Source organism: Eulemur rufifrons, chromosome 16, assembly GCF_041146395.1.
Source record: "Eulemur rufifrons isolate Redbay chromosome 16, OSU_ERuf_1, whole genome shotgun sequence".
NCBI lineage: Eukaryota > Metazoa > Chordata > Mammalia > Primates > Lemuridae > Eulemur > Eulemur rufifrons.
The window spans coordinates 35,637,375-36,150,173 of record NC_090998.1 but is presented as its reverse complement, the minus strand read 5'-3'; the positions used below and the strand labels follow the sequence as shown (position 1 = coordinate 36,150,173).

Below are 512,799 nucleotides of genomic sequence, written 5' to 3'. Positions count from 1 at the left end.
TATTACTCAATTAATTTTAGCAAATAATTGGATGACCTTAAGATCTTCCAGACTTTCTTAAAGGGAAATTCAATAGAGAAAATTTAGCTAATAGAATTCCTATCATCTCAGCTTCTCTCTAACAAAAAATTATTCAGCTTTTATCAAGGGGGCCTTCAAAGCAAGCTGTTTTTGCCCAGTTCACTCCTGTTATCATTGATGCTAAAGAGAATTCAACTGGGATAAATCCAAAAGACCCTTTTTGGTCATTGGGTTATTTCGCTTTCCAAATGATATCCCAACTCCCCTTGACAACCAAGCAGAATTCCAAAACCCTTTAAGAGAACAGGAAATTTTCCATATACCCTGTCTCTACAGAACACAGTTGCTTTTACAAAGAAGAATTCTCTTTATCATCATTTTAGAAGGGCATGCTGAAATAGCTGCAATTTTGGAATTTCTATTTATTCTGGTTTTGTTTTGTTTTGTTTTTCTGAGGCAGGGTCTTGCTCTGTCATTTGAGCTAGAGTGCAATGGTGTCATCATAGCTCACAGCAACCTCAAACTTCTGGACTCAAGCAATCCTCCTGCCTCAGCCTCCCAAGTAGCTGGGACTACAGGTGGCGCCATGATGCCCAGCTAATTTTTCTATTTTTAGTAGAGATGAGGTTTTGCTCTTGCTCAGGCTAGCTGGGAACTCCTAGCCTCAAGCGATCCTCCCACCTCAGCCTCCCAGAGTGCTAGGATTATAGGTGTGAGCCACCGTACCTGGCCTATTCTGTATTATTTTTCAGTTTTCACTTCTCAAAGTAATACTGTGAAAAACATTTCCAATTTTCCCAACTTTGAGGGTAGAGGGCAGACATACTTTGCAAATTTATTAAATCTAGGCTACAACCTCATAACACCATTTCCTACAGGGAGGAATTTGGTAAGGAGGGCCATTGCATATGGCCAGTAAGTGAAGGGAAGCGCTAATTGACAAAGAAGGCTGTCCCCGTATGGCAGTTTCACCTATATACCAGTGCTACAACACTGCCTCCAAGCAAAGCCTTACATCAAACTTCCACATAAAATGGCAACAAGATGGGAAACAGGTCTTACATCCTGCCCAAAGAGGCATCCAGCATGCCCTGCCTTTTAGTGAACTGGTTTGGGCCTCCCTTTGGGGAGAGTAGTCCTTAGGTGGCTGGGGTGAGGCAAAGCTCCATTTGTTCAGGGTGGAGAACCAGCCTGAACAGAACAGTATGTCAGGACCTCCCACCACTAGATGAAACATTTAGGAGAGATTTGGTGTCCCAGGCAGGTAGAGACCTCTCCAGACAGCTCCACAAGCACTAATCCCATTTGGGAGCAAAGCTAGACTCTGGGGAGAGAGAGAGAGAGAGAGAATGTGTTGTGTGTGTGTGTGTGTGTGTGTGTGTGTGTTATGCCTGTTCTCTTCCAGGATTCCTCACAAGGCCCAAGGACAAATGTCCTCTCTAGGAGAAGTGACATGTAAGGAGGTAGGAACATAACTTTGGACTCAAACTAACCTTGGTTGGAATCCTGCCTCTGCTACTTAAAAGCCAAGTGACAATGGTCAGGTTTCCTTAATCTTTCTCAGTCTCAGTTTCCTCAACTGTAAAATGGGAATAGTAACAATAGGTATTCCATACAGTAGTTGTAAGAAATAAATTCAATTGGATAGTGTATTGTCAATTACTTAGCACAGTATCTATTACCTAGCAAGCCCACCATAAAGGTCTCCTGTTATCATTGTGATGATCTGATCTGTGGGCCCATATTCCATGTTTCCTTTGAGCTCATGGAAGAAAATAGTGAGAAAACTCTACTCAGCAAATACAAAATCAGTGTTTAGACCAGATTTAAGGCCAGCATAAAAGCCAAAAGAATGTTGTAGTTAGAGAGTCCAAACACAACCCTGGCTCTTCAGAATTCCCAGAGGGGCTTCTCAAGGTAGAGCTGTCACAGAGAGTTTGTGATTAAACCATTGGATAAATGCCAAACACACTGCATGCTTTAAAAAGCAGTTATTTTCACAAGGATAATCGCCAGAGACTGATGCAGTCAAGAGTCAGAGCAGGGTAGATTCTCATCAGGAAAGTGTACCCACAGCAGACTCTTGGCAGGGAACAGAGAGCGTTAGGCTGTGACATCAGATTTTTGGTCCACTGAGCCACATAAACAGGACCAGCACAGTGAAAACTCACTAGTAAAAATTAATGTTCAGTTAAGAACACCAAGCCCCAAGAAGCATGAAAAATCACATTGCTGTGGAACAGCTGGTTCCTTCAGTGTCTCAGATCATTGCCAGATTCGATCTTTTCCCATAATAATATATTACCTCTATTAATTTGCAGATTCCAGGGCAAGATAATATGAAAAGTACTAGATGCTGTGCAAATGGCCCCTTGTCCATAACTAGAAATTATGTATGTTATAATTAGTTTGCTATCACTAAAACTGCGAGCACCGACATGTCACTCTTGTTATTCATGGCATTAGATGCTTGAGCGGTTTTATTTCATTTTATCTTTTCAACTGTCTTTGGCAGCTGCCCAACAATACTTGGAGAGAAGCAGTCCTTTGCCCCCCAGCCACCCCACCCCACTTCCATTTAGCCTGTTGAACACGCTTGTTGAGCAATTAGGGCAGGAACATTGAAACCTTACTCACCTTCAGTCAACCTTTCCGTAATTGGGCAATCATTTGCGTACTTCCAGTCTTGACAAAAGAGAAATGCAGTTTTGGCTTTCCAGGAGCACGCCATTAAGACTGCTATTTATTTAGCTCAGTTCTGGCTTCTAGGTTACCCATACGTAACACCAAAGAAAGACAGATCTACTTAACTCTTCTTCATACGTCACCTTTCTTGATTTTTCAGCAAGAGGAAGTTTAAAATCATCAGCTCAAAATACAAAACACTCTTGATGTTTACATAGCATCCTTTCACTTATCTCGGGGTCCTTCAGATTTGTGATTGAAAAAATAGCCCTCTGAAATGACTATTTGAATGATTATGATTGCACAAATACATCTTTTATTTGAAAGAATAGCAAACTGAAGGAGGACATAATTTGGTGGCTTGTTCACAACAATGGGTTACACAAGTGTATTTAAAATGGAGAGCCTTTGTTCACCTTTGTATTTCCACATAGTAGGTACTCTCTAAATATTGGAGCTGAATGTGCAGATTGAAAAGTTACAGACTATTTCATAGACTGGGAACAGTGGTTCTCAAACATCCACGTTTGCCTGGTGCTGATCCAATAGTTTTCATTAGTCAGGAGAAAATGAGAAAATTAAGGACATGGAAGTGAATTTTCTTCATAAATTTGAAATCTTCCATTTAAAGGGCTGACCTTTTTTCTAAGACTTTTTGGCTTCTCCCTATCTTCATTCTTCTTTTATTTTTTTTTTATTGTACTTTTCCATGAAATCTAAATTTTGGGAACCACTGTTGGTATGTCTACAGATACGAGAGCCTGTCCACTGAGAATTGGCTGAGCTTGCTATTAATATACTCATATTGTGCAGCCACAGGAAAGCTGTCAGCTTAGGTCAATAACAATCTGGCTCAACTAGCTGGAAACAGCCCCAGATGGTGTCCAGTCTCTTGCCCTTTTTCTGGTCTAATTAGGTCCACTCCCTCCCCAACTCCTCATCATCACAAGCTGGCTCCATTTTAAAATGTGGGAAAGGTTGGCCCAAGCTCTTTTATTCGAACTCAAGTGGAGTGAGAGATTGCTGGGTAAACTGTGCTGAATCCTGTCTCTGAAAATAGAGGGAAATAAATACTTTCGCCTCTCTGAAAAACAGTAGTGATCACCCGCATACAAAATCCACAGGCAGGCAGAACGTTTTGATTCAACTCGATGGCCTCACACTAGTGAAGAAAATATTTTGTCAAAGAATCATTTTAACCAAAAAGTAAAACACAGAATTCCAGTCTTAGCTGAGACCACCTGGTACAACCTAAGTGAAAGCACATCGGAGGGAAATCTCCCTACCTCCTCTGTGTTGTGTTTTTACTGCTGCTCCTTGACCTCTTACCATGAAGTCTCAAAGTGAGCACATGTAACCGCAGCACCTCTTGGGCTGAAGTGGCTGGGATATTTTATTCCCCAAGGAAAGGAAGAGCCTGAAAATCCTCAAGGAAAGTGATCCTGGCGGGGACTCTGGCTGGGACTCCAGCCCATCTGGACTTCAGAACCTCTGATGTGTTTAGGGTTCTATCCAGTTTTCCTTTACTGAGAGGAAAAAAAAAAAAAAAAAAAAAAAAAACCACCTACAAAGTCCTCTTTTTTACAGAAAATGTCTTCAGATTTTAGCTACCTTCAAGTTCTTGTACACAGAGGACAGGATACACATAAAACTGTCACTTTGATAAAGTTCTAGGGAAAGTTAATGCAATTTTAGAATCCTATCTACTGAGTATCAAAAGCCATCCCTCACCCTCCATAACCAATTATCCGCTCTGGTTAAACGGGAACCTTCTCAGTGATTCTTCTGGCTGGCTTTTATGCCACAGGCAAGGGGAGTTTCTGGACATGGCATGCATAAAATCTTGGATTTAGAAATTCTAAGGAATTGAGAACAATAATTACAAAACAGAAATCTGGTTCGAGAGCTGCGGCAATCTCCTCTTCTTCCCCCATCTTGGTCACCTCAGTCTTTTCTTACGTTCTCCTACTACTAAGGGTCTGACGGAGGCATTATTTAGTGTGATGAATAATGAATTTTTAGTAGCTCTTTGATACTCACAAAGTACGTTCACTTTACTGTTATATTTCATCATTGCTGAACATATGCAGTAGCTATTCTTACTATCTTTAACTTATTGATGAGGAAATTGAGGTTCATAGATGGATCACAACACCTAAAAAAGTGGCAGAACTGGAACTCAAAAGCCAGTTTTCCTAATTTCATACCCTGTGTTTTAAGTAGCATTTGAAGCTAAAGAAATTAGCAGTATAAGGTCTAAGTTAGAGATCTAAATTTTTTAGTTAAATATACTTTATTTTTCCCCTCAAAATTTGTAATTTTCTGAGTTCCTAAAACATGGTTAAAAACAAAACAAAACAAAACTGAAAGTACCCAGGCCTCACCAATCAATTCTACCCTTCTCTCAGGAAATTGCAGCCAACGGCAGGAAGGGGCAGTGGGCAAGCCAAGTAAGTAAGGCTCTGAGAGATACAGGGAGACAGAGAAAAGCAAGACAGAAGTAGTAACTGCTACAGGCTAGGTCAGTGAACCTGCTCCTTGGGGCTGGAGAAACAGGGCAAGAAACCAAGAAGAGCGCCCTTTAGGGGTTGGAGAAGCTACACTAGAAAAAGACAAAGTACCAGCACCAAGCTGAACCTCTAGCATCACCTCTCCCACATAAACAGAGGTTTTTAAACAGAGCAGACAAACTTACCGATTCTCAAATACAAAGATGGAAAGAAAAAAAAAAGACTCCTGAAACATCTGGAGAAAACTAATATTTTGAAACAAGACAAAAACTCAACAAATAAAATGTCTTGAAGATTCAGATGCAGTAGTACATGCCTGTAATCCCAGGACTTTGGGAGGCAGAGGCGGGAGCATCTCTTGAGGCCAGTAGTTTGAAACCAACCTGGGCAACAAAATGAGACCCTGTCTCTACAAAAAAAAATTGGCTGGGCATTGTGGTGCGCACTCGTAGTCCTAGCTACTTGGGAGGCTGAGGCAGTAGGATTGCTGGAGTCCGGGAGTTTGAGGTTACAATGAGATGTGATTGCATCGCTGCGCTCCAGCTTGGGTGACAGGAGAACTTGTCTCTAAAAAAAAAAAAAAAAAAACACATATCTTGAGGAATCAAAGGGCTCACCACGTTTTAGAAGAAGTATTAAAAATATCTCTGGAAAAATGTAGGAGGATACTATAACTAAAACATTAAATGAATATCATAGAAATTAAAAATTTGACAATCAAAATAAAAAGATTGATTTGAGGGATAAATAGTAGAGTGGACACCGAAAAACAGCATTTTGAGAATTCTCTCTAAACAGAGTGGAAAAACACAAAAGAATAAAGAATATAAAAGACAAGTTAAGCTCTCTTTTCCTGCTGGAACCATGAATGTGTCAGAAGAAAACGAAGGTTCCCGCTGTGCCAGAACCCTTAAGAAAAAATGAAGGAATTTTGCAGAGCTGAAGGTCTAGTGCCTGAGAAAGAAGTTTGCCCAAAAGATGCTTCGAAAGGCAAGGAGGAAGCTTATCTATGAAAAAACTAAGCACTGTCACAGGAATACAGGCAGATGTACAGAACTGAGATGTGAATGACTAGGATGCCAAGGAAAGCTGGCAACATCTATGTACCTGCAGAACCCAGACTGGCATTTGTCATCAGGATCCGAGGTATCAGTGGTGTGAGCCTGGAGGTCCGAAAGGTGTTGCAGCTTCTTCACCCTCTCCAGATCTTTAGTGAAACCCTTGTTAAGCCCAGCAAGGCTTCAGTTAACATGCTGATGATTGTAGAACCACACATTGCATGGGGGTACCCAAACCTGAAGTCAGTAAATGAGCTGATCTGCAAGCATGGCTATGGCAAAATCAATAAGAAGTGCGTTGCCTTGACAGATAACACTGATTACTCGCTCTCTTGGTAAATATGGCATCATCTGCATGGAGGATCTGATTCATGAGATTTATACTGTTGGAAAACACTTCAAAGAAGCGAACAACCTCTGGGAGTCCTTCAAATTATCTTCTCCACTACTAGGTGGAATGAAGAAAAAGACCACTCATTTTGTAGAAGGTAGCGATGTTGGCAACAGGAAAGACCAGATCAATATGATTATCAGAAGGATGAACTAAATTTTATGTCTACACGTGCAATCTGGAATAGCAGCAGCCATCTTGCAACCATGAGGACACAAACCTAAGGACAAAAGCCAAGACAGGCTGGGCATGGTGGCTCATGCCTGTAATTCTAGCACTCTGGAAGGCTGAGGTGGGAGGATCGCTTGAGGCCAGGAGTTCGAGACCAGCGTGAGCCAGAGCAAAACCCCGTCTCTACTAAAAATAGAAAAACTTAGCCAGGTGTGGTGGTGAGCGCCTGTAGTCCCAGCTACTCTGGAGGCTGAGGCAAGAGAATAGCTTGAGCCCAGGAGTTTGAGGTTGCTGACACCATGGCACTGTAGCCCGGGCAACAGACTGAGACTCTGTCTCAAAAAGAAAAGAAAAGAAAAGAAAAGAAAAAAAAGCCAAGACAATGAAGATTAAGATGACAGAGAAGAAAGAAGAAAAAAAATCTGCACTGTTGATAACATCATTGAGCTCCTCGATTAACCTCCCCTGTAACTACCCTGTCCCCTCCCCTGCCTGTTATGTGAGATAACACATTTTATTAATACTTATTGTTTAAATATACATATGTATTATTGTGTGTATGTATATTTTTAAATCTTTATTAATATCTTTGATTGAGAATCATAGTTATAGACTTGGAAGTGGCCTTAGAGGTTATCTATATTCTAGTCCAAACTTTTCATTTATTTATAAGGAACAGCTTAGACAAGTGAACACCTCTAAGTGCCTAAGGTCAAAAGTCGGTGTTTGTGGATTCTTTCTGAGTCCACTGTGCCATCTACTCCTCTAAGAAAATAGTTCAAAAACTTTAAAGACATTTGATTGAGGAAAGGGGACATGAGCTGTCTAATTTCCTGACAGGGAATGACTGATTTTCACACCGTGGAAGATTCATTCAATCGTTTTAATGTGGACGGGCCTCTGGCAGGGGGACGAGTGCCACACTAGCGATTCCACTCCCAGGTTCACGGAACTGATGTAGGCCTTTCAGGGGAAGCATTTGGGTTTTATCTAATTTAAATAAATATGTGGTATTATGTTCCCTGAAGCATTCACAGATATTCAGAGAGCCCCATACAGATATTTGAGCATTATTTCATAAAGGAAATTTTATTAAAAAAAAAGAAAGACATTTTCATCTCAGAAAATGACTGTTGGGAATAAAAATATGTAAGCATTTACTTTTTTGTTTACGACTTTTATACCAAACAAGGCCAAACTTAAAAACCCAAACAACAACAAAATGTTGTCTAAAGTAAAAGCAAAGCTGTTGGCATTATATATTGTGTGGCTTTAACAGTCTTCTCCCTTGTTTGAATTTGAATAGCATTTCCATCTCAACCACCTTAGCAATGGTTTGTCTTGAAATTTTGCAACTTTTCTGCAGGTTTTTATATCTTCATAAATACAGCACTATGTTTTACAAAGATAAGGGCATTCTCTGGACATTTTGATTTTCAAATACAAAGAATAGTGATGTACACTTTTACATCACTATCCACCATAAATAAATATACCGTAGTACTATCTTTTTGCTAAGTACCTTGCTGATAAGTCACTATAGATTAAAATAATACCAAATATAAAGACAATAGTTTTTTTAAAGCTAATAGAAATTCCATCTATATTGTATTAACAACTTAATTTAAAAATAAAAGAGTAATCATAAAAATTTACCTCAAAAAAAATTTATAGGATGTTTTTCTTCATGAGAACAGCACCACCATCTGGAATTTAATAGTTTGTGCAATGAAAGAATTTACAAGGGTTTTGTTTTGTTTTGTTTTGCTTTGTTTTAGGTGGTAGAAAACTAATTTGTCTCTTCCATACAGGTTTTATGGGTAAAAATAATGGAGAAATAACATTTTGTTGTCAAGTTAAAAATAGCTATGTTCTTCCTCTCCAACAGGGCGTCATGTAGTTTGTGTCCAATAAAAATCAACTGATTTTAATGGTATCAGATGCTTACATGATTTCTTTTATAGTTCATGTTATTATAAAATTAACATTTCAACAGATATTAATTTTATATACCTTCCTGCCTATGCATTTTCTCCACAATAAAAAAAAAACACTTTTTTCTTTAACCTTATACTAAGTTTGATGTTCTAATTTTGTACTTTTTATTTCAAGAGTAGTGATTAATCAGGGAACATGATGGAAAAATGGAACCAGTCTTCTAACAAGTGAAAAATTATAAAACAATTTTAAGCATTATACAAGTGTATAGAATTACTCTTACCATTATAATATGAATTCAACCCATCTCTAATAGTATAGCATATATAGATATACACATGTGGATCAAATATAGCTCTGTTTAATAGTTCTATTTGAAGGTATATAAAATTATGCAAACATTAAGCTCTTCAAAAATTGAAAACACTATACAATGTTTGTTAAAATACCTGCTATTCTCATGAATGTAACAAAGCAATTTATTCAAGAGTCAAAAATCACATCCAACACTCCGAACAATCATTTCCTTTTATCAGCGTGTTTTAATCAATTACTTTATTGCCATTGTTTTTCATGAATCAGCCTTTAAACTGAACACTCCAATGTTCCATTCAGTTGCCAAAATCAATCTCATCCTTAACCATGTGCATCCTCTAAAGTGGAGCCAAGAACAACTGTGTTTCCTGAAAAACAAAGGCAAAGATTCTCTGTTATGTCAAATGAACACTATGGATAAACATCCTTTTATATCTAGTCTTAATGTCACTTTTGCATTTCAGTTCTCTAGTCTGTGATTATGTTACTAATCAGCTCATTTAATGTTTTCTCTCCATTACCTCTATCATTCTAATGTTGTTTAACCTAGTGGCCAACACTGAGCTCTTACAGTGTACCACTACTGCTCTAAGTGCTTCATACAGTCATTCATTCTCATTACAATCCTATGCAGTAGGCACTATTACTTCCCCATTTTTATAGATGTGGAGGCTGAAGTTCAGAGTATTTAAATAAATTCACTCAGGGCACACAGCTAATAAGGGGCATATCATGGATTCCAACACAGGTAGTCTGATTCTCTCACGTACATTTAACCACTCTAACGCTGCTTCTGAACCAGTGTATAATGACAGCGTCATCAGCGGCCTTTGACTTTGGGTTCCACTTTATATTTTATCATTGTTTTAATACAAGCTTATCTTTTTTTTTCAAATCTTTGGAATAAATAACCAATCAATTTGTAAGCCTTTTTCCCATACTTATTAGAATTTGTTTTTGTCTACATATAGTTAAATTACTCTCTTCAAAAATCATTTAGTATTCAATAACCATTTATTAAAAAGCAGCTATGTAATTTCTAAAATATTATCTAACTTTAAAATAAATGACTCGAGGAGGCCAGATCTGATGAGGAGACGAGACCAGATGAGGAAGAGGAGAGGGGACTGGACGAGGAAGAGGAGACCAGACCAGAAGAGGAAGGGAGTGCTAAATTCTTAATATGCAATACCTCATGAACCATCCTATAAGACAGGTATTGTTCTTTTCCTTGTTTATAGATGAGGAAATTAAGGCTTAGAGAAGTTATATAATCTGCCCAAGGTAACACCTTAACTCATGAAACTGAGAATCAAAACCAAAAAATAAAAAATAAAATAAAATATATGGCTCAACATGGCATTTTTAAAATATATGATGTGCATACACTTTGAACTAGCAATTCCACTGCTATAATTCACCTTACATATATTCTCCCATACCTCCTTAAAGACAAATGTACAAGGATGTTCATTTCATCATTGTTTATAAAAGCAAAAGACAGGAAACAAACTAAATACCCACCCCTAGGGGACTGGCTAAATAAATTATGGCATATCCTTACAATGGGATGGGATACTCTACAGTTATTAAAAAGAATGAGCTAGATCCATACATGTTCATATGGAACTAAGTTCAAGATATGTGAACTGAAAAAAGCAAGGTACAGAAAACATACTTGGAATTCCTATTTATGTAGAATGAAAAGTATACATACATACCTGCATATAAATAGAAAAATTTCTAGTAAATACCTCTGGAGAGAAGCCAGAGAAACACGGACATATTTCAGTAGTTACTCTAATGCTACATAAATGTTTACCACATTCATATATAATTTTTCAATTAAAACAGAAACTAATGATAGAGAAAGGAAGAATTTATGCTTCTATGAGTAAAGCACTGCATTTGGAGCAAATATACTTCATTCCCTGTTCCTGACCTCAAGGAAATTGTCATTTGGTGCAAAAGATGAGCCACATGTACATGCAAACTTCCTGCCAAGTAGGAATTTTAGTGCTGTTGGTAGGAGAGCTTCAGGTGAAGGGAGGGAAAGCTCGTCTCCCTGGGGTGAGTGGAGAAGATGGTGTACAGAGGAAGAGAGGGTGTAGGGAAGAAGCAGCTTTAGAACTGGACCTTGAGGTACTTCACCAAGAGGCAGCATAACGCAGGATTTAGGAGAATGGATTCTGGACTTGAACTCCCTTGGGTTCCTACCCAGCTCCAGTATTGATTTGCCACATGATCTTGGGCAAGTTACTTAGCTTCTCCATCCTTTGTTTCCTTATGAATAAACTGGGGATAACAATAGTACCTATTTCATAGTGTGGAGGCGAAGTCTGAATGAATTCATATACATAAAGAACTTGGAATAGTGCCTGGCACACAAACCACTATTTAAGTATTTGCTATTACAATTCATTTGAACAGGGAAGGGTAAAGTATTTTGAAAAGGAAGTGTGATAACCAATTTAAATTGGAGAGAAATTATATTAGAACCCTATGTCATACCTTAGCCAAAAGTAATTGGCAGATGGATCAAAGATTTAAATATTAAAAAACAAAATGATAAAGATATAATAGAAAACATACGTGCATTAATTTATAACCCTAAGTGTGAAAGACACCTTTCTAAGTATGATCCCTAAAGCCAATACTTTAAAAAGATAATAGATTGAACACATAAAAAAATTTAAAACTTCTTTAACATGCAAGCTCCTACCCCTACCATAATCAAGTTCAAAGAACAACAATCAGGAAAGATTCGACCTCACTAGTGATGAAAGAAATAAATATAAATTCACAAGAATTATAATACTCAATGCTTTGGTAAGTGTAGCAAGCAGAAGTTTCTCTAGGACACTGAGGGAAGTTGAAATTGGAAAATGTTTTCTGGAGAGGAAATTTGGCATTATGTTTCCAAAACTGTAAAATGTGTGTGCCTTTTGGCCTAGTAATTCCACAATTAGGAACTTACCCTAGGGGGAAAAAAATCAGACAAGTGCAGGATCCAAGATAGCAATCCCAAGACATGTTTTTATATCAGTGAGAAATAGAACTAAAGTCCCCATCAATAGGAAATTGGTTTAATAACTTATAAAATATCCAGAGAAGAAATACCATTAAAAGTGCTGATGCAGGTCTATATTTATTAGTATGGAAAAAGACCAGATTTATTTTAAGTGAAAAAAATTGGCTTGTAAAATAGGATGATTAATATGATCCTGTTTTGTACAACTATTTGTCAACGTGGGCACAGAAAGTATCTGAAAGAACGTATACAGGCAATAATCCCCAGGTTACAGATGAGCCCACCGATGGTGTTATGTACTTACAAAAGGGCTCCCAAAACTCCTCATCAGGATAATTTAAAATTAAATAATTAAATTAATAATTTGGGAACTAGTTTCTTCCGTGCATGTAAACAAACCCGCATGGTGTGAGCACTTGGTTGGAGCAGCATCTTTAGCTGCTCTTGCTTACAGTGGCTTGGGCACAGTATCACTTTCATCTTAACTTTTTTATTCGATTTTGTGAGTCTGTGTTTACACTCATGACCATGCCTCCAAAATAAAGGACCACTGCAAGTCCAGGTGAGCCTGCAGCAAAGAGAAAGGTGATTAAAATGGAAATGAATGTAGAAATAATTAAGTGTTTGGAGGAAGGCCAGACATCATCATTCATTGGGAAAGCAATAGGCTTCACTATCGGAATAATTATAAAGGACAAAGTGAGAATAATGGAACATGTGAAAGGCATGCTCCAATGAAAGCATCAATTATTGCTTAGCACGTAGTGGATTAATCATGGAAATGGAAATGTTATTGATTTTGTTAGAATATCAAAATAAGTGTAACATTCCTTATTCGCCTAGCATTGCTGCAACTTTAGGTGAGTGTTAACTTTTAATATTCTTTTTTGAAATTTCTCCTATCTCCTGTCTAAACTTTTTGTATGTGTTTGTTTTTATGTTCTGTTTGTTTGAGTTAGAAGAAAAAGCACAATAGTTTCTGTAACTTCTTATTACAGTTACAGGGGTATTATAATTATTACAGTATTACACTGCATTATTACCACATATGAGCCATTATAGTGTTGCTATTATTATTATTACTGTACATGTGTTATTTATCAGGGATCTCAGTTACTAACAAATCTGACCTAAACAGGTTCTTGGGAACGTATCTCGTCCGTAATCTAGGGACCACCTGTATTGTTAAATGCTAACTATATTAATGATCAGATAACAAGATTCCAAGTGATTTTCACTTTTTTATGAATTTCTTCATTGTATGTGTTTACAACGATTAGGCATTACTTTTGTAGCATTTTTAAAAATGCTACTTCCGTAGGGGAAATCAAAAAGGAAGTAGACCTTGGAAGGTGAGTATGACATATCCCCTTCCTATCCCTGTCATTTAGATCTGTCAGTAATGTTTGTAGGTATTTGGTGGGCAGAAGAGGGAATGCAGAACCAGGGGGGAAAAAAGATCTATTTTTATTGCAAATAAATACTTGATATTAGGCCTTAACCTCTCAGGGCTAATTTAAATATAATACAGCCATCCTAAGGATTTTTTTTTTCCATTAAGATTCAGCAGAAAGGGGCTTATATTCTTCCTAATCATCAGGTTTTTTTAAAGGTTGCTGACTGGAACAATATTTTTGAACAGTACCATAAATAGGCTCATGAACTACACCGCACAAGGCAAGTGTTTCCTTCAAAGACTTAGCTTCTTCGCTGAGCAAACATCTATTAAGCACCGACTCTGTGCCAGGCACAGTGATTACTAAATACGTGAAACACAATTTCTACCCTTAAAGGGTTACTTTCTAGCAATAGGTAAACAGACAAGTAAACATATGACATAGTTAAGTCTGACAGGTGCTAAATTAATAGTTAAAAAAAAAAAGCATAGGGGTACAAAGAAAGTCTACCTGGGTAGCAAGTTAGAGAAAGATTCATAGTGGGGTAACTCCTGCTCTGGGCTTGGAGAAGCGAAAATACTTGTCTTCAACGGGGAAGGGGGATGATGACAAAACATAAGCCGCATTCCAAGGCACAAGGAAAGACAGATAAAAAATATACCATGGGTGGAGTGCTCAAAGAGGCCTTTTTTAACCTATGAAAGTCGTTATGTCCTCATTGTAACAAATTAAACAATCCAAAGCATTTAATTAAACAGTCCAAGGCATTCATGACCTTCCCCCAACCCCATTCCTCCACACCCATTTCCCAAGGGAATCCAGGTAGCAGCCTGGTGTGTGTCCTTCTACACTTTCTCCACCAAATATAGCACACCTACAAGGGTTTTATTTGCTTACCTTTTGTTTGCTTCACTTTGAAAAATAGGGAATTACGCTACTCGAATTATTCTGCAACTTTGTTTTTCTTTTTATTTAACAATCTACCCAAAGATATCTCTCTTAGTCAATGAATATGGATCTGATACATTTTTTAAATAACTGCATACTAATGTATACTGTGGAATTCATTCAATTGTTTCCCGATTATAGGACATTCAGCTTGTTTTTATTTCTTTCTTTTTTTTCCTCCCAATACAAACAGTGCTTTACTGACCACTTTTTTGTGAGTGTATCCTAACTTTTATGTGTATCTATTCTTACAGGATGGACTAAGTATGTATTTGCTGGGTCAAAGACTATGTCAACTTTAAATCTTGATAGACAATGTCAAATTTATTTCAGAAAACTTCTAGTAATTCACACACCAACAAAGCACAAGGACCCATGTTTTAGTCATATTTATTTTGTTAAATATATCTGTCTCTCCCATTAGACAATGAATTCTTTGAAAGCTTCTCTGGCATTAAATGCCATCACTTGTTAAAGGTTTTGCTAATCTCGTGGCTGGAAAATGATACAATTTTAATTTAAATTTCCCTGGCTGCTTGGGAAACTAAATGATTTTTCTTATGTTTATTAGACATTTGGAGTTCCTATCCTGTCAATTTTCTCTTCATATACTTTGCTCATTTTCCTATTGTTACCAAGTAATCAATGGGTTTGCTGCTCAATGCATTAGGTCATTAAATATGATATACCTAATTTTGAATCAAAAGTGTAGTTTATTATATCTCAAACAAGAAGCAGTACAATTAATGAAAGTATGCACCTAAACTACTGACACAGTTTTGCCATCTTAATTGGTAGCTCCTTCATGCCAGCAGCAAAGAAACATGGATTCTCCACAGCTTGTTGAGAATTGAATATTTTTCCTTGCAAGAAGTGGTCCAAAGCCTGGAAGACATGGTATTCAGTTGGTGTAAGGTCTGGTGAATACGGTGGATGACAGAGAGTTTCCAAGTCCAGCCTCTGTAGTTTGAGCAGCATTGTTTGTGTGACATGTGGTCGAGCGTTGTCTTGCAAGAGGATTGGCCTGTCTCTATTGACCAGTCTCGGCTGTTTAATCGCAAGCATCTTCATCATTTCGTCCATTTAGTTGCAGAAGAAATCAGCTGTCATCAATTGTCCTGGTTTCATGAAACTGTAGTGGATAATACCAGTGCTGGACCACCAAACACACACCATTAGCTTTTTTTGGACAATTTTTTTTGGAATATTCGGTTTTGGACTGTGTTTTGGCACTTCATCTTTATCCAACCATTGTGCTGAATGCATGCCACTGTCAAAAAGAATACATTTTTCATCACATGTTAACAATACAGTGTAAAAATGGTTTGCCTTTATTTCATGATAGCAAAGAAATGCAAGCTTTGAGACTTCTGATGCTCGTTTAATTCATGCAGTACCCATCTATCCAGCTTCTTTACCTTGCTGACTTGTTTCAAATGGTTCAATATTGTTGGAATAGTAACGTCAAACCTTGCTATTAATTCACATGTAGGTTGAGATGGGTTTGCTTCCACTACAGCTTTCAGCTCATCATTATCCACCTTGGTCTCAGGTCACCCACATGACTCATTTTCAAGATTAAAATCACCAGAATGGAACTTTTCTAACCATTGACATACTGTGCATTCATTAGCCACATCTCTCCCAAACACTTCGTTGATATTTCGAGCTGTCTGCGTTGCATTGGTTCCATGACGGAACTCATATTGGAAAATAACACAAATTTTTGACTTATCCATGGTTTCACAAAAATTGCTCTAAAAACATTTTGAAAGACAATCACAAGCCAAACCATGTGTTTGAAGGAATGAGGATGTACCTTCACAATAAAAACAAAACAAGATGTGTCAAAGTGAAATTTCAGAGATATCAACTGTCAAGGAAAGTACTTAAGGAAATCGGACATTTCATACTTAATAACCTAATACCATGGCACTGGCTTTTGAGAAAAGAAAAGCTTTATTGCAAGTTGAGTATCAGGAAAGCAAGAGGAAAGGCTCAAATCTGTCTCCCTGAGCTTGGGGATGGGTAGGTTTTATAGACAGAGGGTGATGAGGCATGATCTGACTGGAATACGTGTGGGGTGATGGCAGGGCTCGATCTGACTGGATCATGGATCATGCCACATGGCATCCACTTCTTAACTTGGTCTCTGTTCTTTGGTCTGAGCATTTAGGTTACAGCTGCGGTTGCATGCTTGGTTCATCTGGGCGTGCTCAGGTTATGTAACTTGCAACTTGGGGGTCCATGGCAACTGAAAAACAACTCACCATTTTATTACACAAAGTTGAACCTGGTTGGGCTGGTTCTGTGGTCACACTATTAGATTTTTTTTCTTTTACTATTTTGTAGAAAATTTTTTCTTTCTCATATGTAATACAAATATTTTTCCCAGTCTATAATTTTCCATTTGATTTTGTTTCATTTTCTTTTATTTATTATCATCATCATCATTATTATTATTATTTTAGAGACAGGGTCTCACTCTGTAGCAGAGGCTGGAGTGTAGTGACATGATCATAGCTCACTGCAACCTCAAACTCCCGGCTCAAGAAATCCTCCCACCTTGGCCTCCCAAGTTCTGCGATTACGGGCATGTACCTGGCCCTGTTTCATTTTCATGTAGTCAAATATGTCTGTCTTTTCCTTTATGACATTTGAATTCCTCTTGAATTTTTTAAATTATTAATATTTTTAGAGTTTATGCTTTCAATCCATCTAGATTTTTTATATGATCTGAGGAAAGGATATAACTTTGATTTATTCTAAAGTCACATCACATTATGCCGACATCGTTTATTAGGTATCCCACCCTTTCCCACTAAATTGGAATGTCACCTTTACCGTGAATCTATTTCTTAACTCTGTTCTGTTCCAGCGATCTATTTATCTATTCCTGTGTCAATATCCCACTTTTTATTGCTGTAGCCTTTATGACTGTCTTAATAATCTTAAACAGAATGGCAGCAGGATTAAGTATGTGGGCTGCTAAAATGGAAGTTCTGGATTTAGATCAGATGACACTAACTCTGTGATCTTGGGCAAGTTATTTCAATGTCTTCAGCTATAAAAAGGCAATAATCAGGGTACCTTACTCCTGGGGTTGTGAGGATTAAATGACTAATTCAAGTAAAGTATTCAGAACAGGGCCATGGTCAGAAAGTGTTAGCTGTGATTATTACAACAACTGGTAGCTGGTAAGGCATGTCACCTTTCACTATTTTTCTTATGCATAATTTGCTTGCTGCTTCTTTGTTTTATTTTTTTCTCTCCAGTTTTCCCACAGAATTCTTGGGATTCCTATTCATGTATGGGTAGAGTATGTATCTGGAAGAAATTACAACAGACTTGTAACTGTGGTTTCCTCTATGGAGGGGAACAGGTTGGAACTTCACACAACTCAGTTTTTTAACATGGGCTTGCGGGACTTTAGAAAATCTCTACTGAGTTTTCTTTTTTATAACACCTTAGCATTCTGATTTGAATTGCATTCATATATGTTCCAATGTATTCCAGACTGGTTTTGTGTCCTTAAGTAAGAATATGAGTGCCATTGCGCACTTAAAGGTAGCTACTGAGGCTGAGGTACTAAAAGCTTTGTGAAGAAGGAGTATCAGGGCTAAATCTTGAAGGATTCATGATTTTTTTCTGCAGAGGAGAATGGTGAAGAGACTCCAGAGTTTGGGAATGGCCTTGCATGAAGACACAGAGATACAAACGAACACTGAACATGAATGGCAGGGAGTCCTAGGACGTATGACAGAATGTGATGGGATGGAAAAATCGGCTCGGTTTTTTTTTGTCCCCCTGGGGGAATTTCAGGTTGGGGAAGAGATGAGGCAGAGGGAAAGGCAGAATCAAGACAGCCAAGACAACACTAACCTGCAATCTCTGTGAAGGCAAGGCCCGTGCCTGTTCTGTTCAGCGGTCTATTCCCAGTTCCTAGGACAGGGCATATATGGGCCCGACAAGCATTTGCTGAACGAATGAATGAATTAAAAGCACATCTAAAACAACAGTAAGTATTCTGAGTAGGAAATGAAGTGATTTTGTTGAGTATATTATAAAAACATTTTTAGCACAATAAATAGCAAAAAAAATCACGGGGCAGAGCAATCTCCTGCAATACTAATGATAAATATGTGATGCATACCTGCTGAATCAGTGAATGCACGTAAGATCGGCCTGAGAAAACTAGAAAAACTACTTTTTTGAAGGAAACATTCACTCTCCCTACCAAGTTCCTACTTGAAAACTAATATTTGAAAATGAGTCGTTAAAACTGTGTAACCACAATAACTGAGATGAGCTGGAAAGGCAAAACTGAGGGACTTGAGACAGCGGTCGGAGAAGCAGAACTGGCCAGAGCAAGACCTGCGGAGCAGCCACTTCATGGTGTCTTGTCGCCATTGCCAGCACGGAGAGGACACCGAAGCTCCGACACGAAGAGGATGCTTAGTTTGGGGGAAGCAGCTCTGGCTCGCAGGTGGGAGACCGGGCTCCAGCCCCAGCTACACGCACTGGGCAGCCCCTGTTCTCAGCTGCCCCCCCGCAAATGATCTCTATGTTCCCAGCCAGCTCTGACGTTCTGTGATTCTAAATCATGAAGATAAAGGAGAGAAGTTCCACAGGCTGGAGATTTAGGGCCAGAACATCATCCATTGGCCACTGCAGACATTTTAGGAAAGAAACACTCTTTAGTCAACAAACATTTATCTGTCTTGTAAGGCGGCACACACTGTCCAAATGATAGAAAATTAATGAAACATAACTCCCGTTCCCAAGGAGTTTACAGTTTGGCAGAAGAGAGGGAAATAAATATGTAGAAATAAATAAAATTCACGGCAGAGCGTGGCGGGCGCCATGGAAGAAACCCGAACAAAATGTTCCTGAGCATCTGAGGGCTTTCGGATGACACCGCGACAGGGCAGGTGTGAGAGACGCGAGCCCTGCGGAAGGCCTGGCGGAGCTCGCCCTGCCAGGCTCGCGCAGCTGTGGCCGTTCAGTTTGCAAACAGCACCGACCTGTGGGGCTGAGCTTATTCCCAGAGCCGTGGTTGCTTTCAATGCAGCCAGGTCCCTATCAACAAACAACTGAACTCCAGAAACGCATTCATTCATTAGTTAGGTGTTGGGGACTCAGAAGCCACATGTGATTCCTTACTGATGATGAAGACCCCAACCAGCCAATAAAAGCCAATTGAAGCCATAAGGTAACTGAGATCTAGTATTAGTAAGATGATTTTGACATCTCTTAACCCCATACACTTAATATTATACAAAGTGCAATTCTGAATTTCAAAAACAAGAACACAAAATTTCAGAGCACAACGGTTTTCCCCACAGTGGCTCCTGAGGGGATTGTTCCAGTTATTTATTGCTGGGTAACAAAGCACCCCAAAATATGGTGACCCAAAATAACAACCATTTTGTTGTTTCTCCTGATTTTGTGGGTCAGAGGTTTGGGCAAATTTGAAGTCTCTCCACTTAAAGTTTCTTCCTGAAATCTTTTCATTGAAAATGAGCTTAATCTTCCTTTGGTTGTCTGTCTTCTTCACTTAAAAAAAAGCATTTGTGGGAAGGGCTCAGGTTATATTTATAAAACATTGACATTTCACAGATGATATAAAGATGAATAGACTGTTGAAACCCCACTGTTTTGGAGAGGTCATGCTTGGAGTTCCAGCTGGTATTGTTGTCATCATTTATTGCATGTTTATTAAGCAACATACATTGTCATTTTGTGAAGAAATTCTTATATGCTCACTATTATTGAAAACAGATCCTTGACAGTTACATAAATGATTGCAATTCTTTTGTTATTGTATAGACTTATGGCATCATTTTGAATTCTCCTTTGTCAGTTATTCAACAGATATTTTATGGACACCTGCCACATGCCTGGGACCACGCTGGGTACTGGGAATACTAGATGGTACTGGCGACCAAGAGACTTGGCTAGTCTCCTCCCTTGGAGCAGCTCACAGTCTAGATGTGGAGATAGACAGGTAAAGTGGTGCTATGCAATACCGAATACTAAAGGTAACACTAGCGGAAGATTAAGTTTAAAAGTAGAGGTGTTAAAGGTTTCTGGAGGGAAAAGAGCATTACGGTGTGAAGAGGCATCTGTAATTGTTGACTATAAATGAACAACAAATTTAATGCAAATTATATGCAAATGAGAGTCTATCATTCCCATTAAACATACTATTCAGGTGCTTTCTATAACAGGACTGTTGTAGCAAAATAACAATAGTAATCATAATTCTGCCAAAATGGTAATCAATATGATATTTTTTTCAATGGGATTTGGAGGATGAGACATCCCCAAAATGAAGTCCATCAAACAAACAAAAGACAAAATGCACTGATTTTCCAAGTGATGTGTGGGCTGGAGCCTGTGAACAGGGCAGGCAGTTCTCACCAGAGCTGAGGTGCCTGGTACTGTTCATTTGGGGACCACACACCCAGGACAACAAGCCTCCTCACAATGGTGTGTCAGTGTTTCCTCACCCCGGCACAGAGATGGAGGCATAGTGATGACTACCCTGTCCCTGGCCTCTTCCTGGGTCTGCCAACAATGGTGCCACTTGGTACCAGCTGTGAGGCCCTGGGGCTCTGAGAAGGGACCACCTCATTTCCTGTGGATGAGAAAATGGTTTGCAGACAATGATCAAGTCGCCACTAACCTCAATCGATTTCCACATAATCTAGAGACCCCCAAAGTCAGCCTTTCAAAGAGTGATACTGCTTAGGTAACAGCCATTCTTTTGAGGGCATGTTTATTAGACAAATCTAATATCAATATAAAGATCTCCTGTTTGGCATTTGACCTAATTAAACCTTCAGGAGAAGCCAGGAGATACATAAAAGCCTGAAATTATTTTATGCCCCCAAAAGAAAATATTTAAGATGCTCAGTACAAGGGATAATGTATCATACTTAAAAAAATATATATATATATGTGCATTTTCTTAAACATTTCCACATGAAACTGGAAATATACAAACTTTTATTATGCTGTGGTTTGACAAAGAAAGGGTGGCTGTCAGTTTCTGCAGGCCTGCTGGATTGGCAGCAGAACTGATGTCAATTCTTACAAGCAGCTAGCCAATTCAGCGAAACAATGAGTCATTTAAATCAAATGCTTGGTCTGATTATCTCTTTTTAGATGAATTAACTTGTTGCTTGACAAAAATGCTCAAAGAGGATCTGACATTTTAATGTTGGTAGATATGTCAGTCTTCATTAACAATTTTTTTTTAAAAAGAGAGAGAAATCAAAACGGCCTAGTATATATTTTAGATGCCTCTTTACGTAAAATGCACCACCACGACCACTACCGCTTCCCATAAAACATTTGAAAACTTTCCCACCATTTCACTTCAGTTGTTCCATTCAACAGCAACGTGGAGCAAAAAGTCTGGTGCTGTGTGATCAATGTCTGATTTTAGTAAGCAGCAAGAAAAGGGATTAAAATAAAATATATTGTAGGGCAAACCTTCCACAATGCAAGTTCCTACCTTGGCCCATAAAATAGAAATTTTTGCCTCTTCTGGGTGTTGGGAAGAAGAACTGCCTCCCTCCCTTTCTCCCTCCCTCCCTTCATCATCCTTGCTCAAGAGCAAACTACTCATTAGTCTGACCAGGACTATGAAGCAGAAACTGAGGGTGCAGGACACAGTCTCTGTCTCTCCATCTCTTTCTTTCAGTTCTTGTCACTCAGAGTGGCCTGACCTCAGGACAAGCACACACTGCCCCAATGTGCAGGAAGTGGCCTGGGCCTGTGAGGGGGACTCATAGCCCGGGATGGTCTGGCCCTGCCAGCAAACATATGGGTGACCTCTGTTTGGGGGCAAGGAATTAGGAAGCGCATTTGACCATGGATGGACATTGTGACCTCTGATCAGTTTTATTAGTAATTAAGTTAAGATATTGATCTTCTATTTTTCAGTGGCCTCCAAACTAAAGAGGGGGAGAAAGAGGCATTATTTATTACTCCTCCCAGAAACTCTAAAAATCTACTACTGCAGTCTCTGACCCCTGGGACACACAGCAGGAGACGCAGCAGGAGGCAAGCTGTGGGCGAGCGGTGGGCCAGCGAAGCCCCACCTGCACCCACAGCCAATCCCCATCGCTCCCCACTCCCCGTCGGTGGAAAAACTGTCTTCCATGAAACTGGTCTCTGTTGTCATAAAGGTTGGGGACTGCTGATGTAATACATTTATGCTCTAATGGTCTAATATATTTAATATGTAGATTCTTCATTTGACTTTCTAATTTTGGCACCAGATTAATTCTGAATACAGGAATAGGAAAACCTTGTATGTCTACGTACAAATATTGACATGTTGGTAAATATTCAACAACCAACTTTCTGGGAAGAAAAAGCCCTGGTTTATAGCATTTGATTACTTCTGTGGTATAAATACTCCTACCATGGACAATTGCAAGCTGCCAAAGTGAATCATTGAATGCAATGTGAGAAAGAGAGGCACACAACTTGTTCTCACAAGTGTGAAAGTTGTCAGAATCAAAATGGAGTCACTTGGGTCAAGCCCTGACAAACAGAGCCAGGGAAGGCCATGAAGGGAGGATTCTCATGCACATATACCTGATAACAAGACTTTCACAAAAGACTGCAAAAACCACAACACTGCACAAAGACCACCATAACCTTACACACACACAAAATATATTAATACTTCTGCGAGCACATCTGCCTAGCAACTGCCTGTCCCACCTTGAACTGACACCACCCATGCTATTGATTCTTGTAGCCAAGCATAATGTATTCAAAACAATTATGTAATTCTTCTAGTGTTTTCCCTTTAAAAACTCTTGTCTTCCTTTACCTCCCTGAATCACACACAGTTTACTATGATATGAAAATCATGAGATGTGTGAAATACTTGAAGAAATCTTTTTCAGGGTCATTTTATTTATTTATTTTATTTTTAAATTGATTTTTATTTATTTTTTATTTATTTTTTATGTTTTTGGAGACAGAGTCTCTCTCTGTTGCCTGAGCTAGAGTGCCGTGGCGTCAGCCTAGCTCACAGCAACCTCAAACTCCAGGGCTCAAGCAATCCTTCTGCCTCTGCCTCCCGAGTAGCTGGGACTACAGGCATGTGCCACCATTCCTGGCTAATTTTTTCTATATATTTTTAGTTGTCCAGCTAATTTCTTTCTATTTTTTTAGTAGAGACGGGATCTTGCTCTTGCTGGTCTTCAACTCCTGACTTCGAGCGAGCGATCCTCCTTGCGGGGTCATTTTACAAAGTCATTGAGATTGTCTGTGTCTCAGGTATGCAAACATCAGCCCTCCTCTTTCAGGCTTTCCTGGCTCCAAGTTGTTTATATCTGCAAATTTTGCATCCCCTTGTGTCCTTGAGTGGCTTCCTGGATGGCCTAGATCCCCACTGGTGTATCCTGTCATACCTGCCCCATGGGAAGCTCAATGTATTTTGGTCATTTCCTGAGCCCCCTCCTTTATTACTAAAATTCGCAGTCTCTTATCCATCCGTTTACTCCCTGATCTTAATGTAGCTGAATAAACTTGAACTAGATAAACTGACTTCAAAATTGAGATGTGTCAGAATCCCAGATAACATAAGTGTTTTGCAAATGTGCTATTCCAAACCTTAACATAAGGACTGACTAATGTGAAAATTTTGAACACTGAGGCTAGAAAGGGGCAGTTATTAAACTGAGGGAACTATTTATTACCCCCGAAATTACACCATGGAATGGTATCTCAAGCTTCTAGTCTATCTCATATTTCCTGACTTAATCTCCTCTACTCTATTTAATACAATTCCACCAGGGTTATTCTTTCTATGACATGGCTCCAAACACATCACATCATTCCTTGTCTCAAAAACATATAATGTCTTTTCCTGTTTCCATCCTACCCTCCCTCAGTTGGCAGAACACACCTTGCCAATGCCCCCAACCACACCACTGGGATGGGAAGTTGTTAGGACCAAAGAATATAATATATTTTCACACTTTCTCCCTTCCTCTACAGAGATTACAGAAGAACTTTCTGCCCAAGAATTTTTTGAGACTCCAAAAGCAGAGAAAGACATTTACTTTGCAAGGGGCAGAGGGAAGTGTTTGGGCAATCTTTTTTCTCTTTATTTTTTAATTGAAACTTTTATTGAGACTATTATAAATTCACATGCAGTTGTAAGAAATAATACAAAGAAATCTCTTGTACATTTAGTCCAGTTTCTACCAATGGTTACACTTTATAAACTATAGTATAATAAATATCCTGACCAGTATATTGACATTGATACAATCCACTTATCTTACTCAGATTTCCCAAGTTTTACTTTTTTACTTGTTGTCTTCATTTGCATTTGTGTTTGTATGTGTGTATTAAGTTCTACATGATTTTATCAACTGTGTATGTTTGTGTATTTACCACCACAGTCAAGATAATGACAACACTACAAAGATCTTTCATGTTGTCTTTTCACAACCACACTCATCTCCCTTACCCTCTTCCCCATCCCTAAGACCTGTCAATCACTAATCTGTTCTCCATTTGTAAAATTTTGCCTTTTCAAAAATGTCATATAAATGGATCACACAACACGTAACCTGGAGAGTCATCCAAGTTGTTGCATGTATCAATAGTTTGATTCTTTTTATTGCTAAGTAGTATTCCAGATATGTATAAGCAACAATTTGTTTAACCAGTCATCTGCTGAAGGACATTTGAGCTGATTCCAGTTTTTTCCTAGTACAAATAAAGCTTCTGTGAATATTTCTGTATATGGTTTTTGTTTTTATTTCTCTGGGGTAAATGCCCAAGAGTGCAATTGCTGGATTGAATAGTAGTTGCATGTTTAGTTTTTTTAAGAAATGGCCAACCTGTTTTCCAGAAAGTACTATTTACATTCCCACCAGCAAGGTATGAGTGATCCATGCATTTACATTTAGATCTCCTTTTAGTTCTTGTTTAGCCAAAATGTGCTATCAGAAGATAGATGGCCCTTTAATGTCCAGCACTCATGAAATTTCCTGATCAAAGCCTGAAAGCAGGAGGATAAACAAAAGAAAACTATTTTGAATACTAATAATAACTGGCATTTTTTGAGTGTTTGCTGTATGCCTGGCACTGTGCTAAAGACTTCCTGTGTTCAAATCCATTTGTTACTCATAACAACCCTAAGAGATGGTTCTATTATCTTCTGCGATTTATAGATTAGGAAGCTGAGTCTTAAAAATAGAAGTATCTTTCTCACAGTTACAGCTAGTAAGTGGTAAAGCTAAGATATGAACCTAGGAGGCTGTGTTCTCAACTACCAGATTATTCTGTCTCCTGTATAATAATGAAATACACATCTCTGTGTTTGCAGAAGCAGTTGTACAAGTTATGTTATAGTAGGGGCAATGTTCCTCGTTTCAAATATAAATATAGATTTTACCATCTCTGGGAATTAATGTATATCCTTGCGATGTGTGTGTATGCATGTGTGTGTGTGTTTATCATTTAATAGGTATGCAATGATCTTCCCCCAAAGCCTGTACGTAACCCCGGCTAATGTCTATTCCTATCTGGTCTTCATCTGTAACTTGTAGTGGACAAAAACATTTCCTAAATAGTATGGGAAGGGAGTCAAGAATAATTTATCCGTAATCCCTCAAAGTAAAGAGAAAGTCTTGGCAAACACTTCCCCTGTTAAACATGAACAAGAGGAAAATAAATGATACAATGATTATGCAAATATGTTTCAGCAAAATAAATAAATTAATTAAAAGGAGAGCAGATGAGAACAAGCATATAAAAGACAAGTGAAGGGCCTAGTCTGGAAGAAAATATATAGTATGTGTCTTCCATGTACCTTTTCCTGTCCTGTCTACCTGATTTCCCTCTTCAAAATCCCATAGCACATTGTGGCCATTCATTCACTCAACAAATGTCTGTTGAACATATACCATGAGCCTTATATTATATCTGTTTGTATATACATCTTATCCTGTCTGCCATAGAACAGTTACTTGAAAGCAGGAATTATGTCATACTCATTTGGTATTTCTACAGCACCCAGCAAAATACCTTTAAAAGAACAATGGTCAAACATGCTGGTTAATTAAATAAATGAACACGCAATAAGCATCTGTTAAATTGAACTGATTAATTTGTCTTTATACATTTTTGGAAGCTTGAAAGTCTTAATTTTAAAAGCCAAGTGATTCACATGCCTTCAGAATTATTCTGACTTTCTCTAAAGAGTAAATATGCCCCCTTCCTCTAAAAACACTGGTCTGGATCAAAATCCTTGTAGAGGTAGAAGGTCAAAATAGCTAAGTAGTAGAATAGTGATTTTTATTTCCATCCGTTTCTTCCTGGGGAGGTACAAAAATCCTGAAAATTGACACAAGGAAGTGCTCCAAAACCTCGCAGTCAATAGCGGCTCAGAGACAGATTTCCAAAATGAGTTCACATTACTCAGAGTTTTCATCTCCTAATTGGGTGCTTTAATCACAAAAAGCTACATTTGAGCTATATTGCTCAAAACCTAAATAAAGCTAATTTGACATATTGGTGGGAGATGAGATAATGTGAATGGAATTTAAAATAAAGGCAATAAAAATACAAAATAATGTGCAGAATTAAAGGAATACCTTTTTTTGTTTTTGTTTTTTGAGACAGAGTCTTACTCTGTTGCTGGGACTAGAGTGCAGTGCCGCAATCACAGCTCCCTGCAGCCTCAAACTCCGGAGCTCAAGCAATCCTCTCTTCTCAGCCTCCCATACGGGAATACCTTCATGAGATAATGAGAATTAGGTAAGAAAATTATTTGTCTACTTTCTAGTTCGGGCTGCCTTTCCAAAATAGGGATAATTGAAAAATGTATTTCTCCCGCAAGTCCCTGAACAGTGAGCAGAGAGTAACATGTTGCCATCTACTGACAACTGAATGAAAGAGCAGCTCGGGACACATTCAAATTAATTTTTTAAAAAACTGTTAAAAGCCTCAAAATAGGTGTTTAGCTTACCTTGTTTTAAACATAGTAATTTATACCTGCAAGATTCTTAACTTTAGGGGGGATAATCATCATGAAAATTGGTGTAATTGAAGGAGAAAATCAATGGATGTGTGCGAATGACCACACAAATTTAAAGATTAGAAAGCTTAACTGTGGGCTTCATGGAGGACTCAAGTAACAGCTGACTCATCCCATTGAAAAGAAAAAGGGACAAAGGAACAGGAGCATTTCCGCAGTAAGATGAGCTGGTGGTCCAGTCAGTCCAATGTTATATCACTGAGGAATTTGTGCAGGAGGAAGAGGGTCACTCTCTGTACGCTATGCTTCATGGAGAGAGGGATCTGTCCTCACACAGCCCGATGTTCCCTCAGTGACCCCTTACATATCTATCCAATGGATCCAAACTTTTCTTTTCTTATTTCCGAATATTACGGGGGTACAAATGTTTTTGTCACATGGATTGCTTTTGTACTACCTGAGTCAAAGTTGCAACTGTGCCCATTACCCAGATAGTGTACATTGTACCCATTGGGCGTAATTTCACCATCCCGACCTCCCCCTTCCTACCTGCATAATCTCTGTTGAGTTTTACTTCCACCTGTGCACATAAGAGCTGATCAGTTAGTTTCAATTTAATAGTGAGTACATGTGATATTTGTTTTTCTGTTCTTCCAATACTCCACTTAATAGAATGGTCTCCAGTTCCACCCAGATTGTTGCAAAAGGTATTAATTCATTTTTTATGGTGGAGTACTCTATGGTATACATATAGCACATTTTACTTTATTAATCCACTCATGAATTTATGGGCACATGGGTTGATTCCACACCTTTGCAACTGTGCTGCAATAAACATTCTAGTGCAAGTGTCTTTCTGATAAAATGACTTTTTTCCTTCGAGTAACTACCCAGTAGTGGGATTGCTGGATCAAATGGCAGCTCTACTTTGAGGAGTTCTTTGAGGAATCTCCATACTATTTTCCATAGAGGTTGCAGTAGTTTGCAGTCCCACCAACAGTGTATAAGTGTTCCTTTCTCTCCCCATCCATGCCAGCATCTATTGTTTTGGAACTTTTTGATAAAAGCCATTATTGCTGGGGTTAGGTGATATCTCTTTGTGGTTTTGATTTGTATTTTTCTGATGATTAGTAACAATAACCATTTTTTCATATGTTTATTGTTTATTAGTCTGTCTTCTTTTGAAAAGCTCTGTTCATGTCTTTTGCCCACTTTTTAATGGGGTTGTTTGATTTTTCTTGCTGATTTGCTTGAGTTCTTTGTAGCTGCTGGTTATTAGCCCTTTATTGGATGTATAACATGTGAATATTTTCTTACATTCTGTAGGTTGTCTATTTGCTCTGTTGACTATTTCCTTGCTGTGCAGAAGCTTTTTAATTTAATCAAGTCCCATTTATTTATTTTTGTTGTTGCTGTGATTGCCATTGGAGTCTTCTTCATAAATTCTGTGCCTATGCTGGTATCCAGAAGAGTTTTTCCAACATTTTCTTATAGAATTTTTATGGTTTCATGCCTTACATTTAAGTCTGTTATTCATCTTGGCTTAATTTTTGTTAGTGGTGAGAGAGATGGATCCTGTTTCAATCTTCTATATGTGGCTATCCAATTTTCCCAGCACCATTTATTGAATAGGGATTCTTTTCCCCAGTGTATATTGCTGTCTACTTTGTCAGAGATCAGATGGCTCTATGTGGATGGTTTTCTATCTGAGTTCTCTGTTCTCTTCCATTGGAATATGTCTCTATTTTTGTGCCTGTACTATGCTGTTTTGGTTACTATAGCCTTGTAGTATAGCTTTTTTTTTTTTTTTTTTTTTGAGACAGAGTCTCACTCTGTTGCCCAGGCTAGAGTGAGTGCTGTGGCGTCAGCCTAGCTCACAGCAACCTCAAACTCCTGAGCTCAAGCGATCCTCCTGTCTCAGCCTCCCGAGTAGCTGGGACTACAGGCATGTGCCACCATGCCCGGCTCATTTTTTCTATATATATATTTTAGCTGTCCATATAATTTCTTTCTATTTTTAGTAGAGATGGGGTCTCGCTCTTGCTCAGGCTGGTCTCGAACTCCTGAGCTCAAACGATCCGCCCACCTCGGCCTCCCAGAGTGCTAGGATTACAGGCGTGAGCCACCGCGCCCGGCCTAGCCTTGTAGTATAGCTTAAAGTCAGATAAAGTGATGCCCCCAGATTTGTTCCTTTTGCTTAATTAAGGTTGCTTTGGCTATCTGGGCACTTTTCTGGTTCTAAAGGAAGTGTAGAATTATTTTTTCTAGATCTGAGAAAAATGATGTCCATTCAACGCAATCCCCAACAAAATACCAACATCATTTTTCGCAGATCTAAACCTTTCTTGAAACCAGCTTTCCAGCTGGCTCACTCTCTGGGTGAGCCAATTTTCACAATCAACACACAATGAATAATATAAGCTGAGGTGGGCAGGGACCTGATGTTTTATATTCACCAATATATTTCTAGTGCTGTAATGCAGTCCCCACCACATGGTAGGTAGTTTATAAACTTTACCTGAATAAATAAATATGTAGTAACTATTTCTTTTCACTTCTGTATCTGAGCTCCAAGGGATGCCTCAGAATCCTAGTGTCTTAAGATTCAGCACACATGGCCCAGTGGTTCATATTTTGTTTTGATTATTTGGATATTTCTGGTGAAAGATTATCTTGGGTCTGAATCACTAAGATAACTCCTGATTTTCCAGTTCGGTCAACATCATTTGTCAATTAAATTTTTAGTACGTTGTAAATTGAAGTATAAAAGTTGGTTCAGAGCTGCAGGTTAACTTTCCATGTGTCATCCAGAGGCGAAATCAAGGAAAAAAGTTGGAGAAGATCCTGTACCTAATTAAGAGAATTAGAAAGGGCCTTGAAAGCAATTAACTTAGACTTTCTGACTAAAAGAAAGTCACTTAGTTTGGAGAGGCACTTTCCCTTTTTCAGTCCACTGAAACTAGATTCATATAGCCAAAGCCAGGGAGGGGCTGGGCAATGTTTACATTGCGTTATCTTCCAGTAATCACTTGCTTACCTTGGCAGAAGCCCAGATCATGGCCTAGATAGTTGGTACCACATCTATTCTGCTCAGGGGTCCTCAGCTCTGAATTGTGTGTTGATTAAAGAGATGTGCATAGACATGGAGCAAAGAGTCTGACACCTGGAGCCATAGCAATTTTTCTGGGAACTTTGTATTCAACCATCCAATTTAATGCACTTCACAATGTTTGAGTAAGAAAACAATCCCTCCCTTAGAAAAGAAGGGGATTTAACCAGTGACAAAAGATAGATAAAATGAGCAAAGTATTATAATTTTTGAAGATTCAAAGGAGGGGGATATCACATCTGTTTGGAGAGATCCTGACCAATGTTATGAGGAGATAGAATTTTTATTGATCTTTACAAATAAGTAGAGTTTTGTAGTTCTGGGATTTGGGTGAGGAGAAAAAACATAACAAATGACGTATAGGAGACACTGAATATGTTTGTGAACAGGATGTGTTCAGTTTAGCTACTACGAGCCAAATCTTTACCACCGAAAAGTGACAGCTAAATTGGAATGGCAACATAATGTGCTGGCTCTGAAATCAGGTGCCTGGGTTGAGTCCTGACCCTCTCACTTATTTGCTGTGTGACTTTGGGTAAGTTATTTAGCATCCCTGGTCCTCAATCTCCTTTTCTATAAAGTGAGAACAATAAAAAGGGCTATCTCATAAGGTTGTTCTGAGGATTAAATAAAAGAATTCTTGTTCTTTGATTGATCAGTGCCTGGAATATAGTAAATGCTCAATAAATATGATCTATCAAATTTGGTGAGTTTGTACTTGATTTACTAAACAATAGGGAGTTATTAAAGGTTTCTGAGCAGAAGAATTATTTGCCTGAAGCTGAAACTCAGGGTAATTAACTTTTCAATGAGGCTTATGTTGAATTAAAGAAAGTTGAAGAAGCTACAATTAAGGATACCAGGTAGGGGGGTTGTACAACTGTCCGGGGGAGAAATATGAGAACCAGAATTATAGGTAAGGTGGTAATAGAAGAAGGAAGAGGAGCAGAAAAGAACAGAAAATTTTGAAAAACTTTGAGAAGAATAATTGATAGGATTCAGTGTGAAGTTAAGGGGCGGTGAGGGGTGGTCAAGAACAACTCTAAGCCCTTGAACCTGGGTCTTAGAAAATCATGAGGGAGGAAAAATAGAGATATGAAGAGAAAGTGGTTCAGGGGAAAGTTGTCCAGGTGAAGATCTCAATAGACAGTCACAAGTTTAAACATGGACTTCAAAAGGGAAGTCAAAGCTAGGTTTAAGTACATTCAACTGAGGGGTAAAAGTGAAGCCTTGGGTGGAGATGAAATCATAGAGGATGTGAAGGTTGCCAAAGTCAAGCTAACTGACTCAAAATTCCTCATTCTTTCTGCCTATAGGTATTTCTTGAGTTCATATACAACAGTGGAAAGAGAAAAGGGCTTGGAAATTTAAAAAAGTGAAGTTCAATTTCTGATTTCCCCATCTAGCCAGGGGGCACTTTCCCAATCATCTCCCTTGTCTGGAAAAACAGAAACAATGTTTATACCTTCCTTGCAGAGTTAGTCTGAGTATCAAGTGAGGTTCTGGTCTCTTTCTAGCTAGTTCAACAGTGATCAGCTGCAGGTGCAGGATGAAATTTCTCCACCTGCAGGTCCCTAAGGCTCTGGGCTTGTTCCTGCATACAGTACTCCCACGTCCACACTTCTCTTTTCTTCACCACTAAACATGTGAACGCATCTCTCCCAAATTTCCAAGGCTTGGTCAAATTCAACAGGCTGCTATACCAACTTCTCCTGACTAACCCTAAACGTCCTGTCCATGGACCTCCTCTCCCCCACCACCCTTCCAACAGAAATTCAGATACTTTCGACCGGGTACTAGAAAAATGTTAATGAGAAAAAACTGAGATACAAGGAGAAAGTGGTTCAGGAAAAAGTAATTCTTTTAATTCCTTCACTCTTTCTCTCCTTTTTCATTGTGTCTTTCATAAAAATTCTCATTCCAGAGTCATATTTAACTTTAGTTTGTCAGTCCCGTGATTACTTAGTGCCTGTCAGTGAACCCTTCCCCCAATACAAAGTTAGCATTACACACACACACACACACACACACACACACAATTATTTTGTGTATGGAGAAAAGAGCTATTACTGATCTCAGGACAGGTTTTTTCTATTCTTTGGCCATAAAAGAAACCCCAATGACCCTAATGTGAGTCAGTTGGTTCATTCTCCCCTTCCTCCATCTTGCACAACAAATTCTAAACAAGTGGTGTTTTAGTCTGTTTAATTTCATCTTGAGTGGGGCCCAGGACCTTCATAGATCATATTATTTCTACTTAATAGGCACCTTCAAATTTACTGTAAATTGCTGCAGACTTGAGGTGTCTTTCAGTTTCCAGGAAAGCCAGAATGCTCCTCTCTGTACTCTCTCAGCATGGTGACCTGTAATTTTAGAATCTTTTGCAGCCTATATTTTGGTTCCCCTGACCATTCATTAGCCTGACAAATGCCTGTTATCACCTGAAGCATTTATAGTCCAACCCTAAAATCAGTCTTCTACTCAGCCTCTCTTTGTTCTCTGGAAAGCATCTGGGTCCTACTAATGGATTTTCAAGGAAAAGTACATTATAGCATATCTAGTACAGCGGAACTCTGTATACTCACTGCAGACTTCAACTTCAACATCAAGTGTAGCCTCGACACATATCTTGCATCCCATCATAGTCAGCAGCATGTATTAGTAGGTGCCCATTACAGGCTCTGTACTGCATTATGGGATGTGTGGGATGCAGAAGTAGAAATAAGGACCACATCTGTTTTGAACATGACTTTACACCCAGCACCTGCTATAGGGTCTGGCACAGAAGAGACAATAAAAATATTACTGAATGAGTGAATAGAAGCTCTGAGAAACCTAACACATGAGAAACTGTAGAGAACAACAAGTTAATTCACAGTTAAGGGCTCTCCTATATGGGTGCATCTATAAAGGGTACAGGAATTCAAAGAAGTGAAAGACAGGCTGAAGTCATTATGGGTGAACCACGCACACAACCTTTAATGATAACTGCTACTGGAGGAAGTACTAGAGAGAGGACTGGAATTTCAGGTGGCAGAGGAAGATCACAGTGAAGGCTGAAAGGTAAGTCAGTAAGAAATCAGCTAACTGGAAGCTAGGGAGACACAATAGGGTAAGAAATGAGGTTGGATAATACTTGGGACTTGAAAATAATAGATATTAAAAGATAGAAGAATTGTCAGTAGGTCACGTGCCAAAGTTTGTTTTCTCCTTAGTTGTTTAGAATTCGGAATGGTTTTTTTTCATATGAAACAAGGCTACAAATTGTGACCTAATTCATGAGTAGCCCAAATAGACATTCTGCTCCTCATGAAATGACCAGATAGATAGATGCACAGTTAATTATCAAGCATGTCTGTTCCTCTTTAGAGAATTTTCATTTTCTAAAATTCTCAGAAGAATATTAGAGTAAGTCCAGCTAAGCCCCAGGAACATCTCAGGAATCCTTTCAACCAATCTTTAGTCTGCCTCTCTTCCTTCATCCCTCACTGACCATTTCAAACTTTCATCAGTCTCCTTAAGATTCTTGCCTCTGCCCCATAGCAGATGACTTCAACAACATTTCCTGATAAATTTCAAACATGAGTGAATTCCTTAAATCTCTCAGCATGCCCCCAAAATGTATATAATCCCCCTCTTCTAAACTTCTTTCCCTGCCCCTATCTCCTATTTTTTACTTTTTCCCTCCCTTCCTCTTCTTTCCCTTTTCTTCTCGGTCTAATTGCCCTTTTTTCATGGGCTTTTCTACATTCCACAGCCTCAGCTACATATATATTAATACCTCCTTAAAAATGTATCACCAGATAAAATTTTTCGCTGAGCTCCAGAGCCCTCTTTCCAGCAACATATCATAAAATCCACTTGGATATACCAAAGAGACTTTAAACTCAATATGTCCAAAATATAACTTGCCATCTGTGGTAGGCAGAATAATCGCCCCATCAAAGATGTCCATGTCCTAATTTTTGGAACCTGTGACTGCATCAGGCTACATAGTAATGAGGTTCCATCAACTGAATTTAAATTAGAGAGACTATCTTGGATTATCTAGGTGGGCCCAATGTAATCACAGGGTTAAAAAAGGGAAAAAAAATCTTTCTATACTCTCAACACTTCTGACACCAAACACGTGGGTCTTCTCCACACCAAGCAATGCTCCCATTCTCTGAACATCAACTGAGTGTCCTACAGTTCAATTCAATTCTGACTCTATACACGTGGAGTTAGCATCATCTCCCACAAGTTAAGGGCTCAGTCCTACAAAACTGTGCTCCTACTTCAGAGGCCAGTTGCAAGTCTGTGTATCACATACTTCTGACCAACCAGCTACAAATTGGGAGGTCCCATGACCCCCACTGTTAGGTTCAGTTATTTGCTAGAATGGCTCACAGAACTCAAGGAGACATTTACTTGTGTTTACAAAATAGGTATCAACTTGTATAAGTACAAAGTTGTATCCTTTATTATAAGGATACAATTCAAGAACAGCCAAATGGAAGAAATGCACAGGGCAAGGTATGCGGGAGAGGCATGGAGTTTCCATGCCCTCTCTGGGCACACCGCACTCCCAGCACCTCCAGAACTACCAACCTCCATGTGTTCACCCACCTGGAAGCTCTCCAGACCCCTTCCTTTAGGGTTTTTATAAAGGTTCCATTGTGTAGGCATAATTGATTAAATCACTGGACATTGGCGATTGAGCTCAATCTGCAGCACGCCTCTGGAGGTAGAGGTGAAGGTGGTGCAGGGACTGAGAGTTCCAACCCACTGATCATGTTTGAGTCCCCTGGCAACCAGCTCCCCATCCTTAGGAGCTTTCCAAAAGTCACCTCATTAACATAAACTCCAGTGTGGTTGAAAGGAGCTTGTCATGAATAACAAAAAATACTCCTTTCACCATTATCACTCTTATGACTTGGGAAATTCTAAGAGCTTTAGGAATTCTGTGCCAGGAACTGGGGACAAAGCAAATATATATTTGTCATATCACAGTATCATAAGGGTCCTTTACGGTGGGAAATGGAGGTCAAAGAGGAGAGTCAGAGAGGGAGATGTGACTAGGGAAGAATGATCAGGAAAACGGCCATGTTACTGGCTTTGAAGATGGAAGAAGGGGAGGGGGACATGAGTCAAGGAATGTGAGTGGCCTCTAGAAGACAGAAAGGCAAGGAAGTGGATTCTTTCCTAGAGCTTCCAAAAAAGAACACAGCCCTACCAACCTATGTCAGATTTCTAACCTATAGAACTAGGAAACAACAAATTCATGTTTTAAGCCACTAAGTCTGTGATAATTTGTTACAGTAATAGTAGTAATAGAGAATTAATATACCATCTTTACCCCAAATCTCTGCCTTATGTATTTTTTTTTTTTTTTTTTTTTTGGAGAGGGGCAACGCTTTTATTTTCCATATTAATTTTTTCATTCAGAAGGTTTTTTTAAAATTTTTTTTTAGAGACAGTGTCTCACTCTGTTGCCTAGGCTAGAATGCAGTGGCCTTGAACTCCTGAGCTCAAATGATCCTTCTGCTTTAGCCTCCAAGCCTCCTGTAGCTGGGACTACAGGCATGTACCACCAAGCCTGGCCAAATTGTTCTATTTTTTGTAAAGACAAGGTCTCACTATGTTGCTCAGGCTGGTTATGAACTGCTGGCCTGGAGAAATCCTTCCACCTTGGCCTCCCAAGTTGCTGGAATTACAGGCATGAGCTATTGCATCTGGCTTAGCTCAGAAGTTTTTTAAATGTCTGTAAGTTCATAGAATATCCAAATAGAATATCCTTACACTCTTAACATGCCAAGATATAAGGATGAAAATACCATTCTTAAATATAAGGAGGGGGAGGGTACAGAAACTTGGCAATGTCCTTCAGAGCATTCAAAGTAACACTTTCAAATATCTTCTTTCTTAAATAAAATTATGTGCATCCCTATTTGTTTTTACTTAAATTAACACAGGAATTAGAATGGCAGCTTCTTTCCATTAGCTGACAGATTTATAACTCAAAGAATATGAGTATTGTTTCTATCAGTGTTAAGAAGCATATCAGATAAAATTGAGATGTTTGGTAATATGTTGCCTACAATGATACCTGCTTATGTAAAATATATCTCTTCTCATTTCTTATAGTTTTTTAGTGCACTCTTTTCCTTAAATTAACTATCTTGCTCAGAAATAGTTTATGTGTCTTTGCATTAAAAACATCTTTTGTTTCAGTTATTACAATGTTGAGTGACTGCTCATTCTCTTCACCTGCCTTTGTATTTTTTACTTCTACTGACCAGTATTTTGGAGGAAAACAAAGAAATAGGATTGTGGAAAGATGGTAGGCCAAGACATGGAGATCTCCTTCTATAGTCATTTAAAAAACAAAAACAAGTAAGTCTATATCTGACCTTGCAAAAAAGGGACTGGGGTAAATTCCAGGTGCAGAAATGAAGCAAGAACTGAAAACTAGGGCAGTAATTATATGACAGATGCTGTGATATTCTGGGAGGTGTTTATTAGTCTCCATAATCCTCTTACTTTTAACTTGTCACAGAGGGGTAGAAGATGACTCCTTCAGGCCTGTGTGAGGTGAGGTTGAAACTGAAAATCTCTCCAGAAAGCCAGGAATCTAAAGGGCTGCCCCTCAGTGAAACTGCATTCTAGAAAAACAGGGAGCAGGGAAGAAAGCCTTTCACTTAGTGAAAACATTATGTCACAGAGAAATCAACCCCCTGGTTCTATTCCTTGCACAAGCTTAGGACTGATATTCCTTAGGGTCTAGGAATTCCCACGGCGAAAAAGTAACATTAAAAATTGGTCCAGGCAAGTGCTTCCCCTGTGTGCAGGACACAAAGCTACTATGGAGGGACACTCCCACAACACACATCCTGCGTGATTTCTACCAAAGAACAAGCAAGCCCGCCATCAAAAATAACCAAACACGAGGGGAAACAGCCCACCATTAGCGAGTGCCAAAAGACACTAAAAAATAAGATAAGCCACATCCCCAGTGACGTGAGATGAAAGAGCAACCAGAAAAAGACTACGCCATTAGTATGTTTAAAAGTATTTAAATCATATAATAAATTATTAAAATAGTAAGAAAATAAGATCCTGAGAGAAAAAAACATGGAGATTTTACAGGATCTAAACAGAACTTCTAGAAAGAAAAAGATATATAGTCCTTGATGTTTTGGTGAAACGTGGAAAATTTAACACAATTTTATATCTATCATTTAACACATGTTTATATCTACTTCCGAAACCCCACCAAGATGAAAGTAAAGAAATTTTTTAAATGGCTTAAACATGTAAGGACATGACAATGGGAGAGAAGACAATAAATGCCAACAAAAATTTAGAAGCTAGACCTTAGAGCAACAAATCATAATTGATTTATTGGGTTGGAGAAAGTGAAAATCCAGATCCGTGTTGTTGGTGCTGAGAGACAGAGTGGTGGGGAATAAAAGAAACTATAAAGAATCAGGATAAGTCAAGCTACTGAACTACAGAAAGTCCAGGAACGGCCAGCACCAGGGCCTCTGAAGACAGGGATGGCAGTGGGCCGAGGAAGGAGAATTGGCTGGAAGTCTTTAAAAAGTAAGATTAATGCCCAAATGTTCTTCTAACACCCAAGTAGCCAAGTGACTACCTCTAACTCACCAGGGAGAGGAATGAAAGTTAAACCGGATAAGTTCTGAATTGGGGGACACCAGGCACTACTAAAAACAGAAGAATTAAAAGAAAGTTTACACACTGGATAGTGAAATATCCCTCCTTCTGCTCCACTCCCAGAATGCTGGCACCCAAGTTTATACAAATACCAAAACAAAAAGAAAAATTTTTTTTTTTTATTTCATCTTGTTATGGGGGATACAGAATTGCAGGTTACATACGTTGCTCCTGTACCGCCTTTCCCCCCAAGTCAGAGCTCCAGGCGTGTCTGTTCCCCAGGTCGTGCACATTGCACCCATCATGAGGTATATATCCCTCCCTTCCCCAGGCCCCCTTCCCGAGTCAGCACCTTCAAGAGTTACCGCTCCCCAAACAGTGCGCAATGCACTCATTGTGTAGGCATACCCCCATCCCCTCCCCCACCCCCCACCTCAGTCTGATATGCAATTGGTGTCATTCCCAGATTTGTATTTAGGTGATGATCAGGGAAGAAAAATTTTAAAGTAAAAACAACCTGGCTGGGCGCGGTGGCTCACGCCTGTAATCCTAGCACTCTGGGAGGCCAAGGCGGGCGGATCATTTGAGCCCAGGAGTTCGAGACCAGCCTGAGCAAGAGCGAGACCCCATCTCTACTAAAAATAGAAAGAAATTATATAGACAGCTAAAAATATATATAGAAAAAATTAGCCGGGCATGGTGGCACATGCCTGTAGTCCCAGCTACTAGGGAGGCTGGGATAGGAGGATCTCTTGAGCCCAGGAGTTTGAGGTTGCTGTGAGCTAGGCTGACGCCACGGCACTCACTCTAGCTTGGGCAACAGAGCGAGACTCTGCCTCAAAATAAATAAATAAATAAATAAACAACCCTAAAATACATGTTACATACAAGGAACAAAAATTAGGCACATAGATTTCTCAACAGCAACATTCAAGGTGGGATGACCAACCGTTCAAGGTGGGATGACCAAACATTCCAGCTTGTCTGGGACTGAGGGGATCCCAAGGACTCTGAACATTTTGGTGCTGAAACCAGGAAAGTCCCCATAAACTGGGACAAGTTGGTCACCCTAATGCAAATGAAAGCGTATCACCCTAATGAAAGAGTATCACAGAAGTGTCAAAGAAAAATAACTTCCTCTCCCTGTTATCTCAATATATTACAGGAAAGATCAAGAATGAACCAGACCTGGCCCAAATCATTTAAAATATCTGTCTCTCAGGTTAATTTAATTTGCAAAGAGAATCATTTATAAGTCAATATGTTTCCCCCATCCATTCATCCTCCCTAGCAGCCATTTATTGCCCCTAAACAGAATTACCTATACTCCTCATCTTCCCCTTCTCTCCAAAAGGACAGGTATAAAAATATCTGGATCCCACTGGAATACTGAGTAATCGCTCTGTGATTCTCCCCATGCACACGGTAAATAAACCTTTCTCTCTCATTAATCTACCTTAATTGTGAGCTGATCTTTCAGTGAACTTTCAGGGGAAATGGTAAGTTTCCTCCCCTCCCTACAGAATATTCCCTTTAGGTAGTTCAACTGCTCTGAGCTTGCCATGTTGTAAGGAAGTCCAAGCCAGCCATGAGAAGAGATGTATATGAGAGAGAGAGAGAGACAAGAGATTCCTAACCAGTCCCAGCTGTTCCCAACCATCCTAGCCCAGGCAGCACGCAAGTTAATGAAGAAGACTTCTTATTTCTTAGACATTCCAGGCCCAGCAAGTGCAACCTGAAAAGAAATATGGAACCCAAATGAAAGATAAAATAGAGGCCGCAGACAGAGAGCCTCAGCTAAACTGTTCCAGCCTTCTAAAGAGGTTTGAGCCAACGTCAAGCAAGCTGAAGCCCCGACAAACAAGCCATCACCACTATGTCCCGCCAGAATTCCTGATGCACCGTATCATAAGCATAGCTGCAGTTTTAAGTCAGTAACTTTGCAGATGGTTTTTAGGCAGCAACGGATAACCAGAACAGCACATGAATATTTATATTATTTTCTGTAGTTCATATTAAATAATAACATACTTAAATCTCTTAAAATTTTTAAGAAAAACTAAAGACATAAACACATATCAGATTTTTTTGAAGAAGAATAAGCACGAAGGGCCAGAACTGGTTGAGCCAAAAACACAGCTATCAACTGTCTTGTCAAAATTAAATGAATGAATGAAGTCCCTAAACATTAGGTTTCCTTTTTCTTTGAAGACACAGCTTCCATTTGTTTGTTCTTCTGTAATCTCAGTTGTGCTGCTAAGATACAAAAATATTGATTCTTGCTGAAGTTTCAGTAACTTAAATAGGGAAGCAGCCAGAGCTCCAACCAACATTGATTTCTTTCCCAAGTTTCTTTCAAAACTACTATTGCTACTCCTCCCTCTATCCAGCCCAGATACTTAGACATTGTCTTAGATGCTTCACTTTCCTTTACTCTTCAAAATACCATCGATTGTAATTATTTGAAGATTCTGTATTTGCAAATTCACCTCTTCACTAAAATTTATTTGTAACCCAAAATAAAACTCATAGGACTTTCATGGTCATACCAGAGAAGTGCAGAGCAGCAAAAAATTGGAATCACCCAACACACTCATTCCCAGTTGAACAAGGCGAAGCTCTCCGCCTTCTTGTTTCAAGTCTCAGGCTATAAACAAATGTCCTATTCATAGTCTATTTAGTGCCATGTTTTTTGCATTTTTGTGCCTCTTGTTGGTGATTTCACTGTTTAAAATGACCCCCAAGCACAGTACTGAAGTGCTGTCTAGTGCTCCTTGCCAAGAAGGCTGCAGTGTGCCTTACAGAGAAAATATATGTGTTAAATAAATTCTGTTCAGATATGAAATATAGTGCTGTTTGCCATGAGTCCAATGTTAATAACCACTATACATACATACATATATAAAATAAGGTATCTTTAAATAGAAACATACACAAAACAAGGTTATATGTTGATCAGCTAACAAAAATATCGCGACTAGAAGCTTGCAGGTACTTAACCCTTTATTTTCCCTAGGAGCAATGGTTCAGTATTCAATAATTCAGTGTTCATGGTGACTTTATAGAACATGACTACCATGAATAACAAGAATAGATTGTAATTTATGACCGTAGCTCAGAGGATTATTTAGCAGAGTGATTGTGAAACATTGGGCTTTCTGGAGACTTGGAACCATTAAGATTTGAATATTAAAGTTAATAGGAATTCACCTACACTGCACTCACCAGATGGTACAGGTAGCATCATTGTTCTTGTCCATTAGATTATAAACATTATGAAGGCAGGGAACAAATCTGTTGTATTACAGTCATGTCCCCAGAATCTATGATAGTCTCTGACACATAGCAAATGCTCAAGAAATATCTGATTCAATCATTGATTTGTTCATTCATTTATTCATTCAACAAACACCTCTTGAGCCTCTCCTACGTGCCAGACGTTATGTTAGGTGATGGATATGCACAGCAGTAATAAAACAGGCCTTCTTGTCCTCAGGAGCTTACATTCTGGTGGGAGAAACCAGGCAATAAACAAAAACTGTGAAACATAATATGTCAGGTGGTTATATGAAAAAAACCTAAAGAGGATAAGCAGAATAAAAAGCACTAGGTTTAGGGAGGGTTGCTATTTTGGTCAAAGGCCTTTCTAATAAAGAAAACTTTGAAAAGAAAGCTGAAGGAAATCAGGCAGTGGTCCAGGTGGATTTCTGGGATAAGTACAAAGGGCTTGAGACAGGAGAGAACTTGGCCTGTTTGTGGAACAGCAGAGGTTAGAGGGCACAGTGCCTGTCTTAAAAAAGAAAGAAAAAGCGCCTCTCAAATGAGGAATGAAAGTATGTTCCTGGTTCTGCAGAGATAAAAAAACATTCCCACTTGTACTCTTTTGGTGAGAGAGTCAAACAGCAATATTAAATACAAATAGTATTTATAGTCAAGTAGAAATACCCAGCATTTGAGAAGGGCCATCCCTTCTTAGAGTACAGAAAGGGGGAAATATGATTTGATTGATAGGGTCTCTTCTTTCTCATATGAAAGCCTGTAAAATACACAAAATACAATCCCGGGAAGATATTAACTATTTATGAAAGCCAAATATATGCTTTTAACCTATGACACTTGAGTTCTGAGCAAGAGGCTATAACTGCTGTATTTTCAAACTTTGTTTCCCAGGAAAACATGAAAAAAAAAAAAAGATAACAAAGAAAACAGGAAGTAGTCACAAGTTAACCTGTAATATTTCAGTTTTATTAGAAATACACTTCTTTAAAAAAGAAAAGGGTAAATTTCTAGAGGTTTTTATAGCCAATAGTATTCATTCACTCTTCTTATGTTAGTGACCAAATATGCAAATGAGTAATTATAAACCTGGACATTCACTAAGAGGTTATTTCCCACAGGTATTCATCTTTTTGTTAAATAATAAGGGTCCATTTATTTTTATTGCTAAAAATACTAAGGCTAACATCATCAAAATTCAAAAAGTTAGATATAGAATGTTAAAAACAAAACCCTTGTTGAAATACAGTACACCTAGGCCATAGTATCATTGTGTACCTATAATTTAATCATTGATAATACAGTCAACATGACCTGATTTCCCTGGGCCCTTCCATGTCTGAAAGAGTACTGCACTTTTGGCCTTCTCTTCTGGAAAATGAGGGAAGGAAAACACCAGAGGAAAGACATTGTATTTTTGGAGCGCCTGCACCCAGCAGTGCATTTGGCAAGAGCAATCCATTAAAGCTCATTACTTCTGCATGTGAATAGAGGGATAGAGTCGCAAACATACTGAATTACAACTTCATGGCATTGTGTAAATTCAAATTGAATTTCAAGCCTAGAGCCAGCAGTGACAAGAATTCAAGTCCAGGTACCATAAAAAATCTACCAAGCAATTCCACCCAGAGCTTTAGTGTGGAACCACACACACCAGACTGATTGCTTCTCGGCCAAGGGCCAAAGGAAATCCATCCTCACTCCAAAGGCCTGAAAGCACTGCCTATTTACTTGAAAGAAGCGTCAAAGACCTGAGTGGCTGACACGTGTGCCATGTTATGGAAATAACAATGAGCTAAAGCACCCTTGCCAGCCCCAAAGGCAAATATTATGGAAAAGAGAGCAGGGCCATTTATATTTTGTTTTGGCTTCCTCCTCCCCTCTTGCTCTGCCAGAATTCTCTGACGTGACGTTTGCCTTCAGGGTTCGGGGAGCATCATCTCCACGGTCTGGCCTCTGTACATGAGTAAAAGTCAGTTTTCCATTTGCTAAATTATGTATGAGCTCAGCTGCTGTTTGAATTTTTTTATTGAATAATGTTTAAATAAATATTTTATAAGCAGCCAGAGGCTATTCGTATTTGATGCATTTCAGAAAATTAAAGAATAAAATTTAAATTGTTGTGTCAAAAGACAAAAAGATCAACATGTCCTTGTTGATAAAACATTCGCACTATAAATTCAATGGATGGAATTAGACATTTTTTAAAAAGACTGCTTATCAAACCATGTTTTTTGAATGTAGATAAATTCTCCTTTAATAGGGAAATGAAGAAAATGATAGTACTTCAATTTCTGCTTTGATATTAAGTACCAAGTTGGATTTTGATGTTTTTGGTGCTTTCAGAAATAGATATAGCTTCTGGGCTTTATTCTTCATCTCAAATTGGCTAGTTTACATTGTTTTAAAGCTGTTGCTCTAGTAGTGGTTTTATCAATGATAAATTGCCTACATTTTCCAAGTTTCCTACATTTCACCTAAAACTGAAAGTTTGGGTTCTTTTTTAAAATATGAACTTAGTGCTTGCTAGTTATGGTGTGAAATAAAAAGGATGAAAACTCAGAAGTTAAATGCCTTTGAAAACTGACTGAATAAGGAAGGTAAGAGAGGAGTCAGATAAAACACTGAGCCCTCAAGCCTGTGTGACTGGGAGGATGCTGATGTAAGAGCACAAACAGTGACATCAGGAGAGGACTTTGTTGTGGGAGAGATGATAGCACTAGGTACTGGCGGAGTGCTCAGGGTATGCTCAGCAAGCATACCCTGAATTGTGGGATCAATAAATGAATGAAGCACTTAGATCAAACAAGTCATATTAATATTATGAACAAATAATGTTGCCATTGATACTGTCTTCTTTTTACCTCCACTGCTGATACTGAGATCACTTTGTATATCACAAGTACTTTATCTCGCCTTGAAAATTAGCTGATAAACTTGTGTTTGCTTTTACTCTCCAGTGCTGAGCATGTAAAAATCTTTCAGTACAAATTATGATGATGAATCCAAGGTACGATTGAGCAAATGCTCGGGATTGCATAGCATAGCATCTCTCATAATGTAAATTTAGGAAGGATTGTAGAAATAGATTTGAGACTGCACTTCTTGGAATAGCGCCCGTAACCACCCCAAAGAAAAAGTACAGTAAAAAATTGCCACTGCTGTTGCTGCTGCCACGAGGCAGTAATAGCTAGGAATTCACCTTCGCTTCAACCACCGCTGCTGCTACTTTGGTGTCAAGAACTACCGTGCAACTGCTGATGCCACCGCACCAGTGAAACGTAAGTGCCATACAAAACTCATTCCCCATTATTGCTCACTTCCAAACTGAAGTCTGCCTTGGAGTCATCGAATCAGTGGTTAGTAGGTTGTATGTCTGCATCCCAGGTACAGGGGAGCTATAATTTATGTTCTCACTTTTACATTTTCTCTTTCCTGAGTCTCCTTTGTTGCCTATGAGACCCAGGATTCACTGTGACCCCTGAGTCACAGCTCCCCTGCCCCAGAGGGCTCAAGTTCCCAGGACTGGGAATCTGCTTTGGGCCAGCTCCACTGTCCTGTTCTTGCTATTTAGTCCCTGGAAGTTACAGTGCTGACCTTTACATTAGCTTAGTGCCTGGGGTTCTGCTAAACCCCTTGCTCTGGCCAGTCTCCTTCCTGTGGACCTGAAATGCCTCTGAGCCCAAAGGCATACAGTATGTGCACAATAAATGTTGAATACAAGAATCTTTTCTACCAATGAAAAGACCTCATGGATGACAACTACATATCTTCCCAATTCCTTTATATTGGGCTTTGTCCAGCTCCCAGAACCCTGACACCTCTCATGTGGAACCATCATTCTGCTGTGTGGCTTGAACAATGCACCTCTCCACCTTCTGGAGACTTGTAGCCATTAAGATTTGAATATTAAAGTTAATGGGAATACATCCCTACACTGTACTCACCAAATGGTACAGCCAGCATCACTGTTCTTGCCCACTAGACTATAAACATCATGAAGGCAGGGAACGAGTCTATTGTATTATAGTCATGTCCCCAGAATCTATCATAGTCTCTGACACATAGTAAGTGCTCAGTAAATATCTGATTCACTCATTGATTTGTTCATTCATTTATTCATTCAACAAACACCTACTGAGCCTCTCCTATGTGCTAGACTTTATGTTAGGTGATGGATATGCACAGCAGTAATAAAACAGGCAACCTTCTTGTCCTCGGGAGCTTACATTCTGGTGGGAGAAACCAGGCAATAAACAAAAACTGTGAAACATAATATGTCAGGTAGTTATATGAAAAAACCTAAAGAGGATAAGCAGAATAAAATATACTAGGCTTAGGGAGGGTTGCTATTTTGGTCGAAGACCTCTCCACCTGCTACCTCTGTAGTTGCTCCAGCAGTCACCTTTCCTGTCCCCCCAACCAACAGAGATCTGTTGTACCAACAACATGTGACACATTGTTTAAAAAACTAATGTACTGAATTTATTCCAACAAAGGGATGAGCCCCACTACAAAGAACCCCGTAGCTAGAAGACCGTAGTACAAGCCCTAACTTCTCTACTTACTAGCTTTTTGTCATTGAGCAAGTCATTTAAAATTTCTGTGTTCTCTCATGCAGGATATAATGATGTAAAGCCCCCGCTACCTTATGCAGTTCTTGCGAGGGTCAAGTAAGATCATTCACGTGAAATGCCCTACAACTATGAAAAGCATAAAACAAACATAAGATGATATTACTAGTGCTTAATTTTAAGGGCTTTCCATGTTTCTGAAACTGCCAAAAAAATTAAAAACTACATAGCAATTGGCTTCCAGAATAAAGTCTCTCCTCCTTTTGTGTTCATGCACATAATCTCCATAAAAGGAAATGACAATATCTAAATTGTAAGCCTCCTCGGTGAAGCTGAGTTAGGGAACTGCTACGAAAGAGCAAGTGAAGCCATATGAGTCACAGGGTGATTGCTACGCACCTGTAGATACATGTATGGAGAGGAAAGCGGAAAATCTAAACTGGTAACAGAATTTTCATTGAATTCTCTTAATTAGCTCCACTCCAGGGGGCGTGAATATAATCCACTCTCCCCATTTCCAGAGGCTTCCAATGTGTCAGGAGTCTATCTATTTTTATTACACGAATTGCTTTACAAATAAGCACAGTGTGAAGCATCAATGCTTTATAAAAACTGCATTAATGCACTAAGTTGTTCAGAAGCCAAGAAGTGAGTGAGATCACAGCCTAGAGAGAATTTAATGGACCCAGCTGGAACTTTTTCCCGGCCAACACCACTGAACACCTGTTAACAATCATGAAGAAGTTACAGAGACTATCAAGCATTTAGTGTATTTACATCGCACTAAATTCCACGGTACAGCAGTGTCGATTTATTTTCTCCTTAGGTTCCCATGGCTAAATGTTCTCACCAAAGGGTTATCATGGAAAAACATCTCTCTCCCTACAAGACTCTCAGAGACATTCAGGATGGACCAAAACTGAAAAAGGCCACCCAGATAGTGTTCTCTAAATAACCGTTTTCCACTAAAAGGAAACAGTGCTTCCTGAAAAGGGACTGATCCCAAGTCTTAGGCAGGAAATGTACAAGATTGCAAGAAAACCCTCAAAGACAATTGCATTCATGTCAAAAGGACTCAGAAACCGACTTAAAGAGGCTCCCACTAGCCATAGTTTGAGGCTCAATGAGAATAATAACTGCAGTAGAGTGAAACACATCAAATATGTTTAATTTCATGCGTTTATAATAATATTCAAAAGGAAATGAAAGAAAAAGATGGCTCCATTGATTTAAGACGTGCCAGTGAATAAAGGAGAAAAATTCAACCATTTATCCTGCTTTTCTTAAATTGTACCACTAGGTAATAAAGTAGACAATGAGGAGAGACCTCTCTTTGTAGAAATATTCTACAATAAATTTAATTAGAACATCGCAATTTTGTAACCCCTAATGACATCATGGATTAGGTAACGATTGTTGACAGCTGATAATATCACCAGTTGAGAGATAACCAAATATTATGTGCCTCTTAATGAAAGAACAAAATAGTCTCCCCCATCTCCCCTCAAAACAAACCCGAACCTGAGTCTGATTAAGCCTCTGGATCCAACGACCAATTTATAGGAAATACAAAGGACAAAGGAACATGTTTAACAGCATAGTGTTAACATTTGCTGATTGTATTTAACAGGAATATAATTAGAAAAATACATAGTGTAGGGAACAACCACAGAAAACTGGTTTCTTCAACAAATTTCAAATAAAAAAAGAAAGAAGATAGAGTTGAAACCTATAGATTACAAGAGAGTTAAGAAGCATATCACCAATTACACTGAAGGGACCTAATCTGTATCCTACTTCAAATGGAGAGAGAGAGAGAAAGAAAGGGAGAATTGGAAGTTTGATCACTGATTGGTAATTTGACATTAAAAGTTATTGTTAATTTTTTCTTTTGGGGGCTACATAATGAAATATTTACAAATGAAATAATATCATTTCTGAGATTTGCTTCAAAATAATATGGGAGGGGAAAAGTGAGAAGGGTAGTGGTGTCCTGATAAATGCTTAACACCCTGCTTGCGGGTGGATGGGGGCCTCATTTGTATTATTTGTGTCATCTGCTGATCGCCATGGTGTGCATACTCCCACCAGGACAAATTTCAAGCTATCAATGTTGTGTGACAGAACTTGGACTTGGGAAGAGATGTTTACCATCCATTCTCTCCAGGTGGTGTGAGCTGGCCCCACGTACCACTGGAGAAGTTGCATGGGTTAAACAAGGTTGGCCATGAATTGGTTTTTCACTCAGGTGGTCAAGCAATTTCATTACATTATCCTATAGATTTGAAATTCTCCACAATAAAATATTTTTAAATGCAATTTTTAACGTTCCTTCCCTAAGAAAACATGCAAAATTGTTGGGACACATTAGACACCCAAGGAAATAAGAAGTTGGAGTTTTCTCAGTTAAGTGCTGTTTTTGTACTCAAGTATATTCTCAGTCATCATCTCAATAAAGAATTCTTGCTTGCTCTTGCTTTTTCCTAAGGCACAGGGATAAATGAGTGAAATGATATTTTTTTAGAAGTTATGTACATATTCTTATGTACATTTTTAAACTGATGGACAAATTACATAAAAAAAACTTAGGGCTGGCGTGGTGGCTCACGCTTGTAATCCTAGCATTTTGGGAGGCCGAGTTGGTAGTATTGCTTGAGGCCAGGAGTTTGAAGTTGCAGTGAGATGTGATGATGCCACTGCACTCTAGTCTGGGCAACAGAGTCAGACCTTGTCTTTAAAAAAAAAAAAAACCAGAACTGAAATGGTCAACCTACAACTATAAAATTAAAATGTCAAGTCTTTTCAATTCTTTGTCTATGTCTCTATTTTCTTTTCTGCCTATCCTGTATCTACTTTTTCTATTGATATTAAAATAAAACTCACTATTTACCATATTACTGATTTAAAACTATTTAAAAACCTTGTTTTCTTATACAGTTCAGCCAATTCTAATTAAAATAGAAACATTAAAAACTCATTTTAAAACTAAAAATATAAAAGTAAATTAAAAAGTTAAAATCAAACTGCCATGAAAACTACTTTACCCAGCCAGGTATGGTGGCTTATGCCTGTAACCCCAGCACTTTGGGAGTCCAAGGTGGGAGGATCACTTGAGCCCAGGAGTTGGAAGTTGCAGTGAGCTATGATTGCATAATTGCCCTCTGGCCTGGGCAACAGAGTGAGACCTTGTCTCTAAACATAAATAAATAAATAAAAATAAAAAATAAATTAACCAGGCAGGTGTGGCAACACATGCCTGTAGTCCAAGCTACTTACAAGGCTGAGGCGGGAGAATTGCTTGAGCCCAGGAGTACAAGGTTGTAGGGAGCTATGATCGTGCCACTGCACTCCAGCCTAGAAGACAGAGCAAGACCCTGTCTCTTATATAAGTATGTAAACAAACAAACAAACAAATAGGAGGCACAGCCTTTTGGAAAGTTAAATCCAGTTTTCTGAATTAACTTATACATGACCATTATTTACAAGTAATAACCCTATTATCATTCGGTTAATATTTCAACGTCTAGTTCCTAGTTTTGTGTTTATTATGTGGGTGTTCACTAGGGTGCAATCCCAAGGAAGGAGGGAGAGCCAATACAAGGGTGCACCACCAAGCAGGTCACAGCACGACTGATCGCTTCATCTCATGGAAGTGTCTTCTCAGAGGCCACATAAATGAAGCCAGCTCAGGACACTTCACCCAAGGAAAGAAATGGAGAGGAATTTATCTACTAGCTTCTGTTCCCATTGGGCAAAGTTTCACCCAGTGGGGCATTAACTGCCCTACCCTACCAGGTTGCTCATGCACGGGCCCCCGGCAGGTCCCATATCATCTCCCACCTCAGCGTTGTCATTGTAGAATCTCTGGGGCACGGGGCAAGAGAAGAGAAGTGACAGCGGAGAAGGCCATGTGAAGATGCAAGCAGAGGGCTTTGCAGCCACAAGCCAAGGAATGCCGTGAGTCACCAGAAGCGGAAGAGGCAGGGGAGGATTCTCCTATGGAGCCTTTGGAGAGAGAATGGCTTTGCTGACACCTTGACTTTGGACTTCTGGGCTCAGAACAGTTAGAGAATAAATTCTGTTGTTTAAAAAAAAATAGTTTTTACTATTTTACAAAGTATGCAGACATCAACTTGAACTCTTTTTGATGAGAAAGTTAGGATGCAAAGAGACATTGTTATCATGAATTTACTTCAAATTTCCTATCTGCCATTATCTGATTGCCTCTTAGGCATCACCAGATATTCATGAATCAGAATACTTTATATCCACAGTTTACACAGAATTTTACAACCTAAAGAGCAGCTTTATGTTTCCTGATGAAATTTTTAACTTCTGTAGGTTTCTATCCCCATTGTTCTTTTTTCTTTAAAGATTAACCTGAAAAGGACCCAAAGCAACATTTTATAGTGCTACCTTATTCACTCTATTAATCAAGATATTAATATTAAATCTGGAGAGAGCAGTCCCACTTAAGCCCCACTTGGAGTGTCACATATTGTTATTACTGTGACCTCTTTATCTATAGAGTCTCAGCCAGTTTTCATTGAATTGTTTCATTTTATGATTGCTCATGTTTCTAATCTGAATTATTTAAAATTGCATGAATAATTGGCAAATGATTTGTTAATGCTCCAATATAACTTCCTTCCCATAAGGGAGTGATTTCATAATTCTATCAAAATTGCAATTGGTTTTGTCAGAAGCAATTTGTTTTACAGAACACATTGCTTACTCCAAATTACAATTCCCGTAGCCTTCAGATATTTGCATTTTCTTTTAATGTTTCTGACATTATGTTATGGTGCTGAACTTAAACAGATTTATTGCTGGTCTTTCATATTTAAACATGATGGTACATTATGTATAAGAACAGCTGAAAAGACTGAAGGTGATCTGCAGTGTGCAGTGTCTATCCGAAAGCTACAAACAGGGTATTTATCAAGTGTTCTCCGACTAGCGGCTACCACTGTTTGTGTGTTTGGTTTTGCTCTGGAGGCTGCATGAAATTTATGTGGGACTTGAGCCACCCGAGTCTCCAATTACAGCATCTCAACATAATCTGCCGGCTACTGCCAAATCCTAGTAATACTCCGCTAGGCCAATAACTCACATTAATATTTTTCCTGGGCCATTTTCATTTGGTTGTTACAGTTCTGGGGCATCTTCTTGTCAAAATCATTACTGCTGTTGTTACCATTTCATTGTCATTATAATCATCATCATCGGGCAATGTATCCTAAACTTTTATGTATGCTAGACTGGCACATATCACAGAAAAGGCTCATTTTCTGCTCTTGAAAGAAGATCAAATGTTTGGGTACATTTATCACTAACCTTGTTTCACCAATAATTACCATTTATTATTATGTGCTATGTGCCATTTTAAGCAATTTATGAGCATTATTTTATTTAATCCTCAAAGTAGGAACTTTTATCTGCATTTTACAGATGATAATTGAAATTCACTGAGGGTAGGTCATTTCCTCAAGGTCACACAGCGGTGCGTGGATGGAGCCACCCTTTGATTCTTGTGGGTAAAGGATATGTAGGTATGGAAGGACTTCTGGCCACAGGGGACAGAAGAGGGGAACTGCAATCCATATTATGTTTATAGAATGTGGAGGTTGAAGCAGATCGGAAGCTCAGGAGAGAGAAAGGATAATCTCCCAAGTGGACCGATGGAAGAGAGCAGGGAGGGATAAAGGAAAGAGTAGCATTGTTACAGAGGTCTTGACTTCATTAATATAAAATATCCCCCTTGGTTTTATTTAATACTTCTCACTTTGATTCAAAATTCATCTGACTTTAATGCAACAGTTATATTGAACGAGTTGAACTTAACAGAATATAAGAATAAGACAAATTTATTCTATCTCACCACTCCTTAGTAAACCTACTCCATCAAACAGTCCATTCTTTGCCCTTGGATGAAATCTCGGACAGGTCTCATAGTTCTTTGGATCACTCTTAGATAACATATAAATCATCTTTTTGTTTTGACGTTTGGAGGCCCAATCCAGTGTAATCATGAGAACTCCAAACTCCACTTGACTTGGTTTCTCCCTTCTGCAGGCTTGGATGTGCTTCAGTGATGGAAGTTTATGGCAGGGCAGAGGAATGTGGTCAACTTCTCTCTTCTTTCCTCACCTCCTTCCTCCAGGGCTGGGTCTGGAGGAAAGGGACATGGTATTATCTACTGGTATTGTTGTGACCTGGATATTCCAAGTTGACTGTTTCTCTTGAGGAGCAATTTTGTGGGTTTCTCAGAGATATCTCCACTAGAAACACCCCACTGTTGGTCCCTCAATACCAGCTAGCTGCTCCCTACTCTTCTTCAGCTCTGGACTCCAATGGGTGACCATTGAGGTGGGTGCCATCATTCCTCCCAGTAGTTCTTTGGGGCAGATTCCTTTTCTAGACTTCAGGAAAGTTCTCCCACCCCACCCCACCTCATGTGGTTCATTGTTGGTACAAAAGAAACATACACATTGCCCAATTGTCATGCACCATCAACAACTGTGGCTCACTCGCTAAGCCGCCTTGCCTCTCTCTCCTCAGTTATTTCAAGCCAATCTTGCCATGACTTCTTATATAGCCCATATGCTCTCATAATTCCAGGGACACCAATCGCACTCCCTAAATGAAGCCCTCCTCACTTGATAAGCGGTGAAGGGGAATCACACTCTCCCCTTTCCCCATGAAGGGGAAGAAGTACACAGCGTCCCAACAACTCTCTACAAAGTGTACCTTTCACTCCCTGTTCTGTTGGAGGCTACAGAAACAGTCTTATCACTGTGAGCATGTCCTGCTTGAAGGGTCAGGTACCTCACCTTAGATTGTGGATGTCTTAGCCCATTTTTTCCTACTATTACAGAATACCACAGACTGGGCAATTTATAATAAAGGGAAAGTCATCAGCTCATGATTCTGGAGGCTGGGAAGTCTAAGAGCAAGGGACCAGCATTTGGCAAGGGCCTTCTAGCTTATTTCTCTTTATAATGGTTTTCCTTCTTATTTCAACATTCATATTTTTAAAAATCAGTGCTGACAATGTCTAGGATTGATCAGAACCCATATCCTCCTAAATAAATAAGAACCATAACAGGGTTTTATTGCCCTTGGCACTCAACCAACTCCCTCTCATCACCCAAGTTGATTTAATTTTTTTTGGATTTTAATTACAGATTGTTATTAATCTTTTACAACCTATACTAGTTTCCAGGCTATGGCACCAATTTTATAATGTTGTTTTCCTAAACAGACCCTAAACAAATGATCCCCTTCCTCTGGACTCCACATAATTTCTCTTTGCTTTGAAGAGTTTGTAAAATCAAATTGGGGTGGTTATCTTTGGGAGGCACAGAGAGCATAGTGGGTAAGACCTCTGTGGCTGAGTCTCAGCTCCTGTCCTCGTTCTCCACTGCACACTTATGGGGAACATTTGTTAGTTTCCCTGTTCCCTGACCTGCTGCCATCTGAACGTGGTCCTGACCATTATCCAAGCCCCTATACCCACACCCCAGTTCTTATTCTTTATTTTACTTCTCAGCACCTTCTGTTACTTATTTAATGATTTCAGTGTAGGATGTGTGAACGTGGGGAGTTACTTGTCTGTTTCACTGCAGCCATAAAGCAATTCTTACCCCTAGCCCAGGCCCATGAATCCCCTGGCTTAGTCATTGTCCCCAAAGTAGGAAGTCACTCAGTCCACTGAACCTTAAGGCTCTGGATATTTTGAGATCCTACTTGTCCTGCTCCACATGGTCAGGCAGAGTGGCATCCTTACGCCTTATTATTACAGCCACCCTGTCTATTGCCTTTGCTGTTTGGCTGGCTAATAATTCTCCAGCAGAGGATGCCTTTTCCAGCTCCCCAACATCAGGCTCTGGCGCCCTCTAGTGGCCACTGATGGGCATGCACTTTCAGCACTGCATTCTAGACCCTCGCCTCTTCGCCATCCTCCTCAAAGGTATCACCTCCCACCGGTAACAACCCAACTGCAGGAGCAAGGACTGGAATCACCTCCAACATTGTCCCCTCTCCTGCTAGCACTCTGGAATAAATTCACAGAGAGCTTGGAGACGCTCCAATCTTCCTCTTTTACAATAGAAGTGCTTACACCTGGTTTCCAGGCAAGGCAAAAAGGGCTGTCGTCTGGGTCTTAAAACTGGGAAGGAAGCTGAAGGTGAGCAGCACCTCCCTTTGGCACTGGACAGCCAGAAAACCTCCCTGGCTTCTTAGCAACATTAAGATGCAGGTCCAGTGTCCCTACCAAGTGATACAACCACCAATACTCTCTGAGGACTTTGCCAGGGAATCTGGCAGGGACCTCTACCCACAGGTCAGGCACCCCACCTAATGCTGAAAGAGAACTATTCAGTCATGAGGTTTTACTTCCTAGAAGGACTCCAGTGGGACTGCATGAGAGGAGGAGGTATGTACATTGTTAATAGCTTGGACTTGCCTTCCCTACAAAAATCCCACTCTGACCCTTGCCCAGTGCTCCAGCCGTATGGAGTGGCATTCCACCTTCCCGTGGCAATCTGGTTGGGGGGGGACGTTCTTCTGAATAGGTAAGTAGACACTCAGAGACGTTGGGCAGATCTGTACCTCCCACAGCACAAAGCTGCACTAACAGTGGGTGACAATGGATACCACCATGAGGGGAGCAGGGGGCTGCTCTTGCCACGCTGTGGTCCTCGGCCATAACCAGTGATTTCCTAGGACAGGGGTTGGCAAGGTGTGGCCCATGGGTCAAACCTGGCCTGCCACTTGTTTTTGTATGGCCCACGAGCTAAGAATGCTTTTGATCATTTTAAGTGGTTGGCAAAAAAGTAAAAAGAATAAAATGTTGACACACGAAAATGATATGAAACTAAAACTTCCATGTCCATAAATAAGGTTTTACATTCATTTGTTTATATGTTGTCTATGGCTGCTTTAGTAGCACAGCGGCAGAGCTGAATAGCTGCAACAGAGTCTACATGTGGCTCGCAAAGCCAGAGATATTTACTATCTGGCCCTTGATAGAAAAAGTTTGTTGCCCTTTCTCCTATAAGACCCATGCCTTCTAATTCATCACAGACTTTGGGGACCCCATTGGATGAGGTAAAGAATTTGTACTGGAGCCTCACAGGGAATGAGTTCACATTGCGAAGGCCCTAACTGAAGATTTTAGATGAATCCACTGGTCCATGTGGAGCCTTCAAAGTTGGTGCCAGGATGAAAGCAGCACATTCTAGAGACTTAACATGGCTGCGGTGGGTAGGAGGAAATGAGTTAGAGAATTCAAGGAAGGAAGACCAGGGGTGAGGAAGAACAGTTAGGGGCTTGACATAAAGAGCATCCAGGAAGAGGAAGAAATGGTCACTGGTGGCATGCTGGGGACAACGGCAGCAGGCAGCAGGCATGCTGTGATCAGAGGGGCAAGAACAAGGAAGGCAAGGCCATACACTAAATGTAGTCATGCAACATGAAGAGCCTGTGTCCATGAGGCACCAGAACATCTCTGAGGGTAAGTGATTTGCCGGCTGGCATCATCCTTAACCGGAGGATCCTGCAGGTAGATTTACTTTTGCTTTCCACTAGCATCTTTCTTTTCTTTTCTTTTCTTTTCTTTTCTTTTCTTTTCTTTTTTTTTTTTTTGAGACAGAGTCTCACTCTGTTGCCCAGGCTAGAGTGCCGTGGCGTCAGCTCAGCTCACAGCAACCTCAAACCCCTGGGCTCAAGCGATCCTCCTGCCTCAGCCTCCCAAGTAGCTGGGACTATAGGCCTGCACCACCATGCCCGGCTAATTTTTTCTATATATATTTTTAGTTGTCCAGCTAATTTCTATTTTTTTTTTTTCTTTTCAGTAGAGATGGGGTCTTGCTTTTGCTCAGGCTGGTCTCTAAGTCCTGAGCTTAAACAATCTGCCTGCCTTGGCCTCCCAGAGTGCTAGGATTACAGGCATGAGCCACCGTGCCTGGCCCCACTAGCATCTTTAACGTACAACTTAGCTCCTGACAGGTTATGGATATGGAGCAAAGGGATGGACATAAGAGGTAAATAGTTTGAGATTGATTACACAACTTTACATCATTGTATAAAATTATAGGTGGAAATGGCCAGAGAACTCTCTAATTCAATAAGTTTCTTCATAATCCCCCCAAAATAATAAGGCTTCTGCCCAGATACCTCTGGACTCCTTGCCATACTTTTCTATGGGGTTGACATGAACTAGTATGATTCAAGTTATTAAGGAGAGAGAATCACATAATTTTCCAAAGAAAATAAGGCTACATAATTGTTCCTGTAAAACGTCAGAAAATATGATATTATTTCAGCTTGGAAAAGTTTTATGAGCAAATGTGTTTACTTCAGGAAAGGTGAAAACCATGAAACTAATGTGTTTTAAAAGAAAGTACATTGCAAAATGAAAATAACTTTATCATATTACTTAAACTTGACACATAGTACTATTTCCACTACCCTGAACATAGTCTCAGTTTGTGAATGTATTAGAAATTATAAAGTCCAAATTAAACTTTGAGTTTAAGACTTTAGTGAATTGAACTTCAGTGAAAAGTATAGTTGATTTTTACCTTTTATATTTCCATCTTAGGGTGGAGAAATTTTTCTACAAAAGTAGTTTACAGCAGCACAGATCTTTGAAACAAACATGGATGGAATCTTTTCAAATGACAATTCATTGTTGTAAAATAGTTACATAGCATTAATTTGGGGATAAGTCTCTAAGATTTTTGTGTATGTTTAACTTTCTCTTATCACCCTCAAATTTCTTACACAACTCTTAGTTCATCAACATCTTTCTATAGAACTTTCTTAAAATACTTTTTAAAATGTTGTTATATCTAAGAGCCTGTAAGATAAGAAGACTTTCTGAGATTTTTAGCCATAAAAAGCCAACAATTCCCATAGCCTATCCAATGCTGTACTAGAAGCAATGGCCAGAATGAGATTAAGATGTTCAGAACCCCTAAACTACATCAGATGTGGAAGACTCCAAATGGCTTTTAAAATCATTATTTTCAGAGGGGATTCTTAACGTAAAAACATAAACACTTTAAATGTATAGACATAAATGCCACACTAAAAGAGGTAAAAGAGAAAGAGAAATTTAAAAATAGGAAAGACACGTGAATAAAAAGTAAAAATAGAGAGAACACTGGCCCACTCTTGTTCTTTCTGTCCTTGCCTCTCCCAGCATTAGATTATTCACATGGACTCTCCTTCCTCATAAGATGTCAGTGAAGTTCCTGGCTTCTGGCTCCCATTGGTGGCTATTGCTGAAATCACAGTGTTGTCTTTGCAGAAAAGCAGTCAGATAAAGTAAATAAATGATAAGTGCCAAGATAATCTATGGGAATTTGGGAGTACTTGGAAGAGCATTTTATCCAGACTATTATTTCAGAACAATTTAACACTACTAAATAGAACAAATTAATATAATAGAAGGGTTAAGTTTTCAACCTTTGTACTCTGAATTCTGCCACTTCCTAGTTCACTTAAATGAGTGAGTTAATCTCTCTAAGCCACAGATTCATAATTTATAATATAGAAATAATATTATAATGTATTAAATTATATTTACATGTCTCATGTAAATCTATAATATATTTTAATACTTGGGCCTTATAGGATTTTTTAGAGGACTGAAGTAAAGCAATAATGTTTAGCATGGTGTTTTGCACATAACAGGCACACAATAAATATAAACAATTATTAGCTTTACTTCTCTAATTGCTTCATCTTCTAGAGTGTAATGATGAAGCAACTTGCTACTTGCACATGGTAACAAGCTTTTGTCTCTAATTTTAATAATAGACACTGCAATTTTTAAGTGTCTACTATATACTGGGTGCCCTATATACCACCTCTCATTTAATCTCCAAAGAACACCACTGAATAAATATTATCATTCTCACTTTATAAATTAGGACCCTGAACTCAAAGAAATTAAGTAACTTACCCAGAGTTTCACAGACTGTAACTGTTAAACCTGGAATTAAATTCAGATATGTCTGATTTCATAGTCCATGTTCTAGGACAAAGATAGCACATAGGTTTTAATTAAAATTTCAAATTAGGCAAACAAAAAAGCTATCAAACACCAGGCCACATCAAAAGGACTTAGGATCACATTTGAGAGAGCTTGTACTGGCCACAGATGAGACAACCTCCTCAGCATCAGAAACAATAGTTTATATATCTTTACCAGTGTTCTTTATTTCTTCATGTGGATCTGAGGCTTGAAGACTTCCCTTAGCATTTCTTGTAGAGCAGGTCTACTAGTGCTCTCAAAGTTTATCTAGGGACATCTTAATCTCTCCTTTATCTTTGAAGAATAGTCTTGCAAAATATAGAATTCTTGATTGTCTTAGTCTGCTAGGATTGCCATATCACAGACTGGGAGGCTTAAGGAACAGAAATTTACTTTCTCACAGTTCTGGGGTATAAGATCAAGGTGCCAGCAGAACTGGTTTCTAGTGAGGGACTCTCTCTTTGACTAGCAGATAGCACCATCTTGCTGTACCCTCACATGGCCTTTTCTCTCTGTGTGTGTGTGTACTGAGACAGAGATCTATAGTATCTCTTCCTCCATTTATAAAGATACTAGTTGGATTAGGGCCCTACTCTTATGACCTCACTTAACCTTAGTTACCTCCTTAAAGGCCTTATACCTTAATACAGTGACATTAGAGGTCAGGACATATGAATTTTAGAAGGGAACACAATTCAGTCTGTAACAATTGTCTTTTGACAATTTCATTATAGTATGTCTTGATGTGTACCTCTTTATTTTACTTAGAGTTTGTTGAAATTCTTAGATGTGTATATTCATGTCTTTCATCACTTTTGGCCATTAGTTTTTCAAGTATTCTTTCTGCCTCTTTATTTTCTCTCCTCTGGGACTCTATTATGCATATGTTGTTATATGTTATATAAATGGGCTAGAGATAACCCTTCAATTTTGGCCTAAAATGGCTCCCGTGTTGCTTATTTCTTCACAACAGACCTGGACCATTAGCCCAAAGTCCACTGGTGCCAAACTCAAATTCTCACACATCCAATTGCTTTATCTATAGTCCAAACAAACATATTTTTCACCATTTACAGCCTGCTTACTTTACACATTCCATGAAACTGCTCCCAATATCTACTAACCATAGATAAGAGAAACCCTGTTAACTATTTTATTAAAAAAACCCCAAAAGCTACCCTTTGAAGCTCTCTGACTTACAGACTACCACACTGCTGCTCAGCAGTATCACCTAGACAACTAAGACCCCTCCCCTATCTCCTCTTCTCCCTTGGTAGTTCACTTTTCCTATTTCCCTTCTGGGTAGTGATTTCACAACATTGTCTCTGGAAGATTTCTTGTTGGGAGTGACTTCTCTCATGTGGCCTAAGCACTGCCCAATAATGCACTGCTTGTGTGTTACTTCCTATCATGGTCCTGTCTCTTCTTTGATCCTAGATGCTTGTTGGTGGTTCACAGGTATCTTAAGCTCTGTTCATTTTTTCTTCATTCTTTTTTCTTTCTACTGCTCACACTGGATAATAAAAATGGACTTATCTTCAAGTCCAGGGATTCCTTCTTCTGCCTGTTCAAATCTGCTGTTGAATCCCTTAGTTAATGTATTTTTCAAATTCAGAATTTCTATTTGATACCTTTCTATAATTTCTTACTCTCTATTGATATTCTTTGACAAGACATTGCTCTCATGGTTTCCTTTAGTTCTCTGTACATTGTTTCCTTAAGCTCTTTGAGCATACTTAAGATAGTTCAAGCCTAATAAGTCCAATGCCTGAGCTTCCTCAGGGACAATTTCTATTAATGTTTTTCTTCCTGAAGATGGACTATACTTTATTGTTTCTTTGCATGCTTCATAATGTTTTGTTGAAAGCTGGATGTTTTGAATAATAGAATTCAAAATGGGGCAATGTTATAATGTCCTCCACCCTCCCCAGCTTTGTTGTTGCTGCTTATTATAGCTGTTGCTTGTTTGTTCATTTAATAGCTTTTCTAAACTAATTTCTAAAGTCTGTGTTCTTTGTCATGTATAGCCACTGAAGTCGCTGTTCCATTACTTTAGTAGTCAGCTAGTGATTTGATGGAGATTTCTTTAAGCACTTGAAACAACAACAAAAAACTCTCCTCGTATTTGCAGGCACTTTTTGTATGGGTTGGGGGCACTTAGCCAAGCAGTTTACAACTCCACTCTAGCCTTCATTTTCTGCTTGTGTGGAGCCTGAGGGTCAGACAGAGCTGAAGGCTCAGGGTCTCCTCAGGTCTTTTCTCAACATGCTCTCAGCACTGGGCGTGCATATGGCTTTCTATATTCCCCACAATATGCAGGAATGTATCAAAGGCCTTATTCCCCAAAGCATCTGTTTCCTATTGTTTCCTTCTAGGCTTTTTGGTTTCTCTATTGTTTATCCCAGCTATTATTCCTTATTCCAGGTGGCAACAGATAATACATTTGCATTTTAGGTTAGGCAAAATAAGGGCAAGCCCATGAGCAGGTCTTTAGGAAGTTACCAGACAGGTCAGAACTAACAGCTTAGTTCTTTGAAAATAAGGCCTATGTTGCTCTTTCAGGTACTAGTAACATATACTAGGAATGAGGGCTGTTGTCTTGAAGGTCACTGCCATGCTGGAGAGTGGAAGATAGTACCAGGTAATCAATTTTGCCAAAATTAGGCTGTTTTTTTCTTTATTAAAGGTTGTCCTGCTTCTTGTAAGCTTTTGATTAGATTCCAGAATTCCCTCAAAAAGTACTCTGAGAGTTTTTGCCAGCTTATTCATTGTTTTTGTGGAGGGATGGACTTTTGGAGTTCCTTATTCTGTCATTTTCACTGATATCGCTCTTTTGCCTATTATTAAATTGATTTGTTTGCTTCTCTATTTTTTTTTTTTTTTTTTTTTTGAGACAGAGTCTCACTCTGTTGCCCAGGCTAGAGTGCCGTGGTGTCAGCCTCGCTCACAGCAACCTCAAACTCCTGGGCTCAAGCAGTCCTCCTACCTCAGCCTCCCAAGTAGCTTGGACTACAGGCATGCACCACCATGCCTGGCTAATTTTTTCTACATATAGTTTTAGTTGTCTATATAATTTCTTTCTATTTTCAGTAGAGATGGGGTCTCGTTCTTGCTCAGGCTGGTCTCGAACTCCTGAGCTCAAACGATCCACCCACCTCGGCCTCCCAGAGTGCTAGGATTACAGGCATGATTCCCTATTGTTGAGTTTTAAAAGTTCTTTGGCATTTTGGATACAAGTTCTTTATCTGATATGTGATCTACAAATATTTTCTCCCAGTCAGCGACTTATTTTACATTTTAACATTATCTTTTGCAGAGCAAAAGTATTTAATTTTATTAAGTCCAACTTATCCATTTTCTTCTTTCATGCATTATACTTTTGGTGTTGTATCTAAAACTTCATTACCAACTACCAAATCATACAGATTTTTTCATATGTTTTCTTCTATAAACTTACAGTTTTGAATTTCATAGGTCTATGATCCATTTTAAGTTAACTTTTGTGTAATATGCAAGGTCTGTGTCTAGATTCATTTTTTCTTTTTGCATGTTGTTGTCCAATTATTCCAATACTATTTGTTGAGAAGATTATTTTTTCTCCGTTGAATTGACTTTGTGTCTTTGTCAAAAATTACTTAACTTTATTCATATCAGTCTATTTATTGGTTCTCTATTCTGTTCCCTTGATCTATATGTCCATTCTTTCACTAATATCACGTTGCTTGATTACTGATATGGTTTACATGTTTAGCCCCTTGGAATCTCATGTTGAAATTTGATCCCCAGTGTTGTAGATGGGGCCTGGTAGGAGGTATTTGAGTCATGGAGGAAGATCCCTCATGAATGGCTTTGTGCTCTCTTCTCGCTTTATTAGTTCACGTGAGAGCTGCTTTTTTTTTTTTTTTTTTTTTTTTTCAGAATATTACAGGGGTACAAATGTTTAGGTGGCATATATTGCCTTTGCCCTGCCTGAGTCAGAGCTATTAGCGTGTCCGTCCCCCACACAGTGCACACTGCACCCATTAGGTGTGAGTATACCCATCCCCTCCTCCCCTGGTTGTTTAAAGGATCCTGGTACCTCCTCCTCACCCTCTTGGTTCATCTCTCGTCATGTGACATGCCTGCTTCCTCTTAACTTGGAATCTCCCTGAAGCCCTCCCCAGAAGCAGATGCTGGCACCACACTCCTTGTACAGTCTGCAGATCTGTGAGCCAAATAAACTTCTTTTCTTTATAAATTATCCAACCCAGGTATTTCCTTTATAGCAATACAAAAAGGACTAACAGAATTACTGTAGCTTTAGAGTAGATATTAAAATAGGGTAGTGTGAGTCCTCCAATTTTGTTTACTTTTTTAGTTTTGCGTTGGCTATTCTGGGTACAAATATATATCTTTGACGTTATCTCTTTCAAACACACCATATGAGAATGACTGCCAAGCATGGTGAATTTTCAACTATACAGTATTAGGTAAATATATGTTTGCGAAAGAGGAATAAAGGTATGCCAATGGCCCCTTGTTAGGCAAACATGAAAAACAATAGGCAGATTCATTGAAATGACATAAAAAATAAGGGCAGAAAATCTGTGAGGCTTGCTACTCTAAACAACTGTGGAAGATGTGGAGTTACTGACATGACCATCCGGGATCCCTAGACTCCATATATGACTGTCATTCAAAAGATTTAGTTAGATAAGTGTTTGAATTTGTGAATATACTATTGCTAAAACTATTACTATTGTCAAAACCATTTATGACACCTTGATCATGACAGAGATCTAACTTTACTAGAATTAATACACAAAGACCTCTAAGTAAGTGTATGCTTTAAAAATAGAATAACTAAAAGTGTGGGATGTTGATCTAAAAGTAATGTGTGTGACAAAAATCACACAAGAGATAGTCTGTCACATTCTGTACCAGTTTTGCCAATGAAGAAATTTTAAAATAAATTTGTTGCTAAGATGAACAAGTGCCCTATACTGATTCCTGATGTCGCTGGAAAATGTGAGTAAGTCTGAGAAAATGTCATTATGAGAGTAGATTCTTTTAAAGTACTGGAAAGACCTCTTCAGCTTCAGGGATAATTCAAGGCAGCTACAGAATTAATGTCCCTGCTTCCAAATTAGTTGAGGTACTCAGAATAATGGATTTTCAAACAAGCAAGAAAGCTCAGGGAATTTTATTTTTATCATCATTTGAAAGGAAACTTAATACTCATTTCTTCCCTCGAGTAATATAAATTTCAAATGTCTTCTCTTTAGCACTAAATGTTTCAGAATTTTCAGGAAATGTTAAATGTTGGAACTAAAACAATATGATATTAAAATAATCAGTGGGGATTCCACTTGAAATAACTCAATCTCTACTTAAGGGAAACCATCTATCCAATATCTTCCTCTGGAAACAATATGGCAAGATAGGATTATATGGCCAATTATCTAGCATCTCATTTCCTTGTGCCTCCAAAACATAGGAACTCTTTCTTTTGGGTTCTATGATGAAGGAACTTTTTCTATTTGATGCTATTAAAGTTTCCTTTGTGTGTTTTAATTTAGAAGAATTAGTGTCAGCTCTTAGCATATCTATTTGATCAGCTCTCATCTCTGTCGGCCTGTCTTTGTTGATCAGCTCTGGCAACCTATGGCTCTAGGAAAGACCTGCTTTGTCTTTCAAAACAGGTGAGAGCCATAACCAGATTGCAGTGTCACCTTGGAAAGCACCTGCTACTGACCACTGAGACGCCCTCTTGAGGCAAGGCAGCTTTTGATATGCGAACTAACACGTTTATATTTTCCTTTAAGGCAAAACCTCCCTTGACTTCTGAAATCAAATCTGTCTCTAAAAATACAGGGGGCATTTCTATAAATCAGTATTCTTAGGCTCAACACTGATGATGATTGCTGCTCTATCAAGCACTGGTGGGAATTTAACACCATCACATTGTGTTCCCATATATTCAATATCGTCCCTCCTGAGGCTTTGCCACACGCAACACTTCTCCAGAGATAATGACCGTTAGCCCTCAAGTGTACACATTGCATTGTTGTACACAGCAGGGGTGAGCAGATGTCTCCTCAGCTTTATAACTCACTCCATGAGTACCATACTAAAGACATTTAGAAACCTGTAGGTTAAAGATTTTAATGAAACAGCTCATTGGTTTTTACTTAAACATTTAGTTTTCTCTTCTTGGGACCCAAAAAGGTGTCCTGGAGGCTAGACTGAAGACAGATTAGTAATAACCATCAAGCTGTACTTATTAATACAACCCTTATTCTCCCAGAAGAAGATACAGCAAAATCACAAGCTGAGAATCTTCTATGCTCAATCAGAGAGAAACTTTAACAAGTTGTTGGGTTTTTTCCTTATTAAATATAGAGTGTACAAAAGTATAATATTTAACTTTGAACTGTTTTATTTTTGATTTAGCAATTCTTTATTATTGCCTCATTTTTTTCATCACTATAAAGATAGCATGGGACTTCTGGTTTCTGGTCCAGTAAGCAAAAAGCTTGAAAGTCACCACTCCATCCTAATAACAAGTGAAAGGCTAAACAAACTGAAAAATCAAGAACTCTTCTTACATCCGTCAGAGAAATAGGGTCATGGGGCAAACTGTTTTCCCTCAAATTGAAAAGACAGAGAATCACAGTTTATTGGAACACAAACTCTTAAGAAGAAAACTCTATGGAAACCAGCGCCTGGTTTGCCTGGGTAGCAAAACCTAAACTGTAATTGATGAATTATTAGGGGCTCAGTATGGACAAGCATGAGAGTTAAAAACTCCAGGGCAACCCAGTCATGGGGGAAAGCAGGCGTTTTGTGAGTTTTAAACTCCAGAAGGTTCACCAGGTTTTCACAGTGAATATCAGAGTATCACCTGTTTCTGGCAGGTGGAGGGGAAAAGAAACCTTTTGAAATACAAACTTTTTGTTTCCTTGATCTTTTGTATTGTTTTTTAGTCTCTATTTTATTTATTTCTACTCTGATCTTTCTTATTTCTTTCCATCTTTTAATTTTAGCTTGATTTGTTCTTTCTTGTCTCGTTTCTTAAGGTGCATCATTAGATTGTTTATTTGAAGTATTTGTACTTTTCTTGATACAGGCATTTATTGTTATAAACTTCCCTCTTAGTACTGCCTTTTCCATATCCAATAGATTTTGGTCCCATTTTCATTTGCTTCAAGAAATATTTATTTATTTATTTAACAATAAAACAATAAAAACGATACAGAAGATCAAGGAAACAAAAAGTTTGTTTTTTGAAAAGATAAAATAGACAAACCTTTAGCTAGAGTAAGAAGAAAAGAAAGAAGAGTCAAATAAATAAAATCAGAAATCATAAAGGAAACATAACAACTGAAACCACAAAAATACAAAGAATCATGAGGGTCTACTATGAACAACCGTATGATCCAAGTTGGATCATCTGCCTGAAGGGTCTCAGCTAGTATCATTGAAGGTTTAAAGGGTTTGATCCACTGACCTGAGAGTTGGTGCAGCAGTGGGCACATGACCATAGGCTCCACTGGTCTTATCATATACTACACCACCAAGAAACTGCTAGACTGATAGAGCTTTGGACTGACTTGTTGAAGATTCAGCAGAGGTGCTAGCTTGCAAAGGATACCCTGTGACGGTATTATCCTCCAGGACTCAGTGCCCATTCTACATAGATATTTATTATATGGTACTGGGTCATTAAGAGGGAGAATTCATGAGTCCAGGAGCTAAAGAATGGAAGTAGGAGTATCTCTACATACTATGATTCCCAGGGATTCACTGGGAGTTGTACCTTTTTCCCCCCAAAGTTAGAGGTTTTGGCTACTAGAGAAAATATGCTTCCACTAGGGGACATAGGAAAAGTCCCAGTAAACCCCAGCTGCTGCCTGGTCACTTCAGTCTCCTCATTCCAAGAATGAGGTAAGGAGAGGAGTTGTCCTCCTGGAAAGGGTAATTGAACCCAATCTTCAGTAGGGAAGCTGTTACATAAGGGGGATAGGAAAGAATATGTTTGATACCCACATGACCCATTTGGGTTTTTCTTGCCCAGTTAAGATGGTACATGGACAAGTGTAGCAGCCACAACCTGAAAAGGGTCTGGTGATGGACTCAGGCCCTTCAGTGAAGAGGGTCTGGTTTATTCCATGAGGTAAGCTACTGTCTTGGTCTGTTTGGGCTGCTATAACAAAATATCATAAACTGGGTGCCTTATAAACAACAAACATTTATTTCCCACAGTTCTGGAGCCTGGGAAGTCTAGGATCAAGGCACTGGCAAATTCAGTGTCTAGTGAGGCCCAATTCCTGGAGCCTTCTTGACGTGTCGTCATATGGTATAAGAGGCAAGGTAGCTCTCTGGAGCCTCTTTTATGAGGACACTAAACCCATTCATGAGGTCTCTGCTCTCATGACTTAATCACCTCCCAATTGCCTCCTAAGACTATCACAATGGTGGCTAGGCTTCAAAATATGAATTTTGGGGCTATACAAACATTAAGACCATAGCAGCAACCTAGACCAGCAGAGAGTAAGGGGAATCTAGAATGCGTGGCAGAGGAAGGAGATGATTAGCTTCAATTATGGCCCCAAGAGCAGCTTCAGGGGCTGTAATTAACCCTACCAACCTTCTCCAGTTTCCTGGAGGCCCAACAGAATTTTAGAAGAGCTGCTCCTAAAACTTCTTACATGCAAAGGGGTAGACAGTAGTGGATATCATGGGGCAATGCAAATTTCTCTGAAAGTGTTGGAAGCTGACAATGCTCAACTGAATCCTTCCCCAGGACCTTTCTGGGTGCAGCCAAAATGACTGGTCAATGAAGTGGCATAAAGTCTGCAGAGCTCCTGTAGGAATGACTGAAACCTCTGTTAGATTGATTAATCCTTTTAATATTATAAGTTTGAAGAAATCAAAATTGCTTAAATAATAAAGGGGATTTGTTGGCTCATATAACTGGGCAGGTATCAGGGTTATTTGAATCAGTGGCTTAATGATGTCAACAAAAACCCAGTTTTGCTCCATCTCTCTGCTGGGCCTTTCACAGAGGCAGCCTTATTTCTAAGAGGCTCTGATCATGATAACAGAGCAGCTGCAGTAATTCCAGGGTTTATATTCCTACCCCTCATCATCCAAACGGAAACAGAGCAAGCTTTGAGTAGCTTTATCTGAAGAACAAGGAAAAGTCTCAGAGTCACCAGCCCTTTAAGTTTTATTGACAAAAATTGGCCAAAGGAATGTCTGGGCTTTCTAAACTACCCACTGTGGCAAGAGGTATAGGATTACTTTGAGCAGTTTAAAATAATCAAGGTTGATTCCTGGAATTGGCGGTATATTTTAATCCTTGCCTTCCACAATCATGTGGATGCTACACAACGGGGAAGCATGGAAGGGATGTTGTGGAGGCAAACTATACTCCTTTGCTAGGGTTGCTGTAACAAAGTACCACAGACTGGGAGGCTTAAAGAACAGAAACTGATTTTCTTACAGTTCTGGAGGTTAGAAGTCCAAGATCAAGGTCTTGGCAGGGCTGTTTCCTCTGGAGACGCTATACTTGAATTGTAGATGGCCATCTTTTCTCTGTTTTCACATGGTCTTCCCTCTGTATGTACACATGTCCATGTCCTTATCCCCTCTTCCAATAAGGACACCAGTCATATTGGATTAGGGTACAGAGCTCATTTTAACTTAATCACCTTTAAAGAAAGACCTTATCTCCAAATGTTACATTGTGAGGTGCTTGGGGTTAGGACTTCAACACATGAATTTTGGGGGACACAATTAAGCCCATATCACAAACCTGACATCAGCATCAATCACGTATTAAAATTATGTTCATCTACTTGACTACTGTACTACATTGTAAATTCTTTAACAGCAAGAACAATGTTTTATCTATCTTCACACTCCTAGTGCCTAGCACAGAGCCTGGTACCCAGTAGGAATTCAAAACAAGATAACTGCTTGTTGAGAACTGTAAAGAGTTCGTTGCATTTGGCACGTATGAGGTCACTGGTGACTTTTTCCAGGCACAGTTTCAGAGTGGTGGTGACATAAACCAATTTGCAATGGGCTTACAAGTGAATGGACAGATTTGACAATATAAAAATTAAAACCTTCCATAACAAAAGCCACCATGAGTAAAGTCAAAAGATGATGATGAAAAAAATAGTACCTGCATATATGGAATACCAAGAGTTAACTCTAATATACAAAGGATCATATAGAAAGATCAGAAAAAGATAAAAACAAACACCTCAATAAAAAAACACACACAAAGGCTATGAACAGTCCAAAAATATATGAAACGAATTCCCAGTAGTAGTCAGGAAATACTAAATAAAACAATAGTAAAGATAGCATTTGATGCCTATCAGACTGACAAAAATTTAAGATTGATGATCTCGTCCTGCCAAGGGTGTGGGGAAATAGGCACTCTTCTACATTTAGATTGGAGTGTGAACTGCAATAATGTTAGAGGTAATTTGGTAGTGTGTCACTAATGACATCTTTAGTCACAAGGAGCAGGAAACTCAATTCAAATAAACAAGAAAAGTTATTTATTGAGTCACATAACTGAAAGTCTAGACATAGCTGTATCAAGGTTACCTAAATACTATTAGAACTTAGTCTCTTTTCATGTCTTAGTTCTGTCTTCCTCTGAGTGGAAGGCATTCTCAGCAAGACTCTCTCTTTGTGAAGAGAGCTTACATACTTCCAGCAACAATCCCAGCACAGAATAAAAGTCGTTGATCTAATTCTGATTGGTTTTAATTGATACATGTGCCCATCCTTGAACTACTTAACACTATAACTAGTGGGGTACTATATTCTTATTAGCCAGTCCTGAATCAATGTAGAAGCCAGTGGAGGAACCCAATACCATTTGCCACCCACAGATTAAAAGAGGATGAGGACTAATTCATCTAAAGGAATCTGAGGTGTTGTTACAAAAAAAAAGGAGAAATGGATGCTGAGTGGCAAAAAACAATACACACCCTCTACAGACAGTATTTATTAAAATAAAAAACGCAGATTTTTTTTGCTCAACAATCTTACTTTTAGGAGTCAATTCTATAGAAAATAATTGTATACTTTAAAAAAAAGATACATATATAAGGATACTTATTCCATCAGTTTATAATGGCACAAAATCTGGACAAATCTGCATTATCTATCAATAGAGAAATTGTTTCACATATTTTGGTACCTTAATACATATATTATGTAGCTAGCTAAAAGAATAAGCTAGATAAATATCTTTAATAACTGTTGAGTAAGAAAAAGTTAAAGAAAAATACATATGGTATGATTATTTGTAAAAGTAAAAATCAAATGTGTATGTTTCTGAAAACACTGGAAAAAGTATTGAGGGAAACATTAATCTTTTAACATTGGTTTTTATCTAGGATTGGGATGAGGAGGGGAAAACTTATCTTTTTCTTTATATACTTCTGAATATATTTGATATATTTCTGTGTTGTTTGAATTGTTAAAGTGAATGCTTATTACCTTTAAAAGCAGAGTAAACAGAAACTGAAATGAAGAAGTAGTCTTAGAATTTAAACTATTTTTACATTTGGTGCGAAGAGAGTTAAGTCAGTCTTCAGTAAAAGAGACATTAAAAATATTGAAGGCAGACCCATGAAGCAGGACCCTGAGCGGATGGAGGGGATTTGTTTCAGAGCACAGTCCCAAATGTACAAGGACTGTGATGGCTTCTGTTCTACAGGGAAATGCAAATAAACAGAGTAGTTCTTCATCAAATTTAGTTTTTTTGGTTTGAAACACATTTCTTTTAGGAAATCATGGTGGCAAGGGATGGCAGGACTTTACAAATATATACTGTGATTTGTCAGGATCAAAAAGTTAGCAGTCTTATATCAGTTCCCACATTGTTAGAAATGCTAATGGTCTATATAATCTCAAAGTCTGGAAAAAACAAATCTATAGCACAAGAAAAAAGCTAAACCTTAAATAAGAGAAATTTCTTCCTCTGTGATAGAGCCAAACAAGTACACATGATTACAGTTATAGACAGACTTTGTAGGTACAGGGAAAGAAGTTGAAGACTATAATATATATATTGTGGTAAGATTTTTGCTGGGTTGAGGAGCTCAGCAGGAGTGATTGTGAGCTTGAGACTTGAGGGGAGTGATAAAAATGTGGAAAAGGTGCTGTGGGGGAATGGAAGACCAATCTAAGAGTGTACTGGAGCTTTCAAATTTGGAGTAATACTTGTCTGTATTTTATTCAGATTGCCAGCTCTATTATGAAATTGTCCTTGGTTCCTGTATTAGTCGGGGTTCTGCAGAGAGATAGAACCAACAGGATATACAGAGAGAGATAAGAGAGGATTAATAAGGGAAATTGGCTAAAGCGATTATGAAGGCTGAGAAGGCCCACAACAGGCTGTCTGCAAGCTAGAGACGCGGAGGTGTGAGGTGTGAAGTCTGAAGGCTGAGCACCAGGGGGCAGTGCTGGTGTACGTCCTGGAATCCTGGAGTTTGGCGTTTTGATGTGCGAGGGCAGAAGAGTATATCCCAGCTCCAGAAGACTGAGACCAACTCGCCTTTCTTTTGTTTTTGCTCTACCTACGCCCCCAGCCGATTGGATAGTGCTTGCCCACATTAAGGGCAAATCTTCCCGATTTAGTCCACTCAGAGGCACACACCAATCTCTTCTGGAAACACTCTCACAGACATAATGCATTGCCAGTTGTCTTGGTATTCCTAACCCAGGCAAGTCACAGCTACAATTAGCCATCACCATCCCCTTTGTATTTTCTCCCTCTTTTGATACCATCTCTGTCCCCAGATTTTGTTTTTATTCCCTTATGGCATTTATATTCTTCCTTAGTTTGTTTTTGTATTAATACTTATCTGAACCCAGTAAACTGTCTCTGAGCCACTGTTCATCCATATACACATCAAAGCTCCTCCTAGATGGATGTCCAATTGTTTGTTGCTGGAATAAATTTAATTCCACATAGAAAATGGTTGGATAGTATTAGCCTGATTAAAACACTTCACAGTTGTGAAAACAGAAATAAACTATTGGCTTTTAAAAAATTTCCTGTAAATCAATTTTTTCTTACAGTGTTATTTTTCATCCCTCACATAGATATTGTATATTTGGTCATGTTTTGCTTGTAGGAGTCTTAAACTGTACACTCTTTGAATTTTTACATTTTTACTGCTATAAAAATGCCAAATTAAAATAAAAATTTTCTGTTATAGATATGTAAATTGAGGACCAAAAAGTTAGGCAATTTGTTCAAAACTGCAAAGGCCTTAAGTAACAAAGTATTAGAACCATGTTTTCACTTAACCCAGTTTCTTTATACCATGATTTCCTAATTTTATTTTGTATTTGATCTGTAATAGTTAAAGTAATAACAACAGTTATTCCTGATAAAGCTTCATCAAGATCAGTACTTTGATTACCCTTCATTTTTAAAGATGCCACTAGGAGTTTCTACAGCTGTGTGACAGGATTGATATTTTAAGTGTCTGGCAAAAGTGCCACATACCAACTGGGCATTCAGGTGAAGGCTGTTTTATGATGTCTATCATTTGTATTTTTTATGTTTACAATCAAATCTATAATAAAATGTTGACACTGATGGTTGGTATATCAACTTTACTCTTCCATTTTATAGTTCATCTTTTATTTAAAAATCTGTACCTTTTTATTATATTGTAAATAAAAAATATTAAAACAGAGAAAATAATAAATTTTCATGTGTAAACATAATGAGGAGCATGGTCTTTTCTCTGGAGAGGCAAGAGATGGCTTATTATAGACCACCACCCTCTCTTCTATTTGCACATGAAAGAAGAAACCACTAGCACATTGACATTAAGAATACTTTTCCTTAAAACATGCTCACATAATACCTAGGAGGCCAATTATAAAAAGGTGAAAAATTATCAGCCAGGGAATAAATACATCAAAAGGTTTGGTATTGTTTAGTTTTGCTGAAATTATACTCTTATCGTCAACTTAAAAACTATAGTTTTCTATTTGGCAAATGTTATCATTTAGGCTTTAATTTTGAGAAAGAACATTTTTCTCAAGAACAAAAAAGGCATTTTTAAATATAAAACACGCACAGAAGAATGTTCCCATCAGAAGGCTCTATCAGGAGTTACACTGCTAGAAGCAGGATTCTCTAAAGTGAATCCTAGAGATTGTACACATGACAAAGCTACATCTTTAATTGGATGGATGCTGGATGGCTTATAGTAACAGTGTTTTTTGATCTGGTTATATAATTCTTTCTTTTTTTGGCTACCTGCAACATTTTGAGAAATATCATATAATTCTTTCAACACTGATTTTCACTGATTCTCTTAACTATCATCCTCTATAAAGTCCTTTGTAATGTAGTATTTGCTCTGATAGTGACAGGGAAAGGCACTTCATAAGAATTTTGCTGTTCATCAGAAGAAAGCATTTTAACTCCTCTAGCTAATTGTTCCCTCAAATATCACTAATACTGTAAAGCCGTCTAAGTTCCTAAACCTCAAAGACAAATACATTGTAAAACTCTGTAGACTTTGAAAGAGACAAGGCTGCTATTCATGTATTCTTTCAGCATTTATCGAGTCCTAAGTGCCAGGCGCTGCTGTTATGAAAATAAGACATCGTCCCAATCCTCAGTGTGAGACACACACTGAGCAGACCTAACACAATGCAGAGATGAGGCTGCCAGAAAAGCGACGCGCTCGGTGCAGGGAGCTGGGGACACCGCAACCAGCCTCGTCTGCGAGAATGTGGGAAGCGGCAGAGAAGCGGTCAGTCGGCAGGGTCTCGGTAGAGCGCGGAGGAAATTCATCCCGGGCAGGGGTCAGCGTGGCTGGGGAAGGAGAAATGGGGCAGCCGACAGGAAAAGGTGCGAGCGCGCGGCTGGGAGCTACCGAGCCCAGGATAAGCCGAGCGCGCAGGGCGGCAGGGAGCAGCGCTTCACCCCCAGGGAGCGGTAAGCGGGACAATGGCTTGGGCGGGGGCCTGGAAGGACAGCCGGGTAGAAGAGGGTGGGAAGGGCAGTCAGGATCTTGCTGCAATTGTCCAGAAGAGAAACTATGAGGTTAGGGGGTCAGTGACCTTCGAAAAAGTCTATAAAGGCATTTCTGATGTAAAACAAAAGATCTGACGACCAGCCGGGGACGAGCTGACAATGAATGGCACACGTTCCACATCGCAGACCCCGGCAAAAATCACATGTCACTAACTGCAAAGTGGAGGGCTTTAATCATTATCAAGTTTAATTTTTTGATGTGTGATTAAGACAGGGGAATAGCCCCGAAGCTCGATGAGTCACGTGAGAAACCTCTCGCCTTGGCATTTAAAAAATGCCCACCAAAAGGAAAGGAGGAGGTGGGCTTACAAGTTGCTGACACTTCAACCTTCCGGCAGGACGTATTTCAGGTGGGCAACTTCGCCAGGTGAACACTCAATCCACCGCCAAGCAACATACTGACGCTCTTCTCAACATCAGATTACCATAAACATCGGAGAGCACACGCCACGCATACCCTCTCAAGTCCAGTTCCCCAGAAGTCTCTTTCATTGTCCTCCACGACCGAGCCGGCAAGGCCACCAAAGCAGCTAGGACACAAACCTCCCCACACTGCGCATGCGTACAATCCGCAGCGCGAGCGGAGGGCGGGGCGGGAAGGATGTTTCCCAGAAGGCCCCTGCACTCGCAGCTGCCCTTCCTCCCGCTCACAGGCCGCACGACGTGACTCCGCCCACCTCGTTTCTCGGGCTCAAGCGGTGGTTTGCCAGCGCCTCCCTGCGGTCCAGTTGAGCGCTGCGGCCTTGCACGCAGGGCCCGAACGAGCGAGTTAGCCGTGTGGCAGGTCCCGCCGCTGCCATCGTCACCGTAGCGCGCCGACAAGTGGCGCGCGGCTGAGCGGAGCGGAGAGAGGAAGGGGGGAGGAGAGAGACGCACGGGGAGGGGAGGGAGAAAGCTAGACAACGGGGGAAGGGGGAGCAGCGGTGGCGCAAGCCGCGCGGAGCAGCGCAACCCGGGTCCGCTCCCTTTACCGCCGCCTCCCGACCGGGTCAGCGGAGCCGGTGCCCCAGCGCCCCCGGAACACCTCAAAGCGGACGAAGGAGTCCATGTTGGGGAACTTGGCGGCAGAGTGACGGGGACCTAGGGATCTGCGGTGGGGCCGCCGCCGCCGCCGCCGCTGGACCAAGCGCCTCGACCTCGGCCTGAGGTAAACACGGGCCGATCCCGGGGCTGGGAGCGTTGGATCCGCTTGGGCAGCCGTGAGGCGAGGTGGGGGTTAGAGGCCCGCGCCGAGCGGAGGAGCGGGCCTGGGGCGACCGGAGGGCCGACAAAGTTTCGGAATCTCGCGCGGCCCAGGCGGCGTCCTGCGCTTGGAGGAAAGTTGGAGCTGCCACTCGAGGTGGGGGAGGCTGCAGCCGGGAGGGCTCCCTTCTTTCTCGCTCCCCCGAGAGGGAGGCCCCGCTCTGGCCGCCGCCGCCTCACTGTCGGCACTCCGTCCCATTTCCTCCTTGTGGCCTACGCGCCTCCCGCCGCCTTAGCTAGCGAAGCCTGTCCCCGCCCGGGTGCGAGGTCCCACGGCGGGGAGAAGGGGCTCCACGCTAGAACCGTCACAGGCGCCCTGCCCCCCCCTCCCCCCAGTGGAAACGTGTCCTGCTGGGCTTCCGGGCTCTCTTGACCCCCGTGTCTGCTTTACTTGGGAGACTTTGCTTTTGTCGCTAGCATCCAAGCTCGCTTGTGAAACCAAACTTTACTGCGCTGTGACCTCTCGAGTGCGCGAATAGGGAAGAGCTGGCGCTTCTAAACATCAGCTTTTTACTCCATTCTCTGATCTTCAAACTACTCTTCCACCCTTATTTTTTAAAACTCGCTGCCTGGGCTGACACCTAAAGGTACAGGAGATTTAAACTTAGCCCAATCAGTAGCCCCTCCTCAGACCAGAATTTTGGACCATTGAAGAGATTTCTTACAGATGGCTGGCGGTCTTGCCACCTACACGTATTTTGAAAAATTGTTTGAAAAGTAGACGACTGATACAGAGTACTTGATTAAAACATTAGCAGATTCAAATGTTGAATTTTGAAATTCGTCTTAATATGTTTCTGTACTGTTACATAGTGTCTACAAGCTGAGTGTTTTTCAATCATTTTGGATGACATTTTAACTAACATCCTCATACTACCAGTGAACTGAGATATTTAAGAAAAACTGATGAAAAAGTTTTTAATATAATGCTTTGGCTAGTGGTATTGGTCAGTAACATGCTGATCTTACATTTTCCCCAATTTGGGAATTTCTCCCAAATTTTGGAGAAAGCATATTAATAAATGCATTATTTTCTTGTTTTGAAAAGAAAAATTCATGCAGATGACTACCTCAGCAGCAGAATATTGAAAGCAGTAAGTTCTTTTTTATTTTTTTGAGACAGCCCAGGCTAGAGTGCCATGGCGTTAGCCTAGCTCACAGCAACCTCAAACTCCTGGGCTCAAGCAATCCTTCTGCCTCAGCCTCCCAAGTAGCTGGGACTACAGGCATGCACCACCATGCCCGGCTAATTTTTTCTATATATATTTTCAGTTGTCTGGCTATTTTCTTTCCATTTTCAGTAGAGACAGGGTCTCGCTCTTGCTCAGGCTGGTCTCTAATTCCTGTCCTTGAGTGATCCTCCGGCCTTGGCCTCCCAGCGTGCTAGGATTACAGGCATGAGCCAAGGCGCCTGGCCTGAAGGCAACAAGTTCTTAAATAACTTGGTTTTGTATTTTATTGGTAATTGTATTAAAACCCTGGTATGTAATCAAAACTCTTTCCAGGTAGTTGCTTTCTCTTTCCTGCTGCTTTGGCAGTTGGCTTAATCATCTCACTGTTTTGCTGTTGGTTAAAAGCTGCAGGAGGAAGTTTGTGGGCCTTTGTGTTTGTTGTTGTTTTTACTGATTGGGCAGGTAAATGAAATTTTGAAACGGTCTTTGGATTTCTTTTGTTTTATATCATGCTATCAAAGATAATCTGAATTTATTTATATTGTATTTATGCAGTAACAGTCATTCCATTTCACATTCAGATAGTGACTTTTGCCTGAGAATATGAGTACATTTTAACATTTCAGTGGGGTAAAACTGGAGTTTTAGCTTACTGCGAGTATGCTTATGCTGTAAAGACATTCTTCACTATGTTCAAGGGGAAGAAAACCATAGAAGAAAATGTAAAAATATTCCTAAATATGCTGCCTGAAAGCATGTGTGGTGGAGAAAATGTTAAGGAGAATTTTTTGTTGTTAATATCTACATGTGGTAATGGGGCCACTGGGTTAAGATGGAAACTTTTCAGGGGTTATTTAGCTTACCTTTCTTCTTTTGGGCACTAACTAGGGCTTAGGCAATTTTCTCGAAATCTGTGCTGTTAATCAGCAGAGATAGGGTGAATCAGTGCAGTTATATGATGCTGTTGATTCATCGTCAATAGCATCTTTTAATAATAAGAAAGTACAGTATTATACTACCCACCAACGTAATACTGAACTTTTTAGGTCCATCAGAGAGACAGTTGTAAAACCTTAATTAAAGAGGCTGGCAGGCATAAAAGCAATAAAAAGAAAGTCAGCTGTAGAATAATTTTCGTTTTAACTTCCATTTAGCAAGCTCTCCCAGCATCTGCTCTTGTCTTTTAATGGTGTCGATTGGATCTTGACTTACCTTGCCCAGTGAAGTAAAGAAATTTAAAACACAAATACTTAATTATATCCTCTGTCTCCAAGAATAAATTAATAGCCTTGCATCTTGCTTATATCTAAACAGTAATAACTGTTAGTAGCACGGAGTAGAACCCAGAGTTAAAATATCCAGTATCATTCTGTTGCTATTTCCAAAACTCATCTTTGCATTGTATTTTTTTTAAGTTGTGGCTTTATAAATCCTAGTACTTAGGCACATAAAAATTCAATATAAAATGTAAAAACATTATCATCATCTCTTGTTTATAAAATAACTTCCTAAAAAAATCACTATGGCCTTTGCCTGATCTACATACAGTCTTTAACACTCAATAACCAGAGTGATCCTGATAAAATGTCAGATCATGTCACTTCTCTTCCCAAATGGCTTCCCTTGTCAGTCATAGTAAAATCTGTCCTTATTATGATCTAAAAAGGTTCTGAGTGATAGGAATCTCCTCTCTGACTTCACCTCTCTACCCTTTGTCCAGCCTCATGACTATTCTGTATAAAATAGCAGCCCCTGCTCCTACATTTCGTATCTCTTTTTACCCAGCATTTTTCTCCATAGCACTTATCACTTTTTGACATACTGTATAATTTACTGTCTTAAGTTTATTGTATTTTTCCTTTAATGCAACTTCCGTGAGATCAGAGCTTGTCAGTTGTGGTCACTGTTTTGTCCTTTAAACACCTGAACAATTCCTGACATGTAGTGGGTACTTAATAAATATTTAATGGATTAACATGCTTTTGGCTATAAATGTTAAAAATAGTAATTGTTGTTTGAAACTTTAGATTGTGCAAGTCTCAGTTTGTTGCATAAACTACCAAGTTATTTGTATCCGGACATGTGGACTATGTTCAGTTCAGGGGTCTACATTTTTAAAGGAGAGTATGATGGTAATGTGACCTTGAAACTGTTTTTTGGCATAATATGGAAGGAACTAAGAATGCTTTAAGAGTGACATAACTGTCTTATTGTTTAAAATATTGTTTGGAAGCCTTATTAGATTTATTTTTGGTAGTTCAGAAGGCAGAACTAGGATTGTGTTGATAGGTATTGAAAGAGGAGAGGCAGCAAGAGTGGATCTGGGAGAATAACTTAGGAGGCTTTTGCAGTAGTCTGGAAGAGATGAGGATAACTTGAATTAGGATGGGAATTATGGAGATGGGCTAAATGCATGGAATTGGAGATCAGACATTAGTTGATAGATTGAAGGTGAGGGAGAAGGAAATTTCAAAGATGACTCTTGGCTTACACAGCTAGGTTGATGGTGGTGCCACATAAGGACCAAAGTTCTTTTTGATTTTCTCACATGGGACTTGAAGTATTAATACCTTTGGAGCTTTCAGGTAGAAATTTCTGTAGGCAATTAGATATATGGGTCTGAAATTCAGAGGAGGGGTATCGACTGGGACTAGAAAATTGGAGTCACCAATATTGATTATTGAAACTATAGGTATGGGTGAAATTGCCTAGGGGCGAGAATATAAATTGGGGTTGGGGCGGGGGAGAGAGCCTTCAGTGGAACCACAGTGGCCTCTAACATTAAAAAAAAAAAGTTTGGCCGGGCGCGGTGGCTCACGCCTGTAATCCTAGCACTCTGGGAGGCCGAGGTGGGTGGATCGTTTGAGCGCAGGAGTTCGAGACCAGCCTGAGCAAGAGCGAGACCCCATCTCTACTAAAAATAGAAAGAAATTATATGGACAGCTAAAAATATATATAGAAAAAATTAGCCGGGCATGGTGGCGCATGCCTGTAGTCCCAGCTACTCGGGAGGCTGAGACAGGAGGATGACTTGAGCTCAGGAGTTTGAGGTTGCTGTGAGCTAGGCTGACGCCATGGCACTCACTCTAGCCTGGGCAACAGAGTGAGACTCTGTCTCAAAAAAAAAAAAAAAAAAAAGTTTGCTGGAAGAATGTAAGCTCTGAAAGAGTATAAGAATAGTAGGTGAGTGGGTTACAGAAACCAAAGGAAAAAGAGTGCTCCAAGGGGATAGTATTAGGGTTAACTGTTGATGAGAACTATCTTTTCAGTAACCTTGCAGTGTTGGATGTATTAATCCATTTTATAGAAATGAGTCTGGGGCTCTAGAGAAGTTAAATGACTTGTTAGGTGTCAGAACACTTGCTAAGTATTATAAATAAGTTGTAGACAAGTTCATCTGACTCTTTGGCATTTAGTTGTTATATCACTTGGCCTCTCAACCAGTAGATATTTCTGTGATGATGGAAATGGTCTGTATCTGCACTGTGTAACACAGTAGCTAATAGCGACATGTGGCCATTGAGCACTTAAAATTGTGGCCAGTGAAACTGAGGAGCTGAATAGTGGTTACTGTATTGGCTATGCAGATATCAATCAAAGGTGACTGAAAATCTCTGAAATAATGAAGCAGAATCTTCTAAATAGAAGAGGTGAAAATACATATTGTTTTTCATTTGAAAGGAACACCGCATTGCTTATCTGCTAGTTTAGGTGCTGTAAATGAATTTTGTAGGTAACTTTTTAAAAAAAAATCTCAAACTTTCAGAAAAGTTCCAAGTACATAACCCATCAAAAAATCAGGAAATTAACCTTGCTATATTACTACCTTCTAATCTCAGACCCTCTTCAAGTTTGCCAGTCTGCAGAGTAATTTCCTTTGTAACAAAAGAATTCAATTCAGAATTCTGTGTTGCATTTAATTGTAATGTCTTTTTAGACTCCTTCAACCTAGAAGGTCTTATATTGACTTTTGTGAACTTGATACTTTTTAAAGATTATAGGTTTTGTTTTAAAATGTTTCTCAATTTGAGCTTGCCTGGTCTGTCTTTATGATTAGATTCAGATTGTACATTTAGTTTCACATTCATTCAACTCATTCCTTTGCATTTCTGTTCTGTCATTGAGCTCTTGTGTTAGACACTGCATTTTTTAGTTCTTAAATTTCCATTTCTTTTTATAGTTACTATTTCTCTGCTGAGAACTTCAGTCTTTTTATTTCAGAAGTGTTTATTTTTTTCTCCATGGAGATGGAGCATAGTTATAATAGCTGTTTTAAAGTCCTTGATAATTCCAATATATGGGTTATCTTGGAGTTGGCAGTTATTGTCTTTTCCCTTGAGAACTGGCTGCATTTCCTGGTGCTTTCTTTGTATGTCCACTAGTTTCGGACTACCCTGGACAGTGTTATGTTGTGTAGACTCTGGGTCCTGCAGTAATCCTCTGGAGACTGTTGTCTTGTTTTAGTTTTGTTTTAGCAAACAGCCCATTAGGTTCAAACTATAAATTTCATCTTGCCTTTTGGGAATGATAGTCTAGCCTTAGTTCAGTTTTCAGAGCCTTTGCTGTACAGCTCTGGGTCTATCCTGTGCTAGCTGAATGCTTGTGTGGCTCAGCTAGGACTTGTATCGGCTCACATAGAGAATAAGGGAATTCCTTTAATCAGACGCTCTCCTTTCCAGAATTTTCCCCTTATCCTTCTGCCTGCAGGGTCCCCCTTTCCTGGTTCCTTTGGCTGGAAAAACCCAGAAAAATGAGGCTTCTCTCAGACTTAGAGACACCTATGCCACTGCCACCACAGAGCCACCGTTAGGACAAAGCTGTTAATACAAGAGATGGAGTTAGCTGCTTTTACCACTGGACTTAGGTAAATGTTACTTAAATAGTTACTTAAATACCATAAAAAAGTGGTGTTCAGATGAGTTGTTGGATGACTTATGACCCTTATAGAAATCCTTATGTCAGTGTTAGGTAGTTTATAGTGTCATGGTTAAGAGCCCTGTAGAGCCAGATTACCTGGATTTCAGTCCCAGCTCCTCTACTTGCTAGGTGTGTTTCTAATATAAAATGAGGGTAATGACAATATCACTGTAAAATGAAGTTAATCTCTCAGGATCATAATGATTATAGTGGTTAATATATATGTCTCATATATGTATATATATAGAGAGAGAGCACACATGTTTAGAACCATGCCTACAAATAATATGTGCTGTGGTTGTTAAGCATACATATAAATAATTTATTTGAAGCTGTTTTTTGGGCACTCATTTGAAGGCATGCTGCTGTATCCTGGTAATATAGTGATGAATAAGGCAGATAACAGCTTAACACAGCGGTGGGGAACCTGTGGCCTTCTAGGTCCTTAAGTGCGGTCTTTTAACTGAATCCAGATTTTACAGAACAAATCCTTGTATTTTTATTAATACATTTTTGTCTTTTATATTTTATTTTTAAAATGAATGCATTTAAACTACCAAAGAATAAAGTAAGTTTCAATGAAATAATCCTCCAAGATTGATTGGCACAATTAGAACATTAGTAAGCTAAATTGACAGCTGCTACACTCATGATTTACTTCTGACTTCCCCCGCCTGACTGGCACCACTACCACACGAGGCTGGTTGGTGAGAGTTTATGGGGGTCGAGTACGCCAGTCGGTTATCAGCTTTTGACAACGGTGCATTGTTTCTGTTTGAAGTGGAATTTGTGAATAGTTGTACAGCTCGAGAGTATTTTTTAATTCTGTCTGCTTAACAGCCCATCATGTCAAAGAAGACCAAGAGAAGGCGGAAGGAAAAAAATAGATTTTTTAATGAGGATTGGGAATTTTAGTATTATTTGTGCTAAAGATAAGATGATTTGCTTGCTTTGTGATACTGCAATATCAACATTAAAGAAATTCAATGTTCACCAGCATTATAATATTCATAAGGACCACAAATATTTTAAATTAGAGGGAGAGGTGCGAAAGGTTGTACTGTAGAAATTAAAAGATGAAAAGCAAAAGCAGTTGTTTCAGCAGCAATAAGACCTAGAAATAATGCCACTGAAACAAATTATAAAGTAGCTTATATACTCAGGAAAAAAGTGAAGCCATTCAGTGATGCAGAAATTGTGAAAGAATGCACTGTTGAGGCTGTAGGATGCTTAGATCCCAATAACATTTCAAAATATAAACAGCTGCCTCTTTCAAGGAGAACCATGACTGATCAGCAGCATGAATTAGCCTTCAACTTAACAGAACAGCTTCATGCAGTACTTTTAAAGGAAACTATATATATATATATATATATATATATATTAAATTCAGTAGCTTTGGATGAATCAACTGATACTACTGACTACTGCGCAGGTTTTATACTTCATTTGGGTCAGAACAGAAGATTTTCTTTTCTACAAAGAGTTACTCACTTTGGGCACTCTTGCAAACAGAACATGGGAAATAGATATCTTCAACAACTTTCAAGATAAATGTTGTGAAGTTGGACTTAATTTGGTAAATTTAGTGAGTGTATGTACAGATCGTGTACCTTCCATGACGGCACTCTTGCAAACAGAACATGGGAAATAGATATCTTCAACAACTTTCAAGATAAATTTCGTGAAGTTGGACTTAATTTGGTAAATTTAGTGAGTGTATATACAGATGGTGCACCTTCCATTACAGGAAAACATGGGGGGTTTACTGCACAGATTTAAAAAAAGTATTAGCAGATACAGATGCTCTCATTTCTTTTCATTGTATCTTGCATCAGCAAAATCTCTGTGCTAAAGCTACTATTTTAAGTGACACTTTGCAACAAGTTATAAGTATTGTTAACTATATTTAAAACTATGTGCAAATGCAACAGGGCATTGTCAGTTTTTGTAACATGCTGAAGTTGAAGGATGAAGGTATTCAATATGGATTTGTCTTATCATTCTAAAGTTTGTTGGCTATCGCAGGGACTCATGTTAGCCAAATTTTCTCTCTGCAAGAACAGATAGTTAAATTTTATGAAGAACAGAATCAGTGATATGAATTATTGAAACAAGATTTCTGTAGGAATGCAGCATTTCTGTGTGATACCATGTCAAATCAAAATGACTTGAATATTTCTTTTTTGTTGTTGTTGTTGAGACAGAGTCTCACTCTGTTGCCCAGGCTAGAGTGCCATGGCATCAGCCTAGCTCACAGCAACCTCAAACTCCTGGGCTCAAGCAATCCTCCTGCCTCAGCCTCCCAAGTAGCTGGGACTACAGGCATGCGCCACCCTGCCCGGCTAATTTTTTCTATATATGTATTTTTTAGCTGTCCAAATCATTTCTTTCTATTTTTAGTAGAGATGGGATCTTGCTTTTGCTCACGCTGGTCTCGAACTTCTGACCTCGAGCGATCCTCCCACCTCGGCCTCCCAGAATGCTAGGATTACAGGCGTGAGCCACCGTGCCCAGCCACTTGAATATTTGTTTACAAGGTAAAACTAAGTCTATATATGATATGTGGCAAAAAGTGCAAGGTTTTTGAAAAAAACTACCTTTTGTCAAAACACTTCTTCAAAAAGAAATTTTGAATGAACGTTTTTCCCAGTTAGCAAAGGTCATTGATGAGCAAGATGATATTTGGGAATCATTTGAAGAATATGTGATTAATAGGTTATAGACCTATTCATTGGAGAATGCAATGAAAGTTTGAGAATCATGACATCACATTCAAATTAGCATTTCAGTTTCACCCAGTTGATATCACCGAGACACCTAAAGAACTACAGATGGAATTGATTAAGCTATCAGTAGATGACATTTTAAAGTCATTGTTTGATACTAAGAAAGATCTAATTGAAATATGGAAAAATGCAGAATACCCATGCCTTCGGCAACATGCCTGAAAAATGCTTTCTTGCTTTTCAACCACATGTTGCTGCAAATCTACATTCTCCTACCCAACCTAAATCAAGATGCCCTTAAGGTCACAAGTGGTTGATACCCATTTAGAGGATCAGCTGAAACTGGGGACCTCTATGCTGCAACCAAATATTCAAATGCTTTCCAACAAAAAGCAGATAGCAAAATCCTTAAAAGCTTAGTTAACTGTAAAATGAAAAAATAGTTTTCATTTTTTTGGAATTATTAAGTACATAGTAGATTTTTCAAAATAATGTGCATTTTTAAGTGTCTCTAATTGAAATTTCTTGAATGCGGCCTTATTTAATTACAGCTAAATTAACGCAGCCTTCCAACATGAAAAGGTTCCCCACCCTTGGCTTACTAGTTTTGCAGTCATTTGAATCATTAGGAGTGTTGCCACTTCTTGTTTGAATGCTTTTAATTTTCAGTGACTTGAAGTAATATTGTGTTATTTCCTGGCAAATTGCTAATAGATTCCAGTTCTGCTACTTACTACTGGTTTTGTGACCTTGAACAAGTTACTTAATTTCATTGTATGTAGAAAGGGGATATCTCCTTCACAAGGTACTATAAGATTTAAGTGAGATAATTTATGACTTGTTAGAAAGCACTAGCTTAAAATAGTTATGAAAAACTTACCCAAAAGTCCAAGTTATGGTCACTTGTAGCTTTTGTATAGTATGATTGCATTTAGGAAAAAAAAATCCCAATGTCTAATGCTAATGTTGAAAAGTACTTTTTTTCCCTAAGTTCACATAGTATGTAATATATATCTGGATTAGAGCGGTAGTATTTCATAGGAGTAGGATTGTGAAATGCTTTTTTAAATTATGTGTAAAATATTCAATTGTAGACACATTGATATATACATGTAACAATAAAATCATTTGTCTCTGAGGTAACTACCTAAGAGGATGAGTTTGTGTTTAAGAAATTCAGATAATAGGCATAGCTAAAGAGTAGATGTCCTATTTACTATGCAAAATAATTGCTTTTTTTTCAATCTTAGTTTTGTATCAGCAATTTGTACTTAATTTGTAAGGGGTTAGTGTGAAGAAAGTGATCATTTCTCAAGGAACCAAAGAGTAACATATAGGATTTGTGCAGAAGAGACTAATTTCTGGAGTTGAAACTATAATGTAAGGCTTAAAATATCTTAATATCTAAGGGAACTAGCTGGGCCCTTTTTGTCCTATATCCATCCCTTCTGCCATGTGAAGATGCAACAACAAAGTGCCATCTTGGAAGCAGGGACTCGACCCTCACCAGACACTGAATGTGCTGGTGCCTTGATTTTGGACTTCCCAGGCTCAAGAACTGTGAGAAGTTTCTATTATTTGTAAATTACCTAGGCGAAGGTATTTTTTTTATAGCAGCACAACTGAACTAAGATTTGTTTATTTGGAAGTGTTTTCTGTGCCCTACATAACCTTCCCATCTCCCTTTTTTGGGAGGTGGGTAGATGGACAGGGATTGCCTTTTTGACACAGAAGTCTTTCTAAGGAGCACCAAGGGTTAAAGTAAAAATAGAGTTTTCCTGTTTTGACTAAAAGAAAAGGGTAAAGATTTACCGGTTCTTTCTCCACTTCTATGGAAGTCTTTCTTTGCTATTCTGCTTGCCAGATGTGAGCGTACAGTGCTATTGATTCTAAGTGGTCCTTTAGTCTTCTTGGGAGTTAGGTTGTGAAAGGAGTCTATAACGTCTCACTGTTCTTTTACTTTTTGTCTCTAATAGGCATAAGGCTTAATCTTCTACATATAAATTGTACTTTTCACATGTATAACTCTTCCCTTCAGGGGACCTGTAACAAGCATTGAGGAATTGCTGATCGATAAAAACAAATGTAAGAGCTTTAGGTTTGACTTTATTACTTAAATTAGTTATGTCATTGTACGTTAGTAAAGGGGATGAGAATCTCAAGGATGTATGAGGGTTACATAATCAACTCTTCCTATCCTCTCCTCCATACCTTAAGCAGGGGTGGAGTTATTGGAGAAGAATTGAATAAATATAATGACATTAGAGGACATATAACATGCTACTGTTTATGATGGCTTCTCACTTTGAGAGATGGTAGAATCCTGTCATATATTATGATTTATCAAACTCTTTTAATGGTAAACTATCCAGGCATATAGAAGGCACTGATTTTTCTTTTTATAAAGTGCCATATTGCGGATATGTTCTTCCCATATGGACAACTGTCACATAAGAGTGTAACCTAACTGGGAGTCAGCTGTAGTAGATCTCTTCCCCCAGACAATGAAAAAGTGGCCAACACCATACCATCACTAGAGTCTTGGAACTGATCCATTTCTACAACTCTGTGTTAGAATTTAGTGGAGTTAAATAGTGCCTATGGCTTTTAATGTCTGAATGTCCACAGGTTATGGATGTGTGTTGTTTCTCAGACCTTTTAGTGTTACAGAAACACAGGAAGGAGAGAGAGAAAATTCAAACACCTTCTGTCAAGCTTATTTGTGGCAATATAATTTGGGTGTCCTTTATGTATTGGCGATAGTTAGAACCATTGGAAAGACTGAGACTATGAAGTTGACAGTGAAAAAGTACCTTTGTAGAAAATGTTAACAACTTACATTTTAGTCTGTAATTGCTCTCGTGTTAGTCTTTACTTTTTAAAAAAAATTTAAATTTTATTTATATGCAGTAAACTTGACTTCTTTTGGGTGTGTAGGTCTGTGAATTTTAATACATGTATAGATTTGTATCATCACCACCACAGTCAGGATTCAGAATGGTTCCATCACCCCCCTAAAATCCCTTGTGCTATCTTTGTAGTCATACCTTTCCCTTACCCAGGTAACAAATTTTTTATCACTGTAGTTCTGACCTTTCAAAAGTGTCATGTAAATGCAACTGTTTAGTATGTTACCTTTTGAGACTGGCTTCTTTCACTAAGTATAATAATGGCTTTAAGATTCATCCAAGTTGTTGAATGAAATACTAGTTCATTCCTTTTTATTGCTGAGCAGTATTCCATTGTATGGTTGAATGTACCATTGTTTTTATTTTGATGAAGAGCAGTATATAAATTTGTTCTTTTCTTGTACTATCTTTGATTTTGGTATCAGGGTGCTGCTGGACTCATAAAATGGTTTGAGGAGTGCTCATTTTCCATTTTCTGGAACAGATTGTGTTGATTTGGTGTTAGTTCTTCATTAAAGATTTAGTAGAATTCACCAGGGAAATTATCTGGGCCTGAAGGTTTCCTTTTTGGAAGGCTTTTAACTACAGATTCAATTTCTTTCAGTAGTTATAGAGCTATTCAGGTTATCTACTTCATCATTCTTGCTAGAGGTTTAAATTTTATTGATCTTTTCAAAGAATGAGCTTTTGGTTTCATTGATTTTTATCTATTTTTCAGTTTTCGATTTTATTTCTGCCATTTTCTTCCTTCTGCCGGCTTTTGATATATTTTCTCTTTTTCTTGTTTCTTAAGTTGGGCATTTACGTTAATTATTTGAGGCCTGTCTTTTCTTATATAAGAAGTTTAATATTATAATGCATCTCACATATTTGAACTATTGACATGGTTGGATTTAGGTCTACATTTTATTTTCTGTTTGTTCCCTTTGGTTTTGTTCCTCTGTAACTTCTTTAGGTTATTTGAAGATTTTTATTCCATTTTAGTTTATTGTACTATCTAATTTTTTTTAGTAGTAGCTCTAGGAATTATTATACATACTTATATTTCACAGTCTATTTAGAATCAGTATTTTATCACTTGAAGTGAAATGTGGAAACCTTACCACCATGTAAATCCCTTTACTCTTCTCCCTTTATGTTATTGTCTTGTGTTATATCTACACATACAGTAGGCATACCTCATCTAATTGTGCTTTACAGATACTGTGTATTTTACAAATTGAAGGTTTGTGGGAACCCTGTGTTGAGCTAGTCTGTTGGTGCCATTTTTCTAGCAGCATGTGCTCACTTCATGTCTCTGTATCATATTTCAATAGTTCTCAAAGTATTTCAGATTTTTTTCATTATTATAATATCTGTTATGATGATCTGTGATTAGTGATCTTTGATGTTACTACTGTAATTGTTTTGGGGCTCCACAAAGTGTGCCTATATAATACTGCGAGCTTAATCAGTAAATGTTGCTTGTCTTCTGACTGCTCCACCAACCTGCCATTCCCCCATCTCTCCCCTCTTCCTCAGGCCTCCCAATCCCCTGAGATACAATATTGAAGTTAGGCCAGTTAATAACCCTACAATGGCCTCTAAGTGTTCAAGTGAAAGGAAGAGTTGCAGTCTCTGACTTTAAATCAAAAGCTAGAATTCCAGAAGCTGAGATGGGCTGAAAACTAGGCCTCTTGTGCCAAACAGTCAAGTTATGAATGCAAAGAAAAATTCTTGAAGGCAATTAAAAGTGCTATTACAGTGAACACGTGAATGATAAAAAAGTGAGACAGCTTTATTGCTGATAGGAAGAAAGTTCGAGTGCTCTAGATAGAAGGTTGAACCAACCACAGCATTCCTTTAAGTCAAAGCCTAATCTAGAGAAAGGCTCTAAGTTTCTTCAGTTCTGCAAAGGCTCAGAGAGATGAGGAAGCTGTAGAAGTTCTAAGGTAGCAGAGGTTGGTTTATGAGGTTTAAGAAAAGAAGTGGTCTCCATAACATAAAAGTGCCAGGTGAAGCAGCAAGTGCTGATGGAGAAGCTGCAGCAGGTTATCTAGAAGACCTAGTTAAGATCATCGATGAAAGTGGCTACATTGAACAACAGATTTTCAATGTTGGTGAAAACAGCCTTCTGTTGGAAGAAGATGCCGCCTAGGACTTTTCATAGCTAGAGGGGAGACAGACCTCAATACCTGGCTTCAAAGGTCAGACTGACTCTCTGCTTAGGAGCTTATAATGCAGCTGGTAACTTTAAGTTGAAAGCAATGCTCATTGACCATTCTGAAAATCCTGGGGCCCTTAAGAATTAAGCTAAATCTGCTCTGCCTGTGCTTTATATTATAAATGAGACAACAAAGCCTGGATGACAGCACATCTGTTTACACAGTATGGTTTCCTGAATATTTTAGCCCACCGTTGACACCTAGCTGCTCAGATGAAAAGATTCCTTTCAAAATATTACTACTCATTGACAAAGCACCTGGTCACCCAAGAGCTCTGCTGGAGAAGTACAAGGAGATTAATGTTTTTATGCCTACAAACACAACATTGATTTTATAGCCCATGGATCAAGGAATTATTTTGAATTATAAGTCTTATTCTTTGAGAAATACTTTTGTAATGCTATAGCTGCTATAGATAGTGATTCTTCTGATGGATCTGGGTAAAGTAAATTGAAAACCTTCTGGAAAGGATTTACCATTCCTAGATGCCATTAAGAATATTCATGATTCATGAGAGAAGTAGAATTAGAGTAGAACCTGAAGATGTGATTGAATTTCTGCAATCTCATGATAAAACTTGAATGGATGAGGAGTTGCTTTATATGGACGAGGAAAGAACATGATTTCTTGAGATGGAAACTACTTGGTAAATATGCTGTGAACATTGTTGAAATGACATAAAAGGATTTAGATTATTTCAAGAACTTAGTTGATAAAGCAGTGGCAAAGTGAGAAGATTGACTCCAGTTTTGAAAGAAGTTTTACTGTGAATAAAATGCTGTCAAACAGCATCGCCTGCTACAGAGAAATCTTTCATGAAAGGAAGAGTCCAGCAATGTGGCAAACTTCACTATTGTCTTCTTTTAAGAAATTGATACAGCTACCCCAGCTTTCAGCAACCACCACCCTCACCAGTCAAAAGCCAACAACATTAAAGCAAAGACCCTCCACCAGCAAAAATATTATGACTAGTGGAAAGCTCAGATGATTATTAGCAATTTGTAGCATTAAAGTGTTTTTTTAACTAAAGTTTGTATATTGGTTTTTTTTTTTTTTAAGACATAATGCTGTTGCACACTTAATAGACTACAGTGTAGTGTAAACATAACTTTTATGTGCACTGGGAAACCAAAAAATTTGTGTAACTCCCTTTATTATGGTGTTAGCTTTATTCTGCTGGTCTGGAACCAAACCCACAATATCTTGAAGATAAGCCTGTGTTGGAAATCCTTTCAGAAAATGTTATAAATGTTTGCTTTTAATTACCAAACATATTTTAAAGAATTCAAGATGAGAGCAGTTTATTGTATTTATTGAGATATTTATCATTTCTGTTGATTTTCCATCATTTCTAGCATTCTATTTCTTCTGATTGAAGAACTTTCTTTACGAATTCTTTTAGAGCTAGCAAAGAATTCTTATCATTTTCATTCAAGTTAGAATGTTTTGTATTTCATTCATTCCTCAAGAATATTTTCATTAGTTAGAGAATTTTAGGTTTGTAGTTCTTTTCCATTTGAGTACTTTCAGAATGTTGTTCTGCTCCTTCTGGTTTGTATGATTTTTGATGAGAAATCACCAGTGATTTAATTCATTAAACCCTTGTCCGCCTCGTAAGCAATGCATTGTTTATTTCTGGATGTTTTCAAGGTTTTGTGGGGTTTGGTTTTTTTATTTTTTTATTTTATTTTATTTTATATTTGGTAATGTTCAGCAGTTTGACTATGACATGTGTAGGCGTAGATCTCATTGGGCTGGTTCTATCTGAGATTTGTGAGCTGCTTGAATGTAGAAGTTTGTCTTTCACTAGATTTTGGGAAATTTCCAGCCATTTTTTCTTCGTCGTCCTTCTTTTTTTTTTTAAACACTGTGATCATTTTTCTCTCCTTGGACTCTTTTTTTTTTTTTTTTTTTGAGACAGAGTCTCACTCTGTTGCCCAGGCTAGAGTGAGTGCCATGGCGTCAGCCTAGCTCACAGCAACCTCAAACTCCTGAGCTCAAGGGATCCTCCTGTCTCAGCCTCCCGAGTAGCTGGGACTACAGGCATGCACCACCATGCCCGGCTAATTTTTTCTATATATATTTTTAGCTGTCCATATAATTTCTTTCTATTTTTAGTAGAGATGGGGTCTCGCTCTTGCTCAGGCTGGTCTCGAACTCCTGAGCTCAAACGATCCGCCCACCTCGGCCTCCCAGAGTGCTAGGATTACAGGCGTGAGCCACCACGCCCGGCCTCTCCTTGGACTCTTGACATGAATGTTAGGGTTTTGGTATTGCTTCTCAGGTCTCTGAGGTTCTAATAATTTTTTTTTTCTTTCCAGATTGGATAGTTTCTACTGATCTATCTTGCAGTTCACTGACTCTTTACTCTTTCGTTTCCATTCTGTTATTGATTCTATCCAGTGTATTTTTTTTCCCAGTTACTGCATTTTTCAGTTAAAGTTTCTATTTGGTAGTTCTTTATATCTTCTGTTTCTTTGCTGTGATTGTTTTTAGCTTTTGGTTTGTTTCAAAAGTATTTGTTCCTACTTGTTGGAGCGTATTTATCTTGCTTTAAGATATTTATCCACTCGTTAGATAATTCATTTACATAATTCACTCAGTGCTCTAACATCTGTGCCATCTTGTTATTGGTTTCTGCTAATTGTCTTTTCCCAGGAGAGTGAGCTTTTCCTCTTCTCTATGCCAAATACTTTTGGATTGTGCTCCGGACATTTTGAATGTTAGGTTATGAAATTTTGTCTTGTATTTAAATGTTATGGAGAATCTTGATATTTTTGTTCTGATAGGCAATTAATCTAGTTAGAGTCAGTGTAAGGCTGGTGGCCGGCACCCCTCCCCTCCCTAATGGAAAAAGAAGAAGCCCCTCCTACTCCTCCATACCTGCCCTAAAGCTGAAACAAAGAAATTCCTCACTCTTCCCACCAAAACCTTCCCTCCAGAGAAACTCCCATCCCCCCACCCCTAAAAACGTATATAAGCCCACCCAGACTTCTGGGCGGGGTGGCTTCTCTGGTTCCACTTGCGAGACCATTAGGCTCGCCCAGGCCCCTCTCTTGGGACCCGTTACCCCCACCCAGGAACACCCCAATAAAGCCTCTTTACTTATCCCTTTCAACTCTGCTCATCTTTCTTTCTCTGGCCCCGGCCAATCCAAAAAACCTTACATTTGGTGCCGAAACCCGAGAGGGGCGTTTGGCTGCGCTGGCCTGCTCGGAGGCTTTGGCTGCACCACCCCCTCCGCGAACTCTTGCATTCCGGACCGGGACCTCTGCTGACTGCCTTCGAATCCCTGATTGACTACCTCAGCCTGGATGACTCACCTCATGTTATCCCAACCCGGATCCCCCAGGAGCCTCCGTTCCCTCCGGGAAGCTGTTCCCTGTCTGTTATACCGTGGGCCCACGTCGGAGGTTCCCCCGTTCCAGGGGCTGAGGCTATTCAGGGATGCCTGAATTCCTCTCACCCCTTTCCATGCCAGCACTCTAGTCTTGGGCAGAGATGTCCTCCCAGACTTTTGCTGCCTCCATAGCCAGGAAGCTGTTCCTGGCTATTTCCCCATCCATGTTGAGGTGACATGGGTAACCAAAATTCCAAAATTCCCTGAGAGATGCCCCTGGGGTGTCTGCTGGCCAATCTGAAGGCCCTGGATTTAGACATCTGGCCCAAGCGCCTCATTCTTTACTGCAATACTGCCTGGCCAATGTAAATTGGACAATGGCTCCCAGTGGCCTGAAAATGGGACTTTCGGTTTCAATATTCTGCAAGATCTTGATAATTTTTGTTACAGGAATGGCAAATGGTCGGAGATTCCATATGTCCAAGCCTTTTTCTGTTTGCGCTCCCGTCCTTCTCTCTGTCTGACCTGCCACCCCTCACAGGTCCTCCTTGCGCAGGGTCCTCCACCGCCCTCCGCCTCTTCTCCCTCTAGCTGTCCACCAGGCGTCTCATCAGATGCCCCTTCTGCTTTCTCCGATCCACCTGACTTGCTCAGCCCTCCCTCCACTCGCCCTCCACCATACCCAGATGCACCCCCTCACCCTTCCGCGCCACCCAGCTGCTTGCTGCCGACGTCTCCCGTCAGCCATCACACTTGCTCTCGCATAAACCCCTCCGATCAGTCTCTCTTCTGCCCGTTACGGGAGGTGGCAGGCGCCGAGGGTGTCTTACGGGTGCATGTTCCCTTCTCCCTTCCTGACCTTTCTCAGATTTAAAAGTGCCTAGGTTCATTTTCTAATGACCCTACAGTCTACACCAAAGAGTTCCGCTACTTAACACAGGAAAGGCAGGAAATGAGGGGACTACATGTTGCAGTGTGTCCTTGCTGGCCTCCAGGCCACCACCCACTGCACTGTAAATTATGACAAACTTAGATCACTCAACAGGGAGATAAAAAACACCACGCCCTTATCCAATATACCCGCCTAGATCCTACCTCCCCCAGGGGACTACTGTCCTTGCAACTCACTATATTACTTAGTCCTCTCTTGACATCAGAAAGAAACTCAAAAAGGCAGAGGAGGGCTCTCAGACTCCTATCTGAGACCTGGTGAATGTGGCATTTAAAATCTTTAATTCCCGAGATAAACAGGCAAAGGCCCAAAAGGAGGCCCGTGTCCGCCAAAAGGCACACCTGCAGGCCCAAGCCTTGCAGCCCTGAGGCTGGCAGGACCCGTGACACCATCGACCTCATCTAAGGGGACCAGCCGCGCTCCGCCAGGCACCTGCTTCGAGTGCGGTAAGGAAGGCCACTGGGCCAAGTGGTGCCCGCAGCCACTTCCACCCACCACGCCTTGCCCGGCATGTGGTCAAGACGGACACTAGAAAAGTGACTGCCTCTAGGGACAGAAGTCCGGAGAGTCAGTCCTTCCATCCCTAAACCTACCGATGGTGGTTTTGGGTCTGGCTGCCGAAGACTGAAGAGTCCCTGACTCGGCGACCCCGATAACCCTCGCTGAGCCCAGGGTAACAATCAAGGTAGCGGGTAAGCAGTGTCCTTCCTGGTTGACACGGGGGCTATCTACTCTGTCCTGCCTACCTTTTCAGGCCCTACTTATCCTTCCCAGGTGTCGGTCATGGGTATTGACGGCAATCCCTCTCTACCCTTCTAACCTGCCTGATAGGTGACCCTAACCTGCCTGATAGGTGACCATCCCATCACCCATTCCTTGCTTATCATGCCCTCCTGTCCTGCTCCGCTAGTGGGAAAGGACCTATTAACCACACTGAACACCACTCTCCACTTTTCCTCTGGGGCCTCTGCCCTTCTTCCTGTATCTCTCTCTCTGTCTCTCCAGATTCCTCAGCTCTGCCCACAGCCTCTCCAGCCTTACCAAGCCCCACATACCCTCTCCCGTCTGAACTGGTAGACCCCTGAGTTTACATTAAAGAAATTATGTATGTAATTTTGTCTAATTCAGAGGTTGCTTAGAAATTGATTCAAAGCCTGGATTTGGAGGGAAAAATAAAACCAAGATAGAAGGTAACTAGTAAGGTGAAAAAGAGATGTAGAAAGTCTATGAACATGGAAATGTATTTTTGTTAAGAAAAATCAGCGAGAGAATAATTTGTATGGAGAAGGATCTTGTGTAGTGACTTTTTGTCCTGGAACAAAATGGCTGGTTATTTGAGAAAGAGGAAGTTTAGGACAAAAAAGAAAGCCCAAGTATGTCGTAGATGGTCTGTGTAGGTTGTGATGGAGTTCGTAGAAGGAATTTACGAAAGAATTTTGTGTATGATTGAGTCAGCTGTAATTAAAGAAAGAAAGGTTTGGTTAAAATCACAAGGTATTCTTGAAATACTGGTTTACTCTTAATGAAACCGCAAAAGTGTTTTGATTCTAGATCTACTGACAGCCGAAAAAGGAGGGACCTACATCTTCCTTCAGGAGGAATGCTGCTACTATGTCAATGACAAGCCCCCTCCAAAGTTCAGCTGTCTAAGCCTATGTCACTTACCTTGGACTTAGTCTCACCCCCACTTCCTGTCATCTCACTGTTGATCGCCAGCAGGCTCTTCATGACCTCCAGCCTCCCACCACTGAAAACAAATTCTATCCTTCATCAGGTTCATTGGTTTCTTCCAACACTGGATCCCCAACTTTTCTCTCCTTGCCAAACCCCTCTATGAGGCAGCACGTGATGCCTCCGCTGGCCCTCTGTTAAACCCTCAGGCTGTCTACCGCGCATTCCTAAAACTTCGAGACTCTCTCTTACAAACACCCCCTCTAAGACTCCCTCATCCTGAAAAACCCTTTTATCTCTACACGGATGAGCGCCAAGGCCTGGCCCTCGGTGTCCTCACCCAACCTCTGGGACCTACTCTATTTCTACCCCAGTGGCCTACTTATCTAAACAGCTGGACACTACGGTCCATGGCTGGCCCCCCTGTCTCCACGCCTCAGCCGCGGCCGCTACTCTCACCAGGGAGGCCCTGAAACTCTCCCTGGGACAGAACTTACATGTCTTCTCCACCCACTGTTTACAGGACCTTCTAACTCATCACTCTTTAGCCCTCCTCACTCCGCATGGACTACAGGAATTCCATCTCTTGTTTATAGAAAATCCCACCATTACTTTATCTCAATCCCCAACTCTAAACCCTGCCACTCTGCTCCCCATTCCCTGCCTATCCCTGTCCTCACACTCCTGCTCAGAAATGGTTGAAACCTCTACTACCCCTAGACCCGATCTGTCAGAAAAGCCACTTCCTACAGCGGACTTAACTTTCTTTGTTGACGGCAGCTCTATCACAGGTGAGGACCGCAAATGCCAGGCAGCCTATGCCGTTGTCTCTGCCTCTCAGGTAATAGAAGCCTCCCGACTTCCGGAGGGCACCACCTCCCAAAAGGCAGAACTCGCTCTCACCTGAGCCTTACACCTAGCCAAAGGAAAGATTGTAAATATTTACACGGACTCCAAGTATGTGTGTATGATAGCTCACTGCCATGCTGCCACATGGAGAGAACGGGGCTTTCTCTCCACCAAGGGCTCCCCTGTTATTAACGCCACCCTTATCTCCCGTCTCCTTGAGGCCCTTCAGTTACCCACCCAATTAGCTATCATACACTGCAAGGGACACCATTTGGACCGGTCCCCTCTCACTAAGGGAAACAACTATGCTGATACTATCGACGGAGCCTAACGTCCCCCAAACACGCTACTCTGGCTCCTCTTCTTTTGCTTTCCATTCCTTCCCATTCCTTCCCTCCAACCTCGCTACACTCCAGAGGAGTGCGACAGCCTTCTCACCCAAGGGGGATCAGCCACCACTGAAGGGTGGGTCCTTCTTAAGGACGGCAAGCTGGCTCTCCCTAAGGCACAGGCCCTGGAACTCGTTGGCCAGGCCACTCCTCACTTCATATCGGCACTAAGGGCCTCTCCCACTTCTTACAAGCCTCTATTTTCACACCCTTCCCTATATTCTCTCATCAAAACTGTTTGCTCGGACTGTGACATTTGTGCCTCTGTTAACCCTCAAGGGGGCCTGAAATCCCCTGTGTCCACCCACCAGATGCGTGGTCACCTCCCCGGACAAGACTGGCAGGTCGATTTCACTCATATGCCACCACACAGACATTTTAAACTCATGTACGGCCGGCCTTTTCTCATTAGGCCTTTTCTCATTGACCATTATCTTCTATCCCACCCCCTACATTTGGCCTCCTATTTCCCATATCTTTCTCTCCTCTGTCAACTTTTCCGTGACAGCCCGGCGACTCGTTTCTCCAATGGCGCCTGCAGGAATTGTCCAGAGTGACAGTAAATCAGATGCTTCTTCATCCCTACTCTCCTCTTCCAGTCACCCCGCCACCAGCCAACTCTGGCCCATAGCCCCCACTACGCCCCTAAAAAGCAGGAAGTAGCCAGAAAGACCGAGGTGCCCTATTATCACTAAAAGGCCGGAATGTAAGGCTGGTGGCGGGCACCCCTCCCCTCCCTAATGGAAAAAGAAGCCCCTCCTACTCCTCCATACCTGCCCTAAAGCTGAAACAAAGAAATTCCTCACTCTTCCCGCCAAAACCTTCCCTCCAGAGAAACTCCCATCCCCCACCCCTAAAAAAAACATATGTAAGCCCACCCAGACTTCTGGGCGGGATGGCTTCTCTGATTCCACTCGTGGGACCATGAGGCTCGCCCAGGCCCCTCTCTTGGGACTCGTTACCCCCATCCAGGAACGCCCCAGTACAGCCTCTTTACTTATCCCTTTCAACTCTGCTCATCTTTCTTTCTCTGGCCCCGGCCAATCCAAAAAACCTTACATTTGGTGCTGAAACCCTGGAGGGTACTTTACCTTTCAGCTGTGCCGCCCCCCTCCTGTGGACTCTGGTCTTAAAACTTTACAGTTACTAATGCCTACTTCTAGATTTCAAGATCCATTAAGCCCGCCTGGGGGATTCTGAGTGGGAAGATCTTAATGGTTTTATTTAAGACTGAGATTTGGGTGGAAGAGCCTGTATTAATAGTAATGGTTAACATTTGAATGCTTATTGCTAGACAGTATGGTAAGCACAGGTTTGCATAACTCCAGTGCCCAAGTTGTTAATCATGGAAATATATCACTTAGAATGCCCCTCTTTTTTAAGTCAAATTTTGTTGGATGGAGGGTTGAATTTGGGGACTTGTTTGTCTTGGACATAGGATTGGATAGAAGATAAAGAGAAGTAGACTATCTGAGAGGAGTTCCTGGAGTTAATGTGGATTCTCTGAGGACCTTGGACCTTAGCCATATGAACCAATGTAGTATTTAGCATCTTCATGAAGTGTGCTTTGTCCCTGGCATAAGTATGCCCAACATAGCTACAGCTTTTACTTTTTCCCAGAATCCCTTTCATTCAACTCTGGCTCCCATTTATCATATCACTACCCTTCAGAAGTAGGGTCTGTACTGGCAGGGTTGGTTTTGGGAATAGAGTGAGTAATAGAAGTTAAATTTCCTCATGGCTATTTATGTGTCCTGCTTCTTTCTTTGTACCTAAAGAATCTAGTTCTTTAGTTGTTACTTAGAAATATTAGTTGTTACTTAGAAAATATTTAGTTGTTACTTAGAAATGTTGATTTTCTTTTTTCAGTCTTTTGCCTTTGTCTTTCACTTTACTCTAGGGAAAACAAAGAAAATGGGCAAGCAACAATTTTGTTACTGTTCCCTATTTCTCTGTTTTTTTCTAGCAATAATAATGATCATAATAACAGTCATTTTTATTGGATAGTAGTGAAGTTGCGATTTGAATCTAGGCGTGTTGGACTCTAAAGTTTGTAGTATTAACCAGGACATAGATATCTTTAGGTAATGGGCTTACTTGAAGGGATGGTAGAAGCAAACAGGGAGAAAGACTTTTGAAGTGAACTGGAAAGGAGAAGAGTTACGTTTTGAGAAGAAACAGACTTTGGAACGAAAATAAAATGGAGAGAAGGACAGATGGGCAGCAATTTGAAACTGAACCAGACTAGCCTAAAAAAGATTAGTTTACATTGCTAGGGACCTCTGGCTCCTCTGATTCCTTGAAGCGTGAGGTGCTCCAGCAGCTGTTACAGTAGAACATACATTCTTAGCACCCCAGATATAACAGTTTTTAAAATAGCTGTACTGTCTAGTATAGTAGCCAGTAACACATTGGGCTACTTAAATTTAAATTAATTAAAATTTCATTAAAATTAAAAATTTAGTTTCTCACACTGGCCATATTTCAGGTGCTTGATAGACTAATTCCTTGTTGGGCAGCGCTGTGCTAGAGAATTTAAATGTCATAATATACTACTGTTTTTGAGTACACTGTAATGGCTCACCTAGGATTCTGACTTCCATGTGTTCCAGGGTATCTGTGGGAAAATGACTTTTGAGTTCCTAAAAACTGATTGGTATCAGTGAGTTTTTTTTTTTTTTCCATTCCAAATTTCAAACTTTAATGACTTCTTAAATAAAAAATGAAATATAAAAATTAGGTCATTCTCAAATTTGTTATGTGAATGTATTTGGAATATTACTTTCAGTATCTTATAGAAACAATATATAATGAAATGGCAAGATTCATTATACAGTATATAATGAAGCTGGAAGATAGAAATGTGTTGAATTATTATGTTAGGGTTACAGACTATAAAGATATTTTAGCTTGGAAAGGTAAAGCCTGGGAAGAAACACTAAAAATTGAATTTGTAAGTTATAATCATCTGAAAAGGAAACAGTTTACCAAAAATCTGGAATTAACATCTATTCTTTGAAATTTATTTGAAGTAAATTTAGAACTATTAAAAAATTCATTTTGACTTATAATTTATAGAACTTACTAGAAGAACTAATGAGTAGTATAGGTAGACTATGACTTATGATTATAGAACCATAAAGACTTAATAACACAAAATTGGGAAATATCTAACTTTTCAGTTAACCACGAAGTGGATAGTCTTGCCCCCATCCACAGCTCACTTCTTAGGTCATTTATTGACCACAAATTACTGGCTAGGACCATTGCTTTGTGTGGTATTCTGGTGTCCTGTTATGGAAATTCAAAGCAAAGCTGGTATGCAAGAGCCTGGATTCTTAGATTAAAAACTGGAGTCCAGACAGATAGATAAACATGAACAAGTTATAAGTTTGTAAGTTGTTGAACTAAAATTTGTGACTTTTATCTAGTAAAATGCTAAGACCCTATCAGTTTAAATGAATAAATTAGTAATATGGTATAATCATTTTCAGGTATAAAGACAGTTAATATGGGGTATTTTCAGGAAAAAGTATACAACAAATTTGGAACACTTAAACAATTTTTAAAGCAGATTCTAACATAAAGGCAGCATATAACTTGATTGAAGTCTCTTAATTTCTCAATGATAAACTATTACATGTATACTTCGTTTTATGAGTCTTAAAATAGAGGACAGTATTTATTGTAAAATATTAATGATAAATTATAATTTATATATAAATATAAGCTTAGTATTCTTAAAGGAGGAAATGTGAAAATAGCTATCAGACTATTAGATTCGAGAAATAAATTATTGAGCTACATAAAGGGATACTATATTACATCCCCTGAAAATTTCTTAGGTTCTTAAAATATTGTATTAATTTTCAAATTGATGTTTGATCACATTGAATTAACTCTGGCTTAAATATTTTTTATTCTCAGATATTTAGGATAATGGGGGAGATAGTATGGTATGAATTTTCCCAAATAAAAAAATTATGCTTGATTATGGGTTATGCAGGAGCACAATATGACTCTAAAATCAACTACATTGGGAAGCTGTCTAGAGCAGTGCTTCTCAGGCTTTAATGTACATGTGAATTATGTATAGATCTTGATAAAATGCAGATTCTGATTCACTAGGTATAGGTGGTGCCTGAGATACCCTGCATTTGCAACAAGTTCCCAGGTGAGTTTGTTGCCTTTCTGCAAGGAGAGTAACCTTTGACTATCTGATTAAAAAAAATTTTTTTTTGATTCATACATAATAGATGTATGTATATTGGGAGTGCATGTGATATTTTGATACATTCATATCATGTGTAATGATCAAATCAGGGTAATTGAGATATCTGTCACCTTAAACATGTGGATAATTGAACTGGGAACATTCAAATTATTTTCTTCTAGCTATTTTGAAATATACGGTAGATTATTGTTAACTGTAGTCGTCACCCTGCTGATCTTATACTAGGTCTTATGTATTCTATCTAACTGTATTTTTGTACCCACGAGTCAACTTCTCTTCATTTTCCCCTCCCCGCATCCTTTCCAGCCCCTTATGGCCATCAGTCTACTCTCTGTCTTCATGAGACCTACTTTTTAATTCCCACGTATGAGTGAGAACATGTGATATTTCTCTTTCTGTGTCTGGCTTATTTCACTTAACATATCAATCTCTAGTTCTATCCATGTTGCTACAAATGACAAGATTTCATTCCTTTTTGTGGACAAATAATACTCCATTGTGCATAAATGCCACGTTTTCTATATCCATTGATGGACACTTAGGTTGATTCCATATGTTGGCTATTGTGAATAGTGCTGCAGTAAATATGGGAGTGCAAATATCTTTTTGATACATTGATTTCCCTTTTTTTGGTATATATCCCCAATAGTGGAATAGCTGAATCATATTGTAGTTTTATTTTTAGTCTTTTGAGGAATCTTCATATTGGTTTCCATAGTGGTTGTACTAATTTACATACCTGAATTTTTTTATGGTGGTCTTTTGTCTAAGTACTTCTAGTTGCTCAGATCAAAATACTTTGGAATTATTCTGGATCCTTGCTCTCTAACAAATACTCCACATTCAATGTACCCACACATCCTGATGGCTGTATTTTCAAAACACATCTGAAATCTGAGCACTTTCCATCACCTTTGCGAACACTCTGGTAAAAGCCACCATCATTTTTCCCCTAAGATTATTATAGTAGTCTCCTTGCTGGCCTCTACTTTTTCCCTTGCCTCCTCTGCTCAAAGGAGAGAGGCCAGTGGCTCCATGTCACTCAGAAGAAGAAGCCAGTCTTACTTTAGCCTAAAAGGTGCTGCATGATCTTGTCTTCTGTTACCTCTCCATCCTCGTCTACTGTTTTTCTTCTTTTTCACGCTATTCTAACCACATTCATCTTTTTGTTGTTCCTTGAACACGCCAGACATGAGCCTGTGTCTTAGGACTTTCATATTGGCTGTTCTTTCTGCAGAGAATGCTCAGCATGGGTGTATTGGCAATCCAAATAACTCCTTTGCCTCTTTCTCATTGCCAGTTCAAATGTCACTTTATCACAGAGGCTTTCCCTAACAGTAGCTTCCCCATTTTTTCACTCCTTTTTAGCCATACTGTTTTTAATTTTCCTCCACAGCACTTCTCAACATCTAATACTAGATATTTTAGTTACTATTTTGTTTATTTTGTCTTCCCACTAGAATGTAAAGGCAGGGATTTCTGTCTGTTTGTTCAGTACTGTACTTAGAGAATTGCCCAATAGTATACCTGTAGACTCAATAAATCTTTGAGTTTAAAAAAATCCCAGAAGAGGTCTTTGGGCCTTTGCTTGAATACCTTCTTTGATAGGTTATTCTACCTCTCTTTAGAACACTTCATTCCATTAGAAGGTGACTACTGTTGTTCTTAAGCTTTCTGTTCTTCCAGGCTAATCATGCTTATTACTTTATCATTTTGCTTATGATAGAGTTTCCAGGCTTATCACCTTTTTGTCCTTAAATACCAGAACTGAAACAAATGTTGCAAATATAGGGTAAGAGTGGGAAGTTTTCCTCATTCTACCTTTATTAAGGCAGATTGATTAAGTTACAACAATTTTAGTGGCTCTAATCCTGACTCATTTTGAACTTTTAGTTCGCTACAACCTTAAAATCATTCTTACATGTTTCTAAGTTTCTTATCTTCTGCTTTTGGAGTTGATTTTTTGAATCAAAGTGTGGAACTTTGCATTTCTCCCTGTTTAACCAAATAGGGAATTTTCCCAAATGAAATTTCCAGGACAATTCATACCTTTAATGTAGAACTATCATGTGTCAATTATTTTAGAAATAAATGGAAAAATTTCTGTACATATGGAAGTATCACAGCTGATGAAATTGGGGATTTCTTGTGCCTAGATTTTCTAAAATGTATTTGGACATTTCATTGTAATCATGTGTCTTGCATTAGTTGCAGAAGGAATATTGAGTTAATTAAAAAAATAATTTTATCTCATAATTTTCTTCCTTTTGACTACCAAGTTGACTTTCTTTCCCACATTTCTCATTTTGGCCTCTTATAATTAATATTTTCCCAGTCCTTTAGGACAGAAGTTCATTGAGTGTTTCCCTGTATTTTCTCACCAAACCTCAGAAATTCTTCAGTTCTTTAATTTCTTTTCTAATTCACTTCATAGCTACTTACTCTAGCTATTCAAATCTCTCTGCTTCTAATCTCTCCCCAGTGTAATAATTCTATACTTTGCTGGCATATCAACCTTTTAAAAAAATTCATTTACATCATATATTTTTTTTTTTTTACATCTTGTCACTCTTATTTGGAAAGATACATAAGATTGAATCTGAGCTTATTTCTTTTATTACACTTACTGTGTGATCTTTCAGATGTCCTTGACTTACATGCCTACTCTTCCTCAGTATACACATACACTTTCCCTCACTTGCCGGCTCACTCTTCTTAGTCTTGTCATATTGGCCTAGCTAAATGCTATTTTATTTCTCTGTACTATTGTGCTCCTTGAATGCCTTCCAAGTTCCTGAACACACATAATTGTCCAAAAATTCCATTCCAAATTGATCTCTTTTCCTTAATTGCTTAAGCTTCAGTTGTGTTTATGTCTGTGCCACAAAACTTACCATTTAGTCTTGGTTGCTTAATAGTAATACAACGCTTTTCTTTTCCATAATACTGTATTTTTTGATGGCAAGAAATATGAAAGAGTACTGGATTATGCACAAACTGATTATCTTGTACTGTGTTCTTTTATGTATAAAATAATTTCTTACTGGTCAAAATTGTTTTATTAAAAAATTGATATTGGGAAGAGGCAAACATAAAAATTATCTATTATAATTCATCCTACAGGAAACCCTTTTCCAAGGAGAAATGAAGAAGAAAACTGTATATACCCTAAACGTGGGAGATAAGGAGTATGACGATATGGAAGGTAACTTTTCATTTTTATAAAATTTGTGTGTTGAAAGTACAACTTAGTGTTTCCAAACTTTTCATTTTGTATACATTTAAAAATACGCAAGGAGTTTTTAGTTTTTACTTATTTTTGTTGTACTTAAATTTTGAAATAAGAATTTAAGAAGTATACACATTTTTCTTTTCCTCCTCCCATATCTTTTTTTTTTTTTTTTTTTAATTTAAATTTTAATTTTCTTTGAGACTGACTGTCACTCTGTTGCCCTGGCTAGAATGCAGTGATATATTCATAGCTCACTGCAACCTCAAACTCCTGGGCCCAGGTGATTGTCCTGCCTCAGCCTCTGGAGTAGCTGGGACTACAGGGAGTAGCTGGGATTACAGGCCCCTGCCACCATGCCTGGCTAATTTTTTCTATTTTTAGTAGAGACAGGGTCTTGAACTCCTGACCTCAAATGAACCTCCTACCTCAGCCTTCCAGAGTGCTAGGATTATAGGCGTTAGCCACTGTGCCCAGCCCCATGTGTTGTTTGTAGTTTATCAAAGTTTTTGATTTGTTGAACTGTTTACTTTTATTTTTCTTCTTAAAGTTTTTTTCTCTATTGTTCTGTTTTTGTTACCTTTTTAAAAAAAGTTAGCTTTGATATTTTTCTCTGCTTATAAAGTTAATTTAATCTTCACTGTCAGCACAAGAATAATTTTAGAATACTTTAACGCTGATCATCCTACTCTTAGTTTATAGGTTATAGTTATCTGTTGTTTACGTTCTTTTATTTCAGATACCACAAATTAGATGATATTTCATGCAAACAATGTTTGCTTGGGTTTCTTTCCTCTCTATTTCTTTTCTTCTTTCTGAAAAAATAAGAGGTTTCTTTAGTGAAGGTCTATTGGTGGTAAACTTCTAAGTTTTCATGTCTATTTTTATCTTATTTCAAAATTATTCAAAGGTAGTTTTACTGGGTATATAATTCTGGATGGATAGTTTTTTTGTCTTGGTAATTTAAAGATATTATTTAACTATTTTCTCTTTTTTTTTTTTTTTGTTGCTGTCAAGAAATCTCAGTCTAGGCCGGGCGCGGTGGCTCACGCCTGTAATCCTAGCACTCTGGGAGGCCGAGGTGGGCGGATCGTTTGAGCTCAGGAGTTCGAGACCAGCCTGAGCAAGAGCGAGACCCCGTCTCTACTAAAAATAGAAAGAAATTATATGGACAGCTAAAAATATATATAGAAAAAATTAGCCGGGCATGGTGACGCATGCCTGTAGTCCCAGCTACTCGGGAGGCTGAGACAGTAGGATCGCTTGAGCTCAGGAGTTTGAGGTTGCTGTGAGCTAGGCTGACGCCACGGCACTCACTCTAGCCTGGGCAACAGAGTGAGACTCTGTCTCAAAAAAAAAAAAAAAAAGATTTTTTAAAAAAAAAAGAAATCTCAGTCTAATTGTTATTCCCTTGCAGATCTTTTTCTATTTTCTGCTTTTAAGATCTTGTTTTCATCTTTGATGTACAGCTTTGCACATTGTTTCTAGGCATGGACTATTTTCATTTCTCAGTATTTATCACACATTGTGTTTCCTTTATCTGTTGGTTCATGCTTTTAATTATTTCGCAGCCATTACTTCTTTGTTGCCTCTCCTTTATTATTTTCTGTATTTCAATTAGTATGTTAGACCTTGCTCTGATCACATTTCTTAGCCTATCACAGATCATATCTTCTTTTCTGTCTTCTAGAATCTAGGTAGTTTCTTCAAATTTGTCTTTTAGTTCATTCTTCTGGGCTGGACCAGCTGATTGACCATTTCTATGTAGTATTTGAAAGTTCTGATACTTGAAGCTAGTGGGTTTCTAAATTTGTTTCTGCTGATTCTCTCTCAAGGCAGCTTGTTTTTTTAGGTTTGGTAATGTTTGATTATTAGGTCATATTTGATTAATTTAATCTATGGAATTCTGAGGGCCTAAGTATTCTTTCCTGTAGAGGATTTGTATTTGCTTCCTCCTGAACCTGTGCTGGGACCATGTTAGCCCCATTTGAGGGGCTTGGCTTAATGCTGGAATCCCTCAGGTTCATTTCTCCTTAGAACCCCAGGGTGATCGTGAGGCTTAGTCTTGGGATCTGAACACTATTATGGACATTTGCACCCAGGACAATTCCAGCTTTTCCATTTGTTTGCTGTATACTGTTCACATTTCAGTTGACAATCTCTTTATTTTTGTTTTATTTTTATGTCAAATTTTAGAGTATCTTTTATTTGTTTATGAGTCAGCAATGCATACTTTTATGAGTTTGTTACCTTACTGGTAAGAGTTTAAGTTAGTACAAATCCTAAGCAAGAGTATAATTTTGCAGTATCTATTCATAGTAAATGTATACACATGTTGATCTAGCAATTCCAATTTTTGAAATTTGAATTGTAGCTATACTTTTAAAAATGTGAAGTAGTCAAATTTTTCATTATAATATTGTCATAGTCAAAGGTTGAAAACAAGTGAATGTCCGTCAATAGATAAAAAAAAAAAAAAACAAAAAAAACAGATCAGTGTACACAGTGTTCTAATATCTGTGTGTAGGAGGGAATATGGAAGAATATGTATTAAGATTTGTTTTTCTGTGCATTAAAAAATAATCTTTGGAAGAACAGAGTTGTTACTTGTTGCATTGGGTGGAACTGGATGGATGGGGGTAAATTTAAAAATGCTTTTAAATTTTTGAACCATGTGAATATTACTTATTTTTAAGTTAATGAAAAGTTTGTTTAATTCCTCCATTAAAAAATTTAAGGAAGTAAGTGTTGTGACTATTGGGCTCAAGGAGTATGTTTGTTATAATTTATCTAAGATCTAATTTGTTTTGTAATGAGAGAGCCCTTTAGAATATCTAGTTCACTGTACTCCCAGAAACACAAGTCATTTGGTCTGGAGAACTTGAAAGCACATATGGCTGTTTTACTTTACAGGAGAAGAAAATAGAGATGATACTGCTACCACTGGTCTGTTGTACAGCGAAGCTGACAGATGTCCCATATGTCTTAATTGCCTGTTAGAGAAGGAAGTTGGTTTTCCAGAAAATTGTAATCATGTGTTCTGTGTGACCTGTATTCTTAAATGGGCAGAGGTAAGTCTGAGAATAAGTATTAATCCCCATTAATACATTAGTGTATTTTAATTCCCTAGCATGATTTCATTCCACCTAAAGAGTTGACACTGCCTTTCATAAATTATTTCACAGTAATATATTTTCTTCCTATTTTAGACAACTTTCCCTGCGTTATATTCAAATTCTGACAGTTACTGCCTTCTAATTTTCTTTTATTCTGCTTTTTTTATAATTAAAAAATTTTAAATGCATACTTTTAGAAAAAAGTTAATAACCTTATGGGAAGAACAGTTCAAATTATTTTTTTCTGGTAGAAATGCAGTAACTCATCTTCAGTGTACTTGACCTTCTTAGGATAGTATCTGTTTACTACTAATAGCACCTTCTTTTTGTTTTATTAATATATTTTTCAGAGAATTTTCACATAGGTTATTTGATTTCTTGTTTATATCAGCCTTGTGGAATAACCAGAGCAGATGGAATAGATGAGGAAACTTGGATTTTATGTTTTATAACTTGGCCAAGATCTCACAGCCTAAGAGGCAGAAGTGAATTTAGCGCTCCATTTTCTGATTCCTGTTTTTAATTTTAGTATGAACTAATTTCTGAGTTAGAGATATTACTGAAGTTCTTCATAGGTTGTGAATGATTAAGAAAAAGGACATTTTGGACTTTTAATGTATTATGTTGACTCAATTTGGGCCACATATTTTGAAGTAAATATTAATTCATTATAAGCCCCATTATTATAAATTGTTAAATAAAAATTTATTGCTCTTCATATTAATTGTGCTATATTTTCTGAGTTAGTATTTTGTCAGCATGTAAAAATTAGTAAAGGAGATCTATCTCAAAAATATTTTTAAGAATTACTGCATTCAAATTATTTGATGTCCCTAAGCACATTAGAATCAATTGCATATTACATAATTAGGGCTTTCGAAGTTCCATGTTTTACATATATTTTCATTAATAGTGTGGAAAAGAGAACTTAACTATATATTTACTCTATGGCCAAGTTCTGAGAGAAGGGAAAAAAAGATTTGTTATACCACTTGAATTCATAGTAGTATACATAAAAACTTTTAATTTAAATTAAAACCTAAACTGGTCTTTGACAAGAAGGGACACTTAAGCATAGGTAAAAACGTATTTTTTGGGCGGGGGGGTGGGGGGGAAGTACTTTGAGTTTTGCTGAGTTAATGTGATTGTTAAATCTCTCTGTGTCTTTGTAATCATTAGTGATTAATGAAATAATGCATATTTTTCTCTGCTTCCCAACTAAAGATTTTATCTGTGTTGAATTTAGTGCACCTTGGTTGCATTGTGATTAAATTTTTTAAAAGGGGATTTTGCTTTGGGTAGAGAAGGAGTATTGCTGGATGGGTGGAAGGTTTAAATGTGGTTACTTTCTATAAGATTGTATTTGGTGACCAGATAATTACAAACTTCAGCAACTTAATCTGAGTATGTTTTTCTGTAAGAAAATTAGAATATATAGATATGATTCTCCATCCTCTCTTATGGCTCCAAGTGGATCTTTCATACAACTATAAGCTTTACCCTAATATATATGTTCTAGGTTTCTCTAGAGTATGTATCTGGAAGTGGAATTGCTAGATTTGTAGACTGCACATATTCAACTGTATTAGACAGTGATAAACTTAATCTATATTTTTAACCCTTGTTGAATATTTTTAAGTACAAAATTCTTGATAACATACATAGTGTTGCAGTCAACACCTTTCTTGCATGTGATAGTTTCCTTCTTTCAACATAAACATTTTGTTGAAGCCAGATTGCTTTTCAGAAGAAATTATTAATCTTCTGTACTGCTATCACAAATTGTGATTCTGGGTGGGGTGGGGAGGAGTTGTTATATCATTTAAACAAAAGTAATCAACCTTCAAAGGGGAAAATAAACAGAGAACATTCTGAATTATTTCATTGTCTCTAATGCATATGTCATCAGTTAAATAAACCTTTAAGTTGAATAGTAACAAGAGGACAATCTACTAATAAATTGCTCATTATAAATTATAAATGAAAGTTGGCTAGCAAAATCACTTATGCTTTAAAGTAAATTTTCAATTTGAATCTTTTATAGCGGTGGTAAAAATTAGATGTATTTTGAAGTATATAAGTGCTTTGACAAATAGAATGAGATTTCACATTCCTGAGGGTTTTGGTTCGCTCTTTTTTTTTTTTAAATCATCATTAGTGAAGATCTCTCCTCATTTTCCTCAGTCTCCTTCTGTTTAAAAGAGATAGGCAGTTTACTTTGGGTTTCAGGATTAGGAATAAGTGTCTATATTAGATCTCCTAATGGACCATGCTTCATATAAGCTAAGGCTTTCTTAAACATTCTTTCATTTAATTCACTGTTAATGTTTATTTGATATATAATGCAAGGATTCTGAACTCTAGTAACTTTTTTTCAAATTCCTCATGGGGAAGTTAAGTTTAAAAAATTGGCCAATAGTTTAAAATTTTATTAATACTTCTAATAGAATAGTAAAAATTAAAGTGAGATTTACAATGGTTGGAAATCTACATAATAAGAAAACAGTACAAAATGTATACAGGTTCATCTTTCTAGATTTCTGTGTCTTTCAGAAATTTTTCTGTGCTTTTTGAGATTTATACTCAAGGTTTACTGAAATATGATTCAGAATGGATGTTGAGCACTGGAAATGGACTAATATATTTAAATTCTCCTGAATATTTTAGGCATTGAAGAAATTCTTACAAACTCTGGTTTGTAAGAAACCAGTGTTTAGAAAAGTTAAGGTATGTTGTAGTCTAGTATATTTATTTTGGACATGATCCTGAAATTGTTCATGCCCTTAAAATATCTATATTTAAAATGAAGGTTAGTTTTAGGCTCTTCAGCTCTACAATTTTGTTCTGTGGCTATTTAAACAAAAGCTATGTAAGGACTTTAAAGTGATTAAGTAACTGAACTTTTGTAGTTTCTAGGTATGTCATAGAATCCACTTTACTTAGGGCAAAAGGATTCAGGGTAATAGAACATATAGTGGCCTACATAGCTTGTAGCCTAATTGCCTGCCCTTAGGGACACTAGAACAAATTGAAATTAAGCATGTCCACTATGACTATGTTTAGTTTCAAGGAATTCATAGATGGTAAGCCTGCTAGTTTATATGTTAAAATGAGGGTGATGATGTAGAAATAGAATATTGAACATAGATAAAATAATTTCACACTTAAGAAAGGTTGAAACTTTTGTTGATTTAAACCATTAGTTTTAGAGCTGAGAATCTGAAACAAAAGAAGGCCTTTGAACTGATGAAATATATATACAGTCAATATACTAAGGTTAATCAGCTATTTAGTTAGAAAGTTATTTATTTTACCCATACTGTGAGCGAAAGCAGAATCTACACTTATTGATAGTTTTTTACTTACATAAATTTAACGTTGATTATCTGAGTTTGCACATTTTAAGTAATTAGAAAGGTGAAGGCTAGAGAAGTCTGACACAGACTGTAGTAGTAACAATTGATTATAATAATGATCTTCTACAAACAAGATACCCCCCCAACACACGTACACGTGCACATGCACACAGGTTAAGAAAATAGGATTTATGATTTTGCACAGTTACCAAGAAGTGGTTAAAATTTTGGCCCTTACAGGGTTAATGTTTGAGGGCTAGAAGCATTATGTGTTTGAAGCATTTAAAAGTTCTAACTGTATTTAAAGGGGCCAGCAATATATGTGGTTAGGATGCTCTTGATATCTAATGGGGTTTTTATCTTTTAAGGGAAAATATGCCCCATCTTTTAAATATTGTTTTTTAAAATGTGATTAGTTTTCCATTATAAGCAAATTATCCTCTCTCAACTTAGTTATTCATTTCATATCAAATGTTGACAGCTTCAGTTTGAGAAAGTAAGGTTAACAAAATCAGAACTGGACAGTTGGCAAAGGCGTACTTTCTCTCATGAGACTAGAAATGAAGAGGCTTACCAAGGTGACACAGTTTTTGAAGAAGTCAAATAGCAGTGTTCAGTGCAGACAGGTGAGGAGTGTATGTTTGAATTAATAATACATACTGAAAAATCAAAGTATGAGTAGTTGACTTATATCTGTACTAGAGCTGTGTTTTATAAATAGGTGTTTATGAAATAAGTGGAAATTTCTATATCATTCTGGTAATTAGATTACTTTTCAATGATATAATGATTCAGCAAAGCTTTATTATCTAGGTTTTTTTTTTTTTCAGTTAGTTTTTCCTCAAATTTTAATTTTTCTTTTAATTCCTGGACTAACCCAAACCTCTCTGTTATGTACTTCTCTGTGAACAATAATATAAATATATTTGTAGAATACCACTGACATTATTCTTTTATAATTTATAAAGTATTGTCAAATATATTTTCTTATTTAGTTATTACACCTGTGCAACAGATGATCAGGGCTCTCTATCTTCATCCTTAAAGTGGGTTGGAGAAATTGCTAGTTCTGACTCCTCCTGAACTTGAACTTGTGTCTGATTTTTCCAGATCTACCACTGTTTTCACCCTGTGAATTAATCCTTTGGTAGAACAAAGAATATTTTTACATTGTGAATACACATTACCTAAAACATATATATAAAGATTTTCATTTAATACTCTATTTACCAGTTTGGGTAAATTAACACGTATTTCTGTGTAGCCTAGTTTTAAGTATCAGAATATGTTAAATGATTTATACAGATAGTTTACTGAATTTTCTGTTTTTATACTAGAAAAAGAATTAAATGTCAGAAGAAATTTAGATTAAATGTAATTGTACTCAACTCAATGTAATGTATCTGGGAGAACATGAAAGGATTTCCTTTGAGCACTTACATGAAATGCATTCTTACTTGGTGTTAATTTTATCGCTGACAGCCATTTGTCCTTTAGGAATATACTTCTGAAAGCTGGTATAAAGAACCACAGTTTCACTAGTATGGATTGACAAGACTGTCTTGAAAGAACTAAGTGTGATAGGGAACATGTAGGCTGACTACAGGTGAGCACTTACTTCGGAGGTCCAGGTTAGGTGTCTTGGAACCATCAGTGAGAAAGGATAGGTCCTGGTGAATTGCTTTAAAATAAGCATCAGCCTCTAATGGTATGCATTCTTAAATCATCTTTATTGGATTTTGAACTGCAGTTTTATATAATATGCTCTATTTGTTAGGAAAGGTAGATGTTTTAGAAATTCCCATGAACAGGCAAACCTGCCTATTATAAGCATAGGTACTGAGGTTTAGTCTTTAAGCACTTACCTTTAACACTTGCTTCTCTCTCTCTAGGAGGGGCTATCTGTAGGCAGCCTATGTGATTGAGGATAGAGCAGCAGCAGGAAGCAAGAAATATTAGAAATCAAGAATCCTGAATTCCCAAATAAGGAAGGTTTCCTGTTCTTACATTTAAATATGGGTTTGTCTGAGCTGGGAATTTACAACGCTTCAGAATACTAGGGTATGTTTTACTGAAATCATTAGGAAGATTATTTTCTATAAAAATTGCCTCCTTGACTGATATAAATAACCTTAGTATAGAGCATTCACATTAAAAGGTATGCTCTGTTTTTTAATACACATTACACTGTAAAGCAGTGAGCAAATTTGGTTAATTTTTTAGTTGTATCATATAGTCAAATGGTGTTATTAGACTACTTGATTATGAAACTAAATTAGATATTTTAAGAATTATTGGAAGTCATTAAACAAGTGAATATTGAAGGGTATTTTGTTGTATATAAGGAAACAAAATTTGGTATAATTATCTTTAAAATTCCTTTTTAAAAACAATGAGTATAATATTAAAATTTTTCTACATTAGTTTAAAATGTGAACTTTTAACACCTCAGCTTAGAAATTTAATCAGTTATTCTAGTGATACAAACTCTACTTTGAAAATGAAAATTAAAATATCTGAGATTTTTCTGGATGGATTTCTACTGGATATAAGGGTGAGGTATCCTTGGGAATGCCTTAAAATTAGGCCAATCCACACCATTTTTTAAAAACCTACTTGTAAAAATTTTTCTATTAAAGCTATTTGATCACATTATATGTAATTTAATGCTTTATTAATGAACTTTGGTATGTATTAAATTAGCCTTATAATGTTCTTACAGTATACATTAACAAAAAAATAAAATCCACTTAATTTTTTAAAATCTATTTTAGTTTTTCATTGAATTCTTCCTTAATCACTCTTAATTTATTGAAGTACTCTATGAAAGCTTAACTCAGGATAACTTAATTTCTTTTCTGTTTATTTCCCCTTTGAAATGCTTTGCTAAGCTTTCTGAGGTCAGAAATGGATAATATTGTTTCTTAGCCATAGGAAAGATAATTTATGTACCATAGACAGCTTGGTTTCTAACCTATGCTTTCCTTAACTGGGGAAGATAATGAGCCAAAGAAAATTAACTTGTTTTCTAGTGCTAACTAAATTATCTTTAGGAAATTTAAGTATATACAGATTGTAATGATATATAGTAGTTTTCTGACAACTACTTTTTTTCCTCCTATTTTCTTTCTCTTTGTTTTTGTAATAGCAGTGGAACTCTCTCTTCAGATGAAATGTTAGCCAAATCCAAGACAGTTATGCTTAAGGAAAAAAAAAAGTGAAAATCTTACTCAGAACCCTGTTATTTGAAACAAATCAAAATGGAATGGCTCAGGTTAAAATGGTCAAATTGACAGTCATAAAGGAAAAAATGCCATTTAGCTGACGTCAACAGAGGAAATTTAATAAAGAAAAAGATTATATAACTTCAGTGTCTTTGAAAGATTTAATGAATCTGATAGAGTAAATTTCTTTAACATGTGGCTAAAGGATCTTAGTGTTGCAAATTGAAATATCTAAGCTAGATTAATAAAATACTTTAATTTCCATGTATTTCATGAAGTTACAAATTCTAAGAAAAATCATTAAAAATTTGTCTCTCTCACATGTGTATATACATCATATTGCATTTGTCTTTTGTTAATTAACCAAGTTTTTTTGTTAGTGTAGTGAAGCTAGTTGGTGTTTACAGGACCTTACGTAATACTTACTATATGGTACATATTCTTCTAAGAATTATTAACTCCCATTAATTCCCATAAAAACCTTTAGAGGTAAGTTCTTATTTTCACAAATGAGGTAACTGAGGCACAGAGAGACTGGGTAATTTGCTCAGGTTTATACATAAGACAAGGTATGAAAGTAGACAGTAAATGCAGAGCCTCTACACATCTGTTACAATAGTTTTTTTAAAAACATTGAAGGAAACAAATTTTCACTTACTTGCCTAAATTTACCTTTAAAATAGATACAAAAATACATTTTGAAACTTTGGTAAAAATAGGAAGCACTTGAAAGATTTTACTTTTAAATTATTCTTTTAAACTATAAATGTAGCATTAATATAATCTCTAACCTAAGAAATTTCATACAGTTATGTTAATGTGATAAACAATCACATAGTTACAATGTTGAGTTTTTTTGAACTAGTATTACTATTTGTAATGTATTATTAAAAAGATGTAGACTGCTTTGTTGCTACTTGTAGCAAAGCTTCTTAAGGTTAAGTTTTCTGTAGGGAAAGTAATAGCATCCTAAATCCATAGTACTTGAAAGTAAGCTGAATTGGCTTCTACCTGTATGAACTGATTTAATATAGTAAATTCACATTTCCTAATTCAGATGTAGTAAAGCATATTCTTCTCAAAGCTGACTTATTTACAGGAAAAAAAAATCAGTTTTTAATAGAGTAGTTTATATTTTGGCTGCTCCCAAAGTGATTCATGAGCTTTGTGAAAATGTGTTAAATGATCAGTGACCACACACAGTCCTTTTGACCTGTACTTGTATAAGCATATCTTGATGATGTGATAAAGCCCAGAAAGGCAAAGATCACAACATTTTCCACTAAGGAATAATATGATTTATCTAGATTCCATCACACTATCTTTGGTCTTTTAGACTATTGGCTATTAAATTGTTAAAATTGTGTTTTACTTTTGTAACCATAAGTGTTAATAATATCATTTTTTGGTATTTTCTTCATAGGCTACAGAGTCTTCCCTCGTACCCTAGTAGAAAACATAACTCCATTATTAAGTTATTTAAATAATATAAACCCATTCTTACAGCAGTATTTAATAGTATTGTCAGAGAAACTCTTAATTATAGTTAATGTACAGGAATTTTGAAAGGACAGGAAATATATTTATATCAAAATAAATAACATTGATTTATAATCATAGAGTGAGGAACCAATTTCCTCAATAAATAAGGAATACCTACAATTCAGTTTGAAAAAGACTAGCCACCTAATTAAAAAGTTAGGCAAAGACCATGAATAGCTTAAAGAAAAGGAACTTTGAATAGTCCTCAAAAATATGAAAATATGTTCAACCTTATATAAAAGGAAATATAAACTAAAACTATTATGGCGTATAAGAATGGAGCAGTTCTGAGTTACTCTTATGAACAGAACCACTCTAAGATATGTAATTAAGAGAAAAACCAGAATTCAGTTCAGCCTATGAATTAATTATACTTTATATTATATTAAAATGATACATATATGTATATGCATTGGTTATCTACAAAAGGATATTTAAGAAACTGCCTCTGGAGAGGTCTTCGAGGTAGCTGATGGGAGGGGTGGAGGAATACATTTTTTTCCCATATCTTTTAAATATTGCTGGCATGAGCACCTATTTAGAATAACCTTTGGGAGAAAAATATTAAGTCATAGAATATTAAACTTTGTAAGGGACTTGTCCAAGACATTCCTTTTACAGCTGATTTAAAGTTGCCTTAGTTTAGCATAACAGCCAGCTTTATATCACAGAGCTGCTGATTTCAGCCTAGCTCATCTTTTGTTTTATCAGTTCTCAACTGAGCAGCACTTCTTAATGGGATCTTAATGACAGATCCTATCTCTTCTTCGTCATTGTATTCCAATTATCTAGCATTTAGGAGGTGTTCGGTAAATGTTTGAGTGAATGAAACAAATTTAAGGTATTTATTGCTCTGTGGCATGGTATAGGCTGAGAGTATTTCATCTTTATCTTTGAAAGAAGAAAAATATTTTTGTTTCCAGTTACAATGGAAAATTTCCAAGTGTATTTACTATAGTATAATTTCAATCTATTCTAAAGAAACATTTGTAAAGACATAATTTATTAATCATTTTTCAGACACTGGCTTCATGTCCTATTGACCGAAAACCATTTCAGGCAGTGTTTAAATTCAGTGCATTGGAAGGTTGTGTTAAGGTAAGTCTTAGATTTCATTTTGAAGCGTGAACTATATAAAGTTAATTGAGGCTATTGTGCATTGATAAATTTCCAGTTTGTATATATTTGAAAGTTGTTCTACTTTAGGTTTAATATGTGATACTATGCCTTCTCAGCATGACAAAGTCAGCCCTTTAAATGGGGATACTGAAATACTGAAGCTTTTTACCTTTGTCCCCTAAAGAGGGCATACCCATAGTGGTCACCTTGTAATATTCCACAAAATATATTAGAGCTCTGTTGCTTTAAAAGAAGTTTCACACTGAGTCTTAATTACAGAATACTTGACTGTCTTAAGCATGAGGACTCTGTATTTCAAAAACATTTTTTAATTGGATAGCACTTCAAATACATTTTTTCCACTGAAAAAAGGTTTGAAATGGACTATTAGATTCAAACACCAACCCCCACTTAAATCCAAAATACCTAAAAACTATGTTTTCATGAAAAACATTATAATTTTGAGATTAGTCAATAAAAGTAATATAAAATGATGTTTTTGTTCTTAAATGCTGTTTACATCATTAATGTTACTGTCTAAGTAGGAAAAGGGATGGAAGCAATGTACAACTCTTTAAGCATTAGTTGTTATCAGTGTAGATATTTATAATTTGTTTTGATATATTTTTAAGCAGATGAGTTTTGATGCAAGGTACAAACAAAACTGCAATTCAGATAAAGTGATATGTGTAAAAAATTATATGCTTGTTGTGATTGTGTAACTCTATTACCATTAAGGCAAATTAGTATATATCTTGGAGAAAAGATGTAACATTATATAAATGTAATATAATAAAAATTAAAGTGTGGCTTCTCTGGAAGACATACTCTCTACTTTTCCAAACTGTGTGTGTATGTGCAATTAGGATGAACTGGCTTCCAAAGATATTTTTCTGTGAAATTCTGTTCTGTTGCTTAGAATAAAAATGTATGTTTATTTGATAGAGGTTGTATTGTGTTTAAATTAAAAATCTGGTACCCTGCTAATCTAATTTTGTCTAACTTAAAAGAGATTTCTTGTCATTTGAGATATCTTCCACATTCTCCTAATGTCTTCCTTTGACCTTAGCTTCTTTTGAATCTTCACAGTATTATCTTTTTCTCTTTGCAGTGAAACTTCTTGAATGAGACATTTACCTTTTTCTCAATTCTTACTTACTTTTCAACTCCCACAGAGTTCATCTTATTTTGCTAAAACTGTTCTCACAAGAGTCCAGACTTATCTGCTGACTTCCAAATCCTATATGGTTTGTGTTCTGCTTGTAATGTTGACTACCATTTACTTCCCTTTGGCTTCTAGGACAGCCTTCACTTGTGGGGAGGGGAAGGGTGAGGGAGAGAGAGAGAGTGTATGTGTGTGTTTTACTTGTCTGATCTTTCACAATCTTCTTTATCTCCTTACCCTTCTGTTCCTTTTCTTAATTACTAGGGCTCCTCATAGGGTCTTCATTTCAATTCTCTGGGTATACTTTCTCCCTAAATCTTCTCAACTGTTCAGTAGCTTTAAGTACTACCTATATTTGGATGACCTCTAAAATTCTGTCACTAGCCTGGATCTCTTCACTGAGAACCAGACCAATATTTACAATCACTTGTACATCTCCATCTAGAATACCAAAGGAATCTAAACAGTTAACAAATCCTGAACTCATCTCATTCCCTACCCCGTTCCCCAGCCCTAATTGTTAATGGAATTACAACCCTAACTGATTCATTTTCCATACCACTGCTGAAGTTATCTTCCTAAAAAAACAAATATGATCATCTGATACACTTGCTTTAAAAATTCCATTTACTCTCTGATGCCTATAGAATTATTTTCTTGTTCAAGGACCTTTATAGTCTGGTCCTAAGACATTTGATCAACTTCATATGTTGTTACTCTCTCTTTTCCCCATTTGCTTTGACTTCTCACTGTTCCTTATAACTCCATTTTTTTCCTCCATCTAGAATATTTTTTTCTTAAACAGATTACTACCCATTCTTTAATACCAACTCACAAATCATCTACTTATTAAAATCTTCTATGACATCCTCAGAAAGAGTTAATTTTTTAGTCTTAACATATATATACAAATCTGCATTCGTATCTCCGTTCTGAGCACTTAATCTATTTATGTGACAACCTGTCACTATTTTGTTTCCTCAGAAGTTAGCACACTTGCAAAGCTTATGGTTTAGCATGCTTGAATGAATAAGCATATGTATTTGGGCTATACTTTCTATTGAGACAATATTGTTTTTGTAATTTTTTTATCATTTCAAGGAAGAATTGAAAAGTTATTTGTGATATTGAATTAGTGCTCTAAATAGGTGATATTGTTTTTCTCACAGGTTCAAGTAAAAAGACAGTTGAGAGAAGCAAAGGACAAGAAAAATGAAAGCTCTTTTAAGAAACAACGCTCTTGTCATGAAAATTGTAAAAGCCGTATGAGGTTAGTGATTAACTTCAGAAATAGAGTCCAAATGAGGGGAACCAGAAATTAACTATTACAAAAAGGATACTCTTTAAAAAAAAATGAAGTGGGGTTTAAATGTATTTAATTACTTCTTTGAGAGCACACACTTGATCATTTAAAAAAGGACCAGCTGAAATCTGAGAATATAATTTGAACTCTATCTTTGGTAAAAAATTAGGTCTTTTTTTTTTTTCCAGTTTTTTTCCTAATCTGTTTTGGACCAAAACTTTTATAAAATAAAAATGTTATTAACAGTGTAAAATTTCTATTAAAATTTCTGATTGCTCACCGTCATTTTTGTACTTACCACAAACCAATAATAAACATTTCATAGGTAAGCACTGGTGTTTACACCACAGAGTAGCACTAATCTAGTTATTTATGGACAAAAAGTAGAAAGTAACTAAAGATATAGCCCAACATTCTCCACTAGACAGTTATAATTTAAGCTACTTATCTCTCCCATTTTGCTTTTTTGCGTTGTAGTAGACACTTGCTGCCTACTATAACAAGTGTTTATATTTAACATTTTTTTTAACATATCAACTGTTGGATATTTACAGGATATCCTTTTTTGGAGTCTTTTGGATGTTTTTAGCAGTCCTGTCATTCAGCCTTCTGTTTATTGCATATGCCTGGTTTCTCCAGCATATAGACAAGATCCATTCAATTTTGCCTCTCTCTTCTAAAACAATAAAACCCCAACACCCTTTTCTTTTGCATACTTTCTAGTTCCAAATAAGGGATTGCAAGTGGTATTTAGTTTCTTGATAGTGATCTCCATTTTAACTCATTGAAGTGGAGAATAGCAACTGAGTGAGAAGTAGCAACTAGTCATGCTTTCTTTGCTAGAATTTCCTAATAGCTCTTTAGAAAAAAAGTAATATCTACTTACCTCTATTCTACATGGCTCAGTAGCCAGCCAGTCATGATCAGCCAATAAGATTATATTAGTCTTTTAGAGACAGGGTCTCACTCTTTTGCCCAGACTTGAGTGCAGTGGGGTGATCATAGCTGACTGCAGCCTCGAACTCCTGGGCTCACGTGATCCTCTCACCTCAGCTTCCCAAGTAAGCTGGGACTTCCGGTGTGTGCCGTCACACCCCAATGATTTTTTAATTTTTTTAGAGATGGGGTCTTGTTATGTTGCCCAGGCTGGTCTTGAACTCCTGGCCTCAAGCAATCCTCCCACCTTGGCCTCCCAAAGCTCTGGGATCACAGGTGGGAGCCACTATGCCCAGTCAAGATTATTTTTTAAAGACAGAAGATGCTACTCATTATATGTTAGAATCTAGTTTGACATTCTAATATCTCATAGGAGTCTGTGAGAATATTACACCATTTACCTGATTTTCAGGATAGTTAATAAAATTGTTACATAATAGATATCATTTTGATGGACAGTGAATTGAAAATAAGCAAACTGACAATTTTCTCTTAATTATTTCACCTCTTTATTGATGTTTACAGAAAAAAAGTCATCATAAGAGAAGATCTATTAAGTGCGAAATTTTATGACTTAAAGATGACACATAGTAAGTGACCTTTTGCTCGTGTGTTCTACCTTTTTTGTTTGTTAATTTAATGGTTGTGCCAGAGTTCTCATTAGTAACATTTTGGTTTGGAAAATAATTGTCTTTGGAGCTCTGTATATTGTGTGGTAAGTACTACATAAATTTTGTTTTCATGAAATCATTTATAATGTTCCCTGCCATTTTTGCTCAGCTTGGAGAGAGGGGAGAGTGATTGAGTGTGTGTATGTGTGTGTGTGTGTGTGTGTGTGTTGGGAGAAAAGAGTGTTTCACACAAAGTTGGTGTTTAGCAACCTACATTGCAGTCTTCATTCATTAGTGCAGAAGTCCTTAGGGGAGATGAGATAAAATACCTGATGGCCAATAACTGTAAGCAGCAGGAGAGAAGTCTGTGACAGCAAGAAACTAGTTCACAACTCCCACAGGCAGTTATGATTTGGCCTCTGTCCACACTTCTAATTTGAAACTTTGGGAATAAAGCACCTCCAGCATACTTATCTACGTGAGCAGTTAAATTTTCCTGTCTATTATTCTTGTCTGGTACATGATTTTCTTAATACAGGAAGATTTTGCAGCAGGGCCTGAATAAAATGGCACCATTGGTAGTGCTTTCTAACTCTTTCTTTGGGTTCAGGCTGTTAATTCTGTTCCAGAGAACACCTTACTGTGATCTGTTTGTGATCAAGAGGTGGGTGTTTATTTTCCAGGCTAGGTTACAGAGAATTTCTACATGCATGCATGCGTGTGTGTGTGTGTGTGTGTGTGTGTGTATATCTATATCTATATTTATATGTTACTTTTAGTGAGTTATGAAGGAATTAATAAATTCATTTTTTAATAAGTAAATATGTTTTTTATACATTTTGAATACACAGTTTGGCTATTCTTTGTTTTTGTTTTTCTGATTGGAGTTAATATCTCAGGTTATATTTACAGATTAACAAATGTTCTCAGCTTGATAATTTACAATTAAAGTGAAATTGCATTAAAAGTTGTTTTTTTTTAAATCCCTGGAATTTAGTAGTTAAAAAAGCATTTTTCTTTTATTAAAGAACTTTAGATGTGAAAACAGTCTTTGTTTTTTATGTCATTGCTATAGGTTAGCTTTTTTTATAAATAGCCTTTGCCTGCCAACTCTAGGATCTGATATAAAATTTACTGCTGAGGAAGATTAAATGATGTTACAGATTTTCTCTAGATGATTTGGCCCACTCCCACTGTGCAAATCTTAGTTTTAAGACCACTGTAATTTTCTTTAAGTATATATCTCCTGCCTGGGCTTATTTTTAGAGAGTGAAACATAGGCAGATCTTAAATCCATAATGCTTCAGTATAGCGAACGTCATTTGTAAGAATCTGTGAATCATTCTGACTTGAGATTTTGTTTTACTATTTCAAACGTGAAATTTTAAACAATTTTTTTTTGAGACAGAGTCTCGCTATATTATTAAACATTTTTTAATGAACATCCTAAGCCAATTCAAGATTAGATAGCTAATTTAAAATTATAATTGTTTTTTAAAAAAACCATTCCTACCAGAAGGTTAACATTGTCCAACTCCTGTAATTTTAGCCATGTTTACTTAAGATACCTGAAGTCATTTGTTTGGTTTAGGATAAGCAGAAATATTCATTATACTTTATGAGTAGACAATACAAAAGTGTTGATGCCTACATTAGTTATGAGCATGTCTTAACTGAACCAATCTGTACTGATTTGAAGGGAACTGGGTACTATATTACCCCTTGTTAATGGGCGGTATGTTCCAAGACCCCCAGTGGATGCCTGAAACCAGAGATAGTACTAAACTCTATCTGTGTTATGTTTTTTCCTATACATACATACCTATGGTAATGTTTAATTTAATTTAGGTGCAGTAAGAGGTTAATAATAAAATAGAACAGTTATAATAGTATATTATAATAAAAGTTATATAGATGGGGTTTCTCTCTTTCACAATATTTTACAATACTTTACTCACCCTTCTTACGATGAATAGGGGATAATATAAGATTTCTTCATGCTACTCAGAACAGTGTGCGATTTAAAACTCATGAATTATTTATTTCTGGAATTTTTCATTTAGTATTTTCAGACCACTGTTGACCATGGGTAACTACAACTGCAGAATGTGAAAACATAGATAAGGGGGGGACTACTGTATTTATTGATTATCCATTTAGTTACTTTTTCTATGATGTTGCTTTTTACTTGGGGATTTTAATAAGTCTAACATGGACAGTTTTTATTTCTGTATTGAAATAAATTATTTACCTGATTAAATAGCTTATATTTAAGTATCATGTTTAATCAAAATTTCAGGCTTAAATTCTATTAATAGACTCATACTCAGCATGTACTCAGAAGATGTTTATAGTTGGAGAGGCAAAAGGGAACTGAGATCACTCATTCAGTCAGTAAGTACTTACTGCGCCAAGCACAGTTCTAGACTCTTAAGGGTATAGTACCTTTTTGTGGACAATAAAAAGATAAATATATAAGGCAAGTGGTGATATGCTTTAGATGCTTCAAAGAATAAAGCAGAGTAAAGGGCTAAAGGGTAATGACATTGTGGAGGTGATATTTTATATACAGGGTCAGGGAAAGCCTCTTGGCTGAAGATACATTTGAGCAGTGATCTTAAAGAAGTAAGGAATTAAGCCATGAAGGTATCTCAGGGAAGAGTGTTCCAGCCAAGGGAAGATTGTCTTAGGCAAGGGAACAGCAAGTATAAAAGCCCTGAGACAGGAGTATTCTTGGTGTATATAAGGAATAGCAAGGAGTTTAGTGTGGCTAGAATGATTGAGTTAGGTTGATGGAGGAGGAGGAAGAATGAAACACGGGGGAGTAGGTCATTTAAGGCCATGTGTGGTAGGAAGTGTTTTCAGGGGTAACATGATGGATTTTTAAAAGACTCTCTTGCTATTAAGGGAAGAAAATCATAGGAGAGTAAGAGTAGAAGCCAAGATTGACTAGTTGAGGTTTTCTTTTTTTTTTTTTAGGGGTGGCTTTTTTCTAGGCCACAAATTATGCTGGCTTGGGCCAAGGAGGTATTAGTGAAGGTGATGAGAAGTGGTTCAATTCTGTATCTGCAGTTAACCTTTGAACATTGCAGGAGTTAGGGGTGCTGACTTCTGTGCAGTCGAAAATCTGTGTGTATTTTAACTTTTCACTCTCCAAAAATTTGACTACTAAAGCCTTCTGTTGATGGGAATCCTTGCAGATAACATAAACAGTCAATTAACACATAATTTGTATATTATATGTATTGTATACTATATTCTCACAGTAAAGTAAGCTAGAGAAAAGAAAATGTCATTACAAAATCCTAAGAGAAAAGAGATTTTCTCTTCGTTGAATAGGAGTGGATCATTATAAAGGTCTTTATCCTCGTTTTCTTCATGTTGAGTTGGTTGAGGAAGAGGAGGGGTTGGTCTTGGTGTTTCAGGAGTGGCAGAGGAGGGAGAAGTGGAGGATGTGGAAGGAGAGGCAGGCACATTTGGTGTAACTTACACTGAAAAAATGCACTTAAAGTGGACCTATGCAGTTCAAACCCATGTTGTTCGAGCATCAACTGTATTATATTTCAAAGGTGAAACTAACAGGATTCCTGATGGGTTGGATGTAGGGTACAAGAAAGACAGAAATCAAGATTGACTCCAAGGTCTTGACCTAAGCAACTGGTAAAATGGGAGCTGCCAATTGCTGAGATGGGGAAGGCTGGTAGGAGAACATTTGGGAGGATACGATCAAGAATTCTCTGTTGAGAGTGTAGAATGGTGGTTGCTGCGGGGAGGAAGGGGAAATGGGGAGCTATTTGTCAAGGGGTATAAAGGTTCAGTTACGCAAGATGATTAAATTCTGGAGACCTAAGGTAGAGCAATGTGAATATGGTTAATAATACTTTATTGTATACTTGAAATTTACTAAAAGGATAGATCTTAAGTATTCTTACTACACACACAAAAAAGGAAACCAGTAACTGTGAGGTGATGGATATGTTAATTAGTTTGATTGTGGTGATTATTTTCACAGTGTATACATGTATTAGAACATTAAGTAGTACAGCTTAAATATATACAATTTTTGTCAATTATACCTCAGTAAAGATGGGGGAAATTCTTTTTTGGATATGTAAAATGTCTGCTCTACAACCTAAGTAGAGATGCTTTGAAGCAATATGGATGGTTGTATTGGTGTATACAGAGGTTATTAATATTAACATAAATAAGATCTGTTCATATTCAGGTTATTTTAGTGGTGATCAGTTTATGTTGAGAAATGTTTATTTGTGCTTGACTCCTAAGTTAAGTAGACAGTTTCTCCCAGTTGTTACTTCTTTCCTCCTGAGTCTAGGCAAAAGTATTTAAGATCATGATGATCAGAAATAAGACCAAAAAGGAAGATTAAGATCATAGAGAGTTTTGACTGACAAAGCTAAACTTTCTGTGTATTATATCATAAGGAGTAATGCTTTGCAAATGGACACCATTAAAAGTCTTTTTCATTGGGATACAATGTGGTGAAACCATTTTAGAAAAATGAACCTGGTAAAGGTATTCCTAAAGGATAGGGGAGCCAAGTAACCTGTTAGAAGTCTCTAAAGCTGTCAAAAGCAAAAGTTAATAAACTAACTCTGTCATCTGAGGTTATGTTTCTTTTTGTTTTCACAACTTATTTAATATGTCTCTTACTTGGTCAATACTCAAGAGCCTTTTTTTTTTTTTTAAACATTTTAGCATCTCTGAAATGAGATTCTGTGTTGTTTGTCCTGTATGACAACAAGCACCAGCATAGTTGCCACTGCCAGCAAATGTGTGAGGATACAAAATGCTGTTGTTAAATTTGGAGAATGGATAGTAGAAGCTTAGAAGAAAATCCTTAGATAATTATGGCATTCTTGTAACCCCTGGATCCCTAATTGAGAGAGAGGGTGCTGGGAGAATACCAGTGTGTGCCCACATTCTGCAAAGAGCCAAAAGTTGGTGAATTCTACATATTTAATTGTAGAGCTGGTTTAAGTCCAGCATCAATGATTTAGTACTAGTCCTTTTATGAATTTTCTGAAGAAATCACCACTGTTTTTGGTAGCACAGAGGATGATACTGTATGAAAAAACAGACATTGACAAACTTAAGAGTTGAAAAGTAATTTGAAAAAGTTGGATTCTACTTACATGTAAAGAAGTTTTAGGAGGCCGGGCGCTGTGGCTCACGCCTGTAATCCTAGCACTCTGGGAGACCTAGGCAGTGAGACCTCGTCTCTACTAAAAATAGAAAGAAATTATCTGGCCAACTAAAAATATATATAGAAAAAATTAGCTGGGCATGGTGGCACATGCCTGTAGTCCCCGCTACTCGGGAGGCTGAGGCAGAAGGATCGCTTGAGTCCAGGAGTTTGAGGTTGCTGTGAGCTAGGCTGATGCCACGGCACTCACTCTAGCCCGGGCAACAGAGTGAGACTCTGTCTCAAAAAAGAAAAAAGAAAAAAAAAAGAAGAAGTTTTAGGAATACTTAACCAATTTATTTTGTGTATGTATTCATTTTTATTTCTGATTTGATTTAAAAACTGAAAAAACTACACCTAGGTCTATATTAGTTTCCTAGAGCTGATGTAACAGATGACCACAGCATGGTGGCTTGAAACAATAGAAATTTATTCTCTCACTGTTCTGGAGGCTAGAAGTCTGAAGGCAAGGTGTTGGCAGGCCTGTGCTTCCTTCTGAAGGCTATAGGGAAGAGTCCTTCCTTGCTTCTTCCTAACTTCTAGTGGCTCCCAGCAATCCTTTGCATTCCTTGTTTATCTCTTCAGTCTCTGCCTCCATCTTCACAGGACCTTCTTTTCTGTCTCTTAAAAGGATCCTCTTACTAGATTTAGGGCCCATCCTAATCCAGTATGATCTCATTAATCCTTATCTTAATTGAATTGCAAAAACACCATTTTTATTTTATTTTTAAAGAATACACATTTGCACAGAACAAATGGACCCCTCTGTTGTAACAAAAGGGGCAAGACACCATTTTTAAATAAGGCCATATTTGGAGGCTTATGGTGGACATGAATTTTGGAGGGATATTGTTCAACCCCACTACAGGCTCTAAAAGAGCTCTTTCATAGTTATATAAAAAAGTCTAGGTGATAATAAAATACTGTGACCTACCCCTGGTGCCCAGATTGTTTTCTCTAAATACCATTTGCCAGTAAAAGAACCAGGCTCCTTGGAAAAAAGAGCTGATTTAGATCTGAGGTAGTAATTAAATAGGATGTGCCTAGAGCATTTTTTCTAACAGAAAGCAAGAACACTATCAGAGACTACTAGGTTTGTAATGAGAAGACTCGGGAAGCGATTGGGCTCTTCCTAACTAAAAATGGGACAATTTGAGCATCAGGAAGGATAATAAGAACCATAATTACTGAAACTCATTAAATATGTTTGAATCTATGTATTCATCGTACTTTATAAGTATAAATAAATAATTGGTCTCCTTTGGAGGAGCCAGGAAATTTGTTTGAAAACTGGTAAATGAAAGGTAAAATCAAGCATCTACCTTGCATTTCCCAAACTATAGGATAACTTTAGGATAATGGAACAGGTGATAAAGGGAGGTTTTTGGTTTTTAGAACCAGTTCAGGAAATAATTGAAGGAAGAATTATAGAATTTGAATGTCAGCATTTTGTAAACTCTAATGAGTTAGTGGATCTAGGCAGTGATTAGCAATGGCCACTAGCGATGTAAAAGGAGAGACAACCAGACATTAAACCAGTTACATTAATGGAAATAAATAACACCACATATGTATCTGTCCCTCCTCACCCGCCCCCCCCCCCCCCCCCAAACCTGTGCTTAAGAGATTTAACTACTAATTTACAGGCTATAAAGGAACAGAGATGCATGTTAAATGACAACAAGGGATGCAATCAGCAAAATTCAGACCACAAGACAAACAACCTAATGTCTTCAGTCAACAAATTCCGAGGAGTTCAAAAAGTGGAGGAAGGGAACCTGTAGATTAAAAGAAACAAACATTCAGCCCAGTCAACGTTGTATGGATTTTATTTGGGTTTTATTCTAACACATTGTGAAAGGAAAGTAAAAAAATATAACTTTGTGAGATAGGTGTGGGAAATTGAACATTGGCTAGGTATTTGATATTAAGGAATTATTGGTTTTGGGTTTTTTGTTTTTACTTGTGATAATGGTATCAAGGATAATTTTTCCTCAAAGAGCACTTATCTTTTAGGGTGAGTTATGTATTGAAATCTTTATTCATGAAATGATACCATGTCCAGGATTTATTTTAAAATGATCTTGAGGAGGTAATAGATAATTTTCAAATTGGTCCTGAATTAATTAATAATTGTGGAGGTTGACATATGGGTATATGGGTTTTCATTATAATATCCTCTCTACTTTTGTATTTGTTTGAAATTTTCTGTAATTAAAGTACTATGAGAATTTAATTGGCCATTTTCTACCCATAGTGGTATATAAAATAATTCTAGGTCTTAGAGTTAATTTCAGTGAAATATAGGATGTTGTCTTGTTTTTGTGTTTTTTTCTTAGTAAGATTTTAAGTTTTTTTGAGGGTGGTGATTACATTTTCTATATAACATTTTCCAGTATATTATACTACAATGTGGTAATAGCCTTTGGCCACAGCTACCTGATAACAACGTAACTAAATCTATAGATGTAACAAACAGAAAACTGAGACTCAGTAAACTAAAGTGATAAAAACATGTATGATACCATCAATTTCAGGAAAGTAGTTTTCTCTAGTGTTGGAAGGAGACTGAAAGATAATGGGGAGGGAATGATAGGCTTTAGTTGTATCTGGAATGTAAGCAATGTAAAGCAGAAATGGCTACATGTTAATATTCATTAAATCTGCTCTATAGGTGTCATTTTTTGTACTTTATAGAATGTTCAAAATCATTCATAATTATAAACTTTAAAATTTTTAAAGGCTAAGTATCTTGTCCAAGATCATATTGATAATTGGAGTCACCAGAATTTGATCAAGTCTTCTGACTCCGATTCCAACACTGCTTTCCACTACGGAAAAATGCTAAACCATGATAATGTTACCCACCATAAGCCTCTCATGTTATGGCTGTCTATAACTTTTATAATTTAAATTACTGCCTTATTCTGATGGGTCTTCTGGATCATAAGATACACTTTTGAGCTCAAAAATAATTTTTAATGTAAAATTAACTCTCTTATCATTTTGACAGCATGATGTCTGCTCCCTACTATCAATTAACTATGATTATTTTTCCTGACCTTTCAGAAATGTGATATAGATGTCAGGTTTTTTGTCAGTCTAAAGTTCATAAATCATAGCCATAAGAACAGAAGTTTTAGGAGTTTTAACCTTTAATTTTCACATTTCTTATGAGGTTTATTAGATAGTATTTATTAACAAAGTGCCTCATTAGAAGACTCTAAGAGAACCTATAAATGTTACTTGAGATTATCTCAAAGTTTAGGGGCAACAGAGAAACAAGTTTAGAACCTTAAATGTTGGCATTTGATGACTGAGCAAAGAACTAAGAGACAAAGTTAAGATGAAATTAGAGTTAGTGGGAGATTGTGCAAATTGAGTACATCTTTATTTGCCCAGTTACACCGAATAGAAACCATGGTACATCCTAATGATAATTTAAATTTATTTTTGTAAAAGAACTACTTGAGAAAATGTTATATATCTGGGATTGCCTGGGTATATTTTAGAAGCAACTCTGATTAGCTTCTTTAATTTCTTAAAGTTTTTTGAAGCAGGATGGGGCTATTTTTTAAGCATAGATTTGTAACTTTCTACCTGAAGTTATTTATTATATACTATTCAAACTAATGAATAGAGCTTATGAATTTGTGAAATTCTTATATCTTGACTGGAAATTATTAGTATAGCCTATAAAAATCATACAACATTAGTTAAAACTTTAGTAGGCCTAATAGACCACTTGAGTTTTGTACCTGTTTTTTCCATTAAACAACTGTGACTCTAGTAAGATTACATAAACTGTTTAATTTAGTTTCCTCGTATAATGAAAATGCTCTTTTCTTACTAGAGGTTTTTTGAAAGGTTAGACAGCAAACCTATTAGCAAATTTGTTGAAAAGTGTCACTTTCATTCTTCCTTTATCCTAGATAACTGAATTAGCCATACTTTCTTGTTTTTAATCTCCTTTATGTACTTTGTTTCTTGGAATGGACATTAATCTTTACTTTGGGCCAATAATTTATAATTGATGTAGTTCACAAAAAGTATCCCCTTTCAGGCATTTCTTAATATAGTGTTTCTTTAACTACATGCTAGATCCATTTAATTATATCTTTATTAACTTTGGAATCAATCAATCAAACTTTAATTGGCTGCCTACCAAATACTGGCTTTGAGTTCAGAGCCTTTATTATATTGGTTTATATTGTTCAAAAAGTATGTTTTCATGAAACATCGTTTGGGATCAGTGTATCCTGAAACATGTTTTGGGATATGCTGAATTAAAACAAATAAGGCAAGCTTCCAGTTAAGCATAGTAGGTAGAGCACTTGTTTAATGCTCTGATTGGCTCCCTAAGCCTCACTAAAATGACAATAAAAGAATGAAAAGAAAAGAAGAATTTTAAGCCACAAAGACAAGAAAACTAGAGAGAAGGGATAGTTCATAAAAGATGTCCACAGAATAGAAGCTTGAGATTATATGAAAGGGATGATAAACTGTCTTGGCAGAAAGTTGACACCTAAACCTTTCATGAGGAGAGTGAAGAATCAAATCAGTTCACATACCATCGAACCTTAGAAAGTCTCAGGTTTGTAGGCCTCCATTATCTCTGATGGCAGAGATATGTGATGGTGCCAAAAACCAGAATTGGTTGAAAATTTTTTGAGAAGCAGTTTATCCTGTGGATTCCTTGCCTGAACCAAGATAGAGGAAGGGGTCAAAGACTGGAGGTTTACTGGCTAGAGTGAGCGGTTAAGCCAGATTAAACTCTAACATAAGTGATGGTAGAGGAAGCAACAGGGTAACGAGAGGGAAATTATTTCAAACGGTGAGGCTTCTAGTCCTCTATGCATGATCATTTCCCAAGGCAGTGGCAGTCTTGCTTATTATATTCCCTAAAATAGGAGATAGGAGGTACATTCTGGGATACTGTCTTGCCCAAAAGAAAAGACTTGGAGATAATTTCATTTGGGAATCTCCCAGTGAAATAACCGGATATCTGTTTGATCAGCTTACAATGAAACTCATTAGTTGAAAGGCTCTGATCGCCCATCCACACCATTTTTGACCAATATTTTAGTGTCCTGCAAACAATCAGGGATCATCAGATATTTGGGGAAATCAACATAATAAAGATCAAAGCAGAGAGACAAAATGAACCTGATGGGAAATAGTCCCAATGCTGGAAATAGGGAACAACTTTTAAAAAGTTAATATTTTTAGCTATAAAAGAAGGGATATTTCATCAGTGATACAAGAAAACTATTTTAAGAAAAGCTTTTAGAAATTAAAAATATTACAGCAGAAATTTAAAAATTCAGGAGTAAAACAAAAACTGAGCTGTCTTAGAAAGTAAGACTGAAAGTTAAAGAGATAATAGGATATTCACTGAAGAAATTCAATACTGGATAATAAAATCTCAGAAAAGAATTCCAGAAAGGAAAAATCAAAAGGTAGAAAGTTATCAAAAAAGTTAATACGGAGGAAAATTTCTCAGAATAGTAGGGCATGGATGTCCAAATATAAAGAAATAATATACCTAGTAAACGAGGAAAGAATTACACCAAGTACTTCATAAAATTCTAGAAATCTGAGGGTAACAGGGTCCTAGAGCTTATATAGAGGAAAAAAATAAGCCAAATATAAAAGATTAGGGGCTAGAAAGTGTCATCAACAACAGTTGGAGCAGTGGAGCAAGTCCTTGAAAATTCTGGGGAAAATAATTAGTAACTAGAAAATTCTATACACTACCAAACTATCAAGTGTTAATTGCAGGGCAAAATAAAGACATTGTCTAACACTTAAGAGCTCAAAAATTAATTCCTATATTTTCTCACTTCTGCTGGAGGATGTGTATGCTTCACTAAATGAGATAATAAATGGAAGAACAATGTGAGATTAAGAAAATGAGTTCCAACTCAGGAAAAGATAAGAGCAATGGCACGATGACAAAGCATAGTCCCAGAATGACTGTTGAACGGCACCTTTGAGAGTTACCAGGTCAGATTAGAGCAGGACAGAGGAATAGTATTTCCAAGAGAACAGGGGATTTATACTTTGTTGTAGAGTTAGTTAAATTAATGGTAGATAATATAGAAAAAGAGAAAGCAGTTATGAACCCTAGGAAAAGCAAGAAACCATACAAGAAAAGTAATCATAATTCAGTATGTGGTTCAGCTGTGATCAGTGTTTATATAGTTATAATATAATACTGTCATATCAAATACTGACATTGAAAAGGACAATATAGACAGAGTGAAGGTATAAAGAGAAAAATCTTTATCTTCTTTATAAGCCTAGATTACTTCTTAAAGTATATGCATGCATTACTTTGATAAAAATTAAATTAAAAAGTACATCACTGCTGTCCAAAGATAAGTAGGGGGTGGATTTGTAAAGCAGTCGCTAGGAAAACACAATTTAGACAAATTCACCAGTAGTGAATATTTTAGAGATTGTAACTGGAGCTGCTGAGTATTTATCTGAGAATTACCCGGAAATGTGTGAAATAGCTTTTGGACTAGATTTTCAAACTTGGCATTGGCCAGAAAACTAATAGTTCTTTCCATAGAGAACATTTTGTCTACCAATGGCTTCCTGAGATAGGCTTCAAAGTGAAATAATGCTATATAAACAGTATATACTTACTGAGTATTGAGTGAATGAAACCTGAATCAAACAACTCAGCACCTTTAGGACATAAAAGACATGCTGTATCTATATAGCACAGCAATTCTATGTCTAGGTGAAGGAAAATGGTGGTTATTTCTAGGAATGTAGCTGGCTACCTACCATACGTTTTTACTCCTGGCTTTTTAAGCAATTTTAAAAATCAGTGTATCATCTTTTAAAAATACATCAAAGGCTAAGGCAGTAAGTTTCTGGAACTCAGCTCTCTCCCTGCCCTCAACATTGAAATCACATTTGTTAAAATAGTTCTGAGTGGATGGATAATAGCATGAAACCAAACAGCTGTTATATAGTAACTTAAAGGAAATTAGTATGCTATTAAGTAGAAAATAGGCTATTACTAACTCAACTAACAGAATACCAAAATCTATATGGTCCTGCAATTTAGGTAACAGGCCTGCTAATTAGTGTGATTTATTTTGAACAATGTCAGTAGGGCTTTTGGGAGGCAAGCAAGGCTGAAGATTAAAAGATAGTTGTCATTTGCACTGTAGACAAGTTATAAGCAATATAGCCACCAACATTGCTATAACAGAAAGCTGTTTCAATCAGCACTTCTACTTTTCCTTCTAATTGTAAAGTTTGAGGAAGAAGAGTACTTCCTTGAAGTGGGCACCACTGGCTAAATGATAATTTATGGTTGACAAGGGCTGATGGCTCCAGGTCCCCTGGTTAGCTCCTACTTGAGATGAGTTAACAGTACTGTTTTTTAGATAATAGTTGGAAAGAAAAAATTAAGTGCATTATTGACATTAAATAGCAGGACTTCTTGTGTATACCTTTTGTTACAAAATAGTTTAAGTTTGCATAAGGTGGCAGAAATTTTTTTTTTTTTTTTTTTTTTTTTTTTGAGACAGAGTCTCACTCTATTGCCTGGGCTAGAGTGCCATGGCATCAGCCTAGCTCACAGCAACCTCAGTCTCCTGGGCTCAAGCAATCCTCCTACCTCGGCCTCCCAAGTAGCTGGAACTATAGGTGCACGCCATCATGCCCGCCTAATTTTTCTATTTTTGGTAGAAGCGGGGTCTTGCTCTTGCTTAGGCTGGTCTTGAACTCCTGCGCTCAAGTGATCCTCCTACCATGGCCTCCCAGAGTGCCAGGATTACAGGCATGAGCCACCGTGCCTGGCCAGAAAATGTTGACTAGAATTTTAATATTCATATGTCCTGAGCATAGCAGTTTTACCTACTTTACCAGTTTTCTCCATTGTGGCCTTTTATATTTTCCTTGTATCTGTAGCTTAACAAGATAAGATGAAATTTGCATTTGGGGAAATTGTGTAAGTGGAAATACTGTTATTTGAAATGGAACTTTTCTATATATTTTAACCCTTGCCCGTATGTTAGCATCAATACTGGTTTATAGGCCGGGTGCGGTGGCTCACGCCTGTAATCCTAGCACTCTGGGAGGCAGAGGCGGGTGGATCTCTCGAGGTCAGGAGTTCGAGACCAGCCTGAGCAAGAGCGAGACCCCATCTCTACTAAAAATAGAAAGAAATTATCTGGCCAACTAAAATATATATATACAAAAAATTAGCCAGGCATTGGTGGCACATGCTTGTAGTTCCAGCTACTTGGGAGGCTGAGGCAGTAGGATCGCTTAAGTCCAGGAGTTTGAGGTTGCTGTGAGCTAGGCTGACACCACGGCACTCACTCTAGCCCGGGCAACAAAGCGAGACTGTCTCAAAAAAAAAAAAATACTGATTTATAGTCTTTGAAGTAAAAATTAAGACAAATTAACCATGTCCTTTTATGTCTTTGTGCAGGAAACTCTTCATACAGTGAAACAGAAAGAAAGAAAAATGAAGCAATAAAGATATATAAGGTTTGTTGAAATAAAGAAAATTTTTTTCTTAGATAGTAACACCGTATGGTTACTTAGTACATAGCTCTAGTACCTCAGGTATATAAAAATATTTTAATATAACTGTTATGTACCTATTATGGAAACATTTTTATTTGCTGTTTCCCTAACTACTTTTTATTTTTCTAGCCTCTAAGATCAAGTTGGCGTACAAGTCAGTGCTTCAGAAATTTTTTCTCCAACATATTTTCTTCTAATAGTCACACTGGAGAATCTTCTTCTACCTGTAGAGCTTATTGGTTAGTATTTTCTACTTTTAATTGATGCTGTCTATACTTGATGTTTTAATGATTATGATTACCTTTTCGTATAAATTTAAACTCTGGGCTCAATAAAAATTATGAAAGGCCCACCTTGTTTTTGTTTTTTTCTTTTAGAGAATAAACTAGCTTTAAGACAAAACTGGTTATTTTGTGAGCTTTTATATTATGCATTGACTGTCAATGACAGTGGGCTTTGTTTTCATTAATAAGTTGTTCTATCCAAGCTTCTTATATAATAGAGAAGTAGGCTACTTATTAATTGTAAGGAGTAGTACCTAACAAAGCAGAAACCTTTTAGAGCCTACGCAGTCATCTTTGAATCCTAGTGACTGGCACATAGATACTAAGTAGATATTTGTGGAATTTGAAGATTAAATTGGGGTTTTAAAACCACATATACAGTTAACTGAACTAACAGGACAGAATAAGATTGTGTGATTTAATTTTAGAGCTTGGCAAGGTATTCTAAGACAATAATTATATCTGAGTAGCTTTTTGAAAAGCTGAACTTTTCAAAAGTTCGTCCATTTTGGCATGCAGTAATATACCCTCCTTTATTTTCTTCTTTTGTCTTAGGCTAGTTTCAAGTGGCAAACTATTGCACCTAGAATGCCTTTCTTTTAATAATGAGGATTTTAGTATGAATTGATTTTTTTTATCCTGTCACTTAAGATAGAAATTCAAGCATTATTTTTAGGAATCAAATAAATATAATTCTGATTCATAATATAAAAATTTTACTTGATTTAGGAATTAGTTTATATTCAAAGTGTTTAAATAGAAAAACTTTCTTATTCTTATATGTGTGTCCCATAATGCTAGGTACAAAAACTGCTGCTATTCTTGATATAACCCAGTTGTTTCTTTGAACTTAAAATTTTGATGAAGATCTAAAATTTATCTTTTAGTACAGAATTTATAGAAGTCAATGAAATCAGTGCATTGATTAGGCAGAAGAGACAGGAACTGGAATTATCATGGTTTCCTGATACATTACCTGGAATTGGAAGGTAAAACAAAAAATTGTTTACTAAAGTGTTTACAGGCTAATATGAGCACAAGATATCATTAATATTAATACTTAAGTACAGGGGTACCTTACTGAACAGTTATCTGCCTAAGGAAGTTTTGTGCATATTAAACTTTGATGTTTCAAATGCTTAACGAAGATTTAAAGGACCTCTTAGAAAGTAAAGAATCCTTAATTTATCTGTTTAATAAGTATAGGTATTTATATGCTAGATTTATTTACAATGGAGAGCACTTGAATAGTAAGATTCATTATTAGTAGTACCATTTAAACCTGCCATCCTTCCTCTACTCTGCCCCCATTGCAGTCTCACCTCTGAGCATTGCTTTAATCATATTTCCCTGCCTGGGCTGGAGTAGAGTGATGCAATCATAGCTCACTGTTAACCTCAGACTCCTCAAGGGATTCTCCGGCCTTAGCTTCCCAAGTAGCTGGGACTACTAGGCCCGGCTAGTTTGTTTGTTTGTTTGTTTGTTTGTTTCTTTCTTTCTTTCTTTCTTTCCTTCCTTCCATTTCTTTCTTTCCTTTCTTTTCTTTTCTTTCTCTTTCTTTTCTTTCTTTTTGTTCTCAGGGTGCCACTGTGTTTCCCAGGCTGGTTTTGAACTCTTTGTCTCAAGTGATTCTCCTGCTTTGGCTTCCCAAAGTGTTGGAATTATAGGTGTGAACCACTGTACCCAGCCTCAAAAATGTCCTTCTAAATAATTATTTGATCAAGTGCCTATTGTGCATGACTTTCTATACTCTGGTTCTTTCTTTTTAGTTTAAGTCCTCAAGCTACTAGCCCAGTGCTAGGTACATAACATGTATTTAAATCAAGCTCCCAAATAAAGATTAAGTTTCCTGCCTGAGTTTCATGTTCATTTGTATAACATATTATGACTTTATTTTATATGTCACTATAATATAGTTTGTGTAGGGCATTCACCCTCTAGGAATGACAGTGTAACATAAATAGAAGTAAAATTAAGATGTCTAGATAGGTATACTATGAATACTATGAAACCCTTCTTTACAGTTGCATATTTTTAAGTATACATGTACCTGTCACCTTTTTTTCCCAAAGCTTCTCCTACTGCAGAATCTCACTGTATATTGAATCAGATAGTCTTTTATTAGGTAGACCTAAATTTAACAAAGATAAAGAAAAAAAGAAGCTGGGAAGTGGATTGAGTTTGAAAACTGAAAATTTTGGGGGTCTTAAGAGGTCCTTCGGGACACTGTGAACTTTGAAGAGCCGTCTTCAGATCAAGGAATTTTAGAATACAATATGGTGATAGAAATCAGTTCATCGGTTGCCTGGAAAGGAGGGAGAAGGGTGTAGAGAAACATGAGGGCACTTTCTGGGGAGGTGGAAATGCTTTGTTTCTTGATTGGGGTGGCAGTTAAACAGATATATACACTGGTCAGAAGTTAGCAAATGGTACACTTAAAATCTATGCATTTATTTTATGTTGAAATTATACCTCAAAGTTGATTTCTTGTTTTAGAGTGGTGTAGAAAAGAGTAAAAGCTAAAAAAAAATTCTTGAAAAAACAGTACATTAAATTATTTTAAAGAGAAATACCTGTACTAAAGTTGCCTTCACCTCCTGCGGCCTTTACTGTTATCAGAAAAACATGCTTTTAAATGTGTTTCTTTGTAGCCATTGGTAACCATCTGTAGACTAGGAGTAACCTTGAATTTACATTTTTAGTTTTTTGGGTGAAAAAGGTTAAAGCACTATATTTTAATATTGCTAACTTGATTTGGATAATTAATAATTTTAAATTGCTGGTTTAATTTTTTTAAAACTATTTAAACAAAAATGTCTTTATTTTGTTTTGAATTTTCAGGATTGGTTTTATACCCTGGAATATTGAAATGGAAGTTCTTCCTCTCATTTCGTCTGTGTTGCCAAGAACTATTTTTCCAACAAGTACCATATCTTTAGAAAATTTTGGTAAAGTTTGTGAAATGTTTTTTTTTTTTATTTTAAAAACTGTTATTTCTTCCAGTTTCATAAAAATGTGAGTGTTGATTTAGAAAAGCTGTAAAATAAGGTATAGTAACTCCTAGATATTTCTGCAAATATTTGGACGGTGACTTTAAAATCATTCCAACTAGAATACATATACACAATAGAATACTATTCAGCACTGTAATAGGAAATCCTGTCAGTTGTGACAACACAGGTGAACCTGGAGGACATTATGCTGCTAAGTGTATAAGCCAGACACAGAAAGACAAGTACCACATGATCTCACTTATGTGGAATCTAAAAAAGTTGATCTCATACAACTAGAATGTAGAGTGGTGATTACTAGGAGCTGGGGTGCCTGAAGGATAAGGGATTGGGGAGGTATTGATCAAAGGATATAAAATTTCAGTTAGATAGGAAGAGTAACTTCAATAGATCCATCATACAACAATGGTGACTATAGTTAATAATACAGTTGACCCTTGAGTAACATGGGTTTGAAATTTGTGGGTCCACTTGTACACAATTTTTTTCCAGTAAATATACTGAAAAAATTTTTGGAGATTTATGACAATTTGAAAAAACTTAGAGAAAGTATCTAGCCTAAAATATTGCAAAAGTTGAGAAGATATGTCACGAATGCATAAAATATATGTAGATACTAGTCTCTTTTGTTAATATCATTTGCTACCGTAAAATATATATAGATCTATTATAAAAGTTAAAATTTATCAAAACTTATGTACACAAACACAAACTGTACATGGCACCATTCACAGTCAGGAAAAATGTAAACAAAGATGCATAACTGCATAAAATTAACTTATTGTGGTGAGTTCAAGTGTTGTGAGTATCCGCTAAATGCAGTGTAAAACTAATCATCTCCAAGTGAACAGTTTTCCCTTCCAGTAAATTGCATATTGTAGTAAAAGGTGATCTCTTGGTGATACTTAATGTCACGTTTAATGCAATACCTTAAACCTTGAACGACACCATGGGACCCATATGAAGTGGCACTAGTAATGCTGGAAGTGCTCCCAAGAAAGAGAGAAAACTTACGATATTACAAGGAAAAGTTGAATTGCTTGATGTGTACCTTAGATTGAGGTTAACAGTTGCAGTTGCCTGCCATTTCAGACAGACAGTTCATCTTGTAAACAGATGATGTAAACTTACCGTATTGATAAATACAGTACTGTAAATGTATTTTCTCTTTCTTGTGATTTTCTTAACATTTTCTTTTTTCTAGCTTTATTGTAAGGATACATACAGTATATAATACATATTAAAGATATGGGTTAATCAACTGGTTGTTTTATCAGTAAGTCTTCTGGTCAGTAGTAGGCTATCAGTAGTTAAGTTTTTGGGGAGTCAAATGTATGCCAATTTTTGACTGTGTGGGGAGTTGGTGCCCCTTAAACCTGCACTGTTCAAGGGTCAACTATATTATATTGAAAACTGGCTAAGAGAGTGGATGTAAGGTGGTCTCTCTACAAGAATAACTATGTGAGATAATGCAGATGTTAATTAGCAAGATTCAGTCATTCCACAATGTATACTTATAAACATCATGTTGTACATGGTAAATACATACAATTTTATCTGCCAATTTAAAAATAATCATCCCAAGTAAAAAGTCTGTTTTACAGTTTTAAGAAATTATGATGAAGGCTTTGAGGGACTGATTAGAAGTCTCCTTTCTGTTTAGGGCATTAGTGTCCAAACTATAGATCTTTTAGAAGTAACATCTGTTAATTAATTATGAACAAAAAGTTTGAGTCTTTATCAATTCATGGATAACTTGACAGTTTTTCTCCTTTTTGCATAGTACCAGTTCATAAAGCAAATAGCAGTTAGCAGGCCAAATATACGGATATTGTCCCTTTTTTCCTTATAAAATTGCCCACACAAATCCAAATCTAGTTATAATTTATTTCAGTTTCATTAAGAAAAAGCTGATGAACACCTCATATTACTCAGATATTATTAGCTATGCATTTACTCATAATTTGATTTATGAGCATTTTGTTTTACTCTATTACAGACTGTTGTATGCTAAAATTAGCTAAAGCCAAGCTATTACTTCTTAAAACACATTTACTTTTTTAAAATTTTAATTTTACTAGGTACTTCTTACAAGGCATTAGCACATACCCAAGAAGGAGAAGAAAAGAAGCAAACTTCTGGTACGTCAAATACCAGAGGATCAAGACGAAAACCTGCAGCAACAACTCCTACAAGGAGATCTACACGTAACATGAGAGCTGAGTCAGTCAGTCAGTCTCCGAGATCCCCAATATCAAATAATTCTAGGTGTGATGCCCCAGGTAACAATAATCCATCTGTAAGTGTTTCCTCTTCAGCTGCGTCAGAAAAGCAAACAAGACAAGCTCCAAAACGGAAGTCTATAAGAAGAGGAAGAAAACCACCTTTATTAAAAAAGAAGCTTCGGAGCTCTGAACCTCCACCTGAAAAATCATCTTCCAGTGATTCAGTAGATGAAGAAACAGCAGAATTTGACATACCACCTGTGCTAGAAAAAGAGCACCAATCAGATGAAGAAAGTAGTAATACTTGTACTGTGAAGACAAATGTAGAAAACCAGTCTGTTAACTGCTTGAAAAGTTTCAGTGAGCAAATAGAAAGTGAGAAACATGTTGAGAATCGTGATATAGAGGAAAACGTAGAATCTTCGTATTCTGAGTCTTGTACTCAAGATCCTCCTGTGCTACTTGGAGAGGAAGAAGAAATTCAGAAACTTGAGAATATAGACAGAGAGGCTAAAGTTTTATGTTTAGAAACTGAGATTTCTGAAAATATTTTTGAAAAAGGAGGTGATGTATTAGAAAATCAAGACCAGATATCTGGACCTTCCGAATCAGAGGTAAAGGCAGAAATGTATACAGATCATCCTCCAAACGATTTTCTTCCATGTTCAGGATCTGAAAGTGAAGTACACCCACCTATATCTAGTCCCTTACCCGAGTTACCTGAGAATGCAGAGTCAGTGGTTAATGAAGAAAAAATGAGAGAGAATCCCATAGCAGAAATTATTCATAAAGATTCTACAGTAAAAATAGAAGAGCTTGTAGAGAGTCCCAAGTTAGAATCTTTTGAGGGTGAAATGATACAAACAGTGGACAGAAAATCTGTTGAGAGCTCAGAGGTTCAACTGCTTGGGCATGTTCAAACTGAAGGCACAGAAATAATTACAACATGTGATACTTCTGAGAATGAAAACGTCAGTAGTATTCAAGACTCTGAAAATAATTTATTTAAAAATGATCTTCTTAACACCAAGTTGGACAAATCTTTAGAAGAAAAGAGTAAATCTGTGATTGAACATCCCAGATCTACAGAGTTGCCGAAAACACACAGTGAACAAATTCAGAAGCATTTTAGTGAGGACAACAATGAAATGATACCTATGGAGTGTGATTCATTTTGCAGCGACCAAAATGAATCTGAAATTGAACCATCTGTAAATGCTGATTCTAAACAACTGAATGAAAATTCTGTGGCACTCAGTTCTGAAAATAATATACTGTCTTCTGATCCTGCAAATGAAAAGATTGAAACTGTATCTCAACCATCAGAAAGCTCAATAGATATAATAGATAAAGCCAAAAAGCCTCGTACTCGAAGATCTAGATTTCATTCCCCATCTACTACTTGGTCTCCCAACAAAGATTCTGCGCAAGAAAAGAAGCGGTCCCAGTCTCCATCTCCCAAAAGAGAAACTGGAAAAGAAACTAGGAAGTCTCGATCACCATCTCCTAAGAAAGAATCTGTCAGAGGACGGAGAAAATCTCGTTCTCAGTCCCCTAAAAAGGATATTGCAAGAGAAAGGAGGCGATCTCAATCTCGATCTCCAAAAAGAGATAGTACAAGGGAAGGCAAAAGATCTGAATCACTGTCCCCAAGAAGAGATACTTCTAGAGAGAACAGAAGATCTCAGTCAAGAGTGAAAGATTCCTCTCCAGGAGAAAAATCCAGGTCCCGGAGCAGAGAAAGAGAAAGTGATAGAGATGGACAGAGGAGAGATCGAGAAAGAGAAAGGAGAACCAGAAGATGGTCTAGGTCCAGATCTCATTCTAGGTCACCCTCAAGATCCAGAACAAAAAGTAAGAGTTCATCGTTTAGTAGAAATGACAGAGACAGTTACTCTCCCCGGTGGAAGGAAAGATGGACAAATGATGGTTGGAGATGTCCACGAGGAAATGATCGGTACAGAAAAAATGATCCAGAGAAACAGAATGAAAATACAAGAAAAGAAAAAAATTATGTCAATCCAGATGTTGATGATCCAAATTCTGAAAAACGTAGAAATGACTGTCTTAATTGGGTAACAGAAAAAATAAACTCTGGGCCTGATCCAAGGACCAGAAATCCAGAAAAGTTGAAAGAGTCTCATTGGGAAGAAAACAGAAATGAAAATTCAGGGAATTCTTGGAATAAAAACTTTGGTTCAGGTTGGATGTCTAACCGTGGTAGAGGTAACCGTGGACGAGGCACTTACAGAGGTAGTTTTGCCCATACAGATCAGAATGAAAGTAGGTGGCAAAACCGCAAACCCCTCTCAGGGAATTCAAATAGTGCAGGGAATGAGTCTTTCAAGTTTGTGGAACAGCAACCCTATAAGCGAAAAAGTGAGCAAGAGTTCTCATTTGATACACCTGCAGATAGATCTGGGTGGACATTTGCATCTAGTTGGGCTGTGAGAAAGACTCTGCCAGCAGACGTACAAAACTATTATTCACGACGAGGCAGGAATTCTGCAGGCCCACAGTCTGGATGGATGAGACAAGAAGAGGAAACAACTGAACAGGGTAACATATTCTCTGTTTCTTTATTGATGCTGTTTTATTGGAAGAAAGAGGTTATAAATTTAATAACTTATTTGTATGAATTGACATGATCCTTATTTGTAGTTTTTATGTTAAACTGAACCTCAGTTGTTTACAAGTCACTTTGCATTATATAAATATATGTACATATATTTATGTACATTGTACATTTAATATATATTTTTAACCCCGCCCTTGCTCCAAACCTTGCCAAAGACTTAAATGTTTGATGTACTGTTTGCTACAGTAGAAGAATTTGGGATGTTCTTATGCAGGGTTTAACTTCTATTTCATTTATTTCAGATGTGTGCACTTGAATTTTTTTGATCATTGTTCTCATAAAAATACGTGTTCTAAAAATAAAGATTTATCTTTCCTTATTTTTCTTAAGAACAATTGCAAGAAAAAAGCTGTTGAAGATATAGAAAATTGATTAACCATACTTGTAATTTAATAACTGAGTCTCATTTTATATGATTACTTTTTCAACTAGTCAGTAACTTTCATTGGTTTTGTTGTACTGAGTCTGTCTATTGCTGTTTAATTTTACTGTAACCAGTGGTTCTTTGCTTCTCTGTCTAAAGAGATTTGTAACATGATTTTTTTTCACAAGTCTTTTTTCTTTTGGTAGATTCTAACCTGAAAGACCAAACAAACCAACAAGTTGATGGTTCTCAGCTGCCTATAAATATGATGCAACCACAAATGAATGTAATGCAGCAACAAATGAATGCACAACACCAGCCTATGAATATCTTCCCATATCCAGTGGGTGTTCATGCTCCTTTGATGAACATCCAACGCAATCCATTTAACATTCATCCTCAGCTACCTTTGCATCTCCACACAGGAGTGCCTCTTATGCAGGTAGCTGCTCCAACCAGTGTGTCTCAGGGACTACCACCACCACCACCCCCTCCCCCACCATCCCAACAAGTCAACTATGTTGCTTCACAACCAGATGGAAAGCAATTGCAGGTATGTTTTTAGCAACTCAGGTTTAATCAATGCCATTGTAAACATTTTAACTATTAGAAACAGATGTTCAAGAAAGGGAATCCTGGCATCCAAAACAATTGTTTATTTGATTATAATTTTAGGAAACCGTCATAATCCCTCTTTCACTGTCCTCCTCCAGACACCCCAACCCCCAAATAAAAAAATTGAATACATATCATCAAATATAAGCCACAGTGTGCTGTTATTTATATCTAAACAGTTTTTTGTCAGATTAAGAAGACCAAATTGTGGGCCAAACTAGAATCACATAGTGGATGCTATAAAATTTTTCTTTGTTTTCTTGGATTTTGGGGGTGGAAGAGTGGGAACTAGTGATTAAGTATTGTGATGAGGCTTGTCTTGTCTAAACATTATATAAAGCTGTTCATTATCTGTTACTATCTATGTTTCATTTTCATTAACTTACCATGCTAAAAAGGAAGAAGTACCTCTGAGACAGAAAATTTGAATAATTTGCAAACATTTTGTTACTTATAGTTTTATGTCTGCCTTTTAAAAATTCTAGAATCCTGTTATATGTAGTTGGAAGAGTAGGGAAATGGAATTTTAGAATTTAGGATCTTTTTCTGCTATCATCTCACTGCAAGCCATTTGTCTTCACTGCCTCAATTTCTCCAATCTGTAAAATCAGGGTGCTTACTTTAATAGTTTTGCAGGGAAGATACAGTTCTTTAAATGCTATTCTTTTCCTCCTTGGTTTTAGTTACTGTCAAAACATTACAGTACACATTTATACTTTTATGACAAATCTAAATTAGGCTCCGTTTAATAATGTTATTTATTTTTCTTCAGATAGCTCTTTAGATACAAATGACCTGAATTATGCATTTCTCTTAAGTACCAGGGTTGATTTGCTTTGTTTTTTAATGTTATTTCTAATACATAACTAAAAGACCTTATTGCATACAAGTAATTTGTTTAACTGATGATAACTTTTTAAAACAGGGTATTCCTAGTTCTTCTCATGTAAGTAATAACATGAGTACACCAGTCTTGCCTGCTCCGACAGCAGCCCCAGGAAATGTGGGAACAGTTCAGGGACCAAGTTCTGGTAATACTTCGTCTTCAAGTCACAGCAAAGCCTCTAATGCTGCTGTAAAATTGGCAGAAAGCAAAGTAAGTGTTACAGTGGAAGCCAGCGCAGATAGCTCGAAGACAGACAAGGCAAGTTCAAGGTTGAGAGCAACCTACATAATTCTGTATATGATAAAGATGAAAAAATACCAGCTTTCTATTGTATGAATGGTGAAGGGAATTTATTGTTAGCAGTCTTAAATCCCAGTATTATTTGAAGGGTTCTATCTAGATGTGTTGATGCCCAATGAATTACTGGTACTATTTCATAATTTTTAGAAATATTTGATATATGTATTAGTAAATAACTTTTATATTTGTCACACTGATATTTGAATTTTCTTTTAATGTAAAGGTGGAATATTTTCAATTTCATATTTTTAAAGAAGCTTTTTGAAAATTTGTGGTTGGCAAATAATAATTATACATTTTCTTTTCATCAGAAATTGCAAATTCAAGAAAAAGCAGCGCAAGAGGTAAAATTGGCCATTAAACCATTTTACCAAAATAAAGATATCACCAAGGAAGAATATAAAGAAATTGTACGGAAAGCAGTAGATAAAGTAAGTTACAGCTTTAGTGGAGTTATGTGCATATTGTTTTGAACCACTTCTATTTTAATAAAGGAATGCTTAAATTTAATTAAAATAATAAAAGCTAGCTCCTACTAATTCTTGTCTGCTTTTTTACCTTTTGAATAAGTTTGTATGAGATAGGAAATGTGAAAATAAGTCTGGTTATCTCTTTGAGGTTGTTTTTCACAAAGCTTTCCATTTTGCTTTAATCCCTTTAAGCTTGAAAAAAGTTTTCCCCCCCCTTTTTTCATAGGTTTGTCATAGTAAGAGCGGAGAAGTAAATTCTACTAAAGTGGCAAATCTGGTTAAAGCCTATGTAGACAAATACAAATATTCACGGAAGGGGAGCCAAAAGAAAACTCTGGAAGAACCTGTGTCTACTGAAAAAAACATAGGCTGAATTGGGGAGCACTATAAAGGACATTATCAAGATATCTGCAAAGTGCAATTTCAACATGTACCATTAACTGAAAATCATACATAACTGTGATTGAAATTTGGTTTTGATAAAATTATTTTTTTTAACGTAGGATATAATGTTTTGTTCTAAATAAGTAATAGTTCTGCACTGCAACTTCTATATCCTTCCTTCCCCTCCCCCTGAAAAGAAAATTTCAAGGGAAAATAAAGGGTTTAGAGGAAGGTGCATTTTTACTAGGACTGTGTTATAGTGTGGATACTGGAAGATGTACAGCTTTTTGATTAAAACAATGGGGTGCATAAATTAGAGACTTCTAAGTGCACTGGTTTTGCAAGAGATATATATATATATTATACATTTATTCTGTCAGGCTAAAAAATAAAGTATGAACTTTATGATTTTTCCTTTTAATTGTAGAAAGTTAAATAATGTATTACCATGAAAAATATTTCTAATATTAAATAGAACATACCAGTTGCAGGTTTCCTAATGTGTATTTTTACAGCACATATCTGAATAAATTGCTGAGATAGAAGACAGATTATCACATGAGTAAAATTTAGTGTTCAAAACTTTGAGACACTCTTCACCTGTTGTGTGACCAAATAAAGGTTATGCTGCTTGTTTCTCTTTTGTGCCTTTTTTTCCCCAATTGAGATGAAGCTATTTGATTTGCCAGATTATAACTTTGGCAGTTCAAAGTTTTTGTTGAATTTAGATGACCAATCTGAGAGAAGTGTTGACATTGTAGAAATTATGTTCTTGCATAATACTTTCTACCCATCAGAGACGATAAATTATTTGTGCCAACTGGAGAATTGTGTTAAGTTGTGACCCTTTCCTGGGACTACGGTAGAATTTCAAGACTCACTGCATTGGCTTCAGATTGTTGTTGCTCATCTATCTAATCACTAATGAAATTCTTTTCACACTTGAGAAATCCTCAAATGCTTGACAGTGAATAAAATGTTAATTTGGTAACTATATCTTGGCCGTTAGTCACATTGCAAAATTCTAGATACTAAAACCTGTGTTTTGTTTGGAAAGAAAGGGGGAAATTGAATAATGAAGTCTTGGTTAGGTTTTCAGGGACTAGGGATTTGGTTATTTTTTTTAAGTACTAGAGTATGTTAATTTTTATAAAAGGTAAGTCTAACATGTTCAAGGAGGCATTATTTTAATTGGCATCATGAAAGAACAGTGGGTTGGTTCTCTCCATGGTAAACTGTCTTTCATTCCAGTAACAATTTTCAATAGATACCAAATAATTGGAAAGCTGTTCAGATAAGATATTAATGGATCCAAGGTAGATAAATGTCTCATTGAGATAAACTGATCATTTTACTAGCTAAACTCTTTAGCGAGAGCAATACTCTGTAGGACTGTGCTTTTCTGAAGTAAAGATTACGTGTTTTTTAATTTTATGTGCATAGTACTTTCCTGGTGCTAGCTTTGATAGGCAAAATATTTTGAAATGTTGGCTCCCATTATTGTGCTAGTTCATAAGCTTTGTTAGGTTATGAATATAATCCTGAAAGTATTTCCAAGCAGTTTTTGGTCTTCATTCTACATTTCTGGGCATTTGTAATATGGTATTCTACTGACATATATATTTTTAATTAAAGTTTGTGTTTAGATTATGATGGAGAAGTTTGGAGTATATTTCTTCTAAGAAAATATTAAGACAGTGTTTCAAATATCAGTGCACACCTGAGTTGTTTTGGTTAAGAACTCTAGAAACAATTGTGGGAACTTTCAGTCTATTTTGGGTTAAGGCCGGTTCACACTTTAAAAATGTTGTAGCAAATTGCTGTGCTTGTGCTGATTAACCACATAATACAGACTCTTCCTGCATTTTCTTTCAGTGACATTTAGTGAATTAGGTGACGTTTTAAAATGTGCTTATACCATTTAGCTTTTGCAAACAAATTTTAAAGTTTTGGAGAAAACCTATGTGGTGTGGTCAAGAGTTAAACTCTCGTATCTTTGGTGGCACTCTCATGAATTATTTCTACCTTTCTTGAAAATAACAAGTATGTGTTCCATATCTGGGGCACTGGTTAGACTGCATTGAAAATAGCTAATGAAGAATGTTTCTGGATTAGAATTCAACCTTTTTAAATTATGAAATGTTTAAGAATGTGTTAGAAAATGCATGCTTTATGTTGAAAAAATACATTTTATTAACATTCCCCATTCTTGCTTTTTTCCAGAAATTCACATTAATGTTGCATGTGCACAGACTTAAAAACATTTTGTAGGGTTGCGTATTGTTATTTATCAAGATTCAGTATTGACTTGACCTTTGAAACCTTGGTCCCTTTAACTTACTAGTCACATTGACCGATGTTTTAGGCTATAGAGATGCCTAGAATTTTGAGACTAATAGAAGTTATCTATGATTTTAACATTCCAAAAGTTTTATGATTTATTTTTTTTATAATTGCATTTTCTTTATTACCTTCCTTTAAATGGTTACAGTGTGTACTCTTTTAATGTTCCATGGCAAAGATGTAGCTTCAGAAGCACAGTGGTTGCCCCACGGTCCATGAGACATTGTTTGTAGTATGAGGTTGGTGTGCTGTCTACTGAAATAATACTCTTAAATATGTAGTGTGTAATATTTTCTAATAAATTCTTTTGATAAACAAAGTAGTGTCTTTAACATTTTATTATGAAGGTTCCTGGGAAATGGTGACTTTTACTTCATTATGACTCTTTTCAAACGTGTTGAAGTATTGGATTTGTAACATAGTCACTAGCATCATGTTTACATTAATGTCCAAGCTCTAAAGCATGCTTGGAGTTAGGTATCGGCATATATTTTAATAGCAGTTTCCCCCTAACTACATAATTATTGTAGGAGATTAGAAAAACTTTAGTAAATTTGTAAAAGAGGGAAGAAACTGAAAAAAGGGGGAAAATCACCTGTAATCCTACCATTCAAAGGTAACAACAACTGGCTGGATGTGGTGGCTCATGCCTGTAATCTTATCACTCTGGGAAGCTGAGGCGGGAGGACCATTTGATGCCAGGAGTTCAAGGCCAGCCCGAGCATAGCCAGACTGTGTGCCCGTAGGCCCAGCTACTCAGGCAGCAGAGGCAGGAGGATCTCTTGAGCCCAGGAGTTTGAGGTTGCAGTGAGCTATGATGAAGCCACTGCACTCTAGCCATGACAGGGAGACTTTGTCTCAAAAAAAAAAAAAAAAAATTTTCTAACGCTTATCAAACTTCACAAAACTATGTTGTAACCTATCCTTTTCGTTTGATGTATTATGGAGAATTTTCCATTTTAATAAAAATTATTCTACAGCATGATTTTTCATGGCTCTATAGAATTCTGTTACATGAATGTACCATTAAAGCAATCCTCTGCTATTGGATATTAAGTTGTTTTTATAAATATAAAGTAAATTAGGAAAATATAAATTTTACTAATGTAAATAAGACTGATGTAAATGTCTTTATAGGTAAATCTTTATAGCAACTTCAGATTTTTGGGGGGATTAATTCCTTGAAGTAGAATATCACGGGCAGTTATTTTTCCATAAAAAATTTTAAAATATAATTATACATGATGCTTTTTTTTTTTTTTTGAGACAGGATTTCAGTCTGTCGCCCAGGCTAGAGTGTAGTGGTATCATCATAGCTAACTGCAACTTCAACGCCTAGGCTCAAGCTATTCTCTAGCCTCAGCCTCCTGAGTAGTTGAGAGTACAGACCTGTACCACCACGTCCGGCTGATTTTTCTATTTTTTGTAGAGACAGGGTCTTGCTCTTGCTCAGGCTAGTCTTGAACTCCTGGCCTCTGGCAGTCCTCCCGCCTCAGCCTCCCAAAGTGCTAGGATTACAGGTGTGAGCCCCGTACCCAGCCCACAGTGCATAAGTTTTAAAAATTCAATTATATGTACTGTAAAACTTCTTCATTTTCTTAGGCTGATTTTTCTATCCAGAGAGAACCGCGAGAAAGGTCTGTGTATCTTTCCAAAACTCTTCAATGTATTTACAGAAGTGGGGTTTTTTTAAGGTTCTAGGAAAGCAGATTTCGTAGATCTTTTTCTCCAGCGCATGAATTATATTCTGTATATTGTCCTGCATGTTTGGTCTTCTTAATAACTTGAAAATATATTCTGATGTCAGTATATATAAATGTGCTATGAATGGCTACATTACGTTCCTCTGTTTGTGGCCATTTAAGTTATGTGCAGGTTTTGGCTATCAGAAACAATGCTTTAATGAACACCCTTTGTGACTTACCTCTGTGAACCTCAGTTTTTGTGTAGTAGCTTACACATATTTCAGGATATGCACATTTTAAACTTGGACAGAGACTGCTAAATTGTTCTCTGAAAGGATTATGGGCCTACCACCTACCTGATAGTCAACCTTTGATACTGTGACTGAGCATATAAGATTTGTTATCATTTATAAGATCTTAGTGAACATTCAGTTCATCAAACAATGCATACCTACCATGTGTAAGGCATTGTTAGATTCTTCTTGTGTCAGATTTAATCTTACCATACAATATTAAAGAAAAATAGTACAGTAGTAAGTGTATTTATTAAGCTTTTAGTATGTGCCAGGCCCTCTATCAAACATTGGATATGTATTATACTTTATAAAAACAGTTCTAGTAATTTGATGAGAAAATTGAGATGCATAAAGGATTCACTGAATTACTGTAGTCTCACAGCTACTTAAGTGATGGAGCCAAGATCCAGATCTAGGATTGGTAGGCATCAAAGTCCAAGCTTGACTTGGGGGTGTTAATTGAGGTCACATATGTAAATTAACATACAGTAACACGTGGTGCAAGGGCGGACACAGAGAAATGATTAAGGTAGAAGAGGATGCGATTGACTTCACATGGGGAAGGGAGATTGATCATGTGTCTAACTGGGCTCCCTCATTTTTGATTTTGTAATAACACTCCCACGTTTCCTATCAAGGATATATTAAACCTGTAATCTTGAAGCAATCTTTAATGACTTCTTTGCTCTTCTCACCCTGTGCCATTCTCTCAAACGATTGCTGTTTCCTCTGCATCGAGTCTTCCTTTGTAGTAAAACCCAGCTCCAGTTACCTGCCATGTTACCATTTGACCTTTTTCAACAGTCTTAACTATTACTTAGATTCTGTACAAACCAGTTCATCTTAGACACTACAGACTAATCCAACAGCATAGTTTTGGTCATACTATTATTTCACAACATTTATTCAACAGATAGTGCCAGCAAGGAAGTGTTGAATGCTAGGGAAGAGTGAGCAAAACAATACCATTGCTACCTCCATGGAGCTATAATGGGGAAAACAGGTACATGTACGTAACTGTAAGGGTGCAAAAGGCTACCAGGTGCTCCATGAATCTGAGGAGTTAATAGAATGTTGGGGTGGTCAGGGAGGTGAGACTTCAGCTAAGAGCTAAAAGGTAACCAGGCAGGGAGAGAAAGTATGAGCTGGCAGAGAAAATAGTAGAAGTAAAAGCAGGTCTGGCCAGAGATAGCATGGCATCCCTAATCCTAGAATGGCTGGGATGAAGATCGGTAGAAGAGGTTTTTTTAGGGAATATGTTATGCAAAGAAAAGCTTTTAAGTAGGAGGTGTTTGACATCAGATTTGCATTTTGAAAAGATGACTCAAAATGTTTCAATGGCTCAATAAAAGTGTTTAAAACACGAAATGTTTAACTTCACAATCAAGTTACTGTTTTAAATTTTATAAAACTGATAATTTTTAATTCTGGCAAGAGTGCCATGACCAAACACTACTGGTAGGAATGCAAATTTGTACAATTTTTCTGAAAGGGAATTTGAAAATATGTATGGAAAGTTTTTTAAAAGTCTTTTAAAGTCATATACTCTTTCCATAATGATATAAACATCCTGGTCCACATGCCATTTCTTTCCAATGTTAGTGGAAAATTGGAGGGGGGATGGTTAAACTACAGTTCACTCATGTGAGGGTATTTTGCAGTTATTTCAAATGTTTTCAGGGAAAAAAATGATGAAGGAAAAAAATAGACAAACTATATACAATTATCCTAACTTTCTTCTTAAAAAAAGACCAAAAAATACAAGTTATTAATAGAAATTGTTTCTGGGTAATAGATGATTTGTTTTTCCCTTTATGCTTTTGTTTGGCTTCCAAATTTCATACAGTGAACAAAAATTATATGATCAAAACAAATCTCTTCAAAATTGCAGGCCTCACTGCTTGGGGTGAGGGTGGGAGAAGGGGCTGGAGGGGTTTGCTGTAGGCTGGAGAGCTGACAACTTCCCACTCCGAAACTGGCCGTGAGAGGCATGTGTCTAGTGGCTCCCGCTGCTCGGCTCCCCAGGGAGGAGCTGGGCCTCTTCTGGCAACTGATGGGTTCGTCTGTTGAGTAGTCAGTAAGCACTGGCTTTGTGGACTGAGAAACCCTTTAGTCTGTAAGGACGAGGACTTTCACCTGTAAGTAGCTTGAGCATGTGCCCTCCCTGCGTCATGGGTACGCTAGAGACGATAATCCACTTCTAGTGGTAGGTAAGGGGTCTTGGCTTCAAGGCTCACAGAGAAGTAGAGCCCAGCTTTGTGACCTCGAATGTGTTGCCTCAGCCTGAGTTGCCTACAAAAGGGGTGCTGCCTGCCTCCCTACCTTGCAGGATACTGTGAGGAGTAAGTGAGATAACAGATACGAATGTCTTAAAATTTCCTCCGTGTTTACTTTGGGAATTCCTGCCTATGTAATCAGGACAGCTTTTGTCCCTCTTGGGCAATGATGGAAATGCAATGTGTCCAGTGCTTTGCAATCTAGCTGCATATTTAGTGTTGTTCAGAGAGCTTTAAGAAAGGCAACGCACAGGCCCACTCCAGACCAATTATATCTGTCTCTGGGGATGGGATATTTTAAAATCTCCCCAGGTGCAGACACTGTGCAGCCAAGGAGCAAACCACTATGTAACTTTTTTAGATGCCCTGCAGATCACAGCTGTTCTGTTAGAAAAACATAATTAATCAGATCACAGTTTGTTTTAAGACCATTTGGATTCTATCCCTGCACTCAGAAACAGCAATAGAGCCTGAGAGAGAGTGTGTGTGTGTGTGTGTGTGTGTGTGTGTGTGCCCGCATGCGCACACACCCCTACCTCTTAGTAACCTTGTTTTCAAATTCTAATCTACCACTTTTATCTGGGATTTAGGTCCCACTAAGTACTAGCCACATGACAAAAACAGTACCTTTATAGAAGCAAGATATCAAACATTTCCAGGGTGTTCGCACAGTAGTTCATGGTGCAAACTCTTGTAGGGACCCAGCTGTTGGTGAGGTCAGGATGTGTATGCTTAATTCAAGTTTATTTACATGCTTGCCTAAAGGAGTTATGACGTCTTAAATTTATCATTGTAGCATTGCTTTTTCTAAATCATTTCCAGAAATCTTTTCTCTTTTACACTTAAATAGCTAGTACCAGGTTCTCCTTAGTTCTAACAAGTACAATCTTGAATACTAAGTGGCTAACAGTAATACTGCGGTGGCTAACAATTAGTGCTTATTGCTGGCTCTGTGCCAAGCATTTTATTTGTAATTATCTCCCTTAATTTTCTTAACTTCGAGAGGTAGGTCTTATCTTAACCTCGTTTCAGAACTGAAAAAAATGAGAATGAGGTTGTTTACTCAATACCGTCACAGTCTTTGGCAGAACCAGACCTCAAGAGTCCACAGCCTGTGCTCACAACCATATCGCTGTACTCCTCGGTTCCTTGCCTGGTCTACTTGACTGTATTTCCTTTGTGAAGTATCCGGACCCCAACACTCTTCCTCACTCAACCTGCCTAGCAGTTTGGGCCCTGGAAATGACATCCACGTTTCTGTTTCCATTGCCCCCCTCCAGAATGCATGAAGTTCTCATCATCATTCACCTAAGTCAAATAAAATAACTACTCAAGTGGTCACCCTATTTAGTCTCCTCTTTCAGTTCCTTAAACAGCTAAAACAGCTAGGACTGGGCCTGCACACCTGCCATCCTCTTGCCTGTCGCCCTCAACTTGACTTCTTTGAGGCAACTCTGGATTGTCCTTAGATTCCTCCGAACCCAATCTGAACTGTATTTGTATCCATCATTTGCAAACTTTCCTAGACTGCCTTGTGGCAGTATCTATTAGATGATAGATATAATTCCTCTCCTAAGTAAACGTCCAAACACATGCCTAAATGCACCAAGAGACAAAAGTAAGACTGTTCATAGCATCATTTTAAATAGCCCCAAATTGGAAACAACCTAAAATGCGATCAATGTTGGGGTACTATTCAGTAATTAAAAATAAAGGAACTACTGCTACTTCCAACAATGTAGGTGAATCTGACAAGCAAGCTTAGTGGAAAAGCAAAAAATCCAATATTGTATTTCTAAATTCAAAAATGGGCAAAGCTAAATTACAGCGTTTAGAGATCCATACTTTAGTAGTAAAAATAAACTATAAAGAAAGGAAGTGATTGCCTTGAAAATCCAAATAGTGGTTACTGATGCGTGGGAGGGGTTGTGATTGGGAGGGGACAAGAGGCTTCTGGGGGGACTGTCAAGGTCTGGTCTTGCTTGATCTGGGCAATGGCTACATAAAGCTCCACTTTGTGTTCTATTCATTTTTGTTACATGCGTTATATTTCACAGTTTAAAAGTTTTTTAAAAGTATCAAGAGGCTAGCAGTTAACTCAAAGCCTTTGTTTTAGGTTTGATAGTCAAATCTACCATTCTTCACGCCTTTCTTTCTCTCAGTCCAGTCCCAATGGGAAAAAGAAAAGCAATTCTTGAATTTGAAGGGAAAAAATCCCCACTGAAAGAATGATTATGCATCACATAAAATTTCTTACATTTGGAACCAAAAATACAGAGAAACAAACGTGGTTGCCTACTCTGCACAAGAGTGAAGTCTGCACATTTAAAGTTCTGCTTTCTGTACTAGATTGTGCCAGCTTTCATGCCCTTTTTCTGAGTTATTCTTCTAAACATACCCATTTTTACCTAAAAATGAGAATCACTCTATTTTCAATGGTTGTACGACTCAGAAAAAATTGCCTGTCCCAGGCAGCTGCCCCGCAAGAGTGAATTTGTTGAAAGGATCAACCTGAAAACTAGTCTAGTTTTATCTTTCACAGACAGTTTAGCTGTAAACAAGGCATCGTATTTGGTAATTCAAATCAATACGTCCTCTCTAAAGCAAAGGCTGAACGTTTTCCCCATCAGTTTAGGGAAGCCATACTGTACAGTTCAGATTCTGAAACCCCTCTTAGCCAAATGTATTGGTTAAACCTATTATGTTTGATTTCCGGACTACACTTTGTGGAGCTCTTGAGGTTTTTACCAATGGCCATGCCATCTCTATCAGAGTTTCACTCTGCTTCTCCCTGAAATTGTCAGTTTTAATTTTGTGCACTTGTGTATGTGTAGAGTGTTGATAGCTTTGATCGCTTATTAATCAATCAATCCCTTCACGAGTAAATCTATAAACTCCTCTCATCCTGACCAAGACCTCTCCAAACTCAAGCTCTCTTACCATTCTTAGGTCTGTCAAATTTCCATCTGCCTGTAACGTCTCTCATTAAAAGACCTTTTCTCTTCTCCGTGAAGCCCTTTCTACTTCCCATTTCCCATTCATCAATCAAATGAAGCCTGTCACATTATTAAACTCTCAAACCATTTTCTTTATAATTTTCTTATGACACTACTTGTACCTTTTATTGGGTATTCATAAGTTTGTCCTAGTCTGGGACAGGACTGTCTCGTTAGCCTTCCAAACAAGCAGCAGAGGTGCTCCATCAGTACTGAGAGTTGAATGCGATTTAAGGGAGGTATAAACAAGGGGAAAAAATCCTATTGGCATTCTGGCCTGGCGCGGTGGCTCATGCCTGTAATCCTAACACTCCGGGAGGCCGAGGCGGGAGGATTGTTTGAGCTCAGGAGTTCGAGAGCAGCCTGAGCAAGAGCGAGACCCTGTCTCTACTAAAAATAGAAATTATACGGACAACTAAAAATATATATAGAAAAAATTAGCCGGGCATGGTGGCGCATGCCTGTAGTCCCAGCTACTCGGGAGGCTGAGGCAGGAGGATCACTTGAGCCCAGGAGTTTCAGGTTGCTATGAGCTAGGCTGGCGCCACGGCACTCTATCCTGGGCAACAGAGTGAGACTGTGTCTCAAAAAAAAAAAAAAAAAAAAAAAAAAAATCCTATTGGCATTCTAAAAAATGTTTCCAAGGAATGACTCTAAAGGAGTCAGCTGATGGTTCAAACTAGGCATCAGAATGGATAGTTGATTAGAAACTGTGGTTCCAACTTAATATAAACATTTGTCTTAGAAATGCTCCTTTGTTAAGGAAATTCCCTGAAAGTTTTTGTCTTTAAGAAGTTAGGTGATGCCAAATTAAGGAAATGCTTGGGAAATAAAACTGAGGAATTACGGAAACCCTTAAGAAAACAAAATGCAAAGGAAGAAAATACTGGGAACAATGAAGCAAATATAAACAAAAAGATTTGCACCAAAACCAGGTTATGTGTGTGTGTGTATATGCTAGCAGCCTCCTGGCCTTGAGTCTGACTCCTCGAGTAAAGAATTCTCTGAGTTACTCTTTATAATTAGAGTCTACCTGAGGTGGTTAAGTAGCTCCACTTGCTGCCTATATGACCTCGGTCAGGGCACTCACCTATCCTCACCCTCTTTTTCCTACTTGTAAAATATTAGCTGGTACACTGGGTTGTTGTGAAGATTGAGCCAATACATGTAAAATGCTTAATTAGCACAGTGCCTGACAAAGTGTTTAGCAAAATGTTAGTGACCAGTTTAAAACAGCATCTTAAAAGTTTGGAAACAATTTAAATGTCCATCAATAAGGGGTCTAATTAAATAAATCGTGGTACAGCCATGTAATGGAATACATTACATAGCGGTAAAGAAGGATGAGAAAGCTCTTTACCGATTGACATGTAAAGATGTTAAATTATTAAATTTTTTAAGAAGTGCAGCAATGTTATGAAATTTTTGTGTAAGAAAAAGATTCAACTTTGACTGTAATTGCACAGCAGAAGTGTACCCGAGAAATCTCAACAGTGGTTATCAGGCAGTGGGGGTGGAATCCAGCAGATGGGAGTGAGACTTTTCATTGAATATTTTTTAAAACTTTTTGATCCTTGAATTATTTTTGTATTACCTTCTCACAAAAGCTACTTTTTAAAAGGCAGTTTATCTTTTGAATAAATGTATCCATGTGGGTTGTATTTCAGACTGAAATCCACAGGAACCAGGACTTAATGATAGCCTTTTCTCTAAAGTATAGTCTCATTAATCAAAGGAAATGGATCTGCTTACCTAAGTATATGACAATGTGACTTAGTGTTTCTGATTCATACCAAAGGCACTTCTGGTCTTAATTTTTACCAACAGGAAATGAGGATATAAAAATGCAACAAAAGAGATACAAATATCAACTGTAATAAAGTTAACACCGGCTGTAATGTGTTAGTAATTAGAAAGTGGTACTTTCTTCCTTTGTTTTGCTGCCTTTGGAGAAGGCTGATGTAGTTGTTAAAATTCTGAGTATCTCAGGCCGGGCGCGGTGGCTCACGCCTGTAATCCTAGCACTCTGGGAGGCCGAGGCGGGTGGATCGCTCGAGGTCAGGAGTTCGAGACCAGCCTGAGCAAGAGTGAGACCCGCCCCCCCCCCCCCCCCCCCCCCCGTCTCTACTAAAAAAAAGAAAGAAATTATATGGACAACTAAAATATATATATACAAAAAAAAAAAATTAGCCGGGCATAGTGGCACATGCCTGTAGTCCCAGCTACTCGGGAGGCTGAGGCAGTAGGATCGCTTAAGCCCAGGGGTTTGAGGTTGCTGTGAGCTGGGCTGATGCCACGGCACTCACTCTAGCCCGGGCAACAGAGTGAGACTCTGTCTCAAAAAAAAAAAAAAAAAATTCTGAGTATCTCAGTGACTATTTCATGTACTCTGACAAGAGTCAAGCAGTATGAGAATGGTAAGCTAAAATTTCCTTTGAATAGACACCAGATATTTTTCTTTTTTAATTTACTATTTGGTAAAAACGACCAAGAGTAAAGTGCCAGGTGTCCCACGTGGTTAATCCTACGGCTCCACTCCTCCTCAAAAGCATCTGCTTTGGTGATAAAGAACATCATGTTTTCTTTGTTTGGTGTTTAATACTTTAATCACAGTGATTAAGACAGAACTCACTTATCCAAAACATTCTCATTTAAAAAATCATTTTTATTGTCATTTTGTGGTTTAAAAAAAACATACATGGCATGACTATACAGTAATGAGACGAGTTTTCACGTGTCGCTTGGATTACTGAGTCTCATTAGTATATAGTCACATCCTGTCTTGAGCTTGGAAGAAAAATATGCCTTCGCTATATGATTATCAATTTTGTTACTTAAAATTTATTGAGTGCCAACAGAGCACTAGGCACATATATAACACAGAATTGTACAGTCTCTATGTTGTAGACTATATTATTTACATAGATTTCTCAAAGGTAACATTAAAGCATGTATTTACAGAACTTTAGACAAAAATAACAATACTGGAAATCAGCAAGTTTCTGTCTAGCCAGGAGCACCTTTTCATGAATGAGAGGGTTACGCAGAACTTATTGTGCAAGAGCACTTTAATTCCATTACACAGCAAGTCCATGTTGTTATATAGTTCTATAAAGCTATAAGAGGAAAAACCTAAGTAAGAAGCCATAAATCGGTTTCATTAGGTCAAATACATTTAGAAAATTCTCTGCTGAGACCAATGCTTAAACGACTACAGTCATATTTACATATAATAGCACAAAAGCTAGAACTACAGCATGCGATTCCATGAGGTGGGAGAATGGTCAACAGGAAAATCATTTTTCTAAACCCAGAGGTTCTTCTCTTTTCTATTAATTTAATTACCATTGCACTTTCTTATTTTGAAAAGAAAAAGGTACCTTTAAAACAAACGTCGATGTTGCACAAAATTACTTTACAAAAATTCAAGAGGTTTTTGGATAAAGTGAATAGAAAATTCCCCAACTGATGTGAACCATCGGGGCCTTGTAAGTTTGAAGGGTTGGAAGGCCATTCTGCGGTTAGCCACATGATCTCCAGGGTGTCTGCTGGGCAGCCCCAGTCTTGGAAGATGGGCCAAGCATAAACCCCACAACCCTAAGAAATAATCATGACTAATGTTGGATGAAATTTCTCAAGCATTCATTTGAGACATGGCAGAGTGCTGTGCCAGGGATCCTCCTTCAGGGAGAAATTAGATTTTCCTTGGATACTACTTGAATCAGAATATTTAAAAAAAAAAATTTATATCCGAACTGTGGCTCTTTACTCCAAGAATCTGCCCTCAAATTCAGGTTGAAGATTTGGATACACTGTGATTCTTAATCAACAGTCAAGAAACACAATATTAAACAATGAGAGCTTTCAGTCAAATGTACAGTATCCAATAAAGAAAGGTATATTGAGCTTTAACTGCACCAATCAGATGCTATTATCTGGGTTTGCTCTGCATTATAACAAGATATAAACATTCAGTCAATCTCCTGCTTATGTCATGCAAATTTGTCACATAAAAGACCTCTCTTATCTTTTCTCCAATACATTATCAGTCAAGATATAATCTAATAGGTAGGTGACCGTTAGACCTTGCCTGAATTTAGGATTCTCTAATTTTTTTAAGAATGTCTTAAGCATACTCAGAAATGAAGGACTCAAGAAAATGTTCAGTCATTTATTTAAAAACTATAAACAGTCACCAAAGTAAATAAAGCCATTCTATAACATAAACTGTTAGGTCTATATTTTTACTGCACATCCTAAGGACACAGCAGAAATGGTGGTTGGGAGGCCTTCCACATTTTTGGATGCTAATAGAACAGGCAATAGGCAGTTATAAATGGATACATTTCACGCTGGGGGGAGAAAGACAATTTAAGGAAGTGAGCAGTTTCTGAGCAGGAATGTGGTACAGTATTAAGAATGGAAGAATAATACAATAAAATTCCACACTATATTAAGATAGAAAAAGCAGTGAAGAAAATATCATACCTGCACATAATGCATATATAACACAGGAGAAAACCTGTATAAAATTCCATGTATTTAAACCAATTTACAAATACAAAAAATTCTGTCCAAGCTCTGAGCTTGCACATGACAAACGTTTACAGTGGATACATGTTAGGGAAAACCAAAAAATACCTTCAAATAGTTTTTCTTCTACAAAAATGACATGAGATATATTATTCCATACTCTTTCAGCCAGCAAAATGAGTTCTACAAGGTATATAATACAAAAAAAAAAAAAAAAAGAAAAATGAAAAAAAAAATCACAGTTCCACAAAACTGTTTGACTTTACAGCATCAGTACCTTTGCAGAATTATTTACACAAATTTAAAGAACATCCACTGCGTAGTAGAATATATCACAATTACTTACAATTGACAGGAAAGTCTAGAAAACTTTAGAACCTACCAATAATGCTTCTAGGACACCACAGAATGTATTTCCAGTGGCTGCAGTGGCATGAAAGGTGTTCGTTCTATTCACAAATATTTACAAGATCTATTCAGACTGGTAAATTTTTATGATAATAAATAAGTGAAAATATATTGGCTCAAGTAAGAAAACCAAGCTACTGATTTCTAAACAAAACACACAATCCATAGCTAGATATTGGTGGCCCCCTCTGAGATTGGGGGTATAAGTGTGCTGAAACTTTTTTTTAATTATTCAAACCAGCTTAAACGGTTTTGTAAATATAAAAATGTGCTCCTTTTGGGATATAGATAAAAATATTTAATGCTTCTATTTCATCTGCTCATGTAGGTTTTACAATATTTCATGTATATTCCAATGTGGATGGTACTGAATTCTGATCATACCAGTTTCCATCAGGATTTATCCGATCTGAGAGACATCCTGCAGATAAGCTGGTTGACAATCCCACAGCAGTTCTTTTTTTTTTTTCCTTTTTCTTTTTGGATTTTTTTTTTTAAACAGAGAACAAAGGGATTCGCTCAGAGATCAGAATACGAAGCTTCCTCTCAGCATCATGGGAGGAGATAAAATAATTCATTCAATGGTCTCTGTTCCATTAAGACTTGGTGCTTTCTTCAGTAACAGTATGTGAAATGTATCTGACTTTGAGTCCCCACTGCGTAAGTGGAATTATTTTTCACTGCAGCATTTCTGACTCTTTTTCTTGTTCTTTACTCTGAACTGTAAAATTAAGTTCATAAAGGCATTTGGCAAGGGTGGAGGAAGCTTCCATGTTACTAATGGCTAGCACTGATAAGTTGTTTTCATGTCTCTTTAACAATCTAAAAAAAAGAACATTAAGAAGGTTGTCAGTCTCCAAGGTCACAGTGATGATTCCTTATCATGGATTTTGCAAGTTTAAAAACTAAAATATAAACAATACATAGTTCCACACCCAGTAAAGGTTAATATAGCATTGCAGGAAGAGAGCGAGGCATCTGAGAAATGAGTAGCTTAAACTTGTTCAATTTAAGGATGAGTAAATTGTGGCCAACTTGAAGTTCCCCAAACTGAACTGACTTTCTAGCTAGTTGAAGTAGAATTAGGCAATACCATCCAACTGCCTTTTCTCTGTGGTACCTTTCTAAATATGGAAGATTGCATAGCATAATTCTGTTGGTGGAGAGGAACAAAATGGTTGCTTTTAGATGATGTGAAATTAAAACTATATTGTAGGTATGATTAAAGTTTCTTTCTCTTCATTAAGTGAAACCAAGCTATAGCTAGTGTAACTACAACCTGAATGCCACATTACCCACAAAAGAAGTTGTTTTCTAAAAATTTATAAACTTTAAAAGAAATTTTCTACCCAAAAGATCACAATATTGATGTTGCCGTATATATAAAGATGAAGAGATTATAAAAGTGAGCATAATCTAGCAATGAACAAAGTGATGCTGAGGGCTGAGGAGAAAGGTGGTAAAAATTAGCCAGAAATGGAGGGATGGATAGATGTGTTGTCACTGCAAAATTATTTCAAGTGTGCCTTATGTGCGAAAAATTTCATATTAACACGTTGACTACCACACTAGAAAAAAAATTTTTTTTCATTGGGGCCACAGTGTTTTATCATGAAAATAGAATAAAAACTTCAAAAACAAAACATTCCTTTCTTATTTAATGAAAAATTTATTTTTTGTTTTCTGCGTGTGAGTTATATGCAACTTGAAAAATAGTTCACACAGCTCCCAAGGTAAAGAAAGAGACATATGAGTTACATACACTTCACAAGGCCCCAGGCTCACAACTAGCATGAGTTAAATACAACTCGCATGGCAGTTAATGTGTTAAATGAGAGGAAAAAAATCAGCTAGCATGAGATTATCCAAGAACCTAGGCACTTTCATGAAAATAACTCTGGGTAAAAAGAACTAGAAGACAAAAAAAGAGGAAATGAAGACTCTTAAATTATGATTGAAAAACATTACAGAAGCAATTTATGAAAAAAGACAAATTCAAAATCAAAATTTAACGTGAGGACTGTAGTCACTTTTACCATAACAAAACAAAGAAAGAAGTAAAACAAATATAACAAATGGAGATTAGCTGGGCGCAGTGGCATATGCTTGTAATCCTAGCTACTCAGGAGGCTAAGGGGAGGATCTCTCAAGCCCAGGAGTTTGAGATCAGCCTGGACAACATAGCGAGACCACGTCTCAAAAAAAAAAAAACAACCAATCACGATTGAAAAGTTGGGCATCTTTTCATATGATTTTTGACCATTTGGATATTCAGCTTCATGTAGTTTCCGTATGTTGATACCACCACACACCCAAAAGAATGGCTAAAATTAAATATTAAAATCACACCACCAAATGTTGGCAAGTATATAGAGCAATGGAGACTCCCATACTTTGCTATAGGGAGTGTAAATTGATAAAACCTCTGGAACTGGTTGGCATTATGTAGTAAAGTTGTAATATACTATGAGTCACTGATCCTTTTTAAAAACTCAACAGAAATGTGTACACATATGGCCAAAAAACAGAATATGAGTCCGACTGTTCATAGCAGCATTATTCTTAATAGCCCCAAACTGGAAACAGCCCATTTGCCCATCAAAAGTAGAAAGAGGCTGGGTGTGGTGGCACACATCTGCAATCCCAACACTTTGGGAGGCCTAGGTGGGAGGACTGCTTCAGGTTGGGAGTTTGAGATGAGCCTGGGCAAGATAGGGAGACCACCATCTCTACAAAAATATAAAAATTAAAAAAAGCCAGGCATGGTGGCACATGCATGTAGTCCCAGCTACTTGAGAGGCCGAGGGAGGAGGACCAATTCAGCGCAGGAGTTTGAGGTCACAGGGAGCTATATGATCAGGCCACTGCATTCCATCCATCTCAGGCAACAAAGCAAAATGCCTCTCTCAAAAAAAAAGTAGAATGGAAAAATAATTCTGTACTGCAATAATATGTACAAAATAGTGCTATATGAAACAATATGAATCAATCTCACAAATATAATGTTGAAAAGAATAAATACTATATGATTCTACTTATAGGAAGTTCAAAATCAGGCAAAACTAATTTATGGTGTCACAGATCAGGACAGTGGTCCCTGCAGGGAAGAGAATGGAGTAGAGATTGGAGGGACATGAAAGGGTGCTGTTGGCACTGGCACTGCTCTGCTTCTTAACTTGGACGCATAGTTATATGGGTGGTTCACTTTGTGATAATTCATTGAGCTTCACACTTGTTTTGTATATTCCTGCATGATTTACTTTAAAAATTCTATTTAACAAATTTTAAAATGAACTATGAAATTTCTATGATTCTTTTTCTGAAAAACAATTAGTCATAAAAATCTGACTTAAACTTACATATAATTTGTTAAAAACTAAGTTAAGAAATAAAAACAAGTAAAAAAAAGAGTACAAATCATTTTCCCTCATGATCAATGAACACTTTGACAAAGACAAAAGCTTTTAGTTTCAAAAACTTAGATAAAATTATAATAATATTTTCCAAATAGTCACATGTTGAAAAATATTCTTCCTTTTATTTGGATGTCACATGGATAAAACTAGATAGAATAAACTGAAATCAACAGGATGACTTTAAAGTCACTAATGATTTGCTTTTTGATATAAATTAGTATCTTTTATTTTTTGATTTTTTTTTTTAAATAGTCACTTTGTTTCAATACAATGAAATACGTCTATTTTGTTTTATAAAATGATATTCACTTGAGGCCAGGAGTTGGAGACCAGCCTGAGCAACACAGGGAGACCCCGTCTGTACAAAAAATAGAAAAAATTAGCTGGGCTTGGGGGTGTGCATCTGTAATCCCTGCTACTTGGGAGGCTGAGGCAGGAGGATCGCCTAAGCCTGGGAGTTTGAAGTTGCAGTGAGCTATGATGACGCCACTGTGCTCTAGCCCAGGCAACAGAGCAAGATCCTGTCTCAAAACAAATAAACCAACAAAAAGACTGAATAAAAAACTGTGATATAACAATAGTATGACAAGGGAAGGGAAAGTGAGTGGAAGAAAGATTTAAGAATATTCAATTCCTTAAAAGGGAGTCAACAGGTAATGTGTAAAACGGGTAAATTAAGAAATAGTGGGGGGGTGGGGAAAAAATATGAAACTATTGTTTTTAACTTGCACTGTTCACTTAATAATTTATCATGAATATTTCCCATATTATTTCATATCATTGTACAAGAAATAATGTATACATTATGAGGACATACTGTATCTAACAAGATATACTGTTAGACTCTTTGATTCTGTAAAATTAAAAAAAAAAAATAAAATAAAAAAAATAAATAAAAAAATAAAAAGATAAAAAAAAAAAAGAAATAGTAACAGACATACTATTTAGAAATATGGAGGCAATTCCTAGAAGAATTAACTCAAATTGTTGAAAGCTCCCCTTTTGGAGGTAGACAAGAGAGGTGAAGTGGAAAACTATTATATTTGGATATAAGCTTTTTAGCACTTATTATTTGATTTTTTTTTTTTCTTTTAAAGAGAGAGTCTCATTCCGTTGCCCTGAGTAGAGTGCCATGGCATCAGCCTAGCTCACAGCAACCTCAAATTCCTGAGCTCAAGTGATTCTCCTGCCTCAGCCTCCTGAGTAGCTGGGACTATAGGGGCGTGCCACAACGCCCAGCTAATGTTTTCTAATTGTTTTAGTTGCCTGGCTAATTTTTTCTATTTCTAGTAGAGATGGGGTCTTGCTTTTAGGTCAGGCTGGTCTCGAACTCCTGACCTCAAGTAATCCTCCTGCCTCTGCCTCCCAGAGTGCTAGGAATACAGGCATGAGCCACCATGCCCGGCCTGATTTTTTTAAATTTATCTTTTTTAACAGCTTTATTGAACTATGGTTCACACACTACACAGTCGACACATTTAAAATGTACGATTCATTGGTTTTTAGTATATTAAAAGAGTTATGCAACCATCACAATTAATTTTAGAATATTTTCACTATCCTAAAAAATCCAATATGCATTAGTAGTCACTTTCCGTTTTCCCCAAATCCCTCCTTTGTTGTTGTTTTAGTTTTTTTTTTTTAAATCACTGTGGTAAAACATACATAAAATTTACCAATTTAGCCATTTTTAAGTGTATAGTTCAGTGATATTAAGTACATTCAGACTGTTGTGCAACCATGACCACTATCCACCCCCAGAACATTTTCGTTGTCTCCTAATGGAACTCTTTGCCCATTAAACAGTAACTCCCCACTCCCCACAGCCCCTAGTAATGACTATTCTACTTTCTGTCTGTATGTATTTGACTCTTCTAAGTACCTCATAAGTGAAATCATATATTTATCCTTTTGTGTCTGGCTTATTTCACTTAGCATGACATCCTCAAGGTTCAGCCATGTTGTAGCATGTGTTGGAATTTTCTTCCTTTTTAAGGCTGAATAATATTCCCATTGTATGTATATACCATATTTCATCTATCCATTCATCATCAATAGACACTTAGGTTGTTTCCACCCCAACTTTTAGCTATTGTGAATTATGCTGCTATGAATACGGGTATAAATATCTGTTCAACTCCCTGCCTTCAATTCTTTTGTGTATATACCCAGAAGTGGAATTGTTGGATCAAATGATAATTCTGTTTTGTGTTTTTTTTTTTTTTTTGAGGAATTGTCTTACTATTTTCCATAGCAGCTGGGAGTTCGCTAGTCTGGATATTAATCTCTTATCAGATAGGTGATTTGCAATTATTCTCTCTCATTCCATGGGTCGCCTTTTTACTCTGTTGATAATGTCCTTTGATGCACAAGTTTTAATTTTGATGAAATCCAGCTTTTCTTTTGTTGCCTGTGTCTTTGGTGTCATATCCTAAGAAATCACTGCCAAATCCAATGTCATGAAGCTTTTGCCCTATATTTTCCTGTATGAGTTTTATAGTTTTAGCTCTTATGTTTAGGTTTTTGATCCATTTTGAGCTTGTCTTTTATATATGGTATAAGTTATGTCTAACTTCTTTCTTTGCATGTATGTATCCAGTTTTCAAAACATCATTTGTTGAAAAGACTGTTTACTTCTCATTGAATGCGGAATTGGCACTCTTACTGAAAATCATTTGACCACATGTGAGAGCTTATTTGTGGGCCCTCCTTTCTACTCCATTGATCTATATGTCTATCTTTATGCCAGTACCGTACTATTTTGATTACTGTAGCTTTGTAGTAAATCAAGACGTGTGAGTCCTCCAACATTGTTGTTCTTTTTCAAGATTGTTTTTGCTATTCAGGGTCCCTTGAGATTGCTTATGAATTTTAGTATGGATTTTTCTATTTCTGCAAAAATCATTTGGATTTTGACAGAGGTTCCATTGAATCTATAGAATGCTTTTGTAATATTAACATCTTACCTAAATAAAGCAATGCACATGGGATGTCTTTCCGTTTGTTTATATATTCTTTAATTTCTTTCAGCAATCTTTTATAGTTTTCAGTGTACAAATCTTCTGCCTCTTTGGTTAATTCCTAAGTATTTTATTCCCTTTGATGCTATTGTAAATGGAATTGTTTTCTTAATTCTCTTTTTGGTTTGTTCATTATTAATATATAGAAAACTACTACCTGCTTTTTAAATAAGACCCATGTATTACACATTGATAAAAAGATACATACACATCAAAAGAAGGCAAAATATACTGCATTTCTCCAGTGCTCAAGCTTAGTCAGAATGGAGATAAGTTGCATCATTTAAACATTTTACATTATTCAAACTATCAGATTCTGAATTTCAAATTTAAAAAATTACTGAAATTTCATACTGTTTGGGATACTGTGGGAATGATGGTACAAACTTCCCTGTATCTTCCTGTTGACCTGCAATTTTATTGCAAATAAAAATTTTCTTTAGTCTAAAAGTTCATACCCTGTATTATTCCACGAGAGATGAGAAATAGCAGTAGAGAATTATCTTTTACAGCTGATTTCGTACACTTTCTTCTTCACATATACAAGTTTTGCCAGATTCTCTGTCAGTATTCTTGCTCAAGCAAAACTTTCCCTCACTTGAGATGTTTAAAAGAGGCTCTCTATATTTGGGATTTTGACCTGACTAGAAGGGTGAATAAAAAGAATTTAATGGATTGTTTTCTTATGATTCTACTATTCTAATATTATAGGAACTGAAGATGCCAAAAAAGATTTGGAAGGGTGAAACAACAAAATAAAAAATGAAACAAAGACTTTAAAATAAAAATTTTTGGCTCAACAATGTATTAGACCTAATCAAAGAGGCTTTGCTATAAGGCCAAGAATGTGCCATTTGGATGTGAAGAAAAGGCCCTGGTATTCTCATATGGTTACCAAAGCTTTATATTTTTTTTTCTGAAAAAATGTGCTTCGGTGTTAAAAAATTTTCTTGCTCATTTGCAAGAATACTCAATAAAATAAATATAGTAAATTTTGTCATTGCAAACATTCTTTTTTAACTTTAGTTTTAAATGTTATTCACCTTCAATTTACAGAAATTTTAAAACCTGATATAGTCAAATTCATTTTTTTCTTTTATAATTGATACCACTGTTTTTATGTTTGGAAAATTCAGTCTAAAGGTTATTGCAAGGAATATCATAAAAGATCTAAAACAAGGCAAAATAGGGGCAGCGGGAAGAACTAAAGTAGATTCAAGATATATTTAGGAGATGGAATTAACAGTATGTAAAACGAGAGCCCAGGATAGAAAGTGACTATCAGGAATGCAAGATGCATCGGAGGACAACCTCTCCAGGTCAGGGAGCCTGAGACTGGTCAATCGAAGATGTAGGAGAAATACTAGAAAAGTAACTTCAAAGGAGACAAAGTACAAAAGGCATCAACAGAACATTCATATTTACTCTCTCAAGGATTAAAGAGTTATCTTTCCCAGTTTCTATAGATCTACAAAATCCTGGGTTTTCTCTTGCTTAAGTCCATTAGAAAGTATCTTTTAAAACTCCACAATATTATAGTGAATCTTAACAATATTATGACTTGGATGGGTACCTTAAAATGCTAATTATCAAACTGAATTTCATTTTGATTTCACATGATTCAAATGACCAATTCCTTTTATTCCCCAATAAACATCCAAGTTTCCTCTTTAGTACAGCTACTTTTTGTTCTAAATTCTATGGCCAGCAAGAAAATTAATAAAACAAGTTAAAAGACCACCTTTTGGTTGTATCAACTTTGCTCTATTTATTTTGGGTTTTTAAGAGATCATGATGGTCTGACCTTGACATAAGCTTTTAGATGTACTTGTAAAATTGATGAGAAAAACACTGAATAAAATACAGATATCTAGTTTTATTGACTTATATGTAAAAGTAAAATAATCTAAATTCACTTTGGCTATGGAAAAACAGATTACTCACCTGCGACCACATTCTGAATATTTACCAATATTTTTTAATATTAAGGCAGCTGTTAGTCGGATGTGTTTAGTTATTGGTCCCTCTTTTTCATCCTTAAAAAGAAAGGAAAATAAAAAAAAAGAATAAAGATCTAAATCATACAAGGCTCACACCTTTACACATAAGGCTTTCAAGGCATGCTTACTGTAAAATCTCGAAAGACAAGGTTTCTTGATCCTCTCCTAAGAGCCATAAGTGCAGCACTGGGATGATTCACAATGGCCTTTTGTGCTCTAGGAGTTGAGCTTGTGCCCCCTACAGATGGCTGCCTAAATCAGAGAGCAAGAGACTGTTAACATATACTCCATAGAGACTGACAACTACAACCATCCTGCCAACCCCTAAGGTGGTTAACTTTGAAATTCTGGCTGGAGGATGATTAAAGGTCCCATGGTCCAGCATTAATGTTTATGTTTTGTGTCAGCTTAGGTAAGGGGGCTGTTAGTGTCAAGGTGAAGTTTCAAGTCTTTTATTTTCCAATTTATCAATTTTAAAGTAAACAACAGATATTCTATCTTTAAAGTTACTGTGCTGGGTAAGTATGCAATCAAAATAAATATAACATAGTACAAAGTTGTAGAGTTCTCATCTTTGACTATAATGTGAAGATATTAACAAAGAAGAAAATAATCTACAATGTAACCTGCAAATTTATAAATATTAAATTGTATCTAAGAGCAATATAATATTACCTAAGAATGTACTGGCATAGGTCATCCAGAAAAGATAATATAATATGAAATTATGCTAAACACTATATTTCAAGCTATTACTTTCTTAATCTTATTTCATTATTACTTAGTAATTTCAATCAGTCTTTTCAGTATAGTTCTACTGTTCTATAAGAACAGAGGAGCTGTAGAGATAGTTTGATATAAAGTCAGATTCAAATTATCATAGATTTCTTTGGCCATGTAGATACACTGCATCACTACCTGTGTGCTCTGGTGAGGCAGTGGTAGAAAGAGCACTGACTTATGCGAGGAAACCCTGTTTCTGACACTATGACTAGCTGCCGTATTTCTTTTCACATCTGTAAAGTGGAGGTATTTTTGGTACTTTTTTTTAACATGAACTAATTCTGAATATTAAATAAGTAATGTGAAAACAATCTTTAAAGTGTTAACCAATATGTATGCATGTTTATACATATATATATATAAAGAAATCTCTTTGCCATTATCAAATAGATGTTTAATTATTCTCTTAAAGGACAAAGAACTATACATAGTACTTCTAGTTTACTAAGCATTTCTCTTATATTAGTACCATCTGTCCTTGCTTCTAAAGACTTGTCTACAAAGTAGAATCAGTGTCAGAGCTACAAAGTACCTTATAGAGACCATGTGGTCTAATGAATATGAAAAGTGATGCCTAGAGAATTTAAGCAATTTGAACAGAGTCACATAGCTCGTTAGTGGCAGAGCTGGATTAAAACCCAGGTTTCCAGTCTCCCAATATGCTAAGTTGCCTTTCATTGTTTCTGTATTTTGCCTAGTTTCTTTTTGTATGTACAATAGGAAGTAAACTCATTTTCCTTACTTGGTAGAAGATTTTTGACTTCCTGTTTGTCCTGGTTCATCTTGTTTTAATCCTGCAAGCAGTGCATCCTTAGAACAGTGCTTATCCTTTTTGATAAAAAGGAAGGAAAAGAATACACATCAACATCTTTAATGCAACTAGATGAGTTACTGATCAAATATTACTAAGAAAGTGTACCTGTAAGTGGGTAATAAAAGAAAACCTCTGTCGTTGAAAAGGCTCACAACCTTCCCAAAGACACTGCCCTGGATATACATCCTTTCCTCCATGTTCCGTTGCTGCATGGTAGAAAACCTGTGAGGGTGTCTGAAACCACCTATAAAAAATAAAAGTAGTAGAAATTTTCTGACATTTGGATGTATTTAAGTATATGTTGAAACTATTTTGAAAAATTCTCTTATATTTCCAAGTTGAGTCATTCAACTGTAATGAACACTTATTCCCTATCTTCAATGAAGGCTAGCTAAGAATCTCTTGAAAGTGAATGAAATGTCATTTTAAAACACAATAGAACATTATCTTATAAACAAATACCATACTCTATTGTACCTTTAGAAGTTGTTCAAGCATGTACTAGCTTTCGTATTATATTATATGTTATATATTATAAATGATAGCTCTCGCATATCCAATCCAACAACTTATATTCTATAAATTTGGGTAAGTCTGCCTTTATAGCTGAGTTCACATTTTGTATGTTCATCCATGTTTACAAAGTCTCATCACCACCAGGGCTTAACAATACAGACGTCTGAGTGGGTAAGTGGCAAAGGACACAAAACTGAAGGAAGTCAGGTACTGTTCTTCTTTACTAATTGGAAAACATGGGAATGACAGGGAACACTGGAATCTAGATGGCAAAAAATGTATTTAAAAGGTTCAATTACTAATTAGTAACCTAAAAAGTTTTTTTTTGAGACTGTTCTGTTGCCCAAGCTAGAGCACAATGGTGTCATCATAGCTCCGTGCAACCTCAAACTCCTGGGCTCAAGTGACCCTCCCACTTTGGCTTCCCAAAACAGTAGGATTAAAGACATGAGCCACCATGTCCAGCCCAGTAACTCAATTATTTGTACAATCAATCTCTTTAAGGTCTGTGGCAGAGATATCTTAGAATTTTATTTTTTATGGTTGTCATATAAACATGTCTATATTTGAAACAATTTTTAATGTATAGCATATATCCAATATTTCAAATTAATATTCCTTCAGGAAATGACTGACATTTTAAAATAAATTTTAATAAAAAAGTAATTAGTATATTTTAAAAATGTAAAAATCATTATGTTACATATTTCATTTCTATTCATATTCTTCTATATAAAACTTACCAAAAGTTTACTGTGAAACTAAAATCAGTAAACACATTTTAAGTTTTGGAATTTCTTTTAATTCTCAGAATTCACAAGGCTATTTCATTAATATGAAATACATATGACTGGAGGTCTGTCATATAGACTAATAATTACCATAAAGAGGCATTTCTTATTGTATTTTTAAGGCTTTAATACTATTAAATCATTAGTTGAAATATAAAGCCTCTACACACACACCCCCCAAAACTCAGATGCACTTAGTCACTAGTCAAAATGACTTCTATTTCTAAACTATTTTGCAATACATAAAATTAATCAAGTTTATTTGCAATACATAAAAATGAATTTTCTTTAAATCAATTTTAATTACTAAATATATACAATTATGTGTGTATATATGATTTTAAGACAACAGAGATTTTTAAATGTTCATTAATTACTCTACCTGCCCAGCAGAGTCTATTATTTCTTTCCAATTTACTACCCTTTCCCTCATCCCAAGTCTATTTTCTCTCTAACTACTCTGGTCATACAAGCCATTCATTGATTGCTGTGGTGGTTCAACATGAAGTTCTAATATGACTATGAATGAAGCTGGTTGCAATAATCATATGAGGGTGAAAAGCAGTTAAGGGTTCCAAATCTATTAAATGGAATATCTGGATTTTACAAGTTTAACTGTAATATTGGAGAGTTAAACTCTAAAGAAATATAAAAGAAACAGATAATAAGTTTTCAGAATATTATAGATTTTTATTGGATGGTGTGGGGGAATAAGAGATGAAGCAGGATGAAACCACCTGTTTGCTATCATGTCTTAAAAAAATGATCCTCACTACTACCTTTCCAGCAATCACCTCCACTTGCCATCTCTCACCCCCAAATCATAAAAAACCTGTTCATTTAAGGAAACTGGGAAAATGTAAGAGTATCCAAAAGAAAATAAAAATTCCCTGTGAATAACCAGACTCCTATCATTTTAGTGTATTTTCTTTACGCTTTCTCTGTATATGTGATACAATTTTATATATGGTACCTTTGTACAAGTTAAAAGAACGGTCTTTACTAAGATACTTTACTGCCGTCTACTGAAAAACTTGCAATATACAACTTATGGCATATATAATGTAAATGGTACCCCCTTTGATGTGCACAATACTAGGCAGCAGCTCTGGGCAAAACATACTTCTCTGAAACTCATTTTACTTATGGGGAATCTAGCTTTCAGGGTGGTCGTGAGGCTTACATTTGACAATATGTGTAAAGCTATTTGGCAAATAGCAGGTCATAAATAAATAACAGCTATTATCATCGTGATCATTAGTAGTGGTAGTGCTACTAGCAGTACTGGTAACCGCTTGTCATTTCACCTACCTATCTTACTAATCTACCTTGAGACCTTCTATTTTGAAATATTCAGGCTTTGCTCAGTAACATCTGATCTCCTTCCAAGTTAATGCCCTCCATTATCAAATGACACCATCACTACAACTAATTGCATTCATTTTTGCTCCTGAAAAATCCTCCCCATAGAAACGGCTCCCAACTTCACTTCAGTTAAATACTGAACTTCAATCTTATTTTAGAGCTTGTCTTCCCCTGTACTAGTGTGAGATTGTAAATTTAGAGACAATGTTTTATATTTACTTCTCTGAAGAAAAAAAAAACCTTATTATTGAAAGAACTTAAGTTTATTCTATTAGAGCTTCCTTCTTTACATTAAATCTCTAGTCATTGTTCATCCTTTCTTTCCCTTGGATCTCAGCCAAAGTAGTCACTGTTTTCAGGGTTAACTCTTTCACTTATACACTGGATTCTATTCTGTTCCTTCATACATTATCCCTTTTTAGCATCTTCTCTGTTTTCCTCTCTACTGAATACTATACTTAAGTATAAAAATATATATATGTTACTCTAACTAAAAACAACAGAAATAATACTTTTCCTTGCACCTGCTACTTTCTCAAAAGATAGGAACCAGAATGTATCAGTATCTGGCAAAACAATACAAAATTTAATATTTAACACATTTATTACAGTAACTGTATCTGACATTTTTCTCTCAGTCATTGGCAATCCTTTAAAAATATATATTATTATTTTCAATTACATTATCAATACCATTTATAATGGCTAGTCTCCTGCTCATTATTTAAATAATTACAGTTGAAGCTCAGGATTTGCTTCTACTCTTTCATTTAATTCCTCTTCAGCCAAATTCTTTTTTCTTTAATCCTACTGAAAAATTGTTTGGTTCAACTGAATAGATATTCACAAAGGCTACCAGATTCAAGTTTCCTGATTCCAGCTAACCTAAGCAGCCAATTAAGATTAGCATACTTAATACTGGAACTAAAATAAAGCCAATAACCATTACTTTACTGGTATAATTTATACTGTAATTGTTACCATCACTTTTCCTATCATCAAACAGAATTTCTTAGGCATCATAAACACATAAACAAGTGAAGTAAATAAAGCACAATTTTCCTACCACCTTAAGAGTTTATTCTTGGGCCTGGAGAGGTGGCTCACACCTTTAATCTTAGCACTCTGGGAGGCAGAGGCGGGAGGACTGCTTGAGCTCAAGAGTTCGAGATCAGCCTGAGCAAGAGCAAGACTCCATCTCTACTAAAAATAGCAAAATTAGCCAGGTGTTGTGGCGTGGGCCTACAGTCCCAGCTACTAGGGAGGCTGAGGCAAGAGGACTGCTTGAGCCCAAGAGTTTTGAGGTTGCAGAGAGCTATGATGATGCCACTGCACTCTACCTAGGGTGACAGAGTGAGACTCTGTCTCAAAAATAAATAAATCAATAAATAAAAAGAGTTTATTCTTTAAAGGCCTGCAATGTACAATGTACTCAGGAGGTGATATATGGCAATAATATATAATACATATAACATTTTAATAATTTACTAAATTCAAAAGAATAATTTAAAAGCAAACATCAGTGATTATAAAGCTAAGACTATTTCCTTTGTTTTTAAACCATAAATAAAAGGGCTGAACAGAGCACTCAAAATTCATTTGGAGTTTTCTTAATCAATCAAGTTCTTGGCAGGCTATTTTTGTTTAACAGCCAAAAAATATTCCATGTCCTACTTAATAGCCCTCCTGCTACAAAATATTTTATTTAAGATGCATAAGGTTTTGTTTTTTTTTGCAAGAATATTCTATTTTGAAAGATGTGCAGATATATGTTTAAAATTCACATAAACGTATATATGACTATACATAAAAAAATCCACGCTGCAAATATATTTTAGTAAGAAAAAGCTCCATTATTTGTGGTAGAACAATTAACTTTTACCTAAACCCTTAACATATAATTGTTTTATATACATAATATTCTATGGCAAAAGAAATAGCAAGGGTATACATTATTTTATATTCAAATGAGATTTAATAACAAGCTGCTAAAATTTGGGGGGGGAAAAACCATACCAACAACCTTGGTGAGAGACTAACAGAATTTCATTTTATCCAGATGTAAAAGTTCAAAATGGAAAAAAAATACTAATTGCACTATTAAAAAATTAATTCTTTAATGCCAGACTAAAAATTACAAACTGGAATGCCCAAAATCAGTACTGGTGTTCTTGGAAACTAAATATTGCTGTTTCTACAAAAATGAATTCTCCAGTCTCAGCTTCTCCGCCACAGTCAATCCAGATTCAAAGTCGCAGGTGGGAACAACGCATTGACTACTGTAGCTGCCAAAGGCAATGGAGGAGGAAGCAACTATTTGGCCCTTTTTTGGCTTTTGTACTGAGATAGGTTCTGTCTCCTAGTAAGATTCAGATTGCAGGAAGTATCCCAAATATAGGAAAGGGGCCCACATGGAAGACAGCCAAAACCAACTGTCTTCAGCTTTACCTCCCTTTCCTTCTAATACTTACAGGAAAGGATCTCTGAATTTGCTTTTTGATCTTCCAGCACCAACTCCTACTAACCTACTGGTCTGTGAAATACTAATATAAAATTGAATTCTTAGAGACTCTGTTTAAATATGCTTTTAAAATGTGCACCCTCCACAAAAGTATGAATGTTGGGCTGAAATAACAGTTTGAAAAGCTCTACAGAAGTGGATTTGTACAATTCAGGTATTATAATTATGCTATACTCACAAGCTAAACATAAGATAAAAATAAGTGATATGTGTATCTTCATGTTTTTAATGAGATAAATAAAGCATGCAAATGATTTTCAGACTTCTAAATTCTAGGTTGGATATTTACACGGTTTCCTTGAAAGATATGGCAGTGTATCACTTCACACTGTTCTCCACAGAGCTGCACACAGCATAAAGAACCCCCTTACCTGAACTTTCGTTTGCTTAGCACTTACTAAGTATCTGCTATATTCACCTATGGCATCTTATTTGATTTCCGTGATTGTTCTTTAAAGAAGGTAAAATTATCCCCACTTTACTGCTGAGGAAATGTGCTTTCAAAAAGTAACTTTCTCAGAGCCATACAGCTACATGACAGAGCTGGGATTTGAAACTAGGTATATCTAATACTAAAGACCTGATTTTTTTCCTACTATATCATAACACATGATTGTTTACTTAAAATATACATAAATTAATAAGTTAAAAACAGGTAGAATTTTATATACAGTATCTATGATGCTATCGTTTTTTAATGTTAGCAAACAAATTCTGAAAGCATACTAGGTTTAAGAGGTTAATGCCGGTACATAATTCTCCTTATTCTATGCACAAGTTTCTAAGGAATAAGTAAAGTTTACTGGTAAACTACAGGCTATATTCTCACTTTTGGAAATTTTTTCCCAAAATATTTTAAATATTTGACACTGAAAGGGACTTTAACACAATTAGGCAAATTCATCTCATGGTATATAACCTTTTGGTATTTGATAACATCTTTAAGTAATCAAATTCTTTGGTATTTAGTGTTTGAAAGAAAAGAGTAAGGTAAAGAACTCTGCCACCATTTGTGGTAGAAATTAGGGCTTTTCTTAATAAAAAATTTTTATTTATGGCAGATCAGTAGTTAAGGCCCAAGGGACACATACTTCTCAAACTAATGCTACCAAAAATAAATTATTACATGAAACTAATCTCACATTTATAAAGGCTCAGTTGAAATTATAAGTATAGTAATAGTAGTAAAATATCCAGTGATTCTAGAGCTTTTACACAAAATCTTTTATAAACCTAGAAACAGCAAAATCATGACCTGTTATCTTGATAATTGACAATGCAAGATGCCAATAAGTTAGGTCAGCAAAGAACTGTTGACTTTAGAATCAAGCTAGGCAATCTTCCTTCATTTAACTCACTCAAGGCATAACCCTCTGAATATCTCTTCTGGTTTTATGACCACAAAATTGAGACAAAAGATGCTATAAAACTAATTTCAATTTTTTTCTCATACTGACATTTAATACAAGTTGTTGATCAATTTAATTACTGATTAATATTCAACCTAAACTAGCAGCTTATCTAGAATTAAGCAGTCCTTGCTGAAGGTGCAGAATCATGAATTAAAAATTTCCACTCTGGATATTTTACTCTACCAAATATTCCCAAATCATCAAGATGGCAGTTTTATAAATAAAACTCAACTAGTCTTTAGAACCTTCTTTTTTTTTTTAAGACTAGTCAAGTGCAGTAGTGAGGAGGGGAGAAAGTAGTACAACAAGGAGTTCAATCTGTAACTGACTGTGAACAATCAAGTGAGATAACTCACTACCTTCGGACCAGCCTAGAACCTTCTTTACTTAATGTAAAATGTATGAAACTGCCATCAATGTTTGTTAGATATTTGATTTTTTTCAGTATTTTTAAACTGACTACATTATTTCTGAAATATCAATTACTAGAGGAAATTATTAATAAAGTTTTACCAGGCATTCTGGATGATATTTCTGGAATAAGTAGAAGCACCTTTATTGAGAAAACAAATTCTAGCTACCTCTAAGTTTTTAATCATTTGCAAAATATAGTGAAGTTGATGTTTGTTGTTTTCTGTTATTTCCCATCGACCAAGCATTATTCAAACCTCAGCTTGATATAAAAATATTATTCTGGCTTGCATAGTAGGAATAATTAAACCTTATGACAGAACTTTTAGGAGGAATTGCAACTGTATAAGATTCAGTAGGAACTCAGTAATTTGAACCAGAACATAACTTAAGTAGATTCCTCAGAGGTTGACGAATATCAATTTTATTAGTACCAAATAAGAGTCCCTGGTTCATAGACTGACCAGCTTTCACACTGGAAATATTTGTTTAGAATAGGTTTGAGATCCTCTACATTCCTGGTTTGACCGTTAATGATGCAATTCTAAATACAGACACAAAGTAGACAGGTTCCTCTCAAAGGGAAATAATTTTCATCTTTCAGGTAGCAGTTACTAACTAGAAATCTATGAGGAACAACGTATTCTAGAAAAGTGGTTTTTCAACTATCTTTTTTTGCAACAGAACCTACTTTTCAAACAAAATATTACTTAAAACCCCTATATGTAAAACAAAAACAGAGATCTAATGGTTAAAGACAAGCTGCATGGCCTCTCTTAAACTTTGCCCCTATCCTAACACCACTCATTCAAAGAACATGGCCAAGAAACGAAGTTGAAAAAACACTGAGTATAAATTCTTGACTACTCAGAGGCATCAAGTCCTTTTCTCCAATTACACAGAATTAAAAAAGCAATTCATAGATGTTTTTTAAGAAAAGGAATTTTGGGGGGTCCACTTTCTTAAAAGAAAAAAGCAAAACCAAAATATAATCACATTATTTATATATTTCAATTATAAAGCAATAGTCAACATAATGTTTAATGATGATAAACAAATGAGGACAAAGACAAGGATGAGGACTTCCAGTTATGTCTTGGTCATGAAAAAGCTTGGAAGTTAGTAATCCCATCCTTAGAAGAAATAAGCTGAACAAACTGAAAATTAAAAACTCTTCTTAGATCTATCACTGAACTGAGGTCACAGGGAAAACTGCCACTCTGAAAGCTGGAGAGACCCATGAATACAGAGAATTACAGTTTATTGCTGGAGCCAATAACTTGTAGGAATACTTAAACAGTAACTGACAAATTGCTGGAAGCCTACTATGGACTATCTTGAGAGTTAAAAACTCCTGGGAGGCCGGTCTCTGGGGAGAACCCAGACACTTTTTATGATTTACCTCCAGGAATCCCACCAGGTTCTCAAAGTGAAGACTGAAGAAAAATTCCCTAGCATTTTCAGAAGGAGGGAAGTAACCATTTTTAATATACCCAGAGTGTTCTTTTCTCCTTAACAAAGGCCTGCCCTCAAGGAAAACTACCCAAAGTCACAGCCCTTGGATGAAGGCCCCTTAAAACAAAGTAAGATTTAATCATAAGATTGTATAACCCTTCACTTCCCCAATATATCTCACCAGCAGGGGCTCCAGTATGATAGCAGTGGATTAGCAATGAGACAGATACAAGATACAGACTGTATTTAAAAAGGAGTTTCTAAGGAAACCCAAAGACAGCAAGGGAAGGAAAAAAAAAAAGACGATAGAGGGAATTGAAGCCTCTATACCTACCGCTACAGCAAACGTTAAACATAGCCTAATTTCCACCAGATAAACATAAAATTTCACACTAAAGGTCTATCTACCTCAGTCCCTATTAACTGAAACATCATGTCTGACTTTGAACAAAAATTTACAAGGCACACTAAACATAAACACAAAACCAAACCTAGGGCCGGGCGCGGTGGCTCACGCCTGTAATCCTAGCACTCTGGGAGGCAGAGGCGGGTGGATCGTTTGAGCTCAGGAGTTTGAGACCAGCATGAGCAAGAGCGAGATCCCGTTTCTACTAAAATAGAAAGAAATTATATGGACAGCTAAAAATATATATAGAAAAAATTAGCCGGGCATGGTGGCACATGCCTGTAGTCCCAGTTACTCGGGAGGCTGAGGCAGGAGGATCACTTGAGCCCAGGAGTTTGAGGTTGCTGTGAGCTAGGGCTGATGGCCACGGCACTCTAGCCTGGTCAACAGAGTGAGACTGTCAAAAAAAAAAAAAACACCCAAACCTAAATCCCTCAACATACACACACACACACACACACACACACACAGAGTCAGAAGAGACAAAGCAAACATTAGAACCAATCTCAGATATGGCACAGGTTTTGAAATTATCAGACTAGAAATTTAAAATAATTATGATTAATATGCTAAGATTCTAATGAAAAAAGTGTAAGAAAAAATGTATAATGTAAGCAGAGAGATGCAGATGCTAAGAACCAAAAGAAAATGCTAGAAATTAAAAAAAAAACCTGTAACACAAAACAAATGCCTTTGATGGGACCATCAGTGGACTGACACAGGCAAGGTGGGCTTGAAGGTATGTGAATAGAAACTTCCCAAACTGAAAGGCAAAGAGAAAAAAAAGGGAACAGAATATCCAAGAACTGTGGGAAAATTACAAAAGCTACAAATACATGAAATGCATGTAGTGGGAATACTGGAAAGAGAAGAAAAAAAGAACGAACAGTAAACATATTTGAAGTATTAATAAAATGGATGAGAATTTTCCAAAGTTAATGATACATTAAACCACAGATGCAGGAAACTCAGAGGACACCAAACAAGATAAATATAAAAAATCCACATCTGGGCATATTATATTCAAACTGCTAAAAACCAAACATGAGGAAGAAAAGTCTTGAAAGAATTCAGAGGAAAAAAACCACCTTATTGATGGGAAGACAAGGAAAAGATAACACTGATGTCTCTTCAGAAACAATGTAAGCAAGAGCGGATTGAAATATTTAAAGTACTGAAAGAAAAATATTCACCAACCTAGAATTTGGTATCCAACAAAATTATCATTGAAAAGTGAAGGGAAATTAAGACTTTCTCAAACAAACAAAAACTGAAGGCATTTGCATCAGGAGACCTGCCTTAAAAGAAATGTTACAAGGAGTTCTTCAGAGAAGGAAAATATAAAAGGTCAGAAACTTGCATTTCCATAAAGAAAGTATTAGAGAAGGAGTAATGGAAGTAAAATATTTAATTTTTCTTATTCTTAATTGATCTAATGAAAATTTTTTCAAAATAATATTAGTAACAACATATTTGGTGATTATAGCTTATGGATACGTGAAATGAACGACAGCAAGGGTGTAATGGACACTAAGAAAGAATTGAGAGCATGCTGTCACAAGGGACTTGCACAACCCACGAAGCAGTATGCAGGCATACCTCGTCCCACTGGGCTGCGCTTTATTATGCTTTGCAGATACTGCATTGTGTACAAATTGTAGGTTCATTGCAACTCTGCTTCAAGCAAGTCTAAGGGCATCATTTTTCTAACAGTATGTGCTCACTTCCAGTCTCTATGTCACACTTTGGTAATTCTCACAATATCTTAAACAATTTCATTATTATTATATCAATTATGGTGATCTGTGATCTTGATGTTACCATTGTAATTGCTTTGGGCCACCATGAACCGTGCTCATATAAGATAATGTACTTAATTATTACTAACCGATAACATTGATTAATACTATGTGTGTTCTGACTGCTCCACCGACTGGATGTTCACTTGTCTCTCTCCTTCTCAGGATTCTCTATTCTCTGAGACATAACAATATTGAAATCAGACCAATTAATAACCCTACAATGACCTCTAAGTGTTCAAGTGAAAGAAAGAGCGGCATATCTCTCACTTTAAATCAAAAGTTAGAAATGTTTAAGCTTAGTGAGGAAGGCATGTCAGAAGCCAAGACAGGCCAAAAGCTAGGCTTCTTGCACCAAATAGTTAACCAAGTATTGAATGCAAAGAAAAAGTTCTTGAAGAAAATTAAAAGTGCTACTCCAAGCAACACATAAATGAAAACAAAACAAAATGGCCTTATTGCTGATATAGACCAAGTTTTAGCCACATCATTCCCTTAAGCCAAAGCCTAATCCAGAGCAAAATCCCAACTTTCTTGAATTCTATGAAGGCTGAGCGAGGTGACAAGTTTGCAGAAGAAAAGTTTGAAGGTAGCAGGGGGTTGGTCCATGACACTTAAGAAAAGCAGCCATCTTCATAACATAAAAGTATAAGGTAAAGCAGCAATTATTGACTTAGAAGCTGCAGCAAGTTATCCAGATCTAGCTAAGATTTAAGATAACTGAAAAAGGTAGCTACACTAAACAACAGATTTTCATTGCTGACAAAATAGCCTTTTAGGGAAGAAGATGCCACCTAGGACTTTCATAGCTAGTCAATGCTTCAAAGCTTCAAAAGACAGGCTCTCTTGTTAGAGATTAATGCAGCTGGTGACTTTAAGTTGAAGCCAATGCTCACTGACCATTCCAAAAATCCTAAGGCCCTTAAGAATTATGTTAAATCAGAAAAAACAAAAACAAAAAAGAATTATGCTAAATCTACTCTGCCTGTGCTCAATGAAACAACAAAGCACAGATGGCAGCGCATCTGATTACGGCATGGTTTACTGAGTATTTTATGCCCACTGTTGAAAATTACTGCTCAGATAAAAAGATTTCTTTCAAGATATTACTACTCACTGATAATGCACATGGGTCACCAAAGAGCTCTAATGGAGAAGTACAAGGAGACAAATGTTGTTTTCATGCTGCTAACATAACATTCATTCTGCAACCCACGGATCAAGGAGTCATTTTGACTTTCAACTCTTATTATTTAAGAAATCCATTTCATAAGGCTATACATGCCATATATGGTGATTCCACAGATAGCTCTGGGAAAATTAAACTGAAAACCTTCTGGAAAGGATTCACCATTCCAGATGTCATTAAGAACATTCATGATTCATAGTAGGTTAAAATATCAACACTAACAAGAGTTTGAAAGAAGTTGATTCTAACCCTCATGGATGACTTTGAGGCATTCAAGACTTCGGTGAGGAAGTGACTACAGACGTGGAAGAAATAGTAAGAGAACTAGAATTAGAAATGGAGCCTAAAGATGTGACTGAATTGCTGCAATCTCATGATCAAACTTGAATGGATAAGGAGTTGCTTCTCAGGGATGGGCAAGGAAAAATGGTTTCCTGAGATAGAATCTACTCCTGGTGAAGATATTGTGAACATTGTTGAAATGACGATAAATGATGTGGAATAGTAAATAAACTTAGTCAATAAAGCAGAGGCAGGGTTTGAGAGAATTGACTCCAATTCTCAAAGAAATTCTACTGTGGGGAAAATGCTATCAAACAGCATCACATGCTACGGAGAAATCTTTTGTGAAAGGAAGAGTCAATCGATGCAGCAAACTTCTTTGTTGTCTTATTTTAAGAAATTGCCACAGCGTTTAGCTGCCACCACCCTGATCAGTCAGCAGCCATCAACACTGAGGCAAGACCTTTTACCAGCAAAAAGATTATGACTTGCTAAAGCTTCCAATGATCACTAGCATTTTTTAGCAATAAATATTTTAAATTAAGGTATGTACATTGTTTATTTAGACACAATGCTACTGCAAACTTAATAGACAACAGTATAGTGTAAGCATAAATTTTATATGCACTGGGAAATCAAAAAATCTGTGAGACTTGCCTTCTTGAAATATTTACCTTCTTGCAGCAATGTGGAATCAAACCTGCAATATATCCAAGGTATGCCTATAGTGTTGTTTGAAAGTGGTCTAAGATTAACTATAAATGTATACTGAAAACTCTAGAACAAACACAAAAAATCATTTTAAAGACATATAATTAGTTTGCTAAGACAGAGGAGAAAATGCCATCATATAAACAGCTCTATTAAAACTAGAGAAGACAGAAAAATAGGAAAAAGCAGAAAAAAAAACAAAGAACAAGTGCATTTACAAATATGTAGATAGTAATGCAACTATAGCAATAATCACTTTAAATGTGAATGGACTAAATACACTAATTAAAAGACAGAGACTGGCAGAATGGATAAAAAAAGCAAGACCAAATTATGTACTGTTAAAAATAAAGACACGGATTAAAAGTAAAGGGATGGAGAAAGATAAACTATATTAACACTAATCAAAAGAAAGCTGAATGGCAATACTAATTTCAGATAAAGCAGACTTCAGAGCAAGGAAAATTATCAGGGAGAAAGAGGGGCATTGTGTAATGATAAACAAGACCTAACAATCTTCTCCAAGAAGACATAACAATTCTTAAGGTGTAGGCACCTAACACAAAGAATCAAAATATGTAAGGCAAACACTGATAGAACTATAATACAAGGAAAAACGAGCCAAATCCACTATTATAGCTGGAGACTTCAACATACCTCTATCAGTAATTGACAGATCCAACAGGCAGAAAATCAGTAAGGATATAGTTGAACTGAACAGCACCATCAATCAATTGGATCTAATTGACATTTATAGAATACTTCATCCAACAATATATTCTTCTCAAGCTCACATGGAACATCCACCAAGATAGATCACATTTTGGGACATAAAACACACCTTAACAAATTTAAAAGAATAGAAATCATATAATGTATACTCTCAGACCACAATGAAATTAAACTAGAAATCAATTAACAAAAAGCTGGAAAATACCAAAACATTTGGAGATTAAACAATACATTTCTATAATATTCTGAACTAAATGCAAACGGAAATACAACTTACCAAAATTTTGGGGATATAGTAAAAGCAGTACTTAAAGGGAAAGATACAGCATGGAATGCACATATTTAAAAAGAAGAAAGGTTTAAAATCAATAATCTAAGCTTTTACCTTAAGAAATTAGAAAAAGAAGAGCAAATTAAATTCAAAGCAAACAGAATAAAAGAAATAATAAAAATTAGAGCAAAAATCAATGAAATTGAAAACAGGAAATCAACAGGGAAAAATCAACCAAAAGCTGGTTCTTTGAAAAAAAAAATCAATAGATAAACCTCTAGCTAACCTAACCATGAAAAAATGAAGAATATACAAATTACTAATATTAGAAATGAAAAAGAGGACATCACTACTGATCCCATGAATACTAAAAGGATACTAAAGGAATAATATAAATATCTCTATGCTCAAAATTTGATAACTTAGATGAAATGGACCAATTCCCTGAAAGATACATTATGTCAAAACTCACACAGGGAGAATCAGATAATCTGAATAGCCTGTAACTATTAAATAAATTGAATCATTAACCTTCAAAATATCACCAGGAACAGATGGCTTCACTGCAGAATTCTACCAAACATTAAAGTAAAAAAGAATATAAGTTTTCTACAATTTCTACCAGAGAACAGAAGCAGAGGAAACATTTCCTAACTCATTCTATGAGAACAGCATTATCCTACCAAAACCAGACAAAGACATCATAGGAAAACTACAGCCCAGTGCCTCACATGAACATAGATGTAAACATTCTCAACAAAAATATTAGCAAATCATTATCAAATAATGTATAAAAAGAACTATATACCACGACCAAGTAGGATTTATTCCAGGTATGCAAGTCTGGTTAAACAGTCAAAAACTAATTGATATAATCCATCACATCCACAGGCTGAAAAAGAAGAATCATATGATCATGTCAATAGATACAGAAAAGTTATCTGACAAAATCCAATACCCACTCATGCTAAAAGCTCTCAGCAACAAACAACTAAATTAAAAAATGAGTGGAAGATCTGAACAGACACCCATACAAAGAAGATATACAGATGGTAAATAAGCAAATAAAAAGATGCTCAACAACATATATAATTAGGATTGCAAATTAAAACAACTAATATACCAACAAACACCTATCAGAATGGCTAAGATCCAAAACACTGACAATACCAAGTGCTAACAAGGATAATAAGCAACAGGAATTCTCATTCACTGCTGATATGAACACAAAATGGTACAGCCACTTTGGAAAAGTTTGGTAGTTTCTTATAATGCTAAACATAGTCTTATCATGTGATCCAGCAATTGTGATCCTAGGTGTTTGCTCAACTGAGTTAAAAAACTCATGTCTACAAAATAACTTACACACAAATGTTTATACCAGCTTAATTCATAATTGCCAATAACCAGAAGCAAGATACCGTTCAACAGATGAATGGATAAACAAACTATGGTATACATCCATACAACAGAATATCATTCAGAGATAAAAGAAATGAGCTATCAAGCCACAAACAGACATGGAGAAACTTTATATGCATACTGCTAAGTGAAAGAAACTAGTCTAATAAGGCTACATGCTATATGATTCCAACTATATTACATTCTTAAAAAGTCAAAACTATTGAGACAGTAAAAAGATCCATGGTTGCCAGGAGTTACCAGTTAGGGATGGGGTGGGAAGGAATGAACACAGTGGATTTTAAGGACATTGAAAGTACTCTGTATGTTACTATAATGTTGGAAACCTGATATTATGCATTTGTCCAAACCCATAGAACTGTACAACACAAAGAGTGAATCTTAATGTACTATGTACTTTAGTTAATAATGTATCACTACTGGCTTATCAATTGTAATGTATGCACCATACTAATGCAAGGTGTTAATAATAGTGGAAACTGTGTGCTGGGAAGAGGAAGTATATGGGAACTCTGTACTAACTGCTCAGTTTTTATATAAACCTAAAACTGCTCTAAAAAATAAACTCTACTAGTTAAAAAAAGATATAGATTAATATTACCACTATTATTGTACAACTAGAAACATTAAACAATATAATTAGAGGGCAAAACATGAGGTATAATATATACCACTATTATTGTACAACTAGAAACATTAAACAATATAATTAGAGGGCAAAACATGAGGTATAAATATAGAAAACAACTATTAGAAAATATAATGGAAGATCATTTATGATAGCAACAGAAAAGAGTAGCTAGCAATAAATTTAATAAAGTTACAAAATTAATGTGAAGAAAACACTAAAGCTCTATTGGAGGATAAAGACCACAATACCATGGACTGATACCTTTTTCTTGTAAAGGAAGATTCAATAGTGGGAAAATGTTCACTATCAAAAAACAAAAAACACTATTCATTAGCAACTGCAACCAAAATCCCAACATACCTTTCTTAGGAATCTCTAGAAACATTCTAAAAGAATAAATATCTGTGCAGGTACCAAGTCTGATTTATACAGCACTCTAATTTTAATACCTAGCATAGAGCCAGGCAAAAGGTAGATCCTCGAATACATGATAAAGGAACTACAAAAAAGAAGAACCAGCACAGGTAACTTGCTATATCCAACATTAAAATACATTTTAAGTGATGGTGTGTAAGGACAGAGATCAATGTGATAACAAGTAATCCAGAAATAGGTAAACCATACATAGGAATTTAGTATATGACCAGAGTGGCAATTCAAATGTATAAGGGAAAGATAAACTTGCCAATAAGTTAGCATTTGGAAAATAATTAAGCTAAAGTCATACCTCACACTTTATACATCAAATTAAATTACAGATGGCCCAAAAAACTAAAATATTAAAGTACTACAAGGCAACAAAATGTGTATTTTATGATCTAAAAGTTGAAAAGGTCTTTCTGACATAAATATTTAAATTCTGTATAGCAAACTATGACTAAAATCTCAAGACAAACAGGGTTGGTACATAATGAAGAGTTAACAATATCCTTAATATATAGAAGTATAAATTTGTAGGAAGCATAATATAGAATGAGCAAATGACATGAGAAGGCAATTCACAGGAAAAAAGTCCTACTTAAAGATGTTTAATTCATGAATAACTGAAGAAATAATTAAAACAGAAGTTGGGGGATGGGAGAGATGAAGAGGCGTAACAGAAGATTTTTAGGACAATAAAACTATTTTGTATACTATAATGGTGGAGCTATGTCATTATACATTTGTCAAAACCCATATAATGTACAATAATCAAGATTGAACCTTAATGTAAACTATGGACTTTGGGTGATAATGATGTGTCAATGTAGGTTCACTGATTGTAACAAATGTACCACTCCAATAGAGATGTTGATAGCAAGGAAAGCTATACGTTTGGCGAGGCAGGGGCTATATAGGAAGTCTCTGTACTTACCACTCAATTTTACTGTGAACCCAAAATTGCTCTAAAAATAAAGTCTATTTTTAAGAATTAAAATAACAGAAGAACAATAAAAATCAAAGGTCTTTTTGTAGCTATCAAATTGGCAAAGATGAAATTTTCCCTAATAATTGTAGTAGCTAGGTAGTAGGAAACAAGTTCACACTGTATTGTTAAAATTACAAATTAACATAACATTTTTGATGATAATCTGTCAATTTCCATAGAAACAAAAAATGTGTATACCCACCAACTCTGTAATTCCCAATTTGGTACTTTATCCCACAGAAATACTTGTAGAAAATGTTATAGGCAGAAAATTGTTCACCACAGCTCTGTTTATTTGTAATAGCAAATAACTAAAGATTCAAATATTCTTAATATAAGATATGGTTAACAGATTATAATGTAGGGCTATTGCATTTTATGGAAAGAATGTGTTCTCATAATTCAAGAGTAAACCTGTCAAAGAAGAATTAGCAGTTCTATTTACCAACACAGATAACAAATACATATATTGCAAAAGCATTTATATTCATAAAAAGGAATTCTTGATATTCAATACAAAGAATGAGTAGATCTATGTGTTCACATTAAAAAAGAATATATATTCTATGTTAATGAATATATATGTTATTGAAACAAGTTCTGTATCAATATATATAGCTTGCTTAATTTAAAGTAAGAAACAAGGGATACACTATAGTTGTACATGAAAAAGAAGGTTTGGAAAGATATACATCAGACTGACAACTATGATTATCTTTCAGGAATGCTATTTTTGGAACTTAAATTATTTTACAAGGTAGAAGTATAATTTTACAATTAGTAAAATAATTACAATAGGAAAATGTTGTGGGATCACTTTTGTTAACAGTCTGAGTCAGCATTTATTTATAAATGGTTTACTTATAAACCATTTTATAATATATATAAGTTTATAATAAATCAAGTCAGGTTTATTTATAAAAATAAACCATTTTTATAGTATGAGGAAAAAATGGATAGTTACTGTGACAAAGCAAAAGTCAGACTCATCCTCATTTCCTTACGATTAGATTACTGACACAGGGAAGAATTCCAAAATATAAGAGATTTAAACGTAAACTATAAAACCACCACATAAATTCTAGATAAAAACATAGGTTCTTCTACAACCTAGGAATGGAGAAAATCTCCCTAACTTTAACCCAGATCCAGAGGCAATAATGGAAAGGCTAACAAATTTTATTACAGAAAAATTAACTGAAAAGGAAAAAAAAAACTATTCATGACAAAAAACAGATAAACAAAAAACAAAGGGCAAAGTAAAAAAAATGATAAACTGGGAAAATCTTTTCAAGTTATACCACAGCAGACAAAATGTTAATGCATCTGATATATAAAGAGCTTCATAAAATAAAAAAGAAAAAACCAAACAACAATATAAAAAAAAAAAGTAGAGACACGAAGGGTTGACAGAGGAAAAAATGCAAATTAAAATTGTACTGAGATATCATTTCTCACCCATTAGATTGGCAAATATCCAAATGTTTGATAACATACTGTATTTGCATGGTTGTGGAAAAATAACCACTCAAATTGCTGGTGGGAATCCAAATAGTGTACAGCTATGGAGAAAACAGCAATATCTAGCAAAATTACATATACAATTATTCTTTGACCTATCAATTCCATTCCTAAGAATTTATTTCAAAGATATGGGCAAATACACACACACACACACACACAAAAAAAAAAAAACAAAACTATTCCTTACACAGGATAATTCAATACAGCAATATTTTTAACAGAAAAAAAAAAAAAAGACGAAAACAAATGTCTATCAACAGGGAACTAGTTGACCAAAATAATGTTATATCTACACAATGGAATACAACGAAGGTGTACAAAAGGAATGTGGATTCTCTCTATATACTACTTTGAAGAACTCTCTAGGACATATTGTTAAACTTAAAAAAGCAAGATAGGCTGGACACGGTGGCTCATATCTGTAATCCCAGCACTTTAGGAGGCCAAGGTGGGAAGATCACTTGAGGCCAGGAGTTCAAGACCAGCTAGGGCAACATAGTGGGACCTTGTCACCACAAAAAAAAAAAAAAAAAAAAAAATTAGCCAGGTATGGTAGCTCGCACCTGTAGTCCTAGCTACTCAGGAGGCTGAGGTGAGAGGATCACTTGAGCCCAGGAGTTTGGGGCTGCAGTGAGCTATGATCACGCCACTACACTCCAGCCTGGGCAACAGAGTGAGACCTTGTCTCTAAAAAGGTAGGGAAAGTGTATATAGTATTTATATTTAGTTTCCTATTGCTGTTGCAGAAAATACTGCAATTTAGCAGCCTAAAACAACACAGATCTATTCTTTTACAGTTCTAGAGGTTAGAAATCCAGAATGGGTTTCAATGGGTCAAAATCAAGATGTCAGCAGAGCTACACTCTCTAAGGAAGAATTCACTTCCTTGCCTTTTCCAACTTTTAGAAATTTGTTCCTTGGCTCATGGCCCCTTCCTCCATCTTCAAGCCAGTGGCACAGTAACTTCAAATTTTTCTCCACTTTCATTATCACATTGCCTTCTATCTCTCTGATCTCCTGCCTCCTTCTTATTACATTAGTGATTATATTAGGCTCATTTGGACAATCTCATCCCAAGGTCCTTAATGCAACCATATCTGCATAGTTTCTTTGGTCATATAAAGTAACATTTTCAGGTTCTGGGGATTAGGACATGAACATCTTAGTGAGGGTGGGGCCATGGGTCTGGGGATATTATTCATCCTACCACAGTATGCCTCCCTTTATTTAAGAAAGTAGAAAATACAAATATATTTTCAATTTATTTATATTTTAAAAGGTAAAAAAGAATGAAGGTTATTTATAGGGGAAGGAAGAAATAAACTGGAAGAAATAGTGATAGAAGCTAAATTTCTTCGAAGATACCTTGTGTTATTAATTCTACTTTGGAGCCATGGAAATATTTTAAAGAATTATAAATTTAAAAAAGGTAAGCCCTTAAAATATAAAATGATGCAAGAATGTTTCCAGTTTATGATATAACCAGAGTACCTTTATTCTAAGTGAAATAAAAACATGGAAAATTGTGACTGCACGGCCCTTAGTGGGGTATACTTTAAAGCGAAAAAAAAAAACAAAACAAAAAAAAACAAAAAAACCCAGCAAATAATTCTTAAAACGTTTTTCAGTAATCATATTGTTGGAGGTAGTATTGAGTTTATCTTCATATTGTTATACGTGTAATATAGGATTAAGCATAAATTGTTAACATTACTGAGAAATGGGATTTTTGGTATAGAAGAAAGAAGATACAGATGTGAAAATGATGAAGTAAAGATCTTGTACTGAATTTAAACTCAAAGTATAAAAAAGAACACATGCAACATCTTGTCTAAGAGAAAGCAAGGAAGCTATCAAATACTTATATTAAGATCACAACCAAAGGACTTGGGAATCAGCTTGAGTAGGCTTTTTACTGGCCAAAGATGGCACAAGTTGAACACCAAGAAGGATACAATAACTCCAATGGACTGAAATGCCTCAAATGTTTAAATTGAAAAATTAGCTCATAATGATACTACAAAACAAACAAAAACCAAACCTCACGGTCATCTTTGTAAAATATTAGTAAACAACTTATTATTTTGAAAACTGGTAAATAAGGGAAATAATCATGAGTGTATCTTGCCTTTCTTCTAGGAACTAACTATTCCTCAGAGAAACCGAAGAGTTGATAAAAGGGTGCTTTTAATATTTTACAAATCTTAATGAAATAACATTCTAGGCAATGATCCTCAATGGCTGTTTACATCACAAAAAGAGACAAGGAAATATTACATATCTCCTGATGGAAGCACATAATACCATTCCTAAAGCGGTCTTCTGTAAGCCAACCCAAAACTTAACCAGTATCTGGAACAAATTACCAATGTACAGAAAAAAACAAGGTCAGAGTAACATGCTAAAGAATATCAGCAAAATCCAGCTTGTGATGAGCTACAGGAAAAATTACCTGTTTTTTTTACCAACAAAAAATTTGCAAAAAAGAAAGAAAAAAAGAGGTGGAGGGGTAATCTACAGATTAAAGAGACTTAAGAATAAGGCAATGTTTGAACCTTGGATTCCAATTCAAGCTCTAAGCAAACAAAAGACAACTGGAGAAATATAAACATTGATAAAATATTTGAAGAATTTATATTAATAATATTGAAGGAGTTAATGTTGTTTTTCTGCAGGAGTGTGGTGGTGGTAATGCTGGTTATGTTTAAACAGTGCGGTACCTGACTTTTAGAGATACATGCTTGCAGATTAAAAAAACCTAGTATTGATATGTGATGATGTAAGAGGGAGTGGCTTAGTGAAAAGAATCTATTTATACATAGAAAAGGAGAATTATAAAGACTATGTAAAGTGTGGTCCCACCACAAACTAAAAATAGGTTAAATGTACTCAAAGTCACTTTAAATTTCATGAAAAGAAGAGAACATACAGGTGAAGGAAATAATTTTAGCTCTAAATAGAATGGAAACAAAGAAAGTTCTTTATCAATATTTTTGATCTGATATTAAATAAATTAAAACCTAGTCACTTAGTAGACAATGGCTATGACATATATTTTTCCACTTGGAATTGGAACTAAATATGAAAAATAAAAGCCATTACTCTCTTTCTTCGTATCCTTATGCTCTTGGCATCCTAAACCTCTCAGTTTCTTGAGCATACTAGGTCCTTTTATAACTCCTAAGTTTGCACTTGCCTTTCTGACAAAAATTATTAATATTTTTGCATGACAAATTCCCACTCATTCTTCAAGACTCAACTCAAATGTAATGCTTGTGAGTGAAACTTTTCCAACCATCCCAGCATTACATTAACTGTCCACTATGATGCCAACAGCATTATCTTTTTATAGCACTTATTTATATTGTAATTTATTAGTTTTATGAGTCTATGTCCCTAAGGAGTAGGAGTGATCTTTGTCTTTCTAGCTCCTAGCACATGCACCTTCCTAGAGGGTGCTCAATAAGTATTTTCAGACTTAAACTGAACTTATTAGCGAGGTAGTATCTAAAAACTATGGCTTAAAAAAATGACAAACTCTAAGAAGCCTTATTGAATCTGTCTTACTCAGAAAAGCCTTACAAAGAAAAGGTACATCATCAAATTATGTGACACTGATCCAGTTAGTAAGATGGGAAACTGTGCTGGTCATCTAGGTTCATTAACTCTTCCAGCAATTTTTTTGTTTTTTAATTTTAGTAGAGACAGGGTCTCGCTATTTTTGCTCAGGCTGGTCTTGAACTCCTGACCTCAAGCGATCTTTCCACCTCGGCCTCCCAGAGTGTTAGAATTACAGGCAAAGGTTACTGCACCCGGCCAATTTTTTTCTTGGAGTACTCTAAATACTTCATCTAAAGCAGTTATTCTAAAGCTTTTTTATTTTTTTATTTTTTGAGAGAATGAGGTCTCACTGTGTTGCCCTCGGCTGAACTCAAACTACTGTGCTCAAGCCATCCTCCCACCTGAACCTCCTGAATAGCTGGAAGTACAGGCACAAGCCACCACACCTGGCTTCTTAAACTTTTTAAAAAGTCAACAAACAGCTTTTGCAGACTACCTACTCCATCAGCTACTATTTGCCAGGGAAAAACAAACAAAAAAAAATCTCAAAACAAATGGAGAGAATAAAATTGATATTCAGTGAAGAAAGTTTCAAATTAACTTTAACATACACTAAAAACAAAAAAGAAATGGTCAAATTAAATAAATGCAAGAAATAATCAGAAACAACTTGAAGTACCAGTTTTTAAAGAACTTTTTGACAAATAGATTTTACACTATTATCAAGAACACACATATATAAAAAAAAACCGAAATCAATACTTACCCTTACTAACATGACAGAATATGATATATTTCATACATTTTTTTCATTGAAAAGAAAAACAAACAAAAACCTCCTGGTCAAGACCCACTAATGTAATTGCATGACCCCAATACTGGGTTGAGATTTAAAGTTCGATAAGCACTGTCCTATAAAATTTTTGCTTATTAATAATCCCTAAGCTATACAGATAGCCATTATCCTATAATAAATCTGTATATAAAGTTCATAATGAAATACAGTATCTTTAATATATAAAATTTATGAATAGCAAATATAGATTTTTTTAAAAAATATTATTTCTGCTATCAATTAGAAAGAATGAAATGGAATCTTTGGTATCGATGAAATAAAGAATATGTTTATTAAGACAAGTGCCTTAGTCCTAGAGCTCTGAAGTATGACTCAAGGCAAAGGGTCTTGGCAGAGTACTGTTAAAAGCACTAAGATTTATATTTTAACCAACATTCTTAAGTTTTTCTTTAATTCTAAAAAAGGTTTATTTAAGAAGTTAATCTTAGTTATAAAATTGTGAGATGGTATAGCTTTAAAAATAATTTTCATGGGATGTCTACCTCAAATTCAAATTTACATCATTCTCTTTCTAACAGATTATTACCTCTAAGCTACTATACAGAAATTCTACAGCTGTCACTAAGGCACTTTTAAAAACCTATCTCTTTTTCATAGACAAATACACAAATTCTTAACAGCTTTTCTTTTATTAAATACTAAGGCTGAACTACATTCCCCAATAACCTACCATTAGGCAACGAAGTTCTTTCCACTATTTATAGAAATTTCTTAGATTAGGTGCCACTGGATCCATATAAATATAAAACTTAACATAAAATATTTTTGCTAAAAGTTAATAGTTTCAAAAGAAAGTTTTCATAAAACTATAGAGAACAAATTTAAATATAAAAGCATTCCAAAACAAAGAATACTTTTATATATCAAATAAAATTGCCATTTACTTTTTACAAGACTGCCACAGACACATGAAGTTCTGTCCAGGTTTTCTCATTGGATCTCCATGTTGACTGGATGCACTGAATGAAGAAGGCTGAGAACTGTTAGGCTGGCCCTGCACTGATACAGCTGGTGAAGGTGGCATAGGAGTGTTCTGTGAAAAAGAACAAATGTAGAGTTGGTGACGTGACACTGAAAAACATTTATGTTTTATAATACAGTCTTATAAGTTTGATTACATTAGTAGTTATTCATTTCTAGCATATGAAATTATTAGCTTAAAATTCTTTAAAAAGGTAATTATTTTTATAGAAATATTTAGAAAGTCTGATTCTTTTATTTAGTATGAAACCATAAAGCCAAGATCACATTGTTATAACCATTATAAAATATATATTATTTAAAATTAAGATTTTTAGGTAGGAACAACACAATTATAGTTATAAATGAGAAATATACTGTATATGTGCCCATTTGATTTACTTATGTTATTTTTCACAATAACAGATTGACTGCAAATTATTTCTTTGCATAATTTTTTCTTCCAGATTTTCTAAAGAATATGAAACAAAATGTGGTAAAAAGCAAAGAAAATTTTAGATGATAGTCAAAAACGATATAACCATATAAGTAAAATATAAATACTAATTTGCAGTAAGCTATTTAATAATTTTAGTCTTTGAAGTTGCTCAATTATATCTTTTGTTATTAAAGGATTCTAATAATGGGCATAAAGTCTTTTAAATATAACCTATATTATTTTTTCTTCTATATGTTATCTATTTCTCTCTATAAAACACTAATAATTATAATGTAGATTAAATTAATTTTAGGCAATATTTTCTTGTAGTACCACAAAGGGAAAAAAGAACATTGAATTTTCTTATAAAAATGGTAGCACATCATTTTCAAAGCATTGTCTAGAGGCAATAAGTTAAAACTTTGGGAAAATATTGAATGTATTTGTTCATTTATAAGGTAATATAGTCATGCATCCACTTAACAATGGGGAAACGTTCTGAGAAATGCATCGTTAGGCAATTTCATTGATGTGTGAACACAGAGTGTACTTACACAAACCTAAATGGTACAGCCGACTCACACCTAGGCTATATGGTAGAGACTACTGCTCCTAGGCTACAACCCTGCACAGCATATGTCACTGCACTGAACACCGAAGGCAACTGTAACACAGCATGAAGTATCTGCATACCTCAACATAGAAAAGGTACAGCAAAAATACGGTATTATAATCTTATACCACCATTATATTATATGTGGTCCTTCGTTGACAGAAATGTCATTATGTGGTGCATGACTGTATTGGGAATAGGTGAGCAAACATCAAGTTAAAATTGCTGAAAATTTCAGATTAAAAACCATAATAATTTTTTTAAAGAGACAAAACACGAACATAGAAGGCTACTATAACATAAACATGAAAGAAGGAAGAGATTAAATGTTGAAAGAAAACATTCTTATCAGAAATTGGAAGTCACAAAAACTTCTGAGTTCTAAGCCCTCGGGGAAAAATATCTACTTTGGAGATGTGATGCTTCTATAATAGGTTCCCACCCTTAAGATTTTACAATAGTTAGAAAACATATGCATGCATAAAAAACAGGACAAAACAGATGTCATAGATAGGGTAAAGATTTTCCAGCTTGACACATCAGTACCCAGATTTTCACTGTGACTTTTAACTAGCCACATGACCTTGGACAACGCCTCTCATGCTCAGTTTTCTCATCCATAAAGCATAAATAATAAAACCTAACATATGAGATAATGGGAAGACTAGAGAAACTACAGATGAAAAGCCTAGCTCTAGATTCTCAATGAATGGCAACTGTTACTATATTATTATGCTAATTGAGAAGTCTAGAGGGAAACTGTATTTTGGAGGAAAGGCAATGAATTCAGTTTGGGAACAGTGACAGATGAACCAACTAAAAGTGTCTATCTATAAAAATTTAATGCTGGAAACATAGATTTGACAATCATTCACCTGCAAGTTCCTTTTTTTTTTTTTTTAAGGCAGAGTCTAGCTCTGTTGCCTGGGCTAGAGTGCCGTGGAGTCAGCCTAGCTCACAGCAACCTCAAACTCCTGGGCTCAAGCAATCCTTCTGCCTCAGTCTCCCGAGTAGCTGGGACTACAGGCATGTGCCACCATGCCCAGCTATTTTTTTCTATATATATTTTTAGTTGTCCAGACAATTTCTTTCTATTTTTAGTAGAGACGGGGTCTCGCTCTTGCTCAGGCTGGTCTCGAACTCCTGATCTTGAGCAATCCTCCCGCCTCTGCCTCCCAGAGTGCTAGGATTACAGGCATGCCCAGAGTGCTAGGATTACAGGCGTGCCCAGAGTGCTAGGATTACAAGCGTGAGCCACCGCGCCCAGCCTCACCTGCAAATTCTTAAAGCCATAAAAACTCTGATGGCGAGAAACCAGATAGGAGAAAAAGAGTGTTACAGAGAAAAGAAGGAAAAATAAAATTAGAATCAGTGCATTTAACAAAAAAATTAGTCAAATTGTTTCTCTGAAATGAAAATATTACATTAAAAATCTAGGAAATTCCAGTAACTGGAAGTAAACCGAGGATCAGTGCTAGCCAAATACAAACACTGAAGAGTGATAAGTTACAAAAATTCCAGAATTTTAATTTAAGGATAAATTTGTCAAAGGTATCAAATTCTCTCAGAATGAATCTTCTGGTTCTCTATAGTACAGGTTGAGTATCCCTTATCAGAAATACTTGGGAACAGAAGTATTTCAGATTTTAGATTTTTACAGATTTTAGAACATTTGCATATATATAATAAGGTATCTTGGGAATGGGACCCAAGTCTGAATGTGAAATTCTCTTATGTTTCATATAAACCTTATATACAGAGCCTGAAGGTAATTTTATACGATATTTTCAATAATTTTGCTCATAAAGTTCTGACTGCAACCTGTCACATGACATCAAGTGTGGAATTTTCCACTTATGGTCTCATGTTGTGCTCCAAGTTTCAGATTTTGGAGCATTTATGATTTCATATTTTTGGATTAGGGATGTTCAACCTGTATTACCACTTAAATTAGGTATTTTATTTGACTATCGTGTCCTATATTTATAAATTAAGCTTAATTTTGTAAGTGCTGACTTATAAATCCTAGGCTTTCCTAGCATACCCAGGCTTTTGTTTTTGGTAATTGTGGAACTCTTATTGGTGTCGTGTAGAAAATTTAATAAGAGGGGATCATATGGTATTTTAATCCCAAATGCTAACAATGGATGTGGCAAGAATGACCAAAGTTAATCTAAGCTGTTAAATAAATAAAAGACAAACTAACTAAATGCAATTTGTACAAGAGTTTTTGGATCCTAATTCAAACAAGCTGTTAAAACATTTTTTATGACAACTGGCAAACAAACATGAACTGAGTGTCAGGTTATATTAAGAAATTATTTTTTTAGGTATGCTTTCGTATTGTGGTTTTATATACCTATTTAACAGTCCTTAACTATTAGAGAAATATATACTGAAGTATTACTTGATGAAATGAAATAATGTTTGTAATTTGATTTAAAGTACTTCAGGAAAAAACAATGATAGTGGTCAGGAACAGATCAAACCACATGTACTCACCATCAAATTGGTATTAACTGATCAACACCTATGTGCACATATAGTAGTAACATTCACTGGGTGTCAGGCAGGTGGGAGGGAGGAGGAGGGGGTGGGTATATTCACACCTAATGGGTGCAGTGCCCACCATCTGAGGGATGGACATGCTTGAAGCTCTGACTTGGGTGGGGCAAAGGCAATATATGTAACCTAAACATCTGTACCCTCATAATATGCTGAAATAAAAAAATAAAATAAAAACCAGAATGGCAAAATGTTGATAATATCTGAAGCTAGGTGATGGGTACACGGGGGTTACCAGCTCTATTTTTGTACTGCGTTGTTTTCAAAGTACTAAATTAATCATGTTTTAAGAATTAGGTCATTTACACAAGAATGCAAAATACATTTCTTTTAGGATATAAAAATTTATTTTTTGTGAATTGCCAGAACATTAGCCATAGCCATAACTCCAATATAAATGTAAAACTACGTTTCTACGGCATAGTTTTTGAAATGATTGGCTCTTGAAGAATATTCTATATCCCTACTCTACTCTGCTAAGGAAGAACTGATTTTTCATATTATAGTTATTAAAACCAAAGTGGAAAGGGCAAAACTTCAGTGAGTGACCAGAAATATAAAATTAATGTAGCATTTTTATTTTGAGCAAAGATACTGAGCTTTTTGTTAAAAAAAGAAATTGTAATCTTGCATTCCTTTATCATCTTTTCAAGAGTAAATTACAGTTGGCCTCTGTATCTGTGGATTCAACCAACCACAGATGGAAAACATTTGGGGGAAAAAAAAAAAACTTCCATAAAGTTCCAAAAAGCAAAAGTGGAATTTGCCACACACCAAGAACTACACTGAATCCAAGTGAATGAAGTCATGTGTAGGCATTGCATTAGGTATTATAAGTAATCTAGAGATGATTTAAAGTATATGGGAGGATGTACATAGGTGATATGCAAATACTGTATCATGTTATATTAGGGACAGATTTTGGTATCCATGGGGGTCCTCAAACCAATCCAGTACAGATACTGAGGGACTATATAGACACAAATTCTAGATAACACTGACAGTACTTTGATGTGATGCTCTTAAACCCTTACTTCCTTATTACTGTTTTTTTTTTTTTTTTTTTTTTTGAGACAGAGTCTCACTCTGTTGCCCAGGCTAGAGTGAGTGCCGTGGCGTCAGCCTAGCTCACAGCAACCTCAAACTCCTGAGCTCAAGCGATCCTCCTGTCTCAGCCTCCTGAATAGCTGGGACTATAGGCACGCGCCACCATGCCCGGCTAATTTTTTCTATATATATTTTTAGCTGTCCATATAATTTCTTTCTATTTTTAGTAGAGGTGAGGTCTCGCTCTTGCTCAGGCTGGTCTCGAACTCCTGAGCTCAAACGATCCGCCCACCTCGGCCTCCCAGAGTGCTAGGATTACAGGCGTGAGCCACCGCGCCCGGCCTTCCTTATTACTGTTAAACTTTAAAAACCTTTGAATAAGACTAAAATTTAAACATTTCAATCTGTGTTAGAAAACCTACAAAGTCATAATCTATTCCCCTCAAAATAAATTCCTAGCAGTAATGAGATACTGTGTTCAATCTCAGTTATACAGTTTGAAAGCCACTTATAGAATGGAACCAGTTGAGGATGATGAATAAACCAGACACTGTAATACCGGAAGTTGAAGTGAAGGAAATGGGAAAGTGTATTCTAAATGAAAGGTAAGGAGAGATACTTTTAAAACCTCTTAAAAAGTTAAGAATTACATTCACTCTAAATGTAATGTAAAAGAGATGATATTTAGTCTAAAGGTACAAATCTTTAGAGAACAGAATTAAGGCAGCAATACACATCACTGGAAAAGAGAAGATTTTTGTGAATGTGGGCAAGTCACTTCAACTCTTAAAAATAGGAATTTTGGACAAGACAATATCTAAGACTGCTTCAGCTCTAACATTCCTTCATTTGCTTAAACTACCAAGCTTTTTCCTCTTATTAAGTATAAATCTAGATCATCAATAGATAACCAAGCCTGTTTTATAAGAAACCATTAAAATACAAACCAAAAAATTATGTTTAGTGGTAATACCTTTCTTGGTTTTTATAATTTGCAAATCCGAGCAGTAGTACTCTTAGAAAAACATCAAAATGATATTCTTGTGGCTCTTACATTTTATTATAAAATGTCTTTTATAGCTATGATTAAATGCTGCCCCCTTGAGGCTAAAGATCTACTTTCTGATGAGTAACTTTCTTAAAGCTCTTCATTCAAGAAAGGAATGGATCAAGACAACGCCAATATTCAGTGTTACACAGCACTAGAATGATTCACATCCTTAATCAGGATGGGTAAGTGAGGAACAGTGTATATATACCTTAAAAAGGTACATTCTTAAGTAAACTATTTCTATATACATGAATTTGGTGTGTTATCAGATTATAGGCTTAATAGATAGAGGTATGTTCAACATGTGTTTTGCATGATCCTGAAAGAAAAAAAAAGTCTTTAGGTAAGTATGTATAACGAAGTTTGTTTCGTTCTTTAATTCATTTTTATTTTTTAAAATGCCAATCTAGTTTTCTGCCTCTAGCTGATATCAATTCATGAACAGAAGAGGATAATAGGGCCATTGGGAAAAAGTATAAGTTAACCTTGAACTTGCAAGTATAACAGATTTAAAATAAGCAGCTACAAATAAATCTGCTTTTGAAGAGATATAATTTTATATTTTATAAACTGCCCAACTAAATACTACTTAAAAACAAAAATCTATGGTTTTACCATTTACTTTCATGTGTATTGTTCCCTTACTTGTCGCTATATTTTTCTATAACAAAATTAATGCAGCTGATTAATGGAAGGAACAAAATTGAGAATAATAATAATAATGGCATTAGGAAGGATTACCTGTTGGCCTTTCTCGCCAGGAACACTTCTTTGCAGTCTTTCCATCCCTGAGCATTCTGCAAGTCTAGAAATCCCTGCCTCGGGTCCAAGTACCTCCTTAATATCCCTAGACACCTTGAAATGGTATAAATAACAAGTTTTTGCTAAAAAAAAAAGTCACCTTTAAAATCCTCTATTTCATCTACCTCTTTAAGCTACCAATTCAAATAATAAAAAATAGTGGTGTTCAAAATAGGTCTAAAATGCAATTTTAAAGAGTATATAAAGAAATTTAAAGAATCTGGTAAAAAAAAAAAGGACTTCTATTAATTAGCAGGCTCATAAAGAAGGTCCAACAGACTATCCCTTCAAAAGAAACTTATTATGCTACCCTGAACAGTTCATTCATTTTTGTCTGTTCCCAAATATCTAGCCCTTATAAGTACTTCATCTTATAAAGTATACTTGCACCATTATTAAGTGCCCAAATACATAGCACTGTGCTAAGTGCTATACTTAAGAGCCCTGATTTTTGAATCTCATTCCCATAGACATCATGCATACATTTCTTTTTCCTTGCAGTTTTTAATTTCTACGTGACAACCACATATTAATTTTAGAAATAAAGAATGCAGTTATTTTAAATAAACTACATTATTTGGGAGAATATCTAGAAGTTTAATACAGATTTTTCAGGTTAGGAACAAAATGTATTTGTTTCCTGGCTTGGATCACCTGCATTTATGTCCAATGTGTTAACAGTTTTAGTAATATTGTCGTAAAATTATAACTTAATAGTGTTAACATCCTATAACACCATAGTTCAAATAATCAACATGTTAGATTTAACAAAGGGGGCTTTATAGAACTTTACAGAGAAATCTTTTAGAATAATGGAGAAAAAAAGGCTAATGGGTTAAGAGCATGAGTTGTGGTTTCAGATATATCCAGGTTTCTGTCCTGGTACCACCTCATATTAGTTGGTAACCTTGGATGAGTTATTTAGCATCTTGAGTCCTCATCTCTAAAATGGTGATAACAATTTTTACCTAATAGGGTTGTTGTGAGGATTAAATGCTATAGTACAAAGTCCCTAGCACATTTCCTAATCTTAGTATGATTTGTTCATTCTTTGTTATTGTGATATCATTATTGACTATCATCATACTGGAAGATTAAGGGCACAAAAAATGAGAGTTGATGAAACAATTACATAGTAATGGAGTTTTTCTCTAATTTGGCTTGGTCTACTATACTATTTTATATTCTAAAGGACTCTCAGAGGGAAAAAAGGCACATAATCAAGATGAACCAGGAAATTATTAAATAGAAGGAAAAAGATAAAGAGCCAACTTATTAAATAACTACTATGTACTAGACATTGCACTATTTTTTAAAAAAATGTGTTTAAGTGAAAAACTTAACTTGGGAAAGCTTGTTTGCATACAAATGATTAAGTATTTTCCACCAATAACTCAGTATTATTGCCATGTATTCAACATCCACTAAAGAATACACAACTTAGCTACTTTGAAGTAGAGCTAGACAATACAAACATAGAAATCAAAATCCCATTATGTCCCAGGGAAGCACTGTCCAACTTTATCCATTCATATGAAGAAAGACACATATTAGTAAAAAAGAATTGTTCTGAAGCAAGGGAAAACTTCCTTTTTTTCTTCTATTTTCCATTTTGCTGTCTCAGCACCACGCTTCCCCACCCCCCTCAACTCCCCACCCCCCGACCCCCGACACTGCCAAACACACACACCTAGATTTGGTACTAATGCCAACAACTGCCATAGATCTGCTGTCATCACTATAGCATAGAGAAGAAACCCAAGACAGAATTTTGCTAGCAGAGTTGAGAATAGCCACAAAAGGTTCTGGCTATTGCAGGAATTAGGAAAAACAGAGTCAAAGACAAGCGATCCAGGAAATAGGTGGTAGCAACTATAATTAAATGAACCTATGATTTCGGTGGAAATAGCATGTAAGATTGTCCTTAAAATTTCTACAGGCTGATAGGTCCCTCAATTCAATAGCGCTGATCCTAGAAATACCTTTTACTAATACATTACTAAGGCATGCAGAGATGGGATATTAAGCATTAAATAGGGAATAGCAGAAACATGACAGTAAAGGAGTAAGAAACACAAAAGAATATCAGAATACCTGAAACTGAAATTATAATAATACTTTTTTAAGACTAAAGGAAACTAGCTCAATACATAAATTTAACAAGAACATACTTGATAAAGTTGTTAGGAGATTCATCCTTATTACAAAGGTACTGTTAAACACACTTGTCAAAATCAGATACAGAAATCCTCATTTGGAGCACTCTTAGGAACCCCTCCACCGCCACCCACAGTAAACTCAAAAAGGAGACTAAGATACATTTTTTTAAATTCTCTAAAAGCTGTTAGATTAGCAGCTGCTTCTCTACTTTGGGAGCTCTACAAATTATTAATTTGGGTCTATAACAACACTGAAAGATTCTTTAAACCATGTGCTAGCAGTGGAAACTGTTTACTATTACAAAATATTATAAAACCAGAAAAAAAACGAGCAGGACGGCTTGAGTACACGTGAGCTGATACAGTAACTTTTCAAGATGAGACATGGAAAAACAGTGCATTTCCCCCTAAAATCGTATTTACAGATCAGAATTTTTATAAGAGAAATTGTGATAGAATGACTTACCTGTGGGACCACATTCTGTATGTATGTTGGTGGATGCTGCTGCTTTTGCTGAACAGCACTTTCTATTGCTACTTTAGCTACAGTGCTTGGATCTGCTCCTGCTGGCACAGCAACCATTGTTGCACTGCAACCGGCATTGTTAGGGTCACTGATTGTAACAATTCTAACTCCTACTTTATTTGGAATTCCTGTGACTGTTTCCCTATCATTATCCTCTGCTGGCCTCTTTACAGTCTTGCATTCTGCTGTGCCATTTGTAGACCGAACATCAGATGATAGGGCAGGAGAATGGGACACTCTTGATCCTGAGTGGGGAACTGCTATGATTTGATGCCCCTGTATAACAGAGGTTGTAGAATGTGGTGAGACAACTACACTTGGGCGTTGCTGAGGCACATCTGAATTCAAACTTGAAGCTAGAGGTCCATTAGGCAAATCAGTACCACTAAACTGCTGTGTTGCCACATTTGAAACCTCCTGTATACTGCTCATAGATGATGAACCACCCAAAGTTAATACAGGTCCATTAGAAATTCTTTCTAGTTGATCACCTTTGGCAGTATCTTGCTGAGTGACATCTAAAGTCCCTTGTGGTTCCACTGGAGATATCTCACCATTTCCCACATGATTGGAAGTTTTGTGATTTGGAATGTTTTTGCTTAAATGGGAACCATCTCCTTTATCAAAATCACAGATTCCATTAACTAGGGGTTTTTTCAAATCACTTTTGATATCCTGCAAATCCAATTGTTCTGAGTTCTGTTTTCCAGATGCTCCATTCTCACCTAATTCTAATGATGGCCCATTACTGATTAGTGAGCACTGATTGGCCTCACTTTGAATTTTCCCTGAGTTTGAAGGAGGTAGACTTGAGTCACTGTACTTTCTCCCATTTAATAGGCTTCCCACCTGCATTTCATTTTCCTTTGTATCCCCATTGCTGGTGTTTGTGGATCCTCGTCGGCAGGATGGGTTCTCCATGACTTCAATTTTACGTTCATGAACATGTAAACCTGTTGCTTCCTTTGCTTCCTCCTCCTTTTGGCAAATTATTTTATCACCTTTGAATGGGGGAGTAGCAGTAGTACATGATGATTGTCCAGCTGGAGACACTTGAGTGGCTGGAAGCGCTTGCACATGAAGTCCAACTCCTGTCTGCGTTCCGCTCATGGTAATTCCTGCTGGAGCAATGAGCTGAGTTGTATTTCCCTGACTCACAGTTGCAGTTGCAAAACTTGTATTTGGCACAACTGTTATGGTTACCTGGTTGCCAGAAGTCCCTTGGAAAATGGTTGCTGGGCTATTTGAGATCAGTGGGCCTGGCAATATTTGTAAGTTCGAGATAGGCATGGTTTGTACTCCCCCTGTGGGTGGCATTGCACTTTGGACCAACTGAACGTTCTGCTGACCAACCAAGAGGGGCTGAGCTGGAGTTTGCCCTTGCACTCCAAAACCTGCTGCTTGGTTATTGGCCACCTGATAGACCACCTGAGGGCTAGGAGCTCTTGCATTATTAGGGGGAGGAATCTGTGGAGCTGGGAGAATAAGCTTACCACCTGGTGTTGAAGGACCACGCTTTGGGAGCAGCAGCTGTTTTATCAGACTCGACTCACCAGAAGCAGACTGACCAACTCCTGCATTTGTTTGCTGAGGTTGAACTTGCATTTGTACTTGTTGTGGCTGCTGAACTTGTACTTGTACCTGTTGTGGTGGAGGTGCTGGTGAATGCTGCTGCTGTTGCTGCCTTTTCACAGATAGCATTTGACTGACAGTAGGAGGTGGTCCCTGTGATTGAGGGGTGGAAGAAGATGAGATGGCAGTAGGGACTTGGTTAGCTGGGGCAGGTGAGGGTGAAGAAGATGGAGTTATGTTTGGTTGTCCAGTTAGCTGAACTGTTTGACCAGCTGGAAGAGCTGCTGGATTAGCAAGAACAATTTGGTGAATGGCTGGTGCATAAGTTTGACCTTGTTGAGCTGGCTGGCTTACAATCACTACACTTTGTTGGGTTGGCTGCTGTGGTTGTTGAATAGGCTGTGGTACCACTGTTGATGAAACTTGCTGAGAAGGAAGAGGTTTTGGTGCAATGTTCTGAAACCCTACCCTTGAGGGTTGTGGACTTGGGACACCAGCAATGGTAACCATTTGTCCTGCAGCTACCTGAAAATTCTGTACTGAAGTTGCTGAAACAATATTGGATGCAGAAGTTGTTACATACTGTGGGGGTGCTATGATAACAGTGTCTTGTGGCTGGCTGCCAGCTGATGTCTGTTGAGATGAAGTTTGCACAGGTTGGGGTGATGTGGTGATTAACTGTTGACCCTGTGAAACTGTAGAAGTACATGCTGGTATATTCTGTACTCTGCCAAATATATGACTCTGTGGGACAGCTTGTTGAATTACTGTAACAGGAGTGCCTGAAGGTATCTGTCCTGGTACCACTGTGTGTAATGAAGACTGTTGTGGAATTACAGATGGATGGTGAAGTAATGTCTGAGAATTCACAACTGTAACAGGTTGTGGCCCTGTATTATGATTCTGAACCACAGAACTCTGTGGAGGTCCTCCTCCAACAGCAATACTAACAGGAACTGCTGTCTGGGGCATAGAATTCTGGATTACTGTAGCCTTAACAACTTCACAAGGAATTGGAGCTTTATTTTGAATGACAGTCACTGGAGCATTTTGCTGCTGGTGGGTGTGAACTGAAGGATTTGGTGGAATTCTTGAAACAGTCTGTGCCACAGTATGAACACCTTGTACTGGAAAGGACATTTGTGTTGCAGTCAAATTTGAAGATTGGTTGGTAACAGGAGTCCTCTGAAAATGGTTTCCTACAGTTTGTGGTCCATGAGGGATTCCTGAAAATATGGGGAAAAGGTCAAAATTCCAAATGAAATGACTAGAAAAACAAGGAAAAGTTATACATTTAAAATATATATAGTATACATTTTTTAATTGTTTTATTATTAATATTTAAAATAATAAAAATTAGTACCTGCAGGTGAAGGAGTCGGAGATACATCAGGAACAGAATCAACACGAACAACAGGAGTAGAAACTGGTTGTTGCTGATAGTACATCTGAATGGGAAGTGGAATAGCCCTCCGTTTTACTCCTACCACATGAATATGTGCTTGACCACTGTTACTGGAATCCTCCACTCTCTTCACCGTATGATTTGGAAAGACCGTTCTGTAAAGTACACATATACTCAGTATGTTTTGATAACTATTACACTAGCAAAAAACACTGACTTCTAACAATGTGTACATGCACAATGGCAATACATTTACTGCTACTTATGTATGAATCCGTATGAGTCATAAAATTTATAAAGTTATATTCTGCAAGGGTAGGAAGCAAAGAAAGAAATATAGAAAATTAATCCTCCAATTTAAAAAAATCATTATTTATTAAACAGTGTTGTTGGGTTTTAAACAATTCCACCCATGTATAACTAATAAAAGTTACCTATTTTATGAACTTTGCAAAATATCAAAAAGCCTTGAAATTTGGAGAGTATTAATTATAGACTATTATTCAAGATTTAAAAGGCCTAAAGTCCTATCTTTAACATGTAAAAGTAGGTAGGAAAAAAAGTAAACTTAGTTTCTTTTCTTTCTTTGATAAAACTCATGGTTCAACACAAACACCAGATGTGATTTCCAAAACTGTCTTTTATTTAAATTTCGAGTGCACCACAACCTATCCATGTGAAGTTTCTAGTAGTAGAGATATTTAAAACTAGTTAGATAATTTGGTATTTTCTCTAAAGAGCAAAAGGTGTCGTAAGTGGTAAATGAACTTTATTCAAAGAACTATGGATCCTACCTAAGACATTTATAAAATCCAGTTGATGTTAGGATTCCGCCACGAGCTAGTTTACTGCAAGTTGAGAGGTATTCAGAATACATTTCTGCTCGAGAAACAGAACAATCTGGATTTACTTCAAAATGAGCATTTAGCCTAAAAGAGGAGAAAAATTAAGCATTATGCAATATAGTATAGGAAAGTCTATATTTCAGTATACTAAAGCCATTTGGAGACAATGTGTGATAAACTGATAATTATACCTATTAATCAAATTTCACTATCTCCTAAGTTAATAGCAAAAATACATGCTAAGTTTTAGATTAAATCAAAAGAGATTACTGAATCATACTTATTTTACTATTAAAAATATTATTAACAACAAATATAAAAACTGTTTATATCCCAGCAAGAGCAGGGATGGTCTGCTGGCAACAAATGTTCTATAAGAAATAGTTTTATTCAGTGAATATCTACTCTGTTTGCTGTCTTGTAATAATCATAATATAAACGAAGTCCCAATTATGAGTTATTTGCATTAGAGTTGAGAAAAATGGCAGAAACACTGAACTATCGTTAAAATTTTTCTTGGCTCTTGGATCAAATTCCTTCAGAAAAAACTTACCCAAGCTTTTCAACTACTCCCCAAAACAATGACATTTCCATGCTGCATCTCCCATTCCCCCATTTCAAAACACTTCCATTTGCTAATCCATTACAAACTAATTCAAATTTCAGTTTCTATTTTTCTTAAAGTGACTTCCAACTATACATTAGGATTAAAGATTCAGTTACTCTTACAGGACTCTTTCCAGAACTCACTATATATAATAAGCCAACTTAACAGCTGTTTCTTATAAACTGAATCAAATAATTATGATAAAATAATTATAAAATGATTCTCGTCACCCTTTCTAAGAACTGGCAAAAATGTGCAATTGGGATTTATAAGACCAAATCTATGCTTTACACACATAGATTTTATGGTGGTTGTGGTATAATCCTCTTTCCAACTTTCATAATCCTCTCTGTACTAATACTTCAAAAGACTACATATAATAATCTTCGATTTGGTTGCAAGGCAGAAGACAAACATTTCCTAATATTATTGGAAGAGATTCCTCAAGTACAAGGGGCCAACATGTAAAAATATAGAAGGTAAGGAAAAAGCAAATAATTAAAATAATTAGAGATATTTAAAATCATAAACCTAATTTAAGCAAAGTAGAAAAGTCTGGAGAAAACGGTCATAGGAAAAGATATGAAAGCACCAAAACATGAAACACAGAGCGACAGGAGCATGGAATGGGTGACAAATAATGTTAGAGAATGGAAGAAAAGGGATCAAGGAAAGAAATTTTTATCAGTGAGATTCACCAGAAATTGATTTTATATACTTCCATCTGTTACTCTTCTAAAGAATTTAAGCTAAACTTTGTAAATAATGTTGAGGCAACTATTCATAGCAAATGAAATCTAACATTTGTTTTTTCAGAAAGTGTTTGAGATATGATTATTCAATCTTCTCAAGAAAAGATTACTGTCAAGTTGCTTATTTTAAGGTAGACACACGGGTTATTTACCATTTGATTAATTTCCCCTTACTACTCACACACACAAAATTAACTATCAATGTATAAGAAGGTTTGCTTTAGATGGAAAAGAAGGGACATTTAACAACAAAACCTGGTTTTATTTTCTTAAGGTCAGTCCAATTCAGTTTTAACAAAACATTAATTTTAGAAGAACAAATTTTATAATCTGACAAACCTTACTTTCCACAAAGTAATTTTTAACACACATTTTACTTTGAAAAGAAATTACAGGGTGTAATTTAATGAAATTCTAATCATGCCATTTTAATTCTGAAAATTCTGAAGAATACTTTTCTTTCAAATTGTTCCAATATACAGGTGAAGTGATTTCACATTGTCCTTTCTTTGTGTAATGATATTCTACTCTAACCAAAAAATGTAGAATAAAACATTCTGGATGACTACTGAATACATTTCCTTTTTTCCTTTTGCTTTATTCTTCCCAAGGATAAAGCCTTAATAGAAATAAACCACTTACCACTGACAAGCAAACTTCTCACTATCTATTTCCACTATTCCTGGAGGTGGAGCAACATGCTGTGCTACAACTGCTCTGGAAGCTAAAGAAAAAAATACATTAGCTACATCACTTTTTAAAACTTAGTCACTATATGCCATTTAGTTCATGGATACTGAACCAATTAATATTCACAATGAGTATCTTTTAAAAAGGTGTATAAACATATGTAAATACACAAATTCGAAAAGAAAACTAATGTATAATGGAGCACATATTATACCAGGCACTGTCTTAGAGGCTTCATATAAACTATTTTGTTCAACCTCACAATCATTCAAATAACAACAACAATATGGATAATTTAGCTAATATAAACTCTATTTTTCCCATGGGCCAGACACTGAACTAAATACTTTACATATATTATCTTACTTAATTCTTCTGTGAGATATTAATAAATGCAGATAAGAAAAGTAAAACTCAAAGTGATTAAATAACTAGCCCACGGGTCACACAGTTCAACATATAAGTAAATAAACATCTTTCAGTTTAGTTACAGAAGCAGAATACATCAGAAATTTCAACTTCACTTCTGAATTTAAAAGATTAATATTAACTCTTAGTAGTGGCATATATAAAAATTTGTGGAATACAATGAACAAAAGCTGACTAACTTAAAGTCCTACATTCACAAATAGGATTTTCATAGATTATTTTTCTGGGGAGGAAAAAAAGGAGAGATCCGTTGTAATAATAATTTTCAAGTATATTTTTTATCCTGAAAAAAAGCAACATGATTGTATAAAAATGTACTAGCTATTAATCTTAAAACACAATTTCTAAGATTTCACTTATAACGCATTTTAAAACTTCAAGGCCAATGAATAAATGAAGTAAATCATCTATTATTTTCTAACAAGCTAAATAGATCTGTAGAAAAATGAATATATGTTATCTTTTCTTCTCTATTACATTATACAAAAGAACTAATGAAAATATGAAAATAGAATATAAAAGTCATATTATAAATCATAAATATGAATCTTATGTATTTGTAAATAAAACTTAAAAGTAATTATCCTGTTTTACCATTGAATCAGCATTATTTTATAGTTTTTAAACATATAGAGTATACCCACTTTTTTTCAAATAACATTTTATGAAAACTTCTCAGAACTCTCAAACAGAAAATGCATTTCTAAATTACTGGAACTAGAGGAACTCCATAGAACAGCCGAATCTGTGAATGATCTTAAGTAATCATGACCTTGATGAGGGCCCCGTTCTTCGGGATAATAAATAATAGCAGCCACTTAACAAACATTTAGTCTGTATTAAGCCATTTATATTTATATTTTTATTTTAATCTTCATTATAAGTATAAGTTTAATTATCTCTATTTTACAGATCAGAAAACTAAAGGTCAGAGATTAAGTGCATGCAGGAACCCATGCTGGAAACAGAGCTGGGTATAGCTAGAAAGCCTTCTTTTTAGAAGTGTTGGATGTGAACCCAGGTCTGTCATATATCAGAGGCCATACTGACATGCTGCTTCTTAAGAGAATGTAATAATTAGAACCAAAATAATTTTCCTGTTGGCAATCCCAGCTTATCTTTTCTTCTCCTTCTAACTTGATACTATTATAGCAAATACCTTTCTAGGGCCTGAACCTATGTAGAAATCTTCTTCCCTTTTCTTCATCACTTAGACTATGAAAAGAGAATATATCCTACTCAGAATGAAATCTCCTGAATCAATTTTGTGAAACATTAGAAATTATGTTGAAATTATAAACTTTATAAACAATGCACAAAAAAAGAATGATGAAGTCACAATTAAGAATTTAAACTGGAAATGTATAACTGCTATAAAAAGTAGCTACAAACGACAAAGCATTGCCTTCAGGATACCTGAAGACAATCCAAATGATACAAAGGCACTTATACTTTGAAAGGAATGAATTTTCAGGTACACAACTTTCATATGTATTCTTCCTAAAACTGCTTTGCCTGAGAGTATCACCTTCTCTTTGGTAACTGTTCTCCCAGTTTGGAATAAAAAGGCTTAACTCTCACCCATCTTTTATAGCACTGCAAGATTATGCATTATGGTTAAATGCACAACTCTAAAGTCAGAAAGTTCCATCACTCATTAGCTGTGACCATGGGTAAATTATTTAACTTTTCTATCTATAAAATGGGGAAAAGTAACAGTACACTGATGTCATACGTTGTTATGAGGATTAGAGAAGTTTATATGTAAGTCACTTAAAACAATGCCTGGCACAAAGTAAGCACAATGTAAATGTTAGCTATTATTATTATTATGGTATAAAATCCTCTGGTAAACCAAGCAGAGAATTAGAAACATTAGTGTCCACACAGGCTCTTAAGGTAGTATGATAGAGGTTCCTGTCAATCCTAGTGCTTTACACATTGCAGTTAAAGGCAAAGTTTGGCATTAAAAATTGGGTATTCTGGTCCTTTGGTGTGTTCTGAATTCAGATATATTACAGTGTGATGACAATTTTGCTTAATGTCCTTGCCTCCTCTACCTCTCAACTACTGTCAAAGAATGCATTACTTCTGAGGCAGAATCCTACATAAGCAAAGCATAGAAAATACTTTAAAAAATTATTGAAGGTGGTAGTATCTTATTAAGATTACAAACTCATGACAAGTTTAACTATTAGAATTCTAAAGTAAAGAAGGTGTCACAGTAATATATATTAACATACTTTCTTGAATTGAAAACCAAAGTTGGACTTTTTCTAAGTAAGAGAAAGTGAGTCTGATAAAGCAAGAGACTTGATAATAAAAACTACTTTTATTAGTTAGGTTATGTGGCATTTTTCATAAGCTGAATGAGGTAAATCTGCAGTGCCAGGGTTTCCACAAAAATATACTCAAAGCATATGATGAAAAGCACTTTATAAACATCAAATACACTGTACTGGTCTTGAATAACATTTCAATTTTCCTAACCCAGTAGTCCTCAAAGTATAGTCCCCAGACTTGCTGCACCAGCATCTCATGGAAAATTGTTAAAAAATTAAAATTCTTAGGTTCTACCTGATTCAGAAACTCAAGTTATGGAGCCCAGAAATCTGAGTTTTAATAAGTCTATCACGTGATTCTGATGCACCATAAAATTCAAGAACCACTGTGCTAAAACTTCTTGAATATATTAGGTTACACAAAATGCCTCTAAGTAAAAGAGTAGCAAGTGTAATTTATAGTCCTATCTTGTTAATATCTTTTTTATATATTTTCTAGAAACCTAAAAAAAAATGTATCTAATGACTGTGCTACAAATATTCTTAAAAGTCAGCTAATTGTTAATTTTGATTTCAACCAAAAAAAAAAAAAAAACACACAAGTTGTCAGATGACCATTAAAAATAAATTTAATACTTTTTGGATTCCAAGAAACTCAAAGAACTAAAAGTTCTATCCTCATCTATTTATTAGTGTGAACTAGATTTTTCAATTTACATCTATACAAAGAAAAAACAGAGATACCATTGATGCTGATTCCAGTTTTCTTCTAGCAATAAGTAATATTCACTGAGAGTTATAGCTTCTAGAGGATTAGCGAGAAAAAGTCCCACCATGTTATTAAGAGATGCACTTCCAATAATTTTACTTTTTGTTTAATAATTATTTACAAAAACTTGTATTTACTATTGGTTGATGTACTGTTTGCTACTAAAACATGTAATGGTAAATATTTAAACACAGTTTTATAGAATAACAAGGAATTAAAAAACTTTAAAATGTTTCTTTTATAGCTAAAAAGTATTAATAGAGTGATGAATAAAACAGTTTCAAGCATAAAATATATTATATTAGGATAAAATTGTGTGGGGATATTGGAATATGAGTTCAAGATGAAAAAGGAATATTGTAAAGTTTCTGACGTTAAAGAGTCTGTGTATTTTTTTTTTTTTTCTTTTTTTTTGAGACAGAGTCTCACTCTGTTGCCCAGGCTAGAGTGAGTGCCGTGGCGTCAGCCTAGCTCACAGCAACCTCAAACTCCTGAGCTCAAGGGATCCTCCTGTCTCAGCCTCCCGAGTAGTTGGGACTACAGGCATGCACTACCATGCCCGGCTAATTTTTTCAATATATATATTTTTAGCTGTCCATATGATTTCTTTCTATTTTTAGTAGAGATGGGGTCTCGCTCTTGCTCAGGCTGGTCTCGAACTCCTGAGCTCAAACGATCCGCCCACCTCGGCCTCCCAGAGTGCTAGGATTACAGGCATGAGCCACCGCGCCCGGCCAGTCTGTGTATTTTTTAAAATGACTGATGGTATAAAGATTCCACTGAATAGAAAAAGCAATGTAATTATTTTATTTTTAAAATGTAGCTCAATATATATCAAGAAAATATATTCTTTGCAACTATTTAAATTATGTTGAAGAAATTTAGATATCAATCTAAAAATGGGTGAAAGGTTATAAAAGTTTCCACAGGGATGAGGAAAGTGAGAAAAAGTTTGAAGATGACTACTTCATAAGAGTGCAACATTAAACTATGGGGTGCATAGGGGAGGCCAAACTACAAAGCATAACTAATCAAAAAATTTAAAGTTGTCATTCAGGGAGAGCATAAATAATATACTGTTCTCCAGCTCAAAATTAAATCTTTTATGTCCCTAGAGGCCTATTCCCATCTCTATTCCCATCTCTATCAATTAATTACTACATAAATGAATAAGCCATATACTCTCAATGTTTAAATTTGTCCATCTGCCAAATGAGATCCAAATCTTAAGTTGGGGAGTACATGTTCATTTCTTGAGATCAAAAGAATGATTAAGGTCAAAGGTCAACTATACAGCCTTCATCACAATCATCTTTGCATATTTCTCAAATGGCTCATTACAGTTCAGTGTATTCATTGATTATTTGTCTAATCCTGTGTTTCTTCATGGCCTTCAATTAATCTGCAGTTTCTTCTCTGAGGAAAAACATATTCTCACTACCCACTTCACTGGCAACATGAACTGTTTCATTTCTTTGTCAAAGTTGAGAAACCATTACTACTCTGACTGTTGAACACGTATTACCTGTGGGTGAAAGCTCATTGAGTAGACTGGCAGTCAGAATTACCTATTTTTTCCCATCTGTGATTTTTCCTCTTCTGTTAGGTGGATTCAAGTAAATTAAATAAACATAGGCTACAACTCTACCACATACTTCAGAAGGACATAATGGAAATAAATGAAATATGTGATACATATTATATGCTTTGCATAAATAGAGCATATACTATGAGGTGGAGTAGAAGAGAGATTGGGACCATGAATGAATGTGAAGAGAAAAGACAGCTGGAGAGATACAATAAGAATTTGAAGTGAGTCATAAGCACTGGCAATTGACAAGGCCAGGGTGTTTAGGAAGATTCAACAAGACTTGGTGAACAGATGGATGTGACAGCTAAAGATTACGAATAATGAGATTTCTGGTTTGGGGATAGTGAGGTAGATGAGAAAGACCTGAGTATATTTCTGGCTGAAAGGAAAAAGCAAATAAACAGAGGTTTAAGATATGGGAACAACAACAACAAAAAAGATATGGGAACAAGGAGATGGAAAAGACTGATATTCAGAGTGCAGATTCAGAAGTTGGCAACTCTTTCTGAGACAAGCAGAAGCTGAAGGAGAATGAGTTCAGATGCTAGTAAGTTTGTAAGTGAAGGAGTAAGAAGTTGAAGAAATTCATTCTACACAGCCATCATATTAATTGCAATGTGAGAGGTGAGATCAACTGATAAAATGAGCATCCTCCATTCAAAAAACACAAGGAAAGAAAGGTGTTTTGGGGAATGGTAGAAGGTGAGAGGGTAAGAAGTAGAAGGGTAAGTGAGGTGAAGATGGATTATTAGGACAAACAAAGGTAGAGAAAACACCCTAGAAAAAGGCCAGGAGTGTTAAAATATAAAATAATGACTCATATTGGGCCAAGAGAAAAAAGTCCAAGGACGGAAGAGAAGGCTGGTCATTAGACATGTATATCTGCACTACAATTACAGTTGCGTTAAACAGAATTGAGCAAGGGACCCTAGGAGGGGTGCATATGTGCAAGTATATATGCTTGGATATGTGTATACATAAGCAGGTGTGTGTGCCCCTAGGCTGATTCTGAGGCGTTGGGTCCAAGATTGAGAGGTGATGGGGTACTTACGTATCCTAGTAGTCACCTGAGAAAATTATAAGGTAATATATGATTAACCTAATCCTGGTATGTCAATTTTCCCATGACCAAAATCACCAATAATAAGCCCACTGGAGCACTTCTTATTGATCTCACAACTGCGAATACTGAATCCCCTACATTCCTCCAAATCCTTCTCAACTGGATTTCCCTATTATACTATTCTTCCTCTGTGGTCACCTTGATCCTGCTACTCCTGAAATGTATAGTATCTAAGAAATTAGGACAATATCCAAATTCTTCTTTGGCCTCTCTATTATAAAATATTAGTTCCCTGTACTGCACATTGAAATTTATCCTTAGTATTAAATCTTGCACACCCATAAACATACTGAAAATGAACATATAAACACACTAACCTGGGGCAGATGCTACATGGGTCTGGGTTTGGACTTGCTCTATAGCTTGTGGCCTAATTTCAGATAAAACTTGATGACTGGAACTTGGATGTTCGACGAGTTTTACTGCAGCCAGTGCATCAGGGCCAAACATCTGAATATCCATAGAAACCAGACACACTAACATGTCTAAAATAAATAAAAAACCAATGGTTATTAGTCAATAATATTATAAAACAATGTCATCACTCATGAACATACGTTGTACAGAACACTGCTTCTCAAATGCCACCCCATGAATCATTATACAGCAGAATTACCTGTGGATCTTTAAAAAATATTTTTAGGCTCAATCTCTGAAGACTGATTGAGTAGCTCTGGAGTTGGGGCTAGATATTTATATTCTTAAAAAGCTTCCAAAGTGATTCTGATGTGCAGGGAGATTTAGAAACCACAGATATGGAAAGTGGTATCTTCATTTCTCAATAATAACAATTTTCAAGCTAAATTTTTATTAACGCTGATTTTAGTACTTATATATAAAAAAAGATATCATTTTAATCACCGAGTAAAACGTTAACATGGCATGCTTTAGTAAGTATGTTTAAAACTGACAACTCTTAAGGAAGCTTGTTTCACTTAGCTTTAGTTGTTTAATAGTAGTAGCAGACCATATGAAACAGAAGACCTACTCCCATAGTTCTGTCAATTTCAAATGTGATATATAAAAATAGGAATAAAGAGAAGAAATAAGGATTGCTGATAGCCACATATTCCTGGTCTTTACAAGACAGATGTTTTCTTGCTAGTCTAAAACAGGCAGAAAGAATAATGTAAACAAATATGTCTGAGAGGGTAATGACTCCTCAAAATAAAACAGAAAACCCCAAATATCAATGAAGGTTTTTGTATAGCACCATATTAAATATTTTTCCTTAAAGAAAATAATTTAAATGTTTTTTCATCCAGTCTTACCTATGCTCTTTTCTACTTTTGCAATTTTTGTGCAAGCAACATCTCCCATTTCAGTGAGCATGTATAGCACCTCAAGTGTTGAGATTACGAGCAGCACATCAGGTAAAGTGAGATGACAAATGATCTCTCTGTATGAATCCTGATCCACATATTCACAAATTAAAACACCATTATCTTCTGCTTTGCAAAGATTTCCCAAAATTTCCATGCCTGAAACACACACACACACACACTCATATTTGTTTTTTAACAAATGATAAAGTTTGTTCACTTTAGACAATAAAAACTTAAGTGACCACTTACCTCTCATCTTTAAAAATCTATCCCTTGACATTAGGCATTTTGTAACAGTATGAAACATCAGATGAGTAGTTTTGAAATCAACAGGGTCCAATAAAAGCTATAAAAAAAAAAACCACTACTGTTGAGGTATGCTTCTTTCAGAGTTGTGTATTTCAAATTTAATAAAAATGAACAGGACAGTGTTGCATATCTTTAAAAAAATGCAATTATTATAACACTACCCATCACTAAGTGTGAAGCATCATTTCAAATATTTCTTTTCTCCACAAAAGTGTATGATGCTTCTACACCACCACTTTTAACAAAAAAAATATGTAAGCATTTAATATTCTGTAAATACGGCAACTATAAAATGCCACATCCTAAAATTTTAAAATAAATGTTGCTAACTATAAAACTATTTTAAGGTACTGTCACATGCTTACCTCAGCTGCAATATTTCCTAATGTGTCAAGGCCTAATTGCCTTAAAGAAATAAAATGACTATGTGCAGAAAGTAATAGGAAACGAAGACAGGTACGATTAGCTGCCAAGAGCTTAACATTGCCCTCCTCAAAGGAAAGATTTCGCAAAATCACTGCAATCTGAAGTACCCGCTGTCCTTCAATATCGTTAATGCCCAGCTTTCGAGGTGGATGAAATAAAGATTCCCAAATCCATTCTCCTGATGTACCTTCTACAACAGAAAATACATATTTCACTTAAATTGATACTTCATGTATTATTGACACTTAAAAATTATTTAATAATTTTGCTTTCATTGACTTACCATGAGACTTGTTTCTGTCAGAAATGAGGTCACGAACTTCATTATCATCAACAATGTCTTTCCAAAACTGTAATGAGAAATTACTATATTTAATTCTGATGATTTGAAAAAACATTACTTTAAAAATACTCACTGTAATATAAAACTGTAATATTTCTAATTTCTTTTTAGTTCATGTGGATATTGTTACATTCTATGGATTTAATTCTTTGACATAAATGCTTGATTTCTATAGTTCAAGATATTTATGTAATAAAGTATCATTTGTGACCAGAGGTTCTTCACCTGGGAGCGACAAACCCAAAGGTCTGTGAAAGAAATTAGGACTTGCATGGGAAAAAAATGTCATCTTTATGCTCATTAAATTCAAACTGAAATTAAGCATTTCTTTAGCATTTTCTTCAACTCAGAATATTAGGCAATGAACCATGTAATATTGGCAGTGCCATGAATCACAGATATTTTCAGATCATTTTATAGCCATAGAAAATACCTAGAAATAGTGTTTATGCTAGTGAGTGCCTGAAAATTATGGGAAGTATTAAAATCTCTTGTAAATTGCGCAAAATCACAGTATTCCTGTTTACAGACACTTCTGAAATATAGCAAGTGGTGAAATTGCATGTTCCTAATTTGATAATCCAGACATTTAAGTGGCTTTCCACTATTCCGTATCTACAAATTATTTTTTGATCCATATGTGGGAAGAGATGAGTCAAACTCCACCCAGCTGTTTAATATTCTTTTTCAGGCTAAAAAATAAATGCCTTTACATTGATATATCTATAGAAAATAAACTTTTCCTATGATACTTAACTGTTACTTATGTACTAATAAAGAAGCACATGGACTATTAGTTCACTTTTTTTTTCTTTTTTTCTTTTTTCTTTTTTACGAGACCGTCTCAGTCCAATTAGTTCACATTTTATTTCTAAACATTATGGTATGTATTTTTCAAAATAACTTGTTTTTTTTGGAATCAAAGTTCTTTCACATTTAAAACCATTAGTCTGAGAAGAGGTTCATTGGCTTTATGTAAGACCACCAAAGGGATCCACTGCAAAAAACCCATCATAAAAAATTTCTGGTAGCAATACAAAAGAACTAGACGTGTTTTTTAAAAAAAGATAATGTTCAATGACCAAGAGAAAAGGGCCACAGGAATTCAAGTATTACAGAAAGTACAAATATTATCAGACAAGAAACTTAAAACGACCATGGATAATAAGTCAATAGAGAAATAAAAGACTGAAAACTTTGGCAAAGAAATGAAAACTATAAGAACTAAACAGAAATTGTAGAACTGAAAAATATTTAAAAAATTCGTGAAATTGGCTTAACTAGAAAAGATAAAAACATAATTATAGAAATAATCCACAATGACGTACACAGAAAACAAAAGTCGTCTAAAAACAATGACTAGAGCTTCAGTGACCTGTGGAACAACACATGGTCTAATGTATATTTACACAGTCAGCCATTAGTATCTGTGAAGGACTGGTTCCAGGACTCCCTGCAGATACCAAACAACAATCTAACAAAGAGCAAATTAATGTGTAAAAATGTAGCATATAAATCAAGACTTAGTAAATGGAGATGTAGTTGTTCTAGGATCCCTGTCTTATCTAAGAGGTGGTAAAAATATAATTTACTAAATTAATAAAGATTCAAAATATAATCTCCATCAAAACAAACGAGAGAACAGAAAAAGAGTATATAATATCGAACTAATAGTGGGGGAGAGATTAAGTAATAAACAATACTCAGTCAAATCACTTCAGAAAAAGAAAGGAGGAAAAAAACAGAAAAGGAAGGACATATAGAAATTAGAAACATGGTAAATTTCAACACAAATATGTCAAAGTTATATTAAATATAAATGGAATAAATGTACTAATTTAAAAACAAAGTTTTTCATGCTAGAAAAAAACAAAGCCCAATATGTTGTTAACAAAAAACTCATGTAAAATATACAGATAAGAAAGGTTGAAAGTAAAATATAAATCATATAAATGCCAATCAAATGAAAGCTGATATAGTTATATTGATGTCAAGACAAAAAAAATACATAAAGCCAAAAAGAAATATACCTCATAAATTCAACCGACCAACTGACTAGTGCACTACACTTGTGTGCACTAAATAACACAGTCTCAAAATATTGAAACACAGTATTAGAGAACTAAAAGGAGAAAGAGTCACATCACAATCAAACTGGGTGATTTTAACACACCTCTTTACAGAAATGAAGGAACGAACAGACAAAAATATCAGTATGATGTGGAAATATGAACATCAAGATTGTGTTGGCCTGACATATATAGAAATCTACACTCAACTTCAGCATATATATTCTTTTCAAATACATGTAGTGTTTACAAAATCTGACTAATGCTAGGGTAAAAAACAAAGGGTGAAAACATTTCAAAAGGTTAAAATTATACAGAGTAGTTTCTTTCTCAACACAGTACGATTCAGTTAGAAATTAATAAGAAAAAGAAAACTAGAAAAAATTCATATGATTTGGTAAATTAAGAAAATTCCTTTCTAAATAACCTGCGTATCAAGAGAAAATCAATAATAGCAATGAGAAGATATTTAAACTGCATGTAATGAAAACGTGACATAATAAAACTGGTAGTATAACATTTTGCTTAGAAGGAATTTTGTGGCCTTAAATGTATGTATTAGAATGTATATATTAGAAAAAAAACAGTAATGATCTAAGCACCAGCTCAAGAAGTTAGAAAAAGGGCAGCAAACTAGACTCAAAGAAAACAGCATATAGAAAGAAAGATATATGAAGAGCAAAAATCAAGGAACACACATACAACAGCAGGAATCATCTACTCTTCAACAGATTTTTATCTTCTTAATTTCATGTGATCAGTGATTATACTGACAATGCCCACTGCCCACTGTGATTGCATACATAAACATTGCATGCAACTCACCAATTTTCTTGAGCTAAAGAAAATACATAACTCTATAACCAAAGGGTTTGGCTTTTAATAGGTGGGGTAAGGACAGGATATAGGACCTTGGGTAAGCTTGTGAAGTGGGGAATTAGAAATGCAACTCTGTATCATTGTGAAAAATTTGAAGATCTAATAACCTAAAAGAAAGGGAGATAAAAGGGCTTGACTCTACCTGAGTTTTAGGTTAAGAATGATGCCCTAAATTTTCACCAATGGCCTGCTCCCCAATCACCATGGGTTTAGTTTTACTACTCGAGTAACTGGAAAAATCAATGAAGAAGTTAATATAGTCATTCTAGATCAGATATTCTCTTCAGATGACTGGCAAATGCCACACAGCCCTGGAAGAATAAACTCTTAATCCAATCTGTACAAAAATCCCACAAAAACAAGTCTGCTGAAATTTGTAACCAACATGATAAAACAGAAGGGACTAATTCACTCATTAGTATTAATAAAATTAGTCACAAAAGCTTCAAATATTGGGATTATCAGTTGTGTACATTTAAATTTAATTTACATATTTATATATTTACATGTTTATATGTTACATAAATGTTTAATTTATATATAATTTAAATTAATTCATAAAAAGACATTTAAAAATATATATCATATTCTAAATTATTAAAAGCATGAAAAAAGGAGGTCAAAAAGGGAACATTTGAAAGACAACAGAGAATTCCTAGAAATTAGGACATGGTCACTAAAATAAAAACTTAACAAATGGGTCAAATAGCATATTAGACACAGCTGAAAAATGATTAAGGGAACTGAAAAACAAACCTAAGGAAATTACCTACAGTTAAAGAGATAGAATACACAGAAGAAAGGTTAAGAGAAATGGAGGACAGAATAAGACAGTTCAACTCTGGAATTCCAGAAGTAAAGAAAATCTATAATTTGTCACATGGTTGCAAAATACCAAAGAAAAATAGAAGATCTGAAATTAATAAAAAAAGAAAGAATAGATACCTTAAAGGAATGTAGAAATCAATCAAATGACAATAATATTAAAAAATGTAACTTACAATCTACAATTCTCATAGAATGCGGGCAAAAATAAAGACAATCACAAAACTCAGAATTTTACCAATAAGATATCCTCGTTGAAAGATATAGGTAAGGATGTGTTATACTATGGAAAGAACACATACTCAGAAGGGAAATGGGATATGCAAGAAAGAATACGGACAAAGAAATTAGATTAAAAGACCTGCTTTCAAGGGTTTTAAATTATGAAGGCATAAAATTAAAGATAATATTTGTAGCAAGGAATTATGAACAAAAATAGGAAAATAAATGAATTTTTTTCCAGTTAAAAAACAGAATTTTTTAATTGAAATTTCAATAAAAAGAATTCCAATTTCAGACTAAAAATCTGATAATTTAAAGCCCTAACACAGGGGAAAAAAATGGAAAAAAGAGCTTAGAAATAGATCCACACATATATGATTGGTGGATTTATGACAAAGGTGACAACACAGTGGGGAAAAAAGTTTTTTAAAACAAATGATACAGGTTCAACTGGGCAGCCATATGAGAAAAAAACCAAATCTTGCCTCCTAACTTACACCACACATACAAAAGCTCCATATGAATTATAGATCTAAATGTGAAAGGTAAAACAGAAGAAAAAAAGTAGACCATGACTTCATGAAAAGCAAAATTTTGGCTCAAAAATGGCTAACTTTAAGAAAAAGTTTGATCACCTAAACTACACTAAAATTAAGAACTTAAGTTCATCAAAGACACCGTTAAAGAATGAAAAGGCAAGCCACAAGAAAAAATATTTCCAACATATCTTAAAAAGAACTTTTATCCAAATATATATAGAACTATAAATCAGCAAGACAAGCAATCAAAGAAAAATGGGCAAAATATAGGCACTGCACACAAGAAGTTATCAAAACAGCCCAAGGTATTCTATTTCTTATCAGTCACTAGGAACAAATGTAAATTAAAACAGGAATGGTTTCATAAGTAGAAGCTATAGTGAAAGGGAAAAAAATTGCAATGGTTAAAATGAAAGAGACCGACAATACAAAATAATGACAACAATGAGCAACTGGAACTCTACATATCGTATAACCTAACTATTACACTCCTAGGTTTATTGCACAACAAAAATGCATGCATACAGTTACCAAAATACATGTATTATATAAACCCCTTCATTAGCAGAATTATTTGTTTCTTAACTGGAAATGACTCCATCCTTACTACTTTCTGTATTTAAAGTAGAATGGACAAGCTGCTATATATATATTCATGCAATGTAATGCTATACAACAACAGAAATGAAGTACAAATATTTAAAAGAATACGGATGAAATGTTCACAAACATAATGTTGAACAAAAGAAAAAAGAGTAGCATGGGGAGGAAAGACGAACAGGTGAGTGAAGGAAGAAGTGACTGCAAGAAGGCTTCAGCAGGAGCACTTCAGAGGTGCTGGTTATGTTCTGTTTCTTTGGGTAAGGATTACATTGGTGCATTTACTTTATAAACACTGTTTTTTCTTTAATTTTTTATTTTTAATTTTTATGGATACATAATAGTTGTAAACGTTTCTTGAGCTATATACTTACATGTGCTTTTCTAAGTGTGCTTTTATAATTTAGTTAAAAATTTCCTTAAAAGATTTGGGAAAATATATTAAATAAAAAATTTCAATGTATCCTGAAGCTTAGTTTTAACACAGAAAAAAGATATAATTAATATATCTTTTGGTATTAATCAGTATTTTCTGTTAAGTTCATATTCACTTCTAAAACAGGCACATTGTCTGCCACAACTTTCTCTTTTGTTTACCAAGATCCTGCCACACAAGCATACTTTCTATGCTTCAAACTAAATTTGTTCTTACCTTAGAGCATTTGCTATTCCCTCTTTCTGAAAAGCTCTTCCTCTGCAATGTAGGTCCCATATTATCATTCACATCTACCAAAAATCATCAGATATGACCTCCAGAGAGAAGGCTTTGTTGGTCATTATTACCTACTGTTTCCACAAACCCACATGTGTCTTCTAACTCTCTATCACATTTTCCTGCTTTATTGCCTTTACAATACTTGCAAAAGCCTCAAATTACACTGTTTACATTTATGTCTGTCTTTCTACAACAGAGTGGAAATTTGAGGAGAGTGGGGACCTTGTTTTTCCAGTATCTGGAAAAGCTTTGGCATGTAGAAAATGCTCAGGAAATATTTGTTAAATAAATGAATTAATGTGCAAAATAATTAAAAAGACACAACCAAGTAAAATAGTTCAAACCATTTTTTTCTCTGAAATCAAGTGATTTGAAGTTACCAATCAGATATTTTTTACCAGATATTATCAGATAAATGTCTTAAAATTTTTAATCAATTGTACAATATGTAGCATTAAGCCAAGCCATTTGGGGCTACAAATTTCACTTAGCATAAGAATATTAAAACTGTAACTTTACTATAAAATTCAGCTAAGGTGGTATACTTTCCTTAAAGGATTTATATGATATGCTCTTTGTCTCAGAAATTTTTCTTGGAATTATCCTAAGAAAAAAATTATTTTATTCTTGTGGGTTTGGATACAAGTATGTCCATCCCAGCTAGGTTTATAACAAAAAATAGAAAAAAAACTAAATTTCTGACAATATGGATTATTCACATGAAGTATGAAATATCTGTAATATGAATGATGAAGTGGCCATTAAAATGTTGCAGATCAACGATGAGAAGAAAAGGTCAGAATATAATAAGTGAAAAGGGCAGGTTACAAATAAAAGTTTGAAATAACAACTTTTGCTTTTAAATAATATATACATACAAAAAACCTGATAGATGTATATGAAAGTAATAATAGTATTTATTTCTGGATGGATGTCATTAATGGTTGTTTTAATTTTTGCCTTTTGCTATATATTCTAGCTTTTCCACAATGTGCATCCATTACTTGTATAAAATCTTGAAAACATTTTTCTTTTTCTCCACTATTTAACATTAACTCAAATGTTACTAACTTGTTAAAATAAAATTCACATATACATCTCTGAAGAGACATTATAGGTTCCTATATTGCTTGAAATATTTTAAAATGGAACTTTTTGTAAAAAAAAAAAACTGTTTTGTAAACAGAAAAATGGTAAAGACAATTATGTAAAATGTTTTATATCTAGTCCATACTAACTTTTAATTCTATACTGAAAAGAAGTAAAAGAATATTTTTCTAAACAGAACTTTAACAAATCTACAAGACATTTAATAAAAAATTATTTTAATATAAGCCAATGATGGTGATTGTCTAACTATAATAATTTAATTTTAATTCTTCTTAAAGAAAAAGTTAACACATTATAAAAGAAATATGCCTCAGTGGTAATATTAGTTAGAAACCAAACTTATAAGGATTTTTTGAAGAGTCAAACATTTGCAATACACAAAGAATTCAAGAAATCATGCTGGTCTACATTAAAGTTTCAAAAATGTCTTGATGCACTACTGTTCCTAAAGACAATTATAATCCTTAAAATAGCCTACTGAAAAAGAGTCAAAGTTTTTTATTAGTATAACGATATCATTAGCAGTTTTATTAAACCTAAAGACTAACAATATTTAAGGAAATCTTTTCACTTATAATACAATTCAATTAATGTGATTTCTGCATTAATAAATTTTACAATTTTATATATATTCAACTAGTTGGACATAAACTCTAATTTTATGTTTCTTTAGATAATATGCCATTAGAAAAACAGTCTCACTAGTTGAAAGATACTGTGTCTAAAAACAAGTCTCTTAATCCAAATTTGCAAGATATCCTGATATCAAAATATTTTTTATTGACACATAACTATATATTTATATTATATATTATAAATTCACATATTTATACATGTGAAATTTTGATACATGTATAAAATGTATAATGATCAAATCAGCATATTTAGGATATCCATCAGCACATTTTACATTTCTTTGTGCTGGAAACATTTCAAATCTTCTCTTCTAGCTATTTTTAAATATATGATAAATTATTAACTATAGTAACCCTACTGTACTATTGAACACTAGAACTTATTTCTTCTAACTGTAAGTTAGTACCTATTAACCAACTTTTCTTCCTCCCTCCCAAGCTCTCACCTTCCCCAGACTCTGGTGACCACCATTTTACTCTCTATCTCCATGATATCAACTTGTTTCACTCCCACATGAGTGAGAACATATGGAAGTGTCTTTCTGTGCCTTATTTCACTAAATCTCCAGTTTCATCCATGTTGCTGCAAATAGCAGGATTTCATCCTTTTTTATAGCTGAATAGTATTCCATTGTGTATATAGACCACATTTTCTTTACCCATTCATCTACTGATGGACACAGGTTGATTCTATTATCTTGCCTATTGTGAAAAGTAATATTGCAACAGTTTGAGAAGAATTGGTGTTAGTTCTTTATAAGTTTGGAAGAATTCAGCAGTAAAGCCATCAGGTCATGGGCTTTTCTTTGTTGGGAGAGTCTCTATTACCAGTTCAATCTCCTTACTCATTATTGGTCTGTTCAGATTTTCTATTTCTTCCTGGTTCAATCTTGGTAGGTAGACAAGAGTGACTTTATTTTAAATGCTAATCATCTGACTAATCCCAAATATGGGAATGTCTCCAAAACGTCTAGTTTATGTATTACTCTTTACATAAAAACACCTATTGTAAGTTTTGTCTCTCCTCCAAAACAACCCTTGATGTTCCTGCATACATCATATACTGTGACATAGTAACCTACATATTCCTTCCAAAGCATGTATATGTTTTCCCCAGGATATAAGCCCTGGATTTGGGGGGTTGGGGTGCAGAGATCTACTTGTCTTGCAGCTACCCAAGACCACACCTCTGTAAGTTCCCCTAAGAAATCATCCTATACCAAAAAAAAAAAAAAAAGAAATCATCCTATACCAACAAACTGAATTTATCTGCCTCATTCTTTTTTAAAATTTGTTAGTGTACAGTTGTTCATAATAGTCTCTAACAATCCACTGTATTTTTGTGGTGTCAGTTGTAATATCTCCTTTTCTGTTTCTGATTTTATTTATTTGGGTATTCTCTCCTTTTTTCCTTCTTGGTTAGTCTACCTGGCAGTTGATCAGCTTTGTTAATCTTTTCAAAAGAGCCACTTTTCATTTTATTGATCCTTTGTCTTTTTGGTCTCTATTTCATTTATAATAGTTCTGCTTTCTTCTACTAATTTTGGGTTTGTTTTGTTTCGCTCGTCTAGTTTCCTGAGTTGCATCTTTAGGTTGTTTATTTAAAATCTTTCTGCTTTTTTGATGTAGGCGTTTATTGCTATAAAATTCACTTAAGATTGCTTTTCTTTTATCTCATAGGTTTTGGTATGTTTTGTTTCCATTTTCATTTGTTTCAAGAAAGTTTTCCATTTCCTTCTTAATTTCTTCATTCACCAATGGTCATTTAGGAGCATGACGTTTAATTTTTATGGATCTGTACAGTTTCCAAAATTCCTCTTGTTACTGATTTCTAGTTTCATTCCATTGTGATCTGTGATATGATTTTGATTTTCTGGAATTTTTGAAACTTATTTTGTTGCCTCCCATATGGTATATCCTGTTGAATGTTTCGTGCGCTGATGAGAAGAATGTATTCTGCAGTTATTGAATAAAAAGTTCTGTAAACATCCGACAGGTCCATTTGGTCTATGGTGCAGATTAAGTCCAATTTTCTTTGTTGATTTTCTGTCTAGATGATCTGTCTAATACTGAAAGTGGACTGTTGAAGTCTCCTATGATAACTGCATTGGGATCTATCTTTTTAGCTTTAATTATATTTGCTTTATATATCTGAGTGCTCTGATATTGGGTGCACATATATTTATACTTGTTATATATATGTCCTCTTGGTTAACTGATCCCTTTGTCAATATAATGACTTTTACATCCCTTTTTATGCTTTTTAATATCAAAATTTTGTCTGATTAATATCAAAATTTTTATTACAATTGCTGATTAATCAATAACATCTATATATGTTATATATCACTGTGTTTTGGGGGACTAATTTTAAGAATCAAAGTACACAGGTTTAGAAATTTTAGCTGAAGAAATAACAAAAATGAAAAGTAATCAAACTTAAATGTTACTCATGTATCAGTTTTAAATTAACGAAAATATGTTTAAACAATGCTGTTTAATGTGCATGTTCTATTACTAGACATGATAGCCTGTACCCCAGATGATAAGTAAAAGTATCCTATACTTTGAAAGCCACGAAAGTTAAACAAGTATGAATGAGAAAACAATATGTTCAAGATTTTTTATACCTTCTTGAAATTCACAACTAGATTTTTTTTTTCTAAACTATATTCCCAGATATTTTCCTCTAGATTGATACCTAGCAATCTTTTAGTCACATGTCTTTCCAAGGATTTGATGATAGGTTTGGACCTTCATTTCATCCTGAATTGTATAATTTCAGAACATACATAAAAATAAAACTTCCTGAAATCCATTCTCCAGAGTCCCAGTTGGGAAGAGGGTCATTTAAATGTTTATTACTATTATTGTAGATTTATCATTCTCAGAAATCAATATGTAATAAAGTCAAATTTTATTTATGTTTGTTAGATATACTAAAAGATTTTATACTCAACTTAATCACAACTCCTAAATAGGTATGTATATATTAGGTAAAGATAAAAGTATGGGTAGTATCATATATACAAAATGAGCAAGCATTGATCCATTATAGGCTTTGGCTATATTTAACTCAATAGGTCAACATTTTAATTTATGTGAATTACCTTAACAAAATCTCTATCAGTCTTCTCTTTCCATTCTTCTCCAAATACAGTGGAAAAGGATCCTAAAGCTAAAAAAATAAATAGTACATTCAATAAAATACAATTAATTCTTACAGTTAATTCTTTAATAATAGGTTGGCTTGGAGAAACAGTAAAACTACATTTTAATATATCTTATTCACTAGAAATTATTTTATAATAAATGATAGGAAGTTATGATAATTTCTTTTGAAACACATTTTTTAGTTATAGGATTTAAAAAAAATCTGTATTCCTACATATTAAAAATACAGTTATATAAACAATAAAGAAATGAAGAGCATTGTAATAATTACTTTGCATTAGTTTTCATTTTTAGAGAAGGAAAATATTAAAAAGTCAAACTGATGTTAATGCTATTAGTTTTCCAGACTGTTATAATTTAAAATCTTTAAATTAATTTCAGATATAATTGTGTAATACATACTTCAAAAAAATACACAGCGAGGCATTCTTTGAAAATGATTTCCACAAATAAAATCTCCTCAGCCCTATAGCATGTTCAAATTTCTTGATAAAGGTGCTTTATCAACAACTTTATGACCTTGAAAAGTCTAACCACCGATTTTCAAAGACTACTTCTTAAAAGCACTGTCTCTCACCCATATGTGGCTCTCATTTCCCCACAAAAAAAATTAAGGCATATAGGTACATGTTATATTATTTTTTTTTTCTCTTTTATGTTGTTAGTTCATACTGTCAGTTATGGAACCAGACTAACAAGCAGTATGATACAAACATCTAAGCTGTGACAAAATATGTTTTCGTCTTTTAAAATTAGACAAATCCTTCATTAACTATCAGATTAATTCTGTAACAAAAGCTACTGCTTTTGGAAAACAGAAAGAAAATAATATAGTGATAACTGTAAACAGAAAAAGTAGTTGTTATGAGTATTAATCTTTTAAAAAAGCAAAATTAAGCCTCCTTATTGGACACGTTATGACAAGCATAACAAGTAGATATGTTTTCTGTTGTAAAAGATTTATTGAATCTTTATAGTCTTGTTATGCCTTTAAGTATGAACCTAATATTTAGCTCATATTGAGTAAGATAAAGTTTGTAAAGCACTTGGTTAGAATAAGAATTTTCATTTTAAAAAATATTTAAAAGGGTGAGGAATAGAAACATTTAAAAAATAAGTTATATTTGTTAATGATTTTAATACTGATATGGCTATGAGGAAAGATATAAATAACAGATATAAATGTTTATAATAAATAAGTTAATTATAGTGACCTAAAGAAGTATTTCATAAAATATCAAACTTACATATAAGTAGCAGCTTAATCAGAAAAATGAAGCCCACACACCACTAAAGAGATACAGGGTTTTGTTTGTCCTGCAAAAGCTTTATTAAAAAACTTCACTGGGAAAAAAATACTGAATAGAAATATAAGATGGAAAAATTCAATTTTTTGTCAGATAGAATTATTATACTTCTTCAAACATAAAAAATGTATAAACATTCCACACTTTCTAAAGGAAGTGGCATCTATATTTACTTCTCAATTAAAATCACATTCCCTAGAAAATAAATCAAAATTTCTCAAAAGACTAAACAAATCAAATATATCTATAACCTTTAAACTCCAAAGAGAATTATTTTTATCATGTAAAACCACTACTTTAAGTATAGAGTCTTCATTAAGTGCACTATGTACTCTGGAACCAAACTTAATAAGACTGTTCAAATGACAGAAACAATCCTTAAATAGGACTTGCTAAATTTTTGATTTTTTAGATTGCTATACTAAATTATATAATTGTCTAAAATAAAATAATTTTATTTTAGACAAATAAAAATGCCTAAAGAATGCATGAAGACAAATTGGATCTAAAGAATTCATGCCTTGGTTCAACAAAAGTGATAAGACTACTTCTATCATATGCACATCTAAAGTTATTAATTTTCACGTAATTCTATTCAACAATTAAATGCTAAGACTTCACTAAAATTATTCTGACATGAGGATATATATTCTCTCCAAAAGCCTCATTTTAAGATTTCTAAAAAACGTGAAAAAATTTCCAACTCCAGTCTATACTAAATGCTGAAAGTTGCACTGGAAAGACCAAAATAAAATATCAGGAATCAAAGAACATGAAAGTGAGATGGAAATTAGACAAATTTTTATCTTCAAAGTTATGATAGAAACTGAGAAGTAAAGGTCTTTGTTCTTCCTCACTGTAAGCAAGAATAGTTTCAGGCACGTTAAGAAACTAATTTTCACTTTTGTTTAAACTAATTTCAAAATTATTTTCATATAAAATAAACATGTCAAATTTTAAGGAATCCTACTTAGATAATCCCAAATAAAACCAAAGAGTATACCACTTGATCAAATCAAATTACAGAAAAATGAACTCTTTTGCAACATCTTTCTGTTTAAAGATAAAAACAAAGTCATGAATCTGTAAAATGTTCCATGACATTCTCTCACAGACTCTGCCTACTATGCTATATATATAGTTTCCTATAAGATAAAATAATTTCAATATATGTCAATACCTTATGCTTTAAAAGGATATGCTTCTGGCAAAAAAAAGTAAAAACAATACGGTTGAGGTAAGAGGAAGAGTTGGAAAGCAGGAAACGATTTTGTATCAAATTAACAATCAGCTAATATAGATATTTTACAAAAGAAAACCTATGACCAAGAAAACATTTCAAAATATATTTTCTAAATCTCTATTCAACTACCATCAGAAAACTGAATAATTCTGTCTGAATAGTAACCTAGTCTTAATAAGAGGTAATTTCAGAAAAAATAAAGAATTTGATTTATAAAAACCTACAACTAGCAAACTCTACAAGTAAAAAAGATAAACTTTATTTTGATCATTCAGGGAAGCAAAATTTCAAAAGTGTTTGTTTTAGCTAAAAATTATAGTCACATACTAGCAGAAACAGACTTCAGAAAACAATTTGTTCCAGATCCTACTTTTCTTTATCAGAATTTTGTAACAAGCAATCTTCTCAACTCAAGAAACCTAACAGGATTTCTACTTCAAAAGCTCTAATGAGATAAAATTACTATTCAAATATTTAATGTTAAAATATCCCAAACATTATCTTAAATAATGCATTTAACAAAAGCAAATAAAGAATGCTATTATATTGACAAATAAAAAGTACTTTTCTCCTTAAAAACCTAAAAAAAAAAAAAAAGAACCTTCAATATCTTTGTAGAATAATTATACAATATATCCAGCTTTAAACTTACTGTCATCAAACACCCCGGCATTAGCAAGTAATAAAGTGATGATTTTAGGGTCTTTTTCAAGTTGCATGACGTGCTTGCTTTCATTTGACAGGAGAGTGCATACATTAATAGCAAAGTCCACTTCATTTGGGAGTCCAGATAACAGTGAAAGCACCAATTTATTGTAATCATTTGGCGAATTAAAGTCCATAGATAGCCCATAACTTTGACGTAGATAATCTAACAAAGAAAAACAAAAATATCTTAAATATATCAAGAATTGGATACCCTGTGGTTAATATCTTTTGAATGTAGGACACAGCTTATTATTTTTTTAAATAAAAGATAAACTGATTAGAAGTTCAAAAATTTCAACGATCTAAACCTCTTAAGTTTACTAATCACTAAAATTACATTCATGAAAAAATATTAAAATACCAAAATATATATATATACCCACTTGGACATCACTGTCAAAATATTATTGCATCATTATTTCAATTTACCTAATCTATACTTTTTACTTACATTTCTAAGGATTTATTCTGATTTACTGGAATGTAATTTACATGTAATAGCCATGTTTGTTAGTACTATAATTCTATAATTTTAACAAATGTATAGTATTTTAACCACAACCATAGTTAAGAGATAGAGTATTTCCATCAGTCCAAAAAGTTTCTTATGCTTCTTTGCAGTCAATCCCATCCCCTACCACTAGGTACCATTGTTATATCTACTCCTTGCATTCTATTTAAACTTTTTTTAAAACTTTTATTAAAATCCAGATATTTCTGAAATATTTCATCAAGAAGTTTATCTGTTCCTAAAGCTTTGTTTCATTTCAAAATGCCAGATAAATGAAGTCATACAGAATTAGCCTTTAGTGTCTGATTTCTCTCATTTAGCAAAATGCTTTTGAGATTCATTTCCAAGTTGATGTGTGTATTAGTTGTCTATTCCTTTGTAAACACAGTTTGTTTATCTGTTCCCTAGTTGAGGAACATTAGGATTGTTTCCAATTTTTGGTGCTTATGAATACAGCTGCTATAAACATTCATATACAGGATTTTGTGGCGATATATTTCTTCATGTCTCTTGGCTAAATACTTAGAAGTAGGACTGCTGGGTCACACATAAGTAAGTGTATGCTTACCATTGTAAGAAATATGAAACTGTTTTCCAAAGTGGCTTTACCACCTTGCATTTCCACCAGCAATGTACAGAGAGTCCCTGGTTGCTCCCCATCCTTGTCAGCACTTAATATTGCCAGTTTTAAATATTATGAATATGAGTCCTTTAGTATTTATTTTGCAAATATTTTCTCCCAGTCAGTGGCTTGTCTTTTCATTCTCCTAAGTATCTCTGTAGAGAAATTTTAATTTTGATGAAGCTGAATTTATAAATCTTTACTTTTATGGTTCATGATTTTGAGTCCTAAGGAATCTTTCATTATACCAAAGTATCTAAGATTTTTTTGTGAAAAAATTAATTCAAAACATTTATAAAACTTGGAAGGTGGGGGAAGATGGGCTTACAGAATGCTAAAATACTATATAATCATTTTATATATATATATACATATATATATATGAGAATATGAGAAAAACGTTATGTTTCTAGAAATACTGAATCTTAACTGGGGCAGTTTAGGACTTACCAGCTATGTCCTGAGACAAATATCCCAAGTACATTTTTCAAATAAAGCTGTAACTAGTTTAAATGGAAAAGTCAAGAAACTAGAGTTGGAAAACTTCCAGATGAAATATTTCAGAAATATCTGGATTTTTTTTAAAGTTTTAAAAAAACACCTCTTTAAATAGAATGCAAGGAAATCTACTGTCACCATATATCACAGAAAAAAAATTACGTAGGTAAAGAATTTCTTCATTTCCCAATGTAGACAGCTGAAAGATACCCCTTCAATTCTAAACTATTCCAGTAATGTCTACAATAACATAATGAAGTACCACAATACAGTTGTAATGACTATGACATAGATTCTTTACAATATTTAAATTAGGATTAGGGTGAGGGTTAGGTTTAAGAGTTAAGGGTTAAGATTGAACAGTAAGAGGTTTCATAATCTTTATGCATATTTGTCATAAATGAAATATATTATCTGGAGAAAAAAACAATGAAATTTCTATAAATATAAATTTCTCATATTTCTTTTTTTTTTTTTTTCACAGACGGGGTCTCACTCTGTCACCCATGCTGGAGTGCAGTGGTATAATCATAGGTCAATGTAACATGCAACTCCTGGGTTCAAGCAATCCTCCCACCTCAGCCTCCCTGGTAGCTAGGACTACAAGCAAGCACCACCGTGCCCAGCTAATTTTTTTTTTTTTTTAGAGATGGGGGTCTTGCTATGGTGTCCAGGCTGGTCTTGAACTTCTGGTCTCAAGTGATCCTCCCGCCTTGGCCTCCCCCCAAAGTGCTGGGATTATAGGTGTGAGCCACCACGCCTGACCAATTTTAATATTTCTAGTCTACAAACTAGAATTGATGATGATAAGCCAAATCTCAGCAAGTTAATTTTTTAGATTCCACATAGCTTTTATGCAAATCTCTTGCATAGAAAAAATCTGGAACCCATATGCATTGTCACAGTCCCAAAGTGTATGTACTTTCAATATGACTTTAGAATTGTTCTATTTCCCACTAAACAATGACAGATACTCAATTCAGTACATCCATATCTGAATGACTTTGTTAAAGACATCCTCAATTGGAATAAAAAAACATAATTATGAAATATCTTTTAATTATATCAGGCTTGGTAAAGATTCCTAAGATAATTCAGGAGAAAATGCTTACAAGATTTTAAGATCCTCCTTTCTTTTCCCAAAGGAGATATGATTGAACACCTACACTTTTATAACCAGAATGAGATTGGAAATTTATTTTCAACATTCTTGATTCAAAGTTTATACAAGTAGATCACTGCTAAGAAACTTAATCTGAGACAATCACTTTTATTTGTTTTCAGTTTAGAGGAAAGGGAGAATTGTTCCTGGACTGCTCTTGTTGTAGTCCAAATGTCTGTTAGAATATGGGATATTTAAGGAAAAATCTTTACTCAAATACAACCGATAAATTTTTTAAAAAATCTTCCTGTATGAAACTTTTCCAAATTAAGTACCAAAAATGCAAATGGGCAGGGTGCCTGGCCTAATTTTATTAATATGTTGAGTTTGATTAAATGATCACTAAAATGCTAGCTAGCTCTAAAATTCTATTAATTTCAATGAGTTGTCATTTATCAATTTTGCCTAATTTTTCTATAAAGATACAACAAATACATTTTTCTTAAAAAAGGTAAAAGAAAAAAAAAAAAGAACAAAAAAGTCCTTAATAATCTACCCAATAATTCTGCAGAAATGATTGTATCCAATCAATACCAAGAAGAAACATTGAAAAACAAGGAAATCAAAGGATTAGGAATTTATGTCAAGAAAAAGCGAAAAACTATCTGAAAAAATGACAAAACCACCATATATTGATGCCACTGCTGAATTATCCTAAAACTCAAAGCAAAATGTACACGATTTTTTTGCCATTTAAAGTCACTGGGCAAAAGAAGCCAGTATCCTCAAAGGCAAATTCAGGCCCCCAGTCTATTAATGTATGATATTGTTTATCCTGGAGCTACTACCAATTGAAATTCATTACATCACCTTTCAAAACATTGATTTAGAATAGCTTTTCTCAGTATCAACAATGTAAGCATCTCTGGATAAATACATTTATCTACACCTACAAGGGGAGTAACGCTGTATAATCAAAGATGTAGACACAAATCTTTTCAAGGTTTTAAAAAATTTTTCTAAACACTCTTAATCTACCATTAGGTAATTCCATTTTTTTGAACACACAGACACAGACGCACAGAGACAGACACAGGCGCACACACACAGACACACACACACACACACACACACACACTGAACTATGAAGCTTTTTATTTTTAAATAATACTTGAAAAGAATGATCAGTAAAGGATGTTTCATATAGTGATAAGTTAATTTTTAGAACATAATCATGATGTTGCTATAGCTTTCTAGAAAAATAAAAAGCACCTCTAACATTCGTAAATGCTGCCCTAAAATATTACCTCTTTTCGGTTTGAATTACATATTCTGAAATTTGAGGTTTCCCATGGATTCTCAGTTTCTTCCTCATCAAAAATCCCCAATCTTAATTTTGTCAAATATGTCACACGTTACATAATTGTTAAGAAAAGAGTTGTTAAATCAACAGATTAAGCAATTCTATCATTTCTTTAACTTTTTTTAATTAACAAGTTTCATTATAGGTTTCTGAAATACTAAAAATATTTCACATCCACTTTCTTAAAGAAAATCAATTGTAATTAGGGGAGGAAAAAAAACATATCCAAAAAAAAGAACAATCTAATTTTAAACAAGATCAAACATAAAAAAGGGTTGGTTTGGAGAGCTATAGTCGTAGACGCCAAACTCTCTTTAAGCTACAAGGATGAACAGCTCTGCTGCTATTGTAATACAGGAATCACACAGAGTTTTAAGTTGAAAATGATCTTTAAAGGTCATTAGTACAATATCTCATGCAATGCAGGAAAACCCTCTATAACATTCTTGAATTTGATAGAGGTCATTAGCTCTTTTTAGGAACAAAGAGCATATCACCTAACAAGTCACCCCATTTTATTTTATCAGCTTTAATTATTAGCATGATGACTTAAAATGTTCTCTTTTAGTCTTGGTTCTTGCGGTAATAACTACTCATTAAATACAAAGCTAGGTTTGGCTTGGACTCCCTTCGCTACCCCTACCCAATTATACAAAAGCATCAGATGAGGCCTCTTCTAATGGAGATCACAGATTGTAAAAGGAGATTCTGTTTCTTCAGTCATTACTGATTAGGGAAGAAATATGCAAATTGAACATGAAACTTTGAAAATAGATGATATGAAAAAAATTAGCGACACTGGCACAAATAAGACAGCTTAAACCTAAGTATAACCTATAAGAGATTGGCACTAGTATCAATTAATAATAATAAATATTTAGAATAATTGTAATTTTTATAAAGAACATACCTTGAAAAAGAAATATCTCCTCTTTTTTATAGGCCAATGTTGATGACTAAAGAAACAGAAATATATATCTCCTTAGAGCTCTCTTCCTAGTCATCAGTCCTGACCCCCAAGCCACTAAAACTGGAATCCCCATCTATTCTACTCAAGAATCTCTTTATCAAACTCTCAATTTGATTATTTCCAATTTGAGTCCATCTCTTTTCAGCTGGAGATTCCTCTACAGCCATTACGAGCATGACAAGGAAAAAAAAAATCTTCTTCCTGGTACCATAGCAGAAAAATAGTAGAATAATTAGAAACATTTCTGATAATTCTGGTGCCAGGAATCCCGGTAATTATAAGAAAATTGTAGAAAATCTAACAGATTCTATATGAATATTCTTGGCTTCCCTAATCCCAGCAGAACCTTCCTCTTCTCATTTTTGTGACTATTCAGGATAAATCAATGATCAATCAAAGTAATAAGGAAAAATTTTACTTGAAAGCGTAAGCATTTGTAACTAAATATTTCTGCAACTACAATTCTTAAGCAACCAGTGATAGAATGGGCCCTGATACCAATCAGATATCAATCTTTGAAAGCTGTATTACCCTAGGCCTTGAGTGTTCTCATGTGCAAAGTAAGGGATGAATTCATTGGATGATGTCTGTTTTCCTAATTCAAAACTTTGGCCCTGTTAATGTCCAGTGATATTTACCTGACACACTGTGTTGCTGGTAATTGTAGGAAGATGGAATTGCACCAATAGGAAGCTGTGGCTTTGGATTGCCTGGTGGTACCTCATCATCATCCTCCCCAAAATGATGAACTTTCTCGTACTTTTCTAGGTAACTGAAATAGAAAAACAACACAATAAAGATTTAAAAATAGATTTATGTCTTATTTTTAAACTCCTACCACATACATCTCTTTACCTTTTCTAAATGCCCAAAAATCTAAAAAATAATATAAAAATACCACAAACTCATATATTAGTGGAACAGAAACTTCGGTTTATTAGTAATACTGCAGATAAACTCAATACAACAGTTTTAAAAATATTTTCATATTTTTCAAAAACGGCCATATCACTACTCAAGTAAAAACATAAAAGCAGAGAATAACAAAGGACAACTATAAGTAAAGAATAGTACATTTATTTAGATTTTTTTAAAAAAGTTATACATGGTTGGTCATTGTAAAAGCCAAGTAAAAATGAGAAGATTCCCTAACTCCTGGCTTCTCCATTCTCACTTACCAGAGATAACCACAGGTTCATGTGCACACTTCAGTATATTTTCTATAAATATTTTTATTTATTTTTTTATTTTTATTTATTTTTATTTTTTGAGACAGAGTCTCACTCTGTTGCCCGGGCTAGAGTGAGTGCCGTGGCTTCAGCCTAGCTCACAGCAACCTCAAACTCCTGGGCTCAAGCGATCCTCCTGCCTCAGCCTCCCGAGTAGCTGGGACTACAGGCATGCACCACCATGCCCGGCTAATTTTTTGTATGTATATATTTTAGTTGTCCATATAATTTCTTTCTATTTTTAGTAGAGACGGGGTCTCACTCTTGCTCAGGCTGGTCTCGAACTCCTGACCTCAAGCGATCCACCCGCCTCGGCCTCCCAGAGTGCTAGGATTACAGGCGTGAGCCACCACGCCCGGCCTATAAATATTTTTATTTAATAATATATTTCAGAGATCTAAGCATGTCAATACATACTGTACTACCTCATTCTTTTTAAACAAGTATATAATATTTGATACTATTGATACCTAATAATTTAACCAGTTCTCTAGCAATTCATTTAAGCTATTTTTAGTTTCATGTTTTGCTATCACAAATCATGTCGTGATATACTTAATCTGTACACTTGTTTGAATATTTTCTCTGGATAGACAGTGGAAATGTATCATTTTAAACAGTAATATGGCCAAATTCTAATCCAAAAGTAGTGTGCCTAATACATTTTGAACAATTTATAAGATAGTTCCTATATCCCCCACTGTATCACCATTACTGAGTATAAGCAATATTTTTAATATTAATAATAGGATTAAATTCACAATCTCTTATCACCTACCAATTTAAAATAAAACTTCAAAGTAAGGTTTTAAAATGGGGAAACAATTGGTCAATCCATGTCAAACACCACACTATATTCTAACACATCTGTTACTGTATTTCACAAATAAGAAATTAAACTGATTAATATACTAACTTGCATTTACCTTAGAAAAGTTCTACGTGTGATTATTTAACAGATCAATCCTTCTACAATTCCTGATCCAGGCAAGCGCTAAGTCTATTAGCAGCCAGGCAAAGGCATTATATGTAACCAAAATGTTTGTACCCCCATAATATTCTGGAGGAGGGGGGAAAGCCCTCAGGTTTTTTAGACAGCTGAGGTCAGGGAGATGGGGTGTCAATGAACATATAAGATGATCTCAGAAGTATTATTTTGTTTTGTTTTTAGTACCAAACCTTAATTTTCAAGGTAGAATAAATGGAAGCTACAATTTTACAAATATAAAAACTAATGGCATGGAAAATCATTACCATTCCTCATTCTCCCCTTCCAGCTTTTACAAGGCACAGTATTTCACATCCTTGAGCTTGGAAATAAATTAAACTGTTCCTTTCCATTCCTACCAAGTTCTCTATATAAGCTAATTTTGAGCAGGGAATTCTTTCCTAGCAGGTAGGTTGATAACTAATGAATCCAACACTTTTCTTTACGATTGCAGATATAGCATACCAAAGCAGAGAAATATGCATAGATATAATCCCTGAGTGTTGAAAGGGGTATGCAGCTGGACACATTTCAACCTGATCCTGGGCATGGCCCCAACAGATAGAATTTACAGTCTAAAGACATAAAGCAAAACAAAAAGATGATTAAACAGGGGCAGTCTCTCTCCAGTATAAACCCATAATGGTCTTAAATGGGTAAATGAATCAAGCCTATTCTTTTTGGATTGCTAATGCAGATATCATAGAAAGAAGAGTATATGTAAATTTAGACATAAAAAGCAAACTGGAAAAACAGCTGCTCAAAATTTATGTGACATCTTTTCTGCAAATGAGGCATAATCTGTCACATGAAATCACCTGGATATTAGTACTGATACATGTATTTTAGACAGGTCTTTTAGAATTGATTGAGGCCGGGCGCGGTGGCTCACGCCTGTAATCCTAGCACTCTGGGAGGCCGAAGTGGGCGGATCATTTGAGCTCAGGAGTTCGAGACCAGCCTGAGCAAGAGCGAGACCCCATCTCTACTAAAAATAGAAAGAAATTATATGGACAGCTAAAAATATACATAGAAAAAATTAGCCGGGCATGGTGGTGCATGCCTGTAGTCCCAGCTACTCGGGAGGCTGAGACAGGAGGATTGCTTGAGCCCAGGAGTTTGAGGTTGCTGTGAGCTAGGCTGACGCCACGGCACTCACTCTAGCCTGGGCAACAGAGTGAGACTCTGTCTCAAAAAAAAAAAAATAAAAAAATATAAAAAAAAAAATATAAAAAATATTAAAAAAATAGAATTGATTGAACTCGCTGTAAAATGGTTAAAAAAGACTACAGAGAATGATCTTTGTAAAATAACTGTTATCTAAATATAATCAAAATAACAATGAAGATTTAGAATTTTAAAATCAAACTCTCACAACCAAATAATATGTTTAAGATGCTCTTTTTATTAATAAATTTGTTACTCATAATTGAGCACAGTAGATTTAAAATTGGTATGTTTTTCATTACAGCTGAGAGAGCAAATATTACTAGTAAAGAAACACTATAAATATGAACTAGTCCCTCCCACAACACCCAAAATAGAACATAGGCAATATAGACTGAACTGACAACACAAGCATTATATACTCATAATAAATCACATATATTATTATATACATAAAGCCCTTTATAATTCAAAGTTTCATAAGATTTAAAAAACATATTATTAATACTTCTGGCCCCTTGTGACATTCTAACACTATTCCTCCAGATTCTTTGCACAATTCCAAACCCCCACAATTTATGATTTAGGCTAATGTTTATGATTTTTTAAATTTTTTATTTCCCTGGCTTGCAGGCCAGCACTTGCTCTCATTGCCATCATTAAATATTTCCCACTGAGACAAAAAGATTTTGGCAACCAGTTCTGACTCGTCACTCTCAATAAGTAAGTGCAAAGTCTTTTAGTTTTTAGTTATACTTCTAAAAATTAAAAAGTATTAACAGCTGAGAGAACACAGCTAAAATACAAAGTTATATTTCAAAGTCCAAGTCTTTTGATTTAATTCTCTAACATGACCTTGAGTTTATACACTAAGAGATCTAATGTGTTCACTCATTAAACTGCACATTGACATCACTTTGAATAGTTAACATATTAATCAAACAAATATTTACTGAGCTCCTACAGTACTCTGCCTAGTATACTACATATGTAACTCAAGACTGTAAAATACTGGAATCGAGATGGCAACCCAGTTCAACATTAGGAGGGATGAGTTACATCTTTTTCTTCAACTTGGCATTAATTTATTTCATGGTGGAGACTCTATGCCATAGAAGAAGGCAAATATGAAAAGTTGGCATATAATACAGAATTTATTTTAAATTAAATAATTAAAAAGCTTAAGTGTGACCAATACAATGGAGGAAAATAGTCCACTGAAAATAGCATCAAGAAATATGGATACCATTGCAGTGAATGTGGAGAAATTTAACATACCTCTTGCAGTATCTGACAGATTAAGTAAACAAAAAAAAAATAAACTAGGTTATAGAAGAATATCATCACCCATAAGATTTATTTGACACATAATGATTTTGTTTTCAAATCTCCATGGAAATTATAAAACAGATCAATTCACATAGAAAACCACAGTAAATTTAAGACTAAATATTGTATAGGGTACATTCTCTAATGACAATGCAATTCAAAAATTTTTTCTTAGAAATCAAACCCTTGGAAAATTAACAATAACTTTTTATTATATAAAATTCCAAACCCGCATGTAAAAGTATAGAGTCTAGTAAAACAGTACCTATCAATAGATTCATGATCAATCTTGTATCTTCTCAACCATAATTACTCATCTTTACAACCAACTCTTTCCCAGATTATTTTAAAGCAATTCCAAGATATCATATAATTTCATATATAAATATTTTGGTAGACTACTTGAAAATTAAAAACAACAATAATAACCACCACCACCAATCAAGAAAACTCTTAATTATTCTTGGATCAAGGGAAAAAAAATCAAATGTATATGACAGAAATACTACTATATAAAAAGCCTTTTGACATGTTACAGGAAAAGATGGTCAGGCAAGGACTCATATTCATCTCTCTCCTTAAATCTAATCGCAATGAATTTTAAAGAGTAAAAATAAAGGGTTATTAGCATGACTTCTAAGTTAGAAATTTCTAAAAAAAATTCTGGTGTATTTAAAGCAACTTAAAAGATCCACAAGGCTAACTTACAAAACACTTTTTCAGAGTAGTGGGGTCTAGTGGAAAGTTGAAGACACCCTAGGCCAAAATATATAAAAGGGCAAGTTCAATTTGGATTTCCCTTAGTCACCAAGGAGCTATGTAAGAGTATGTAAGAGTGTTTCATAATGGAACCCGGAGAGTGTCAACTATTTTTAAAAAGTCTCATTGAAAGTTAGGTTGAACCAGGTGGTTTTCCAAGGAAGCAAAGTCCTTTATAAACCTCAGCTTGTACCTTCGTGTCAAAATGAACCCCAAAACTCATGGTTGTGGAGCAACTCTAAGAACCAGCATAGAAAGACTGATGTTATCAAATGATGGGGACCTCCACTGATGTGGTAACTTTAACATGAAACACCAGGCAAAAAATTAAGTATGGTGGCTTGGAAACCATAAAGACAATGAAGTTTCTCAGCCAGGATTGAGAGAGACAGAGAGAGAGAGAGAGAGAGAGAGAGAGAATACGCAGAGCATTAAAGAGATTTAACAATGTAGAAGATCACGTTGGTAATGTACAAGGTAAGCTTTAGAAACTGTTCTACACAGACAGGAAAAGAAGTAATGAAAACAACTGGTAGACAAAAATGAACGACAGGAACTCAAACATAGAAAGAAATAATTTAAAAACTGGTGGTCCTACAGAAGAGACCAGAATAAATGAAACAGAAGCAATAATCATTGATATAACAGAAGAATTTCTTTAACCAAAAGGCTTAAAATATACATCAAAAAGTTTCCTAGGGCTGGGGTGTCAGGGTGAACGGGTTATCAGACAAAACTTAAAGAAAAGCGAAAAACACTCAGACACATCTTCATGACAGATTTAAGCTTCAAAGATAGAAAAGATTCCCAGAACTATCCAGAACCACCACTGCCCCACAAAAAGTTACATGGAACATTTGCACAAGGCTGTCTTCTCTCCCAAATTAATTGCTAGAAGATAATGAACAAATATCAGAGTTTTGAGGAGAAAGGTTATTTCACAGGAATTCCCTACACAACAGAAATTCACTTTCAGATGTATAAAAACTCAGAAAGAATAAAGGCACGCAGCTCTCAGGGCAGGGGGGTGGGGGACACTCAAATAAGTGCTCTTATTGACAGATATATCAAAATTAAGGCATGGTTAGAAACAGAGAATAGAATGGTGGTTACTAAGGCCAGGGGGATAGAGGGAAAGGGGAGATATTGGTCACAAGATACAAACTTTCAGTTATAATATGAATAAGTTCAGGGGATCTAATATACAGCATGGTGATTAAAGTTAACAATACTGAATTATTATACTGTGTTTGAAATCTAATTCCTACCACAAAACAAAAAGGATAAGTAGGTGAGGTGACAGATGTGTTAACTCACTTGATAGTGGTAATCATTTTATAAAAGATGTATACCAAATCATTCCATTGTACAGATTAAAATCATACAATTTCATTTGTCAATTATTTCTCAATAAAACTGGAAAACTTTTTAAAAATTAAGGAATCATTAAGTATCAATACTGATGACTGATAAGCTTAAAAAACATAACACTATTAAAATAATTTGAAAATGATACTCCTGATATGAAGCTCAAGAACATTTCCACAAAGCTGGAGAACAGAGAACGATGCAATAAGAAGATAAGAAGAATTAAAGCTGTACTCTGTGTGTTACTCACACAGGAAGAGTGAACAAAATTGGTTTATTCTCATATTAATATTAATGGAAATACATTCTCAGCTGAGTTTCTAGATTTTTTTCAATTGTTTAACAGCAAAATTAAAATCAGGAGGATCATTACTTTCAAAATCGCCATAAGGAAATTTAAGTGCTAGTGTATATAAATACATAGAGAGGAGGAGAAAAGAATATCCTGTAATGCGGCAATTCCATTCTCAGGCACATATCCAAAAAAAAAAAAAAAAAAAAACTGGATACAACACAAATATCTATAAATGACAGCATAGATATAAACACTGTGGCATATTCATTCAATGAAATACTATATGGCAGTAAAAATTAAACTAACATGAATCTATACAAATAACCATCGACAACAAAATGTTAAGTATAACAATCATTTCAGAAGAATACATTATGATTCCATTTATATGAAGATCATATAAACATGCAAAACACTTTGAATATATTTTTAGCAATATACAAGTATGTGGTAAAATAACAAAGAAAAGCAAGATAATGATCACCACCAAAGATAAGCTAGGATTTACCCCGCTATAGAAAGATGCAATAAAGGAATACAATGGGCTTTAAAGGTATTAGTAAGGTTAATTATTTTTTCTTGGTATAGATAAACTCACATGTATTAAGCTTTTTTGTGCGTATATTTCACAATTTAAAAACATTAAAAAACACCAAAAAAACCAATAGTGAGTTATTTTAAACTATTAAAACAGGTATTTCCATTGCTATGTAAAATGTTTCCAATTATAGAAAAATATTGGAAGTTATCTTGAAAACTGTAGTTTTTTTAAAACTCTAATAAATTTCATAAAAATCGCTGTTAAAAAAAGACTATATATAAAAATAGTAGAAAAACCAATCTATTGGCATATATTAAACACCCCCCCCACCCCCCCAAGACTCTCAAGATTTTATTGTGGAAACCCAGTGATAGTCCAATATTGAAAATTTCACAACATTTAACTCATGTGTAGATCAAAAAAAAATGATATATGTAAACAAAGGATGTCAAAGGGCATTTAATAAAATGAAGTATCCATGCTTTGCTGAAAAAAAAATTAATGAAGAATTCCAGAATACTTCTACTTTCGGATCTCTCTGATGGATCCTTTGTTATGCAACTCAAGGAATTTTCAACATACCCCTTTTCCAGTACAAGCCTTCTCAGGACTTCACAACCCAAATTGAGCTAACAATTTTTGCTTCTTTAGAAAGGTACCCCCCAAAATGGGGCACACACATAAGATACTCCAATAGGGAAAGACATTTAATTTATGGATTGACACTGTCTCCTCCTCCCCTCACTCCATATATCAGGGAGAATATATTACTCATATATTACTCATCCCATCTGAGACAATGTGGAGGGGTTAAAAATGAAACTTTCACTCATTTGTTAGCTCAGCGGTGGGGAATCTGTGGCCTTCTAGGTCCTTAAATGCGGCCTTTTGACTGAATCCAAATTTTACAAAACAAATCCTTTTATTTTTATTAATACATTTTTTTGTCTTTTATGTTTTTTATTTTTAAAATAAACATATTTAAAATACCACAGAATAAAATAAGTTTCAATGAAATAATCCTCCAAGATTGACTGGCATAGTTAGAACATTAGTAAGCCATAAGGGCTAAATTGACAGCTGCTACACTCATGATTTAGTTGTGAATTCCCCCACCTGACTGGCACCACTACCACAAGAAGCTGGTTAGCAAGAGTTTATGGGGGTCCAGTATGCCAGTCTGTTATCAGCTTTTGACAACGGTGCTCTGTGTTTCTGTTTGAAGCAGAATTTGTGAATAGTTGCATAGCTCAACAGTATTTTTTAATTCTGTCTGCTTAACAGCCCATCATGTCAAAGAAGACCAAGAGAATGCTAAAGGAAGAAAACATTTTTTAATCAGGATTGGAAACTGCAGTATTATCTTGTTTCTGCTAAAGATAAGATGATTTGCTTGCTTTGTGATACTGCACTATCAACACTAAAAAATTCAATGCTCATCAGCATTATAACACTCATAAGGACCACAAATATTTTAAATTAGAGAAAGAGGTGCAAATTTCTGTACTGCAGAAATTAAAAGATGAAAAGCAAAAGCAGTTCTTTCAGCAGCAGTAAGACCTGGAAATAATGCCACTGAAGCAACTTATAAAGTAGCTTATATACTCGGAGGGGGGAAGGAAAGTCATTCAGTGATGTAGAAATTGTGAACAAATGCACTGTCCAAGTTGTAGGATGCTTAGACGCCGATAACATTTCTAAGTATAAACAACTGCCCCTTTCAAGGAGAACCATAACTGATCATTAGCCTTCAACTTAACAACTTCATGCAATACTTCAAAAGGAAAATATATATTATTCAATCACTTTGGATGAATCAACTGATACTACTGACTCGGCACACGTTTTATACTTCATTCAGGTCATAACAGAAGATTTTCTTTGCTACTAAGTTACTCACTTTGGGCACTCTTGGGAACAGAACACAGGGAATAGATATCTCCAACAACTTTCAAGATAAATGTCATGAAGTTGGACTTAATTTGGTCAATTTAGTGAGTGTATATACAGATGGTGCACCTTCCATTACAAGAAAACATGGGGGGTTTACTGCACAGATTTAAAAAAAGTATTAGCAGATACAGATTCTCTCATTTCTTTTCATTGTATCTTGCATCAGCAAAATCTGTGCTAAAGCTACTATTTTAACTGACACTTTGCAACAGGTATGGTTAACTATATTCATGCAAATGCAACATGGCATCATCAGTTATATAACATGCTAAAGTAGAAAGATGAGGTATTCAGTGTGGAGCTGCCACATTCTAAAATGTGTTGGCTATGACAGGGACAGGTGTTAGGCAAAATTTTATCTCTATGAGAACAGATAGTTAAATTTTATGAAGAACAGAATCAGCAATGTGAATTACTGAAAGAAGGTTTCTATAGGAATACAGCATTTCTGTGTGATATGTCAAATCAAAATGACTTGAATATTTCTTTGCAAGATAAAACTAAGTCTATATATGACATGTGGCAAAAAAAAAAAAAAATCCAAGTATTTCGGAAAAAGCTACCTTTTTTCAAAATACTTCTTCTTCAAAGGGAAATTTCAGATGAACATTTTCCCCAGTTAGCAAAGGTCACTGATGAGCAGGATGATATATGGGAATCATATGAAGAATATGCAACTGTTATAGACTTATTATTTAGAAAATGCAGTGAAAGCTTCACTGACTCTAAGAATCATGACATCACATTCAAACTCACCTCGTTATCACTAAGGCACCTATATAACTACAGATGGAATTGATTGAGCTCTCAGAGGATCACATTTTAAAGTCGTTGTTTGATGCTAAGAAAGATCCAGCTGAAATACAGAAAAATGCAGAATACCCATGCCTTCAGCAACATGCCTGAAAAATGCTTTCTTGAATTTCAACTACTGCTGCAAATCTACATTCTCCTACCTAACCCAAATCAAGATGTCCTTAAGGTCACAAATGACTGATACCCATCTACAGGATCAACTGAAACTGCAGACTTCCATGCTACAACCAAATATTCAAATACTTTCCAACAAAAAGCAGACAATAAAGTCATTAAAAAGGTTAGTTATCTTTAAAATGAACAAATAGTTTTCATTTTTTGAAATTATTAAATACATAGATTTTTATAAATATACAATTTTACGTATATCTAATTGAAGTTTCTTGAATGAAGTCTTATTTGATTACAACTAAATTAATGCAATCTTCCAACATGAAAAGGTTCCCCACCCTTGTGTTAGCTTTTGACCAATGGAATCTTTACTCATTCATTACATTCCATGTACTAATGTCTGTGTATGTCTAGGTTAAATGGATTTAAGGATAATATTATCTAATTTTAGCTAAAATGTCTCTCATAAAAAGGACAAAAGATTGATGGATTCCTCCAAAGAAACCACAGCTTGAATAATGCAAGCAAAACTAAGCAAGAAAATGGCAAAGTAGACACTTGTAACATGAGCTTACTGTCAACCATACTATGAAATTGACAATGCAATCAGATATGAAAGGATTAGGCCAAAAAATTTTCAAAATTACCAAAAAAAAAAAAAAATCTGAACTGTGGGTTTACATGCTCTTGTCTTAAGTTAGTGCTACACTTTTTGTTACTCGATGATTTGTAAGATGCTTACAACTAAGTATCCAGAATTTAAAGACAAACTTCTTCATTTAGGAATATTTTTCAAGTCACTGAAACTTAATCAAGTGCTTTTTAAAGCTTAAAATTAAATATTACTTCAAGTAAGTATATTGAGAAATATTTACCAAAGTCATTTTGGATGCTAACTTCTGTGTCACTGGAGATAGATTTATTCATTTTCTCATGATAAAAATGGCTAAATTGATAGTATGTGGAAGATGTGGCAACAAAACAAATACTGTTGGAAATAAGAAAACACTATTGAAGAGCTGAAGAAATAAGGATTAGAGCAAATTACACTGTGTGGGCAGTTTCTATATAGCTGAATTCAAGTACAGATGTTTCTAACATGTCTGTCTGAGCTTATGGTATTTACTAGATTTTCTCTCAAAAATGAAATTCACAAATAACTAATTTTTGGTGACTCATTAAAGGAAAGCTGTACCATGGAAAATATATTCTCATAAGCAAATGACTTCTTTTTAGAAAAAATTTTTTTCAGGAAACATGTTAAATCTACTCCATGCCATAATGAAGAAGCAGCTTCTTTAACTGGAAAAGGGAAGAGACTACAGGGTAAGATTAAACCTGTGAAAATCATTTATTGCCTCATCCACAGGCAGGCCAATGTAGCAAAGAAGTTGGACATCAGCAATGCCAAAAGTGCTACAGGATAATTTCAATGTAGTCAACCATATAAAAACAAAGTTTTTGATATACAATAAAATTTTCCCATATACTTCATAATGAGATATGAAGTTTCTATGAAAAATCTTTTTTACCACACAGTCTGAATGGATATCTCAGTGAAGAGTACTTATAAATGCTGCCAACCTTATCTTTTCAAAAGTCCCAAATTTGCTAACTTTTCCCGTAACAACATTAGCTAATAAGCAGTATTTCACTCAGCAGATTATTTAGAAAACAAAACAAAGCAATAAAGACGCTTAATCTACCCTGTAAGGTAAAGGTAAAATTTTAACAATAAACAACGCAACTACTTTTAAAAAGAAACTTATGCAATAGAGAACTTTTATTTTAAAGGCTGTTTTTTTAAAAGGTATTTTCCTTCTATCAAGTGACTTTTTTGCTGAAAATACTGTGCACATTGTCATATTAAAACTTTCATATCTACACTGAACTAGAAAAAAAGAATTTTCCAAACTAAAAATTTCCGTTAAGTTTCTACAGGCTTTGAACCCTTTAAAAACAATTTTTATATTGCTATATATTCATACTTTTCTTCAGAACAATAAAACAAAGAATTCATACGTCCTCTATCCAGATACACCAATTGTTTACATGTTCCTTCATGTGCCTTATCATATTCTCTCTCTCTCTCTCGCTTGCTCGCTCTGTCTCTCACCCACCTTCCCTCCCTACACACATACTTTTTTTCATGAACCATTTAAAATAAGTTGGTTCTCACTGTTTTTCATGACCTTGACATCTTTCAAGAGTTTAGGGCAGGCCGGGCATGGTGGCTCACGTCTGTAATCCTGGCACTCTGGGAGGCCAGGGTGGGAAGACTGCTTGAGTCCAGGAGTTACAGACCAGTCTGAGCATGAGTGAGACCAGTCTCTACAAAAAACAGAAAAATTACCCGGGCATGGTGGTACGAGCCTGTACTACCAATTACTCTGTAGGCTGAGGCAGGAGGATTGCTTGAGCCCAGGAGTGGGAGGTTACAGTCAGCTATAATGCCACCACTGCACGCTAGCCTGGGTGACAGAGCGAGACTCTGTCACAAAAAAACTTTCAAGAAAAAAAACCAGGGCCGGGCGCGGTGGCTCACACCTGTAATCCTAGCACTCTGGGAGGCCGAGGTGGGCGGATCGTTTGAGCTCAGGAGTTCGAGACCAGCCTGAGCAAGAGCGAGACCCCATCTCTACTAAAAATAGAAAGAAATTATATGGACAGCTAAAAAAATATATATATAGAAAACATTAGCCGGGCATGGTGGTGCATGCCTGTAGTCCCAGCTACTCAGGAGGCTGAGACAGGAGGATCGCTTGAGCTCAGGAGTTTGAGGTTGCTGTGAGCTAGGCTGACGCCACGGCACTCACTCTAGCCCGGGCAACAGAGTGAGACTCTGTCTCAAAAAAAAAAAAAAAAAGAAAAAAAACCAGTATAGGATAGTTATTTTGTATAATATCCCTCAATTTAGGTGTATCTGATGTTTCTTCATTAATTAAATTAGACACAAAGAATGCATTTTGGAAAGAATACGACTGATGTGAATTGGTATCCTAGTGCACTGTTCTAGATGCTTAGAATACTTAGTAAACAAACAGACAAATATTCCCAACCCAATGGAGCTAGCTAACATTCTCATGGGGGGAGAAAAATAAACAATGAGAATAATGTACTTTTTAAAAAGATCATAAAAGCTTTTTATCTGGTTAATAATTTAAAATATAATTTACTTCATTTTATTTATCATCTGAAAAATTTACTTTTTGTATATTTCTATCTCAATACACCTAGGTTTTATTTGAGAGATATACCCTAATTTTTCACTCTTAAGAATATAATCATAGTCTAAAGAACAGAAAAGTCGAGAGGAAAACACCAAGAGTTCTTGGATGTAAAGCTAGATGAAAGAAATAACTTATGAAACTTTGAGTTGTCTCCAGTTAGAGAATGAATAAAAGCACTTCCAGGTTTAAGAAGAATCATTACAATTTAATAGGCTGAAGAAGTTTTTATTGTTTCCTGCAAGTATGTGTAAGAAAAGAAGGGTTGTCTTAGTTATTAAGCAGCTAAAATTAAGGACTGCATTGTTTATTTGTTGATAGTCTGCATTCAAGTACCCTACTATTTGGAGAACTGTCCAAAGTGATGGGCAGTAAAGTCTGGCCTCACACTGAAAACACTAAAGGGGTGAAAAAAGCCTACTCTCCACTTCCAGGCAGCTATAACATGGGCATATAACTCAATCTTGTCCAAATGGATACTCTTGCATGAAAATTTGAATTTTTAGGGAATAACAAACATAGGTTATTCAAAGTAATGGTAGTAGGAGTTGAGAGACCAATTCCTGGTTCTCCAGACTTCCTGCAAATTTCTTTTCTTCTGAAATTTGCCAGGATTGATTTACATTGTTTATAACTGGTTACAGTCTATGACCCAATAATTTCACTTCTAGAAATTTATCCTATATGGCTTGCTGGCGAAGACTAGGATAAGGATGTAGAATACTACAGTAGTTTTTGACAACAAAAGACTTGAGGGGGTGCGGGGGGGAACCCACATGTTCAAACAATAGGAAACCACTGTTTTAGATTCTTAGATTAAGCTGTAAAAAAAAGAATCAGGTCTCTATATACTCATATGTAATTTTAGAGAGTGCAGAACAACCGTGTATATGGTATATTTCTATCTATATAATAAAAAGGAGATCAGCTATACACTTGCATGTCATCAAAGTATTTCTGGAATAGAATAAACAATCCATAATAGTGGTTGCCTTCATAGTGGAGACTTTCCAACCCTTTATGTTATTTGAATTTTTCTTTTTTTTTTAAACAATATGTTTGACACTTCTCAATAAAAAGGGTTAATTGAAAATGGCAAATCTATTAAAAGGTAAAATACCATGCTCATGGATCGGAAAAAATCAACACTGTTAAAATGTCTATACTACCCAAAGTAATCTACAGATTCAACACAATCCCTATTAAAATATCAGCATATTTTGCAGATCTAGAAAAAATAATTCTATGCTTCATATGGAACCAGAGAAGACCCCGAATAGCAAATGCAACCTTAAGCAAAAAGAACAAATTGGGAGGTATCAATTTACCAGACTTAAAGCTATACTACAAGGATACAATAACAAAAAAGCATGGTACTGGCACAAGAACAGAAACATAGACCAATGGAAAACTGGACAGCTACATGTAAAAGACCGAAACAGGATCCACATCTCTCACCTCTCACAAAAATCAACTTATAATGGATAACACACTTAAACCTAAGGCATGAAACCATAAGAATTCTAGAAGAAAATTCTGGAAAAACTCTTATAGACATAGGCCTAAGCAAAGAATTTATGAAGAAGACCCCAAAAGCAATCACAGCAACAACAAAAATAAATAAATGGGACCTGGACCTGATCAAATTAAAAAGCTTCTGCACAGTCAAAGAAACTATTACTAGAGCAAACAGACAACCTACATAATGGGAGAAAATATTTGCATGCTATATATCCAATAAAGGGCTGATAACTAGAATCAATATGGAACTCAAGAAAATCAGCAAGAAAAATAATCAAACAACCCCATTAAAAAGTGGGCAAAGGACACAAACAGATCTTTTTGAAAGAGATAGACTGATGGCCAAAAAAAATATGAAAAAATGCTCAACATCCCTAGTCATCAGGGAAATGCAAATAAAAAACCACAATGAGATATCACTTAACTTCAGTGAGAACGACTTTTACCAAAAAGTCCCAAAACTACAAATGTTGGCATGGATGAGGAGAGACAGGAACACTCAAACACTGCCGGTCGGATTGCAAACTAATACAACCTCTATGGAAAGTAGTATAGAGATACCTCAAAGAACTAAAAGTAGAACTATCATTTGATCCAACAATCCCACTACTGGAAATCTACCCAAAGGAAAAAAAGACATCTGTACTCTAATGTTTATAGCAGCACAATTCACAATTGCAAAGATGTGGAAACAAATGCCCATCAATATATGAGTGGATTAATATATATCATGGAGTACTACTCAGCCATAAAAAAAAAATGATGAACTACCTATCGTATTATCCTGGATGGAGATGGAGCCCATTCTTCTAAATGAAGTATCACAAGAATGGAAAAATAAGCACCACATGTACTCACCATTAAATTGGTACTTATTGATCAACACTAATGTGCACATATGGGAAGTAACATTCATAGGATGTCAGGCAGGTGGAAGGGAGGAGAAGGGGATGGGTAAATCCATACCTAACGGATGCAGTTCGCACTGTGTGGGGGATGGACACACTTGTTGGGCAGTGCAAAGGCAATTTATGTAACTAAAGTGTTTGTATCCCTGTAATACTCTGAAATTAAAACAAAACAGAATAAAGAGATAAATAAATGGAACAAAGAATCGTAATATAAAAATGTAGCATTTCAAATATGTGTGAGTAAAGAATAGCATATTCAATAATTAATTCTAGGATACCTCATTTATTATTGGAAAACAAAATAAATTAACTTTGTACCTAATACTATACTAACCAAAGTAAATGCCAGGTGAATTAGAAATTTAAATGTAACTTTTTTAAAAAAGAAGAAAATACATTTATAATATTAAAGAGTGAGGAAGACCCTTTTCAGTGTAAGAAGTATCACCCACAAAGATTAATATATTTACCTCATGAAAATTTAAAAACTCTTAAGGTAAAAAGTAAAACAATGCTAAATGATAAAAACCTGGAAAAATATTTTGTGTGTATCTTAAACTACTTGAAGTTATTATGAAAGGGATTGATATAATTTTTTAAATGGACAATGATATGATTTTTTGAAAAAGGAATATTTGATGCATGGGAGACATGCAGATTTTAAAATGTGAAATAGGTAAAAAATATATAATATCCAGTTTTGGCAAAGGTAAACAGAAACTCACACAGAATAGAAACATATGGTGGTACATCTTTTCTGGAGGATAATTGGACAATTGGGGAACTGGTATACTAAGTTTCATGCAAGAAAAGTCCATGTGGCTAATAAAAATGGTGGTGTAAAAGAATACTTAGTAATATGTAAAAATATTTTATATACTATAATAAAAAATTAGAAAATGCGATGCATAGCATGACTCTATTTAAAATATTCATTTCACAAGTGAGTATATTTGAAATATATATAAAAATTTTATCAAGGAAAAAGGAGTACAGGTAGAGAAGTTATTCATTCTGAGTGCAGAGGGAGGAGAAAAAAATGACTTAAGATATAAATCATTTTGAAGTGGTAGGAAAAAGAGTTGTAAAAAAAAAAAAATCTAAATGCCAGTTTCTATTTTCTTAGTACATTAGAAGGATACCTAAAAAGCATATGGCAGGTAGGAGTAGGGACTGGGGAATTTAAGCAAAGTAATAAAACATTAAAATGGCTTTTGTAGAAAAAGGGAATGTGGTTATTTCATGAGATGGTTATTTCATGAGATGGTACCCAGGTAGCAGCAGTAGTGTTATCTAGGGAAAGAGAGGTTTTAAACTTGGAAAAAAGAAGTTTGAGGGTGACAGGAAGTGGGTAGGAGGGGCAGGAAGAGAAATAGGAAGGAAATGAAGGGAAGAAAACAATGAAGAAGAGATGAGCAAAGAGGATGAGAAGAAAGGAAAAGGATGGGGGAGGAAGAAATAAATTGGGAGGTATGAAAGACAAGGGAAGGGCAAAGGAATAGGAAGGGAAGAAAAGGCAGGCTGAGGAGGAAGAAAGCAGGGCTGAGTACCACTAGAAAAGACTGATGATATAAAAGAGTTTATACTAAATGAAATAGGATATCCAGAGGCACCATGGAGTACTGTAGTTAGCCGGAAAAATGTGTCTGTATGAGAAAAGGAGTAGACTTGTAGTCATACAGTGGGTAGAAATGATCCTTTACAGGGTGAAGGTTCTAGATAGGACTTTGACAGTGGCATATGGTGGGTGCATAAGTGGCATACGGTGGGGTATAATATACCCCTGTACTAAAATGCATCCTTCATAAATGACTGGGTTTATTTCTGAATTATTACAAAAGGTAAAATCTATTTACATTTCCTAAATAATTTAAGAACTCTTTCAGGTTTAGAAATCTAAGATTATAAAAACTCTAGGAAACAGAAAAAGGACAGGGATGGAAACTTACAAGATAATAAGTTTTAGACTGAAATGAGAAAAAGAACAGCACTAATGGTAAAAAAGTCCTCTGGAAAGCTGAGAAAGAGGGGGTAAACATTATCATGCTAAATCACTCAAGACAAAAATAATAACTAAGTAGGCAGAATATTATGGAATTCCTTTTCAGAGTTCTACCACATAAAATATAAATTAGTTTCATTATTTAATAACTGCATTTTGTTTTCTGACCTCAGACATGAAACTGAATGCTCTGGCTAAATGAGAAAGAAAAATCTCTTATCCTCAGGAGAGTCAGGCTTGTTTAACCAATTAAAGTACACAGGACAAATGCTTCCTATCACCAGGATAACACCATCAGAACAAAGAGCACATTGGGAGCTCTCCCTGGTTCTGCAGTTGGCCCTGGCTACCTGAGACCTGATCTAAACTCTAGTTCTTCTAACACTAAATCGAAGCTACTACTTCAATGCTGATTTATTTGCCTGAATTCCCATGTCTTATTCTAGCAAATTATACACTTACTTGTGCCTCTATAAGCGTATTATTTCAAAGATTATTAGAAACTGCATAAAATATAGAGATAGAGCAAAAGGTTCCAGTGTAGGTCATTTATGCAAGATGTTTTTGTCATATTTTCCAATAATTTAAAAAATTAATAACCAAAATATAAAAGCATAGTAGTACTAATGAATCCAAATAAAAGTATCCTCCTATGCATATAAGAAAGCACTAGATTAATCATAGGCTATATGGTCAACTATCTCTAGGAATTAGTCTTTCTAAAAAAAAAATTCACCTTTGAGCTTATCCTTATTCAATTACTTTATCTACTCTCAAAACATCTGTAGATCTTTGGTGTTTTCCCCCTTTCTGATATTAGTATCCATTTTATTACATTTACTTGTTTAAAAAAACACACACAACCATATCATATAAGAAATACTTCCAGAATCTAAGCACCCAAAACATTAACTACGGAAGATAACCAGAATTCCCCAAGTCACAACACAGAAATCACGGAGAGTAACTTTTAAATTTAGTAAATAACTGCCATTCATTCTTAGGAGAAAAAAAATATGGTAGCTTTGGTTGCACTTATTTATTAATAGAATGCGCAACACAAAAATGACCTACAAAGAATCAAGATACTACAATGTAAAAGTTTGTTTGAATGACTGGACATTCCAACAGACACAGTAGCTTTAATAAAGATGATTTACAATGGAAACAGAGAAGAACAAATAGCTTTAGAAAGCTATTTTTTAAATTTTTTATAGAGATGAAGTCTCGCTTTGTTACAAACACCGGTCTCAAACTCCCAGCCTCAAGTAATCCTCCCACCTTGGCCTCCCAAAGTGATGGGATTACAGGTGTGAGCCACTGCATCCAGCCTATATGTATAATTCTTGAGTTTGAAGGACAAACATATTTACTACATGCAATTCTAAATCTGTTTAACTATCTTATTTAAATGAACATGTATATAAATCTTTAAAAAATAGGCTATATTTTGAATATATTAAAAAATAGTACTAACAATTGCTTTGCTATAAAGTAGTAAAATTTTAAATCCAAATGTTTTCCTTATAAGAAGTTACAAACTATGAAAAAAAATTTTGCTAAAATATTATTAAATCATTAGAAAAGACTACACTGCTGAAAAAGTGAGTACACATTTCCATACCATCATATTAGTAAGTCAATTCACAATTTCTCAAAAGTAGAGTAGGGTCTGATAAAATGAACATATGCAACTTCTCACTATTATTGTTTTACATGTTAGACTTCTTTCAAGTAAAATAATAAAAGAACATGTTAAATTGGAAATTACAGATTATTTAATAAAAAACATGCTGTTTAAATGAAGTTTTGATGAAAACACTGTGAAGGACTTTTGTTTCCTAAAAAAAGAAACACAAGATCTGAAATGGGTATTTCTACTTCCAGATATTTACATCTATGCTCCTACTGACAACCAGAAAAGCTGAAATATGTATATTGTTTAATTGTTCAAAGGCATCAGAGAATGAGAAATTAGCGAAGACATTGAATCAAGAAGTAAAAGAAAACAGAAATCCAGAAAACCAAACAGCATTTGGGGCCATCTTTGCCTTGGGAGCACTGTGGAAAAGGTGATTGGGCCAGAGCAGAATGTTTGATAGCCTAGACAATTATAAAATTGAATTAAGGTGATCCTAGATTGCTAATGCTCTCAGATTCCTGTCATAAGCAAACTATTCAAAATAAACTCTGAAGAAAAACAATACAAGTTCAGTTCTCAAGTTATGTGTATAAACAATTGTTAAGTACAGTCCAGTATACAATCAGAGACAACCAGAAAAACCAGAAGGCAATAGATATAAGCCAACAAAATCCTTATCTGCAGTTTTGCTTTGTGCAGTTTCAGTTACCTGTGGTCAACCACGTGATCCTAAAATATTAAATGGAAAATTCTAGAAATAACAATTCAAAAGTTTTAAATTGCCATTGTTCTGAGTAGCACAATGAAATCTTGTGCCATCTCCCTTATGTGCCACCCCCCTTATAATCACCCCCAAAGGAGGGACATAAATTCTCCTTTGTCCAGCATATGTACTCTGCATGCACTACCAGCCCACCGGTCACTTAGTAGCCCTCTGTGTTACCAGATCAACTGTCATGGTATGACAGTGCTTGTGTTCAAGGAACCCTTATTTTACTTAATAATGGCTCCAAAGCACAAGAGTAGTGATGTTAGCAATTTGAATATGCCAAAGAGAAGCCATAAAGTGCTTCTTTTAAGGGAAAAGGCAAAAGTTCTGGACTTAGTAAGGAAAGAAAAAAAATTGTATGCTGAAGTTGCTAAGACCTATGGTAACAACAAATCTATCTGTGAAATTGTGGACAAGGAAAAAGAAATTTGTGCTAGTTTTATTGCTGCAACTCATATTACAAAAGTTATGGCCACAGTGTATGGTAAGTGCTTAGTTGAGAAGGAAAAGGTATTAAATTTATGGGTGGAAGATACGAACAGAAACAAATTCTTATCGACAGCAATTGGGTTCAGTAGTACCTGAGGGTTCAGGCATCCAATGGGGGTCCTGGAACATATTCTCAAGGATAAGGGGGAAAGTACTGTAAAAAGACACTCACAAATGCTCTAAATACTGGGATTATCATAGACTACAATCCCAGGCAATATTAAAAAGAATTCATACCTGCTTATAACATGTAAGAGTATAGAAAACCAAAGAGAAAAACAATTATTAAAGACAGAGGAAAAACAGGACATTTTCTTCAAAAAGCAAGAACAGAAAGACATTCAAGTACTTAACTCACTAGAAACAATGGAAACCAGAGGCAATGGAATTAAATTTTCACTGTGTTCTAAAAAACAAAAAAACCTGAAAATTTAAATTCAACATCCAGGCCGGGCACGGTGGCTCACGCCTGTAATCCTAGCTCTCTGGTAGGCCAAGACAGGTGGATCGTTTGAGCTCAGGAGTTCGAGACCAGCCTGAGCAAGAGCGAGACCCCATCTCTACTAAAAATAGAAAGAAATTATATGGACAGCTAAAAATATATATAGAAAAAATTAGCCGGGCACGGTGGTGTATGCCTGTAGTCCCAGCTACTCAGGAGGCTGAGACAGGAGGATCGCTTGTGCCCAGGAGTTTGAGGTTGCTGTGAGGTAGGCTGACGCCACAGCACTCACTCTAGCCCAAGCAACAGAGTGAGACTCTGTCTCAAAAAAAAATAAATAAAATAAATAAATAAATAAATTCAACATCCAGAGAATATATCATTCAAAAACAAAAACATTTCCTAATATCCAGAAACTATTTTTTTGTTTTTGTTCCAGCAGATATGAACTGAAACACAAAAGGTTTTCTTTAGGCAGAGGGATAATGATTACAACGGAAGTATGGAAATGTAATGAAGAACCATGAATACACATATCTTATTGATATATTGTCTTCTTCAATTTAAATATAGACAGAATAAAAATATACAATACTCATGGCATATATGGCATATAAATCAGAGGCAGTTATATAGTTAAAATATTCTAAGGTCTTTCAATTTATGGGAAAAGGATAAAAGCACCAAATATTAGACATTGATAAATCAAGGGTGAATGTTATCAGTGTAAATACCCACACCATAAAAAACATATTAAAGACATAAAGAAAATTCCTCAGTTAATTCAAATAAGGTAAAAAGGAGAAATATGTATATTAAAAAAACAAGTAGACAGATAAAAATGCAAAATAAGACATTAGATTTAAACCTAAATATATCACCAGTTGTATTAAATATAAACAGACTAAACATTCAAGTTAATAAAACAAAGATTCTCCAACTATATATTTTTTTTAAGACAGGGTCTCAATTTGTTGCCCAGGCTAGAGTATAGTGGCATTGTCATAGTTCACTGCAACCTCAAACTCCTGAGCTCAAGTGATCCTCCTGCCTCAGCCTCCCAAGTAGCTGGGACTACAGGTGCGTGCCACCACACCTGGATAATTTTTTCTATTTTTAGTAGAAAAATAGAAAAAAATAGGCTTGCTCTTGCCCAGGCTGGTCTTGAATTCCCAACCTCAAGAGATCCTCCTGCCTCAGCCTCCCAGAGTGCTAGAATTACAGGCGTGAGCCACTGGGCCTGGCTCCAAATACATTTTAAAAATTTAACTATTAACATGCTATTTATCCAGAACGTTGAAAATTTTAAAATGTAAATACTACCCAAATATTAGCTGATATAGCTATATTAATATCAGATAAGAGTTTAACATAAAATCTTTATTAAGGCTAATTTTATAAAGATAAGATAGTCAATTTTCTAACAAGCAAAGGTTCAATTCACCATGAAGATATTACCATTTTAACTTTGACCTAGTAAGAGCCCCAAAATATATCATACAAAAATTGACAGAACTCAAAGATGAAATAAGACAAATACACAATTTTTATGATAGTTTCACTTTTTAAACATATTTCTTTTAATAACTGAAGAAACAACAAAAACCCAGTAAGGACATAGTTTTACCTACATGTTATTAACAAACAAACTAATGGACATACTGCATATAAAGCACTGCAGAATATACTCATAAGCACACAAAGAACATATAAAAAAATTTACCAAATATAAAATAAATTTCAAGCAATAGGAATCATATATAACGTTCTCTGACCACAATGCAAATAAATCAGGTAAGAGTAACAAAAAGACTGGAAAATCCCCATGTTTGGAAATTAAGAAATAATACTTTTAAATAACCCAAAAGACAAAGAAGAAATCCTAATACTGCAGAACACAGAAAAACATTTTTAACTTAATCATAATAAACAAGGACATGCAAAACTTGTGGTAACCAGCTAAAAGCAGTACTTAAGAGAGAAATGTGTAGTCTTAAAAGCACAAATATTAAAAAGATAAAAATTGATGAGCATCTATCTCAAAAAGTTTAAAAAAACAATATCAAAATAAACTCAAGGAAAACCGATGAAAGAGAATAAAGGATGAAATTAAAAATTATTGAAATAAAAAACTAATATAATATAGAAAATCAACAAATTCCAAAGTGGTTTCTTAGAAAACACTAATAAAGTTGATGACTCTCGGCTGGGTGCAGTGGCTCACGCCTGTAATCCTAGCACTCTGGGAGGCCGAGGCGGGTGGATCGCTCGAGGTCAGGAGTTCGAGACCAGCCTGAGTAAGAGCAAGACCCCGTCTCTACTAAAAATAGAAAGACATTATACGGACAACTAAAAATCTATATAGAAAAAATTAGCCGGGCATAGTGGCGCATGCCTGTAGTCCCAGCTACTCGGGAGGCTGAGGCAGGAGGATCGCTTAAGCCGAGGAGTCTGAGGTTGCTGTGAGCTAAGCTGACGCCATGGCACTCACTCTAGCCTGGGCAACAAAGTGAGACTCTGTCTCAACAAAAAAAAAAAAAAAAAAAAGAAAGAAAAAAGAAAAAGAGTTCATCATAACCCTGATAGCAAAACCCAATAAGGACATTTCAGGAAAAGAAAAGGCCAAATCACCTATAAATACAGATATAAAATTATAAATACAATATTAGCAAATTGAATACTAGAATGTATATAAAGGATAATACTTTATGACCAAGTTGACTTTATTCTAGGAATTAAGATTGATGTAACATTTTAAAATGTGATTGGCTAAACTTAAAGAACACAGGAGACAAATCATATGATAATCTCAATAGACGCATTAAAGGTATTTTATAAAATTTAATGTTTATTTGCAATTAAAAGAAAACAGGTTACTATGTGACACCATTAGAATTGCTATTATTACAAAAAAAAAAAAACAGAAAATATGTGTTGGTAAAGATGTGAAGAAACTGGTAGCTTTGTGCACTGCTAGTAGGAATGTAAAATGGCGTAGCCCCTATGGGAAACATAGTGTAGTTCCTCAAAAAATCAATAATCGAATTACCATATAATCCACGAATTCCACTTATGGGCATATAACCAAAAAAAATTAAAGTAGGGACTTGAAAGATTATTTATACACCCACGTTCATAGCAGCATTATTCACAACAGCCAAAAGGAAGAAGCAGTGCAAGTGTTCACTGATGAATGAAAAGATAAAAAAGAAAACAGAAAAACCTATTCTCAAAGTAGGAATACAGTTCCTTATTTGATAAAGCGTATTTATAAAAAACCAACAACAAACATCATATCTAAATGATAAAAGTTTTCCTTTTAAAACCCTGAATAGCCAGGAGTTTATGTCTATGATTCCAGTTACTCAGGAGGCTGAGGTGGGAGGATCACTTGAGGCCAGGAGTTCAGGAACTGCCTGGGCAGCATAGTGAGACCCATCTCTAAATAATTAGCCAAGCATGTTGGCACACCAATTGAGCCCAGGAGTTCAAGGATGTGGTGGGCTATAATCACACCACTGTACTCCAGCCTAAGTGACAGAGCAAGACCCCATCTCTACAAAATAAAATTTAAAACAAATAAATAAATAAATAAAACCTGAAACAAGAGGAAGATGGCCACCACTATGATTCCTATTCAACAGTCTCCTAGAAGTGCTAGCCAAGATAAAGTTTTTATGATTGGAAAGGAATAAATAAAATTGTCATTATTTGTGGATACTAGCATTCTTTATGTAAGAAATCCAAAAGAATTTAAAGATATACTTACTGATTTATTAGAATTAATAAATGTTACAAAGAGCCTGGCACTTCCCCCTGTCTCCCTTGCTTCCTCTCTCACCACGTGATCTCTGCACACTGGCTCCCTTCACCTTCTGCCATGAGTGGAAGCAGCCTGAGGCCCTCATCAGAAGCAGATGTTGGTGCCATGCTTCTTGTACAGCTTACAAAACTGTGTGCCAAATAAACTTTCTTCCTTTATAAATTACCCACCTCAGATATTCCTTTAAAACAACACTGAATAGACTAAGACAGAATTTCACCAACGCTAGCTAAGTCATTTAATCCTTCCAACCATTATGAGGTTATGCGGTAGGTACTATTATCCCTACCACATTAGAGATGAAACAGAGGTGCAGAGAATCTGAGTAACTTAACTACACTCACAAACCAGGTCAGTGGAGAATCCAGGATTTCAAACCCAAGGCAGTTTGGCGACAGAGTTCATCTTCTCAACCACTATGCAATGACCCAACCTGTCTAAAATCTCCATTTCTTCATCTTTTAAATAGAAATTATCCTTGCTCTGAGTATATCATAGTGCTGTAAGGCTTGAGACTATATATATAAAAACATTCATTTGTTAAACTCTTAAGCACTATAGAAGTTAAAGTATTACCATTTTCTTTTGGAAACACTGATGCTTCTCCCCTTTCTCAAGAAGTCCTTCACTTTCTCAAATACTCTCTTTCTCCAAGCTTGTAATTTTCCCATGGAATAAAAGATCTGAGAAGTACTGTCCTTGATAATATCACCTATATTTACAGTGATATCTTTCATATTTTATAGAGCAATACTAATTTGAAATACTAAATCATGTCAGCATACTATGTGTCCAAATATGTATTTCAAGTTTTGCTTTAACGACTATGGTCACCATACTTATAAGATTAATCTATATCTTTTGCCTTCTATGTAGCTTTCTCAAGGATTCTTAACTTCAAACTAGATTTGTCCCCTACTTTAAACAACCAAAAAAAAAAAAAAAAAAACCCCAAAGAACTTGTTTATTATCTTTATTTTCCATTGGTGACAAACTAGAAATAAGAAATCTATGTTGTAGAGAAAAAAATGTGCATAGTTTAGTTTACATTTATAAATATGAATTATATAATAGTACATTATAAAGGATATAAATCCCTTATGGTGACTCACAGAGCTATGCGATATTAGGCATTAAATAAAGGGTTTTTTTAAAAATAGTTTTTATATTCATGACCCTCTCCATACACAGTAAATTCATTCATTATCTAACTGGCTCTTTGTATTAGGATATTTCTTTTTTAAAAGTAATAAAATATAAGGCCTAAGTACTACAGATTGAGTATCCCTTATCTGAAATACTTGGGAATGAAGCATTTCAGATTTTGGATCTTTGCAAATTTTGAATTTTTTTAGATTTTGGAATATTTGCATTTACTTACCGGCTAAGCACCTTTAATCCAAAAATCTGAAATCCAAAATCTGAGCTGCTCCAATGAGCATTTCCTTTGAGCATCATGTTGGCACTCATAAAGTTTCAGATTCTGGATTTCAGATTTTCAGATGAGGGATACCCAACCTGTAAGAATTTGTGCGAGGTTTTTTCCACTAATGCAAGGCCCTGGTACTTAGACCTTCTAAAACATAGATTATTGCTCTTTCATTACCACATAAATTAGCAGAAAAAATATTCTCCCTCATACAGGTGGAAGAAATAAAGATTTCTGTGCTTCTTAGGAAAAAAATCCAATTCTAACTCAACCAACCCTCTCAGTATAATTAATGATCATGATGATACCAGTTACCAATTACTAAACACTATAAAGTAGGTATTACCAAAACCTTCTAATAAGTAAAAACTGAAGACTAAAGAAGTTAAATAATTTACCCAAAGTCAACCTTGTTTAAGTGATAGAATCAGGGTTTGAACTTGTTTAACTTTAGAGCACTCTAGTGTTCCTACTTCTGTAGTTTATTGCCTTTATCTCATTTATCTCATTTTCCATCACCTCCATTCTGGCAAAGAATATAAGAAAGTAAGAAGGGAGGCTCAAGATTGATAGAAAATTCTCTAGTTAGAACAAAGTTTTCCTTTCTTATGTCTAATACAAATTTCAGCTATTTACTCATAATTAGGTAATTTACTGTAATGGAAAGATCTAGGCTCCAAATATCAGCATCTTAACTAGTTTGTATGGTTTTAGGAAAGTCACAACCTTTTAAAGCCAGTTTCCCCACATGAAAAAGGGATGATACTATGGATAATACCAACTATGGGGTTTAAGTAACATTTGTGTAAACTGGCTGTCTACAGAAGGGTAGGAGTTGAAATAACATTTTCTTCCTATGTGGTTTGCTTCTGAATGAGTCAAGGATATTATAACAAACAAAACTATCAGACACAAATATACACGAAAGACATTCATTTTACAAAGCATGATTCGAAACCTAAATGATCCACAATTTTCAACTGGGTTTTTTATTTATCAGAAGAGGTTAATCGGCCGGGCGCGGTGGCTCACGCCTGTAATCCTAGCACTCTGGGAGGCCGAGGCGGGTGGATCGCTTGAGGTCAGGAGTTCAAGACCAGCCTGAGCAAGAGCGAGACCCCCGCCTCTACTAAAAATAGAAAGAAATTATATGGACAACTAAAAATCTATATAGAAAAAATTAGCCGGGCATAGTGGCGCATGCCTGTAGTCCCAGCTACTCGGGAGGCTGAGGCAGTAGGATTGCTTAAGCCCAGGAGTTTGAGGTTGCTGTGAGCTAGGCTTACGCCACCGCACTCATTCTAGCCAGGGCAACAAAGCGACACTCTGTCTCAAAAAAAAAAAAAAAAAAAAAAGAAGAGGTTAATCTAGGTTGTAAAGAAATAAGTGGAGATATGGTAAACACAAAACAGATATAATGACAATATTTCAAAATACAATAGTAAGTAAATAAATGCACTGATTACACTGTATTGTAACTATTTATTTACATGTCACTTTCCTGGTGGAGCTTCTGGAAAACAAGTGTTGTGTTTTGTATTAGTTGCTAACATTTACTGGACATTCTCTTAGCCAGGTACTATTCTGAGCACTTTACATGTACAACAGTACTATATGGTTGGTTCTATTTTTATTCCCATTTCACAGATGAGGTAATTGAGACACAGAAGAGTAGTCACTTGGCTCAAGGTTACCCTGCTAGGAAGCTGTACAGTTAGAATTCAAAACCCTACTTAACCTGACTCTCACAAATTTGCACCTATAATTGTTAGGAAAAATGGGTATAATCTGTATTTGCCGAAAAAATGAGAAACTAAAACCTGGTTATTGGATATGAAATTTCTAAAGAATTCCTCTTAAGCGTCTAGCACCTAGAAGCAACCAATACTATTCGTTAAATGAATGAAATCACAGAGAATCAGCATTATAATTTATAAATTTTATATTAGGCAAGTCTCTAAACACTGATTTTTCATGTTATAAGTTATAACCAAGCTTCCCCATTTCCCTATTTTTAAAATCTCAAAGCAAATAATAGCTTATACATATTAATGAAGATTCATTTTTAGTAGCCTTTTTAACTTAATACTAGTACATAGTACTTTAAGTAGCCTTAAGATACAAGATTACCAGGTACAAATAACTAATTTATAATCACGTAATAAGATGTACAAGGAATCTGACTCAAAAGTAAACAAAAAGCGTAGCTTACTTGTATGTTGATTTTATTTGAAGCTGAAATATTTTATCCCATATGTTGACTATTGTACCAATAAATTACATAATGCCGTCAAAGATATGGAAACCAAAGACCAAGTTTGGCACATTTACAAAACTAAAGATGAGGTTTCAACATAAACTATTCATTTGCTTATTTTAGTTACTTCAACAACTTTAACAAATTAAAAGGTAGAGAGAATTTGTCTTGCTCTTTTCTACTACCCTCATTAAAAGATTACTTTTCAGATCTCCCTTCTACTAGTCCTTTACCAGTTGCTGAGGAAGCAGTGGGCTGTGACCTTGTACAAATGGGAATTGACCACCATTGTCAGCTTGGTGAAAATTTCTGTAGACCAATGTCTCAGCCCTAACTGCAGACTGCAATCACCTGCATGCTTTTAAAAAATATTGAATGCCCAGCCCTCCCCAAGCAATAAAATCAGAATTTCTGGCAGTGGGGCCTAGATACTACACCCCACCTTTTGTTTACTTCTGTTGCTTTTCGCTTAAATATTCTAAATGTTTCTCATGTGCAGCCAGAGTTTGAGAATGACTGTTACAGACCTTCCTCTATTATACTCAATACTCATACCTATATACATACACATATTCATTTCATATGTTAATACTACACATACTGTGTTGTATTTATAGCTTATCCTTTTCAGTAGTAGCACAGTATTCTAAGTCACCCTTTAATGGACATTTAGATGGTTTCCAGTTTTTTTTGCTAACATAAACAGACTGTCATAAATATCTATGTGCACACATCTTTGCACATTTTTCCTATAATTTCTTTGGAATAAATTTCCATTCATTAATTCAAAATGCTACTTATGTAGTGCCAACTATGTGGAAGGCACTCATCTAACTGCTAAAACAGCAAAGTATCTCATAAGAAGTGCTAAGAAATTTTAACTGGAATTGCCTTAGATCTATAAATCAATATAAGGAAAATAGTCAACATTTAAAATATTAAACCATCTCAATCAAAAATGAGACACATTTCATTTATTTACACATAGCTTATGTTCTTCAACAAAGTTTAAGTTTTTATTCTCATTATGGTTTATTCCCAGATATTATAAGTTGGGTCTTCTCTATTAATTTTAATTGGAATTGCTGGGGCCATATAATGATACTAATTTTTGCATATTTATTTTTTTTTCTTCTGTCTACTTTTAGAAGTCTCTCATTAAGTCCAAGAGTTTTCCTATTGTTTCTCTGATTTCCTATTTAACCTAAGAGTAGTGATAATTTTCTCTCCTCCTTTTGTCTTTGATGTTGCTACAACAGAACACCTGAGACTGGGTGATTTATAAAGAAAAGAGGTTTGTTTAGCTCATGGGTTCTGCAGGCTGGGAAGTTCAAGAGGCATGACACCAGCATCCACTCAGCTTTTGGTGAGGGCTTTTGTGCTGGGTCAAAATATGGTGGAAGGTCAAAGGGAAAGGGAACCCATGGAAGAGGCAAAACTGGAGGGGTGGCTTTAAAACAATCCACTCTCCCATGAACTAATCCATTCCTGCCAGACCAGAATTCAATCCCGAGGGAGGGCATCTATTCATGAAGGTGCCACCTTATAACCCAAATGCCTACCACTAGGGTTCATTTCCCAACACTGCCACACTGGGAATCAAATTTCAACATGAATTTTGGTGAGGACAAATCAAATCATAGCACTTTTCCAATATTTATACTTTTTTTTCTTATGTACTGCCTGCAACTTCGAAAGCAACATTCTATTAAAAAGATAATGCAGAATATCATATTATCTCTCCAGACTATAGTGAGAAAGACTTTTAGGTTTCACCACTGAGCATGTCTGTCTTTGGATTAAATATTCTTTATTAATTTGAGGAAGTTTCATTTTATTTCTAGCATATTACTTTCTTTTAAATTGGGAATAGAATTTATCAATTTCGTTCATAGATTTTTCATATCTCCTACTCGTCAACAATCCTAACATGCCCTCCTGAATGTTATGATATATTCCAATTTACTAATTTTATACTTAGTTATTTATCTATAGCCATAATTGAGACTGGTCTACATTTATACCATGGCATAATCTTGGTCAGGTTTTATTATCATAAAATTAATCAGACTGCTTTCTCACTTGTTCTAAGCTTTGAATGTTTTTTTAAAAAAATGTAAGAGTCATTTTTGACCTCTTAAATTTTTTTTTTTCTTTTTTTCTTTTTTTTTTTTTTTTTTTTTTGCATGTTTTCTATCTCTTCATTGGAGAGGCAACAGAGGCCAATAGTTGAGGCTATAGACTCTGGTGATAAAAAAAGGGCTTTAGTTCAAATCCTGTTAGTATACACGACCTCAAACAAGTTATTTAACTCCTAACAAACTAAAATGTCAGCTATTTGTTCCACAAGTTAAATGTTTCCATTAAAAATAGTCAATTTTGATTTAGATGTTTAAATTTATCAGTATTAGTTATACTTTGCAGGCTTATTTTTTAAATTTCCTCCAAATATATAACCATGTATTCTTCTGATCCCTAATATTATGTATTTGTATTCTCCACTTTGTTTCCACACTACACTTGCTAGTGAATTTTCTATTTTACTTAATTTTCCAAAGAAACACCAATTGGCTTTATCAAGTCATCTGTATTCTGATTGTCTAATCACTGAACTACTGGCAGTTCTTTAACAGCTGCCAAGTTCTCCAAAAAACAATATAAATACATAGAATGGATAAAATTTCATTTTCTTACAAAATGGCAAATAAGGTTATTAATAACCTTATCAATTTCATATTTAATTATCAATATAATTTTTAATGCTGCTTCTTTTTATATCACATGACAAGCTATGTTATTTATAAAAGAACTATGCAGCATATGCCAAACTAATTTAATTCTACAATTTCAATTTATAGCCCTCTCACTAGTCATCTTTTTATACCTACTCTCTCCCTTTTTAAAAACTTACTAGTATCCTTCCTTCAACCCTCAAATTTTTCCCTTAATTCTCTACTTCTATATTAATATTTTTTACACCTCCCCATCACTGTCATTTAACATTTAATGAGGAAGCAGGTTTTATCTCATACTAGAATAGTGCTTCCAAAACTGATCCACAAAATACTTGTTCCTCAAGATCTTAACAGATCACCAAAAATAATAGAGCACCAAAAAGAATTCCATTAACTCTGAGAAATACTGGTTTAAACAGGTTCCTTTGTATAAGAGCACTTAAATATGTTAATGTACACAGTGAACCTCTGTCTAGGATACAATGTGTAGCTTTTCTCAGATTCACAGATCCTTCCTGAAACTCCAAACCATTCACATCTTATAGGTTAGTTTGTAAAATGCTGCCCTGGGAGATTCAATCAGCAGAAATAACTTCCATTTTTAAAAGACTGAAAACCAGAATTATAGTGAAGCCCTCCAAACTGATCCAAAGTATAAAGTACTTATAGAAAAAATAAGCTTATAACAGCTAAAGTGAAGGTTCCTTATCTTGTATGAAAATATATCTATTAATCTTATAATATTCAGTATTTAATGGAAGGCGAGAAAGTAATGACTACTGAAAATCTGAACTTTATTCCAGAATATGATCAACACTTTATAAAGGTTTAGTTTTACTGAACAAAGTATTCAACTGACAAAATTTGATGCACCTTTCTTATAAACATACAAGTATAATCTTATATTCTTACATACTATAAGCACTGGAAAGGTGTCTTTTCTATACACCAATTAAGTCTTTCCACAAAAGTAGTATAAGTTACAATTGAGAGAACATGTTGTTAAAAAAAAATTCAATGTTAAAAATATACAGAAGTTTAACATTTAAAATACTGGAAATAACATGAAAATTTTTAAATTAAGGATTAAATATGAAAATACAGAACAAAATGTATCTTTAATATTAATATTCTACTAATAAAATTTTTTTATATCTTAACACTGATACTTTACTCTGAAATTAGCATATTGTGCCTAACTTCACTCCAGGATTAATTCAATAAGTGAATAATTACTTATAGATTGTATACATGTATGTAGGTATGTGTGTATGCATATATGTATGTATATATGTGTGTGTATGTATTTTATGAAATATATAATCCAATCTATAATGGCATTATCCTGGCTGATGAATTTCTTTTACTGGGTTTTCTTTCTATTACAATTTGAAGGTGAGTCTTCCAGGTTGATCAAGTGCAGCAGTGTACTAACAAGTTCTTTGTAGCAATATTTAACACTTCTCTATAGCAGTGGTTCTAAACCAGGACTGATTTTGCCCTCTCAGTACATTTGGCAATGTAGAGACACTTCTGGTTGTCACAACAGAGATGGAATGTCTAATAGGGAGAGACTAGGGATGCTGCTACACATCCTACAGTGGACAGGACAGCTGCCACAGCAAAGAATTATAAAGGCCAAAATGTCAATAGTTTATTTACTCTTGAGTGTCTTCTAGACTAAGGTTCATTTCTGAAACCATATATAGTTTTTTCCTATTCTTTCCTGAGTTCCATTACCTTATTTCTGAGTTTTTTCTAATTCCAACTTATAATTTTCTTTAATATTTCATTTTCTTAATTTATTTCAGCTTGTTTTGAAATAGGTTATTGTAGTCATTTGTTTTATGGCATGTCTGACTTGCATTCATTGTCTTTAAGATGTTATTTTGCTCCCTATTTTCTTTTTCCTTTAATATAACTTTGAGATTTTTACTTCTATCATTTTCTGTTACCCATTTTTAAATGACATTAGTTTTTCTGAAATTTTAGAAGGAGGCATGGTTCAGCACAGCTTTTCTAACATCTCTAAGTTCATCTTGTTATTTTTTGTCTTCAAACAGCAGTCTGCTTTCTAAAATCCTCTGGCTGTGTTCTCCTCCCCGACTTTTATCTCATTCTTCTATCTCTACCGTCCCTGAACTGCTCAATTTGGACTTTATTCTAGGAATGTCCTCTTAGTATGGGTTTTATCCTGGAAGGGAACTAAGGCTGCATAGTTTTGAGAGTTCATAACGCCTGGATGATCCATTCCCTTCAATTTTACGACTTATGGCTTACACTCAAACTGTTTTCACCTGCTTTTCTCAAATTGGTCCACTGTGTTTTCTATTAAGTATTTGTAGGGTATTACGGAGCTTTCCTACTTTTTCTGGTCTTTAAGATAATCCATTGTTTCTCTACATTCACTCCCTCATGGAATCTTGTAGTTATGATTTAGCCCCATACTCTTATATTTAGGGCTCACAGGAACATCTTATCACTTATTTAATAGTATTTTGTGGATGTTGTACGTGGATGTTTTGCTTTGCTCTTTGGGCAGGCAGCTTCTAACAAGGCTCCCGATGATTCGTTACTCCTTCACGTCACTGTGTAATACCCTCCCCTTGAGCATAGGCTGAATTTACTGACTTGCTTTTAAGATCAGAAGTGGTAAGATGTCTCCTCTGAGATTAGGTTACATAAAGACTGTGGCTTCCATCTTGTTCACCTTATTTTGCTCTCCTGCTTGCTTGCTCTGATGGAAACCAGTTGCCCTACTGTGAGCTGCTCAATGGAGAAGGAACTAAGCATGCTTCCAGCCAACAGTCAGCAAGGAACTGAGACCCTCATTTCAATAGCCCACAAAGAAATGAGTTCTGTCAACAATCCCTTGCATGAGTTTGGAAGCAGATCCTTCCCCAGGAGGATGAGATAACTGTAGCCCATGGCAACACTTTGTAGTCTTGATTATAACAAATTGACTGTAAGAGACTCTTAGCTAGAGTACATAGCTAAATTATGCCCAGATTCAGAACTCGCAGAAATTTTAATAAACTATTTGTTAAGTGATGGGCTTGGGGGGTAATTTGTTACACAGTCATAGATAACTAATACATTTTCTTGCAGCTCTGTTTTCATGAGGGTGGGGGATTTAGAGAGATTCAGAACTATTTCATATGTAATTTTAAAAAACAAATATAACTCTTAAAAGTAATTAGTATATTTTTCTGTAATTTCTTAGGCCAATTTTATTAGCTTAGCAAAGAAAATTCTTTCTATTAATTTACTTTAAAATGTAAATGTACTCTGCTGTTTAGCTCTCAACAAAGCAATTCCTTCTTTCTCAGAGAAATTGAAATAATTATAGCATCATTAATTCCAACATGCATTACCATAAAAAAATCAGATGCTTTATTTTCTAACAGCTCGAGTTTGCTATGTAAAGGAAAGCAGATACTAATCACATCACTTTTCATGTGAATAACAATTATACAGAAAACAAACAAACAAACAAAAAACAGTGCAACAGTATTCTTCCCCCAAAAGGCAGAAGTCATTCTTTAACTTATTACTCTAAGGTCATTTATTCATACGAAGTCGTTTATTCTAAGTTTTAAAAACTCCTGTTTATGGTTATTCTAATTTTGCAAGATAAAATTATCCCACCTCACCCCCAATTATAGTTTAAGTTCCATCAGAGATTTGTCAGTTTGTTTCATCGATGTATCCTCAATGTCTACAAAGTATGTGGCACACTGTAAACATTCAGTAAATACTTGTTGAATAAATCTATCAAAATCTGCTAAAATATAACTAGCATTTATTTAGCATTTCCCAACTACCAGCACTCTGCTAAGTACTTTACATGTACTATCTTTTAGAAGCCCACCTATTTTTAACCTTCGTTTAATAGATAACAAACCAAGGCCTAGAAGTTAGACAACTTATCCAATATAATCATTGTAAACAAGAGGCATCACCTTAATAAATCACTAAAAAGTCTAATTGCAAAACAATGCTCTTAAACTCCTATGCTGTAACTGCTATTCTTAAACTTGATACAACAGCAAGCATTAATTTTTTTTTTTTTTTAGAGACAGGTTCTCACTATGTTGCCCAGACTGGACTTGAACTCTGGGCTCAAGTGATCCTCCCACCTCAGCTTCTTATTTTCTATAGTAGAAAAATATCTTCTCAGTATGAATTTTCTCTTGATTTTAGCTGCTTTGTTTCAACAATAATAATTTCATATATTGTTATATATTAATTTTGATAGTAAAATAGTCCATTAAGTCTTCACTTGACAAAACTAAAAGATGATAGCACAACTAAAGAGAATTACTCTAAAAATCAATGTAATTATCATAGTCAAGACAGATCTAAAGCTGAAATGCAAGTCTACTAATCAAATGCTGGTTCCCAAAGGACAGTCAGACCATTATAATGACCAAATATTTTCAAATCTTCTATTGTTGACAATATTCTACTAAATTACATTTTAATTTAAATTGATAAAGTCCAGGTATGATTTTTCTAAAGTTCAATTAATTCATTTAAAACTGTAATGCAAAATATTTTTAGTACTTTTCACAGTATTTGATGGAATAAGATAAAATCTTTCATAAATGAAATTGCAATGGTTTTTTAAAATGCAATAATTACACCAAGTGCTGACAAGGGTATTACTTAACAGGCATCTTACATACTGCCGGTGTTAGTTAAATTGGATCCATGTTTCGGCACAGCAATTTGGTAATACTTGTTAAGAACATTGAAAACATTTATATTATCTCAGTAATTCCCCCTCTAGGAATCTAGAAGGAAATAATCAGATAAAGATTTACAGATTTGGCCGGGCGCGGTGGCTCACGCCTGTAATCCTAGCACTCTGGGAGGCCGAGGTGGGCGGATCGTTTGAGCTCAGGAGTTCGAGACCAGCCTGAGCAAGAGCGAGACCCCATCTCTACTAAAAATAGAAAGAAATTATATGGACAGCTAAAAATATATATAGAAAAAATTAGCCGGGCATGGTGGCACATGCCTGTAGTCCCAGCTACTCGGGAGGCTGAGACAGGAGGATCGCTTGAGCTCAGGAGTTTGAGGTTGCTGTGAGCTAGGCTAACGCCACGGCACTCACTCTAGCCTGGGCAACAGAGTGAGACTCTGTCTCAAAAAAAAAAAAAAAAAAAAAAGATTTACAGATTTATATAAAGATTTATGAAGAAGCTTACTGGATGATTTATAATATTAAAGCAAAATGGTAACTTAAAATGTTTGACAATATGGAAAAAGTTAAATAAAATTATGACACAAATATAAAGTTATTAAAATTATTTTAAAGACTAGTTTAAGATATGAAAAATAGCTTATGTTTATATTGGGTTAAAAGGAGGGTATGAGTGATCGCAATTTTAAAAATTATTTTTTAAAAGACTGGTCGGAAATGCACCAAAACATTAAACGTGATTATTTCTTAGTGTTAGAATCATATGTAATTTATAGTTTCTTTTAGATACATTTTTCAGATTTTTCCAGGTTGTCTATAATTAACAAGTGTCAGTTTTGGGATTTAAAAAAAAAGCCCATTCATTATTTTCCCAAAGGTTGGGTTTGGATGATTAAATAAAATGTATGAATTTTAATTTTGAAATATAATAAATTATGTAAATGAACATATCCATTATATTAAATTATGAAAGTTAATTTAAATAAAAATATATTGAGTAGAAGCCCTGAAAAGACTGATTTTCTTACTGACCTAAAAAAATACATTGTACAGTAAACTATATATAACTTCAGATCAAATATAGATAATTCAGGCCCAAAAGTTTTTTTTGTTTGTTTTATTTCAGGATATTATGGAGGTACAAAAGTTTAGGTTATGTATATTGCTCTTTCCCCCTAACCACCCCGAGTCAGAGCTTCAAGCGTGTCCATTCCCCAGACAGTGCGCATCGTACTCATTATGTAGGTATACACCTATCCCGCCCTCCACATCTACCCGACACCCAATTAGTGTTATTCCCAAATGTGCACTTAGGTGACGATCAGGGAAACCAATTTGATGGTGAGTACATGTGTGCTTATTTTTCCATTCTTGGGATACTTCACTTAGTAGAATGGGTTCCAACTCTATCGCGGAGAACATAAGATTCTATATCACCATTATTTCTTATAGCTGAGTAATACTCCATAGTATACATACACCACATTTTATTCATCCACTCCTGTATTGATGGGCACTTGGGTTGTTTCCACATCTTTGCAATTGTGAATTGTGCTGCTATAAACACTCGGGTGCAGATGTCTTTTTTATAGAATGACTTTTGTTCTTTAGGGCAGATGCCCAATAATGGGATTGCTGGATCAAATGGTAGGTCTACTTGAATCTGTTTAAGGTATCTCCATATTGCTTTCCACAGAGGTTGCACTAGTTTGCAGTCCCACCAGCAGTGTATGAGTGTTCCTGTCTCTCCGCATCCATGCCAACATTTATTGTTATGGGACTTTTTGATAAAAGCCATTCTCACTGGAGTTAAGTGATATCTCATTGTGGTTTTGATTTGCATTTCCCTGATGATTAGGGATGCTGACCATTTTTTCATATGTTTGTTGGCCATTCTTCTATCTTCTTTTGAAAAATTTCTATTCATGTCCTTTGCCCACTTTTTGATAGGGTTGTTTGATTTTTTTCTTGCTGATTTTCCTGAGTTCTAAATAGATTCTAGTTATCAGTCCTTTATCGGATGCGTAGCATGCAAAAATTTTTTCCCATTCTGTAGGTTGTCTGTTTGCTCTCGTGACTATTTCTTTGGCTGTGTAGAAGCTTTTTAATTTAATCAGGTCCCATTTATTTACTTTTCTTGTTGCTGTGATTGCCTTTGGGGTCTTCCTCATAAATTCTTTGCCTAGGCCAATGTCTATAGGAGTCTTTCCTATATTTTCTTCTAGAATTCTAATAGTTTCACACCTTGGGTTTAAGTCTGGTATCCATCATGATTTGATTTTTGTGAGAGGTGAAAGGTGTGGGTCCTGTTTCAGTCTTCTACATGTGGCTATCCAATTTTCCCAGCACCATTTATTGAATAAGTCTTCTTGTCCCCAGAGTATGTTTTTGTCTGCTTTGTCAAAGATTAGATGGCTATATGAGAATGGTTTTATATGTGGATTTTCTATTCTGTTCCACTGGTCTGTGTCCCTGTTCTTGTGCCAATACCAAGCTGTTTTAATAACCACAGCCTTGTAGTATAGTTTAAAGTCTGGTAAATTAATACCTCCCATTTTGTTCTTATTTCCTAAAATTCCTTTTGCTAAATGGGGTCTTCTCTGGTTCCATACAAAGTGTAAAATTATTTTTTCTATATCTGTGAAAAATGATGTTGGTAATTTAATAGGGATTGCATTGAATCTGTAGATCACTTCGGTTAGTATAGACTTTTAACGATGTTGATTCTTCCGAAACACGAGCATGGTATGGTTTTCCACCTGTTTACATGCTCTGCAATTTCCTTCCTCAGTGGTTCATAGTTCTCCCTATAGAGGTCTTTTACCTCCTTAGTTAAATATATTCCTAGGTATTTTATTTTCTTTGTTGCTATTGTGAAGGGTATTCAGTCTTTGATTTGGTTCTCAGTTTGACTGTTATTGGCACATATGAATGCCTCTGATTTGTGTGTATTGATTTTGTATCCTGAGACTTTACTGAATTTATTTATTAATTCCAGGAGTCTCTTGGTTGAATCCTTGGGGTTTTCTAGATATAATATCATATCATCAGCAAAGAGTGAGAGTTTGATCTCTTCTGTCCCTATTTGGACACCCTTGATTCTGCTCTCTTGCCTGATTGCTCTCACAAGGACTTCCAGTATTATGTTGAAAAGTAATGGGGACAGTGGGCAGCCTTGCCTGGTTCCAGTTCTGTGTGGGAATGCTTTTAGTTTTTCCCCATTCAGTATGATGTTGGCTGTACGTTTGTCATATATGGCTTGTATCAGTTTTAGATAGGCCCCGTCTCTGCCTATTTTGTTAAGCATTCTTATCATAAAAGGGTGTTGAATTTTGTCAAATGCTTTTTCTGCATCTATTGAGAGGATCATATGGTCTTTATTTTTGCTTCTATTTATGTGGTGAATTACATTTATACATTTGCGTATGTTGAACCATCCCTGCGTCTCTGGGATGAAGCCCACTTGGTTGTGATGGATTATTTTCTTGATAAGCACTTGGATTCAATTTGCTAGCATTTTATTGAGAATTTTTGCATCTATATTCATAAGGGATATTGGTCTTTAGTTTTCCTTTTTTGTTGCATCCTTTCCTGGTTTTGGTATCAAAGTTAATGTTGGCTTCATAAAATGTTTTGGGGAGAATTGCGTCCTTCTCAATGTTGTGGAATTATTTTTGTAGGATGGGCACCAATTCTTTGTAGGCATGGTAAAATTCGGGTGTGAAGCCATCTGGTCCAGGGCTTTTCTTTTTGGGAAGATTCTTTTATTGCTCTTTCAATTTCAGTTCTTGATATTGATGTATTCAGGAATTCTATTTCTTCCTGGTTGAGCCTAGGGAGGCTGTGTGTTTCTAAAAATTTTTCCATTTCCTCCACATTTTCCAGTTTGTGTTCATAAAGGTTTTTGTAGAATTCATAGATGATATCTTGTATCTCTGTGGCATCAGTCGTGATTTCTCCTTTCATGTTCCTGATGGAGGTTACTAGAGATTTTTCTTTTCTGCTCTTGGTTAGTCTAGCCAGAGGCGTGTCAATTTTGTTTTATCTTTTCAAAGAACCAACTTTTTGTTTTATTGATCTCTTGTATGGTTTTTCTGTTGTCCATTTCATTTAGTTCTGATTTGATCTTATTGATTTCTCTCCTTCTGCTGGGTTTGGGGTCGGTCTGTTCTTCTTTCTCCAGCTCTTTGAGTCTATTCATTAGGTTGTCTATTTGTAAGTTTTCTGTCTTTTTGATATAGGCATTTATGGAAATAAATTTTCCTCTCAGGACTGCTTTAGCTGGTGTCCCACAGATTTTGATAACTTGCGTCTCCTTTGTCATTTAATTCAAAGAATCTTTTGTTTTCCATCTTGATTTCTTCATTTATAAAATAATCGTTCAGGAGAAGGTTATTTAGCTTCCATGACTTTGAGTAAGAATGAGAATTTCTGTTAGGGTTAATTTCTACTTTTATTTCACTGTGATCTGAGAAGATACAAGGTATAATTTCTAATTTTTTTAATTTTTTAAGACATGCTTTGTGCCCTAGGATATGGTCAATCTTAGAGAATGTCCCATGAGCTGATGAGAAGAACGTACATTCAGTGGATTTTGGATAGAATGTCCTGTAAATGTCAGTCAAGCCCATTTGTTGTAGCAATCTGTTTAAGTCCATTATTTCTTTGTTTATTTTCTGCTTGGAGGATCTGTCCTGTGTTGTCAACGGGGTGTTGAAGTTTCCAGGTATTATAGTGTTGTTGTTTATCATTCGGTTTAGATCAAGCAGGGTTTGCTTTATGAATCTGGGTGCACATAAGTTAGGTGCATATATATTAAATATAGTTATGTTTTCTTGTTGACCTGTACCCTTCACCAATATATAGTGACCATCTTTGTCTTCCATTACTTTTGTTGATTTAAAAACTAAGTTATCTGAGATTAAAACCACCACGCCAGTTTTCTTTTGGCTACCCTTTGCTTGAAATATCGATTTCCACCCTTTTATTTTCAGTTTAAATGCATCTTTGCAGGTTAGATGAGTTTCCTGAAGACAGCAAATAGTTGGCTTGTATTTTTTTTATCCATTGGGCCAGCCTATGTCTCTTGAGTGGGGAATTCAAGCCATTCACATTTATTGAGAGAACTGATAAGTGGGGCAGATTTCTGTTCATCCTGTTGGGTAGAACTTCATTGCCATGTTTTCTCTCTTGAGTCACTGTGGTATCTGGCCTTTGATCTTTAGCTCGAGTAGTTTTACATTCGTTGGTCTTTCTTGTGCTGGTCCTTGTGTAACTCTGTTTTGAGTACTTCTTGGAGGGCTGGTCTTGTCTTGGTGAATTCCCTCAGTCTTTGTTTATCTGAGAATGTCTTAATTTCTCCTTCATATACAAAACTTAGCTTAGCTGGGTACAAGATTCCAGGCTGGGCATTATTCTGTTTGAGAAGAGTGAGAATGGCGCCCCAGTCTCTTCTTGCTTGTAAGGTTTCAGTTGAGAAATCTGGCGTTATTCGGATGGGCTTTCCTTTCTATGTTACTTGTTTCTTTCTCCTTACAGCTTGAAGAAGGGCCTCTTTAGTGGATATTTTGGTCAGTCTGATGACTGTGTAACGTGGTGTCTTCCTATTTGCAATGAATCTCCCAGGGGTCCTTTAAGCTTCTTGAGCCTGTATATCTAGACTTTTAGCAACACCTGGGAAATTTTCCTCAATTATATCTTCAAATAGCTTATCCAACCCTTGCGTATTATCTTCTTCACCCTCAGGAATGCCCATAACTCTCATATTTGGCTTCTTCACATAATCCCACATTTCCTGCAGACTCTGGTCTTTTCTCTTATTTCTTTGCTCTATCTCTGTGACTGACTTATTTAATTGGAAGGTGTTATCTTCGGTCTCTGAGATTCTTTCTTCTTTTTGATGTACCATGCTCTTGAGCCTTTCCACTGTGTTTTGTAGTTCCCTGAATAAATTCTTCATTTCCAGGAGTTCGGTTTGATTTTTCTTTAATATTTTGATTTCTTTAGTGAATTTTATTTCCAAGTCCTGGATTTTTCTGTGTGTGTGTGTGGTTTCTTTGTGTTGGTTATCCATTTTTTTCTTGCGTATCATTCAGCTTTTTTAGAATCCATGTTTGAAATTCTTCCTGTGACATTTTAGTGTTCTGAATTTGGTTAGCAATTTGGTTCTGAATTTGCTAGAGAGCTGGTGTTCCTCTCTGGGGGTGTGTTTTCCATTTGATTCTTTATACTTCCAGAGTTCTTTCGCTGAGTCCGTCCCATCTGGATCAATGGTTGCTTCTCTCCTTTCAGCTTTCGTCTGGATAGTAACACGCCTTGTGCTCTGTTCCTAGGCTGCATAACAGCCTAGGTGTGTTGCTTCCTTTGTCATTAGGGGGAGCCACTTATGTGTTGTTCAGGATTCTTCTACCACAACTGGGAGGCTGCTCCTGGTGGGTCCAGCCCTAGAGTATTCATTTGACCTAAAACTGGTTTGACGAGTTAAGTCACTGGGCTGACAACTTTTGATCTGCAGCCAAGATTCACACTGGTTGCAGAAAGAAAGTGTCTTTTTCTTGTCTCTCCCTCTCCAGAGGTGGTGTCTACCTCTTTCCACACGAAAGATGCTGGCTAGGGGAAGGGGGTGGTGCCACTGTTCACCCAGCGCCCCAGCTGCTGCAGATCCCGCTGGTGATGGTCTGCCCTGCCCCAATGCCTGCAAGGTCCATGCTCTAATCTCTCATGACTGGGGGAGCACTCAGAGTTCACACATCAAAACGGGATCGTTGGCCATAGGTCACACAAGGGCAGAGCTCCTAGCGAGAGTCCCAGCACCCTATCGCACCACAGCGGCTAGGCTGTGGACCCTGAAAATGGCGACTGCCCGCCCGCAGATCACCAACACTGGGGGTGAATGTTCAGGGATTGGCAGATGCCGGATCCGGACGCTGTGTCATCAAGATGCCCCCTTATCTCTTCTATGTCGCCCTCCCACAATCTCATGCCTGTTCAGCAGGAGCTCTAGCCCTTTCTGATCCACCCTGAGCAGGCCTAATAGCCCGCAGCAGTGTCCAGGTTAGAGTCCCCGAATTAGTTTTCACCTCCGTCAATCTGGACCCACTGAGTGGTAGAGGCAATTTACCTGTCTCTTAACTGCCTCCAGCGGTACCCGAGACCAGTCCCTCCCCTGCCAAGCGCAGTCCTGGCACAGAACTGGGGAGTTCAAGATGCTTCCTGCTATTGTCTCCTTTCCACAGAGCCCCACGTCTCCTGTGGTCTGAGTGGGTGTGGAGGCCAGTGAGGAAGCAAAGACATTGTCCTGTGGGACTGATCCCACTTCACTCGCTGGTGAGGCAGGTGCAGCTGTCCCATGCTCTACTCTCTATTGTTTGCCTCGCACTCTCCAGATTTTCGGGATCTTATCTCCCGTTCACCTTATCTTTTTCTTGCTTTTTGTGTCCCATGCTGATTCTCCGTGGATTCACAATGCTGTTCTTGTGCGGGAGCGATCCACCCGCGTTGTAGCAGGTTGAGATTTACGCCTCCCTCTCTGGGAACACGAATCCAGGAGCTTACCTCCACTCCACCATCTTTTCTCTCCAAAAGTTTTTTTTATTACTCTTTCTCTCTCTCTGCCTTCTCTATCTACCTATATATACTACTACTACCAAAAATAGTAATAAGTACTAATATACATGTAATTTATATTCTTTTTTTACACAGAATGTACACATCCCTGGCCTCTAACTGGAGTTACGAAAGTTAAATGCCTCAAAGTTGAGAATAAAGTGAAAAATACCAAATTAACAACATAAGAGGCCATTCCCACTCTGCCATCTATATTTTGAATCTGTAGGAAGGCATTCTCTGAAAAAAGAAAAAATAGGCATAATCTGGGGTTTTAAACATTCTTATTAGCAAAATTACTGAATAGTCCAGCATGCTAAAATCTTACTTGTTGATCAGGTTGTAGGTTGCCCATGAAAAGGTAAAAAAGAAAAAAATATTACCTGCTGAGTATAATATAAACTTTAGAAATAATAGTCCCTACAACACTAACAAAGGCTAATGTATAAGCTAAACTAACATTTACGTTAGTCTGCCAACAAGAATAAAATATGTAGCATCTGTATCAAAAGAGAATTAGGGAATAGACTCATGTTAAGAGTTTAGTAGTATCACTTACATACGAAAAAATATAACCTACAGAGAGAAAAATTAAGGTCACCAGTTGAAATACCTCAATATTAATGTAGTGCTTCTGCATATTTAAGAAGACCCAAAAATTTGAAAGCTATGGATAGCACAGCTCTGTATATGTAATGTTATATTTCCTATATATTACATATAATATACTATCATTTCAATGGTAATTCAGTCATTATGGATACATTAGAGCACTAATAGCATACTATAATTAAAAAATAAGCATTCTCAAATAAACTAACAGTACTATTGTAGGTATCCAAATCTGGAATTCTTTTTTACCACTTTTAAAATAACATCTCAATACAATATATATTTACTATACAATGAACTTTTAGACTATACATTTTAAAGCTTTTTTCATTATATGATGACAGTTTTCAGCATACTCCCTCTTCATATCTATTATCATCACCCTAATTTCCATTTTAAAAGTTTCTATGGGTGCATGTGGACCCATAGATAATGGGTCCCATAGATTAATCCCTTGATTTCATGCCTCAGAATTCTGTTTAAATCAGTAGTCCCTCAGTACCAAACAATCCTTCTCCCACAGTACAGGATTTTCAATTAAATACCTTTAGAGTTTTATTTTATAGTGATTTATATAAATACCTATCCTGTTTCCTTGAAATAATATTTCTCAAATCCTTCTTTATACACTCTATATGTGCTATGAGTTCAGTCAATAGTTTGGACAATTTATTTTCACACAAGTAATACAAGTTTCCAATATGGTAGGAACAAAAGGAGAACAAGTATACTGAATTAGTGAACTTAATTCAACAAGTCACTCTCTGTAGAGCAGTTCCTAAACTTTAGCAAACATCAGACTCACCCAGGGGACCTGTTAAAACACAGACTAATCAGACCTACACGCCCCCCCCCGACCCCAGAGTTTCTTATTTAGTAGGTCTGAATATTTGCATTTTGAACAAGGTCTAAGATGATACTGATGCTGCTGGTCTAGGGACTTCCCTTACAGAATCACTGCTGTAGTCTTGCGAACCATACTGTCTGCGAACCATACTGTTACAAAAATTGTAACTTATGTCAAAAGTTCTCTAATTAGAAGTAAAGTACATATCTAAATATTTGTAAGCAAATATTCTCTTGCCTAAGAGTGTGTTAATTAGTTACTGGAAGGAAATTCTTTCAGAGAAGAAAGATGATACCCACTGGATTTTCACCAATTCACTATTACAACAACATAGGTTAATAACATTCTTCAAAAGGTTAAGTTTACCTGCTAGAAATTACTAGGATAAACATCAGAAATGAATTGCTTCAAGCAGAATAGAGAAAAGAGGAGTTCTAAATAACTTATAAAATGAAAATATTTGCATCCATCTGGTAGTAGAAATAACATAGCAAGCTTTTATGTCAGATATACCTAAAACTAAATCATGGCTTCACCAAATCACTTTGATCATGTGGCACTGGCTGAGCTAATGAGTTAATATTTAGTATTTCTCCTGTCTTTCTGTAGAAAATTCCAATATGGCAGAGCTTTTAAATGCTTTGTAATGCCTTTCTCCATTACATGAAACTACAAATGTTCAGAGCATCATATTATAAGAATAGGAATGAATAAATTTTCAAAAGGAGTCCAGGAGCCTCTGAGAGAAAAAGGATTGAAAACTTAAAATTCTTTTCTCACCTGGACTCAGTGATTGAGTCCCACTGGGTAGAATGAAAGGCGGACCAAAACTGAAGGGCAAAAAAGAGCAATGATGCCTCTTAGATAAAGTCACTACTGAGAAAAGAAATAGACATTTTGGTGGACTGGGTCAGGCATAGAGGGCAGTGATCTAAAAATAGTTCTAGGTTTTCTCTGAGATGGCAGACATCCAAACCTTTCCAGAGCTAGATATTCTGGTGGCCAGCTTATGTCCTAAGCTAAGGAGTGCTAGCATGAAAATATCATAGTTGAACCAAAAACTAAAAAAAAAAGCATAATTTTTCCTCAAACCTTCAAAAATCATTGTTCATAGGATGATGGCAAAATCACTCTAGCTCATGGTTTCTCCTTCCCAGCACTATCAACATTTTGGACCAAATAATTCTTTCTTGTGTGGGGCTATCCTGAGCACTGTAAATATTCTTAGTATCCCTAGCCTCTACTCACTAGATGCCAGTAGCATTACCCAGTTATAACAATGAAAAATATCTCCAGACATTGACAAAAATGTTCCACTCACTCAATATACGTTAGCTATTATTATTATCATGTTGTATAAGTACACGTCTGCACAGTATGTTGGCAGTAACAGTAATCTGAACAACCAGCTTCCTGTAATAGTAATAAAAAGGTTTAGGAACTCGGGGAGAGAGCTTCATTTTAAAGAGTTCCAGTAGTGCTGTATATTGGGACACTAAATGGGAAGGCATAATTTACATCTCAAATGGTAAGAAGTATGTCACAATTCATATTCACACAAACACAAACCTAAACATGCACACATGTATACATATACATGAAGGGGAAGAAAAAGATGATAATATAATAGTTGACCTACAAACCTCAAAGATTTGTAATCCTTAAAATACATACAAATGATCTTTGACAAATACGATATATAGTCTCCTAGAAAAAGTGATGTTAAACTAGGAAGAATAGGAAAACATAAATGAAACATGGAAAATAAACATTTTCTTAAAAATTAGTACATTCAACCTAAACTTGTACTTTTTAAGCTTATTCAAAATGACTCAAGGAACACAAAAAGATCTTTTATTCTTATAATAGACCAAAACATTAACCATTAGGTAATTAAAAGCTGAATATGAATAATTTAGTAATGCCTTTAGACTGATATTATTATATTAGAACCTATAAATACAACTATGATTCAGTCTTTCTTTGTGAATTCCAAACCTTATTGAATCTTTAAATAAATTCAATCATCAATGATCTGCCTTCAAAAGGTTTTCCTCACTCAGGCAATACAATCTTTTAAGGAGGTTATAAGTTTTATAAACTAGCTACAAGATAATTGAACCCAGGAAGCTACTACTATATGGGGCGAAAAAAAGTTTCTATGGAAAGCAGGGCTTTTATTTTTCCAGTTCCAGGGGGAGATAAATAACTTACTGCCATCTTCCTAATGCTCTTGTCACCCTCTCTGCCACCAACTGCTGTAATAGGTACACCAGGCCCCAACTAAGTCCATTTTTTCCAAGACTGTACTAATTTTTCTTTTAATGTTTGGTAGATCTTACAACCTGTGAGTAGTTTTTTTGTTTTTTTTGTTTGTTTTTGTTTTTTAATTACTAATCCAATCTCTTTGCTTGCTATAGGTCCATTCACGCTCTATTGCTCTTGAGTCAATTCTGGTAGTTTGTATCTTTCTAGAAATTTGTCCTAGGAATCTCATCAAAGTTACCTTGGCGTACAACTGTTACTATTCCTCTGCAATCTTTTTTATTTCTGTTAATATAATTGGTAGCAATGTCCCCTCTTTCACTTCTGATTCCAGTAATCTGAGTTTTCTCTTTTTCTTCTTGTGCTACCTAGCTAAAGGTTTTGTCAAATTTGCTGATATTTTCAAACAACCAGCTTTCAGTTTTACTGATTTTCCCTATTGTTTTTCTATTCTTTATTTCATTAATGTCTTCTTGAATCTTTAGTCTTTCCTCTACTTGCTTTAGGTTTATATGCTCTTCTTTTTCCAGTGTCCTAAAATGGATGGTTAAGTTACTGATTTGAAATCTTTCTTCTTTTTTTAATATACATTTACAGTTTTAAATTTCCCTCTAAGCACCACTTTAACAGTACCCATAACTACAGTATACTAGGTCTTCATTTTCATTAATCTCATAGTATTTTTTCCACCTTAGAGATAGGGTCTCACCCTGTTGCCTAGGCTGGAGTGCAGTGGCACAAATATAGCTCATCCCAGCTTTAAACTCCTGGGCTGAAGTGATCCTCCTGCCTCAGCCTCCCAAGTAGCTAGGACTACAGGCAGGCACTACCATGCCTGGCTAATTTTTACTTTTTGTAGAGACTAGGTCTCACTATGTTTCCCAAGCTGGTCTTGAACTCCTGGCTTCAAGCGATCATTCTGCTTCAGCCTCCCAAAGTGCTGGGATTACAGGCATGAGCCACTGTGCCCAGCCTCATAGTATTTCCTAACTTCACTTCTGATTTATTCTTTGACCCATTGGTTATTTAGGAGTAAGTTTTTGATTGCTATATATTTATGAATATGTAGAAATTTGTGAGTTTCCCAAATTTCTTTCTATTTTACTCTATAGTGGTTTAAAAACATGCTTTGTATTATTTCTATCTTTTTAAATGTAACGATGTTTCTTTTACACCCTAGCATATGGCATTTCCTGGAGAATGTTTCATGTGCACTTCAGAAAAATGTATATTCTGCTATTGTTGGGTAGAGTGTGCCACAACTATCTGTTAGGTCTAGTTGATTTATAACACTGTTCAAGTCAGTCTTCTATATCCTTGCTGATCATCTGCCTAGTTGTTCTATTCATTATTGAAAAAGTGGTGTATTGAAGTCTGCAACCATTATCATTGAATTGTTTATTTCTCTATTTCTGTCAGTTTTTGCTTCATATATTTCGGAGCCTTGTTGTTCAATGCAAATATGTTTATAATTGTTATGTCTTTGTAATGAATGTACATTTTCATCAATATAAAATGTCCCTCTTTATCCTCTAACAGTTTTTTCAAATTATTTTCAGGCTGATTTTGCCTGGTATTAGTATAGTCACTCCAGCTTTCTTTTCATGTATAATAGTTTGCACGATATATTTTTTTGTCATCCTTTTATTTTCAACCTATTTATATCTTTGAGTCTGAAGTGTGTCTTCTGTAAGAGAGCAGATAGTTGGTTCCTCTATTTACTTTTTATCATATTTGACAATCATCTCTGCCCTTTTTTTTCCCTCCCCTCCCAGAAACACGGTCTCGCTATATTGCCCAGGCTAATGTCCAACACATAGTCTCAAGTGATCCTCCCATTTCAGTATCCTGAACAGCTGGACTATAGGTGCATGGCACTGAGCCTAGCTTCTGCCTTTTGATTGGAGTGTTTAATCCATTTACATTTTATGTCATTATTGGTATAAACAGATTTTCATCTGCCATTTTACTTTTGGTTTCTGTGTGTCTTATGTTTTTTACTCTAGTCTCCATTTACTGCTTTATTTTGTATTAAGTGAATATTTTCTAGTGTAGCATTTTAATTTCTTTACTGATTTATTTTTACTATGTTTATTATTTCCATTTTTCTTTATACTTGTTATTTCCTTTGTGTCTGCTCTAGGGCTTCCCACATACATCTTATCAGTTTCAGCTTCAGATTTATACTAACTTTTTTTTTTTTTTTTTTTAAGACAGAGTCTCGCTTTGTTGCCTAGGCTAGAGTGAGTGCCATGGCATCAGCCTAGCTCACAGCAACCTCAAACTCCTAGGCTTAAGCGATCCTACTGCCTCAGCCTCCCGAGTAGCTGGGATGACAGGCATGTGCCACCATGCCTGGCTAATTTTTTCTATATATATTTTAGTTGGCCAGATAATTTCTTTCTATTTTTAGTAGAGACGGGGTCTCGCTGTTGCTCAGGCTGGTCTCGAACTCCTGACCTTGAGCGATCCACCCGCCTCGGATGACAGGCATGTGCCACCATGCCTGGCTAATTTTTTCTATATATATTTTAGTTGGCCAGATAATTTCTTTCTATTTTTAGTAGAGACGGGGTCTCGCTGTTGCTCAGGCTGGTCTCGAACTCCTGACCTTGAGCGATCCACCCGCCTCGGCCTCCCAGAGAGCTAGGATTACAGGCGTGAGCCACCGTGCCCGGCCCAGATTTATACTAACTTAACTACAGTGAGACATAGAAACAGTACTTCTATATAGCTCTATTCCCTTCCCCCCTTTTTGTGCTATTACTACTATATATATTACATCTATAAATGTTACAAACTCAACAATATATTGTTATAACTATAACAATTTACATGATTTTATGACTTTTAAAAAGGTGAGAGAAGAAAGAAGACCAAAAAGAGCCTTGGTTATATTAATTCCATATTTATTGTTTCTGGTTCTTTTCATTTGTTTCTGTGGATTCAAGTTACCATCTAGAGTCATTTCCTTAGCTCAATACGTTTTTGTACCAACAAACCTCCTTTATGCTACAAATTGGCAAATATCTGCATTTTTATGTATTATAAGCCCAATCATATATTATATACATATTGTTTTACATAATTAGTTTTCAAATCAATTAAGAAATAGAGAAGAAACATGTATTTATGCTACCTTTTAAAATTACATAATTACCTTTACTAGTGCTCTTTGTTTCTTTCTATAGATTTGATTTACTATATGGGGTCATTTGTTTTCAGCCTAAAGAACTTCCTTTAGTATTTCTTGTAAGGCAGGTATGCTAACAACAAATCCTCTCAGTTTTGTTTATCTGGGAACATTTTTATTTTGCCCTCATTTTTTCAAAGATAGCTTTCCCGGGCATAAGATGCTTGGTTGACGGCTGTTTTATTTTGTTTTGCCTTCCCTTAGGCACTTTGTGTTATCCCACTACATTATGGCCTCTTTTCTTTCTGATAAGAAGTCAGGTATCAATTTTATTGGGGTTCCCTTGTAAGTGATCAATTGTTTTTTTCTTGCTGCTTTCAAGATCTTCTTCTTATTCTCTACCATAAGGTGTCTGTGGATCACTTTGAGTTTATTCTACTTGGAGTTCCCAAAGGTCCAGGTTATACAGATTAATGTTTTCAATACATTTTTCAATACATTTGGCAATAAAATTTTTCATTGTTTCTTCAATTATTTTTTGTTTTTTCCTTCTCTTTTCTCCTTGTCCTCCCATTATGTGTATGTTGGTACACTTAATGGTCTCCCACATTTCTCTGAAGCTCTGTTGATTATTCGCCATTCTTTTGTCTCTCTGTTCTTCATGTCACATAATCTCTATTAATATATCTTCAAGTTGGCTAATTTGTTCTTCTGCCTGTTAAAATCTATGACTGAGTCCCCTTTAGTGAATTTTTCATTTCAGTTTTAGTACTTTTCAATTCCAGAATTTCCATTTCTTTTTTAAAATAATTTCTGTATCTTTATTAACACTCTCTTTTTGATACAAATTGTCATCATACTTTCTTCTTTAATAATGGTTTTCTTTATTTCTCTCAGCAGATTTACAATGGCTATTTGACATTAAATCCAAAATCTGGTTGCTTTCACAGGCAGTTTCTATTGCCTGCTTTTTTTCTGGTGTATGGCTCATACTTCCCTGTTCGTCTGTGTGTCTCATAGTTTTTAGTTGGAAACTAGACATTTTAGAAAATATATTGTTGCCAGTCTGGATATTGATTGCTCCTCTCCAGGGTTTGTTATTGTTATTTCTTCAGTCATTGGCTGGACTGTTTTAGTGAAGTCTATTCCCTCACCTACCCTCAGTGTGAAGGCCCTTATGTTCCTCCTCAGGAGGAAGAGCCTTAGGTATTCCCAAAGAGATGAGATGAGGTGAGATGACAGTGGTTTTGGCAGGGCTCTCTCTTTTTCTCTTTCCTTGACCACACCCAGTTGTTAGGTACCACTAATTGCTGACTAATTATTGTTTTCAACAATGCCCCCAAGGAGGGGCAGAGACTGGGGGGGAAAAAAATTCCCCGAAGCACAAATTGCTCTACAGACTGATCCAAACAAATCTGAGCACCTTTGAAGAGATAGTTCCAAAGATCAATGTTTGAGATTTATTCTGACCCCAAGAGGTATTCTCCCAGCTCTTTAACTCCCTGGTTCTCTCCAACAAACTAACCAGTCTATGGTTTATTTGTCTCCAATGCATCTACCAATCTCCTCCTAACTGCATTTCACCACACCCTCCTATGTTTTTGAGAAAACTCTTAGGATTGAACTTCCCTACACACTGTTGCAAATGAAATTAGTTGCTTTGGAAACAGATTTAAAACTCTGTTTTAGAGCGCGTTTCTCTCTGCCTCCAAGCAAGTCTCTGAACCATCCTCTGGAGCTAGGAGTGGGAACAATGGTGCACTTCTCTCTTGAATGACAACCCAGCTTTAGGGCAGAACATCTGCTGAAGTGGGGGGCAGTAGCATCAAGTCATCTCAACTTGCCTCTCCCAGTGTGGAACCGCTGCCCTATAAGCTGGGGCATGGGTGACTGAGGCCCCAGTATTGTCAGTAGCACTGCATAGGTATAGAGCATCCATGCTGTGAGTGGGAACTAGGTATAATACATGAGGTTCTGGCCTTTCAGCCCAACTCATCCAGAACTTAGCATCATTAACAGGTAGCTGAGGGATAACAGAAAAAAATATTGATATGCTGCTCCTTTGAGAAAAATACCTCCCAACTGGGACGTGAAGGAACGAGAACTTTGTGTTATTGGCTACACCAGTTTGGAGTGGAATTTCTATTTCACTGAGCCGGGAAAGGGGAAAGAGGGAGTGGGTCTCGGTTCAAATACCACAGATTTTCAATGTTTTTACCAAGTTTTAGCAGATTCTCTTGAATAAATTTGCTGTATACTCTTAGGGCCATTTCCAGAGACTTCAAACGACCACTTTTTTAAAATAGCAATTTCACTGGGAAGTGGGTCCACCAAAAAGCTTCATGATGTCCGGCTGGAAGTGGACTGTCCCAACTAAATCTATACCTCAAACATCTCTTAATGATTTCTTACTGTATCTACCTTATCACGTCACTCCTCCACAATAAGAGATGATTAGCAGAAACAGGATGAAGAGGTTTTTTTCTCTCATAGCTCCAATAAGAAAGATGTACAAACTATAATTCCACACCTACATCTCATATCACACACCACCACTCTCTGCAGAGCCCAGAGTTTCTTGGCATTTTTAGTGACTTGCCATTCCTACCCAGTCATTAGGGATTTACTTCCTCATTGACAGAATTATTCAAAGCACGGAAAAACTCTATTCTCAAGTAACAATATAAAAAAACATTTAAACAAAAATTGCAAATTATAGTCCTTTAAACAGACCTGTTTGGTAAATACAGAATTTCACCTACATAATTCTGCCAAAGAAGAAAATATCTATTTTTAGAAACTAGACTTAAAAGTTGACTTAAAGCCATTTAAGACCCAATTATTTGAATCTAACTACTGAGGGGGATCCTAAACACATAAAACTACACTTTGTAAAATAAACTAGTGTTCACTTCTAGTAGAAATTCCAATTCATCAAGAGGACCTAAATTATCAGTAAAGATATATCCAATAGGATCATTTTTCTGGTAAGGTGAAGGGAAGCAAAACAGCAAGCATATTTTAAGGCTGAAGTGACATACTAGTCATGTTAGAACAGTAGAGGTAAATGAACCATAAAGTTATCTGTGAGACACTAAATTCAACACTGAGATCTTTGGATAAGTACAGCCATGTGTCACTTAACAATGGAGATAGGTTCTGAGAAATGTGTTGTTAGTTGATTTTGTCCTGTGTGAACATCACAGTGTACTTCACAAACCAATGTGGTAGAGCCTACTACAATGTTACTATACCTAACATTGTAGGCAATTGTAACACCATGGTAAGCATTTGTGTATCTAAAGATTTCTAACATAGAAAAGGTACAGTAAAAATACAATATTATATTCTTACAAGATCACCATCATTAATGTAGTCCATCATTGACCAAAATGTCATTATATGGCATCTGACTATACATCCATCAAGTAATAAATCTCATTCATTTATACTGTTTTCCAAGAATGAAACTAACTTTAAATGTGTGATGTAAGAATTCTTGAAGAAAACCTACAAAGCATGAAATTAAGGTATCTAAAAGTATATTCACTGTAACCCATTAATTAATTTAGAATTTATAAATCATAAATCCCTAAAGCAAAGGGCACACATATAAAGGTTGAAACAAAAAAACTGGGGCCAGGCACAGTGGCTCACACCTGTAGTCCCAGCATTCTGGGAGGCCAAGGAGGGAGGATTGTTTGAGACTAGCCTGGGCAACACAGTGAGGCCCTGTCTCTACAAAAAATTTAAAAATCGGCCAGGCATGGTGGCATGCACCTGTAGTCCTAGCTACTCAAGAGGCTAAGGATTTACTTGAGCCTACAAGTTCAAGGCTGTAGTGAACTATAATTGAGCCACTACACTCTAGCAAGACCTTGTCTCACAAAAAAAAAAAAAAAAAAAAAAAGGAAAACTGAAACTTAAGCCAAGATAGATTATAGGAATTGGATTTTATGGAAATCTGGATCTACAACAAAAGAATGAGAGAACTGGAAATAGTAACAATGTGGAAAAATACAAAAGATTATTTATTATTTAAATCTCTTTAAACAATCAGTTTTTAAAAAAATTAGCTATTACATAGTGCTTAGTTTACAACATACGTAGAATAAAATATAAGAAAACAATAACACAAAGGCCAAGAGGGGTGCAATGGAAGTATATTACTGTAAGATTATTATACTATATATGTGTAAGATCAAGATGGTAACTATAATAAGTTACAGCAACCACTAAGACAAAAAGTTATAGCTAATATGCAAACAAAGGAGATAAAATGGAACCATAAAAAACACTCAATCCAAAAGAAATGGGGAAAAAAACAATTAAATGAGACTATGAGACAAATAGGAAACAAATTGTAACATTAGGCATATTAAATGTAAACAGTCTAAGCACCCCAATTAAAAGGCAGAGACTGTCAGATTAGGAAAAAAAGACAACCTAACTACATGGTGTCTATGAAAAATGCACTTTAAATATAAGACACAAATAGGTTAAAAGTAAAAAGGATGAGAAAAATATACCATGCTGACTGTAGTCAAAAGGACTAATGGCCATATCAGACAAAGTAGATTTCAGATGAAAGAATATTACCAAAGATAGTCATTTCATGGTTATAAAAGGGTCACTTTACCAAGACAATATAATGATCCTGAACATTTATATACCTATTAACAGAGTTTCAAAAATACATGAAGCAAAAACTGATAAATTACAAGGTGAAATATACACATCTACAATTATTGCCAGAGATTTCAATACTTCTCTCTCAATAATTGATAGAACAAGTAGACAGAAAATCAGGAAGGATACATTAGGGTTGAACAATGCTATCAATATACTTGGCCAGGCCGGGCGAAGTGGCTCACGCCTGTAATCCTAGCACTCTGGGAGGCTGAGGCGGGTGGATCGCTCGAGGTCAGGACTTCGAGACCAGCCTGAGCAAGAGCGAGACCCCTGCCTCTACTAAAAATAGAAAGAAATGATTTGGACAGCTAAAAAATATATACAGAGAAAAAATTAGCCGGGCATGGTGGCGCATGCCTGTAGGTCCCAGCTACTTGGGAGGCTGAGATAGGAGGATCGCTTGAGCCCAGGAGTTTGAGGTTGCTGTGAGCTAGGCAGACGCCACGGCACTCTAGCCTGGGCAACAGAGTGAGACTCTGCCTCAAAAAAAGAAGAGGAAGAGGAAGAGAAGAGAAATATATACTTGGCCTGAATGACATTTATAGAATACTCCAAACAAAAAGGGCAGAATACACTTTCTTCTCAAGTACACACAGAACATTTACCAAGACAGACCATAACAGGCCATAAATCAACTCTCAATAAATTAAATTCAAGGCATGAAAAGTATGCTCTCTGACAACAATGGAAGAAAATTAGAAATCAATAATCAAAATATATCTGAAAAATCCCCAAATATTTGGAAACTAAATAATGTACTGCTAAATAACCCATGGGTCAAAGAATTCAAAATGAAAATCAAAAACTACATTGAATGGAATGAAAATAAAACTATATCAAAATTTGTGGGATCTCACTAAGGCATTACTTAGAAGGTGACTAATAGTAAGTATTAAGTAACCCATACCTGACACAACATGCAAAAACTGACTCAAGATAGATCATACATTTAAATATATTATAAAAACCTAAAACTATAAAACATCTAGAGGAAGATATAACAGAAAATTTTTGCGACTGATTGGGCTAAGATTTCTTAGATACAACATCAAAAGCATACTTGAAAAAATTTTGGTAAATTCAACTTTATGAAAATTAAAAATTATTCCTCTTTTCCTAAGAAAGTGAAAGCACAAGCTATAGATTGGGAGAAAATATTTGCAAATCACATATCCAATAATATTCAAAATATATAAAGAACTCTCAAAAATGAATACAAGGAGAACAACTCAATTTAAAAAGTATACAAGATTTGAACGAGCTTTTCACCAAGGATATACAAACTGCACAAGTATTCAATATCATTAGTCATCAGGAAAAGCAAATTCAAACCACATTAAGATATTAAAATATTACTACACACATACGATAGCTATTAATAAAATTAAAAAGATTGACCATGTTGAGTGTTGGTAATAACATGGATCAATGAGAACTCTCATATATTTGCTGAATAGAATGTAAAATGTTACAATCCCTCTAAAAAAGTTTTAGTTTCTTTAAAAGTTAAACATTCACCCACCATATTACCTATCTGTTTTACTTCTAAAGAAGTTGAAAGTATAAATTTATGAAAATATTTGTATACAAATGTTCATAGTGATCTTATTTGTAATAGCAAAACAATGGAAATAACCCAAATGCCTATGAACAAGTGAATGGTTAAACAAATTGTGGTATATCCATACAACATACTACTACTCAGCAATAAAACAGGAATGAACTTTGTTACATGCAACAACACAGATGAAGCTCAAAATAATTTTGTTGACTAAAGGAAAACAGAACGCAAACTATATGATTTCATTACATAAATTCTAGATAATGCAAACTAATTTGTTATGAAAAGGAAAAAACTAATAAATTTGTGGTTGCTTGGGGATAGAGAAGGGAGGGATTACAAAGGGGCAGAAGACTTCTGAGGGTGATGAATATGTTCATTATCTCGATTGTGCTGACAGTCTCTTAAGTGTATTTGTATGTCAAGACTTACCAAATTATATATTTTATACATGTTTGGTTTATTGTGTATCAATTAATATATCACATTAAAGCTTACTGAAGAGAGAATGAAAAGACAAATCACAGTTTGTGCAAAAATATCTGCAAATCATGTATCTTTTTTTTCTTTTTTAGAGACAGGGTCTCACTCTGTTGCCCCCACTGGGGCGCAGTGGTACGATCACAGCTCACTACAACCTCAAACTCCTGGGCTCCAGTGATTCTCCTGCCTCAGCCTCCTGAGTAACTGGGACTATAGGCATGTACTACTATGCTGGCTAATTTTTTTAATTTTTTGCAGAGAAGAGGTCTTGCTACATTGCCCAGGTTGGTCTTGAACTACTGCTGGCCTCAAGCAATCCTCCCACCTTGGCTTCTCAAAGTGTTGGGATTACAAGCATGAGCCACCCATCCCAGCCATGCAAGTCACATATCTGATGAAGGACTTATACTCAGAATATTTAAAGAACTCACAAAATTCAATAATAAGAAAATAATCCAATAAACAAACGGTTAGAGGACATCAACAGATACTTCATCAAAGAAGATATGCAGATAGGAAAAAAACATAAAAATGCTACATCATTAGTCATTTAGGGAAATGCAAATTCAAGGAACAGTGAGGTGTCACTACACATCTTTTAGAATGGCTAAAATTAAAAAAACAAACTAACAATATTAAGTTCTAGCAAGGTTAAGGTACAACTGAACACTCATACATTGCTCAAAAACAGTTTTAGCAGTTTCTCATACAGTTAAATAAATATTATGGTATGACCAAGCAATTTCACTCCTCAGTATTCACCCACATGAAGTGAAAAGCTCTTCTCACACACAAACTTATATGTGAATGTTTACAGTGTTTCTAATTACCAAAAACTGGAAACACAAATTATCCCTCAACTAGAAAATAAAGACTCTGCAATATATCAATACAATGGAAAACTACTTAATAATAAAAAGGAATGAAATTTGATACATTTCAGTGCAAGACACACAAGCACACAGGAAATAGCTTTTCAGTCTTCATTTCTATTTGTAATTTTTTATAAATGATACTCTAAAAATTAAATGGTTCTGTTTAATCATCCTAAATATAACCCCAAAACCAAAAATCAAAAAATATAATAAACCATAAAAAAAAAAATGAACTATGTAAAACTGACAAAATCTCTAGGTATCAGTTCCCTCCATAGTAACAATCTCTAAATTCCCTCCTTCAATTATTTTCCTCTTCTATAGGCAAAACATTTCATGACTTTAATGGAATTTACTGATTTTTGTTTTAAAGAGACAGTAATAATCCACAATTCTTATAAACCTATTAAAAGTTAAAACTTCTCATTGGAGAAATCATCCTGGTCTTATCCCAACATTACATACATAAAACACTTAGCTCACTACCCAGGTATACATGTCCTGGGTACTGTATAATAGCTATTATTTATTGAGTACTTACTGTGTAGTAAGTTATAGATCACAATACTTTAAAGGTCAGTTACATTTCTATCATAAACAGTTTGCAAAATATACCATAACCAGTGAGGAAAGAGACATAAATTGTTAAAGATACATTGTTTCCTTGTACCTTCATAAGAGTACTCTAATATTCTAAGATGTTCTGAGAACTTGAAAGAAATTTAATAATCATTTACAGCCACTACCTATAGAAGTAAGAGATGGGTTTTGGTGTCTGAAAAGGTAAAAGACTAGCACCATCTGCTGGTTGTTGTCTCTTTCCTATAAATCCTACTCTAGAGATGATGCTAAGGTAATATTATATAAACACAGCTGGATCTCAGAAACCAGTTCAACAACCCTTGAAGACACAGATAATAGTAGGGCATATTCAGGAAGGCACAGAGAATATGAAAGCCAGAGTCCACTTACTGATGGGAAGAATAAACTGGGGTTAGAAATTCTGGTTTGTGTGGCCTTTTATTAGGCTAGATTTTCTTATGCAGATTATCGCCTATGCTACCACTACCACCTTAGTGTAGAAATCAGCAGTGACAAATATCAAGACTAAAAGAGGGGGAGGTACCCTATTGGTATAAACAGTGACTACAGAGAGGTGTCCCTAAGAAACGGGAGCCACAAGTAGGCAAAATGCCAGTATAGTTGAGCTCAATGTATAGATTATATAAAAGATTTAACAAATGGGAAAAAAGTAAAGAGACATTTGAGAAGCATTAATATAGGGAAGGCAAACGAACACACACAAACACACTCACACACTCACAAGAAAAAATCTAATTGAAGAAAAGGCAGAACTAATCAAAAAAAGAATTTTAAGCAGTCATAATAAATAGCCTAGTGAGACATGGGAAAATTTTAGAATGTGTAACAGGAGTAAGCAATTAAGTGGAACAAACAAACAAGATGTTGCTGTAAAATATACATATATATAATCACTAAAATAAAGGATTTTTAAATGGTTTGAATCATATAATGAATAGAGCTGAAGAACAATTTAGTAATGTTTAAGAACGAATTCAGGAAATGTCCCAAAGAGCCTCAAAAAGGAATAAAAAGATGAATTTATATAAGAGCAAGTTAAACCAATAAGGGGAAAGTAATATGTGTCAATATCCACCTAAAAGGAATTCCATAAGCAAAGAAAAGAATAAATGAAGAGTTTAAAAAATAATGACCAAGAATGCCACAGAATTTAATATATGATCTTATATTGAAATGGCTTAGAGTGCTAAGAAGAAAAGATGAGAAAAAATCCCATACCTAAACATATTGAGTGAAATTTAAGCTTTTGAAAGACAAAATTTTAAAAGCTTCTAGCAAGAGGAGCAGGGGAAAGATCACCTACAAGAGAGCAAGATCAAATTGATATCAGACCTCTGAAGAGCAACACCATGACAGCCAGAGAACAATGAAACCTTACCCTCAAAATATCGACCAGGGCGGTAAGTGGTGGGGTGGGGAGGAACCTATGCTCAGAATTTTATATCAAGGTAAATTATCACTTAAATGTGAGTGGTACATATATTTATACCCATAAAATATCTCAAAGTTTACCACAAAAAGACCCTATTTCAAAGACCATACGAAGCATGTATTGTAACAAGAGGATAAATGAATCCAGAAAGAAACAAAATTTGTGAAGGGAAAATTTTAGAAGATTTACTGTTACCTTAAAATAATTATATTCATAAGAATAATGAAAACATCTCATCACCCTATTCCAAGAAAGTAGAGTAGGGAGGGGAGAGTATGCTAAGGTTCTTGGAATTTATTGGGCAAGGAAGGGAGAGCACACAGAGATTAAACTTAGACACTGAAAGGATATGATATAAAATGGCAGAGCTAAGTTCTAAGAACAATAATCACATTAAATATAAATGGGCTAAACTCAGAAGATACATTCTTAGATTAAATGTAAAATCAAGATTCAGCAAAACTGGGGGAAAAAAGGGACAAAAAAGGTAAATTAAAAATATGAACCAAAAGCAAGCCACTGTAATATCAAAAGAATTAAAATTCAAAAGAAGGAACAATAAGAGACAAATACAGATATTACATACTGTTAAAAAGACAGAAAGAATACACACACACACAGCCTCAATGTGTACAAGCAACAACTAAAAATTTTGGCGCAAAAACAACAGATCAACAATTCTAACTGGAGGTTTGTGTTTTTTTTTTTTGTAGAGATGGGGTCTCCATATGTTGCCCAGGCTTGTCTCCAACTCCTGGCCTCAAACAATCCTCCTACCTTGGCCTCCCAAACTGATGGGATTACAGTCATGCCCCACAGCACCGAGCCTCTAATTGGAGGTTTTTAAACATGACTTTGGAAGTGACAATAAAAAAACAAAAAATTGAAAAATGCTACCTTGAAAACCTAACATATGACATACAGGACATCACAACAAACACAGAATTTCTTTTTGAGCTTAAACAGAACATTCCTAAAAATCAACCACCTAATAGGCCACAAAAGACACCTCAATTCATATCCCCAAAATCAACAAAATACAAACTGTGTTCCCAAGGTATAGAACAATTAAAATTAAAATCAATAACCAAAAGAGAGTTTTAAAAATCTTATATCTGGGAATTAACCTGTGAATTAAAGAGGAAATCCTACGTATAATACTCAGAGCTAACTGACAAAATTCTACATCAAAACATGTGAAATCTAGCTAAGGCCTAAAGAGAAATTTATGTGAAAACATTTATCAGAAAATAGGAATCATTGCTTGCAATGGGTACAAAGTTTCAGTTTGAGCACAGAAAAAGTTCTGGAAATGGATGGTGGTAAAGGTTATACAACAGTGCAAATGTATGGAATGCCAATGAACTGCACACTTAAAAATGGTTAAAACAGGAATTTTTATGTTTTGTATATTTTACCACAATTTAAAAAAATGGTTTGATTACTGGGTTAAGGTGGTGCTTTAGAGAATTACTTAGCAAGTCCCCAATTACTAGGCACTGAGGCTATTCCCAACTTGTTGTGTAAAGAAAAACACAGGAATAAACATATTTACAAATAAAAAAAAAAAAAAAAGGAAAATAGGAATCATTAAAAACAAATTTAAGATCCTATCAAATAATATATACATGGAAAGTGTTTAACAAACTAAAAAACTTACCAAATGTAAAGTATTATTTTAAAATGCAGTTAAAATTATTTTCTAAATTTAATTGTCTTAGTTGGACCTCAGTATAAAAATTATTACGGTAAACAGAATTTATTCATGCACATGTATTTATATTACAAAAATATGATTTATAAAAATGAATGGACATATCTAAATATATATATTTCCCTCCATTTAAATAAGATATATACACCATTTATCTTTACAATTTTAAAACTTAAGAATTTAATTTGGAAGCAAGACCTAAAATCTCCTAAGTCATACTAAAATTGGAATTGCAGTTTAAGTGGGCTACTGCATCAAGTCATCATTTTTTCCATTCATGGAAAACAACTGTAATCAAAAGTATTCATTTTCATAAACTACTACTTGATTTTACTTATTATTACATCTATTTTTGATAAACAATCTGTATATCAAGTATCTGTACATCAAATCATGTTATATTTAATTATATTCCTATATAAGGATATATACATATGTATCACTAATTTAAAAACTCAATATACACTCAGACACCTTGGGGAGCTGAATGCTTCATACACTGTAAATTCTTAAACCTATAAGTCACTCATTTACAGAGAATCAGAATACAATATACCTAACAAATGAACTCCTACCAAGCACAATCTATTCTTCCTGTGATAACTCAGAAAACACTTCAGCACTTGGAAAAGCATCTCAGAATAATGAATGACAGAGACTGCTAACTAGCCACACAGTCACATACACTCTTTATAAATACCATGTAAAATGTATATACATACACATGTGAGTGTGTGTTCGTTCTCTTCTTTTATCACAAAATAAGTTTCAGCAGGACATATCTATATGTGGCTTTTGGGGGCATCATACATAGGTTACTACATAATCAATTTTCATGAATGTTCTGTGAAATCTCAAAGACTAAATTTCCCAGCCTCCCTTGTATGACAAGGTTCTGAACAATGGAATGTGAATAGAAAAGGCATGTACAACTTTCAGGTTGTGCCCTTAAAAGACAAAGAGCTCTTCTTTTCTCTTTTTATTTTGTCCTGCTGGCTGGCTGAAGGATGTGGTGGCAGCCATCTCATATCATGAGATGGAAACCATGTATAGCGGATAGGAAAAGAATAAGCCCCAATGGTTCCACAAACCTACATACATTATCAGTCTTAGATTATTTATGTTTTAACTGTTATAAGAGAGAAACAAATTTTGCTGTGTTTAACCCATTGTTATTTAATGTTTGTAACAGCAAAAACCATTATCCTAATAGTTTCGAACACCAATTATTATCTTGTAGCCGATCAGCAGGTCTATCAAGTTGGACTAAATCTACCGTGACTTAATGAAATGTCCTCAATGTTTGTTTTCCATATTAATAATTTCCTAATATAGGCCCAACTATTTATCTTTTAAATTTTTCTTAAGAAAGGAATAGGTACTATGTTGAGAGGCAGTGAGTGTAAGCTTCCTACTTACTTAGATTCCAGAAAAACAAAATTTTATGTTGTCTTGAAGGATTGCTGTGTCTCTGGAGATACAGTTCTTCATAAAAAAATTGATAAATGACAATTCATCTTTGTGATCTTTGCATATTCACCTAAAGGAATATATTAGAAAAATACTGGAGAACAAATATATTAGAAAAATACTGGAGAGCTAATGCGTAATTAAAGCAACCACCTGGCTATTCCACCAGTTTAAGACTAAAAGAATTCAACAATGTACAGGTCTAAATGAAATGCATTCTCAAACTGCATTCCTATGACAAAAGTATAAAGAATTTGCACTTAAATGTAGAAACCGAATCCTAACAACTCTCCATACTAAATATTTGCTAATTTACTAATCAGGGTTCAACATCTTCAGAATTTAAAAGACTTCTCTCTAGGCACCCAATTCTGCCTAAGTATAATAGTAAGAGTCAGCTATTTTACTCTCCTGGTGTGTTTAAATCAAATCTGTTAAAATTTGATTTTTCTTTTTTTTCTGTCAAGCTAAGAGCATGATCAATCATGTTTGCCATGCATCCCAGAACTGGGAGGGCAATGGGCTTTCACATCTATCTCAGTAAATTAAGTATTTTTCAAAACTATTCCAGTTGGGTCCACTTTACCAAGTTTGTTTATTTACCAAGTTTGTTTGCTAACAGGAGCATTTCCAAAAACAGTTCACAATTACCCTGTGAGTGGATATGTATGCTTGGGGCTGGTGAGGTCAGGAATGGGAAAAGATGGGACAATGTAAGATCAAATGTGTTTAGGAAATTCTGTGGACAGTCACTAGACACATTATAAACATGTCAGTTTTGAGATGTGTTGCAGAAAGGAATCACATTTAACTCTTATAACAAAGTTTCCAAACTGCATTTAAGTACAGAACACTTTTTCCACAGTTCACCTAATTAACAGTTTGAGAATGCTGGCCTAAGGATCTTTGTGAAGAAAACCAGTCCTTAGTCAATCATCCCAAATTGTACAATGAAAGGAGATTTGATATTTCATCAGGAATTTAAACTCCTTTTCCTTGTAATGATTCAGAGAATAGAGTGGACTGAGGTTTTCTCATTAATTCAGGCTGCAGTCTGCAAAGCTGAATCCTCCTTTTTGGGGTACAAAGGGAATGTTTCTGAACTTATTCTGAATACCATGGAAAGAGCTCCACATTTTGTCCACATTACAATCTCACCCACTCTTATAAGCAAACCAAACCAATTCCTTGAATGTTACAGGAAGGGAAAAATTAACTTCATTCTAAATGCTGGATTATAACCATTTAAGATACCTAGCGTCTCTTTATTTGTGGTTGTTAATGTTGTTAGTTACATATTTCTCCACATATTAATATGAGTTAAGGTGGAAGCAATTTTTCCTAGTCCTAACCTCTGTGATCCCTATTTAAAAGTCACTTATAAATGGAAAAAATACAGAAATGTCCAAAACCAAATCAAATCAGCTTAATGTTAAAATAAGATTCCAAGTAATGGCAAAGTCCTTCCAGAAGAATTTTAATAAAATATGATCCTAAACATATCCCACTAGACAATTCTCTCCACTCCCAAGCACCTTTCCAAAACAATCCCTTTTTCCTAACCACATACACTAGTCACACAAATATGTCCAGAAATACCAAGAGTTAGAAAACATATACTGAAGAACTCTAAAGGTTTCAAATATGTGCATCTATCTTTCGTTCAGCCCATTTTTGTCATGTGTATATATGCCTATTCTACTAGGCCATATCTCACATGGTTTTAGAAGAAGAGAGGAAAATGTTGCTAAATTATGCACCCAGAAATGCTGAGTTACAGAGCCTGTATTTAAAAAAAAAAAAAAGTGAACCCACAGATAAAGTTGTAAGAAGTTCCTTCTAGCACAGAGAAGATAAACTGAATTAATAATCTACATATAATCCAAAATTTTACGTGATTATGAACAATGGTAAACCTACATTCAAATAAAATAGAGTGCAGAACAGTTGGTTTATCAAATTTCCCAGCAACTGGAATTCTCTATTAACCTGCTCTTCTATAGATTGACAGTCCAATGACAACTGGCATTTATAATAACCCTAAAGATACTATAAGATTCTGAACTACTTTCTGCGTATGACTTCCTTGTCTATTATTTTCTAAGAAGTAGTAATTCGTATTAATCTTAATATTTGATAAAAATATAATCCCCTCCCCTTCCCTCATTAAACGAGGCAGGTATTTGCAATTTCTGTCACTATTTTCCCCTATCTCAAATCTATCCCACATATGAATGTAAGATTAATGTTTCCAAAACATCATTTTCATCAAAATACTCTTCTGCCCCCCCCAAAAAAAACAAAAAACCCCCCACAAACTTCACATCTTCACTATATATGGAATAAAGATCAAATACCTTAATCTGATTTTAAAAATCCTCCACTCTAACACCATTCTTTGGTCCTGGTCTTACAGTCCACCAATCACATGCACAAACCCTCTGATGCAGAAGGGTTCCTTTATACAACTAAAATAAATTGTGCATATCATCATTTCCCACCTTCCTCATATTATGCCATTAAATACAAAATGTCCAATTTCGAATCAAAGTGTAGTTTATTTCATCTCAAACAAGAAGGAGTACAAGTAATCAAAGTATGCGCCTAAACTATCAACACAGTTTTGCCATCTTAACAGTAGCTTGTTTATGCCAGCAGCAGCAGAAGCCTGGAGAGTGAGTGGCAATGAAATAGTGAAAATTCAAAGTTGTTTTCCACACCTTGTTGAGAACTGAGTATTCTTCCTTGCAAAAAGTGGTCCAAAGCCTGGAAGAAATAGTAGACAGTTGGTGCAAGGTCTGCATACGGTGGATGACAGATAGTTTCCAAGTCCAGCCTTTGTAGTTTGAGCAGTATTGTTTGTGCAACACATGGTTGAGCCTTGTCATGCAAGAGGAATGGCCTGTCTCTACTGACCAACCTTGGCTGCTTAATTGCAAGCTTCCTCATCGTTTCATACAATTGGTTGCAGTAGACATCGCTGTAATCGACTGATCAGGTTTCATGAAGCTGTAGTGGATAATACCAGTGCTGGAGCACCAACAGACACCATTAGCTGTTTTTGATGAATATTCAGTTTTGGACTGTGTTTCGGCACTTCATCTTTACCCAACCACTGGGCCGAATGCTTGAGACTGTCAAAAAGAATCCATTTTTCATCACATGTAACAACATGGTGTAGAAATGGTTTGCCTTTATGTCGTGACAGCACAAAAAGACAAGCTTCAAGACGATTTCTCTCCTCACACTCGTTTAACTCATGCAGTACCCTCTATCCAGCTTCTTTACTGTGCTGATTTGTTTCAAATGGTCCAATACTATTGGAATAGTAATGTCAAATCTTGCTGCTAATTCACGTGCAGGCTGACAGGGATTCGCTTCCACTACAGCTTTCAGCTCATCATTATCCACCTTGGTCTCAGGTCACCGAACGTGCCTCACTTTCAAGATTAAAGTCACCAGAATGAAACTTCTCAAACCATAGACTTACTGTGAGTTCATTAGCCACATCCTTCCCAAACACTTCGTTGATATTTCCAGCTGTCTGCGCTGCATTGGTTCCATGATGAAACTCATATTCAAAAATAACACGGATTTGTGACTTATCCATGGATTCACAAAAATTGCTCAAAAAAAATTTGAAAGATAAACACAAGCCAAAACATGTGTTTGGCAAGATTGAAGATGTACCTTCACAGTAAAAATAAAACTAGAAGTGTCAAAGCGAAATATCAGAGATATTGTCAAACTTAGTACTTAAAGAAATCAAACATTTCATACTTAATAACCTAGTATCTAAAAAAAAAGTCCTCCGTCTTCCTTTTTTTCCTATCTGTATCCAACCATTTTCAATGCCAAGCTCAAGGCTTTTTCCATAGGCTCCTCTCTACCCTCAGATAAAAGCAATTTCCTTTTTTTCTTACTTACATTATCCTTTCAAGCATTCGCTCACTGATTCCATTAGACGCATGTTAGGTAATTTCTATGCACTAATAAGCATTGTGTTATGATGTTGGGGGCTACAAAAATACACAAAATTAAGTCCCTACCTGCTTGAACTCAGTGCAACAGAGGAAATAGACAAGAAAAAAGCTGTTATAGCAGTGTCTATAATAGAGGTATAAATAGGGGTAAAAGTGAGATTATAAAGAAGGATCACTTCAAGCTGCTCGGTGAGATAAGAAAAGGCTCTTTAGAAAAGGTGACATTTGTGTTAAGTTTCAAAGACAGGTAGGAGTATGTCAGGCAAAGAAGTAGGGAAAGAAATTCCAGGCAAAGAAAACAGCACATGCAAAGCCAGAAAGGTGAGAAAAACTTGGCATGTTTGGAGAACTAAAAATAGATAAGCATGGCTAGAGTTCAGAGTATATTAACTAATTCTACCGACACGTACTGTCCATTCACCAAGACTTAAAACAGATGAAAAAACATAGTATCTGTCCTCAAAAAACGTGCAAGGTTATGGCAGGAGATGAGAAAGGAAAAGTAATGAAGGACCTTGTTTGCCCTCCTAAGAAATCTGGACTTTCTTCTTTAGCAATAAAAAGCCACTGAAGAAATTTAAGCACTTACCTGCATCACTCAGCCCATATATTAATACTACTAGTATTAATAGTATTGATTAATATTAACTAATACTGATACTATTAATTATGCTTTCAAGGGAATAGGATGGGTCTAAAAGATTAAAAAAATTTGTTTTTAAAAACTAAGTCAGACTTTATTCATTTAAATGAATATTATTCTTTTCCAAGTAATCACTGTGTTAAATTATAAATTTATTTCAATGATATTGTTATTAGTTAAAAATAACTTTTTTAGCAGTTGCTTTAGAAATGACTTCAGATATACCCAGAAGCATCAAAAATCTTTATACTTTATTATGTGGAAAATAGCAAAAGTCACTAAGCTAAATTTGGTAAATAAAGTAGATGTTAAGGTTGAAACTTAAGTTGTAGATGTTTCAGATCAATCAAACAAGGTCAACCAGAAATTAGTAAGAATTAGCATTTATAGATTACTTACTATACACCAGGCACTATATATACTAACTTATTTACCACTCATAACAACTTTATAAGGTACATACTTAATTATCCACCTTTTACAGATGAAACTGAGGTACAGAGTAACTTAACCAAGGTCACAAAACTGATTAAATGGAGAAGGTAAAATCTGAGCCCAGATAGTGTGACTTCAGAGCCAACTCCTAAACTATATTATAGACCATCATGAGGAGGGAAAATTTTTAATGAACAAATTTAATGAAACAAATTTTATAGCATGACTCAAACTGACTCTTCATATACTAAGTTCCATTACACCTTTTCAAAACAACAGTATCGCTGATGGCCTCTTCTCAAGGTGATTGCTTTGAAAAGCAGTAGTCATTTTAGCTTAATTTCTATTATGTTTGGTTAAAAAAAATCAGCCTTATTATTTTATAGTTGTACCTGCTGGTTGTTTCCTTCTTAACTAAATTGCAAATCATTGAATCACATATAGCATTTAGAATAATTAAGTCGAACAAAACAAGCAATACTAGCACCTATTACAAACCAAACACATGAGAAATAAATAGCACAGTTCCTATTCTAAAGGAACTAAGATTTTAGTAGGGGAGATGAAGAGTCATCTTATGGTGGATAGGTTTAATGGTTCCACTCTTATGAAAAAAGACTAGGAAAAATATGCCAAGATGTTTGTTCACAGTGCTCAATATTTTTCCCAAATATGCCAGAATAGTACAGTGCTGAATATCTTCCCCTTCATGAATTTTCTAAATTGTGTACAGTGAAGACCTTCCAAAAGCCCTACAAGATCTGCTACCAGATCTTACCTCTTTGATTTAATCATCTCCAACTGCTTTCTTCTTTCTCACTAACTCTAGCTGCACTAGCCTCCTTACTGTTCCTTGCTGTTATTCCCTCTAATCCCAGTTATCTACCTGGTTTGCTCCTTCATCTCCTCTAAGTCTTTCATTCAAAGGTCACCCTCTTGGTAAGACTTTTCCTGTCCAGCTTACTTAACAATGTAACACTCTACCCATATGAAAATTATCTTCCTTTATTGGCTTTATTGTTCTCATTGCACTTATTATGTAATATACTGTTTTACTTATTTATTTACTATTTGTCTCCTTTCCCTAGCTCCAAAGGGGAAAGATTTTTCTCCTTTTCATCATGATGTATGGCTAGTGAATAGAATAGAGTCTAGGAGGTGATAAGTGATCAATCATTATTCATTAAATTAATGACTAAAGAGCAGTATTTTGCACAGCCATTAAAATTTTGGTCTCATGAGGCAGAAGACCTCAATCACCTTGTACTTGTGTGACACTGTACAAGCTACTTAACCTCTCTAAATCTTAGTTTCCTCATTATAAAATGATGATGACAGTATCAATCTTATAGGATAGTTTTAGGGATTAAAATAATGTAGGTTGACCACAGTGTCTAGCAAATAGTAAATGTTCAATAAATGTTAGCCATTATACTCACAATGAACACTCCTAACTTCCAAAATGCTTCCACCAAATTATTACATCATTTCCAGTATCAATTTTTTCAGAAATAGTAATTATTTCACAAAATCCTTGGATCTTCACATGTCAGTTTAAACCAAAGTCAATACGGATATATTTTATTGTGTTTTGCTTTACTTAGCTTCGTAGATATTGTGCTTTTTACAAACTGTAGATCTTAGGCAACCCTGCTTCGAGCAAGTCTACTGGCATCACTTTTTTAACAGCATATGTTCACATCTTGTCTCTGGGTCGGTCACATTTTGGTAATTCTTGCAATATTTCAAACTTTTTCATTATTGTTATTGTTATAGTGATCTGTGATCAGTGATCTTTGATGTTACTATTGTATCTGGGAACACCACCAACTACACCCACCTAAGATGGCAAACTTAATGGATAAATGTGTATGCTCTGACTACTCCACCAACTGGCCGTCTCCCTGTCCCTCTCCTCAGGCCTCCCTATTCTCTGAACCACAACAATATTGAAATTAGGCCAATCAATAACCCTACAATGGCCTCTAAGTGTTCAAGTGAAAGGAAGAGTTGCATATCTTTCACTTTAAATCAAAATCTAGAAATGATTAAGTTTAGTGAGCAAAGCATGTCAAGAGCCAAGATAGGCTGAAAGCTAGACCTCTTGTGCTAAGCAGTCAGCCCAGTTGTGAATGTAAAGGAAAAATTCTTCAAGGAAATTAAAAATGCTATTCCAGGCAATACAATAATGATAAGAAAATCCAAAGAGCCTTATCACTGATATGAAGAATGTTTGAGTGGTTTGTATAGAAGATCAAACTAGGTATGACATTTCCTTAAGCCAAAGCTTAATTCCAAAAGCAAGGCCGTAACTCTCTTCAATTCTATGAAAGCTGAGACAAGAAAAGTCTAAAACTAGTAGAGGTTGGTTCATGAGGTTTAAGGAAAGAAGCCATCTCCAAAACATAAAAGTGCATGGACAAGCACAATAAATTATTGAAAGAGCTAGCTAAGATCACTAACAAAGGTGGCTACACTAAACAACATATTAATATTTTCAATGTGGAGGAAACAGCCTTCTATTGGAAAAAGATGCCATCCAGGACTTTCATGGCCAGAGAGAAGGCAATGCCTGGCTTCAAGGCTTCAAAGGACAGGCTGACTCTCTTGTTAGGGGCTAAGGCAACTTTAAATTAAAGCCAATGCTCATTGACCATTCTGAAAATCCCAAGGCCCTGAAGAATTATGCTAAATCTACTCTGCCTTTGCTCTATAAATGGAATAACAAACCCTGGATGACAGCACATCTGATTACATCATGGTGTACTGAATATTTTAAGCCCACTGTTGAGACCAGCTGCTCAGAAGAAAAGATTGCTTTGAAACTATTACTACTGCTCATTGACAATACAACTGGTCACCCAAGAACTGTGATGGAGATGTACAAGGAGATGTATGTTTTCAGGCTGCTAAAACAACATCCATTCTGCAGCCCACAGGTCAAGGAGTCATTTTGACTTTCAAGTCTTAATACTTAAGAAATACATTTCATAAGGCTACAGTTGCCATAGATTGTGATTCCTCTGATGGGGGCAGGCAAATTAAATTGAAAACCTTCTAGAAAAGAGTCACCATTCTAGATGTTATTAAGAACATGATTCATGAGAGAAGGCTAAAATATCAACATGAACAGGAATTTGGAAGAAGTTGATTCCACCTCTCACGGATGACTTTGAGGGGTTCAAGACTTCATTGGTAACTGCAGATGTGGCGGAAACATCAAGAGAACCAGAATTAGAAGAGGAGCCTTAAGATGTGACTGAACTGCTGCAATCTCATAATAAAACTTGAACAGATAATGAGTTGCTTCTCATGGATAAGCAAAGAAAGTGGTTTCTTGAGATGCCAACTACTCCTGATGAAGATGATACGAACACTGTCAAACTGACAACAACTATTACATAAACTTAGTTGATAAAAGCAACAGCAGAGTTTATTGACTCCAGTTTTGAAGTAAGTTCTACTGTGGGTAAAATGCTACCAAACAGCATCACATGAGACAGAGAAATCTTTCATAAAAGGAAGAGTCAATCAATGTGACAAACTTAATTGTTGTCTTATTTTAGAAATTGCTACAGCCACCACAACCTTTAGCAACCATTATCCTGATCAGTCAGCAGCCATCAATACTGAAGCATACCTTCCACCAGCAAAAAGATTATGTCTCACTGAAGGCTCGATGATTTTTAGCATTTTTTTAGCAATAAAGTATTTTTCAATTGAGGTATGTACATTTTTTTAGACATAATGCTGTTGCACACTTGAATACTACATTATAGTATAAACATAACTTTTTTATGCACTGGGAAACCAAAAAATTTATACAACTAGCTTTCCTGCAATATTCATTTTATTGCAGTGGTCGGGAACTGAACCCACAAAATCTCTGAAGTATGTCAGATCTTACTCTATGTCAAATCTTACCCTACACAAGATTCTATTGTCATACTGTAGTTTGTAAAGAGAGATGAGGAGACATTAGTGTGTGTTTTACTTAAAAAAATTTTTTAAGTGATGTATAAAATTGTACAAAATGCTACATTTATCACAATATTAATTTATGTTTTATAATTAGAACTGACTCTTGGTGCTTTTTTCACAAAACCACACAAGAAAGGGTTAAACTTTGGGCCAAACCAATGGAATGCTATACTACTTATTTTAAATTTAGGATATTTCGGCCGGGCGCGGTGGCTCACGCCTGTAATCCTAGCACTCTGGGAGGCCGAGGCGGGTGGATTGCTCGAGGTCAGGAGTTCAAGACCAGCCTGAGCAAGAGCGAGACCCCGTCTCTACTAAAAATAGAAAGAAATTATATGGACAACTAAAAATCTATATAGAAAAAATTAGCCGGGCATAGTGGTGCATGCCTGTAGTCCCAGCTACTCGGGAGGCTGAGGCAGGAGGATCGCTTACGCCGAGGAGTCTGAGGTTGCTGTGAGCTAAGCTGACGCCACGGCACTCACTCTAGCCTGGGCAACAAAGTGAGACTCTGTCTCAACAAAAAAAAAATAAAATAAAATAAAATAAATTTAGGATATTTCAATTCTTTCAGAATTTCCAAAATTATATTTCCCATTTGCTGAGAGACCTACCATATCCACCTGAGTTCATAAGAAGCTCCCCAGTGGCAGGAGATCCTAACTCAGTTCCACGACAATGTACCAGATATTAAGAAGTACAAAAACATTTTTAAAAAGTCTTTGACCCCAAGACTTTGTTTACTAGAAAAATAGAAGCAGTAAATTATAATTTACAAAGCTAAACTCTAATCCTATATTAGCAATTGTTCTTAAAGGCTTTTTTCCTGATCTATAAAATAGGATAATACCTGAGTTGTAAAAATCCACTGAGTATTTGTAAAAATAAACTCTACTATAAACTGTACTGCTCACACACATATTATTGCAAAAAGATATATTTAAAGGATTTTTAAAATAAAAATAAAAGCAACAATCCCAACCATTTTCATATTTTGCTTATTCTCTTCACGTCCTAATCTTCACATACTTTTTTATAAAGTTATAATCACACATACTTGGGAGAAGACAGTATAACATGTCTTTTCTAGAGGTGGATGGCCCAGGTTCAAGTACTAGGTCCTCAACTTACTGTGTGACCCTGGGCAAGGTTCCTAAACCCCTTTGTCCTGCTTTATCATCTGTAACATCAGGATAATAATGGTACCTATGTCACAGAGAGGTGTGAAAAAGAAATGAGTTATCACTAAATACACGGCTTGGCACATGGCAAATTCAAAATTTGTTAGCCAAAAACTGAAATATAAACGTAGTAATTTTTTTTTTGAGACAGAGTGTTGCTCTGTCGCCTGAGGTAGAGTGCAGTAGTATGTCATCATAGCTCACTGCAACCTCAAACTCCTGGGCTCAAGTGATCCTCCTGCCTCAGCCTTCAGAGTAGCTGGGACCACAGGCACACACCACAACGCTGGGCTAATTTTTCTATTTTTTATAGAGATGGGGTCTCATTCTTGCTTAGGTTGGTCTCAAACTCCTGAGCTTAGGCAATCCTCCCGCCTTGGCCTCCCAGAGTGCTAGGATTACACGCGTGAGCCACCGTGCCTGGCCAGTACTCTGCTTTTTAAAAACTTGACATAGTGTTATAAACCAAAAATACACTATATTAAAGTATCATAAGAAAGATACTTTTAAAAGGACTCTAGAATATATTACACTGACTGGTTTTAAAAGAAATCTTTTTACCATCCCTTCGTCTAGATATTTTACAATGTACAATAGAATCTATCTATTACTTCATACTTCCAGTAGAGGTCTCCATCTAAAAAATAATGTACCAAACTGAAAACATTAAATTAGTATCCCTGGTTACTAAAAAGAAAAGAATTAATCAAATATGTAAGCTTTATCATATATGTTAAGTTTAGGGTTTTCCAAGCAAAACATTTTATTTTTTCTAGTGACTCTTATGTTTTGGTATAGGCTCACCAATAGTACTCATTTGTGTTATAATCACAATCCTCTGGACAGGGGAAAGAGGTGAGACTGTTGCACACAGATGATAAACCAAGTGTAGATGTATCATCTTTACTGACCAACAATTTAATACCTATGCCTCACTGATGATATAAATGAGCAGAATCATTTTAACGTGAAAATTAAGATCACATTTTATATAGCAGAGAAATCTCTGATAATCTTCTACAATTACTCCTTTTAAAACAGAATGGCGATTCTAGTGTAATAAAGGCAGCTCTGATTGGTTTCTATTAATACTCCCCCCGCCCCCATCATTCAGTAGTAGTGATCTTAGGCCGGTCAGTTATCCTTATACAGACCTGCCAGAAAAAAATATACTTATTTCTACCCTACCAGAAAGCAAAGGGCTAGACCAACTTCTTAAAAACCCCTTCTAGTACTAAGACTGATAATACTATGAATTAACAGGTTCACTAGCCACATCCAATTGGAGCTAACTTTATAGTTCTTGTTCCCATCTTTAGGAATCTAAATTTTTCAGCTCTGGAAGGCCTCTATAAAATATTAAATTTGCATATAATAATTAGTATTTATTTATACTTCAATTTAGCCTCTTAAATGTGCAAGACTTGGTAAATTCCCATAGGATTGGTTATGACCAAGAAATTATCAAGCAATTTGCCTAAAGCTCTAACAAGTGCCACACATGTACACAGGCAGACACACACTTTAGCTAACCCGCCATAGTTTATAAAAAGGGGACCAAAGAAGGAGGGATGTTCCAAGCAACTCTCAAAACTAGCAAGATATTTTTTAATAACCATATTGTGTCTAATTCTGAGGATCAAACATACAATGTAAAAACATAAAACATTTCATTTAGTGTTGATGGATTTAAATGGATTCACCCAAACATATAAGATTCCTGATTGTAACTAAAGTATAAATTTGCTTTTCTTCTCTACAAGGTTCATTAACCTATAAAGAAAACTTTTTAAACCAAAATAATTACTTTTCACCTTGAGAAAACAAAAACCAAGCAATGATGTATTACTGCCTTATTTTCCTATGTCAAGTAATGCAATCAATGACCAATAAAGAATAAAAAGCAAAGAGTTTTTAATGGATAGACAGAACAGGAAAAGTAATTTTTCTCCAAAGTTATCATTTAGCACTGTGGCTTACTCTTATTTATAAGTTAAAATCATAGAACATGAGAAACATTCACATTCAAATATAGGCTGCAAAATAGGATTTTAAAAGTTTAATATTCATCATTAGCTTTCCTCTTGAATACAGATAATAAAAAAACCACAGATTTTACAAAATTAAAACCAAACTATAGTAGATAAAACATATAAAAGTTATCAATCAATCTGACTTAAAGTCTAACAATATTGCTCATCCAATAAACAGATATAGGCACCCTTTCATATATCACAGGATTATTACAATTAAAGTCAATAAGCCAGACAGAGTGGCTCATGCCTATAATCTCAGCATTCTGGGAGGCCAAGGCAGGAGGACTGCTTGAGATCAAGAGTTCAAGAGCAGCCTGAGCAAGAACGAGACCCTGTATCTACAAAAACTAGAAAATAACTGGGCATGATGACGCATATCTGTAGTCCCAGCTACTCAGGAGGCTGAGACAGGAGGATGGCCTGAGCCCAGGAGTTTGAGGTTCCTGTGAGCTGTTTGGTCATTAAATATGAAATGTCCGATTTCGAATCAAAAGTATAGTTTATTATAGCCCAAACAAGAAGCAGTACAAGTAATCAAAGTATGCACCTAAACTATCAACACAGTTTTGCCAGCAAAGAAGCCTGGAAGAGCAAGTGGCAATGAAATAGTGAAAATTCAAAGTTGTTTTCCACACCTTGTTGAGAACTGAGTATTCTTCCTTGCAAAAAGTGGTCCAAAGCCTGGAAGAAATAGTAGACAGTTGGTGCAAGGTCTGCATACGGTGGATGACAGATAGTTTCCAAGTCCAGCCTTTGTAGTTTGAGCAGTATTGTTTGTGCAACACATGGTTGAGCCTTGTCATGCAAGAGGAATGGCCTGTCTCTACTGACCAACCTTGGCTGCTTAATTGCAAGCTTCCTCATCGTTTCATACAATTGGTTGCAGTAGACATCGCTGTAATCGACTGATCAGGTTTCACGAAGCTGTAGTGGATAATACCAGTGCTGGAGCACCAACAGACACCATTAGCTGTTTTTGATGAATATTCAGTTTTGGACTGTGTTTCGGCACTTCATCTTTACCCAACCACTGGGCCGAATGCTTGAGACTGTCAAAAAGAACCCATTTTTCATCACATGTAACAATATGGTGTAGAAATGGTTTGCCTTTATGTCGTGACAGCACAAAAAGACAAGCTTCAAGACGATTTCTCTCCTCACACTCGTTTAATTCATGCACTACCCTCTATCCAGCTTCTTTACTGTGCTGATTTGTTTCAAATGGTCCAATACTATTGGAATAGTAATGTCAAATCTTGCTGCTAATTCACGTGCAGGCTGACAGGGATTCGCTTCCACTACAGCTTTCAGCTCATCATTATCCACTTTGGTCTCAGGTCACCCAACGTGCCTCACTTTCAAGATTAAAGTCACCAGAATGAAACTTTTCAAACCATAGACTTACTGTGAGTTCATTAGCCACATCCTTCCCAAACACTTCGTTGATATTTCCAGCTGTCTGCGCTGCATTGGTTCCATGATGAAACTCATATTCAAAAATAACACGGATTTGTGACTTATCCAGGGATTCACAAAAATTGTTCAAAAAAAAAATTTGAAAGATAATGACAAGTCAAAACGTGTTTGGCAAGACTGGGGATGTATCTTCACAGTAAAAATAAAACAAGAATGTCAAAGTGAAATGTCAGAGATATCAACTGTCAAACTCAGTACTTAAGGAAATAGGACATTTCATACTTAACAACCTATGATGCACTCTAGCCAGGGCCACAGAGCAAGACTCTGTCTCAGAAACAAAAAAATAAAGGTCAGTGGTTAAGACTGCATCAATAACATATAGCAGGCAGTATCTTACTCAATGAGGAAATGTTAGAAGCATCAAACTAAGGTCAGCATCAAGGCAAAGAAAAGATGTCTCCATTTTCCCTACTATTTATTACTATATGTATGTATTGTCCAATGCAATTAGATAAAAGAAAGTAACTAGAGGCATAAAAATTAGAAAAGAAGAAGTAAAACAATCCCTATTTGCAGATGACACGCTAGTATACACAGAAAATTCTAAAAAAGAAAAAATCAATGGTAAAACTAACACAAACTGTAAAACAATTTAGCAGGGCAGGAGGTTAGAAAATATGAAAATCCAATAGCTTTCACATAAATAAACAATAAAGAATTAGAAGATAAAATGGGAAAGAAATACACACTTGCAACAACAACAAAAATAATAATGTCCTTAAGAATAAACTTTTAGAAATGTCCAAACCCTACATAAAGAAAACTTTAGGCTCCTGAAGGACACAAGAAGATTTGAACAAATGGAAAAACTTCTATTGTCTTGGGTAAGTCAACTCAGTATCATCAAGATCTGAGTTCTCCAACTTATAAATCTAATGCAGTCCCCATAAAAAGACCAATAAGCTTTTTTCTGGAACAAGAACAAATTGATACTAAATAAAGTTCGTGCAGAAAAACAAACATAAAAGAAAACCCAAGAAAACCTTGTAAAACAAAGAACTATGAGATGGGAACAGTACTACCAAATATTAAAACATGCTATAAAGGCCGGGCATGGGGGCACAGTGGCACACACCTGTAGTCCAGAGGGTGAGGGCAGGAGGATTCCTTGAGCCCAGGAGTTCGAGGGTATAGTGCCTGTGAATAGCCACTGCACTCTAGCCTGGGCGACACAGCAAGATCTCATCTCTTTTTAAAAAAAAAGCTATAAAACCTCAATAATTAAACTACAATGAGATACATTTCTTAACCCCTTAGATTGGTAAAACTTAACAAGCTTGACAACACATGGCAAAGCTATGCAAAGCAGGCACTTTCAGACACTGCTGGTGGGAATAGGAAAAAGTTCTCTCCTACAAAGGTTATTTTGGCATTATTTAAAAAAACTACATATGCATTTATTCTTTGATTGCTGCTTCAATCCCCACTTTAGCAATTTCCGCTGAAGACACATTTGCAACAATTTGAAAATAGGTTTACATAAGGTTACTTAGATTTATGCAGAGTATTCATATGACATTAATTACTATTGTGACATATCAGAAAAAACCTAAATGCCATGTAGGGGATTGGTTGAATAAACTATGATACAGCCACCCAATGGAACCCTGTGCAGGTGTAAAAAAAAAAAAAAAAGAGAGACAGATTCTATAAATGTAGAGTGATTTTCAAAATATATTAAGTGAAAAAAAGCAAAATACAAAAAAAGTGTTTCTTCATCTTAATGAGAGGAACTAAGAATGGATGTATGTATATATATATGTATCACCTTAATTTTGCAAAGAAAGCACAAGAAGGATAACTAAAAACTAAGCAAGTTAGTTACTAACAGAGCATGGGTAGGAATGGGATAGAAGAGATAGGGAAAGGAAAAGAGTAACCTACAAGTATAACCTTTTCTTAAACTTTGATTTTAGAATTCTATTAAGTGTTTTACATATTCATAAAGAAAATTAAATAAAGGTGGGAGAAAACACAAAATTGAATACAAATCTTAAAAATATGAATTTTATTGTATTTCAAGTGAATAATAAACACCCAGGAAAAAATCCAATCACTGTTAATTTTTTAACACAATATAGTCATGTGTCACTTTGTGACTATGATACATTCTGAGGAAGGCATTGTTAGGCAATTTCATCGTTGTGCAAACATCAGAGTGTGTATTTCCATAAACCTAGATGGTAGCAACCACTACAAACCTAAACTATAGCCTGGTATAGCCTATTGCTCCTAGGCTACAAAGCTGTACAGCATGTTACTATACTGAATACTGACTGTAGACAACTGTAACTCAATGGTATTTGTGTATCTAAACATATCTAAACAGAAAAGGTACAGTAAAAATATGTATTATAATCTTAAAGGAACACTGTCATATATGTGGTCTGTCACTGACCAAAACATCATTACACAGCGCATGACTATACTTTAATAATATATTTTCAGACCAAATACAAAAAGAACCACAAAAAAATTTATAGCTCTACTTGGTAGGTTTGTTATTTACAGTGGTAAGGGTATGCCAATTCTCAAAGTATACTATATGTATTATAGAACTGAAAAGATAAAAATTAAAAAAAAAATTAAAGGAATGACAGAGCTAGAAAATAAGCGTCTCATATATATCATAGTAATAACTAACTCAAACAATAACCATCAGTGGAAGTTAAAACTATTGGGTAAAAATTTGACAGTAAGCAAGGTACTTACGAAGTCGCAAAGTATGTCCCCACAGGTTATTAGTTGGAAAACAGAAAATGGTAACTTTACAGTGGAGAAACCAGGAGGATACCACCTTAACGAAAATTAACCTCAGCAATAATGGGACAAAGTGACATGATACGCCTCTTGCCAAAAAAGCCTAACCTTGATCTAATCCAGAAAAAATATCAGATAAAGCCAAACTCTGTAGTACATTTGGCAGTTCAAAAGATATCGAAAGGCTGAAGAACTGGAGATGTGATAATTAAATACAATACAAGATCATAGATTGGGGGGATATGATTGCTATAAAAAATATCTTTGGGACAACTGATAAAACTTAAGATTTGTCTGTATATTCGGTAATACAATGGCATCCACGTCAAGTTTTCTGAATTTGATAACTGCATTGTTACATTAAAGAATGTTTTCATTCCTAGGTAACATACGCTTATAAATAAGAGTAAAAACATTATACTGTAATAATATCAAATGATTACACAACAATAACAATATGTGTATGTGTATACAATGACATGTAAAAAGAAAAATATAAAGCAAATGTGGCAAAATAATTAGTCCATCTAGATGAAGTATAAACAAGAGTTCACACATAGATAGCAAAAAAAAAAAAAAATTAACAGTTTTAAGAAGAGAAAACATGGCAAAAAAAGAAAAATGATGGGTTCACCATTTCTCTCCAACTGGACTATCCTAAAATAACACAGATTTTTACTAGCTTGAATTAATACATTGCAATGTGGGGTTATCTGAAAAAAATGACTCAGAAATTCAAAAGTTTGACTCTCTATTGGTGTAAAGTAAAAAGATTATACCAACCACTTAAGTACTCTTGACAGACCTCCTATTACTTGCTAACACACCCGGAGGTACACGCTACTAAGGTCCTAACTACTGTTTATGAAGTACTAAGTGGTATGATCTGTGCTCAAGCACACTGAAAATTCACTTACTCTGTGAACCGTTATCCAAAGTGTGATCAACCTGAGTGTTACTACTGACAAATTTAAATTCAGCCTAATCTCAAAAGCACTACAAGTTAGGTATCTTCTGATAGGGCACAAACTTACAGTCTCTTGTTTGCCCTATTTTAACAGAAAAATGTTTCTACTGACCTCATGTATGTTTATATTGACATTTTATTAATTTAAAATTAATCACTGAGCTAGTAGAAGGACAAAATAAAATTTCACCCCAAAACACTTCACCATGAAAGATATTTGCATTATATAATAAACATCATCTTTGTGCACATACCAGCTGACCATTGGACACTGTAAATAAAAATGTATCAAGTAAAGTGGTAAGCACTCAGAAAGATTAGAATTATAGAATCTTGCCATATTTTATAATGGGATGTATATCCAGGCAATAGATTATTACATAACCTTATTCAAATTCTGCTTCATAAAAACTTTGTATTTTAGCCCCACTACATGGTAATAAAAAAAAATCATTTACTGATAAAAACAAAAGCAAAACACACCTTAACATGAAATACACCTGAAGATATTTAGCAACTGTGAATAATGGAGGGTTATGTATAAGATAATGGTTTGTAAAATGTAAAACAGGTCTATCACCAGGGAAGGGAATGAGAAGGTGAGATGGGGAAAGTGTGGTCTGAAAATACGTAAAATGTACTTTCCTGATGCAATTTTGGCTGACACTTAAGACTGGGAGTTGGATATAACCTAGAACCTATTTTTTTTTTTTTAAGTAACCCATATACCCCAGGAAGAAAAGAGTGGTGTGAAGAATTTTTTTCCCTAAGTATTATTATTTTCTAAGATTAAATAACAATAGTGATTACTTCTGAAATTTAAAATGATAAAAATAAAATCTCACATATGAAAATGCTTCAAAAAATGAAGATATTGTGCATTAAACAAAAAAAGCTATTGCCAGTATTGTTATTTTAAACAGGAATTTATACAAGTTAACTTTCCTACACATCACTAGGACAGACTAACAAAATACTAAACAAGAGAACATACATTCAGTAAATTAAATAAAACAAATGATACCCCATTTGGGAAGAATATTGTAAAGTCCTATATATGGGGGAAAAAACCACATTATATATTAAGGAAATTCTCCAGTTAGGAATACTAAAGGAAAACTTATTTTTAAGTTAATTTTTAAAAATCCAAATTATATAAATTCAGTGAGGATGAGTTAAAATTTGGTAGTTTGCCCTTTTTTTTTTCCTTAACTGAAGTGGAGCCCTTATTACCTTCTCTGGAGCCTATAGACAAAGTATAGGGTGTGTCTAGACCCTGCTTAGTGATGACAGGTGCAGCTTGAGCAGGTGCCCTGTCATCTGCTTAGTGACCAGATGTCACTAAGAGGTTTTGTTCTGGATGTAGGTCTGGCCAACATGTTCATGCCAAGTTAAACCAGTTATCTCAGCAACTAAATTGGTTTCATTACAGTACTTAAATCAACTGTTCTCCAACTCCAATGTACTTAAATATCACCTGGGCATTCGTTTTAAAAATACACATTAATCAGGCTATTAATACCTAAAATGACTGTTCAGTCTTAACATCACTAAAAAGGATCAACTAAACATTATATATGACTCATGATATGATGAAAAGCACAGTACTACCTATTAAGTATGCCTAAAATATTGAACCTGAATGATCTAACCTTTAGATCTATCAGTTTTCAGAAAATAAATATAAAGGATAGAGGAACAAGTTAACTGACACTAGAAGGAAGCAATCAACCAAATCCAGAATTTGGGACATTCTAAAGGACAAATGACCCCATTACTTCAAATCAATGGCATGCTGGGGAAAAAGATGCAAACAGCCAAAACATCAAAACAACTCATTCTTTCTGGGGCCCAGCCACAAAATTCTATTGGGGTAAGACAAGGATGGAGCCCTGCAAACACTGACTTAAATATTAATGGAACTATGGATCTGTCATTTTGGGGCAACAATTCAGAATGTGATCGCTATTCCTAGACATCACCAAGAGACTTTAGTTCCAACAACAGATTATCTCAATGTACTTAGTCAAATGAATTAACCCTCAATTCACAACATAATGAATATGTAAAAAGTATCCACGCACATAAGTAAAATTCCCTTATGTTTTAAAACATAAAAATACGTCAGCCTCTACCGTAAAAACACAATTCTTAGAAAGCTTAATGAAATTCATAAATAACCTAAATGCTACTAAGCGTGACAATTTGCTCTAAACCATCTTTTACTCCAGGTGCCCCAAAAGTTTTATTTCCTAAGCGAACGCCTCAATAAGTTTTGTGATTGGTAACCTATACTGATCAAGATATGCATCTTTTGGGCACTTTCGAATAAACTAAAGAAACTTGCCAATTTCTTTGGCTCTGCTATGGATAACTGAACTAACCATATTATATGCACTTATTTTAAATTAAAAAGATAATATTTTTGTCTTTCATAAAAATTATGCTTATAACTTTAAAGTTATAAAATATTTGAAGATAATCTTTAATCTTAACATCTCCATTTAAAAATAAAACAAAACAAAAATCTCCATTTTTTAACTCCAGTACAGTCTCGTCTTTAGACCGACATCTACATCTAAACAGCTTTTCATAACATCAAAATTCATGATACGACTTCTTAGTTTTTAAAATCAGAGAACTTAAGCAAATACAAATTTTTAGCAGGGCTATCATCATATTTCAAGAAAAGCAATTACAACTCTATAAAACGGTTTTATAAATGATTCTGCCACAATTCTCTAGAGACACTTGTTTAGATAGATTTTACAAAACAAAATTTTAAATACAAATATCTTGTCTAAAAAAAGAAGGATCAAGTTAGAAGGGATGCTTCTTTTTTTCCCTTTTACTGAGGAAAAAAAGGAACAATGACTTGCCCTATGCAGGCTGCTAGTTTAAACAAGAATATCAAGGGTAAAGAAGACCAAACCAACCAAATAAAATTAACCATAAATTCCCTTGTTGTAAAGAATATCATGCCAATAAATGAATCACTGCCTGAGACTTAAAACTCTTTGTCATGGTCACATGTTTTTTGTCATTTGTCACATTATAGTTGAAACAGTAGAAACAATACTGTTATGTATCTATGATGATGTCTTTCCCCATTCTGTACCAACTAAGGCCACTACTTATCTTACAGGTTCAACTTTTCTTCTGCTAACATTTAGACTACAATATTTCTTCACCTTTCTTTCCTGTTGATAAACACAGGATAATCATAAAATCTCCCCACTGGAACAACAAGTGTTACCAACATAATTGTGCACACTGGTAAAGATATGCAACTAATAATTCCATAAAAATTATTTAAATCTATATTTGTATGTCCCTATGTAAATATGCATATAATTACCTCTCATCTCATTTTTCCTATTATTTTCTATATTTAAAGTTTTTCTTGTTTAACCCTCATTTCTTCTAGCTCAGAGTTTCCCAAACTATGCTCCCAAGAACTTAGTAGGTATTCCTCAAACATGTTGTATCACACCATATACCACTGTGGTGGTGTTTGAGAAACACCATTTACTATGAAGAGTAAGGGAAAAGTAATAGTGTTTTCCCAAATTTTCCAGAGATCCACAACACACATTAACAAAATAAAATCTCTAAGAAATCCCGCAATAAAGTAACCCATGGTTAGCTTTTTGCTCAAATTCATTTGGCCTTCTTTTCCAGGAAACATATTAACATTTCCAGAAAACTATTGTTATGAAGAGCACAAATTGGGAATTTCTACTCTAATGGACCTTGAATAACAAAGAGTGGTGATGACAGTAGTGGTAGATCAAAAAAACAGAGAGAGAGAAAATCCCCCTACCCCCACCCCATTCTGCCTCTTATGTCCTCTAATTCCCAATTCAGACTAAATTCATTTTTGCCATTAAACTTTAGTAGGTCTGGAAAATGCCCAATAAGCAACCTTCACAAAATAATAAAAACTCTTTAATAGTTTATCTAAAAATATGTGTTAAGTACTTGCCCACTAACGCACTTAAATTCCAAGGAATTAAAATGTTTTTCCTTCCTTTTCCAAATTCTAATTTCATTCAGTTTGAGAATATAAAAGATCCATAGTATTGATATATTTTTCTATCAGAGGTAAGATTACAAAAGAGTGCTTCTATTCAGAAATAGATATTTTTAGTTAACAGCTAAGGTAGAAAATTAAAATGCAAAAATGCATACAAACATTTTTGGGAATCATACAGTTCTCAGTTTGTATCTACAGTAAAATCTGCAACCTCAGTAAACTATCTATCTTGAAAAGAATCAACTTATTTCTACTTGGGTAAAATTTAAGCTGCTTAAAACATCAGTTCTAAGACACAACACTAACCTAGCAGAGCTTTGATCAGTCTTTCAACTTTCTCCACTTTCTACTCCTCCTTTCAACAAGTCTGCATGCCCTTTAAAAACGTAACAGAGTATCAGAAAATATCAAAATCAGATTTTATTCATAAAAGATACAGTTTATAAAATCAAATTTAAAATACATATATGAATAATTTATTCAGATACAGCTGTTCTTCCAGGCTCCATATTACTTTTATTTTCCTTTCTTGTATGAGGAGAGTAATCTGTTTATTCAGTTCCATTTAGCAATTTACAAACTCCATGTGTTACTTTATTTATTACAACTTTGAAGAATTCTTTCACTTAACCTCAAGTGATTCATAAAAGGCGTTCTCTTAAGAGAATTGATCTACATGGTAGACACCAACTAAAGGACATATGAGTGTATTCATTCCATTTAAGTGATAAGTGTAAACTCCCTCTATTGGTATAATTTAAGGGAGGGCCTTACCCACAAAGAAAAACAAAACAGAATAAATTCACAATATAATTGAAATCCCACTATGGTGAGCAAAACTCTACAATTAAGTTTCTGACTATTCTAAAGGTTGGTACATGTAAAAAGAAATCACTTAATTGTTAGTGCCGAAAACCAGTAACATGAACTTTTGTATAATAAATTTTTATTGTCCAAGATACTTCCCCTCCTTCCCAAAAGTTTTATAAAAGAAATATCAAGTTAACCTTGACTAAACTGTACTTTATGTCAGTGAGCAAAAACAAAATTCTTCAACTAAGTATTTGAAATATATAACTAAATCTTCATACCAAAGCTTCAAATTCTTCACCTAAATTAGAGTAGCAAATTGTCCCCCAATCTCAGTACCAAAACAAAAAAATAAAATTCACTGAGTAAATATGGAACACATTGGACAAAGATATACTAGGTCACAAATTTAGCATAAGTAATTTCTAACTATATTTTAATTTCTTAAAATCATTTGTAACAAACTGAACTCATAATAGACTGATTAAATATTACTGAACACATCATGAACACAACCTTTTTTGTCCAATTAATGAATGCCCCTAAAGCCACTTTAAATTTTTTTGCACTTTAATATCTCCATCTACGAAATGTGGGAAATTACACCTCACCCTTTTATACTTATAGGAATATTCCAATAATAAACATTTGTAGAACACATTGAGATGACACGCCAAGAACTAAATGAAAATAAAGTACATAATATCATAGATGATTACTACCAAATTTTTAAATAGAGTACTTTCACATGTTATCAGTAGGCACTTACATGTTTAAAAATTAAATGCCAATGTTAAAACAAATAATCAAGTGCATTTTTAATGTTAGACTTTGATAAATTTGTATAGACAATCTACAGCTGAATATACATGATACAATCAAGCTAACTTTTGACAGACCATTAATACTCAAGTTTCTGTATTTAATGACTGTGTATGTTTGTATCAAAAAGAACATAAAGCTGTTATAACACATATATAGCCAGCATATTTTGCTCTTCCTTATTTAAATGTCTGTAATATTATGAAGATATATCAGAAAACATTAGGCTAACAGCCATCCATCCAATTAATACTAAAATTACAGGGGAATGTGAACAAATATTAAACTTGTAAAGTAAAGGAAAACTAACACATGTAATAACATCCTTACAATAGGTCAAACAAGCAGTGCATATTAAAAAAATTATTCCACCTGTAATTTATAAAACACACTGCATTATCTGTTTATCAGAAACTATGATATTCAACTTAATGCAGCAAAGAGGTCACTGATTACTATCTCTTACTATGAAGAGGCACTCTTATGGTTAAGTAACAGAATTACTGTTAAAGCTTGGCATCTTGTCTACTAGTTCAGATTTTTCAGAGGAAGGTGTAAAACCCAGTATAATACATATCCTCTAACTCTGCAATATTACACCAGTAGGAAAAAATTCTTTCAAGGTTGGTAGTACCCAATTTTTAACCAACATATTTCTTTTATGTTTCTTTACAAGCCATGCAAATCTTCACATGGTTTTATTTTCCAAAACAAATGCTTCAACTTTTTTCCTAGTAGCCTAGCTACAACCCTACAAAAACAAACCTGGAGAGTGACATATGGAGGAAAAACAAGTTTAGCTGAGGACATAGTTCAAAAAGCAGCCTCTAATAAGAGCATAAAGCCCAAATTGATCTGAGAACACTAAATACTCAAACCTTGAAACTATATAATTAAAAATAGTACCCATAAGTACAATTAATGGATAAGATCTCAAGACAGAAATGACAACTGGAAAAACAATCTTTATGATTAACCTTTGTAAAAAAGAAATTGGGAGCCTAGACATTTAATTGATTATGCTAAAAGTGTTAATATGAATGTAAATTTTTCAGAAAAATATACATCTCAGGAATCATATATATCATATAGTACCTTCTGGATACTAAATTTCAATCAATCAGTCAAACAAATAGCAGGCAAAACCATAAAATATGTATTTTTAACAGTCCAAAATCCAAATGGTTCCAACTGATTACCATAAAACCAGAATATGTACTAACATGTTCATCTCAATAGTATAAACAGAAACAAGCAAGTGAATATTATGATAAATATAAATTCTCTATTTCTCACCCTTACTACTAATTCAACAGTTTTGGAGATTAATTTTGTTTTTTTTATTTAGGCCTTTATTTAAAAATGTACTCTTACACACATGCATGCCATCACACACATACACACAATAGATAACAACCATATTTAAACACTTCCTAGACTTCTTGTGTAACTCAGTACTCCACAAAGTTCTGTGAACTCCAGCTTCAAGCCTGAAGTCAATCTAAGATAGCCAATAGAAAGTACACCTGTGCAATTACTGCACTTCCTATTTCAGAATGCTAAGCATAATACAGAATAACTGAGTGCATTTGAAGCAATAAATGCAAAACTCAAATTATGCAGAAGCTACATTACAAAAAAAGGCCATTCTGTAATATTGCTATTAAAAAGCAATAAATACAAGGAGTATTATTTTAGTTTCAAATAACAACCAACTTAGGACCCTCTATGTGTAAGTAAACATTAAAAGACGGCCTCATAATAAATTATAATATGAAAGTATTCCTAGAAGAAAAACTGGAAGAAAAAAAATAAAGCTAACTCACAAAATATATTATCTAGACTGTACCACATACCAGCTGAGTAAGAAATTTACCCTGTCAAATAAGAGGTCAAAAAAGATGGAGGAGAATCAAAGAAAATGCAAATTATAGTATCCCGTTCTATAGTATCCCCTTTTTCCTAAAGATAAAATAATCCTTTTGAACGTTTTTTAAGTCACTCAGAAACTCAACAAAAAATAATCCTAAAAACAATCCTGGTTACCTAAGGCCCCAACATGTCATGCTATGTAGAAATATTCTACTGAAAAACTATTCAATGACACAGTTCCAAACAAGAAGTTTCATTTATTTTTTAAATTCTGAAAGTCAGAATTTTAAAAAGTAAAGGAGTTTCCAAAACAAAGAGAAAAATTTTCCCAAAGGTTACAAAGTTTCATTAACTATCTTAACTCTTTTACTAAGCATCACCTTTCTGCTCCTCAGTGGATACCAAGCAATCAATAACAATATCACAAAAGAATGTTTACCCAGATTGGGGGGGGGGGTGTCACCTGTAATGATTTTGTACGAAAAATGTAAACGATCCTAAAAGTGGTAAGGAAAACTTTCACCTTCCTACAACCTCACTTTATTTATATTAAATGTTTCCCAGGCTGAAATTAACAAGAGATTAGAAACTAGTGTGCAAGGTTCGCTTTTGTTTTGCTAAAAACAAATCACCCCGTAAGTCCCTTATTTCCAAATACTGTGGAAAAGTCACTACTACTCACCGCAAATAATACTGCTTTAAAGCAAAGGCAGCGTTAGAACAACTTCTGGGAAAGTTGAACTCTTCAACAATTTCTCCCCACTGATTCTTCTCAGAAACCTGGTAAAAACACAGGCACACTTGTCTGAAAGTGCACATCCAAAAAAACCTTAACCTAACTATGGAATAAATACCCATTCTACAGAGATCTGTAGATACCTAAGGCATCAACGGGTGTTTCGGATCGATCCGTAAGAGTTACTAAGCAAGGGCTTTTTGAATCACTGTGTTTTCACCAGAGAGCCCTGTATTTAATAGCACTTGTTTTGTTTGGGGGGGTTTGGTGGGTTTGTTTTGTTTTTGAAGCCCGGACAATAACCAATCGCAAGTCCCTCTGTCGCCCCCTTTTAAATCTCAACGCGGTCCGTTTACACTTAAAAAAAAAAAAAAAAAAAAAGTTCAATAGGATCAATACTGTTCCGGACAGCGACGTCCGCGGGTTCTGGGGGGGCCGGGGCCGGAGCCGATTCCGATCCCTCTCCCAGATCTATCCATCTCCATAGGCCCTTCTTTGAGGCCTACAGCTTCTGCCTAGCCTTGAAGCCTAAGATGGCTATTTGGAGACAGGTCCTGGTTTCTTTTGTTAGCTGTATAAACCGAGGGCGACGGGGCCGAGGCTGTGCCCCCGGCTGCCGGGATCATTTCGCAGCCGATTATCGATGTTAAACCTGCCCGCGCTAATTTTGAGTTGCACGAAAACTGCTCTCAGAGTCTGTGTGTCTCTGTGTCTCCGCCTGTGCTAGAGCGGCAGCGGCGGCAGAGCTGACTCGCGAGCGAGCGAGCGGGCGGCGCGGGCGCGGGGCGGGCACGGGGCTCGGGCTGGCGCCCCACACGCCCGCACTCCCCGCCGCGGCGCTCAGACCCCGCCGGGCCGGCCGGGCACCGGGCAGGACGCGAGCCGGCGCCGGGCCGCCCGCCCGCCCGAGCCCCGCGCCGGCCGCGCGCACGCGAGCCACCAGGCCAAAAACAGCCCCGCCGCCGTCCGCCTCCGTGCCACCGGCTGGGAGCGAAAAGAACGCCTTTTGCCCCCGCGGGCCACCCCCCCAGCCCCGAGCGCCCACTCCGGGGTCAAAGGAGACTTTTTGGAGGAGGCCAGAGAGAGGGAAATACAAATTAAAACTTCCACTCACCTTCGCGAATCCGCCTAAAGTAGTGACTCTGGTGTAGAGACCGTGAAGATCCAGCTCCTTCCCACCCACCGCAGGGATTTTTTTAAAAGGCGACCTGCGGGAGAGAGAAAGCCCCGCACTTGTCAGCCGGGACCCCGCGCCCGGCCCGGGCGGGAGAGCCCCGTTCGCCCCAGCTCGCCCCGGCGCTGCCCCCCCGGTTCTGCTCTCACCCTCTGCTGTGGTGGAACTGCCGCAGCTCGTCCAGGAAAGCGAGTCCCTTTCTCCGCTCGTCCGGAGGCGCCTTCCCCGTCGAGTTTGCCATTATTTTTTCAAAGGAGGTTTTAAAAAAAACCCAGATCAGTGTTTTAAAAGCGCCCCCCGCTCCCAGCGCTTCCTACCAGAGCCCGGAGCCCATTCCTCGGCCGGCGGCGGCGGGGCTCAGTCATGGGCCGGCGGTGGCGGCGGCGGCGGCGGCGGCGGCGGCGGCGGCGCAGGGAGGGAGGGAGGGAGGGGGAGGAGGAGGAGGAGGAGGGGAAGGAGGGAGCTGGAGGCCAGGGGGAGAGGAGGGAAGGAGGGAGGGGAATTTCTAAAAAAGTTTAAAGAAATCGGAGCGAAACTAGAGGGGCAGGCGACAGCCGGATCCGCGCGAAGCCGCGGGGCGAGCGCGGCCCCCACCCCTTCCTTCCCTCCCTCCCTCCCCGCGGCCCGGCTCTCGCCCGCCTCTCAGCGCCGCCGGCCCAGGCGGCTCGGCCCGAGGACGCGATTCAACATGGTGCTGCTGCCGGGGGCGCGCGAGCGGACGAGGGGAAAAGCGAGCCGACGGTGAGGGGCCGGGGCGGCCACAGGCCCGAGAGTTTCGGCGGCCGCGGCGGCGGCGAGGCTGGGGCAGGCGGGGCTGGGGGTGGGGAGGGGGAGGTCTGTGTGGTGGTTTGTGGAAAGCTGGGTGACAGCGTGTATTCCGGCCACGGCTTCGCGGGGCCCTTGCACACATTCACGCGCGGTCTCTGCCGCGGTGGCCGGGGCGTCCCCAGGCAGAGGCACCGGCGGCAGCCGAGCCGCTGCGCGCCGCCCGCCCGCTTCCCTCCCCGCCAGCCTCCTCTGCCGCCGCCGCCGGTGCCGCCGCCACAACCCGGCAGCCAGTGCCGCACAGCGACCCCCGAGGGCCGGCCGCGGCACTGCGCCTGGCTCCACACCGCCCCGGCAGCTCCTCGCGGGGAACAATAGACTCGGCTCGCCGGGCTTAGGGTTCATCTGCAATGTGCCGCACATTTCACACGCACACAAAGCCGGCGGAAAGGGGGGCGGCGCGGGGAAACGGCCACTACCGGTTGTTCCAGGGTTAGGGGTGGAGGCGATGTTCGCGTCCCCGGTCTGGCTGTTGGAAGGGCCGCCTCGGAGTCCCCGCCCGCCCGACAGAACCGGTGTGGCGCTCTGGAGGGACAGGGAGCTCAGAGGGGCATCTCAGCCCGATACGCAACAGTCACAAAGCAGAATAAAGTCAATTTCTTACCTTTTGGGGTTTTTTGTTTTTTTTTTTAGGTCTAAAGGAATCAGCTTTTCTGAGCCTTTTGCTAGTATTTTGGGGCCTGATTAGCACATTTTCCATGAATTATCCACAAGCTAACTTTAACAAACTATACACTGAACACTGTGAACTGTCCTAGTTCTGTGGAAATAGAGTAATGCTCTTAATACATCTTGCCTTTGGTTGGTTTCACGTATCAAACTGGATCATTCTATGACCAAAGTTATGCAAACAGTAATGAAACTGGTTGGGAAGCAATCTGTCACATTTTGACAATAATAATTAATGTGTATATTTTTATAGTAAGTTATCTTAAAGACTGCTGCGTTTAAAATAAATATCGAATAAAACATGTTTTTCCTTGCCTTCTCTCAAATGTCTTAAATATCCCTGTTTAAAATATTTTTGAAGGTTAAAAAAGGAAACCTTATCTTAAATGGGAGATACAAAACATCTCAACAAACACTACCACTTAAGTTTGCATTTCCAAGGGGTGTTGGAGCCGGCCCTTTGCTACAAATGTTCATTAAGCTTACAGGCTGCGAAGCGTGTTATTATTCCTATTTTAGTGACGGCCACTACGGGCAAAGTCACTGACTAACCCAAGGTCGCAGGAGAGTAAGGGTCTGGATGGGTTATTTCAGGTAGTCGTTCCAATGGGAACATTTATTTGGTGGTGAAAAATTATGCAATATAGCCCAGCGTGCTTCCGGAGCTCACTCTAGGAAACAGATTTATTTCCCAACTAAAGTTTTTCTCTTAAATGGGGTCGGGTCGGAATAAGGCTGTGGCTAGGATGTTCCTGACACCACCGGGCCAGTAAGTGCCTCTGAAACCTAAGAGGGGCGGAGACCCGGCCGGGGGAGGTGGAGAAGCTGGGCCCAGGCGGGAGGCAAGGGGAGGCTGTAGGAGGGAGACCCGGTCAGCTGGCCCTTCCCCCACCGGTCCTCTTAGGGGGAGTGGAGATGTGGGCCGCAGAGCTTCGTGGCCCGGGCTGTGCGGATTCCCTGAACGCCGCACTTGCGCACAGCCCCTTACGTAACCGTCAGTGCTGGGGATTCCCTAGAGGGGGTCATTCTATTCAACCATTACACACACCCTGGGCTCCTGCCGCCGTGCCGCCGCCACTGCCGCCTCACAAAATGGCGGCGCCCATAGAGAAGACAGCGGCCGGCTCCTCGGCCCCATTTTGTGGGAGGCGAGAGAACTGTCAACATGGAATACCTCTGCTGAGGATGCATTCGAGTTTGGAAATCCTACCCAGGGGACCACAGTAGACGGAAAATGTCAACGACTTCTAGCACCTCTACGCTTTTTTACTTTTTCATTTTCTCGAAGGAAGCGCCAGAAGCCGCCGGGATCATTGTAATTAAGGGGAGAAGGGACAGCTGCGGCTGACTGCTCCGGGGACTTGCCGCGGCGCCTTGGTGGGTATGGTTGCAACTCCACGCTCCCGGCAGCTGACCAGGACCTCGCGGAGGGTTGCTTTGGCCGCCTCGGCGGCCTCCGCCACGCCACTCGTGTATTGAGACTTTTCGGTAGTTTTTAAATGCCGGAGTCTATGACCCCAAGTCCTCTGAATCTTGGGCTTTGGGAGCCCTGGAGGCCCCTGCTCCGGGAACTCGCGGTCGAACGGGAGCCGGGGGTACTCGCGGATACCCACGGCCCTGGCAGCTGGCGGTCGCGGCCCGGATGCGGGCCGGGGACGGTGCTGATGGGGCAGGAGTGGGAACAAAGGCACGTACACTGAAATTTAAGTCGTCCGAGTGGAGACCTAGGATTGTACGTTAATGTTGTGTCAGGTTAGGCGTTGGAACGTCTTTTCTAGTTTCCCAATCTGTAGTGGGCAAAAGTCGAAGAGGTGACATAATTTTACTTTTCAAGGGGAAGTTGCTACTTTTAAGTCACTGACTGATATTAGTGTGTGTGTGTGCATGTACAAACATGCATATACAGTAGTGTTTTGCTTTTCAGAGCAAGTGTTAAAGGCTAAAGGCTTAAAGTGATACTAAAGCCTTTTTAAAATTTAAGATGTGATGTGAAACCGGAGAATTGACTTTAAAAAATTCCTTTTTGTAGAAGATGCTATCTTCAAAAACAGAGTCCTAAAGTGTATCTGATGACCGGTTTTAAATCCTTAACACTTTATATATACTATAGTAAAAGCATAAACATAAAGCTTGATATTTATCAGATTACTTACATGGTTCAACTTACCCGTGATTAGAAAATTGTAAGACAAAAGTAAGCTATTAACTGTATTTGCTTGTAAGAGTCATGTAAAAGTTTAAGGAACGATGAGATTCATCTGTTGAAACACATATGCATTACACGAATAATTGATTTTTAAATGTTTTGTAGTTGAAGCAATCATTTGTGTTTGCATGACTTTTTTTTTTTTTTGTAAGTGTTTTGTTTATGTTGATTTTAACCCTCATATTTTCTCTAGTGCAGAAGTGTAGCTTTCTGCAGGCTGCGCCTCAATTGCTAAATTCCGCACTCCATCCCCTGCGGCAACTAGTTGCTACTGCTGGTGTGTGGATGACCAAGATACAGTTTCTGGTCCTGTCTGTGGTGTCCTTTAGATTTAATAAATGCCACTAATCAGTCTGTATCACTTGTAAGAAACACCATATTTAGCACCCAAGTAGCCAGAGAATTTTTTTTAATGGGATTGCACTAAAGTAACCCTAGTGCATAGTATTACATTTCTTATTAACATATTGCATTTCCTATAGTGGGCAGCATAGAGCAGGTGGATCCTGGAATAGTAATGTTAGAGATGTGCTGACAGTTTTACAACAATATTCTCCAACTAATAAGATATAAAATAAAATATAGTTCATAGTTTTCAAGCACTAACGGAAACTGTTCTTATAAAAAAGTATCAGTGAGTGAAAATTGTTCTAATTCAATTTGTATAGCTTACTGTTTTAATGAGAAATAATGACAAAGCCTTTATGATGGGAAAAAATGCAAAACCTTGCTGTTAATTGTAACTGCAAACCCTACACACCATAATTAGAGGTTTCTGTTATTTTATATGAATCTTTGATTTTTATCCGTTTTAATAGTAGTCAAGAAATTGTGGTAAATTAAAAATTCCCTTATTCAGCTAAACTTTAACTGTATCTGGTTTCAAATCAAGCATGTCAGGTATATGATTACAACACCTGAAATAACTTCATTGAGGAATTGGTATGTCAACTCATTGGAGAAATTTTTCCATTTTAGGTCACTTTAAGATTTAAAAGAATAGTTTGGTTGGTTAAACAAGGCTATTGAGGTTAAATTGATATTTCTTTAAAGATGAAGTTAGAATAAAGGTACTAACGGTGAAATGTGAGAATGGTTTCTTGGCGCTCTGCTGTTTTTCTGCTATACTTTTTTTCTGTGGTCTAATTTGTCTTATTTGAAAGTTTGGTTACAATATCAAATCATAGTTTCGGCCTTTCTATTCTGATGGTGATTCTAAAGAGTATTTGGTAACTAAGCTTTTAAAAGGTAAAGAAATAGTTTCTTCTATGGCAGATTAGGGTTAATTTTAATGCAGATACTCTGAATCTGTTATAGAAGATGTCTGAATGATTTGGCTCAAAAGGGTCTGGTAAGCTTTTGGGGATTCTTGAAAAATTTCTTTTCACTAGATATTAGAGATTGTGCTTTGTACATAAATACCGTGTGATTTATTTTCTTAAAGTGACAATTTTCAATTAAAAAGACTTTAATAAGACTTAGTAACTAAAAAATTAAATTTTAGGCAGTTAATACTCCTTGGAGAAGCATTCCCACGTGTTTTTGACAAGGAGTTGCTCTCATTAGTTGTTTAGCTCATCTATCTAGTCCTAAATTTTTAAAATTGTTATGGGTTTAATGTGCTACATTTGTCCAATCTTGTTTATTTCATCTATTTCAATCACTGAAAAGTTTTTCACAAATTGTGCTCATTATACAGTGTATAGTATTTTAATAATTTGCTTATAGTATTCAATAACGTCTGAAAACTTCAGGAGAACACAAATACTAAACCAAGGTACTATTCATTTATCATCAATGTGGATTACTAAATCATTGAGTAAACATTTATTGAATGCCTACATTGGACAAGAGGTAGGGGGACGGAGGGAGAATAACTTGACCCTCAAGGAAATTATAGTCCAGTACTAAATGTTTCAGGACTGCCAGCTTTAAAAGGTTTTATATATAATAAAGCTATTCAGAAGGTTGAGGTGAAAGTTTCCTTGAGCACAGGAGTTCAAGGCCAGCCTAGGCAACGTAGTGGGACCCTGTCTATAAAAAAAGGGGGAAGGGATAGTTATAATAATTATTTAGAGTGTTTTTAATACTTAAGAAGGATCTTTAACATAGAGTTAAATTCAAAATTCTGTTTAGAATGGGGACAATTAAATATAATTATGTACAAAACAGCTCCACTTTAGTGTTAGGATCAGTGTTAGAATTAGTGTTACTCAGAGTGCTCTAATGTTAATAACAAGCATTTAAATCACATTCTTTGAAAACTCAGATCTTACAAAAAATAACATTCCAATAATTAACTTTTTAATTATGGGAAAAGCGAAGGAATGTTCAGTGAATGTAAAAAATATACTACAGAGCAAACAAATTGTTTTAATGAATTTTTGATTTTCTGTTTCAATTTTTTGGTACATTGACTCTTCTTGACATTGCACTTTGCTATTAATTAAAAAAATTAAACCCCAAAGACAAATTAATTCTGTATTTAATGCAGATTTAATTCTTGACTAGCTGTAAAGCTTAAGGAGTTGGCAGTCTTGTTGGCAAAACAATAAAATAGGAATTAAGCTGAAATGCAAAACCATGTAATAATTAGGTTTCATGAAAGTATATACAGTTTTTCTTCATAACTACATGAGTGAGAGTAATATTGACTTAATAATTGAATTTATTTAGCTTTTATTTTTCTCTGAAAACATATCACAAAGTACTTATATATAGCGTCAAAATGGAAATTCAGCCAGGGCCAATGTAAATTGTTGAAGCTTATTGCTATATATTAAAGAATATGCTAACCAAGTGAAATAATTTTTTAAAGGTGTCATGATTCTTTAACATGATTTGTAATATGTAGAACTCAAAAGTATTCTAGAATTTAATCTTTGGTAATGTACATGAGAAATATTTATAAATAGTTCTTTGGGAGTACAAAATAACTGACATAATATTTTTCAGTTAACTACAATGCCTCCAGGTATTAAAGATGAAAATTTTAGAGTATTGTGTTACATTTTTATAACCAAATTTCCCTTTTATTAACAATACTAACATTAATAACATTTAGCCATCTGTAATTATAGATAGTCTAAATAAATATGAGTGTAGGTCCTGGTTCTAACGTCTATTCATTTTAACCCCATTTAAAGACATTTCCTATTTATGGCACTCAGGGTTAATCAGAGGTTAAATTATGGTCCTCCTGTTTCTCTGGAAACGGAAAAGAAGCTTCCCTTTCGTTAGAGTATGTGGGAATTTGCTCTCTTCCTACGGAACTGAATCCATCCTTTACACTGCTATTTGCTAACCTCAGTTGTTTTTCTGCTCCGTTAAAGTTGGGGCCACCACAAATAGTAGTAATATCACAATTATATCCTGGGTGGGTTTGTACCCATTGCAGATACCCTCCTTCCTGTCAATTCCTAAGAGACTTTTGAAATAGTAGTATATTCCCATCTAGATAATAGAGTCAACTTGTGGTCTATTTATAATAGTGATCAAGGAGTCTGTGAGCATTGTAAAACGAGATGCCTTTACTTACATTTATCTAGGGAGAAGTTCTCAGTAGACATGGGCATCTTAAAGTGCCCGTGACACACAAAAAGTTAAACCTCTATTTGCTAAAGACTAGTAGTAGGTTTAGAGGATTGCTTCAGGTGCTGCTTTTTATTTTATGTATTGTTGGCCTCTAGGGAAAAGCATTTTGAAACTTTAATTAAGGAATACCACTTTAGTTCATCAAATTGAAAGAATTACGCCAAACAAGCAAGTCTGTTTCTAAAGAACTACATACAATAGGTCCTTATAGAAAAGTTTAGATTAAATAACTGTTTTTTGGTTTTCCCTGTATTGAAAATGTATAGATGAGGAATTACGTTACTTCTACAGTCCCCAACTCCCAGGGCGGTGGCATGATGGCTCTGGACAGGTCTGTGGCCTGTTAGGAACTGCTGGGCATCACTGCCTGAGCTCCTTCTCGCCCCCACCCCTGTGTCCTTGGAAAAATTGTCTTGCATGAAATCAGTCCCTGGTGCCAAAAAGATTGGGGACCACTGCAATAAGCTCCAGGGAACACTCATTCTATGGCATAGAATGTTGCCCAATAAAAGTAAATCAAAAAAATGTTTTTAAAAAGATAAAAATAGTCTCCAAATATAATTCTTCAACTAATTGGGAATGCTTAAGGATATATATGAATTTATTATCATTTTGTAAGTAGTAGCATGTGCTTGTGTTCATGGATGACATTCATCAGAAACTTTTCTATGATTTGGCCAGGTCACACTGCCATGTTCCTGTTCTTTGTACTTACTTGCTCTGGTGCTATTTGCTACAATATCTGAGGATTGTACCTAGGTTTTGGCCTAGCTAAACCTTGCTTTTATAGAGATCATCCACAGGGCTAATTTATCCCAAATCGTGTTCTTATAGCTTATATGTGAGCCCAAAGTAAAATTTGAACTTTAAGGATATTACTTTAGACTGCAATTCAGCATAACCTTTTTAAAAAATGTTAGACTACAGTAATTCAGTCCTAATCTGTACAAATTCCAAATTGTTCATGTATATTAGTAAAATATTAATTATTTCTGTGCCCTTTTTGGAGTAATTAGATTCTTGTATGAATCATTAGTGTTATTTAAAATCCACAACTCTGTGTATTCTGGGTGGAGAGGGGAGGTGAGCATCCCATCATGTTTTACATATATGTTAACATTTTCCTTTTTGGTCCATTCCCTACTGAACCAAAACAAAAGGGCGTATTTAAGAGAAAACATGTGCTTTATTCAGGCCCCAATGATTAGGCTGACGCACTTGATTAAAGTTATACATTGAGCTCATTCTTAAGATATAAACATTTTACTGTAAGCCTTCTGGCTCCCAGATCAGTGCTTTTCCTATTAAACATACTTTCTGACTTGCTAATAAAATCCAATTTCCAGAATCAGGTTAGTTGCTAAGCAAATAAGCATAAAACCATAAATTTATCTGAATCATTTATAATTTAAAAAATAGTATATAAAAGTTTAAGCAGAAATCATTGATCAGTGAAAGTGATAGAAAATAAGCAAAATAAATAATAGAACTAGAGTGGGCTAGAAGGCTTTTTTTAGGTACTTATTAGGAAAACTGAGCTCAAATATGGGGTGTGGGACTTCTCAGGCAATACTTTACCTTAGATTAGAATCTGCATGAACTTCGTTATCATTTATTCTTAGATTTTCTTTGCATTGTGCACTACTTGTTTAATAACCAGATAATAACATTTGAAATGAATCTTTTAAGGCTACAATTTATATAATATTTTTATAAATGTTCTGCTACATACATATAGATTAACATTTTTAGCCTCACTACAATACCTTGTACAATTCAGAACTGCCAAATGGCCTATAAAAGGCTACCAGCCTTTGTAAAAAAGGTCGCACCTCTGTGTGGTACAGCTTGGAAAATTTTTTTTGACATGACTTGAATTGCCAGGAATGAAGGAGCATCTTTCCTTGCCAATGAGAGCATACATCCTTCCTTTGCTAGCTAAATTGAAAGCTGAGGTATGTGATTCTACAAGACATTAGTGCAATGGCCATTTTCTCAGTAATGAGCAGATTTAGAGAAGTAGTCTTATTGTTACCCTGTTTTAATAGTTTTTGGTCTTTCTAAAATTGTGTATAACCTCACTTGATGAGATTGAAAGATAAAAGCCAGGACAAATACATATGACTAAGAGTGAGCATGGCCTCAACAAATGAAATAGGTATCTTTTGCAAGTTATCATACCCTGTTCCTTAAAGTCACAAGTTAATACCGGAGATTTCACCCAAAGTCAAAGTGCCAGGTGGCATTTTTAGTGCAGCGTAGGTTAAGCAGCTCAGTTCCCATTAATATAGTACAAGAATTCAGGGACATCAATTGCTAAATGCAAGGCAGGTACCTCCACGTTTTCCCACAAATTTTATTGTGATAAACCAGTGTCTTACTCTGGACATTAAAGGTTTTTACCTCCAGCTGTCCAAACATTGCACATGTTTTTCAGGTAAAGGCTCTGGTATGGTAGGAGTTTCTCCGTTAGTGTTTTGTGGTAATTGACAACAGATCCAGCATTTAAGGAATGTATTGTTATTGTAACTTTTGAGTTTTCAAAGCCAAGAATATAAGAGCAATAACTAGATATAGGTTCATTATTTTTAGTAAAATTAGTTTTACTTGGCCTTTGATAGTAGACACTCCGCACATTATAATTGAGACTCAATAACAAAACCGGAAAGTTCAGGAAGTATAGGGTAGTGCTATGGTCTGAATGTTGAAATTCTAACTCCCAAGGCATTAGGAAGTGGGACCTTTGGAAAGTAATGATTAGGTCATAGGGGAAAAGCCCTCATGAATTGATACCCTAATAAAAGGTACCCCAAAGGACTTGTTTGCCCCTTCTGCCATGGGAGGTTACAGCAAAAAGACCATCATCTGGGAAGCAGGACCTCACTAGACACCATGTCTGCCAGTGCGTTGATCTTGGATTTCTCAGCCTCCAGAACTGTAAGAAATAAATTTCTGTTTATAAACCACCCAGTCTATGGTATTTTGTTATAGCAGCCCAAGCAGACTAAGTAACAAGAAGCAACCCTCACAGTGCTTGCTAAGTGTCATGCACTTGTTCTAGTAGTAGTTGTTTGCCAGTCTTCTCTGATGAAAGAGAGATTAGCAGTCTTGCTTTCTCTTGCTTTGAGTGACAGGTCTCAAGTAAGGTCTCAAGATTTACTTTCTGAGAAGAAAGTGATTAAATAGATTCTTTGCAGAAAAATTTTCAGAGCAGATCTGCCTTAAAAGTTCTGTAGTCTTTGGACCTAGTGCAGAAGTGGCCAAAGCCAAACCTCAAAGCATAAAAGCAAAAGTTGGACTGTACTTAAGGGAAACAAATTACAATCTAGTTAAGAACCATCAAATAAGGTCAGAGACGAGACCTTTTTATTGACAGATAGGCAATGTGAAGTGCTATCTTCTGGACATTTTAGTTGTTTCATGATGGACTCGCTTGGAACAGATTTGGAAGGTTGTTTGGACATGTCTAAAACATGGAGTTGAATTTTCCTTACTAGCCAGGGTTAGGACAGAAGGTCCACCAGCCATCTAGATGGTGTTAGCACTACCAGAAGTATCTGTAAGCTGCACCACTAGTCTGGTGACTCAAGTGAAAAGTGTACAAGAAACTTTCTTCTAGACACTGTGTCTGCAAGAAACCAAAGATTAATAAGAAATTGTTTGATAGGTGAGATGAACGTCTTAAACATAAAGCATAAATCTAAGACAGAAGACCTTTGTACCTGACAAGTACTTGGGAGGACTTTAAAATGCCCCCTTAGGTGAGATTCAGTCTATGTCCTCCACTAATGAACCTGAAAAATCCAATCTTGTTGCTGAAGAAAAATGGGCAGTATGCCTGGCCACTTTGGTTCAGTTTCTTTGGGATCCCATCTAGTTGTTTTACTGTCTCTATTGTTTCTAGATGGAGAGGTAGCAAAGGCTTTGAAAAATCTATAGTACTTCATAAACTTTTATAATCTATCTTATAAAGTATATTCCCTGATTATTATAAACAGGCAAATGCTATTCCAAACGTAGCAATAAAAACTTTTGCCAACATTCATTGTGTCAGCTCTTGCATATAAATATGTTTCTGCCCATCCTACGAAATACACATAATCACTAAAATCTTTTCTTATGAACCACACATACATAATACTAATCTGAATATTTACAGAGGGCCTCCAAGGGGGATGATTTTATTTATTCATTAATTCTCTGTATTTGTTAAGTTTGCAGCCTGATCTTGAATAAGAGTTATAGCTGAATGAGTTAGCCAAGGAAATCAGTTGGTTAATAAAGAGCAACGATGCCTATGAACAAGAAATCTCCACAGCTTTAGTTTAGTAACAATAACAGTAATTTGTAATAACCACAGCAGAGGAAAATGTAAGGACTAGATATTTTAGCTTCTCCAGAAGTGAGGAATCTTTATTGTTTTTGTAATTGTCTACAATCAAGAAGAACACCCAAAAGCTTGAGGAGAATCAGTCACTTAAGACTTATGAGAAGTAAAAGTATAATCTCAGGTAAGGATAGCACTTTCTGCCACCTAGGAAAATTATGGAGAAAGCAAAATGTTTTGGTGCCTTGTTTGAGAATAGACTGTATATCCAGAGACCAATTTATGTTTTTTTCCAAGCTACCAGTTCCCTCTTCAATGTTATACACAAAGTGTTTTGTTTTGGTCATAGCTATTATTAATTTTTTTTTTTTTTTTTTTTTTGAGATAGGGTCTCACTCTGTTGTTTTACCTAGAGTGCAGTGGTGTGATCATAGCTCACTGCAACCTCCAACTCCTGGGCTCCAGCAATCCTGCCTCAGCCTCCCAAGTAGCTAGGACTATAGGTGCATGCCACCACACCCGGCTAATTTTTTTATTTTTTGTAGAGATGAGATCTCGTTATGTTGCCCAGGCTGGTCTCAAACTTCTGGTCCCATCCTCCTCCTCAGCCTCCCAAAATGCTGGTATTACAGGTGTGAGCTACCTTGCCCAACCCCTATTATTAATTTAAACAAATTTAGACATTGAAAACTGTTTAAGAAATCAAGGCCAGGCACGGTGGCTCACGCCTGTAATCCTAGCACTCTGGGAGGCCAAGGTGGGTGGATCGCTCGAAGTCAGGAGTTCAAGACCAACCTGAGCAAGAGCGAGACCCCATCTCTACTAAAAATATACAGAAAAAAAATTAGCTGGGCAGGGTGGCACATGCCTGTAGTCCCAGCTACTCAGGAGGCTGAGGCAGAAGGATCGCTTAAGCCCAGGAGTTTGAGGTTGCTGTGAGCTGGGCTGATGCCATGACCCTGTAGCCTGGGCAACAGAGCAAGACTCTGTTTCAAAAAAAAAAAAAGAAAAAAAAAGAAATCATACATAATAAAATTTGTGTGTGTTTGACCTTATATTTGAAAGAAAAGGGGGTGTACCATGATTTTTGTCTCACTTTAACAAATAAATTTGCAAAGGCAATTTTCAGAAATCAGAATATTATCTTAAGTATTCTTAACAAGGCCACAAATTATTAAATCAGACAACTAATCAGAATTACAGACTTTGTATGTTATTTCCACCAGACATTGCAACACTGAAATCCAGGTGTCTGACAAGAGTAATTTTGTTTGAAATAATATTTGAAAGGGCAGTTTTATGATATAAAATAGAATTCTATTTGCACTTCTATAGTTATAGGGAAGAGGGAACATTTTCCCTTTTGAGGTTGCTAAAATTTTTTTTTTAAACCAGCAATTAGAAGTGCTTAAATACTGGAATTCATTAGCATCCAGAAAAGAGAGCAGGTACAAACTTAAAATTAAGAAAAGGGGAGAAAGATAATGTTAACAAATAGTATAGGAAGCAGTTATGTCTTGCCTCCACATGTAATTAAGAATGTAAGTAAAATTTATCTCTCAGAATATAAGTAAAATTTGGCCTGGCATGATGGCTCACACCTGTAATCCCAGCCCTTTGGGAGGCTGAGGCGGGAGGACCACTTTAGGCCAGGAGTTGCAAGACCCTGTCCTCCAAAAGAAAAGAAAAGAATATAAGTAAAATTTATCTCAGATTAAGATATTTCTTTGAAATATTCTGAAGAGTCTATATTCAGATAAAGCAAATTTTAGTAAAAAAATTATATATATTTAAATCACCTGTTTTTAAATTTTAGGGCTATGTCTAGTCCTAGTAAAGCATAATTTACAATTACAAATAGTTGTCTGTTGTTTTGGAAAACTATTCTATCTATTATTCTTCCTCATCCCTTAGCCTCATACCTCAAATTATTTCAAAATACTTTCCCAAAAATTACAAACTTGCTCTTTTGTATATTTTCTAAAAATGTGAAAGGTGTTAAAAGTTTTGTGTTTTCAGTACCTTAGGAAATATGTAAGAATACATTTTTTTTAAATTGTGTGCCAATCAACATTTACCAAAGTGTGCCGTGATCTGTTTATAGGTATTAAGTTAAAAACAAAAAAAAAAGATTATGCAGTTACATACATAATTTTGGGAAATGCCAGGTTAAGCAAAGTCAAAGTTCTTTAATACGAGATTTCTCAGGGCCTTTATTTATTATCCTCCTATGTTTCCCTCTGGGTATAGTCTGTGTTCCAAATGTGCCTGCACTTTTAATAGGATTGATGTTTCATGAAAAATACTGGGAAATGCTGACCTAAATATTGTTAAAAATTGAGCACATATGTCTAAAACAAGAAGTGTCCAATCCTTTACTAGATTGTGAGCTCCTTAAGGGCAAGGACTCATTCCTTGTAATCCCATACTTCATAGAACCAATATACTGTTCAATATATTTTATTGAATATATTAATATAAAGCTACCAACTGTTGACAGTCCATTTTTAAATGCAAACCTAGTAAACTTCCGATTGTTGAAGTTAATTATTTTGAAATGACTTGTATATTTTCTTGTGTGTTCTTCTTTTCTTCTCCATACTTGGAAGAAGTAGAATATTTTAAAAGAAATAGACTATTTTATAGTTTCAAATTTAGGATGGTGATCAGTATTTTTATCTCTTGAAAAGTTGTTGACCTAATTGTGTAACAGATCTGTTCATAACCCATAAAACATTCCAAAACTTCAAAATTCTGGTTCATTTCATTTCACTCTAATATTTACCCTTCTGGGAATCTGAAACTTTTTTCATATCCTTCTTCGCTCTTAACCCCTACCTCCCAAGAAGACAATTTGCCTACTTGTGTTCCCACTCCTTTCTGGAGTCCATACAGTTTCCTGGAGTTCATGGAATCTCCCCCCAGCCATTCCTTTGGCTTTGTACTAGAGAGCTTCTCCCAGCGCTTTCCGTAGGTTCCCTGCCTCATCTGCCAGAGGCTCCTCGGAGTTCTGGGTGTGCTAAAGACACACGTACCAAAATGAAGGAGCTCCACTACTGCGCAGGTAGTAATAGTTCCTCAGAGCTCTACAGCAAGGACATTTTGGAGACCTCAGTTACCAAGTGTGAAACATATTTGTAGGTAATCTAGAGAATTTTGCCATCTTTCTTTTTAGTGGAAAGGGAAATCTGTGGATTCTTTGGAGATTTAGGGGCTTTAAAGATGATCAAAGACTTTTATATATTCTAGTTGGGGATCTGATCAAAATTAAAGACTGTAAACTATAATAAAGTATCAGGAGCAAATGGGAAAAGAAAAATATATGAAGGAATTATTTGAGTTAAAAGGGAGAAAACAAGGAAGAATACTATCTAATCATTAAGTCAGTTTAAAGATAGACATATTGGGAATGCCAGATAAAATATGTTTTCTTAATTGGGATTATAATGCTTTTTAGAGAACCCTTAATAGGTAGTGTGAAATTCATATTTTGACAAGTTAGGCATCCTTTTTGCAGAATTTTATGAGTATTTTCTGTGTAAAAGATAACTTTTAACAAGGGCTGTATGATACAAAGAAGTGTTACTAATGGAAATTAAGAGATTTCCTACCTTGAAGGCCTTTTAAAATAGGAGATACTCATGCAGTAGCTTAAATGAATCAGTCTTATAAACAACCAGGAAGTTCTTTAATATCCCTTAGAACCAAATGTTTTGTTGCTGATGCTTTTTTCTATCTTCATTCTAACTACTATTAGTGGAACACTATCAGCCAAGTAATGTGCTAGGATAAGAAGCTGTTTGAAGAAGGTACAGGGCCTTAAAGTTTTGCAGTTCATGAGTGGCGGGAGAGAGGAACAGACATAGAAATAATTCTACTACAGTATGATGAAGGAGTATGATGGAGGTGTTGGCTCTGCCTAAAGAAGTCTGGAAGCTTTATAAGAATAGTGTTTTCAGGCTTTGAGGGATTATGAAAAAAATAGTGTATCTGAAGAATGTTCATAGTTATGGATGAGGAATAAAGGGCTAGCTAGGATATTCAAAGGCTCAGGGGCATCAAAGTGTATGGCATGTTTGGGGAATGATGAGTAGCCCACTGTGAATGAGCCCATTTTGTGGGAGCCAGAAAGCTATGTTGAGGCCAATCTGGGATTTGTACTTTTTTCCTGAAGGCTGTTATTCTCAATCATTTTTATTGTGCTATGCAAATGATAGATGTACGTATGTGCAGGAATATGTACAATTCCTGGATCCTGGCTTTTTCTGCAGTCAGTTCCATCCCATTCAAGCATATGGGAATACAAGAAAGGGAATTGCATTATTATAGATAATTGCAAATAGATACAGATTTGACTTTTTAAGTTACTGTGCACAACCGGTGAAAACAGTTGTCTTGACATAGGTTCAGAACAGGAGGTGGCTTGTAAGAATACAGTAAACCACTGTCATAACAAAACAGGAAACTAGAAGTGAGGGCTTCATTAACAGAATGAGAGGACACAGGATAAATGAGAGAAATACTGCAGGAGTACAATTGAGAGGACTTGACTGATTTCCAAGACCCATGCCATACTTTATGACATTTTCCAGTAACTTTTCCATGGGGCCATACCTATTTGAAATGGCTGCTCAAAAACACATACTTTTTGAAAAAAATTAACAAATATGCAACAGATATCTCTGACCCTCATCGTACTCCTTACCCCCGATCATTGCATCCTTCCCTCCATCCCTGAATTTAAAAGATGAAACATGGTAGGTGCCTGTAGTCCCAGCTACTCTGGAGGTGGAGGTGGGAGGATCACTGGAGCCCAGGAACTTGAGGCCAGCCTGGAAAACACAGCAAGACTCCTGCCTCTTAAAAGGAAAAAAAGAAAAAAAAGATGAAGCACAATTTAGAGAAGGGAGGATGAATGAAAGTGTCTGTTGCATACTTTACTTGGTAATTAAAAAGCATTTTTAAGAAAGCATTTTAGGCATCCTAACAATATCCCTGTATCCAAAGGGCTACTTCATAGTGTTAAGGTCTTTACTAACATTTTCTTTTTCAAACAGATGAAGACTAATTTATTTTTTCTTCCTCATTCAAAAGCTCATTTCTCATCTGGATTTTTTTTAGTTTCCCTTTTATAGATTTATTCTAGCTCTGTATTGTCTTTCAAAGGCACAACACCTGAAATTTGTTTGTTGTATTCTTTGTGCGTTGTATGACGTGGTTTGGTATGAGAGTAGAATGAAACTTTCTATTTCATTTCTTGCATTCTTATTAATTCTAAACAGTTTGGCTGGTACTTAGATTTTAATATCACATTGGCATAGTGGTTTTAGGCAATATTTATAATTGATAGCTCATCATAAAATACAGAGCTTAGAAATCAGCTAATCCTACTTGCACATTTTATAAGTAGGAAACTGAGACTAAGAGAAGTTGATATATTTGTTCTTGGTAACACAGCAGGTTAGACCTAGAAAGTCTCTTAATTCTATGCCAATGTCTTATGTTTTTTTCCTTTTCTTTTTTCATATTAGTTTTGAATCACTTAAACATATTCCTCTTGTAAAAAGTTAAAACATAAATAATTTAAAGCTCCCTTTAGCTCAACCCCCACTCCACCCAAATCACAGCCTTCTCCCTAGCTTTAACCACTGTTATCACTTTGTCATATGTTCTATTAGTGCTTTTCTCTGCATTTGCTTACATTTATGTAGATATACACAAACACACACACATTATGTGAGCACATGTATGTGTTCCCTAAATGATTTTTTTCACTAGTGAATTTTTTAATATACCCAGTCATTGTGTAAGCATACTTGAGTTACTTTTTATAAATGTGCCCCTTACACTGTGCACACAGAAGCAGATCTGCCACTTATCTGACCTTTCCTATAGCCTCATTGGATATTTGTCCATTCATTCAGTGTATAAGTGCCCATTACATTCTACCCTCAAGAAGTTTATCTTGCACTTATAAAAATGAAAAATGTCCAAAGATAACTAATATCAAATAACAAGCACCATTAAAAATGTATAAGGAGTCATTCTGTTTTATTTTTCATTACCTGAAAGATCTGAATAGCACAGGAAAACAATTTTAAATACATTATATAAACTTCTTTGATGTAATCAGTTAAATTCCATGTTAGTTTAGGTTACAAGTATTTGGACAAGACTCCACTTCAATTGACCGTAACTGGAGTATTAAAGCATTATAACTAAGATCCCAACCATCTTTGAATTTATGTAAGCCTAAGGCTTAGATTGAAATTAAAATGTCAGTCTGTTAACAGCTATTTTTTTTTTTAAATGAACTTAAGAGCCAGGTAGAATGCAGGTATTGCAAGAATTAACTGTATACAACTATCATCCGTGGTAAAAATATATGTACAATCACATGCTCCATAACGACATTTCAGTCAATGATAGACCACGACGGTGGTCCCATAGCATTATAGTATCATATTTTTATTGTACCTTTTCTATGTTTAGATACACAAATACTTACCATGATGTTACAATTGCCTGAAGCATTCAGTACAGTAACATGCTATAGAGGTTTGTAGCCTAGGAATAGCCCCAGTATGTAATAGGTTATACCATCCAGGTTTGTGGACGTCCACTCTGATGTTCACACAATGACAAAATCACCTAATAATGCATTTCTCAGAACATATGCCCATCAGTCCATCATTAAGTGGCATATGAGAAAAAGCATATATTTGCTTTAGAATTGACTCAGACACATGCAGTGGCGAGAAACCCTGAAAACTTTAGGATTTTTATTGATTTGGTAGCTGGCTTTAACCACTTCTGCTTTCAAGCATGGCATCTGGATGTCTGAGCAGAAGAAATCCTGGATCATATGACTTCTCCATGAGGAATAACCTCTAGATACAGCCCTAACCAGGTGCACAGAGTACCTACCCTGTTCCAGGCACATTTATATTAGTATATGGTATTGCATTCGGTCACTCGAAGGTGAGTAAATCAGCTCTAAAAAGTTAGAATGATTTTATTTGCAATGAGATTAATGTGCTCTGAGACCCTGCACTATAAAATAATTATTTTTCCAGCATGATCATTTATTACAGTTAAAGGGAAATGTTATAAAACATTTGGATATTCCTCACAAGCTCCTTGTGTAAAATGAGCAGATTTCTATTTCTTTCAATATGATCAAACCCTAAAGCTTAAATGCTTTCTTTCATAATTTATAATAATCCTATATTAAATATTTAAACACATGATAGTAATACTTTAATATTTAGTAATAGTAAATATTTAAATATATAAGAACTGTCCAAAACCAAAATAGGAGTTCTGGGTCTTACTAGCTCCAATACTAGTTTACTTTGGAATATTAAATGAGCCATTTCATATTTCTAACCTCATTTCTCTTTTAAATTAGGAAAAGATTTTCTACTGAATATAAAAAATGGTTTGAAAACCCTAGGCACAAGGTATAAGTTTGAAGTGATAACTACTCAACGTGTATCCTAGAGGGAAATGGTTTAGGTTGAGAGATATATATAAGGTGATCATAAAGAACATTCAGCCTCATTGGACTTAAAAAAAATATCCTTTTGCTATAATAAATAAGCCTATATTTAAGAGCTATATTTTTTAAAGCAAGTGTTGGTCTTTATGGTTCTTTCAGAGATAATAAAACCACAGGGGGTATTTTTGATTCTAATATATCGACTCCACATGGCAAACAGTTTTCTTCTTCATGTGGAACTAAAGCCTATCAAGACATCAGATGTTACTTAGGGCCTGTGCTAGAAACCATGGAACATGGCTCAAAGAATAATCTGAGTTTCAAGGTCTTGCACTGAAGCTAATGAGAAAAACAAACATTGATAAACCAATTTGAATATAAAACATGTAAAATTCAGTTATAATCCTTTTCTATATATTTTACTGTTTTATGCCTTAAGTTTCAAATCCTGGCTGTAATTGTGTAATTGCTAACATGTAAGGTTTAGCGTTATTTCTACTAAGTTAGGAAAAGTTCCATGGAGGAAAAAGAAAATCAGGATATTTTAAATGAGGAGATGAAGGCTGATTGGTAAACATGGAAAGAGATTATTCCGGTTTATTGAGGGAATGGAGAGGGAGAGACTCTAATGAAGGGTTTAAAAAGTTTGCCAGTAGCCTTGAGAAAGGTAAAGACAGGAAAGAAAATTAGATAGATGATAGCAAATTGACATATGCTTCTGCATAGATTTGTTGAAGGTTTTTGACAAGAGGAAATGATTGATGTCATACATAAAAGAAAATTTTAGTTACTAGTTTTTTATATGCCCGGAGGAGAGGACAGCTGGAAGCCAGTAAGGAAGTGGTAGCACTTGGAAACAACTTATGTGGGGAATTTAGTTAGATAGCAGGACATTCAGAAAGGGATATATATTTTTATCTTTCCTTTTTTTCAGAGACAGGGGCTTGTTCTGTCACTCAGGCTGGAGAGCAGTGGTGCGATCATAGCTCACTGCAGCCTCAAACTCCTGGGCTCGAGCAATCTCCTGCCTCATCCTGAGTAGCTAGGACTATGGGCATGTGCCACCACATCTGGCTAATTTCATTTCATTTTTTTAGAGATGGGATCTCACTATGTTGCCCAGGCTGATCAAGAACTGGCCTTAAGCGATCCTCCTGCCTCAGTCTCCTGAGTTGCTGGGATTACAGGGGCAAGCTACCGCACCTTGCTGCAAGGGATAGATTTTTTAAAGTGTTAAGGAGTTAGTGTAAAAATTGCTGTAAGGCCTCATTGAGTAGTACCAATGACTGAAAAACATAGCACTTCAAGTTGTAACCACTGTCATGGCATCCCTTTAATTTTGCCACTTCCTGGCTTCTTGCAACTGTCTCTGGACACCCTATCTAAAATCTTGTTTATCATTTGTTTCCCACCCCCATATTCCATGAAAATTCCATGAGGTTAAGAATTTCTCTTCCTCTGTTCTATATCCTCAGTGCTGAGAATAATGTTTAATGGATTCTGGGTCTAGCCATCAGTGTCTTGAAATATAGCCTCTCAATTTGATATTTAGGATCAATAAATGAGATTCAATCTTAAATTTGGCAGGGACCCCAGGGATCATGCAGCCCACGGTTTCTTCACTCCATATCTGTGGGTATTTGAGGAAGATTTTTACCACTTGAGTCTTGTCTCAGCCTTGGGAATGACAATTGTGACTTAGTGCTTTTCTCCTCTCTTCCCTTCTCCTTTTCTCTCATTTTTGGGATCTAAGGTATATAATTTAACTAGTTTTTCCAGTGTGACAACACTGATCTGGTCCAGTATCCCACCTAATGCAGGAATTCCTTCTGTGGCATATATTTTCATAGGTCCCATCTAGGAGTAAAGAGCACACTGTTGGGGGGGGGTGTGTGTGTGTGCGCGCACGTGCGTGCATACGAGTGTTTCATCTAACAGGTATTTATTGAATGGCTACTATGTGCTAGGCTAAAGATACGGTGATAAAAAAAATACGTTCCCTGCCCTCACATGATTTATAGTCTGGTGAAATTTTACTAGCAGCAATTTAGTGTCTAAATTCTTTCCCTGTGCTCCTCTTTTTATTCGCAAAGCTCTTTGGAAAGAAAAGGCAGAATAATGGGAAGAAATAAAGAACAATGAGAGTTAAATTTCCACTAAAAATATCCACTTTTTAGTTTGTAGGGCTTTGAAATTCAATCCAATTGCATTCAATAAACACCTGCTGCGCATCTCCAGCCCTTGGCTAGATTTTGAAAAGCTAAGATATACCTCCTACTCACAAGGGGGGAAAATGCAAATGTATAAATACTCATCAGTGTGATAAGTGCCATATGTAACTGGTTTTGTTTTTCCCTTTCTTTCTTTTTCTTTTTTCTTTTTTTTTTTTTCAGACAGGGTCTTGCTCTGTCACCCAGGTTGGAGTGCAGTGGCATGATCATAGCTCACTGCAGCCTCAAACTCCTGTGCTCAAGGGTGTAACTATTTTTGAGGGTTCCATTTCATTGAACAGTCCTAGCTAATAAAAAGTTGTTTCTTATACTAAACTAAAATCTGCGTCTTATAAATAAATTTCTGTTTGTTGGTCCCAGTTTTGTCCTCTGAGCTCTTCGTTCATTTATTTGACCCATAAACATTTATTGTGGAACTACCACATCCCCTACTTTGCCAGCTTCTCCTCATAGGCAAATAGGGCATGATCCTTGTCTGAAAAACCAATTAGGATATAATTCTACAACATTGAAGAAGTTGCTTAACCCCTTCAAGCTAGTTTCTTCACCTGCAAGTCCAGGGTAGTATTAGTACCTACTTCCTAGGATTATTGTGAGAATTAAATGAATGATGCATGCAATGTACTGAATACAAAGCCTGGTACACAGCTCTCAGCAAATGATAGCTATTATCATTCCTATGGTTTAAAGGGGCGGAGGCGTATAGATAAGTAAAGTAGCACTTGCAGGGTTGATATGAGTGCCCTAACAGAAGTAAATATGGAGTGCTGTGGGAATAGAGCAGAGGGGTACCTAATCTTGGCTGGGGAGGGTATGGAAAAACTCTGCAGGAGGAGAGATCTGCACTCATTGTTGAAGGACTAAATAGTTGGGGTGGGAAGGACGGGAGTAACTCAGGGAAAGAGGTTAGAGAGCATGGCGTTCTCAGGGTACTTCAGTTGTTTAGATTGACTACTTTCAGGAAAGCTGAGTGGCCTTTGATGCCATGCTAAGTAACTAAGGATGTGTCATGATAATGGGGAACGATTGAAAAGGTTCTGCACAATTAAACTTTCAACTTTGGAAAAATCTCTCTGGCAGTAGTATAGACAAAGAGAGCAAGAGGAAGGAGAGAAAACCAGTTAGAATGCTATTACTCAGTTCCTACTGAGAAATGTCCTAAATTAGGGCAGTAATGAGAGTAGAGGACTTATTCGAGAGAGAATTAGGACTTAATGACCAATTAGATGTAGATGTGGTAGGAAAGGAAGAGGAGGTATCAAGAGATCATTCTTAAATGACTGTCTTGAATAAGTGAAGGAAAGGTGATGACATTAGTTCATGCAAAGAATGCGTGGGGGAGGGTGCTGCAGGTAAGCCCAATTGTAGACATGCTGGAATTGAGGAAGGCTAGGCACTTGAATATTCAGTTCAGGAGTTTAAAACTGATCTACAGCAGTGGAGTTAGCGTATGTCAACAGGTGTTAGTTGGAGCCACTGTGTATATCGTGTATGGAGGGCCAACATTAAGGGATGATCAAACAGCTGTTAAATACAATTTAAAGGAGGCCATTGTTTTGGACTAGCCTCCTGCACTAGGCCCAGCTAAGCAGACCAAACCATAATGGATTCACTCATGCTAGGTGCCACGTAATCAAACTGAACTCTGAAACAGGCCAGTTTTCCAAAAAACAGGAGATTCACAACAACCAATCAAAAGGGGCACAGTTTACCTGAGTGGGCATGCTAAGTCCCCTCTGTTTTAACTCTGTAAAGAAAGTAACTTTGAAACGACCAATTTACATCTTTCCCTGTTTCTGCTTTCTTCAGCCCTTTTCTGTCTATAAAGCCAACCTCCTGCTCAGTTCACTGGAACACTCCTATTGTATGGAACGTGGTGTTGCCCGACTCTAGAATTATAAATAAAAGCCAATTAAGATCTTTAAGTTTGTTGTAATTTTGTCTTTTAACATGGCTCATAATGTCAATCGAGAGTGAATGTCCAGGCATGTTAGAGGAAAATCAAGAAATAGAACTTTCACAGAAACTAAGAGAGAAGAGAGTTTTAAAAGAAGCCAACAGTCACAAATGCTATAAAAGGATAAGAGATAATTGTTCTTTGGATTTAGCAACTAAGAACTCACTGGGCAAGAGCTGTTTCAGAGTCGTGAAGGGACTAGAATCTAGATTGCAAGAGATTGTGCAGTGCAAGGGAAGTGAGTGAGGAAGAATGCCCGGAGGCTCCCGTTTTAGAAGCTGTGAAGAGTAGAGGAAAGATAATGCAGAAGCCAGAGGGCAAAGGGCAAAGGGCAAAGGGCGGGTTCTGGTTTATTTAAAGATAAAGGAGACTTGACCTCCTTTCTGTGTTGACATGTAAGAGCCTGGAGAAAGGGAGAGTGAAGGATACAGAAGAGAGTGTAAACAAATAATAAAACAGGATTCCTGAGAAGGCTGAAGAGGTGACATCCAGTGGGAAAATGTGTCTTTTAAAAAAAATTTTTTTGTATCGTTTCTTGTTATATTGGCCAGGCTGGTCTCATAAACTCCTAACCTCAAGAAATCCTCCTGCCTTAGTCTCCTAAAGTGCTGGGATTACAGGTGTGAACCACTGTGCCCTGCCAAGAAATGTGTCCTGAACAGAAGGAAAACTTCTTCCACTAACTAAAGCTATATGGACACAGATATATCTGAAGGGACCTAAAGAAATTGTTTGATGATCTCTCTGAGGCCTAGTCATCTTCTGAGAGCCATAATGGGAGTAGTGGTGGGATTGAGGTGTAGGAATTTGAAGAGGTCCCTTGAAAAGAGGCTTAGAAATTGTTGCCATGTGGGGCCATATGCTTTGTCAATGTACCACTTTAGTAACAGACATTCCTGCACTGATCTGCACTAGATGGGGTCTGACCAAAGGTGGAGACCATTGACTCCCTTCAAGTGTTAGATTCTTTGTTTGGAATTTTATACTTTGACTAATGTAGTTTCTGATGGCATGAGCTATTTTTTTTTTAACAACTCTTTCTACTGAAAGACCAAGAAAAAGCATTTACCCAGAAGCCAAGGTCAGAGGAAAATTTGAGTCAGTAATGTTTACTGTTCAAAAGAATGAGCTACTTACAAAAGTCAAGAATTAATTCAGGAATTGTTGTTAAAATTTAATTGGAAACCTTTCTAAATATTTTCAACATTGTGACAAACACAAGCAAGAATTAGTTGAAAAATGAAGGCCTGGTTGATGTTTAAAAATGTCTATTGAATGTTGAATGCAGATGGCATAGACATCAAATAAGCATACTGTACGGATAGGCCATCGTTCCCAACTGTTAGCTGGAAATGAAATTTAGCAATAGATGGATTTTGCTTTCCAAAACATTGTTTTTGTTATTCACTCACCATTCTCCATTATCCTACACCTGGCCAGTTGACACTCTAATGTTAACTCCCCAGCCCGTGAACCCATTCGAATTTGATAGTGCTGCTCTAAGGTGCCCTAATGCTACCAATTGACTAGATCAGCTGAAAGTTATAATCAATCATGTAACGTTCATCTGCAATACAGCTGCTTTTGCTAAATTGCTATTTCATGTGCATTCATTGGCTTGTATTGAGGGATGCAATAATAAAACATCTTCATAAAACATGTAGTTGTGATTACTATAAGCAGAGTGAGCATGCATTTTGATTTTGGGGGGAGAGTTCCGGTTTACACCTATTGTCCCAGCATAATGTCAAATAGTTCCCCTTTCACCCTAACAAAAGTCACAGTTATATGATCAGGATATTGTTCTTTTCATTATACTATGCTGTCTTTATGAGGCACTTTTACACTTTTCATCCCATTCATAGGGATCGGCCATATCTGTGCTTTTGAGCAATTGGGTTATTTTCATCATATACACGTGGTGACTCATAACTGCTCAGGTTTCCCTTTTTATATTGTCTTTAGAAAGCTTAGGGCCAAATTTGCCACCTGCCTCATAACAAGTGTACAGAACTCAATGGTATGCAGTTTTATTTTAATCTTACTCCTTTGTTTTTTCTTTGTCTTTCTCCTTGTTCCTTTTTTCCTCACTTATTTCTAATTTATATCTTGGATTTTATGTATCCTTGTCAGCTATCTTAAATTCTCTTTGAAATAAGGCAGTGAATAAAGAAGCACAAAACAAACAAATATACTACTTCTAGAACTTATCTGATATTCTTGGATGACTGAAGAATTGGCTCTTTTTCAGCTTGACTGTTTAATGTTTCCCATTTTTGTCTGTTTCTTTAACCCATGATAACTTTTGAAAGAATTGTCAGATTTTGACCAAATCAGATTCATTATTAACAGTATGAAGATACTATGCTTGTAACTCTATCTTTGATCAGTCAGCCACCTTAAAATATAGCTGATAACATTTTCTGAATGGTTCTATCTTCTACAATTGCAGAACTTGAATAGGGAAGCAATCTGGCTTAGTGAAAAGAAGCACATAATTTATAATCAGACAAACCCATTTATTATGTATCTTTGGAAAGATTATTTACCTTCTCTCAGTCTCAGGTCTTTCACCTGTAGCTTAGAGATAATATTGCCTAATTCTTAGAGTAAATGAGACAAAATACATAAAGGGCCTAGTTAGATACCTAGTAAATTTTACCTGTCATTGTTGTTGTTATCTTTACAATTTACAAATCACTAACACTAAAGATTTTGCATTTGGTAAGAACTCTGCCATTTTTTGTAAGCTCAATAATACATTTAAAAGTATATTTGTATACAGTTTATCCAGTATCTAGGTGTTTAGCTGTGGAAGAGACAACAACCTCAGTGAATGGGTGACTGAAGAAAATCCCCTGTAGTAACATATGAAAATAAGAAACCTGTTCATCTCTGTCATAGCCTCAAGAGGAAAGCAATTACAATAATAGAATGTATAAACTGTTTGCACATGGGTCTGGAGTTGAAATTTGTGTATTCCTCATGGCCAGGACCAAGAAATCTCCTGGCACCCAGCAGAAATAATCAGAAATCTTTTTTGCAGGAAAATATTCTTTAATCTAAGCCCCTCAGAATTTCCTCAAAGTAAATTCAGCCAAATATGAATTCACAATAAAAAATTAAACAAATGCGTAAGGATAAGAAACAACAACCAATTGATTTAGATTGATAAAGATTTCAAATATTACCATTATACTATGACATGCAGAATATAAAATAACTAAATATGAAGTATTCAAGTAAAAGATGGAATTAAAAATATGAATAAGGTGGCTGTGCGCAGTGGCTCATGCCTGTGATCCTAGCACTCTGAGAAGCTGAGGTGGGAGGATTGCTTGAGGTCAGGATTTTGAGACCAACCTGAGCAAGAGCGAGTCCTCTCTCTACAAAAAAGAGAAATATCAGCTGGGCGTGGTGGTGCATGCCTATAGTCCCTTGAGGATCGCTCAAGCCCAGGGGTTTGAGATTGCAGTGAGCTATTATGACACCACTGCACTCTAGCCAGGGCAACAGAGCAAGACCCTGTCAACAAACAAACAAACAAACAAAAACACATGAATAAGGAAAAAAGGACTACCAATATATGATCAAGCAGATTTTAGAAGAAACCAAATACAACTTGTAGGGAAGAAAATATAACCATTGCTAAATAAAAGATTAGGGACAGTTGAAGAGAGAATTAATGAATTAAAAGAAAAATCTGAAGGTATTACCTAGAATGGATCATAGACTTTTAAGCAGATGGGAAATAGGAAAGTGAGATAAGCATGAAGGATATAATGAAAAAGAAAATAGAGAAAATGGGGAGAGGAAACATATTAAACATTATATGTATGTATGCATGTATATACAATTATGGCATATATATACTGTAAATCTTTCAGAATTGAGGAAAACAACATTTCAGACTCAGAAGGTGCAGGGAATCCCATGTGGGATAAAAAATAAGAAATCCACGTTTAGACACATTGTAGTGAAATTGCACTACCCCCAAAGCAAATAGAATATATTGGTAGACAGCCAGAGAAAGGATCACTCTCAAAGAGGAAACAGACTAAGAGCGGACTTCTCAACAGCAATAATAGAAACCAGAAAACAGTGAAATAGTGCTAACAGAAAATAACTTTGAACTTAGAATTGTGTACTCAGCAAAACTATCTTTCAAAAATGATAGCGAAATAAAGATGTTTCCAGACAAAAACACTGTAATTTAGAAGTCTTAAGCATAAAGTATATTTAAAAAAAAACACAACAAAAATAGGTATTTCCTTGCATGTCTCCTTTATGTATGGTCAAGAGAATAATCAAAATTTTAACAATTAAACTGTCCTTTTTGAATAGCTGAAGGCTCACCATTGAGAGTCCTTGTCTTAAGGAAGTAATAATTAAGTTGTAACAGTACTAGCTAGAAAGTTATGAACTATTTTATCTTCCAAAAACCACAGTGAAATGGAAAAAAAGAGGAAACTTTGTTGTTCAGGATGCATGTTCCCTACAATGGTTTTTCTAACACATACCTTTTTTTGGAAGCTATGCTGCCCTCTTTTTAAACATCTCTGTAGGTATATTAGATCAATAAAAATATAGGACAATAAGCTTATAGGATACTAAGCAAAATTTATATTCTGGTTCCATGGGCAATCAGGAATGATACATACTGCAGTATCTCAAGAAAATTATTTCAAGTTTGTCCTAATAGATTTACAGGGTAGCTACATTCAAGATTTCATTTGAAAAATGTGATAGACACTTCATTTAAATAAACAATGATTTTAGTATAGCAAAACATTTAGCCATTTATTCATCTCTTCTTAATACATTTAGATAATTATTATAGTAGTAACTGTTTAGCTTACTCAGCCAGAGCTTAAATTGGGCACTCTCTAAAATTCCCTGCTGGATACCTTTTCTATTTTACAAAGGACTGTAAAATGTGAAGAAGAATCCAAAAACGTGCCTCCCAGTTCTCATTATTGAAGTGATATGTGTGTCTCAGTAGAAAGGGGAAATACACAAAGATAATTTCGTATCTTTTATAGAAAATTACTCTTTCACTTGAATGTGTTGCCTGGAGATAATTTATGGGACACAGCACACACACAGTGCAGCTGATATATCACAGGACAGGGTTTGTTTAGCATCATCAATGAAAACTCTAGGTTACGCTTTCAATGCTTTAGTAGCAATAATAAGAGGCTAGGGAAATTAATAAGCAAGATATTGACAATAGACAGAAAAAATAAAAGATGGGTATAGAGCAGCAATGAAGTGGTTACTCTTTCAAATTCCAGACCCTGACTGTGGCTGCAACTATTATTTGGGCTCCTGGGCCAGGTGATAATGAAAGACAACTACTTTGACCTTTTGAATTTAAGATCTGTCATTCTATACATCGTGCTTACAATGAATAGTTTTGGCACTCAGTAAATAGGAAATAATATATCATCTCATTTTGTAAAGATTTTTTTTTTTTTTTTTTTTGAGACAGAGTCTTGCTCTGTTGCCCAGGCTAGAGTATAGTGGCATCATCATAGCTCACTGCAATCTCAAACTCCTGGGCCCAAGCGATCCTGCCTCAGCCTCCACAGTAGCTGGGACTGCAGGCGCAAACTACCACACTCACCTAATTTTTCTATTTTTTTTGTAGAGATGGGAGTCTGGCTCTTGCTCAGGCTGGTCTCAAACTCCTGACCTGAAGCAATCCTCCCGCCTCAGCCTCCCAAAGTGCAAGAATTGCAAGTATGAGCCACTGCACTCAGCCCCATAAAAATATTCTTAATTTGAAAAATAGGCAGGCTAAGTCTTTGAATAAAGGCCTAAGAAAGAAGAAAACATCAGTATGGTACCAAACACAAACACTAAGAGCAGAGGTGCTCGGTAGATATTTGTCATTAACTGTTACTTTGGACAAGTCATTACATTTTTGTGCCTCAGCATTTCTCTCAAAATAACTCCTACAGTTTCCTAATTAGCAAGAGTTAACATGTCAGTGTTTGGGAAACACTCTTGTCAGAGCCCCCACAGAACAGAACTAAGTGAAGAACTATGTGTGTTTTTTTAGGAGAGAAACTAAAAGGAGTGAGAAAAGACTTATACTCTATCAAATTTTGATTGTGCCCTGAACAAAACAGACTTTCCCTGAAGGATCAATAAGGTTTAGAAACAAAAGAAACCAATTGCAGAAACCTTGTAATAGTCACATGCCCTGGAAATGGTAAAGCTAGTTTGTAATTTGGGGTCAAAGAAGAAAACTGAAAACTGAAGTAGTAATATCTCATGATGTCATTCACTTCAGAATTGCGGGGGTTTTTGTGCTATTCAGAGCATGTCATGGAGGAATTTCAAGCAATTGCAGTTTCCTTTAGCATGCCACCGTGTGAAACTACTGACAAGTCTGAGGATAGCCAGCTCCAGGTTTCCATCTATTATGTACATACCATTCCATTAAAAAAAAAAATCTATTTTAAGAACACCTTTGGGAAACTTTAAAAGCCATCAATATCTTTGAAATGGTGAAAACCTCTTTATCAAGCAAAACTTCAACTATGCTTCTCAATCTGTTCCAATTATATCTATGGCCCATGCCAAAAATGGTAATCGTTGTATGGTAAAATGGGATCAACATAGAAGGTTGCTTACAGAGGAGACTGACCCCATCCAGTTGCCCCACGGACAGAGCAGGGTCAATGTGTTGGAACACCTGTAAGCCATTCAGGCACAAAGGTTGGGGTGTTCTACTCTAGAGTAGCTGTGGTATTAGTCAAAGAAAGAAGCTCTGCACACCAATGAGCCTCACTTTTGAGGCTTTCTCATCAAAGTCTCAGTCAATAGTCCCAAAAGAAATCTTATCTGTTGCTGGAGAAACAAATGAGACTTTCAAATAATTTTGGGTGTATATAACACTCTTCTCAACAACACAGAAATTGGCTGACTTTGCCAAGAACAAATCTTGAAGGGTTTGATTGAAGTTGTGAACTCAAATAAAATTTTAAGCCCCCCAGATAACTCAATGGATTTCCTCTTGGCCAAGGGGGATCCCAGAAAAGCCTTAAAGCTGAGTTGCTGGCCATGAGGAGAAAGGAGGTTAAACACACCTTGTCATGACTCCTCGCTTTTAGAGTTACTCTTTGTTACAGTAAGGTACTAGATCATTAACAGACCTAACTAAAGCCATGCAAGGCAAACCTTAAACCACACCTGCAGGCCATCAATTTACTTAACATACCACTTGAGTTTCAGTGAATGTCCATAAACCAGACCTCCTTTGAGATATCTTGCCTTTTCAGGTCAAATCAATGTACACCTTCCACATGTTGACTTATGACCTTAACGTGTAATTCCTATCTCCACAAATGTATAAAACCAAACTGTAACCTGGCTACAGTGGGCACATTTTCTTAGAGCCTCTTGAAACCATATGGTCCAGGACTGTTGGTCACACGCACTCAGCTGAGAATAAACCTCTTTAAATTATTTTACAGAGTTTGCATTTTTTGTGTGTGTTAACAAATTTCAGACAAACATTTTGCTTTTGTTTTTTGCTGAAAGAAAACAACAACCTACTCTCAGAACAATATGACAGGGAAGAGCCCATTCATGGCCTCTTTGATAAAATCACTGAGAGAATTTTTTGATGTTGTGTAAGATTGTAGGAAAGGAGATTTGAGAAGAATAACCATGTGAACTGTCCAGTGATGGAGGAAATGCTTCTGCAACTGCAGTGATAAAACTTTACCAGTTAACTTGAATTGATAAAGCTTTATCAATTTCTCTGTAGACAGGGATGCACACAATACAAGAAATACTATAATCACAGATGTTACAGATGATGTGTATGTTGCTATGGCAAAGGCCACCCCTCAATGTCAGCTTCTTAATTGGAATAAACACAGCCTTCTCAATGAAATTTTCCTTTGAGCAGAATTAAAGCTAGCTTTTTGTTTTCTCTGAACAGTTTTCTTTCTTTTTTTTTCAGAATGAAGCTGTTAATTTTTGCATGAAAAAATAAGGAAGACATAAATCTTAGTAAAGACGTAAAAAATGTTTTTTATGTAAGGAAAATCTATTTTCAGTGCAATAAAATTAATTGTATGTGGACATTTTGGTGCATGCTTTATGTACATTTTTCTGGAGAGAGGATCCATAGCTTTCATTTGATTCACAGATGGGTCTGCCCACGCCCTCACCCGCCACTTCAAGGTTGGATTACTAATATGCAATATAGGATACTATTTAGGTTATACAACCCTTCCTTTGAATGCCCAGTAACCTAATTATTATCAGCACTCCTTTGGTATCTACAATTTTAATATTGGGTATCCTGTTTAAGTTTACGTCTTGTCTCTCTCAGCAATATGCATCTTAGGGAAGAGAGATGCCTTTTTTCCTAATTTAAGTGGTTGTACACAACAAATTTTTTATTTGGTACTAGCTTAATTTTTAAAAATCCTATTTAAGGACCAAATTGTGCACTGATACATTATTGTACTGATATATCTATATTATATTTTTAAAAGAAAAACTTTAGACAATTAAAGTTTAATTGAGCAAAGATCAAGTTCACAAATCAGGCAGCCCTCAGAACTCAAATAGGTCCAGAGCAACTCAGGTGCTGCCTTGTGGTCAGAGAGGATTCATGAACAGAAAAAGGAAAGTGACATACAGAAAACGGAAGTGAGATACAGAAAGCCTAATTGGTTACAGCTCAGCGTTTGCCTTACTTTGCACAGCGTTTGAACGGGTGGCCAGCGAGTGGTTGAAAGTATGGCTGCTGCCATTCGCTGAGACTTGGCTGCTTGTTTCAAGAGTAGGTTACAGTTTACTATGTATGTATGGAGAAACCTTCAGGCTGAGCTTAAAATATATAAGGAGGCAGCTTTAGACTAAACTTAATTTAACAATATTGATCAGTACAGTGTACTAATTTTGCATTTTTGAGAATTTGAGTTACATTGACTACAGATTAGATCCTAAGCACACCAAATCTATTAATATTTCTACTGTGCGTACCTGCGATATTGTGAAATATTTATTTGGTCTTCATCCCTATTTCTTGGCACAAAACTCCTAAAATCCTTGGAATCTACGAAGTGATAAATATCTTTTTGTATGCTAATGAGTTAACTGATGGCTAGCAGCTCCCTATTTAGCTTCAGGATGGGGACTGGTTCCCAGAAAGATCAAGGTTGGGTTAGGGGGTTGAGGCTTTCAGCTCCATCCCCAACCTCTGGGGAGGGGAGAAGGACTGAAGGATTGTTGACCGCCAATGGCCAATGGTTTAATCAAGCATGCGTACATAATGAAGCTTTCATAAAACTCCAAAAGACTGGGTTTGGGAAGCTTCCTGATAGCTTAACATGTGGAGGCTCCTGGAGGGTGACTTGCTGAGAGAGGGCATGGGGCTTTCCACATGCCTTGCCCTATGCATCTCTTCATCTGTATTCTTTGTAATGTCCTTTATAATAAACTGGTAAATTTAAGTAACTTGTTTCCTGAGTTACGTGAGCTGCTTTAGCAAGTTAATTGAACCCAAGGAGGGGGTGGTGGGAACCCCAAGTTACAGCTGGTTGGCTGGAATACAGGGGAAACAACCTGGAGCTTGAGATTAGTGTTGGAAGTAGGGGACAGCCATGTGGGATTGAGCCCTCAACCTGTGGAATCTGTTGCTATCTTCAGGTAGATAGCGTCAGAACTGAATTGAATTAGAGGATACCCAGCTGGTGTCCACCGCAGAACTGCCTGATGTATGGAGAGAAACCTTCACACTTCCGGTGTCAGAAGTGTGTTGTCAGAGTATAGTGGTGTTAGGTAGATCTTGAAGGATTCCAGGTCTCCCAGAGACAAAAATGGGTCCCCTGCCCTGGTGCTGCCCCACTTTAATTCTGTCCAGAGTGACTGCCATATCTGGGGTAGGAGGGATCACCCTACGAATCCACCAATCAAAACTTAGTGCACCAACAGCAAAGGGACGCAGAGGACTCTCTAGCCCACAGGCCAAGCAGCACAGGTCTGATAGAGTCCAGAAGGTGACCTAGTGCAACCCACATGCATAGTAAGACTTACGTCATGCAACTCCCAATTGTCCAATCAAAGTGGTTCCATGGTGACCTCTAAACCACGAGGGAGGTCCCAATTGGGGCACTATAAAACAAGACCCAGACCATAACCAGGCCCCTTCTCTTTTGCCCCTTTTGCTATGACAATGGGTGTGGTCGTCATCTGTGGTGTATGTATCTCGCTCTGTAAACCTGTATCTTGCTCTTCCTCTATAATCCTATCTTTCTCTCCTCAATAAACCTCATCTTTGTGCTTGCCTTACTTTGGTGCATCTGGTCATTCTTTGGCCATGAGCTTGCCAAGAGCTGACATTTCAGACCCTGAAACCTGATAGGAGAAACTGAGTTTGTTTATTCCTATATTCCCGATACCTAACGTAGATTCTAAGTAAGTATTACAATTTTATAATGTATGTTCCTATTCTACAAAAGGTAAATTCCCCTAGATTTTTGTCCGTGTTTTCCCCACCAGGTAGATGTTGCTTGGAACGTAGTAAGTTCTCAATAAATCTTTGTTAAATGGAACAAATGTAACAATTTAATGACAGATGGGTTGCTTAAAATATATGAAGTTCTTTGTCTTTCCCTGTGTAGTTTAGTTGTAAGGACAGGATGAAGAAACCATAGTCCTGGCTTTGCTATTAATTTGCTGTGCGTTACTTTTGCCTCTTCCTGCTCACGGTAGAACCTAAGCTTCTATCTAGTTGAAGGGATTAGCAGGAGAGACTGAGGTTGAAAATTGTGACTGAGAGCTCTGTCACTATAGACTCTTTAAAGACGTTGATATTTCTATACCAAACACTTTTTCTAATCAAAGAAACTTTTGTATCTCAACCAAAACCAGCCATCTGTACAACAAACACGGTAACCAGAGTTAACATTTATTGTACAATTCCCATGTGCCAGGCACAGTCTCGAGTACTTTTTGTATTAATCTTCACATATAATCCTCACAACAACCCTATGAAGCAGGTTACACATGGGGAAGTAGGTCTCAGAGATAGTTAAGTACTTTACCCAATATCACAGCCTTTTTAGTAGTGAAACTGAGATTTGCATCCTGGCAGGACCCAGAGCCAACACTGTTGATCATTTCAGGTCCTTGCATTTAAAGTTGAGGCATGACAGTGAAGAGAAGCTGTCTTCTTCTGCTTCTGTGTTAAACAAGAGCAGCGTCAAACTTTGTATCTGACTAGCAAGAACTTTGGGAGACAACTGGTTCTTTCAGTTTTATACCTTTTTTGTGTGTGCTTAATATGGTTTTCAAGTGTAAAATTAATTCTTCAGTACTAACTCATATTTCAGTGTGTGCAGCTGTTAGTAAAATGTGGGCTAGTGTTTGAAGTTGTATATAATGTCATTTTAAAATTTTTTATTTTTTATTTTTCTTTTGAGACAGAATCTCCCTCTGCTGCCCCGAGTAGAGTGCAGTGGCATCATTATAGCTCACTGCAACCTTAAACTCCTGGGCTGAAGTAATCCTCCTGCCTCAGCCTCCTGACTAGCTGAGACTACAGGTGCATGCCACTACACCTGGCTAATTGTTTCTATTTTTTGTAGAGACAGCGGTCTCACTCTTGCTCAGGATGGTCTCGAACTCCTGACCTGAAGTGATACTCCTTCCTCCGCCTCCCAGAGTGCCAGGATTACAGGCACGAGCAATCATGCCTGGTCCACAGTGTCATTTTCAATCCTTATTTTTCATGTAAATAGGATAAATTTCAGATATATTTCAGCATTATGATTACTGCCCTTCTTCATATCTTTAAATGGTCAATGCCAAATAGCACTGTTTCCAAAATTAGTATTTTCTAGAGTTGGCATAATATCAACAAGATAATTTTTTATTATTCCTTTTGGGAATAATAAGTATGAGAGCCTCACAATAGTATACTTCCATTTCTTCCCTCTAGGTCTTTATACTATTGTTGCATATATTTTCTTATATACTTGGTATACTAATACATATTTTTTTAGGGATATATAAATTTTAAACCCACAATACAGTGTTACTGTTTAAACAGAATTTTCTACATAGAACTTTACATATAAAACTAAGTAAATGATCAATAAATATTACTTTTAATTCCTTCTTTGGCACTTATTTTTTTGAGCTTGTATTATATGCCTTGCCTCCCTGACTAGATTAAAAGTAGTATTTTGTTTAAAATGCTACAAAACAAAAAACAAGATACTCAAAAAGAGTCAAGTTATGGTATACACTATTTTAACAAAAATTAACTTAATGTCTATTACAGAGGGCTTAAAATATTAACTTTCAGCACTAAAAAACTGGGATATATTATAATACACTGTATATTTATCATGCTCTTTTTTTTAAATAATATTTTTGATCCGTAAGTCTGTGACAAATCATGTTCTTTTAATTACATCTCTGGTTCTTTCTTTACCATTGATTTGGCATCTGAAGGATTCTTGCAAAGTAGGTATGACTTAACATTTTGCAAGGAAGTATATATACTCCTTTGTAGCCCCAAAACCTGCTTCAATGGGAGACATTATTCCTTCCTTCTTACAAACTCAGGAGAAGTTGGGAGAAAAGTTACTGCAAATGGCCTTTTAGTGGCCCAATATCACAAACTAACACTAAGTCTGTTCCTTCTACTTCAGATATTTCCCTGACATCAAATATGAAACACATAATCTAGGCTGGGCACTGTGGTTCACACCTGTAATCCCTGCACTTTGGGAGGCCAAGGTGGGAGGGTCACTTGAGCCCAGGAGTTTGAGACCAGCCTGGGTAACATAGCAAGACCCCTGTCTCTACAAAAATAAAATAGTATTAGCCAGGTGTGGTGGTGTGTGCCTGTAGTTCTAGCTACTCAGGAGGTTGAGGCAGAAGGATCACTTGAGCCCAGGAGTTCAAGGTTATAGTGAGCTATAATTGCGCCACTGCCTGGGAGACAGTGAGATCCTGTCTCAAAAAAGCAAAGAAAGAAAGAGAGAGAGAAAGAAAGAAGGAAGGAAGGAAGGAAGGAAGGAAGGAAGGAAGGAAAACAGATCATCATATTAGACCCATGAGATCTGAAAGGGAGTTGCACAGTGATATACAAAAGGTATCTGAGGAAAATAAGATTCGTTCTTTTTAAATTTCTATGGAAACCTAAAAATACACATAAATATAGTATTTGGTTTGATTTACACATTAAATTTTACAGGGACATAAAAGGTGTCTTTTAACAATTGATTTCTCATAAAAGTAAGAATCTGGCATGCTCATCTGGCTGCCTGAGAAAGAGGTTCTACAATGATATTATTCCTAACAAAAAGAGCACTAATTCTAAGTAATTTTGAGGCAAAGAACATATGGTATTGCTCTTTATATTCTCCACAGCACCCCAGCACAATGCTGCACATGGAGTAGGTGCTTAGTAAGTATTTGTTAAATACATAAATCAGTAGGGCTGTGATAGATGCTGCCATTATCCAGTGTGTTTCTTTTTATTTGCTTATTGATTGACTTTGTTTGCTATATTTGGAATAACACTTTCAAAACATTAAACTTAAAACATCAAAGTGTTCGTTAGGACTGTATAAGATATGTGACTCTCAAAATACTGTATGCCCATGTTTTGTAGAGTGGCATATATAGGTCAGGCCATTATAAATATCTGTCACTCACCTTTCTCCTGATGAACAAAACAGCCTTAGCAAAGTTAATATTTACACAGGGTTTAACTGTTTAAGTGCTTTCTGTTTGGTTTTTTGTTTGTTTTTTCCCCAATTCCATAGGTGAACTCGAGAATTGGGTATGCTAAATACTCAATTTGTAGTGCCAGATGCAGAATTATAAATAGGTGCTCAATAAATACTGTATTTGATAACAGTGCTAAAACTGCTGGTCTAAAGTTTACTTCATTAAATATGACTCATCACATTATCTTCCACTCGGTTTTACTTTTTCCCAGTGGTTTCTTTTTCCTTATTTGTTATGACTTCCTTACTCTTTTAAAGCCCTCTAAATTTTTTTTTTATTTCTTTGAAAACCAGTGACCTATAGGTTGCATTTACATATTCCTGAATATAGCATGGCATTTTTAAAATCTTCTTTCTTGTTCCAGTTGCTATGGAAATGAAGAAAGTAATGTATTTACAAGACTGCCACGGTTGGTCTTACAGGTTGAGAAGTGCACAACTCCAGGGGGCATTACTCACATAGACTGCAATACGAATGAAGGACACTCCTGTCACAATTTGGGTTCTCCCAGAAACAGACCCCAAAAGGATTTGAGATCAAGCGTTTATTTAGGAAGTGGAGAAAATAGGATAGGTGTAAGAATATTGAGTAAAAAAATCTCAAACTCAGTTTCTCCCCCATACTCTTTCAATGTATATCATTTCTGTGACCTCTGGTTACCAAAATGTGTGTGGGGATTTCTCCCCACCAGAAAGCAATTTTCTGGTAGATTCTTCACCATACACCAGGTAGATATCCACCAATTCAACTCCGACACTACCTGGAGAGAGGCAGAGCCCCAGATTGAGGGCTCAGCCTCACAAGATTGTCCCCTTCTACCTCGTCTGAGTCAATTGCCCCAATTAAGATGCCAATAGCAAGTAATAGGTTATCTCCTATAATTAAGTAATGGCATAGAAGCCAACTTCTAATGGCTATAAATTGGGGTTTCCATGACCCCTCCTTGGGTTTGATTAATTTACTAAGATGGCTCATAGAACTTTAGGAAACACTTAACATTTACTGGTTTATTATGAAGGATATTACAAAGGATATATTAATAGATGAAGAGATGCATGGGGTGATGTGTGGGGGAAGGAGCTTGGCACTCTCACGCCCTCTTTGGGCACCTCTTCTTCCCGGAACCTCCATGTGTTTGGCTATCTGGAAGCTCATTTGAACTCTGTTTTTTTTCAGGCTTTTATGGAGGCTTCATTACGTAGGCATGCTTGATTAAGTCATTGGCCATTGGTGATCAACTTAGCCTTCAGCTCCTCCCCAGCTGGGAGGTTGGGGCTGAAAGTCTCAACCCTCTAATCTGGCCTTGGTCTTTCCAGTGACCAAGTCCTATCCTGAAGCTACCTAGGGGCTGCCAGCCACCAGTCATCTCATTAGCATACAAAAAGACACTTTGGAGATTTCAAGGATTTTAGGAATTTTATTTGAGGAAATGGGGATGAAGATCAAATAAATGTATCACAATATCACAGTCCATCACCTGTCTTCAAACATGGACTCCTTAGAAATTAGTTAAGCGGTCATGACCCGAATGCTAATAGAAATATGGACAGTGAAGGCCATTCTGATGAGGTCTCAGATGGAACTGAGGAATAAGGTGTTAGAACCTGGAGTAAAGGCCATCTGTGTTATAGACTGGCAAAGAACTTGGCTGAATGTGGAAGGCCAAACTTGAGAACGATGAACCAGGGTATCTGGTGGCAGAAATACTCAAGCAGCAAAGCATTCAGGCTGCTGCATGGCTACTTTTAACTGCTTACATTAAGCTCTGAGAGGGGGAAAAATGACTTGAAGATGGAATTTATGATCAAGAGAAGCAAAGTGCAAAGATTTAGAAAACTCTTAGCCTGACCACATGAAGATGTTTGGGAGAGGAAACCAAAGGTATAGCCCAGTGACCATTTGCCAAAGAGATTAGCACAAATAGAAGGGAACCAGGTGCTATTCCTCAAGACAAGGGAAGAAAGATCACCAAGACATTTCAGAGATCTTCAAGGCTGTTCCTCCCATACAGGGAGCTGCCTTGGGACTCTGGTCCCCAAATTCCAATGTGGTCCTTCTCAGCCTCCCTAGCTATTCTCAAGCAGCCTCTGGTATAGAGCTCTACCCATTGTTCAAGAAGATACAAGCTATAAGCCTTGGCAGTGTCCATGTGGTGCTAATTCTGTAGGATTGCAGAAAGCAAAAGCTGTGGAGGCCTGGCAGCCTCTGCCAGGGTTTCAAAGGATGTTGTCGGTGGGATCCCAGGCAGAGACCCGGTTTCAGGTATTCTGTTATAGGCAACAGATTATAGACTAAAACAAGCAGCCTGTCTGTTCCTTCAGGAATAATCTTGTGTGTGTCTGGTTCACGTATAGACATCTGTGATTGTTCCATAGTGAACCGTGGGTCCTGCATCAATCCAAACATGCTCTTCTATAACATTTAAAACCAAAGATACTGCTCCTAAATTAGTTACTCTTAACAATGCATTTCAGTAAAGGTTCCTCGGGAAGCTGATGATAGTGATTGAAATGAAACAATTCTTTCACACTACACCATGTAGTTTCAAATAGTTTCTTGTTTTTGCCCTTCCCCTACATTGACTGCCTTCTTGGTAACCGTAGGTCTTAGAGGTACTTTCTGCTCTCCCTGCATAATTTTTCCCTTGGAGGTTGGCTTTGAGGCTGGTGGCCAAAGATTAGACCAACTAAAATCTGAGCTTGGTCTAGCATTGAGGTCCAACCCAGCACTCTTAATTTAATTTTAGCTATTACAGGTAACAGTGTCCAGGAGATTGTATATTTCACTTTTTTCTTAGTAATTTGCATTTCATTATGCATGCAGTGAAACAACTCCTCAGGAATTGAATCCATCCATAAATGACATTGGTAATTTTTACCTTTAGTAGCCAACTGCAACACAACTGCTGCTCCATATCACAGGTAACCACATGGCCACCTAGGAATCAAAGGTTCCTCGTTCCCACCCTTTTATCCTTTCTCTTCCCAAACCACATGTTTCCAAGAGCCAGGGTGTGTCTAGCAAATCCTACTTCACTGACAACAGTAGGAAAATGAGGAAGTGATACCAGGAAGAGAAAATAGCTAATAAAGGATGCATTATTATTATTATAAAGGTACTCCAGGAAGTGGCTAGAGCTTAATTTCATGGGGAAATTGGGAAATAGTTCAAAATACATGCCTCAGAGATATCCCAACCAAGGGATGAGGAAGCTATATAGTATTACATACCAACTCCTGAGACATGTCACTGTTTGAGGTCTGGTAGGGTGGGTATGTGTGTTGATTCCTTGGCACCCTGGCCTGCTAGACTCATGGGCTGGGGCTTTCTGTGGTTTGGAATAGGGTGGGGAGTGGAAGTGAGGAGCGTTCAGGGGTAGAGATTCAGACACTGAGAGTGGAAGCCAGGCAGAGCAAAATAAAAGGCCTACTGTGGAATCTACTACAACACCCTAGAATTGTGAACATATAGCCCTAACAGCAGCATGTGTTGCCTTGGAAATATATTTATCTTTATTTAATTTAGTATTTTTTTTTTTTTTTGAGACAGAGTCTTACTCTGTTGCCTGGGCTAGAGTGAGTGCCGTGGCGTCAGTCTAGCTCACAGCAACCTCAAACTCCTGGGCTTAAGCGATCCTACTGCCTCAGCCTCCCGAGTAGCTGGGACTACAGGCATGCACCACCATGCCCGGCTAATTTTTTCTATATATATATATATTTTAGTTGTCCATATAATTTCTTTCTATTTTTAGTAGAGACGGGGCCTCACTCTTGCTCAGGCTGGTCTCGAACTCCTGACCTCGAGCGATCCACCCGCCTCGGCCTCCCAGAGTGCTAGGATTACAGGCGTGAGCCACCTCGCCCGGCCTAATTTAGTATTTAAATTCCACATCATAGATCTAATTTTTCCTTTTCATTGTTTTGTTTCTTCCAGGTAAGTTATTAAATATATATTTTTTAATGGTGGCCAGGCAGTCTTCAGTCTTAGTATGATTTGATAAATGTTGCATTATACAGTACTATGTACACGGGCTAAATATATTAAGAGCTATCATCCTGAGTTTTGACATTTACTATATTTTTTAGGTTTCTATTGACCTCTTGCTTTTCATCTGTAAAATCTTAAATATGTTTTCTGAATTCAGCCCTATTTAATCTTGTAAGGTATAACCATGGTTTCATTACCTTACATTTCTTTAGCATTTTCCCTCCCACTCCCAAATGGTTATTAAAAGTGTAAATACATGCTCATAATTTTAAAAAAACAAAGTGAATAGAAGATTATAACCATTACCTTCACTACAATTCTCCATTATCACCAGTCCTCACAGGTAGCCATGCTTAATACCCTGGCTCCGCCTTTTAATATTTGTGTGACCCCACAAAGTATTTCACCTGTCTGTGCCTCAATTCCCTCTGCTGTCAAACAGGGATAATCGTCATGGCCATGTTTTGAGAACTTATGGAGATAATTCAAATGAAGCTCTTAGGACAGAGACTAACACACAGTAAATGTTACCTATTACGTCTCTTTCCTGCTTATAGGAGCACATGTCACCTTTTATTTTCATGCAACTAGTCCATACGATGCAAGCGGTTCTGCCATTTGTTTATATATACATCTACCTCGTCCTTTTTAGCAGTTGCATAGTATTTCAGACCTCTATTAATAAACCATTTCATGGGTTTACATGCTTGTCACTATTTATAAGGTAATTATCATCATACCTAAATGAATTGAAAAATGGGATTTTTATGGTTTTCTTTCTGCCAGATTTTCTTGCGTTCAGAATTTAGCATACATTTGGAATTTTTTCATTTTTAGTATAATGGTCTCTGTGTGTCTAGACTCTAAAAATTATTGTTTGTGAATACTTGAGTTATAAGATGTAAATACAACCTATGGTATCAGTTAGAACTAGTTTTATTTGTAAATAACAGAAATCCAAAAGAACAGAGGTTAAACCAGATAGAATATTTCTCTTTAAAGTAAAAATCTATGTGGTCTATATAAATGGTACCCCCTTAAGAGTTGTGCAGGGTACAACTTGTGAGGTTCAAGGAGACTGTTCCAGTTCCAGCCATCAGGAAAGAGAAATGAACAAAGAAGAGGGGACAAAGGGGTACATCAGCTACCTTTATTTTGTATGTATGATAAAATAAAATTGTGTATGTATGGTAAAATTTACCATTTTAACCATTTTTAAGTGTATGGTTAATTCAATGACATTAAGTATATTCCCATCATTGTGCAACCATCACCACCATTCATGTTGGGAGCTTTTTCATCCTCCCAAACAGAAATGCCATTCCCATTAAACAATAACTCTCCATTCTCCCCTCTTCCCAGTGCCTGGCAACCACCATTCTTTTTTCTGTCTCTATGAATTTGACTAAGTACCTCCTATGAGTGAAATCATAAAATTATTTGTCCTTTTGTAATAGGCTTATTTCACTTGGCATTATGTGGTCAAGGGTCTTACATGTTGTATTAATAGTTGTGTCAGAATTCTCTTCCTTTTTAAGGCTGAATAATATTCCATTGTATGCATATACCATAATTTGTTTATTCATTCATTTGTTGATGGACACTTGGGTTCCTTCTACCTTTTGGCTATTGTGAATAATGCTGCTATGAACATGGGTGTACAAATATCTATTTAAATCCCTGCTTTCAAATTTTTGGGGTATATATCCAAAAGTAGAATTGGTGGATCACATGGCAGTTCTGTTTTTAATTTTTTGAGGAATAGCCATACTGTCTTCCATAGTAGCTCTCCCATTTTATATTCCCACCTGCAATACACAAGGGCTCCGATTTCTCCACATCTTCACCAACACTAGTTATTTTCTATTTTTTTGACAATAGCCATCCCAATGGGTGTGACGTGGTATCTCTTTGTGGTTTTGATTTGCATTTCCCTAATGATTAGTGATGCTGAGCATCTTTTCATGTGCTTATTGGTCATTTGCATATCTTCTTTGGAGAAACGTCTATTCAACGCCTTTGTTTTAATCAGATTGCTTGGTTTATTTGCTGTTGAGTTGTAGGAGTTCATTATATATTCTGGACAGTAACCATTTATCTGATATAGTCATGTATTGCATAAGGAAGTATTGGTCAACAATGGACTGCATATACAGTGTATATAGAGTGGTCCCATAAGACTGCAATGCTTTATTTTTACATATACCTTTTCTATATTTAGATATGTTTAGATACACAAATACTTACCATGGTGTTACAATTGCCTACAGTGTTCAGTACAGTGACATGCTGTGCAGGATTGTAGCCTAGAGGCAACAGGCCATAGAGACCATATACCCTAGGTGTGTAGTAGGCTGTATCATCTAGGTTTAAGTATACTCTATGATGGTGTTTCACGCAATGAATGACTAATTTCTTGGAATGTGTCCCCATCATTAAGTGATGCATGGCTGCATATGATTTGCAATTATTTTTTCCCATTCTATGCATTGCATTTTCACTCTGTTGATAGTACCCTTTGATGCACAAAAGTTTAAAATGTTGATGTAACATTATTTATGTATCAGTTTTTTTAATGGCCTGTGCTTTTGGTGGCTTATCCAAAAAAATCATTTGCAAATCCAATGTCATGAAATTTTACCCCTTTGTTTTCTTCTAAGAATTTTATAGTTTGTGAAAGGTGATCATATCAATTGAGTCATTCTTGTCATACCCAACTAAGAGTCCAGAGGCTGGGGAGCAAAAGCACTAGTGGTGCTTAGCATTGCTTCAAGAATGTAATTCTATGCAGGTCTGGCTGCTGAAACTGATTGTAACCTGACATCAGTTTTATATAATAGCCACTGAAGCAACCTGTTGCGACTCTAAGACTAGTTTTACTCACTTCAGTCACTCACCAATCAGAGCTTACCAGCTCCCCAAAAATTTACTAGTGTCAATGAGCTTTCTTTCAAAACAATACATAACATTTTTCCTTGTTATAAAACCTCTTTCTCTTTGTTCTTTCAACACACTGAAGATCACCCAGTCTGTATGCCCCAAATTACAATTCTTGCTTCCCAAAGAAAACATTTTAAATTTAGAGATTCAGCTCTATATTTTATTTGACTTCTGCAAGTTTCAGCTATTATGGTTATGTCTTTGATCCATTTTTAATTAATTTTTTGTATACAGTGTAAGGTAAGAGTCTAACTTCATTCTTCTGCGTGTGGATATCCAGTTTTCTGATACAATTTGTTGGAAAGACACCAACTATTATACAAAGGGTCCTGTGAACTGCCACATAACACTTCTGCTTACACCTCATTGGCTAGAGCTTTGTCACAGGCATACACTTAGCTACAGGAAGGTTGGCAAATGAAGTGGTTGGTACATGCTACTTTAAAATTAAAAATTTTTTGTTAAATTTTTCTTTTCTTCTTTTGAGTATCTTAAAGTTACTATAAAATAGTGTACAATGATGTACATTTGGGTATTTGCATTAATTTTTGAGAGAAGGACAGTTGATTTCCATGCAGGTAATATATTCTTAAAGACCTAGCATAATATTCCAATAGGAATAAATATAAAATAAATGGTGGTGGGGGCTGGAATACTTTTTCAGAGCCTATAAATCTACTACAGTCATATTGATCTTGCAGCTGAGCCACCAGGAGTTTTTTTTCCATTATTTTTTCCCAGATACTTGAGGATTATTAAAGGTTAAAGATGTATCTGCTGCATTTAAGTATCTCGGCATCATTTCTAATATATGTAGTGTGCCCTCCTCTAAACAAATAACACTGGGTGTTGGGGAATTTGGCCTTCTTCAGAGGAATATATCACATTTAATTTCCATTCCAAAGTTTCTGATATGGAAGTGAGTTTTCAAGCACCAGTATCAGCACTTGAGGGTCTTGTTTGATTTATTAAAAGTAATTTTACATTAAAATAATGGTAAATGTTAAGCAGAAAAAAAAGTCACTAAAATTATTTCATTCCAAACCATGTAATTGACATGACATGTATAGGTAGGCATTTCTGTTGAGTGATTTAGGTGACAAAACCATGAAAAATATTTACTATTTACTTGCCTACCATCTCTGAAATTATGTCATTTTTTAATGCAATTCTTAATAATTACACAATTCTCAATAATTTTTAAATGACTTTTAAAAAATTAGCACCTAAAATGAGCCTTTATTAATATTTCTGTCATGCTGTTTCAAATTTGTATAAAGTGGTACCAGACCATATTCGGTGTCTTGGTGATGTGATGAAAGAGAAACAGATATAGGAAGTATGCAGTCACTACATCTAGAGTCCTATTTTTTAAAGGAAACCTATTTGCCTTACAATACTAGGAAGGGGTGAGTGGGGAATATAAGTGAAACAAAATTGGCCATAGGTTGCTCATTATTTAAGTGGTGGGCACATGGGGGTCTATTATATTATTCTCTTTACTTTTGTGTACGTTTGAAAGTGTCCATAATAAAAAGCTTAAAATAAATAAAGCTTGTTCTGTTAACATGAATTTATACTTACTTGGATTTTCCTATCAAGAAAAAAATAGAAAAAAGGAGGAAGGGTAAGGTAGCATACATAACTTCGTCAGAAAAATCTTTTGAAAGGAATGGATGTTGTTTATGAAAGTAACCACCTTGAAAGAAATGAGATTTTTTTGCTTGCTAATTCCAAACTTGACTGCTCAAAGACCCAGTAGAAGCTTCCTGTGGAAGAGGGTAAACTCCATGGCCATGTGTGGCATCTTAATATTGGATGGTGAAAAACTCTAACTCTGCAGTCATAGCCTCAGGGGCAGGCCTGTGAGCAATTCCTGAGGATGAACAGCAACCAAGGAAAGGAATTAGACTTAATTGCTGGGATTCACCCTCATGGTCTTCCCTTTAGACTGAGAAAATTGTCTCCTGTTCAAAGTTAACACCCACATCTGAGTTGTTGAGCACATCTCTTTCACCTTCTCTGGGATTTCACTAGGTCATTATTCCCTCTCTCATATATTCAGCTTTCTATCCTTCCCCATAGCACGTGTGTTCAGATCTCCCATAACTTCCCATGTCCCTCTAGCTAAGACAGCTCCATCCTCCTTTCTCCATCCTTTCTTAAACACTTACTTCAAAAAATAGTATTTATTCCTGTTCTCCAATTTTCTCACCTCTATCTTATAGTAGTAATTGGACTTCTACAACTACCTTCTCTCTGAAATCACAGTGGTAAAAACCACTAATTGCCTAAATAACAAATCCAATGGCAAGTTTTAAGTCTTTAAGGCCTTTGCCTTATTTAATCTGATTGCCCTTTTAAAAAATTATAAGCCAGACACAGTTTTATGTGCTTTGTAATTATTGGCTCATTTAATCTGGTAACAACCCTATGAAGTAGGCACTATTATTCTCCCCATTTTGTAGATTAAAAAAAACAGAGGCAGAGGGAGAACTTGCCCAGGATCACTAACCTCTGCTTCTTTATTTCTTTAATGCTTTTGTTCTCTTGTTTGATTGATTGATTGGTTTCTGAGATGACAGCTGTGGTAGTCAGAATAATGCACCCCACCCCCTGCCACCTCCCACCAAAGATGTCCACGTCCTAATCCCAGAATGTCCTGTGCATATGTTAGGTTACATAGCAAAGGAGAATTAAGGTTGCAGATGGTTCCTGTCCTAAGGTTATCACCTGATAAAGAGAATAGCCTGTGTTATACAGGTGAGCCCAGTGTAATCAATCACAAGGGTCCTTCAAAGTGGAAGAGAGAGGCAGAAGAGAGTTGGAGAAGGCGATGTGAAGACAGAAGCAAGATCAGAGTGTTATGATGTGAGCCGGACTCTACCCACTTGCTGGCTTGAAGACTGAGGAAAAGGCCACAAGCTAAGGAATGCAGGTGGTCTCTAGATGCTGGAGAAAATCAAGGAAACCAATTCTCCCCTAGAGTTCTCCAGAAAGGAATACTGCTTTGCCGGCACTTTGACTTTAGACGCGTGAGACACGTGTTGGATTTTAAACCCACAGAACTGTAAGTTAATACATTTGTGTTGTTTTAAACCACGTTTTTGGTGATTTTTTTTTTTTTTTTTTACAGCAGCAATGGGAAACATACAATCTCCTGACTGTCCTCCTACTTATCTGATCATGTTTTATCATGATCCTTTCCTGGTTCCTCTTACTGTGACCCGGTAATAGTTGGTGTACTCCAAAGCTCTGTCCTTGATACTCATCCTCATCATAGAAGTTCTTCTGGGCATTATTAGCCATTTACGTGATTTCAACCATTATCTATACTTTGACTCCCAAATCTCTAATTCTAACCCAAACAAATTCCTAAACTTGAGACATGTATACCCAACAACCTCCAAGACCTTCTACCTCAATGCCTAACAGGCAACTCAAACTTATTGTGTACCCTCCTCCTTTGGTATACAGGGCCTGTGTTTTCTGCTTAGGCTATATATAATCCAAGCCAGAAACTCAGAAGTCTTCCTCATCCTCTAAAACCCAACAATAGGTAAGTCCTGTTGGTTTTACTCCCTTCTATCTCTCCAAACCATTTCCTTCTCCTCTTCATCACAGCCACCACTCCTCTACTTCATTATTTGCCTGGTTCTTATTACTTTGTTGGACTCTAACAACAACCTTGTAGCTTTTGACTTTTTACCTTGCCTGGGCCCCATCCACACCACCCCCACCCCGGACTATTTTCTGTATAGCCACCAGAGGTACTTTTTGAAACGCAAATCTAATTATGTTACCTCATTGCTTAGAATTCTTCAGTGTTTACTCATTCCCTCGAATGCAAAACGAGGCAAAAAAAGATCTGGCTCCAGCCCAGCTCTCCAGCCTCATGTGCTTGAGTCACACTGAAGTACTATGGCTTCATGACAGGCTGTGCTATTTAATGCCTTGTGCCTTTGCAATACTATGCTGGCTGCCTGAAATACTGTCCTTCACTTTCCTACCTGCTATCAGCTCAAGCATTACTTCATCTGTGAAGCCTTCCCTGCTCTTCCCAAAAGAATTAAACACGTTCTCTTTTGTTCTGTACATTTCTGTCAGAGTACCTCTTACTCACCATTGTATTTATTTTTCTGTCCACTGTCCCCGTTAAACTTAGGGCTTTCTGTAAGAAGCAGATTTTATTCACCTTTCCATTCCTAACAACTAGCATATAAGCCTAGCACATGAGGCACATATTAACTATTGAATACAAAAAAAGGTTTCTCGAGACTGGAGTCAGAGGGAAACACAGAGGTAGGGGCTCTTCGAGAACTCTGCAGTCATTGGAGGACATGATAAAATACTGTTGAGGCAGATAATGTTTTGAACTTGAGTTTCATAACCCTTTGATTGTGGTCCTGTCACTAATTTGGAAAAATAAGTCAGTACTCCCTGTGTCTAGTCCAGTGTGTGGTATACAGTACCTGGTTAAGAAATATGTACTAAAGGAATGATTAAATATACAAAGGAATGAAGAAGAGATCGTGGTGTGCGGAGGCAGAGTTAATCGGGATGGAAGAGTAGAATTTAGATACTATTGCAAGGAGCACTGTGGAGAGCGTAGGCACGAAGGTGGGATTGTAGCAGGTTAGAGGAACAAGGTCGAGAGCAGTTGGGTGCTATAAAGGGGTCATCCCGGTAATGAAGGGTGTGAGGTGAAGACAGGGAGATGTGTAAGCAGAGGGACAGGCCTGACAGGGAGAGTCAATGAGGTGTGTCAGTGGTCCAGGTGTGAGCTGATGAAGGCCTAGACCAGGGGTTATGGGATTATAATGGAAAAGAGCTTTGTGAGAAAAGAAAAAAGGATCATCAAGAGAAGTCAGTGAGTGACTCCTACAGAAAAAAGAGAAAGGATTGAAGAAGGACTCTAAGATTTTGAACCTCAGAGAAATGCCCAAATTAAGCAGGTCAAGGAAAGGGAGCTGGCTTTGCAGTAAAATGGAAGTATTTAGCTTTCTCAATAGTTTTATAAGATTGAGACAGAGTTAGAAGGCATTGTGACCCTTTCAGAAAGCAGATTAAGATAAACAGATTTTTTTCTATAAACTCTATAATTGCTTAGTGTAATCTGTAATTTAAAGATCATAGTTTTCTTTGATCATCTTTTCCCTAATTATAGAATAAATATATGATTAACAGAGAACTTGGAAAACACATAAAGCAAAGAAAAAAATTATCAAAAAAAATATTCTACTATACAAGCATAACAACCAAAGTCAAAATTTGGAGGTATATCCTTTGAATAATTTTTGATGTCTTTTAATATGTGTCATATTATATTATACATACCATTGTTTTTCAGTTGGAACTATTATTTCTTCACTGTCAATATTCTTTGACTTGTTTTTTAAAGTTAGTTTAAATATTGCATACATATTTCCTTGTTCCAAAAATATTTAAATAACACAGAATTATGTACTTTTACACAGGATCCTTCAATTCTACTTATCCCATTCTTCTGAAAGAACCACTGTTAGCAGTTTGCATTTATTTTCAGAACTTTTTCAGTGTATAATTATAATATATGTATTTATAAACATATATTATCTATACACATGTATATCTCTATATTGTAGATATATAGCTCTCATATATGCCTATATATACACTCATGTACAACATGATTATAATAGCTACATAATATTCTATATTATGACTGTATCATAGTTTATTTAATAGTCAATGCTGAACATTTAGATTGTTTTCATTTTTGTGTTTGAAAAATGCAATAAATCAATAACATCTTTGTTTTAATTTTGACTTTATTGGAATTTTTGTAGTGTTTTGTTGTGAAATATATTCGTTTAGATAAGTACTCTTTGTCATGGTAAAGTTACCTTTTTCTATCCCCAGTTTACTGGGACATTTTTTCTTTAATTATGAATAGTTGCCAAATTCTAGCCAATGCTTTTTTAGCTTCTATTGAGATGATATTACTTCTTTGACCTATTAGTGTGATGACTCCTGTGAATATGCTAATAGATAATCTTTCCTGCATGACTGGATTAACCCTTCTTGGTAAATATTATTATCCTTTTAATAATAAATGGTTGAATTTCTTTTGTTCATATTTTATTTCAAATTTTGAATCTATATTCATTTGTTGATATTTTTAACTTGACCAGGAACTGGCTTCTAGATGTTTAAAGGATGTGTCATTGCAAATATCAAGGGCTTGAAAATAGACACACACCCGGTGGCCTAGGAATCTGGGATGGCTTCCATGTAGCTCTCATAATAAGCAACTGCTTTAGTCCCTATTAAAAATAGGGAATAGGACCTCCAGCCCTTCCTGTCCTTAGTGATTCTACCTCTTCCCCAGGCCTCTAATTTGGAGGGCAGAGCTGGAGAGAATCTAACCAATGCCAGTGTCCTCTCCATCCAATTCCATAGAGCCCAGAATCCTTCGAGGAAGGTAATTGTTCTCTTTTATACTTCTTTAAGGTTGACCAGTTGTGAGCCAGCCACCTCAACAACTTCTTGAAGAGAATCAGGCTGCAAACAAATTAGAATTAAATTAAAACTGGAATTTATTTAGATATCTTATATCCTTGGTAGCTTTCATATAGAAAACTTAAGATGATTTGTATTAGCAGTTCAGTTTTAAAAACTGAATTAAAAAAAAAACTGAATTAATATAAAGGTTACATTTTTATTAATTATAATGTGAATGAGAAACAGTGATTTTTTTTTTTTTTTTTTTAAAGGATAATTCTTATTCCATACCCTTGGGACTGGTAGAGCCAGAGGGGAGTTACTTTGAGAAATTACCACTTGCCATTAGCTAGAGAAGGCTCATTCTGTGAATAAGATGAAAAATTATTAAAGGGTATAAAAATTGGAGTAGATGTAGTTTGTGTTAATCATTGTGAAGCATTCTAACTCATACTTTCTCTGTTGGAATACAGGAAAGTGGTATTAATTTCTCCACCCCTGAGTGTAATCATGGCATTCTTTCTTACTAATTCATCTGTCAGATAAGGTTTGTTGTGATGATTAAATGAATTAATATATGTGAAATGCTTGGCCTATTGCCTGGCACATAGTAAGCTTTCAATAAATGTTATTTGCTTATTATATTTATACGATGTTAATTATTAGGGGGGTAGGCAGCTTCTTACATGATTCCCAGTGATCCTGGCATTCATGCCCTTGTGTAATCCCTTCCAGTTGAGTGTGGGCTTTAAAAGTGACTTGCTTTTAATGAATAGAGTACAGCAAAAATAATAAGATGTCATTTGTGCGATTATGTAACAGTAGATGGTGACTTCCATTTTGCTGGACTCTCTGTTTCCTTCCCAGCTTGTACACTTTGCAAATTACCATGTTTGAGAGGCCCACATGGCACAGAATGAAGGGTGGTTTCTGTCCAACATCCTGCAAGGAGCTGAGTCCTATCAACGACTGCATGAGTGAACTTGGAAGTGGATCCCTCTCCAGTTGAGCCTTGAAATGACTACAGCCCCAGAGGACACTTTGATGGCAGTTTGTGAAAGACTGTGAAGCAGAGGACCCAGCTAAATTATGCCCAAATTCCTGACCCACAGAAACTGTGGTGTTGTAGTTTTAAGCCACTAAGTTTTGGGGTTATTTGCTATGCAACAAAAAATAATAGTATTTTTATTATCATTATTATCATCATTATTATTCTTAGTACTACAGCGCAGAGTTACAACTAGAGATTTTGGAACCAAATGGCCTGAGTTTGAATTCCAGCTCTGCCACCTACTAGCTGTTTGACCTCATTTAAATTACTTTCCTCCTCTGTAAGACGGAGATGAGAATAGTTTTGAAGATGAAATGAATTAACACACATAAAAACCCTGGCACATAGTAAGCACTGTATCTGTTGGATTCTGCAGTTATTTTATTGAGAGGAAACCTCGTTACTGCTAGCATTAGCCATCAACTCTAGTTTTCTGTTCTAGTCTTTTGTGAATACTTTCTAGATTTGGACATTCAAGCCCAGTGCTAAAGTGAGAGGCCAACAGAAAGAATAATGATTTCTACACTATTTCATGAAGAGAAATTGAAAGTCCTTTCAAGTAAACCTTCTTAAAGATAAGGAATTGGTTTAGTTCTCTGAAAGAGAAGTGAAACTCCATGCCACCTTGTCTTCTACCCTCAAATATTGCATGTCCCTTAAGACGGGTTACAGTGGACAGGGGAGTGTGGCTTTGGTTAACACGCACGGTTCTTATGTGGCAGGTTCAGCGTAAACCTACGAATGCTGAGTCAAACAGAAGCCAGAGAAGTAATTAAGTTCTAGTAGTCCAAGAAAGAGCTGGGCAGAGGCAAGGTCTAAAGAAATAACTTCAGTGGGTAAGAAATTAAATCTTGAGCTAATGTAAAATCAGACAAAAGCAAGCTTGAGAACAAAGAGGTCATTTATTGAAACAAGGATTAGGTGCCAAAGACCTCTAAAGAACAAACATTATCCATTACATTTGTGTAGCACTTCAGAATTTACCAACTGTTTCCACCCACAGCGTTTTATTAGAGCCTCACAACAACTGGGTAAGGCAGTGCTGATGGAGTTATTCTCATTTGACTTGAGGCAATGGAAGCTCAGAGGGGTTAAGTTACTTACCTGAGGTCACACTGCCACTAAAGTGGGGTGAGATTCGAAACTTCTTTCTGATCTGTGTGATAGGACATCCGGTCTGCCATGGCTCTTGGGTTATTTTTATCAGTTTTTGTGTCATTCAGAATAGAATTATTTAAGACTTAACATTCCTGGCTAGGAATGTACCCTACATGGGCAGGGGATGGCAGACACTTTGTGAGTGAGCTTGAATTTTGAGTTCCAAGTTTCAAGTAGGTTTATTTTATTCCAGTTAACAAACCCTGATTTTTTCCACATTCCTGTTCAGCAGCTTTTTTTGTGTGTGACACTTTCCCAAACTCCTTGAAATCTTTTTTTTTAATACTGAAAAAATTAACAGTTTATTATAATTTATTTTATTTAACAATCTAGGAAGTTCACAGCCATCAGAAGTTCCAGTGCAATTTCAGGTGCAATTGGGAATTCAGGAATCTCCGTGGAGCTGTTAGTGCAGCGAACCCTGTAGGCAAAATACATGCATACTTTTGATAGCACATGCGAAGGGATCTCTCTAAAATTGACCTCATTGGTTTCGTTCTCAGCAAACTGACCTGGGCCACTCAACATGGTTTTATTGCTCCTGATGTTAACGCATGTTCTGTTTTTACAATAAATTCATGACCATCAGAAGATATCAATTTGACATACAGCGCATCAGGGCCTTCACAGCCACCATAGGTTTTCTCCTCTCCATCCATTATGTTCTTAGGAAATTCTACTTTGCTTCCCCAGGAACTTTAGTAGCTTCTCGTCAGCCCCGCAGGCACCGCAGCGGGGTCCCCTCCCACCGCCACAGCCCCTACTCCAGGGCGGCCCCGCCCACCCCCAGCTCCCTGCCCCCGTGGGTTCCCTGAAATCTTTTGATAAACATAAAGTGTTAAGTTATATGGACATTCGAAAATGATGATTTCCTATTAAAAACTACCCTGCACTAACTACCTGTGACATTTTCACAATATTTTATAGTATGACTTTGGAGGTGATTTCAATAGGAACACCATTTAGTATAATGAGAAAAATGGCCCTGGATTATGCTCTTTACAAACTGTACTCATAATATTATAACATGAGGGTTTTCATCTATCCTTAAATTTATCCTTTAGAAGCAAATAGTATATATGTCAGCTTTATCTTTCTTTGCCAAATGCCATGTATTAGTAATCTTTATAAATGATCCATTATTGTTAGATATAAACAATGTGCCTAGGACCCAGAGTCTTCCTAGGCACCATAATCAAGCAAAGGGCATAAGTTGTCATGTCCAGGTTGGGAATTTTTCCTCTTCTAACACTCAGTGCCTTCAGGATGTAACTGATTGGGTGTTTCTCACTGGGGCATCCTATTCAAACGTGCATTCTCTGGAATGGCCTCAGGATTCCAGGCCTTTCTGTTATTCACCTGGTCCACTGAGTGCCAGATGCTGTGTTAGGTTCTCTGGGGACATAGCATCTTAGTAGGTGAGACCAAATGCAAACACATTCATTTATTCATTGAACAACTATTTACAGCCCTCATGGGGCTTACATTCCATGAGGGAAACATCCCATAAACAAGATAATGAAACAAAATGTACATAGTGGGAAGTGCTAAAGATTTAAAAAAACAGAAGAGGTGTTTTAAAGGGAGGTGGTTTTGAAATCTTTGATAGGTGGTCTGGGAAGGCCTCACTGAGAAGGTGAATTTTGAGTACAGAAGTGAGGGAAAAGCTGAGTGAAGATGAAAGTCAAGTACAGTAAAGGTTTGTAGAAAGTACTTTAGAAACACACAAGATGATGGTGACAGCAGCCAATGCTCATCCAATACATTTTATATTACAACCAGTGTTCGGAGCACTTTATATAAATTAATTCAATAGATTTGGGGTGGGGGCTTGGGAAAGGAGATCAAGGAAGGCTGTACAGAGGTGATGACGTTCCAGTTGGCTCTCAACAATGACAGTGAGGGGTGGGAGTGGGCAGCTGCTGGAGGTGGGGATGTGATGGGAGAAAAAGAGAGAAAGGGAAATATATATGCAAGGCGCAGAGACAAAAATGTACTTGGGGTGACTGGGGAATGTGTCTGGAAGTCAAAGCCATTTTAAAAAATAACTGTGCCTTGACATTTTTCTAAGGGGAAGATAATAGCATAAATGGACAGGGGGGAAAGAGTTTATAATGTCACAAAGGATCTTTTTCAGGTCCAGGCTTTACTAGAAGGAGGGGAGAAAAAGACTTCCACCCATCCTGCTTGCTTAGTTCAGGGTAGGCCAGGATTTAAGAAATGACACAGGAGAAAAAAGCACTGTCTCATTCCCATCATCCGCTTTTCCAATCAGACAGATATGATTGACTCTGATCATTTAAGTGGCTACCTCTTTGCCTAAATATCAGGACAACTTTGGAGGTGCCATGTAGTATACACAAAACATCCCTTCCTTCTGATTTTTGTGCCTACGTCATAGAGATTTTCAATGTCCAAGAGAATTTTTTTGATGCTTCATGAATTTTCTCATATAATTTTTCTCCAAACTAAGAGGTGTTTTGTGTCTCTTGATGAATAGCATACTGAGGAAATTTTTCCTATCTCCATGCTTCTTTGGAAATTCCTAGTACAAAAGACAATGATAATTTGAATACCTTAATGCCATTACATTAGCAAGGAAATTACTCCAGCTTGACACTGTCACACCTGTTACAGCAAATATGGATGAATGAAAAGAGGCTTTGCTTGCAAGATTACAAGGCTGTTAAAGGACAACAGATTGTCTGAAGTTGTCTACAGAGCTGCCTAAACATTTGTAGTATCTTAATTTAACAAGTACCTTTAACTATAAAAAAAAAAATCTTTCTTTTTGATGTTCTTATTTTTTAAAATATAAATGCCTCTGAGAATTTATTAAAATCATACAAGCTTAATTTATTGGCTATAGAACAAAAAGCATGATCAATGACATAAGTGGGTGACTTTCTGGAATGAAAATAAGGAGTTTGACCTTATGTCTCAGTTTATGAATATGCTAATAACCATTAACTTGCTCTGTTTGGATTTTTGTTTCAGCAGCTCTTTAAGAACTTTGAAATGACAATTTGTCAGGTGACTTTCTCTCTCTCAAAAGCAGGGCACAGTTGTAATAATATTTGAGTAGTAAAAACAAGAGTAGACAAGCAGAGGAAGGAAGAGGCAAGGAGGAAGTCATTTCAAAATTCGTCTGTGTCTACATGTTTATTTTTTAATTAAACCAAAGGTATAAAATGACCATGATTTGTGCAGGATGTTGTTTAAGTTTTAATTATACAAATAATTAAAACATTTTCAAAGATTAAAATATTAGCCTTGAGTTATTGTAAACAGCAACAGTGTCAACACTGCATACATTTAACTAAAATTAAATTATGGAATTCTCTAACCACAGTGAATAAGTTATTAAAATTAAGTCAGTGGAAGAAATCTACATCAAATAAGCCATAATTTGATATTGAAATGACTAGTACATATTCCACAGGGCTCCACATTCAGTCCCTTTCTTCTCATCCTCTTCTTCGTTCCCTGGGCACATGTACCTATCATCCCTGAACTGATCATTGCCGAATCTCATCCTCACTTCTGACTCCTGTCGTGTAGTGCACACTTACCTTTTCAATTACAGTATCCTTCTAGGTTGGGGGATCCAAAAGACAACATATCTCCAAATGTTCCCTTCTTCTTTCCCCTCCCAGTTTTTGGTTAATGGCACCACAGCTCATGTAGGTGCTCAGACTGGAAACCTATGAATCCTCCTGGAAACCCCTCTCCATCATTCTCCACATCCTTCTGGTGACTGTCTCCTGCCTATTCCACCTTTTCAGTAGCCCTGGAATTTCTCTCTTCTCTATTTTAACTGCCACTGGCACAGTCAAGCCCTCATCATTTCTTACATGCATTCTAATTGCTTTCCATACCTTTTGCCCTTGCAACTTATTAGCTATGCTTAGGCCGAGGTGCCCTTTCTAAAATGCAAATCTGATCCTGTCATTCTCTCATTTGTTATCTCAAGTCTTGTCATCACTTACAAGACAAAGCTAAAATATTTTGGTACAGTCTGGCCTTTGTTCCAGCCTCATCTGTTGCTCCCCTGCCATACCTTGTGTTTTGCAGCCATGTTGGATGATTCCTGATCCCTCAAATGATCCTCTCTTTATCTTTACATATTGTATTCTGGAATGCTTTTCCTCTGTTCTTCATTCAGAAAAAACTTCTGGGCATACTTTAAGACAGCTCAAGTACAGCCTCCATTAGGAGGCTTCTTTGAACTCTGCAAGCAGTTAAGCACACTCTCTTCTGTGCCTCCATAGTGCCCGGTTTGTATTTCTAACATGCCACACGTCTTGCACTGCTATAATTATTCGTTTATAGGTTTCCCTCCCTAAAACTTGTCTTCTGGAAGGCTAAACAGTGCTCTACTCATTTTTACATCCCTGGTGCCTAGGATATAGCCAACAAATTTATAGCGCCACAGTACATACCCAGTGTTATTGGAAGTGCTGGGTTACAAAGATAAATAATACAAATTGTATATGGCTTGATATATTTACCTCTCCATGTGTATAGCTACATACCCATCCTTTCATCCATTCATCTGTCCATCCATCCGTCCATCCATCCATCCAATAAATACTTGTTGAGTGCCTACAGAGTGCCAGCACTGTGTTCTCCAATGATGAACAAAATAGCATAATCTCTGCTCTAGTGAAGTTTATAATCTACTCAGAGAAATAGACATTAAAAGAGTGAGCACATCAATTATTGCAAACTATGAAAAGTCCATGAAGGACAAGAAGAGAACATTATAAGAAGGAAAGTGATATAGGGAAGCTTCTTTAGATAGAGTGGTCGGAGAAGGCCACTCTAAAGAAGGGGCGAGTCAGTTGACAGTAGGCCATAGGTGTTTGTTAGATAAGTGAAGGAAATGAAACAAACTCATAATTGGTTGTTCTGGAGGAAGCATATTCCTTTGTCTCTAGCACATAAGAGGCCAGCAATTTCCAGGGGCTGAATGTTCATAGCTGCTGACGCTTCTGACAGGTGGAGACTGCTTTCTGTAGAGCTGAGGCCCTTTTCCACAGGATTGTTAAAAACACAGCTGTAGACAAGAGGAGAGAAGGATTGTGTCTTGTGGCTCCCTTCTCTAATATTTAAGTCAATAAAGAGCAGAATAGGACAAGAGGGGATTTTCCCAGAAAGGCTTCTTCAGCCAGACAAGTTTACTAAGAACTGAGGCTATTAGCTGGCCTACAGTTGGATTTCTTTACTTTGTCACCCTTTTCTTTTCCTTTCATCTTGACTTATTTTTTTATTTTTTTTTTTTTTGAGACAGGGTCTCACTTTGTTGCCCAGGCTAGAGTGAGTGCCGTGGCGTCAGCTTAGCTCACAGCAACCTCACAACCTCAGACTCCTGGGCTTAAGCAATCCTACTGCCTCAGCCTCCCGAGTAGCTGGGACTACAGGCATGCGCCACTATGCCCGGCTAATTTTTTCTATGTATGTTTTTTTTAGTTGTCCATATAATTTCTTTCTATTTTTAGTAGAGACGGGGTCTCGCTCTTGCTCAGGCTGGTCTCGAACTCCTGACCTTGAGCGATCCACCTGCCTCGGCCTCCCAGAGTGCTAGGATTACAGGCGTGAGCCACCGCGCCCGGCCTATCTTGACTTATTTTATTCAAGACATACTCTGTCGACTGGTTCAGTATCCTGCTTCATGTAACAATTTCTGGCTGCTACCCAGAAGTTTGCTATTTGATTTTTTTTCTATTCTTCATTTTCCCTCTACCTAATAAATCTTTTGTCTTCCTGTTTTCACCTTGCTTTACTTCAGCATAAGTCCTCATTTCTAGGCTTTAAAGATTTTTAAATTATTTTCATTTAATTTTTTAAAAATTTATTTTCCATTTAATTTCTCTTAGTTTTTAAAATTAAGCTTTCTGAATATAAAGAAATATTTGTTCATTTAAAAAAATTTCCAAGATATATAAAAGCACAAAGAAGAAAGTATAGATTATCTGTAATTCCACCATCCTGAAATAACCATTGTTAATATATATGACTATATACTATGTATTAGTGTAGGGGGTATATATGTACACACATATACACCCATATGCATGTGTATATGTATGGGTTTTAAACATAAGATTCATGTCATATGGAGTTTTGTATCCTATTTTTTTTAATTTAAATTTTTATCCAGGGCATTTTACTACATCATTAATATTCTTTAAAAATTTCCTGATGGAATTCCAACATACGAACCATTGGGAAAGGAAAGAGTTATTGAGCATTTTGTGTTGGTTTAGACACTCTACTCTCCCTTGCTTAAAAAGGATTTGATTTGCTCAGAGACATTTTGAAGCAGATACAGGTTCCCACGCTTTACCTTGTGAGTGTATCATCCCAGTGGACTGCATATTGGATATTGGAGTTTGCCAGATCCCCGTATCAGAAATATTCCCAGTTCTCACTCTCTCCAGAGTGTTGTCTTAGATGGCTGGACAGAGCCAAGGCTGCAATAAACCCCAGTGGATTCACATGGAGCATGATGTGGATTTGTAGAGCAATGGCTTTAATGAACTCCAGTTTTAACATCGAATGTGAGCCTATAGACTGCTTATACTTAACAGTACTTGTGCCCAAGTTGAGGTTTAAACCACTGTTTGTTAAATATGTCTTTAGTTTCAACCTGGGAATTATTATATCTAATCCCAATGCTCTGCACACCTCTGGTATCATTACTGTATGATGCAACAAGAAGTCTCTACAAATTATATTCTTTGTCATGGCCCAGGCCGTGGTTTGACTCAGGTATAATCCCCGTATGTGGGCCTCCCTGGCCTCAATACAAAGCTACTCACACTTGCATCAGACTGCCTTAGTGAGCTAAATGTAGGTTGAATTTCCACAAGTGTTCTGGGCAGAGGCTACCCTGGAGCCACTGGGGCTACCTGGAAGTTTTGCAGGTATTTACACCGTGGTAATCTTGAAGTCTTCTAAAAAGGTCAGTCACCTAGCCTGCTGTGAACAGAATTATCATGTCTAGGTAAGCTTCTCCAATGCATGTTGTCCATGTAGTCACTGCCCTTTAAGATAATGCTTTCAACAAGAAGAGACTCCCATTCCCAAACAGGGTGGTTGACATCAGCTGAGATCAGAGTCTATAAGAAATAGGTACAGAAGTAGAAGTTTTAGGAAGTGGAATTTTCCTGGAGGTGGAGACATCTCTCTTGCCCATGTAGGGCCTGGTTGTTTGAGGGGTAAGACAGGACCAGGACAAAGGTAAATAAGGTCTTTAGCTTCTCTCTTAGTTTCTTATGGCTGTTGTAACAAATTGCCAAAAATTTTGTGGCTTTAAATGACACAAATTTATTCTATTATAGGCCAGAAGTCTGAAATCAGTTTCAGTTGAGCTAAAGTCTAAGTGTCAGCAGGGCTGGTTGCTTTTCGAGGCTCTAGGGGAAAACCCATCGCTTGCCTCTTCAAGCTCCTAGAGGCTGCTGGCATTCCTTGGCTTGTGGAGGTGTCGCTCAATCTCTCCATCCTTCAGTTGTCACGTCACCTTCTATCTGTCTTATCTCCTGCCTCTCTCTTATAAGGAACCTGTGAGAAAGTCTTGGTCAGTCTGACGGAAAGCCTGAAAAGTAGATTGTCTGTGAGAGGAGTCCCACACTGGGCAGCCATGGCCCGGCTCTTACACCTCCACTGCATGTGTTCAGTCACCGGCTGGAAGCAGCCCGAGGGAAGCAGGACCTCAGCATGAAGGCTATGGTAGGATTGGAAGTTGTTGCAGCTAGAAGCTGTTAGCTAAGTATGCTCGTTGCTGCTGATCCTCTTTTCAAGGAAGATTTGAATGGTGTATTCTTATGGCTACCACGCTCCCCCTTTTAGAACCCTTCAGCAGCTCCCCATCTGAATTCCTAACGTGGCTCACATGCCCTGACTCTTGCCCATCTCCCCAGCCTCATTTCAATTTCCCGCTTCTACTCCATGTTTTAGCCAATGAACTTCCTTCTGATTCTTGAATTCTCTGTTATCTCTCTTTCCTCAGGACAAGACTCTGCCTGAACTACTCTTTTCTCTTCTTGATTAGATAACTCTTAGTCTTTCTCTGTGTTTCTACTGAAATGTCCCTTCTTCCAGAAAATAGTGCAGCTCTCTATTTACCTCTATTTATTCATCTGTCCATCCATCAACGCAATTCTGTTTTAAAAATAATACATGAACATGGTAAAAACGAACAACAGTAAAACCAGGTTCATTCTTCAGATGTAGCTCCTTTTAACCATTTTTGATTTTATCCTGATAAATACCATTACAAACTCTACTTGGATGTCTGTTGCTTTGTAAAATGTAAGCAGTATCTATCGACTTTATGCTAGTAAAGGTGAAGAATTGGCGCTGGGCACAGTGGCTCATGCCTGTAATCCTAGCACTCTGGGAGGCCAAGACGGGAGGATTGCTTGAGCTCAGGAGTCTGAGACCAGCCTGAGCAAGAGTGAGACCCTGTCTGTTAGGTCCGGAGCCAGAGCTGAGAGAGAGATGCACAAAGCCTCACATGTAGCAAAATGCTGTTTAAGTATCTGGGTGCAGACGGGTGGAGGCTGAAAAAGGCGTCCACGAGAGAAAAGGGGAGAGCCTTGGGTTTTATAGAGGGTATTTCTGGGGGGAGTAAATACATTCTTTTCAAACAACCCGGAGAGGGATAAGGAAAGTAAGTTCCCTTCTTGCATTTCATTCCTTTATCTCCCTAGGGATCAACCCGGAGGGAAAAGTGTGGTCCTTATCAGGAGGGATAAGGAAAGCAAGTTCCAGCCAGGTAGGGGTTGGTAAACTCATAACTAACAGAGACAGAGCGCACTGTATGGGCCTCTGTAAGGGCCTGCTTCTAGCCCTGGCTTGGGGAGGCAAAGGCATTACACGTAACCAAAATGTTTGTACCCTTATAATATTCTGAAATAAAAAAAGAAAGTAAGTTCCCCTTTTGCATTTCATTCCTTTATCTCCCTAGGGGTCTGGCAAAGGCTGTGTGCCTAATACACCTCTAGGATGGGCAAAGGGGTAGGTTTACAGGAGGTTTGGATGGAAGTTTGGGGAGGGTGAATTCTTTAAGCCTAACATCGTTTCTACCAAAAATAGAAACATTTAGTTGGGTGTGGTGGTTTGCGTCTGTAGTCCCAGCTACTCGGGAGGCTGAGGCAGGAGGATCCCTTGAGCCCAGGAGTTTGAGGTTGCAGTGAGATATGAAGACGCCACTGCACTCTACCTGGGGTGACAGAGCAAGACTCTGTCTCAAGGGAAAAAAAAAGGTGAAGAATTTAGTGTGTTTATATTTATTCCCCTCCTCTTTCTCTCTTCACCTCTATGCTTTGGTTAGGCATGTGAACCTAAACAACAGAGAGGGGCTCTCTAAAAGAAAAAGAAAAAGATATTTATTTGGGAATAGGACATTGCAATGGGAATGTGTATGCCATTGTAAAGTATGTGCGCATCAGTGAAATAAAGACAAAGATTTTTTCCCCCCATATAGCCAATGGAGACAGACAAAGATTTTTAAAGGAAAAAATAAGGAAGATTACATAATTATTTCGAACTAATTATCCTTGGCTACAAAGATCAACAATAAGGGTGAGTGAAACCAGTCAGAAAGTGGACAGGCAGTTGTCAGGCAGATGTCCTTGCAGAAGATTTTTTTGTTTGCAAGGTTGTAGTTTTTGTAGAGTCTTTTTTGTTATCAAGCATGTGAGTGTGAGAATCCTCTCTTCATGACCTTCCCTGGCTTTATTTGTCAGGTTTTCTTAACATTAATGACTTCATTTTGATTCTGGCAACTTTCACAGGTGTATTTTTACCTATTTTAGTGTTTACATTTATTCATTTGCAATATTCTATATTTGTATTTAATAACTCCTTGTTCTATAAAATGAAGAAATAAAGGCACCTCAACTCCCCCTGCATAAACCTTTTTTTCTCCCCTCTTCTTTTTATTCTGTTTTATCTTCTATTAAATGTTACAGTACTTGTATATTATAAGGCTTCTATTATTTTTTTCTATTCTATAGAAAATATAATTAAATTTTCCATGAAAAGCAATAAACTGCATTTACACTATTGAGTAAGTAAATATCATACATTGGAGAAGCAAGTGGTGTGACTGGACTCATGTAGACAAAAACGTTCTTGTGACTAAATTCACTCATTTAGAATAAAAATGTTCCAAGTACTCTCTTTTCTTTCTCTCCAAAAAGTAGGTCTAAACTGAGTTTCCACATGTCTTTCTTTTTTCTTGTTGACAGAAGAAATAGATGCCATCATTTATTGTTAAGAACTTTGGAATTTTAATCATACAATTTGTCTTTTTGAGGACATTCTTCATGAAATGTTCTGATTTCCTATTTCAGTTTTGCAGGCATGCCGTCATCCTGAAATGTCCTGACTCCCAGGATAGGGTCACTGTTTCTGGGATCCTATGCTTTCCTCTTTCTTGACTTCCTTTTTCATTTTCTTGTAGTATATTCTCATGCCACTCTGTTGCTCAGGCACTCATAAAATTTGTGTCCCATATAACCTTCTTTTTTCCTGGAAAGAAAAAAAAAAATTATGTTGTAATAAGAGCATGGACTCTGCAGCCAAACTTCTTGCGTCCAAAGCCCAGCTCTGCCTTCTATGAGTGGCATGATCTTGGCAAGATTCTCAACTTTCTATGCTTCTGTTTTCTAACTTGTAAAACCAGGGATAACAATAGTACCAAATTAACTGGGGTGTTCTGAGGATAAAATAAATAAGTTAATAACTGCAAAGAGCTTGAAGCTATACCTGGTTCATAGTAAAAGTTCATTATATATTAGCCATTACTATAAACCTGAAAATGTCATTTTTTTCCCCTTACCTTTGACTAATAGTTAATCTGAGAATGGGATTCTAAATTCAAAATCATTTCCTCTTAAGTTCTGTGGAAACTCACATGTTGCTACTGAGATGCTTAATTCTATTTCCTTTGTAAGTAGCCTGCTTTTTTGTTTTCTTAACCATTCTGAGATATTTTAGCATTTTCTCTTTATACTCAAAATTCTAAAATCTCACCAGGCTATGTCTAAGTGTAGTGTTTTTGTTTTATACTCTTTAGTACTCAGTGAACTCTTTTATTCTGAGGATTCTAGCTTTTCTCCCTGGAACATTTTCTTCTATTAATATATGTATATTTTATATATATATATATATATATATGTTTCCCCTCCATTGCATTATCTATGCTGTCTTCATTAGTAATATCTAACATTTTCACAATTTGATTTTCAAGATCACTAATTTGATCTTCAATCTTGTTCATTCAGTTAATTCTGTCATTTAGCTTTTCTATTTTTTTCTTTTAGCAATCATTTTTAAGGACTCTTTTCTTATTCCCTTACTGATCTTTTTATGTTAATAGCAGCCTATTCTTGTTTTGATCTTGCAATATCTTTGTAAATCTCCTCAATAACACTATTTTTAACTTATGAAAGTTCTTTTCTGTTCCTGGCATCATCTCTCTTTCTTCTTAATTGTTGTTTGTTCCTTATTGATCTTGATCTTTTCCTTTCATTTTGTTAGTTTTCCTCAAACATTTGGTTGCCTCTTTATATTTAAGAATAAAGGACCATGTTGATTAGTACAGGCAGGTGGCTGGAGTTTGCTTTATTTGCATTTGTATAGATCTAATTACCCAACAGCAGTCTTCCCAGACAAGGAGGGCTCTTTGGGAAAATGGGTAGTTCCTGTTGATGCAGGCCCCCTTTAGGCTCACAGGAAGGTTGGCAACTGCCAATCAGTAAGAGCTCAGCCAATCACTGACTGTTCCAGGGGCGTCTAGATCCAGCATGCATGCTTTTATGCTCTCCCAATTTTTGTTTTGAAAGCCCGAAGTCACTGCAGGCTCTTTTCTACATTTTTCTCCAATCCCAATAGCCACACCCAGTGGAGATGAAATGCTATAATCAGCTGCTCTCTGTTCATATGAAGTGGGGATAGGGAGCTTAAATGCTCCTGAAAATTCTTGCCTTTCAGTTCAAATGACTCCATCCTTATACCTGCTGGTCTCTCTGGGCAGCAACTCAAAAGAATGGCTCCTCCTTCCGCTGCAGCTTCATTCGATGAATATTTGAAATCATGATTTCTTCTGTTCTGGTTCATCAGATCATTTGAGGCTATCTGCTTTCTAACTTCTAGAAAAACATCATTTTTCACCTTCTGAAGGCATGTTTTATTCCATGGATTTATTCCATTTTATATTATTTCTGGAATTTAATCAGGTCATGAGAAAGAGAGGGAGATGGAAAATGTAAGCTCATTCAGCCCTCTTGAACCAGAACTTTTACACTAATTTTTAAAAATTAATCTTTAAGATCTATTTAATCTTTGAATAGATAATACCTTCTCATAATTCAAAATCACAAGGTGTAAGAAGGGACTGAATGGAATAGGAAATGATTGCTCCACACTGGTAGTGTGTACATAAAGGCTCCATTGCAGTGGTACAGAGAAGAGCTGTCAGCATCAGGGTAAGCCTGTGGTCCTCTCCCTGAACAGTGCTCAGCTCTACTCAGTCTCAACAACAACTTCAGCTTCAGAACAGTATGGATCACATGAATGAATACAATATACATGCATTTGAGAACATAGGCCATGTCTCTCATTAAATAAAGAAAAGAAGAACTTATCTGGCTGATTAATTCACTAACATATTCTGTAAGCAGGTTTAGCAGACCTGTTGCTTTACAAGTTTGAGATGTGTGTGTGTATGAAGATAAATGTATACATAATGTTATAAATGCATAACTCTAAATTATATATTCATATATAATTATATGATACTGTATAATTATATATTATAATATGTATAGTTTATAGTATAATTATAAGTTTATGTACTAAATATGTAACTATAAATAAATGTTTTTGTTTATTTATGAACTCATTCTTTATAATCTAGTCAGCTGTGCTTTTAGAAATATCTCTGACTTAAGTCTGAGGCAGTTCCTTGAACTAAAAATGAGAAATTTATTTATTTCTCCCTTTTGAACAACAACAAAAAAGTATTCTTGCATTTCGTAAAGGTTAGTTGTGATTCTAAACTTCTGATTTTGGGGATGGGGTCAGTCATAATTAGGAAAATTCCTAGACAAGATGAATAAACAGTATCCCTTTCACTTCTGCCCCTATCTGTCCAGTAACTCTCTGTTTCCCCCCAAAGTTAACTACTGTCATGAGTTTCATATTTAGTTTTTCAGGGTTTTTTTTATATCAAGTAAATGTGAATATATATCTTCTCTTTTTTAACCCAAATGTAACATATTATACATACTGTTCTATATTTTGTTTTATTCTTTTAATAATGTGTCTTAAGAAATTCTTTCACCAAAAGATTTCTTGTTTTTTTCCTTACAGCCATGTATTTTATGGATATACTTTTCCTTTTCTCTCTCTTTCTCTCTCACTTGCTCTTTCTTTCTTTCTTTCTTTCTTTCTTTCTTTCTTTCTTTCTTTCTTTCCCTTTCTTTTTCTTTCTTGACAGGGTCTTACTCTCTGTTGCCCAGGCTGGGGTGCAGTGGCATTATCATAGCTCACTGCAGTTTCAAACTGTTGGGCTCAAGCAATCCTCCTGCCTTAGCCTCTGGAGTAGCTGGGATTACAGGTGCGCACCACCATGCCTGGCTTTTTTTTTTTTTTTTTAAGAGATGGGGTCTCACTATGTTGCCCAGGCTGATCTCAAACTCCTGATGTCAAACAATCCTCCTGCCTTGGCCTTCCAAAATGCTGGGATCAGCAGGGCATGAGCCACCATGCCTGGCTCTATAATTTATTTAATCAGATCCTTACAATAATTCTTCAGTGAGTAACATTATGCATGTGATATTTTGCATGTGTGCAAATATACCATAGGATAAATTTAAGGAAGCACAGTTTTTAGGGCAAAGTGTATATGAATTTTATATTTTGCTAGATATTGCCAAAGGAAGCTTCATAAGAGTTGTACCAATTAATACTCTCACCAGCAGTGTTTGAGAATGGTTTTTTCCCCCCACCACAAACTCTATTTTTTTAATTTTTATTTATTATTATTATTTTTTAGTCTGTTCCTATATAAAAGCAATCCACAAACTCTCAATACATTATATTATCAAACTTTGGAGTACTTGTTAATATGATGTAAAAAATATTAATAGTATAGTTTTCATTTGCATTTTTCTTGTATTTTCTTGTACATTTTCAAATATTTAAGAGCCATGTTATTTCCTTTTTTGTAAATTGTCTTGAAAAAAATCTCTTGCCCATTTTTTGAAAGCTCTACCAAACAAAGCTGAACAATTTTAAAACAAACGTGTTTTTCTATTAGTTTAAAAACCATTTTGTTTACCAATTTTAGAAGCTTCATGTGCTGTCTGTGATATGAGTTGCAAATTTTTTTTGTTTTGCTTCTTTATTCTGCTTATCATGTTTTTTGTCATGCAGATTTTTTTTTATTTCAATATGCTTAAATTTACATTTTTTAAAAAAATGATGTCTACTCTGAGGTTATAAAAAATTATCCTGGCCAGGTGCAGTGGCTCACGCCTGTAATCCTAGCACTCTGGAAAGCTGAGGCAGGAGGACTGCTTGAGGTGAGGAGTTCGAGACCAGCCTGATCAAGAGCAAGACCCCATCTCTACTAAAAATAGAAAAATTATTTTTATTCTCCAATTCATTTAGTTCTGCTCTGACCTTCATTATTTCTTTTCTTCTGCTGGCTTTCATTTTGGTTTGCTCTTCCTTTTCTAGTTTCTTGAGGTATGACATTAGATTATCAGTTTGTGATCTTTCAGTCTTTTTGATGTAGGCTTCTAAGGCTATGAATTTTCCCCTGAGGAATGCTTTTGCTGTGTCCCAAAGATTTTGATAGCATGTGTCTCCTTTGTTGTTCAGCTCAAAGAATTTTTTCATTTCCATCTTAATTTCATTCTTGACCCAATAATCATTCAGCAGCAGATTGTTTAATTTCCATGACTTTGTGTTGGTCTGAGTCTTTCGCTTATGATTGATTTCTAGTTTTATTCTGCTGTGGTCTGAGAAGATACACGGTATGATTTTGATTTTTTTGAATTTGTTGAGACCTGTTTTATGGCCTAAGATATGATCAATCTTAGAAAATGTCCTATGTGCTGCTGAGAAGAATGTGTATTCTGTAGCTTTTGGGTAGAATGTTCTGTAAGTGTCTGTTAGGTCCATTTGATTAGAGTTTGGTTTAAGTCCATTATTTCTTTATTTATTTTCTTCTTATATGATTTATCAAGCTCTGACAGTGGGGTGTTGTGGTCCCTGGCAATTATGATGGTACTATTTATTTCTTTGCTTGGCTGTAGTAAGATTTGTTTTACGTATCTGCGAGTTCCTGTGTTGGGCACATATATGTTTAGGATTGTTATGTATTCTTGTTGAATAGCTCCCTTTACCATTATATAATGACCCTCTTTGTCTTTCTTTACCTTTGTTGGCTTAAAGTCAATTTCATCTGATAGGAGAATGGCCACATCTGCTCTTTTTTGATTTTCATTTGTGTGAAAACAATAGAAAGGAGTAACAAAACCAAATGTTGGTTCTTGAAAAGATAAACAAAATCAACAGACCTCTTGCTGGATTAACCATGAACAGAAGAGAAAGGACCTACATAAACTCAATCAGAAATAAAAAAGGTGACGTTACAACTGATACTACAGAAATATAAAACACATGTATACTACATAAATCTCTATGTGCAAGAACTAGAGAACCTAGACAAAATGGACAAGTTCCTGGAAACACATAATCTCCCGAGACTCAACAAAGAAGAAATAGAACTCCTGAACACACCAATAAGGATCAGTGAGATCAAATCAGTAATAAAAACCCTCCCAAGAAAAAAATCCTGGAACCAGATGGATTCACAGCTGAATTCTGTCAGACCTACAGAGAAGACCTGGTACCCATAATACAGAAATTATTCTATAATATTGAGAAGGAGGGAATCCTCCCCAACTCGTTGTAGGAAGCCAGTATCTCTGTGACACCAAAGCCAGGAAAGGGCACAACAAATAAAGAAAACTACAGACCATTATCCCTTATTAATACAGATGTAAAAATCCTCAATAAAATACTAACTTGACTAAGAACAGTCAAGCTGAGAATCAAACCAACAACTCAATACCATAGCTACAAAGAAAATAAAATACCTAGGAATATACTTAACCAAGGAGGTGAAAGATCTCTACAAGGAGAACTATGAAACTCTGAGGAAAGAAATCACAGAGGATATATACAAATGGAAAAACATATGCAATCCCCATCAAGTTACCAAAATCATATTTCACAGATCTAGAAAAAATAATTCTACATCTTATTTGGAACCAGAAAAGAGCCTGAATAGCCAAAGCAATCTTAAGCAAAAAGAACAAAACTGGAGGCATCACATTATCAGACTTCAAAATATATTATAAAGCTGTAGTAACCAAAACAGCATGGTATTGGTACAAATATAGAGTTGTAGATCAATAGAACATAACAGAGAACCCAGACATAAAACCATTTACCTACAAGCAACTGATCTTTGACAAAGCAGACAACAGCATATACTAGGGAAAAGAAACCCTATTCAACAAATGGTGCTGGGAGAATTCTATAGCCACATGAAGAAGAATGAAACAGGACACCTACCTCTCACCACTCACAAAAATTGATTCAAGATGGATAAAAGACTTAGATCTAAGGCATGAAACTGTAAGAACTCTAGAGGAAAATGTAGGAAAAACTCTTCTAGATATCCGCCTAGGCAAAGAATTTATGAAAAAGACCCCAATGGCAATCATAGCAAAAATGAAAATAAATAAATAAATGGGACTTGATTAAAAAGTTTCTGCATAGCTAAGGAAACAATCAACAGAGCATAAAGAACAACCCACAGAATGGGAGAATATATTCACAAGCTTCACATCCAATAAAGGGCTAATAACCAGAATTTACAAAGAATTCAAGCAAAGCAGCAAGAAAAAAAAAAATAACCCTATTAAACAGTGGACAAAAGACATGAACAGATGCTTCTCAAAAGAAGAAAGACAAATAGCCAATAAACATACAAAAATGCTCAACGTCATTAATCTTCAGGAAAATGCAAGTTAAAACCACAATGAGATATCACTTTGCCCCAGTTAGAATGTCTTTTATGATATAAAAAATACAAAAACAATAGACGCTGGTGTGGATGCAGAGACAAAGGAATGCTTATACAGTGCTGGTGGAACTGTAAATTAGTACAGCCTCTATGGAAAACAGTATGAAGATTACTCAAAGAACTAAAAGTAGACCTACCATTTGATCTAGCAATTCCACTGCCAGGTATTTACCCAAAGGAAAAGAAGTCATTTTATCAAAAAGACACCTGCACTTGAATGTTTAGTACAGCACAGTTCACAGTTGCAAAGATGTGGAATCAACTCAAGTGCCCATCAATTCATGAATGGATTAATAAAATGTGTACTGGAGTACTTGGAGTACATGGAGTACTTCTCAGCCATAAAAAAGATCAATTAATACCTTTTGCAACAATCTGGATGGAACTAGAGATCATTCTCCTAAGTGAATTACTACAAGAATGGAAAAACAAACACCACGTGTACTGACTATTAAATTGAAACTAATGGATGATCACACAAGTGTGCAGAGGGAAGTTAAATTCAGTGGAAAGCTACCAAGGCAGAAGGAGTATAAGGGGAGGGGAATAAACCAACTTAATGGGTACTATGAACACTATTTGGGTGATGGGCACACCTATAGCCAGGACACAAGCATTACAAAAACGATCCATGTAACCTAAAATATTTGTACCCCCTTAACATACATATATATATATATATGTATATATATATATATTTAGACAGAGTCTTCCTCAGCTTACACGATCCTCCTGCCTCAGCCTCCCAAGTAGGTGGACTACAGGCGTGCACCACTATGCCTGGCTAATTTTTTCTATATATTTTTAGTTGTCCAACTAATTTCTTTCTATTTTTAGTAGACATGGGGTCTCGCTCTTGCTCAGGCTGGTCTCAAACTCCTGAGCTCAAACCATCCTCCCACCTCGGCCTCCCAGAGTGCTAGGATTACAGGCGTGAGTGACTGCGCCTGACCTAATATTTTGAAATAAGAAAAAATAGAAAAATTAGCCAGGTGTGCTCACCTGTAGTCCCAGCTACGCAGCAGGCTGAGCCAGGAGGATCGATTGAGCCCAGGAGTTTGAGGTTGCAGTCAGCTATGCTGATGGGATCACGGAGTGAGACCCTGTCTCAAAAAAAAAAAAAAAAAGTTAATGTTTTCTTCTGTTTCTGTTATAGTTTTACTTTTCTACATTTAAACATTTTACCATATTGGGTTTGGCTTCACATTAAGTATAAGGTTTTAATCCAACTATATTTTTTCCAGATGATCACCCATTTGTCCCAACAATTCATGCACTCATTTTTGATTTTGGCATCTGGGCCATTTCCCTCAACTACGGTCAACCTTTTAACATTCTAGCTATGAGTCTGAACAAATTGGTGTAACTTCCTTTACGTAGAATGCCTTTGGAGCCAGGAGCAGGGGCAGCAGAGGAAGACAGCCACTAGACACTAAGCCAGTGCATCCCAGCACTGGGTGCCACCAGAATCAGCACACCTGACTGAATGCTCATGGACCCATGAGGGTCTCCCTTACCATGACTTAGCAGAAGAGTGAGCTCTTTGACAGCAGACTCTCCTGAAACATGGCCCATTGCTGTTCTAAAGATGAGGTTGCTTATGCATGGGGTTTTCCATTGGCGTTTAATATCATATGCCTGGTAGATACCTGGATTTAATTTCCCCATATTTCCCATGTATTTTCAACTTTATCTCTGGCTATCAGAGAAAACCCTTTGGTCAAAGGGAAGAGTAGATTGGACCTCTTTTTCTTGTCAATCTCAGAGCAGTATGGACAAGCTCCCTGACAGGGAATTCCCTGTCAGGAATTTCTTTCTTTGGTTGTGATTTATTTTCTTGGCAAGATGAATGTGATTTGTCATCACACTTAACATATTCCCATCAAAGGGTACATTGTCTGATTGGACATATGGCACTGTTCTATGTTGTTTCAATTTTATTTATTCTGCATAGTTTCCAATGGATTGAGTTGCTTCTGGGGACCTCATGCCACAACTGGAGGTATGGCCAATGGAATCTTCCTAATATGGAGATGTTGAGGGTTGGGAGACCACTTTCTGGAAGCATTTAAAAAAAGCAGATACATTTTTCTACACAGACTATTTCTCTCCATATTTATTTAGGAACCTAATCTGTTGGAGCTGAAAGGGAAAACATGGGATCAATCTGGGAAATTAATCCATATATATTTTTTTTAGAAACTAGCGTCATAGATTAGGTTAGCTTTTGTCCCTATATCCTAATTACCATGACTCTTTTAGATTGCATGAAAAGCGATTATTTCCACCTCATTATTTTTACCTCAGAGTCTATCTGTATTCATGAATAGACCTTGGATATTAGGAGATGCAGAGTAGCGTGAAACAAAGGACTGCAAACTATGCAAAAAGAAAGTGAACTTACATTTTACTTTCAGAAAACTTTTAAAACTTTAGAAAATCCTTCTCCTGTGCTTTGAGGGAGACATTTCTTCTGTCATTTTCTGTTATTGAGAGACCAATGTTTAAAAATTGGTTTAAACTGTACAGTAGCCTAGCAAATGTGGTACTCTCCCTTAAAGTGCCTGATTTAGCAAAAATGCTCAGCCAGCAGACCACAAGTCTGGCCAATATAGTAAGGTAACAAATGAAGGAAAGTTTGAAGAGGCCAGCTATGCTTTTGTGAAATGAAAATCACACTATAAATTTCTCACTCTATAAAAAAAAGTTCTCAGATATAATAAATATAAAAGGACCTAAATTTAGCCTAACTGTCCAGTAATTAAAGCAGATTTGGGCAAAATCATATAAGCTATGAATCTGATAAATAAAATCATAGAAGTATAGATTTCATTATCCTCTGAATCCCTCACTTTTCTAAATTTACAAACCTGGGTTAATGTCCTAAAAGTTTGTAAATCCCATGTCAAGTTTCATCTAGATTCTATCTTAAGTGTGTCCTTAGTGAAAAATAAAAATAAAAACATTTTTAAAAAGTTTTAACTGGAATGTTAATATTATACAGCTAGAGAGTATAATTGTTTTTTTCTTTTAAAAGTAGGCTCAAGGTAAATTAAAGTCCTGGAAGAGGATTTCCTACTTTCTGAATAATAAACTGACTCTCAAGGAAAGGTTTTAATCCATTTGTTTGCTTTAACTAAAGTTATCAATATGATTCTATTAGTTGAAAGGTTTTAATCCTTCATACTATTTGTTTGCTTTAACTAAAGTTATCAATTTGATTCTATTAGTTGATGTTACACTATGACATTTCTGGTTTTTAGAAGAGAGCAACTTTCTTCTCCTCCTCTAAAATTATTGACCTATTGGTTTCTAGACATTCCATCCAAAATACATATTAGCTTCTTTGTTAAGTTCTATTAAAAGTCTAGGCCTCTCAGAACAAAGGTTGCACTTGAAACGCAGATTGGTTTCAGACTGGGTTATCTCATTACAGACTAGAACTAGCTCCTTCAACATTTTGTGAGAAGAAAGCGTTAAGATTACGTATGATTACTTGTGACTTATTGACCTTTTATTTACACTGCATTCTATTGCTGTGAATAAGCTAGAGGCTAAGATGCAATAATTATTAAGCTAAGAGCTTAACAAAGACTTGAGTGTGTTGATATTTATGTGCACCTTGCAAATTGATAGGAATTTGTCAAACTCCATTTGAGGCCAAATTTATGTGCAACCTCTGAAAGGGTATAGAACCTAATAATGGCTTATATTTGTTTCTTAATTTCACTGAGCGTCTTGTCTTGTTTTTCTGAGGTTTAATTTTCTTTCCCTCGATGTCTTTACTTAATTATATGTCTGTTGTATTTGAAGCTCATCTTCAATAAACTTGCAAGAAGATGATATATAAATATATTTTAATATTTGTTCTAAGACAATTCAATTTTGTTTTGGAATGATCCTGAGAGGGTTAAAATTTGATGTTAATAGATACATATATTCTCATTCAATAGCACTATATAATGGAATTATAGTGACACTGTGCTCTGTCCAAAACATAGTTGTCTGGGACTAAATCTTATAAAATGGTGTGATCAGCATTTTGCAATCCATAAGCTGCAAGTAATGCAAGCTTGAAAATCAATTGTAAAATTTTCAGTAAGAACGATTTTATCTAGAAAAATAGCATTCTTTTTTAAGGCCTTGAATATATAATTTCTTACTTGGGGAGTGTATAGAATAGGGGTTATAAATAGAACTGATTTTATTTTTAGAATGGTATCTAGTTAAGGCACATCTAAGGAATACAATTCTCATTTCACTAAAGTTGGCTCACATTATGAAAAGGACTGTGGCACTTCTTTTTAGTCCAGTTTTAGTACTCATGTAATTATACTCTCAACATGGTTTTTTTTTTTTTTATTCAAAGCCTTTTTTGAGAATGAGAGTATATGGGAAGCTTGTGTATTTATCTGTTTAATAAATAATTATTCACTGTTGCCTTACTATGTCATTTAGTGCTGGGTTCTAGAAATATAGGGATGAATTAAGGTATATTTCCTTTTCTGGAGGAGTGTACAGGATACAGTCAAATATGTAAACAAGTTAAAATGTGATATGATCATTTCTATAAGGATAGGCAGATAACTTTCAGTGGGCGCAAAATAAGCATCCTTCAGCCTGTCTAGGGGTAGCATTTTAGCTGAGGCTTTAGGTATGAGAGGAGTTTTGCAAATGCAAAGGCAGCCCAGGGAACAGCATGTGCAAAGGAAGGATGTGTGAAAGTTTATTGTATTCTGTAAAAAAAAAGATAGCTTTAAAGCAGGATTGGATGGTGTAGCTTAGATGTATAGTCATACTAGGCTTCTCAGTACTTCCTGAATTACGTTTACCTCCTAAATTGCAGCACCCCTTTCTCAAAGGGGCAGGGGCCGCCCCTGGAAAATTATGCTACAGAGGAGAAGAGAATGGGATACGTCTGCAGATTGGCTGGCTCTGAAGGGCTAAGCCAGGTGTATGTAGCATATTCCCCAAAATTTACCAGGAAAATCACTTGTGCTTCCTAGGGAAGGTGTGAGTTGGGGATGATAGGCAAGTTGAAGGAGACCATGTGTGTGACTGTGGCAGGGATCTCCCAGTGGAAACGTGAGACCAAGGGAAAGGATGTAGACCATGGTGAACACTGAAAAGTTTTGAACTGGGGTGTGGTTTCCATTTTCATTACAGTGAGGAAGAGCATTCAGTATGAAGTATGAAAGAGGAGTTGAAGGAAGCAAGACTAGAGGCAGAGATCTCTTGGGAGACTTTGGTGTTCTCTTAGAGAGAGATGATCTGGACAGGATCAGGGGTTGTAGAGATGTTTAAGAGGGAAAATTGGTAAGAACTGGAGTTTTTGGTTGGATAAGGAAAATATGGAAGAAGAAAAATCTAGAAGAACTCCCAGATTTATGGCTTGGGAAATTGATTGTCATTCATTGTTATAGGTCATACAAAACAAAAGTAAAAGGGCAAATTCAATCTGGGACACACATAGTTGAAAATGCTTGAGGGGAATACAAGTGTCGATGTTTAGTGGGGGTTGGATAAACGTATCTGGAGTTCAGGACAGAGATGTGAGCTAGTGATAGAGACTTAGCATGATTAGCAATCTGATCATCATTAAAGCCAAAGGTATAGATTAAGTAGGTTGGGGATAGTTTAGAAAGAAGGCCCTACTTCTGCACTCCATGGGCCAGAATGAGTTGAGATGGACATGGGGTATCATCTTGATCTTTCTCTCCTTTCAGTACTACATAGCACTATGCTTTCTGTCTCTATTGGAGAGTGGTCGGCTAATTTAAAGTTGAACTACATCTCAGTTTAACAAAGACAATCCTGTTGTTTCATTCAAATCAGTATATTGCTACAGTATAAATGAGAGGCAAAATTTGAACTGTAGGCCTTTGGACGTGACTAATCCTGACAAAATTTTTTGGCATAGTAACCTCAATTGATTAAGGCCCAAAATAAGTATTGATTTAGAAATTGAATAGGAAGTATTGATAACACTTCCCAAGTCATTATTCTAAGCTTAGTCTATTGTCTAAGACCACAATTCTAAAACATGCATTCTCAGTGGGGGCAATATAACACCCCTCCTATTGGAAGGCAAATACTGGTTCCTGGGGGCAAGAAACCTTAGGTATTACCATGGTGGTCCTCCATAACTCAACCTGACCTGAAAAAATTGTATTCCTTAGTATTCAATTTCTTTCCTTTTTTAAGGGAGAATTTAAATTAAATTAAAATTTTCTCCTTAGGAGCTAATAACGAAAAAAGAAAAGGAAAAAAAAAAAGCTGAGAGATACTAACTCTAGTGATGTTAAGAAAATAACATATAGACATGGGCAACGTATGTAACCTGCAATTCTGTATCCCCCATAACAATAAGATGAAATAAAAAAAAAAAAAAGAAAAGAACATATAGAAGAAATTAGGTATTTTCCCTATGGTGTCTAGTGTCTGAGATGGACTGGCTTGTCTCTGTGGGTTTTTTGTTTGTTTGTTTGTTTGTTTGTTTTGCTGGAGTTCATTTGGCGTAAAAGACAAAACAAAATCTCGTGACCTCACCTGTGAAATTTTTGCAGCTATTCAGTGTAGGGTTTACAGAAAATGTGGGCATCTAACAATATAATGTGTCAACATGAAGATTCATTTTGGGCATTGGCTGATTTTTTTTTTTCCATCTGATACTAAAAAGATCTGATTATTTTGAGTTTTAGCCAACATACTAAATAACTAGATATGTATAAGTCCTTGGCAATTTGGACATATACTCCTTGGGCTTAGGGATTGAATCTTTTATGTGATAGTATGTGTCATGGTTTTTTAATTATCAAAATAGGACTGCCTCTGTATATCTTAAGTGCAAAAAGGATCCAGGGGCAGGTTGGAGAGCCAGACTTGAGCAGGTTCCAGGCAAGATGAGGCATAGCCAAGATCCCACCACAGGCTGACTCTGTTTAGGAGACTGCCACTGGCACCGTCACCACTGGACGCTCGCTGGCACCGGCACTGCTGCTGCTGGCAGCACTGCCCTGCACCTGTGCCGTCAAGAGGCTGTGTTCCAACCCCACTGCAGCTGCTGCGATGAATCTTTGACCCTGTGCCTTTGGTTACTCCATTAAGTTTCAAAGTCCAGGCAGGAGCCTCTGCTTGAGTCTGCTGTACCTGCCAGGAATCATGGAATATTTACCCTTCACTGGCTTTCATCGTGAGATGCAAGGCCCTGCTCCCTGCCTGTCTTGGGATTTCCCCCAAATGGAATGGGGGTTTATATGCTGAGAAACCCAAAATGCCAAATGTCTCCTACAATATCAATAACTAATATTTGAATAATGCTTGACAGTTTGCAGAGTGCCTTGAGACATTTTTTTTTTTTAGTTCTTAGTACAACCCAGGAAGTATTTTTATTTTTGAGATGAGAAAACTAAAGCTCAAAGAAGTTAATTGACTAACCAAAAGTTGTAATGCCAGGGAAGAAACTATAATTTTTGAATGCCTGTCATATATTAACTGCAGGTAGTCTTAGATACTTTCACACACAGTTTCTTATTTGAGTCTCACAAAACTTCATGACATGGTATAATTATTTTGTTATTCCCCAGATGGGTAAATAGAGGCACTAGGAAGTGGCAGAACTGGGAGTCTTCTGACTCCAAATCCTATTCTCACTCCATGGCTCAGTAAGACTGCCTTGTTGAGTTCTTTCCTTCCATCTTCCAACACTTTCCATATCCTTTTTGTACCAGCTACTATCATACTACTCTTGTATCTCATAAGTATTTGTTGAGTAAGTTCATCTGTATAACTTTCCCCACAGCATTAGCCATAGGAAGATATTCTGTAAAGTTATTTTCTGAGAATTTTCCTCTAGTGCACTGGTCAATATGAAAATGCAAAATGGAAAGAGTTGGTTCTAGGGGATTTTTTTTTTTTTTTTTTTTTTTTTGAGACAGAGTCTTACTCTGTTGCCCGGGCTAGAGTGCGTTGGCATCATCATAGCTCACTGCAACTTCAAACTTCTGGGCTCAAGTGATCCTCTCTTGCCTCAGCCTTCTATGTAGCTGGGACTACGGGTGCATGACATGACACCTGGCTAATTTTTTTGTTTTTAGTAGAGATGGGGTCTCACTCTTGCTCAGGCTGGTCTCGAACTCCTCACCTCAAGCAATCCTCCCACCTCATCTAGGAGATATTTCTTTACTCTGGAGATATTTCCATATCACATATGTCACAAAAAAATGTAAACATTACCAAATGATGATAATGCTAAATATGAGACATATTTGTGTGGTAGACATTGTAGGTAACCTGTTACTCACTTGCAGAACTTCAATGTTCTCTTCTGTCCCCATGACCTCCAGAAGCCCTGTTATCTCACTTAAGCTGCATATATTTTGGGGAGCACATCTTCGTAATGCCAGCACTCAAATAGGATCAAGACTCACCTGCATTCACTTGGCCTCTTTTTAGCTATGGTAAATACCAGAGAGTCCAAGAATACCAGCTCCTAGCAGAATCAAGGCCATGCCTTAGGAATAGAATTTACCTTTATTCTCAGGTATTGCCCGTGCTGACTGCATTTCTAGACTGTAATCTAGAGTTGCGAGGACTTGAAGACCTACCTGTGCTTCCATGCCTTAGTTTACCTTTCTGGACTCAATCCTTGCCTGCCTACACCTCTAAGATTGCTTAGATGCCTTTGGCCATATTTTCTCAACTATGTCATCTTTTTGACTGTCTTAGAAGTACTCTAATTGTTGCTAGAAGTCTGACCAATTGCCTGTCTACACACAGCGGCAGAAAAGATTTGCTTTAGACAAAACCTAGGCAAGCCTAATATGACCTCTTTTTCTTCTATTTCTCCAGCACTTAGGGTCTTTATTTAACAATTACATTGTTTTTTCCTCAAGTAATTAGATAAAGAGTAATTGAAGATATCTCAAAAACGTTGTTAACCTCTGGATTATAAGAAGATAACTGGGCCAGGTGCGGTGGCTCTGAGCAGAGAGAAAAACACCATGAAGGCAGTTTCTACGCTACCTCTGCTCATTGTACTTCACTGACAACAAAAGGGGCATGAGGCCGGGCACGGTGGCTCACGCCTGTAATCCTAGCACTCTGGGAGGCCGAGGCCAGTGGATCGCTTGAGCTCAGGAGTTCGAGACCAGCCTGAGCAAGAGCGAGACCTCCGTCTCTACTAAAAAAATAGAAAGAAATTATATGGACAACTAAAAATATATAGAAAAAATTAGCCGGGCATGGTGGCGCATGCCTGTAATCCCAGCTACTTGGGAGGCTGAGGCAGAAGGATTGCTTGAGCCCAGGAGTTTGAGGTTGCAGTGAGCTATGCTGAAGCCACGGCACTCTAGCCCGGGCAACAGAGTGAGACTCTGTCCCCCCCCCCAAAAAAAAAAAAAAAAAAAGATAACTGAAGAAAAGCCATTAGGCTTGACCCAGGGAAAGGAGGATGGGGTTGGCTTGATGGATAAGTGTAGAACTATTATAAAGGTGCTTGCTGCAAATACTCTTTAAGAGTATCCTCTTATTTTGTTTTTCTGATAGCATAGATACACTAACTGCCTTTCAGATCTGTGGTTTGTTTGGTTTCCTGAGAGGCTTCTTCCCACTGCCATCCTTTCGTTGCTTATACCTGTAGATCCTATGTCTCCAGGATAAAGAAACAGCTCACAGGGGAGGTTAGGGACCTAAGTCCTGCAGAACAGAGTTTGGTTATAAAACCAAACTTTAAGGACACAAAAGAGCTGGAGTATGTCTAAATGCTGGTAGTTAAAGTACAGCTGTAAAGGAAGATGGAAGTACAATTTAATCATTCATTTATTCATTAAGCATTCCTTGGTCTGCCCTATATGTCAGATTTTTTAATAAATAAGATTAAGAACTTCTCAATGTCTAGCTGAGCTAGATGCTTGAACTGATAAGTCACAGTGCAATGTGGCAAGAACTATAACAGGATATGGTAACTAATGGGGAGAGGACATTTGAGCAAGATCTTGAAAATATCAGACTTCACTTTGGTCTCTGTGATCAAGTTTTCCTTTCAGAGTTGTACATTTATGCTCAGACAACATAACAGAGCAAGACAATAAGGCTTGAACTGTTGTTGTACTAACCAAAACCTGTGGGCATGGGTGGGAAGGTGAGCTTGGAGAAGATTCCAGGAGGAAGTCTGGAGCAAAGTGATGTCTTAGTGGAAAAAATGTGCATTTTCATATAAAAGAAAGTCTGCTAAATGATTTTATTTTCTAAACATCAGGATTTAAAATTTGCAAATATAGGGCAACGTTTTATACACATATGCATATATACACATTCACACCAAAAATATAAAAATATATACACTTTTTTTAATAGAATTACTATTTCAACCCTGAAATTTCCTTTTCACAGCATTACGAAATATGCAAATACTAATTGGCTTAAATTATATAAGGAATAGTGCTAATTAACAAAACACCTATATTTGGATCTTGATTTGTATATGTTAAAAAGGTTATAATTTTAAAAATTGTGAAGCTTTGCCCTATGAGTTAGAACATATCCCAAATAGAGTATGACTAATTTGTCTCCTGAAAACCAAGTATTACCATATATTCTAGAAATGCATTTTAGAACTCAAAAAGAACGTAAAATAGTATTTTACCACATACTGATAACTTTAAATTTGTAGTTTTAAATGCTTAGCTGGGAAATGAAATACTCTAATGATACATAAATCTTGAAAAATAGTGATTTCTCACGAGAATTGAGCATCAGAATTACCTAGGCTCTTTCCAGACCCATCAAATCAGATCTCCAGGGGCAGGTATGGGCATGTGTATATAGATTTTCAAATGTATCTCCCTGTGAACTGCCATTGCTGATAATTGTTAGGTGTCACTGACTTTAAGCTCCATGAGAACAGGAGCTCTAGCTTATTCATTTTGTCCCTAGCACCTGACACATAATAGGTACTCAACTTGCAGAGTGAATGGACGGATGGATGGATGGATGGATGAGATTCACTTAATGGTTTTTAATTTAGTAAATCCCGACCCAATACCAACAATAAATTCTTATTCTGACACCAGGAAAAGAGTGTCTGGTCTAAGGGCTGTGAGCGTGGCTCATCCCTGCTGCAGTCTCATTCTGCGGGGCCTTTGTTGTAATGCATCAGTTAACTGCAGCTGCCGCCGTATTACCTCCTTTTCTGGGGTTCTTCCTTGAACTATCTGGGTTTTTCTACTCCCTACCCCCGCCCCAGTATGTTTTCTAATTGGTGCTGAGGAACTACATGTCTCAACTCTGTCTCCTCCCCACAGCTGCAGAAAGGACTTTCTTCCTCTTCCTATGTGGCAGGAAGCCACGCTTTTGTCATATCCTGCATCTTACTACTCTGTGGCTTATGAGAAAACCTCTGCTTTAGTCCTCCAGGATTGGTCCATAGAGAGCTAAAAGTATCTGGCTCTGAAAATTGGAAATCAGAATTTTCATGACTATTTTTTTTTTTTTACTTTTAATCATTTAAAAGTATATTTTAAAAATCAAAGCCAGAAAATGATTTCTTTGTTTTAGATCATTGTTACTCAAAATGTAGTCCACTTTGAGCGGCGGCAACCCAGCGAACCATGGAAGCTTGTTAAAAATCAGAATCTCAGCCTGTACCCCATACCCGCTGAATCAGAATATGCATTTAAACAAGACCACTTGGTAATTTTTATATACATTAAAGTTTGAAAAGCAACCATTCTAGGTGATTTCTGCTTTTGTCCCAAAGTATCATCTTAGATTCAATGGGGAGAGTGACAGATTTATTGGGAATTAGAAATGCATCAGAAAATTATATGTATCTCAGCCCCAAAGCCAGCATCTTACTTAAGGGAGAAACACCTGCCAAAGTCAGAAATAAGAAAAGGATGGACAATAACAGCAATACTATTTAAAACCAGTTTGAAATATCATCCAGTGCCCTATAGAGAGGCCTATGAATTAGGAAAAAAAGAGGTAAAATTATTTCTATTTACAGATTATTTATTATATGTCTGGAAAATGCTTAAAAATCATTGAAAAAACTACCAATTTAGTAAAGTACTCAGTTATAAAATCAATAGATAGAAAGCAATAGCTTTCATATGTATTAATAAAAATAATAAGTGGAGGGAAGATATAAGGACCCTTTTTATCATTGCAACAAAAACAACAAATATACTGAGACATAAATAAGAAATGACCAAAACATATATGAATAAAACATTCCTGAAAGACACAAAAGTAGATATGAACAAATGATAAAGCTATCCCACAAAGTTTGGCTAGGAAGACTCAATATTATAAAGATATCTATTCTGATAATAAAAATAATATTAGTTTTTTTCTTGAAGCTAAACAAATTGATTATATATTTCATTTGGAAAAGCAACTAAACAGAAATAGCTTGGAAAACCCTAAAAAAGAAAAACAGTTGGGGAGGGGGCCTTGATCTTAAACCAGATGTTAAAACATTACAAAGTCTCTATAATTAGAAGAAAATTGTATTGGCAAGTGAATAAACAGACAACTGATGGAACCAAATAGAATATCCAGAAATAAACTTAACTGCACATGGAAATTTAGACCATGATAAAGGCAGCATCTGAAATCAGTGGGGAAAAATAGACTCATAAGCAATGTTGAGATAACTGGATGGGCATATGAAAAAGATAAAATTCATTCTGCACATCATATACCAGCATAAATTCTGAATGGGTTAAAAATGAAACTATACAAATACTAAAATAAAACATGGGTGAATCCCTTCATAATTTGAGTGAGTGAAAATTTCCCCAAATTAAGGGAAAAGTTTGATGATTTTGGTTTATTTTTAAAAATTCTGCATGGCAAAAAAATCCTAAAAGCAAAGTAAAAATGCAAGTGACATCTGGAGAAATATTTGCAACTTTTCTCACAGAAAAAGGATTACTATCTCTAATATCTAAAGAACTGCCGTAAATTAAGAAGAAAACAACCTTATGAAACTGGACATGAAATATATACATAGTTCACAGGAAAAGAAAGGCAAATGACACTTAGAATATGAAAAGACGCTTGACCTGTGTATCATTAGAGAGATGAAAATTAAAACTACATTAAAATACCATCTCTCACCTATCAGATTGGCAAAGATCCCAGATTTGAAGAATTGGACTCTATTGGCAAGGCTGTGGAGAAATTGGCACTTCCATACCTTATTGATGGGAGCGCAGCCCTAGTGGAGGGAACTCGTCCATATCTATCAATATTGCATAAGAATTTTGAAATTGCTTTGACCCTGCATTCCCACTTCAAGGACTCTTACCCAAAGATTCATTGGGAAAAATTTGGAATGACATATGTACAAGGAAATTCGTGGTAGCACTATTTGTAACTGCAAAATAGAAAAGAGCCCAAATGTCCAGCCATAACAGACTAGTTGAAATAAACTATGGTCCATCCATGCAGTGGAGGACCATGCAGTGGTTAAAAGGAATGAAGATGATCTCTATGTCGTGCCGTGGATATCATTAGGTGAAAAAATCAAGGACAAAATAGTGTTAATAATATGCTATTTTTTACTTAAGAAGAGGGGGAATACGAATAGATGTTTATATTTGCATATATTAATAAAACAATGGGAAGGTAAACAAAAAACTACTGAAAATGATTATTTAGTAGAGAGTGATGGGGTAGGTATCAGAGTAACAGGGATAAAGTGGATGTTAGACTTGTCTAGTAGATTTTGATCAATGTACTTAGCTTGACCCTGGAACCATGTTTTTTACCCAATTTTAAAATAAAACAAGATAAAAATGAAAGCAACAACAAATAATGCAGCCTCTATGAATTAGAAACAAAATGAAGCAAAATAAAACAATCATATTTCAAATTTGTGGGTTTGTGTCTTAGTTCATAGAGAATTATTTTGTATGACTTTAAAACACATGTAATTTGGAAATACAGTATTAGTGAGATATATCCTAAGGACAAAAAAACCATGCAAAGAAATGGTAAACTGTATTTAGTAATCATATTGTTAGTATTTATATTGGTATTGTTATTTTGAAACCATAATATGCATATAATAGGAGAGAGTAAATTAATAATTATGTAATGTCATTAGGAACCAAAATTTTCAGGATGAAAAGATACATATATAAAATTAAAGATGTTAAATTAAAACCTCATATTCTGGAAATACGATATGAACTCATGATTTTTCACCTAAAAACAAAACAAACAACAAAAACAACAACAAAACATATTTCCTAACTCTGGACAATGAAAAGACCCAGAAGCAATGATGTCCTAGCAGTGATTAATGTCCCTGCCTCCCAGATTGTGGTCCCTAAGAACCGTTTCCTAAGGTTCCCTGGAGAAATTGCTGATTGCAGGTCTGAAACAGGAAATATACAAGATAAATCTGGTAAACGTTGTGTGGTGCCAGAAAGCAAAGAAGCTAATAAAGACAACTGGGGTTTTACTAAATAAAAGGACTCAGGATCTAACTTGAAGAGACGCCCACTGGCCACAGATGGGACCAATTGAGCATCAAAAAGAATGATTAATGCAATGAGTTGAAAGAATACCACATATATTAAAAACCCATGTTAACAAAAACAAAACAAAAACAAACAAAAAACTAATCGGTAGCCTTTGAAAATTGCTAGGCACCAACCTATTATTCTGAAAACTAATAAATAAGGGAAAGAATCAAACATTTTCTCCTGACTTCTTGAACACACTTTATTTTAGAGTTACCAAATACTTTTGATGAAAGAAGTAATCTTTATACAAGAATTCCAACTAATGAGTGCTGAGAGAATGATAGAATTAGAAAATCTCCATTTTGGATCTCATAAGGAAATAATGGATCTAGATCATCAATGATCATCAATGGCTGCTAGAACCACTGGGTGAAAGGTTGATAGAGAATTTTTTAATGGATGGATTAGGCTGCCAACACCTGAATGCACTCATCAATCTTAACGTCAGAAAAGGAATGGCAATCAGACATTAAGTGCTTCCTGAAGTGATGCAATAGAAAGTACACAGCATCACCTAGGAAATAATTGCTGCCAAAAAAACTTGAACCTGAATCTAATCAATCCTTTAGTTTTAGCTTACAGGGTATAGGAAATAGAACATGTTAAAAGACACTACAAGAATGCAATCAGCCAATCCAAAATGTGGGAAATTTACAAACCAAACAACTTGGTTTCTTCAACAATAAAAGGTAAAAAAAAGGGGGGTTGTGAATTATTATCAGTTAATAGAGAATTAAGAGACCAATAAACCAAATGCAATGTGCAGACTTGGGATCTCTATTCAAACAATTCAATTATAAAAAGACATTTATGAAGCAAGCAGAAATTTTTTGTGGTATGGTAGCATATACGTAACATGAAATTTATCACGTTAACCATTTTAACCATACGGTTCAGTAGTAAGTTCATTCACATTTTTGTGCATTTGATCTCCAGAACTCTTTTCATTTTGCAAAACTGACACTGTATATGCATAAAACACCTACTCCCTTTTCCTCCATCTGCCTCCCCGCTTCCCCCATTCTACTTTCTGTCTCTATGAATTTGACTGCTCTAAGTACCTCATATGAGTGGAATCATACAGCTACTTTTCCTTTTGTGAATGACTTATTTCACTTAGCAAAGACTTCAAATTTCACCTATGTTTTAGCATGTGTCAGAACTTCCTTCCTTTTAAAGGCTGAGTAATATTCCATTGTATATACACCACATTTTGTTTATCCATTCATCCATTGGTGGACCTTGGATTGCTTCCACCTTTGGCTATTGTGAATAGTGCTGCTATAAATATGAGTGTATAAAACTGTTCGAGTCCCTGTTTTCAATTCTTTTCAGGTATATATTCAGAAGGGGAATTTCTGGATCATATGGTAGCTCTATTTTTAATTTTTGGAGGAACCACCACACTGTTTTGCACAGTGGCTGTACCATTTTACATTGCCACCAGTGATAGACAAGTGTTTCAATTTCTCTACATCCTCACCAACACTTATTTTCTGCCTTTTTGATAATGGCCATCCTAGTGAATGTGAAGTGGTATCTCACTGTGGTTTTGATTTGCATTTCCCTAATGATTAGTGATGTTGGGCATCTTTTAATGTGCTTATTGGCATTTATATATCTTCTTTGGAGAAAGGTCTATTCAAATCCTTTGCCCATTTTTAAATTGGGTTATTTGATTTTTTTGTTGCTTGAATTGTAGGAGTTCATTATATATTCTGGATATTAATCTCTTATCAGATATACAGTTTGAAAATATTTTCTCCCATTTTGTAAGTTGCCTTTTCACTCTGTTGATAGTGTCCTGAGTTATTGTTTGTATATGGTGTTAGATGAGGGTCCAATTTCATTCGTTTGCACATAAACATCTAATTTTTCCAGCACTATCTGTTGAAAAGCATGTCTTTTCCCCATTAGATGGTCTTTTCACCCTTGTCAAAAGTCATTTGACGCTATATTCAAGGGTTTATTTCTGGGCTGTCTATTCTATTCCAGCAATTGGAAGATTTTCAACAATGACTAGATAGTTGATGTTATGAATAATGATAATTTTGATTATGTTTGATCACGGCTTTTGTGGATATGTTTTAAAAGGATATACATCTATTAGATAAAAAGCATTTATGGATAAAATGCTATAAAGTCTGGAAGTTCACATACACCATCAGGGTTGGGGGAGGACAACTGTGCATGTGTGGGTAGAAATGAAACATGATTTGCCAAATATTGATAATTGAAGTTGGGTGATGGGTATGTGAGAGCCTATTATGTTATTCTCTCTTCTTTTGTATGTGTTTGGGATTTTTCAAAATAAAAAGTTAGAAATCATACAAGAAAATATGCTTAAAATACCCCACCCCAAATGTCTAATAGGCATCTCATATGTAATATCTCCCTGTCCTTGCCATCCAAACCTACTCCTCACCCAATATATATCATCTTCATTAATACACTTTTGTCACATGGTTGCTCAGGCATCCATGATTTTGTTCATACCTCACAACTCAGCAAATTCTTCCTGGCTCTACATTTTGAATCGCTTCTCAGCATTTTTGTTTTTTGGTGCCTCCCTGGTCCAAGCTCCCATCATCTCTCACTTGCAACGTCAGTAAGCTCCTAAGTTTCTCTTTGCTTCCGTCTTTCCCATACCCCAGCCCCCTACAAGTCATTCTTCACAGAGTTGCTGGAGTAATCATTTAAGGAATTAAATTGGATTAGATCTGATCACTGCATATAAAACCCTCCAATGCATTTTCTTCACAGTAAGGATAAAATTCAGACTCCTGCGAGGCCCCTGCCTGCGCTTCTCTTACCGTCTGTTTCTGAAATGTTTTACCCTGAGAGATGAGTCTCAGTTCGGTCAGTTCTCAGCTCTGGGTCGTGTCTTCAGAGAAGTCTTTTTCAAGTGCTCTATCACAAGTTGTCAGTTTACCTCCTGATGCATTACCCTCTATTGTTTTTTCAAGATGCTTACTTTCTGAAATTTCATTTGCTTATGTGGTCACTTGTTTATTGTCTGTCACCTCCCACTAGAATATAAGCCCTAAGAAGGTAGGGATCTTGTCTTATTTACCCCTGATTCACCAAGCCTGGAATAGTGCAGGTGGGCAGGTGCTCCATCAATTTGTGTTGAATGAATGAATTTGTTTCCAGGGGATTTCTGACAGTGTGTGAAATGAATGCTGGTTGTCCCTGGAAAGGGAGCCACCCAGAAATGAGAAGACTGCTACCACTGCAGTAGTCTAGGTGAAAGGTTATAGGGACTACTTCAGGCCTATCTCAAATAGGAGATACACACAAGGAAGAATCAATAGATCTTTTTTTTAAGTAACTGATGCAAGAAAGGGGAAGGAGATGAGTAGAAGAGAGATTTTGACCCAAAATGACATGGCTGGGAGTGATAGTGGTATCATTAGTAGAAATGGAAACAATAAGATGAGGGAGGTTGTGGATTCTGTTTTTGACATACTAGGACAGGATGCTAGCAGGGAATTTGATGTTAGGAATGTGACCCAGGAGAGAGGGTCACCTCTGGAGATGCTGCTTTGGGAACTGCCTGCATGAAAGTGCTAATTAAACCCGTGGGGCTGATTGGAAGCTGCCAAAGGACAGAGCCCAGAAAGAGAAAAGAGCACGACAGACCCCAGCAAGCATCAGAAGAGGGGCAGCTCAGGGAGGGGGGGATACCACTGAGGGTGACACCGATAAGGGGCCATCAGCTGTTGTCTTTGAGTCACATCATTCTGTGCTTTTTAATCCTCAAGTTTTCTCTGCTATAAAAATTGTTTATGTTTTCTTTTCTTTTTCCTTTTTTTTTTTTTTTGAGACACAGCCTCCCTCTGTTGCCCAGGGTGGAGTGCAGTGGCATCATCATAGCTCACTGCAACCTCAAACTCCTGGGCTCAAGTGATCCTCCTGTCTCAGCCTCCTGAGTAGGTGGGACTACAGGCACGCTACCATGCCCAACTAATTTTTCTATTTTTTGTAGAGACAGGGTCTCGCTTTTCCTCAGGCTGGTCTCGAACTCCTGACCTCAAGTGATCCTCCCACACTGGCCTCCCAGAGTGCTAGGATTACAGATATGAGCCACCGCACCCGACCTAGGTTTTCATTCTCGTCTGTCAGACTACAGAAACTTTACCTAAACAAACAAAAAAAAACCTCAGCATTTTCTCTATCTCTATAGTCTGTGTCACATTCTAATTATAACTTTTCATTGGGTTTCCTCTTCTCTCAAATTGACTTTTTCATAGTCTCATTCTATTTACCTTTCTCTGATCTGTCCATCAGCAGCACAACAATAATGAAATAAGTTTATGCCCTCCCTACTTGCAGGAAAAACCCATACTTTCTTTTGTTTATTTTTTAATTACATAAGGGATAAATAAATTAGTCTTATTTTAAGCAATTTAGAATCATAAGGAAAAAGTTATTGTCCTCAATATCAACCAACTCCCCTCTCCAGAGTTTACCAATGTTTACCTTTTGGTGTGTATCCTTCCAGATGTGTGTATATGTGTGTCTGTAATTTAGAGAGAGAGAGAGAGAGAGAGAAAAGGTAGAAATTTCAGGCCACTGACTCAGGTGTGTAGGAAATATAAATGTGTTTTTCTATAATTGAATTTAATTTGTATTTTGAGTCTCATTATGCTAGGGGGTGGGGAAATCAGTCTCAGACAATTCAGAGTTGTTCTCATCGGTTCCTCTGCAGAGACTTTAGGGCCTTCGTCAGCACCAAACTCTGTTCCTTCCTTTCTGATATGCGCCCTATTCCAGATCTGTGGGCGGTTTCTGTGTAACAGTGACCAGCTGCCACTGCCATGGTTTTCCCGAGACGAGGAGAGTCCCCGGGATGTGGGACTTTCATTACTTGAACTGGGGGCAAACAGGCACCAGCTGGTCGGCCTACCTGGGAGTGGGAGCGGGGATGAGAGGTGGAGTCTGGCACTGACTGAGCAAGAATTCTTCTGAGTATGTTGTTTGTGGCATAAACTTTACACCCTGAACCTTTCAGGGATGAGTGTTTTTTGTTTTTTTTTTAAACTCACAGCAAAAAATGGAATCCTATTTTCACAGTTCCTATTTCATTACCTTTTTCTGGATTTTTCCACGTTTGCCCTGCTCCTTTGGACTGACAGCTTCTTTGGGGCACACAGTCCAATTTTGTGTTTTAATTTCCTCCTCAGACAGTGGCTTTTGGATCACTTTTCTGGCCCCCGTTTTCCGTAACTCATGAAGAAAAGTCCCTCCCTCAGTGGAGCCCAGAGAGGCTTCCCAGGGCCCCCACCCTGGCTGGAGCCCGGGACCCCTGTGCCCGCTTCTCTGGAACAGTGACTCTGGAGGGCATACCTCTTCCTCAGAGCTGCACAAGATCGCTTGGGGGTGGGGAGGAGATAGGGAGTTGGAAGAATGTACTTGAACTTGTATTAATATTTAGATTTTATTCTAATGAAAAATAAGAAATTAAGTGTTATTACCGATTTATGAATTGCAACCAGCATCCATACTCAATTCAATGTCAGTCAGAAGGTTATAGACCATATATTAATATAATGTGTGATATTTCCTCAACAAAGAATGATAGTTCCCCAGTGTGGAATGACAGTGATATCAGTATCCTCATTCTTTGGTTTCAGCTTACTGCAAAATATTGCAACTTATGTATTCCCAGGTAGGTGGATTATATAGGGTATGTTACCTACATTTGGTTAAAGCAAACCTTTTAAAATGCTTGAGTGACTTAAGTTAGTGACAGCCATACCAATAACGTGAGCCCAGGAGAACAAGAGTAGTAACCCCTGCCGGTCCCGCTTCACCTGGGCCCATCCCTCTGCCTGACACACTCTTCCCTCAGTGGTTGGCAGGGCTCACTCCTCGCTCCCTTACCTCCTTCAAGTCTTTGCTCACATGTCACCTGACTACTTTATTTAAAATTCCAACTCCCATCCCTGTCTTTCTCATGCTCCTTAATCTGCTTTATTATTGTTATTGTTTTACTCTAGTACTAATCATCTTTTAACATATTTTATAACTTATTTATTATGTCTATTATATGCTCTGACATAAGCTTTATGAAGGATATTTTTTTGCTTCTGTACTGTCAGTGCTTAGAACAGTGCCTAGCACATGGCAGACCATGCAGATATGTTGAATAAAGGTAAAAAAAAAAAAAAAAAACACAAAAACAAAACCAAACCAAAGCAAAAATACCAAACCCAGCAGAACCGACACTCTTTCTGCTCTTAGCACAAGCTCTTCATTAGCCATGTATCTAAAAATGTGCAAAAGTATACCCCTGTTCATTTCTAGGAATTTCCAGCTCAATGCCTCTTAAGTGCTCACACCAGGATATGCTAGTTTACCACTTAGCATCTCATCTGTTCTTCTGCTCCAGTCCTTGCTCACCTGAAGCCACTTGGAGAAGCCTCACTGCTAATGTGTCCTTTGGGGAAGAGCAATGTTTATGCCTGGGTTGTTTTCTTTCCTCGACTTTCTTTATAGGAGGAGCTTAGTGGTGACAGTCTGAGTGGAAGAGGGTAAGCTAGGAGATGTCCTTGAGCTACATGTGCACAACCTGCTTCCAAGATGTCCTGTTTACTTGAGGTAGCTGGAAGCTCCCAAAACTTCCAACCCTTGGCACTAGTTGGTACTGTGATCTTAACAGTGGGGAGGGAGAAGTGGCTGTGGCCCTCTGCCACACTTGATTGCCTGAGTCTATGGGCCATCTTTGTGTCCAGAATGTCACAGGTCACTCTCAAATAGATTTATCAGATTGTTGGCTTTGCTCCCCTCTTTCTACCAAGGCACAAAGCTAGTTTAAAAATGGTTATATTTTCCTCCCAGAGTGGTAGGAAGGAAAAAAACCAAAATGATTATATTTTCTTACATGCTTTTCTCTTCAGTTTCTGTCTCTTTCTTACTAAACACTGCTTCTCTTCACTCAAATGTAGGACATAATTCTCATGTTTATGAACATGTGTGAATGTCTATTTGTAAATGTCTGTGTGGGAGGTAGAGGCAAGAGGGGAGGAAAATTTATCTACATTCGCAACAGCCAACAAAAGATGAACCATATATTTATCCTGTTCATTTAAGAGTGATGTATGATCTTAAACCTTGTAGCTGTTATACCCCAAACTTATCACCACTCCTTGAACTTACATATCTGCCCTTCTCCACAGATACACTCTTATTTCTCAAGACCCCACTCAAATATCATCTCTTCTATGAAGTCTTCCCAAATCCCTCAGGAAGAGAAAAAATGAAATCATTGACTTGAGTGAGTAAAGGTGACTAAACGAAAGCTTAATTGAGCAATTGCCTTATTTTCCTGGCTTCTCAACATACGTATGAATAACGTACAGATACAAAGTGCTATAAGAGGATCAAGTAGCTCTGAAACCACTAGAGAAACAATTGCTAATTGCAGAGGGCTGGTTCAAGTCCATTTGAAAAGCTGCAGCATGGAGGGAAGAAGGAAATAGTTTGCTTTGCCTATTACCACGAAGATGAATGATTTTACTCATTTTCCCAGGAGGAGTGGCATGTTGTAACTGTGGGAAGAACTCCCAGACTCTGAGTCAGCTAGCTTCTATATCTCTGCTGGGGAGGCAATGCCCCTTTCCTACTTCTGGGAGGTTTTCTTTCTCTCCTCCTCCATTCTTTCCCGCTTTCTTTTCCTTCCCCCTTTTTAAAAAAATTTTTAGCATAATGGCCACTTGTAGTATACACTGTGAATCAAGAGAAAGTCATAGTTTTTCATGACATTTTTTTTGAGACCTGAACTTATTTCAAACACTGGCTTGTTAATATACAGGTTTGTTAATGTTTTCATAATAACGATAGGTGGTATTTATTGAGTGCTATTATATTCTTAGTACTCTTATAAGTGATTGACATGTATTAAATCAATTAATATTAGAGCAACCCCATGATGCGGATATTATTATTATTGCTGTTATTGTTCTTTAGAGATGAGGAACTTGAGATACAGAGAGGTTAGCTTGCCTAACGTCACTCAGCTAGGAGGCCATCTCATCTGTTTCTGGAATCTTCACTTTTCACCACCATGGCAATTTACTGTCTCTCTTCAAGAAAACCATTAATTCTGCTATTCAGATTTACATTTTACATGAAAATATAGAAAAATGTATTTACTATGTGAACTATAGAAATGAGAAATACACACAATATTTTTAAAGTTTATAAATAGTAGGGTGGTGTTAGAAGGCAAGATAGCACCAGGAAACACAAATATACCCATTTATTATTACTGATATAACTAATGTGTCAATACCCCCCAAGTCTCATGTATTACATTATTTTTTTTTTATATTATATTTATTTGTTGCCCTCATCCCTTTGTAAATCCCTTGAGGGCAGGGATTTCGTCTGCCTTGTTTATCACTGTCTCCCTGCTGGCTAGAATATAGCCTGGAATATAGTAGGTACCAAATAAAGCAGACTCAGCTTTTATTTATTTATTTTACCAGGTAGAAAATCTTATTTCTTAATTGGTTGTGCTATGCAATCCATTTTTCCAAAAGTGATGCTTTTATAAACAAAGTATGACAATTTGATATTTTAAAAATCATGAGTTTCTTGGTAAATATGAGTAAGCCTACTTACAGAAACATCTTGGCTCAGACTACCAAGTGCTTTTCCCTTCTTAGGTCTTTGTTGGGTAGAAACAGATCCTAGGCATATTAAATTACATCTTTAGTTTCTTTTTTATTTCAAAATATTAAGGGGGTACAAATGTTTTTAGTTACATGGATCGCTTTTGTAATGCTTGAGTCATGGCTATAAGTATGCCCATCACTCATATAATGTTCATGTTTGGTAGGTTTTCACCCATTCCCTCCTCCCCTCTCCCCTTTGCTTGATTTCCACTGAGTTTTACTTCCCTCTGTCCACGTGTGCTCACCAGTTAGTTCCAATTTAATAGTGAATACATGTGGTGTTTTCTTTTCCATTCTTTAGATACTTCACTTAAGATAATGTTCTCCAGTTCCATCCCATACTGCAGAAATTATTCCATAACATAGAGATGGAGGGAATCCTCCCCACCTCATTCTATGAAGCCAGTGTCACCTTGATACCAAAGCCAGGAAAGGATACAACAAAAAAAGAAAACTATAGACCAATATCTCCCATGAATATAGATGCAAAATCCTCAGTAAAATACCAGCAAATTGAATTCAACAGCACATCAAAAAAATAATCTACCAGGACAAAGTGGGCTTCATCCCAGGGATTCAAGGATAGTTGAACACACATAAATCAGTAAATGTGATTCGCCACATAAACAGGAGCAAAAACAAAGACCATATAATCATTTCAGTAGATGCAGAAAAAGCATTCAACAAAATCCAGCACCCTTTCATGATAAAAACCCTCAACAAACTAGGCATAGAAGGAATATATCTCAAAGTTATAAAAGCCATCTATGACAAACCCCCAGTCAACATCATACTGAATGGGGAAAAGTTGAAAGCATTCCCATTAAGAACTGGAACAAGACAAGTGTGCCCATTGTCACTACTTGTATTCAACATAGTGCTGGAAGTCCTAGCCAGAGCAATCAGGCAAGAGAAAGAACTAAACAGAAAGAGAATGTCAAACTATCACTTTTTGCTGATGATATGATCTTGTATCTAGAAAACCCCAAAGGCTCCACCAAGAGACTCCTGGAATTGAAAAATAAATTTAGCAAAGTCTCCAGGTTACAAAATCAATGTACACAAATCAGTAGCATTCCTATACACCAAAAACAGTCAAGCTGAGAGTCAAATCAAAGACTCTATACTATTCACAATAGCCACAAGGAAAATAAAATACCTAGGAATATACTTAATGAAGGAGGTGAAAGATCTCTATAAAGAGTACTACAAAACACTGAGGAAAGAAATCGCAGAAGACACAAACAAATGGAAAAACGTATCATGCACACGGACTGGTAGAATCAACATTGTTAAAATGTCCATACTACCCAAAGTAATTTACAGATTCAATGCAATCCCCATCAAAATACCAACATCATACGTCACAGATCTAAAATAATAATTCTACACTTTGTTTGGAACCAGAAGAGAGCCTGAATAGCCAAAGAAATCTTAAGTAAAAAGAACAAATCTGGAGGCATCCCATCACCAGACTTCAAACTATACTACAAGGCTATAGTAACCCAAACAGCATGGTATAGGCACAAAAATAGAGACATAGACCAATGGAACAGAACAGAAAACCCAGATGTTTTCTTTTTTTTTGAGACAAGAGTCTTACTCTGTCCCCCAGGTAAAGTGCAGTGGCATTATCATAGCTCACTGCAACCTCAAATTCCTGGGCTCACATGATCCTCCTGCCTCAGCCTCCCAAGTAGCTGGGACTACACATACCATGACACTACAGAGCACTATTTTTAGTAGAGATGGGGGTCTTCCTCTTGCTCAGGCTGGACTTGAACTCCAGACCCCAAGCGATCCTCCTGCCTCAGCTTCCCAGAGTGCTAGGATTATGGACGTGAGCCACTACAGCTGGCCCCAGATATTTTTTATTGTTATATTATATTTTATTGTTACATACATTATATATAATATGATTTTATGATATATTTATATTTATGATATATTATAAACATAACATTATACATATATAATGTATTACATATATTTTAAATATAAACACATATATAAATGTAAATATATCAATTTACTTATTATAAACTAAAAAATCAATAAAAATACTAACTGCCCACTAACATTTGTTGAATTGAATGCTTATCTTTTGAAATTATTCTCCACTTCCTTTTGCCTATATAACAATGTTATGGTTCTTATTTTATACGTAGCATTACATTATTAGTTAAAGTCTATTTAGAAAATGAAGGCATAGTCAACACCTAAGTAACATTTAGTAGATTACGGATGACAGTTCTGTTTTCAACTATATCTGATACGATGTTAATGAACACCCATCTTCACCCTGGGTTCCAATCCCAGCAAACAAGACAGCAATCTCAAAACATTCCTGGTCATGCCTTCCTTTCCGTTTTTGTTGTATTTTTGCTTTATCTGCAGGAACCTCTTCAATGTTCGTCCCCATGAAGGCTTGTCAACACCTGTTCTAGGGAAGACTACTTTATCTCTCCTCTGGGATCTCAGAGCACTCTGTCATTATTTGTTTACATGTCTGTCTTCCTGACTAGACTTTGCTCTCCTACAAATAGGGATTATGCCTTTTGCATTTTTACATCCCTGGTACATAGTAGTTAATAGCTACTCAGTAAAAACTTCATGAAACAATAATCTTAACAAAGTGCAAGAAGGGGAAATCAATCTTAACAGTAAGTAAAATGGATGAAGATAACACTTTTAGTGTGATATCCTACATTTGAAATACTGCATACAGTATTACATTTTAAGTGGTGGGATGTTGGGCTCAAACCATCCTTAAAATACTTTTAAAAGTTTGCAGTAAGAAAAATTAGCCATTATCTCCAATGACTACACATTAAAGTCTGTTAATTGATGTTAAAAAAAAAAAAAAGAAAGAAAAAGCTCTATGCACTGGGCCAGTGGAAGCCCTTCTCAGTATCAACAGTACAAAGTATAAGTTTATTCTATACAACTAGTAGACTCATCAGCAATGAATTATAGATTTTCCCTTGCAAAGGCAGTTCTTTCTCCCTAATTTATATATAGGCAAAAGCCACATCCAGCACAGAAAACAATATAAAAATAACTGCATGTATTTATAAGCAGCTATAATTATAAACCAGTACATTCTCCTTTTGAGAAAATAGTGTAAAATTCAAGTGTAGGTGGTAGTTTGATTCTGGAGATCTGTCATCTGTTTTCAGATACATTTCAAGAAAAGCACTGAGCTAATTAACTTTATTATTCCTCCTCTTCCTTCGAAGGAAAGCTTATGCAAATTTCCCGAGGCAGATCATATTCATGAGGAAAAAGCACCACATTCCGAGTTGGCCCCAGCCCACAGCTCTTTCTAGTAACAAAGTGATACAGGTGAATGGGGGGAAGGGGGAAATCTTTTGGCAAAATTCTCCATGGGAGAGAAGGGAGGTCTTTGCTAAGAAAGTTCTTCTCTCCTTTAGCAAAGTTAGGAATCTTCAGTGCTTTTAAACGGAATAAAAGTCATGTTGCTTTAGCAACAGAAAGAAACCCCCATCCTCATCTCTGTAACAGTGCCTACTAACAAGAAAGTCCCCTATTTCTTTGTGTATTTTCCTGGAGTTAAACAGTCTTGCACATCTGGTTTGGAAATTGAGAATTCTCCTTTTCTTAGGCTAACTGCAAGAGTGAAATAAGAAAGGTAAATCAGCCATCTGCTGAAGAGCTCACTAACCAGGCTACAGGGGGTGGGCAGCATTTACATCTCAAGGAATCTGGGATTTCAAGGTTTTCACGGTAACCTGTTTGTCTTCCTGATGCCTCCCCGTTCTCTAGAGCCTGGCTAATGATATACTAAACATATGGCTGGGTCTGCTTTCCTTTGCCATTTTCATTAGATTTAAACTTCTGGAGGGCAGGGCTATGCACCTCTGTTTATTTTCTTGTGGCTGTAGAACATGTGGAATACTTTTTAAACTCAATCTTGACCAATATTTGAGATGATGACTCTTTGGATTAAACAATGTCATTGAACAATGTTAATTACTTTGTTGATCATGTCTTTTTTAGGAGGCTGCTGAAAATACAAACAATAGCTTTTCTAGGTTTACCAATACAAGAAATTTAATGTTAAAAATCTTTTGGTGGTCCTCTACATTTTATAGATCAGGAAAAACAAGCACAGTTACCAGTGAAGGTACATGCATTTTTATAATAAAATATTTGCAACACTTCTTAGTATTCTGGGAACAAGTAATTAAAATCCTGATACCTTGAATACTTTCAACATTAATCACATGAGTGTAGACTAAACCCACACATATTCAATCACTTTAAGTGAACAGGGGAAAGATGAAATTGTCCAGGTGTATTATATTTTACTCCATCTTCTACCTCGTATATTTTAGTTGCAATTGACGTATGAGTTGCTAAATACATTTCAGGTATTTTTAACAATAGTGATCAATGCTATTGCTATTAAGAAACATAATTTATGCATCTGTCCTTTAGAAGAAGTTTTTTGGAACTTGTCTCTTCGCCTCCCCCACACAAATGCCTGGCCCAGCAAATAAGCATTGAGTTATGAAAATGTTCCCTTCTCATCCCTGTTCCATGACTTTCTCCTGTGTGAACTGAGAGAAGACACTTAGCTCTTCCAAGCTGCAGCTTCCTTATCTATGAAATGCAGTTAATAATTCTCACTTACAGGATGATTGTGAGGATTAAGCCAGGTAATGTATACAGAGTGCCTGGCACTGAGTAAACACAACAAATGATAACTGTTAGTAAAAATAATAGAGATATTAAAGATCTTTTTAGATGATAGCAATAATCAAAGTTTGTAGTGCACATTTTGCAAAACATCAGTTTTAGATCAGTGAGCAAATTTTGCCTTTATTAAATTTTCCATAAATACTTAAAGATAATAGTTAACTCTCCCTGTTTCTAAAAATGCAGCCAGAAATTTCCTCAATGGTCATTTTGATTTTCACAGTTACTTGTTGCAGATCACTCATTTGTTTCTCCCTGCAATCCATTCTTTTAATCCAACCATTTGACAAACAATTTTGAGTTTATTCTTTGTGCTGGGCACATTAAAGTATGAATGCTCCCCACAAGGGAATGGAAGTGAGAGAGCTGGGACAATCCAACCTGGGGGTGAGTTTCATCTCCTGAACTTGCTATGTTTAGGGCACGAGAGGTAATCTTAAACCCTGCCTTATCAATTTCTTCATCCATAAAATGGAAACACCTCCTCTCCATTGAAAAGGATTGTTCTGATAGCCAAATGAAATAATGCATGTAAAAGAATTTTATAAATAATAAAGCACAGTACAAATACAAGTATCATTCAAAATTAGCATTGTTAATAATAATGTCAGTTGGATTAAGGTCTCATTATTATTTTGAAAACTTCTTTCTTGAGAGACCAGCATGTCTGCATTTGCTGCCTATAAATTTAATCAACTAATTGCAAGTCTCTTCCAACCAGTTGGCTTTTCTCCTTCCTCTGTTACATTGAAAGATCTCTTTGCCTTGCACTTAGATCGCACAGACACAATTATGATTCTGCTTAAACAGATGTGAAGTTTAGAATTAATGATCATGTTCACTTGATTCCACCTGAAATCACATTTTTGGTAAATGGGAAAATTGTAGCATGTATGTATGTGGCAGTGGGGTGGGCCTATATTTTAAAGACTACTTAAATTCTCCTTTTTGTAGGAATTAAGAGATAAAAGAGTACCAATTGCCTCATGACTTGCTTAAATATTTCTAGTGGCATTGGACTATTTCCAAATATTCCAAGCAATTTCCAAACAATCCAAATGAAAATATTTCCAAACAATTTTAGGTTTCCAAAATATTTCTGAGGTGTTTCCAAGATGTCCAATGAACTTTCTAAACATAGACTGGTAGTTTCACCAAGGGTAGTCTCAGTCTTTCTAGTAGTGAAGTATAGAGCTTTCTAGAAGAAAATTTGGCATCCATTTTGTAGCACATTGCGGAAGTGAACACCTTCTCCTAGAGGGCACACCTCTGCTCACGGGGATCTTGTGGTTGGTCGCAGGCACTGTGGAAGGAGAGTGCTCGTAGAATGTGATATTGGGGCTGTCAGGTACTTGCTCTCAAATATCACCCCATCCAGGTGTAATAGGCCTTGAAATGCCACCAGTAGAAGAAATAACACATTGTTCCTTGGATGAGACTTTGAGGTAGTTTAAGCTGTAAAAATATTCCCTCATTAAATGAAAGGTAAATTATCCCTAGCACCCAAAAAAGTACTTAGTACCTGGACTGAGCTTAAGCAGCAGACAGGTGCATAGTCTATGATGAAGAGTAAATCAAATTGAACCCTTTCCTCCTTCCTATGCATCCCACGTGCTTTAGGGAATGCTAACCTCTCCTCCAGCTCCAGGATTTAGTCCTAAATCAATCAGTCTCTTGGGAGTGACTGGTCCAGGTGTGTGATGGAAGCCAATCATCCTGGCATGCCACTACCAACTGTGGATAGTTGAACTAATTGGCTCTGGTAGGTTGAAAAGATGGATTCTTATTCCCTGGTTGGAGGACAGTTTTTTCCCTCTCTCTTGCTAGATGTAACCAGGAAAGCCTGTTGCTCCCATTGTTGCTGCCCCCAGCAGCTGCTGGAGGGCAATGGCAACACACCTGCGAGGGCAGAACAAAAGGAATGTAGGGAAACAGAGTCGGAGCCCCCGTGCCTGCAGTTTGGACACCTTGTTATAGGAAAGGAAAATTTTCCTTTTTGTTTAAACAGTTTGGAGTCAGTTTTCTATACATTTTGGTCCAAAGCATTCTAACTAATATAGCCCTCAGGAAATATTTGTTAAATAATTTGTTAAATGAATGAATAAGGCCAAAAGTGAGTGGGCAGAAGAAAGCCAGGGGGACTGAAAGGAGAGTGGAAGCGGATCAGGGAAGAGCTGTAACGCTGTGAGCTGGGAGTGAATTCCTACAAGAGGCCTTGGCCAGGGAGCTGCTGTGTGTGGGCCCGAGAGGACCCTGTGAGGCCCATTTGGGTGTCCAGGAGCTGGGGCTGCGTTGGGCAAGAGTGCTCCCCAGGTGAGTGGGAATTGAACACTGCACCCCGGGGTCGCTCCAGGGGTTCTGTCTGGGGGAACATGAAGTTCATTTTTGTTTGCTTATTTATTTACTAGAATTGCAGATTCCATGAGATCAAGTATGTTGCCATCTTTGTTCATCAGGGAATCCCCCCAATGGCTAAAAGAGTGTCTGACACAAGGTAAGAAATCTGAACATATTTATTTATTTATTTATTTATTTTTTTTTTGTTGAGACAGAGTCTCACTTTGTTGCCCAGGCTAGAGTGAGTGCCGTGGCGTCAGCTTAGCTCACAGCAACCTCAGACTCCTCGGCTTAAGCGATCCTACTGCCTCAGCCTCCCGAGTAGCTGGGACTACAGGCATGCACCACTATGCCCGGCTAATTTTTTCTATATAGATTTTTAGTTGTCCATATAATTTCTTTCTATTTTTTAGTAGAGACGGGGTCTCGCTCAGGCTGGTCTCGAACTCCTGACCTTGAGCAATCCACCCGCCTCGGCCTCCCAGAGTGCTAGGATTACAGGCGTGAGCCACCGCGCCCGGCCTGAACATATTTATTTTTTTAGTAACAGCTTTATTGAGATATGGTTCACAAGCCATAGAATTTACCCCTTTTAAAGTGTATAATTCATTGACTTTTAGTATGGTCTCAGAATTGTGCGACTATTACCACTATCCAATTTCAGAACATTTTCATCACCCCAAAAAACTTATTAGCAGTCACTGCTCATTTCCCTCTACCACCAGCCACTGACAATCACTAATCAATCTACTTTCTGTCCCCATGGATTTGCTTATTCTTGACATTCTAAATAGATGGAATCATAAGTTGGTCATCTTTTGTGACTGGCTTCTTTCGCTTACCATATTTTCAAGGTTCATCAATGTCATGGCACATGTCAATACTTCACTCCTTTTATGGCTGAATCATATTCCACTTTATGGATATATCACCTTTTGTTTATCCATTTGTCAGTTGATGGACATTTGGGTTATTTCCAGTGTGAGGCTATTATGAATGATGGTGTTATAAACATTTATCTATAAGTTTTTGTGTGGACTTGTTTTTAATTCTCTTGAGTATATACCTAGGATTGGAATTGCTGGATCATATGGTAGGTCTATGTTTAACTTTTTGAGGAACTGTCAACTGCTTTCCAAAGTGACTGTACCATTTTACATTCCCACCAGCAGTGTATGAGGGTTCCAATTTCTCCACATCCTCATCAGCACTTATCTGTCTTTTTAATTTTAGCTATCATAGTGTATATGAAGTGGTATTCCATAGTGATTTTTTGATACATATTTTCAAAGGAGCCAATGAATCTGGATCAAGAAGCTCATTTAACATGTGTCATTAGAGTTTGCTCTGCCACTCTCTGGTTGCCCTGTTACAGTGTGAGGGTGCCTCCCCGAGGACTCCTGGAACAACTAGAAGATCAAAGGTAAATTCTTGAAACCTAGTGGGCTGGGTGGGGTGGGGGGTTGCCATGGGCACAGAAGTGTCCTCCAGGATCTGAGCGGGAAGAACAGACTCCATTGTCGCACAAAGAGTCTCAATGTTCTCAAATGCTGTCTTGCTATATGTGCAGGAGCAGTGCAATACAGAAAGACTAGAAATATTAATGGAAGAGTGTAAGGGGGCTTGCCTGGAAGTCACATGAGACCAGAAAGAGGGGAGGTTGTCCAGGCAGCAGATAGGAATGGAGGTATCAAGTCTCTCCTTTTCCTCTGCCATTCTCCAGCAATCAGCCCTTGGGGATTTCTTAAAAGGAATGCTCTTGGGATTTGGTTGGGAAAATCTTCCTTGAATGGGACTGACCCTGGCCTCTGCCCAATAAATGCTAATTTCCAATACCCTATCCAACATTTCCTTCCTCCAGCCAGCGTGACAATCAAAAATGTCCCCACTCCATTTCCAAACACCCTCTAGCGTGGTGATATCCTCCCTGCCCTTAAGATCAACTGTTAGAGGAACTAAAAAAAATAAATGCAGGATTATAGAATGTGTCTTCATTGGGGTATATATGTTGTGGGCATCCTAAAATAGTAAATTAAATGGTCACTTTACCCCTAACAATTTATGGAAATATTCAAGGGAAATCAGATGTTCCAGACACAAGGAGTCCTCAGGTAATAACTGGGACCCCTGGGCTAACAGAAATCATGCAGGATATAACTATTAGGTTAACTAAAAGATTAAATTTCACTTCGGGTAGAAATTAAGTCAACGTATGTAGTAACTCGTTTATGCTAACAGGAACTCTGGCTACTTTGATACAGCTTTGATTAATAAAAATGAAATAAATACTACTTAGTAAATATAGTTTAGTAAAAAATGTTTTCAGGAATATGGATTTTGGACAGTAGTTGGGATAGGACAAGTGATTAAAACAAAAAAGGTCTTTGTTGAGGCAATAATGCATATTAAGAGCAAAGCATCTGGATCCACTTCCTAACTGTGTAACTTTGGGCAAGTTATTTAACCTCTCTGCTACTCATCCATGCATATCCGTCTATAAAACAAGGGAAAATTTCCTGCCTAATAGTGTGATTGTGTGGATTAAATCAGCCAGTATGTAAAATGCTTGAGCCTGTGGCATAGCAAGTGCCACGTAAGTGCAGCTGTGGTTGTTATTCGGGGCTAACTTGTGTGGCGTGGTCCCTCATTTTAGAAATGAAAACACGAAGACCCAGAGCAATAGATTTGAAAGACTTGTCACCAAACTCAGATTCAACCCAGAATGTGTTTTTTGACCCTCACGCCCACATTCCACCCCATTATCGCTTCCTTATTTGGATAAGAAGCCAATAAAATACAGAAGTTTTTGGACATATCTTCCTTCTTCCTATTACTCTTTCTGCATTCAACTCCATGAGAAAGAGGAAGGATTGTGGCAAAGAGAGATGTAGTCTTCATTAAGTCTTCAAGTACAATCGCACTACTTCTTTTGGTTTAATGAGATGGAGACTGTCAGTCCTCTGGACATACCATAGGGTTTGTTGACAGATAGGCTTCTGCCTCACTGATCTGAGGAGGGAAGCTCAAAGAATGTGAGAGCCATTTCCAGGTGCAGCTAAGTTTTCCCGTTATCACTGTGCTCCCATAACTGAAATAATAACAAGTTAGCGATTAAAATGAATTTCTACTGGGTTTTAATCAATTAGTTGGCTGGGTAAAATTATGTTGCAAAGACAGTAAGGTTGGAATTGAGCCTGTTCCCCAATAATCTTGACGAAAAGAGAACATGACATCTCACTTCAAATAGTGAGCTAGAATGAAGGTGATCCTTTGTGAGAGGCTTGTTCTAAGACAGCAAGGAATGTACAAACACCGCTTTCTCTGAGAACACTCATTAGAAGTCAGAGGCTAGATTAGATCAGTAACTTTCAGTTTTGTGCCCATGATCCATACATAGCAAAAAGTACATTTTGTATCGCAATCCAGTGTATACATACACAAACATACACACACAATGAATTTTTATGAAATAATTTTTATCCCTACTAAATGAAATACATTCTGATATTGTTTATTTTATTTTTATTTCATTTTAAAATATTAATTGTGGTCTACTAAATTGATCTTAGGACTAATCCACTTTTCCCTTGTGACCTGTCACTGGCCAAATATTAACATATTAGACTTAGAAAACAACTAACCACATTTTAAGAACAGTATGCAATGTGTTAATGGGCCTTGAGTTTGGGCATCACCTTTGAATAGCATACATGCATTTTAATGGATGGACTTTGTAATATCTACTTCAGTCACTCAGACCTCTTAGTTTTATTAGTTCCTATTTCTTGTCTGTGTTCCTAAGAGGTGTGATTGTCTCATAGCTTGGAACATGGCCCAGAATAACTAAAAGGATGTGCAAGAAGTCAAGAAATGGAAGGGAAGAACCCAAAGGTGAACAGAAAAAAAGTGAAAAGCACAAATATGAAGCAGTTTAAAGAGTCATAGAATATTTAAATATTAGAGACTCTGTCAAGAAATATGCAAAGTAATTATTAGAGCATATATTGAAGAATGGTTATAATTTCATTCTTGTTCAAGGAAAGATTAAAGATTAGTAGGAGCTGGAAGAACAAAATTCTTATCTATGTAACATAAATTGCTTTAAAGTTAGGACAAATAGCTGTATATTTTCTCTTTACTTTTAAATTATTAAATTCAGTTAATAATGATTTACATCAGTTATCTCATTTGATCCTCATAATCTTTCTTTTTTTTTTTTTTTTTTTTTTTGAGACAGAGTCTCACTCTGTTGCCCAGGCTAGCGTGAGTGCCGTGGTGTTAGCCTAGCTCACAGCAACCTCAAACTCCTGGGCTCAAGAGATCCTACTGCCTCAGCCTCCCGAGTAGCTGGGACTACAGGCATGCACCACCATGCCCGGCTAATTTTTTCTATATATATATTTAGCTGTCTATATAATTTCTTTCTATTTTTAGTAGAGATGGGGTCTCGCTCTTGCTCAGGCTGGTCTCAAACTCCTGAGCTCAAAGGATCCGCCCACCTCGGCCTCCCAGAGTGCTAGGATTACAGAGGTGAGCCACCGCGCCGGCCTGCTCCTCATAATCTAATCAGGGTTATAAATTTAAAGAACCAGAGCACCTCCAGATTGCCTGACCCCAGGGGGCACCATTCACAGTGTGCCAGGAGTGAACAGGCACCAATGACAGAAACACAGTGTAAATAGGGTCCCGTAGAGATTGGGCACATGGCTGGTGACAGTCTATTTCAAAGCTTTTTTCCTCCATGTCATTGCCCAGTTTTTGTGACAGTATGGAAATAAAGTCTCCAAGTTAAAAAACGTCTTAAAGCAAAACCCTGGAAGCAGAATTGATAGGAAACAAGCATTAAGAACAGCCACAGGGTTACACCCCCACCCCCAACAGCTGTGCAGGGAACTTTCTCATCTGTCAATCGAAAGAGACTCAAACTTTAAGACCATGGACACCACCAGAGCATTCAGAAAATGCGCCTGCTGCTACACATTTTTGAGCTATTTCTGGTACTCTCTTGAGCTCCCCTGGATGTGCATTTGACACAACCAAAATGCATCACATCAAGTAATAAAATCCTCAGAGGGAGGGATGCTCAAAAACCCTAATCAAAACAAACCCCAAAGTGAACTAACCTGTAAAATAAAACCAACCCACACACCCAAACCCCTATGAAGCTGGGTCAGATTTTACAGAGATTTATCCACAGAGGAGAGATGAGTCAGTGCTGGGAACATAGTAGGACATTTGCATTGCATTCGGACTTGTGCAAAACATTTAATTTGGCATGCTGTATAATTTTCCTGGACATATTCGTTCCACATAACCTTGATAATACCACAGCCATGCAGACTGAAGGAAGATGAAAGGCCATCTGTAAAAGGCAACAACAGCGGCATTCTGTGCAGTGCTGAGGGCCTGTCTCTTAGCGAGTCACCATGGTTTGTATTTTATGTATTTATTAATAATCTGAAAGAGAGAATGAGCAGAATGCTCATGACAGTTGCTGGGAAGACTAAATTGGGAGGTGTTACAAGCTTTGATAAATGGCCAGGATATGAACAGCAGTATGGTTCAAAAAGACCAAAACAAGTCAGAAATATGGGATGAAAAAAAAATGAAATTGTTCTCAGAAAGATGCAAGCAAATCTCTGGCAAAAATCACATCAGAAGTGTTCACTGGAGAAGAGAATCTGGAGAAATGGGTTTACTATAATAGTAGCAATCAAAGAAAGAGGGAGGGATGTCAGAGAGAGGAGCAATGTGAACAAGTTTTCAGTGAATATTAATAACAAAAAGCAAGCGGGACTGTTTGAGGTGATGTGGGGGCCTCCAGGGGCAGGGAGGGTGTGGTCTCTCATACCCGTGGGGCTGGAATTACTCTGAGACAACTGTATTCAATTTTGAGCACCTAAACAAACAAACGGTGTTGACAGTCTTGGAGGGAACCCAGAGATAAATAATGAAAATGATTAATGTAAGGGAGGGATTGATTTATGAAGAAAGATTTACGGAGTGTATCATGTTGTGAAGCAATGGCAAACCATGCAAAGACAACATGGTATAGTCTGGAAATGACAATATCTATACTTCCTATTTAGGTATAGAAATACAAAGGTAAAAAGAAAATAGGATAGAATTAATTGTTGAGAGAAGAAACACAAGATTGACTTTTAAACAGTGCTGATTGAACTAGTGCTAAGACCAGTACCTATTTTGATGGAGAACTGCTCAATTATGAGCCATCTTTTTAAGGTAAATGCTGAATCCACTGTCAGTTATAACATTATAACCAGAAAGGCCACTGAGAGGAATAATACCGTCCTGGTGGCAACGTGGTTAGAACAAATGGGTCTCTTATTTCTAATTTTGCTGTTTGTCTTCTTTGACCTATAAGCAAACAAGCTTGCTTTTAACAGAATTCTAAAACAGATGCTTTTGTCAGTTTAATAAGGAGAAATGGCAAGGGGAAAAAAAGGTCTTTTTTTTTCATTCCTATTTTAAGCAAAACTGTAGTATCATTTTCTATACTCACATCTTACTGAATGACTTGCGCCCCTCCAGAAATTATGAGTAAATGGGAAAGAAAAAAAAGTCAAAGGCTTTATATAGCTTTAAAAGACATCTGCCTACCTGTCTTCATTTTAGTGGACAGGATAGTTTTTTTTTCTTTAAATACTTGGGATTTTCTCTGTCATTGATTGAAAAACAAAGGTTTTTATAAACTATGTGAGTGGTCATTTTGACATGCTATTTTAAGACTGAGAATGCAAGATAACCCAATTTTGTTCCCACTTTCTCTTTATCGTATTAGAAGTACATATTATTATATTTGTTGAAGGAAAACAAGACATTCAGCATAGAATCAAGTACAGAAAAAGATAAATAGCCTGCCCAGGGGTTTCTAGTCTGATCTGAAACTGTTAGGGAAAATGAGACTCACTTTAGCAAAATTATAAGTGGCACTTAGCATATCTCTGGCAAAGTCGGAGAAGTAAGCCAGCATCTTAAGAAGACCTGGTCATGTTGTCAAATGTATCCTAGAGTAAACCTTTGAGTCTTAAGGAGAAGGAAGCTACTTATTTAATGGCAAGGTATATTTAAATGGTACAATAAAAACACCCCATAGTTTAGTTTGAGCTTAAACTTGAAACCCAGTTCTTGATCTTTGCTGGCATATCTATAAGGAGAAATTCACAAATGACAATAATACCCTGTTTCGTGGTATCTGGCTACTGTGGTAGGTAGTGATGGCCTAGCACGTGGTTGGCACTCAACAGCTATTTGTTGACTGACTGAATGAATGAATGAGTGGGGCGAATAACTGACCCAAGTGGGAAAAGGAGGTTGTTCAATAGTCGACCCTAAAAATCTCCATGTGTTGAATCTGCCTATAACCAGCTCTCATTTCTACAACATCAATCAAATGTGACTGTGTTGTCCCCTCCCCACTCCACGTTCCTCTCTCATTCTTTCAGATCATATGTTATCCATTTTAAATATCCATTTAAATTCACCAGGCATTTACATAGCACCTACTCAGTGCTAAGGATTGGGCTAGGTGCTGGAGACCCAAGATAAATAAGACCATTTCTGTTCTCAAGGAGTTTACAGTCTGGTTGAAAGGACAAGAAGACATATACACACACACTATATATATATATATATATATATATATGAGTGTTTTGGGTTTTTTTTTTGAGACAGGGTCTCACTCTGTTGCCCAGGTTGGAGTGCAGTGGTGACATCATAGCTCACTACAACCTCAAATTCCTGGGCTCAAGTGATCCTCCTGTCTAAGCCTCGCAAAGTGCTAAGATTATAGGCATGAGTCACCGCGCCCAGTATATGTAAATTTATTATAATTCATTGAGATGAATGTCACAGTAGGGGTTTGTGTCAGGAGCCACAGAAGCACCTATAACAGAGTATTTAAATCCTGGGTATAACAGAAATGGGAGCAAAGTGCTGGGACTTCTTTTCCTCTGCAATGATTCTCTTGACCTTCACTTTAACCTGAGTCCAAGTATATATATACATTTAAAAGAGAAGATGATCTACCTCAGACCTCATACATTTCTGCCCTCTAGGTTTTACAACGTACAAAGACATCTCTTTTTACAGGGAAGTTTGGCTTTTAATGTTCTTACAATTATTTGCCTGTAAGGACAAAAAGATTTGCTTAAAATTCATTTGTGATTTCTCTATGCAATGTTAACTTGTTTGTGGTCTATTTCCATTGGGTCCTAAGGAAATTATTTAAAATGAGATCAGCTGGCAGGAGTACTTGATTTCATGTGTCAAATAAAAAGCCCCACTAAAAACTGTTTATTCTCAGCGGGGAATGTAGCTTGTGAAATTGCTGGTTTGCAAAATTCATTTTAATCTATTCTTTTTATCAGCAAATTTTGTTGTTGATAAGTACTAAAGGTGCACCAGATAAAAGTACAATATAGACTGTAGTCTGTAATACCTAAAAAAAAAAAAATCTACTTAGCAACATATTAAGTGTACTTTATTCAGTCCACACAACACGGAGATTTTTAATTTAATTTATGTTTCTGTTGACTGAATGTAAATAAATAAAAAGTAGGAAGTTCTTTGCATACCACTCTCTCAGGGGAAGGCAGTATAGAGATAACCTGCACTTTGATCATTTTATTTTACAATCAGTATCTTAGATGGCAGATTTAAGGCAGGTTCTGTAGATTGCTGTTCGGCTTTTATTACGAAGGCCTGATGTGAACAGGATATATACCACAATATAATATTACTATCCATCTTGTACTTCAACTGCATTTCAGTGCACAACAGTAAATCACCTGTAGCTAGATACTGGATAATATGTTGTGTAAATCCCCCTTCCTTGGTCTCCACATGAGTTTAAATATAAACGTATTATCTTGTTGTAGTACTGTTAGACTATCATAAGCTCCATTAACCACCTCAGTTTTTGAAGTAGTAATAGTAATATAGGAAATGAAAATATGTATCCTTCTTCCTTTTGAAATCTGTCAATCATATTACACCTAGGCAAATAGATTGGAAGCCTATGGCCTGCCAAGCTGCCCTAACATGGAGAGAGATGCTTGATATAGTGTGTGTTCAAAGAAAAACAATTAATGTACAGGAAAGAGTGCTGGATTTAATGTAGGTGCCATGACTTCCTGAAAGATCTGGACTGATGGCTTAACTCCAGATGTCTTGTCAAAGGTCATATCTAGGTGTGTGGGGCTTTTTAGTTATAACTTTTCTTTCCTTTCTCCCTTCTTTTCCCTTCCCCTCCTCTCCCCTCCCCTCTCCTCCCCTCTCCTCCCATGTTCCCCCTCCCCTCCCCTCCCCTCCCCTTTGCTCCCCTCTCCTCCCCTCCCCTCCCCTCCCCTTTGCTCCCCTCTCCTCCCCGCTTTCCTTTCCTTTCCTCTTTCCTTTCCTTATTTTTTTTTTTAGTTCTTTCCCCTTCCCTCTTAGTTATAGCTTTCAAAACATTTTACTTGTTAGACATAACTTCTAGTAACTCACTTAGAATTCATGTTATGTGTAGTCATAATATTTCTTTAGCTTGGTTAATATATGTGAAGTGCATAAAACAGTGGCTGGCACTTAGTTATGAGTAATCATTGCCGGTGGTGATGAAGATGATGAGAAACCTGCATTTTTATCAGGACCAGGACTAGGGTGACACAGGTGGCCCTTGCAGGAACCTGAGAGAGAGGGCGTCCTCAGATTTTGCACCGTAAGCACCTCATTTGCTTCACTTTTATACATTACTAATCCTATATTAAAAATGTATCATAACTGCATAATTATAAATCATGAAGTTTATACATACAGGCTTTGCTGATGGCCATTATGTATTAATTATGGACACCCATTAGAATTTAGATTTGGGTCATGAACAAGAGGCAGAACTTTGCAAATATATAATAATATATACATTTAATAGACATTTAAAATGTGCATGTCACATAAAACACAATGATTATAGATACAAAATTATGCATGCACATAAAGACTGTATATATACATCATATTATTCTCTCTGATATATAATTTAGGATATGCTATTCACAGAAATATAATTGCATGTTACCAAATTACATACATTGTGTGTGTGCAAAAACTCACTAAGGTGCACATTTTGTACCCATATTGAAGCCCTTCCTGCTTTCAAGGACTCGGCAATTTCAGTTTCCTCCATGAAGGGATGGCAGGATTCTGTATCATCCCCTCTCTTAACTCGTGCCTGCAAGTTCATCTGACTTGCCAGGACCGCAACACAAGCCTGAGGAAGAGCTCAGGCTAGACCTGAGATCTTCAGCCTCCCACATATTAGAAGTGAAACTATACTCCCGACTTGTTTTCATTGCTTCCTCCAGTCTGACATTGCTTACACTCAAGTTGACGAGAGGACGGAAGGTATTATCTCGGAGTGGAGTGGGGGAAGACCACGGCGCGTGCCTCTCCTGGGAAGTACCTGTAAATGGGTAAATTTAGAATCAAGGGCAGGTGTGCTTGGATAAATATGTCTCTGCCTTCTTTCTAGAGGCATTGAAGAAGAGAGGGACAAGGCTGAGTACGGTGGCTCACGCCTATAATCCTAGCACTCTGGGAGGCTGAGGCAGGAGGATCGTTTGAGCTCAGGAGTTCGAGACCAGCCTGAGCAAGAGCGAGAGCCTGTCTCTACTGAAAAAATAGAAATTAGCTGGACAACTAAAAATATATAGAAAAAATTAGCTGGGCATGGTGGCACATGCCTGTAATCCCAGCTACTCGGGAGGCTGAGGCAGTAGGATCGCTTCAGCCCAGGAGTTTGAGGTTGCTGTGAGCTAGGCTGACACCACGGCACTCTAGCCCGGGCAACAGTGTGAGACTCTGTCTCAAAAAAACAAAAACAAAAACAAAAAAAAAAAGAAGAGAGGGACAAGGCTGGCATCTAGGTGGATCTTCTGAGTGTGATTAGGCTTTTTCTTTGTCTTTTTCTTTTTCAATTGATAATTGAATTCCTGTTGGAAGTCAGAAATCCCAGGGGTCTTGGCAATTGGACACCCAGGAAATCTGGCAGGCGCTGTAACATTACTCATTTTATATTATCTAAGTATTATATGAATTTCTTCTCCATGTAAAAGTTTGAACATAACAAATAAGGCTAATATTCCTTTAAAGGGTCCCCCAGTTCCCATCCTAGTTTCCTTCCTAGTTTGCTGAATATGCCTAGAACTTCCTCTGTACATTTACGTAGTATATATAGATCCAGACACAATATGTAGTATTTTTGTGTGTGCATTTATATAATTTTATAGGAATGGAATTACTCTGGATAAACCATTCAGCAACTTTTTTCTCCCACCGAATTCCACCTCTTTGAAGTGCTCTCGGTGATAATACATATAAACATAACTAGTGCTCTGTAGCTGAAGCATCATATTCTATAGTGTGTTTATACACGACTTTATTTAACCAAACCCCTACTGAACGCAAGGAATGAAACTTAGTATGTGTCCAATAGGTATTTGTTAAATACGTGAATAAATAAAATTTCTGAGCTGAGCAAGAGAAGGGGAAAAATCTCTCCAAAAGTTGATAGTCTGTGATGTTTGCTATCAGGAGTTGACCATATCCTGTGCTGAGTCATAGAGTACTTTCCTCACGTGACCCTAGTAATAACACACATTCCGTAGTCACTTACTGTGTGCCAGACACTGTATAAGCACTTCACACACATTTCCTCATTTATGATGCAGATATTATTATTACCTTCATTTTACTAATGGGGAAATTAAGGCTCATTGTGACTCTGTAACTTGCCCAAGTCCCACTTCTAGTAAGGGGTGGAACCTGCTTTCAAACTCAGACACCAAGGCCCTAGTGATTCCCCACTCTGGCTTTACCCTACTTTTACAATTTAAAGAGAAAGAGATGGAGAAAGGACTTTTAGTGTTCTCTGCTTCTGTTTTTGCCTTCTACATTTCTACTATTTTTGTAGAGGCAGGATCTCACTCTGTCTCCCAGGCTAGAATACAGTGGCACCGTCATAGCTCACAGCAACCTTGAACTCCTGGGCTCAAGTGATCCTACTGCCTCAGCCTCCCGAGTAGCTGGGATCACAGGTGTGGGCCACCATGCCTGGATAATTTTTTAATTTTTTGTAGAGATGAGGTCTCACTGTGTTGCTCAGGCTGGTCTTCAACTCCTGGCCTCAAGTGATCCTCCTGCTTCAGCCTCACAGGGTGCTGAAATTACAGACATGAGCCACTGTGCCTGGCCTCTATGTTTTTTAGTATATTTATAACTTGAAGGTAAAGAGTCAGAATTGTAGGATGAGGATGGGAAACAGTATGGACAGAGAAGAAATGAAGGTGAAGTGCAGGCAAGGGGAGTTAGTAAGGGTAGTGCGTAGAAAAAAGGGAAATAAGAATCCCCCAAATTTCAGGCTGGTTAAATTTAAGTTTAAATTTTTCAAAGATCTATCAAGGTGAAAGGTGTTGTTGTTTAGTGAGAATGAGAACATGAAACTGTGGAGTGGTCTTTGACTTACCTCCTTCTGTGTATTGATCAAACACAGGTAAAAAGAGGGAATACAGGAAAGTAATGTAACCATAACTGTACTGTGATATTAAATATCTGTGATTTTTATTGCTGATAAAATCACATGCATTGTTATTACTACTGATTTTGTTTTTTTTTTTTGCCTACCTTCCTAATTAAAGGAAATAATATTTCAGTTAGACATTGTTGAAAAATAAAGATGTAATGTTTTCCCATCTCAGTCCATAGATTTCCCTGAATAATAGCGAAGATGTTCATGGGCCCCAGGTTAACCTTTAATTTGGGTGTCCCTGTTCCTGGGTCATGTGCTCACAGGGTGAATTTCCATAAATCAATCATAGTAATTCCATTCCTTTTGCCTGTCATAGTTTTAGGCATTGGTTACATCTGGCTAAGGAAACAGAGTCACAAACCTGCTGGGGAGAGGAGGAAAGGGAAGGGACTGGATAGTGCTTTTGAGAGGGATTATTTGCTCTTAAAAAATGAACTGCAATAGCTATTTAGGTCCCAGAAGAAGATTCATCCTAAGCACACACACTCCCTAGCATGGCAAAGGCAGCATGGAAAGAACCTTCATCCTTCATCCTACCCATACCTGGAGCCACCTGCCTTTGGGCCTCATGTTATATTTATGCTGTATATGATAACATATTTAAATATACATTATGTTAGATAATAACCTTCTTACTGCTTGATCTCTTTTTATTTTTTAATTTTATTATTACTTTTTTGAGACAGGGTCTTGCTCTGTTGTCCCAGCTAGAGTGCAGTGGCACCATCATAGCTCACTGCAGCCTCTAACTCCTGGGCTCACGTCATCCTCCTGCCTCAGCTTCCCGAGTAGCTGGGACTATAGGTAGGTGCCACCATGCCTGGATGATTTTTCTATTTTTTTTTAGAGTTTGGGGGTCTCACTCTTGCTCAGGTTGTTCTCGAACTCCTGAGCTCAAGCAATCCTCCAGCCTCAGCCTCCCAGAGTGCTAGGATTACAGGTGTGAGCCACCATGCCCAGCCTGATCTCTTTTTAATTAGTTCTTCTATCATTAGCAGCAGAAAGCATCCAAACTTACACAAACTGCATCACGTGGACCCTGCCTGTCTTTCTAACTTTATTTCTCACCTTTCTTCTTTCAGCTCACTGGCTTTCTGTTTTCAGTTCTTTTCCATTTGCTCTAGGGATGCTACTCCTCCCTCTTTGTTTGACCAACTCCTTCTGGGTCCCGCAGGTCTGAGCTTGAATGTCATTTCTTCACACAGACTCATCTGACCCTCAATCTAAATGTTATGCTCTCTCTCCTACTTCACTCCCCACCCCTATCACTTTGTGTTTTTCTGTTATTTCTTCATCGACCTTGTCACAACCTCCACTTAATAAATATTTTCTGGGGTTCCTTTATATAATTTCTCTTTTTTTCATTAGACTGCAAGCTCCGTGAGGGCAGAAGCCGTGTCATTATTTTATTCCTGCATTCATAGGCATAGTGTCTGTACATACTCAGTAAATGTTTGTTGAATGAATAAAAGCCTCATCTCAGCCTGGTTCTCTTCCAGTACTCAGAAGAAGATGGAATATACCTCCCCAAGGGACTGTGTCTTAGCACCATCTTCTAGATTACTCTTATTAGTATTTTGGCATTTTATGTAAATAAATAGAAGCCTAACTCAACGATCATAAATTGCAGAAATAATTGGAGCAGTGAAGAATTGAGCCACTAGGTGAGATAATTTAACTGAGTGGGAGATTAAATAATAACTAGTTGTGGTAAAGATAGGTGGACAATATAGTATTTTGTAAGAAATGTACTGATTTTTGGATATGGAATACATCCGTGCACTTTACTAAAATTTGTTAATTCTAGTTTTTTCAGTGTATTCTTATATTGTCCAACATTGTGTCTACAATGTGATAAATATATTTACTCTTCCAATTGTTGTGTCTCGTTTCTGTTTCATATCTTATTACATTGTCCAGAACTTCTAGAGCAATTTTAATGGTGGCCTTTTCAGAAGCTTTTATTTTCTTCCCAATATTATTAATAATAGGAATTCTCTACTGGTTGTTGATGTTGTCCTATGTATGATATTTAAAAAAAACAGGAAGTATTTTTCTATTCCTGAAAGATGCTTAATTATGGTACCAGTTGTAAACATGTAAAGAAGTATAACTGGTTTTTTTGGGTTTTTTTTTTTTTTTTTGACATTCTGTGAGACTCTGGTCTAGTTTCATATATAAAATTACAGTGATGATAGAATTTGACTTCCTCTCTTCTCCTGTTTTATTTTTCTATGTAAGTCTATTTGTGAACATCCCACCTTCCTGCTGAGTGGTAGAGCGAAGGCTGCAGAGACGATAGAATGGACTTGCTGGGTGACCCATGCAAGTGTTGAGCATTATGGCTGGAGAATGATGGCTGAATATGTAACTTTTACCTACTGTTCCTTTCACTGCTCCTTCCTAACCTGAACTATGTATTTAATACATAAAAAATGTATTTTAAATATACTATATACAGCTACTACTTAATGAGTGCTTACTGTTAGCTCTATGCAAATCACTTTATATGGTTGATCTCATTTAATCCTCATAATATTCTTTGAGGTAGGTGCTACTATTATTTTTCCCATTTTGCAGATGACAAAATTGAGTCTTAAGGGAGTTCAGTTAATTTGCCTCAAATAACACGGCTCCTAGGTGGTAGAGTAAGGATTTGGACCTTGACAGTCAGCTCCAAATCCTGTGCTCTTACTGCCTTCTATACTACCAATAAACCACATTTGATTTTGAAATCTATTGGAAATTAATCACCATAATTGTAAGAATTCACAGCAAGAAATCAGTAGATTGGAACCAATCTCAAAATGACAATACATGTGTATAACTGGATATCATAAAATATTAGTCTTTTAAAGCATTTTATAAAGTGAATGGCACATTCAAATGGGAGGCTGTCATGATTATTTCTCCTTTATTTACCATTTATAAATGAAGAGATGCTTGCCCTAAGAATCCCTGTTTTGCTAGGAAGCTAATTATTATCTGAACTTCTTTAGTAATGAGTTTGTACAATGCTTCAAGTCTAAATCCACCCTGAAAAGATTATCTAGAATTTCCAACATAATATTGTTTTTCTGAGTTATGGTAATGAGCCACATTTGTTTATTATCATTTATCCTCACTACTAGCACATTATCAAAATGAAATCAGGGTGTTTACATTTCCATCAGAATGATAAGGTTTAAAAAAAATTTTAGAAAACAACCACCTGTCAGTAACTGGAAACTGAAAACATCATAGTCATTATCCAGATTTAGATTCCAACGGGGAAAAATGATCTCATAAAGAGTGCTACTTAAAACAATGATAAAATTCCAGTCAGCATAATAAATGATGAAGTCTTCTGAAATGCAATAAAGTCATAAAACAAAACATTTCACCCTTTAGAACCGAAAAAATCATGTTGGAATCAATACCTGGGATTATGGCCTTGGGAAATGGATGGCGAGGCTTTTTCCTGGTGCTTGCTGCACCTCACGGCCTCGTAGGATATTCTTGTGGCCCACATTCCACATTTAACTCGGATCGTCCAGACCAGCTCAGGTCAGTGCTTTGCTGTTACAGAGACATGGAACAACATTGGTGTTTACAGTTCCAGTAAGTGGTGTCATTAACCCTGTGAAGCTCCAAAGATCATCTGCATAGAGGAAGTGCTTGTGTCTTTATTGCAGATATAACTATTATGATCAAACTAATTTTATGAAAATCAATATGATCACACGAGATTAAGTGGATTTAATACTCTGTAGAAAGAGGATTCTTCCCATATCCACAATTAATTTCCTTTCAGAACTTAGCTCCCATAGTACATTTAAAGTATAATTTGATTTATTAAAAATTTTAGAAACAAATCTGTTGCCTAAAAGACTGTGTCTAAAATCAAAATCAGCCTGGGCATGGTGGCTCACACCTGTAATCCCAGCCTTGGGAAGCTGAGGCAGGAGGATTGCATGAGGCCAGGAGTTCGAGACTAACCTAGGAAATATAGTGAGACCCTATCTTTACAAGAGATAAAAAAACAAAATAGCCAGGCGTGGTGGTGTGTGCCTGTAGTGCTAGCTACTTGGGAGAATGAGGCAGAAGGATTGCTTTAGCCCAAGAGTTGGAGGGTCCAGTGAGCTGTGATTGTGCCATTGCACTCCAGCCTGGGCAACAGAATGAGACTCTGTCTCTAAAGAAAACAAGAAATAAAATAAAAATCATTCAACAAATAGTACTTAAGAGTTCCTCCTATGTGTCAATGATTGTGAACTCAGTGCTTTAATATAAGTTTCCTTACTTAATCCTTACAACAAGTATGTGAGGTAGATGTCATAATTCCTAGCTTACGGATAAACGTTAAGGCTCACAGAAAATGAGTAGAGGACAAAACTTAATCTTATTCACCTTTGTAGTCTGCATGCTTAGCAGAGGGCTTGGTGCATGGTGAGAGGAACTGTGGAACACAGGCAGTAAACTCAGTGGAAATGGATTAAAATTTGAGTTTGCTAATTCCAGTTCCAGCGTTCTTTCCAGTACGCAATTCTGCCTTTAACAGTATTTTCTTGTGTCAGCAGTAAAAGAGGAAGCTCTGTAGTGTAAAGCCAACTGAAATGGAAGTTAGGAACTCCTATCTGAAGTAAGGTGGGCTGAGGCCATGTATAGAGAAACTATGCTGAAATCAGCGCACCTTCATAATACTGTTTAATGATAGTGCAGTTACATTAGCAAGGGAAAGGCCGTCAATTCAAAGATGAGCCTGATTGCTGACTTTTGGCTACAGAGCTAGCTAAAGTGATCCATGGATAAACAAAGTCCTAGGGACTTCTTTTTCCAGTAATGGCAGACTAGATAATTTGAATCAGCTTTATGTTAAGGACAATTAGAAATGTTAGACAAGATATTTTTTAAAAATTTTTGAAAACATTAGACAGCTAACAAGTTAATAAAGAATTATTGTCTAGGGTATGGGAGAAAATGAGGGAACAGGGAGGTGAGCTCATTACCTAAGGTCATATTTCCTTTGGAGGCATGTGTCAATTCTGGAGGATATATTGAGAGCCTGGTCAGCGTTTTTGGTAGCTTCATTGGGCTAGGGTAGGGATTAGAGTTCAGGATTTGCCACGTCTTTGGTGGTCTTGGTGAAACTGCCTCAATTTAGGTTGTATCTTGAAAATTCATACTCAAAATATAAGGGTAAGCTAAAAGTAGGCAGGAACTCTGAGAGAGTTTAGCTTAATTTTAAATCACCTCAATTCCTGAAATTGGATATTATCCCAAACTGTTAGCACCTCTAGCTATCTGGTAGGAGCATACATAAAACCTCTTTGGTAAAAGAAAACATCATCCTTGGCCAAAAATTGCTTCCATGAACAATTCAGTAGATACACTGTGAAGTACAACATAAAAAGTAACTAGGCACATAGCATGATAAAACTTTCTGAACAAAACCCAGCAAAAACAACAGATCACAGAAAAAGACCCATGGAGGCTCCAGATATGGTAGTTATCAGACACAGACTGCAAAATACATATGCTTACAATGTTCAAGAAGATAATACTACAAGATTGAGAATGTAAGCATAAAATTGGAAACTATATGACATAATAAACACAAAAATAAAAATTAAGACTATAATAAATGTATTAGTACATTAGACATATGTGAGGAGAGAATTAGAAAACTGGAAGCTAGGTCAGAAGAAAATATCCAAAATGATCATGGAGAGAAATAAGAATGGCTAAGAGATATAGAGAATACAGTGAGAAGAGCTAACATATATATTATGGGAGTTCTGGAAGATTGAGAAGAGAAGAGAGCATGGGACAGAAATAATACTTCAAAAGACAATGGCTGAGACTTTCCAAAACTAATGAAAGAAATCAAGCAACAGATTCAAGAAAATCTTAACCACAAGAAATATACCAATAAATATAAAAAAATTCTAATCTAGGCACAACAAAGACAAACTAATGAAAGCCAAAGACAATACACTTTGAAAACATAAATCCTTTCCATGCATTTACACACATGAAAATAATTGTTACATCAACCATTGTCACTACCTGTAAAGCTCACCTTCTTTTGTGATTTTTGCATCTGATCTATCCTATCTTTGGATGGCCTTTGATTTTTGTAGGTAAAATTCTTTGCTTCTATTAAGAAATAGTAAAATTTTTTCTTGTAGTGGAAATGGCAGGGACAGATTCATGGGCTAACCAAATTAGCTGCTTGAATATTAAGGTAGCAATTCCAGTATCCCTAACTGTAGGGAATAGAATTTCTCTCTGAGGTGATTGGAAGGAGGAAGCTGACAAAGGAGGTGTTGTTTTACTAGCTGTAGTGGGGTTTCCTGAGGAGGAAAAAAAAGACAATCTAAATGAATTTTTTAAGATTTGTTTATGGACTGTTTCTATAACAAAAAATATTGAAACACATATAAAGTAAGATATTTAAAAGTACAAACATAACAGGAAAGAAACAAATTATAGATAGTTTTCTGGACCAGAACTGAGGTATCAGATAATAAATTTGGATATAAGTATTCTGGCATAAAAACAAAAAGAAATAAACATAACTTCACATGGCTTTTATATTTTGTCTTTATTTTTAGAACCAGAACATATAGATTCACTTACAAAGCAACATTTTTCCTGGAAGTTAAGAAAAGGAGATGCCAAAAGTAGTTTAGAAAGCACTAATTTGGAGGTAAGACAACTGGGTTCTGTTCTAAATTTATCATTCATTGAGTTCTCAATTAATCTCTTATAATCTCAGTGATTTTTAAAGAAAGGAAGGTAAAAATAGTTGACCCACCTACCTCCTGCAGTTGTGAAGATATTCACATACACACTGGAAATGACAGATCAAATAACATTAAGAAAGACTTGTGCCCCTTGAGAGGTATGGGGATGGGAAAAAACCTGCCTGCTGTCAATGACTTTGGGAATGAGGTTTGGATTTCATTCTAGCATATTGACTGCAGAGAAGAATCCAACCCCAATGTCAGTAATCTTGAAGAGTGAAAGAGAGGTATTAAGAATGAAGATGAGCAAATATTGTTCCACTATATTTAAAGTGTATATTCAAGGAAGAACATGGATTCCAGGAACAAAAGCCTAAATTATATTGATCTTTGGCAAGATTGTGTAGTGAAATTTCAGATAGGTTATTTGTTAGGTTCAGAAAGAAAGTTGCAATTACCAGCAGCCAATATGAGTTCACCAAGTACAGCTTACAAGAGCTATTCTTTTTGTTCATATGTTATTAACATCAAACTGGTAGGCTGGAGGAATGCATCATGATTCTAGCTGAGAACAAGATGAAGACAACGGTCAAGAATATAAAATAATTAGGTAGATTCATAATTGGTTGAAGGTCTGGATCTCAGGATTTCCCACTAATGAGCTGATGATATCAACTAGGTGGAAAAGTCTTAGCTGGCATGCCGCATGGGTCCATTCAACTTCTTAAATTATCAGCTTAGATAAAGACAGAGAAGACATGCTTACTTCATTTTCAAATGCTATAAAGGAAGTTAAAGTGTTAAGTGTTGAAATAAGATCCAAAAAGATCTTGATAGCCTGGAAGGAACAGAGAATTAAATCGATTAAATTTATAGGGATAAATAAATGCAAACTAAACATTTCCCTTACATTAAAAGTCAACTTCACAGGATGATGGAGACTGGGCTTTCATGTAAGTTTATATGAAGAACGGCCTCGGGGCTTTAAGTTGACCACAAGGGCAACATGAGCAGGGTCATGTGATTTGCCATAAAACAAAACACAACACTCCCCAAAACAAACAAATAAAAAAAGACCCTGTCTTCTTATGCCAGACTAAGAGAAATAGCCTGTCCAAACCAAGGAAATAATAGTTCCTCTGTACTTGGAATCAGTTAATGTACATCTGGAAGATCATGCCTAGATAGTGATGCCACATTTTAAAAAGGGCATTGACAAAGTGGAGCTGACCAGAGGAAGTGATCAGAACATTGAAAGGTCTGGAAACAATCATATGAAAAACAGCTGGAAGGTCTTGTTTTATTCTGGAAAAGGGGATGTAGTGGGTCTGTGTTTTCAGGGAGAGATAACATATCTGTAAAGAATTTAGCACAGGGCAGTATATTTAGTAAACATCCAGTAATAGTAATAGTAAAAGTCTTGAAGATTTTATGTAGCTTCAAAGGGCAACACTAGGAACAATGTGTGGGAATTATGGGAAACACTTGCTATTTTGATATAGAGAAGGAAAACCTTTTACAAAGATGGACTGTTTCATGACTTAGTCATCACCTAAGATATTATAGAAACTTCTGTGTTTTTATAATAGCCACAGTTTCCTAAAGAGGTATAACTAGTTGATGTTATAAATTGTGTTGTGGCTTAGAAACAGACCGTGTTCCATCAGTTGGCCATTTCTGAGTTACAAGCTTGTATACTGAAATGAGACACTTCATTGTACTGAATATGTTCTTTGAGCAGGAGACATATTTGCAGAAAGTATGACATGAATTTATTTTTTTAAGAAAGAAAACATTTTGCAGGAGAATGTTAGGATTGTTAGCATATAATAGCACTCGGTAAATATTTACTTAATGAATAAATTATCAAGGTAGAACATAATTTTAATTGTCATTACCCTGTAATGATTGGAAATTTCCAAACAGAGGGAACTGGGCAATGAGAAAATGACCTTTTCCTTCCTCACATCACAGAAGTCTTTTTTTCCCATTGTGGAGTGCCATGCGTGTGTGTGTGTGTGTGTGTGTGTGTGTGTGTGTATGAACTGAATCTTCTTCATGCTCAGGGAATTGTTCCTGCATTGAGGTAAGGGAACTATCATTGGCCTTGTCTGAGATGAGGATGCCTTGGCACACACAGACTCTCCTGCCATCGCTTATTCCTTCAAAGCTGACAATGCTTTTAGAGATAAAAGCAAAATGGAATCTCCTTTTCCTCTCTTCCTTTCTTTTCCTGATGTGTGTTTTGGGAAGCAGTAGGCAGGCAGACCTATTGTATTGCGGACTGACAAACGTAAGAGCAAGGGCTCCTACTGCTCCTTGTAGGAGCCTGGCCAGCAACTTGTTTTCTCCAAGGCCCTGCACTGTGATGCAGATCCACTGGTAAACTTTGCCCAGGCCCCTCCCAAGCTGATCCAGTGATCATCTTGCTTTCTAGAGACTAGATCAGTTAGGGTGTCTGACATTTAAGATGAAATATCAGATAATTTTGACGGGTAGGAAATACATACCTACCAACTCTACTTAAATCTATTCATGGTAAAGCAATAAAGATACATTAGATTTCTCACTTTAAAAGAACTATAGAGATCATGTAGTTTTACCTCATTCCATCAAAATGAAACAGAAAACAGCTTGCTACTTAGATGGAGGGGTGCATCATCAGCCTTAGCATATATATATTTTATAAGTTTTATAAGAGAAATAGGATGGAAATAATACTAGTTTTAAAACTTGTATTCCATTCTGCAGGAGGTGGTTTGGAGATCAGCTTCTGAGGTTCCATGGGAAGAGTATAGGTCTAGGTCTATGTCAGAGCAAACAGATGGAGCCATGGTGAGACAGTCAGATGCTAGTGAGATTTATTTTTACTTCTTGTAAGTGGAATTGTGAGGGAGAGATTTTGAAATAGAGTCAGACTCCTTTTAAGTAAACAGTTATGAACAGTATTACAGTTCAGATTTTAGAAATTATGTTCAGTTTAGAGATTATAATTATTATATGAAGTTGTTCATATTGCCTGTACTGGTGATAGTAACAACTTCCTTTTCATTTTCTCTTGAATGCATTCTCTTACATTTTCAAAGTTAACCAAAAAGACAATAATGAAATAGGTTGACAAAGCAGTGAGTTATAAGAAGAAGGAAGAATCTAATTTATATTTTGTGCTTGGGACTAATGTTGGAGGTAATAATATATTTTAATATACCTTCTAATGTGATTCTTTAACACACGCATGCATTTTAGAATTTCCTTCTTTCATTTATATGACTTTATCTCTCATGGTGCCGTATGTCTTATTTTTTCTTTGCTTGTTTTTTGTTATTTTTGGTTTTGTTTTGTTTTAGGCAGCTATTTACCTCCTTACAGGATTAAAGAGTTTTGGTCATTTTTAAGCTGATTTATATGATCCTAACTCTAAATTTTTATCATTCTTTAAAGTGAATTTTTAGGATATTCTGGAACTACTTAAGCACATTCTTCAATTATATTCAATGTCTCACAAGGTGGCTTATAATGTTTAGAATGAAAACTCTGCTGGGCTTATTTTAGTTTCTGCAGCAAGCAGAGTGACTATTGTCATCTGTGTTAGCTCTGGGACTGGGAGCCTCTAAGAAAGTTGCGATGTCTCTGATCTTACGACAACAGTTAATCTGGAAACATGAAAATCAGTTTAAGGATCCCCTTTCTAACATTTAATTATCTGAAATGTCAAGATACTAGTTGTAATCTTGTATCTTTGCATCTACTTACAGCCCTTAAACACAACAACTTAAATAATTTTGGGGGAATAAATTTTGGGGAAAAAATACTCCAGTAATGGTTTATAATAGAGGGCAGCACAATTGTGGGACTGGAATGCTTTTTAAGTGGCATGCAGTCTGGAAAGTAGATTTTGGGTATCTTTGATGTTTCTTTTTTTTTTTTTAAATAAAAAAATAATTGTATTTACTTAGAAGCATTCAGAATGTCAACAAAACAGCTGCAACTTTTTTTTTTTTTTTGCAATTACAGAGTGGTATTCAGTTAACAGAACAATTATTTCATATAAGCTGCATCAGAGACAGCTGAAGGTGAAAAAACTACCATCCCCCTATGTAACTAATTTGTGCTGTGCACCAACAAGAACCTGCTTTAAATTTCCATGCCAATTTACAACCCCCATACTGTACTAGGCAAGGTTAGTGGCTACTGAAAATACCACCAGGACAGGGCTAGCTAAAGACACATTCGGTAGTGTGTTAACTATACAAAAAAAGACACTGTACAGTTTAAAAACAAATCTTACACAGCCTTAAATTTCAATTTTTTTTTCTTTAAAATGAGTGAGTTGTGTGCAGGGGGGTTACATGCTTTATAGACAAGGAAAAAAAAACTGTGCTAGAACCAACTTATTCATCATCATCTTCTTCTTTGTCTTCCTCATCTTCCTCCTCTTCCTTCTTTTTCTTGCTCTTTTCAGCCTTGACAACTCCCTTTTTTGCTGCATCAGGCTTTCCTCTAGCTCGGTACGTAGCAATATCCTTTTCGTAGTTTTCCTTCAGCTTTGCAGCCTTCTTTCCATAAGGCTGCTTGTCATCTGCAGCAGTGTTATTCCACATCTCTCCCAGCTCCTTTGCAACATCACCAATGGACAGGCCAGCATGTTCTCCTTTGATTTTAGGGCGATACTCAGGACAGAACAAGAAAAAGGCCCCAGGAGGCCTCTTGGGTGCATTGGGATCCCTGAACTTCTTTTTTGTTTCCTCTTTAGGAGGGATATAGGTTTTCATTTCTCTTTCATAACGGGCCTTGTCCGCCTTTGCCATATCTTCAAACTTTCCTTTCTCTTTAGCAGAATGGTCTTCCACCTGTCTGAGCACTTCTTAGAAAACTCTGAGAAGCTGACTGAAGCATCTGGGTGCTGCTTCTTGTGCTCCTCCCGGCAAGTTTGCACAAAGGATGCGTATGATGACATTTTGCCTCTCGGCTTCTCAGGCTCTCCTTTGCCCACGTTTAGTTATTTTTCCTCAGTGAGGCACAGAGTCACCCAGGGCCTGTCTGGCTCTCACTTGCCCCGGCGCTGTCTCTATGGAGCTCAATGTACTGCAATCCTTTGATGTTTCTTGACTGTGATCTGAACAAATCGTCTGTGAATTATAACCGGAGGGTTTTCTTATTAAGACACCGTGTCCTATCCCTGGCATATAAAAGTAACCATTCTCTGGGGTGTAAGAAATCCAGTGAAACCTTTTGCAATGCTAACATTAGGAGCTTAGATGAAACCCAGCGCTCCAGCCCAATGAGGTGCTTTGCAGATGTTACTGCGTATAGAAAACAGGCAGTAAATATGCAAGGACTGTCCAGAAAGTAGCCAGTCATGTAACTGTTCTCATTACTTTAACTATATTTATATATTTAAATACCAACTTAATTTATTTCTCTTCCAAAATTTTCTTGTTCCCCTTTCAGTGGGAAGCCTGGCCCTCACGGTTTTCTTACTTCAGTGACTGTCGCAGGGTAGGTAGGAGTGGGATAGGACAGGATGATAGCATGGAAGCTGCTTGAAGTCATGCTATTTCTCATCTCGCATGAAAGCCTAAGTTCATTTAAGAAATTGTGCTGGCTATGTTGGACGAAGAGGAGAGAAAAGGGATGGTTTGAAGGGCAAAAAGAGAAGAAAAGCTGTAGTTATGAGGGCAGAGGAAAGAAAGAACGTGGTCTCCAGGGCAGAGAGTAAAGAAGAAACATACAGTAAGTTGAACAGTTGCTCCCCAAACCCCATTAAAATGTCAGTAAAGGAATTTAAAAATGTGTAAGCCCATAAGGACAAAGAAAACAGAAGAGGAGACAAGAAGAGATGAGAGATATCAATGAAATTTTAAAGGATGGAAAGTAAATGGAAAAGTTGTAACTAAGTGAGCAGATGAGAGATAACTGAGGCCTACCTTGTCTTAGAGAGAAAGAACCAAAAGAATTGGGCAGTTTAAGCCATAGAACCAGGGCAAGTCTTAGAATTAGAGGCACCAGGTCGTTGAGGTGGGGGGTAGGGATGAACCAAGAGGGTTGGTGAATGTTTACATAAGAAGCAATTAGATTCCTGTTCCCTTCTCTTACCTGGTACAGCTGGCCTGCTACCTCTTCCCTACCCTGGCAGGAGACTGGTGGTTTATTTTCTCAAGAAACTGAACAGTAGGGAGGTGCTGGAAGGAATATAAAAAGATGAGGTAGAGGCAGAAAGGTAGCAGGCAGGAAAGAAGCATCTGAATCTGTTGGAAGGTTTGCCTGCAAAAGCCAGACTTGAGGACTGAACAATGAAGAAACACTGTCAGAAACCTACAGAGTGGCTTGGGACAGGTCAAGAAAGCCTGTTCCCAGGCAAAGTGACAACAGTGGTCCTCAGAGAATTTGATTAGCGCCAAGCACCTTCAAACTGAGTAAGAACAGAGAAAGAATTTCCAAGTTACTGTTGAAATAATGAGTTTCCTTACATTTAACTTCTGCAAGCATAAATGGGTTAGGAAAGAATGAATGGCCTTCACGTGCAGAGCACAAAAGGAGAAATATGAGTGCTGAGTAAACCTGAGAAAAAATGTTCAGACTCACATATGATCAAAGGGATGCATGTGTGATGAGACGTCCATTTCCATTTCAACTAAAAATCAGCAAAGAATAGGAAGAATGAGAATACCTAGTGCTGACCAGGGTGTGTTGACCAGACATAGTGCTGGAGGGAGTATACTATTTGAAGAAAGTGATTTGACAATATGTGTCAACAGTTTTGAATATGTTAATTCCTTTTGCTCATAAATTCTGAGAATCTCACCTAAGGAAATAACTAGAAATGTAAATAAATATGAATGATAAAAGATGTTTAACATTCATTATCTGTAATAACTAAAAAATGTAAACAAACTAAATGTTTAACAATAACAATCAAGTAAATTGTGTTACCTTGCTGCAGTGAGATATTATGCAGCCATTAAAATTTATGCTTACAGAGATTGTAAATTTGAAATATTGATGCAATCATATTTAACAGCATAAACATTTGTATATATAGTATGCTCTTAATTATGTAAAAGAAACCTGCAAAAAAATGCTCGAAGGAAACATGTCAAAATATAACAGTTACTATGCATGTTTGGATTATAGATTTTTTTTCTTTTTTACAAAGAATCTTTATTGAAATTTTAAATTTTCTAAATAGATTTTTTTTTTACTGGGAATGAGTGCCTTTGGAGAAAATCTGAAAAAAAAATGGCTATTATATTTTTTGTTAATCAACTTCAAACTCATCAGGGAAAACAGACATAATGAATTTATAGAGGTGCAGTATTTTAAAATCTGAATTTCTGCTGGGGAATCAGTAAACAAAGTATGGTAAACAGATGCTTCTCCCCAAGATTTTCATGTTCTAATCCCCAGAGCCTGTGAATATGTTAGGTTTCATGGCAAAGGGGAATTAAAGTTGCAGATGGAATCGAAGTGTCCTAATCAGCTGACTTTGAGATCAGGAGATTAACCTGGATTTTCCTGGTGGGCCCAATGTAATCACCAGGGTCCTTATAAGTGGAAGATGGAGGCAGAAGAGACAGAACCAGAGAAATGGCAATGTGAGAAAACTTGGCCTGATATTGCTGGCTTTGAAGATGGAGAAATGGGGCCATGAGCCAAAGAATGTAGGTGATCAATAGAAGCTAAAAAAGGCAAGGAAACAGATGCTCCCAAGAGCCTCCAGAAGGAACCAGCCTGCTGATACCTTAATTATAGCCCAGTGAGAACCATTTTGAACTTTTGACCTTTAGAACTGTAAGTTAATAAATTGTGTTGTTTTACACCACTAAGTTTATATCAATATGTTACAACAGCAATAGGAAATGAATACACAAACTGTGCTGCCATCATCATGACAGAAGCCAGTATCACCACTAAAATGGCAAGTATGGGGCCAACATTTACATAGTGATTTGGAGTGTACAAAATACTTTCAACATGCGTTAGTTCATGTGTTAGTTTGATCCTCACAGCAATCTAGTAAAAGAGAAAACACAAGCTCCTGATTTTACAAGTGGGAAAACCAAGGCTTGGGACTTGGTCAAGAGTTGCACAGCGGCGGAGTTTGGATTCAGAGCCTGGCCCCCGACCCCAAGTCCCATGCTGTGGTCTGCCTCTCGCCATGTGCCCCAAACAAGGCTAAGCAAAAAGGAGCAGAACCCTTTGTAAAATGTGGGCCTCTACTCTGGCCAAGGACAGCACAGAAAAGGAATGCTATGAATAGTTGGCATGTTAAGTTTATGGGATTTATTGTCTATGAAACTTTTCAACAGAAAAAAACTCTAAAATAATAAATAAAAGCTAATCATCTCAAAACTGTGGTCCAATTATTTCCTTCTTCTCCAAAGAAGAGATTATGTATTTACACATGGACAAATGGGAAATTCTTGGTTTCTTGGGGAGGATGATCTAGTCTGTAGCTTGGCTTACCTACCCCCTCACTGATGTCACTTTGCCCTTCATCCCCATCAGATGATGGCAGAAGAAATAAAAGGAGGTAAAATTCAAGCCGTTGTGTCATGGTTAATTTTATGTATCAACTTGACTGGGCCATGGAGTGCCCAGACATGTGGTCAAACATTATTCTGGGTGTGTCTGTCAAGGTGTTTCTGAATGAGATTAACATTGCATTTACTAGACCAAGTAAAGCAGATTGTCTTCCCTAATATGAGTGGGCCTCAGCCAACCAATTAAAGACCTGAATAAAACCAAAAGGCTGTGTAAGAGGCAACTCTGTCTGCCGGACTGTTTGAGCAGGGACATCAGTCTCTTCCTGCCCTTGGACTGGACCTACACCACTCGCTCTCCTGAGTCTCCAGCTTGCTGACTGCAGATCACGGAACTTCTCAGCCTCTATAATTGCATGGGCCAATTCCTTTTGTCAAATCCCTTTATATCGTTATCCTAATATTTAATATATATTCTATTGATTCTATTTTTCTGGAGAACCCTGACTAATCCACCTTAGGAATAACTAAATGTTAATAAAAAGTGTCAGTGAGAAAAATAGGCTCAAACCCCAAATAAGTTAATTTGATCTCAGTTTCCTCTAGATAATTCTCGAGGTGGCTGTACTCTGACATGCAACGATTTGGGTGCTGTGCACCTGGGATGAAATAGCTGATGCTTTTCTGGAAAGCAAGAAGAGACTTTTAGTGCTTAGGGTGCTTTGTCTACCAGGGCTTAGCTGAAACCTGGACTAGAGGTTCAGTCAGATCCCAAGGGCAGGGCTGGGCAGGGAGCTGCTCCATAGGTAGTGAGGAGATCAGCTCAGAGTGTCTGTGGACTGTTTTGTTTTTTTAACAGACTTTTTAAAGAGCAGTTTTAGTTTACACAGCAAAATAGAGAGGAAGGGATGGAGATTTCCCATATGGCCCCTGCCCCAACGCATGCGTAGTCCTCCCCGCCGACTGGCGTGACCGTGTATGTTTCCACTCTTTCTCTTTATATCTGCTCATTATCGTCTCGACACCCATCACGGCCACGAATTACGTTTCCATGCCAAGGTTGCACAAGCTCCTCCTGGAGACAATGTGTTGTGGAAGAGAGGCTGCTCCTTCTACTCTATGTTGCCGTCCCCCCATCCCTCTGCCCCCTCCCCATCAATCCCCAGCTACAGCTCTGCCCTTGCCACTCTGCAGGCCTCGGGAGGAGGGGTGAAGCTTGCCCTTCTCTCTCCCGTCACTCCCAGAGTGGATGTAGTATGACCTCCCCTCCCTGGCGTGTGGAACCCAGATGTGGCCCTCCAGGAATGACCTCTGGATTCTGCCACTGTGCTCTGAGGGGCCCGAGGGGCTCACTGCCTGGTTGTGTTCCACTCTACAAACCCTACAGTGCCCCTGATCTATCCCATAGGCCTCTTGCCTACTTTCTTCTCCACCTGCCCCATGTTTAGAGAACCAGGCTGCTACTTAAGTCCAGTGCCCCCATGAGGACCCCAGCCGTGCCTATAGCTATCCTCAAACCCTCATCTTCAGATGAGCCCTCTAGTGCCCTTGGACGTGGGGTACCTAGTCTCTGTGCATCAAAAAGTTGAGGAGACTACTTTATTATCACACTTGTGTCTAAACTGAAGCCATCAGACCTCAAGCCTTTCCAGTCTGATCAAACGTCTTGGGCAGTAAGCTGTCTGGCTCCCGGCACCATCCTGCCTTCGGGTGTAGTGTATGGGGCTTACCTGAGTCTTCCTGCCTGCCTGTTTTGCTGCAAGCACAGAGATAAGCTTGAGATAGTTGCCAAGAGGCTCCTGAAACACCATATAGTATTGGGGAAAAAAGTAGGATACCTCAGAGGGTAACTGGCCCCCTTGTCTGTGTCCTCCTCGTACTCTTCTGGAGGACCAAGGGTTTGTCACTGCTGGAAACAGGGATTTCAAACCTGCTGTGAGCAGTGAGGTGGCTGTGAGAGGTAGGGGCAAGGGACTGACATGCGCTGAGCAGCCTCTTTTGCTGGGAGTTCTCTATCTTTTGAGTTTTAAAAATTTCACAGTGCCCACGCTAGGTTATGCATATGATTGTTTTATTTTACAGAGGAAGAAAGTGAAATTCCAGGAGGTTGAATAAGGTAGGATGCAGTGGAGTCAGCACTCACATTTGCATTATGCCAAGGTTCTAGGCTGTGTTAGATGCGATTCTGCAATTAGGTGCTTAAAAAACAAAACAAAAACAAAACACAGTGCAGACTTTTAGGGCACTCAGTATTTATCAGTTGTCTATAACCTTCCTTCCTTGGAATTCTCTTTTACTTGAAATGTAGGCTCCTCCTTTTCTGGCCAGAGGAGGTGATATATTGAACATCTTTCCTAGTAAGTGGTAGAAAAGTATTTTTACTGGTTGCTTCGAGATGAAGAAAAGCCCTGACCACACTCCAGAGAGGTACATTTCTAGGTGCACTGGAAGTTTTTAGTAGTAAAAAACCTAACATGTCAGTTTTACACCATGAAGCCATTTTTGTCTCAGTATTATTTTGAGGTATAAGAAATAAAATTAATGTACTATCTACACTTTCTTAGCTGGGGGAAGAGAACGCCTAATGTGAATTTTATGGGCCTTACCTGAGAAAGAGTTAGTAAATAATCCTACATCAGAAACGTAGCTTTCTTGTTTCCTGGCTGTGCCCTGCTGCCCCTATGAGTCTGTCCATGATCTGTGGAGGGTGTTGTCATAGGTGCCCATTCGGGGCTCGCTGCCAGTTGGTGGCAGGTGTAACTGATGCAAAGGCCTCCCTGCGCCGGCCGTATGTCATCAAAGGCTGTCTGCCTTTGAATTGATGAATCCTCAGTGAAAGCAGATGTACACTCTTTTCCAAGGCCTTTCCAAACAAGGAAAAACAAAGCCTTCTATTGATTAAGGTAAAGGTAAAATTTGTTTCACCTGGAGACAGTGGCTCACTGTGTTTGTAATGAACATGATCTTCTAACCTGGTAATTGTTAACCTTGGATTTCATATTCTTTTGAGAAGCTGTTGAAAGTTACTGACCTTTTATCCTAGAAAAAAATATGCACATATGCACATCCAAACAAAATTTTGTACAGTTTCATGTGGTTCATGAAACTTCAGCGTTATGAGGACCCAACCTACCCCTCTCCCTATAAATATGTTATTTCATTTATGAGAACATAGTGCCTTCCTAAGCTTGTGGTAATATAATATAGAACATCATATTTACTTTGGCATTCATAAAAATGAAATCTGTCTGTGGTATTCTTAATCAGTTTAGAACTCTGCTGCCTAAAAATTCACTAAAAAGAACCATTGGCCATCCTTTTCAATAACTGAAGCGTAGTAATTTAGGCTCCCCCCAATGTATTTTACTGTTAATATTTGCATTACCAGCTTGTTTCTACTCTGGTTCCAGCCGTTTGGGGTTGGTGGTAGAAAAGGAAGAGGACTATGTATCAGAATCACCTGGAGGGATTTTCTTTTCTTTCTTTTTCTTTCTTTTTTTTTTTTTTTTGAGACAGAGCCTCACTCTGTTGTCCAGGCTAGAGTACTGTGGCGTCAGCCTAGCTCACAGCAACCTTAAACTCCTGGGCTCAAGAGAACTTCCTGCCTCAGCCTCCCAAGTAGCTGGGACTATAGACGAGAGCCACCATGCCCAGCTAATTTTCTCTATATATTTTTAGTTGTTCAGCTAATTTCTTTCTATTTTTAGTAGAGACGGGGTCTCGCTCTTGCTCAGGCTGGTCTCGAACTCCTGACCTCGAGCGATCCTCCCGCCTTGGCCTCCCAGAGTGCTAGGATTACAGGCATGAGCCACCGTGCCCATCCTGGAGGGATCTTCAAATTAAGCCTTCTCCTTTTCATCGTCCCAAGACCTAAATATTCTGACATCCCTCTGTTCCAGACCAACCAGCAGTCTTTGTGATGCCTAGTGGCAATATGAAGACTTTCTAGCAGAATGTAAAAACTCAATTACAATTTGGACAGTTAACTCTAAGGGTCCTAAGAGAGGGTAGATGATTCAGAGAAGTCACAGAATCGGAGAATGTTAGAGTTGGGAAAACAACATAAACATTTTGATTGTGATTGGTAGCAAGAAGCACATTTTCCATCTTCATTCAGTTATACACACACACCGGAAACGAGAGTTATACAAAACAATGCAATGGACTGCGTCCTGGTTTTTCTATTCTATTCTACCCAGAAAGTACTGTACTAGTTCCAAGCCACTAAATTTATGGGTTATGATTATAATTTGAAAAAACTGGTTGTAGGCTAATGGTTTTCAAACCAAATTCCTGGGATTCTCTGATGAGGTATCTAGGGCGGCCTGTGGAGGGGGGCGAAGGAGGTTAAGTGAGGGGCTGAGGGAGGGGCCACAGTGGGTTAAACTCCTGCTACCCCTCCCAATCAGAGCAGCTTCATTCAAATTGTTTTAATGTATTGGAATTCTGTATAATTTATTTTGAAAACACCAAAAATTACTGACTTAATACCCATTTTCTACTTTACGTATGAGAACTTTAAATCCAAGATTAGGTGACTTATTCAAATTAGGCCAGCAGTTAATGACAGAGCACTACTCTGATGGTTTTTAATTTCATCATTCTTTTGTTTTTAACTTTAATTAATGTATGTATGTATTTGGTAAAAAAAGAAAAAATCAGATGGTTTAGAAGGACTTACGAAGGAAAGCAAAAATCTCCCACCCACCCTTTATCCCACCCCTCTGTCAGCTTCTGGTTTTAGATTTTCATAGCAATTTTCATAATTCAATATTATGTTTGCAGTTTATCACTTTTAGACAATTCTGTGGATTCCCCACCATGAAGGATGGGGGCTTGGTTCATTCTCATCTCACCATCACCCATCTCCTTTTCCTCTTCCCTCCACTCATGTTCTACAGTTATATTAGTGTTTTTAGTTCCACAGTTGATTACCTATATTATTTTAAATAAAAAATGTAGCCCTCTTTTTTAATTATACCCTGATCTTCTCACCTTATTCCATTGCTTTTTCTATTGCAACACTCCCACCACCTCTAAAAATACCACTAATACCAAGAAATTTTAGTTGACAGTAAGATGAATAGTGTGATGTGCCTTCTTCAAAAAGTTAGAGAAACTTTACACTGTATTATTAGAGATACACAGTCTAGAAAAATAAGGTTTGAAATAGGTGGACCACAAGAGAATTTCCATAATACAAATACCACAATTACTGTCTGGTCCCTAGAAACCAAATATTTCACATGTTTCTACTTTCCACCATAGCAAACTATGTACCTGTTCAGCAACAAAGAACAGAATGCAGACTAGTGAGTGAAAATTTGACATGTGTGATTTGCTCATGCAAATCTTATTCGACATGCTCAAAATAAGACAGTTTTCTAGTAAAGAGCCCTCCAGAGGTGGATGGGGCTGCCAGGTAAGTTAGTGAATTCTCCATTACTGTAAGTGTCCAAGCATGGGTTATATGGCAACTTGTCAAGGTTCTTGAAGAAGGGTAAATGGCCTTTAAGTTATTCTCCAGCCTGGGATTTTGTGATTCTGTGAAATCAATGATATGTCTCACATGGTGAGCAAAGTGTGCTAGATCATGCATTCTCACTGGGGACAATAGATGAAAATTGGTTTGGGGCCCTTTGCAGGGCCACAATATATAAACAAATAGAAGTGTATCTGTGGTATTAAAATTTTATGATAGGTGAGGACCAGGGGAAAAAAGTCTAAAAGGCTGGAAGAAGAGCAGTACAGGTTAGGAGACACTGTACTGGACTCCTCATTAGGTCATTAAGTCCTAGTGTTATTCCTATCCCCTCCCTTGAGAGGTCTTCTCTGACCCTCATTCCTTTTTATCCCTTAGTACAATGAGTAGCAGTCCTGGTCCCACAGCCCATTCTACCAGCTGTCTTAGAGGCAGGATGGGGAGACGTGGTTAATAGATTTAGATCAGCACCTCTTTCTGGCACTTACTAGCTGTATGACTGTCCTTGCCAGGTTCTCTAGAGAAATAGAACCAATAGGATATATATAGATATGTGAAGGGACTTATTATGGGAATTGGCTCACATGATTATGGAGAGCAAGGAGTCCCAGGATATATGCTGTCTGCAATCTAGAGAACAGGAGAGCTGGTGGTGTAATTCAGTCTGAGGATGAAGGCCTGAGAATCGGGTTAACAGGAGGTCTGAATTCTGAGGGCAGGAGAAGATGGATGTTCCAGCTGCAGAATAGAGAATGAAGAAGAGAGCCTTCGTGAGGCAGAGGCTTTTAGTTCTATCCGGGCCCTAAGTGGATCGGATGATGCCTGCTCACTTTGGTGAGGGCAGATCTGCTTTACTCATCTACTGATTCAGATGCTATCTCTTCTGGAAACACCCTCACTGACACATTCAGAAATAATGTTTTGCCAGCTATCTGGGCATCCCCTGACCCGGTCAAGTTGACACATAAAACTAACTATTGCAAGTCTGCCCCTTGTCAGCTTGTCACACATACCCATCTCTTTAAATCACATTTAATCTCCAAATAAAGACATCTAACGTGATACAATTATCCTGTGCACAACCAAAAATGCATTAATCCTTTCCCCTGAAAAGGAAGTAAAGTTCATCCCCTAGATATCCTGTAACCTAAATACTATGATGTAAAATTAATACTTAAATACTGATATAAAGTCAATTCATCTGTTTTATGATAAGAGACTACAGAAAGAAAACTAAGATATTTGCTTACTATATGTACATATACGCAAGTGTATTTGTAACAAAATAGGGAGGATATACTCAGGACAATTAAAGTCCTTGGTTTTATATCTGGTCACCTGGTCATACCTGGTATTTATACCTCTTCTGCCTTCCACAAGCACCTCAGTTGGTCATGGTTCTTTACCTCATGGGGTGATCCAAATGTTTATTCCTGAAGGGTCTGGGCTATTTGTAGTCTTTCCTGGGTTGGGCTTTTGTAGTTTTTCATTGGCCCTTAATCACAGGGCATGGTGATACTAAGAGGTATCCTAAGGGATCTCCTGGACTCGAGGCATGCTCTTCCTTACTCCACTGTGCAGCAGCAGTCCAATTTCCCCTTAGTAGTCTGCGTCAGTCACCCCAGCCAGCACCATAACTCCCCTTTCGGCCTATTGACTCAGAGGCATGAGGAGCCTAAAGTGGCTGGGTGGCAATCTTAACTTCCAGTTCAATGGAATCTCTGTTGTAGCATTCCTGGTGGAAGCATTTTTCCCTCTGGAACTAAGACCTCTTGGCCAGCAGAGCACAAAGTCTTGGGAACAGGAAGCAAAGATTTTGCTAGTGGGTCACTAGGAGTATTAATGAGTGGTGCCACTCTCATTTTCATCCCTTGATTCCTGGACCCATGAATCTTGGCTAGGGGAGAAACAGCACTGTATTATTGATGCAGATTCAGAACATATAGTGCATTCTGGAGAACATTGCCCCAGCTCTCCTAGATGGCACTGTAACTGAGCCTTCAAAAGGCCATTCCACTGTTCTAGCAAGACAACTCTTTGGGATGGTGGGCAACATGGTGAGACCAGTGAATTCCATGGACATGGGCCCATTGCTGCACTTCTTTCACTGTGAAGTGAACTCCTTGGTCACAGGCAATGCTGTGTGGAATACCACAACAGTGGATAAAGCACTCTGTAAGTCCACGGATGGTAGTTTTGGCAGAAGCATTGTGTTCAGGGAAGACAAATCTATATCCAGAGTAAGTATCCATTCTAGTAAGGACAAAATGCTGCCCTTTTCATGATGGAGGTGGTCAAGAGTAATCAACCTGCCACCAGCTGCCCAGCTGATCACCCTAAGGAAGGGTTTGGTATCGCGGGCTCAGCTCTGGTCTCTGCTGCTGGCAGACTGGGCACTTAATGGTGGCCATAGCCAGGTCAGCCTTGGTGAGTGGGAGTCCATGCTGCTGAGCCCATGCATAACCTCCATCCCTCCCACCATGGTCCCTTTGTTCTTGAGCCCACTGGACAATGACAGGGGTGGCTGGAGAAAGAGCCTAAACTATGGAGTCCACAGGACAGATTACCTGATCCGCTCGATTATTAAAATCCTCCTCTGCTGAAGTCACCCTTTGGTGAATATTCATGAGACACAAATATCTTTGCAATTTTTTTGCCCATTCAGAGAGAGGTCTATCCACATACCTTTTCCCCAAACTTCTTTGTCACCAATTTTCCAATCATGTTTCTTCCAAGTCCCTGACCATCCAGCCAAACTATTGACAACAGCCCCTGAAGTGGTATAAAATTACACATCTGGGCATTTCTCCTTCCAAGGAAAGTGCACAACCAGGTGCACTACCCAAAGCCCTACCCACTGGGAGGATTTTCCCTCAGTACTGTCGTTCAGGCATATCCAAGAGAGGGGCTCTAGCTGCAGTGTCCACTTTTGGGTGGTGCCTGCATATCATGCAGAAACACCTGTAAACCTGACCTGAGTCTTCTCTTCCTCTGTCAGCTGATCACAGGGAACTCCCCATGAGGGCAGAGGTGCAGGCTGGGAGAGAGAAGGCAGCGTGGCACCAGCGAGAGCCACAGGCATCTAGGTCACATCATGCAATGTACTTGTGCCTTCAGGGACTACTTGGGCCCGATCATGCATATTCCACTTCCGTTTGGTGCTGGAGTGCTGCTGTGCACATCCAACTTTATGGTCTGGGCGTCAGATAACACCGAGTTCAGGATGCCAGAGATGAATTATGTAATCTCGCCAAGTCTTAGTTTCCTCCTTTTTAATAGAATAGTGATAGTTCCTTCCACATAGAATTGCTGAAATGTTTAAATCCTTAATACTCAAAGTGTCATTCTGCAACCATTGGCATAGACATCACCTGGAAGCTCGTTAGAAATGTAGAATCACAGGCCCTATCCCAGAAGTAATGAATCAGAATCTGTTTTTTAAAAAAATTCCCATATGATTTATAGATGTTTAAAAAATTTGAGAAGAATTAGACTAAATGAAATAATGCTGGTAAAAGCTTATAGCACCTGATAATGAATATTATTACTATTAATCTCTCTCTCCCATAATGCACTATCAGTTTCGTGTCCGGACTTTGTCCTGTTCATCTTTATGTCCCCAACACCCAAAGCCTGACAGATGGTAGCAGCTCAAATTTATATATTGATTGGCAGTCTGTTAGATGAATAAATGAATGAGAAGCAGAGTGGGGAGAGAAGAGAATGCTTTCTTTCTGAATACGGCTAGTGATGGTTTTTCTGCTCGGGGAGTCCTGTTGTCTGACCCACAGCTACTTCTCCCTCAGTCTATAAATAAAGAGCTTCTCCACAGAGGACTCTTTTTTTGTTTCAAGAATATGCGCACTTAATTGAGAAACTTAGTGAGTGCCTTCTTTGTGTGTCATGTTATTTTCAGGGAAGGGAACAAAGATGAGTAAGACGTGGTCCTGACCCTCTGCCACTGTGTGTGTTTGCGTGTATTCTATCACAAATCTCTTGCAGTACACTCATTTCAACCTTATCTTGGCGTAAAAGATAAGGAGAGAACTGAAACATATGGGGTTTGTTGGCACACTGGGGCTGAGTTATGAATACTGTCACAGATACAGGAACCAAAAGATTCAGACAAGGAAAACAAGCTTTCATGAAAGGTTCCAGAATTTTGACACTGTCTCTTCCCCCACACCCACCCTCAGTGCACCCTCACGCCCTCCAAAATAAGCTTCCCTGCCGCAGAAGCCTTCAAGGTCTAGAAAACATATCCTTGAAATCACATTCTTTCATTGTCAGCATGGACTATCCAACACATTTGCTTTTTGCAGATCATTCTTAGGGGCAGGTAGGCCATCTGTTGACAAGCTATCCATAGTCCTCCTTGCAAACTATTTGCCACCATTGCCACAATGCCCACTGGAATGGGAGAAAACAGGCTTCCTTGTCCTCTCCCTTACTCCCCGTTTGAAGTCTTGCATTACTGGAAATCATCCAAATCTCTGTCTTTTTTTGTTGTACTAAAGAACTTTCTTCTCTTGACTGATCTATTGGAAGTGATTTTTTTCATGAGGTACATAGTTATATCAGATTTTTGCTCTTTATTAAGTATGCTTGATTTCCTTTCTCAGGGCATTATAGATTCCATTGAGAGATCAGTGAGAGGCTGAGTCAACTCTCGGAGAGGAATACGGAGACAGACACCCAGATGCCTATGGTAAGGGCTGTGATAATTCAGGGCACTGGTGATTTAGGGCGCCAGGCTTCCCTCTGAGTCAGCAAGATTAACTTTGTAGTTCGGTAGCACCTTTCATCTGGGAAGCTGAGGGATTTCCACATATGAGGTCAATTAATGCTAAGAAGCAAGTATTATGAATGTTTACTTTATTCTTTGTAGTTGAAGACAATACGGAGGATGGTATTACTGCTCAGGTGTGCACTGTGACTTAGGCCTTATAACCTCCCCTTTCAGTCTGGCTCCTGCATGGCAGATCAACATGGATTTTGGAATTGGTTCCAGCTTATGACTGGAGTCTACACCTGAATGTCACATTGGCCCTCAAACTCAACAAGTGTCCCCAGCATTCCTGTCCCTTCTCCGGGTACCCTGTCTTGGTCACTGACATCACTACACACCCAACTGCTGAAGTTACCCAGATCTGTAGCATCGAGCACAGGACGTGGCTCGTGGGAGATGCTCAGTGAATGTTATAGGATAAACATGTGAGTGACTTTCCACCTTCTCCACCTCCCTCAGCCCTCACAAAGGAACAGATGTGTGCAATAATTTGCTCAAGAAACTTTCACTGAGCCCTTCTGTGCCAGGGACATAAAGCTCTGAGGACTATAGCAGTGAGCAAAGGTAGACAAAAATCCCTGCCCTGGTGGAGGTGACAGTCTATTGAGAGGAGGGAGATAATAAACCAAATAAATGAGTAAAATAGACAGTATTTTAGATGATGATAAGTACTATGAGAAAAAAATTAGGTGAAAGGATAGGGAGTGTGTTGGGGGCAGTGTTGAATTTTGAATAGGAGGTCAGGGAAGGCTTCACTGGGAAAGTGGCATTTGACTAAAAACTGGGGCAGGTGAGGTGAGTGATGCAGAGACTGGGGAGTGGGGAGGATGAGCACGTGTGGCAGTGAGCACAGCAAGTACAAAGGCCCTGAGGTAGGAGCATACTTAGCATGCTCAAGAGATGGAAAGGAGGCTGGAGTGACTGGAGTAGAGCGAGCAAGGGGAGAAGGAAAAGAAAGGGGCCAGGAAACATGGAGCAGGGGTGCATAGGCACTTTTAACATCTCTGGCTTTTACTTGGCGTTGGAAATCCTCTAGACAATTGAATGGAGTGACCTGATCTGACTTATGTGTGAAACAGCATCGCTCTGTTGTTTTGAGAATGGACTGGGGGATGGGGTTGTGGGAATTAGGTGGAAGCAGACAGGCCAGTGGGGAGACTTGAAAGAAAGGGTGGTTGCCTGGACGGGATGGTAGCAGGTGGGAGGGTGAGAAGTGTAGGTGTTCCTGACTTGCTGTGAAGGAAGAGTCCACAGGATGTACTCGCAGACTGGATGTGAGATGTGTGTGTGAGAGAGAGGAATCAAGGATGATGCCAAGGTTTTTGGCCCGAGCAGCTGGAAAGTCAGAGCTGCCATCAACTCAAATGAGGATGACTGCAGGAGGCTTATGATGAAAGATCAAGAATTCTGCTTTGAACTAGTTAAGCGAGCAATGGCCTTTAAACATCCAAGTGAAAATGATGAGTGGGTTGTGGGTAGACAAATGCGGAGTTCAGGCTAGAGAGCTGGGCTGGACGTTTCAACCTGTTCAGCATAGTGTGTATGTAAAGCCATGAGATTGCACTCCTTTGAGTCATAAGAAAGTGCAGAGGCCCAAAGGGCTAAGCCCTGGGGCCCCCAATGTTCAGTGTTGGGGAGATAAGGAGACATGAGCAAAGGAGACTTAGAAGGAACCACCAGTGAAGTAGGAGAGTGTGATCTTCTGGAAGCCAAGTGAGGAAAGTGTTTCAAGGAGGAGAGAGTGATCAGCTGTGTCAGATGACACTATTAGGTCAAGTAAGATGAGGACTGACGTTGTTCGCAAGGCATAGCAACGTGGAGGTCACTAGTGGTCCTGGTAGGAGCAGCTCTGGTGGTGCGATGGAGTGGGTTGGAGCCCCGGTGGGGGAGACAAATTCAAGACGGTGAGTATGGACAACTCTTCTCCACTTCCTCAGTGTCCTGCTCAGCTCTCACCCAGACTGTTGCAAGAGGTGCGCTGCCTCAAGTCTTAACAAAATTTTTAGGAGAACACTCAGGCCCTTCACAATTTGGCCTCAGCAAGTTTTCATACCCTCAGCTCCTAATAATCTCTATTCTTCACCCCATCCCCAAATCAGACCCATTTCTCCTAGTGCCAGTTGTCCTCTCAAGCTTCTGGAGCATCATACATGCTCTTTCTCTGGCAAAAAATCCCAACCTCAGCCTTCTCAGCCCAGTGAACTCCTAGTCATGCAGTGCAAGTGTCACCTCCCCTGGTAAATCCTCCCTGCCTCCCCTGGCTGACTGAGCAACTTCCCTTCTCTTTGTTCCCCAACCACAGTATTTTTTATTATCCTTTAGAACTTATCATACCATTATGCTGCAGCTTGACCACAACATAGTTACTGAAATTCTAAGACTATCATGAAAACTGGTAGTTATTGAATGTTTACTACATAGATTGTGGATAACCCCTTGTATTCTTTAAATAGCCCTATGAACGAGTTGCTACAATTATCCTTCATCTTACACATGAAAAACTGAGTCTTAGAGAAGTCAAGAAACCTGATGATGGCCACACTAACAAATTTGCCACTCAAGACTCAAACCTAGGTCTGCCGGGTTTCAAAGCCTGTGTTTGAATTAACCACACCAAACAGCTGTTCCTAACATTCAATCATGCCTTTGAGATACTGAAATGTCTGTGGCTTTGTCTTGTGTCTGTTGTTCAAATCTGAAGAATTTATGAGATAAATTCAGCATTCTATACTGATGTTGCCCAGTAGAACTTTCTGTGGTGATGAATATGTCCCGTAAATCTATGTGGTACCCAGTAGCCACCTGAAGTCATTGAGCACCTGAAATTTGGCTGGTGACATTTAGGAACTGATATTTCATTTTATTTAGTACCAATCAATTTAAACTTAAAATGATAGATATGGCTACTGGCTACCATAATGGGCAGTGCATCTCTAGAAAACCAAGCAACTCTGGACAACCTAGATGAGTACAAACTATCAACTCTGAGAAAGTCATGGAAAATTTTTTTCCCTCACTGTGCCTATAAGAATACCCATGACCAAAAGCTACCATATTTTGCAGAATGTAAGACACCATCAATTTTTAGAATCATTATTATTTTATGTACTAAGAAAAAAATGCTGTTGGTTATCATTGTAAGACACCATTGATTGTCAGACACACCCCAATTTTAGAGATTTTTAAATGTTAGACAAAATCTTAAAATCAATAAAAAGTGGTACCCTAGTTATTTTGCTGATTTCCAGGAAATTTCCTGGATGTTTATCAAATGCCAATTTTTTTCCCCATTAACCTCTAGTGTGATTTAGGCCACTATTCTCATAGAAAGTTAAGACTGAGCAGCTTCAGCTGGGCACAGTGGCCCACACCTGTAATCCTAGTACTCTGGGAGGCTGAGACGGGAGGATCACTTGAGATCAGGAGTTTGAGATCAAGAGTTCGAGACTAGTCTGAGCAAGAGGAAGACTCTGTCTCTACCAAAAATGGAAAAAAAATTAGCCAGGCGTGGTGGCACATGTCTGTAGTCCCAGCCTCCGGAGGCCAAGGCAAGAGGATCACTTGAACCCAGGAGTTGGAGGTTGCAGTGAGCTATGATGATGCCACTGCATTTTAGCCAGGGAAACAGAGTGAGACTGTCTCCAAAAAAAAAAAAAAAAAAAAAAAAGACTGGGCAGTTTCATTTCTAGTTTGGCTTAATTTTTAAAGTCAAAATATCTGGCAGTAGGAACTGAACTAACAACCAAAAAATATTAACAGGTTTTTCCTAAAATAATCAAGAAATGATTAACATTATGGGCAGGGCTTAGTGTGTGGACACCTTTTTAAAAAATGTATTTATTCACAGCATTTTTTCATTTACTTATGCTTTTATTATTTGGTACATACAACTTGTCTAAGTGCTAGAGAATGTGGCATGGTTAATATAGATTGCTACTAACCTTAGAACCGATGATTATATATTATTTTTCTTGTGATATTATGGTATCATTGTCATTAAAGTTACTTAAGTCTTCATCTCTTAGCTCTAGGCAATCTGAATGAAATCTTGTGTTTATCTAACCTAACCTTTATCTAGGCCCTCTGTGATTCCACCTGCAATTTTAGAGACATCTTAAAAACCAAGGCACATATATGGCTTCTATCACTGAACCATCTCCATCTTTGAAATGATTTAAACCCAAATGGCATGTCTTTTAATATTTAGAGCATTAACTCCTAATCCATCCTGTTTAATGCTTTCACTGTATTACTTAAGATGCAAAGAAAAATGGCCCATCCTTTACTCAGCTGCAACAAATTATAAGTAATTTCAATCACATAAAATCGTTTTCATCCTGAAATTCACTCCACATTCTCCAATTTCTTGGACTTTAATAAAATTGATAAAATGTGCGTGAGATTTAAAAAATACCTGAGCCTTTGAATTCAAGATGACCCATGACATATGTATTTTGGTGGCATTTTTCAACTTCTGGTCAACCAAGGATTCTTTCATCTAACAGATAATTAAGGTTTCAAACAGCATAGTGTTCCAAAATGATTATTTAAATCCAAGAACAGGGTACAAGTGACAGAAAGGTGCCACCCACCAGGCAAAATTAGAGTCATGGGGCCTTTAAAAACCATAATTCTAAGTGGAGAAACAAGACAAAACAAAACAACAACAGAGAGAGTTGGAATCCTTTATTACGAAGGCAAAGAGCCAGCTATCCAACCACTCTTGCAGAAGGAGTGGGAGAAACTGAAGCAAAGCCCAGAAGTCTGTAATACCTCTCCACATACACACCCACGTTTATTTATTTTTAAAAAAGTTAAGTGCTGTTAATAGTATCAGTTGTCATCATTACCTTGCACCTGACTAGGAGTTTTGAAATTCTCAGCGGGGCCGCGCCCTGTGAACGGCATTAGCGATCGCGGGCAGCCTATTTCACTCCCCCGGCGAGAGAGGAGAAGCCGGGCATATGCTCAGTAACCCCCTGTTTTATTCCGTAATTAACAGAACCACAGTAAATATTACTTCCGAGCGGCTCAGGAAGGAAGACAATCTCGAAGCAATTTTTTCCCCTGTCCCTTCCCTTTTGCAGGAAAGCGATCCTGTATTATGCCTTGCCTTGTCTTCCTAACATAGTCAGTGCTAATTACACCCCATGGGCACACCTTGGCTGCCGTGTTAAACACATTTACAGTTGTTTTCTTATTACCAAGAACAAAAATATTTGACATGAAAGACGACCTGTGGGGGTACTGAGGGACATTGGAATAAAATTTTATAATTTAAAGGGTAGGAATGCAAGGATGCTGAAGGATGGGAGTGTGCTCCGAAAGAGATGCAGTAGAGTGCTTTAGTGTGGGTTTAAGTGAGATGAAATTAATATTACGTAAAGAAAAATACTCCTGCAGGTGTGTGTATGTGTGTGTGCGCGTGCGTAGGGGAGGTAGGCCTGTGCTTTCTTGATCTTCAATGTTTGCTGAATGTGTTGCTCATTGGACACTTAACATGTATTTCACTGTGTTAGGGCTTCTGAAGTGGGTAAGGTTTTCAGTCTACTCAGATGTATGGAAATACACTGTTCATCATTTTTCTATAATTGAATGAAAGTTTAATCTCAGACAATTCAGCTCCTTTCCCTGAGTTGCTCTATCAGCCACTAGGGGTTTCTTGGTCTTGGCATTGCCAGCCAACCACTCGGGCATCCAGGCTGAAGTCCTTGTTCCCGTCGATGTACCCCCTGCTGCAGCTCCCAAGCCATGTCCGCACTGCTCTTGAGCATCTGAGACGCGTTCTCAGTCTGTCTTGGGTGCTCCTGCTTAGACACCTTGTGCAGACATCCTTTCTGCTCTCCTGTCAGGCTGGCATAGGGAGATTCTGGGCTCCACCTTGGAAAAGGGTGCACAGGGGCCTTGCTCGCCGAGTCCCAGAGCCTTTCTGGTGCTCATATCACTGCCACGGGCTTCAACTCCGCCTCCTTCCCATGCCTGGGCCAGTAGAAGCAGGGGTGCACCTGCAGCCCATGCTCAGGGCCTCGCTTGCTCCCTCCAAACCTCACCCCTACCCCAGCTGTACTTTAAGATCATTGTTCATTCTTCCAAATCTCTTGTCTTATGCCCTGAGTTTACTCAGGGCTTAGGTGTATGCAATTCAAAAAACAGAGCAGCTGAAACTCAAAAGCCTTGGCTTTTGGCTGAATCTTCTCATCCCTGAGGGAATAAATGCTGCTCACCAAGTGGGAGAAAAATAGCCAAAGGGGCACTAGGAAATGAAGTGGGTTGGTGGCAGGGGAATCAGAGTAAAAACTCCCAAACACTGTCCCATCACATTTTTCTTTTAAAAATCATATCCTTTTCCCCCCTTTATAGATTGGAATTCATTGAAAGCAAAACTCAACATCCTGCAGTGTTTCCCTGATGCATGCTTGTTGGTGGACAGGAAGCGCTTTATTTGACCCAACAGTTCTGGGCAGGCTAAACTGCTTGGCTCTCCACTCACAGACAGTACCCGCCCTTTTCTCAGAGCATAATTGCCAATCCCTTTTTGTTCAAATCTCTGCTTGCATCATATTCCCAAGGGTGTAAAGAAGTTCCTATGAGGTGGGGACTCAGTTCTCCCATTTCTCCTATTTCCACTGGAGACTATGCCACTAGAGCAATGCTCCTTGCCACTTGCTTGCCTCTCGTTGTGCAGTATAAGCCTGCTATTAATACCTTTTGGAGGGTACCAGGTAGAGTACAGCCTTAGGGCCATGGCTCATAGAACTCATCTGTGAAATGACTGCCTGTGAGCATCCGAGACTGGGTTTCTTCTTCCTTTTTGCCCTGGACCAGTGCAAGGCTGCAACCCTATGTGAGTACATCTGCCCTGTAGTCCCAAACCTTCCCTTGGACTTGAGTTCTGACATCTGGGGTTGGGGGTTGGAAGAGAAATGGGGGCAAAGAGCTTAAGCAAGGCCTTTTGGTTACATACTTTTGCCAAGTCCCCTAATGAAGTTCTATTGGTAATAAAGCTGACATTGACTGATTCCTGAGTCTATCTTCTAAATTGATTCTAAACTTGAGTGGGAAAAAGGGATTTTATTTATTGTACCCTCCAAAACTGCAGTGCTGGGTACTGCTAGCCAAGAAGAGGAAGTGGCACTGTGGCAGATCCACATCTCTTGCAGATGACACAGAAAGAGTTCTGGGCCTCGCTGAGACCTCAAGCACTTGGAGACTGGAGGCGATACTTGGAGATAGGTAAGGGCTGGTCTGTAAAATGTCAGTCCCTGTGGTTAGTGTTGGCAGCTGGGGCTTATGAGTCGGATGGACCAGCGTTTGAGTTTTGGGTCTGACATGTCCTATTTGTGGGTCTTTGACAAATTACTTGAATTCTTTGAGCCTTAATTATCTCACTGTAAAATAAGAATAATTAATAATACCTGTGTTAGTTACTGTCAGGATTAAATAGGATAATACATATAAAGTTCATGGAACATATTTATAGCTCAATACATTTTAGCTTTTAATTTTTATTATTGTCACAATTTAAGTAATTTTTTTTTAGGGCAAGCATGAGTACCTGCTCAAAAAGACCAAGAGGGCCCAGGAATAATCTCTCATCTTGCCCTACAGTGCAAGGTGGGAGGAAGTATGCCGCCACGGAGAAAGAATGTTGGAGTACCTCCCTAAGACTTCTAGTACTTTTATCTCCGGTAATAAGGTCTCTGACCACAAAGTCAAATAGTTTGTTTATAGAAGTGTTACTGGAGTTGGAATAGTCTCTTTAGTGTTGTTCAACTTTTGCATATGTTATGCAAATAATAGCTCCTATAATTCCCGGATGTATGTATCTCAAATGGAACTCTGAACAAATCTTTTAAAGTGTTATCTAATTTAGCTGCTGTCTCAATTATGTGTCTTAGTGTGCCTAGATCTGTGTCTAGATATAAATAATTGAGAGTGAATATACTACAGGGCTTGATCTATATATTTGGAAAGCTAAACTTTTTGTAAAGTTTTACTTTTACAAAAGTTACTTTTACTAGCCTTTAGTGAAAGTTTACTAACCTGTCTGTGAAATTATTGGGAAGTAGCTCTCAAGAGCCAACAGGTTGAAAGTGAGGGCAAATCATTTAATTAGTTGTTTAATCAGTTCACACAAGATTTATTTCCATTCAAAAGATGACTGATTGCAATTTATAATCTATTTGGTGATGGAGAAAAAGTTAATGGAAATTTTAGTGAAAGCAAAATGGTAAATAATAGTAATGGGTTTCTGAGGAGCGAATGCTCCCCATCTTGAACTTAGTTCCTGAAATTTCAAAACCAGAGGATGGTTAGAAAAAAAGAAGCAAAACATGATTACGCCAAATGAAGGCCATTCACCATTTGATTCAAGCCCACTGGGTTTTCCCTAAAACAACAAGAAAGTCTTACAGAGCACAAATTCAGGAACAAGCTATACAGGAGAATAAATAGATGAATTGTGTAAGGTGGGAAACATAACCGGAAACTTAACCGTCTCTTTTATTGGTCCTATAAAGACCACACAGGAGATCCGGTTCCTGCCCTCTAGAAGAACTTTTGTCATTTGAGAAGTTTTCTTTCTTTTTTCAAGCTCCAGGCTTACTAAGCCTAGCAGAGTAAGCCATTAAGTAAATATTTGTTGCTTTGTTAGATCCAAGCACATTCTCAGGGAGGCTGAACTTTTACTACTAATAAAACAAGAATGGTGTTTGAAGGTAGATCAGACTTGACTTACTCGTGTGCTCTTAGCTGTAGTTTCACTTTTTATACATGTAGTCAATTAACACAGTGATTTAATGCCACATTGGATGTCTCATTTGTTCCCAATTCTTTTGGAGCCATACAACATTCCAAAGACACTTTAGAACAATTCTGGAGAATTTGCTTCAGCGACTACCTTTTGGGTCAATCAATAACCAAAGAAGATGATTAAGAAGTTATTAAAAGTATTGCTGGAAAAATATACTTGGTTAAATTTTACTAAGTATTTGTGGAAGCCTTTACTTGTCTGTATCTGGTAGTCTTCAAGACTTGGTGAAAATATCTCCTTTCTGAAGTTCTTCCAGACACCACTCAAAGCAAATTTAGTGACTTGTCCACAGTGTCCCAATAACAATCTATAGTTCCTGATATGTATGGCATTATAATTATATGCTTAGAGACTATCATATTGTTTTGACATTGTCATCGGACTCAACCTCCTTGATGTTCACCTTGATATTAGCAATTACTGGTCCTTGGTTTCATGCCTGGCAACCAATCAGGAGTCAGTCAGGCCCTTGTAGGTGCTCTGTAAGGATTAGTCCAACAAGTGAATAACAATCTAAACTCAAACTCAATTCTTTTTGAAGATGCAGTATACGTATATAACACTGTGTGCATCTGAGAAATAATTTACTGGGGCAAATAGATGGCTCCTGAGTTCAGTGTGGAAAACCACACCTATGTGACTTTTCTGGTTCTGCAGGCTCAGGTGTTAATGAGCAAAAATTTCCTTAAGCTGTGGGTGGACCTGACTGAGGTAGCTCTTCAGTGAGATGGGGCCTAGTAAAACGTTTTTCCCCACCTCCAGAATGGGCATTTTAATTTAGGCATCAAAGAATTAGAACCACACAATGAAGTGACTCCAGCCATCACTTTTGGGTAGTACAAAATTCCAACTGGAGAATATATTTGTTCACTTCTGCTCTGTGTACACATCTCTATTAAAAGCACTTATCATAAAGTTAGTTATTTGTTTCTATGTCTGTGGCCAAACAAGTCCGAGACAGACTTGAGGGCAAGGCCTCTGTCTTGTTTACATTTCTATTGTCGGATGTGGTGCTTGATATATAGTATATAATCGACAAATGATTTTTGATGGGAATGCATAAGGGCATATAGGCTGAGAATAACTCCCTTTCTTTGTCCACTAACCTGATTCGTGTTTTCTATACTCACCTAGTCTTTGCAGTTCCAGGGCTGAATGTCTTACCCAAAGTCTGGCTTTTAAAGCCAAACATTTAAAGTCACACACGCACAAATTCAGTCTTTTGATAAATATTTTTTGAGTGCTTCGCATGTGCCAGGTGCTTTGAATACAAATACGAAGGCGACAGCTCTGACCTCAATGAGCTCATCATATTATTAAATAGCTCATAACCGCAGTCATTAGTTAATGGTCATCACAAGCTAATGGTTTTACTCAGGATTCAGCTATCACTAAGCTCTCGGGTGCTCTGAGAAATTACTGGGAGGGAACATATATTTGTGTAAACCAGGGCTTAAGGGGAATAAAGTATCATAACCTTTTTCCATAATGGAGTTGTTTTCCAGAAAAAGTGTCAAGTTTCAGAATTATGAATATTAAAAGTTTTACCAATACATCCCCCTTAGTAAACAAAAAGAAAAAGGAAATGTATAGCTTTAGTGCTATCCACACTTAAAAGGAAATGTTTTTTATTTGAAGATCAAATGTCAGGTTAACAGGTCAGTGGCAACAAGTAAGAGCCTTTCGAGTCTTTTTTTATTAAAAAAAAACAACAAAAAACTACAACATAATATGAAGAAAACTTTATATTTTATAATAACTTTTTCAAACAGAGGAAGTCTGGGAAGAATGCTGATAACATCATATTGTAGACTCAATTGTATTCTCAGCAGGGAGACCCTAATTGCCTTAATGATGGAAAAAAGGAGAAGAATTTACCAGCCGGAATGTTAGTACCAGAAACAAGTGACAATTTTCTCACTTATAATGTTAGTACATGTCAATCTGCATAGTGAAGTTACATCTTACGTGAAGGTTGAGTTCTACCGACAGCGCATAAAGTAAACTTTTCATCAACATTATCCTTGGAAATCCCTTAGGGAAAAGCCTGATGTTGGAGACTGCAGTGGCTTTATAATGTGTCAACTTAGTTAAATTTGGACTACTTTTCCTAGAATTCCCTCCTATGTATGTTTCTGGATTAGGGTTGGCCACAAAACAGTTTGCACATAATTTAGAAGGCAGAGGGAGGTGGTGGCCATTATGCTTATAAGGTTGGTCTAAGGTACTGGGAGCTGCATTGCTTGTAAATGTTGTTGCTCATCTTGTGCCTTACCTTGTTGGCTGTGGGGGTGCAGCTGGCTTCTTCAGCTCCTGCCAGATCTCCTTTAGCTTCTCCGAATCCTGGACCTAGTGCATGTGTAGCTTCATGATAAAAGGCATCAGCTCCTCCTACAGGTCACCAGCCTTAACGGGGCAGGAGATGGTCACAGGCAGATGTGGGTCCCATTTTCTCTTTGGGTTCCAGTTGCCCTTGTGGGTTCTGGTGAGTTTTGTCCTCCCCCACTTCATATCCAGCTTATCTTCTCAATGCCAGTTTTGCTGAGCTATGACAGCTTCAGGCCCACTCCCAGATGCTGAGGCAACAGCCTCTTGTAGAGTTCTTTTCCAACTTCCATAATTGGGTAAGTTCTAATCTTTGTAGCCTCTATTCTATATCACTCATAGTGCTTCTGCTTACTTGCTTGAGCCCTACCTGACACATAGACTAACATACATCAATGAGGTCTTGCTATGTTGCCCAGCTGGCCTCAAACTCCTGGGCTCAAACAATCCTCCTGCCTCAGCCTCTCAAGTAGCTGGGATTACAGGTGTGCACCACAGCACCCTGCCTAATGCACATCTTTTAATAAATCCACTGGCAGGATTTCCCTGTTTTCCACTCCCACCTCCAGCCACCACCCCCAGCCCCCACCCCACTGGGCACTTGATGAAGTAGTTGGCTTGAGTTTAAAAACTGAGTTCAGAAAATACATATCTTTAAGTCCTAGATTCATATTCAGTGTAGTAAGATGCCCACACAGTGAGAGACACTTATAAACTAAGGAAAAAGCAGATTCCTGTTGCCCATTTCAATCTCACTGCAGAGCATGGCTCATTGAGTGGGAAGAGCATGCAAAATCAGCCATACCTATTTAAACTGTTTCTCTCTCTTTTCCTTTAGCATATATGGTCGAACTCCAGTAAGTTAAATGCACCTGTAATGCAACCCACTGTAAGCATATCGGCTTTATCATCAGACATTTTCTTCATTTTATTTTTAGTTTTAGATTTGACGACTCTTTGCCCTCAAGTTATTTCACCCTTGGGTGCCCTTGCACTGTAGGAAACTGCATTCCACTCTTTTCCTCTCCTTCCCCACAATCTCTGCAGGCCCCCTTCAGCTTTAATCTTCCTTCCCAAGCACTGGAGATTTGCATGATTGCTACTTCAAAGTTGTAAACTGAGCAAATTATAGCTGTGGATTTTGTTACTGAAGTGAAATGAGCATGCCCAGGCCATTTGAAAACTTCATGAGAAACGCTCCCAGCCTTAAAAGGATTATAGAAGGATCATGATTTATCCTATTGTTCAGTAAGAAGAGCAAAGTTTCTTGGTAAGCAGATGCTTGGAAGCAGATGCTATTTCAGCATTGTCACTTCAAAATGGTGTAAATCTTGTTTTTGGCTGTGAGTTTTAATTAATGAACTGCCTACATTAAGGTTGGATTTCTTGATTTATTGAGATTTTGTTTTACCTACATTCCACTTAACTAAATCCACAAGCTTCAAGCTTGATTTACTGCCTCATTTCAACTGAAAACACACTTCCCTAAACACTATTTATAACTTTCTTAATAGGATAGTTATTGAAAAACAAACCTTTGTTCACCATAATGATATTAGAAAATTGTAAACATGCAATATCTTCTCGTTTTCATCTCCTCACTTCCCTATCTAAAAACACACGGAGGATCCCCATCGCCTGGAAGAGAATGTCTCAACCTTTCTTCACCTCACACATGACCCAGTGATTTCTACTTGGCAGACAAACTCCCACGAGCTTCACAGTCCCAGGGAGGCATGCATTCGAGATTATATTTGTAACCCGTATCCCTCTGACCTCACCAGTGCAAACGAGGTCACGGTTTAACCTAGTATCTCTTGATTGATGGTCTCCACCTGCATGAGAACAGGATGCCCTTCTCAGGTTCCTTCTAATTCCCTTCAGGGAGTCTCCAGGGGTGTTTCGCATGGGCTCCCAGCCCTCTGCCTGTGCCTGGGCTGTTCCTCGGTTCCAGCCTGTTGATCCTTGCACTGGCCAAGAAGTGACGCTTCCTCTGCTGTGCTGACTTCAAGGTGAGTTACTCCTTTTAAGAACAGACACGAACCCTTTCTTAATTCTTCCCAGCCCTACTGAGACCAGGCTTTGATGTTAACCAAGACTTTACCGAATGGTCAGGAAAACAGGAAATTATAGCAAAGAGACTTACAGCTGGTTGATAAATACGGAGGCTCCTGAAGCCCTGCACTGTAGTCCATCATTCTGGGGTGTCTTGTTGAGTCCTGGCTGTAGAGTTTCCTCTCCAACTAGTTGCCAACCTCCTGCCCTCCTGAAGATGGCAACTACCCTTACCACCACTCAAGTACTCTGGATGTTCGGGGCCTAAGAGAGCCTAAGAGAGCAAAGCCCAGAGAAGGAATTCCCTCCTCCTCTCCTGTTTCAGGTCTGCCTTACCAATTGTCATTCCCAGTCCACCAATTTGCCTCTTTCCAGGATGACCGAGAGTGGGAAAGTCCTCTCCCATTAAGGGAGACCTCATTTCCTATCCACAGGTGGGGCTTTGCCTTCAAAGTAAACCATGGTGGAACCCAATAGTGCAGTTCCATACAATGGATAAACAGATGTTTATCCTTATATTTACCTCCTCCGAATTACAAAAGAAAGGACGGCTTCCTCTTTTCTATTTCTCAAAGTCTTAGTTGAGCAGTTTGAAATATTATCAGGTAAATTGAGTTGTGCCAAGTTTAGACCAACTTCTCTTTAAGCCTTTGTCTAATATGAAGTGAAAACTGTGCCTGCATGTTCTATCTGTGGTCTCAGCTTCTCATGTCCCAGTAGCAACTACTCAATTAGAAGCCCACATGTCTTTATGAGATACAAAGTGTCTTCTTTAGATTGCAAAGTACAATCTAAATCCATGTGTAAAAGGAAACCTATCTCCAGGTGAAATTATTGGCAAAATATAAATGTGCTTTAAAATCTTTTATTTTGGTCCCATAGCTTCTCAAGCTTTTTCATGTCATTTGCATAATTAAATAGCTCATCGATGTGTCAGTCAGTACAAACTAGATTGTGCTGAAATAACAAACAATCCTCAAATTTTAAGTGGCTTAAAAAAAGAAAGATTTGTTTCTCACTTACATTGTATATCTATCTAAGGTTGGCATGGAGGCTATGTTCATTGTAATTACACAGGGACCTAGGATTGTGGTGTAATTTTCCTCTCAAACGTTGCCCACCTCTGTGTGGTAGGAGAAGATAGCTTCAGAGGTTCTTGTACTGGCCAACAAAAGCTTCCAACTCACTTACGTGTCCCTCACTCAAATATAAGGAAGCCAGGAAGTTCAAACCTCCAATGGCACTACCCTGATGCCTTTTCTGAGATCTGAAATAATACATTCAGCTGTCTATGGAATATCTCACAGTCACATACTAATGGTTCAAATCTACTGATATTCAGCAAGCCCAGTTATTGGACTAAAACAGTGCTTTATATGTGTAACTAATTTTGACCTTAGCAATAATCTCATGAGGTAGATGCTATTACGATCTCCATTGTACAAGTGCAGGAACTGAGGTACAGAGAGGATGAGTAACTTGTCATGAATGCACAGCTTTTAAATGGTAGAGCTGGGATTTGAGTCTAGGCAGCCTGGCTTCACAGGCTACGTTCTTAACCATCCACTGTCCACATCCCATGCAACTTGCCCAAACTGAGCTCGTCACCTGCACCCAAAAGCTGCACCCACTCTTTCAGCATTATCCCTAATTTGGGTAAATGGCACACTACCAGCTACCTGGTTACAAAGATAAGAAATCGGGGAGTTGTCCTTGATTTCTCCTTTTTCTTTAAATTTCCATGTCCAATCCAAGCTAATTCTCAAGGCTGACCTCCACAACCCTCTTCTCCCACCTTGGCACTGCTCTCACCTTAGTCCTCTTGTAAATGAGTTCTAGGGTCATGTCCTTCTATAATCTGTTTCTCATGGTGCAGTCAGAATGAATGTCTACGAATATGTATCTGAAGAATCTGATTGTATTACTCTCTTGCTAAAAACGCTGTATTCATTTCCTATTTCCCATGAAGTAAAGTCTAGAATTTTATTGTTCCCTCAGCTGAACAACATCTCCCACCGCAAATACCCTCATTTAACTAACTACTGCAAATTTTGGCTTATCTGTTACTTCTTTATGGAGATTTCCAGACAGGGTCAGGTCACCTTTTTTAATGCTTCACAAGGTGATATACATATTTTTAAACATCTGTTAATCACATTTATATTGACTTGTTCAATTTTTGTTTTCATCGTTTGAAAATAAGCTTTATGATGGTAGGAAGAGTGTTTATTTTGTTCATTGCTGTATCTGTGGCACCTCAACCCAGTGCCTGGCACAGGGAAAGGCATTCACTATATATTTATTGAATGAATGAATGAACGCATGAATACGTGTTACTAGCAACAAATTACTTGCAGTTCACATCAATGCAGATTACAGCACTGCAGGTGAGAATCTCTTATTGGGCATTACTGAACTTCTTTAGCTGACAAAAAAAAGTGTGGAGAAGCCTGGGCTTTGATCTAAGACCTGAGTTCAGATGCCAGATTGCCATTGGCATGGGTGACCATAGGTACATTTTCTAAATCCTCTAAGATAATCTCATCAGTAAACTGGGAAGAAAAATTACATCAAAGAATTGACCTGGAAATTAAGTCATGTGATTTTACCCTTCATCCAGGAGTCTCCTGTAGCAATCTCACTCTATATTTTGCCAACTCTATCTTTTGCTAGGGCCTCAAAGTGATAGGTCTGTCTGTGCCTCTCCCTCCACCAGAAATACCACCCCTATTTCTTCTTGCCAATATACATTTTCTTAAAATCCAGTTGAAAACTCATCTTTTAAAATAAAATTTCCAAGATGCTTGTTTCTGTTTCCTCCGCATTTAAATAGAAGGGTCACACTACATTGACTTGTGCTTGATCATACTTGGCTTTGTGGATATTTTCTAATTGATTACCTGGACAGATTACAACTCCCTGGAGGTAGTTCCTTTGTTTTGTATGCTGCAAAGTGCCTTGTACAAAGTTGGCAAGCAGAGTCTTAATCAATTGTTGTTGAATTAATTAATTAATTCACTCATCCTATCTAGGAAATAGAGATTGTTCTATTCATATTTGTTTCTCACATTGTAAGTTTAAGCCAGGACCATTTTAAACACATGAAAACAAAACAAACCAAACAAAAAACAAAAAGAACTACAGCTCATGCTGACAGGTTATGATGCAGCTGCTTTTAATCTTTACTTAAACTAACCCTGGGGTGGTTTTGTTTTACAAAAAGCTTGGATTTCTCAAAGAAACTATTCCAGTGAGATAGAACAACCAATTTTTCTTCGTTTATCTGTTAAAACTGAACATGTCAAAAAATACTTTGAAAAAATAAATTTTAAAAAATCATTAGAGAAGACATAAATAACTTGAGTAGTCTTATATCTATCACATAAATTGAATCCATAGTTAAAAGCCTCCCCCTGCCCCCAAACAATAAAAAACATCTAGGCTCAGAAGCCTTCCTTAGTGAATTCTACCAAACATTAAAAAAATAATAATAATCCTACACAAAGTTCTTCCAGAAAATTAAAGAGGAATGAGCACTTATCAACTCATTCGTAAGCTCAGCATTATCTTGAGGTATCCAGTATCCGTCATGAAAACAGATGCAAAATCCTTAACAAAGTATTAGCAAATTGAATTCAGCAATATGATAAAAGCTAATACAACATGACCAAGTGATGTTTGTCCCAGGAATGCAAGGTTGGTTCAACATTTAAAAAAATCACTGTAATTCACGATATCAACAGTCTAGAAAAAGCCATATGATTATCTCGATAGATGCAAAAACAACTTTGACTAAATTTAAACTCTAGTAATGAAAAAAAAAAACTTAGCAAACTAGAAATAGAAGGGAATGCCTTCAACCTGACAGTGTGCATCTACCTATCAAAACAAATCTAAAAAAAAAAAAAAACCTTAATAGTGATTGACTAAATATCTTCCCTGTAAGGCCAGGAACAATGAAGGATTTCCATTATTTCTACATCTTTTAGTATTGCACTGGAGGTCCAATAAGGTCCAAGAGCAATAAAGCAAGAAAACCAATAAAAGGCATACATTTTATAAAGGAAAAATTAAAACTTTGTATTCTCAGATGACATGATTTTCTACATAGTAGATCCCAAGGAATCTACTAACAACCTACAAATCTAATAAGTAAGTTTAGCAAAGTTTCAGAATATAAGATAAACATACCAAAAAAAAATCAACTGCATTTCTATATACTAGTAATGGATAATTGGAAACAGAAAAATTTTGAAAATACTATTTAAAATAGCATCCAAAACACAGAAACTTAAAGATAAACCTAACAAAATATCTGCAAAATTTGTGTGCTGAAAGTTAAAAACCATTGACAGAAATCGGAGAAGGCCTAAATAAATGGAGAACATACTATTTTTGTGGATCAGAATACTCAATACTGTCAAGATGTCAATTTTCCCCAAATTGACACATAGATTAATTCCAATTAAAATCCCAGGAGACTTTTTGTGGAAATCAACAAACTGATTCTAAACATTATATGGAAAAGCAAAGGACATAGAATAACAATTTTGAAAAAGAAGAGCAAAGATGGAGGACTAACCCTACCTGATTTCAAAACTTACTTTAAAGCTACAGTAATCAAGACTGCATGGTATTGGCAAAAGGATAGACACATAGATCAATTGAACAGAGTAAAGAGCACAGAAATAGACCTCATAAATATTGATTTATAAATATAAATACAAAAGGATAGCCTTTTAAACAGATGGTGCTGGAGGATTTATTTAGACATCCACATGTAAAACATGAACCTGAGTCCATGTCTCACATCATCTTTTAAGAGTTAACTGGAAATAGATCAGAGACCTAAATTTAAAATTAAAACTATAAAGTCCTTATAGGAAGAAAATATAGAAAACAATTTGTAATATTGGGTTAGGCAAAGATTTCTTAGAAAGGACACCAAAAGCATAATCCATAAAAGAAAAGACCAGATAAATTAGATTTCAGCAAAATTTAAAACTGCTCTTTAAATGATATTGTGAAGAGAATGAAAGGACAAACCAAAGCTAGGGAGAAAGTATTTGCAAAACACCCATCTCATAAAAGACTGATAACCATTCTTAATTGATTTGTTTCCATATTGAGTTCTGAGAGTTAATACAGAACTCTCAATACCTAATAATAGGAAAACAAACAAACCAATTAAAAGTGAGCAACAGATACTTCATTAAAAAATAAGATACATATGGCAAATAAACACATCAAAAGATGTTCAACATTGTTAGTGGAGAAATGTAAGTTAAAAGCACAATAAGATAATCACTACACACCTGCTATAATGGCTCCAACAACAACAACAAACTGACATTATAAGATGCTTGTAAGGATATTGAGTAACTGAAGCACTCATTTACTGGTGGGAATGCAAAATGTTACAGCCACTTATGGAAACAGTTTGACAATTTCTTTTAATGTTAAACATATACTTATCATAGGATTCAGAAAACCTCTATTTAGGTATTTACTCAAGAAAAATGAAAACATGAGTCTACCCAAAAACCTGTATGTGAATGTTTATAGCAGCTTTATTCATAATTATCCCAAACTAGAAACAACCGAACAACCAAGTACTGAATGGATACATTGCGGTACATCCATAATGGAATACTACTCATTGACAAAAAGGAATAAACTACTAATACCTTCACAACATTGCTGAATTTAAAAGTATTTTGCCAAGTGAAAGAAGCCAGATTCAGGCCACATGCTGTATGATTCCACTTATATAACATTCTGGAAAAGGCAGAAATAGAAACCAGACCTATGGTTGCAGATTACCAGGGGCTTAGAGTAGGGGTCGGGGCTTGACTACATAGGTGCATGAAGGATCTTTTTAAGATGATGAAAATATTCTTTACCTTGATTGGGATGGTGGTTACATGACTGTATAAAATTCTCAATATATATAGAATTGTACATTTTAAAAGATGACTTTTATTGTTTGTTAATTATACTTGAATTAAAGAAACAAGCTTTTATAGGCCTCCTAAAGAAAACATGTGTGAATAAAATTATGAAAGAATCAAGATCAACTCAGTGTGGCTGATCTTTCCTCTGCTCCAGCTGCTCCTTCAAACACTATCCCACCTGGAGCGGGGCTAATGGTCATGAGCAGGTGGATTCAGGGGGGAAGGAGGAAACTACTTTCTGAGCAATAGCTCAGCACTATTTGGCTGGGAATTCCTTGCTTCATACAGGGAAAATTCTACTCTGCTTGAAAATAGTAATTAAAAAAAGAAATGAACTATCAAATTGACCTATCAAGAAATAAAAAAATTCTGGCTTGAATACTTTTTAACCCAGTTTGCTGATGGGTTAAGGTCACCTTCAGAAGAGATGTTTGTCTTTTTCAATTTTCACATTTCATAAAACCCATGGATCTTAGACTCTCTGTCTTGGATATCTTCTTTCCCACGTCTCAATGTGTGCATCTCAAAAGAAATGGTCTTATCTTTAAGGTACAAGGAAAATTTCCAGCATGCTTTGCCAAAAAAAATATGTATTGGGGTAGGGAGCAATTGCACAACAATGAAAAAGTGTGACGTAGCATGTAAGAGATTCCTGCAGCTCTCCAAACTGGTTTAACAGCTGTGAAGTAGTTCAAAGAAAAAGGGGCAGGTCAAATATTATCCTGGATATTTACATTTTGGAAGACTTGCCTTTTTCTCCCCTTTAATAGTCTTAGTAGGAGATCTCATCAAGCATATTTCATATCGATATTGCTAAATACCTCTGGAAATTCAAGGACCAGCACCAAAGTGTCTTATTTCAATTGTGTAGCCTCATCATTTCCCACGATGGTCTTTTATTTTTCCTTCTGTACTTTGAGGCCCCACCTTTTTTACAGGGACATGAATGAAGATTTGGATGAGTTACCAATGCCTTAGGATCTGGCATAGAAATATGTGACCCAATGTGTGCATCTCAATATTTCTGATATTTTCTGGGACTTCTACAATTAAAAGTTTTTTCTTTCCATTTGTCAAATCTTGTGTCCCAGATTTTGATGGAGAAATATAGTTATTCTACTTAGAAGGGTAAAGATGGGCTTAATAAAATCTAACCTCAAAAGCTCTATACCAATTCTCAACAAAGTATATCTTAACAATAGGCCCATTATTTTGTTAATTTTATGAGATAAGTATGATGGTATTTAGTGGCATGAAAATACTGGGGAAAATGTGACTGTATGAAAAATAACTTTTGAAAAGTGTATAAATAATAATTACTGGATAGACTTACTGCTCAGCTGAGAACCTGATGTCTTAAACCAGCAGAAAGCTTTTGTTATAATCCATTTGTCTTTATTTCTTTTACCTTTTGTTTATTTTTTATTAAAATGGGCTGATTTGAATTATATGAGGTCTGTCCAGAAAGTATCCAGCCATGTGAAATGAATATGTATATTAACAATGGCTAGGTACTTTCCAGACAGACCTTGTATTTGGGAGGACTTTCTGTATGTAAAAATCAGTATGATAGAGTATGATTCTTATTGAGCAGAACTAATTACAACATAGAACACAGGGAAAGTTCCCATACTATAGGTTTCCAATATTCAAGAGAGGGACCATGGTTACAAGACAACTGCCACAGTCTGTATTCCAGACAGCAAGGTCAAAGATACTGCCAGATGAGTCTCTCCCTTTGAAAAAAAAAAAAAAGAAAGAAAAAGAAACCTCTTCCCTTTACATCTCATTGTTTAGCCTTGGTAACATGGCAACCCTTGCAGGCAAGTAACTCTGAGAGGTTACCATTTTAGCAGAACACATTGACATCTTGAAAGAGATGGGATTATATTAGGAGTAAAAAGAGATGAATAGTGCATAGGCAAGTAGTAATGCCTGCCCTAGTAGGCAGGTTCAATAAATACATTTTGAATAAGCAAAGACCTCAAAACTGATTGAAGTTGAAATAATTCTATTGAAGAAAAAGAATATGAATAACAATGGCACCTGGACTATATCAAATTTCTTATTTTTAACCAGTTTCACTGTTGTGCTTAATTTTATTGGTCTTCATAAATGTTTCCGAGAGTCAGAAAAAAATGCAATTAGAGGGGCAAAATCCAAATTTACAATAGTAGTTTGGTGTTTTTGGCTTTTACTCCTGTGGAGATCTTCAAACAACGCTATGCTGGAATGGCTTTAGTAATATGTGCATTTTAAGCCAACATTATTTTCTTTGGAAGCACCTTATTACAAAATTATAATATATAAATATTTTAGCAGTAATAATATGGGTAATAGTCCTTAATGGCCTGATCTGCCTATGGGCTCCTAGTTCAGAATGTACTGTTAGTTTCAGGCAACACTATAAAAATCTTATTTTATGTTGCCCTGCTGTGAATGTCTTTAAGTCAAATAGCAGCAGTGATGCTCTTCTCTTATTTATTAAATATTTTTTTAATAGCTCCCTAACCTACATTCTGAGGAATCTATATATAAAATGTAACCAGGAGACAGTCTTAATAACAAAAGCATCCAATCTTCTGCTGTTTCTTCTTTTAGCGTAAACTATTTTTTGCAGTTCTGATTCAGTTTAGAAAAGTGAAAATTGGATTTTTCTGAGGTATTAAAGAATTGGAGCAAAGATGTGTTTTTAGGATTGAGGTACAATATTAAGAATCTCAAAGTGCTTAATAGCACTTAGGAACTTGTCATCTGAAAAACTTAAATCATTTCACAAACACCAACCCCTTGCCCAATGTCCTGGACCTGTTGAGCTTCCCAGCAAATTTGTCTCTCTTCGTGGTCAGCGCTCCCTGACTTCCTTTGGCAGGTGGGGAGAGGGTTACCTCTCCCATTGTGTGCAGATGCAGGGTGGGATTGCTGGCACTCAAGCCAGAAGGTGGACTTCTCTCCTAAGACTATGGAGCACTTACTCTGTTGTTGGGGTTTATTTATCAGACCACTGCTACTAGATGATGCTGTTCTGAAGCTACCCTGTTTCCCATCCTTCTATGACCTGACTCTTCAACGTCCCTTTGATTCTGTGAGCTGGTTTACATCCTTCCAACAAATTCCTTTCCTGTTCCCTGCAGTTGCTGCAACCAAGGAGCCCTAGTGATACAATCCACTAGACTAGAATTAAGCTCCATGATGCAGGAGCTGTGGTAGAGGCTGCTAGAGAGCTAGCCAGTACCCTTTCTTCTTTGCTAACAGATTCCTGATTTTATTTGGGGTGGAAATATGTCCAGCTAAAAATGTTCACCCTCCTGTTCTGGTTTGCAGCTCTGAGTGACCATGTGATATAGCTCTGGTCAGTGATGTATGAACAGAATTCTGTTGAAGATTTCTCTGAAGACTTTGCTTTCCTAACATGGGCATTGCCTCTGCCTTCATCTCTGTTTCTCTTTTTGCTTGTTTGGAAGACAGATATAATTCCTCACAGTGGAATAGGTGTCTTGTGATCATGAAATGACAGGTATGAGTACAAAAACCAACCCTTTAAGGAGGATTAGCAGAAAGGTAGAAAGAAGCTGTGTCCTTGATGACATCATAGCACACCCCACCAGCCCTGGCTGCTTCTCTCATGATTTCTTATTAAGTGAAAATCATAAAACCCTCTTCAGTAAAGCCACTGGGGTGAGGTTTACCATTAATAAGTGTCACACATGTTCCTAACTGATATGGGTGTTTTGTCTATTTTATTCAGTGTTTTAACCCTTGCTCCTAAAACAAGGCCTGACATATGGTCGACATTAAAATGTATTTAATAAATGAATGAATGAGTAAAAAATGAATGATAATCACTAACAAGAGAATCTTCAGTTCTGTACATAATCCTTTAATCATCACCATCTTACAGATGGGGACAGTGATACGTGATACACACATTTCATGTATTTGCTGTTAGTGGCTGCGTCGCTTGACTTAACTGTTCTGATGCATTGATGTTACCCAAGTATGTTGCAGAAGAGAAAAAACATTTGTGTGAAGGGAAGGAACATAATATGAAAAAGAGAATAAATCATTATTTACTAATAAATTCTGACCTGGGAAATATGGCAAAAGGAGATACTTCAGAATTTGAGTTTTTGCTTTGTTTCTTTATCCCATTGCCCTGGTCTTTTCCCACCAGTAGGTTGTACGTACTAACTTATGGTTCATGCTCAACTTAACATACCATCACCTTGTCCTTCAGAGATAGGACAGCTGATCTGCAATCTGTAGAACACAAACTCTGAGTTATTTTCCCAATAATCATGAAAACTCGGGGCAGAGCCACCCTTATTCTATTGTCTGCCCCTTCTCGTGATCCGCGTGGCCAGATTGGTTGTAACGCCTTTGTCTCTCGGCGTCACCTTCTGGTGCCTTGCCCTGTGATGCTGGGGCTGGGACTACAGACACCTTTCTCCTTCGCCAGCTGGCTCCCATTGAGTTCCACCAACAGGGGACGCTAAAGGAAGATTGGAAGGCAGGAGGAGGAAAGGAAGACTTGATCCTTCCTGTGTATTTGTTCTTACTGCCAGAGTCACTCCAGAAATGGCCCTTCATCTTGTCAGTGGCAGTTGGCTCTAGTCAACAGCTTTTGTTGTCATCAGTTAGCCCAATATTTGTCTCATCGTCTCCATCAGAGGTACCAGTACCAGCTGGACAGTGTCCCCTTCCCTGAGGTCTGAGTACCAGCTCAGTGTGACACTTCTTCCAATCTCGTAGGTTTTAATCACCCCAATCTCTTTTCGTTTGTTTCCCCAGCCCTGGGGGCAGCAGCCACCTCCTCTTTGTGTTACTTTGGTATTCTCTTCCTGCCTTTTCAGTCCTCCAACTAATTCCTTGTATCTTATTTTCTCTGTTAAAACAATGGAGGGAGTTTCTGTTTTCCTGACTGGACCTTGACTGATACGTGCACATGTCTAAAATGGCAGGATGGCGGCTGACTGGAACACGCCTTGTGTGAGAAATCTCCTTTTCCTCAGGCTCTGATTACCACCGCCTGCCTCTGTGTCAGCCAGCTCCGCTTTGTACATGTATCTGGCTTCCATGTAAGAAACTGTTGCCACAGCTCAAAAATGTTGGAAAACCACTGAACTGAGCTAATTGGATTTTAATATCAAGGAGTGACTTAAATACAGAACTTAAGAAAATTGTAGTCCAGAAAGCCTTTATTTTGAGGAAATTAAAGAATGCTAAATAGTCAATAAGTCACCGAGACCATTGAAATCTTCAGAATCTAAAGCTGCCATCTCCTCAGCGTCCTCCTAGCTGGTTGCAATGCTTCCAATTTCTTCCTTTCACTCCATGAAAATCCTGACTGTCCTTCAGAGCCCAGCTCTATTCCCACCCACTTTAGAGAGCCTTCCCGAGCCATGTGAGCCAGTGCTCATCTCTTTCTTTTGCAACTCCCTATGACATGGGGCCAATTCACTTAATCAAGCACAGCACTGTTCTCGCTCCCCAAAGGGCTTATAAAGAGTCGATAAGGCAGAGAAAAAATACTATTCATTTGCATTTCGTGCCAACTAGGCAACAGAAAGTAGGAAAAAGAGCAAAGAGTTGGGAATTAGAAGATCTGGATTCATGTTTGATGTCTAACCTCATATAAGTCATTTGTTTCACCAACATTTTTGGAGCACTTTCCTCATGTTAAATCACTTTTTTGAGTCTCAGTTGCATTATCTGTGAAGTGGAGAGAATAAATAATTACCCATCTTAGAGATTATGTCAGGCTCATATGAGATACCAGATGTAAAACTGCTCTATAACTGTTAATTGTATCATGGTAAATGTTCTAAATGTACCATTATATTAAATTTTATATGATCAATACTCTCAAGGCAATTATATGAAAAGACTTGAGTGTTTTCTCTTGGCCACTTGATCTTGTCAGGGTTTTATGATACTCTGATTTGGTTGTGTCACTCACAACACTTGTTAAGAATCTTAAATGTTCTAACCAATGCTGGCTATTACCCGCACATCATTGGACACACAGCCAAATACCCATGATATACCCTACAAATTACCCATCAGCCTCTGGAGTTTTGCCAGGACTCTATTCAGCCAAAGAGCTCAGGCTTGAATCGATTAGACATCCAAGTATAATAGTTACACAATAAATTCTTTTGAACGCCTACATCAGAGAGGACTGAACAGCAGCCAATGATCACCTGGTTCATCAAGGCAAGATGTGGGAATAATGACTAAAGTTGCTAAAAGCCTTGAGGTTTTTTTCTCCCCTCCTCCAATTCTTTACACAATTATTTCCCACAACTTTTTTAGGGGTTCCCACCATGAGATGCTATGAACTTTATTTTACAAAAAGATCCTGTCTGATCATGTTCTCTCTTCAATTTCAAATATTTTTAATGCAAAACAAAAATAGTCTGATGTTGCTTTGTGTTGAGGACCACCCATCCCAAGCATTTCTAGTTTATAGTTCTGGAAATTACCTAGACCTAGGAAGTGGAATGCCTTAGTTTGGGTTCCCTGGAAAGCAGAGCCTGTGACAAGGAGTTGGGTGCAGGTGGTTAATTTGGAGGTGATTCTAGGAAACAGGAGTGAGGGAGCCAGGATGATGAGTCAGCAAAGGAGGAGTAATCTGCTGGGAGCAATGCGGGGAAGGCAATTCTGCTGAGACTGCCTGAGCAGCTTATAAAACGCATTCTAGTATTGTCCTCCTGCAAGATAGTGGTTCCTACCTCCCCGCTTGATTGAGAGTTTACCCAGAAGCTCTGCCTCCCCTGCACTTCCAGGCTCTGCTCCTCATGCCCAGGTGAGTGAGCTCTGTGGTATGGAGCAGAATGTGGTGCAGCACACATTCGTTCGCAGTGGGATACCAGCGGCTTGCATGTCAGTGTCTACTGCAGTCATGGCTGGCTGACATCAGAGGTGATGCCAGGACATGTGAAAAGGGCACCAGAGGTACCTACTCATGGAAATTATGCTTTTGGGGGTACAGATTATCCAAATTATGAAATATTTACATGCAATTGGTAGTTGGTATTGTTTTCAACAACAACAGTAGTGTCATCTAAAATTTATTGAGACATCTGTGTGCCAGGCTCTGTAGTAAGTACTTTAAAAAGATTTCCTTCAGTTAACTATTATTATTATTAAAATAACTATAGTTGCATGCAATTAAATCACAACCAAAATAATTTTGGCCATTTTTGTCCTTACTGGTATTAAGAGTAGTAGTAACAATAAATACATATTATGCACATAATCAAGACAGCTTCATCTCTGGCTTAAATAGGAGCCTAACTTCTGCATCAGATTTTATTTTGAAATAGACAAATAGGATACAACGGTCGTGTTTTATCAGTGGTAGCAGGGAAGAAAGGGTGGAGTAATAGCCAGCAAGCAGGGTTATGTGCAGAAATTTCAGCCTATTGCGACTATTACAGATGGGGCCTATGTTGCGTTGGAGAAAAGTCAAGAATTTTTGCTCTAGACTACACCTACTTTTCTCCTCCCTAATTTTTTTAAAACATTGAAAAAAATCAAGCCAAGAAATGCCCTTTTTAATAACTTGTATTTTTAATTTGCCAATAAGAAGTATGTTAGATCCAATCATTTGGAGCAGTTTCCACTTGGCTTTTAACTATAAAATTCCCTCAAAGGAAAAATGTTTAAGAGCTTTCTGTTCTAGGGACCATGAACTGAAGAAAGAACCAGGCCGATTGGGCCACTCTTATTCAGTGCTGGAGGCAGGCAAAATGGCAGGCGTAGTGACACTCCAGGAAACCTGTGCTGGGAAGTGGGCCGGGTGGTCATCCAGGCTTATCTTGTCATCCAGGCTTATCTTATCACCCAGGTCTGATCTTTCCTTTCCAGAAAACTTCACATGTGAACATCAAAGGCCAAAGAATGGCTAGAAAACTGGTGTCAGTGTTCACATAATTGTTTTCTACACGTATATGTGAATTTCATTTTGCTGCCTTCCTAAGGCGATATATAACTCACCGTTACAAGGCACCAGGAGGACTATGACCACGTTGTTGATGTGTGAGGCTGGTATTGGGAAAACAGTGCTAAGAGGCAGGAGTCTGCATGTCCACTCCTGGCTTAGCAGGTAACTGGCTGTAGGACCTCTGGCAAGTTACCTCCACTTTCCAGGCCTCAGCTTCCCCAGTGTTAAAATGCTGGGGCCAGACCAACTGAGCGCTAAACTTCCATTCAACTTCACATTCGGGGGTTTATTCTGTAGAGTTCAATAATATTTGTTTTTTTCTTGTCTTGCTGGGAATATAGTTAAACATGGAAGAGAGCAAGAAGAGAGAAATACCAAAATCACAATACATTTTAAAGTCAAATAGAAATAGATTTCACAGCAGATTAGCTATACTTTCACTCCCCTTGGATTATTTTTTTCAAATGTTCAGATTTATTTTTAAACTATACTTTAATAAAAAATATGCTCTGTGCCCATGGTTTCTTTCCCTTCTTTCACTGATTCTTAGACTTTCTACCGCTTATTTATTTATCTTGAAATTCTAGTAAAGTTTCTGAAATGGAATGATTTATTGATTTAAATCTGTCTTCCTCCAAAAAAAACTGGAGGTGGCTTCTTGGTATGTAGGTGGTGGTGGTATTAAGAGAGCTGGCATTGTTACACTATTGATCCTTCACCTGACTGCTGGTGCCTTAGGATTTTCTAATCCTTCTACCTGGTGATTTTCCCCATGCTATGTTTACTGTTTTATTTTTTAACTTCCAAATTATTCAATTCTGAACTCTTTCTAGTTGATGCTCTTTAGAAACATAATTTCTAAACCTATCAATTGCACTCTGGTGATCCAGTTCTTTTTTAAAGGTAATTCTAAATCCTCTATTCAATTCAGGTATATCTCAATACAGTGACCCAGAAAAAAATGGACCTTCTTTTCCTTTCCTTTTTTTAAACCTGATTTTTAAACAAATAATTTTAAATGCTATTAAAATTGAACTAATAGACTTGAAAATGAGTGAGCTCTTTAACAAAGTACAAAATATATTCTAACAAATGAGAGGCAGCATCATAGCACATTATCTATCATAGCAAAAACAATGTAAATGTCTAAAAATAGGGGTTTCATTAAACAAATGATGGTACATTTGAAAAATTGTTCTAATTATATTGTTGAACAGCAAAAGTAGGCTATATAACAGAATTTACAATATAATTTATTTTTAAATTTTAAGACTATGTGCAATGCATAGAAAAAAGACTGGAAGAATATATAGCCAGAAACATTCACAGGAACTGTGTATTAGGAAGTTTGGAAATTATGAGTCATTTTTAGTTTTTTTCTTGTTTATCATCTGAAAGTTTCCTAAAATGTCAACAAGAAACATGTATCATTTTGAAATAAGAAGGAATAATACAAAAGTAAATTTCAGATGAATGAAATAGTAAATGTAAAAATAAAATAGTAAAAATCTTAGAAGAAAATTTAGGGGACTATATTTAAGATATGGGGACAGGGAGAGCGCACAAAAATAGGTAACTCAGAAACTGGAAGAGAAAAGATAAATATATTTGACTTTATGAAACCTTAAATGTTTTGTGTGATAAAAAATACCATAAAAATGGGCAAAAAAGAAAAAATAGGTTGAAAAATGTTTGCAATGTATATAGCAGATGAGAGGTTAACATCTTTAATATATATACAACTTCCACAAACGCATTAACAAGAGAAACACAAACAACTCAATAGTAAAAATGAACTAAGCCTGCAGATAGACGCTTCACACAACTGTAAAGACACATGCCATAGGAAACATGTTTGTCTTAGTGCATTTTGTGCTGCTGTAATAGAATACCAAAGACTGGGTAACTTATAAAGAAAACAAATTTATTTCTCACAATTCTGAAGCCTGGGAAGCCCAAGATCAAGGTGCCGGTACCTGGCGAGGAACTTCTTGCTGTGTCATGCCGTGACAATAATGGCATCCATCCCTTCATGAGGGCAAAGCCCTCATGGCCTAATCATCTCTTAAAGGTCCCACCTCTCAACAGGGTTGTATTGGGGATTAAGTTTCTAACCCACGAACTTTGGGGACACATTCAAACCATAGCAATGTCCCATCTTCCCAGCCCTAAGGTTAATTAGCACTGCCTGAGCCCGGGTTGGGAGGTGGGCAAATGTGGCCACTAAGGAGATGGGCTCCTCAGGACTTCCTTCAGGATAATTTGCTGTGTGAAGCAGAACTGGTTGACAGCCTCCAGCTGCGACATCTTCACATCTGCCACAACACTCATGCTCTTTCTGGGTTGGACAATCTTTATTCTGGGGCCCTCAATGACCTGGTTGAGACTTTCTCAGGGCTACACATTTCCTATCCAATCCTTCTTTCTCTCCCTCCTTCCCAGGTGTCAGACTCACATCGGAATCTGAAGGCTCTCACTGCTCACTCCTGTCTCTTCATTTTATGCTTCACAAGTGTTTTCTCCAATAATCATTTGCCATTCTAATTCCATCTTGGTCAGGGATCCCCAACATTTTTGGTACAAGGGACCGGTTTCATGGAAGACAATTTTTCCACTGATGGGGGCGGGGCATGGGGGTGAGGGTTGGAGCTCAGGCAGTGATGTGAGCGATGGGGAGTGGCTACAAATACAGATGAAGCTTCACTTGCTAGCCAGCCGCTCACCCCCTGCTATGCGACCCGGTTCCTAAGTTTCATGGAAGACAATTTTTCCATGGATGAGGTGGGAGGCTGAAGGCGGGGTGAGGGTGTGGAACTCAGGCAGTGATGCTAGGGCCGGTTCCTAACAGGCCGAGGACCGGTACCAGGCCACACCCCCAGGGTGAGGGACCGCAGATCTTGGTGACTGCTTCTCAGAGAACTCAAACACACAGTGGGTACCAGGAGTGGTCTGAGGAAGCAGGCAGTAAGGTGGAGTTGGGGGCTGGCTCATTTGCTGATGGCAAGAAGCACGTCATTCCATCTGTTGTTGTTTCCTGTTGCCGCTGCAACAAATTACCACAAAGTTAGTGGCTTAAAATAACAAAACTTTATTATCTTAAAGTTCTGGAAGTCAGGAGTCCAAAATGGGTCTCACTGGGCTAAAATCAAATTGTCAGCAGGGCTGTGTTCCTTCTGGATGCTCTGGAGGAGAATCTGTTCCCTTGCAGTTTCTGGCCTCCGGAGGTCACCCCCCTTCCTTGGTTTAGAGTCCCTTCTTCTGTCTTCAAAGCCAGTAGCATAACATCTTCAAATCTCTCCCCGACTCTTTCATCTCCCTCTTTCACTTATAAGGACTCTTGTGATCACAGTGAACCCACCCAGATAGTTCCAGATAACCTCTCCATCTCAAGATTCTTAGCTCAATCACATCTGTGTAGTCCCTTCGGCCATGTCAGAAATCATATGCACAGGTTCTAGTGATTAGGATGTGTATATCTTGTGGGAAGGAGAGAGGGCATTATTACATTCTGCCTACCACACCATGTAATATGTAGGCATGGACAGTCCCTGGCATAAGGTTGTATCCCAATTGCCAAAAACCTCACTGGTGGTGACTTGGGTGGATGGGAACATCCTTGGTGATTCAGATATTTGAAATGCAATAGGGGGAACAAATGCATATAAGATAGTGGGTTATAAGTCTATAAGTTTAGAGGTTGCATTAATGCCCTGCAGAAAGATAATGAGAAGCTGAGGACTATGAATAAACAGCTACAGGATAAGTGTGAGAGCTAGGGGTGCTCTCTGTAGGGAGGTTTTTGGGAGTTACAAAGAGGCCCTTATCTCCTGTAGTGGAAGCATTGATGGAGCTGATGAGCAAGTGAAGGACTTGGTGATCAGAATCTAGGAGCTCCAGGGCCAGGTCTGTACTGCTAAGGTCAGGGCTCTGGTTGGGAAAGCTTGGAACTCTGAAATACGGGATAGGGACTTCGGAGTGGGTGGCTACAAGGACTGTAGCTCTGTAGTCTTTTCTGAACCCACAGAACCTTGAGCCCACACCTCGCTATGAAAAGCTGGCCGTTCCCTCATGTGGGAAGACACTGCCGAGGCCTTGCCCCTACAAGGCAACAGCTGTCCCTCTAAGGAGTTGCCTCTGTGCCTCTCCTGAATGCCAGTACGATAACTAGGGTTGACTCCCAGCAGAACCCAGCTGGGAATGTGCTACGTCTGATAAGGGAGGAAAGAGATTACACCTCAAAGCAACTGCAAAGATTAACTAGCATTCACTGGCAGGAGGCAGGGAGGCATGCCCAAGAATAAATTTTGATGGGTCTTAATCAAGGAGGCAGAACATAAAACTGGATAAGGAAGAAATCACCAAGTTTAGGGAACTTTCTCAGTACTTGGGGTGTGACACTGGCAAGGATCCCAGGGGATGGGAGAAACTTGCTGCTAGGGTGGCTCTTAGAAACCTGAGCTGGGGTCAGTGGCCTAGCTGGCTGGTCAGGGTCCTGGAAGGAAAAGGATGGAGACTATTCCTCAAGGAGACCACCAGCATCTTGGTAGCAACTCAACTACAATGGGTCGTTTCCATCCTGGAAGGGCCTGTGGTTTGTCTTCACAGAGGTAGATACTTATTCTTGGTGTGGGTTTGCCTTTCCTTTCTGCAAAGACTCAGCCAAAACTCATCCAGGAGCTTACCAAATGCCTGATCTACAGGCGTGGAAGCCCATACAGCAGCATAGTGTCTGACCACGGGACCCACTTCACAGAGGGTAGATCAAAACCAGGTGACTTGGACATATTTCTGCAATGTATTGTTCAGGGCAAAAAGCAAGATCTGGAGAAGTGTATACATAGCATGAGTCCATTTTTGAAAAACAGATAATGATAACCCCACCCCATATGTTTATGTTTGTTCATGATTCTAGCAGCATGGAAAATGTCATGAAAGAATATGTACTGGGCATTAACTCTGGTTACATGGGAGTTGGGATGGAGCTGAGGAATGTCTGGTAGAGAGGGGGAGGACAGAGGGAAGGAGGAGGTTTAAAAAAAAAGACTGCATTTTTAAAGGCTGTTCATGATAAGAAGGAATATTATGATATTACCCCACCATTAAAATATGAGTAATAGTTATCTTAAAGTGATGGAATTCCAAAATATGCCAGCTTCTATCATCTGTTGCTTTTTGGCAATCACTCACTCTGATACATAGAAACCTCCGTTCTTTAACCACTTTGGTTTTCAGTGTTTTCATCTGTGAAATAAGAGATCTAACCAAGACTCCTGTGATGTGCAAAGGCAGTAACAGAGTTATAATATTTCAAAAAATATATATAACAGTTTGATTCAATACAGCAAAAAAAAGCATTGACTGTATATGACATGCCAGGTAGGTTGCAGAGTGCTGGGGATGGAGAGATGAATGAAACAGTTTTACAGCACAGAGGGAGGATCAAACCCAGCAACAGATTAATTTAGTATCATGTGGAAAGTGCTATGAAAAGGGTATTAACAGAGTAGTCTGGGATCTCAGGGTATGGTGAGCAGCCCCACATAGCACCACCTGGGTGTGGGAAAAATAAATGATGTTCAATAACCCTCCACCACTACATAAAGAATGTCCATTTTCTTTGCTTTAGGGATATTAAATATAATGTAAACTATTTTAATACAGTGCTAAAATAAAGGTTGAAAGGAAATATGTCAAAGTCTGGACAGTGGCAATAAAATTATGGATGGCTTTCATATTCCTTTATTCTTTTCTGTATTTTCCTAATTTGTTCTAATGAGCATATTATTAGAAATTTTTATTTTATTTTGGTTGAATTGTATCAGCTCAGGATGGGTAAAACTTGCATCTTACATGAATGAAATGCTCTCTAACCAACCAAAATGGGGGAATTTATTAACTTTTTACTTAATATAGGCAATATGATAGCCACAATCTTCAAAAACATGGAGTCCATGATAGAAAACTAGTAAAAGTTGTCTTCAGTAGCAAAAAGTTTGGAACCCACTGAACAATAACCCAATGATATTTTCCGGCTCCAGGATTCTATGGAGAAAGTCCATGGGGTTTTCCTCTGTGTGTACCCTTTGACATAATCTCTTCTAAGAAAAATTGTGTGATTAATTAGATAGTGCCAGGTTTTCATACCTTTGTAGATCTCACCACCAGGTTTTCATACCTTTGTAGATCCTTTGCAAACCACAGAAGCCCACATAGTAATTTCCATTCCTTCCTGTAGTAACCCCAAGAGATTGGCATTTTATGTATCTTGAAAATGATTTGCCTAGAAAGTTTCTGAGTTAGAACTAGGATATCACAATTCTTAGAGCCTACTTCATCCATGAGTCTTAAAAGTAGCTTCAGAGTTGTTAAGAATCCCATTTTGCTGCTGCTGCTGTTTCAAATGCAGCTGGTTTCCCCTCTGTGCTTTGGCTTTAACCATCACTTACCTGCCCCTGACCTCCCCACCGCACGCGCTGCATTACATCTACTTCTGTAAAGTTTTGCTCCGTAGAATAAACTCTTGTCTCCTTCCCAGAGTTACATGATGTCTGTCCTTCACATAAACTATACCATCTTCTTCTTTGCTTTTCCCCAGGCCTAAGACAGCACGTGACCCAAGTACTATAGTAATTAAAGAATTGACATATAAATTAATAAATAGATATGTGACTTTGGGTCACATAATGGCTAATGAAACACATATTATGAGCTTACAATGTGCCAAGTACAGTTCTAATCATTTTATGTGTATTAACTCATATAACTCTCCTAACAACCCAAGGAGGTAGGTACTATTATTATTCTCATTTATACACGAGGAAATAAAGAACAGAGTGGTTAACTAACTTGTCAAGTTACACATCCAGTAAGTGGTAGAATTGAGACTTGAACCCAGTCAATCTGATTCTGCAATCTGTGCTGTTAAACACTATTCCATATTGCTTTTTAAGTCTCTATGCCTCAGATTTTCTAACAGAAAAATGGAGTTAATAACTATTGTTGGATTGTTGGAAGAATTTTTTTTAAGAAAGTACACATAAAACTTTGTACACATTAGGTATTATAATTAATTTTATTGTTATCTATAATATAATTAATACATTATCATTAATATTAAGTGTTAAATATCACTTTTCTACTAAAAAATCAAATATTATGATTATAAAAACATTAATGGATACTTGATAACAGTGAATTAAGAGCTGTAGCTTTTTGATCTTAATTTTTTGTTTTTAAGATTTTCTGGATGACTTTGGGAAGACAATTTTATGTCACTTTGTTGAGTTTCATTCATCCCGTCCCATCCTGTCAGTGGCATTTGCTGCCTGCCCAGCTCTATTCATCAATTATTGATGCTCACAGAGCATTGGGCGGTGACTGAGCAGCCGATTTACAAATTATTCTCAGCTGAGAAGGGAGATAGTCTCCCCCTAGTGTTGGTCTCTGTGTAGTAGGAGACTAACCCTGCTTCAGGCTCTTTGTGGGGGCTTTTTGGTTTAGTCTGATTCCCATGACTGCTGCCTGACTTTGGGAGGTTAAGGGTTCAGGGTTCTGATTCTACAGGAGCAGAAATGGTGATTTATCTAGCATAGTTAGTGTTTTGTATAAACTATGGATGAATGTAGCTATATATTCACAGATGATCTGCCCATTTTTCCCCTCCCTCCTCGTTCTTTTCTTTCTTTCTTTGTTTTTCAGAGATAGGGTCTTGCTATATTGCCCAGGCTATTCTCGAACTCCTGGCCTCAAGCAGTCTTCCTGCCTTGGCCTCCCAAAGTTCTCAGATTACAGTCATGAGCCACTGTGACCAGACCCCATTTTTCTTTTAGTCATTTGGTTTTAAGATGCTTGACACTTTAACAGTTCAGGATTATCAGTAACTACTCTGTGATCCAGTACACAGTATCAAGTTGCTGACTTAACATGAGTAAGTAAGGAAAAGAAACTAGTTTTCATGAGTACCTCCTTGGTGACAGATACTTTAACAACTATCATCTTTTTAATTCATATAACATTTAAGGGACGTGTTGTTCTACAATACATATGAGGACTGAGGTTCAGAGAGCTTTCAGGGCTTGTCCAATTTTATGCATTGAATACATGATAAATGTAGTTTTCAAACCCCATTCCAAGGCCCACGCTCTGTTCATTATACTTTGCTCCTCAACCTGTTGCCCTCGCTTTTCAGGAGGTCAGTTATGGTGCCACAACAGTTCCAGCCTCCACTGAGTGAAAGTTGACACCTCACGCTTCTCTGAATTTTGTCTTCATTCAGTTAAATTACCCATCCTAGTAGCCATAGCTTTTGGGGCTCTGTTCTTTGATAGTTAAACTAATAAACTGCCAATGTTCTTATTCACAGATAATATTTTGGTTTATGGATAATCTTCTTAGAAAATATTTTCACCCAAAAGAGTGGTACCACAGATAGAATTGTAGAAAATTAGAGCTGTATGGGGCATTATTTAAAACAACTTTGTTTTAAATACAGTAACCTTAGTACTTATGGATCAAATCTTTCAAAACCTGGGTTCATGATGGCAAAATAATAAAGGTGATGCTTGCTGGTGAAAAGGGAGGCCTCTTGTTATAGCTTCAATCACAGCTTTTTCATTCCCCATGTGGGACCTACTGGATAAGGAATTTATTATGGGCCTATGTATTATCTTATATTCTCCTAGCAATTTGGCCTTTAATTGGAAATAATAGGGAGAGAGGCGAGAGGAGAGAGAGGAGGGGGGATTCTGTTTGGCAACTGGCCAGTTCTATGAGCAAGTTTTGGTTTTTGTGGTGCTGTAGTTATTTCAGTGAACAAAGTGCCCATTCATATAGCCTGGATTGGTTGTAAGGTGGCATTGAGTGATGGCCAATTACAAGTTATTCACATTTGGATCGATATCCCAGACATGAGCTCATTAACCCCAAATCCTATTATCTCACACATGTGAAGCAGATTGTTTTTAATGTGCTGACATTTTCTCTGTCTACAAACCTGAGTTCTGGTGTAGTAAAAAGCCTCAACAGAAATAAGCAGAAATAAGCAGCTGTGTTGATATCCACACAATCAGTGAAATGACAGGTGCAAATTAATAGAGGTCTGCCTGTGCCACTTAGGGTTCAGCTAGAGAGAGGATGACCTTGGTGGATTTCCTGCAGTTCCTCCTCTTATTTCCCATCTCCTTGGGATTCCAGCTCTTCTTGGCATCCAGAAGCCTCTCTTCTTTTAATGTCTGTAGATTATAATTCTCTGTCTTCAGGCAGTTTCTTTATTTTCCAAGACATTGGTTTTTAGGCCTGTTGGTGCTATGGCTTTTATCTATTTTAATCTTCTTTGCGTCTCTCCATAACAATTTTAATTAATGGACAGACTTTCTTTACAGATGGAATGCTTATACCTCCTAAAGATATATCATCACAGCTATTAGAATCATTTACTCACATGCTATCCCATTTTCCATCTCTGCAGGAACAGGCAAATTTTTGTTCAAACCATTATCTCTATAGTTAATGAATTCAACCCAAAATTAACTCTGAATTCTATGGCTACATTCACACTTGTTTTTGTTTAGGGGGTCCTCTTTGAGATTGGCTGCCTGAGTATTCCTTTTGTGGTCCTCAAGTAAAGGAGAAAAGCTTTGACTGCTCATTTTACTAAAATACTAAAAAAAAACCAAAAAAAAAAACAGACTATTTTCGTCTAGTCTGACCCATGATGACATCCTAGTGATTCAAAATTTAAATTTTGATTCCACATCATTTGTTATTATAGTATCATGCTTTCTCTGTCCATAAAATAGGGGAGAATATCTACCCTGCCTACTCACATAAGTATTAAATGTACTTGCAGAGTATAAAATGCTATCCAAAAAAATATATACATATACACATATCGGTGGTTTTCAGGGGGTGCTTTTGCTCCCTACAGGACATTTGGCAATGTCTGGAGACATTTTCGGGTGTCAAAACTTGGCAAGGGGAGATGCTACTGGCATTTAGTGAGTAGAGGCCAGGGATGCTGCTAAACATCCTGTAAAGTACAGAACAGCCCTTCCCCCAAAAAGAATCATCTAGCCCCAAATGTCAATATTGCTAAGGTTAAGAAACTCTGAATAAAATGACTATGATATTAAAAGCAGAAATTGAGTCCTATTCAATAATCATCTGATTTCCTACTCCTCTTCCATGTCCAACCCTACTTATAGATACTTTCTTAATTAATCTATCTGTATTGTGGACAAGCTGAATTAGGTAATGAAATACTAATTAAAAGTGCCACTCTCTCTACAGGTCATTAAGTAGAGGAAGCAATTTTGATAAACACTGAATTTTTTATTCTTTGGTATTTTACTAATATTTTATTTTATTTATTTATTTTTGGCTACTTTATTTGCAAAATATTAAGGGGGTATTAATGTTTTAGTTTACATGGATTGGAACTGGTACAAAAATAGAGACATAAACCCATGGAACAGAACAGAAAACCCAGATATAAAACCATCTACCTACAACCAACTGATCTTTGACAAAGCAGACAACAACGTACATTGGGGAAAAGAAGCCCTATTCAATAAATGGTGCTGGGAAAATTGTTTAGCCACATGCAGAAGAATGAAACAGGACACCTATCTCTCATAGCTCACAAAAATTAAATCAAGATGGATAAAAGACTTAGATTTAAGATGTGAAACCATAAGAATTCTAGAGGAAAATGTACGAAAAACTCTTCTAGATATCAGCCTAGGCAAAGAATTCATGACTAAGACCCCAGTGGCAATCATGACAACAACAAAAATTAATAAATGGGACTGGATTAAACTAAAAAGCTTCTGCACAGCCAAGGAAATAATCAACAGAGCAAACAGACACCCTACAGAATGGGAGAAGATATTTGCAAGCTTCACATCTGATAAAAGGTTAATAACCAGAATTTACAAAGAACTCAAGCAAATCAGCAAGAAAAAAACCAAACAACCCTATTATAAAGTGGGCAAAAGATATGAACAGAAGTTTCTCAAAAGAAGAAAGACAAATGGCCAATAAACATATGAAAAAATGCTCGTCACTAATCATCAGGGAAATGCAAATTAAAACCACAATGAAATAGTACCTTACTCCAGTTAGCATGGTTTTTATTAAAAAGCCCAAGAACAGTAGATGCTGGTTTGGATGCAGAAAGAAAGGAACACTTATACACTGTTGGTGGGACTGCAAATTAGTACAACCTCTACTGAAGAAAGTATGGTGATTCCTCAAAGAACTATTAATAAAAGTAGATCTACCATTCGATCCAGCAATCCCACTATTGGGTATCCATCCAAAGGAAAAGAAGACTTTTCATCAAAAAGACACCTGCACTTCAATGTTTATTGCACCACAGTTCACAATTGCAGGGATGTGGAATCAACCCAAATGCCCATAAATTCATGGGTGGATTAATAAAATGTGGTATATAGATATCATGGAGTACTACTCAGCCATAAAAAGATGAAATAACACCATTTGCAACAATCTGGATGGAATTGGAGACCATTGTCCTAAGTGAAGTTTTTCAAGAATAGAAAAACAAACACCACATGTACTATTTAATTGAAACTAACTGAAGAGCACACATCTGCACAGAGGGAAGTAAAACTCAGTGTATAAACACTATTTTTAACCTTTCTTTTTAGTTAACAAGCATCATGTGGATAATTTTCAGTTGTTGGAAGGGTCAGGATGGACAGTTATTCTGTTTTTATTTCTGTGCTCCAGTTTACCTTTAGTATAGTACCTCTAGTCATTAAAGAGTAGAATTCTAGAGCCAAGGGTGGTTGCTAGAGATGATCTGTTTCACCTTCTGTAGGTTAGTGACTAAGTAATCAAAGACAGATGGTGTCTAATCTCTTCTCCTGTTAACTGCCATCCTAATATTAATGATAGCCAGCATTCATTGAGCATTTAGTAGGTTTCAGGCACTTTGTAATACCTTATTTTGTTCTCACAATAACCCTGAAAAATAGTTATATAATGCTAGTCAAAATCTTTTCTAGAGCACTTAGAAAAAGTTTAGAAATAGAACTTTCTGCATTTAAAGCTCGCTGCTTCTGCTTGTTCCATTCTCCAAACATGGTCAATAAATAAATAAATATTTACACAGATGTTCCTATCTGCAAAGTTCTTTGGGAATTCAGTGACATTTCCTTCAAGAAACATGTGCTTTAGCTTGGACACTGCCCTCTTAATCTTTATAAATGCTGTATAACCAGTAAATGGTCTGCATGTCTACTAATAAAGTAATGGCTACATAAATTGTAGACTAGATCTGTATATATTGACACAGATAGATCATTTCAATACATTAACAAATAGGCTGTGGGATGGTATGTATAGTATGATACATTTATGTTAAAAATATATCTACACATCCTTTAATAGGCAAATTATTATGTGGAAGGAGATTTGCCAAATTGTGAACTGTGGTTTTCTTTGGAGGTATGATTACAGAGAAACATTGTCATTCTCTACAAAATTAGAGATTAAATGTTCCATAATGATCATGTATAATTCTAAAGAGCAATAAAGACATTTCTGTTTAAAAGTATACAATAGAAATTCATAGTAGCTCAAGATAGCCATGCAAAATACAATTTATCACAAAGTACCAATAATAAACCAAACCATAGCTAATATTAATTGAATGATTACACCGTACCAGGTGTGGCTCTAAGCATTTTACATAGATAAACTCATTTGATCATCACAACAATGTTAGGAGATTAGTCCAATATTTATTCCTATTTTACAGACAGGGAAACTGAGGCACAGAAAAGGTAAGTAAATTGCTCAAAGTCACAGAGTTAGTATTTGATTGAGTCAGGACTTCAACCCAGGCACTCTGGCTCCAGAGCTTGTACGTTGAACCTTCATCTGGAAGTGCCAGATGCGTGGCACCAGTGTGTCCTCAGGAGCTTTGGAGGGGAAGAGAACTTGGGGACTTGAGGTCACTCTAGGTTCTCTCTGGGGGGAATCACCAGGTTTGGACCAACTGTAAGCCCCTGCAGGGCAGACACTGTGTTTGGGTTACCTTTATTTTGCCCTCAGCACCCAAAATAGGGTTCTCCACTTACAGACAGCAAGTCTTTAAGAAATGCTTGTATTTAAAGTTTAAAAAGTATATTAAAGTCAATCCATTTTCTAAGTGAGTCAATATGTCAATATTTAAATTAGAATCCGTTTCCTTCCCATTTCATAGACAAATTCTTCATGTGAAAAAATGGTTTGACTGTTTTGTGTATGGTCAGAGATGAGAGGGTATAAGAAGAGGGCGTTCATATTCTTGGTCATTCAGTATATATTCTTGAACACCTGCCACATGCAGGAACTGTTATGGGGACACAAGACACATGATGTCTCTGCTTTCATAGAGTTTACAACTCAATAGTAAAAGTTGTCAGAAACACACCAGGAAAATACCGGGCACATAGATAGTGCTCAGCCGTTAGGGATATCACAAACCATGGATAGGGAGACTTCTATGAAATGCATATTTTGTAATGAATTAAAGTATTACTTTAATAGATAACAGGAAGAAAAAAAGTTCTAATGTCAGACAAGTCACTGGTGCTGTATTATTAAAACAAGGAAATTAAACTTAATGGCACCAGAGGGAAAATGGTAAAAATGATTTTCTGGTCACGTGTTATTAACCATAATAAAATAAATAGAAAAATGGTGAGTGAGGAAAGGGCTGGGTTGTTCACACCCTCAAGGCATGGCACAGTTAGCAGGAGATGAAAGCTTCTTCCTATTTCCAGCTTAACTCTTTCCTGGGTTTTATGTAACATCTCGAAATGTGTTGTGGCTTTGGTATTCCTTTTTGAGGCATAAAATCCACCTTAAATGATTCTTGTTACAAGCCTCAGAGTTACTTTATGTTGTCCTTGGAGACAGAAAATAAGCTTTTACCTCTCTTCTGAATTCATTTTCAAAAATGATTCTTGGAAATGAGTTTTCCTTAGACACATTTATATATAATGACAGGCTAATATCTTACACACCATTACTGTATGTAATAACAGTGTGACAAAACTGACAAGAACTAGGCTATAGATGTAAGGCAATTAGCTGTGGAGGGAGAGTTATCTAGCAGAAAGGATGAGCATCATCATACTGTGTGGTGACTTAATAGTTACTAAATGATAAATGTGGACATTTCCCAAGGCAAAACTTCAAATAAGTGAAATTTGTCCTTACAGCCCCACTTTTCTTTTTTGACGTATACTTTCTTGCTGCCAAGTCCTTCTTGTCATGAAGAGAAGTCCTAGCCCTTACCCAGAGCCTAACACTTATTAGGTGATCAATAGCTCTTATTAAATGAACAGATGGATGGATGAACGGATAGATAGATGAGTGGATGGGTGGATGGGTGAGTGGGTCAGTGAATAGATGGGTAGATGGATGGATGCATGAATGAATGGATGGGTGGATGGATGATGTATGGATAGATGAGTGGATGGATGGGTAGATGGGTAGGTGGATGGGTGAGTGGGTCAGTGAATAGATGAGTAGATGGATGTATGCATCAATGAATGGATGGGTGGATGGATGATGTATGGATAGATGAGTGGATGGATGGGTGGATGGATGTGTAGATGGATGGATAAATGGATGGGTGGATGGATGCATGGGTGGGTTGGTGGGTAGATGGATGACTCATTCACTGTAGAGGTGTAAGGAGTTTATCATGTTGCCCCTTCAAGTTCTGAACAATGCTTATCTCAGGAATGAAGTGTTAATGATGAGATTTTAGGAATCAGTGAGGAGATGTTTTATAGACAGAAAGGACTTCTTTCAGGTACTCTGGCTTCTTGTACAGTCCAGGGTAGGGGCAGGCATAGCTGAGTGAGCTGACTCTGGAGCTGAACTGTCTGGATTGAATCCCAGCCTGCCACATTCTAGCTACATCATCTTGAACAATTTCCTCAGCTGTGAAATGGAACTGATCATCCTATCTACCTCATGGGGTTGTTTTGATGATCACCTAGGTTAATTCCTGTAGAGCCTGCCATATAGGCAGAGCTCAACAAACACCAGCTCTAAACTTGGTTGTACTGTATGTTAAGAGGAGCCATGGTGAATAACGTTCCAAACAGAGTGAGAATTCAGATGTGGCTGGAGCACTTCCCATCTGTGACCAGGCGCAGGGTTGCACAGCTCCCTCTTCCCTTCTCACCCTTCCCTTCCTGTAAGGGCCCAGCTACATATCAAGTCCATTTCTCCCTCTTGGATAGGAGAATCATCTGCCATAGCCACAGAAGCTTCCTGCTTTTCCTCAAACACACCAGGCATGCTCCCACCATTGGGGTCGGCACCAGCTGTTTCCTCTGATGGGACTGCGTCTCCCCAGATGTCTGCGGGGCTAATTGCTTCATCTCCTTCATGTTTTTCTCAAATGTCACCATCTAATTGAGGCTTACTATGACCACCCCGGAACAGTGGAATCCCACCCTCTCACCCTCGGTATTCCTGATGTCAGCCGGCTTTTTTCTTTTTCTCAATACCTCTCACCACCTTCTAATATACTCTATATTTACTTATTTATTATGTTTATGTATTTCTCCCCCAACCAGGAGGTGAGCTCTTTGAGGGCAGAGATTTTTGTGGTTTGGGTTCATTGATGTATCCCAAATCATGTGCTACTACAATAGCCTGGCATATGGTAGGCATTGAACAAGTACTTGGTGAATAAATGAATGGTTGAAATGAATGAATGAACTGTAAAGCAGTTGTAAGCAAATTGAAATGTAAAGATAAATCACCATCCCCTCAGTCACCTAAGCTAGAAAATCTAGGACTCATCTAGGAATTCTTTCCATCGTTGTCCACATCTCACTGGTCACTAGGCTTTGAGGATTCTGCCTCTGCAATATCCTTCAATCCACTCCCTTTTCTCCATTTCTACACTTTCTGCTTCTCTAATGCCAATATTTCTTCTTCTTCTTCTTCTTCTTCTTCTTCTTCTTCTTCTTCCTCTTCTTCTTCTGTTCCTTCTACATTCTGCTTCAAGGATTATTTATGTAAAATACAGATTTATTTATGTCACCCCAGTACTTAAAAACCTTCAATGCCTCCCTTCCAACCTGAGATAAAATCCAAATTGACCCTAACCCAACAGCTCTGTCACTAACATACTATGTGAGGCAGGCAGAATAACACCCCCTTCCCCAAGATCTCCATGTCCTAACCCCCAGAACCTGTGAGTATGTCAGGTTACATGGCAAAGGGGAATTAAGGTTACAGAAGGAATTAAGTTTACTAGTCAACTGACCTTAAAATAAGGAGATTATCCTGGGTTAACTCTGGAGGGGTCCAATATAATCATGACGGTCCTTAAAAGTGGAAGAGAGAATCAGAGTCAGAGGGGAACATGACTGTGGATGAAGGTTGGAGTGATGCAATGTGAGAAGGTCTTGACCAGCTAGTTGGCTTTGAAGACGGAGGAAAGGGGCCACATGCCAAAGTGCAGGCAGCTTCTAGGAGCTGGAAAAAGCAAGGAAAAGGATTTTCCCCTAGACACATTGTTTTTAGCAGAGTGAGATCTGTGTCAGATCTGTGACCTCCACAATTTTGAGACAATACAGATGTCGTTTTAAGCCATCCAAGTTTTGGCAATTGGATACAGTAGAATAGAAAACTAATACACTGTGTAAGTTTTTTGCCTCCTTGGGCTTAGCTCTTGAAAGCTATTCTGTAAAATGCGGATAAGTGATATCAACCTTTTAAGCTATTGTGAGGTTTAAAGACAATCTTTGCAAAATGCCTAGCCATGTCCCACACATAGTGGGTGCTGGATAAATAATAGCTATGAGTTTTTGTCACCATTGCCTTTCAAACCATGTTGTCATTTCCAAGCATAACCCAAAATTCAACCCTCTGATATGCCAACGGGGAACAATCCAATGCCTGCTTAGTAAACTTCTCATCCTTTCAGGCTAAACCTAATATCCCTTCATTGGACAAGCCTTCCCAAACCCTGCTTCCACACAAGGCAAATATAATCTACCCTCTCCCTGCTTCTGTGATTCATACAATAACTATGTGAAATAGGCGTTGTCATTCCCAGATGCTGGCATGAGGGTGAGGCAAGCAAGGCACCCAGGGAACAGCATTGAAGGAGGTGCTCCCTCTCAGGCTTGTGCAAGTGTCTCACATGCCTTGCTCTAGTCCTGGTCCTGATTAGTCCCAAGTGATGGAAGAGGAAACCCAGGTTTGAGGAGATGAAGTGTCTTGCTGGCAGATGGGAGAGAGGACAATGCCTACATTCTTACTTTACACAAGTTCCTAGAGCAGAGCCTGGCACACAGCCGATGCTGTAGAATGTATCAAATGGATGGACTGAGGTGGTAAGATGGGTAGCAATTTGGCCTGATATTTGATGCAGTAGTACTGATGATGATGATGATAAAGATTCAACCTTTACCACTTGTGTACTGTGTGCTACGCACTCTGCTAAGTGCTTTGCTCACAAGTTTCCTCACAACTCTGTGACTTAGGCACTGTTACTAAACTTTTTATTCTGATATGAAGAAACCGAGGCTCAGAAAAATTAACCCCCTGGCCTGAAGTCATGCAGTGAGTATGTTTTCATTAAAGCTAGATGTAAATGAGAGCTGCCTGACTCAGGAGCCCTTCCATTTGCTTTTACTGCTTTCACTTAGAGTGCTAATTGAATGTTTTGTCTCCCTCGGAATAATCAGAGGTTGGTGACCGGTCTTAGGGTTAGTGCTGAAGTTTAAAAGGTCTAAAGGTGTTTTGAAAACATCACTCTAAGGAGGATAGACCTCTCCTATGTCAGCAGGGCGGGTGCAAGAATAAGACATTCAAGGAGGCATCGAAGCTGAAGGAGACAAACTCGGGAGGGCAGACATGCCAACTCCGTTCTTGTGAAGTGTGTTTACTCATCTGTTATGAGCTCACTCTAATGCAACTTTACTTTTGGTGTAATAAATTGCATTAACTTTATGCTTGAGTGAGTTATCTCTCAAAATAGAAAAATGTGTATTTCCAGGAGTCTTCTTTCATTTACACATGGAAGTCTATGGGAGTTTAAAAAATGGATTTTAAGAGGTTCAGTGATGGCTAAGAAATTGCTATTTCAGTCTTGAAAATTGCCTTTTCTACCAGAAACATTGAGCAAGGAAATCAGACCATCTGATCTTGCTGGATTGGAAAAAATTACTCAGGCGCTGAGATGGTCTCTTAAATTTGATCCCCTTGCCCCTGACAATATGATGAAAATTAAACCTTAGGCTCCCTCATCAGAATACTTAATAAATAGGATAACACAGAAAGCCAAATTCTATCATTTCTTTTAAAGAAGGAAGGCACCCAAATGTTCTGAGCCTTTTTCCCCCTCTCTGTTGTGATGTGATTCAGATAACTCAGTTGAATAGTGTGGTGAAAATTGGGAGCCTAAATAAACTCATGAGTTTAGTATTAACTTACTCTGTGCAAAGAGCTTAATCTCCCGTTTTTCAAACCAAAGCTACTATGTTAGGCTTGATGGCAAACAGCTGTAATGATTTAGCTGCATCCCTATAATTTGGGTAGCCCAAGTCTTTAAGTTAATCCCTGATCATTCTTTTCTTTAGTAGCCACATAAAATTAGTTGAATTCTCCTTTACACATAACTGTGGAAAGTTAAAGATCCTCTCCAACCAAATTCTCCCCAGTATGGGAAAAAGTGCTTGTATTCTCCTGGTGCTTGCCTTTCACCCTTGATTGAAAATACCTGCTGTCAGCACAATTCTTGATCACCTCTTGGTCATCTGCCAGCTACTGGCCTTTTTCTACTGCTGCATCCCAAGCAAGTTCCTCTCTACTTTGCAAAAGCCCCTTTAGCAATGCTATAGAATGCAGTGGACTTTTACTGAAAGTTAGGGATCCAGTGGGAAATTATAGCATAGACCAGGAAGCAATCTAAAAATGAACATTAGACTTTCTGGCTTCCAACTAGGATATAGAAAGATAAAAAGAGTGTCGCTTTCACCCTAACAAAAAAAAACTTAAATAATTGTCAAAGTCATATATTTTCACAGCTGGGCATAGTGGCGTGTGCCGGTAGGACTCAGGAGGCTGAGGCAGGAGAATCGCTTGAGCCCAGAAGTTCAAGTCCAGTCTGGGCAACATAGCAAGACCCTGTCTCTAAAAAAAAAAAAACAGAAATAAATGAATTATACTTTTTTTTTGAATCTACAGAAAACTGAATTCACAGAGTAAACAACTAGCCTGAAGTCTAAGGAAAGGCAGAGGTCTCCAAGGAGAGGCTGGGTGGGCAAGCTTGGCAGAGCTCAGGAAAAAGCTGGGCCACCATACCAGCAGGTGAGAAGAGTTCAGTTAAACATTTTAATGAATTGCTAAAGGTTGGGGGGGTGGGCTAGTTTGAAAATATAGAACACCTGAGTGCCACACAAACAAGGATGCTCTTTTTTAACATTGTTCACAAGAAAGATTAGGGGCAGCTTGGGAGCCCAAGAGGAAGTCTATGTCAGTGATATAGGCCTAGAGGAGGAAGTAGCTACTGCTGTGAGAAAGCCAAGGAAGCTCTGCCTGGATCCTTTCTCTTTGAGGAATGAAGACTTTAAGACACTCGGGGGACAGCAGCAAACCCTGAAACTCCCAAGGTATTGTGAAGACCCACGTGGCTGAGGGACAGGTAAAAGTAACATAACATCTATGTCAGAGGGAAGGACAAGAAACCATTTGGGGCCCAGGACATTAGAGGTCTCTTATGCCTCTTAGACCTGGATGTGAGGTAGGATCCTTAAGAAAGCCTGGCCTCTGAGGCCAGGGACGCAGATTCTGCCTAAGCTGAGGCTGGACAAAGACAGCAAACAACACCTCCATCCCTCTTCTCTTACTGCCCCCGCCCCCCCAACCTGGAAGGCACTGAGTAACAAGAAACAGCTGTCTTCTTCTGGAAGAAGATTAGGTCCTTTCTTTTGTACAGGGAATTTTATTTGTATTGTACAGGGAATTTTAAAAAATGATGATTAATATGTTAAAGGTTCTTTTGGAAAATGTGTACAAATACGCATAATCAGATGCAGGATTCATCAAAGTCATGGAAACTATAAGAAATAGTCAAATGAAAAGGCTCTGGGGAAAAATATAGATAAAGAATATCTTTATCTCTGGCTCATCAGTAGACTGAACACATCTGAGGAAAGAATTGGTGAGCTTGAAGATGCATCAGTAGAAATTACCCAAACTGAAACACAAAGATAAAAAGAGTTGGGGGTTGGGAGAGGGGAGAAAACAACCAGCACTGAGAATCCAAGAGTGATGGGACAATATGAAACAATCTAACAATTGTGTTTTTGGAATTTCAGAGGAGAAAAGAGTAAGAATCAGGCAGAAGAAATAGTTAAAGACATAATGGCTGAGAATTTTCAAAAAATAATGAAGGACATCACATGAAGAAGCTCAGAGAATACCAAGAAGGATAAATTCACAACTAGACCATCATATTCAAGTGACTAAAAATCAAAGATGAACAGAAAATCTAAAAGGCAGCCAGAAAAATAAAGCAACATGACATAAGGAGTAGCAAAAACAAGCATTCAGTAGACTTCTTGTCAGAAACCATACAGGCCAGAAGATAATGGAGTCTTTAAAGTGCTAACAGAAAAAAAAAAGTCAATCCAAAATTTAATGAAAGATCTATCAAAAATGAACACAAAATAGACTTTTTTTGACAAATAAAAACAAAAACAGAGAATTCATTACTAGCAAACCTGCACTACAAGAAATGTTAGAAGAAGTTCTTCAGGTTAGAGGAAAC

At 36.8% G+C, this 512,799-nt stretch overlaps 2 protein-coding genes and 3 pseudogenes across 2 annotated transcripts; 2 read left to right on the top strand and 3 right to left on the bottom strand.

Annotated features, from left to right (window-relative positions):
• The first annotated feature begins 6,156 nt into the window (after positions 1-6,156).
• Positions 6,157-6,821, top strand: LOC138397378 (large ribosomal subunit protein uL30-like; annotated as a pseudogene).
• A 67,335-nt stretch (positions 6,822-74,156) lies between these two features.
• On the top strand, positions 74,157-146,968 carry SCAF11 (SR-related CTD associated factor 11). Its single transcript, XM_069490042.1, has 15 exons — positions 74,157-74,379; positions 102,964-103,045; positions 105,983-106,140; positions 115,328-115,405; positions 117,761-117,861; positions 119,356-119,420; positions 133,106-133,164; positions 133,333-133,442; positions 134,375-134,476; positions 136,329-136,435; positions 138,580-141,282; positions 141,932-142,278; positions 143,266-143,484; positions 143,838-143,957; positions 144,223-146,968. Exons 2-15 carry the CDS (start codon positions 102,985-102,987, stop codon positions 144,367-144,369), a joined length of 4,377 nt encoding a protein of 1,458 aa, XP_069346143.1. The 5' UTR covers positions 74,157-74,379; positions 102,964-102,984; the 3' UTR covers positions 144,370-146,968.
• A 9,655-nt stretch (positions 146,969-156,623) lies between these two features.
• On the bottom strand, positions 156,624-327,025 carry ARID2 (AT-rich interaction domain 2). The gene is made up of 21 exons (XM_069490313.1): positions 326,802-327,025; positions 326,593-326,686; positions 325,425-325,522; positions 236,573-236,706; positions 230,813-231,031; positions 227,547-227,614; positions 216,783-216,849; positions 216,439-216,689; positions 216,014-216,110; positions 215,711-215,920; positions 214,757-214,924; positions 208,198-208,279; positions 206,146-206,280; positions 205,310-205,506; positions 202,315-205,172; positions 193,098-193,246; positions 169,056-169,194; positions 168,879-168,964; positions 167,482-167,605; positions 167,298-167,389; positions 156,624-159,739 (listed from the first exon to the last, which is right to left on the bottom strand). Exons 1-21 carry the CDS (start codon positions 326,891-326,893, stop codon positions 159,595-159,597), a joined length of 5,505 nt encoding a protein of 1,834 aa, XP_069346414.1. The 5' UTR covers positions 326,894-327,025; the 3' UTR covers positions 156,624-159,594.
• A 52,653-nt stretch (positions 327,026-379,678) lies between these two features.
• Positions 379,679-380,085, bottom strand: LOC138397018 (elongin-C pseudogene; annotated as a pseudogene).
• A 70,436-nt stretch (positions 380,086-450,521) lies between these two features.
• On the bottom strand, positions 450,522-451,126 carry LOC138397261 (high mobility group protein B1 pseudogene; annotated as a pseudogene).
• Positions 451,127-512,799: the final 61,673 nt, after the last annotated feature.

Excerpts from the sequence above, each read along its gene's own strand:
- SCAF11 (XM_069490042.1), top strand. The coding sequence starts at position 102,985 with ATGAAGAAGAAAACTGTATATACCCTAAACGTGGGAGATAAGGAGTAT. Across the intron at positions 136,436-138,579 it reads CATATCTTTAGAAAATTTTG|GTACTTCTTACAAGGCATTA; the intron begins GTAAAGTTTGTG and ends TAATTTTACTAG. Across the intron at positions 141,283-141,931 it reads AGAGGAAACAACTGAACAGG|ATTCTAACCTGAAAGACCAA; the intron begins GTAACATATTCT and ends TTCTTTTGGTAG.
- ARID2 (XM_069490313.1), bottom strand. The coding sequence starts at position 326,893 with ATGGCAAACTCGACGGGGAAGGCGCCTCCGGACGAGCGGAGAAAGGGA. Across the intron at positions 326,687-326,801 it reads CAGTTCCACCACAGCAGAGG|GTCGCCTTTTAAAAAAATCC; the intron begins GTGAGAGCAGAA and ends TCTCTCCCGCAG. Across the intron at positions 236,707-325,424 it reads TTAAAGCAGTATTATTTGCG|TTACCTAGAAAAGTACGAGA; the intron begins GTGAGTAGTAGT and ends TTTCTATTTCAG.